The 576,716-nt window shown below is 37.7% G+C and overlaps 1 protein-coding gene and 1 pseudogene across 2 annotated transcripts; one reads left to right on the forward strand and one right to left on the reverse strand.

The window, feature by feature from the left end:
• Positions 1-9,348: 9,348 nt before the first annotated feature.
• Positions 9,349-282,705, forward strand: Mllt3 (MLLT3 super elongation complex subunit). 2 transcript variants are annotated; one of them, XM_042692938.1, is made up of 11 exons: positions 9,349-9,610; positions 11,173-11,353; positions 168,308-168,390; positions 180,213-180,356; positions 210,199-210,906; positions 260,206-260,281; positions 262,366-262,495; positions 265,182-265,281; positions 271,100-271,171; positions 272,764-272,835; positions 281,213-282,705. In XM_042692938.1, the coding sequence occupies exons 1-11, from the start codon at positions 9,599-9,601 to the stop codon at positions 281,342-281,344; spliced, it is 1,710 nt and encodes a 569-aa protein (XP_042548872.1). In that variant the 5' UTR covers positions 9,349-9,598; the 3' UTR covers positions 281,345-282,705. The 2 variants fall into 2 exon arrangements, with proteins under 2 accessions (XP_042548872.1, XP_042548873.1); XM_042692939.1 differs by lacking the exons at positions 9,349-9,610; positions 11,173-11,353; positions 168,308-168,390; positions 180,213-180,356; positions 210,199-210,906 and adding an exon at positions 244,903-245,038.
• Positions 282,706-294,491: 11,786 nt separating this feature from the next.
• On the reverse strand, positions 294,492-295,205 carry LOC122118976 (annotated as a pseudogene).
• Positions 295,206-576,716: the final 281,511 nt, after the last annotated feature.

Here is a 576,716-nt window from a genome sequence, read left to right on the forward strand (position 1 = left end):
ACACCTGGCTGGACCTATGAAAATGTTTTCCTATGTCACTCTTTATATTTTTATATTTTTTCTTTTTACATTTTTATTTCTTTGTTATCTATCCTTTTTTGTTTTGATGGCATTTGAAGTTTTTGTGCTTGCTTGTCTGGCACTCTTATCATGGGAGCCTATTGCTCTGCCTTTTATTTGTTATTTTAGAGATGGAGTCTAGTGAACTTTTTCTGCTTAGGGTGGTCTTGAACCTTGATCCCTTTCAATCTCAGTTTCCTCAATAACTAGGTGTGAGCTATTGGCATCTGGCAGAATGTTGCAGATGCTTTTTCTTTTTTGGTGTTACTAGGGATTGAATTTAGGGTGTCACTCTTAGTAGAAAGGTGCTCTACTTCTTGAGCATTGGTTATTTTTGAGGAAGGGCCTTGCTTTATGCATAGGCCAGCCTGCACTTCTCCTCTACTTCTGTTCTACTCCTATCCCCTGAATTACTGGAGATGACAGGCCAAATCCATATCACTGTGCCCAGTTATCATGCTCCTTCCGTACCTGAGATAATGGTCATGCACATTGCTTAATCACTGAGTTAGAGCTGAAGTAACTTCTTTTTTCCCTTGGCTGGCCTTGAACTATGATCCTCCTACTCTGATTACACATTTGAGTTACAGTGCCCAGCTTATTTCCCTCTTTTAATTGACCTACTTGAGAGTAAGTTGTACGTGATATCTCTAAGCACTCCCATGTTTATTTCCCAAGAATTAGAAGGGTTTTTTTTTTTTTCACAATCGCAGCTCTGTTAGTATGTTGAACAGATTTAACCTTGATACCATAGAACCATCTACTATTTAGTGTGTTCTAACTTATTGAAACTTCTCCAAGAATTTTCTTTAGGCTTTTATGTGCATGTTTCAGATTTGGACTCTAGTTTAAGTATTTAGAATTATACTTAACTTTCATGTTTCTTCAGCTAGCTGTAATCTGGAAAATATTTTCACATTTTTTTCTTTTGGCTCTTATGATACTGATTTGTTGATTAGATCACTTTTGTTGTATAGTGCTCCACACTATCTGTATTTGTCTGATGTTTTCTTTGCCATGGTTAGATTTAGGATAAACTTTTGGTAGGAGTATATAGAGGTGGGGTTGTATGTATCACATCAGGATGGAGACATAATGTCTTTCTATGGTTAGTGATGTTTAAGTTGATTATCTGGTTAAGTGGTGTCCACTAGAGTTCTCCATTTTAAAGGGCCATTTCTCCTTTATAATTAATATGTAATCTGTGGAATGAGACCATGAGACTGTGCAATTACTGTATTTTTAAGAAAAAAATTTTATCTTTAAAGATTTTTATCTTTCAATCACCAGTTCAAAAGTAGATCATGGTTTAAAGCCAGTCCATGCAGGAAAGCCTCTGAAATTTTTTTTTTTTTAATCTCTAATTGCAGAAGAATCCAGAAGTGATGCTGTGGCTCAAGCCGTAGACTGCTAGCCTTGAGCAAAATGGAGCTCAGGGACAGTACCCAGGCCTGGAGTTTGAGCCCCAGGATCAGCAAACAAACTTTCAATCAAGAGTTGTAGCCTAAACCTGTGGTTCCAGCAACCTGGAAAATGGAGGAAGGAGGAACTGGGTCTAAGTTAGCTCAAGCAACAGGACCTGGCCCCAACTGAAAAATAAACTAATGCGAAAAGGGCTGAGTGCCTGGCTCCATTGGTATGTTTGCCTAGTAAGCACCAAGCCTTAAGTTCAGATTCCAATACAAGAAGAAAACTATCCTTCAATCATCTTTCCCAATATATTGACAAATTTTGACTAAATTGATACATTAGAGGCAGAAAAATAATGATTTTTGTAATTGTCTCATTACTATTGTATTAACCAATTTTTTTTGTAATGAGAGCTTTTTTGTTTTTGGTCGGTCATGGGGCTGAACTCGGGGCCTGGGCGCTGTCCCTTAGCTCTTCAGCTCAAGGCAAGCGCTCTACCACTTGAGCCACAGAGACACTTCCGGTTTTCTAGTGGTTTATTGGAGATAAGAGTCTCATGTGGACTTTCCTGGCTGGTCTGGCTTTGAACCGTGATCTTCAGATCTCAGCCTCGTGAGTAGCTAGGATTACAGGTATGAGCGACCGGCGCCCGGCTTAATGAGAGCTTTTGTTTTTAACATTTTCTGTATTTTTTAAAATATTATGCTGGGCACTGGTGGCTCAAGCCTGCAATTCTCACTAATTAGGAAGATGAGATCTGAGAAGTGCAGTTTGAAGATATCTTGGGCAGGAAACGTCTGGAGACTTATCTCCAATTAACAACAAAAAGCCAGAAGTGGAATGTGGGTCTACTGTGGTAGAGTGCTGATTTTGAGCAACAGAGCTCAGGGACAGAGCCTAGGCCCTGAGTTCCAGCCCCAGTACCAGCACACACAAAAAATATTATTGTGTAATTGTAGATACATTTAAAGGTTCAACCTGTTCCAAATCTGGCCATTTGTAGTCCTAAAAATGTGAAATTCTCATTTGGAAGTTTTCTTAATAATTGTTTGTGGATTTAGCACATGCTTTCAGCTTTTTAAGTTTTTTATAAAATTTTACTAGACCCAGAGCTGGTAAATTGAAGATAGAGCCTCACAAAATTTTTGAAATCCTCAGGTCTCTGCCTCTTGAATAGCTAGAATTAGAGGAGTAAGTCACCAGGGCCTTGCCTCTTCCCCCCCCCCCCCCCCTCCGCCCTCCCCAAATAGGGATTACTAGAAATGCCATGAGTAAATCTTTTTTTTTCTTTTAAAAGCGACATAATGAATAACCAGGATTTATTATTGTATGTTTAAACAAGCTTTCATTGTGGAAAGACCCTATCAACACAAAGTCAGTAATTATAAAATGTCTTGAAATAAATAAGAGTATTAGAGGCATCATATTTGTGTCAGAGTGCCAAAAACAGTGGCAGACTTCCAACAGATAACTACTACAAGTTAACTGAATGCATTGAGTTAGTAAGGAAAATAAAATGTTGAAGTCATGCAATACATGGCAAAAGAGTGAAATAATAAATATTAAAGTTCTAATCAGAAATGAGTATAATTCTTTTGCCTTTTGTGATTACTTTTTGGTCCAAGACTAGGATTCAAATTCATTACCTGATACCTTTGCTCATTGGCTACTGCTCTACCAAAGGAGCTATACCTCCAACCCCATCTATTTATGACTTTTATCTCCTTACTATAACTTGAAATTTCCCATAATTTGGTTCAGAGGACAGTCTTTGATTAACTTTTTTCTTATTTGATTTTGTAGTTCTATTACATATACTTCTATATATAGTTCTATTGCATATAGTTCTAGAGATGTAAAATAGTACTGGATGTGTATAATAGATGTGTAATAGAACTGTAATTAGTAATAGTCGCTAGCATTCTTTTGATTCAGCAGACTGCTAAAGTGAACATTCCTTCTTTCCTATCAAGTGGCATTGTTGTCTAAGCCAATACCTCTTTTCCAAATTAATGTAGTTCTGGAATGACAAGTTGCTTTATAAAATTTACAAAGTTTATAGAAGGGCTGAGAAGGTGGCTCAGTGGTAGAGTGCTTGCTTTGCATGCATAAGGCCCTGGGTTCTATTCCTCAGCACCACATAAGCAGAAAAGGCTGGAAGTGGTGCTGTGGCTCAAGTGGTAGAGCACTAGCCTACCACTGAAGAGCTGAGGGACAGTGCCTAGGCCCAGAGTTCAGACCCCCATGGCCAACAGGAAAATAAAAGAGGTTGATAGAAAGCTTTTCTTAAAAATAACATTTAAAATTTTAGAAAAAACTCCAAAACAGAAAGGGCAAGTTTTTCTGTGAGAAAAAGTCTGAACAGAAACTGGTGAATGTAGACAGGTACTTTTTGCAGTTAAAAAAAATCTACCTCTTTCATAAATGTACGTTATAACATCCACAGACATAAATTGTGTCATTGCAGATTATCTACAAAGTTAGTAATATCCTCATAGATTCTTCAGGGCTGACTACATAACCCAACCAGGCTACTCAATACTACCAGAAGGTAGTAAATCACTGACTTCTTAGGGACTTAATATTATTTTCAAAACACTGTCACACCATTTAATACGCAGAATGGACTAATTTCTCCTTCCCAAGCTTCATTTGCCTTTTAATTGAATTTTGAGCTGTCTACTCTAAATTATAGTTCTGGTATGGTATGTTACCATTTTTACCAAATAAAGCAAAACATAATGCAGTATATGATATTAACATAAAGTAATTAGCATTTGATTTCCTAAGCAGGGAGCCTTTTTTTCTTCCAAGGGCCATTTAGATATTCTCAGGCCATACAAAATCACTAATACAGGCAGACAGCTTCTGGAGGCCAACAAGAAGCATCCATTTCTTTCTTTCTTTTTTGGTTGGTTGTGGGGCCTGAACTCTGGGCCTGGGCGCTGCTGTCCCTCAGCTCTTTAGTGGTAGGCTAGTGCTCTACCACTTGAGCCACAGCACCACTTCCAGCCTTTTCTGCTTATGTGGTGCTGAGGAATGGAACCCAGGAACTCATGCATGCAAGGCAAGCACTCTACCACTGAGCCACCTTCCCAGCCCAAGAAGCATCCATTTCTTTGCAAATGTACCAAATGATTTTCAGGGCTTATACAGTTCAAGGGCTGGTTACTTTTGAGAGAGGTGAAATGATACATGAAAATAATCCACATATATACTGGAAATCAAAGACATCAACTAATTTTTTAAAAGGCTTCAAGGATAGATAGGAATTAAGATATAATGAAATGATCTATTTTTAAAAGATTTCTAGGAAGTACTTTCAATTTATTATGTATTTTACCTACAGATATTCCACTGGGGCTCCTGTTTATATTAGAGAAACATTTTCAATCACATTGACCCTCAATATTTATTGTGTTTCATACTGCTAGACTTACAAATGTCTTTGATTAATTTTCAGGCCTTGAGGTGCTATTTATTAAATTAGGGATACAGCCTAGCAAATTAATAAATTATTACCATGGAGGCACTTCTTGTCTTCTGAATGTATAAATGCATCACTTAAATGACTCTTAGGGAATAATTTACACATGAAGAGGCTCTGGTGGTTAAAAAAAGCTCTGTGCATTTTCTTATTCCTGGAAATAGTCTTGGGTGCTTAAGTAGTTATCAAAGCAATTTTTTTTTCAAAGTCGTGATGATTCTTCCTATTTTGGCATTTCCAAACATTATTCTAGATTAATAAATTTGATATAATATTAAACAGGCAGCATTTTGAACCAAAACATTAAAAGAAACAGGTAGACAGTTTCAACTGAGGGAATGTGCTGCTCATGATCTTGATAAGACTTAGTTTTCTTTCTTTGTAGGATTCCCCCCCCCCCCCCACTTCTTTCCCCAAGTGAAGTACAAAAAAGTAAACATAGAAAGTACTTCCTATCAAGGAAAAGGAAGTTAGGAATTTGTTGCTTCTGAAAAAAGAACTCACAACTCCCCAATCCCTTTGCAAGTATTAAAAGGTGAGTGCAACAATTCTCAACTTCTGATCTGGTGCCTGTTTTCCTTGTCCCGCCAGCTCTTTGTGCTGGTTGCTTCTATCTATATGACACAGATCTATCTCAAATTTAGGTGTTATGAAGTTTAAAAAAATCAGAAATGGTTTAGTTGAATTTTTCTTCCTGGGTTATAAACTTTATGACAACAGGAACTCTAATTTATACACTCTGAGATCCTACCTCTGTTCCTGATACATGGAATTATTTTGGTGAAGATATAAATGTACATAATGTATACCATACATTATTGAAGAGAGTTCTTAATTATTCTAAATGTAAGTTTGTAAAATGTCTGTTTACTGTCTGTCCCATTATCTATTTTTCTCCCCATGAATTCTTGTCCAAATCCACATAGCAAAAGATGGCAAATTGTTCATGTTTATTGATACGGTTATTTGAGCTCGTAAATTATCAATAATTTAACCAACAGATAAAATTTATTTCCAGGTGCTCCTTAACACCCTAATTACAATAGATTTTTCTTATTTATTTCCAGTCCTGGGGCTTGAGCTCACAGGCCTGGATGTTGTCCTTGAGCCTCTTTGTGTTCAAGACTAGTGCTCTCCCATTTGAGTAACAGCTACATGTCTGCCTTTTTCTGAGTAGTTTATTGAGAGAAGAGTCTTTTCCTGCTCAGGCTGGCTTTGAACTGTGAAGCTCGATCTCAGCCTCCTGAGTAGCTAGAATTACAGGTATGAGCTACAGGTGCCTGGCATGATTTTCTTTTTTTATTTTGCCAGCAACATCCAATCTGCCCTCAACTGCTAGATTAGTAAAACACTTGGAAATGAAAATCCTGAAAGGAGAACGATGGGTGCTAGGACAGGGGTGGTGGTTGTGGCGGTTGGCAGTGATCAGAAGATAAGCTCTGTCATAGACACTCTCATTTTTCACTCTCCTATTCTTATCTGATAATATGCCTCTCATTTTTCTCTTCCGCTGCTCAAATTAGCCCCACAGTGCTTCATACTTTGTTATACCTCATAGAATGTGTTTTGTTTTTTTTTTGTCCAGTAGTGGGGCCTGAACTGTGGGCCTGGGCGCTGTCCCTCAGCTCTTCAGCTCAAGGCTAGCGCTCTACCACTTGAGCTACAGCGCCACTTCCGGCTTTTTTCTTTTTGCTTATGTGGTGCTGAGGAATCGAACCCAGGGCCTCTGGCATGCAAGGCAAGCGCTCTACCACTGAGCCACCTTCCCAGCCCCTAGAATGTATTTTTGTAAATGATTTCTCTGAATAACTAGAGGGCCTATTCTTCATTACCTTAATTTTAAATATTGCTATTATTAGTTGGAATTAGTACTGAAGTTGGTCTTAAAAAATTAAGCAGCAGTGCTTTTTGAATAGCTATACTGTTGAATGCCCAAAGATGTCTTCCATATTTGTACCTCACTTAAAATATGAAGCTCTACAAATTAATTAAATAAGAAAGGAATTTCTGTTTTGATTGCTTTTAACAAGCTAACTTCTTAAAATAGGTTTGAATTACAAATGGAAAGATTAGCATGAATTTCTTTGTTCAAAGTTGAATCTAGAGTATTCTGGGTCATGTTTTCTTTTTCTATCTTTTCTACTGGTACTAGTCTTTCTGTTGTTTAAGGGGGGGGTCATGTAAGGACGTCGGTGGAAGGGATCTGTGCGCCATCTACTGACCGAATTGACATTTCTAGTGTCTAGAGTTTGGGAATCACCATTCAGTCCCGGATTTCAAAGCATTCTTTGAGAAAGGAGAGTTATTGGGGAACGACCTCTCAGACCCTGACTTGTTCCTGATTGCGGGAATCTGAATTCAGCAAAAGTGTAATTCAACAAAGGAAAATCAAACCCCTTTATCCTCATGTTCTGGGAAGAATTACAAGAGATCAGGGCAGAGCATAAAGAGATGTTGGTCAAACTCTGAAATCAAATAGAAATCAAGTTCTAATTTCCACTTGTGTTCTAAGCCACACTCATTCCTAATAGTTATTACTTAACAGGAAAGGGCTTTACTAATGAATCCAATCTGAAAACTTTGTTTCCAGTCTTACCATTCCAAAAGATTTCTCTTCAATCATTTTACCAAAAGTTTAATAATGCACAGCAGGTAGACCCTCCCCCTCACATAGATACTGTACCTAGTTTGTCTTCACACACGCCTACAAGATTATAATATTTATATAGTTATGATATTACTTATGAACACAGACAAGATGATATTCACTTGTGTACTTTGTTGAGAAATCTAAGCCATTGAAATACTCCCTCCCAATCATTTACTCCTCTTCATGCTAAACCTGTCAAGGGTTGAAGAAGGCTGGGATCCTCCACCGAAGCTGTTTTGGTTGTAACTGGGAAACAGTATCACTTTAAACACTGGAGAGCTGGAAGTCTGCAGGCTTGGAGATTAAAGCTGGGTGGAAGTGATACAATCTGATTCTCATTATCTTTTTTTGTGTGTGTGAGCAGCAAGGAGAATTGAACATTAGGAGACCGGATGTCCAGTCAACCTCCAACCTGCTCGTAAATAAGAGCTAGGAAGATGCAAGGATCTTCACTTAACGAATCAAATTGACACCCATTTGATTTTCATATCAATCGTCTAGTTCTTACTCGTTTCCTTTCAAAAAGAGCATACGCATTTCTAAAGGAAGTCAGCCACTAGGTTTCCTTGAGACCCATACACCACGACCACCACTCTATCCACGGCTGCTGAGCATGGGAACATTTGAGAAGAGAGACTCTGGGAACACTCTTGAGACTGGTTGTCAGCGGGAGCCTAAATGAATTAAAACTCAGAAATGGATTACGTTGGTTGTCACCAATATGCCTAAAGATTACAATCTACTTTATGCACATTACAGTCAGTAGTAACTTTCTCTGCTATTTTAAGGCTCCCGGTCGCTGAGCGCATCCTCAGCGGACAGTCCCCACTGATACAACCAGCAAGCTGTCAAGGGAGGAAGCGTCCCGCAGACAAACAACTCGGAGCCAGGTGCCCAAGGGTCCGCACTGGCTCCTGCCAAGTGTCTCGCCTTCACCTGGGCACGGTTGGTGGCGCTTCCAGCCCTAGATTACCCAATAAGGGAGGCGTTCGCTAGGAAGGAAGTAACAATTTGGTTTCTTGTTCATTTCCAACAATTGCGGTGGCGGTGGCGGTGGCAGCCGAGCGGGCGGTGCGGTGGTGGGCGGGTGCTCGTGAGCGCGTGCGGAAGGGGTCAGGGGATGGTTCCAAGACTCAGCGCTGGCTCTTTTGATACTTGCTTTTGGGTCGGGTGAATTTTGCTCGCCCTCTTTAAGTTTGGGTGTGCGTTCTGGCTTTTTATTTCTTATACACACACACGCACGCACACACACGCACACACACACATATGGTGGGGAAAGTAAAAGAAAGTCTCCCTCGACCTACTAACGCCAAAGACTGGATTGAACATCCCTTCTCCCGCTGCCAGGGAGCTCGAGGCAGTGGCTACATTCCAGCAGTTTTAATCCGTTTTTTATTGTAAGGCGAACGGAGTTTGCACAGGGGTCGGGATGGCTCCCCAACCGGCCTCTCTCTCTCTCTCCCTACGCCAGGGTCCCTCCCCCTCCATTTCCTCCCCCCCTACCCCCCCACCTCCCCATCAGGAACCTGTTACTTTAAGCGAGGCGTTCCAGTGTGGCGCTGCGGGCCGCGGGGGTTTCGGGAGGCGGCCGGTGATTGGCTCTTTCGAGCTCCCCCTGGCTCGCTCGCACGGCCTCCCCGCGCGCTCCGCCCCGCCCGCGCGCCCTCCCTCCGCCCCGTGAGGCTGGGAGCCCGGGTGTCAGGCGCCACAGCGCATGCTCGGGAATCATCCTCTGGCCCAGGAGCTTGCTGCTGCTGCTGCTGCTGCTGCTGCTTTTGCTTTTGGGGCTGAGTTTAATAAGCGAGCGAGCGAGCGAGCACGGGGCGGGGTGGGGGGAGAGAAAAAGGCAGAGAATGTCCGCCATCTACCCTCCGCTTCTGGGCGCGCTCTCATTCATAGCTGCCTCTTCATGAATTACAGCTGAAGCGGGACGGGGAGGGGTGTGGGGGGGTACCACACAACACCCCAGAAAATTCTCCGGGCCCCCAGGCATGGCTAGCTCGGTAAGTACATGCAATAATAATAATTAATAATAATAATAATAAAAGAACCTCCCCCCCTTCCTCTCCGCTCTTTCCCTCCTTTGCCCTGCGCCGCCGCAGCCCAGACAGCGCCAGCGCCTGGGCTCGCTCCGCGGTTCCAATTAGAGAAAGGTTGGTACGGCTAGCCGGGAGCTGCTGCCTCTCCCTCAGCCTCCACTCCCCTCCTCCCCACCCCCCTGGCGGGCGCGCGCGCGCGCACACACACACACACACACACACACACACACACGCTCGTCCCTCCACCCCCCCTCGCGCCTCCCTCCCTCCCTCCTTCCCTCCCTCCTCGCCTCTTTGCAATCACAAGAAGCGCACTCACACACTCGCTCACACGCGCGCACTCACATACTCAGACACGGTGGAAGGAGGCGAATAATAACTCAGCCATATTTCAGCCGCCGCCGCCGCCGCCGTCGCTGCCGGGAGCTGCGGGCACCGTCCGGGGACGCGGCGAGCAGCCTGGGCGGCCGCACCTCCGCAAAGCTCCGCGGCCGTAGGCTACGATGGTGCGTTCTCCCCGGCGCGCGCGCGCGTGTGTGTGAGCCGGAATGTGCGGGCTGACAGCGGCGGGGCTGCACGCAACTTTACCCCAGCGCCCGGTGTGCGCCCAGCCCAGGCTCGGCGGCTGTCCGCCCGCCGCCCTGCTTCGTTGAATTTCATTTTTTTGGGGGGGGGGGTGGAGGGAGGGAGAGAGAGAGGGCGGGGGAGGTAGGAGGTACTTTGGGACCACTTTGGTTCTTGGAAGTGTGTTGCGGGGGTTCCGTTTCCCCGGCTTCTCCCATCGCGTGGAGTGTGTGTGTGTGTATGGGGGGCGCTTTTCTCTGGGGAGGGGGTCGCGGGTGCTTTAAGTTATGGATGCCTCGGCGTGTTTTCCTTCGGGCGTGTGCCTGTGTGTGTGTGACGACGTCCCATTTTTGTTGTGCATGAACCCCCTGGTAAGAAAGAGCACGGGAGTTTGTGCCCATCATTACCGGCTGTCTGTAGTTTCCATTCCGCCTGGCACAGCGCTCCCCACGCACGCTCACACACACACACACACGTACACAAAGACTTCCTCGGCGTGTGCCGGTCGCCGTGGTACTTTCGGGGAAGGGACTCGCTCTAACCCCCCGCCCCCGCCCCGGTGTTTCCAGCCACCTCCCCTCCCACGCCGTGAAACTGCCCGGCTTCGCCTCTTAATTGTTTCCTAATTTGTTGCCGATGGATTTGTTGTTGCTCCTCGCGGCTGAGTGTGTTCTCACCCCCCCACCCCCATCCCCTTCCCGACTGGGGGTAGCATTCCGTTACAATCGTGGCTGTTCTGCCGGCCGGATCCTCGGCTCCTGGGGACCGGCTCGGTGCGGCCCAGGGTTTTGGGGGGTGTGGGGTGTGTGCGCCCACGCGCGTGAAACGTGGATGCCGAGGGCACTGCCGTTTCCTTTTATGTACGTTTCAAGGAGGAAAAAAAAGATGTCAGGCTCAATGTTCAGTACGGAACGATCGCCTTCCTGTTGTTCACGGCCGTCTCTCCTCCCCCCTGCCTGCAGTGTGCCGTGCAGGTGAAGCTGGAGCTGGGGCACCGCGCCCAGGTGAGGAAAAAACCCACCGTGGAGGGCTTCACCCACGACTGGATGGTGTTCGTGCGCGGCCCGGAGCACAGTAACATACAGCACTTTGTGGAGAAAGTCGTCTTCCACTTGCACGAAAGCTTTCCAAGGCCAAAAAGAGGTAGGGCTCGAATACAAAAGAGATTTGATTAAAAAAAAAATGTCTTTGCTTAGCCAGACAACCGTCCCCTTGGCCCGGGTGGTCCTACAGCCCTGCTTCCCCCTCCTCCCCGTGCTGTGATCACCGGCTGGAGGAGCCTCGGGACCCGGTGCTCGGCGCCGCGCTGGCCAGGTCTGGGCTCCTGCCCGCGCGCGTGCGAGAGCCACTTCAGCTCGGTGAAAGTCACCGCAGAGAAAGGAACGTCAGGTGTCGGGTGTTTACTCATCCCAAACCAGCCCTCAGCGGTCCTCTGGGGTTAGCCGCGGGTTCGGTGGGGGAAGGCGCAATTAGTTGTTGGGGTTGGAGGTTTGGGGTGTGGGGCTGGAGGAGGGAATAAACAGTTCGAGCCCTTTTTTTTTTTTCTCTTCTTCCGTTCCTAGAGAAACAGAGATTTACCTGTGCTGCCAGCAAAGAATGCATTGCATGTAGTTATTGTTCTGTCACTAGAAGTCGATTCTATTTGGGGTCGTCTCTGTCTTCCTGTCTGTGTGTGAGGCATTGGATGCCAGTTGCTATAGATTTTCTTTTTTTGGGGGGGGCATTTAACCACTGCCACACACTACCCCCAGTGGGGATTTTACTTAGTTGGGGGGCTTCTTTGTCCTGGCCCCTCCTTGGCACTTGTCTGCCCCCTGAATTTTGAGCAATGGTTTGAAGTGTCTGTCGGATGTGGTCCTCAGGGAGTGAGTTCCTTTATAGGTTTCAAGCTGAGTTTCAGAGACATGAAGCTGGGTCAGCTGGGTCGTCTATTTTTTCAGTGCCTCTTCACCTTGGTTCTTTGCCTTGGAGTCTGGTTTGCATAAGCCAGAGTCAGCCTCTGCAGCCCCAAACATTTTCCATAAAGAGCAGGACAATTTTGGGGAAAAGAAAATGGTGTCACTTCCAAATAAATTTGAAGGGTTATTATTATTTTTTTTTTTTTTAGAAATCCTGGCTTCAATTCCCTTCAGCCTCTGGAAAGCTACTCCTTGGTTGTTTTAGTTGGATTAGTGGAGGTAACAGTACAAATACAATAAGGTGCTTTGTTTGTGTGCAGGTTTATTTATCTAAGTCGACACAATGGCTAGTAGTTATCTTCCATTTGATCCATAATCTTTATTGGCATCTAGAACTCCTGCAGTTTCTTAGGGTAACATCATAATAAATCCATTCTGCTTAGAGCTACATGGAAATAACTGAACATTCAGGGCTGAATAAAGAAAGGAGAAGTGTTACGTGCTTTTGAGGTGGCAGAGTTTGTGTTGGTGCTCATTTTTGTTTCCAGTGTTTATGAAATGGGAAGGATGATTGTATTTTTGTGCTTTTAGTGGCTTGGTTTATAGCTTCTCTTGAAAACTTGAATGGTTGCATTTTTGATGGGCTTCATTAATGGTTAATAAATGCATCCAGGACTAAGAATATGCATGGTCTTTAGGAAATAACATTTACTATTTGTTAGCATTTTATATCAAAAGGTAAAGAGAGAGATCATACTTTATATTTCTTTAAAGCTGTGGTAAGGATGAGCATTGTCAAGTTTTTGTCATTGCAGAAGGTTGAATATGATGCTTCTCAGAATCTCTCTCTTTCCATGTGTCTGTAGAGCCATTGCAGAGGAGTTTAAACAAAAGAAACCACCTTTTAAGGTGCTTAATACACAGTATTACTGCTACTTGGCTGTTGTTCATTTCAAGGTGAAATATACCTAACAAAAAAACCCCAATATTTATTGTATTAGGAAGATTAACTCAGTTGGCAGAAGATGTAGTTCTTAAGGTAACTTTATTTGGGCATCCTGGCAATCAACAAATTGACATAAAATTAAAGATGATCACCCTCTTCTGTTTTTTTTACACTCTGCTTCTCTGATTCACTGAGTGTTTGTGGTGATGTTTCCCTTTATTTCCTATGTGTAATGATTTTCTGTCCAGCCTGAGGGAACATGAGGGTGCTGCCCACAAAAGCCCACACCTGGGAGATGTTGCTAGGTGTGGTAAGCCACTTGGTAACAGTGAGGTCTCCTCACACCTGTCTAGTGAGAAAGGTCTGGTGTTGGACTCCACATTTTTAAAATTCTCAACGGTAGAGTTTCTTTATGAAGTATATAAGCCATTGTTTTAAAATGTTTATTTTTGGATTTTTATTTGTATGCGTGGTTCCCATGATGTGACAAGTCCTGGGAAAAATGCCAGCTTATATTGCCCAGGAGAGACCTTGTCATACTGTAATTACACATGATTCAGATTGCAGGAGAAGGTTTTTCTGTTCATTGGGAGTAGTTAGCTGTAAGTTCAAGTAACACCAAACATGTCACTTAATCCTGAGACTTTTTTTTTTTTGCTATAAAGTTTTTCAAATGATAAGAATAAATGGGGAATAAGAATGCCAGGTATTTCTGTGGCTACTTCTACTCCTTTTAAAAGATGCTATGCTTTGTTAAATTGTAGATCTGTAAGTTATAGGATAAAATTCAGCTCATTGAAAATGGGAGAAAGTACACAAATGAATTGAGAAAGGTCTGAGTTTAGATGTTTAAAAGAAATACTCATACTCTAACTATAAAGGGCTATGAATACTGTAAAGAGCTATGCAAAGTGACAAGTTAATCATCTTCACTATATACAGTAGCTGATAATCAGAGATAAACCCTAGCTGAACATGAATTGCTCAGCCATGAAGATGGCTGAATCTTTAGTTTCATAAATTTGTGGTCTAGAAATGTGAATTGATTTTCAGGTTGATTTCCTTTACTTCACAATAATATTATGAAAACTTGTTGAGGAAGAAATTATAGTATTTTCAACTTGTTACCAGAGGAGAATAACATACACCATTTCAGAAGTGAGTTAATTGGATCTGAATTAATGAGGTTTTACAGTTGCACAGAAGTATAGGAGATTCTCATAGAATAAGATTTTAATGAAATAGTGAAGCCTCGAATTCCATTAGCCAATACAGAAGAGGCAAGTTCAGTGTAATGCATTGTTAAACTACCTACTTAGTAGAAAAGACCATAATCTTATTTGTTAGTGCCAAAGATTTATGCATGTTTGACATGACTAAAATGAATAGTCACATTCAAAATAGTTTTTAAATATTAATGTTTTCAATTTCAGTAAGATGCCAATTTCAGAGAATTTTCTTTCCAATTACATCCATGTTTACTTTTGTATTATGTTCATTTGACATTTATGATATGAAATCTGTTGCTTACTATTTTATGTAAGCTAATTTGGTCATTTTGGTATGATTTGGTAGCTTTTATTTGTAGCCTTTAGTCCTTTGACCACTCAAAATATAAAATATAACCAGTCCATTATTACAACTCTTATTTGATTCAAACATCTGGGGCTAGCTTTACACACAGCAAAGCTGTGATTTTCTTTTTCTTTTTCTTTTTTTAAAATTTATGACCTTTATTAACAGGTGCTTGCAGTTTGTTGACTCTTTTGAAAAAGTCAAGTTGTAAACTTTTATTACAAATTAAAAATGAACTTCTTAAAAATCTCAACTTGACCAGATATGAAACAATTTAAAAACCTTTAAAGGTGTATTGAGAAAAACCAGAGCTGTGATTTTCATCTGAGAGAATTTGGACAACTTAAAAAAAATCAAGGTACTTATTCAGAATTTTGTAAGTATTTCCTCTTTTGAGATATAAAGAGGTATAAATTAAAAAGAAAGGTATAAAGTCATTAAAATATATAAATGAGTGTTATTTGTGTTTGATTACGACGAATTAAGATGACTACTGAGAAAACTTTAATTCTTGTCATTTTGGAGCAACGTAAATATAATTTTCCAAAGAACTTAAAAGCTGAGATGTTAGAAGGTATTTTACATGCTGTTGGTGAGACTATAAACTGGGCATGAACATTTAGGTGGACATTTGGCAAAACCTATTAGAATTGCTGAAGTTTATACCCTTTATTCTAGTAATTTTACTTCTAGGAGTTTTCCAAAAGCTATTTCAAGTCTCTGACCATTTAAGAGATGTGCCTATTCAGATAAAAAGTATATGTATCTGCTGTATATGTATATAAAAAAGCATATGATTACTGTGGCTAATGCCCGTAAATCATTCTTATTCTGAAGGCTGAGATCTGAGGATTTCAATTTGAATTTAGCCTAGCAGGAAAGTCCATGAAACTCTTACCCCATTTAACCACCAAAAAGTCAGAAGTGAAGTTGTGGCGCAAGTAGTAGAGTGTTAGCCTTTTGCAAAAAAGCTCAAGGACAGCACCCACGCTCTGAGTTGAAGTCCTAGGGGCCAGCATGCATGCATATACACACACACAACACAGACAGAGTATACATGCGTGTATGTGTATATAAATAAAATTTTGGATGAATGGGCACCAAAGTCTCATCAATAGTTTTCTTCATTGAGTGCTTGTGGTGTTGTGGGATGTGATTATATTTTTGTAGTGTTTGATTTGAAAGAATAAAATTAATACTGTATATCATGAGCAACATTACTTTGGAAGACTGAAAGAAAAGAATCAGTATGGAATATTGCCTTTTAAACAGATTAGCATGTAACTGTATGAAGAGTGATCTTTAACCATTTTAGCTAGGCATTGTTTAATATTGAAGAGGAGTTAAGATCAGGAATTGCAGACTTGTATCCAAAGGCTAGTTTAAGGATTTCCTGGAATGATCTGGGCAAGTTATTTTTCTCCCTCATTTGTGTTATGGGACTAACAATAGAACTGCAATTTTATAAAGATTAAATATAAATCCTTTATTTTCAAACTCATGAGACTGAAGGTCTCCTTACACTCTTACAAATCATATAAGGGCTTCAAAGAATTTATCTATTTAAGTTATATCTATTAATTTTACTCTACTAAAAATGAAAACAGACATTTTAGACAAATAATGTGTTTTAAGAGAAAACTAACCTATTGCCTGTGAAAATTACATTGTTTTCGTGACAAACTATTGTCCAAAACAAAAAAAATGAAAGAAATATCATTGTTTATTTTTGTAAATCTCTTTAATGCCTGGATTCATAGACTTTATATCCACTTCTGTGTTCAATCTTGCAGGCTTATCACATGCCTTGTGGCCTCAATAGAAATGAGAATGACAAAGGCATGTCTTGGGATTGTTTTTGTTTTTTTTTTTTTCTGCTGGTCGGGGGCTTAAATTATGGGACTGGGCACTGAGCTTCTTTTGCTCAAGCTAGTGCTATACCACTTGAGCCACAGTACCACTTCTGTTTTTTTTCTGTGATTAATTGGAGATAAGAATCTCATGGACTTTCCTGCTAGGACTGGTGTCAAACCAGGATCCTCAGATCTCAGCCTCCTGACTAGCTAAGATTACAGGTGTGAGCCACTGGTGCTCAGCTTAAGAAAATAGTTTAAATTTTGTCAGTTACCTGAATAGGTCTTAGGGATATTGAAATCCTCAGACTACATTCTTGAGAATTTCTGGCAGAAAGTATAATTTTACACAGATAAATGGCCCGATAAATACATTAAAATTAGTTCTTCTAAAATTATTGTTGCTAATAAAAATACCCATTTAACCAAAAAAGGAAGAGCAATTGTTTCCTAATATTCCAGTGTAACACTTGTCAAAATTCATTTTTCAAGGAAGGCTAACCCAAATTTGAGTCATATTTGATGTCATTTATACCATGTGCCTCCATGGTATGTTGTCTGTATTTTGCAGAAGTCTTTTTCATCATCATTTTGAGCTAGCCTCTCCAGAACTCTCAGAAAGGTAGGCAGGGCAGAGTTCTCAATTGGTTAATAATTTTGCCTTAAAGAGGTTTTGTTCTTTCTCTTGGTGTTTTGAAGTTTCCCTCAATTGTGTTGTCATTTAACCCAACTTGGCCTCTTTCTTTTTTATTTTGTTACTATTACAGATGATCCCAACTACTCCTCCCTCTCTTTTTCCTTTTCTCTCCCTCTCTCTCTCTCTCTCTCTCTCTTTCTCTCTATTTCTTCATGGTTGCAGTCTTCAAAAGGTATACCTTAGAAATTGGGAAATTACCTGTGATGTTAATACAATGTAATCTTCATGAAAAACTCATATATGCTTGGCACTGGTGGCTCACTCCTTGCACTGAGACCTTGGGTCGAAGCCACCCTGGGCAGAAAAATCTGAGATATCTTTATATCCAATTCATCACCAAAAAAGTCAGAAGCAGAAGTGTGGCTTAAGTTGTAGAGCACCAGCCTTAAGCAGAAAAAGCTAAGGGAAAATCGATGCCAGTGGTTCACGTCTGTAATCCTAGCTACTCAGGAGGCTGAGATCTGAGGATCGTGGTTCAAAGCCACCAACAGCAGGAAAATCTTATCTCCAAATAACTACCCCACCCCCCCAAAAAAAGCCAGAAGTGGAACTGTGGCTCCTGTAGTAGAACACTAGCCTTGAGCAAAAGTGTTCAGGGATAGAGCCCTGGTACTGAGTTCAAGCCTGAGAACAAGCACCAATAACACCCCCTAATAACAACAACAAAAAAACAACTAAGGGAGAATAATCTGGCCCTAGCATTGAGGTTAAGCCCTAGTACTAGACAGGCATGCATGCACCCTCACCCCCAAAGAACAACCCTCAAAAAACTTTCATATATTCATCTTTTAAAGTGCAAATAATCTTTTTTTCTAGTTAATAGATATATATGCATTATAGAAAAATCAAACCACAAAAATAGAGGGAAAGAAGTTTCCTACAAGTTTTATAGATAACATTTCTATCCTTGTGTTTGTAATATTACCTTTTTGCAATGCTGTTTCATAGTGTTATATGAATATGGACTCAATGCAATTCATTTGGGTCTTTGTATTATTCCCAATGTTAATTTGTTATGACTAATGCTGTAACGGACATCTTGGCATTCATTTTAAAGACTTTTTCCAAGAATTTCCTTGTGCTAATTTTCCAAAAGGGTGATAGTTACATCAAAAAAAGTATGCAATTTTATATTTTAGTATGAATTATCAAATTTTCCTCCCCAAAGTGTAAACTCTGTAGGGTATACTTACACAGGGGTAAAAAAATGGTGCATTTCTCTGCATAGTTGCCAGGACTAGGAATGAATAGTTTTTGTTTTTTTAACCTTTCCTAATCTGCTGCATTAAAAAAGCCCACCTATTTTAATATGCATTCATTTGATTAATACTGCTGCATAGCTTTTCATTTATTTATTTATTTGCCAGTTGCTTTTTTGCATTGTACCTGTTCTATGCACTTTGTAATTCATGACTACTTTATTACTCAGAATTAAAAAAAAAAAAAAGGACAGGACAGCACAAAGAATAATACAACAAAACATTCAGTTCCTCACTACTAAGACATGTTTGTATTTTGGCATATTTGATTGCTTGTTTTGACTTTAGGGATTTAAGTATTAAAGATATAGCTAACATTTTCAAGTGCTTCCTAACCCTTTCTTTGATTCTTTCCTTCTTTGATTCTTTCTTTCTTCCTTCCTTCCTTCCTTCCTCCCCCTCTCTCTCCCTCCCTCCCTCCCTCCGCCCCTCCTCCCCTCTCCCCCCCCCTCTTTCTTTTATTAAATATACGCTTGGATATTCATATTGTTTACAAATAGTATATACTATCTTTCCTTTTTTTTTTTTTTTTTTGGTCGTGGAGCTTGAACTCTGGGCCTTGGTGCTTTCCCTGTGCTCTTCAGCTCAAGGCCAGTGCTCTACAGCTTGAGCCACAGCACCACTTCCAGTTTTCTAGTGGTTTATTGGAAATAAGAGTCTCACGGAGTTTCCTGCTTGGGCTGGCATTGAACCATGATCCACAGATCTCAGCCTCCTGAGTAGTTAGGATTACAGGCGTGAGCCACTGGCCCTGGCAGTATATACTATCTTAAAGTCAACAGAAAGAGTTTCTTCTTAAAGCCAACAGGAAAAGTTTCATACTGAGTGAATTTTTTTCAATTGAGATAATTCGTGCACTACAAAAGGATTTAGCATGTTAACTTAGTTGCCACTATTCCAGAACATTTTCATTAATAAATAATTTTGTATAATCTTGCTCCTTTTCTCCCATTCAACATAATTTTGAAACTAGCCATATTTTATGTATAGTCAGTTAATTCTCTCATAAGAACATGTTCTATGTTTTTCTTTCACCTCTTAAAAGAAACATGTAGGTTATTTTCTGTTCTGTGAAGTGAGCATTTTGTACATGTTACCTCAAGCAAATGAACAAGAGTTTGGACGTAGGTCTAGAATTTGAGTCATTGCATTGTAGGCATGTGCATTTTCATTTGTGGTAGACAGTGTCAGATTGTTCTGCAAAGTAGCTGTGACAGTTCATACTCTGTCAGAGAATGAGTACTATTTTTCTCTACATCTTTGCCAACCTAGTCTATTTTATTTACTAGCTTGTTTATTTGGGTTCTGAGGTTTGAACTCAGAGTGTCTCTTGCATTCTTGGCAGTGCTGAATTATTATGAACCATACCTCCACCCTAAGTTTGACCATTTTGATAATTTTTTATGTCTGATATAGAGTTGATAAAAATTACCTTGTTATTTTTATTTAGTTCTGTAGTTCCTAGTGGGAAGCATTTTATGTTTTTATGTTGTTTGTAGTTGTTAGATTTCTTTTTCTTGTTTGTGCTTTACTAGAGATTCAATCTAGCACCTCAAACTTTCTACTACTTGGGCTATGCCTCCTAGCCTTTTTATTTGCAATTTTATTTATTTATTTAATTTATTTGCTATTTCCCTCTCTCCTTTTTCTTCCTCTTTACTACCTCCTTTCCTTTTCTTTGAGTTGGAGTCTTTCTAACTTTGCCTAGACTGTCCTTGAACTTGCAATCCTCCTGTGTTTGTTTCCCCATCTGCCTTAGATCTCAAGTAGCTGGGCTTATGGCTGTGTACCACTATGTCTAGCTTAGATTTTTTTTTCCTGGTTCTGGGGCTTGAACTCAGCACCCGGGCTCTGGACTTGAGCCTCTCTGCGCTCAAGGCTAGCACTTTACGACTTGAGCCATAGCGCCAATTCCAACATTTTTCTGTTTTATGTGGTACTGAGGAGTTGAGCCCAGGGCTTCATGCATGCTAGGCCGACACTCTACAGCTTAATTATATTTCCAGCCTAGCTTAGATTTAGATTTTTTTATTTTCCTTAAAAAATTGAAACCCCCTTATACAATGATAAGAAATATTAATTAGCAATAAAATTAATTAACAAAAAGTGAAGCATTTAATTCACAATAGTAGTTACCCATATCATTAATGCCTTAATTATAATTAACAATTTCAGTGTATCTAAAAATTTTGAAAGCACTGACTGTAAGGAGCAGAGCATGTATGTTAGCTTAGATTGTCTTTAATTAACATATTTTATATCCTTAATGAAGGAACTGTTGAGATGTTCATCTTTTCTTCTTATTCCTAGGATGTTTTTTTTATTAACTTACTTTGAAAATGCCCTATTTTATTCTTACAGACTTAATTTATGAAATTATTTTTTCATATACAAATTTAAATTTTGTTCAAATAGTCTGTTTTACTTAGTTTTCTTCTTTGGTTTTAGAGTTTTTGTTTAAAAATTCACTTTTTGGGCATGGTAATTTGCTTGAACAACAGATTTTAAATTTGCAGAATACAGAGGAAGACTAGGGGAAATAATGTAAATAAGAGTAAGAGGAGGTCCTTGTCTTCCATGGGCTTGTCTTTTAGAAGTGGAAAGGACAATGATGTGATTCTTTGTCTTTATTTACCCTGGCATTTGACTTTTAATGTGAAGTCTTGAAATGTGGAGTGTTCTTGCATGTAGACATAGTGAGTCACAAGTGTGCTTGTGCAAAGATAGCTAGTAATAAATGGTGATCAGTGTTTACTTTTAAAATGTTGAGTAATTATTCACTTCTACTAGCAGACAAATATTCAGCAATAACATGATCTAGGGGTTAATTAAGTGGTGGTAGATGTGGTAGATGCTACTTAAGGGAAAAAAATTCTATACTTCAAGGCAATATTGAATTCATTTTATGGATTCATCTAGGATTTTTTCTTTTCAGATAAGTCATTAGAAAAATTGTTACAGAATGATAGTTATGTCTTATCTTCTGCTCTACTTCACTTTAGGGCAGAGTTGAAATTACATAAAGGATCCAAAGACCTGTTTTAAGAAATAATATATTACTTAATCATTTTAATGTAAGTGTGGCTAGTTTGCAGTGGTTGAGGCCCCAAAAAGGTTATTATTACTGGAGTTTTAGAAAGATAGATAAGACTAGGATTTGACATTACTTAGCAGGAAGACATTTTGGATGAAATCAGGGCACTGTAATCAATTTTGTGTGTGTGTGTGTGTGTTGTGTGTTCATCTGTATAGGAGCTTGAACTCAGGGCCTTGCACTCTCACTTGGTTTTTCCAATCAAGGCTAGTGCTCTACCACTTGAGATACACCCCTACTTACGGCTTTCTTTTTTTTTTTTTTGTGGGGGGGATTAGTTGGAAATAAGAGTCTCTTGGATTTGTCTTCCTGGGCTGACTTTGAACTGTGATCCTTATGTCTCAACCTCTTGATTAGTTAGTATTAAAGGCATAAATCACCAGTGCCAGGCTATCATTTTTTTAAAGAAAATTACAGTCTACTTTTACTTCTGATTCTGAGGTCACATTTCTTAAAATCATACTCATTGCTGTTTATAAAGATGATTAGTTAAATTTAATCCATGTTTGAGGATTGATCTGTCTCAGCTAAATAAATGTTTTCTAACTTAAAATACTTAACTTTCTCAAAACTAAATTCTTTTGTTTCTTTTAAGTATCAGGCCAAATGTTTTATGCATTCATATTGATTTTAAAAAGTGAAGTTTAGCTGGATGCTGGTGGCTTATGTCAGTAATCCTAGCTACTCAGGAGGCTGAGATGTTAGAATTGCAGTTCAAAGCAAGCCCAGGCAGGAAAGTCTGTGAGACTCATGCCCAATTAATGACCAGGAAACTGGAAGTGGTACTATGGCTCAAAGTGGTAGAGTGCCAGCCTTGAGGGAAAAAGGGTCAGTGCCCAGCCCCATGACTGACCAAAAGGAAAAAAAAGTTTATATTAGCAACCTTCTAAAATTTAAAAAATAATAGCAGTGGTCAAGTAAAGGGGAATTACTTACCTCTTAATATGTCTAGGTATAAATCTAGTTCCCTGAAACTTTTTATTTTGTGGATAGATTTTTAGGTTCCATTTCTTCTTTTCCTTTCAAAGATGGTATTGGAGAGAGACTACTTTCTAATTATTCTAGGTTTGTATTCATTTTGAGAAACACAAGACACTTTGAATATTAAAAACAAGGTCCACGTAGAACTCTCGTGTCATCTAACTTTTACCCAAAATTCTTCATAAATATCCATTGCTGAATGACAGTCTGTATTATTATGGAAGGAATACCCTGTTTTACAAACAAACAAAAATCTCAAATCAACTTTTTTCCTGTGACTTCTTTCCTCATTCTTGTACAAGAATGTGTTGAAGTGAGAAATGGAGTTTGGGCTGTTGAGATTTGGTTGCTTGTGCTGGTCAAAATTGTCATATCATGCTTATTAATGACTTTTTCCATGTGTAAATGAAACTATTAACTTACTGGCAGAAAGCTGCTTTTCTTATGTTGAGCATGAAATAGCAGGTGTTTTGTTTTACATGCTTTGATCTGTCCTAAACTTTCCTCCCCTTGCCTCTGTTATCTGTTGTTTCTCTCAGGCTAAGTTAGAATAGTACATGGGGTAAGATATATACTACTGATAACATTATCAGTATAGTGTCTAGACAGTTCGCTTTTTTGGCAACAGTGTAATAATGCAGATATTGCAGGAAAAGGATTTCAGAAGCAACTCTTATCCTATAAATTGTAAATTATTATAATTATTTACTAAATGTGGATTCCTTATGATATAGTAACAACAAGTGGTAAGTCATTGTTCTGAAACTTACTTCTTCTGTAACTCTTAAGAATTGACTCTGGGCCCTGGTGGCTCACACCTGTAATCCTAGCTACTCAGGAAGCTGAGATCTGAGAATCACAGTTCAAAGCCATCCCTGGCCGGAAAGTCCATGAGACTCTTATCTCCAATAAACCACTAGAAAACTGGAAGTGGCGCTGTGGCTCAAGTGGTAGAGGGCTTGCCTTGAGCTGAAGGGCTGAGGGACAGCACCCAAGCCCAGAGTTCTGGTCCCACAACTGGCAAAAAAAAACCCAACCCAAAACAAAAAACAGAAAACAGACTTGAATTTAGCAGTAAGAATTGTGCTGTTGACACAATCACATTTTCTATTGCTTTTGTAATAGGTAAGAATGAATTCCCCTCTTTTTTTTTCCTGACCTTGTACCCTTTGTTCTTTGCAGATTTTTAAAGTTCTACTCAAATTGTGAAGTCATAGCCATATCTATGTTGTTTTTCCTACCTTGTCCATAAAATGCAACTGGACTTTGAACTTTAAAAATAAGAATCAGATGTAGTATGGTAACTTGTAGAAGAAATATTTACAGTGGTGACAGAAAGCTCTGACCCGAGAGGTAGAAAGAATATTTTTAGATTGAATAAGCTGTGCAGGCATTTCTAGCTGAGAAATACTATTTTTTCTTTCATTTGTTAAAAAAGGATAACTCCTACATGTGGTTGATGTAGTGTATTAAGTATCATTTGATTGTCATGGTAGGCAATAGACATGGTATTGCAATAGACATTGCATTTAATTTCTCAGTTTTTGTTAAATATATTAGTTTAGAAATTTCTTTTTTTATCTTTTTGTGGTGATGGGGCTCCAAACCACAGCCTCTAGGCTGAACTACACCCTACCCAGAGAATGAATTTTTTTTTTTAAACGAAGTATTGACATATGGACCTCAGTGTATTGGAGTCATGTGGTGAATGAGTAAGATGAAATGAGTAGTTTACCAAAGAGACACTCCAATTTTGGATGTCAAAGTTATTTCTGATCATACTAGTGGTGTTGATAAGAACCATCTCAACTACTGTAGAAGTACTAAACTATTCTGCTTCTTAGAGACAACATATTACGTAACTATAGCGCATAGAAAAAAATGATAAAGGGAATTTAGAAAGACTGACTGGAGCCAAGGACTTAATTTACACATATAGATACAGATATTGTAAAATGAGAATTTTCTGTGTTATAAAGACTACACAATAACATGTAGTTAGGACTTCTTGAACTAGTATCTTCTGTAAAGGGTCTTTGATGGGAAACTTTTATATGATCATCATTGATTTTATTACTTGATTCAGTTCATTTTCTATATTCAAATGGCCATAATTGTTGATCTTTACACATGTGTGGAGAATCTTGAAAAAGATAAAAATATATTAATGAGAAGAGAGAAAAAAATACTATAGCAAAGTATTATTGTTTTTCTTTTTTGTGGTGTTGAGGAGTGAACCTGTGAATGTAAAGCAAGTTCTCTCCTACTGAGCTATAGATCTAAATTGCAGCAAAATATTAATGGAGGTTATCTCTGAGAATGAGATATATAGTCCAAAATTGTTGGAGTTTTAAAACTCTAATATATATATTTATATATTACCATGTATAGGTAAAACTGTTGAAATGTGTTTAAGGAACCCATGTAAATGAGGTTTTAGGTTTTCTACAAGCAGTACTCTTATTTGTAACATGAACAGGATTGCCTTTCCTGTGGAACATTTTCATATTTTATTATTTGGAAATTTTGCCCTGTTGTTATTTTGAGTCCCTTAATGCTTCTGTGAAACACAAATGTAAATAAAGCTTGTAAGTTTGAGAGAAACCTGTAGAACTTTCTTAACGATTCTCATTAAAAGTAATGAGATGAGCTTGATTTATAGGTACATGTTATTCATATAAAGTATTCTTTGGAACAGCAGTACAGCCATGTTTATATTTCAAAAAAGTACCATTGTCCCTATATCCAAGGGATTGGTTTCAGGACCTCTTGATACCAGAAATCTATGGATTTTTAAGTCCCTTTTATAAACTGGCATATGTTTTCCTATAACCTGTACATGTCCTCCCACATACTTTAAAACATCTCTAGATTACTTATGTACCTAATAAAAATGTAAATGCTATGGAAATAGCTGTTTATACTGTATTATTTAGGGAATAATTAGAAGGCAAAAGCCTATACATTTAAATTACAAATTTCTTTCTCTGACAGTTTTCCATCCATGTTTGGTGGGATCTGTAAGTATGGAATCTGTAGATACTAAGGGCTGACTACAGACACTTTAGAGTATGTAGGAATGTGTTAAAATGGTTTGGACATTTTTTTCCCTATGGATTTTCGATAACTTTGTTAATTAGCATGCTTATCTTGATGTGGAGTGTTAGAAAAATTTCCAAGGTCTGCACCTGACTTTAAAAACCAATTGCAAATCAAAGGACATTCATTGATTATTTAGGCATGTACTAATAGTATAAATAAAGTCTGTAATTGGAAATGAAAGACTCATTTCTAGAGTATGAACTTATATAACTTGAAGTTAAATATGAAATTATAAGAAATAAATAGTATTAAAGCAAGTACCAAAATATGGCAGAATTAATACATTTGGGACAAGAAAAGAAGTCCTTTTTGATGCATAATTTCATAAAAACAAGCTTTGGGCACTAAATGGCTTTAATGAGGTTTCATATGTAAGGTAATAAACTCACATTTTGAAAATGAAGATTTCTTAAACATAGCTAAAAGAAATCCTTTCTGCAAAATGAGGGGATTAATTTAGACTGTCTCCAAATATCTCTTCAGTCTAAAACTTCCTTATATCTGTCATTGTATGAGGTATGAGAAAACATCAGTTTTTAAAAACAATCATGGAATAAACCCTATTAAAAGTGTACTGTGTACTAATGTATAGCAAAGGTGTATGTCAGTTGCAAACAAAGGTGTTTTCCCTTTAGTATTAAATGCTTCTACAAAATTTATGAATTACAGTTGGTCAGATTAACTCCACCTTAAAATGTCTGTAGGATGTAAAAATTGATGTTTGTGGTCTGGTTGTTGCTTCTTAGGTACTTGAATAAAGTTGCCACTTTTAAGTTTTATATGCCAGCATTTGGAATAACATTGTTTTCTGTAGTCTTGGTTTATTTCTGCTAATAAAAAATTCTATTTAGCTATTTCTAGTCCTTTTGATAGAATTGTAAGTGGTATTCATAATGGGCCCAAGTCCTTTCTTCAGGATGAAGGTGTGGATGTGAGCAAGGAAAATATACTGGGTTGGTGACTACAGCGCAATACTTACTTGCTCTTTCTAATTATTAATTAATATAGCTGTCTTAAATGAAAATATAGGAAAAAAATATCTTACAATAAACTGTTAAAAAATGCATACTAACTGAATACTCAGGGCACCAAGATGAATACTTGAGGGTCTGAGATACAGAGACTTGGTTTGAAATTTTCAGATTGTTAAGAGATTCCAAATTAGGTACTAAGTTAATATACTTGTAAATTTTGTTAAATGATTGATAAAGCTATGGTAGTCCAAGAGAGTGTCTAAATAGCCTTTATTTGGATCCTATGGAGTGGGAGCATATTTTGCAGTGAAAGGGGAGCCAAAGGACAAGGTGTTCTCTACTTGTGGGCTTGTAAAGACCTCAGAGTTTTCTTTATGTTATTGTAGAAAGACATTATTTTTGCTTTGGTGTGCTTAAAACTAAAGGGCAAATGATCCAAAAGAATAATCTTGAAATTCAATAGCAAGAAAACTACTTGACATTGTGGGCTGGAGGCCAGCAAATGTGGGGCTTTCATTGAATGCGTGGGAAATGGGGCAGGCCTGGAATTTAAAGAGACAGGGTTGCAGTACCCTAGAAAAGAAAAGCACTCCTGTATGATTTGCTTACTTGGAGAAAAAAAATAGACCTAAAGTTTTCTCTAAAGGATCTTTATTGGATCAACTATTTCAGGCATTGAAAGACACTGAGTGAATTTTCCTAACTCCACCTCCCACACTCCCTAGGCATCTTCTCTTGTTTGAATTTGGTGTGGAGTAAAAATGTTTATAACAGAAGAGAAGCAGTTTCTCAAATATAAAAGCACTCTGTAGTCTGTTCAAATGTAGAAACTGAGCACTTATTACCTTGTTTATTAGCTATTTGAAAAGTGGGGGTGGAATGAAGAGTGGAGAATCTCTGCTTTAGAAATTTCTGCTTTTTCTATCTGAGCTTTCTTCCCCCATCCACTCATGAATCCCCCTCCTCCTCTCCCCTCCCACAATCCCTCAATAAAATAGTATTTAAAAGACTTGAATAACCAGTCTTATGTACCAGCTTCTTGCTTGAGGCAATAATGTTGTACTATTTTCAATGGGTGGTCTTGAATCTCCATGGGAGATTTTACAGGCACTGGCTCCAAGATCCACTAAGTGTATTATACTGAACATAACCGGTTAAATTCCCAAGCCATAGCAAACATAAAGAGATAGTTTTACGTTATTGAATTCCCATCATTAATTACTATAAAACCAATTTATTTTTGTCAGAAGAATTCATGGTTAAAGCCCCTGAAAATGAAGTATAGAAACCTAGTATTGGGATTTACTTTTTTAAAAGAAGCCATTCATAAATCTGTGCTTTGAGGAATATCCATTTGTGTGTATATTTTAATTCATAGTTTTAAAATAATTTTCTGAGGAATCAACATATAGTTGGCTTCAAATATAAAGTGATTGCAGCCACATTTCTTTTACTTGAGATAATATTACATGAGAGAATCAATTTACAATTAGAAAGTATATCTGCTATGTTTATAAACAGCATCTTTTACCTGTGACATCCAGTGTAAATGGATCATGGCCTGAAGTTTAAAATTGCTTTGGCACAGATCTTTGCTGAAGTAAACAAGATTAGAGTTAAAAATTAAATACTTAAAATTGGCCTGTAGGAAACAGATTGCTCCTTTGGCACATTTACTTGTATAAAACAATTTATTTACATATATATCCTCAGTATTGAGAGTGTTGAAGTCCTGTGTCTTCCCAGTAAACATAGTTTTATATTATCTTGGATCTTCTTTCTAATTTGATGCTGGGTATTCACTGTAGTGATAACATAACTTTATGGAATCATTGATTTGATTCCATTCTTTGCCTTATTCACATAAGTTTAGAAACTTGATTTATGAAGAACATTGAATTTTTATTTAAGACAAATAAGTACCCATTAGTTAGATATTGAAATAACCTGTTTCCACAGGCTGTTACCACCTGATTTACACATAGGTGTCTCAGAAGTGTGGATAATAACAGGATGGTGGTTTAGGTGAGAAATCCTTAAGGAACTGAGTTTTTTTAAAAAAATACAAATTATCATACAGTGTTTCATTTTGATCCTATATACAATGGTAGAATCAATGCTAGAATCAAAGATCTGTGACTCAACAGCTTATAGCAATAGCTCAATGTTTACCTTTCCTTTACAGCTTTTTTTTTTTGCCTTGTTTTTTTGGAACTGTTCTTGAGTAGCTAAAAACCTTTCTAGCAGTTTTGTAAGTGGGTTTAAAGAAGTGATAGCCATCTGAAGTTTATCTCATATGGCCAGAATTTAAATTTTAAGGATGTCTACTCAAAAGAAAAAAAAAGATATGGCTCTTATGGCTATACATGAGAATAAAAGTGAAAGGTTGGTAAAAATGAGCTTGTCAAGTCAACTTACTGATTGAGGAATAATTTTGTTTTCACTCTCCATTCCCTTGGCTGAAAATGAAATAGCAACGATCTGGTGACTAAAGACCAGTGCTGTCTTGGATCACTTCCTTAAGATTTTGCTATGATCGTTAAAGGAAAAGTTAGACAGCTGCTGTAGATTTTGCCAGTGGCCTCCCAAAAGAAATTGGTTTAACCCTATTAGTTTCAGACATTATCATTTCTACATTGCAGATATACTTGCTGTGTTAGATATCAATCTTTGTGGTTATGATTTGAACTTCTGGTTTACTAGAATGCAGTATAGCAGAAAATAGGTAATTTTAACACTACTATAATGTATTTTCATGTTTTAGAAGATGACAAATCTCTAGTGTATTTGACAGATTTCAGAACCTCAACTTAGACATTTGACTTTGCTTTCTTCTTTAATGTAAAGACTTAAAAAAGGAAATTGTCAACGTTGAGTTTGACTTGTAAGCTTTGATAATTGGATATTTTAATGTCCCCCCCTTTAAAGCTTGAAGTTCAGAGGAAGTGGAAATACTCAGCTATTGACTTTAAGCTCTCAGTTTGGAGTAAGTGTAGAATTAGAACAATGGCATTTACTCCTCTAAATTGATGTCATAATGTTAAAAATCCCACTAAAATCCTAACAGTTTTGAGTCATTCTATATAATGTGTTTTCATTCTTGCTATAGGCTTCACAGGCAAGGAAATACTTTAGTGTTCACGCTGAAGAGGCACGATTTTGAAACCTCCTGCTCTGTGATTAAATCAGTGTGTTTGCCTGGAGGCTTCCACCATTCCATCTGAATTCATAGTCTGAAATTTTGGATTCCTTTCTCTGTTTGAAAATAATGCTTCTTAAAATTTTAAGACTGCTTTTGCCTTCTAACATCAGAACTATTGAGGTAAATTACCAGGACTAAGATTTTCATGCCATCAAGACTGAAGCTACATTCCAGTGTATTAAAGGGAAAGTTCACAGTCATTTTACATAAAATTTTACTGGCTTTTCATTAATCTAACATAACTGGTCTATAAGTACTTTATCAGTGAAAACTACTCAGCATGTAAAACGAGGAGTCGAAGAGCACAAAGGCTTCCTGCAAATTAAGGGCACAATGAGTACTAACAGACTTTCCAGCCATCTCCAGCTGTGAGATTATTATAGTTTTTGCAAGCCCTTTTCTCTCAAAACTAAATCAAGAATGGTAGAGTCCTGATAAAAAGAAGTGTAGAAAAGCCTAACTAATCCTTAGATGAGTTACTTCAAACGTGCCAAAATAGAATAAAATCAGTTAATAGCATGGATTAAAGGTTACTTTTAATGCATTTTTATCATTCATGTGGAGAATTTTGTTGTAAGTTAATGCTTTTAGCCTTGGTTAAAAAATTCCAGAGAGGAGAAAAATATAATTAAATTTGAGAGATTACACAATCACCTTGTTGTGAAGAAATTTAGTACCAATTCTGGGTGCCAGATTTGACCTAAGAGATAAAAGTTGTGTTCTTGAGATCACTGCTATAAGCAGGTGGTTCTGATTTTGAGTGGTATGATTTTGGGTTATATTGAGAAGGCTCATCTCTATAATTCTAAGAGTTGACGTGTATAGGTTTCAGAAAGCAGTATATGTCTTTGGATATGTTTATACAAGTGATTCCTAGGATAAGATCTCATGAAAGACTGCTGAAATCAGATCTGGATTAATGTTTTAAAAGTTTAAGAATTTCTTGCTAGTGGCACTGAAAAGAGGAGAAATTAGATACAGACTTGGGTAGAAAGGCAGTCTTTTTCTGTGCATCTATCTAAACTGATCTTCTCTTCATATACAGAGGGAGACAATATTAGCTATACTTTTAATTCACAAGCATGTTTGCCAAACTTAATTTGTGAAATCAGAGCATATTGTGAGAGAACTGCCAGAAGTATTTGATTAAGGAAAAATGATTTGGTGAGATGCCATATTGCTAGGAAGAATTAAAGTAAAAGTGACATGTCTGTGTTTTTGTCAATTTCTGGTGCAGATACATAGCTCTAAATGTGTGTATACATACATACATACATACATACATACATACATACATATGTGTGTTTGTGTAATTTTATTAAAGGAACTTGGACAGGGGGATTTTATGATAATGCCCTGTTTGCCACCTCTAAGATGCCAAATTGTATGTTTCTCTAATTGGACTTTATGTTTAATATAATTTCCTTATTACAGCACATGTATTGCTTTTGCTGTGGTGTAACTGGCTAATACCTGTCACTTGGGTGTCTGCATAAACTATGTATGTGAGGTATTTGTGTGTATCCCACATATTCCATATACAATGACCATTATAAACCATGCACGAATACAGTTTATTACAATTGGAACGTGCACTTGCTCATATATAATTTTCCTCTATTGATATTCTGACTAAATTTAACCTTATTCAAAACTTCTAGCTTGAATGAGCTCTGCTGCATTACACAAATACTAGGCTGTCAAGTTATTTATGTGCTCAAGAAGTCCAAGTTTCCTTTCATCCCAATAAATTCCCCTGGGATAAGTTAAATCAGAAAATTTCTCTGAAAGCAAAATAATTCTTAATCTTTTTTTTTTTTTTTTTAAGATTTAGAAATGGGGAAATAACCATAAGATTTCTGGGAAGGTAATCTACTGGACCCTCATCATTGGCAAGCAGTTCAGAGTACTTGGATCCCTCTCATGAGGGAAATACCCTACCACAATGCTATAGAATTGTTTTATTTCAGTAGTTGTACCTTTGTGTGTTTATAGGAGTGGGAACATTTTATCTTCTGTATTTTTGTTGAGGTGGGTTTTCAGCAGTGTCTCAAGAAAAGTCCTGGAGACTAGCTTTGAAGCCCTATGGACAAGCTGGATATCAAAGAGCCAGAGGAATTCAGCAGTAATTGTTTTATGGCAGGCCAGAAATAAGACCTATTTGTATAGGTAGCGCACAAAATGGCTGGGATTTGACAATTCGGTGCTATTTATACCTACCATAAAAAGAGAAAAGAAAAAGTTAAAGGGGGTATTTTGGAAACAGGAACTAAGCTGTAAATGCAGATTGCTTCACCATTTTCTCAAAGGAACAAAAAAGAAAAGGGTTTAGGAAGTTTTTATTGAGGCTACCTTATTGAGGATCTGTCTACTTTCAGTATACTTAATGTTGTACTCACACTGAAACTACACCTCTTTGTGTCTACAATTTTTTTCTTCCTATTCCCATATGACAAATTATTTTGTAGAGCCAAAGAAACTCTGGGGGAGGAGGGATATGAAATCACAGATTTTCCAACTCTAACTTCGCAGACATTTACAATTTCATCTTACTATTGTTATTTAGCTTGGGATATGAACAAGCTGTTGCTAGAGCTAATTTTTTCCTTTTATGTTTTCAACAAGCAGTTGCTGTTGTTACTGTGATGATTGAGAGGTAAGTGGTCATGGCGCTTGGGAGACACGCAGAAGACAATTTTTACATACTCAATAATGTAGCTTCCTAAATCCTTTTCCTTTTTTGTCTTTTGATCTGTCAGCCAGAGAAGTCTTTTTGACTCAAAATGCCTGAATTTTTTCCCTCTCTAATCTTGAATATATTCTGAGTTTAAGGTGGACAATTTATCATGGTGTATCTGTACTTGGATGGGTAGCCCAAAGCTGGTCATTCAGACCTTGGAGGCTCTCAGTGCTTCACTGTTTTGTTTTAAAGCCCCCACGCCCTAGTGTAGTTTGACTCTTGGGGCAGTGTGTTGTAGGAAAGCAAACATACCAGCCTAGGCTGGCTTTGAATCATGATCCCCAGATCTCAGGCTTCACAGTAGTTAGGATTAGAGGCATGAGCCAGTGGTGCCCAGCTCTTCTTTCCTTTTTTCTTTTATTTTCTTTTTCTTTTTGTTCATCATAGGCCTTGAACTCTTGGCCTGGGCACTGTCTTTCAACTCTTCAGCTCAAGGCTAAAGCTCTACGACTTGAGCCACAGTACCACTTCCTGTTTTCTGGTGGTTTATTAGAGATAAGAGTCTCAAGGACTTTTACTGTGGGCTGGCTTTGAACCATGATCCTCAGATCTCAGCTTCCTGAGTAGCTAGGATTACAGGCATGAGCCACCAGGGCCTGGCTTTTTTTTTTTTTTAAAGAAATATTTTAGGGACCCATGGAATTTATCACAAATTAAAAACTTTGAAACATGGGCATCTTAGTGCTGTTGAATATGGACTGTATTAATATGCTTTGGGTTTTTCTTTTTTCATTTTTTCTCATTAGATTCCATGATAAGTAGTCTTTTTTAAGTATACTTTAAGTCTTCCCTCTGCCCCCCCAGGGCATGCTCTACAGTGAGGGTTGTTATAAATATGCTTTCCAAGAACCAGTGGAGGCACAGTAATAGACACAAAAATAAAGAATTGTCTCAGCAGTACATAACATACTCCTGCAGAAGTGTACGCTATCAGCCAAAGATATGACAAACAGCCTGCCTGAGCAGGCAGGCTGCTCCCCTATTTATCCCTAACAGGGTAGGTAGGCCCTATCCCTCTGATCAGATTGGTGTACTTCAAAATCACAATCTGTTCAAGTTTGGCTCCTTTGAATAGGATAATATGTATTTACATAATATATAAATTTACATAATATGGCTTTGAAATAAGATTAACAGTACATAAATAATCTCAAAATATACCCTTACCCCCTGCCATTTCTTGAACAATCTGAGGTTTGTCTTCTGAGGTGTATCTTAATTTCATCTTGGAAAAACCAGTTAAGACAAAACCTTACTTTTCAAATATCCTTCCTTATCCTAAAGCAGTTCCTCTTTCACTCTGGCCAGAAGGGAATTTTTACGCCACACATAGTGATAGTAATGATGGTTTTTCTCACAGGGTGAAGAAAGTGCTCTGAGTAGGAGGAAAAAAATGGAGATGGATGGGATGGAGGTGGTAGAACTGTTAAGTTATAGCTGCTTTTTTTTTTTTTATAGCAAGGGTTTAAAATTTTGGCATGTGAAGGTTCAGAAGCTTCAGAATAAAGATTAAAAATTTGATTCTTCCATAATCCTAAAAACTAGTTGAGTTAGCAATAGGACTCTGATTAGGGAAACAGATGGAAGTTGCTAGAGAATAATATTCTGGATTTCTGCTATTCCTCAGCATGTGAACACTCAGCATACCAAAAGTAAGGATATGTGTAGGTAAAGACTTTTTTTTTGCTGGTTATGGAGCTTGAACTCTGGGCCTAGGCATTGTCCCTCAGCTCTTCAGGTCAAGGCTAGCACTCTACCACTTGAGCCACAGGGCCACTTCCAGTTTTCTGGTGGTTTATTGAGATATCTCACTGACTTTTCTGCCTGGGCTGGCTTTGAATCATGATCCTCAGATCTCAGCCTCCTGAGTAGCTAGGATTACCAGCATGAGCCACTGGTGCCCAGCAAGATTTTTTTTTTTTGGGTCAATGTCACTCTTCCATTCATTCTCCCCCACTCTCTTTCTCCCATCCCTACCTTCAAGTTATGTAGTTTGTTTTTTAACAGTATACATTGAATATAATGACTACATTTACTCACTCTTCCTCCCTTCATTTTATTCTTGTCCTTTCCTGTGACAGGATTTTACTGTGCGGTTGGGGCCGGTCTTCAGCATTTGATTTTTCTGCTTTAGCCTCTTGAGTGCTGTCATATCCAGCTACAAACCATTTTTTTTTTGTTGGAGTAGAGGAATTAAAATGTACATCGATCCTAGCTACTTAGGAACTAGAGTTCTGAAAGATTCTAGTCTGTCTTCTTCAGCTAGCCTAGTCAAAAAGTTAATGCAACCTCCATTTCAATCAACAAGCTGGTTATGATGGTATGGACCTTAATCTCAGCTATAGGGATGATTAGAAAAGCTGAAGATTAAGGTCCAAGATGGGCCCTGGGTAAAAATGTAAGACTCTGTCTGAAAAAAGAAAAATTAAAAAGTCTGGTGCATGGCTCAAGTAGTGTAGCATATGCCTAGCAAGTATAAGAACCTGAGTTCAAACTTCATCAACAACAAAGAGAAACAAAATGAAAACAAACAAAATGTTCACCAGAGAGTTAGCATTGGCTAATGAGCATCTGTAGTTTTTCAAATGTTGCTTATACATTTTCTCAGCATTGAGCACTAAACTTTGAGGACAGTAGTGGGAATAAAACTGGTTCTTGTCTTCTAGAGCTCTTAGTCTGGCAAACTTAAAGAAAAATCACAGTAGAGCTAGGTGCTGGTAGCTGACTATAATCCTAGCCCCTCCTGAGATTGAGATCTGAGGATTGCAGTCAAAGCCAGCTCAAGCATACAAACTGTGGGACACATACCTTTATTTCCAACAAGAACCTGGAAGGAAAGCTGTGGCTCAATTGGTAGAACACGATCCTTGAGTGGAAAAAGCTAAGGGACAGTGCCCAGATCCTGAATTTGAGTCCCTGTACTGCCATGTGCGCACGCACGTGCACACACACACACACACACCACATTAGAGCAAGATGAGTGTTTTTGCAAAGCTGTGAGAAACAACTGTGGAAGCATGACAGGTGGTTCTGTACATGTATCAGAACTTGAGGTAGATATTGTAGGTAATTACAAGTGAAACATCTGATAAAAGACAAAAACACATAGATTAAAATGCATCTCTCGCCGGGCGCCAGTGGCTCACGCCTGTAATCCTAGCTACTCAGGAGGCTGAGATCTGAGGATCGTGGTTCAAAGCCAGCCCAGGCAGGAAAGTCCATGAGACTCTTGTCTCCAATTAACCACCAGAAAACCAGAAGTGGCGCTGTGGCTCAAGCGGTAGAGCGCTCGCCTTGAGCTGAAGAGCTCAGGGACAGCGCCCAAGCCCAGAGTTTAAGCCCCGTGACCGACCAAAAAAAAAAAAAAAGCATCTTTCGAGTTGTCTTTTAATTAGTCTGTGAGATGAGGTATTTTTGGAGTTTTTGAGCTCACTGAAACATATTAGAATATGGCAGAAAAGAGGTAGGGAGGCAATTTTTAGTAACAAATGGGTTAATTGCAGATGTAGTGACAAGACTGAATATTAAGTAATTTGTCCAAGTTCATGTACCTTATGTGTATAATTACCAAATGTTCTGTTGAGAACATACCCAGTTTATGTCTATTGTTTTGGTCACTATCAAAGCTCTTGCTCTTTGGGTTACAGATTATATGATCACTCTGGTTTTGGTTGCATATATAAGATTTAAACTCAGACTTTTTGGTTTCAGGTCACAAGCTTACCAGGGCTAAACTCTATTTGTATTGTACTTCTAGATTCTTTCTCTACTATTGAGGAAAATTCTGAGGTTGTGATTTGCATTTAACACCATACTTAGTACCTGCTGAGATTTAGCATGGCAACTTTTATCCTGATTTTTTTCTTCCCCCCTTATTTTACATCCTGCTACTAATCTGTATTAGAATGTAATTTAATTTTCTGAAGGCATTTAAGTAGTTTTAGGATCACATTTTTAAGTATCATTACTATGCAGCCCTAATCAAGAAAATACTCATGATTTGAGTCTTCTGGATAAGTGGAAATTTGGTGTATCTTTCATCATTGAACATGATGCTTTCCCCTTTCATCTTCCCCTCCCCTTTTCCCACCTGATCAGGAGCTACGGCAGCAGAAGGGACTCTGAGGAAATTAATTCTTAATTTGGGAAAGAAAATTGGAAACTTAAGTTGTGATTTATTCAGACTGGTTAACTTTCTTACCAGATTCACTGGACAAATACTGAATGCATCCTCTTTATTTGATCAATTTATGTGGCTCAACAGTTCATAAAGGTGCAGTTTTAAGGCCACATAGTGAGGTAGCTAAAACTTGAATGGATTTGATTTACTACTCATCAGCTTTGGAAATTCCAGGATTTTATTCAGTGATTTCTCCTATATTATGTGTAGTTCCCCTCAGCACCCCCCCTCCCCTTACTGCAGTACTGCAGTACTGAAACTGCAGTCATCTTTTCTTAAAAAATGAATGATAGAAGCTAGGAATGTAGCTCAGTAGTAGAGTGCTTGACTAACATAAACTAATAATAGCTGCCTATTAGCTTTTGAATCAAGTAGAAAAGTTAGAAGCAAAACTTAAGTCATTTTAAAGAACTTCTTGGTTAGATTGTGGGGTGGGATAGAAGTGCCTTGGGTTGTGTGTCCCACTTCGCTTCCAGGTTTCTACATCTGTTCAGCAACATGATTTTCTCTGCTCTTGTAAAGATCAGAGACTTACATGGTAGGAAGGGAGGAGAGGGACTAAAGAGCAGGTGAATTTCAGTACATGTGACTGAGTTGTTGTTAAGAAGGTATGGAGTTTTGTGGGAGCAGTAAGAGAAGTTGAAATTGAAGATGAGTGAGGTTATGTTTTGATTTATGTAATAAATGTTTGAACCTGAATCTCTTTCTATACTTTGTACTATTTTTCTTTTATACAGCATTTGATGTTGGTTTGCTTTTCAGAGATTGTTTATGACACATCTTGAACAATGTGATGAGTTTTTTTTTCTCTAGCTCAAGCTATTATGAGGCCAAAAATAGATCTGGGCTAAGATTGGACTTTGTGGCACAAATAGTGTTTTGTAAGGTTGTGGCTGTTGTTCTTCTAACAAATAACTATAATTTAAAAATTATTTAGAAGCAAAACAAATGTTGCTGAGAACCTGGTTGAGTTTTAAGATCTTGCTTCAGAACACTAAGCAGATGTCTAAGTTTAAAGTCTATTTGGAACATTGTTTTCGTTAAAAAATTCTGTAAGCATAACTGTAACCCCTCTGTACAGTAGCTTTACAATAAAAATATATATTTAAAAAATTCTGTAAGCTCCATATAATAGTAGGATCAATAACTTCAGTACTGTAGGAACCTATCTATTTTAATCACTCTTTCCTTTGACTCCCTCCTTTTTTGTGTGTTCTCTTGAAATTCAAAAGCATGAAATAAGCTTCAGAGAGAGAAAAAACAAAACTAGTAAATAAAGAGAAGAAAAATTTCCTTGTCCTGGTCATGTGCAGTGCAGCAACGTCACCTTACAACAAGACCTGTACTCAGAAGAGTATATCAAAAATTAAGGAGTACATCAAAAAAGTAAGGAGGCCTTAATCTCATTTGTGTGGCTCAAATTTAGGTAGCTTTCTGAGGTAGCTTTCATAGTGAGCAAAGACATTTTTTAAAGAAAAGAGTTTTTAGCAAGAGTGTGTATAGATGACTTGATGGAAAAGTATGGTGTATACATATTGTAAGATTGTTAGTTTCTTATGGATAGATTAAAATAATCCCTTTATATCATACTCGTGCACATAAATGTTGAATAAATATAAGTAAGACATCTTCATAAGGCACTTGGTACATAAAAGTATTTGAGTAGCAGAAGCTAGTATTTGACACCTACTATGTGTTGAGTACAAAGTATTCTGTAAGTACTTAATACATTTGTACAAACAGTGTACTCCCTATGAATCAGAGCATTATCAATGCTGTCAGTCAGTCTGTCAAGGTTGCAATGTATAAGATCAGTATATTAAGAAATCAGTAGTATTTTTGTATATTTGTAACAAACAATATGAGAATTAAATTAACAATTCTTCTTCTAACAGCCTCAGAAATGAAATTTGTGTGAATATATTTGTGCCCTATAACTATGAAGCACTACTGAGAACAATTAAGGGTCTAAATAAATGAGAAAACATGGATGTTCATGGATTAGGAGAGTTAATATTGTTATCATGGCAGTACTCCCAAGTTGCTACAGGTTCAGTGAAATCTTTTAACAGAATCCAAACTGACTTTTTTGTAAAATTGACAAACTTATTTTTAATTCATATGCAATTGCAAGGGACTCAGTATAGCTCATAAAATCTCAGAAAAGAAAATAAGATTGGAAGACTCACACTTTGCAATTTAACTTCAAAGCAATATTAATCAAAACAAGTTGGTGCTGATATGAAAATATACATGTAGATAATGGGGAACAGAGTGGAGAATTTAGAGATAAACTTGTGTATCTTTGATTAACAAGGATGTCAAGGGAAATAATAGTTTTTATAACTAATTGTTGGGAAAATTGGATATTCATATGCAAAAGAATGACGTTAGAACCCATATCACATATTTAATTCCAGATGATCCATATCCTATGTATAAGAGTTTTCATTATAGGGGCTGGGAAGGTGGCTCAGTGGTAGAGCGCTTGCCTTGCATGCCTGAGGCCCTGGGTTCGATTCCTCAGCACCACATAAGCAAAAAGAAAAAAGCTGGAAGTGGCATTGTGGCTCAAGTGGTAGAGCACTGGCCTTGAGCTGAAGAGTTGAGGGACAGCGCCCAGGCCCAGAGTTCAGGCCCCACAACTAGACCAAAAAATAAAAAGAGTTTTCATTATAGAACACTTAAAAGAAAACATAGGGATTCATTTTGTGACCTTGGATTTGGCAAGTGATTTTTAGATATGACACAGCAACAACAGAAAAGCACAGCAACAAAAGCAGAACTAGATAAAATCTGTTCTATTAATAAAAAAATTTGTGCCTCAAATGGCACTCAAGACATTGAAAAATAAATCCTATAGAATATGGAAAAAATAATGTGTTTCACAATGAAACCATTTAGACTATATAGTATGTATGTGTACTTATACATATGTACATATACATATGTATATTGCTGTTACTATATATGTATGTATGTATATATGTATATGTGTGTGCATATATATGTCTATTGACTAGTGAATGGATAAACAAATTATGCTTATTTGTGCAATGGAAATTGAATCTTGAAATTACTGTGCTGTTAAAAAAAATAGTCATAGGAGATCATGCATTATCATTACATACACCATATATCCAGAAGGTCAATTTATGAAGATATATAGTATATTAGTGTTGCTTAGGTTGGGGTGGGGTACGGAAGATGGGAATAATAGTTGAGAGGGATAGGACTAATTTTGAGATACTGAAAATATTCTAAAATTGGCTATGGTGATAACTCCAAGATATCTGATTACACTAAATCCCACAAAACTGCATACTTGGAATAAGTAAATTATGCGGTATGTGAATTTTAAAAACAAAACGGCTTTTATTAATAAAATGTTGGCTCAAAATAATTTTGTCATATTTATATATTTGGGAAATAAACCTTGACAACTTGCCTTTTTGCTGGACCTATGTCAACATTCCATTATTACTTATTAAAGGAGCATTGTTTTCTAAGTTTAGCAAGACCTAATTAAAACATAATTTATCTTTATACAGAGTAAAACTTTACCTTTACACATGTAGTTTGTACACATGTAGTACCTTTATACATGTAGTTTGTTTCTACCCATTGAAAATCCTTACTCTAGGTTGAGAGGAAATAGTAATGACTAATATTGTTGAGTACTTACTATGTGTAGGTATTGTTTTAGTGGTTTGCACATGTTATTCAGTAAATTTTTACAGTAATTATATAAAGTAGGTATAGTAACCCAGGGACGTAAGATTTAAGTAGCTTAGTGAAAGTCAAGTAGCAAGTGAATGACTGGCTATTGTACTAGATAATAGCAATGCTTCCTAGTAGTCTTAGCTATGTATTTTACTTTATATAGGGATGTCTCTTGTAGTTTATGTTTAAGAAAACTTTTAGCAAATGAAACTTTATTTTATGTGTTCTAATAGTGCTATTATTTTGAATGAAAACTGAATAAATCAGTTCCTGTTTATCAGTATTGGCAATTATGTCATGTGAAATCAGGGCACTGGTATATATATTTGATTAAAAGCACTGGTTTTCTTGGTAATTCTGTTGATTTGTGTGTAGCTTAATTAGCTTAATTGTACATGCTTTTTTGTGGTATTGGAGGTGAAGGATAATACTATAAGAGAACCCCAAAGAAGCAGTTCCTGAATTCTAATTAGTTGGTCATATAAACTTATAAATTTTTCCTTAGGTCAGCCCTTAAGCTTTTCAATTTTATTGCTTTTCATATCTAGTTCTGTGTTTACTATATAACTGTGCTGTCCAAAATAATAGCCACTAAACATGTGCCATTAAAATGAAATTAGTTAAAAGTAAGTAAAATGTAAAACTCAGATTTTTACTCACTAGCTACAATTCAAGAACTTAATAGTCCATGTAGCTAGTGGCTGCTATATTAGACAGAGATGGTATAATGAACTGGATGTGTCTGCAGGTGGGATTAATATGATACATGTGATTTTATGGGAGATGTACAGTAGAGGAAAAAATTCTGATAGTTATTTTTATATAAAATTGATATTGGATTATGATCCTTAAGACATATAGAAAATACGCTTAGAGAATAATGCAGGGAAATTTTACATCCTTTCTTTATTATCATAGGCTCATATGTAGATCATTTAAAGATGAGTTGCAGTTACCATACTATAGCAGTTAGTATTTAACATCTGGATGTTGTTTTTATAAAATAATTTTGATATTGTCACACAAGAAAGAATCTGTTAAACTCTAATGTCATATGGCCTATTTAAACACTCTATTATCTTCTAAATATCTTTTTTGGTTCTTCTTATTTCCCCTTTAAACCATGATTCCCTAGTTTCATGAAAGCCTTTAATCTTGAGCAGTCCCTATGTGTTTTATTTTCCGGATATGAAAAGCCAACAACTTTTTTTTAGTAAACTTTCAAATCTACAATAAAGTAGAAAAAAGCATACAATGAATGGGTAGCTGACCAACTGTTAATGCCGTGCTTCATGTGCTCTGTCTCTTTGTTTATATTCTTACTACCCTGTCCTTTGAAATAAGTGGCAGACATCATGACCTCTTACCCCTAAACATTTAAACACTGCCTCCTAAGAACAATAATATTTTCCTACAAAACCACAAAATCATGATCACATCCAAGATTTGAACATTGGCCTTTAGGTGTCCTGTCTCTGTAGTATCCTTTGATCTGGGACATTTTCTACACCTCACCTTTTTTTTTTTGTCTTGACTTCTACTTCTTTGAAGAGGTTAAATGAATTGTTTTATAGACACTCATTCCATTCGGATTTGTGTGATCATTTCCTGGAGAGTGATTTAATTTGAATTTTCTATTTCTTGAGAATTAATTAGACTGACAAGCTTTGTTCAGTGTAGGTTAAATATTTTTAGTAAGGAAGTTCCATGGGTATTTCTTATGTCACTTCTTATCAGGGGCACCTAGTGTTGATTATTCCAATATTAGTGGCACTGAGTTTTATCAGTTGACTAAAGTGGGAAAAGCCATTTAAAGATATACTTCCTTTTGCAGTCAGAATGTGACTGGTGTGAGACAGTTGGATGTTTTAGATGGCAAGTTCCACAGGCCTTTCAACTAATGTTTTTTAGCATTTACTGATGGCCTTTGTTAATGAACCCAAAATGCTATTTCATTGTGATTGCATACTGGTGATTTTCCTAGTTCAATAACACTTGTTTTTTTTTTTTTATTGTGAAAATACTGTACAGAGGGGTTACAATTACATGGGCAAGATAATGAGTATATTTCTTATCAAGCATTGTAGCCTCCTCCTAACACTTGTTTTTAAAAGGAAAAAAAATACAGAATCTATTCCATTTGAACCTCCCATTTTTTCTCAGCATACAGTTTTTGACAAAGTTTATATCATGGCATGTATTTCCTGTGTTTGACTTTTATGGTTAATATAGTAGTATAAAATTCTATCTTGAATCCAATTTCTTTTTAAATATAGAGACCAGTGGCCAGGTGAAGAGAAGTCCTTCTTTAGGTAAAGATTGATTTTAATAAAATGTTTATGGCCATTTTACTTTATAATATTGATGCTCTCTTTTTTATTTTAAATACATTTATGGCTTCTGAAGAGTCATGCTGTCCTAGAAGAAATGTCTGCTTTTGTAAATTTAGATGCACTTCAGGAAAATTTTTTGAGTTTTTATTAAGTTCTGGGCATAGACATCAGGAATGCCATCATACACTTAACAGCTTTGGAAGCAAGTGTTGGAATGCAGCTATATACAACCCCCGCCCCCCTTGCCTTCTCTTTCATTGCTTCTTTGATTTTAGCACCAGGAATGGGTGTGAAATCAACTTGTCTAAAATTTTGTTGCTCATAGGGAATGACTTAAAATTCCCAGGATAGTTTTAGAGATTGTCTTGATCTTGGAATGATGAAACAGGCCTCTGGTAACCCTCTGTCTGACTTGAACTTGAATACTTAGGGAGAGACAAGATTAGTTCTGAGTGGGAAGCTTTTTGTACTCTGAGGTAACTGTAGTGTTATAAACAAAATTATATTCTCCAAAGTTCTTGACTTCAGAATGTATTTGAAGATAAAATCCCACCCCCAAGCACTAATAAACTTTCTCAGCACTACTATAAAAGAGCTGCATGACATTTGATTAATATTTGCAAATAAAAATGTGAAAAAGTCCAATTTCTTCCATTTTAAGTTACTAGATATGGGATATGCAATTGGAATAAGTTACTAGATATGGGATATGCAATTGGAATAGATTGAATGTTTACCTATAGGTTTGCCTTTTTTTCTGATGTAAACCTTATATACTGTCCCTTAATAATGAAAATAAGTTATAGAGATCCTGAGTAGCTAGGATGACAGGCATGAGCCGCTGACACCCAGCTCTTTTTCCTTTTGAGAATTTATTATGTTTTTAGTTTCTTCTTCTGCAGAAATTAGCCTTTATCTTGTTGCTACTTTTCTTTTTCCTTGGCTTTCCATTTTCTGTTCATTCCCTTTTTTTTTTTTTTTTTTTTTTTTAGTCATCTTGAATTCTTTTCTTTTTCCTTTTTTTTTTGCAATCATGGGGCTTGAGCTCTGGGCCTAGGTGCTGTCCCTCAGCTCTTCAGCTCAAGGCTAGCACTCTACCATTAGAGCCATAGTGCCACTTCCAATTTTCTGGTGGTTTATTGGAGATAAGAGTCTCACGGATTTTCCTGCTGGGCTGTCTTTGAACCGTGATTCTCAGATCTCAGCCTCCCGAGTAGCTAGGATTACAGGCATGAGCTACCGATACCCACCTCTTTTTCCTTTTGAGAATTTATTATGTGTTTTTAGTTTCCTCTTCTTCAGAAATTAGCCTTTATCTTGTTGCTACTTTTCTTTTTCCTTGAGACTGAATCTGTGTTTAGCCCAAGCTGGCCTGGAACTCTAAATCCTCCTGATTAGACCTTGGAATATTGAGATTATAGGTATGCACTAGCAAACATACATTAAAAAAAAAAAAACAACTTTTAAAAATACACACTGAATCATTCACTCCTTTGCCATATCTTTCACTTGAAATCATTGTGGGTTTTTTTTTTTTTTTTTGTGAACAAATTTTACTCAAAGATGATTCTTCAGGCTGGACATAGATTAAGCAAATGTTTCCCAAACATTTTATAATCACATGCCTTTGTACAAATCATCTTTTGTCTGGAATTTCTTTGGTTCTTTTCCTATAATAATCTCTCTATCTACCTTATTGGCACTGTGGTACTGTTTTTTTTTTGTTTTGTTTTTGTTTTTTCCTTCCTGTGCCAGGGATGGTAGCTAGGGCATTTCATTAACTATCATTACCTCACAGGTGTTTTTTAAATGTCTATTTGTAAGTTTATCTGTGGGTCAGGTTGAGTGTTGGCAGTATATGCGGTGTGCACCTCACAGAATCACTTATAGAAAAGTCAAGTCTTATTGAAGATGTTGTATTCTTGAGCTAAAGATAGCAGCTGTGAAAGCTGGGAAAACAACATACTACATGAAAGTAGAAAGAGATTCACTAAGTTCAGAATGCTACTACAGTTACTAAAATGTCAGTATCATTTAAAAGTTCTTTGGATTTGAGTACCAAAGCTTTAACTTTAATATTGGAATTATAATCTGTTTCTTTGAAATTGGCTCTTTAGGTCTGGTTAATGTGACCTAAAAAAGTGTCAGGATCAGAGGAAGCAGAGAGTCTTTCACCCTTTTTGGGCTAATCTAAAAGGGTTTCCTACTCTTGTTTCTATCCCCCCCCCCCCCTCCATGCCTTGGCTGTTTAGAAGGTTGGAAAATTGTTTTCCGTTGTGGATGTAACTGTTGCTGTGGGTACTTATAGATGACAGAGGTAGATGGAGGGAAAGATAGAAAGGTGTTCAATACCTGTCATAGGTGACTTTGTAAATGGGCCATTCATCATCTACAGAGTGGCTTCTGTTGGCAGGTCTGTGCCCTAGTCTGGAATACCCTTTTTGTCATAAAAGGACTTCAAGAGATACAGACTCATGAACAGTTCAACCCTTGAATTTTTTTAAAAAAAATAGGATGTGCAGTGAACTCTAAAATCATATTATATATTCTTTTTTAACTCTTAAAAATGGGTATTGTTGTATTTCTGTTGTGTTATACAGGCATTATTGTGAAAGTGTAGAGGGAAAAATCCTGGTTTTGACTCTGGCTCTCTGGTGTGGTTTCCCTCACCTCCAGGATGCTTCGCTTTCTTATCTGTAAAATGAGGAGAGGAAGATTAGCTTTCCCCATTTAACCCACAAAATAGTGATAATAGAAGTGAGTAAAAAAGACATTACATGATGTGTTGTGAGTGTAAAATGCTAATAGTACTTGAAAATTTTTATTCGCATCCAAAAGAATTAAGTTTTGAACAAATGGTCTGGTTTATAGTTGATTATAATTTGACATTTTAATTGTTTTTTTTTTTTTTTGTCTTACTGGTGTATTTGAAAGTTTTCTTGACATTTGAAAGTTTCTCTTAATTTGAAGTTGTTTTCTTGTGTATCTGTTATAATGTGTGAAAATTAAAATATTAGCTTGATTTTAAAAAGCTAAGAGAAATTAATATAGTAACATTTAAATCATGCTTTTAATATTTTTTAATTCATGTTTTATCAGCGAATTGGCGGCTAACCTGGAGAATCTGAAGCAAATCAATTCAGATCTTCTCCTTAGAAAAGAATAATGGTTCAGTTAGAAAACAAATTGTAAGCTATTTTTGAAAAATCAAAATAAAACTTGTAGAAGATGGATAAGAAAAATACATTATGCTAAAAATAGTTCTTTTTCACTCTTACTTTTTATTCTGCCTTGCCTCATGAATGGGAAAATGCGCACTGAGCCCAAACCTGTTCAGCTTTCAGCTGTATACCCCATTTCTACCTCTTTTTTTCTTTTGGCTGGTTTGTTTCAGTTACTTTAAGTAGAACTAGTTCCTCAGTTTATTCATACATACATCCTAAATAATATTCCAGGGGTAATAGAGGAAGTCAGTGATACCACATTTGGAATTAGGTCAGATGCCTCAATTCCCAGTTTATTTCATTTTTTTAAAATCACTGAATAACCCCTCTGTATATTACCTTTATAATAAAAATAACTTTTTAAAACTCACTGAATGACCTTGACCATTCATATATATTTTTGTTTTTAGAAACATTCTGTAATTTAAAAAGTCATCCACCAGTGAGGAAAAGACAATGGTTGCAAGTCTCTAAACAAGTCAGTAAGACTGAGGCTGACTATTGATGTTCCAGTTACTTTCCCTCCCCCAATTATATACTTGTTCACTTAATACTCCTCAATTCTGAGTGCTTTAGACAAATCTGATTCATGAGTGCTGCATTTCTTACAGGTGGTGTGAGTGATCTCATCCCAAAGTGGCTATGAGCCCCTACTTTGGGAGACATACTTGACAAAAGTGGAAAGGGCATCTTGCAGGTATATCACCAGAGATGATATGCAAATAAAAAAATGCTCAGTGTTATATGCTACAAGGGAATTAGGTTAAACCAATAGCAATACAGTGATACAACACATCTATTAGAAGAGCAAACATTTGAAATACTGACAGTACTGAGTGCTAGGAAGGATGTGTATCTTTAGGAGTTCTCACTTATTGCTGATCGAAATGTAAGATGATAAAGCCACTTTGGCAGTTTCTTATAAAACTAAATGTACTCTTACCAAATGTTATGATTTAAATGTTTCTGTTGCTTTAAATTCCTATGTTGAAGTTCTAATACCTGCATGACTACATGTATTTATTCGTGAATGTATGTCCATAATTTTACATAGAGCCATTGTGGAAGTAATTAAGGTTAAATGAGGTTATGAGGGTATGGCTCTGTATGAATTGGTGTCTTTACAAAAAGAGACACAATATTATATGTACATATATATGATGTATAATTTATAATATGGAAATGCAATTTTTGTCAGTTAAAAATCTAAAAAGAAAAGACAAATTAAAAAAAATAGAGAAGTAGAAAAGTGCATACTTCCTCCTTACCCATTACTGCCATTTGAGGGTACTATGAGGTCACTATCTAGCAACCAGGAAGCAACCCTCACCTGGCCATTGGCATCTTGATCTTGAACTTAGCAACATCCAGCTCTACAAGGAATACATTTCTGTTCTTTAAACAATGGAGTCTAAAGTTGATTATGACAACTTAAGCAAATTAATGCCTAAGCAATCTAGAAGTTAATTCATCTACATAGTTACTCAAATTAGTTGGAAATTTTTGTCAATACAAAAATTGACAAACTTATTTACAATTGCTAAAAAAATTAAGAAGCAACTAAGATGTGCAATAGGTGATTACCCTGCATGGCACACTCATACAGTGTAATCTTAGCAATAAAAAAGAAATCAGGTTTCAAACCCTGGAGAATCATCAGAGAAGCTTGAGTATTGCCAAGTAAAAGAAACAAACATGAAGAGCTTATATGTTATATGATTCTAACAGTCTGGAAAAGACAGAACTATGAAGACAGTAAAAAGAGCAGCCAGAGGGTTGGAAAGAGGAAGGAGGGATGAATGGGTAGAAGAGGGGAACAGTGTAACTAATCTGTAAGATACCTTCATGGTAGATAAATGTCATGCATTTGTCAAAACACAGAGAACTTTTCAAAGCAAGGAGAGAACTCCAGTGGGAGAGATGTCAGTAGGTAATAATGTGTTAAATCTGATTTGTCAATTGTAACAAATTTATTAAACTAATAGAAAATGAGAACTGGGAGGTGTATAGAGAGGGACTCTAGAAACTTTTTTTGCTCATTTTGGTTCCTGAAACCTAGAACAGTTCTAATAATACCTTTTTCTTTAATTAAGAAAAATCTGTACTTGGGTTCACCTTGTTTTGTAAGGAAAATAGTTCTAATTAAATAATTTGAAAATAAAAAAACATTTAAGTATTTTGTTAAAATTGGTTTAAAAATCAGATTCAGGGCATTGTTCTTTTGCTTTAAAAATAAAAGAGTTGCGGAATATGAATATATATGCCAGTAATTCTAGCAATCAGGAGGTTGAGCAGGAGGATGGAGAGGGAGGAAAACAGGAGAACAGGAAAGAGAAGAGACCAGAAGAGAGAAGAAATTGAGCCATTTTCAAACTAGAGGGAAGCTTACTGACTTGCCTTCAGCTAGGATACAGATTTCTCAAATGCCTTTTTGTTGTTGATTATCGTCTAAAGAAATAAATGGAAAAACATCACCTGTGAAGAAATGTTGACCGTTGAAGTATTTCCCTGGCACCTGTTAGAATTGCATAGTGTTTCCTGGGCAGCTTGTGGGAGATGAATGAAGTGCTTCAGCAATTGTGATGGAATCCTCTTCAGTCCAATCTCTGCTGGCTGCCAGGCCCTAACAGCTTGAGTATTTTAATCAATTGTACTTGTACTTGTTCCCAGTCTCTTGATTGAGACCTGCCTTTTAGGTTGTGTTCAGAAAAGGAGCCAAACACTCCAAGGGTTAAAAGAATTGTGTAGTCTCCTTTAGTTTAAAAAAAAAAAAATTCAAGTGAATTTCTAGTGTGAATTAGTGGAGACTTGTTTAGGCTGCCTTTTTAATCATTAAAGTGGCCTCTTAGAACTCCTGATTTAATGAAAAGATAAAAATGTTTTGTAATTAGCAGATCAAAGCACTACTGTGGCTGCTGTTTACATTGTCAATATGTAAATGAAACTTCTGAAGGGAAGGGAAAGAATTTGTTTAACACCTCTTTAATTTTGTTTATGTAATTCCTTTGCTTAAAAATCTTTTCCCACTCCCACTTCACATTGGTAATGCTAAGGTAAACATTAACCTTTCCCTCTCACTGTTGTATCAAGGAACTTGAGAAACAGCAGATTCTAAATTGTCAAGTTTTACTACATTTAAGTCACATTGCGTTTACCCATCTTCCAAAAAAGAAACCTGATCTTGAAAGGTCTGTTCATTAACCCCAAACCATAAATAAATTCATTGATAAATTGAAGCACAAGAAGAATTGGGCGTATCCATGGTAATCTTGAATTGGAATTTGGCAATATCCTTCTGTGCAAATTAACAAATGCAATGCAGCATAGTTTACAGGGCTCCTTTGGAATACAGCTGTTCCTTGGTTTACACAGGGAACTTCCTGAATACCAAAATCTGAGTTCCTATACAAAGTGGCATAGTTTTTTCATTTAATTTACACAGTGCTCCTACATATTTTAAACTATCTGTAGATGACTAAGCTTACTAATACCTACTACAGTGTAACTGCTATGTAAATTGCTGTTGTATTATTCAGGGAATAATAACAGTTTGGACATCTTCAGTGTAGTATTTTAAATTAAAAAATGAATGTTGATGGCTTTATTTCAAGACTGTACCTCTAGGTATTTTTTAAAGAGCGGTGTAAGGGAGACATTGGTAAGCCTTGCCTATGGGAAAGGAAAGCTATATTTAAAGTCATTCATTTCATTACTGATAGATTTTTAGTTAGTAGCCTTTGTTTTCTCCTGGACTCATCAAGAGTGTGCAGGTTCTGGGTAAAATTGCTCAAAGAGAATGAATGAAAAGGCCGAGAGAGAGTCTAAGAACTTTTCTTCATCAAGATTCTCAGCTCTCTAATGATGGCTTTCAATTTTAATTTATCCAGGACTAAAATGAGTTAGAGGATGTCTACAGGTTATTTTTAAGGAAATTTTCTTTTTCCCAAAGTTCAAATTGAACTTTCTCTTTCCTTTTGTTTTTTAATTTTAAAGTCATGTTAACTCACAAGCAAGGTATTAGGGTGTAACTTGTCACTGTCTAGTTACAGCCACGGAATTGAATCTGATTAATTTCCATAAGAGGAGGGAAAGGAATTTGACCTTTTCACTTTTGTAAGGAACTAATACTAAATGCTAATGGTAAAGAAAGAGTGCAAAGAAGGAAAAGGGTAACATTTGTATTTATGACCATTATGAGAGCTTGTTTATGAATAAGACAGTAAACTTCATATACTGGGAGACTTCAGTTACTAAGCCAGAGATTTGGGTTTTGCTAAGGTGACAACAAGTAGGGCTTTCTTTATTTAATGGGCCTCATTAGTATAACTGGGACAGGACTCAGTGCTCCCTATTTACCTCATACAAGTCTGGTGAGATTCAATTAGTTGCACTTACAGAAAAGCTACCTGAATTCATTTCAATGTCTGAATTCACACAGCACCTCTCCCCTCCCCCAAAAGGAGACAAAAGATGCCTCCTTCCCATTCCACCCTTAGGCACACCTGAGTGTGCTTACCTATGTGTTACCAGACTGGAGGCCTTCCTTACTTTTACAGTAGTACCCTGCCCTGTCCATTCTCTTACTTTTTCCTAACTTCATTTGGTCTTCAAGTTTAAAAAAAAAACACCAAGTAAGTGGAAGGAGCTCTTTTGTTTTTAACATGATTACATTTATTCATATCCTTTTTGTATTTTGTTATTTTGTAGAAAATCCACTTGTAATATAGTATAGCCTGTAATGGCCATACTCCCCTTTTCCTTACCCTCTTCTCCCCTGTCCTCCCTTTTCTTTCCTTTTTCTAGTTTTGGAGACAGAATTTCATTTTGAGATCCAGGTTGGTCTCAAACTTTAAATCCTCCTACCTTCGCCTTTCAACTGCTGAGGTTACAGGTGTGTATCAATGCACCTGCCTTAAAGTTTTTTTTAATAAAAAATATTCATGGTTCAGTGTTGCTGTGCATAAATGATGTTATTTGAAGGGAACCTTGTCCAGTAGAAATACAATGCAAGTCATACTTGTCATTCTAAGTTTTCTCATAGCCACATGTAAAAAAATGACAAGGAATAAAATTAATTTTAATAATGTAATTTGTTTTAATTTGTTTAATGTACTGCATCTAGAATACTGTCAATTCAACATGTAGTCAATATAATTAGTAAATATTTTGGATTTTCCTATACCAAAATCTCAAAAAATCTCTGTTTAGGTTAAAGTTGTGTATTTAGATTTCATAAAATATATAGTGGAAAATGTAGATCTACTTGCTTGAGTTGTTTCAAACATATGCATGCATTTTCAAGCAATTTAATTGATTTTATTTTAAAATATGGCTCAGCCATACTTTAAATGTTCTGTGACCACCTGTGGCTGGAAGTTACTATATTGGATATCACCATGTTCTTTATCTGTAAATCTTTCTTTGATAGTTATATTTTTAGATAAGAGATAAATCAGTCTTTCCCTCATAGTTATATTTTTAGATAAGAGATAAATCAGTCTTTCCCTCAATTGCCATAGTTTTGAGAACAGATCAAAAAATATTTTTTGAATGCATCAAAATTGTGTAACGTATCACCAGGGAAGGAAGGACTCAGACTTAAATTTTTCCAATAGTTCTTACATTCCTGCTTAGTGAAAGTCAGTGGAAGAGTCTAGAGTAGAATCCAGATCTTCAAGTTTTCTGTCCCTTCTACTGTGCTAGATTGGAATAATTCTGTTTGCTGTGGAGTTTACAAATGCTAAGCATTTAAAGGAATTGTTCGTTTTTTATTTTGTGGTCTACCAGGTCTGGATTCTTCTGTTGATAGCATAGACTATGAGCCAGTGTTACCAGGGAGGAATTTCACCTACTTGATTAGGTGCTTAATATATCTTGGAAGAGCTTGCTGGGCAGACTTTGGGTTAACTTTCTAGGAAATGACTCCCAGAATGAGACTGTAGAACTGGCCAGTCAAGGAAACTGCTACTACCTCTGTTGTAATCAGGAAGCTGAGCAAACAACCGGTATTTATCACAGCAGCGTCCTTCAGAACCCAGTTCTACTTCCCTGACTAATTGGTGTGGGTGTTGCCCTCTTGCAGCAGAGCACTAACTACTCTGACATTTGTATTAGAAGCTTACCCCCACTTCACAGTGTTTACTTCTATCTTTCAAATCTCTCAGAACTGTATCCGGCAGTGGCTCTGTCCTTTGGTGTACAATAGGGGGAAAGGAATATAGTGTATCTTACAGAACAAGTCTGTAGTAATTGCCCAAATGATTAGCATTTATGTGTGAAAGTATTGAAGGGCCAAGTGAATCTGTTGACTCCTCAGGCTATTTGTCTTGCTGAGAGATTTCAGAGATATTGAGGAGATCTGTGAGCAAAGACCTTTGATACTGGAGATGAATGCAGTGCTTTTTTCTCTGTAGGGCATTTTGCCTGGTCTGTATCTTCTGGAAAGATATAACAATTGGTAATATACTCCTGTATTCAACTTGAACATTTCATATTTTGAAAGATCTAAGAAATCAACTCCTCATTCATTTATCAATGTTGTTTAAATATTTAAGTTAGTGTTCTGGCTTTATTTATTTATTTATTTATTTATTTATTTATTTATTTATTTATGTGTCTGAATGTACAGTGTCTTTGAAATATGAGAGAACAGAGATTTAGTTGAAAATTTATTATGTAGTTTTAAATAGGATTATCAAATAATCAAATATAGGGGGATAAATAAGTATAAAAGCAGTATATGATTTTGGAGGAGATAGGTAGATGTTTTCAGGGACTTTTGTGGGTCAATATGACAGTGTTGCAGAACAAGTTCTGGATTGAGAATTAACTACTCTATATCATAGTGACTCTTCATAGATCTATTGTTCTTCAGAATGTATTGTATAAGTCAACACAGTTATTGCTCAGTATCTATAGGAGATTTGTTACAACATCCTGTATGGACAGAAAAATCCGAGGATGTTAAAGTCTTTTATGTGAAATGAACTAGCATTTGCATTTAATTCGTGCATATCCTTTTGTATTCTTGAGTTATCTCTAGAGTATAATTCCTAATACAATATAAGTGATTTATAAATAATAGTTGTACTGTATGTATAGGGAATAATGTTAAGAAAAAGAAGCATGGATATATTTAGTACAGATACTTAAGAAAATATTTCTTGCCTGCAGTTGGTTGAATCCATAGAATAATGAGGGCTGTCATTTGAAAATTCAGACACTGGAATTAGGTTGAGCTGAATGCTATTTATCCTTCTATTGATGTAACCTCTAAATCTATGGCATGCGTCATTTTGATTAGTATAAAGCAGTAGGTCCCTTGAAGTGTAATCCTGGCATAGGGACCTGTGTCTTTACCTACTAGTTGTTACACATACAAATTCTTGGATTTTACTTTGAACCTAAGAGACCTTAGGCACAGTGCAGGCAGAAATCTGCAGTTGGCCGTGCATCGGTGGTTCATGCCTGTAATCCTAGCTACTCAGGAGGCTGAGATCTGAGGATCGAGGTTCAAAGCCAGCCGGGCAGGAAAGTCCATGAAACTCTTATCTCCAATAAACCACCAGAAAACTGGAAGTGGGGCCCGTAGCTCAAGTGGTAGAGCACTTGCCTTGAGCTGAAGAGCTGAGGGACAGTGCTCAGGCCCAGAGTTCAAGCCCCATGACGAAAAAAAAAAATCTGTGTTTTAATGAGCCCTCCAGGTGATTTTGGGTTTCAGTTTAAGGACACTGTTCTTATTTAAAGGGAAAACTGGACACCAGTTCTATCCCAGTGTCTGTTCTCTCTCAAAACAGTCAAACATAATACAATATTTATCCTTGGGCAGATAATTTCTTTGAAATTCTTTTTTTTTTTGGTCAGTCATTGGGCTTGAACTCTGGGCCTGGGCGCTGTCCCTCAGCTCTTCAGCGCAAGGCGAGCGCAATACCACTTGAGCTACAGCGCCACTTCCTAGCGCTCTACCACTTGAGCTACAGCGCCACTTCCTGGGCAGATAATTTCTAAACCTCAGTCTCTCATCTGTAAAATAAGAAAATTTATAGTTTTAACTTTGATAAGGATTGAGATAGGTGACTTATATATGTGACATATATATGTGCACATATATGTAAACCTGTTATTTATATATAATATATCACTTATTGTATGTTTTATATATAAAGCAAACATAGCCTCCACCTCACATATTTATTTTTTGTAGGAAAAACATTGAAAATACACTGTCTCAACAGTTTTCAAAGATATAATTTATTAACTATAATCACCATTCAACAGACCTCCATATCTTATTGTTTGTCTGACTGAAACTATGCCATGTGACCAAGGTGCTTCATATCTTCCACTCCCATCATTCCATGCCTACTCTAAAAACGTTTTTAGTATAGTACATAAATCTTACTGGTCTATTTTTGCTTTTTTAAAAAATATTTTATTGAAAAGATGCTATACAGAGGGGTTACAGTTTGTGTACATTTCTTGTGGAGCATTATTACCCCTCCTTTGTGTTCTCCCACTGTTCCTTTCCTCCCTCCCCTCCCCCAACTCTCACCCCAAGTCTTAAAGTTCATTTCCGATATACTGTCTTGTGGGAATCATTGTTGCAATGGATCATCCCGTGTCCTTGTTTCAGTGCTTTGTTATTCCCTTTCCCCTCCCCGAATTAGACAAATGTATATACAAAATGCAAGGTACCAAAATCAAGTACAGTGACAACAAGAGCAAGAACATACATAGGAAACAAAAAAATCAAATAGTACATTAAAAACAACAACAGGAGCAAAGAAAGACCTCTTGTGTCCATATCTTGGGCTTCATTTTGCGTAGCATCATCCTATATGGTCATATGTACAAGCTTTTGAGCTTTTCTGCTCATCTGATAAAATTATCCTAGACGTATACTAATTGTTGCAAAAGAGGGAAACTATGGCACCTATATTTCTTTGGGTCTGGTTTATTTCACTTAATACGATTTTTTTCAAAGTCTTTCCATCTCCTAAAAAATATCATTCTTTCTGCTGGAAGCATAGAATTCCATTGTATGTATATACCACGTTTTCTTGATCCATTCATCTACTGAGGGGATTGCTTCTGTATCTTAGGGCTGCTTCTGTATCTTAGCTGTGGTGAATAATGCTGCAATAAACGTAGTTGTGCTGGTAATTTTAGTGTGGCCTTGTTTGTGATCATTTAGGTAAAGGCCTAGAAGTGGGAATGCTGGGTCATAGGGGAGCTCTATGCATAGTCTTTTGAGGAACCTTATTTTTGCTTTTTTGTTAGGAAATTGAAAGCTTTCGTTGGAAGGTGTAAATCATTTGTATTTGTAAGACTTAGTTAAAACATTTATTCCTTTGTGATGTTAAGTAGCACTTTATGAAAATAAGTTTGTTTCCTAAGGGGTATATATACATGTGTGAGTACATGTGGTGGTCTTTGTTTTGTTTGTGAGGCTCAGCTACTATTTGTCTTACCCTAGGCAGTGAAGGTCTTCTCTATCTGGTGAGTTGTAAGGCAAAGAGTTTTACCTAGTAGTTCTTCTTTGTAGGAAATACAGTCTAGCAATTGTGCAGTTAGTTTATAAAGTGTGTGTGTATAACTCAGCTTTAGGCAATGGCTTTTTCAAGTTACATTTAAGGTCAGAGTCTACTTAGTCCTTAACCCTGCCTTTTCTAAGTGAGAAGAGAGAGTCAAAAGGAGTTAAAAAATATTAGTTGTGGACTGGAACAGACCAATAGGTTTTTTATTTTAAGGCTTGCTTTTGAAACTGTAATCAGTATTGATTTAAATTCCTAGAGTGCTACTGAATTTGAAATGAAATGTATTTGACAGTGTTATTCATGAAAGTTGAGTCTTTGAAGTTTTAATTTTATTTAAATGTTTAACTTCTGTATCACACTGACAAACTGAAAAACTCTTCAGGGTTCAGAGTCCTCCTTTCTATTCATGTCATAAATGTACCTATATCTAAACCTATTTGGTAATAGGCATGCCAAGAATCTTACTTACACAAAACTAGTCCTAAGTAAATTAGCTTGAAAAATAGTTAAAACTATAATAAGTATAGGTGAAGTAATTTTTATGCTTGTTTGAAAATGTAGCATGTATGTTTAGGTTTATTAATTTGATTACATTAATATTGACCATTGAAAACACAAAATACACTTAAGTCCTTAATTTTATTTTTCCCAAGCTAGTAAGGTTGCTGGAAGAATATTAAGATTCTGTGACTTGATTCTTAGGAATTCTAACTGTTGTTACTGTTTAAATAAATAAAGCAGTTGCTGTCTGCTCACAGCATTTTTGTCCCTTGGACAGATACTATGTCCCAGCATTTTTCATATTCTACTATCAAAGCCAAGGTCTAGAATTTTAAGTGGGAAGTTGGCGCTGAAATAATCAAATGCCAAACAAAGCCTATCTGAAAGTCCAATAAAGTAAAATTATAGCATTGCAAAATAAGAGAGTTAGTGAACTAAATCCCCACAATTTGAAGATCTTTACTATAAAGCTGTTATTGTGTGAGGACAGGGGAGGGGAGGTAGTTTGGGCCAGCTGGGCATTACTTTGATCCACGAATGGGGAGCCAGGGTTCATTTTCCCCTTGGAGTTCCTGAAGGAGAAAGAGTACTTGCCAGTAAAAACTTCAGCACACCACAGGGAAGAAGCTTTTATGGAAGTTCTGCTTTCAGTTGAGTTCCAAGCACCAAGCTAGTACTTTACATATAAGTAGGTGTTGTTAGCTCTCCTTAATAAGAGACTAAGAATGAGAAGGAAATAGCTAAATGATGACATGCTCAAAGTCATGGAACTTGTAAGTCGAAAAGTTGATTGAAAAATGTTATCTTCTAGTCTCTTAAAACAATGTTCTAAATACCTAGGACATCATCACAGCCCTAGTTTACTGAAGGTTTATTATAGATTGTCATCATCAGCTTACGTATTTTTTGTAATGTCAAGCATAGTTTCAAATACGTTACAGGGAATCCTTTGTGTAGAATTCCTAACAGTTCCCAGCCTTTGAAAAGTCTTGAGGCATCTTGGTGACTGTTCTGGTTGGGAGTTCATAATTTGGGAGTGGAGATAATTGCTGTTTAGAGTGGACTGCATTTCTGAAGCTAGGTTTTTATATAATGGAAATAATAGTTATCTCATCTCAGTGAGTTTGTGGACGGTATAGTGCTGTGCTGCTACCTGCTCTTGTTGATTTTATTAAGGTTTATGAGCCTTTAATTCTTAGCATCCTCCCATTTATTATTGTTTTCCATATGGATAAACAGGAGGAGTGTTGATGTGACCCTCATTTAGCATTAGATTGTAATCCAAGGCCATGGATAGAATGTTCTGAATAGATTAAATCTTCTTTGTACTTTAGAAACTTCTATTTTTCTCTGTGACATCCTGAGGCAAAGATTTTATTTGTACATTCTTGGTTAGAATCTTTACACCAGCTCCACTCCATTTCTGAAATGAAGATAATACTTGTCTTTCCTGTCTGGACTTTTGAGAGGATTAGATAAAAATATAATCAGATGACTTGTATGTAGCAAGGGCTCAATCAGCTCTAAGAGGGAAATAAATATTTTTAAACAGATATTTCCCATCAGGAAAAGGAATTATTTTGTTGATTCTTTTTTTTTTGGTTGGTCGTGGGGCCTGAACTCTGGGCCTGGGCGCTGGAGCTCTTCAGCTCAAGGCTAGCACTCTGCCACTTGAGCCACAGGACCACTTCCACCTTTTTCTGCTTATGTGGTGCTGAGGAATGGAACCCAGGAACTCATGCATGCAAGGCAAGCACTCTACCACTGAGCCACCTTCCCAGCCCAAGATTCTTAATATCCTCTTCTTGCTACATCCTTGTGTAAAACTGTATAGATTCTAGGTGTGTAGACCTCAGAGCACGCTGGTTTGAAGTGTGGGTCTTGCTGTAGCTTGGTTTGCTGGGAGTAGAATGACCTCCTTAGACTTCCAGATAGGAACATGTCATGTTCATGTGTCATTATCATGCCAGTAATATGCATTTATTTTTCAGAACTCTAATATGTATTATGTAATTGTATAAAAATTCACAGGAAAAAAATCCTAGAATCCCTTCACCTAGAAGTCATTAGTATTTATTTGCATTTAGTTATACATTTTTGCCCCTCCCCCAGCTTTTTATTATTGAAATTGAAAGTACTCAGAAAAGTAGGATAATACAATAAACCTTTATGTGTTCATCATTCAGCCTAAGTAATTATTAACTTATTGATAATCTCTGTCATCAATACCATTACCCAAATCTCATTTACTTTCTCTGCCTAACAATATATTTTAAAATCATTCCTAGAATTTTATCATTTAATCCTAAAAATACCTTGGTGGCATATGCTTTAAAAATTTCACAATTTCTAACACACACACACACACACACACACACACACACACACACAATTACTTCAGGCTATGTAAACATTTGATTTGTTTCTGGTTACAATATTGAATTCTTCTTCGTTTCTTAACCTTGGAATTATTGATCAACCACAGAACTAGGACTCCTTGTCTGAATTGTAATTGTCTCTGATAGCAGCTTTTGGTGAGAGATTGAGGTAAATATTTTGGTGAGTGATGATGGTGAATTGACAATACAGGTTCCTGAAACTGGAATCTTTCTTCTGGCTCTCTTTCTTTGTCTCTCAGAACACAAGTTGTTAGCTTTCAGGGCTGGAAGCCACGTATTAGTGTATGTAGTCATTCTTGACTCTGAGCTGAAGACCTGCTCAGTTAATGTATAAGCCAATATGCCAGTTTATTTATTTAAAATATATGTTACTATTGAATATATATTCCTAGTGTTTTGGCCACTGAAACCATTCTGTAAATCTAGATAATGATCACACCAGCGTTACTCTTTTTTCTATTTTGCTGATTCTGAGGCTTAAACTGGGCCTGAGTGCTGTCCCGGAATACCTTTTGCTAAAGGCTAGCACTCTACCATTTGAGCCACAGCATCACTTCCAGCTTTTTCTGTGATTTAATTGGAGATAAGAGTCTCACAAGCTTTGCTGCCTGGGCTGGCTTTGAATTACAATCCTCAGATCTCAGCCTCCTGAGTAGCTAGGATTATAAGCATAAGCCACCAGTACCTGGTATTAGGGATACTTTATTGACCAAGTTTGGAATATTTCTTGTGCCAAATCTTTTTTTTTTTTTTGGTGCCAAATCTTGAAGTAATTCTTTCTTGGAGCTCTAGAAAGGAAATGGTTAACTTTTAAAGGACAAAATTAATTAAATTTAATTGCAATGCTCAACTCTCAAAATTTATTAAAATGAGTTTGACATAGAATAGTTTCTCATGACATTTAAATTCTAGGCCCATTATTGCTTGGGATGACTACCAACTGGTGATTTTGGTAAATTGAGATTAGAACTAACAAGGCTAATGATCTCTTTAAAAAGTTAAGGAAGTGGAGATGTAGCTCAAGTGATAGAGCTCCAAGTTTGACTAAAAAAGCCAAGAGAGAATGTGTAACAGGTTTGCACATTTTTAGACACAATAGAGACATTTTCTAAGCAGGTAAGAGCTAGCTATACGAGAAGCTGATGCCTTAACAGTCCCTATGGCCAGTTTCTGGGCTGTGCTGAGGATGGTAACATTAACCTGAGATCAGGAACATAGCGGGCTCTCAGAATCTTGATGGTACCTGTCTTTTTGGACATTTTATTTGTTTATTTGTTTACTTATTTTATTGGTTATGGGCTTGAACTCTGGGCCTGGGTGCTGTCCCTCAGCTCTTCAGTTCAAGGCGAGCACTCTGCCACTTGAGCCACAGTGCCACTTCTGGTTTTCTGGTGGTTTTTTTGGAGAAAAAAATCTAACGGACTTTTCCTGCCCAGGCTGGCTTTGAATCTTGATCCTCAGATCTCAGCCTCCTGAGTAGCTAGGATTACAGGCATGAACCACCAGCGCCTAGCTGGATGCTACTATCTCTGTGTTGGCCAACTATTGGTCATTTGATCACTTGGAGCCCTGTGTTCATACATATTCTGCCCCTTTCTCTTCTTCAAATCTTAGATGAGCACAGCACAAGCTTAAGACATATATGTAAGGACACACTTCTTTGTATGCAGAGCCACCAAGAGAACTGCCATAGGTACCTGCTCTTCTGTTCCTTTAACCTTTAATAATTGATTGAATAAATTTTTATCAAGCAGCTATTGGTATCAACAGTGTACTAGGTACTAGAAACAGAGTAAGACAGTTTTTGTTTGTGTGTAGAATGAACTCTGTTAGATATGCTAGAGTTGTAAACTGGTAACCACATGTGCCTGTAGGAAGTGAGCTGGAACAATATACAACAAATGGTTAATAGGGGTCACAGGGAGAAGAGAGGACTCTACTTTGTCACCAGATATGGCTAGATATTATTTGACCTTACAATCATATATTGTTCATTCAATTAAAGATAAGAGCCATTATGATGGCTCTGGGAGTATATAAAAATACAATGGCAAAGTGACAAATTCCATAGGGACAAGGGTCAAGGAACATTTCTAACCTTCCTTCGTGCTGGAGACTGAACAACTCCTCTGAACATGTGAGGCAAGGGCTTCATGCTGAGTTATGTCCCCAGTCCCTACACAACAAAAGACTTTGGATTTTCAAAAGACTATTTTGCTTTGTATAGATATTTTTGAGTGAGAGAAGAAGGAGATAGAGAGAGGACTCCATGCAGAAGGACTACTAGAATGTGCCAAGACTCACAACACCTTTTTTTGTTCATGGCTTTGATGGCAGCAGGCTCGCAACAGACCTCTGGGTACCACAATTTTCCTATCTTGGTGAGTGGAGAGCAACCATAGGTTGTTCAGCCCAGTGGAACATACTGGAACTGTTCCTCTTTGGGTAATAAATTAGTTAGTTTTTGATGTATGTGCCCCACTAAGGATATAGTTGCCTTGCAGTTTACTGTGATCCCAACCCCTCTCAACTCCTGAACTCCCAAGTTGTTTAAATGTAGTGGTCAACAGCATAGAGCCTCAGCTTGGTCATTGTACAGACTGACCAGTGGCATGTACAGAAGGTAATCTTGTTAAATGTGAAGGAGTGCTAGTGAGGTATTATTCCTCAATTGATGGGAAAAATTCAATACTAGGAAGAAAGTACATGTTTAGGCAATAAATTGTAGATTTTTATACCTAATTAAAAAAGTAGAAGAACTAAAGCACTGGATTATTGTCTATACATGCCAGTACTATATAGTGATTTCATTTGTGATTGTTCTCAGAACATCCATTCACTTAGGTCACATAGATAAATGGAAGGCCTGTAAGCTAGCTTCATATAGAAAGCAGTCATATTAAGTGCTACCTATGCCATGTGGTAGTTCTTTCCCTGCCTATGAAACATTTGCCTTTTAGAAGAATGGATGGCTCAAGGGATTAGTGATGGGAAGTGGAGGTTTTCACATTGGTTCAGATTTGACCTTGGTCAGCCATGCTTGAAATTCAGCACTATTTAATAGGCATTAAGAGCCCACTTTTTGATCCACTTCCAGTGGATAAATATCCATAGTTCTTTAATGCCATAGTTGCGGAACTAATTGGCAGAATTAAATGATTTAAGAACTTAACTACCCTATGCCCTCAGAAAAGAGTTTGGCTGTTGTCTAATACACAATCTAAGAGATTGCCCGACTGCTTTCTGAGGTCTGTGCCTAGTTATCTTTCATAGTCTTTACTGTGTTGAGAAACTTGTCTACTTTATATTGCTTTTAGTAGGCAATGTAAGGTGTGTGTTTATTTTTTTCTTTGAATTTACAATTTTCTGCCAATTCAAGACTTATTCACTTGATCCTAGACTCCTAAAAGCACCAGAGTATTCGTTGTCTAGGGTTCATTCCTTTTTTCTCTGTGATCATATAAAGGATTTCAGAGATGATCTATTTTCTGTCTGCTCATTTTCTTTCCCCTGAAAGAATTTTAGTACATAAAACTTTTTTATGATACCTGACTTCTGATTGATACAAGGGGCTTTGGCTCAAGTGAAGTTGGTAGTGTTTAACATTTTACACTTAGTAACTGCCAGTCTTGATCACTCTGTATTTATAGAGCTTCTAGGGAGCAGTGTGTGTTCAGGAATGATATATTACCTGATAATTTGTTTGCTGAAAGATGGGCCTATATATTTAGAATGGTGACAGGTCAGAATATTTGGCTAAGAGTATCAGTCAGTGTCTCATTTTTCAAAACATGAAAACTCCAACACGCTGCTGTAAAAATTTGTGCTGTAGATGGATTTTTACTGGCTGAATTTGTTTGGGCTAGATTCACTCATTCATTTAAAAAAAGAAAAAAAAAAACCCAACCCATCCTGTTATGTCGTAACGGGTAATGAGGACTTCAGGCTGATTCTTTTTTCTTTTATTGCAGGTTCTGCTTGTTGTTCCTGCACTGACATTTCTTTTTCTTAATGCATCACTAGGTAACAACGTCTTTACCACATAAGGAGGGTTGAGTAGGGAAATCTATAGATCTGACAATCTTTTGTTCTCTTTTCTGTAGCCAAGAGATGTAGAGAAGGCTTTCAGTGAAGTAGAAAGGGAGGGGGAAAAACCCGAACCAAAATAAAAAACAATGGATTTTCTAACCCAACTTAGAAGCTTTAGGTTGTAAGAATTAAGAGTACCATGCAGGAAAGCTGGAAAACACTGATTAGTCTCAGCACCTAAAGATACTGTTTATCCCCAACAGTTCTATGGACTTTTATTGAGCTGTTTCTCTCCCCACAAATAAGAATCCAGAAATATTGAGTTTGGCTTATCTGAATAAATGTCAACTGGAAGAAAAGAAAAGCAAGAGGCTGTCTTCAACTATTATTTGCCAAATATGTAATACCACTTCCTTTCTCAGTAGGGACAGCAAATTTAGATAGTGAGTGAATAGAAGGTATTCTCCGTTGTAGTTTGCCTCTGTATAGCAAGTGATTTTAAAGAAAAACATGTAAAGATGATTAGAACTTAGTAGATCAGATTCCCGACAAACCCATTAAGGTTGTTCCTTGGTGACATAGTGGTGATTTTCCCAGGATTGTATTTGTAATCTATATCTTTTGAAAGTATTTAAGTTTGAAGGTGGTCATAGCTGAGGAGATAAAGTTTCTTTCTTGAACTCTGCCTAGTTTGCTTCTTGGAACCATTCCCCAGCCTGTCAGACAGGTCTGAGAAGTTGCTATACTTCTCAGCCCTGGATTCTGGGATCCCTGCTAGATGCCAACTGGGCTCAAAGCTGTCATTGGGTGGGAATGGAGTGAGGTTTCTTGTGTTTACCAACCTATGACACTTCATTAGTTATGTGAAGTTATGTTCTTCAAAGGAGAACATGCCATATTGTTTGTTTTACCACATAAATTTAAGGGAAATACTTTCATTCAGTGATTCCCCTCAGTGGAAATAGAGATAGGATCTCTGAATATTATTAATAATAATGGTTTAGGAAATCATACTAAGAACTTCTTTCTACCTAATCATATTCTAAACACCCTTAATATATAATACTACATGGGTATCCACACCCTTAATATATAATACTACATGGGTATCCATTCCCTTAATATATAATACTACATGGGTATCCAAGAAAAGGGATTCTTTATTTTTTTTTTTGTCAGTCTTGGGGCTTGAACTCCAGGCTTGGGTGCTGTCCCTGAGCTTTTCAGCTCAAGGTGAGCGCTCTACCGCTTGAGCCACAGTGCCACTTGCGGTTTTCTGGTGGTTTATTGGAGATAAGAGTCTCATGGACTTTTCTGCCCAGGCTGGCTTTGAACCACAAGGATTCTCTATTTTTAAAAAGTTGCTCCTTTTTTTCTTGGCTCTTTTCATTTGCATTTCTTTTTTTCTTTTTTCTTTTTTACATTTCTGAATCTGTTTAACCAAATTTTCTCTGAAATTGTCATTGTTGGAACTGAGAGTTCTTTTATTAGTTGTCTGTATTTATGAAATAGCTTAAAAAAGTCTGTTAGTGCTGGGCACTGGTGGCTTACCCCTGTAATCCTAGCTACTCAGGAGACTGAGATATGAGGATCACAGTTCAAAGCCATACTGGGCAAGAAAGTCCGTGAGACTCTTACCTCCCATAAACTACTCAGAAAAAGCTGGAAGTGGCACTGTGGCTCAAGTAGTATAGCGCTAACCTTGAACATAGAGAGATTCAAGGACAGAACCCCAGGCCCTGAGTTGAAGCTCTAGGTCGACCCCCCCCCCCAAAAAAAAAACCAAAAAACTAAAACCCAAACAACAAAACATCTGTTGATGTCATCGATCAATGTTTACATCCCTTTACATACTACTTTAGAGATAATAATGCTTTACCTTTTGATTTTAGAAGTATAAAACTATATTCGAACTTTGAGTATGTGCAGACCTTGTGAACCGGAGTGATAGAGGGGTATGCTTGGAAGCAAAGATAGCAGAATTCACCATTTTTGAAATCACTGAATTTCCATTTCCACATCACTTTTTTTCCTGTTCATTCTTGTAGCCAATGTCGGGAAAATTATACAGATGATGAAACTGGTTTTATTATGAAATTACAGTCATTTGGTATAAGGGCATAGCTTTTTTCACAAGCATAATGGTCTGTGCTACATTGTAAATAGTGATATGTCTGACTTTTGTATGTCTTCTCAGCAATAAATGTCATTGCATTAAATATTAAAATATTATGTACACAATATACAAAGAAAGTGAAGATCGAAATTATTTTGTCTTTCATCTTCCAGTGGAGATGCTTACTTCTTGTCTCTGATATTCTCCAACCTTTCTTCCTTTACACAAAAGCCAAACAATCAAAAACCAAAACTACATTCTTCAAAAGGATCAGAGAGAGTTAATTATAGTGATATGCAGCAAGTAGGACAATCCTAGCTGTTGGTCTGTCCCAAAGCCTACAGAAGGTTCTTATTTCATAAGCAAAGATAATTTGTTTTTCTCTGTGTGCCATATGGTTTTGCAACTGCAGAGATCAAACAGATTTGCGGATATAAACTTCAGTTCTGTACTTAAAAAAAAAAACTTGAGTCGTGTGGAGATTTTCATAAAGTACTTGAATCATTGATGTCTACCAGGTCTGTTGGAGTCAGGGATCCCTTGTCAGTTCTGTAAGCAACCGTGGATGGTGTTTTTTATTTGCCTTGGACTTTAAAGAAGGCTTTGGAAAGGAAACTTGGAACATAAATTGTCAAGTGGAATGCAGTGATTTAAAAAAAATAAGGATGATGATTAAAACCAGCAATCATTAGCATAGAAGAAGAATAATTCTGAACTGCCCAGGTGGTCTCTGGAAAAGACTGGAATTTTTGTCTTTAACAAGTTTTAATTATACTAAATTACTCTGGGAATAATTATTTTGAGGGATAGTCTTAAAAATTGAGTGATTTTTTTGTTTTTAAGGTTGCTATTTAGAAGGGAAAAAAGAATATTAAGTGTGTCAGCGATTTCCTTGTTCTTAGTTCTATTTATGTATGTGCCCTTCCTTGTTGATTTCAGTGTGTATACTTTTAAAATATAGTAGTACTGTTTAACTAAAGTGAATACATATTTCCTGGTCCCTTGTTTTTCAGATATAAAATTTAACAGAGCAACCAAATTATCTGAAGTGTCTCCATTTACAGTTATAAAATTTGATAGAGTTTAAGACTACCATTTCTGTTAGATGCATTTCCCTGTGAACATACAGTGGTCTTATCCTGTGATCCTTAAAAACTTCAGATAATGTATTCCCTGGGAAAAGTCTTCAGTACCTTTACATTTAGTTTCATACTATTAAATTTTCTTGGAGCAACATATATCTATATCTATATCTATGTATTTATGATGCAGACACCAGATTTGTAGTAATTAATTCTTTAATTTTGGCTTACCTGGTTCCCCTGATGTTTATTTGGCTTCAAATTGTAGGAACTGTTTATCTTGTTTTCTGTTCTATTCCAATCTTTTGGCATGTAATGGGTTGCTTGGTAAATATTTGTTGAATAAATAACAGTATGGTTTGTGTAGATCATGCTTACTTAGTATGTACAAATGTGACTCTTCCTTTTGCTAATTTTAATAGTGAGAGTCTTCCAGAAAAGCAGTCATGGCTCTTAACATTTTTTTTTAAATGCTTACATGCCTTCTGCTTTTATGTATTCAAAAGATTTGGTGCCTGAGCATCCAGATGTTATTCCTGATTGTCTTTTTTCTTACTTCAGCTTGTGCATGGCAGGTATTACTTTACTATTTCACAGACTTATAATTCCTCAACCCACAGTAGGAGTAATAAGACAGTAATGGATCTCTTTATAAACTTTACAATGTGTTCTATCTTTGTTAGTACAGAGAAAAAGACCTGAGATTGTGTAAAAAGTACAGGATCAAAGGGGAACCACAAAATGGTGAGACAAGGACAAAGGGGGAACCTATGTAACTGCAATACTCACAATACGTTGGAAATGATCTGTACAACTTGTGTGTGGGGGGGATTGGAGGACGGGAAAGAGGGAGAAAAGTGAGGGAAGGGGTAACAAGTTAGACAAGTTACTTGTATAACTATAACCCCTCTGTACATCACCTTGACAATAATTTTTTTTTAAAAAGCACAGTATCAGCTGAGTGCTGGTGGCTCACACCTATCATTGAGATCTTATGTCCAGTTAACTACCAAAAAAGCCAGAAATGGAGCTGTGGCTCAAATGGTAGAGTACAAGCCTTGAATGAAAAAGTGAAAAAGCTCAGGGACAGTGCCCAGGCCCGCATTCAAGCCCTAGGAAATATATATATATATATATATATATATATATACACACATACATACATATATACATACACATATATACATATACACACATATATATGTATGTATATGTATATATGTGTATGTGTATGTATATATATATATATATATATATATATATATATATAAAATCTTGTTACTTTTGGAGCTCTTGGGAATCATGACACCTAACTCTTACTCATTTTTTTTTTTGGGGTCCGATTGTGGGGCCTGAACTCTGGGCCTGGGCGCTGTCCCTCAGCTCTTCAGCTCAAGGCTAGTGCTCTACCACTTAAGCCACAGCGCCACTTCCGGCTCTTTTCTTTTTGCTTATGTGGTGCTGAGGAATCGAACCCAGGGCCTCAGGCATGCAAGGCAAGCACTCTACCACTTAGCCACCTTCCCAGCCCCTCTTACTCATTTTTATATGTGATAAAACTAAGGGCATTGACAGTTTACCCAGCTTTTCCTGAAGTAAAATGACTAGTTTGGTTAGGAGACCAAGTCATCTGACTCTTAGTTCTCTTTTTGCTCTAAAACCTTTGTGTTTGGCAGAAAGTCAGTTTTTCTGTTTATCAAAACTTTGTTGTACATATCCTCCATTCTTGCGTGACTGTACCCTACATAAATCCTTTGTGTTCCCTTAGGCAGTAATGTTAACAGTTACTCAGTACTGATAGCATGAGTACTTTCTTATGTGTCACTTGGGTGGAATTAACACTCAGATTGATGGATGCACAATGATGCTTTCTAAACAGTCAAAGTTTTTTGTCCAAAGACTGCAATAATGAGATCTATCACCATGTTTCCTTTCCTACCCCTTAAGACTTTGGTTTTGAAACATGTATCCCTATCTCATAAACTTATTGTATACAAGGGTAGAGAGGGTGATAAGGAATTCAGGTAAGTTCAAGTGGAATGCCAAAAAGAAAAGAGGAGTTTCTTCCTGTCAGTTTGCTTTTCTTGCTCTTGCTCCAAGTAAAAATCTCTTCTTAGTATCTACTAAAACCAGCTTAGAAACTGGAATGTTAACTTGGATATCAACACACTTCAATCAGTTACCAGAGCTTTGTTTATTTTATGTTGCCTTTTAATAACAGGAAATCAAACATGTCTGAGCTCTTAAAAGTAGACAAAAATATATTTTCTAAAGGAAAAAATTACTTTCTTGGCTTAGGAACATAAATACTCCAGCAAGAATATTTTATACTCATCATTTGTGTGTGTGTGTGTGTGTGTGTGTGTGTGCGTCGGTTGTAGGACTTGAACTCTGGGCTTGGGCGCTGTCCCTGCGCTCTTCAGCTCAAGGCGAGTGCTCTATCACTTGAGCCACAGCGCCACTTCCAGTTTTCTATTGGTTTATTGGAGATAAGAGTCTCACGGACTTTCCTGCCCTGTCTGGCTTTGAACTGTGATCCTCAGATCTCAGCCTCCTGAGTAGCGAGGATTACAGTTGTGAGCCACTGGAGCCCAGCTACTAGTCTTTTAAAGTATACTCATGAAGTGCCAAAACTGTGCATTTTTTTTTTCTGGTCCTGGGTTTTGAACTCAGAACTTGGGTGCTGTCCCTGAGCCTCTTTGTGCTCAAGGTTAGCACTCTACCACTTGAGCCACAGCACCACTTCCGGCTTTTTCTGAGTGGTTTTCATTGGTGGTAAGAGCTTCACAGACTTTTCTGCCTGGGCTGGCTGCAAAGCACAATCTTCAGATCTCAGCCTTCTGAGTAGCTAGGATTACAGGTGTGAGCCACCGGTGCCTGGCCAGAACTGTGCATTTTTACATAAAATTATTTGTAATAAATACAAATTAGGGAAACTAGTCAGTGAAGAATGAGTTAAAATGATTACCCATGTCGAGAGCTGGTGGCTCATCCTTATAATCCAAGCTACCCAAGAGGCTGTAACATGAGAATCACACTTTGGAGCACAGGCAGATAAATCCTTAAGACTCATTTACTAGTAACTAATAAAAAGCTAGAATTGGAGATTTGGCTCAGTGGTAGAGCTCCAGCTATGAGTGAAAAAACCTAGTGAGAGCACAAGACCCCACATTCAAACCACAGTTCCAGAATGAATGAATGGATGGATGGATTAATGAAATGAATAAATAAATATGTCATATACATAATACATGATTACCCAGTGGCATATAGCCCCCTTTGTTTTCTTTGGGTCCCTTGACCACAGTGGTGGACTTGATAAATCAGCTTTATGCTTCAGCCCACTCTTACCTTTCTGTCTTTTTGTAGGGGGTAGCAACAACAATAGCAGCAACTACACAAACTAGTGGTTGCCACATTAACCACATCAAACCTGTTGGGACCATTATGTAAAAACTACTAGAAAGATATTCTCTTTATTCTGGTTGCAATACCTGGAAATTTCAACAGCAAAGGAGTTTATAGTCATGGTTCCAACAAAAATGATGCCAACAGGGTGGTAAAGTGAATATGAATTGCATTTCTAAGTGATATTCCAGGGATGTCTTTCCCGCAGTGGTTATAAAACTATGGTATACTCAAGAATTCCCTGGGAGTTTGTTTAAAAAGACGGACTCTTGATCACTACTCCTGTCTGAGTCAGTCATTGTATTTCATACAAACATACCTCCTGATTCTAATGCCCTTGGGTGCTATAGTATTTATAAAGAGCCTGTTCTTCAACCTGGGAGCTGAAGAGGTTTGTTGGTTTTTATTTTCGTTACAAGTGAGGCTTAAGTTCATTGCAATTAAAAAGTTATATTGGCATTAGCTTCAAAAAGAGGTCTTTCCCCCAGGGCAAATGTGGGGTCACATTTATCATTTCAAATTATTAAAAACTATTCTTCTCAGTAGTGTTTTAGGGTTGACTGGGGGATATTGCAGTAATTACTGAAGTAAAATCCTCTAGTTGTTCCCCCTGCCTGCCTTTAGAACTACTTCTGCCTTGTGTGCCTTTTTCTTTTCCTTTTTACAGTTGTAGCCTGACAGGCTGGTGAAGAGCAGGCAGAGGTATCCTTATCAAGGACATTATTTAAGAAAGTAAAGTCTGACCAGTTTTGGGGGAAGCCTCTTCTTGCTGAATTTTCTTCCTCCTCCTTTTCTCTTCCTTTTTTCCTCCTCTGCATTTTTTTCTTCTTTTGTGTTGGTCCTGGGGTATGAACTCAGGGCCTGAGTGTGTCCTTAAGCTTTTGTGCTCAACTCAAACACTCTACTACTTGAGCCACAGCTCTACCTCTGTCTTTTTGGTGATTATTTGGAGATAAGAATCTCATAGACTTTCCTGCCCAGACTGGCTTTGAATGTTGGTCTTCAGAGCTTAGTCTCTTGAGTAGCTAGGATTACAGGCATGAGCCACCGGTGCTAGGCCTCTTTCTTATTTTTGACACACAGTTGACACAAAAATGCAGAGATCATTAGAAAAGATGGGGTGAAATTACTTGCTAGCTAAAATACCCTTGCTTATGTTTCTCACCTTAGTTGATATCTATAGAGTTTTTATGTACCCTCTAGTGCTTTCAGTGGCTGTCTACCTGTGGAAAGGGAAAAATGTGTCCTAGATGGGCTTGTTTGTTCTTTACAACTAAATAAATAGACTGAGATGGTAAGATGAAGTAGCTATTGTAAAGATGTGCTCTTGAGTGTATATAGTGAAAATCTGTACTGGGGTGTCATTATGGAAACTGGGGCACTGCTCATTGGGGGCAGTGCTCCATTACTGATATAATAGAAAACTGTGTCAAGCAGTGCTTTAAGGATTTTAATTACATTAACTTGTTATTTCATAGATTTAAAAAATCATATTCAGGGACTATTGGTTTTAGTCTCCGTTTTATGGAAGAGTAAACTAGAACATAGAAAGCTAAAAATAACTGGCTTAAATTAGAAAATTATAGAGCCAGATTTTGAAGCCAGTTACCTACCTTGCACTTTACTACACTGTGTTAGTTCTATCCCCTTATCAAATTAGTAGCTCACAGCTCTAACCAAGAAGACTGGACCTGATAGAGAGTTAGAGCTTGGGAGGGTAGGCTGTGCCTTTGCAGTATAAACAGAGATGAGGGGCTGGGAAAATGCAAAACCAATAGAGGAAATGATGTTCTTTGAGATTTCAATTATAAGCGTGAATTGAGGGGCTATTATTAGGAAAGGGCTGGATAGGTAGGCAAATGCTTTCCTCTGCAGGAAAGTCAGTGGATAAAGATACTGTACACTACACTGTAGTTTTGTGGTCTTCAATTCTTGTGTTGATACAGATTTTCATCTTAAGTTTAGCATGCTTCAAAAAATATAATTTTGTGCATATTGTAAAACTGGAATAAATTTTTTTTTTTTGGTTAGATTGAGAAAGGGTCAGCACTTCAGCACTGACCTCGAACTTGCTATGTAGTCCCAATGTGCTTCTAACTCTTGATTCTTCTTTTTCTGTCTTCTAAGTGCTGGGATTGCAGATATATACCACCATGCCTGGTTCAAAAACTGACATTTAAAAATAAATGCTCTGCAAAATACATTTATGTGCAACTGATAAAACTCTTAACAGTTTCATAGCAACCACTTTTAAGCCAACTATTTAACTGGAACCTATTTCCTCTTGATTACATGAATTCCTTTTTTAATCCCAATTTTCCTCAGATTTTTGTTCTAACATAATACATGTTCATGTCTCAAAGTCTTTTGTGGATTTTCATGTCATAACTGATATAAAAATTAATAAAAACTTAAAATTTAAGATGGTCTAGTGTTATAAACACAATGCAGAAGTAATTGAGCATTTCATCTTTAATACGCTAACATTGGTCAGAATAATAGGATTATATTGAGATTCTAGTAAATGATTAATAAAATATGTTCTTGAAATATTTATCCCTAACAACCTATGTTACTTTTTACCAGATAAAAAAATTGGCACCATCTCTCTTTCTCTGTCCCTCTAGCTTCTGTCTGTCTCTGTCTCTAGCTTTTCTCTTTCTCTCATTCCTGTCCATCTCTCTCCTCACCCCTACAGTACTGTGGATCAAACCCAGGGCCCCAGCCCTTTAGTAGTTTGAATTTATTTTTTATTTTTAAAAATAGACATAGGTACTGGAAAAATTTGTCCCCAAAGATGAAAAAGGAGGAAGCTTTACTGGAAAGTCAGGTTTTTTTTGTTTTTGTTTTTTTTTTTTTTAAACTCTTTTTGAAGTTACATGGGTAAACTCACACAGTATTTTACTGTAAATTATGATTGTTGTGTGTGTGTTCATGCATGTGTGTGTACACACATGCTGGTCTTGGGGCTTACCTTAGGACTTGGACATTGTTCCTGAGTTTTTTTTGCCCCAAGGTAAGCACTCTACCCCTTGAACCATTCTTCCATTTCCAGCTTTTTGCTGGTTAATTGGAGATAAGAGTCTCATGGATTTCCGGCTCAGGCTTATTTCAAACTATGATCCTCAGATTTCAGCCTTCTGAGTAGTTAGGATTACAGGCATGAGCCACTGACACACAGCTTATTGTGAAATTATTTTCAATGATTAATTGTTTAAAGACTCAAATATTAGACCTTCTTTTAATTCAGTTTGAAGCAATCAGAGTCATTAAATCATTCATTTTCCTGCTTTTAAATGCCTTATTTATTTATTTATTGGTAACAAGACTAGTTTATTTCTGCTTTCTTCCTGGCTAGCTGGTGCTCTAGAGGTTTTATGCTCGTGGGCAATATACCTAGTGAAGGTGGTTGCCCTGGAATGCTCATTTTAGGAATCAAGAGAAGGATAGAGGGAAAAAGAGGGTAAGAGGGTAACTTATTGGAGGTAAGAGTCCCAGGGACTTTCCTGCCTTGGTGGGCTTTGAACTGCTCTCCTCAGATCCAGCCTCCTCAGTAGCTAGTAGTACAGGCCTGAGCCACAGGTGCCCTGTGGTATATTGTTATTAAGAAAGAGGATACAATGCCAGGTGCCAGTGGCTCACACCTGTAATCCTAGCTTCTCAGGAGGCTGAGATCTGAGGATCGTGGTTCAAAGCCAGTGAGACTCTTACCTCCAATAAACCACTCAGAAAGCTGGAAGTGGTGGTATGGCTCAAGTGGTAGAGCGCTCACCTTGAGCTGAAGAGCTGAGGGACAGCAGCCCAGGGCCCAGAGTTCAAGCCCCATGACTAGCAAAAAAAAAAAAGGATACAAGAAAGTCGAAGATAAAGAGATATATTTCTTGTTTGGGTGCTGTCATTGAGCCTTTTCACTCAAGGCTAGTGCTCTACCGTTTTGAGCCACAGTACCACTTTGGGTTTCCTGCTGGTTAATTGGAGATAAGAGTCTCATGGACTTCACTGCCCCGGCTGGCTTTGAACTGTAGGCGGTCCTCAGATTTTAGCTTCCTGAGTAGCTAAGATTACAGGTGTGAGCCACCAGCACCCAGAGAAGAACTACATGTCCATCCCATAGATTAATTTGAAGATTATTGCAGTGAAATGTCATATACCAGTAAGATTTAAAGTTTTGAGATTGCTCAGCTTTGTGTGTTCAAGAGCTTAGTTTTAGCTGGTAAAAAATGCAGATTAGGGGCTGATTCATGTGTAAACCTACACAGGATACAGTTTAAAACCAAAGATGCTATTTCCAGCATGAAAATAAACCAGAGAACTGTTTAAGGTTGAGGTCACAGAATGATTTGTTGGGGTCAGGTAAATGACCTTCAGGAGGAATACTGGCTAGACAAAGGCTAGTCTGGCAGCAAGGGAGGAGGGCAATTGATGTGAATTGCCACCACCAGGCACTTTATTTTTCCTGCTTAACCATACAGGAACTTCACAACCTGGCCTAGTTCTGGTTAGGTTGTATATTAATTAGAAACAAACAAAGTTAAGATGAAATTTATCCTCAATTCTCTTTCCACAGTTCATTGAGCAGATATTAATGCAGCTGTTCCACTTCACTGATTATATGCAAGGCACTTAATTTAGGTTTTCCAAAGTGGTCTCTTGGTTTGAAATAAGGATGCTGTGCCTGGAGTTATCACTTTACCACGTGAGCTAGGCCCCTAACATGAAAGCAATCATTTTTGCCCTCATTTCATTAGTAGGTCCTCCCCCCTTTATTTCACTAGATTACAAAATAATAAAATCAAATAGCTGCAGGAGCAAATAGCAACCAAGCAAAAACCAGGTAGGAGTTATTGGCATTATTGACATTATTACTGGAAGAGTACTTTCTTCTGTGGGAGGGCATTTTAGGAATATTTTATAGAGAGCAAGTGAGTATCCTTAACAGAGTGTGGTAGGTGAGGTCATTTAAGAATTGAAAATTCACAGAATCAGCACTGTTTTTCAGAACTTGGTTTCACTGAGAATTTTTGTGTACTAGATAAGAATCTTTCTCTGTTTTTCTGTTCTATTGCACTTTATCATTGACTGTTGTAATGTTTTGTGAGTGTGTTTTACTCCTGGCATCCATTTGTGTGTGTGTGTGTGTGTGTGTGTGTGTGTGTGTGTGTGTGTGTGTGTTTAGTATTTTTTTTCTTTTTGCTGGTCCTAGGTCTTAAACTCAGGGCCTGGTTAATGTCTGAGCTTTTTTTGTTCAAGATTAGCGCCTCACACTTGAGCCACAGCTCCATTCTGGCATGGTTATTTTGTAGTTTATTGGAGATAAGAGTCTCAGGGAATTTTCTGCCTTGGGCTGGCTTTGAACCGCAATTCTCAGATCTCAGCCTCCTTAGTAGCTAAGACTACACAGTGAGCCACCGTGCCTGGATATGTTCAGTGATTTTTAAAATAAATTTTAAAATAAGTTTTAGCAAATTTTAAAATAAGATTCAAGAGCTCAGATATGGAACTGATTTTTTTTTTAAAGATGACTAGAAGTGTTCTTCTTCTATTGGAAAGAGCAAGGAGTAGAATTTGCAGCAATCTATCAATATAGCTCATATTGTGCCAGGCTATGAATTTTCTTAAGTAATAAGGAACAGAGGTCTTTAAAAATTGTGAACTGAGATTTTTTTCCCCCTAAAGGTGAAATGAAAGCAGCACTGTACAGGAAATTAAGTTTTGGGGTAAGGAAGTGAAATTGGTCTGATTTAAATCATTAATGTCCCTTTAATGAGAGAGTTATATGAAAAATGTTAGGTAGAAAGTGTGATGCCAGCTAGAAGTCATAAATGTAAAATTTATTCAGTTTGAACAAATAGTATTTGGAATGGAACAGAGAGGAAAGGGAAAATTCTTATGTGGAAGAAAGTCAGTGTGGTTCTCAAGGGTGGGGATAACTGGTAGACCTAGCAACTGGACTTGCTTTCCGCTAAGGAGAAATACCTGATTTAGCGATTTGTAAATTTTAATTTGTGACATTTCCTTGAAATTAGAATTATTACAGGAGCATTTTCTTTTGTTGGCAGTGTTGTGTCTGTATGGTTGATTTGTAAATTTAAAAATATACTACTTGTTTCTGCTAGAAGCTTAGGAGAGTTTCTAATGCAAATACAAAAACCTAAGTCACATATTCAAGCTCCCTGTTTGTTTCCTGTCTTCTAGATCTGTAAGATAAGAATGTTTAAAAGGTCAAGTAATTTGACTAGATTCATTGAGGAAGTCTGGTGAACACTAGCATTAATATTTGGACTCATTGCAAAAGAGAGGAATGAAAATGAGCAGGATTTTATTTAAACAATATATTCATTGCAAACACACTGGCTGGCCCAGTAGGTGCTCAGCACATGCTATTTAATGAGTATGATGGGTAAATCAAGGTCAGATGGGTATGTGGAGTTCCACTCAGAGTGAAGAGCTGGGTGAAGGAATTTGTACCTTTTTCTTCCGTCATCAAGCCTTGGGCACTAAATACCATATGTGCATAGCACCTGGTACTTTTAGAGTTAGTGAGTGAATGCATGTTCTACCTCCATGTGACTATCAATGTAAGCACTTTTGAAATGTTTTGGAGTAAGAAATAACAAAAACGATCTCTTTTTTTTTCTTGGGGGGGGGGGGGTCGGTCTTGGGCCTTGAGCTTAGGATGCTGTCCCTGAGCTTTTTCGCTCAAGGCTAGTGCTCTACCACTTTGACTCACAGTGCCACTTCTGGTTTTCGGATGATTAATTGGACATAAGAGTCCCACTGACTTTCCTGCATGGGCTTGCTTTGAACGGTGATCCTCACATCTCAGCTTCCTGAGGAGCTAGGATTATAGGTGTAAGCCACTGACAGCTGGCTGTGAAATCCTTTTCTACATAGTTATACTTGGTATTGAGAATTGAAGGCTTAAAAAATAATAAATGGCATTTAAAGTTATTCCAAGATTCATGAAGATAAGTTATACTAACTCCGACCATAAAATGAGAACTTCTGGATGATGTCTGGTTGTGAAGAAAAATCACCTATTACTTATAATGTCAGATTCTCAGATAGTCTCTGGTACTTTCTGGAGATCCATGCAATTAAAGTCTTTTTGTATGTCTTATATGTATTTTTTGCATAAAAATCTATTTTATTTTAACCTTCTTGTTTTTTAAAATGTTCTTTTTATTGTAGAAATACTGTACAGAGGGGTTACAGTTACATAAATAAGGTAATGAGTACATTTCCTATTGAGCATTGTTACCTCCTCCCTTCTTTTTCCCCTACCATCCCTTCCCTCTCCACCTCCCCAGCTCTTCCCTCCCCACCCCCAAAGTTGTAAATTTCATTTTCAACATAGTGTCTTGTACATCTCATTGTTACAATGGGTCAACCTGTATCCTTACTTAAGCATTTTTGTTATTTCCCTTTCCGTCCCCAAATTAAGAAAATGTATATACAAGATGCAGGGCACCGACATAAAATACAGTGAAAACAGAGGTTATACCATGGGTAACCTGGTAGTTTTTAATGATATATTTTACAAGTCTTGCTGAATATGAGTTTATGTGGGACTTGCTGATACTAGTCTTCCGTTCCTTTTTTTTTTTTTTTTTAAACATTTCATTAAAACTGTTTCCTAAATAAATCTAAGATTTTTTTGGATAATTTCATTATTACCAAGAACAACAATTAACACATTACTTTTGAACGGTGCCAGAGTATGTGGGGCCCACAGGAACAAAGCTTATAAAGAACTCAAAGCTCATCCTAATTTTGCACTAGCCCTTTGGTTCATAGGTATTCTCATTCTTTCTTTTGTCAAAAATGCCTCTACTTTCCCTTCCAGCCCTCACATGAACTGTAGTTGGAGATATGCTAGCAGTTACAGCTTATTTCCTAGTGGTGCTATAGACAGTGAAGAGGCTGAATGCTTCACATGAGTCACATCAACTTTAATTATAAAGAAAAAGTTGGAATTTGGTGGCTTAGGAAATTAAAAAGATAGAGGCAGCACTGGTTAACTTGGCTCTCAGCTCTACCTGGTGTCTACTGGGTGGTCTTCTGCTTAGCCTAAATTTATCTGTGTTAAGAGGGATTCTGGATTCTTCCTTTTCTAGCTTGTTGGTATGATTATAAAGTTCTTTGCAAATAAGACTGCAAATAACAAAGAAAAATCTTTGAAACATCTTTTGCTACCATTGCTCACTATTCCCATTATGCTTCTGAGAATTGATCAGAGCTCTATAAAAGGAAAGTGGTTATAGTGTGTCAGGAAAAGAAAACCATGAGAAATAAGTAATCCATAAACTTTACAGTCATAAGGGGATCTGGGTGGGTGGATCTGATGACTTGGCAACTGAGAGAGGGAAGCAAGTATAATTGTTGATTTTATCAGAGCCAGTTTAGTGTGTGCACATAGGGGGATGGGATTGAATATAGACTTAACGATTAACATGGATTTCAAGAGGTTATAAAAGTCTACTCCTACATAAATCGTAGGTAATTTCTCTGTGTCTAGAAGTTGTGGCATTAATGTTCAATTAAAAACAACTCCATCAAAATGAGAGGTAAACAATACATAATTTTCATTTTTTTCCATAGAATTTATGTTTTTATAGGCTTCCAGATAGTTTGTGTTATTATTGTGAGTTTATATAAAGTGATGTTAGTATAAGTAGTTCTTTGTTGAATATTGAAGTCAGATACACTTTCATCTTAGTCATCAGCATTTTTTTCCTGTCTGATTTGAAATTTTAGCACTTGTAACTTTATAGATTGCTTTGGATCGTTTTTGAAAAGAAAATGTCATGGGAAAGGCTGCTTGTTAAGCTCATGATCAACTTGAAATTTATAGAACTCAAAATGTTTGGTGGATTCAATTCACTAGAAAACATTTCTTCTGGACTTTTTTTCCCAAGGAGTAAAGTTCCATGAAATAATTTACCAAAAAGGGATTGGGAAAATGAAATGCTACTTCTTACAGGGAGGAACTTGGGGTGGGATGTATGCTCTGTAAAATACACTGGTTCAAAGAGTTGCATAGGGCATGCAACAAAGTTTAGCCAAGTATGAAATATTGCAGTATCTTAGAAATTAGGTTGAATAAGTTAGTCTTACTTGAGAAACTGAAACTTAAGGATTGGGTTTGTTTATTCTAAAGTCTGTTAAAGCCATTTGGAAATTTCAGCCAAGGTCTTCAGCTTTAAATTTTCATGAGGTTTTGTTTCCTTGATAGAGCTGGTCATTTTTAGAAGACGTTTCTACCTGTTAACACACACACACATATGTGGTTAAATAAATATCACCAAGGAAGGAATGTATGTGGAGGGAAAGAGTGAGTTACAAAGTAAAGCCAGGCAAAGTAGAAAGTACCGCTGCTAAATTACACATCTCAGGTAGAGGGGCTCCAGATCCATTTTTCCCCCATTTTTTCCACTCAGGTATTTGTTTATTATTATCTGAATGCTGTTTTTCTCAGGAGGCTCTTTAAGCTTTAAAGCAAGTAAGTAGGGAAACATGAAATAGTTTAGTTGGCAATTTATTAATTGCCCTGCTATAGACATTGGAACTATTATCTAAAATGGAATGGTGAATTTTTGATTTGGTTTCTTGTCTTCATGCTTCCATTATTAAAAGGGGTTGGAGTTTGTGATATTGGAAGCAATTCCTTGGTAAATGGTTCCTTAGATTATCGGTAAGCCATGGGATTTCTGTTGGGATCAACACTCAATTGTATGAAATCCTTGGGAAGGCAGTGAAGGAATTCCTTAATTTGGTTGGAATGACTCCATACCACCACAAGATTCCCTACTTGTGTATATGTGCTGTGAAGAGAGACCAAAGCGAATAAATAGATTATTGGGCTTCTTTGGTGTGCAAGTGTGGAAAAAGTTTCATCTATTTGAAAGTTCCAGTGATTAGTGATCATATTGTTCTTATACCAGCAAGGGTGAATTTTGTAGTCTTTTTTTTTTTTTTTTTTGGGGTCCGGTCGTGGGGCCTGAACTCTGGGCCTGGGCGCTGTCCCTCAGCTCTTCAGCTCAAGGCTAGCGCTCTACCACTTGAGCTACAGTGCCACTTCCAGCTTTTTTCTTTTTGCTTATGTGGTGCTGAGGAATCGAACCCAGGGCCTCAGGCATGCAAGGCAAGCGCTCTACCACTGAGCCACCTTCCCAGCCCAATTTTGTAGTCTTGACTGTGCAGTGTATTGGTTAAAAAGTATATCATTTGTAGATAGATGGTTTAGATATTATTATTATTATTATTATTATTATTTTTTGCTGGTCCTGAGGCTGGAACTCTGCGCCTTAATGCTGTCCCTGAGCTCAAGGCTAGAACTCTACCACTTGAGCCATATTACCACTTCCAGCTTTTCTGTGATTTACCTGCAGGTAAGAGTCTTACAAACTTTCCTGCCCAGGCTGGTTTTGAACCACAATCCTTAGAACTCAGCCTTCTAAGTAACTGGGATTACAGGCATCAGCACTCAGCTTGACTGTTTAAATTTAGATCTCAGGTATTCTCCCAGTCCCTGGTATGACCTTTGTTCATTAGTTGCTTTTTTAAAAAAAATATTTTCTTCAAAATGTGGATCCTAAATGTGTTAGTCAGACTTAGTAAACTTAAGAAAGGAAGAATTTCTTTTGCCTCACAGTTTAGAAGGTTTCAGTTTGTGATCACTTGGCTCCATTTCTTCTGGGCTGTGATAAGGCAGAATCATCATAGCTCGGTTCACATGGCCAGGGCAAGAGCTACCCTTCAAAGGAAGGCCCTCAGTGACCTATTTCCTTCAATTAGGTTCTACCTCCTGATAGCTTCTTTAGTATGAATTCAATAGTGGAGTTAAACCATTGATGCAGCTTCATGATCCAACTGAGTCACTCCTTAGCTGGGGACCAAGCCTTCAACACATGAGCCTTTAGGATCATCCTATGTCGGAGCTATAGCCCAAGGTACCTACTTGATAAAGTGGTTGTACAGATTAAACAAGTTAATAGATGTAACACTCTTAGAAACATTTCTGGTACAAACAACACATACAAGTTGGCTGTTTTATTATTATTGCAACTGAGTTATTCTTTTTTTTTTTTATAAACCATGTTGGTTTGGTAACAGAGATACTACTTCTTTGGAGAGAAAGCTAAGCTAGATGTCATTTTTATCTTTAAATAAAGTGTCATGGTCCATAAACAAAACTTTTTACCTTTTAAAAACATTGACATTTATAAGGAATATCACAGTTTTATCACTGATTTGAATGGCTTGTTAAATAAAGGCAAATTTCATTGTATTTTGCTTTATTTTTATCATCTCATTTAAAATTGTGTTTAATCTATTGTCTCTGAGAGTACAGGGAACTATGTTGTCCAGGATGACCGTGAACTTTTTTTCTTTTGGTCAGTTGTGGAGCTTGAACTCTGGGCCTAGACACTGTCACTGAACTCTTCAATTCAAGGCTAGCGCTCTACCACTTGAGCTACAGTGCCACTTTCAGTTTTCTGGTGGTTAATTGGAGATAAGAATCTCTTGGATTTTCCTGCCAGGGCTGGCTTTGAACTGTGATTCTCAAATCTCAGCCTCTTGAATAGCTAGGATTACAGGGGAGTGCCATGGGAACCTGGTGACCTTGAACTTTTAAGCTCAAGCAATACTCTTCTATCAACCTCCTGAGTAGCTAGGACTACAGTTGTGTGGCACTCATCTGGCCAATTACTTTATTTTTGTTAGTATCTTTGAGAAAAATATATGTGTTAGTAAATTTAAGCAGATTAACATTCCCAGCTATGGTAATATTGTCCATGAGTGACTCCAAAAAGCATGTGTGCAGCTGAATAGTTTACTCCCTCTGTGACTCTGCTGATTTACCTCTGCCCACAGTCTGGCAGGAAAGAATTTCCTAGAGTAGGGGATGACTTTTATTGAATTTGACCCATGTTAGGCTATTCCAAATGGATAGGAGGACAATTTCACATTATTAGGGGGGTTGAAAGTTTTATCTCTGGTGTTTCCAATAATTAATAATTACAATTAAAATCGATTTACTATGTATGCCAACTGTATGTCAAATGTAATCTGTATTTAGCACCTCCTGGATGACTTAACATACTTTCACTTACTTTGCTTAATCTTTCAAGGATGACTGCTTTCCAGGAAGCAAAACATCTTCCTTGAAGCTAATTTCAGGCTGTACCAATTAGATTCTGTGAGGGTGTCATAAGTGAGATTTTGCAGAGCTGGGAGGATTGTCAGGTACTCTTCTGTTTCTGTCCATATGACAGTCACCTGCCACTTTTGACTTTTGGTACTTGAAATGTGGGTATATTGGAAAACTAAATTCTAAACTGTCTTTAATTCTAACTAAATTTAAGCCTAAATCAGAGACTTTAATCAGTAATTAGCCAACTATAAACATATTTAGAATGAGCAAGAGAGGCAGACTACTTTTTTTTTTGTCGGTTGTGGAGCTTGAACTCTGGGCCTGTGTGCTGTCCCTCAGCTCTTCAGCTCGAGGTTAGTGCTCTACCACTTGAGCCACAGTGCCACTTCCCAGACCTACTTTTTCAAATGTAAATTTTTATAGACATGGTTTTATTTGTAAATAAATATGAAGATGGGAAGATTTAGGAATTAAAGTCTCCTATATTTATTTATTGCCACACTCATTTGCCTAAGTTGTCTACCTGCTTTTGTACCTCACTCTCCTCTAATTCTCCATGATTAATCTTTCTCTCTGATTAATCTTTCTAAAAGCCATCAAATGTAAATTTTTTGAACTCTGTGTACATGTTAAATAGTTCCTACAAAAGCATCAGTATTTGAATTAATATATGTTTTAGGTATAACTATACATCATATTTTCAAGATTCAGTATGAATAAAAGAATATAGAAAATCTCAATAATATTTATTTTTCTTGTCCTGGGAATTGGACAGGGTGTCATCCATACTAAACACACACTTTGCCACTAAATGATACCCTAGTCCTTCTGAAAGTTAGGCTGGGATTTGTGGATCAAGATTTGAAGCCAGCCTAAGCGGAAAGTCTGAGAGACTCATATCTATAGTTAGCTAGAAGCTGAAAGTGGAAGTGTGGCTCAAGTGGTAGAGCTCCAGCCTAGAGCAAAAAAGTCAAACCAGTTGGAGCTGGTGGTTCACGCCTTTAGTAATCCTAGCTAGTCAGGAGGTTGATATCTGAGGATTGAAGTTTCTGAAGCCCTGTGTTCAAGCCCATGAACAACTGAAAAAAACAAGGTCAAACCAGAGTTGTGAGTCCCTGAGTTCAAACCCTAGTACTGGTGTGTGTGTGTGTGTGTGTGTGTGTCTGTGTGTGTCTGTGTGTGTGTGTGTGTGTGTGTGTGTGTGTGTGCGTGCGCGCGCGCATGTGCGCGTATGGGCATGCACTCACCTACACATACACACACACACTTGGAAATATTTTGAATATACTAAGTTAAATGAAATATAAAATTATATATATATGTATATGTGGCTGTTAGAAATTTTTAAATTACATGTGGGCAGCTCATTGTTAGTCTTTTTCCAAAGTCTGTGTCTTTAGAAAGTTTTTGATAAATTCTTACGTTTTTATGTATTGGGAAATGATGTTTGGGAGAAAATCTGGAAATAATAAGATAACATATTGCTAAATATAAAAAACTATCTAATTTTCTTTTTTGCTTTTTGTAATTTCAAATGAATGCTCCATAAGTAGATTTATTTCCCATGTGGATGTAAATCTAATAGAGTTAAGGGAGCATGACTGAAATGCAAGGTGGTTTGCTGACACCTTATGTATGTGTTACATATTCCTGTGCACATTTGTGTGTATGTATGTATGTGTCTGTGTGCTGAAATGATCCCAAACATAAACCATAAATGTCACCCACAAATTTCCAAATTATAATACAGTATTCTCCAGAGCATGTTCCTTGTATAACAGATCGTCAGACTGCCTGACTGAAACTAGACACTTAGATACCAGAAACCCCTGCCCCTCCCTACCCATCCCAGCTAGCCATCATTCTACTTCTGTTTTATGAGTAGGACTGCTATAGATACCTCATGTAAATGGAATTATGTAGCACTTGTCTCCTTCTGGCTATTTTATTTTACTTAACATAATCTTATGGTTCACGTATGTTGCAGAATATGACAGATTTTTTTTTTGTTGTTGTTGTTGGTCATGGGGCTTGAACTCTGGGCCTGGGTGCTGTCTCTCAGCTCTTCAGTTCAAGGAGAGTGCTCTACCACTTGAGCCACAGCTCCATTTCCGGTTTTCTGGTGGCTTACTGGAGGTAAGAGTCTCACGGACTTTCCTGCCCGGGCTGGCTTTGAACTGCAATCCTTAAATCTCAGCCTTCTGAGTAGCTAGGATTAAAGGGATGAGCCACCAATGCTCAGCCAGAACTTTTTTCTTTGAGACTGCGTAACATTCACCATGTATATATACTGCATTTTGTTTATCTGTTCGTTGGTTAGCAAACATTTAGGTTACTTCTATCTCTTAGCTATTGTAAATAATGCATCAATGAACATGGATGTGCAAAAATATCTTGTTTAGATTCTATATTCAGTTCTTTTGAATTGCTGAAGTGGTATTGCTAGATCAGATCGTAGTTTAAGCTTTAATTGTTTTTTTTTGGTGAAACTTCATACTGTTTTTTCCACTGGCTATACTATTTATATTCCTAGTGACAATGTTTATAAAATAATAAATACTATGTTTTTTTTAAAGTAGTCATCATAATGGTATAAGGAAATATCTTGTTTTGGTTTTGATTTGCCTTTTTCCAGTGATGACTGTCTTATTTTGTGTGTGTGTGTGTGTGTGTGTGTGTGTGTGTGTGTGTGTGTGTGTTTGCTATTACCCGGGACTTAAAATAAAAGCTTAGGCACTTTCCCTTAGCTTTTTTGTTCAAGACTGGTACTCTATCACTTTAGGCACTTTAGAATGTTGGTGATTAATTGGAGATAAGAGTCTTAGGGACTTCCCTGTATAGGCTAGCTTTAAACCATGATCCTTATGTCTCAGTCTCTTGAATAGCTAGGATTACAGGTCTGAGCCACTGGTGGCTGACTCTGTTTTGTTGTTGCTCTGTTACCACACATTGGGTGTTTTTTTGACCTAGCATTGTAGGGGCTGAAAAGTCCAAGCTTAGGTGGCAACTTTTGATGAGTATCTCACAGTATCAGCATGCAGAAGATACCACGTGGAGGAAGTGTGTGGAAGGGCAGTGAGCAGCACCTGCAGAAGAGGCCAAACAAGTGTATATGGTGGCTTGCTCTATAGCAACTTGCTCTTAGAGTAAAATCCATTTCACTGGTCCATTTATCTTTGTGCTTTTGTTATGAGAGCACTGTTCTGAGCCCCGTTGGTGGTGCTGGGAATCAAATCCAGGGCTTATCTAAATTTTCTACCACTGAGCAACAACCTTAGTCCTCTATACTGCAGTTTTAATTATCCTGTTGTATTATTTAAAAAGCATTGAGCTGGGTGCCCATGTCTCACCTGTAATCCTAGCTACTGAGGAGGCTGAGATCTGAGGATCGGAGTTCAAAGCCAGCCTTTGAGCAGAAAAATCCCTGTGAGATCCTTAACTCTAGTTAGCGTCTCAAAAACTGGAAGTGGAGTTGTGGCTCAAAGTAGTAGAATGCTAGCCTTGAGCCTAAGAGCTCAGGGAAAGCATCCAGGCCCTGAGTTCAAGCCCCACAACCAGCCTAAAACAACAACAACAACAAACAACAAAAAAAGCATTGATTTTGCCAGTTGTTAGTGGCGCAGACCTATAGTCTGAGTTACTCAGGAGGCCTAGACTTGAAGTATTGTAATTGGAAGCCAGCCTGGGCAGAAAAGTATGAGAGACTATCTTCAGTTAACCAGCAAAAATGCTGAACTGGGTGCTAGCTATGAGCAAGAAAGCAGAGCAGAAATCAGAGGCCCTGAGTTCTGGCACCTGCGTGTGTGTGTGTGTGTGTGTGTGTGTGTGTGTGTGTGTGTGTGTGTGTGTGTGTGTGTGTGTGTGTGTGTGTGTGTGTGTGTGTGTGTGTGTGTATTTCTGGCACCTGCGTGTGTGTGTGTGTGTGTGTGTGTGTATAGATCCTGGGGCTTGAACTCAGGGTCTGGAGTCACAGCTCTACCTCTGGCTTTTTGTGATTAATTGAAGAAAAGAGTCTCACAGATTTTCCTGCCTGATCTGGCAGGAAAAAACCTGGATTCTCACATCTCAGCTTCCTGAGTAGCTAAGATTACAGGTATGAGTCACCAGGGCCTCAAAAACAACATTGGTTTTACTTATATTTTAGTGTATAAGTAAGGATGTTTAGCAAGCTGTTACTAATACCATGCTTTTCTAAATTGTTTGTATCTGTTATCACTTTCTGTAAATATTAGGGAATTTATTCTGTTTTTGCCTTTTATCGTAAGCATGGTTGGCACAACTTGAGGATGGGGATCTACAAAAGGGATGGCAGATGGAATGAATTTCATTAGGGCCATTGGCTCTTCAGGAATTCTTCATTTTCACTTGGAGGTGGAAATTTGGGATTGTTGAATAAGGCCAACTCTAAAAGTGTGGACAAGAGGTTAAGACTTAGAAGCCACTTTGCTTGGCTTTGTCTTTCAAGACACTTAATTAGCTATACATCTTAGACAAATATAATTTGATCCCTTTGTTTGTTTCCTTATTAGTAAATCAAATTAATGTTGTAATTTACCTCACAGTAATATTTTTCACGTTAAATGAATTAAACACAATATCTGGCACATATTAAGTATTATTATAGAGAGTATGTTTTATTACTTTGGATATTATAAATAAAAATGAGATCATTGGCCAAATTCTTAATTTCCTGGAACAGCTAACCTTTTTGTTTACCTCAGAAATAGAAAAAAGAGGTATATAAATAATTTGTGTTCATAAGAATTTCAAGCCCTGGATGGTGTAGTAAGAGATTATAAATTCTTAAGTCAGTGGAGTTCTCCAAATCTTTTAATGATTATATGAGCACTGCATTTATATTAAGGGATATTATAAAAGCTGCCTTGTAGTTTATCATTTGTCTTCAGGTTTGTAATTAGTTTTTAGGATATGTGTATAAAACCTAGGGTGAGATGAAGATTAATGTATTTGGGCAGCATAAACCATGATGACGCTTTGATATTGGTGTGTTTATAATATGCCATATTTGTCAAATAAATTTTGTAACTGAGGACTTTATTTTCACATTGCAATAAATCTTCTGAAGGATCTGAAGTTTATAAACTTAATAGTAGGCTTTTAAAATCTATTTTCTTGGTGTTTTAATTATATTTCACTTTTATAGTTTCTATTGCTTTGTATTTAAACTATTCCCAGTATTTGAAATATAAACATTTGAAAGTTTCCTTTGGAATCAAGCATCTCTCACACACACACATACACACATATACATAGGCACACATATTTCTATCAACTCCCTTCCTTTTTCTTCCCCTTTCATCACCCTTTTCATGTGTAAATGAATGGAAACTCATGCATGACTTTTTGTGAATGGTGAGATGCTTCTCTGTAGCTAAGTAAAAATACTCTTCTGATAAAGTGCCTAAAGTATGTTTTGTTGTATAAAAGGAATGTAATGCATCTTTTCTTCTAAGCTTTACAAACAGGATATCCTCGCTTGAGTAGAGTATGTGTTGGAGAAGAGGGGAGATACACCTGGGAATGCCATCACCAGTCCCCTGTGCCAGTATATGTTAATTTGGTTTTCACAGTTTCTTACCCAGCTGCAATAATGTTGGCTGCTTATTTGCTTTTTCCAACCTACTTTAGAATTTGTAGTATTTTTAATATCTTCAGCTAAGTCAGAGCTAAGTTACAAGAATGCATATGTTGAAACAGCACATGCTTTAAATAAATGGCTACTCTGGGGATTCCCATTTATCGTTTTCCAGTTGGCAGTGCAGAACACCTAGCCTTCATAGCTCTGGATAGTTATGTGACTGAAACTCTCATTTTAAGTGAAGAACCATACGGTTGTTCTTCATCCAGAATGCCAATCTTAGATGCTCTACAAAGCAGCTCCTGTCTTATATTTTCTACAGCACTTATATTTTCTACATAGTATGTGCCAGTTGGCAGTTTCTTTGTTTTTATAGTTAAACAGCCACTACCTGCAGGAGGAGTTTCATACCGGATTAGGGAAAGAACTAGTTTTGGCTAAGTAGTTTGCGATCATTTGTGATTAAAGAAGAGGAAACAGTGGATTTTATTAAAACAAAACTGTCCTTCTATTAATGATTCCCCTTCAGGAAGAGTTATCCTTCAATAGCATACTTAGTATTGAGGGACTTCAATTAAAGAGTTGTACAAGTAGGAAGTAGAGCCTCTGTCTTGTTGATGGTACTTCTTTCTTCTTCATTTAACTTTTTCTTCTAAGCTAATTGTGGCTCAATTGACTCATTAGACAAATTAAAAAGAAAATAACAAGCCAAACAGGTAGTATTTTATACTTATATTGCACAGTGAGTTTTATGACTTTCTCACAGTTAAAGGGACAAGGAAAGAGATAATCTCAGTGTATTCTTTTTTAAAAAAAAGTGTACAAGTGATGTACAGAGGGAATACAGTTACATGAGTTAGATAATGAATACATTCCTTTTTGAACAGTGTGACCTCCCTCTCATTTTCTCCCCCCCTCAAGTTGTAAAGTTCATTTCCAACTTAGTGTCTAGTGGAGTATCACTGTTGCATTGGTTTACCCTTTGTCCCACCATTTCTGTGATTCCCCTTCCCATCCCCAAATCAGATAAACATATATAAGACAAAGGGTACAGAAATAAAAAACAGTGGCAACAGGGAATAAACTGAAGGGGAAAAAGAACAACAACAACAAAAGAAATAACTGCAAACAGTACACTAAAGAAAAACTCCAGCCTGTTGTTTCCATTTCTTGGAGTTCATTTTGATAAGCATCATTTTATATGGTCATATGCACATAGCGATGGAGCTATTGTGATCCTCTGCTAAGAATATCCTAGATATCTCTGGCTATAAAAGAAGTGAAAATCAAAACAACATTGAGATTCCACCTCACCCCAGTTAGAATGGCCATTACCAAGAAAACAATAATAGCAGATATTGGTGGGGATGTGGCCAAAAGGGAACACTACTATACTATTAGTGGGAATGTAAACTTGTTCAATCACTCTGGAAATCAATAAGAAGGTTCCTCAAAAGACTAAATAAACATAGAGCTCTCCTATGACCCAGCAATCTCACTCCTGGGCATTTACCCAAAAGACCACAAACAAGGCCACACTAAAGCCACCAGCACAACCATGTTCATTGCAGCATTATTTACCATAGCGAAGAGATGGAATTAAACCAGATGCCCTTCAGTAGATGAATGGTTCTAGAAAATGTGGAATTCTCTGTTTCCATCAGAAAGAATGACATTGCCCCATTCATAAGGAAAGGGAAAGACTTGGAACAAATTATATTAAGCGAAGCAAGCCCAATCCAAAGAAACAGGCTCTATGGTTCTTATTTGTAATAACTAGGGCATTCTTAGCAGTGTATTTTTTTGACTAGATGATATCCATCAATGTTAAGAGTCAGAGCGAAGTGGGATGTTCACACCTATAATCCTAGCTACTTAGGAGGTAGAAATCACATAAAGATCATGGTTGAAAGCCAGCCTAGGCAGAAAGTTTACAAGACCATCATCTCAATAGAAAAAAGGTGGAGCATAGTGGTGTGTGCTGGAAATCTGCAACTATGTGGAAGTGTAAATAGGATTGTAGTCCAGATTAGCTTGAACAAAAATAGTGAAATCATATTTAGAACACAATGAAAGTAAAATGGCCCAGAGGTGAGGTATAGAGTGCCAGGGTAGCAAATACAAGGCCTTGAATTCAAACTCCAGTACTGCCTCCACCTGTATCCCCAGAAAAAGAGTCAGAAATGTCTACATCATAATGTTGTCTTAAAAAATAGTTTTGTGCACTGTCCATGCCTGCGACACTTGCTCACTCGTGAGTACAAGACAGGAGCCAGAGATATCAGTCAGCACTGCTCCAGTCGTCAGTTAGATATACCATCAAACCTTTCTCTTCTGCTATCCATAGATCCCCTGCTGTCCAGTTAAAAACCAAAAAGATGCCAGTCGTCATGCTCTTCATATGGTTGAATTAATGAGAAAGCATAGATTTCTGGATCTTTGATTTTTCTTTTTTTTTTAATTGTGAAAATACTGTACAGAGGGGTTACAATTACATGGACAAGGTAATGAGTACATTTCTTATCAAGCATTGTTGCCTCCTCCTTTGTTTCCCCTTACTATCCGATCTTTGATTTTTCTAATGGATTGATTGGCTCTTTGCCTGCTTCATTACATTAAGAAAAAAATTCCCCTTTAAAAATTATAGTCCAAAATATAGCTGTGATGGACTTTTAAAGCTTTTTTATATTTAATAAGTGTAGAAGGTCATTATAAGTTGGAAGTAGTCTCTTCTCACTGCCACAACCCTTCGTGTAGTAATAGAATCACAAAACCACATCTGCCTCTTGATGGATTGATTACAAGGCATCCTCTTCCAGTCATTTCTGCCTTGTTTGAAGAATTTTTGCTGAAGAATAGGTAGTTACCTTCCCATGTCTCATGTTCTTACACTTTGCCAGGACCTAAGAGTTATGTGGTGATATTATGAAGGACACAGAGCATGAAGGGACTGAGATGTCTATATGACAACACTTCATGGTGCTAGCACCTCTGAAGGTGGTACAGACTTGCTATAATTCTGTGATCTGTGCGGTTTGTTCCTGCCGAGCAAATGTGTTTTTCTTTCACCCTCTATTTTGTCTCTCATTACTCAAGTATTTTATAATTGATTTCTTTGGATGTGCATATTCTTCCTTCCCCTTGGTTTCTATTAAAAGTACATTGTGCCTACAAAAGACTTTCAGGTCTCTGGCCATTGGGTAGTCCAGACTGACCCTGTGTTGTTTCCATGATTCTTTCCTTAACTATGGCTGGGAAGGACTGGGTGTGTGTAGCTCAGAATGCCCGCTCTTGTTTATCTAGACAATGATCAGTGTCTTTTATTTACAACCTGTTTTTTTTTTCTGTGTGTGTGTGTGTGTGTGTGTGTGTTTTGTTGGTCGTGGGGCCTGAATTCTGGGTCTGGGAGCTGTCCCTCAGCTCTTCAGCTTATGGCTAGCACTCTACCACTTGAGCCACAGTGCCACTTCCAGCTTTTTCTGCTTATGTGGTGCTGAGGAATCGAACCCAGGGCCTCATGCATGGAAGGCAAGCACTCTACCATTGAGCCCCCTTCCCAGCCCCCCCCTTTTTTTCTTTTTCTTTCTAGTTTTGTAAGTGTTTATGTGTTTACTGGGTCTAATATGAAGGCATTTCAGGAAACAGTATATTTTAAATTCACACTCACTTTCTATTCATCCAAAGAGGACAGAAAGCCAATTGTTACCAGAGTTCAGAATTTTTTCATGTAATTCTGTCAGTTCATAAATATATCTAAACTTTAAATCATTTGAAGTTATTATGTGTAATAGCTCATTGACAGAACTATAGGAAAAAACCCCAAAGGATTATTATTTAAATTAGATTCTCTAACTTGTCAGAAGTACAAAATTGTGAAAATGACTTTATAGCTGTGTGTTGTTAGCCTATGTCTGTAATCCTAGCTGGCTAGATTATTGCTAAGACTTTATCACACAGTTGAATATCTTTGAAGATTAAATGATGACTTTGTAAAGTTAATTGTTGCTTGAAGTCATGGAATTTAGGGACCAGTACTAAATCTCTAATTAACCACAGCTGTGAAAACAACTTTGTGGTCATTTTGTGGGTTTTTGAATAGTGCCACATTACTACAGTAATAAATAGTGAATATTTTAATAAATATTTGTTTAGTTATATAGAGTATAAGTGAAAATTTAAATTTTGAAGGTTTTCTGATAATCACTTTTCAGATAATGTTGAGAGGCTCATTTGGAATAAGAAAGGTATTTTCTAGATTCTTCCCCTAAAAGATTTTGGAATCTGTTTCTAATTACTGCCTTGTATGTGTGATATTTTAAAAAAATTACAAAGACCCATGATTTCTGAATGTGATATAAAGTGTATTTGCACATTTACTGGCGTGCATCCCTCACCTAGTGAGAATTGGCTGAAATGGAGTTTTTCAGTGAAAGTAAGAGAAAGGAAGTGTTTATGGGAAGGTAAGTGAGGAATGAAACCTGTCTCTCAAGTAGCATATTGTAGAAGTAGAGTGATGGCCAGGGAGATGAGATCCCAATGGAGCACATTGTGATAAGTAAGTATACAATGAATATGCAACCATTATATGTTACATGATGTCTCCTGTGATCCTCCTTCATTTGTGAAGTTAGTTTCTTGAAGTGTTGTCTTTGCCACAAAGATCAACAAAGTGAAACATGACATTTTGAAGTACAGGTACCAAACATTTAGTATTTATGACTACTGATTGGCAGATTTAGGTTTATCTTTGAAGTAAGATATATTTTTGAAAAAGGTGTATTTGGATATAGAATCAACAAATTTCTTATTATCCTTTTTTTTTCTCCTTTTTCTTCTTTTAATCCTTGGTAAACAGATCAAGGTAGAGCCTGAGAAAGAAGGAAAGGTGTGAGAGACAAGAAAATAAGATCTTAGTTGGATGCAGTGTGTATAGCTGTAATCCCAGCTGCTCAGGAAATGGAGACTGGGAAGATTGCCAGCTTGGGCAAAAACATAGTGAGACCCTATCTCAATAAATAAGTGGGAGTGCATAGAAAGGAGGCCAGAGCCCGCCCTAGGCAAAAATGGTGAGACCCTGCATGAAAAATAACGAAAATCAAACAGGGTTGGAAGTGTGGCTCATGAGGTAGAGTGTCTGCTTCATAAGCATGAGGTCCTGAATTCAAAACTCCAGTACCACAAAAAAAAAAAAAAGAAAAGAAAAGAAAATCAATCTGGTTTCTGTAGTTAGCCCGATAAGGAATTACAGTAGTGTTCTTTCCAAGACTTTGAATTGTAACTGTTCACTTCCTTAGTAATAATAAATAAATTCATAAAGAATTGGTGGTTATTCCAAAATGATCTCAATACAATGAGAATATTTTAATGAGTGTTTATTCTACATAAGCATAACTTGACACTTTCACAGCAAAGCCAATTAAATAAACTAACTTGAGGTTTATTGTTATGAAACTAGACACTGATTTTGGTTGGCAGTCCCATGAACAAATCTCCATCCTAGTTTTTATTTTTTTGCCTGAGCTGATGATTGCACATTTGAATCATCTGAGTTAAACAGAAATCAAACTTCAGCAGACCAGGGCTGCATACTCAGTTCTAATTTTAGTAGTGTCAGGTGGATCCCTTATATTGACTGGCAGGGATAAAATCTTTCAAGGTATTCAGCCAGCTTTGATAACCCAACCTTTTGCTACTTAACAGAACCCTGTAGAATGATGCTGGCAATCTTTGCTTTTTTGGCAGTTGGTCTTCAGTGTACCTCAGACTTTCTTATAATACAGATTAAAATTTATTACACTACCTTTTCTGTACTTGGAGCTTTGAGATACAAACTGGTAAGTATACATTGAAAGTGCGGAAGTGGAGGTGTGGCTTAAGTGGTAGAGCACCAGGCAGCCTTGAGCAAAAAGGCCAAGCAAAAGGTGAGGCTATTGAGTTCCAGCCCTAGTAATCGTGTGTGATGTGCATGCATGCGTACATACACACACTCAAGAATATTGACAATGGGCTGCATGCCTTACTGAGCAGAATACTGGCCCCCAATATATGTCCAATATTTTGATTCCTGTAATATGTAAATACTGTCTTTTTGGAAAAATAAGTTGAGCATCTTGAAATAAGAATATTATCCTGCCTTATGTCGAAAAACGAACTTTACAACTCCGGCAGGGGTGGGAGGGGGAGGGGGTTGGGAAGGTATGGGAAAGGGAAACAAAGGAGGAGGCAAACAATGCTTGCTTGATAAGAAATACACTCATTACCTTGCCCATGTAATCCCTCTGTACGGTATTTTCACAATAATAATAAAAAAAGAATATTATCCTGACTCTCTGGGTTTCCTCTACATACCATGATAAGTACTGCAAGAAGAGAAAAGCAGGAAAGATTTTGCAGAGGAGAAATCGAGGTGAAGATGGAGGTCCAGATAGGAGTGATGGCTCCACAGGCCACACAATATCTGTGGCCACCAGAACCTCATAGAGGCAAACAGGCTCTCCTCCATAGCCTTTGAGGGACCTCAGCCCCAGTAATGCCTTGCAATTCAGTTCAGTGAAACTCATTTTGGACTTCTGACCCCAACAATGTGACAATATAAACTTCTGTTGTTTTAAGCCACCAAGTTTATGATAGTTTGTTTCAGCAACCATAGGAAATGAATATAGTTCCATTCAGCCAATAGTTGGGTTTTGGTACTATGTTATCTTTGGTTTTGTAGCACTAAGTATTTGTGCAATAGATTTAACAATTTATTACGTTAATCTATTTTATAAAAAAAGAGATTAAAATCAGAGAAATGTTTTATGTATGGGTGTGAATACACATAGTATATATTATTCACATACAGTGGAATAGCTATAATCTTAATGTGATTGAAATAAAGATGGAAGTCATTTGGTTGGGTGTTTTAATCTAAGTTGATTAGATTCTCATTAGAAGTAACCTGTGTTTAATGATGAAGGAAAGAGCATACTTAATGAACCAAATGCTTTAACTATTTTGTTGAAAAGTGTTTCTAAAAGTGTTAGATAACTAGGAATTTTGATAAATTTTTGTTGTGCTGGGAACAGGTAGCATTTATACCATTTATTTTGTTAACTAATGCGGAACTGTTGATATCATTTAGGTATAATGTGGCACCCTGGTTGTTTGGTTCTTAGATATTCTGTTCACGTGTAATTTCTGAAAAGAATCTATCAGAAGAGCAGTACCCATATGAAGTTCTAACACTTCTCATGTTTTAATTTATCTGTCTTGGTTTTTGTTCCTAGGAACTACCATAGTAGAAGCTAAATCTTGCTTGTAGAGATATAGAATGTTTTATGGAAAGATCATGGACTATGAAGTATGACATAGGTGTCTAACTGATTAGCTATAACATTAGGTAAGTCATTTAATCAGTTCCTCTGGTAAGTAGGAAATATTTATAGTGCAGGCTTTAGGAAGTTAAAGGAAGTAATGTATTTAAAGTGTTAAGCAAAGCCTGTTTGCAACTTTGGAGCCTACTATTGTCTGCCCCAATTTTTTTCTAACGTATTTGATGGGCAGTGAAGTCTTGAACTTTAAATAGTAGCCTAATGTTTATGTAGGAGTAAGGCTCAATCTGATTTGAATTTTGCTGCTTATGTATTCTTATGATCCTGCTATGATTCCTCCATATTGTTCTACATAATATAAAGTCATTAATTCTTTTTTTAAAGAATTTTCTTTTTTTTCTTTTTTATTTATTTTTTATTGTAAAGATTCTGTACCGAGGGGTTCCAGTTATATGAGTAAGGTAATGAGTACATTTCCTATTGAGCATTGTTCCCCCCTTCTTTGTTTTTCCCTACAATCCCTTCCCTCCCCACCTCCCCAACTCCCCCCTGGCCCCGAAGCTGTAAAGTTCATTTTAACCTAATGTCTTGTACATCTCATTGTTTGTTTTTTTTGGGTACATTTTATTGTAAAAATGCTGTACAGAGGGGTTACAGTTACATGAGGAATGTAATGAGTACATTTCCTATTGAGCATTGTTGCTCTCTCCTTTGTATTTCCCCTACCATCCCTTCCCTCCTACCTCCACAACTCCCCCCCCCCCCCCCGCGCGCGAAGTTGTAAAGTTCATTTTCAACATAGTGTTTTGTACATTTCATTGTTACAATGGGTCAACCTGTATCCTTATTTCAGCATATGGTTATTTCCCTTCCCCTCTCCAAATTAGAAAAATATATATACAAGATGCAGGGAACCAGAATCAAATACAGTGAAAACGGGTTATACCATGGGGGAAGAACATACAAAAGAAACAAAAAAAAAATTACACAGTAAAAAAGAACAGCAACAGAAATAAAACCTCTTGCGTTCCTATCTTGGGGTTCATTTCACTTAGCATCATCTTATGTGGTCATATGTACATAGCTTTTGATCTTTTCTGCTTGTCTGGTAAGATTATCCTAGATGTATACTAATTATTGCAAATAAGGAAGACCATGGGACCTATATTTCTTTGGGCCTGGCTTATTTCACTTAATACAATTTTTTCCAAGTCTTTCCATTTCCATAAGAAATGGGGCAGTGTCATTCTTTTTGATGGAAGCACAGAATATGTATCTATATGTCTATATCTATATAGATAGATATAAATCACGTTTTCTTGATCTATTCATCTACTGAGGGACATCTGGGTTGGTTCCATATTTTAGCTATGGTGAATAATGCTGTGATAAACATAGTCGTGCTGGTAGCTTTAGTATGGCCTTGTTTGTGATTATTTGGGTAAATGCCCAAAAGTGGGATTGCCGGGTCATAGGGGAGCTCTATGTGGAGTCTTTTGAGGAACCTCCAAAGTGGTTTGAACAAGTTTACACTCCCACCAACAATGCAGTAGGGTCCCCTCCAGCATCTGTTGTTATTAGATTTCTTGATTATAGCCATTCTAACTGGGGTGAGGTGGAATCTCAATGTTGTTTTGATTTGCATTTCTTTTATGGCCAGAGAAGTAGAGCATTTCTTCATGTGTCTATTGGCTATTCTTATTTCCTCTTCAGAGAAGTCTCTCTTTAAGTCTTTAGCCCACTTATCAATCAGGCGGTTGTTTCTTTGAGGATTTGTTGTTGGGGGATTTAATTTTTGAGTTTTAAGTATATTTTAGATATGAGGTACTTGTAAATGCATTAATTCTTAATAGTCTGCATCAATTATATATGTATATACACATGTATGCATATGTATATATGTATATGTGTGCATATACCTATATATACACATATATAAATGTACATGTATTATACATACACATATACATGTACACACACGTGTATGTATGTGTGTGTGTGTGTGTGTGTGTGTGTGTGTATGCATCCTTCCCTGTCTACAACAACCTTAAATTAATCAATTCCTTGTTCTTGTGTAGGCTGTTTCCTGTAGGCTAATGACATAATCTTACCCTTTGATCTTAGAGACTATTTTTGCCTTTCCTATGTGTATATATCATGTTTGTACTAAGTAATTAAAAGCTTCTGCCCAAGCACTTACATTCAGAATATATAAAGTACTTTGCCAAATCCATGCAAGAAAGATGCCAATTCAGGAAAAATGTGAAGAAAAGAATGCAACAGATCTGTCATTGAATGTCCAATATGTACAATAAACACAATAGGTTCCATATCTCCTGACACCCAAGGCAAATGCAAATTAAACCACAATGCAATTTTAGTACATACTCATCAGAATGGCTTAAATTAGGAAGGACGGGAATGTAGAACAATTGAAATGATCACCCTCTGCTATTAAGAATGGAAATTAGTGCAAGCACTTTGGAAAGCCTCCAGTACAGTTAAACATAGACATACTCAATAATCCAGTTCATCTATTTTTAGGAAAGTATGTATGTGTGTTTGTTGATACTAGCAAAAGTCATGCGTGAGAATATTCATAATTCAATATTCATAAAAACTTTAAAAAATGGTCCGTCATTGTAGAAGGCTCCCACAATGGAGTGATAGAATTACATGTCAGTGAGATGAACTATACTGCTGACAGCATGGCTGAATCTTACAAACATACTGTTAACTTAAGAAGCCAGACACAAACAAATTGATTCTATCTTCTGTTAATAACTTCCTTTACTCATGGAATAGGTTGAGACTAAGGGGCATTTTACTGGCAGAAAGCAGTGGCAGACTTATTGGAAACCTTTACTGTTTTTTTTCTTTGCTTTTTCTTTGCTGGATGAAGATTTCTCAGCTTTGTTGATTAAGTGAAAAAGTTTTTGAAATGTCACTACTTTTGTTGTACTTTCTGTATGTAGGCATACTAATCTTTAGTAAACATATTTCTAATGTTTCATGGAATTTTCCCCTGAAGTAAGTGTGTGTGTGTGTGTGTGTGTGTGTGTGTGTGTGTGTGTGTGTGTGTGTGTGTGTGTGTGTGTGTGTGTGTGTGTGTGTGTGTGTGTGTGTGTGTGTGTGTGTTGGTCTTGGGGCTTGAACTTAGGGTCTGGGTACTTTCCATAAGCTTTTTTGCTCAAGGCCAGCACTCTACCACTTGAGCCACAGTTCCACCTGGAGCTTTTTGATGGTTAATGGGAGATGGGGGGTCTCATGGACTTTCCTGCTCAGGCTGTCTTCGAACCCGTGATCCTTTAGATCTCTGCCTCTTGAGTAGCTAGGATTAAGGTATGAGTCACTGGTGGCAGGCTTGAAATATTATATATTTTTTATGTTGGACATACATATTTTCTCTAAAGCAACATTTTATTCTGTTGTTTCCATCTTGTCAACCTCCAAGCCATGAGCAAAATTACAAAAAAAATACTGCTGTTTTTGTTTTGGTACAAATGTCTTTGCTCTGATTTTTCATAAATGCCTTTAAAGAATGTCACAACATGTAAATTTAGATGGTCAGGCTTCAAGCTAAACTATTATCAGCCTTGTGAGACCAGTTATAAATAATAGTTTGATGAAAGATATTAAAACCCTGGACTGACACATTAAAAGGGCTTTAAAAAAACCCCAAAATTATACAGCAAGGAGGTTGTATCCTAAACCTTTTAAATGGAGAAGCATGTGTGTCTGGTGACCTTGGAACTGACTTAGACCTACATTTGAGAGTAGACAGGAATGGTTTACAGATGAATGAAATAAGAAGCATGTGTACTGGAGATACTGTTACATTTGATAGGAAGAATGAAAGCAATAACTTTACATTAAGCTTTAATATATATTTATCCTAAATACAACAAAGGGTTATATTAATTTTTTAAATTAATGCTTCCTTGGTCACTTTCAGAGATGATTTTTGCTGCCTTGATTTGATTGACATGTGAACTCTAAGAGTGAAGTGTGTTTTTTTATTTTAGTGATACCTTAAAATACTGGAGTATTTGGTGGTTGTAGTTGCAGTCTTTTCTTACAATTTTGTTTTTGACTCAGGAGTTTATTCAGAGTTCTAGAAACCCATGTGCTTCTACATTTTCACATCTAGTTTAATAAGTAAACCTTCTGTACCATTATTTTAGCGTTAAAAAATTTATGAGCTAGAACATTTTAATAATAAATAACATATTTCTCTTTAGTGCTTAATGTGTTTCTTGTTTCTTTCTACTTGATTCTTTGCTTTTCTTTTAGATTGCTGTTAACCTTGAATACTAAACTGTACTGAATAAAGAGAATAAGAATATTATGGTTATTTTTCAGTAATTAGTGAGTTTTAGTTGGTCTTAATTGCTTCTTGCATAATGCACAATAAAAGATTTTTTTCAGTAAATCCAAGACTCAATGATTACTTAAGGAACAGAGCGCATTGGATTATCTTTTTTTTCATGTCATTTGAGAACACAAATACCTACCTTTCATATTTCTTGAACATCTATAATCCTTTGTTAGTTTAAACCTTCCTCCCCCCTTTTTTAAAATATAGAAATTGTGAACTGTGAGTTGACCACAAAATTTCAATACAAATTTGGTTTTCAGTTATGGTTAAATGATCCCTTTTGTCGTCTGAGGGTTTTGAATTCAATTCTTATCCGTTACTATCCATTCTCATACGTCCTTGGCATACACATATGTGTACATATATCTGAGACAAGCAGAAATGGTCAGATAAGTTGATGTTAGGAGAAATGAACCCCAAGATAAGGACTCAAATGGTTTTTCTTTCTTGCTATATTTATAAGATGATTTCTTTGTTGCTCTGTATGTCCCTCCCTGATGGTATAACCCCTGTTTTCACTGTATTTGATGTTGGTATAACTTGGGGAGGGGAAGGGAAAAAACAAATTGTTTAAGTAGGGATACAGGTTGACCCATTGCAACAATGAGATGTACAAGATGTTCTGTTGAAAAACGAACTTTACAACTTTGGGGAGGGGTGGGGAAAGGGGAGATGGGAGGGCAGGAATGGTAAGGGGAAACAAAGGAGGAGGCAACAATGCTTGATAAGAAATGTACTCATTACCCTGCTCATGTAATTGTAACCCCTCTGTATGGTATTTTCACAATAAAAAAACATTAATAAAATTTTTAAAAAAGCTATAAAAAAAAAACAAGGAGAACAGCTTCTCAATTAATGTGCTTAAAAATTACATATAATTTGCATGGACCACTAGTGTAGGTTTTATATATAATCATTTCAAAAGTTAGGGAATCCTTCCATATCTTCAATCTATTTACAGCTCCTTTTTTCTTAGGAGAAATCCTGTTTTTACTCTCCTTTGCTCAATTTTAGGACATGTTGCTTTTCTGGCTATTTCTCTTTTCTCTTTTTTCTCCCTCTCCTCTTCTCCCAGTTTTTCCCTTTTCTCCTTTTCTTCCTTTATTACCTGTCCTTGTTTTTCCCCCTTTCTTTTCCTCATGGCACTTACCATGGAACTTAGCTGGTATGGAGGTTTTTTGTTTTGTTTTGTTTTGCTTTTGTTTTGCTGACAGTCCTGGGCCTGGAATTCTGGGCTTGGGTGCTGTCCTTGAGTTCATTTTTACTCAAGGTTAGTGCACTACCACTTGAGCGACATCAATACTTCCTGCTTTTTCTGTGATTAATTGGAGGTAAGAGTCTCATAGACTTTTCTCCCATCCAAGTACTAACCAGGCCCGACCCTGCTTAGCTTCCGAGATCAGATGAGATCCAGCGCGTTCAGGGTAGTATGGCCGTAGACTCTCCTAGACTTTTCTGTCCAGGCTGGCTTTGAACTGTGATTCTCAGTTCTCAGGCTCCTAAATAGCTAGGGTTAAGGTGTGAACCACTGGTGGCTAGTCACTTTTTTTTTTTTTTTTTAGTTTTAAATCGATATCTTGCTCTGTGCTTTAGGCTATCCTCAAACTTGTGATTCTCTCTACCCTTAGCACCCTGAGTGCTGGGATTAGAGTCACATACCACAACACCCAGCTTAAAGTTTTAGTTGGTAAAATAATATGATTTATATAATATATTAGAGAGTTATTGATACTCTGTGAGTTCAGCGACATAAATCATGACATATATATTTTAAATGTTCCATTTAATGTGGTTTCATACACTGCCTTGCCTCTGTGTAGCAATCATTCATAGATATGAAGGTGGTAAAATATGAATAATAAATTTTTTATTTGGGGAAAATTCTCGTTTTCAGAAATTTTCCTTTGTACAGATTATCAATATATGTAATATATAATCCATGCGCGCGCACACACACACACCCCCACACCCACACCCCCCCCCACACACACACATACATATATATACAATGTCCTTACCAAGTTTTTTCCATTGTTAATATATTACATTGCCATGATGATCTTGTTATGAAGCTAAAATTGCATATCACTATTAGTTAAATCTTGAGACTTAGATTTCTCTAGTTTTTTTTCATTAATATCCTTTTTTGGGTTTCAAACTTCAACTTATGGCATCACATTCATCACATTTTTGTTCAAAAACATTTATTTTAAAAGTCTAAATTTAAATTTAACTCAATATTTTTTTCTGGTTAACAAGCATTTCTAACCCCCCTTTTTTTTTGGATCCAGTCATGGGGCCTGAACTCTGGGCCTGGGCGCTGTCCCTCAGCTCTTCAGCTCAAGGCTAGCGCTTGAGCCACAGCGTCACTTCCAACTTTTCTTTTTGCTTATGTGGTGCTGAGGAATCGAACCCAAGGCCTCATGCATGCAAGGCAAGCACTCTACCACTGAGCCACCTTCCCAACCCCTCTAACCCCCTTTTGTTAAATTCTTTTAAAATTTTGTTTTTCCTTGCTGAAAGGAGAAAAAAATGAAAGAACAATTGTGTCATTATTAGTATAGTGTTAGCTTGTTAGTCAGCTTTTTATCACTATGATAAAATAGCTGAAAAATCAACCCAAAAGAGGAAAGATTTATTTTGGCTCACTGTTTTGGAGACTTTCGTCTATTGGTCCTGTGGTTTCATTGTTTGGGGTCTGATGTAAAGGAGAATATCATGGTGAAAGGGTATTTGGCAGAGGAAAGGGAGATGGAGAAGGAGACAGGGAGAGTAGGCTTCACCTTCTAATAAGCCCATTCAGCTATAAAGTCATCTGTTTTGAAGAAGGTAGACATTTGTGATCCAGTTTTTTCCTCCCAGCCCATCAGCTACCAAGTAAGCCTATGGCTTTTGGGAGGAACATTTTAGATCCAAGCCATTGAAGTCAGAAAAATCAAAATAGTTCTTTCCCTTTCAAAATTCAAAATAAGGAGATAGGCAGATATATCTCAGTGAGGGGGTACATATTTTTGAGTTTCTAGATTCAGTTCCCAGCATTATCAAAATACGTACATAAATAAATAATAAAAATTAATAAGCAAAATATACCAAAATTCAAAATAGTATTTCTTTAGTAAGCATTATTTACCTTTTTGTTTCTGTATAGTTTAGTTTTTAACCTTGTTCTCTTTTTATGTCCTTCCATAAAATATTATAACATTATAATTATATTATGATTTTTGTCAAGTTTATAGCTAACTCCTTTTTTTCTTGCTTGTAGAATTTGGATCTTTTTTTTATTATAGGATGTAATGCATATGTTATGAAACTAGGAAATTAAGAGAATGGATGGGCTGATTGGGAAAGATGAAGGAGAATGATGAAAAGGGTGATACTGCTTAAGATGTATTGAACTTATAAACTGACAAGTTGAATGGTAACACCTTTGTACAACTACTTAAAGATGATACAAATATATTTTTGTGATAATGTTACATCTAAGAAAATTTTCAGGCCAGGCATCAGTGGCTCAGTCCTGTAATGCTAGCTACTCAGGAAGCTGCAATCTGAGGAATGAGGTTCAAAGTCAGCCCAAGCAGGAACATTTGTGAGGTGCCTATCTCCAATAAACTACTGAGAAAAAAGCCAGAAGTGGTGCTGTGGCTCAAGTGGTAGAGTGCTAGCCTTGAGCACAGAGTAGGTCAGGGACTGTGCCCAGGCCCTGAATTCAAATCCCAGGACCAGCTCCCCCCCCCAAAAAAAACCCACAAAAAATTGCAAACATACCAAAAAGTATGCCTGGTATATATTTTACCCAGAGTTGTCCTATCTTAACATTTTAAAGACAGAACACTGACCACAACAAAGAAGTAACCTTAGTGTAGCAGTGTTAATTCAGATTTGAGCGGTTCTTCAATCTTGTCTGCTTTCTCTTCCAGAATACAAATTGGGATCTCACACTGTGCTCATGGCTATGGTCTTTAGTTTATTCTACTGAGACAATATCTTAGTTTTTTCTTGTGTTGTGCCACCTTGACATTTTTGAAGAGGGTTTTCAGTGTTTGTACAGTGTATCTCCTTATATTTAGATATGCAATTATTGGGAATTATCTCACATTGTAGTATGTATTATGGAGGGCACCTCCATCTATTTGGTTAAGGTAGTATCTGATAGGGTTTTCCACTATGAAATTCTTGTTACTTTTTATGATTATTAATATTTTGGTATATAGATGTTGAGATTCTGTAATATATTGTTTAAGCTAAAACTTTTACCCACTAATTTTCACCTATTTCTCTGAATCTTGCCCATAGCAGTTACCTCTGGGGTGTTTAAACTTTTTCTATTTTGTTATTTGTTCTAATTTATTAATTAAAATTATTGTGTGAGGAAAAGTTGGTTTGTCAAGCATTGAGGTCACTGTGCTTCGTGCATATTTATCCATCATGTTACAGCACTGTTTATTTTGTTGTTCACATCATGTTGGCCAGTGAGAGTTCTTGTGGGCCGTCTGCTATGCCTTTCGATAGGTCTTGGTCTTACCTGCAGTGTCTTAATTTTCTTCCTTATGAGATGATTGAGGCACACCTTTTCTCTATGCCTGACCTGGGCTTGGCTACTTTACCAAAAAGTTTAACAAATTTTTCGCCAAAGGACCCTGATTTACTTACTTTTTGGGGGGTGGGGATCATATTGGGAAACCTGATCTGAGTACTCTTAACCATCATTGCTTTCTGGACCCTCTCAGCAGACAGAGCTGTGGGATACACATTTTCCCCCCCATTGGTTTTATATCCCTCAACTTTTGGCCTGTGAATTAAAAAATACCTCCATATAGATTCCCCCCTATTTTCCCTTTTTTATGTCACCAAAGAAATCTGTCACAATTTTATTACATTGTAATACTGGTTAAGTATTACGTTCTAGTGAGCTATGAGGTCTTTAAAGTCTGGGACAACCTACTATACTGGCACATGGGCAGTGAATGTTTATTGAACAAAATGGAATTAGACTAGTTTAAAAATATAAAAAAATTATGTAAGGATAATTATGTTTCATAGCTAGTTTAATAAAGTGGAACATTTATCCTAAAATTAGATAGTACTTTCCAGCACATAGTTGAAAATTTAGTAGATACCTAAAATGCATGAGTTGTGTTTATTACATTTTCAGGTTATTATAAAAGTAATATACTCTTCTTGGGACAGAAATCATCTGTTAGCCTATGTATTGAACTTGCTAAAATTTTATTTGGAAGCAAAGCTCAAATAAAATCTGTTACCAATTCAAGATTCTTATATGATCATTCTATATTATTGCAACTATTGGAAACAACACAGATTGTTTCTTGGTGTAAGTGTATCTGGAAATGATTTTACATACTTTGTAGATGATAGAGCATTGTAATAGTTTTGGATAAAGAAAGAAATAGATGTTTCTGCTCAGCTTAGCAAATAAACTTTTATAGTCATATGTGTCATTTTGGTATGGCAATTATTTAGTAAAATAACCTTGCTGTGACATGGAAAGTGAGAAATAGCAGGGAAAAGTGAAAGGTAATGAAAGTTTTGGAGAAAAGCCAAGGAATGACAATGTCAGACATTTAAGGCTGTCTTATTACCTGTAATGTTGTAAAGTGTTTTGGTATGCATACTTATAGAGTTTGGTGCCTTTTTTATATATTTTTGTAAGACTCTGTTAGATTGGAATAAATATGATTTTTTTATGGTTGCTAAATCTTTTGTGTTGGTTGTAACTAGAAGAACTGTTGAGGGCAAATATTCTTCCCAAGCTAAGACACAGAGCTATTTTCTTCCTCTTCAGCTGGATCACAGTTGGGTTGCTGAAATCACGCAGGAGGTAGGAGGTGAGCCTTAGATCCAAGACCTGGGTCTGGATTTCTGGCTGATATCTTTTAGATACCTTGTATTTACTGGTTTGGCTTCCATTTTCATGTCTTCGTCATTACGTTTTATACTCTTGTGGGAATAACATAGCATGTAATTTTTTTTTTTAAAAAAAGCCCTTTGTGTGAAGGGGACAAATGGGACCGATTATCTTTTTTTTTTTTTTTTTTTTTGCTGGTCCTGGACTTGAACTCCAGCCTGGGCTAGGGCTTTTAAATTGCCATCCTCAGATCTCAGCCTCTTTTTTTGGGGGGAAGGAGGGAAGTCGGTCATAGGGCCTGAACTCTGGACCTGGGCGCTGTCCCTGAGCTCTTCAGCTCAAGGCTAGCAATCTACCACTTGAGCCACAGTGCCACTTCCAGCTTTTTCTGTTTTGTGTGGTGCTGAGGAATTGAACCCAGGGCCTCATGCATGCAAGGCTAGCACTCTACCACTGAGCCACCTTCCCAGCCCCGGATCGATTATCTTGCAGTTGTTGGCCGCCTCAAGGAGTAGAAGAAAATAAGGACATTTCAGGAAAGACCAAGACATAGTGAAAGAAGTAGAGATACCAAGTCCATTCCTTCTCCTGTTATCAACCAGATACAAAAAGTAAAAACTGTGACTCTAGGTTGCTTCCATCTAAGGGGTGAAAGAACTGCAAACCTTATGTATCCTACTTGTCAGGCTTAACAAATATAATGCTAGCACTACATTCCTTAATTTTAAAGTACAGTGGGCCAAACTTCAGTCGTAGAAGAGGAGGTTCTCGCCAACAAAGGGTCCCATCTTCCTAAGGTTAGAAACTTAAGAATGTTGTGTCTCACAGACACTTAACCAAAGGCACATATTTCACTTCTTAGTCTTGCAGTCAGATCTATCTCTATCCCTAATAATATTGGTTAATGGCTTGAGAGGCATCATGATCTCAAATTATTTCCAAATTCTAGCCCAACTAAGTTTATGTCTTGCCCTAGATCTTATTTCTCTCTCTCTCTCTCTCTCTCTCTCTCTCTCTCTCTCTCTCTCTCTCTCTCATACTGTAACTTGAACTCAAGGACAGTGTAATGTCTTTTAGCTTTTTTGCTCAAAGCTGGTGCTCTACCACTTGAATCACAGCTCCACTTTTGGTGTTTTAGTAGTTAGACATAAGAATCTCATGGGATTTTCCTGCTTGGGTTGGCTTTGAGCCAGTATCCTCAAATCTCAGCCTCTTGAATAGCTAAGATTATAGGTGTGAGGCACTGGACCCTGGCTTATCCTGTCTCTATATATTTGTTACCTTACCCTGATCCTGTAGTGGTTAGCACCCAGATCAAAGACACATACTCTGCTCAAACCCATTCACTGTACATTGTCTGTGGGCCAGGTAGCTACTTGTTTATTATTGGACCTACTTGAACTTTAATTTCTACCATAATAATAAGAATTAAAAGCTGTCTGGTATGGCCACATGCTAGTCTGTGAGTTGTTGGTCTTCTTGTAATTACTTTTAATGTTTTATTGCTTTGTCATTTACAGACTCACAGCAGCTTGACTGTATTCTTGAAAAAGATACCCGGCCCCACATCCCAGATGACTTTGCCCACCCTAACGTCACCCCAATGGTGATGACCTTGTATCCTGTATCAGAAGCTACCTCATACTGGCTGCTAAAACTTTCACTCAGCCCATGGACTGTGTCTCCTAAGGCACTGATTTAGCCCAGGATATTTTCAACTTTTCTTCCTGAACACCTGTGCCTAGACTATTCACTTGGGCTATTCCTTGCTCTCTGCTCAAAGGTGCATCCTATACTTCCCTACCTAAAAAAAGGAAACACTGGTTATAGGTCCTAAAATTAATGGAGACTATCACTTTCCCAGGAAGTACCTGCCCATAATAGTCATTCTTTTGCCTCTAGAGCAGAGAACTCACCAGTCCTTGTTGCCTTAAAAAAAAAAAAAACCCTTTATTTAACATGTGTGTTATAGAAAACATATATTAACATAGTACAAAGTATTCCTGCCACAAGCAGATCAGTTGGACATGACTGTCTAGATCTTCCATGTATACAACCAATCCCTTTTTAAGTAACTGAGATCTATGGTATATGTCATGCTTTTCCAAATGTTAGGAATTCACCAATTCAAAAGCCCAAGGCTACACGAATATTTTGATAACCAAGAATAAACAACACCATCTCAATCTGTTTGATTAAAAAAATGCAATCCTGCTTTTCTTAGGGATAAAAATTTCACTGAAGACAGAATTGGCAATAGGCTTTTAGAAAGAAGTATTTTTTTCTCCTTTTTCCATTTTCTTTTTCCCTTTTCCCTTTTGGTCCTTTTCTTTTTTCGCTCTACTTAATCACTGTTCTGTTCATCCCCTGATACGAACCCATCTTTGATTATTAGATCTTATCCTTTATTGTGTACAAACTTAATTCAGATATTGATTACTTAATTCATAATTTCTCAACCTTAATTCCTATAGTTGTAGTATTATCTCATTATAATTGTAGTATTACTTTATTATACTGATATAATTTTAAAGTTTTTCATTTTTAAATTTGTAAATTCTCCTCCCCCCCCCCCCCCCCCCCGGCTTTTTGTTTCTTTCTCTTTCTTTTTCTCTTTTTCCACCCTCTGAATTTAGGTATTAGTTATCTGCCCTCTCTTCCTTTCTCTCCGTACATTGCTCTAATCTTATTTTCTCCTCACCGTTCTTCCTATACCTATTACTTTATGGTCCCCTGACCCCTTCGTTGATTTTCTTAGTTCATTGATCCCTAATTGTCTGTTGTTGAACTAGATTGTATCTGTATTCATTTTGACTATGCCAAAAAATAAATCTGTAAAACTACATGATTCTGGGTTGATGCTTGCCTTAAAATAGTGTTCTAGCTCAGAACTGGTTTTGCTTTCATACCCTTATTGCCCCTCCCCCCCTTTTTTGGTCGGTTGTGGGGCTTGAACTCTGGGCCTGAGTGCTATCCCTCAGCTCTTCAGCTCAAGGTTAGTGCTTTACCACTTGAGCCACAGTGCCACTTCTGGTTTTCTGGTGGTTTATTAGAGATAAGAGTTTCATGGACTTTCCTGCCCGGGCTGGTTTTGAACCGAGATCCTCAGATCTCAGCTTCCTGAGTAGCTAGGATTACAGGTCTGAGCCACTGGTGCCCAGCCCTTATTGCCTTTTGTACTACCTCTTTCTAGTTTGCCACAGTAGTCTGTCCTCTTACATCTTTTTTTTTATTTTTTTATTTTTATTTTTTGGGTCCCGTCGTGAGGCCTGAACTCGGGGCCTGGGCGCTGTCCCTCAGCTCTTCAGCTCAAAGCTAGTTCTTTACCACTTGAGCCACAGCGCCACTTCGGCTTTTTTCTTTTTGCTTATGTAGTGCTGAGGAATCAAACCCAGGGCCTCAGGCATGCAAGGCAAGCACTCTACCACTGAGCCACCTTCCCAGCCCTGTCCTCTTATATCTTTAAATGTGACTACTTTACCACTTTTCCCCCTTATAGTATTTCTACCACTCTAACATAAATTCATCTTACATGTCAAAAGTGACATCCAGGCACCATGAGGGTGAATTCTTCATAGTTTTGTTGCATTGACATCTATTCTGAGTCTAGGATTAATTTTCTCATGCCAGAAGTAGGACATGGTCACCCTTGATAGTTTCTGCTTAAACACTTCCCAGATCTTTGGTGTGGTTCATCTAGTTATCAGCCTTATACAGCTACCTTCTGGTGACCACCACCCTCTGGGATACACAGATGTAACTTCCTTGATTGACCTCCACCCCCTATGAAAATACACTTATATATGACACAAGACATAAGTCTCAGTCGTAGTTACAGTGTGACCCCATAGAACCCGTGCCTGCTTGCTCTGAATCCATCAGAAATACCCCCCACAGGAAATTTGCTTGGGTGATGCCTCAGACCCCAAGAAAGGTCTCAGCCCAAAGCTAGATAGCTTTGTGGTTCATCACTGGCTGGTGAGTACATTGCCCTGCAACCTTTCCATTGACCTTCATTGGTACCCTCTTCTCTCATGTATCTGTCAGTAATAATTGGCTTCTGTTACTTCATATACTTCTTTCTTTCTTTCTTTCTTTTTTTTTTGGTTGTGGGGCCTGAACTCTGGGCCTGGGCACTGTCCCTCAGCTCTTTAGCTCAAGGCTAGCACTCTAACACTTGAGCCACAGTGCCACTTCCAGCTTTTTTTTGTTTTATTTGGTGCTGAGGAATCGAACCCAGCGCCTCATGCATGCAAGGCAAGCGCTCTACCACTGAGCCACCTTCCCAGCCCCTACTTCATGTATTTCTGTTGTTATCTCTTCTGTCTCTCCTTTGAACAGTATGTCCAGACTGAGCTTTTTTTCTTCTAGCCATAGCTCTTCCAGAGAGTTTCTGTATTAGCAAGAATAAATGACACAGGTCAGACAAGGACCACTAGGGTATTTATGTATCTAAACCAGCTTCCAGTAATGGAGACTAGTGGCCATAGTCAAACATTTAGCAGGCATTAGGATATCACCCAGGTAAAGAATATCCCATAAAAAGCGTATTATAAACATCCACAACTGAATCTCTTGAAGTCTCATTAAATGAGAGCTAAAGTGAATAGTCATTTTCCAAAGAGGGACCTCAGGACAAAATTGGGAGAACTGTAATATCTTGACTTAGGTTCATTAGGTGATATCTTATGTTTGTAGATGTTTGGTCATCTATATGTGTTTAATTGTCTTGTTCAGTAGGGTAGGTATGTATGTCTTTATTTAAGTAAGGCCATATTATAACTGCTGATTCAAAAGGCAAATCTATAAGCAGTAGTTATGTTAAACAAAAAAATTAGGCTCTACAAAGTGCACACTTCATATGGGGAGGGGTTTGGTTATGTATTGTGCTTTGTTGGTATAGTGAGAAGCTGTGGTGGTGATAGTCATAACTATTTTGGTAACTCCAGTAGCTGGCTTCTAGGAACAGAATTTGTTGAAAATGTAATCAGCTGCATTATAAAAAAGCCTCACACACAAACTTCACTTAATGATATTAAGTGATATGTTATGGAAACAGTATTGTTACTGCTATACTTTACATATATGTAGGATACAAACATTTGTAGGTGTAAATGCTGTTTATAGATATTGGTTCTTATCAGATTCAGAACATGCTGTAAAGCTTGTTGAAAAAATGAACTAGACTCCTCCTTCCAAACTTCTGACTAGGCATTTTTGAGGTAAGTCTGATAATTTGCATTTCCAAGTTCTTTGGTAGTGCTGATAAAGATAATTCTGGTGTCAACATTTGAAGATTGCTAGTTTAAGGCAAGAACATACTGAGAGGCAAGTGTCCGATACTGTTAGTTCATGGTGGTCTGTTGTTGCCATATGAAGCATCTAAGAAAAGCCTAATATGGAAAGAAAACATGTTGGCAAATTCAATTGCAGAACAGGAGCCAGACAGGGAGATATCTATTATTTCATAGCCCTTAAAACAACACTCTTTCCAGTCTTTCTTGGAGGCTTATCAAGAATGAGTGATTTTCTGCTGAGGTAAAAGGGATAGACAGATTAAATAAAACAAAATGCCAGAATGAATATCTTTATGTTAGTACTTATTAAAGGAATACTTTTCAAGCTTCCTCGTGAAATGCTAGGACATTAAAAGGTAGGTAGAGGCAGGCACATGTCACATCTCAGCTCAGTGTTGGATGCTCTTTTCCTCATCATAATTTTTACCTTTCAAAGACCAACATGGAAGGAAGGATTCCTTTCTTTGCAACTCTAGGGTGATAGTGTAGTTCCTAGGCAGTTCACTGAGGGGACGGTGCCCACTGACGGGGGATGGAACAGTGATTAATTGCTAACAACAGCAGTCGTGTTGCTTTCCCCTGCCTTCAATGGGTGCTTCTTGCTTTGTCTCATCAGTTAATATAGGTGAATGTGTTTTAGCATCTGTGATTTCTGTGTTTACAAATAGTGTATGTAATAATGTGATGTTAAGTAGTGTAAGCTTTTTTTCCTCCTCAAATCTTACAGTAATGAATGACTGCTTTTGCTTCTAATAATTTGGAACATGGATTTATGAGAAAGTATAATTGTTAAGCATTAGGCTTAGACAACTTACTTAAAATTTCTTGATAGACATAATTTTTTCTATTTGGAAATCATAATACCTCAGTAATTTCTATTATGTATTTTGTATTTGCAGAGAGTTTCTCCAGAATTGACTCTGATCAGTTTCACTTGGTTTTCATCACTTGTGTTCCTTTAAATTTATTTAAATTATTAAAATAATAAAATTTGCAGATGAACTACCTTAGAAATAAGCATCTCTCCTACACACATACCCATTAGTATCAGTTTGGTGTACAGATTGATGTCAACATTATAATAGGTTTCTGCCATTTCTTTTTGATATGGTAAAATTGACACATTTGAAATATTTTTTGCAAAACGAAATTTAAAAATCAAAATTAGGTAATTCTATCTATACGATTCTCCATCTTTAAGCTTTCACTTAAACATACCTTGGATTTATTTTGAGGTTTATATAAGCATAGAAATATCCATTTTTCTATATTTAGCTTACAAATTCATAGGTAAATATGTTGGGTGGTATACAAGTGTATACAAGTGCATTAATTGAAATACATCAGATTCAAGAGATATCTCAAACAGTATAATTCCATAGAAAGCCTATATCAAAGTTAAGCAAAATCAAACACCAGGAAGTGGGTACTTGAAAGAGGTGGGATTGGGTTAAGAGGAAAAAGGTAAATGAATGAAGAGAAGAGGTGGAAAAGGCAGACAAAAATCCAATGCATATCCTATCAAGAAGATTGAAGGAAAGAGTGAGTAGGGGAAGGATGGGAAAGAATGTTGAAAGGGAACCTTAATCCTCGTTACCAAGGAGGCTGAGATCTGAGGATCATGGTTCAAAATCAGCCTAGGCAGGAAACTCCATGAGACTCTTACCTACAGAAAACTAGAAGTGGCCTTGTGGCTCAAGTGGTAGAATGCTAGCCTTGAGCTGAATTGCTGAGGGACAGAACCCAGGCCCAGAGTTCAAGCCCTAGGTATGACATTGAAAGGGGTGACATTGATCAAGATACATTGTATTCATCAATGTACATTTTCTTCTAGCATTCCCAACTCTGAATAGTAACAATTACCAATTTTTGGCAAAAATGCTTTTGATTGATTCTGCCTACTAACTAATTTGATTACCTTTCCTATGTTTTGTTTATTTTTATTTTTACTATTTCTCCCTTACTTTTTTCTGTTGTGATCTTTCTCTTTTCAAAATGTTGAGAGTTCTTTAAATGTAGGAAAAATCCCAGGCTAGGTGAGATAGTGTTTGTCATATTCTTGGCTGTTTAGGAAGCAAAGGTAGAAAGATTGTCTTCTAAGGCCAGCCCTGGGAAAAAAGTGTTAAACTCTATTAAAAAATAACTAAGGGAGGGCTGGGAAGGTGGCTCAGGGGTAGAGTGCTTGCCTTGTATGCATGAGGCTCTGGATTCAAGTCCTCAGCACCACATAAGCAGAAAAAGCCAGAAGTGGCACTGTGGCTCAAGAGGTAGAGCATTAGCATTAAGCTAAATAGCTGAGGGACAGTGCCCAGAATTCACAGAATTCAGGCCCCACCACTGTCAAAACAAAAAACAAAACAAAACAACAGCAACAAAACTAAGGGAAAGCAGGTATTGTGGCATGGATGAAATAGTTGGTCACCTGCCTAGCAAACATGAGGTCCTGAGTTCAAATGCTAGTACTTCTAAAAGCACTCCAAAACAAAGATCAAATACACTGTCATCAGATATACTGTATTTTTCTAGTTTATCATTTATACTGATGGCCCTCCTTCCCTCTTTCCCTCCCTCCCTCCGTCCCTCAATCCCTCCATCTCTTCCTCCTCCCTCCCCTCCTTCCCTCCTTCCTCTCCTTCCTCTCCTTCCTCTCCTTCTTCTCCTTCCTCTCCTTTTTCTCCTTTCCCTCCTTCCCCTCCCTTCCCTCCCAAACTTTGTCTTTGTATTTTATCTTTGTGTAATGAAATCTGCAAGTCTTTCTCATATGATTTTATACAGAATCTTAGGGTATATAAAGTATCTTCACATTTGTCCTCATAGTTTACCTGAGATTAAGAGTGGTATTGATATTCTCATCTTTAGATGTGGTTCCTGAGCTTTAAAGAAAATTTGTTAAGTGATAGGTATCAAATTTAAACCAAGTTTCTAAAAAAATATTAATTTCTGGCCATTGTACCATGTTGACTGATAGTTCATTTTTCAATAAAAATTAATTAGGTCATTTAGCAGAAACCTAAACAAAATTCTGGACTCTGAATGCAACATAATTGTAATCTGTTTTCTTGAATCTATGTGATTCTGGGTAACAGTTACTTTGTTAGTAAAAGGTACTTTTCTGTGTACACAACAGAAGTGATCTGAGCAGTGGTATAATTATAGTCTTATATTGTAGGGCTGTTTTAAACAAAGTATCCTAGAGCACTTCAGTTATTTATGCTTAAAAACAACTAAATGCCTCAAGTGTAGATATGAACAAATACTCAGGAATGTCTTAGGAGAAAGATCTAGAAAGTAGAGAACCAAGCCTTCAGCAAATTTACAAGGGCTTCTTCTTTTTGAACATCTTTCTGATATTCCTGGAACTGGGGACCATAACTAGGACAACTAGAAATGATAACCACACTATCCAGAGACAATTATAAAGAACACAGTGAAGACTTTCTCCTAGTATATTTTATCTGAAGTTTGAACAGAATACATATATTGGCACATATATTAATGATTACACTGTTAATTTGGTTTAAGAAAAGATCTCCAGATAGGTAGGAGGCAGGCTTTAATGATTTGTGGTCCCTGGTGGTAAGGAGCTCAGTTTGTGCTCTGCATAGAGAGGGTTTGAAGGACCCATTCAGCTATTTTCATAGACACAAACCATTGTGGGAAGAACTTAATACAATACGTGTTTCTCTTGCATGAAGAGAAAAACACTCAGTCTTGTCAATCCCATTGGCTTTTGATTTGTAATTCCTTGTCAAATCTTCACCACCCCTCCCAAGGAGACAGTTACCAGATTTTTTCAATGAAATTATTAAAGTGAACTCATGCACCATGTTCTTTTGGTTATGAGCTCTTTGAGGCTGAGATGCCAGCCATATGAATTGTGATGCCATAAAATAGAAATGGTTTAAATACAGTGAAATTAGGATCCTGGGCTGTGTGTGTGTGTGTGTGTGTGTGTGTGTGTGTGTGTGTGTGTGTGTGTGTGTGTGTGTGTGTGTGTGTGGTCTACATGTAAGTTGTTTCATATTTATATTAGTAAATACAACAAACACAATTTGCCACCTTAGTTTAGAACGTATAAAAAGTTACACTTTTAGTTAATTTTGTAAGAAGAGGCTTATCTATGTAAACCTGAATTTCATGAAATTAGACTTTGTTAAAGCACTCTGCTTGTTCTTATCTGATTAGTTCTTTCTTGTATCCTGAATCTTTTAATCTTTTGTCTTCTTAATTCTTTACCTGCAAGATTTACTTTCAGTTCCGCCCAAAAGCTATGACTGGGGTTTTGTTGACTAGAATTTCTTCTCTTTAGGTCTCTAGATCCTGAGAGGATAATGCTGGCACTAGGGTAATGTCCTCTCCTATCTCCTCCTGCCATCTGTAAACACTTTCATTCAGCCCTTAGTGGATGGGCCTCCCGAAGATACATGATGCAGAGAGGTTGAAAAGGAAACTGATAAAATGGGAGACATTTTCCTTTATAAGAGAGGAAGGTAGAATGTGGGAGAAAAGGTAAGGGGATAGATCTGTTATCATCATTGTATGTTTTTCAAGAGTTCTGTGGATTTTTAGTTTACCTGTGCCTCTGTGAGGCTAGTAAAATTAACTTTATGACAGGAAAGTTACACGTGTCTTAAATTTAGAGGAGCCTTAAAAACATCAGGCTACGACCACAAGTTGATTGTAAACCCAAACTACTGTATTGTGAAGTAGTGAAATAGAACCCATTCTTTTTTAAAAAATAAGTTTTTTTTATTGTAAAAATACTGTATAGAGGTGTTACAGTTACATGATGGAGGTAATGAGTACATTTCCTATCAAGCATTGTTGCCTCCTTTGTTTTTCCCCTACCATCCCTTCCCTCCATCTACACTCCTCCCCCCTGCCAAAATTGTAAAGTTCGTTTTTCAACATAGTGTCTTGTATATCTCATTGTTATAATGGGTCAACCTGTATCCTTATTTAAACGTTTTGTTTTTTCCCTTCCCCTCCCCAAATTATACCAACATCAAATACAGTGAAAATGGGTTATACGGTGGGGAGGGACATACAAAGCAACAAAAAAAAAAAAATCACACGATGCATTATAAATACGTTAGAAACAATAGCAAGAAAGAAAAAACCACTTGTATCCCTGTCTTGGGAGAACCCATTCTTTTGTACTAAGACACAGAGAATGTAAATTTGACTATCTTCATGTTATTTAATTAATTTCCAGATATGCTATTTCCTTGTTATTCTATGTAAGGTGCCTTTGTTTTTTTCTTTTTTAGCTTGTTAAACTTTAATGATTGTCTTGATCTTAGGCACATTTGGATTGATGATATATTCTTACTCTAACATGTACTTTTCCTTTTAATTTATTTATAATTTTATCATTTAAAATATTGGGCCAGTTAACTTTATATGTATTCTTGGCTTAACGAGCTTTTTCCTTTTCTTATTTGGGAGTGGATTGCATCATATGTGATTGGCAGATTTTCTTTTAATACCACTTTTAATACTGTTCTCTTCTTAAGGATGACAGTGAACTTGTAGTTCATAAGCAAACTCTTGCATGCCTGGGTAAGAGGAAATTGGGAAATCTTAAGAAACATCTGATAGCTTTGAATATGAGATTCATTTTGGTTTTGATTACTATGTTGTATCAGAGGCTTGGGAGGGAAGAAGAAATTTCTCAATGGTTTGATTTTTAAGACATGCTTTAAGAAAGATTATATGAAATTTGATCTTATTGTAAACATCTCTATGAAGTATCATGGTTGTCATTTTTAAAAAAGATAGAATGGGCTGGGAAGGTGACTCAGCGGTAGAGTGCTTGCCTTACATGCATCAGGCTCTGGGCTCGATTCCTCAGCACCACATAAGCAAAAAGAAAAAAGCCGAAGTGGCGTTGTGGCTCAAGTGGTAGAGCGCTAGCCTTGAGCTGAAGAGCTGAGGGACAGCGCCCAGGCCCAGAGTTCAGGCCCCACGACAGGACCGCCCTGCCCACCCCCCCCCCCCCCCAAAAAAAAGAAGTTTTGAGTGCAGGCACAGAATACTTGGAGAAGGTAATTTTAGGTTTAAAAATTATTCCCTTCGCTTTTAATCAGACACTGATACTCTTTTAGCACCTTCTCAACTAAGAAGTAGATTGCTCCAGCCAGGCTTGGCAGGCTAAGGCAAAAGGATCATGAGTTGAAGGCCAGTCTGATCTATACATCAGAACGTGTTAACAAAAAAGAAAAAAAATAGATTGCTGAAGATACTCAATTAACAGATTATGTGAACTTGTAGTTATTTATATGCATTAAATATTTGCTCTTGACTCAACTTGGTCCTTTTCCCATTTTAAAATATGAAATAACGCTGAAAGGATATTTTAAGGAATAGAGGGTTTTTTTTTTTTTTGTCAGAAGTAGATATTGTCTTTCAGATTTATTCTCCACTTTATCATTTTCTAAGGCCTGCCTATTGGAAGTTTTGGAGCTGCTTGCCCTTTTGCTATGACCAACTGAAGATGTAGTAAATCTTGATTTTTAAAAAAGAATTTTATGTCCTTGAGAAGGATTCATTTTTATGGATTCTTCTCTCTTCTCTTTAAAAAGCAAGTGATTAACCACTGCTTTAATTTTCAATTAATCAAACTAGGTTTCTACTGGTAGATTTTGATTACATGCAATTCTAACAGCTTCCAGATACTCTTCTCTTTTCCATATGCTTACCATATGCTGAGTAAAACCAATGTAGAATAAATTAGTGTAAAAGTAAGAACACTTAGTTCTTTTCTAGCATTCATTTTGAGTGACAGAAGACAGCTCAGAATCATTTTAGCTATGAAGCACCTTTTGAAAGTGATATGGAAAAATAACCCATTTATGTGTGCCAACGTCTGTTTTCATAAATGTAAATTTGAAAGTTCATTAAATTTTTGGCATGTGATATGGAATGCATAATAACTGGAAATGAGTCAAAGCCAGAAATCTGTATCCTTATACCAACAACATGTTTCAGTGAAGACTAGCTTTGTGTGGTTGTTTAATATGTAAAAGGTTAAAAAAAATAACATTGACTTGATGGTAATAGCTCTAAAAACTGTAGTGAAGACGGAGAGGCTTCACAGGCAAGGTAGAGCTTGCAATCTAACCCGTGGCTCAGAGCACTCTCTAGCCACTACTCCTGTCTCTAAGGAGCTAGTGACTTCAGTACATTGACCATTATCCCTTGCTTTGTAAAGACAGACAATGTGTCTCTTTATGTATATTCTCTTTATAGCCTTTAAGACTGTGATGCTGAGCCATAAAGAAATTTCAGCTTGACAGTGGAAAGATGGCTAGTCTGGGGTGAGACTTAGGTAGTATCTAAGGCTGGTAACTAATATAAACAGTTAATGTTTAGAGAGGTCTAATGTTACATACCTACTCTGCTGCTACCTGTAACATAAGCCTTTCAAGGTGAGCCTATAAAAGCAAAGGGGAAGTGGAAAAGCCCACCAGCTGATGGTACGCACCACCAACAGTGCATACACCCACAGTTCTCTTCAGACATCTGCATGTGAGGTGTAGGAAACCGTACTACTGCTGAGGCAGGAATGAATGCTGAGAAATTGCCATAGAAGGAAAGATTGTATTTCAGAGTTTATAGGCTAACCTCTTCAAATTCTTATCTTATGCCGGTTGTTATTTTTGCTGTTATATATGTGTGCTTTGTACAGATTCCATTTCTAATTTGTTATTCCTCTTTATGACTTTGTTTTTAAAGGTTCTTGTTCCCTGACATCTCGGGCCCTCTAGTTTCAGCATTCCAATTTTGTCAGACAGAAAAACAAAACAAAACAAAGCTTATAATATGGCGAATGAAAGGATCACCAGGATGAAAGCTATAGTTTGTGATTATGTGTTCAGCCCATACTCTGTCACTTAGTATGCCATTTATGTTCTATAATTAACCAAGGCCTCGCAGAAAGTAAGTTTAAAATCACTGTGGGTTTGGTTTATTTCCTCTCTTAGCCTTTGATCTATTTGACTTTGACACATGCTTCTCACAAACTTCTGTGGATTCTCATTCTGACAGGATGCTTTGATTATCCTCTTTCCCTACCCCCAGTCCTGGTTTAAGCTGCCAGTCACCAAGTTGGATGAGCTTACATTTGGTTTGTTATTCTGTCTCTATTGCCTAATGCTGAGCTCTTCTTTTCTTCACTTGAATTTAGTAGTTTTCCTACTTCCATATTCTAGTACCCAACTATGTTTTACATTGGCGTCAATCATTCTTCTGAAAACATATATATCATCAAGATTTTTAAAACAAATAGTTTAAAAATGTTTGTTTAATTGAATACAGTTGCAGACATTAATAGTATGTGGCATGTTGTTTTAGAATACGTGTGCATTGTGAAATACTAAATTGAGCCAACATGCATTGTCTCATATACTTAAATTTTTTTGTGGTTAGCACTCTGAAAAATCTCTGAATAATGTCCAGAGCACAATATATTGTTAAAACTATAATTTCTATATTATACAGTACATCCTTTGAACTCATTCCTTCTAAATGAAATTCTGTATTGTTTGAACAGCATTTCCCTAACTCTGTCTATCCTCCCTAGTCCCTGATAACTACCATCCTATTCTCTGTTTCTATGATTTTACTTCTTTTAGATTCCACATTATAAGTGAGTCCATGTGGTGTGTATTTTTGTGTGTCTCATATTTCACTTAACATAATATCTTCCAGGTTCATCCAAGTTTTGATAAATGACAAGATTTCCTTATTTTTAAAGGTTGACTAATACTCCATTGTATACATATCATAGTTTCTGTTATGTATTCATTCCGCAATGGACACTGGACATTGATTCTGCATTATAACTATTGGAAATAATGATGGACATGGGACTACAAATGTCTCTTCATTTTATATAAATATATGTATATATATCTACATGGATATATATCTCTATATACCTATATCTATATATTTATAGATATATAGATATATGTGTATATTAATCTGTGTATCTCTCTAGATCTATATATACCCAGAAGTAGCATTGCTAGTTCAGTAATTTAATCCTTTCTAAAATTTTCTTTATTGTAAAATACTGTACAGAGTGGTTATAGTTACATGAGTAAGGTAATGAGTATATTTCCTATCAAGCATTGTTACCTCCTCCTTTGTTTTTTCCCTACCATCCCTTCTCCCCCCACCCAGCTCCTTCCCTCCCACCTCAAGCTGTAAAGTTCATTTTACAACATAGTGTCTTGTACATCTCATTGTTATAATGGGTCAACCTGTATCCTTATATAAGCATTTTGTTGTTTCCCTTCCCCTCCCCAAATTAGAAAAATGTATATACAAGATGCAGGGCACCAAAACCAAATACAGTGAAAACGGGTTATACCGTGGGGAAAGAATATACAAAAGAAACAAACAAAAAAAAAACACATAGGACATTATAAATGCATTAAAAACAATCGCAAGAAAGATAAAACCACTCATGTCCTTATGTTGGGGTTCATTTCACTTAGCATCATCTTATATGGTCATCTGTACATAGCTTTTGACCTTTTCTGCTTGTCCTAGACATATGCTAGTTATTGCAAATAAGGGAATCCATGGGACTTAGGCTTCTTTGTGCCTGGCTTATTTCACTTAATGTAATTTTGTCCAAGTCTTTCCATTTCCTAACAAATGGGGGGATGTCATTCTTTTCTGATGGAGACATAGAATTCCATTGTACGTATGTATGTATATATATCATATAAATATGATATATATACATACCACATCTTCTTGATCCATTCATCTATTGAGGGGCATCTGGGTTGGTTCCATATCTTAGCTATGGTAAATAATGCTGTGATAAACATAGTTGTGCTGGTAGCTTTAGTATGGTCTTGTTTGTGATCATTTGGGTTAATGTCCAAGAGTGTGATTGTTCCATCATAGGAGAGCTCTATGTTTAATCTTTTGAGGAACCTCCATACTGCTTTCTAGAATGGTTGAACCAGTTTAATTTCCTACCAACAGTGTAGTAGCTTTCCCTTTTGACCACATCCCCACTCTTACTGGGGTGAGGTGACATCTTAGTATAGTTTTAATTTACATTTCTTTTATGGCCAGAGATGTTGAACTTTTCCTCTTTTTGATATAGAGATTCTAACTGAAGTGAGACAGTACCTCACTGTGGTATAAATTTGCATTTTCCTGATTAGTAATATTGAGCATTTTTTCATAAACCTGGCCATTCCTGTCTCTTTTTTTTTTTTATTGTACTGATTTTGAATTCAGGATTTGGGCTTGGCAGACAATCACTCTACCACTTGAACTACGCCCCTCAACCTTGTTTTAGAGAAATGACTATTATGTCTGTTGTCCATTTTTATTTTTTTTTTCTTTTTCTTTTTGTCGGTCATGGGGCTTGAACTCTGGGCCTGAATGCTGTCACTCAGTTCTTTAGCTCAAGGCTAGCGCTCTACTACTTGAGCCACTGTGCCACTTCCGGTTTTCTGAATGGTTTATTGGAGATGAGAGTCTCACAGACATTCCTGCCCTGGCTGGCTTTGAACCAAGATCATCAGATCTCAGCCTCCTAACTAGCTAGGCTCTACTACTTGAGCCACTGTGCCACTTCCGGTTTTCTGAATGGTTTATTGGAGATGAGAGTCTCACAGACATTCCTGCCCTGGCTGCTTTGAACCGAGATCATCAGATCTCAGCCTCCTAACTAGCTAGGATTACCAGTCATGAGCCACCGTCACCCTGCTGTGTTGTTCATTTTTAAATCAGAAAAGATTGTGTTCACGCTAATGAGTGTCTTGAGTTCCCTGGATATGAAGCTCTTATTTAGATGTTCATTTTGACTATGAAATATTTTCTTCTGTTTCATAGGTCATTTGTTAACTCTGTTTATAATGTCATTTGCTATGCAGTTTGACATAATTTCATTAGTATGTTTTTACTTTTGTTACCTGTGCTTTTGAGCTTTTGTCCAAAGAATTCTTGTTCAGGCCTAGGTCATGGTAACTTACCCATTTGTTTTCTTCTAGTACACTACCTGGTGCCATACTTCATGTCAAATGGTTCCCCATCAGGCCACTCATTTTTTACCCTAAGATTTTTATATCTTTATTTTTCAATTAACACGTGATATTTATGTATATTTTTGGAGTACATAAAGCATGGTAATTTGGTGCATGTATGCAGTGTGTAATGATCAAATCAAGGTAATTTGTATTTCTGTTTCCCCAGACATTTGTTGTTTCCATGAGTTGTAAGTCATGAGCTTTTTGCTTATATTTTTCCCTTTGCCTATAATAAGTGCCTTTCATTTTCTTCTTGGCAAATACTTTTCAACTTTTCCATAAAGGTAATCTGTTGTGTTTGTGGCTTCACTGAGGTCTTAATGATGGGTTATTTGCTTGTGGTAAGATGTATTATAGTTCTTGGTAATTTGCCTCCATAGTTTGATGCTGAGCCATATATTACTTGTCTTTGTAACCCAGCACATAGCAGAAGGCCTGGTATATATTCAGTGTTCCCTCAATATACATTGTCTGGAATTTAGCAGATTTTCCATTACATTTTGTGGTCAATCTTAAATTAAGTGAGATATATAAAACAGTGTTCTTTTTTTGAGAAAAGATTTGTGTTTTAACCTAACTTAATGACAATAGAAAGTTATATATTATAGTTCCTTGACATCAAAACTAGTAAATACATACCATGAGATAAATGAGAATATATGGAGGTTAGGGAGTTGAAAAGGAAGCACAAAAGAGCCAAGAAATTGCCATCAATTTTTCCATATGGCCTACGAAGTAAGTTTTCTGAGTTTACTCTATATAAAACAGAACACCTGTGAGACTGAAGTCAGCCATTCATGATAGACAAGTTTAGGAGACAAGTTGGAAACAGCATAAAGAAGAACAGAGAAAGTATTAGGTGGGAGGGAAGGGATGGTAGTGGAAAAACAAAGGAGGAGGCAACAATGCTGGATAAGAAATGTACTCCTTACCTTGCTTATGTAACTGTAACCCCTCTGTACAGTAGTTTCACAATAAAAAACATTAAAAAAGAAAGTATTACACTCTAGTTATTTTAGCCTTTGATTTGAGCCTTTGATTTGAAGAAGTCCCAGCTAGAGATTTAGAATGTATGAGACATATATGTCTCATTTCCTTGATTTTGACATGAAGGGGTGGAGCTCTCGTGTCCTTCTTTTCAAGCTGTGTGTTTGTGATAATTTCCACCAGTGGAGTACTGCAGAGGTGATGCTTTGTGATCTATGAATCTGGATCATAAAAAGTGATGCAGCTGTCTCCTTGTAGGGATATAATGTTTAATTATGAAACCTGTAGTCTACACAGAGTCAGTCTCTTTACAAATGCTATTCTGTTTTTGAGGAGAGACCACTTGGAAAGGCCCTGAAAAGACTACTTTGAGTGAGATGCTCAGCCAGTCCCTGCCCATGGAGATCCTATTGCTGGCTGGACCAAATGAGAAACTGATCTAGAACAACTCAGTCACACCTTCCTAAGTTCTTGACCTAGAAACCACAGGGCATAGTAAAGTGGCTGCTGTTATTTTAAAATAATTCTGGAAGTGATTTATTAAATAACAGTACATACTTGGCGCACATTTCTTTGGAGAAGAAGTTTCTATTCTCTTCTGGATTGTATTGAAGGAAGATGGGGCTGGACGTAAGGACATCTCCAGGTGCAAGTTAAGAGTTGTGACTGCACTGACCATATCCTTTCCCTCTTTCTACACCCAAGTTGGTACTGGAATAATAGGGATTTTAAAAGAGTTTAACCTCTTCCTGCATCTTTATCCTGTATTTGGTAATGAGGGGCTAGCTGAGGGTGACCCTAATATGAGGGTGACTGTGTTGTCAGATATGTAGGTGTTTGTGCAAAATCAGATCTTGGGGATATCATGACGAAAATAGCAAACAAGACAAAAATAGACGGTTTCAAAGAGACTAGAAGTTATGTTGAATAATTTATCAAATACAGTCTTAAGAAAGATTAATTTTTTTTCTAGAGAAGTTTTAGATTCACTGCAAAATCTCCAGGGAAGTACAAAAATATCCCTCGTACTCCTTTTGCTCCATTTATTCATTACTTGCCTGTTACCAGTTGTGTGCCTTTCTTTCCTTTTATTTATTTATTTGGAGGTTCTAGGCTTTGAGTGGAGGGTCTCCTCACAAGTACTCTTAGCCCATCTTTCCCTTTAAAGCTAATATTTAGCCACAGTTTCATCTGTAGCTGGCTTCAGACCCTGATCTTCCTACTTCTGCCTCCTGATTAGCTAATACTGCAGACATGAGCCACTATGCTTGTCTTACCATCAAGATGCTTTTTAAAAAATACTAAAATTGCTGGGTACTGGTGGCTTACGTTTCTAATCCTGGCTACTAAGGAGGCTGAGATCTGAAGATCACAGTTCAAAGCCAGCTTGGGCATAAAAGTCCCTGAGACTCTTATCTCCAATTAACCACCAGAAAATTGGAAGTGGTGCCGTGGCTTGAGTGGTAGAGTGCTAGCCTTGAGCTGAAAAGCTGAGGGACAGTGTTGAGGCCCAAAGTTCAAAACCCACAACTGACCAAAAAAATAAAAACATTCTAAAACTTTCAGTGCCTACAATAGATTGGATTGTGTTCTCAAAAGTATGTTGAAGTTCTAACCCCATATATCTTGAAACAGATTCTTTTGCAGGTACAATCAAGTTTAGGTGAGGTCATCTTGGGTCAGCATTGGCCCTGTTTCTAATGACCGGTGTCTTTCGTGAAGAGACACACAGAGGAAAGGTACATGGAGGTGGAGACTGGAATTAGCGGACCATAGCTAAGTAATATCAAAGATTGCTAGCAACCACCGAAAGTTAAAATCATCAAGGAAGAGTTCTTCCTTGGGGCTTTCAGAAGGAACCTGGCCCCACTGGCACATTGATATAGGACATGGAGCACTGAATGGCTAAATTTTTATTGTTTTGAGGACATTCCTCCCCTCCCCCCCATTCCCATCCCACTTTGTGGTACTTTCTTATGGCAACTGCAGAAATCTAACACAATGTCTTAAGGTAGATAGGGAACTGAAACAATTTTGCTCTTCAAAAGCTATAGAAATGAAACATTTCTGGAAAAAACTTGAAACTAGAATATGTAAACAACCTATAAGTCAATAATAGAAAGGCAATTCATTTTAAAATTGAGTGAAAGATTTGAACAGAGACTTCATCAAAGGAGACATTCAAATGCAAAATAAGCACATTAGTCATCATTAAAATAAGTGTAAAAACTATGAGGGAGGATGGAGTTGTGACTCTAGTGGTAGAGGCCCTAAGTTTAAACTTTAGTACAGCCAAAAAACTAAAACAAAACAAACTTACAAGGAGAGATAGTATTAGATTGATATTAAATTGACTAAATTTGAAAAAGTTTGATCATATCAAACATTGGTGAGGATGAGGTTATAGGACAATTAGAATTCTTATAAATTGCCAGTGTACATTTATTATGGCATTATCTCTTTGGGAAAACTATAGTTTCTTAACATGTTAAGCATATGCCTTCCTGGGAATTTTACTCATAGATATGTACTCAAGAGAATAAAAATCATATGCCATGTGAAAACTGATGTACTTAAGAAAGTTTATATTAGTTTTATTTGTAATACCACTGAACCAGAAGAAATCCAAATGCCATCAATAGGTGAATTGATAAGCAATAGTGGTCTTATCTATATACCTAAATACTGGTCATCAGTGAAAGGAATGAACTCTAAAGATAATGCAACACTGTGAATGATTCTCATACTAATTACATTGGGTGAAAGAAGCAAGGGTTCTTCTTCAAAGAGTGCATATTGTAGGTTCCACATCTTTAAGGTTCTAGAAAATACGGATGATTACCTTGACAGAAAGTAGACATCTGAAGGTAGGAGCTAGGGAAGGGAAAGAATTGCTGAAGGACATTTGTAGAAACCTGTAGATGGACATACTTATTATGTCAAAAGTGTTGTCAAACCATACAAAATTGTGTCACTTTTAAGTATGCGATATTTGATTCCAGTTGTGTCTTAATAAAGTCAAAATAATAATAAACAATAAAAAGTTAGAGAAAATATAGGGTTCAGTGGGGAGGTTTTAACTCCAGGCCCTATTCTGTCAGCTGAGCCTCAGAAGGTGAAGTTTACTTTGCTATTTAGTACTGGATGCATCATATTGTTAATGGCAAGAAAACCTTTAAATCTAGAGCTAATAAATAAACTGTTGAGAATTAACTGGAATTTAGTCATGGGTAAAGAATATGGTGAGTTATAGATAAGGAACTCATTGAAGTTAAACCTTAAACTTTTAAATTTGGCATGTGAAGGTCTAGGAGGGAAGACAGATGATCAATGATCTGTTTAGTTGGTATGAGAAGCCAGCATGAGGCTTGTGGCAGAGGGCCTATGAAGGCTATGTCTCAGGATACCTACTATCCCTATGGTCTGGTGGATCTGGAATCTCTGTTCACCTGAGGGTTCAGGTGGTTATTAGATACAGTTTGGAGGAGAGCAATGGTAAGCTTGAGTAGCCTGAATAGCCTTATCAGACACTACTAACCATGGCAATCCTGCTTTCAGATTTGTACAAAGTCTACTTTGGGTTTACTTTCACCTGGAATGATACAGGGATGGGAACTCTGGGAAATGTTCCAATTTAGCTACTTATATGTAGCATAAATTACCATACCTCCTTAATTAGTCAATTTGGTTATGAGGACTTACAATAAATCTAAGAGTTCTCATATACTAGGCAAATTACATCCCCAAATACAGACTATCAATAGAACAAAAATAAAATTAGCCTAAGCATAAGGGATAAGAGTAGAGAACTTTCCAGAGTCAGTGGTGATTACAATGTAAACAATGGGGAGACTGCATCCCTTCTTACAGGGAAGGTGTTTATAGCAATATAAACACCTTTTCAACTCCGTAACATAAACAGTTTCTCAAGGAAACATTCCCTAGCACTCAGGAAATGTTTCTTTCTTTACAAACAAAAAAGCATGTTTTTCCAAAGATTTAATTTACTTAAGGGCTCTGTTTTGAACAAGGCTACAATTGTAGAGGGATAAAGTTATTCCCAGAGCACTTCTGGGGTAAGCAATAGTTGAAGTCCTGGTAGAAAGCATGCTGTTTATAAATCTGTAGACTAACGGTGAGTACAGGTACCAGGTTATATATGGACACACCTCCAGAAAGTTGGGTTCATTGTACTTTTATGATTCAATATGTATTATTAATTGAGTAATAGCAGGAACCTGCTATTCAACATTTTCTTATGAAAAATCCCTCTAGAAATTCTGAGTATATTGATTACTATGAGCTCAGAGATCACTTGTCTCGAACTAGTGCTTTTATTCTTTTGTAAGATAAATGTTTCCTAAAATTAAAGCTTGTTAAAACATTTTTTAAAAACTTGGGATAATGAAAAATAGATTTCATCTACAAGACCACATGATTGTGAGATTGAAAAGGAGAGGAAAATTCTTCAGTAAGAATGCATTTTTAAAAAATAGAGAATGGAGAATGTATATACTTACTTCAGCCTGTTATTACCTAGTTATAATAGTACAGTGAAAATACTGTTAGTACCAAGCATAAACCACATACTTGTGTTTTTATCTTTGAGGATAAAATTACTCTTGAGCGATATAATTAAAAAATTTACCAACAATCTGTAGGGCTGGTTTATTCATTGTTGACTACAGTTTTTCTGCAGCTTTCAACAACTGTACAAGCAGGAGAAAGTATTTCCTGCTGCTCCCTTCCTTAACTTCCAGACAAATGCTTCTGGTACTTGAATATACAAACGTACCCTGGGCACCTTGTTCATGTAGACCGTGTTTCAGCAAGTCCAAGGATGAAGTCAGAGAGTTTCTATTTCTGACCTAGGTGATGCTGGTTCATTGATTTACAGATCATACAAAAATAAGGGAGTAGTTGTTTCCTAGTGTAACTTTTGTATTGTTGCCCATAATATTCAGTATTTCACAGAAAGTATGGTGGGTGCAGAGGAAAATAGTTATCTTTGTGCATGCTCTGTTTTTGTCTTAAGAGCAAAAGGAGAGTGCTGGACTCCTATTCATTAAGGAACACAAGGTAGTATTTTGGCACTTTGGTATTTTGAAGTTTAGGAATTTCTCATTCAACTAGCTGTAAATGTATTACATTATTGTATTTATGAAGTGGACCAGTTTAAAAGCCAACCTCTTATCCAGATGGAGATTACCGTAGAAGAAAAAAAACCATCTTGCATATATTTGGAGTACAATTATAGGCCTATATATTTCACTTGAACCATTTGGTATCTGTACAGTTAATAAACTCAGGGCTGAGTATGTAGCTCACTGATAAAATACCTATATGTCTGGGACAAGCAGAAGAGGTCACAAGCTATGTACATATGACCAGATAAGATGATGTTAAGAGAAATGAACCCCAAGATAGTGACACAAGTGTTTTTTCTTTGTTATTGTTTCTAACCTATTTATAATGTACCCAACCCCTGTTTTCACTGTACTTGATGTTGGTGCCCTGTATCTTGTATATATACTTCTCTAATTTGGGGACGGAAAGGGAAAAAAACAAAATTCTTAAATAGGGGTACAGGTTGACCCATTGTAACAATGAGATGTACAAGACACTATGTTGAAAAATGAACTTTTCAATTTAGGCGGGGTGGGGGTGTAGTTGTGGAAGTGGGAGGGAAGGGATGGTAGGGGAAAAACAAAGGAGGAGTTAACAATGCTTGATAGGAAATGTACACATTACCTTGTTCATGTAACTGTACAGGGGGGTCTGTACAGAATTTTTACAATAAAAATGTATTAAAAATACCTAGTATTGGAGAGGCTCTGGGAACCATCCCAGAAATTGAAAAAAATCACTATATGGAAATGTTAATAAGTTGCTTGTGGATATTAAAATAATCTCAAGGTGTGTGTTTGTGTGTGTGTGTGTGTGTGTGTGTGTGTGTGTGTGTGTGCATGCTAATAGTAGGGCTTGAGTTTAGTGCCTCATGCTCTCCCTCAGCATTTGTTCTCAGGGCTGATGTTCTACCACTTGAACCACACCTCCAACCCATGTTTTGCTGGTTAATTAAAGATGGAGTCTTATAGACTTTTCTGCTCTCACTGACTTCAAACCATAATCCTCCTCCAGGTCTCAGTCTCCTGAGAACCTAGGATTTCAGGTATGAGTTATCAATAAAAACACTTTTTGACTGTCTCCATTAAAGAAAAAAAACCTTTTAAAGTGGACAGTCTATAAATGTTGATAACATTGTACTAACTACTCCAGTTTGATTTCAAATATTTTTGAAGAAAACTTCATTTTTGGTTGATATTTGCAACACAAATTAGAAGCAAGGAAAAAATGTTCAAGAAGAGCGATTCAGATATTTCAAGGAATTAGTTACTTAATTCATGAAATAATTCAGCACTTCTTAATTTTGAGCTGAACTTTCTTTTCTTTTTCTTTTTTTTGGTCAGTCGTGGGGCTTGAACTCTGGGCCTTGGAGCTGTCCCTGTGCTCTTCAGCTCAAGGCGAGCGCTCTACCACCTGAGCCATAGCACCACTTCGGGTTTTCTAGCGGTTTATTGGAGATAAGAGTCTCACGGACTTTCCTTGCTGGGCTGGCTTTGAACCCTGATCTTCAGATCTCAGCCTCCTGTGTAGCTAGGATTACAGGCGTGAGCCACTGGTGCCCGGCTTTGAGCTGAACCTTCTTAGGGCAAATGAAGATTAAAAACAAGAGAGAGCAAATGGCCATCTTGAAAGCTTTTTGGATTAGTGCATAATGAGGTTTCCTCATTTATGAGGGAAGATGCAATACTGGCTGTCTCTCTAGGACCACAGAGACCTTCAGCAACTGAAGGCTGTCTAGGTGGCTCGCTTAAGAGAGGAAACGAATTTCAGGGATTCTGGAAGTCAGATTGTGTTTATCTTCTGTAAAAATCATTTTTAACTATGATATTTTAATATTCTTCAGCTTGATCCTGTCATCGGGTGATAAATCAACAGTTAGCAAATGAGTGCATCTTCTAAAAGACCAAAGCTATTTGTTGGCATCTGCGAATTTTTCATCTATGTTTCAAATGGTTGAGTATGTTGGAAACATGTATTCCCGAAAAGAAAGGAACAATATGCTTCAAGGGAATTAAAAAGATAGCACATTTTAAAGTATGAAAAGTAGGAAAATAACTGATATTTCAGATGAAAATTATTCATTGTATCCTGTTCTGGAAAAGTATTATTTTAGAAACAACATGAAATTTCTAACATTTTGAACAATAAAACTTTTTTGGTTATCTTATTTCTTCACAATTCTGTAATATAAGGCATTTCTTATGTAATGATATTTGTGTGTGTGTGTGTGTGTGTGTGTGTGTGTGTGTGTGTGTGTGTGTGTGTGTGTATGTGTGTGTGTGTGTATAGGGGCAGGTGAATAGTTTAGATGGCTACACATCTTTCCATTCATAAAAGGAATGCCATATGGGTAAAATACAGTGCTTTCCTTTGGACACAATTTTCTCCTGATGTCATGTTATTATAACAAATTTCCTTAAAAACTGGCCTATGAAATTGAGAGTCTGTTTACAAGAAGTATTAACCTGTTCTGTATGTTGGAAGAGAATGATTCTAGGATAAGCTATTTTAAAAGCTAAGATAGTGATAGATTAACCCCTTTGTATTCTTTAACAAATATTTTAAGGCCTGTTAAAAGGGGGGAACAAATGGAAGTGGAAGCCTTTTTTAATATAAGTTTTAATAGGATATTTTCTGGAAAATATGAATTGTTTGTGTAGCAAGTGCTTTTTAAACTTATTTATAACTGATACATGATATAAAGATTGAATATGTTAGAGCTACTAGCATAAGCTAATAATGCTAGTACTAATGCTAATATGTTAATAATGTTATTATGTTCATACAAAATAATACATTAAATAGAGTAAATTAGGTACCATATATCATTTTAATATACATTAAATAGAATATATTAGGTACCATATATCATTTTAATATATTTTATACACTGTGTAATGTTTAAATCAAAGTAAACATATTTATATAAATAATTATTTCTATGGATGAAAACTTAAAAATCTTTTTCTTGTTATCTTGTTATCATCACCCAGAAGGGCATTAGCGCAATATAAACTCTTCTAAGTATATCTTAATACCTATTATCAAACTCCCCTTTCTCCCTCAGCCTATGGTACCAGCATTCTATTTTGTACTTTTTACTATGTGATCAATTTTTCAAATATGCATGAGATCATGTGGTGCTCGTTTTATGTGTCTTATTTCACATAATATACATAGACAGGAATTCATTCTTTCATGACTGAATAGTATTCCATAGTGCATACGTACTACATCTTCCTTTTCTACCCATCAGTTGATAGACACCTAGGTTGTTTCTGTTTTCTAACTGTTGTAAATAGTGTTGCAATACCTCACTATTATAACATGGGAGTAGAGATGTCTCTGGGTCACACTGATATCACTTTCTTCGTTTATATATACTGAGTAGTGGTATTGCTAGATTTAGAGTTTTTTTTCTTATTTAAATACTTTAGGGACTTCCATATTGTTTTCTGTAATGGCTGTATTAATTTACCTTTCAATCCCCAGAGCACATGGATTTTCTTTATTCCCTATTCCATATCCTTGCCAGCACTTGTTACCTTCTGTTGTTTTGATGATATCCATTTTTTGCTTAAGTGAGGAGATACCTTGTAGTAGGTGTTTTCAAACAATACTTTCCCATTAATAAGAGCAAGCAGACCATGTAAAGATAGATTTTAATAGTGAAATCAAGTGTATAATGTTTAACCTCTAAACCCTCTAGACTTTATTTAGGTCAAAATACTGAGATGATTGTGGTTTACTAAGAAAAATAGAAAAAAATTGGGAATGAGATTAATATATGTAGTAGAAAAAAAGAAAGTAGCTCACACTTCAAGACTATAGATTAATTTGTAATACTTAATCTTAATGGTAACAAATTCCTCATATAGCATATACATTAGTGCCCTGGATTTAGTTTTTTACAAAAATCTCATACTTATTTAAATATTAATGTTTAATATTTAAAGTTAATTCAACCAAATGGCTATGTTATCTATCCATGCTAGATGTTTCATAAAGTTAAAAAGTACCCAAGCCTTCAGATTATTTTGCAGAATTTTAGAGTCCTCTTTTAGTTATAAATTTAAAGCTAGAAAAAAGGAAAGTTCAAGGTAAGACCATATGTATATCTATATGCTGTGTTTTCTATATGCATTTTACTAAGATTCTTAATTTAAAGATTTTTCCATATGTAAGTGATTTCTCTTGATTGTAACTATTTTGTATGTTTCTTTATAGTTAAACTGTCTATGAGATTAAAAAAAACTAAATCCAGAACACTAATGTATATGCTATATGAGGAATTTGTTTAAGAGAAATTTAATTAAGTACAATGATTATTTGTGGGAAGTAATGAAATAACATTTTCATGATTTTATTTTTATATTTCTGTCTTTGTAGAAATTTTATAACCTTGATCGCTTGTCACCTTTATCACCTTATTCACTTTAATTATACAATACTTGGTACATAGAGGAGAATATACATAATGTGTAACTTATAAAGCAAAGTAATTGCCATTTTAACTTCAGGACTAGAACAGGACCAAAACTTTTCTCCTATCCCATTAACTGTTGTGGAGTTAACAGTTTTTTTTCCTTTGTTGTTGTTTTTGTTTTCTTTTCCTTTTGTCTTGTTTGTTCCTTATCTGTCTTGTAGGGAGGATAAGGGAAGAGGACACAGAAATTGTGAGACAAAGGGTGAACAAATGAAGCAGTGGTATTCACTAGACACTATGTTGAAAATGAACTATACAACCTGTGGGTGGGGACAGAAGGGAAAAACTGGGAGACAGGGAAGGGGTGACATTGTTCAATGTACTCATTACCTGAATCATGTAACTGTAACCGCTCTGTACATCACCTTTATAATAGCAACTAAAATGCATGGGCAAAAATACAGACATCAACCATGAAAAAAGTCTCAACACCTACATATTTTAAATTGTAGTATGCTAGTAGTTTTTGATAAAATAAATCCAAATAGTTTTACGTAATTTACATTAGGAACAGCTGCAAGTTAAGGATTGACATGAATGCATATGTATGATTCCTAATGGTAAAGATGTAGGAGGTTTTAAAAGAAGGACATTGGTTTTGAAAATAGCAATTCTGGCTAGAGTCAAATTTTTCATTAAATTAGGCTAAAATAGTTTCTCCTTTAAACAAATAGGCTATTAAAATCTTTTATTACTGAAACTAAAAACAAATGTGCCATTAACACATAAAATACAAAATAGGTGTTCATTTAACAATGTAAGTTCAGATTACTCAGTAAAGACCCAAGGTTTGTATTTTGAGAAGAAATGACATGTGCCTTATCATGTTCTCCCATCAGACAGAGACTGTACCGTATTTTGGGATCAACATTTTACCAGTAAAAGTCAGACAAAAAACCCTGGGGAAAGTGCTGTTGGTTAATAACATTCAAGGTTATATGTGTGGTTATTTAAAGATTTTGGCTTTATTTTCTCCCCAAATACTGTTCATTCCATTTGTCCTTCCCCCCCCCCCAAATATGGATTGTAATGCAACAGTTGATGTTTTTTGAGTTGATTTTAATTTTTTTTTTCCCTATGATGCTGGGGACCAAATTGTAGACCTTGTGCATGCAGGGACCAAGTTCATTGTTGACTGAACTTTTTTTGCAAAACAGAACCAAAATTTGCTTTTAAATTTTAAAATTTTAGTAGTAATCCTTGGAGGATTAGGAAATATATTTTACTTACCTTTCAGCAATTGGAAGTGGTTGACTCATATAAACAAATATTGAAATTTGTTTTGACTTTTTTTTTCTGATTTTTTTTTTTACTTTAATTTTATTTTATTTGAGAACATACTGTACAGAGGGGTTACAATTACATGGTCAGGATAATGCATACATTTCTTACCAAGCATTGCAGCCTCCTCCTTTGTTTACCCTTCACCTCCCTTCCCAGCCTCCCCCCTCCCCCCCCCCCAATCATACCCCCCCCCCCCCGACATTGTAAAGCTGGTTTTGACATGACATTTTGTACTTCTCATTGTTGCAACAGGTCCACCTGAATCCTTAAACGACTTGTTTGTCCCCATCTCCTCCACATGTTATACTGACATCAAATATAGTGAAAGCAGGGGTTACACTGTGGGGGAGGGACATACAAAGCAACCAAGAAATAATCTTATAAATGCGTTAGAAACACATGCATGAAAGAAACAAAAACATTAAAATACATATTTGAGGGTTCGTTTTCCTAACATCACATTCTCTGACTTTTTCCGCTTGACTCATACCTATACTAGATATTGCAAATAAGGGAAACCATGGGACCTATGTTTCTTTGGGCCTGGCTTACTTCACTTAATATAATTTTTTCCAAGCCTTTTTTTTTCTGATTTCTTTTGGTGCTCTGGAACCTTGTGCTTTCTAAGGAGCAAGATGGTGTGTCTCTGAGGAGTGTCATATAATTGATGTTATGTCTTCTTGTTTCTTATTCTTTAAAGAAACATGGCCCTTCTGATGGCTTTAACTTACTTTCTTCTTATAACCTCATATTTAAAGTGGATTTGAAGATAAAGATAAAACTGAATTTACATTCAAACTTAACCTTTTATTCACTGGATTTCTTACGTTTGAAAAAAAAATAGTAAAAAGTAGTTACATAGATTTGAATTTCTTCTTAATAAATGTAGGATTTTCCTGTCAAGTTGACTGTACATTGTAACAGAAGTCAGATTTTTAAAAATAGTACTACTGATTTAGAGAACCATTACCCTTTAAACTACTATATTTAAAATTTCTCCTTTTTCAACCTTTAAAAAAAATCACTTCCTTATTGAGTGAAATTTAGTCTAATTGTAACTGAAAGTTTTAACTCATGTTATAAATGTTATAGGCCAATTAGGTTGCTTTTATATAAGCAAATGACTCTGGTCATTACTCACACCAAGGGTTATGTTTTTAATCAGGTATTTAAAGTCTCTAGAATTTTTTTTCACCTGTAAAATGGAGAGTGATAACTTTTCACGATTGTTGTAGAGTTAAGTGGATTACAATGTCTAAACATTTTCACATAGCATTGTTTTGTATTGTTGCCATAGCTAATTAACACAAAATTCAGTAGCTTTAAACAAGACTTATGTCATGGTTGTGTGAAGCTGGGATTAGCTTAGCTGAGGCTGAAATCTAAGCATTGGTGAGTAGTAGGCTGCGCAAAGAATCTGCTACCAAGTTCATAGAATTTGATTCTCTCTGATTGTGGGACTGTTTGGTGACTCCTAGCAGCCAACCCATTATAGCAATTAGAGGCCTGTCTTGAGTTCCTGCCTTCAATGCCTTACATTTTCAAAGCCAGCAGTGGTGACAGATACTTCTCTTGTGGTGGTCTCTCTCACTCCTTGTTGTACCACATACCTCCATTGCAGCTGGAGAAAAGTTCTTTGCTAGTCTCATGTGTCTAGATTGGGACCATCTGGATGATCCATATTCTGAGATCTGTTAATTAGTAACCTTAATTACAATTACAAAATTGCTTTATGACTGCACTGAGATTGGTTTTTGATTGGATAACCAGAGAAGAGGCATCCTGGAGACATTTAAAATTCTGCTCATCTTGATATTCAATTAAGGATGGTGAGTGTGTGGTAGTCTTGTAGAATAAAAATAAAATCCCATTTTTACTTTAAAAGCACAGAGTAAATATTAAATTCTTTGACAGTAGGCAGCATCTTTTCAAGTTTGATAACCTTAAGAACTTGTAACTTACAATTTGCCATTTAAACTGATGGATAGTTTGAGTGCAATTACTATTTTGAATTTGTTCCTTTTTTCCCCTTAGAGTTAGTACTGTAGTATAGTTTTTTTTTTTTTTTTTGTATTCTGTCACCTGCTTAGAAAGATTACTACATTAGTTTCCCTCATCACCTCATTTCCTAGTGTTTATTGTCATCATATCACAAGATAGAACAGCTTGTTGTTTGTACAGGAAGCTGCAACAACAGGCCTGTCATTAGAACACAAACTTTGGATTGCTTTGCTTTGTGCATTTTCAGGATTTGCTGGCATTTGATGTGCTCTCAGCTATATTTCTGTAACTTGCACTCTAAGACAAGTTGTAAGCTCAGCATATTGCAGTAATTGAATGTAAAGCCCATCACCTGCCTCAGCAGAGGATGCTCAAATACCCTTTCCTGAGAGCTATCCTTAAAGCCAGCACCTTCTGGCCACAAAGGACATCAAGTTAGAGCAATGCAGTATTTCTCTTATGATTAAGAGACATTTTTCTCATCAACAAGTAGAGGGCTTCTTTTAATGACTTTGTTGGACCTATTAAAAGACCTGCCAAGAAAGAAAATATACAACAACATATAGGACTATTTTGGAATTTTTTTCTTTCTGTGGTCTTAAACTGGCTTGCTAAGCCCCCACCTCTTTGGCCTCTCATCCCATCCCATGTTAGTTCAGGAGAAATGAAGAGTCTGTTTAATATACCTTGTTCTTTCACAGAATCTCTTGGAATCTTTCTTTTTCCAACATAAATCAATGCACCACAAAACATACAGCTCTTTTTTTCTCTCTGAGAGCAGAAAATGAAATCGTTGTTTTGTGCTAAGCAGTTTTAAACAATTTTTGGTCAGAATACCTTGCTTACTTTCCTGCCTTTGAATTGCAGTAGGAGGCTGGCTGGCTGGCATACGTGTGCTTAGTTCTTTAACGAATGCTTTCCTAAATCCATCAGTAATCAGTTTGTTCACTCACCACAGAGCTGATCTTTCTGTTGTTCTGCAGACTCACCTGCCAGTGCAACCTCTGTCATGGAAAGCCCAGAATTTGTTCCTTTTAAGCTGAATTTGAGTCTGTCTTATTAGATTCATTTCAGGAGAACAAGTGCTTTTTAGTAGTACTTTGAGATAGTCAGCTTCTATGTATTGCTTTTTTTTTATTTTGGACTAGTTTTGAAGAATTAGTCATATCAGAATAAGTTAAGTATCAGACTTGTTTAATTTATAGGGGAAATAGTCTTTCTTGTTGACACATTTAGTGTATCATCATAGGAATGCTTAGCTCTGTACTGAGAAATTTTTAGTCTGTTTCTGCTGGAATATATTGTTGTCATATAGTTTGGATCTCTAGTCTGATGATTGATTTTTTTGTTTTCATTTTTTATTGTAGTAAAATGTACATAACAAAAGCTACTGTATTCAGCATCTCAAGTGTAGAGTTCTGTGGAGTAAGCATATTTTCATTGTGCAGCCATCATCACTGCTCTCCAAAAAGTTTCCATCATCCCAAACAGAACATGTATATGCATTAAACAGTCACTCCCCATTCCTCTCTCCACCGGGCCCCTGCAACTACCATTCTACTCTCTACCTTGACTTGCTTTTTTTTTTTTTTTTTAAATCTTAACTTTCGAAAGTACATATCCTTCAAGGCCTGAGTGGAGATAAGATCTAAGGGAAGGGAGGAATCCTTAAATATATAAGTATACAATTTAATTCCTTAAGGAATTGACAAGTAGTTTTTACCTGCCTCCTATACCTTCATTATTTTTCATCTGCACAATTTGAACATTAGGAATACATTAGTAAAGTTTGTCTTTAAAATAGCTATTCGAAGCAGAAAGTAAGTTCTCAGTTCTCAGTAAAGGCTTTAATGGAATACTCATCTATTTCAAATACACTTACCTGTTCAATTTGGTTTTAGACTTTAAAATTCCCATCTTGCCTATTTAGTCTATAGTTACAAAAACTCACTAAGAATGTGTACTTTTTTGTTTACTCAAACAGCTAATGCTTTTTTTTTTACCATCAGTATGTCACAATGCACCTATAAGGTTGGTTTAAAAAATTAGCTTGGTAAAAGCAAGTTGTTCATGAATCCTATCCTTTGGATTGTGGAAACACTGCTTAATTCATTGGTATGGATTGACTGCTCTCCTAGAATGCGAACAAATGGTCATCTTTCTTGTTTAAGGGAAGAATCGAGTAGTACTAACTAGGGGATATAAAACATTATTCTCATTCTTTTTTGGCATGAACAAGCATGGTGGACAGCAGGTTAGGTTAAATAAGAATATAATGACACAGATTTGGGAAACAGCACTAGCATATAACTGATGACAGACAAAAATGCATTTCAGCAACAGAAAAATTGCTCTAATACAGCAGCATAAGGAATTGATGGTAGAATGAGTGACTGTATTAAAAAAAAGAAGCACAAAGAATTAAGTTACCTGAAGAGGCTGGACATTGATAGCTCATAACTGTAATCCTAGCTACTCATGAGGCTGAGATCTGAGGATTCCATTTCAGAGCCAGCCTGGACAGGAAGGTTTGTGAGACTCTTATCTTCAATTAACCACCAAAAAGCCACAAGGAGAGTGGTGGCTCAAATGGTAGAGTGCTAGTCTTGAGCACAGAAGTTCAGAGACAAGGCCCAGGCCCTGAGTTCAAGCCCCAGGACTGGCAGAAAACAAAAGAAAAGAAGTTACCTGAACGGCTTGTGAATTATATATTAAAGTTCTCTCATTAGACCTTTGGCATGAAAAATTAAGAGTAGCTTAAGTGGAAAATAACACCAGTAGGAAAATAAAACACTTGATAAGATTTCTCTCCATCACCAGCTTTATTGTTTTATTCCTTTGTGCCTACCATCTTTAGTCAAGTGTCTTATTATCTGTTCAAGTGCCCACAAATAAGTAATCAGCTCCATCAGTAACTGTTTTATGTAAATTAAGTAGCTATACCACTACTATATTCCAGAGAGTTTTAAGATATATGTGTTAACATCTCTGAAGTTGGGGTATATTTGTTAATTTTTTTTATTACAGTGACAGAATACTTGAGTCAACCAAGTTAAACAGAAAACAAGGGTTTTATTTTGTCTCACAGTTATGAAGATTACAATCCAGAGTCATTTGGCCCCATTGCTTTTGGGTCTTTGGTGAGACAGTGGTTTATAGTAGGTGCTCATAGTGGAGGAAGTCTGTTTAGTGATCAGTGAAAGAACTGATTTTTTTTTATTGCCCCAGAAGGATTTTTTTTGAAAGAGCAGTGGGCGGATATACTGTAGATTGAGCTCTAGGGCTGGTACTTGCTAGGAAGGAGCTCTGCTCATAAGCCACATCTTTAGCCCCTTCTTTTTTAAATTTTAAAAAATTTTTCAACATTTCATTTTTTAAAATATTTTTATTTCTTTTTTTAATTAGGTTGTTTTCTTAAATACATTTTTATTATAAAAATAGTGTACAGAGGGGTTATAGTTACATGAGTAAGGTAATGAGTACATTTCCTATTGGGTATTGTTACCTCCTCCTTTGTTTTTCCTCTACCATCCCTTCCCTTCCCACCTCCCCAACTTCTCCCTCCCCCCAAAGTAAAGTTCATTTTCAACATAGTGTCTTGTACATCTTGTTGTTACAATGGGTCAACCTGTATCTCTATTTAAGCATTTTGTTTTTTTCTCTTCCCCTCCTCAAATTAGAAAGTGTATATACAAGATGCAGGGCATCGGAATCAAATACAGTGAAAACAGGTTATAACATGGGGGAAGAACATATAAAAGAAACAAAAAAATCACAGAGTACATTATAAGTACGTTAAACTACAGCAAGAAAGAAAAACCACTGGTGTCCTTCATTTCTCTTAACATCATCTTATATGGTCATATGTACAGAGGTTTTGACCTTTTCTGCTTGTCTTAGACATATACTAGTTATTGCAAATAAGGGAAAACATTGGACCTGTGTTTCTTTGGGCTTTGCTTACTTCACTTAATATAATTTCCAAATCTTTCCATTTCCTAACAAATGGTACCATCTCATTCTTTCTGATGGAGGCATAGAATTCCTGTGTGTGTGTGTGTGTGTGTGTGTGTGTGTGTGTGTGTGTGTGTGTGTGTGTGTGTGTGTGTGTGTGTGTGTGTGTGTGTGTGTGTGTGTGTATCACATTTTCTTGATCCATTCATCTACTGAGGGGCATCTGGGTTGGTTCCATATCTTAGCTATGATAAATAATGCTGCGATAAACATAGTTGTGTTGGTAGCTTTAGTATAGCCTTGTTTGTGATCATTTGGGTAAATGCCCAAAAGTGGGATTGCTGGGTCATAGGGGAGCTCCATGTGGAGTCTTTTGAGCACCTCCATACTGCTTTCCAAAGTGGTTGAATGAGTTTACACTCTCACCCCAACAATGCAGTAGGGTTCCCTTTTGGTTAGCCTCTCTTACATTGGTAATTTTGAAGGTAGTATCTGGCTTTATGCCTGGGCTAGCATGAGCTGTATTCCTTTTACTTGTGTCCCTCATGTCACTGGGATGACTGATGCTCCATTGCACTCAGCAGTTGGTGGAGATGGAATCCCATGAACTTTCATTCTCGGACTAACCTGGAACCACACAGCTCCAGTTTCCACCTTCAGAATAGCTAGAATTACACATTTGAGTCACTGTGCCTGGGTCAGAAGTAGAAACTTTTAAAAACTAGAGTTCATTCCTCTTTTCCCATAAGGAGTGTATGGCAAGGTCTCAGGGGATTCTGAAACCTCAATCAGTAGTATATCTTGCATTTACTGTGTTTTCTCATACGCACATACCTATGATGAAGTTTCATATGTAACTTAGGCATACACAGTAAGACAGTAACTTCAGCTAAAAAATTGCACAATTATAGTAGTATTTGGTGATAATTTTTGGTACTTTTGTATTTTTACCATTTTATTCAAATAAAACTATGGCTTCTCCTTGGCATATTCTAATTGCCAGGGTCTCCAGTCTCGGGTGTTAAAAGCACCATTAAGTAAAGTCAGAGTTAGCAGGAAATAGCACTGTGATAAGATAGTTGATCTAATAACTGAAATGGCTTAAAGATGACTTAAGAAGTAGACAGGAGAGTTGAATAATTCAGTCCTGGAAGAATTGCGACCAGAATAATGTAAGAATTTATAATGCTATTAATGTTGAATATTGTTTACTTCTGGAATTTTCTATTTACTACATTGGGACAGTGGTTGACATGGGTAACTAAAACTGTGGATGAGGGCTAATTATTACAGTATTGAGAGAAGGATCTACAAAGGGGTGAGGAGAAGAATGAGAGAGAGTATAGAAAGTGGGTTACAGGAAGTGGCGCTGTGGCTCAAGTGGTAGAGGGCTAGCTTTGAGCTAAAGAGCTGAGGGACAGCACCCAGTACCAGAGTTCAAGCCCATGACCCCAAAAATAAATACAATAAAAGAAAGTGGGTTACAATTTGAGTCCTAATTCCTGGTAGTACCTCACATTGATATCAAGTAATTATAAAACTCAAGATTACAAAACTCATCCCTTTAGATGTCTTTTAGGTGAAATTTGCTTTTGGCTTGAGATCCTGGTCTTGAGGAAAATAGTAAAATATTGGCTCTTGTGCAGTTCATTGAAGAATTAGGAGTTGGCCAGAAATCTTAACAAGCAATTAAGTAAAGCTAAGCTGTCTGATTGAAACGTATGAGTTCATCACTGGGATAAAGCATATTAATGTTGTAGTTTTCCACAACAACTCTAAGAGAATTTACCAAGGAAAACTTGGCTTTGATAGGACTGGTAGTAGTTTGCGCATTTTCAGTTCTCTCTCTTTATACATTAAGTTCCTGAACAATAAATAATATTTTGCTGCTAATAATACTTTCCAAAGATTAGTTTTAGGAACATCTCCTGTAGAACTTACCCTGACTCATTTCTTTGTACTAGTCCCTCACTTCACTGGTAGTGATGTTGTCCTTCTCATATTATGATTTACTTACAAGTTTGCCTTTTCTTCTCTGTGCATGCCATCTTCCTGCTGTAGCTTTTTTTTCTACTTGAACATTTTATGGATAATGCTATAAAAACAATTTGAGCATTTTATATAAAAATTGACTGTATACTACATGCCATCATTACATAAGATACTCTGAGATTCTAAGATAAATGAATCTTCAGTGGGTACCTCTTTTTCCCTTCGAGAAGGGTACAGAGGCTTGTTCAGTGAGTCAGTATATTAATATTCTGGTAATATGAATCAGTTTCTTCCTAATACTGTTGGGCTGTACACAAACACTGTTTTGAAGAGCACAATTGCTCTGAAGTGCTTAAGTTGTCTCATACAAAAGAAAAGGAATCCTGACTTTATTTGCAGATGCATTTTTTTAAAGTAAGCCAGCAGTAGACTGGCTCTAGCTATAGCTGTCAATCCTCAGTTGCTGAGTTTCCACATGGAACTTTTTCTTTGCTTAGCTTTGCTTAGAAATTACTCAAGTGGACCTGTTTGCATAAAGGGAAATTTTGAAGGAGCCAGGAATAAAGCAAGGGGGGAGGTCTTGTCTCAGGAATCCCTGGAAGAGGGATTCAGTAAGCTTATTTCTAGGCGCCTTTCCTTAAAAAGAGCAGCAGGCAAGATAAGTAGAAAGACTCAGAAGTGAGTCTTAAAAAGATATCTGACCCATAGTTCAGCATTAGTTGTGTGTGTGTGTGTGTGTGTGTGTGTGTGTGTGTGTGTGTGTGTGTACACTTCAGTTTTCATGTTTTGCCTCCATATTTTGGCTATTTTGTTGCCTAAACCTTCCTTCCAGAAACCAAGTCACAGTGAGAGAAAGGAAAGGATTTGGCAGAGGAAGAAAGCAAATCAAACACATCTTGTGTTTGCATGAAGGACTGTACTTTGTTACTTGTTCTGACATCTTCACATTTTTCACTGTAGTAACACCAGAAGCTTAACTTGGCCCCGTCGAGGCCTTGTGCTGCTGTGACCCAAAGCATAGGTCTTGCATTGTTTCTGGTTAAACTCACTTGTAACGTAGCCTCTTATATTATATATACTTTACCCATCATTAGGAGTTGTGAAAACGGAACCATTGAGTTGCATTATTGCCTTACAAAATAGTGTACAGGTCTTTATCTAAATTTGTACACACAAATGAATGATGTTATCTGGGTGTTGCCTCAAACACTGATTTTTTTTTTTTAATATACTTTAATTTTAGAACATGTTTCCTTTTTTTGTAAAAGAAGGTTATTCATGGCATCCCAAGAACTAAAGGTCGACTAGATACTACAAGCCATGTTTGGTTAAAGAAATGAAATTTCAAGGACATTAGAATTCAGGAGAAATCTTCTGGCAAAGCTGTTGGTGAACTTCTAAATTACAGTAACTGTCTTCAGTGGCCTTTATTTTTTTCTCCTCTCTGAACTGCTTGCTTTGAATCCAATAAGTTAGCTTTTCCCTGGGGGAGGTCTCAGTTTAGAACTGAGCACTGCTTTGGAAAACTTCTAGTTATCTTTTTTTTTCTTCCAGGATTTGTTTGGAATGGATGGGGATTGACTTGAATTCTCTATTGCAGAAAAAAAAAAGGTATAAGAAAAAATATAGTTTGGAATAAAAATGAAGAGGCCAAAAGCAATAACAACATAAAAGCAAACTAATTAGACAAATAATTTTAGTGCTTAAAAGGCTCCCTCTGCAGAAATTGCCTTGAAGCTCAAGTACAAAGTTAAAAACTTTCATAAATACCTGAAAACATAAAAAAAGTCCCTTTCTTTTTCCCCCCAAAACCAGCCAGCAGCATTAAGTCATTTTAGAAACATTAAACTTGAAAAGGAAACCAATTTAAGCAGTTCATTCCAAATTACCATCCCCTCTCTAATTAAAGAGATTCATCATGTTAGGAATCGCATGAGAAAATGAGTTCAGGCCCAGCCAGATGAGGGCAGAACAGGATCTGTTTAATTGAGAGCCTTCAAATCCAAACTGTCATCAGCTCCTGTCTTTGTCTTCATGGTCTCTCAAGTTATCCCTACAGCTGCTCTTCCATACCAAGCCTTCTAGAAGATTCCATTCGGAAGTTCCTAGAAGCTAGTGCTTCCCTCTTTTTCTTCCTGGTCCCCATGCTTTCATTACATGGATACAGAAGTAGTGGTATTCCTTTGTCACACAAAAGCAAAGCTCAAAGGTGAAAATGGCTTACTCTAGAGCTAGAGCTATTCAGCGACAGATCCTATTTTCCCAGCCCTGTCCTTTTTCCACCTTGCTATAGCACACTGCCTTCCATCTTAACTGCAAGGTCTTTAGCAAAGGAAGAAAAAATGTCTGAGATAATCTTTGAGCCCAGACATTTAGGGCTCTGGACATGGAAGGCCATGGTTCTCAAAGTGTAGTACCCTACTCTATAGTTTAGATATGTTCTATGCTGTATCTCTGGCTTTACATACAAGAGATTTTTCTGTCAGTGGATAGATTTTGAGCACCTGTTCTGGGACAGGTATTGTACTAGGCACAGAGGGTCTGTCCATTGCTAAGTTTCCATAGAGCTCACATTCCTTTCCTCTGGACCCTCTCCAGCCAGAACCAAAAACTGGGTGTAAAGTTTTATTGTTTGCAGAGACTATCACAGCATAGTGGAGACTGCAGAATAAGGGCACACGATTCTACCCTAATAACAACTAAGAATCCGAGATCATCAATTGGTTGCAAAGAATTACTCATCATGCTAGAAACAAGTCTACCCTCAGCTGTAGGGCAGCACCTATAGGGTGGATGTATTTAAATCTGCTGCGTTTTCCCCAATCCACTTCAGAGGGTGGTTGTTCTTTTTACTTAGGCAGTTGTAAATAAAGGATGAAATTGGCAAAGGCTGCTATAGCACTTCCTCTGTAACTCAATTTACAAAATTCCTAAATGCTTAACCATGGTGTAATAGACAACATTCCTTTCTCTAAGGATTTTCTTTGTTACTTTCACAGCACTGCTATTACTCATCCTGTTTTGGGGTCAAAGTGAGTTTGCAAACACAACTCACACCCTCACATCATTAGAGTTAGGTACATAACTGACACTCTATGGAGCATTCTCTGTATCTCATTGGAACCTTAAAACTTAGAGCTTGGAACAACACCAGTTCTCAGGGGAGGAGTTATGTGGATTCTACCTTGTGCTAAGAATCCTGCCCACCTGGGTGCTAGAGAAGATGGGAAAAGAAGCATTACTTGTTTCTAATTTTCTTCCTCTAGTTTTATCTTTATTCTGGCACTATGAGTTATATGTTCATATAAAAGTGAGGTTGATCATCAGCTTCAGTTTAGGGTAGTAGAATTTTTAATATGTTTGGTTCTGTGTTTAGAGATTTTTTAAAATTTAGAACACAAGTGGCTTCCTATGAGTTTCTAAGCCAGATACCATGGTAGAACAGTCTGTAGTTGTTTCCATTCTTCTCTCTGAAATGCTACTTCAGAAAACAATAGGCATAAGTGATTTTTAGAGTTTGTTACTTTAAGAAAAGAAGAACCTTGAAATTTCCTATCATACAGAGAGCATTGAGGCCAACACACTATTAGATGTTTTAATTTTTGCTCCACTGTTTTCCTGACAAGTAGAAGAATTTAATAATAAAGGAACCCTTCGTTTCAAAACAAATCAGATCTAAGTCCCAGACATCTGAAGCTTGTGTGGAATCCCTCCACCATTCATCCCACTGGGCCCCAGGGAAGGGAGGAGACAAAAGTCCATATCCCTGTTCTGGTCAGAGTTGGTTCAATTAAAGGTGAAACTGTCTGTCAAACTATTTATAGCATGTTTATAGCATGAAGGAAAAAAGCAAAAGACGGTTAGTTTTTGAAGCCTATTATTCACTTTTATTCACTGACAAGAAGACTTTGGTTTGGTTTTAAAGACCAGATGCCTTAAAATACTCTTATTGTTGACTGAATTTAAACCAACAAAATATAGTCCACTGATTTTTAAAATCATATTCAGTATTAGCAATTTGGATTTAATATTGAGAAATCAATGAGAACGTTAGTCTGTTAGATGAAGGCATCACATTTATTTTTAGATGGACCTATAGAGGCTTCAGGATAAAGTAGAATCCTTAGAATAAAAATTTTATTTTAAATGCATAAAAGATTGGTTTTCATGGCATTTTTAATAACTCTCAACCAGGTACAATAGGATTAATATAGTTTCCTATAAAATGCCACAAACTTCTTTATCTTTTGGTTTGTATTTATGGGCCACTTACTGTAATGTATAACTTTTTATGTGCATTTGCTTGAGATAAAATGTAAGGTTTTGTGTGTACAAGGCATGTATGTACTCTGCTGTTGACCTACACTCCCAGTCCATATTCCTGCAGTACTTTTGAACTAAGGAACCCTTACTTTTGTTTTGAGGATACAGTTGTTTTTGAAGGGTAATTTTTCATAAGTGACTACTATAAGTTATATATTTAAATGTGATAATAAAAAGATGGGTGAAGTATTCTGTTCTATGATAAACTTTCATTAGACAGCAATTCTAATCATAGGATATATTTATTACAATGAAACTGCATCTCAGGGACTCTTTTTAAACATATTTCTTAGATTTGACTCTTTCTAGCTTGCTTAAGTCTAACCTGACTAGCTTCAAAGCGTATAGGCCATATGGCCCCAATCATTTAAGGTATGATTTTAAATTGTGATTTGTTGTATTAACAATAAAGCACAAATCACTTTCAGATAAGAAATATGTAAGATTACGTTGATACTGATTTGTGCAATGTCCAGGCACTTCTGTCCTACTTTATTAGCCATGTTTGTTATATATTTTATCCTGAACTCTCTTCACCAAATATAAACAATCATCTTGAAGTAATTTCCAGTTTTGGGGAAGAACATGAACATTTTATGTAACATTCTGAGATTTTTCTATTTAGGAATATAGGTACAGTGTTGATGAGATATACTCTTTCCTCAACTTTATTCTAACTAAATTAACCACCTGACCAACAGCTGTGTTCATATGCTGCCTTAAACCCCTTAAACTTCTATTTTAAAAATAAAATAGGTGCATTTTGGAAGAAGAATCAACATTGATGAGTCAATAATAGCCCTTCTATTTAAAGTACACCAGATCCTGGAGTAGGTAGCTACAGTAAATAGGGGTAATGGAAACTAAATATGATTTCCCCCTCCTTGTTCCCCGACCCTGGTAAAATCAATATGAAAATGGGTGGCTTCCATTCTTTTCCCAAAGATTTTTGGAGTCCATTTTGTTTTGCTTTTAAACAAGCCATGCATCATATTTAACTAGTTATAAATGATGATGTATTTCTTATCTTTAATGTATGGTTGACACGTTTCATTATAGCAACATAATAGCAATTGTATGAAACTTTAAAATATATCAATGTAATCTTACATGTTTCTAATCTGAAAGTGAGTTGTGCCTTATTGTTACTACAACAAATCAGAATTTGAAGTCATAACTTAAGCTAATAAATGTAGTGTGGTTCCTAGGAAGAAATTTGATGGGTATCTTCGGGAAAAATTTTTAGACTTTGGGGTGTGTGATAATGCTTTTTGCTTAAATTATTGAAGGATATCTGCCCTAATTTGTTGCCTTCTTTCACATCATTGAAATTTACCAGAGAGAGACTCAGTGTTAACAGTCCAACAGTGGTTGGCATTTCTGTGTATTTGAGCTTCTTTCCAGAGCAGACAGCCCATATTCACAAATAACTTCGCCAACAGTATAACTTTTACTGGTCTTTAAAATGCATGAATCAATTACTAAGGTAACGGTTGTTCACTAATTCTCCATTCCCACCCGTTTTCCCTTGTCATTGCTTTAAGCAGCAAGTAGCCTGAAGTTTGGTTCATAGGTGACCTTACTAGGCTTAGAGATCTGTGGTAAACTCATAAGGTCTGGTTAGTCTAAATCAACTCCAAGTCTTATTGACTTAGGCATTTAAGTCCTCCATCATTTAGAATACCTATTATCATAGGTATTACATAGAATACCTATGTAAAACTATCTAACAAGTCGTGGTAGAATTTGGAATGAATATCTTCCAGCATGTTCTTGTAAATGATTGTATTTCTTCCTAGTGTCTTTTGTGGATATTGCCTTCATAATCAGCTTAGTAGCTGTAGAAGGAAATTACCTTCATTGAATTATAATCAGAACACACTCTGGCCTGCTTTTTTTTTTTTTTCCTCCTTTTTCATTAAACTGCATATAGGACACTATTTTTTTTTCTAGTCTATAACTAGATCTGAGAGGGGGTGTATGTAGGATCAAATCAAATCAAAATGGAATGGAAATTAAGATACAGTGCCCAAGGTCTCTGCTAAGAGAAAGCAAAGTTATGTTACTTTTAAAAAAGGAGGAAATTTTTGAAGAGAAAGGCTTGTAGTGCATGAGAAAGGAAACTCATATTCAGAGCAGACTGGGTAAGGTTTGTTCTTAGCAATAACTTTACAGTAATTGACTTAACCTAATGAATATTAGTTGCAGGTCAGGTAGTCACTGAACATGAAAGTACTCACCACTGCATTTGCACATAAATTAACTACACCTAATTTCCCATGCTTTCTGGCTTTCTAAATTGACCTAGCCTTTGACTCTTAATAGATAACAAATACTTCCAATTTACTTAACTCATGGATTTAGGCACATTATTATAAAAATTTCTATGTAATCTTAAGGTGATGTTACTGAAAATCTTTTGTTCAAATCAGTATGCAATTGGAGTTATAGAAATGATGTTGATGTCTTAAAAAAATGATACCTGGAAAGTTTTGGAGCCAAGATACAGAAACAAAAATATTCCCTGGTGACACTTGAAATCAGAAGCAGCTCTAGCATCCTGCTGTCATCCATTCAGCACGTTGACTTTGTGCCTTCCTTCTAGGCATTTGACACTCCTTTCAAGGATCCTTTTCAGCTTCTAGGAACAGATACCAACTAAGACTATAGCACAATAAATACTGTTTGTACAGTAACTTGGAAGTATGCTAGTCATTTGTAAATTGCAAAACAGTTGCTCACATATTACACTTTATTTTGTTGACAGGCCAGCCTTTGAATCCACTGTGATTTATCCTGTAGTTACTTTGTCTTTTATTAGCATAGTTGAATTTTTTTTGTTCCTTCCCCCCACTTTTTTTTTTGTAGAGGCAGGAAGGTTATGATTTTCATAGCAGTGACATTATGGTACTCAGTTCTTTTGAATACTATCTGCTGGAGTTAGCTTAAAATTTGGATTCTGTTCTCCATGTCAATCAATGAAAAATGATTTGTTTATCCTCTGATGTTCAGAAAGTTTCTTGCATGACCTGTCTTTGTCATCCTGACAGGGATAGCTTGAGCAATAAGTAGACATACCTTTTTGTGCTATTATCACATTAAGAATCATAAACTTACTCCTTAACATATGGTGTATTATTGTGCTATTCATAAAAATATCATAAAATGTGAAATAACCTTATAATAATATCAGACATGATTGCAATAGTGTTAGAAAATATCATTTTAGAATGTAAGTGTACACAGTGCTTAGTTTTTTAAAATTGAATATTTTTGGAAGTTAATATCATTTCTGGAATTAGGAAGTAACCTTACCCAGTGGGGGCAGAGGAATAAATAGCAGTATAATGAAGCAGTCTTTAAAGGTGATTGGCAGAGACAGAACATGTTTATTACAACCAGGGAAAACATGTTAGAAAATCTTTCTGGTGTCAGACTTGAGGAACTTAGAATCACTGGGATTTGCTGGGACTCATCCCAAAGTTTCTTTTTCTTTTTCTTTTTTGCTAGTTCTGGGGCTTGAACTCAGGGCCTGGGCACTGTCCCTGAGCTGCTTTTGCTCAAGGCTTGTGATCTACCACTTGAGGCACAATGCCACTTCTGGCTTTTTCTGTTTATGTGGTGCTGAGGAATTGAACCCAGGGTCTCATGCTTGCGAGGCCAGCATTCTACCACTGAGCTACCTTCCTAGCCCACCCCAAAGTTTCTGGGTGAAGAGCTGTGAGATCAAATCTCCTATGACCTTTGTCATAGGTCTCCATGGGAATGCTGATATTACTAATATAGAGATCACTGCTCTTAGTGTAACTGAAGATTTTAAATTTATTTTTTGTTAATGAGAATGGTGATGCTGATAGTGGGCACTGTTCTTGCAAATTAACCCCCACACACTGGTAACTTGAAAAAAATTTGCATATTGTTTATTAATGTAATTCCTAGTATTCCCAATAAATTTAAGGCAAATGAAATTCCTATAATAATTAAATAGCATCTAAGCTTTTACTATGAAAATAATTTCCTAGAAACATATTTTGAGCGTTACAGCACATTATCTAAATGGAGTTAGTATTGAAGTCATGGAGAGATAGATAGTAAAAGGATTAAACTAAAATATGAATATAAACCATATTTGTAAGAAATCAAAATAAAATGTAAGGGTTGCAAAAGGAAACTCCCACGCGGTTCAGATGGAAAAGCGCTTATTAGAAGAGGGAGAAACCCAACTGCTGGCCTGTCTGAGATAGAGGCATGTAGAGCATGATAACTTATGGTGGGGAGAGATGATATAGAGGGAGGGCAAGGAGGAGGTGACTCCAGAGGATGAGGAAGTGATCTCAGAGCCTGTGGCACCTCCTACTGCCCATAGACATGCTAATTGCTGGGGTTACAGGTGTTGGGCGGGGACTTCTAAGATGTTCAGAGAAAAAAGAAAAGGGGCCATTTCTCCCTGGCGGACCTAACATTAAACCATATTTGTAGAAGGAACATTCAAACTTATTATGTATTTCATGTTACTAGTTTAGTAGTAACATATCATTTAATCATGTATTATTTGAAGGCCTTCATTTTCCTTGCGTGTGTGTGTGTGTGTGTGTGTGTGTGTGTGTGTGTGTGTACTGGTACTAGAATTCAGGGCCTTGCAATTTTGCTTGGCCTTTTCTGCTCAAGGTTGGCACTATTGCTTAAGCCATGTGTCCACTTCTGGCTTTTTGCAGGTTAATTGGAGATAATTTCTGTATCTTCTGTCCTGTATGTAAGTTTACCTGATTTGGGGAGGTAAGTGGGACAAAAGGTGAACTAATTCAGCAGTGATACTCACTACACACTATGTTGGAAATGAACTATACAACTTATGGGGGAGGAGGGTCCGGAGGGGAAAACCTGGGAGAAAATAAGGGAAGAAAAGGAAATTGAAAAAGAAATATACACAATACCTTATATCTGTAAGTATAACCCCTCTGAACATCACATTTACAGTAACAATTTAAAAAAATCCCCTCACCCCCCCAAAAAAGAAGAAGACTATCATGGATTTATCTTCTGGGGCTGGCCTTGAACTAGGATCTTCCTCCTGAATAGCTAGGATTATATGAGTGAACCAACACCATCTGACTTTCTTGCTATCTTGGTGTTGGTGCATAATCTAGAGCCAACTAGAGTTACATATCCATGAAGTGGTGAGTCATGTCCCAAAGTGCAGAGGCTAAATTTTAACATTTCTAACACCTAACTTTTGTTTAGTCAGAAATCTTGATTAAACAGCTCTTTTTTTTTTTTTTTCTTTTTTGGTCCTCCTCCATAGTGGATGTATGTATAAATACTGTCAATATATTTGCCTGTTAAGAATAATGCTTGGTAGGAACCTAGCAATTACGTATTTTTTTCATAAAATACACTATATATATTCTCATTGGATATGCACAGATTGCTTTTTACTAGTTTGTGGATAGGAGAATCTTGTCTACAGAGAAACTAAGTTGCAAAACTGAAGTAGTGATTGCAGTTAGGAAACAACAGAGTAGCACAGAACCACAGAGTAACTGTAAATCTGGTATCTCTATACATTTATATTATAAATGTCTTGTGCGTTTTCCATAGGAAAGGTGGTTGGGTGGATGGTATCCACAGGGGGGATACCTAGGAATCATTCTGCACTTGAATTCATGAATATAATACTATTTTCAAGATTTTTATTTTATTATAGAAGTAAGAAATTTTGCTTTTGTAGAAAAACGAGAAGATAGAACTAGGCAGGAAGAAGAAAATTCTTTCATGTAAGACTTTAGCAGAGAGTCCTGTGCATAGAAGCCAATAATAAATATTTATTGATTGAATGCCAGGAATTAGCTCCCTGACCTCCGAGTAAATTGCTTAAGTTGTCATATTCCATCTGTAAAAAGGGATGGCTGGCAGACTCTCGTGCTACTTATTTCCTTGTTATGGATTTATGTGACATCAGTGATCATTCAGAGACTTGGTGAAGCGTGTTAAATAAATCATACTTTTATTATCTCCAAGGAAGAAATGATTTAAAATTTGCTTTCCTTAAATATCTTACTACTCTGTAGTAAGTGGGGGAAAATGGCTTATTTGCAAGGTTTGATTTGTGTTTATTTAGAAGACTATGCATGCAAGCAAATTCATTTATTTATAAATAAATCATCATTATAAAATATTAAAAACCTCTTCCTGTGGTGTCAAGTTCTCTTGTATGGTTTCTACTGTCCCTAAACCTACACTACAATGAAATGGATTAAGGATTTATCTACCAGCATTTCTTTACAAAAAAAGTAACAAGGAAAAGGAATTAATAGAGTAGGAAAAGTGTATTCAGTTTCTTTGTAGTCTTCTTGATTGATTATATTTACTCTATAAATATGATGTGGGTATAAATGTACTCATTTACATGATTTAAGTTTATTATGTGAAATCCCATCCTTGTTTTAAAAAAGTGCCTCATTCTGGGCATTGGTGGCTTACACCTGTGATTCTAGCTACTCAGGAAGCTAACATCTAAAGGCTGAAGTTTGCAGCCAGCCTTGGAGGAAAGTCTCTGAGATTCTTTAGTTAATCTACAAAAACTGGACTAGAAGTGTGGTTCAAGAGGTAGAGTGCCAACTATGTGCAAAAATTTAAGAACAGCAGCCAGATTGTGAGTTCAAGCCTCAGGACCAGTACACATACACACACAAATATGCTTCTTTGGGAGAGAAAATAAGCTCCACACTTGGTTTCAACATAGGAAGTAATAGCATATAAGAGAAAAATTTGTTTCTTGGGGGGGGGGGGGGTCAGTTGTAGGGCTTGAACTCAAGGCCTGGGCCCTGTCCCTGAGCCTTTTTGCTCAAGGCTGACACTCTACCATGTGAGCCACAGATCTACTTCCGATTTTAGGGTAATTAATTGGAGATAAGAGTCTTAGGGAATTTCCTGCCCTAGCTGGCTTCCTTAGATCTTAGCCTCCTGAGTAGTCAGGATGAGCAACCAATATACTATTATTCCACAAGAAATACAGGCATAATATTTAATGTACATATGTGAAAATCAAACTGGGTTACTTGAGGGTGTGATTGGGGTTGTAACAGATGGGGCAGAGGATGGTGGAAGGGATGGCATTGATTAAGATGCATTGGACTCATAAGCTGACAATTGAGTTGAAACCCCTTTGTACAAATACTTAGAGATAATAAAGATAAATAGCTTAAAAGTAACTTTAAAGAGAGAGAAATAAAAGTAAATCAGGCTTTTCTCAAGATAGGATTAAGAACCCTCCAAAATATTTACTAACAGAGTAAAAAATATTTTCTCTATTTCAATTTTATCTTCCCTACATTCTCTCATGAGTGTAGATTGTATGTGTGCATAGCAAGACATTCATTCATTTGGTTAAACCCCCTGTTAGAATGGGTTGGAATTTGTAGTGAAATGGTCAAGGCAATACCAAAAAGTACTCTGGAAAAATCAATGGCTGCTTTATTCTTTATAAAAATCCTTTTCCTTGTATATAATACAGTTCTACAAGAAAGTAACTAGAAGGCCCTTAGAAAAATTCATATTTCTATTAATTCCTGACATTTCATGCATGTAGAATTTATTTTTAAAGCATGATAGAATTTTCATGTGTAGTTTCTCATTTAAAGTTTTATAGTATAACAGGAGCAGTTCCATACAAAGGTTTTGTTGGGACTTAGCTCACTTGCATTCACTGAGTTTTAGAGTTTCTCTTTTGGAATTGTTTCAGTGAAAGTTATTGTGGTCACACCAGAGGAAGGAATTTTTTTTCTTCTTATTTATACTGAATGAGTGAACAGTAGCTAGCTCTTCGAATTAGGGCCTTAATTATTCTTGTTTGACCTTTGCCTGTAACATTTGGTTTGAGTGGTGTTTGTCTCTTTGACTTTAAGATTCATCTACTGGCAGGAGCCTTATTTAATCTTTCTATTGAGCTATTTCATCTCCTTGAATAGGGCATAAATCTATTCATCAACCTATCTTTCATATGGGCTTGCTATCTGAAATACTATTAAGATTGACTGCATTGTAGCAGGGTGCATTCTATTTAATCTAAGCTTCCATGTGATTAAAAACAAGGGTATTACAAGTGTGATACATAGTAAAATCATAACACTCAAGAACTTTTTGCGTAATATGCTAGGCCTAATGTGCAAATAGTTGATTTAATTTTCTGTTTTACCTTTTTAAAAGCATATTTCTCATAAAGCTGCCAGTATGTTCTGTTGTTTCATTCTTAATACTTGAGTGTGATATGCTACTATAATTAAATTATATCAAGTTCTTGAGTAATCAAATTTCTAGTTAGATTTATCCATGTAAAACAGTGTTTTATTCAGAAGATCTAATCTGACTTCATAGTAAGAAAACAAGGATACAAAAATCTAATTTCTAGATTTTTTTTGTGTGAATGTGTTTGGAAGCTTCTGACTTTTTTTTTAATCTAATGGTCTAATGAAAAATCTTTCCTTATGAAAAAGCCTGTAGTAAAATATATTTAGAATAATTCAGATGTTGAGACTGACAATGAGTTCAGTGCTACAGCACTTGCCTAGCATTTGTGTGGTTTTAGGTTCAATCCTTGGCACAAAAGAACAAAAACAAGACCCAATTCAAGGATGATTCTAAATTTTTAATTAATTAATTTATTGATGCTACTAGTCAGCCTCTTGTAACTGCTAAACAATGTCTCCAACCCTATTTTCTACTGTAACTTTTGAGCTTCCTACTTGACTTATGCACCTGGGTATAATTCTCCTAAGTTAGGCTTTTGGTAGTAGGATAACAAGCATGTGCCACCACATTCAGCTATTTATTGAAAAGTCTTGTGAATTTTTCAGTCAGGGCTGGTCTTGAACCAAGATCCCCCAAATCTCAGCCACCACCCTGTGAGCCACCACCATTCAGCTTCTAAATCTTTTGTTTTGTTGTTGTGCTTGTCTTACCTCAGTTTCCCAATTGTGTGATAGCAGATGTGGTATGTACCTGATAGATATTTTAAGTTTAAATGAAGATACTAACAACCGAAATAATTTTACCTTCAAGTTAGAAGCAACATATGCATCTAGTCTTTAGATAGGTAAAGTTTTAGATTAAGACATCATCTCTGAAATGGAAGCTGGTTTCTTATGTGAGAAAGGAAGTTCAGTGTAATGGTTACAAGAACCCTCAAATGGGTCTTATGGCTAGTTTATGGCAGATTCAGAACCAGAACTGTGTGTCCTGATTCCTTCTATTTCTACTTGAGCAGACAGAGGTCTTTTTTTTTTAATAAGGTTTTTTTTTTAATTTTAATTTTTATTTTTTGTGAACATACTGTACAGAGGGGTTACAATTACATGGGCAAGATAATGAGTACATTTCTTATCAAGCATTGCAGCCTCCTCCTTTGTTTACCCTTCACATCCCTTCCCAGCCTCCCCCCCCCCTCGCCCCCCCTAACCCCCCCCCCCCCCCCCCCCCCCCCCCCCCCCCGCACCAAAGTTGTAAAGTTTGTTTTCGACATGACAACTTGTACTTCTCATAGTTGCAACGGGTCCACCTGTATCCTTAAACGACTTGTTTTTCCCCATCTCCTCCACAAATTATACCGACATCAAATATAGTGAAAGCAGGGGTTATACTGTGGGGGAGGGACATACAAAGCAACAAAGAAATAATCTTATAAATGCGTTAGAAACAAATGCATTTTAATAAGTTTTTTTATTTTGAAAATACTGTACAGAGGGGTTAACAATCACATGAGCAACGTAATGAAAACATTTCTTTTCAATCATTGTTGCCTCCTCCTTTGTTTTTCCCCTACTGTCCCTTACTCTATTCTCTACAACTACATTCCCCACCACCTCACCTAAATTGTAAAGTTCGTTTTTCGACATAGCGTCTTGTACATCTCATTGTTGCAATGGGTCAATCTGTGTCCCTATTTAAACAATTTTTTCCCTTCCGCTCCCCAAATTATACCAACATCAAATAAAGTAATGAAAACGGGGGGAGGGACATACAAAGCAACAAAAATCACATGGTACCTTATAAATATGTTAGAAACAATAGCAATAGGTTCATTTCGCTTAACATTATCTTATCTGACCTTTTCTGCTTGTTTCAGACATATACTAGTTTTTGCAAATAAGGGTTCCCATGGGACCTATGTTTCTTTGTGCCTGGCTTACTTCACTTAATATAATTTTTTCCAAGTCTTTTCATTTCCTAACAAATGGGCAATGTCATTCTTTCTGATGGAGGCATAGAATTCCATTGTGTATATATACCACATTTTCTTGATCCATTCATCTACTGAAGGGCATCTTGGTTGGTTCCATATCTTAGCTATGGTAAATAATGCTGCAATAAACATAGTTGTGCTGGTAGCTTTATGTGGTCTTGTTTGTGAACATTTGGATAAATGCTCAAAAGTGGGATTGCTGGGTCATAGGGGAGCTCTATGTGGAGTTTTTTGAGGAACCTCCATACTACTTTCCAAAGTGGTTGAACAAGTTTACACTCCCACCAACAATGAAGTAGGGTTCCCTTCTGTCCACATCCCCTCCAGCATCTGTTGTTATTAGAGTTCTTGATTATAGCCATTCTAACTGGAGTGAGGTGGTAGCTCCATGTTGTTTTGATTTGTACTTATTTTATGGCTAGAGAGGTTGAACATTTCTGCATGTGTCTATTGGCCATTCTTATTTCTTCTTCAGAGAAGTTTCTCTTTAAGTTTCTCTTTAGCCCCCTTATTTATTGGGCAGTTATTTCTTTGAGGATTTGTTGTAGGGGGATTTAATTTTTTGAGTTCCAAGTATATTTTAGATATGAGACCCTTGTCCATTGTATGGCTAGTGAAGATCTTCTCCCACTCCGTAGGCTTTCTATTGATCTTGCTAGCTATGTCCTTTGCCATGCAGAAGCTCTGCAACTTCATGCAATCCCATTTGTCCAACCTTTCTTTGATTTGTTTTGTTTCTGGGTCTCTATTAAGAAAATTTTGGCCTGTGCCAAGGAGACCTAGGGTTTCTCCTATTCCATCCTGTAATGTTTTCAGAGTGTCTGCTTTGACTCCGAGGTCTTTGTCCATTTTGAGTTGAGTCTGGTGCAGGGTGATATATAAGGATCTAGTTTAGTTTTCTACAAGTAGTTGACCAGTTTTGCCAGCACCATTTACTGAAGAGGCTGTCCTTTGCCATGCAGAAGCTCTGCAACTTCATGCAATCCCATTTGTCCAACCTTTCTTTGATTTGTTATGTTTCTGGGTCTCTATTAAGAAAATTTCAGCCTGTGTCAAGGAGTCCTAGGGTTTCTCCTATTCTGTCCTGTAATGTTTTCAGGAAGACAGAGGTCTTATATAGCCTACCATTTTCCAAGCCTCTCCTTGATTCCTTACTACTTTTTCTTTTACTACCACCAGGACTTAAGCTTAGATAACATTTCCATTTTCTACTCATTTGTTTTACTGCAATATTTTACTGTTCCTTCTTTATGAGACATGACCTTGGAACGTTTATTCTCTGTCTTCATACCATATTATATGCTTACTTGGGCTTTATGACTTTAAAGGTGGGCTGATTAGTATGGACAGATTGCTAATACTTTTAGTGCTGGGTTAAGGTGAAAATTTTTTGAGGGAATACTTTTATTATTTTTTTCCATATATCCCTGTCAAGGATCTTTGAGGGCAAAAGAAAATCAGCTCTGTGAATGCTTGATGAAATGCATTGCAGATATATGTATTTTGTTCTGCTTTTTGGAAAAAAAAGTCTAAAATAATTTCCTGAATGTTTTCAGTATGTATTTGACTGCTGTTAGATAACTGGGTAAATTGCAATTTACAAAAAGTGTTTTTAGGAGGAGGCTGCAATGCTTGATAAGAAATGTACTCATTATCTTGCCCATGTAATTGTAACCCCTCTGTACAGTATGTTCACAAAAAATAAAAATTAAAATTAAAAAAAATATATTTTTGTGATTTTAAAAAAAGTGTTTTCAGGGTTAACAGGAGTATCTCATTTGTACTTTTATAATGTACATATGATGTAAGCAGACACATTAGCTCTATTTGATAAATGAGGGAACAGAATATATCATGTGAATGTCTGAGGTAGATCTGAACCCAGGGCTCCTTCCCCAAGCTCTGCTGCCTCCAACTTTCACATATTTAATCTGCCACAAAATGCTGTTTCTTGTTAAATTTAGGGGTTTTTTTTGGTTATTTTTTTAAGGCCCTTGATTTTAGAGAGCGAAATGCTTAAGAAACATTTGGCAGAATGCTTGAGAAGGCTTGTTGCCTTTACATTTGAGGTTAGTAGTAATTTCTGGTAGCGTCTTAAAATTTAGATTATCTCTCAGCTATTTTCATGTTCTGCACTTAGCATTCTCCTTGATTTATTTGGGGGCAATAGTCAACCGTTCCTTATCCTTTATTTGGATACCTTTGTTTCTACTTGCAAAGAAGAGGGTTTTTTTGGGGGGGGGGGTAGTTGTGGGGCTTGAACTCCGGGTCTGGGCGCTGCCCCTCAGCTCTTCAGCTCAACGCTAGAGTTCTACCAGTTGAGCCACAATACCACTTCCAGTTTTCTGGTGGTTAGTTGGAGATAAGAGTCTCACAGACTTTCTGTCTGGACTGGTTTTGAACCGTGATCTTCAGATCTCAGCCTCCTGAGTAGCTAGGATTACAGGCGTGAGCCACCTGCACCCGGTGGAAGACGTTTCGTTAAAAACTACTCTGAAGATTAAAGTTCCTAGTTATTGGCTTCTAAATTTTGTACCAAAATTCTAGGAGAATATATATGTATATATATATTATTTTTATAATACATTTTCCTCTTCACTCATGTCTTATTATGTCAAGGTAAAAACCACCACCAAGAACTATATATTGGGGCCTAGAGTGGTGGTGCACTATCATCCTAGTTACTTTCAAGACAGAGACAGAAAAAGGATCTGCCAAACTAAAAGCAAAAGACTCTAGAGGGGCATGGCATTTTAAAATGTACCCTATCTATAAGCATACAAATACACACATGAAATGTGTGAGTCAGATACCAACCAGTGAAATGGTTCTCATATATCCCAACTTGCACTATAATTACATTAACCTTTTTCTAGAATCACTATTACTCAATAAAAATTTCTTTTCTTCACTCTTTTGGCAATATCATACATGCTACCTTTAAAACAAACAAAGCCGGGCGCCAGTGGCTCACGCCTGTAATTCTAGCTACTCAGGAGGCTGAGATCTGAGGATCGAGGTTCAAAGCCAGCCTTGGCAGGAAAGTCCGTGAGACTCTTATCTCCAATAAACCACTAGAAAACCAGAAGTGGCGCTGTGGTCCAAGGGGTAGAGTGCTCGCCTTGAGCTGAAGAGCTGAGGAACAGCGCCCAAGCCCAGAGTTCAAGCCCCATGACCGACCAAACAACAACAACAACAAAAAACCAAATTAAGCCTGGTAATGCTGGGTGATGTGATTCATATTGTGATTCTAGTCCAAGGGAGGCTGAGGTAGGAGGATTAGAAGTTTGAGACTAGCCTGACTTATTTGATTCTATGTGTGGCTCTCTCAGAATTTGTTTGTGAGTCCTTACTGATAGCATTGACTACTGGTAGTTTTTGTGTTTGTTTGGATTTTTTCTTTCATTTGTATTTTTGCTGTTCCTCACAGCTAAGTAATTCCTCAAATTCAGAGGGTTTTTTTTTGTAAAAATTGACCCAAGCAGATGAGTGAAAGCTGTTTGTTTTTTTCTTTTAAATTTTTTTCTGTTTCCTATTCAGTCTCAGGCAAAGCAGAGTTCTCAATGTGAGAGCTCTGTAGCCCACTTTCGTATTGAGGGAGAAAATGCTGTGATTGGTAGAAATAAGAAAGCAACAAAACCAAAATCACCAAAATACTTGGCAAAAGTATACTTTAAAAATTGAGTTAAATGTTTATAATATACATGACTTTGAACAGCGCTTTTATTTTATTTTTTAATTTATATTTTATTGTAAAGATTCTGGGGTTGCAGTTTAAATGAGTAAGGTAATGAGCATTGTTATACCCTCCTTTGTTTTCCCCCTAACATCCCTTCCCTCCCAACCAACCCCCACAACCTAAATTAGATTTCAACATAATGTCTTGTACATCTCATTGTTACAATGGGTCAAACTGTATCTTTGTTTCAGCATTTTGAGGTTTTTATCTTTGTTGCTGTTGTTTTTAATGTACTATGTGATTTTTAAAATTTCTTTTGTATGTTCCTCCCCCATGTTATAACCCTTGTTTTCACTGTATTTGATTCCGGTCCCCTGCATCTTGTATATACATTTTTCTAATTTGGAGAGGGGAAGGGAAATGAACAATGCTTTTAGATTTTACTTTAGGTATAATTTATCCCCCCCCCCCCACATGTATTTGTCTTAACATTTGGAATTTGTCTTTAGTTTAGATTTTTATTCTTGGGGAAACAGGTTTTGCGTCTTTGTAGAACTACTAATGCACATTGCAGGGACGTAGGTTTTCTGGGAAGATAGGAGACAGGGTGAAGTCTTGCTTTAGAGTGGTAGAGATACTGTATTTTCCCTGATTTAATTGATAACATAGAAAGATTGTCAATTTAAACAGAAACGACATTCCTCATGCACAGAATAAACAGTTGTCATCTTATTAGCATCACCCCAAGTCTCCCCACCCCCCCCCCCCTCTGGTGCTGATGTCTAATGGAGCTTTGATCAGTTGCTGTCCCTAGGATAGGCTATCACTATTCCAAATGCCATACAGATGGCAGAAAAATAGCAAGCATAGACAGGAAAAGAAATCTTGTTCTTAACCATTCCTCTAAAGTGAGGACAGTTTTGGATCCTTTCCTGGACACACACACACACACACACACACACACACACACACTTCAGTCATTGTCTTAACATTGGATCATAATTATTTGATATCTCTGTGAATTTATTTCTGTCTACATTATTTTTGGTGGTGTTTTAACTTCAATCAGTTTGATTATTTTTATAGCACAATGCTGGTTTTATCATCTAACACAGTTGATAGCTCATTTGTATATAACACCATTGTTGATGGAATTGTATGCTGTAGGAGAGAATAGGTGTGTAGTATATTTAAAAGTGATTCTTACTATGTACTAACTAAAATAAAAAATCAGGGGCAAATATTCTTTTAATATGAGTATATTTGAGAAAACTGGAGCATCCTCAGGGTTTGAAGGTCATCTTTCCTATTCAGCTTCTCTTCTGCAATATGTAACTATTTTTCTTTGCAGCACTATTTTCTTCCCATGAGTAGTTTTTCACTAGTGATCTTTCTTTTTAAATTGCACTTAGTATGGTATTTTCTACCATACTTATTCAATGCTATTTGATTTTCCTGTAGCTCTAACGAGTACTTTTACCCTTAACATTTTTTGTTTGTATGTTCTCTTTCTTTCCTCTTCCTTTCTATGCTAAGTCTCCAAACATCAGATATAAATTAGGAAAGTAAAGGGGCCATGTTAATTGTATAAATTCTTCTTCCTCATTCTTAGTCTCTAGACTAGAACTTGGCAGCTAGCAAGCTCTGCTAGACCCAGATCAGTTTCTACTTTATCTTTGTTGCTGTACGATTATATAGTATATACTCACTTGAACTGATCAGGCTAATATTATTGGGAAAGAGTGAATTCATATTAAAGGAAAAAATCAGGATGACTTTTTAAATGAAGACACTGAATTTCTTTTATTTTCTCTCCCTATAAATAAAAAGTGATAACTGGGCCAAACGTAAGGTGTGGGTAAAACATTGATGCCAGGGGGGAAGTTCAAAGGGCTTTTTACTTCTACCACAGACAGAAGTCATAAAGTAAGTCGTGTGTGTGTGTGTGTGTGTGTGTGTGTGTGTGTGTGTGTGTGTGTGTGTGTGTGTGTGTGTGTGTGTGTGTGTGTGTGTGTGTGTGTGTGTGTGTGTGTGTGTGTGTGTGTGTGTGGCTTGAATTCAGATTCTGGGCTCAGTCCCCGAGTTTTTTGATCAAGGATAACACTCTACCTCTTAAGCCACAGCTCCACTTCTGGCTTTTTGTTGGTTAATTAGAGATTAGAGTGTCATGGACTTTTCTGTCTGGGCTGGCTTTGCAAAATGATCCTCAGATCTCAGCCTCCTGAGTAGGTAGGATTATAAGTGTTCACTGATGTTCACTGGTTCACTGATGCCTGGCTCTTCAGTTGCTTTTTATGTACTTTTTTAAAAAATGAAAAAGTTGCAGAGAGAGGACCTGTGTTTCAGATAATCACGTTTTCAGGTGGTAACATGAACTGAGATAGAAATATTCCGGCCAGTATTGGGAGCAACTCTTAGTTACTTCCCTCAATCCTTCTCCATTGCCTTTCTAGATGAATCTGCTAAGATGTCACTATTTTGCCCAATCTTTAACTTTAAAGATGAGTAATCCTCTATGGAATGGGAAATCTGAAGATTTTTTTTATCTGAGTAACTCTCCATAAAAAAAGAGTTTTGTTCACTCTTTCATACTTAGTTCATCCCAGGTATGTCTCTAGGATATATTTCCACAAGGCTAATTATTTAAAGCACTTACATATATTAATTATGTAGAGAACTTGGGGCAAGTAGCTAGAAGAACTATCAATTTTAGTGAAAGATTTTTAAGTCTAAACACATGTTAAGTATTGTCTACAAATTCATACTGTTGTCTAGGTTTGGCTAATACCTATATTTTGCTGGCTTATAAGTTTTTCAAGAAATGATTGATGATGAGCAGTGTACTCATAATCCCTCAGTATTTATTTAATGTTGTAACATAACCTCAGCCTGACTTGGGCTTGATAAATTTCATGAAAAAAAATTTCTCAGAAAGTTAAAGCTATATGTGTGTGTTCACAAAAATTTTAATTCTTTTGGAGAGAGAGACTGGTGATATTTCTGTGTGTGTGAGTAAAGATTCCAAATTTAACATGTAGTCATTTTTATTATCATCATCACTTTTTTTTTTTACAATATGACCAACTTGGAATCTTGATCTCTTATTTTAAATCTAGGGCTTTTCCACACATATTGAAATTAAGTCATTCTTTTATGTGTGTAATCCATTGTAACCATCCCCATTTGAATCCATTGGAATGTATGGCACAAAGTGCTCTATAGAAGTATAAACATAATTTGTATTAGCCTTTTTTCCTATCATTTTTAGACTGCTTGTACCATCTTATTTTGATGAACTTTACAATCCTATTGGCTTTTCTCATAATTTCTACTCTCTAGGTATAACTTGGATACTTTTTTTTCCGCTGCCAGGCTTGCACCATCTTTTTCTTGTAAGTGTATATTAGTTATGCTTTGTTAATTTAACTCACTTTCATAACTGGTGAGTCCTGGAATGAAAAAAGGCCTAAGACAAAGCCTTAACCTTGGAAACCTCAGAATATGTAGGTTTGCTGACAGCAGACACATAAGTATTAGCTAATACAGTGCAGTGAGAAGAGGAGAATATAGGAAAGATAAAGTACCTTTATTTTTCCCTGTTGGTTATGGGGAGCCACAGCACCACTTCCAGTTTTCTGGCAGTTGGAGATAAGCATCTCATGGACTTTCCTGCCCAGGCTAGCTTTGAACTGTGATCCTCAGTTCTCAGCCTCCCAAATAGCTAGGATTACAGGCAATGGTTACTGACTCCTGGTTAAATACCATTTTTGTTCTGGAGTATTGAGGTGGTGCTGCCTTGTAGTGAATCTGCATTAAGTAGACTGCTGGTCTATCACTAGTCTGCTAGCTAACTATATCTAGCTAATTGTATCATCTAGTTATTGCCCTTAAGACTGTATGAAAGGCCCAGGGTTCTTTTGTTGATACAATTATTGCATATAAAGCAATTAGCGTTTTAGAATGGCATTTGAACTTAAAAAATCAACAAGGTGAAAACATTTATATATACAACACATAATATTATTGTTACTATGAATCCTTTCTCAGGAAAATGAAGAAAATAGTAAAAAAAAATAGTAAAAAATTTTTGCTATTATTTCAAAATGAGCTGGAGAGAAGCAATGGTAAATCTCAGGCTCTAGATTGTTGGATACTAGCACAGAGATGTTTGAAATGAAGAAATGGGTCATTTAGTGTTCCCAGAAGTGTTCCCCACTTCTGGGAATTTTGATGTGATGAGATTGAAGTGGGAAGAAAGAAGTCCCAAATTCTCAAGTTTGAATGGACAATTAGCACATAACAGTCTCAATAATCCATCTAAATATAGAGATAGTTTAGTGTGTTGACTTCCTGTAGGGCTCTGTGTAAAAAAAAAAATCAATAATTATCAATAAGCAACTAGGCCATGTATTTTACAAAAGCATTCAGATGGCACAAATCATGTTTAAGCAAACAGACATACTGTGGAGAGAATCTATAATGTTGTTTTCCCAAGAATTAAGGAGAAAACTGTTGTTTAATTATATTTCTAAAGCCTCAGTGAAGGATTTGTGGCTTTGAGAGAGTGTTTTTTGGAGGATGTGTGTGTGTGTGTGTGTGTGTGTGTGTGTGTACATACATGATTTCTACATATAATTTTACTATATAAGCAAAAAGTTTATTTATTCGTCTAAAGAGTATTTATTTTTCTGTACCAAGTGTAAGATTGTTTTAATTTTTGTTATTGTTACTGTTTTTTTGTTGTTTTATTTTGTTTTTTGTGCCAGTCCTCTGGCTTGAACTCAAGGCCTGGGCACTGTTTCTGAGCTGCTTTTGCTTAAGGCTAGCTCTCTACTACTTGAGCCACATCACCACTTCTGGCTTTTGTGGTATCACAAGCTTTCCTGCTCCAGGCTAGCTTCTAATTGCCATCCTCAGATCTCAGCTTCCTAGGTAGCTAGGATTACGGACAGGAGCCACTGGCACCTGGCTTCAACTATAGGATTTTTTTAAAAAAACTTTTATTACTATTATCAGGATTTGACTCAGGGCCTTAGAGTTGCTAGACAGACACTCTTACTGCTCTCCTTTTGTCTTAGGAGAGAATATTAAATATTTCACTACTTAAGATTTTATTTATTAATAAGTAAAGATAGGGATTATACAAATCAAGACATTTTTGCTTCCCTTTTATTTTTCTTCCTGTGTACATTTGCTTTCACCTTTAAAATTAGTTTAATAGGATGTAGTTCAGTATAGCAAACAAAAATTGTGAGTTTGAGTCTCAGTACTGCACACACACACATAAACACACACACACAACAGATTATTGGTCAATGTGTATAATTTGCATATTATTCCTGCTATTGTGAGGGGGAAGTCTACTTTTTAAAATGAATCTTCGGGTCTGCTGTTTTTGAGGATGAGTTTTGGGTATTATATCCTGGCAGAACTACATGGCACATGTGATTTCTTGGGCAGAGAGAATTTTGTAAATGGATTCTAGTAAGAACCTTAGAGTACATGAGTAGTAATATATAGAGATGGAAAATATTCTTAGGATTTTAGGATATTAGTTTCAAAATGGCCTTAGAAATCTTCTGACCCAGCTAGTTAACTCAGTTACCTAAACGTGATACTCTCAGAATTTTTACTATTTCTTTTTTGGGTACCTTTTTTTTTCTAGAGAGTACTCTATGTGGCAGTACTTTATTCCTTGAGATGAGTTTTGAAAAGTTTACTTTGATGGTAGGGAGTTTAGAAAATAGCTGGATTGGCTAATACCAGTTCATTTCTACTACTGAGAATGCAACTTCTTAGGCACTGACTATCAGTGAAGAAGGAGTCTTAAAAAAAAATCAATTCAACAGACACTCGTTGAGTTCCTTTAGTTTGGCTGAAGATTAGTGCCAGAAATTATGTATTTGAATGATAGATACAATCACTTAGAGTCTGTTCCTTGAAGGAATATGAGAGCTAAATTGTTATCTGCCAAAATCTGCCCGCCAAGTGCAGTGAGAGAAGCAGGAAGGAGGATCCTGGGAGTTCTGAAAGAGGTGACATCTGGGCTGGGTGTGATGAGGAATCAAAACTAGTGATTTTTACTGAGTTAATATCCATAGCGTTAGGAATCAATATAACTTTTATCATTTTATTGTCGCAAAAATTTGGTATCTTTTGTCACAAAAATTTTGGTATGCATATTCCTTTGTTAACTCTAAAACTTGGCCTCTTATCACATGGATATAAAGAACTATCTGATTCATAAACAAGTAAGAGGAAGAATGAGTTGCAGGGTTTAGGATGCTTAGGTCTCAGAACAGGCAGTGATCATCAGGAGGAGAATCCATGAAGTGTTGTTGGGTTACAGAAGGTGACTCCTCTTAGACATAGCTTTAGTTGTTGGAAGATTGTTGCTTTCTATCTAATGTACTATCACATCTAGTTTGAACTATTTCTGTTTTAGAACTAGTTTAGAAACTCATATTAATGATTCTGATAAGATAGGATACCCAAATAAACAAATAATAGTTTACCCAAATAAATAATTTCTCCTAATTTGACTTTCTTTGGGCTAGAATTTATCCTCATCTTTAAATTATAACTTATTTGTGTTTACATGGCCACTAATTTATGTGGCATATTTATTATAAATAAAAAGTTTCCAGTGTTTGTTTTAAGAACTCAGGGTGCTCTATGGACATTGTTTATTGTTGTTGATGAAGACATCATATTTAAAATAATTGCTTTATGAGCTGATGAATATTTTCTTATAGAATCAGACTTCTTTAGAATATTAATACATAGCAGATCATTTCCTTTAAGGGGTAGAAAAAAGTCAAGATCTTCAACTTCAAGATGTGTTCACTGGCAGCTGTTTCCTATAATAGGAGCAATTTGCATGCAGAATACAGAAAATGAATTATATAAAGGGTGTACAGAAAACCAGCTATAACTCCTCTGGCGAGTACAGCAGCCCACAAAATAAACTTCCTTTAAATGACATTGGCATGATTAATTCCAAGCAACCTGGACATGAAACTGCTGTTCTGAAAGGGTTCTGGGGCTAGAAATGTCATGAGTGTAACTGAAGCCTGCTAGCTGGGAGCTGCGGGACTGCTCAATGCCTTTAGTGGCACCAGTGATCAGGACATCTGAATATGCATGACAGGTTGGCAGGTGGTCATCGCATATAGGGCAGATGTCACTTGGTTATTTTGCTTTTTAAGTTTTTTTCTGGAAAAACATATAAAGTTAAAAAAGATACCTTGTTTTGGAGTGAATTGTCCTAACATGATTCTGAGGCATTTTTCCTAAATTGGACAAAAGGATGCAATCGAATGTCAAAATACTGCCTTCAGCTGACCATGATGGGGGTGAGATATACACCTATAATCCCAGTACTTGTGACACTGAAACAAGAGGATTGCAAGTTTGAGGCCCATGTGGGCTACATAGTTAGACCTTGTTTTAAAAACCCAAAGCCCAAAATGTAACAAAAGAAATCTTGTCTTGAGTGCACTTCTATCTACGTACCCATGTATACTAAATATTTTTTTCCAATGTACCATTTTTTCATGTGTATTAGCAGTACCATTTTGTAGTAGAATGCCTCATGCTTTTAGTTCCTCCATTTAGCACATTGAGGCTATCCTTATAGATGTGTAGATGGGGTTTTCTCCCTGTTAAAGGTAAAGGAAGCAGAAACGGTGTAGAGAATCAATCCCCCATTCAGGGCTATAGACTTGAGTATTCTCACCCCAAACCAGGTCCTTCTATTTGCTGGCTCCTTTTTATTTTCATTTGAAGAGGTTCCATAGTGACTAGATAATGTAAGGTTAATAATTTTTTTTTCTCATGTGAGTTACATATTAAAAACTGGGTTCTCTGCTGTATCTTCTACATATATCACTGTCTTTATCCATTCAAGCTGCTATAACAAACAACAGAAATTTATTTCTTGAAGTTATGGTGACTGGAAGTCTGAGGTCAGGATGCCAACATGGCAGGGTTCTAGTGAGGGTCCCAGGCTACTTTGTTTTGGCCATGTCTTCATATAGTAGGAAGGTTGAGAGGGCTCCCTGGGGCCTCTTTTATGAGGGCACTAAACCCATTCATGAGGGCTTCACCTTCCAAAGGCCCCACTTCCTAATATTGTTACCATCAGAGATGAGGATGTCAATATATGAATTTGGGGGAACACAAACATTCAGTACATAACAGTCACCTGCTTAATCTACATAATCCCACTGTGTTGAAAAGGAGCCCAAGGTTGAAGATGTGAGCCAACTTTGCAGAGGTACCCTTGAGTTTGAGCTGGATAATGGGTTGGTAACAGGTGTGCCAGCTGTTGAAGTCTGAGCCCTTGACACTACCTTCTTGAGGAAATGTTCTTTCTGCTTTTGAGGAAGGAAAGGGAATTTTAATTAGCAGGTGAGATCGCTTGAATTACAGGGAACTCTTCAGTGTCAAAGCAGTTCAGGCAGTTAATGCTTTGGGACTGTAAAGGGAGAAGGGACAATATTATTTTGTGATTGAGAACAGCTTTGTGAAGAAATTGGAATTCGAAGGAGTCTTTAGATGTGAAGTTTGGGGCAGAAGGAGGACGGGGTGCACATGAAAAATGCTATGCCCATTTAAGGGGCAATCTTAGGGTGATGCACAGGGATTATGGTAGGTAACAAAGGTAGGACACCAGAAAAGGCCAACTGGCACTGCCAAAGAGATATCGGTGTATCAAGCCTGTAGCCTGGATATTTAGCACATAGTGTTTTACTGGAGTTATACTACTAAACTGCAGTCTTACCAGAATAATTTCAGTTGCCTTGTGATGGACTTTGAATTTATAGAAATCTTAAAAGAATGACATTGGTTCTCTTATTCCCCAAGTGCTGGCTTAATCATTTTGTTCTGACTCCACAAGAAATACAAGCCTATGCTTTCTTACATATAAGATTGTATTAACTTTTAAATGTTTATATGCACACCAATATTTCAATAAGCATTTGTTTTGAAGGGAGAAAGATCAGCATGTAATGAGTCTTAATGGGGATTAAGAACATCGACAGACCCTGGGTTTGAGAATTCTAAGAAAAAGGGTTGCATAGAAATAAGGACATTTCAAACTACTGAAAAGTTTAGGTGGAGGGGTGATTTGCATTAACACTCTGATGTAGATAGTACTTTTGTTAGGAAACTTGTATCTCTTTTCAAACTTTGGGTCAAAGGATCTATGTTGCATGCCAAAAGCTTTGGAGCAGATGATAATACCTAAAGTTCATTCATTAATGACTATGGTTGATGATGATTAGTTTGGTTCCACTCAAATTTCAATAAACAGTTTATGTTTTTTGCTTTACATACAAAAGTCGTTGCCATATATTCTGAAAAAATATATAGAATAGATCAGAGACTGAAGGGTCTGTGAAATTGGATGGAGTCTAGATGGTACAATGGGATTTTTGAAAAAAGGTTTTATTTGGTTTATGATACTTATCTTTTCTTATTTTTAATGTTTCAGTGTGCAAAGATCCACCTTACAAAGTAGAAGAATCTGGGTATGCTGGTTTCATTTTGCCAATTGAGGTTTATTTTAAAAACAAGGTATGTAATCTTTACTTATAAACCAAGTGTTGTTTGAAATTATTATTATTATTATTATTATTTTATTTATTTTTTGTCGGTTATGGGGCATGATCTCTGGGCCTGGGTGCTGTCCCTGAGCTCTTCAGCTCAAGGCGAGTGCTCCACCACTGAGTAGTTTATTGGAGATAAGAGTCTCATAGTCTTTCCTGCCTGGGCTGGTTTTGAACCACGATCCTCAGATCTCAGCCTCCTGAGTAGCTAGGACTACAGGCATGAGCCACTGGCGCCCGGCTGTTTGAAATAATTTTGATTCATAACTCACTTCTGTCTTTACACTGTTTTAAAGTAAAAGCTAAATTTGCCTTACAACTTTAGTTGTTATTACCCTTAATTATAGAAATGTCAATAAAAGTGTAATTTCAATTATATGAAGTCAGATTATATGAAATTCATTTAATACTCATTTTAAAGAATGGTAGCCATTTTGAAAAGGATTAATATGTGTTTATTTGTAAAAAAAGAAGAGAGGAATTATGGTTTGTCAGTGAAATGTTCTTTTTCTTGTTTTCATATTTCTAGAACTTTTGAGGCTTAGAAAGAATGATCTCATGTGTTTTTTTGGCAGATACACAACACACAGTTATTTCAACCCAAGATATTATGGATTCTGGTTTAGACATGTTCAGCATTGAGATGTGTGTAGATGCTAGAACACAGACTATAATCTGGATATATTGCCTAACCTCCATGTTTTCCTTATTTATAAAGTGGTAAAATAAGAATAAGTACTTTATGATATGGTTAGGATTAGATAAGATTAATTTTTGTGTGAAGTATTTTAGTGCATTTTCTTACATATAAGTAAATACTTAGTAAACATTGGGAATTTGTAAGGACAGTTTCTAAAAGTACTCCAGAGTGAGAACATTCTTTTAAAAAAATGAACTGCTCAAATACAATCCCATGTCATCTGCACTATGGCTACTTAAAAAACGATCCTTACCATAGCAGCGACTTCTGCTTAGAAAAGACTTTCTCAGACTCAGATCCCCTGAATCAGTATTTAGGGGGTGCAACCTAGGAGTTATGTTTTCAGATAGGATGTTGAGGTTTTGCTTGGGCTGGCCTCAGACTTTGATCCTCCTACTTTTGCCCCCAGCATACTGAGATCACAGGTGTGTATGCCACCATGTCCCAGATAAGCCACTTTTTAATCTGCAGTATCGTCTTCGACTGGAACAGTGACTTTTCAGTTCAGCAAAGTTTTCTTTATGATTAAGAGATAATGCATTTTAATTAAGCTGTAATTAAACTATTCTGTAAATTAGAAATATATGGATAGCAGAATGAATTTTGTTTTCTATATTTTTTGTTACTTTCTGGTCCTTCTCCTTGTACACCATAATTACAACACAAACTTTCCATCCTCTTACCTGGGGTTATCTTATATTTTCAGCTTTGGAGGGATGTACTTGAGAGTGACATTTCTCTGCAGTTAAATGGTTGACAGTATGCTGAGTACCTTACTGGTGTTTCATTTAGTAGGTTTATAATAATTTCGAGAGATTAAATTCATTTATTGTAGGATGTATCAATAAATGTTAGTTTTAGCTGAAGCAAATTTCATTTATACAGAACACATTTTATTTTTTCATTTGTAATCTCATGGCCATTTGACTTGTTTTCACTTTTTTACTATTGTGGAAATGATATACTGAACATTAATTTGTACATTTTTGTGCAGACATTTTTTTAAATGTCACGGATATGTCCTTTGGCAGAATTGTTTGATTATAATATGTCACCCTATCTTTTACTTTTTTTGTGATACAGGGGCTTGAACTCAGCACCTTGTGGAATGTTTGGAGAGACTGCTAAACTATTTTCCAAACTGGTGTACTATACTAGATCCCCACCAGCAATGTATGAAGGTCCAATTACTCTAATGCTTTTTACTTTCTTATTTTCTTTTTTCTTTTTCTTTTTCTTTTTGTTGGTCGTGGGGCCTGAACTCTGGGCCTGGGCGCTGTCCCTCAGCTCTTCAGCTCAAGGCTAGTGCTCTACCACTTGAGCCACAGCACCACTTCCAGCTTTTTCTGCATATGTGGTGCTGAGGAATCGAACCCAGGACCTCATGCATGCGAGGCAAGCACTCTACCACTGAGCCACCTTCCCAGCCCTATTTTCTTTTATATCTAAGAACCATCCCAGTCATTGTGCAGTGGTATTTCATTTTTGATTTTATTTGCATTTCTCTGATGACTTAAGATGTTAAACATCTTTTCATATGTTTATTATCCATTTGTATGATATACTTTGGAGAAATTAATAGTCAGATCCTTTCTTACTTTATAGTATAATTTTAGAATTAAATGGTTGTGATCATGAGAAGGAATTCAGAGCTGGATCTTCCCTGCACTCCTTTTGAATACCTTGCAAGTTTAATAACATGCATATGGTGTGTCTTCCCTTTCTTTGTTTTACTCTCACAACTAGGGCTTATAGTTCATCTAGTGGAGGAAAGGTTATACCATAGAAAAAATCTAGACCTTTAAGCCCCAACATCTTGTCTCAAAGAAATTAGGGGACAGGCAGTTGTAAGAGGACTGATGGTTGTGGGTAGACTGCTCTTTGTCACCTAAGTGAATTTTACATTACACTGGCTTTAGTTTGGAAATGATGTGGTAGTTAAATTTTTATCTCTCCTTGTCATTGTCGTCCTCCTTCTCCTCCTGCACCTCTTCTCCTCATCTTCTTTTCTCTCTCTGTAAAATCTCTGCTCATTTTATCTTCCCAAACGCTAGATTTTAAAAGAGAGCAAATGAAAGATAGCAAGGCAGAACGTATTGTTTCTCAACTATGTTCATGTACGCAATTCAATCTCTTTGAAATGTATGTAAAAGAGTAACAGCAGCTTATAATGAAGACATATTAGGCAGTTGGACATGTGACTAAGACACATTCACTTTATGAAAGATTTTAGTTTCTTACAATATGAAGAAAGAAAGAGGTACAAAAAATGAGAATGCAAAGTAGACAATGAGAGTGAGAATTGTTTAATAGATTACCTGTTAAGTGTCCATTCATTTCCTCGTTTTAGGTTTTCTTTAAGATTTCATACTTACTAATAGTTACTAGTTACATAGTCGTGCAATGGAACATATACATTTCAATACTGGTAATATAAGTTTGGGATTTTCCTAAATGGCCATACATAGTGGCATTACAGAATACCACATAGTACTTAATGAACAAATCTCAAATGTTGATGATGATGGCTTAAGAGTTACATGAATAAATATCTATACACATATGTGTATATATGGTTGTAATGTTTAGTATGTTTTTTTAAACCACTGAAATGACTAGGTGCTTTGGAGATGTACCTGTAGGAAAAAAGCACATCAGAATGACAGCACAGGAATTCACAGGCATTGCTTTCCCAGGAAGGGGGAAGGAAGGGGAGAAGGAAAGCCACTGCACTCCCTCTCTCTACATAGATAGATAGATAGATAGATAGATAGATAGATAGATAGATAGATAGATAAACTGGCATGTATATGCATATCTATCTACCTAAAACTTTATATCTATTTATATCTTAAAAATAAATAAATTTGGTGGAAGCATTAACATCTATTAACATCTATTTAATGTCAGTAGAAGATCTATAAGTATAATATTTTTAAATACTTCTTTATGTTAGTAATTTTTGTGTTTGTGTGCTAGTCCTGGGGCCTGAACTCAGGGCCTGGGCACTGTCCCTGAGTTAGTTTTTTGTTTTTTTTTAATTTTTTTTCCTCAAGTCTAGCACTCTACTACTTGAGCTACAGCTCAGTTTCCAGTTTTTCAGTGGTTATTTGGAGATAAGAGTCTCACAAACTTTCCTGCTCAGGCTGGTTTCAATCTTCAGATCTCAGCCTCTTGAGTAGCTATGGCTACAGGCATGAGCCACTGGTACCTGGCCTTTGTTAGTAATTTTTTAGTTAAGAAATTCTTATTTTGGCCAGGTGCTGGTGGCTTACGCCTGTAATCCTAGCTACTCAGGAGGCTGAGATTTGAGGATCGAGGTTCAAAGCCAGCCCGGACAGGGAAGACCGTGAGAGTCCTATCTCCAATAAACCATTAGAAAACCAGAAGTGGCGCTGTGGTTCAAATGGTAGAATACTTGCCTTGAGCTGAAGAGCTGAGGGACAGTGCCCAGGCCCAGAGTTCAAGCCCCATGACCGACAAGAAAAAAAAAAAAGGAATTCTTGTTTTGTTGTTCCTGTTAATTTATTGGTTTAGAGTATTTTAGAAGCCAGATTTTTCTTTTTTTTTTTTTTTTTTGATTTAACTTTTATTATGGATAGATTGTTTTAAAACCCATATTGCATATTCAAATAAGGCAACAGAGCCAGATTTTTCTATATTCTACATTCTACCATATTCTGAGTTACATGTATTTTTTAAAAATGATTTTTATCACTGGGGACCAGTGGCTCACACCTGTAATTCTAGCTACTCAAGAGGCTGAAATCTGAGGATTTCATTTCAAAGCCAGTCTGGGCAGGAAAGTTCATGACTCTTTTTTTTTTTTTTTTTGGTTGGTCATGGGGCTTGAACTCTGGGCCTGGGTGCTGCCCCTGGGCTCTTCAGCTCAAGGAGAGCTCTCTACCACTTGAACCACAGTGCCACTTGCAGTTTTCTAGTGCTTGATGGGAAATAAGAGTCTCACAACTTTCCTGCCCGGGCTGGCTTTGAACCATGATCCTCAGATCTCAGCCTCCTGAGTAGCTAGGAATACAAGCGTGAGCCACTGGCGCCCGGCCTCATAAGACTCTTATCTTTAGTTAACTACCAAAAAGCTAGAAGTAGAGCTGTGGCTCAGTGGTAAAATGCTATACTTGAACATAAAATCTAAGAGACAGTGCCCAGGCCCCGAGTTCAAGCCTCAGTACTGGCACAATTTTTTAAAAAAATTTTTTGGATGTATGTTGAAGTGAACTCCAAGAAGTGGATTGTTCTGTTTATCATCATTTTTTTCTTTCCTTTTTTCTCAAGTTTATTCCTTTTTGTCTTTGTATTTGATTTTTGTATTCTTTGTCTTGTATATAAGTTTATTTGATTTGGAGAGGGGAAGGGGAAGCACAGAAACAGTGGGACAAAGGATGAACCAATTTAGCAGTGAAACCCCCTAGACATTATGTTAGAAATGAACTGTACAACTTGGAGGGGAGAGAAATCAGGAGGGGGAAAAACTGAGAGAGAATGAGGGAGGGGGTTATACTGTTCAAAAGGAAATATACTCATTACCTGACTTATGCAACTATAAACCCTCTGTACATCACCTTTACAATAAAATTTTTAATTTTTTTGTTTTTTATCATAGTAAGAACTTAACATGAGATCCATCTTAACAAATTTTAAATGTGCAATACATTATTGTTGACTATTGGTACAGTGTCATACAAATCTCTAGAATTTATTCACTAAGTAAAAATTAATACCTTTTGATTAATAACTTCCCATTTCTCCTTCACCTCAGCCTCTAGTAACTACCAGTCTAGTTTTTTATTTGGTGTATTTAGCTATGTCAGATATCTACTCTGAGTTGGGTCACCCTGGATCACCCTATCTCCCGTGACTGCCTTTTTTTCAGCAAATATCATGTTCTCAAAATCTAACTAGGTATAGTCATGATTCTTTTCTGGCTAAAATTACTGGTTTGTAAAAGTTAATAGCTCTAGGCTATTGCTCTGGCATGCTCCTTGAGTTTCTTTTAAGTATTTAACATTATATTTATTACAGCATTTTTTATATCTTGAAGAGTAAGTGTTCATGATACTAATAATTTACACAATGATGTTCAGAGTTTTCCTAGGCAATGAAAGAAAGAAGCCTAAAGAGTCCCACCTAATGCTGAGAGAGTCCTCATACTTCATAGGAAGGCCACTTTCCTGACCTGAGTTCCCCTCCTGTCTGTCCTGTGCTTGCCCTCCTGTGCTAATGAGCGTGTCTTCAAACTGCTCATTTATTTAAGCTGTCAGAGTCAAGAGGCTGGTAGAGTGTCAGTCTTTCTCTTGAGTTGTGTGTGTTTGTTCTGTCTTATTTTGTATTTGTGCTCAACAAAATCACCCTATCTGTGAGAATCATGTGTGTTTCAGAAACTCAAAACTAACAGACACTGAAATGTAATCGATGGTAGCACTTTAGATTTGAAAGGATCCCTACTTCTATATCTCAATATGCTCTTAGAAAAATAGTTCAGGCATGAATGTCAAGGACAAAGCATCTGCCTAGTGAGGAGAGTAATTTGATGATGCAAAATCAAATTTCTACTATAGTAAGCATATTAGTTTTATATACAGAGCAAATACATGCTTTCTTATTTGAACTTTGAAGAATCTTTCCTGGGGATCATAGCTTGACAAGAATATTAATGTCAACTCTATGAGAAAATATATAACGTTGGCTAGAACACAAATTTATGGATGCTTTTTCCTTACTCAAAAAGGAATCTTTACACGAAAATTGCACTAAGAGCACTTCTGCAGTCCTTATCCCTAGTTTTATTGAAAAGTGATTTTTTTGGTACTGTTAAGGATTTATAAAGTGATACTGCTATTCATTCTTGTTATGCTAGAAATTAGTTGTATTTGTCCAATGTACTTTTTCCTTAAAAAGTGTACAGGAAGGGTTAGGGTATGGCTCAGATAGTGCTCCTTCCTAACACAGTTTCTTACATGTGATATCTGGCAAGGAAAAGAACATAGAAAAAGGAAAAGAAAAAGAAAGAAAAAGTATACTTGAATACATTTTCTTCTAGCAGAAGTATATAGAATAAACTTAGAAGTTTTATTGCCTTGAATCCATTTAATGATTTTTAGCTATTGGAAATAGCCTTTCAGATTTTCTCATGTATTAGCATAGATAAACTATGTCAGTTTAGGAATTGGCAGAAGCATGATTATATCATATCTTAACATTTTTCTGTGGAATGTTTTTAATTTTAGTAATATGCCTAAGTAAGAATTTAAATATTTGAATACCACTCCATGATCATGATGAATGTCATACCTAATTTTTTGCTACCATGAACATTTGTATTCCATATGTGAATATTACAATGGTATTCTTAGAATTTCAGAGTCGTCCATCATTTGATTTTTAGTATGTTAATAGGTATTGCTGAAATGTCTAACAATAAGGCTTTCCCAATTTATATTCCCAATCCCCAAACAGAAAACTGCCCTCCTTTCTTGGTTAATTCTGAAGCTGCATTGACTATTTCACCATTTAAGGGGAGATAAGACAAAATTATAATTCAATGTGATAATTACATCTATAGAGGAAGGCAGTAAAAGAGATGTCAAATTCAGACAATACCAGGAAAGTTAGGAAGACTTTCCATAGATGTTAGTGTTTTATTTATTTATAGTGTTTTTCTGTTTTATTATTTATAGTGTTTTTCTGTTTATGTGGTACTGAGGAATTGAACCCAAGGTTTCATGCCTGCTAGGCAAACACTCTACCACTAAGCCACCTTCCCAGCCCATGAGTAAAATGTGCAATAAGAAACAGACAATGGGGGCTGGGAAGGTGGCTCAGTGGTAGAGTGCTTGTCTTGCATGCATGAGGCCCTGGGTTGTATTCCTCAGCACCACATAAGCAGAAAAAGCTGGAAGGGTGTTATGGCTCAAGTAGTAGAGCGGTAGCTTTGAGCTGAAGTGCTGAGGGACAGCGCCCAGGCCCAGAGTTTAGGCCCCATGGCTGACAAAAAAAGAAAGAAAGAAAGAAAGGAAGAAAGAAACAGACAAAGGAAGAACTATGCTGGGAGAGAAAATCTTTCAGACATAAGAAGCCCTATGTGAAAGGCACAATGAATGAGATGATATGAAGTATGGGGAAGCTGAAGGTGATTCTGAATTATGGAAGGAGAGAACATAGAGAACAAATGTTGGGCATTTACCCAAACAATCACAAACAAGACCATACTAAAGCTACCAGCACAACTATGTTTATTGCAACATTATTTACAATAGCTAAGATATGGAACCAACCCAGATGCCCCTCAGTGAATGAATGGATCAAGAAGATATGATATATATATATATATATACACACACACACACACACACACACACACACACACACACACACATATGGGATGGTAGGGGAAAAAAGAAAGGAGGGGGTAGCTATGCTCCATAGGAAATGTACTCATTATCTTATTCATGTAACTGTAACCCCTCTGTACAGTATATATATACTTGCATATATATCAGATATATACGTACATATATATACATACATATATATGTATGTACATATATACGCACATATACATCTTTTATATATATCAGAAAGAATGGCATTACTCCATTTGTTAGGAAATGGAAAGACTTGGAAAAAATTATATTAAGTGAAGTAAGCCAAGCCCAAAGAAACATAGGTTCCATGGTTTCCTTTATTTGCAATAACAAGTATATGTCTAGGAAAAGCAAAAAAGGTCAAAAGCTATGTACATATGACCATATAAGATGATGTTAAGTGAAATGAACCCCTATATGGAGACACAAGAGATTTTATCTTTCTTGTTGTTTTTAATGTATTTATAATGTACCATGTCATTTTTTTTGTTTCTTTTATATGTTCTTTCCCCATGGTATAACCTCCATTTTCACTGTTTTTGATTTTGTTGCCCTGAATCTTGTATATACATTTTTCTAATTTGGGGAGGGGAAGGGAAATAACAAAATGCGGAAATAAAGATACAGATTGACCCATTGTAACAATGAGATGTACAAGACACTATGTATTTTTACAATAAAAGTATATACAAAAAAGAAAAAAAAATGAAGATCCAGTGATAGTGTGATCTAGAAAAAAAAGAAAATGAACCTTACAACTTGGGGTGGGGAGGGAGGAGTCAGGGAGGTGAGGAGGGAAGGGAAAATTAAAAAATAAAAAACACTTTTTACAATAAAATATATATTAAAAATAAAAACTGTTTTACAATAAAAATATATATTAAAATAACACTTTTTACAATAAAATATATATTAAAAATAAAAACACTATTTTTGCAATAAAAATATATATTAAAAATAAATATTGTACAGAGGGGTTACAGTTACATGAGTAAGGCAATGAGTACATTTCCTATTGAGCATTGTTACCCCCTCCTTTGTTTTTTTCCCTACCATTCCTTCCCTCCTCACCTCCCCAACTCTGCCCTCCCTGTGTACAGTATTTTTACAATAAAAAAATATTTAAAAGAAAGAGAACAAATGAAATGCAGAAAAGAAGGTCAAAGATAATACTGTTATTTCAAGGAAGAGGGATCATGTTATAGTGATGACCCTTTAGAGGCTTTTAAAAAGTATTAGTGAAAAGACATCTGATAGTTGTGCTAGCAAAATCATTCTCTTGTTATTATGTTAAGTAGACTGAAGCAGGTTCAAACACATAGAGCCCAGGGAGGTGAAAATCTGAGCTATGGTAATGTCCACAGAGACTAGAGGATAGGGGTAGATCTGATAGTTCCATGGAAGAATATTCAGTAGCACTGGGAGAAAATCAGAGTGTGGTGAATGGATCATGACTTTGATGTACTTTAACCTGGGTAAGCAATTAGGGTTGTTGCTTGCTAAGATAGAGAGTATGAAAGAAACATAAGTAATGTATGAGTTACATGTTGCTATAGATCAACCTCTGAAACACATACATGTGACAATAGCATTTGACATGCGTTGGCAATACCAGTAGATATTACTGTCGTGGAGGTGAGATTGATTCCCAGTGCGTGGGAAACTGTGGACAAATCAAGGACATCCAAGGTTTGGTGAAGAAAGAAGAGAAGGAATGGTCAGTTAAATCCAGAAGAGAATAGAATCCTGAAAGAATGAGGGGTAGCAGCAGGATTCATGCCAGAGTGGGAGAAAAAAGCAAACAAGGGAATAAGTGGTGACTACGATTTGGGAAGATTTGAATGAGATAGAAACCATGAATTTCTAATAGGTTATGCCTACATTCTGACAGTTTTAAGTGCAAAGACTTTTGAGCCACTTTTTTTCATTATGTATTAGTAATACAACACCAGAACAGTATACAGCTGCCTTGGTGGTGAACAGTGGGGATTAAATGCCATTAATATTATGCCATATTAGTTATCTTTGGCATCTGCAATCTTCATGTCACCATGGGGTGGATAAAAATTAGTGTGTAGAGAACAATAAATACACAATGGTTTAAGAGCTGAATCTAGGTATCATGAAATTCGAATTATTGTGTTCTGTTGGATAGAATGTTGTTTTGTCCTTGTTCGTTTTTTCTTTCTCCTTTTTGGTGATATTAGGGTTTGAACTAAGAGCTGTAGGCTTGCTAAGCAGGTGCTTTTATCATTTAAGCCACGCTCTTAACCCTGTCTTTTTTGCTTTACTTAATTTTTAGATGGAGCCTTGTGATTTTCCTGGGATTGACCTTAGACCCCAATCCCTCCTGTGTTTCTGGGATCATAGGTACATACACTACATTTACTAGTTGAGATGGGCATCTCACTAGCTTTTTGCCCAGGCTTTCCTCTAACCACAATCTTCCAGATCTCTATCTCCCAAGTAGTTGGGATTATAAACTAGAGCCAATATGTCTGGGGCTATCCTCATTCTTTCTTCAGGAAAATATTCAGCATACAGACATTATACATTATATGTTAGCTTATTACAGGCAGCAAAATACTTGTTAGGGCTATAGTGATGATTCAAACATTACTTCTACTTTCAATAATTCTGTGTTACAGTAGAGTAAGTGGAGACATGAAGATCATCAGTCTAAGATGCAGCAGGGATAAGAGTGATCATACGTACAGGAGAAATGAGGCCATGGAAGTTGGAACTGGGCTTCAGTGAAGGCTTCCTGAAGTCAAGCCTGAGTGAAGTGGGTGATAAGTGTCTAGGGAAAGCTGGAGGTGGCAGTGGTAGTCTGGAGGTAGAAAATGAACGGTAATATATGCAAGGTTGAAATCCAGACTTGACCTAAAGCAAATGGCGGTAGTGTGTCACTGGACCAGGGATGGACAAAAGGGATGAGGAGGGACAAGAAGACAAGAGTCAGATCAGGAAGACCCAGGTAGCATTCAAGTAAGATTAGGTATTTATGCTAATGGCCATTGGAAGCTGCCCAGCTATCACAGATGATAGATTTTGCTTTCCATAGATAGTATTCAAGAGTGGAAGACCTAATAGAGGAGTAAGTTTATGATAGTTTGGACAGTAAGTAAGAGTGTATAGACGAGGAGTTCAAGAAAGACTTAAGAGAGAGGATGGTTGCCTGCAGTCAGTGCTGGGTGTAGAGCATGAGGTGGGAGGAGGAAGGAAATTGGTGGCTGTGTAGGCTGTGATGCTCCACTTAAGAGATCAAGGAGAAGGTAATGAGGTTTTTCTTTTTGGTTTTTCCTAACACAAGAAACTAATTTATTATATATCTCCATTTTGTTTTGTATATAATCATGTAATCAGGGCTCTTTCAGTTTCCAGGATTGCTTTGACATTACAGCTGTTAAATTTTGTCTATTCCTTATGATGATTAATCTTTGCTTAACAATTTCTATTTTAAGCTCAGGGACAGTGCCCAGCACCTGAGTGCAAGCCTCGGGACTGGCACCAAAAAAAAAGGAATATAAATAGAAACAAATTTGTATTGTTATTTCAAAGATTTGATTGGAACACTGTGTATATATGTATGGAAATATCATAATGACCCCCCCAGAACAATTAATAGATGCTAGTAAAATGCCTTTCAAAAGAAAAAAAATTCTATTTTTGTCTACTTGTTTTCTGTCTTACTTTCTTAACTTCTAGGAAGAACCTAAGAAAGTCCGCTTTGATTATGACTTATTCCTGCATCTTGAAGGCCATCCACCAGTGAATCACCTCCGCTGTGAAAAACTAACTTTCAACAACCCCACAGAGGACTTTCGAAGAAAGTTGCTGAAGGCAGGAGGGGTAAGTGGCTCTTTTGTGAAAAGCCTTACTATAAAAACCTACTTGCTAGTGTGTTAGAATGTTTACTAATGTTTTGGAGGAGATAAAAAAGGCAAAGCTACTTAATGGTTTCAGATAAAAAGGTCAGCAAACAATAATATTTGAAGTGGGTATGAGAGTCTAAAATAACATGGTTGATTAAAGCAGCCTTCAGATCTAAGCAGTTCCAATTTATTTTGATAAAGCCCAAAATAAATGAGAAATAAACTATCCTCAGTTCAAAAAAGAATAATGTCTGGACTTTGTTATCTTATTTTATAGAAACTTTTAAGAAAAGTTAAAGGTCATAATAATGATGTAAAAAGGAGTAACTCTTAGCATGATATTGAGCATAATTAATAGGAAAACGCTCATAAAACTTTTTATATCATTTGGATATACATTTTTGTTTTTTGAATTGTATTGAGGTAAAAAGAAGATACTTTTTAAGGATAATGATAACCGCGGGCAGGTCGTTTTTGCCCATGTGGTTAAATAAGTTGGGAGAAGATTTTAAGTGGAGTTTCTTGCCAGTGTGAACATGTAGAATGATTTCTTGCTGTGAATTCAGCTATAATGACAGACACTGCCCATGTTCAAACACTGTGCAACCGTCCTCACTTTAGATGAACTTGTTGTTGTTTATCTTATGTGGGCAATTCAGAGTGGGTCTAAGTTTGAGATTAGCTTTTTGTATAGTTTCATATTCATTAAATTAATGATCATCTGCTTTAAGAAAATGTAATCTAGGATGATGCCCTATGTTACTAGTAACCTGTACTTGGGGGCCTTATAGGCAAGAATTGGGTACTACGTGGTACAGAAAACCTCTCCTTTTATAGATTCATGGACATTTACTTTGAGAACCTCTGGGATGCCCTAGAGCCTGTCATGAGGAAATTGTCCATAGATAGAATTATGTGAGCACTTCATGTTACATGGGCCCTGTTTCTTCTCAGGTCCTGTTTTGCCAAGTGTTTTTTCCCTGAATGGCTGATGGCTTTTGAAACTCGGACATACTTTTTCTGTGTCTATTTCTTCATTGCAGCAGCATGTCAGCACTGAGGTTATTGGTGGACCAGCTCCAGGAATGACCCACCCCTTCGGGTGCTCTGTGAGGAGATGCATCTTCCTGATGAAATGGGCTTCTACAACACAACTTATTTAACATTAAGAACATATTACACAATGGTTTAGGAAGCTATTTTTAAAAACAACCTTGTTTTATTCCCTTAACACAGTGTGGATGCTACCTATTTTTATGGTGATGTCCTTAACAACATTTTAAATCTTAGTCGCCCTCATCATTCTCCTTTTCAGGAGGGTGGCACGTGTGCTTCTGATTATCCTTCATCGATATATGGTTTGGTAGTAATTGGAATATGGAAATTCTGGCGCTTGAATACATCAGGCTTCTGTGAAATATGATAAAGATTGCAAGAAAAACTTTTTTAAAACAACCACCTAGTTGCAAAGAATTCTGGGTTGCTTGTGAGCAGTAGAGGAGGCAGAGGTCAGTGATAATGGGGAGTAGGCCAGCACTGCCTCCTGATAAGGTCGTTCCTTCATTTTGTCTTTGGCTCCACTCTGTCTTTATCTCAAAATGATGCTCCTTGACTTCTAACTTTCTTTCTCTGTGTCTCTTTAAGTGCTTTGTAGCCCATAGGTAATTTTCCTAGTAGACTTTGATTGTGTCTTGACAACTCTAATGTTAAAAATGAGAAAGATAGCTGGGAGCCAATAGCTCACGCCTGTAATCCTAGTTACTCAGGAGGCTGAGATCTGAGGATCGATGTTTAAAACCAGCTGAGGCAGAAAAGTCTGTAAGACTCTTCTCTCCAATAAAACACTCAGACAAAGCCCAAAGGGGTGTTGTGGCTCAAGTGGTAGAGTGCTAGACTTGAGCACAAATGGGACAATGCCCAGGCTCTCAGTTCAAGCCCCGGAACTGGCAGAAATAAATGGGAAAGATTCCAAATGAACATTATTTGACATGTGTTTCAAGTTCTTTAGAAGACAGATGGTAGTGAATTTCAAAGTGAAATAAAAGTCCACTCAAAATCATATTGTTCCCATTTCATATGGGAAAGTTACTTTCTATGTTAAAAAACAATAGGTTGTTGATGTGTGTGTGTGTGTGTGTGTGTGTGTGTGTGTGTGTGTGTGTGTGTATGAATGTGTGTGTGTATTTTTGTCAGCTGTGGGGCTTGAACTCAGGGCCTGGGCAGTGTCCCTGAGCTCTTTTGCTCAAGCCTAGTGCTCTACCACTTTGAGCCATAATTCTACTTCTTGGTTTCTGGTGGTTAATTGGAGATCAGTGTCTCAGAGACTTTCCTGCCCAGGCTGGTTTTGAACTATGATCCTCACATCTCAGCCTCCTGAGTGGCTAGGATAACAGATGTGAGCCATTGGTGCCCAGCAGTGTATATCATTTTTAACCAGACATTTAAGCATGCATGGATCATCGTTTTGGTTTAATGTAGCTAGTGTTGCTACTGACTCGAGCCATTTTGCTTTTATTAGACATCTATTCATGACTGTATCTCTTCAAATAAATGTTTTTTGGGGAAAGACTGAGTTTTGGGGCTCTGTTTTGCTTATTTCTTTATATGTGTGACAAGATGAATATATTTTACTTTTCAAGGAAAATAAATGAACCCTTCTTCATATATACTGGGTGTAATTATTACACATAGCTTGAGGCATGAGTAGAGTACACTTAATGTTGACTGTATTTCCTTTTCTTTTACTTTCTTTTAAACCAAAAGTATGAAATACTACTAAAAATTGAACTTGCCTTTTCTAGCCATCACAAAGGAGGTTTTTAAAGCTGGAAGCATCTTAGAAAAAAAATGCTTTCAGCTGTTAGAAAAGAAAAAAAAGAATTCCAAAGAACTTTTTGCCAGCAGAATTTTTTTTTTTTTTTTTTTGAACTCTGGGCCTGGGCGCTGTCCCTCAGCTCTTCAGCTCAAGGCTAGCGTGTTACCACTTGAGCCACTGTGCCACTTCCAGTTTTCTCTCACGGACTTTCCTGCCTGGGCTGGCTTTGAACTGCGATTCTCAGATCTCAGCCACCTGAGTAGCTAGGATTTACAGGCGTGAGCCCCTGGCGCCCAGATTGCCAGAAGAATCTTGAGAAGCAGATTTTTTTTTCTACTTTACAATGTGTAAACTATAGCTGTATGACAATTTTTTTCTCCCACTGGCTTTTTTAATGTCATAACCACTTTTATTTAGAAAAGAAATCTTGCTGTATTTCCCCTTTGTAGGGAAGGTACCATGTGGTGTTTGTCTAGTGAATAATTCCTTAGTATTAAGTTTGTCTTCAAAAGAATACAGTTTTTGTGGGTTAGGTACATTTGTATTTAAGCATTATTTTCTGAAGCTATTGAAATGCAGGATAATTTCTTTTCCAGGAACCTCATGGTAATTTCCTCTTAAGTTAGAGATGTCATTGGAGTTTGCTGAGGAAATTGTGGATTTGGTTTAAGATCTCACCTATCAGGACTCAATAAGGAGAGAGGGTAGGGATCAAAATGGAAAGGAGCAATTTGAGGTTTTTGTTTTTGTTTGTTGTTGGTCGTGAGGCTTGAACTCTGGGCTTGGGTGCTGTCCCTTAGCTCTTTAGCTCAAGGCTAGCACTCTACCAGAGCCACTTCTGGATTTTTTCTGTTTATGTGGTGCTGAGGAATTGAACTCAGGGCCTCATGCATGCAAGGCAAACACTCCACCAATGAGCCACCTTCCCAGCCCAGCAATTTGAATTTTTTAAAGAATTATATTAATTATTATATATACTTATTGTTCTATGTATTTTTAACGATTACTATTTTTACCTATTATTAAGTGAGGATCATATATTTTGAGATCATATATTTTGATTGGCAGAAGGGTTAGGACCAAGTGAGTGAATGATAAACTTATGATGTTGTGATTTGCTATTTGCTTTTGAATTTTAAGCAAAGGACCAAGCACATCTCCATTCCACTAATATATTTCTGTTTATTTCCCATTTGAAGATGAAGTGATGGTTCCCTTTGGAACAGTAATTCTCAAATTGCGCTGATCATCACACCAGGATTAGAGGGTTAGTGACTACACTCCATGAGGACTTTCTTTCTAGTCACTGACCACCTGATTCATAGTATCTGGAATTCATACTGAAGAGCATGGGAAGGTTTGCTCTTCTTTACTCCAGATCATTAGGTTGAAAAGACTATGAACTTTACTTTTGGTTATTAGCAAAGCAAAGAGGATATGTTAGTTAGTACATATGACTATAACTTGTTATTGTAAATTGTCTCTGCAGATCTGGTTAAGAGGGAGTGCAATACAATTGGTAAAGACTTAAACTCAGGCAGACTTAGTTCAAAACCTTCTCTCTGTTGTTTTCTAACTGGATTGCCCCAGAAGAGTGATTGCAATGTACCAAATCTAAGTTTATCCTCCATGGAGTAGATGTGACAGTTCTCCTTATAGGGAATGCATGACCCCTCTTATGCACAGGATGGACCAATCACTCAGTGCCATGGGTCTTTGCTTGGTGGTTTACAACAGATCCTTGCTTATCCTTATGCCAATCACTTAAGTATAGAGTGAAAAGTTTTGCTATTTAGTGTCAGCTATTCAACATTTATTCACAGGAGTGGCTAGCCCATTGATGCACTTGTGTGCATCTGTAGGCTTAGCCCATAGTGTCTTTCTTCAAGGAGTTTACAATTTGGAGACTATTAAAAAGTGTAACTTAAGGTTTATTTAGACTATCACTTTTTAAGATTTAAGTTTAGCAATTCTTACCATTACCTTTAATTATAAAATTTTAGCATATTAATTAAAAGCTTTTGAAAGATATAAAGAGTTTCACATGCATTATACACAGCATCCTGTGCTGCTATCCAAAAATAGCTTGAGCAGGGGCTGAGAAGTTGGCTCAGTGGTAGAGTGCTTGCCTTGCATGCCTGAGGCCCTGGGTTGGATTCCTCAGCACCACATAAGCAAAAAGAAAAAAGCCGGAAGTTGCTCTGTGGCTCAAGTGGTAGAGCACTAGCCTTGAGCTGAAGAGCTGAGGGACAGCGTTTAGGCCCAGAGTTCAGGCCCCACGACTGGACCAAAAAAAAAAAAAAAAAAAAGCTTGAGTAATCATCTTTTAGGCAATGGAGTTTATTTTATAGCTGCTTTCATCTTTTGGCCTAGAAATCAAGTAGTTTGTTCTATTTGTGACCCACCTCCCTTCTTCTCTCCCTCCCCCCCCTCCCTTCTTCCTTCCTTTCTTTCTTCCCTCCTTCCTCCCTCCCTCCCCCCCTCCCTGCTCTTTTCTTCCCTTTCCCCTTCTCTCAATTTAACAGGGCAAAGACTAAACATGTTGTTCCGTCTATTTCTGAATGACTGGCAAGCAGTTAATTTTGAGGACTGAAAATTAAAACTAACCACAGCAGTTGTTAAAGACAGGGTTTCTATAGGCAGAAATCCAATTCTGTTCAGACACCACCTGTTTCAATAGGACATTTCAGACACCCATTTGGCAAGAATTGCTAGAGACATGGGGAACAAGCTTGCATTCTGTATTCAGTCTGCAGCATAATGTAGCCCTGTTTTTCAGAGTTATCGTTACATTTGTATATGATCAGTTTTTGCAAGAAATAAATGAGATTTTTTTTTCTAAAACATTGTTCATTACAAAGTAAAATTTGTGTGCATGGTGCACCTCCAAGAAGAGGTTTTGGACATTAAAGGGCCAAAAATATCTTAGAATAATGACCCTTCACCAGTGCAGCTATGGTGTACCAACTGAACATGGCAGTATATTGCAAGAATCTAGAATAAACCTGATTAGGATTATGTAATGTTTTGTTTATAGTTAGTAATTCCTGATTTCTGAGCCATCTAGGAGTATGTCCTGTCCCCCCCCCCCCACACACACACTTAAGTTTTTGAATAAGTAATACGCCATATGAGATGATACACAGTGAGATTTCCTCTAGGCCACCAATAACACTGAAACAAAAACCTTGTCCATGGTTGACCATTTCTATAAGAGAAATTACTAGAATAGAATTATGATCGCCTCCTCCTTTCCTCTTCCCCTCCTTTCTTCCTGCCCTCCCCCCCTTCCCCCCCCACCCCAGTCTTATGGGGGAAATAGCATTTCATTTTTAATTCACATTTCTCTTCTGAGTGATGATGAACAAGTTTTCATATATTTAAAAAGTCATTTTCATTTCCTCACAAAGACCACATTTTAGTGTATTTTAAATTGGAAATATTCTCAGTGTTTCAGTTTCAACTTAAATTTATGGGTACTCTTCCCACAGACTTAGATTTGGAAAGGTTACAAAAAGATACGGAAGCCTGTTTAACCAAGCTCTGTGTTTTCGGGCTTTCTTCGATATATCACACGTTATGTTCTTAGGAACTGATTTGTCAAGACTTTGGCTTCTAAAAATATAAGTGGCTTTTGTGGCAAACTCATCTTGACAGTGCCCATAAATGGGTAGCTGTCTGCTTATTTTAAAAATGACTCAAAGAAAATAATACACAGAGATTATTTTAGTGGGTGGCACTAGACAGCTTCATTGGATTTTTGAATATTTGCTTTGGAACAAGCATGCTATTTTTGTTATTTTCTGGTATATATCATCCTGTAATTGTCTGCCTTGAAAGATAAAAGAATGCTGCTGTTTTTCTCAGGCACTGATAAAAGGTGATTTATTTAAATAAATGTAAGATCAGGCAGGCTACCTCCTTCCTTTGGTGGTTTCTCAGAAGTTAATTATCTACTGTATCAGGAATTTATTCCTCCTTTCTATACTTTTGGCTGCCTCTTTCCTAATTCTGAAAAATTAAATTATAAAAGTGGAATATATGTCAAAATTGTGAGCCTTAATTCCAAAAGTAACACTGATCTCTTAAGACCTCTCAGTGAAAGTGTGGTCATGATAGAAGTAAGCTGTTTGTTTTTTTTTAAATGTCATTCAATATAGTTGGTGGTTTTATGGTTTAATGTTTTCTGAAGCCAAGACAAGTTGATTGCATGACAGTTACAGATTTTAGAAATACACATCAAAAAACAACTTTTCTGCCTTTCTTTCCTCCCAGCTACATGCTTACTTATTAAGTGAAAATCAGAGGTACCCTTGTCACTCAATTCAAAGCTCCAGTACTTCCCCTGCATAAATCAAGGAAGGGCTAACGCAAAAGAAAGGAGGCAGGTAGATGCCCATGGGGTATGCTATGGGAAGTTCTGTGTTAGCCATTGTTTTTGTCTTCATTTTCTTTCCTCAGGACTCTGAGAGAAGCAATTTAGCTGACTATACCTAGGAAGCTCTTAGTGTAAGAGCTTTATTTTACTTATGGAAGGATCTTTAAAGGTTATGATATCTGAAAGAAAGCCACTATTCACCCCTGCCTTTCCCGCCCCCAGTACCTAGTACCTCCTGGTACTAAGAGGGGGCTTGAACTCATGGCCAGTTTTGTGTGGCTTTCTCACTCATAGCTTATACTCTACCACTTGAGTCACACCTCTATCTTGACATTTTGCTGATTAATTGGAGGTGGAATATCATGGACTTTTCTGACACAGTGGTCCTTGAACCATGATCCTCTAGAATTACAGGTGTGACCCACTGGCAAGGAGCTCAGTTCTTCTTCTTCTTCTTTTTTTTTTTTAAACCAGTGTTGGGGCTTGAACTCAGGGCCTGGGAACTGTCCCTGAGTTCCTTTTGCTCAAGGCTAACATTCTACTATTTTTTTGAGCCCAGTTCCACTTCTGGCTTTTTGGGGGTTAATTGGATATGAGTCTCACAGACTTTCCTGAGGGATGGCTTTGAACCAAGTTCCTCAGCTCTCAGCCTCCTGAGTATCTAGGATTATAGGTGTGAGTCATTTGTGTCCAGCCTACTTCTTGTTCCTTTTTAGGTGCAAAAAAAAATTAAAACAGAATGGTTGGCTCAGCTTCTCTCTCCTTCCTTAGCCCACGTAGTTTTTTGTTTTATTTTGTTTTGTCAGAAGGGTTTGAGTGCAGGGCTTGGTTCTTGCTAAATAGGTGCTTTCAACTGGAGCCAAACCTCCATCCCCTTTATGTTTTTGAACTGTTTTTCACATAGGATCTCGCTTTTGCACGGGATTGGATTTAGAGCATAATACTCCAGCCTGTGATCTTCATTGGGTAACTGGGATCACAGATGGGCAAGATCATGCCCAGCTTTTTGGTTGAGGTGTTGGGTCTTGCTAACATTTTGCCTGGGCTAACCTTTAACCAAAATCTTCCTGATCTTCCCCTCATAGAGTAGCTGGGCTTGCAGACATGAACCATCTCAACCAGTATGACTCAGGTATGTGCTTTATGCACTTGTCTCTAAGCTGCATACAGGGGAGAATAATGAAAGGGGTGATATAAAGTGGTATACTTATAAACTGATTTGTTGAATGCAGATCCCTTCGTACAACTACTTAAAGGTAATAAAAATCTAATTTTAAAAAGTTGCATATAAAGTGTATCTCATAATTAGGTTTGTTCTCTTGTGGTAAGGGAGTTGCTTATGAGAGCAACTATCCTCACCAGATATATTTTTTTTAGGTCTTATACTCTATAATATTAGCTAATGGGAAATTTGGGGGTACAAGATGAGGAGAATGGAAGCTGTAATTTCGGATTATTTTTCCTGTCCCATAAGTTATAAGGAAACCTGACAATGTTTAGGATCGGAAAGTAGCAGTTTACAAAACAAATGTCTGAAACTCGTGCAGTAGCCATTTGCAGTTCATTTCCAGGGAGTGAGGATGGATGATAGGTGGCTAAATATAATAATTTTTATTACCACCAGGGACACAGCCATAGTACAACAGGAAGAATGTTTGATTTGATCTCTGTAGGTGTAGATGCTTCTTGGATCTGTTGCTAATTTATCTTGGGCTTTAGGTTGGTGTAATTCTTACGTTAAATATAACTTTCCTTTCTTTTGAGATGATTAAATATAATGTGCTATGTACTTAAAGAGTGAGCAAGTAATCATTTTATGTATTGAAATTACCTTTTTTTTCCCTTAGATTCATTGTGCTTTGGATTAAGCCATGGCTTTTTGTTACCTGGAAAGGGGAAATAAAAAAGTTTCAATTTGAAGTCTTTAGTGTAATAATAGTGCTCACTACAAAGAATATAGTCCAACCTAGGAAACAATTCATAGTGGTACACAGCCACTTTTTTCTTTGTAAAAAAATTTTACAAAGGAGAAATCTAATTTGCCTCATTAAAAAACTAAGTATGTGAATTTTAGAAAGAACAGTCTTTCTAGAAAAGCAAAAAGAAGAAAATAAACCACTATAGCCATGTGACATATTCTGTCAATATTCTGCCTTGTATTGTTACATAGATAAGAGCCCACTGAATGTTTATATATTGCTCTGGTTATTTTTGAGTTAGGGTCTTGCTTTTTGCTCTGTGCTAGCCTGGACCATGTTCTTCCTGTCTATTCTTCCTGTTGTAGCTAGGATGACAGGCATGTCCCACCATGCCCAGCTTATTAGTTGAGATGAGTCTTGTAACTTTTTTGCTTGGGTTGTTCACAAACCTGACTCTTGACATACCTGGCTTCTTCATAGATTTTTGATTCCAGCTTTTTATAAAGAAAAATTTGCCTTCTGGATTCCATTATAACTTTCCTTCAAGGTCCAATTCTTGAGTTTCTCTCCTTTAATACATAGAGGCTCTTGGCAGAGTCCACATTAGGTTCTTAGAAGCTTCCATTTCATTTGGCCAATGAATATGGAAAAATAGGCCTTTATTTGAAGTGTGGCATTGGTACCTAGTGGCCATGTGACTTTGGACACATTACTAGTTTGAGCTAACAGATTCACAGAAATAGGATGTCTTGGCATCTGACAGGATGTCCTCCTTATGAAAATGAATATATATATAAATATATATATATGAGAGTATATATATATTTATATATATGAGTATATATCTGAGAATATATATATATATATATATATATGAGAGAAATGCTTAGCATAGTGACTGCTGTATAGGAAAAATTGTATTGTTAATAAATTTTAGTTATAGGCATGCATATAAATACTTGGGTTTAATAGCCCAAACCACCCATTTTACAGGCCAGTAAACTAAGGCATTAGGACTGAAGTGATAGATGAGTCAGGGATTTCTCAGTTATTGTTCTTGCTTATTCTTTGAGTAGTGCTTATTTGCTTTCACAAATGCAATTTTCTTTTTTTTTTTTTTTTTTTTGTGTCCGGTCATGGAGCCTGAACTCTGGGCCTAGGTGCTGTCCCTCAGCTCTTCAGTTCAAGGCTAGCGCTCTACTACTTGAGCCACAGCACCACTTCCGGCTTTTTTCTTTTTGCTTATGTGGTGCTGAGGAATCGAACCCAGGGTCTCATGCATGCAAGGAAGGTGCTCTACCACTGAGCCACCTTCCCAGCCCCACAAGTGCAATTTTCAAAAGGCTGGAGTTAGGGAAAGATAAATCCCCTGGGCTGCTTCTCTTAGTAGCTTTAAGGCCAACAGAGCAACTTTGAGTCCTTCCTGAGACAAAGTAGGTCTCCTGTCAGATTTGAGCAGCACACTTGTTCACTCCAACAGAAGTCTACAAGTTAACCTTTTGTGTGCTTCCTCTTAGACTCCAGTCCTGAGTACCCTAGGTCCCTATACTTCTGCTCCTACATTTATAATGAGTGTGGGGAAAATGGCAATTAGAAAGCTTCCTTCCCCCAAACTTTTGAAAGTACTACCAACCTATCTTGGAGGGATGGGTTAAGATTATATTTTCCACAAATCCGAAGCGAGCCTAGATTTAAGATCCTTTTTTCTTTGAACATTAAGAAAGTACATGACTATGGAAGTGGTTTTCCTTGGCATTAACCAGCGTGTGAAAAATCTTGTAGTAAAGTTGCTAAAAAAAAAAAAAAGTTGGTAGTCTATCAGGTTTTCAACAGTAGAGATGCAAATACATCATGGGGTAGTGGTGATTCTTTGAGTGCTTAGATACTAAAATGTTCCCCTCAGGTTAGGAGATGGGATGGTATGTATAAGACCATGGGTAGTGTGATACTTGCTCTGTGACTGACATCATGTAGTTGAAGAAGCTGCTTTGGCCTTTTGGCAGTCAAACGTCTCCCAATTTACCAGAATCCAAAATCAGAATAGATAAACTGAAAATAGTTGAGATTATTTGAATCTAGGACAGGTAAGACAGACTCAGGGGATTCAAGATGCTTTTCAAAGTCCTGGAAAGACTTCTGCTAGATTTTAATGGTGGGTTACGTGTTTTGTTTTGGTTTTGTTTCTGGCTTTATAGAATGAAGTTCTCTGTACACAGCTATTTTGAGAGAGCTTTCCTAAGACCTGCCCTGCCCCTTCCTGTTTCAAATACAATCCTTCATTCTGCCTATCTTCCCAGATTATTTTTTTAATGCTTCTTATCTTATGGGAGGAAGTATAAATACTTTTCTTTATAATGCAAGATCTAGGTATACAGTAAATGAACACTGAACTGTTGGTCAAACTCAACCCTCCGTGAATTTTCAAAGAACAATACTTACCTTTTCAGGGAACTTAAAAAGAAAGAAAAAGGAAGAAAGCAAACAAAACAAAGAGCAATTCCTTGCTATCAGTGCAGGTTACTCCACCGTGCTGCTTCTTCTTTTCTCTTCCCCTGTCTTTTTTAACTTTTTTTTTTTTTTTTTGGTAGTACTGGGTTTAAGCCCTGGACCTCGCTCCTGTTATGCAGGAACTGCACCACTTGAGCCATGTGCCCAGTCTCTACTTCTTTTAGTAGGCACTACAATTCTTTTAGTGGACACTGGCCTCTTGTCCCACCCCCAAGTAGGCTTTGAGGACAAAGAGTGGTTCAAACAACAGGGCTTTCTGTTTCTGAAAGCTGAACTTTATCTAAATTGTCATGGTGAATATATGTAAACATTTTTGTTTCTGCAATAGCTCCTGCCAAGGAGAGCAACTTTTTTTTCCCCAAATAAACCATATAAAAGTTATCAAATGTACCCTCAAATTATATTTCAAATTTACAGTTGTCTTCTACAATAAAGATGAAATGTTTTAGTTGGGAGAGGAATTGCGTTCTTAGCCTGTCAGCTTGTATTGTTTGTCTAAGATATAGCCAAGTGCAATTTTACTTGGCATTTTTAAAAGCAAACCACTGCCTCCCTTTATATCACTTGGAACCAGGCGTGGCAATGCACACCTGTAATTGTAGGAACTCAAAGGCATATAGATAGAATTATAGTCTAAGGTAAGTTCAACTTATCCTCCTCTTAAACATAGCAAGAGTCTATCTCAAAAAAACAAGCTCTAGGTATTGGGGAAGCAGTGGTAGGAGGATCACAGTTTGAGGCTAGCCCTAGATAAAAGTAGGAAGCCCTGTCTGAAATACTAAAGCTAAAAGGGATGGAGAAGGGCATAGTTAAGTGGTAGAGAGTCTGATTAGGCTAATGTTAGGCTCTTATTTCAAACACTAGTACCGCTAAAATTTTTTTTAAAGGGAAGTCTTGATTTGGTTTATAAGTCTGGTTTATGTGAGAAAGGCTTGGTTGTTTGGGGGATAGTATTTAGATTTCTCTTAGAAGAATATGGTATGGCGTTGATCTGTGTGTACTTTGCTATGGACCATTCAGGAGACAGCCAAGTTGGGTGAACTTCTATGGACAGAGGGCACTTTTTTGAACTCTCTGACTGAGTTGTTCTTTTAGTATTCTTTGGAAGCATAGACTGAGGTGTAAGATGCTCCCAAATACAAGCATTTATTTTATAGGTAGAAGCTTTGACAGTAATCTCAAATTTCTATAAAAATCCCAAGCTTAATAGAGAGGATATTTTCTTTTCTGAGCCATTTACAAGAAAGTTTTTGTTCTGATACTCTGAATAATGTTTATTTTTTTGCAAACAAGGACATTCACTATTATACCCACAAAATCAAGAATTGACATTGGCTAATGACTAAGCCTCCATCTTTAGATCCTATTCAAGTTTTGCAGGATAGGCCAGTCCTTTGTTTTTATAGCAAAAAGATTCAGCCTGAAATAAATGTAACACTTAGTTGTCTTAGCCTCTTTCAACCAGAAATAATTCCTAGTTCTTCCCTTGACTTTCGTGAACTTGAAGATTGTAAAGACATCAGACCCATTATTTAGTAGCTATTTAGCCCCCATTGGATTTGTTGGGCCATTTCCCCATGATGAGGTTCGGGAATGCCACAGAATGGCCGATGAGGTTTTTCCTTGTACCGTATCACGTCATATGGTGATTTTCATTGTATTGTTATTGCTGATGTTCATTCTAGTGGCTTGGTTCAATTGGTGTCTGCCATGCTTCCATACTGTACAATTCTTTTCTTTTCCCTCTGTAATTAAGTATTTTATTGGATAGTCCTTTGATACAAATGTTAATGTTTTCATCATTCTTCAGATTTGATTTTATTCATGCTTGTTCTGCCATCACAGACTCATGAGTACATATATTTTCAATGGTTTGTGCTTCCTGTCATATATTTTCATACTTATAATTTCCTGAGTTGGCCACTGGAGTCCCTTTAATCTGGTTCTACGTTTTCTTTTGACATGTCACTACAAAAAGGTGTGCTGGGCTAATGTACTTTTCTTGGCCCATCCCTGGTCTCATCTGTTTCACTAATGCATGATCCCTTTTAGTGACCATCAGCCCCTCCACACAACTATTCTACCTTCCTTTCCCGTTGGCCTATACCGTTTGGCTCTATCCAATAGTATTGAATTGAATTGTTTAGGAAAGACCCTGTTGTGATTTAATGATTAATGTTAGCTCTACATAGAGGGTGACTATAACTTATTGGTTTGAGATTTCCCCCATACCTACTACATAGTAAATGTTCAATAAGTTTATGGATTCATTCAAAGATGGGTATGTACTATGCCCATGATACGAGTCAGTCATTATTCTAGGTACTGGGTGGATAGAACAGAAAATAAAAATTTAAAAATTAAAGTAAAATTATACATTTATAGGCTGTATGTGAAGTAAAGTAATTCTTTGTGAAGGAAAGAAATAATTTTATAAGGCAGGTATTTCCCTAAGGACAGTGTTTACATTAATTTATATTCAAGGAGGAAAAAAATTATGCTTTGTACTTCTCTGGACCCTTGATAATTTCCTTTCTTGTGTTATAATGACAGTTTTTCCTCTACCCTAAAGAATGAAAATACGTCAGCCACACACATATAATCGTAACTACTTATGAGGCTGAGATCTGGAGCATTACACTTTAAAGCCAGGCTGGGACCAAACAGACATATACCTGCCATCCCAGCTACGTAGAAGGCTAATATCAGGAGCATTGTGGTTCCAGGCCAGCCCCAGTGGAAAAGTGCATTGAACTTTATCTAAACAGAAAAGGTTGGGCCTGGTGGTATATACTAGTATATACAGCTACTTACTCCAGCTGTAACAGAAAGTGTAAGATAGGCTGATTGTCATTCAGGTACAGGTCCAGGCAAAAAAGCAAAATTTTATCTCAAAAGAGCCAGTAGAAAAAAGAGCTGAAGATGTGTTTTAGCTATACAGTGCCAATCTAGCCAGCACAAGGCCCTGAGTTCAAGCACCTTCAAATAATATGGTGCTTAATAAAGAGCTAGCTACTTTTAACAGTAAAATGGAAACTAACTCTGACTTATTTTTTGTTAATTTTTGCATCTTTGTCCAAAGATGCTTCCAGACAGTAAGGTGATATAAGTATTTTTCTAGTCTGCTGTTTGTGATAATGTTATTTAATTCTTGTGAATAGAATTATAAAACATAGTATAAAATCAAACTCTATTATAGTATTATCAAATTATTCCAATGGTTTATGTATTCAGCACATATTTGATTGCCTGTTCTTTGCTTTACAGGACTCTTTAAGAATACTGATTAGTCTGTTGCCTTGCTCACAGTATCTAATTAATGAGTATCTACGAAATCCGAATGTAAAATTCCCTTATTATGCTGGGTGCTGATGGCTCATGCCTGTAATCCTAGTTACTTAGGAGGATGAGATCTGAGGATTATGGTTTGAAGCCAGCCTGGACAGAAATGTCTGTGAGTCTCTTATTGCCAATAAACTACTCAGAAAAAGCCAGAAGTGGCACTGTGGCTCCAATGATAGAGTGCTAGCCTTGAGCACAGAGAGGCTCAGGGACATTGCCCAGACTCTGAATTCAAGCCCCAGGACTAGCAAATAAATAAATAATTAAATAAAAATTCCCTTATTAAGCTATACAATATAGGAATTTGGGGGTTATCTTACAATAAATATTTATACTACATTTGATAGAGTTGAGGATTCCTGGACCCTGTTGCAGACTGCAGAGATTCTCATTCAGTAGGTCTGGGGAGGACATGAAACTTGGAATTTTCAACTCTAGCCACTCAGGAGGTTGAGATCTGAGGATCATGGTTCAAAGCCATCCTAAGTAGGAATGTCCATGAGACTCTTATCTTCAATTAACCACTGAGAAACCGGAAGTGGTGCTGTGGCTCAAGTGGTAGAGCACTAGCCTTGAGCCAAAGAGCTCAGGGACAGCACCTAGGCCCAGAATTCAAGCCCCCCGACTGACAAAAAAAAAAGGAATTTTCTTTGCCATTTTTACTAGTGTATATTAAGTTGTACAATGTGAGAATTTCATTGTGATATTTTCATAGATGCATAATCATACTCATTGCCTCTATTACTCTTTGTAATCCTCCCCCACTCCAAAAAAAAAAATCAGGATTTCTACTAGGCATCAGGTGATACCAACATTGTTGTTTTGATGACCACATTCAGAGGAGTGCTTCCTTCGAATACCTATGAATGAAATCTATGCACTTACACAGTTGGCTTTATATTACTAAATATACTGAGACACATATCAGCCTATGCAAAGAGATCCCATTGCTGTATTTTCTAGTCAGATTGTGAATGTGGTAAGTACATGCCATTGAGTGTAATCCTCACCTAACTTGGCATTTCAGTGATTTGCATGGCACTAAACATGTATGTTGGGGATCAGCCATGCTACTTACTTTGAAATGCTGTTTATATCTTCTAAAAATATGGAGATATTTGTCTATTACTATTGACATCTTTTCCCAGTTTACCCAGTGACTTTTTTACTTTATGATACCTTTGGATAGATGGAAATATTTAATTTTAATAAGATCAGATTTTTAAATAGTCATTTCTTTATGAATCTCATTTAGTGTGTTTTCCTGTACTTCAGGAATATGTAGATGTATATACATCTTGATATTTTTTACATGTTAGAAGTTTTTTCTAACACTGAAATATTTTTTAACACCTGGAATTATTTATAGATGGTATGAGGTAAGGGCTCAATTTAAACATTTTTCTATGTAGAAAACAAGTTCTAGCACATGTTATAGAGTTGTCTCTGTGTTCTCTAATAATCTTCCCTGTCAAACACCCAATTTTCATATAGTTATGAGGCAGAGGGTGCATTTCTGTCCCATGGGTCAGTTTGTTGGTATTTTCAACAACACCACAATTTGTAAGTACTAACATTTTGTAAGCATGTTTCCTATATGACTTGACAAGAATCAACTTAAGTTTTTGAAAAATGATTTGGATTTATATTGAAATTCTATTGAATCTGTGGATGATATAATATCTTGATCATAAATTTAGGGTATTTAAGCTTTCTTTGATTTTTTTTTTTTTGTCAATTGTGGGGCTTGAACTCAGATCTCAGCCTCCTGAGTAGCTAGGATTACAGGTGTGAGCCACTGGTACCTGGCTTCTTCAATGTTTTTAAAGTATTGATACAATTTTTTAAATGTCTTGCTATTATTTGGTTTGTTCCTAGTTCTTTTATATCTTAAATGCTACTATAAGTAGTATCGTTTGTTTAGTAGTATAAGTAGTATAGCGTATTTCTGATTTGTGGCTGATAATATAAACATATAGTTTGAACTACCATGCTGATATTACTTCTAGCCACCTTGCTACAGTTATTCCAGGAATTCCTCTGTGGTGGTCCATTTGTGTATGTAGTCATATCATTTGTGAACAACAACATTTATCTTTCCTATCTTGTTTCCTCCTGAGTTTTTGGTACTTTGTCAGTAGAAACAGCAATAAATCAGTTACATTCCTGTTTATAAAGGGTCTAATTTCTAATAATTCATCATTGAGAGTGCTGTTTTCATTGGGCTTTAGTGGCCACCCTTTGTCCATCTTGATGTAAAATAACAATTCTGCCTTAAAGGAAATAAGAAAATAATTTATTCTAAACCACATATGGCTCTGAAACGAGGATTTAGGTTACATTTAAAGACATGTTCCATCGTGGAAGTGGTTACATGAACTTTTATAGCCTCAGAACAAAAGGAAGTCATACATCAATCATTTTTAATCATAGTGAGTAGGGGCCATAATGTAGGGGAAACCTCTTTTGCAGATTTCACTTGTTATTTTACATCATTCTTAGATCCAGGGTTGGTAGAGCCTTGAGGTCTGGTAAGCTTAATAATACATTCTAAGAAGTGTGTCTGTATCTAATAGGAATATTACAACAGTTATAAAAACAAAATTAATGGATATTAAATGACCTAAGACAGCCCAATATAATTTTGGTTCTGGATCTACTATATTTCCATTTCTCCAAAATCTTGATCATGTCAGTCAGGGTCAAGGAGTCTCCTCCAAGTACTAGTTAACTACACTCCCCAAACATTACTTTGCAGTATTTTCTATTTTAATTTCTTTTCAACCTGTGAATAACTCAGAAGTTATCTTTAAAATTCCAAATGTAAGCATTTTTTTATATAAAACATAAAACCTTTAGAGAGAGAGAGTGTGTGTGTGTGTGTGTGTGTGTGCGCGCGCGCGCGCATGCGAGTGCTAATATGGGAGCTTGAACTAAGGGCTTGACCATGCTCCCTTAGCTTTTTGCCACAAGGCTAGTGCTATACCACTTGAACAACAGCTTCACTTCTGGGTTTTTTTTGCTGGCTAATTTGTTAGTTACTGTCAAGGACTTTCCCCTCTGGGCTGACTTCTCAGATCTCAGCCTATAGAGTTATTAGATTTCTAGGAGTGAGCCTGTAGTACAGACTAGCCTATAGATAGCCTGGATAACTACCATTTTAAAATTTTTAAATTTTGCTTTAAATATAATACAATAATTCTTGAATTCATTTTCCTTATTTCTGAGGCAACTCTGGGAGTTCATTTATTAAAAAATTTTTCTTAGTAAACTCAATTTTTGTTGATCTGTAGAAGTTTTAGTTGTTGTCCTTATTACGGAAAATGTTTTCTTCTGAATATAAAACTCTAGGTTGCCACCGGTCTCCCTTCAGTGTTTTGAAAATAGTTTTCTAGTGTGAAGTCTGTTGTTGATTTGACCTAGGTCTATGCTAGGAGATGATCAACATCTACCTCTCCAGGGGAAATCAAAACTTTTGATGCTTACTTATCTTTGTGGTATTAAAACATGCCATTTTAGGCCAATAATAATTGCAAAGTTGGGAAGAACACACAATTATGAAATATTTCTAGCATGTTAGTGCACTAGAGACAGATGCCTCAAGAACAGAAATCATAATTGTAGCAATATAATTAGAAAGTGATGAGTTTTAATGACGTATTACTTCTTTAATATTTTTCTACTTATAACCTTATTTAATTTAAGGCAGTACCTTTATTCAAATAATATATTTTTCTCTTTCAAGTTTGCAATTTGAACTCAAAGCCTCATACTTGCTAGGCAAGAACTTTACCACTTGAGTTATACCCTCAGTCCTTTTGCTTTAGTTCTTTTTCACATAGAGCATTCTGCTTTATGCCCGAGGCTGACTTGATTGGAGTCTTCCTACCTCTGCCTCTTGTGTAACTGGAGTTATAGATATATTCTACCATGCCTGGCTTATAGTTGAGATGAGGATCTAACAAATTTTTCTGGCCTCATACTATGATACCCAATTCTCTACTTCTGAGTAACTAGCTGGTAGCCACTGCATCTGCCATGTTTTTATTTATGATTTTAGTTTTTAAACCCAAAGTTGCTGAAAATTTAACAGTTGGTCCTGGGAAGCTCTGGAACATTGTTAGTTAGCTGTTCTTTTTTTAATAGGTGATGTCTTTGTTGTTATTGCTTTATAATTAGCCTGTCAATTTAGTATTCATTTTTTATATACTATGTCTAGGTATAAATTTCTTTTAATTTTTGATCCTGTTACTTTCATATAATACTTCTTTCTGCATTTGATTTATGATTTTTTTTTATCATTTTTAGAAGCCATTGAATCTATATGCTCTTTTTTTCTGGGTTGCTAATTAATTTGTTATTATTCAAGTCTTGTATGCATGTTCTTACAGTTTATTTGTATCTTTTATTTTGCTAATTCAATTAAATCTGTCTTCAGTTTGCCATGTGAATCATTAAGATATTGACTCCAAAAGTGATTTTTAACAAATTTTTGTTTTGCTTTTTCTTTTTAGTAGAGTTTGGTTTGGTTTTTGTTCTGATCATTCTTAATTGTATCTCATTGCTTGGTCACTTTTCAGATTCCAACAATTTACTTTTTTATACATTTGTAATTTGCTTCTCAGGATTACCTGGGGTCCTTGTGGCCCTGTTACCTTTTTTATGTTCATTTGTTTCTTTGTGTTTGGGAATGTTTTTAAATCATGTGTTCATATTTGGTTTAAGTTTGAATATACTAAGGGCTGAACTCAGGGCATTTTACTTCCAATATCAGATTTGTAAAGTGTTGTCCTGAGTTTCTATAGGCCCATGTTTGCTCTTGAAAAACTTATGAGAACATCGGTTTTTCTGTGTGTGTGTGTTTTTTTTTTTTGGTCGGTTGTGGGGCTTGAACTCTGGGCTTGGGCGCTGTCCCTTCCCTCTTCAGCTCAAGATGAGCACTCTACTGCTTGAGCCACAGCACCACTTCCGTTTTTCTAGTGGTTTATTGGAGATAAGAGTCTCCCGGACTTTCCTGTTCGGGCTGGCTTTGAACCGTGATCCTCAGATCTCAGCCTCCTGAGTAGCTAGGATTACAGACGTGAGCCACCGGCGCCCTGCTAGAACATAGGTTTTTGTCTTTCTTTTTGGCAACTTCATCATTGTAGCTCAACAGTTATATTTTAACTCCTGTTTTCTTCTTTCACTTTCCACTTGTCCATCACATGATTCTAAATCTTGCAGGTCTTCCCTCTTCTTTTTTAAATTAAATTCAGTGTGAAGAGTTTTTTTGTATAGTAGTGAAAAGTCCAGGAGAGTCTATCATAACACTCAAGTATGTTCTCCCACCATGGTATAACCCCTGTTTTCACTGTATTTGATTCTTGTGTCCTGCATCTTGTATATACATTTTTCTAATTTGGGGAGGGGAAGGGAAATAACAAAATGCTGAAATAAAGGTATAGGTTGACCCATTATAGCAATGAGATGTACAAGATATTATGTTGAAAACAAACTTTTACAACTTCTGGGATAGGGGAGGGAGGAGTTGTGGAGATGGGAGGAAAGGGAGGGTAGGGGAAAAACAAAGGAGGAGGTAACAATGCTCATAGGAAATGTACTCATTACCTTGCTCATGTAACTGTAACCTCTCTGTACTGTATTTTTACAAAAAAATACAAAAAAAAACAAAAAGGAGATTATTGTCCTCAAAGCCATGGTATGCACTTTCAGCATTTTCCATTGTATATGCTAAACTCAATAAGTGGTAGTAAGAGAAGATAGAATAACTATGATTATGTTTTCAAATTGTTCAGTTGTATCTCTCTTTGATCCCCCCCTTTGTTTTTCTTGCCACTCTATATGTATTGAACTCTAGACGTTGTATATGCTCATCAATTGTTCTACCACACATCAATCCTCTTTTTTAAATTATATTTTTATTATCTTTAAATAATTGTAGAAATTACAGTTAAACAAATCAGCTTATAAGTAAAATGCATCTTGATTAGTATCATCCCTTTCATCCTTCTTGCCTTACCTGGCCTTGGCCTCAGATAGCCATCTTCCTATTTACGTCTTACACATTGCTGGTATGACAGGCATATATGTTGAATTGTGATTCATTCTCTCTTTTTTTTTCTTTTTTGTTTTTGTCAGTCATTGGGCTTGAAACCTGGATCTGGGCGCTGTCCTGAGCTCTTCAGCTCAAGGCGAGCACTCTACCACTTTAGCCATAGGGCCACTTCCTGTGATGCATTCTCAATATATCCTTCCAGCAGTGTCTAGCAGTATATACTAAAGATTAGTTATTCTGTGTGTGTAGCAATTGCTTATAAAACCTCATTATGAGAAATTTATCTGGTACTAAAAAAGCAGGTGGTAACAATCTGACCAATATCTCTTATAAGTGCCGCATGCTAACCGATTGCGCCACTGGAGCTCCCTGACCAATATCTCTTAAGGCTTACTTAAGAAAGCAGAAATTGTACCAAGCTAAATATACATAAACCTAGAAAGAGAAGGGTTATAATTATTACTCTGAGTTTCTAGTTTAAAACCACAAAGGTAAGCAGATGTTTGCTTGAAACTGCAGTCTTCTAAATATAACTTGCTATTAGTGGCACCTAATTATAATTTAGTATGTAACTACAGCATATCAGAGAATAGTATATAAATAGGAGCATCTTACATCAGACTGGATTCTGAAAGAAAATTATTTGATAATATAATAGGCTGAAACCAGTCATTTGAGGAAGGAAAACATTTAAAAATTTTGTCTGTTTGGAATATTACTTCGTAGAATATTTTCCTGTTAATATTTTACATTAAAATTTTATATATAAAGAAAGACAGTAATTAATATTTTCAGTAGTAAATACAATAGCTTTACTTTTTGAATATTTTATTAAGTAATTGTACAAAGAAGTTGCTTTTCAACAAAGCAGTTTATGAATAGAGTGCCTCTTGATCAATATTACCCTTTCATTATTCTTACCCAACTCTCCTCTTCCCTCACTTTTCTTAATTTCTTCCCTCACTTCTCTTAAGTTTTTTAGGACATGTTTAATTTTTTTTGCCATTTAAAAGCAGTTTATGTATACAATGCATCTTGAGCTGTATCATACCTACAACATTTTCACCCCCCCCCCCCCCTTCAACTTCTTAATGGACCTTTGAACAGAAGTCTAGGAAAATGAAATTTTACCTACTTATTTTCTTTATTCAAAGGCAATAATTTTTTCATTTGTTTCCATTTGTCAATTTTAGTTATCATTTACAGAGTTTATTTTTATCTTCTGTATGAAACCCTGAAAGTGCAATTCACTTATCAGGCTACATCTGTAACTTAGTGCTTGACTATAGTTTGCTCAAGGAAAGTGAGATAACATTCAAACCGCATCAGAAGCAAAGTTGAAATGTTTTTGAAACAGAAGAATATAGGTCACACAGTTGAAGTTTCTCTTTATTTTTCAATGTAAATTTTATTTTCACAAAATCTCACTTGAAAACAAGGGTTATGTGACTAAAGAGAAGAACCGAAAAGTTAACTTGGGAGATTGAAGAACTTAGTTTTATATTAAATAATGCATGTATGTGGTATAATAATGCATGTATGTGGTCTAAAGGAACCAAATGCAAAGGAAGATATCTAACAAAAAGTAGAAATCCTAGTTCCCCCCCCCTCTCCTTCCCACTGCTGGAAGAAACGTCTTAGACTTTGCTAAGTTCTAGAGTTTCTGCCAAGTTTCCAAGTTCTATTTTTATGCTGCTATTTCTTAATGAACGATACCCATTTCCTCCGTATCTTTTCCCTCCTCATTTTTAATTCTCCTTTTTATAGTTATAATCTTGTGGATGTTGAATTTAGAATTCCTGATTTTACTGAATGTGAACATTATTAATTCTCAGTTTTATAAGTTTATGGAGTCTTTAAGTTTCTTTTCCTCTCTCCTTCAGTTTTTGTCTTCTATGTCTGTCATTCATACACTATTGTGTTGTCTAAGTTGGTAAGAATATCTAAGTTGAGAAGAATGTTAAGGTGTTCTGTTCATCTAGAATAGTCATAGCAGTAGTTCCTTAAAGCACTTTACATATTTTATGTGCCTGTCACCTTGGTTATATAGTCTCTATAATACAGGTTAAATGTCTTTTCTGAAGTGCTTAAGAATCAGAAATGTTTTCAGCTTTTTAGATTTTGAAATAATTTCATGTAGTTAATGAGATGTCATAAGGATGAGATTCATGTCTAAACATGAAATTGACTATGTTTCATGGCATCTTTTATAGATAGACTGAAGGTAGTTTTATACGCTATTCTAAGAGCCCCCACATTTTGAGTCCCACTTGTCACCATGAAGTCAGAGATGAAATTTCCCACTTGGGAACATTATTGTTCAGGTGCCATATCCGTGCTCAAAAAGTTTCTGATTTACAGGGTCTTAGACTTCCAGATTGGTAGGATGTGTGTATACACTCATACTTTAACATCCATTAAATTAGCAAATTGACCTTACTATTGAAGGTATTATGATAATATCATGATCTTCATTTTACTGAAGGAAATTTAAATACTTGACAAATGAGTAGATTAATTTTTAACAGATACAATTTAGTAAACACTGACAATTGTTATGATTAGGTAAACATTCAGAGCCAAAAAGTGCTTCCTATTATAATATTTATTTCTTGAACAGCCATCTATTTTTTCAGCATTTATAATAATTCTTTATCTTTATGATCAGTTTGTTTTTGTGCTAAATCTCTGAAATTCTTTTTTTCCCAATCTCCTTCATAGGGACCCTTGTAGGTCATCTAGTTTTCTTGTGTAATGACCTCCTTCATTTTGAAATTAATCATTTAGTATTTGATTCGGTAACTATCAATTTTTATTTTGGGGGGAATTATGTAGTAATGCAGACTTTTTTGGGGGGAAGGGGTTGGTCAGTTGTGGGGCTTGAATTCAGGGCTTAGGCCCTGTCCCCAACCTCTTTTGCTCAAGGCTAGCACTCTATCACTTTGAGCCATAGTTCCATTTAGGGTTTTCTGGTGGTTTATTGTCGATAAGAGTCTCACAAACTTTCCTGTCTGGGCTGGCTTTGAACCATGATCCTCAGATCCTGAGTGTCAGCCACCAGTGCTAGCTGTGTGGCAGACTTTTACATTGGCTTTGAAAACATTTGCTTGGGAAGTGGGGAGTATTATATAGTTTTCTGATCCCTTTAAAAGTTTTGGAGGTATCTGTGCTCTTTCAGGGACTTGTATGAAAAGTTAATTTTCTAGTATATAAATAAGCCCTTTAAATGCAAGCCTTCGAATACGAGCCTATCAACTATGTAAAATATGTATTTGGTAGAAATCTACTTGAAACACATAGAGAGGAGAGTCTTTATTTCAAAATAAATTATTTACCACATATTCCTATCAAAAAGTATATTCTATCTCCTCTATTGGAAGTGAGTGGAACTTCATTTAAATAGTGTGCCTAGACTGCAGGCACAACTGATGTTTTGTTCTTCTAAAATCATTGAGCTCCTTCCCTTTCATTTCCTACTAAGAATCTGTATATTATGATTGACATTTGGTTTTTAAACTAAGTGACTTTACAGAGAATCCATAGAAGTATTATGATTAATAATACAGATATTGGAGATAGGCAAAGTGTGCATGTTTTAACACACATACATGCATACATTTTTATGTATATTGATGTCTGTCCACTCTCTATTTGTTCTAACATACATATACATATACACTCATTTTTATGCATATTGGTGTCTGTGTACTCATTCATACAATGGAGCTAATAATAACTACCTCACAAGATTGTTGACTAAATAATTGTAAAACGTTGATGTCAGTGTTGTTTCCACCCCCATCCCAGTTCCTCAGAGCAGGAATCTTGAATGGCTTTGCTTTCTTTGCCCTCTACTTACTCCCACCTCTTACCATATTGCTCCCAGGTGACCTTCCTAAAGTGGTTATTTCAAATAGGTCTTCTCTGTAAAGTCCTCAAGTGGGTCTCCTTTGCCTCCTAGCTGTTCTTTGTAGCTGTTACTGAGGACATTCTGTCCTAATAAAGAATTGACGGAACTCATAGCCAGGTATAGTTGACAGAACCTGTTATTCATGTCTAGATTCTCTTTCTGAGTGGTCAGTATCATATTCTGTTTATCTTGCATGCTTTATATTGGTTCACGCTTAATTCATAGGATGATGCCCAATCATACATCATTTGAGCAGAACATTACCTGCCTATATTTTTTGTGTGTTTATACCTGCTTAAATATTGTACATATCTAGGCAAAATAAACATTTGAGGAGTTCTATAAGACTGCCTGATGCTTTTACTTGGTTAAGTATAGAAAAGGCATTATTTTCTTTATTGCTTTTTTTCCCTGAACTATTTAGGTAGATTTTTCTCTAACTTTCTGATTGAATATCACCATTAAAAGTGAGGCAACATTATTCATATATTATAACAAGTAAAACTCTCCAAGTTTTGCATCCCTTGACAGCAGACACTTTATTTTCTTCCTTGTATATATAAGTCGGCCATGATTTTTTTTCTAGAAATAATTTTTTTATATTCTATTTGATTTTCCCCTAAGTAATCACACTATTTTTGATTTCAGTATTTTATCTGCCTCCTCCAAAATACCTGCTAAGTCTGTCTTCTTTTATTGATGACATGAATTGTCATAATTGCTGTTATGGATGGATGAATTGTGGCTCAGGTTGAGTTGGTAGGGGCCCTAGGGCTGTTGTAATCCTGTTAAGTGTTGCAAGGTACAGACAACTTAACCTTCACGATAACAGCAGGCAGGTTATCTGTCTGTTGTCTACACACGTGGATGATTCCTGGAGGAGTAGAATAGACTCTTCATTTATTGAGTACCTTTGGAGCAAAAGAGGCTGACCACTGTTGTACACTTATTCTTTTTTTTATTATTTATTTATTGGTCCGGTTATGGGGCCTGAACTCTGGGCCTGGGCGCTGTCCCTCAGCTCTTCAGCTCAAGGCTAGCGCTCTACCACTTGAGCCACATGTACACTTATTCTTAATGCAATCCTCCTCAGGCTCTAGCTTGAAGCTATAGTTGAACAAGTCCTGCACCAGCCTCTCAGCCTTCAGGCTCCACAGTTGACTAGTATGAGTAAGGTGAATGGGGTTGAAGGTGAATGGATTTTTATATTGAAGTGGGGAATGTAAATCAAATTCATGTTCCTGAATTTTTTATACTTTATAGCTTCAAATTGTCATTATCCCTCTGTGCCACTTGTTATGCATTTAATGACATCACAGAAAAGATTTTTTTGGTGGTGGTGGGGGTCCGGTCATGGGGCCTGAACTCTGGGCCTGGGGGCTGTCCCTCAGCTCTTCAGTTCAAGGCTAGCGCTCTACCACTTGAGCCACAGTGCCACTTCTGGCTTTTTTTCTTTTTGCTTATGTGGTGCTGAGGAATTGAACCCAGGGCCTCATGCATGCAAGGCAAGTGCTCTACCACTGAGCCACTTTCCCAGCCCCAGAAAAGATTTTTTAATTTGGAAGCTTTTCTTGACTATCGTGAATTTCCTTACCCCCTTTATATATATAACCCTTGAGACTGTGCTACAATTTTGAAGAAGTATCCTTTTAAAATGCTATTTTGGATAAATTAACTCTTTTTACTTAAGTTTTTTGGTTTTGAGAAGTAAAACGCTTGAGTGAGGAGGATTTACTAGTTGATTATAATAGTTTGATTGAAGAAAATGTGATTAATCTGAAATTTCTTGCAAAATGTAGAAGCCAGTTAAAATGGGATTTAAAAAATCATGGAGGAAAGAAAGAGGAATTTCAGGATCAGCATCATCAGTGGGAAAAAGTCTTGGAGATACCATGGAAATTGAAAGCCACTTAGAATCAGAAAACCTTGCTCTAGACAGTAGTTAGACACCTTGTTTATCTTAAGCTATATACTAGAGTTGCAGACAAAGTAGTGATTGTAGAGATTATACATTAAAAGATGCTTTCTGTTCCAGAGAAAATAAAACAAGGAAGCATTCAGTAGAATTGAATGGATGAAGGAAAATACTGTACCCTACATTCACAAGTGGTAAAGTTAGCACAAATATGTGTGTGTACATGTATGTTTAAATAATCATATACTTTAAATATTTGAGATCTGAATTACACATACATATCTCTTTAGTTGGATTTCTTGATATTCAGTTTGTCCCAATGATCCACAGAAAAAAAAAATTAATTATACAACGTGTAAACTTCACATTGGATGGAAATTAGTCTGTTTTTCCGTGGAATTAATGTTGAGGTTAGTGGTTGAATAAAAAGTTTTAGAAACATAGGTCCCATGGTTTCCCATATTTGCAATAACTAGTATATGTCTGAGACAAGCAGAAATGGTCAGATAAGTTGATGTTAGGTGAAATGAACCCCAAGATAAGGACTGAAATGGTTTTTCTTTCTTGCTGTTGTTTCTAACATATTTATAAGGTGATTGTTTTGTTGCTTTGTATGTCCCTCTCCCACGGTATGACCCCTGTTTTCACTGTATTTGATGTTGGTATAATTTGGGGAGGGGAAGGGAAAAAACAAATTGTTTAAATAGGGCTACAGGTGGACCCATTGCAACAATGAGATGTACAAGACGTTATGTTGAAAAACGAACTTTACAACTTTGGCACGAGGGGAGAGGGCAGAATGCAGGGAGGGGGTATAGATAGGAAGGGATGGTAAGGGAAAACAAAGGAGGAGGCAACAATGCTTGATAAGAAGTGTACTCATTTCCTTGCCCATGTAATTGTAACCCCTCTGTATGGTATTTTCACAATTTAAAAAAATTATAATTATGATAAAAAAGTTTTGGAAGCCACTATATATGGTGTGTGTGTGTGTGTGTGTGTGTGTGTGTGTGTGTGTGTGTGTGTGTGTGTGTGTGTGTGTGTGTGTGTGTGTGTTAGATAAGCCAAGAGTTAGTGAAAGTTTTTATTCTGTCAGTAGCAATTTAGTGCCCAACTATATATCTAAGCCACTATTATACATTTATTACATAGATGAATATGGAGTCTGATAACATACTTACACAGTTCATTATTATTACCAGCCCAAGTGAGAATCTGTATCAGATACTATGGTATGCTTTGTATTAAGAATTACAGTTTTATCTACAGAAGATTTAAAAAATAAAAATACAAAAAGACCTCTGGAAGGACTCGGTTGTTTCACTGAAATGAAAAACGAAAAAAGAAAAGAGTTGTTCTTAATGTACTCATTATCTTGCCCATGTAATTGTAACCCCTCTGTACAGTATGTTCACAAAAAATTAAAATTAAAAAAAAAACCTCTGGAGACATATATATCCTATACTGGGATGGAAAATTTTAATGCCTAAAATTAGAAATATGTTCAAAATGTGTGTTTTAAAATACTAAAATATGTGTAATACTCCATACAGATTGAATAGTAATATGTGGGTATTCTAGAGCTATGATCAGAGTACTGATTGCAAATTGCTAAAATTCAATGAGTGAATAAGCCAGGTTTTTAAAAAACCTCAGGGATAATAGTTGGAAATATTCTTTCTTAATTTAGTTTATCCATAACTTTAATTGTAACTATTCATAGTATTGCTTAACATGCCAGGAAATGTCTTGTAAGAGGATTTATAAAATAAAGAAATTTCAGTAATATGAAGTCTATCTTTAGTGTCCTGTTTTGAAATGTCAGATTAAGATGTTTTGTAAGGAATTGTCTTAATTTAATGCATAAAAGTCTCAGTTTAGTGACTTTATCCATTTTAGCATTTTGAAATCAAATGCTCACTTGAGAGAATAAATAAAATAATACAGATCAATAACTTCCCATTCTGGTATTACTTTCTAATGTGTATCTATGAACTTGTATCCATGTTTTCCCCTTTACATATGCAATAAGAAGATTGTTTATTTTAATGCATAGTATAGACCCTCCTTCTTGTCTTGTTCCTATTGGAATGGGAGCAGTTACCTCTTGTCTTGAAGGTATAACAGTAATGGATAAAGACATCAGTTCATTTGATGATTAGATGAGATCTTTGATCTGTTGGATTCCTTTATTACTTTTTTCTTTCTGTTTCTTAGGAAGAAGGTATATTCTAAGTGATAAAATTTTGGACAGAACAAAAAGAATTGTTTTTAATTTCACATTGTGAATTACTTACTTTTGGAGGTTTTGTGATTCTGTATATCACTAAGTATTTTGCAGTTTAAAAGAACCTGCCTTCATTGTGTGAACCTACTTTCCTTCTTCCTTCCCAACCTTGTTCTGTGCTCTCCAAATGCAGTCTGCTTCTCTCCCTTACAGTTTTAGCTTATTCTGGTCCTTGGTCTCTAAGTACCATTTCCTTATTCCCTTTCTTGTAATTACCTGCTCATTTCCCAGGACCAAATTCATGTGTTACTCTTCTATAAACAGCCAACTCACTGTCTCCCAGCAGAACCAACTGGTCCTTTTCTTTTCTTGCTCATAGCACCTTATAGGTTGCTTTTAATGTCATCCATTGAAAGTGTACAATAACTATTAACAATGTGTTATCCACCTTTTTGTCTTCTTGAACAAACATGAATCGAAATGTTTCAAAACTCCTCACTTGCAATGATTGAGAAGACAGCGTGTCTAAGTTCTTTGATCATGGTAACCCCTCGCCCTAAGATTCTCACATACACTGTTCTACCTGTTACTCTGTGGTGATTGGCTTATGTTAAAATATGTTTGGCATTTTGAAGATAACTTGAGAACAATCCAAGAAAGGGTCATTTAATGTAGATTAAACTTAAGGAAATGGGCTTTGACTCTTCATTACTGCTCAGTTCTGAGAGTTTTGTTTTCTCCTTTCTGCAGGACCCTAATAGGAGTATCCATACCAGCAGCAGCAGCAGCAGCAGTAGCAGCAGCAGCAGCAGTAGTAGTAGCAGCAGTAGTAGCAGCAGCAGCAGCAGTAGCAGCAGCAGCAGCAGCAGTAGTAGTAGCAGCAGTAGCAGCAGCAGCAGTACCAGTTTTTCAAAGCCTCACAAATTAATGAAGGAGCACAAGGAAAAACCTTCTAAAGACTCCAGAGAACATAAAAGTGCCTTCAAAGAACCTTCCAGGGATCACAACAAATCTTCCAAAGAATCCTCTAAGAAACCCAAAGAAAATAAACCACTGAAAGAAGAGAAAATAGTTCCTAAGATGGCCTTCAAGGAACCTAAACCCATGTCGAAAGAGCCAAAACCAGACAGTAACTTGCTCACCATCACCAGTGGACAGCAAGATAAGAAGGCTCCCAGCAAAAGGCCCTCCATTTCAGATTCTGAAGAACTCTCAGCCAAAAAAAGGAAAAAGAGTAGCTCAGAGGCTTTATTTAAAAGTTTTTCTAGCGCACCACCACTGATACTCACTTGTTCTGCTGACAAAAAACAGATAAAAGATAAATCTCATGTCAAGATGGGAAAAGTCAAAATTGAAAGTGAGGCGTCAGAAAAGAAGAAATCAACTTTACCACCATTTGATGATATTGTGGATCCCAATGACTCAGACGTGGAGGAGACTATGTCCTCTAAATCTGATGTGAGTAGTCTTCCGATTTCCTCCTTTGCCTTTGTGGTTGGTATTCAGATTGAACTTCAAATAGCTTCCTGATAAGAAATGACAGAACATGAATGCTGATCCCTAAAACCATAGCATGAATAGGTGTAGCATAGATGTGAATTCCCTTAACTAATGGGAAGAAGGAAACGAAGCCATTAAGAATGCCACCTAATGGCCTAGGCTGCCATTTAAGTTGTTTAAAAAAAAAAAGATACATTCCACTGTATAATAATGGGCCATTTGAAGAGCAGCAGAAAATTTCTGTGTCCATTAAAGCTTTGTTATTATGCTTTTCAATGATTGCTGATTTAGGAAAATGAGAGGAATACAATGAAATGTGAATGTAAGGGAAACTAAGTTTAAAAGAGAAACCTAGAAAACATTGGAATCCAACCTTAATGCTGATTTTTTTTTTTTTTTTTTTGGTTGGTCATGGGGCTTGAACTCTGGGCCTGAGCGCTGTCCCTCAGCTCTTCAGCTCAAGGCTAGCACTCTACCACTTGAGCTACAGCGCCATTTCTGGTTTTCTGGTTGTTTATTGGAGATAAGAGTTTCACGGACTTTCCTGCCAGGGCTGGCTTTGAACTATGATCCTCAGATCTCAGCCTCCTGAGTAGCTAGGATTACAAGCCTGAGCCACTGGAGCCCAGCTTAATGCTTTTTGATCCTATTATGAAGCATTTTTTTAAATAGATGGAAGCTGGCAATAAAAGTATTTTTAGAAGGCTTGCTAAGGCAAAACTGATATAACTATACATATCTAAAATGGGTCATTTGAAGATTCTGACTTTTGTATATACCTATAAAGCCATTCCATTTTGAAAGTGATTTAAGTTTTATGTAAGTTGTGGTTTGGAAAGAGGAAATTATGTGATGTTGGTTTGTTTATAGATATGTAGGATTATCCTCTGTGGATGTTTGAAGGAGCATCTAATACTTCCAAAAAGGTTATTTGATGTTGGGATTAAAACTTATACTTAACAGATTTTCAGAGTTGGAAGGGATTCTCGGGTTATCTAGTTTAACCTTTTACTACTGTAAGAAATCTTAACATATCTAGTGATAGGGTTTTTGGTCAGAAGGTATTTGATATTTTTTTCTGAAGAAGAAATATTATTTATTATGAAGTTATCTCCTCTTCACTTTTTCTTTCTCCAAATTTGCTCTTTTTCAGTTTTTTTTTTTTTAATCGGAGGTTACTAATCCCAATAATTCTTTAGCTTGTCGGTATATCTAGACAATTGTTAAGAAAGAAATGTGTCTTAAAAAATCACCAGCATTTTTAGAATATTTTGTTTTCTGTCCCATGAGGTTGCCCACAGATGTGTCTGGTTTAAATGCTGGCAATGGCCTTTCTTTTCCTGTCCCAGATTTGCACTGTTCTGGGTAGAAAGCCAGACAAAGTAAGTACAAATGCCAATGCCAGTCCCTAGTGGTTCAGAGTCCATCTCCTTCCCATCTTGTTGTCTATATTTGATTTTGAACTTCTACTAGAAGGAAGAGCAAAGCAGTACATAGAATACTGGGGTTGGAATAATATGTCTGTGTTTAGTAAAGGCTTAATAATTGTCATATTTTGTGAAAGGGAGATGAGAGTTGAATAGATATGTTGAAATATTTCAGGTTTTTATTTTTTCTTGTTTTCTCTGTGCTACTCTTCTTAATTTGAAACTTGCTGTCATCATGGATGTTATGTGGAACCTTTTTTATTTTTTGCCTATTTGACTTGTTTCAAGTCACCTTGAAATGCTATCGGGACGTGACTAACACATCAAAATTGTCAAATTTAGAAACTTTGTCTTTCTGTATTCTGAAATGTTAGGATTCTTCTAGAAGAAAGGTTTTCACAGTTTGAAAACCTTGGTTCTGTAAGTCATTGGTGAGCTATGATGTATGTCATTATTAGCACTTGAAAAAAAATCAAAGGATTTGTATGTAATAGTTGTAAGAAGTGTTTCAGAAAGAATGTATGTTTTTGAACTGTGGTCAAAACTTTGAAAGGCATCATTTTTTTAGGTTGTTGTATTTCTGGGAAGATCAACTGACATTCATCAAGCATTATTGAGGCCAGACATGGTGGCTCATGTCTGTAATCCTCAGTACTATTGAATGTTCTTTCTACATATCACTATTTCAGATGAGCTTTCTCTTTGGATAATTCTGTTCATTTTCCTATTATTTAACTCTATTCCTTCTGTTTCATATATGATTTACAAAATATGACTTTCTTTTAATATAATTCTTACTCAAGTTGGTTTATTTATTCAAAGCAATACCTGTAATGAAGAGTTAGAATTGTAATTCCTTGTTGATTCTGTTGGTTAAATGCTTAAATATAGATGTTGAACAAGACAGCTGATCAAAGTAGTGCCATATATGATGTATGAAAGAGACCTTTTTATGGGCAAAGGGATATCAGAGGAAGATGAAATGTCATTTTTATGGTGGTAAAGATAGCCCATCTTTTTGTATTTTACTTGACTAGCATCCTACCTGTGGGCAGGACAGAAGGAAAGGGAGGCAGCTGGAATGCAGAATTCTGAAGCATCCCCAAGCCTCCCTTGGTATCCCAGGGAATGTCAAAATTCCTGGAGTCAGCTTCTGAGTGATGAGATGATCTGCTTGCTCTAGTGTCCTTTTCAGCTTATTATGTGAATATGAGGCAGATTTCTGTTCATTTGTATAGCCAGTGGTAATGGGTAATTTTTATATACAATGCCAGAGATCATGGACCCTAGAAACCAACAATAGATACAAAAAGAAGTTAGGATTTGGGAGATGGGAGGCTATCTCAAGTTTGAGGTCAGCACAGGCAAACCCTGTGAGACTTTTTCTCAAAAGTAAACAAGTCATAGTGGCACATACCTGTGTTAGCAGTTTCAGGATATGGGAGGCAAAGGTAGCAGGATCTCAGTCCAGGGTGATAGGGCAAAAGCAAGACACTACCTGAAAAAATAAATGAAAGCAAATGGGCTGGAGATGTATGGTTTAAGTGGGAAGCATTCTTGCATACACAAGGCCCTGAGTTCAGACTTAGTGCCAAGAAGAAAGAGAGGAGGAGAAGGTGGAAGAAGGAGGAAAAAGATGAAGAGGAAGAAGAGAAGGGAAGAAAGGAAAAATAGAAGGGAGTGAAAGAGGGGAAGGAAGGGAAAAAAAAGGAAGGGAAGGAGAGAGGGAAGGGAAAATTTCTAGTCAGAATTTTATAAACTTGTATAATGAAGGGGAAGTAAGATGGGCATCTTATGCTGCCTGTTTTCAGAGGGATCCCTTTCTGCTAAACAATAGCTAGATAGGAAGAGAGTGGGAGTCAGACAGACTATGTTTTGAATCTTTGTGTCACCAGTAAATATCAGGTGAATCTGTTCCTAAGTTTCATCTTTAGTAAAATGGGTGTTATATTAGCAGCTACTTTATAGAATTATTGTGAACACTAAGAAGTCATTCTGGGTTAAACAGCACACATAAAAATGATAGCTGTGGATATGTGTGACTTGGCCTCTGAAAACACTTATAACCTTCAGATTTGAAGAATTCACTGTTCTTTAAATGTATGTATTTATTTGCTTTAAGCAGGGGAAGTATACTCGGTATTTGTCAGTTTGCTCTGAGTTTTGTTTCATATGCACATGTTATAAGGTCACTGGAAAATAAAAGACAGAATCTGAATTTTAAATCAATTATGACAAACTTTTCCAAGATCGTTTAATGTTTTAATTAAATGACATAAAGGCGAAGAGCATACCTACCATGACATTGGGTATACCCCTTCCTTTTTTCCTTTTTTCCTTCCTTCCTTCCTTCCTTCCTTCACTCCCTCCCTCCCTCCCTCCCTCCCTCCCTCCCTCCCTCCCTCCCTCCTTTAAATTATTGTTGAAAGAAAACTGTTTCAGAAGTGATTTATGTTTGGGCTTCTTTTTAAAAAAAAATGGAAGTAGTTTTTCAATGCTGTGATCCTTGAACTGTTCTCCTCTTATAAAGAAATCTAATATAATTACATGGAAATTCATCAATAATCTTTCTAGAAGAAAAATTCAGGCAATGGGAGTAGAAAGCAGAATAGATGTGTAGAAACTGTTTCCTAATGGGTGGATGAATGCTCAGTAACTACAGAGAGCACATTTAAAGAATGTTTTTGTTCAGAATACTTTACATTCAAGAACTTTGTAATTTCTATTAAAGTGATAATTTGGTTTAGTATTTCATCTTTTTTAGAGACCTAATGTCTTTGAACCTTATTGGTTAGTAGATGAATGACTTCTTGCTAGTGACTGTTGCTAACTATAAGCATAGAAGAGTGAGGGTCTGAATATAATGTGTATAATGAGTGTATTAATAGAAAGTTTATGAATAGTGGATTTTATAACCAGTTTATACTTTAATTGATAATAAATTAATTAAGCCCTTCAGTAATTCCGAAGTGTTTTACTTTTGTTTTTCTTATAACTCTACTTCTAAAAAGAAGCCTGTGGAATTTATTGTTTTGTAGTAGAAGGAAGTTTTGTATTCCTAGTGTGGAAGGTGGGAAAAACAGTAATTAGAGGGGTTTTTTAGCTTTGTGAATTTATATTTTTAATACAAACTGTAAAGATGATATACAGAGGGTTTACAATTACATAAATCAGGTAATGAGGACATATCTTTTTAAGCAGTGTTACCCCCTCTCTCATTTTTTCCCAGTTTTCCCCTCCTGACCTTCTTCCCCTCAATAGAAGTTTTTAAATATCCACTTATGATTGGGTCAGTTATGTTAGTAATTTCCTTAGCAATGCTTCACTTCTTGTACCTTGAATTGTAAAGATTTAATCACAACTGAAAGTAAAGCTAACAGTTTCAGTATCTTTCCTGGAAAATGGCAAGTTGCGGTGTTACATCCTTGAACATGCAGTGTGAGAAAGGAGATTTTAATCACGTCTTCTGAGGCCTGGGTTTATCAAACTGTTTTCTTGGGTAGAAAAAGAACAAAAATCTCAGCATTTTTTCTCGAGTGGATGGATGGTGGTTCCGATGCAGAATAAATAACTTCAAGCCACCTTAGCACCAATTTCTTTCAAAAAGAAAGAAAGGAAAAGAAACTTCCCTTCTTTTGTTGGGCCTCATTTCCTCCCACCCCACCCTGTTCATTGCCCAGCTTAAACTGTCTGGGGCTGGCTGTAAACGTCCTGCTGTTCAAGCATTGGCCTTAGGTTTTATGTGATAGAAGGTTGTCGCAGCCAGAGAAGAAGGTCTTTATTGTGTTTTCAAAGTAGCTTTTTAATGACTTGTAATTCCAGCACATGCAGGAGCTGTAAAGTCTGAGTATGGTGAACAAGCAGCTGGAGAGACCATTCATTAAGGGCTGTAGCTCTCCAGGGGTGGAGGTGGGATGGGGGGGGTGGGGGGCGGGGAGGAGTCCTATTCTGGACTCTTACTTTCTCTGTTTTATAACTGAAGGTAAAAATACCTGAATGGGGTTACACTTCTGGTTGATGCAGCTCAGTATGGAACATCCATTAAAACAATTGTAACAAAGTTCTGTTCCTGGCATGCATAAAGATACTTCTACCAATCACTATTAGGCGTGTGTGTGTGTGTGTGTGTGTGTGTGTGTGTGTGTGTGTGTGTGTGTGTGTGTGTGTGTGTGTGTGTGTGTGTGTGTTGTTGGTTGTGATCAGATTGAAGAAGATGCAGCTAGTCAATGATTCACTCATACTCTTGCTTTTTTTTTTTTTTAAGGATTAGAAACAATTAAAAAGGAGATTTAAAAAAATACAATAGGCTTGTTTTCCTTGGTACTTGCTCAGCTTGGTGTTATTGGAGTTGTCATCAGTGATTACTGAAACTCAGCATTTTTCCCTAACATGCATTGAGCTAGCATCTTTTTCTAATAAATTCTAGAGCCCTCTTTAAGGATGCCTATTCAGTGCATTATTGTTTTGCATTTATTATTGATGTAATTGTGCCATCTATCATCTTTAGACACAAAGCCAATAAGGTGAGTCAACAGTCTTTGCAAGACTAGCTTTCCTATCCCATGGAGAAACCTTAGCTCTAGAACTAAACTTTACATGATGACCCTTACTATGTGCCAGGTACCCTGCTAGCACTTAATGTTTCAATTCACCTCAGAGCAATCCATGAAATGGTAAGATTATTACCTAACATAATTTTGCAAAGGAGAAGACTGAAGCTGAAGGTTAAAAACTTGCCCCTAGTTGCCATATGTAAAAGTAGTGGAGCCAGGCTTTGAAAAAAGTTAGACAACATCCTTGGAGGTTGGAGATAAAGCTAAAGCAAATCTTTATTTTTCCATGGATTCACATAAAAACTTCAGAGATATACCACATGAAGTTGAGAGCAGTCATTTTCTCATCCCACATTTGAATCATATTTCATTGATCTATTGGATTGAGCTTTGTCAAAAGCCTGCAAAGAAGACAGGTTATCCATGGGTGAGCTCAGTGTGCACGTCCAGAACTGAGTGGAGATTGATGAGACATTTAGGAACCTCTAACATGCTCACATACTCACATACTCTAACAGCTTACACATTCTAGCTTCAAATGAAAGGTTATCATGAGCTCAATTATGCCTTATATCGTTAAGATTATTTTCTTGCTCTGAGCTTTTCTGACTTAATTTTGCATCTGAATTTATGTTTAACAGAGTTGAGCTGCAGTATCAAGCTTTCCCAGAAGGTGCCACCAAATAACAAATGGTGTCCAGTATGGAGACTCCTTTTTGAATCTTCTGGTTGCATTTTGTATGTTCACTTTGAAATCTTAAGTTATTCAAACTGTACATTATTCTTTCCTTGAATTAGTAGACAAAGTAATGCAAAAGTATTAGAAGAATGTTGTTTCCTTAGGGTGTATATATAATTATTTTTAAACAAGTTGTAGAAATTGATCTGAGCAGGTAACAGTTTATGAACTGTCCACTGTCAAAGGAGGGTCAAGACTCACAAAGAAAAATTGCTCCAAGAAGTTTCTTTAGATGACTCAGGATGACTGAACAGTTAGATGTTCCTGAAAGGTCTGGAATCTATCTATTGGGCATGAGAAAATGAGTCATTTTTGAAGGGTCATGGATTACATGTCTTCCTTTAGAATTCTGAAAACAGGATTTCTCCCTTTTTGGGAGAAATAAGAGGGAGATGTATCCCTTTCTTGGCCATGGAAAGAAAATGTATGTCGGGGACCCTCAGTTATTATTGACTTGATTAGTTCTAGGTGGCTACTTGAGTGCCCCTGGCATGGGACCCTCAGTGCTTACAATCATGATGCTATACCTTTAGAAATCAGATAGCAGACACTTCTTTTATTGTGTGGCTCTTATATACATTTTTGATTGTGATAAGCCACATGTCACTTTGAGTTGTGAAAAAATATCTTCTAAATATATTTAACTATAATATTCTCTAGAAATTTTAATGGTGGTTAGTAACAATTGAATGTATGGATGGGGTAGAAAGTTCCTGGATGCAATCAATCTGTGTTAGTGGTACAGATAGAACAAAATTTGAGGAAGTGGCGCTGTGGCTCAAGTGGTAGAGCGCTCGCCTTGAGTTGAAGAGCTGAGGGATAGTGCCCAAGCCCTGAGTTCAAGCCCCACGACCTACAAAAAAAAAAAAAGAACAAAATTTGTATTGATGCTGGACTTTGAAGGAAAGAAGGAATACCTCACTGGAGCTGACAGTATGGATTGATGGGAAAGGAATTTTTGAGAGGGAGAAAGATCCTAAAAACTTCTTGATGGCAAATGTAAACAATATGTGTTGCCTTCACTGAAGTACAGTTATCTGACTTCATTTTCTTGGAAATAGAGCAAGCTAAATTAAACTCTACTCCCTGCTAGACTTGTGATAGACACTTTTATGTCTTATTTAAACAATACAGTGGGTGAGATTGCTTCATACAAACATGAAAGTGGCAGAGGCAGAATTCAAATCCAATTCTGCCTAATGCCATAACTCAAACTTTTTGTACCATGCCTGATTAGTTTAGGGAGACATCATATCAAATTAAACCCACTGTGATACTTCTTAAACTGTCTTGAGGAGAAAAAAATTAGTAGTATTAGCTTTCTCGTGATCTGTCTTCCTGTGACCCTGTGTCCTTGTCCTGGAATATAGCCATATAGTAGGAGGAGTAGTCCAGGAAGTGTGGTCTACAGCAATCTACACTTGAAATCTAGGCAAGTTCAGTTTAGTAGAGAGAACTATATAAAAAATGTGGGGCTTTAGTGATAATACCTGCTGCATGACTAGAGTTTATATTTAGGCTATTCATATAGTAGTTGAAGCACAAATATTATGTCCTGGACAAAAACACACTATTTGATAATTCATTGAAGATTTGATGTTGGTCATGTTCCTAGAAAGATTAAAAAACAAGCCACACTTTAGGAACTTAATCGTTTTAAATCCATGGTTACAGTATTAAAAAAAAAATATGCTCCTTGTTTGTACCTATTCTCCTTCTCTCCCCCCTTTTATTCCCCTTTTTCAAGTTATTGGGGGATTGAACTCAAGGATTCTTTCTGTGACAATAGCATATTACCACTTGAGCCATGCTCCAGACCTTTCGTTTTTTTAGTTTGTTGTGCCATGGCCTAGTTCGGCATTGGGCCATGATCCTCCTACCTGTGTCTCCCAGGTAGCTGAGATTATAGGTTGCATAGCATCCATGCCACGCTTGTTTATGGATAGGTCTTGCTAACATTTTATTAGGCTGGTCTTGAACCATGATCCTCCTATTTCCACCTTTAAGTAGCTGGGATTACAGTTATGTACCACTATGGCTTCCTACATACATTTCCTAAAGTGCCACTTCCCATTTGTCCTAACCCTAAATTTTACTGGAAATAAAAGTAAAACCTTTCTAAAAGTGTACTCTACTTTAATTTTGTTTAAAATTTGACAAATTCTGCTCAAGATGCCCTGATGTACTTTGAGTAATAGGATGTACTCACTGTATGTGTAAGTTTCTTCCTCCTCCACATTAATTTCCTGTGTTGTTTAAAGATGAAACAGACTTGTTACTTACCTTGTGACAGGTTATTTTAAAGTACTAAGTTATCTGACAATGTTAGGCCAGAAACAGAGAGGGCTATCTGTGCTTACCTTCATTGTCCGTTTACAATTAGAATTGTGGCAGGTCTCTTCCCCATATTAAAGATGAGCCATGCATAGTCCTTGAGTCTCCTGCTTTGCTCTCAGAACACAGAAGTTTGTAGGAGGAAAATGATGGGTCATATGCTGCCGATCTACATCCTTATTAGACCTGTGGACTTATTACTAGCTCCATGGTCTCGTTTCTTTCTTTACAAGCCCTTGAAAGATAAACAAAAATATTCTTTTTTAAAGACTTAAATAAAATTAAAAATCAAACACATCATCTTTTATTATGATTTACATGCAGTTTTCAAGTAAGAAGACACTTAAGAATTCTCCTTTAGCTACTGTGTTTCATGGGGAATTTAAGGCCATGTTTAATCGTTTGTCCTAGATCACAGAACTCTCACTTCCAATTAAAGGATCTAGGATGCAGCTCCTTTTGGAACAGTTCACCATCTTTCACACATCCCTCCTACCCTTTACCCAGACTCTCCTTCTCTTGATTTAATTTAAGGTGGTTCCTACTGAGCTGTTTCTGCCTTAGCACATCTCTGTTAGCTTACTTAAACCCATCAGGTATTGGCCTTGCATCTCAGCATGTACTTCTTCCCTAAATGAATGTTTTATAGCCTTAGCAGAATACCACCTGGGATGCTTTATGTTAGTCTAAAAGAGGGAAAAATTCCAGTGGATGCTCCAGAGGTTAGTTGGTAAATTCTTTAACAGACTATGTCCTGGTCATCTTTGATTGTCTCTAGGAAATGAGCAGCCACAATCATCATGACTTGATATATTGTAAAGGGGGGAATCACTAGGTAAAACAATAATGCATTTACATATCTGGCAGATAAAAAAATCTAATTATTGTTTACTAAGGAAACCATGAAACTAAAACTCTCCACTGTAATTAAAACTTACACATGGACAAGCTGATACTTTCCTGAAACCATATCCCACCCTCATCTCTCCACCAAGCCTACTCAGTATCGGCCTGTGTTTCTTGCAGGGTCTGAGTCTCTTAGTCTCTACACTTGCAGTGAGCATCCTATATACAAACAGCGCCCCTCTCTTACAGACATACCCGATCCCAACTTTCCAGTTAACCCTGATGTCCTTTAGACCAACTGCATTTCCACCTCTTTACTGATAGTCCTCCTCATCTCTTGCAATCTGGCTTTGACTCTTGAAACCAGTTTTCATACTACTCCTGGAAAAGATTCTTAGTCCTTTTAGCTTTGAATGTAAAAACTACCTTCTAATTACTAGATTTATTTTGTAGCATCTTTCACTAGCTTTTCCTCTGAGTTCCCTGGCCTACCATGTTTTTCTTGGCCACTCAGTAAATGTCATTTTCTTCTGCCTCCCTTAAGTTAGCTGTTCTTAGTCTCTTTTTCTGTCATCTAACCAACTGTTCTCTGGACAATCACCTGTTGCCACCTATTGTTTTTGCATCTTCTCATGCAACCCTTAACTGTTCTCAAAATCTACCAGCTAGAAAACTAACCAGCAGCTACTAGATATATAGGCATAACCTATCTCAAACTAATATCTGTTGCAGGCAATGCTAATTCTTTACTCAATATCCATTATCCCCTTTTTACTAAGAGAATCTCAATTTTGTGGTGGCAGTAATGTGCCTGATTTTGGAGAAAAAAAAAAATTTCCATAGCCTTCCATGCAGGCAGGCATATGGTCATGTGACTAAGCCTGACTAATGAGATAGAAATGGAAGCTATTAAGTGAGAATTATAGGAAAGCCTCTTAAAAAGAAGCTGATGCAGCTGGCATGTGACATTTTATCTCTTCCTCCTCTATTTATTTCTTACCTAGAACTTGGAAGTGATGGATAGTGCTGGAGCTTCCCACGTTATACGAAGTATGTGTTCCAGGTATATTTTAGATATGAGAACCTTGTCCGTTGTATGGCTAGTGAAGATCTCCTAATTCATGGGCTTTCTATTGATCTTGCTAGCTACGTCCTTTGCCATGCAGAAGCTCTGCAATTTCATGCAATCCCATTTGTCCAACCTTTCTTTGATTTGTTGTGTTTCTGGGTCTCTATTAAGAAAATTTCGGTCTGTGCCAACAAGACCTAGGGTTTCTCCTATTCCATCCTGTAATGTTTTCAGAGTGTCTGCTTTGACTCCGAGGTCTTTGATCCATTTGGAGTTGATTCTGGTGCAGGGTGATATATAAGGATCTAGCTTTAGTTTCCTATAAATAGTTAACCAATTTTGCCAGCACCATTTACTGAAGAGGCTGTCTTTCTTCTGTTCTATTTTTTTAGCTCCCTTATCGAAGATTAGATGGCTATAGGTCTGTAGGTTCATTTCTGGGTTTTCAATTCTATTCCATTGGTCCTGAGGTCTGTTCTTGTGCCCGTACCAAGCTGTTTTGATTGCTATGGATTTATAGTAGAGTTTGAAATTTGGTATTGATATTCCTCCAGAACTGTTCTTTCTGTTAAGGATAATTTTTGCTATTTGGGGTCTTTTATTGTTCCATATGAATTTTTGGATTGCCTCTTCTATTTCCTTGAAGAATGAGGTTGGAACATTGATAGGTATCACATTGAATTTGTAGATAGCCTTGGGAAGTATTGCCATTTTCATGATGTTGATCTTTCCAATCCTGGAGAATGGGAGTTTTTGCCACTTTCTAAGTTCTGTTTTGATTTCCTTTTCCAGGTTTTAAAAGTTTTCATCACCAAGATAAGTATTCAAATGTTTTTTTTCTTTCATGCAATTGTTTCTAACATATTTATAAGGTGATTTCTATGTTGCTTTGTATGTCCCTCCCCCCACAGTGTAACCTCTTCTTTCACTGTATTTGTTGTTGGTATAATATCTGGAGGGGAAGGGCAAAAACAAATCGTTTAACTAGGGATACAGGTGGACCCATTGCAACAATGAGATGTACAAGTTGTTATGTTGAAAATGAACTTTACAACTTTTGGGGGGGATGGGGGGAATGTGGGGAGAGTATGGGAAGGGATGGGAAGGGGAAACAAAGAGGAGGCAACAATGCTTGATAAGAAATGTACTTGTTATCTTGCCCATGTAATTGTAACTCCTCTGTACGGTATTCTCACAATAAAAAAAAAAAAAAAAGAAGTATGTGTTCAGTAAGGAGTAACACAAAGAACAGGAAGAACTTGGACACTGCGGAACTGCCATAGATCCTGTCTGTCATATTGAATTTCTCATTAATTGAAAGAACAGTGTTCTTAGTTCATGTCTAGGTGGCTATTATTAGGAGCTAAAAACAGTCCCTAACTGATTTAGCTCCACCCATTATTCTCAAACAGCAGTTTCTGCTTTCTAATTGGGTTAGTTCAGGTTAGAAATGTCAATTACTATTGGACCTATCTTTTCACAAGTACTTATTAAAGGCTTATTATGTGTTATTGGTCGTCAGTGAAAGAACAGTAACTAAGGTTTAAATCTTAGCTTCCAGTGATAGGAAATTTTAGGCAGTTATTGGTGAAATAAAAATTATGTCTTTTCCTTTTAGTCTTTTCAGTTGGCTATTATGCCTTATCAGATTTGCTACCAAAAAAAAATAATAATAGCGAGGAACCCATCTCTGTTTCTCTTCTTTTCTCTTTTTCCTGTTTCCTGGTTTTTCATTACTCAGCTCAACTCAGAAGGAATTGTTCCTTCTTTCTTCTGTTTCTTTCCTTTAACAGTATTGGGGTTTTAATTCAAGGCCTTGCAATTACTAGGCAAGTGTTCTACCTTAAGCCACACATCCCTGCCATTTTTGCATTTTTGCCAATTTTTAGGGTTTTACGCTTATGCCCAGGCTGACCTGGACTCATCTCTTATTTATGATTCCTGTGTAGCTTAAATTACAGGCATGTACTACCACTCTCATCTTGTTTAGTAGTTGGGAACTTTTTGGTCTCATGAACTTTTTTCCTAGGCTAGTCATGAATTGCCATCCTCCTAATAGCTGCCTCCAAAGTAGCCAGGATTTCAGGCAGAATCCACTGCTCCTCAATATAATTTTTTTAAAGATTCAAGATAGATTATTTTATTCATAGATAGGTTAGTATGAATTTCCAAAAGATAAAGATTTTAAAAACTATTATCAGTCAAGACTGATTAATAATGTATAACATCATCAAATATGTAGCCACTGGACAAATTTCCAAAAGAAATAAAGTATCATAAATTGTTTTTGTTTTTTACATTTTAGTCATTTGAATTGGAATACAAATAAGATCCCCAATCTTGCTTTTGTGTATGTGTTTGTATGTGTGTCTGTCCTAGGATTTGAACTCAAAGCCTGGGTCCTATCCTAAACCATTTTTGTTCCAGGCTAGTATTGTACCACTCGAGCCTTAGTTCTACATCCAGCTCTTTGCTGGTTAATTGGAGATAAGAATGTCATGGACTTTCTTCTCCAACCGATTTTGAATCACAATCCTCAGATCTGAACCTCCTTTATGAGCTACTAGGAATTGGCTGCAATTTTTTTTTGGGGGGGGGTCCGGTTGTGGGGCCTGAATTATGGGCCTGGGCACTGTCCCTCAGCTCTTCAGCTCAAGGTTAGCACTTTACCACTTGAGCCACAGCGCCACTTCGGGCTTTTTTCTTTTTGCTTATGTGGTGCTGAGGAATTGAACCCAGGGCCTCAGGCATGCAAGGCAAGCGCTCTACCACTGAGCCACCTTCCCAGCCTCTGGCTGCAATTTTTTTAAGTGCTGGAAATTTATATATTTTATCCAGTGTGCTCTATTCAACATTTTTCCATATTCAAAAATTTTATTAGCATTAATGGGACCTAACTAAATGTCTTAAGTTTAAAAAATCTTTTTCTCATAAAAGTACAAGGAAAAGCAAAAGTTTGTTTTTCCTACATTTTCCATTTGCATCGTGTTAAAAGTATCTTCATGGTAATTTTCTATAAAAGAGTAGTCAGATTCAGCGGCATGGTCAGATTTAGGTTAGGTTTTTTAGATTTTTCACTTCTTGGGGAAGCAAGAGTACCTTGTAGGTCAGATTTAGGGTTCTGTTCATAAGGAAAATCTATCAGTTAAAGTTGCCTCTTTTTTGTATGTGATGTTAATAGCCTTTGTGGCCATTACCTACATGCATTGATTCTATTAGGAGTTGTGAACTGGTGACATTTTTATTCTATAGTTTTATAATTTATTCTTTAATTCGTTTTTTATTTATAGCCAGAGCTTTCCTTTGAAGAGGAGCTACCCTTCTTTTGCCTTTGCTAGCCAGAGTAGAGCTTATAAAGGAAAAGTGAAATGTAATACTTGATTCTTCCCCTTTGTTCAGTTTTTAAAAGAATGTATGTGGTTCCCTGGTATCCTACAGTAGTTTTAAGTGCTTTAAAATATATATTAAGTCTGGCCATTGTACTCTCATTTTTCTTAACTCTTCCTCATACTTCATATATCCTGAAGTATTAGCAGTCCTTGTTCTTCAGTAGATTATCTTTGGTCCTTTATGACCTGTTTAACTTTCACCTGTTCTTTGAAGATTTTCTAATATGTCTCATCTATTACTTTAGGCTTCTTCTGTGAACAGTTTATTTATACTTTCAGTACAGTTCTCATGCAGTTTTTCCTGATCAGTAGATTCTATAGAAGACTGATAAGTCTTTGCTTTATGCTTGGCACACCATTGTCACTCAATACAGTACAGGTTAAATTAAATAGTGCAAAGATGTGTTGTTGATATAGGTATGTATTTATGCATTTAAGACTCATTGGAATGAATTCATGTATTTATAGTAAAAAAAGTCTTAATTATAAATATACCTGAACATCTGGATTTGTGATTGTTTTGGTCTGTCTGCTTTGGTGGAATAGAATAAATGGACCACAGGGGTGGGAAAGCTTACATTGTAAATCAAACAAATCTTGGCTCTTTCAGAGGTACATAGCACAGGGTGTAAGCCATGCTTGTGCAAATAAGTTCATACAACAAAATCCAGGGATAAACTGGAGGCCAAAGTAAACAACATGTCTAAACCCAATTGCCCTTTACCTGCTTTTGTGTCCCCTCTCTTTGTGTTGGAGCGCATAAGCTAGCCAAGAGTATGAAACCCCTAAAAACTCCCAGGGAAAGTCCAAAGATTATTTTTAACTGATTGTACTATATGAGTATTAAATCACACACACACACACACACACACACACACACACACACACACACACACACACACACAAAACCTCAGGGGAGGCAAGGATCACAAATTAATCTTTAACAAAAATGACAAAGAGATGTGAGTCTAAAAAAAATCCCAAAACGTTTTGTTTCTTTATTTTTTAAATAGCTAATAGTTTTCAAAGAAATTTCAATAACAGGACGCTGAAGTGAAAGAAATTTCTGCCTCCCTATTTCCTACAGAGACTGCAGAGACCTGATAACAAAGTTACACGGCCACCTTGTTTTTGCTGTCGCCTTCATGAAATACGATGATATTCTCTCAAATATTTGTGTATGCTCTTGAAATTATTGCAATTGGTAGGATGCCACTTGTATGTTGTGTAGAGGGACTGGCTTTCCCTTCATCTGTTTCCTCAGGTTGCATAATTGTTGAGTGAGATTAGTTTACTTTCATAACCTCAATTTGCTGAGTAATTAAACCATTGAATTGGATATTTGTAACTATAATGAATGTATATGTGGAAGAGTAGGTTACAAAATATAAAATGTTTAAATTCCTAATCACAAATGGTAAGGATTTTGCAAAAGTTATATTAAATAATAACACCCTATAAACAAGATGTTTATGTTGGGTTAGTTATATAGTTAGTTTTCTTTAAAAATTAGCACCGTAAGCCGTGGCTCATACCTGTAATCTTGCCTACTCAGGAGGCCTAAGGATCGCAGTTTAGAGCCAGCCTGGGCAGGAAAGTCTGTGAGACTTTAATTACCAGAAAACTGGAAGTGGCACTGTGGCATTGTGGCTCAAGTGGTAGAGTACTCACCTTGAGCTGAAGAGCTCAGGAACAGCGCCCAGAGTTCAAGCCCCAAGACCAACAATAAATAAATAAATAAATAAGCACCTTACTGATGGCTGTGTTGGTACTTACATACTCCACTATATATTTAATTAAATGTACCAGAGTTTGTCGCATAGCTAAGGGTAGTATGTAAACGACAAATTATAAACAGCTATAAAGCAAAAGTTGTACCCAGGTATAGTTTGTCACTGTGAGGGGTTGAAACTAGTAAAAAAAAAATTATCATTTCGGAAAATAAAATATTGCCCATTTTGTCTTGTTTTTTCTTAAGAAGAGGCACAGCTTCAGCACATAAACATTAAAATGTTATTGTTCCAAGGTACACTAAAACGTATGTGAAGATAAATAGATGGGCTCCCTTCTGTCTTTGCTTTGGGGAGTCTCTACATTGGAACTTGTCTGTTGCGTGCAGCACAACTGCCCTTTTTTCCCAGCCCTTCTACAAGTTCTACAACTGAATTTCAAGCAGTGGGCCTGCACTTGGTCCCCTCCCTCTTACTCTCACCCTTCATAGGTTTCTGCTCTCTTAAAATTGTGTACCTTTGCTTTCAAAGATTGCATGAATGATGGACTCACCACAAAACCTGTGTAGTCCCCAAATCTGTATGTCATTTCTGCTGTGATTACATTAGTTATTGAATGTTCTATAAACTAATAATGTATTCCCAAAGGAGTAATTGTTTTATGTAAAGTAAATTGAGACCAAAAGGGAAGTCTAAAAATAGGTCTAAAACACTCAAAGGAAAAGCATTGAGAAACTAGAAGGACATCTGTGTTGTAATAGCTATGTGAGTCCCTGACATCTTGCTTATAAATGATAGTTACTAGTAGCAGTGCATTAAGAGTATCATTTATATGCGAAACACTTTGTATACCTCACTCAAAACTCATTGATCCTGCATCAAAAGATTAGTTGATTAATGTGTATTTATAAATGTTAAGTTTATTGAAATATGTAAGGTAGGTAAATAATTGATTTGAGCATCTTCCTACTGACAGATCTCTATTAGCCAAACCTCCTAACAGTGCCTCACCCATGATTTGGCTTTATTTTTCTTGGTCCTTGAGTTAGGATGTCTTACTACAGCATCAACACACTCTTGCTTCACCTTTCTCTTATTTGACACCTCAGCTCTTGCATACAGCACTTTACAGTTGAGTTTGTGGTTCTGTCAGCTTTGGCAGTATCTACATCCTCTAACATCAGCTTTCAGCATTAGTGCACCCCATAAATATGTGTTGGATAGGGTGCTGAGTATAATCATAGTGCATTGGCACAGGAATGTAGGAAGGTAGATTGCCTTACTTTGGGGAGCAACACATCATTTTTAAAATTTCTCCCTCAGTTTTATTTAGATACAAATGAAACAAATGTTGGTTTTTGCAAAGTAACATTAAAAAGTACAATATACTTTCCTAACAGTCAATCCAATTGGCCTATACTAATTACATGTACTTCAGTGCATGTATATGTTGTACAAAGGTTGATCAGGATAAATGACATATTCATCACCCCAACATACAGCATTTCTTTCTGCTACAAGCATTTAAGCTCCGCTTTTCTGTTTTCAGATATGCGCCTAATTGTCATCTTCCTCTTCCCTCCCTTATTATTTTTAGGCACTAGTAACTACTATTCTATTTTCTGCTTCTATGTGGTCAGCCTTTGCAGCTTCCACATGTGTGAGAACATGCCATATTTATCTCTCTTGTAGTAAAGTGAGGATTCTGGTAATGATTAGCCTCATACATTATGAGGAAAGATATATAAAGGATTAACTCTGTGTAGTGCATGCACACCCCAGTCCTGGAGCTTGAACTCGGGCTGGATGCTGTCCCTGACCTTTTTTTGCTCAAGGTTAGTACTCTACCACTTGAGCCACTGCTCCAGTTCTGGTTGTTTGTTTTATTTTGTTTTGAGTGAGGGTTAGTTTATTGGACATAAGAGTCTCACTGACTTTCCTGCCCAGGCTGGATTCAAACTGCAATCCTCAGAACTCAGATTCCCAAGTAGCTAGGATTATAGGCAAGAGCTATTGGTGGCCAGTAAGTTAACTGTTATTTGCAGTGCTGCTAAAAGATGTCAAAGACATAACTTTGTCTAAAAAGTTGAAAATGTGGTTTGGTAGGCCTTCCCTTCCTTTGGATGTGACTGTGCTGTGATAGACATTGTGTTGATTCAGGTTAGTTCACTTTTCTACTCTGCTTCGTGCATCTTGTGGCAGTGGTTAGAATGGTGAATTTGGGAGGACTCTGCTTCCTCAGATAACAGCCTGACCCCAAGGTCCTGACCTGACCCCAGGCTTCTGAATTCAGAAAATCTTTGTAACCGTAGCTGGTTGTACTGGTTTCCCTTCACTCTACCTGATCTCTGCTGTCCGTTGTCAGTACTTCAGTTGGCTCTTCAACAGCTTAGGGCCTGTAAAAATACAAACTTGGCTAGTATGTTTTAATCCATCTGAAGGCAAGTATTGTACTTCTCATGAAAGATTGATTTGCTTTCATTCTGTGTGACTATGAACTAAGTTAGTGACTCAAAGCAAAGCTCTTAATTGTTATAGAAAGGGCAGTTAAAAGATAGTTAACCTACATTTATTTCCCGGATGCCAAGTATTTTCCTGAGAAGAAAAATGCCTGTTTTGGTGTTATTATTTTTTTTCTGATTAGTTCATTACAGATCAGAGAAATTATAGCCAATATGAAAAGCAACATGATTTTGCATTAGATTCATAACTGCGTGTTTTAAAGTAGCTTTAAAAGTTATCCCATTAGTACCTCTTAAAGCTACCCATAAAATGCCACTTTCCATCTGGCATTAGATCTATTAATTTGACTACTATGAATATGTAGGAATATTTTTGAAAACTCCTGTGGTCTTGTAAAGCCTCCAGGCCCTTATTAGCTGAAAAATCCTGCCTTCTGCCAGGGCATGTAGCCAAGGTGAGATCCTTAAGTAGATAACATTTAGTGTTTGAAATAATAATAATGAAAGAAAAGTCCACATGGAGCTTTCAAGTTGTTATCCATTTGAAATATCCAGTATGGAGTTGGAGGCTGAGGGAGAAGATTAAGCAGATGTCAGGTTTATTTCAGCAGGATGCTCTGCCTAACTACCTTCCCTCCAAAGGGTTTTGTGCCCAGCATCATGGGGAAGGCAGTGACTAATTCATTTGCTCCATCTGTTGCCTTGGGAAACACTATGGATTGGTTCTTCCAACTGTCAGTTTCACAGGTGGTGATCAATGAACCTGGGGAAATTATGGCCTCTTCTTACTCTTATGGGCCCTTTCTTCACCTGCCCTTCTTTCACATGGGTCACGATGGACTGAAATCTTCCCTTGCAAATCCCCTCCTGCTTCCCCCTTCAAAAAGTTATATTGGGCCAGAAACTGGTGGCTCACACTTGTCATCCTAGCTGCTCAGGACGCCGAGATTTGAGGATTGCGGTTCCAAGGAAGTCTGAGCAGGAAAGTCTCTGTGAGATTCTAAACTCCAACTAACCACTCAAAAACCGGAAGTGGAGCTGTGGTTCAAAGTGGTAGAATGCTAGCCTTGAGCCTAAGAGCTCAGGGAAAGCGCCAAAGCGCCTATGCCCTGAGTTCAAGCCCCAGGATTCTGTGTGTGTGTGTGTGTGTGTGTGTGTGTTACTTGTTTGTCAGTACTGGGGCTTGAACTCAGAGTCTAGGCTCTGGCTCTTAGCTTTGTTGCTCTAATCTAGTACTCTACCACCCATTTTGAACCACAGCTTCCCTTCTGGTTTTTTAGTGGTTAATTAGAAACAAGAGCCCCATGGATTTTCCTGCCTAGGCTGGACACAGTTTTTTTAATGGGTTTATTTTTTTAAAAGTGAAAATGATGGGAGCCAGACTTGGTATCTACTGGCCTATTATTATTATTATTATTAATCTTATTTTCTGGAAGCCTAGTTTTTCCAAACTTTCTCTCTAACATTTTATTTCCTGTTTTGTAATATTTTCTTAGGATGAATTTAAAAATTTTTTTCCATGTTAACTACAGGTTTATCTTTAGGTAATATTTAATACTCTGTGGCTAAAGCTAGCCCTAGCCAAGGTGCAAGGAAGTTAGAACTAGTTTTATATCTTAGTAGAACACATCTGTCCTCCTGTACTACAAAATTATGAATCTAGACATAGAATTGGCAGAGGTACCAGAGTTGAATGATCACTACCCATTACTCCATCCCATGTCCTACCACAAATATGCACTGTAGTATCTTAGACTGTTAATTTTCTGACTCATCCATAGCCACCAATGGGCTATAAGTCAAGGTAGGAGGAGCCATAGCTGTTTGTTTTTTTTTAATCGTTCCCCAGTCCTGGCTTTGCACTATTGACATCTCATTTTATGTTCCGATACAGAAGAACTTGCCTGCCTCCTTGCCTATATAGGTACAAATACCTAAAACCTTGATTCTGATTCCGGGTGACTCTGTGCCCCCAATCCAGGTTCCAGAACCCTGGAAACCTTAGTTGTATCCCCTGTGTTTGGTCTGTTAGTATCTCTCAGCTAGAGCCTGTGTACAAGTCTGTCTAGCTTTTCTGTGTTGTGCAGGAGGAAACCTTACACACTCTCTGAATCATTTTTTCCTCACCTGTAAAGAAGCCAGGATGGTGGCATTGAATGAGTTGGTAGTTGCTGTAAAGGATAATTAAAGTAACTATAATTTTTTTTTTTTTTTGGTCGGTCGTGGGGCTTGAACTCTGGGCCTGGGCACAGTCCCTCAGCTCTTCAGCTCAAGGCGAGCGCTCTACCACTTGAGCTACAGTGCCACTTCCGGTTTTCTGGTGGTTTATTGGAGATAGGAGTCTCACGGTCTCTCCTGCCCGGGCTGGCTTTGAACTGCGATCCTCACATCTCAGCCTCCTAGGTAGCTAGGATTACAGGCGTGAGCCACCAGCGCCCGGCAAGTAACTATAATTTTTTACATGTAAAGCTTTGTAGAAATGATAACTCACATTAAGCAATGATTAAATACTTTCAAATAATAGAAACCAATTTATTATTATATCAGTTATAAGTATATCTCCAGGTATAGTTATAGCTTTTTCTTTATTACTCTCCTTTTCTGTGGCCTTACAGTATATTTACCTCTTCCTTTTAAGTGATTAGGATTTTACAAAAATGTACCACCAATTATTCTATAGTGTCAGTAATCACCTTTGCTCCTTTGAAATAATATTGCCTCTCCCAAGCAGTTGGAAGTAGTTAGGCTAAGTGTGGCAGTATATACCTATAATTCCAGTACTGAGAAGGGGGAGAAAGAAAGGTTGCAAGTTCAGGGCCAGCTTGTAACTTGAGATACATACATAGTGAAACCATGTCTCAAAAGAACAAGGACTAGGGCCTGGACTGAGTGGTGCAATGCTTTGACTTGCATGCATAATACCCTGAGTTTGAATCACAGCACTTTAAAAGTTAGGTAAGTAAGTAAATAAATAAATCGGTAAACATAGCTTCATTGGGTATAGCTGCTGAATGACAATTTTCAGTCATTGGCCTTTTGTAACATAACCCAAAATATCCATACCTATATTATATTATTGAATTATTTTAAAATTGAAAGGAAATCTTTATAGTAAGGGCACAGTACATAATATAATGTCACTTAACATTTGCAAGAGAAAATGTGCTGGTCTACGAAGAAGACTGGATTTATATCTATCTGTCTCATCACTTTAACTTTTAAATCTAATCATATGTTATCAACTAGTAGCATTGTTTCTATATACTACTATATTTTCCCTAAAACAAAGTAGGTAAAAACATCACTCTTTGTCTCTATGAGTATTTGAAAAATATCCAGTGAATGACTAGAAATCCATCCATGTTTGTGAAATATGGGACTTTAGTGTCTGTATGTAGGTAGGTAGGTATGCATATATAGGCTTATATTTCTCACATTTTTCTATTTTGAGACACTAAAGTCCAGATGATGATACAGAAAACAACTATATGAGATCAATAGGTTTAAGGAAGGGCCTCTCAGTGGTGTCTTGTCAAGGATCAACATACCTCAAGAAATCTCCCAAGATGACTAGCTTCCCATCAACTCCCCAAGGCCTCTCCCAAGTTTCTGTATGTTCCCAAGCATCCTGAGTTGCAAAGAAGTTAAATCTGATGTTGATCAGAAGACTTGAAGAACTTCTAAGAACAGTACTCAAAAAAAAAAAAAAAAGAACCTAAAGATAACTACTATGTCTCTACCTCATCTTTTCTTAAACCATGACTGGTTTCTCACAGCCTCAGAGTTTCATCCCTTGATTGTCGTTTCTACTTTATTGGCATCTTTAAAAGATAACATCAAAGTCAAGAAGAGATGCTTGATGGGACAAGGCTAATTTTCTATGACTGACAGTAATTTTTCTATTAATACAGTTTAATATACTAAAATACTCAAGATCTTTTTCACCATAAAAATTATCTGTTCTCTTTCATCCTTTCCTAATCAGGATAATTGTTTGATTTTTTAAATGGAGGAATTTGCATTCATCGTTGTTAAATTTTATTTCCTTCGGTTGTGTCTAGAATTTCTACTTGAGTATAGTATTTCTACGTTATAAGGATTTTTAAACGTAATTTTGGGTTGAAGTGGAATAAACTATCCTTTCCACTAGTGAGCACACCTTCTATATGTTTATGAAATCTGCTGTAAAAATAGCAAATAGGACAAAAATGGAAAGCTCTGTAATGCTTCACAGAGAGCTCTTTACTGGATGACATGGACCCTTTCAAATAAGCTCTTCACACTCTAGCCACCTCGGGAATCACCCAGTCTGCATCCTCCTCTATCTTAATATCCCTGTCTTTAAAAAGCCTGTTCTGGCTGGGCACCAGTGATGCACTCACGCCTGTAATCTAGCTACTCAAAAGGCTAAGATCTGAGGACAGCCCAGGCAGGAAAGTCCTGAGACACTTACCAATTAACCACCAAAAAAGAAACAAAGAAAGAATGAATGAAAAAGAAAAAAATCTGGAAAGGGAGCTGTGACTCAAGTGGTAAAGCATTAACCCTGAGCACAAAAGCTTATGATCAGTGCCTAGGCCCAGAGTTCAAACCCTACAATCGTCACATGAAATAAAAATTCTAAAAATGTAGCTAGGATTTACTATATACAGTGCCTAGTCATCTAATGGGATTTTATTCCAACTAGATGACTGATATTAATTTGTCTTTTAGAAAATTCTTTCTTCTTTTGAATATTTTTTATTATCTTTAAGTAGTTATACAAAGGAGTTGCCATTCAACAAAGCAGTTTATGAATACAGTACATCTTGATCAGTGTCACCCCTTTCAACATTCTCAACCCCCCCCCCCCACCCCCCTCCCTTACTTATCTTAATTTTAGGTTATGTATAGATTTTTTTTTTTTTTGCAATTTAACGAAGTAGTTTATGTGTTCAATGAACCTTGAGCTGTGTCATCATTTCAATACCTTCATCCCCCCTTTGACCTCCTCCTTCACTTATATTTCTCAATTCTGTGTTAATATACAATGAATTCTTGCCTACATGCTACAATTACCACTCCCTCCACACACCCCCTCTGCCCTACACATACTTAGTCCTTTAGGTAAATATGTAAGGCTCAGGAAGAAATCTAGCTTTGTGATCTGACAAACCATTGTCTGATGCTGTTATGATGTGAACTGTTCTAGATGTTGATCTGATATATACACAACATATGAAATAATTGAGCTATTCAACTAGATTTGTACACTTTTCTACACGTAAATCATATGTGAATTGTATCTCAGCTTAATCTATAAAACATCTTAATTTGGGGGCTGTCCTCAGCTCTTCAGCTCAAGGCTAGCACTCTACCACTTGAGCCACAGCTCCACTTCTGGCTTTTTTTTTTCTGCTTATGTGGTGCTGAGGAATTGAACCCAGGGCCTCATGCATGCAAGGCAAGCGCTCTACCACTGAGCCACCTTCCCAGCCCATAATTGTTCCTTCTTACCTAAGTATTTTGGAGAGGTTGTTTCTTATGTCTGAAGAATTCCTGGTAAATGTGAAGTACTGAAGCAAAAGGCATGACAACTTTAAAGCACAAACTAGATTGTAGACCCCTGAGGTCTGGGATCATACCTGGATTCTCCAATGCTGTTCACTAATTGTGTTGACACATTTCAGACATGTACAAATGTAAGTCAGAAAAATGTACATACAATTTTTATATCTATATAGCTTGCCAATATTTTATATAAAGCAATTCATTTATGATTATTTGAGAATCAGAACTTTTATCATACCATAATTACATCGCCATTTTTCATTTACATTAATACTTTTTCAACTAGCAGGCCTTAATCTATATAACAAGGATCTATGTTTTGCTTCTAAAGTCCTATCCATATTTATAGCTTTAGAGGAAAATTAATAATTCTACTTTTCTAATCACTATTTAAACTTAGCACCTTGCCTTTTATCTCCATATATCTCACTATACTTGTTTAATCTGTATCCTTCTTCATGTAACACTGTCAAATCTACTACTGTTTTCTTTGGCTAATGTTTCACATTTTATTTTATCTGTCGTTGAAAGGTTGCTGCCAAACTGACCACTAAATTTTCCTTGTTGATTCTCATAACATTTCCATTTTAGAAATTTCTTTAATAATCCAGTGGGCCAGAGTATTACACAATGCCCAAATTATACATGATTTAATTACATTTTAACCTTGGACAACACAAGAAGTGACTCAAATTGTCTTATTAGACAGAGTAAGAAAAGGAAAACCAACTGTGAACATACGTTCAGTTTTGTCTTTTTAAAAATAGCTGCTTATATTGCAATATAATTCACCCATTTAAAGTGCTCTTTTTGAGCTGGATGCAAGTGGCTCATGGCTATAATCCTACATACTTGGGATGCTGAAGTCAGATCAGTTAAGGGTAGCCAGGCAAAAAGTTCATGAGACCCTTTTTTAATTCTAATAACTGGCATGGTGATTGATACACATTGGTCATCCCAGCTACAGGGAAGGCTGAGATTGGAAGGATTTCAGTTTCAAGCCAATCTGGATAAAAATGTTCATGAAACTCCATCTTAATAGAAGCTGGGTGTGATTACATGCACCTGTCATCTTAGCTATGACAGGAAGAATTGCGAACTAGGCACAGACCCTGGCAAAAAGTGAGATCCTATCTCAAAATTACCAGTACAATAAAAGGATTGGAATGTGGTTCCTTCTGGTCTCTGCCAGGCAAACCTAAGACCCCAAGTTTAAACCCCAGTAGGATAAAGTGTTCATTGATGCATTCTATCTTTAGTATAGTCACAAAGTTATGCAGCTATCCCTGAAATCAATTTTAGAACAGTTTCCTTGAGCCCAAAATAATTTCCATGCCCTTTAGCTATTGACTCTCAATTTCCCATTGCCTCTAGCCTTAGGCAGCACTTATACTTTCTGTCTGTAAATGTGCTTATTTTGGATCATTTGTGATCATGGAATCATTTAAGTAAGATGTGGCATTTTGTGTCTGGGACCATGCTTAGTTATAATGATTTTAGTGTTCATCAACATGAACAGAACTTCATTCTTTTTTATGACAATAAAAATAAAGACATTTTGCATGTCTTTTCATTAGCTGGTGTACAATTCTATTGTCTTTGATGCACTACCCTTTTGGCTGTTGTAAGATATGTTATTACAAATAACATTTGTGCCATTTTGGTATGGATTTGCTGAAACATTGACTTCTAGTTCTACAGCAGCATTCAGAATTCTTGACATTGTATTGATATAATTTCCTATTTCTTCATGATTCTGAGACTGTTGAGAAGATTTGGAGAATTCTGATATTTAGGAAGATGGGTTATCTCTCTCCCCAGATAAACATTTCATTAGGTAAGTTATATCCCATTCCCCAAAACAAGATAAACTGAACAGTCTCACATCTTTGTTGTTGATGGAGATAACTCTTTCCTCAATTCTCTGGTCTGCAACTTGTGAAAACCTTTCTGAAGGATCCTATCTTTTCAGATATTTTTTCCTTCCATTTGCTTTTTATTTTTGTCAAATATCTTATTATTGTTGTTCTTCAATGAAAGACTTTTCTGAAAGGAACCTGCTTTCTTTTTTTAAATGACACATTCTGCCATTTCCCCTCAAACTTTGATTTTTCTTTTCAGCTGACTGTTCAGTGGGTTTTTTGTTTTGTTTGTTTTGTTTTGTAGCCAGCCCTGGGGTTTGAACTCATGGCCTGAACACTGTTTCTGACCCTCTTTGTGCTCAAGGCTATTGCTCTACTATTTGAGACACAGCACTAATTCTGGCTTTTTCTGAGTAGTTTATTGGAGATAAGTGTCTCACAGACTTTTCTGCCTAGGCTAACTTTGACTCATGATCTCAGATCTCAGCCTTTTGAGTAACTAGGATTACAGGTGTGAGCCAGTTTTGTTGTTTATTAAACTAAATGTTCAAAGAAGTAAATTGCAGATTTCTTACTTATCAAGAGTTACTCTTCATGTTTGTTTTTAGGCTTATATAAGAATCAATTTGGTTAAATGTTCTAGTGTGGAAAATTTTTTCTAGCTGAGATTCAAAACATTGATCTTCATAAACATCAGTTTGAACTTGAAGCATGTATGTGTTTATTGGTTTGATTGGGTATTATTGTGAGTGGTGGTGAAGTTACAGGTGTAACTCCTCCCCACCATGAAAATGATCCAGCCCTACATTCCTCTTATAGAACATGAACATCCTGATATCTACACTTACCCATTTTTAATACTTGAGCTTTTGAGAAAACTAAGGAATGGTGCTTGTTAAATCAATGACCTCTGGGTAACCATCCTATAGAAGTTTGCAGTGACTTGGTAACTTTTTCCCAACTGCCTTTTTAAAGATAATTGCTGTATCAAAGGAACTAACTATATGTCTGCTATAGAGTATTTTAGTGATGAAACTTATTTGTACTCATTCAACAATATAACTCCCATGTAAATTCCCTCTTAAGTATAATGTATCACAATTTGGCTTCCACAGTAATTCTGAAAAACTCAGACAAGATCAGAACATTGCTCTTATGTGGGATAAAAATCGAGGGTGGGGGAGAGAGGGAGGGAGGGAAGGAGGAAAAAGGAGGAGAGGGAGGGAGATATTGATTCTCATTTTAGGTAACGTTATAGCAAGTATCTGTAGCACTTTGGGTCTTGTTGACTAATGGAATCTTTTTTTTTTTAATTGTCAAAATACTGTACAGAGGGGTTACAATTACATGGGCAAAGTAATGAGTACATTTCTTATCAAGCATTGTTGCCTCCTCCTTTGTTTCCCCTTCCCATCTGTTCCTCCCTCATCCCCCCTTCTCCTCCCCCCACTAATGGAATCTTAAAGGAACAGAAAACTAAATAAAATGTGTGAATAAAGTCACTAAGGGTTTTTTTTTTGTATCTCTGCAAAAGCAAGTTTATAGTTTTTATAAACAAAAATAGGCCAAGGGAAATAACATTGCAAACCAAATCAAAGAAATACGGTTTTAACAATGTTATCCAAGCCCCTCTCCACTGAAAACATGATGTTGTTGTGCTACTTACCCAGAGAGTAGGAACCAGCAAACTAGAGCTCAGGGAACCAGTCTGGCACACTGCTTGTTTTTTTATAAATAAAGTTTTATTAAACACAGCTATGCACATTTCTGCCTCTGCTTGTTTTTATGATCACAGTTGTGTGGTTTTGACAGAGACTGTACTGACTATGAAGTCTAAAATACTATGAGGGGGGCTGGGAAGGTGGCTCAGTGGTAGAGTGCTTGCCTTGCATGCATGAGGCCCTGGGTTCGATTCCTCAGCACCACATAAGCAAACAGAAAAAAGCTGGAAGTGGCGCTGTGGCTCAAGTGGTAGAGCACTAGTCTTGAGCTGAAGAGCTGAGGGACAGTGCCCAGGCCCAGAGTTCAGGCCCCATGACCGGACCCAAAAAATAAAATAAAATAAAATACTATGAGGTCTTTAGTGGGAAGATTGAAGACCCCAGCTGTACAGGGTGCAAAGTCAGAAGGACTCTTTCAAATCTTCATCCTCCCACTACTAAAGGAGTTGAGAAATGTGACTAATATTTAATAACTTACATAGAAAGGGAAGTATGGAATAATGTACTAGAAACATGAAAAAGACCTGAAATGCCATCATAATACACAGCATTCCTATGGTAGAGAGTAGTAGCATCTGCATAAAATAGCACTACTGGGCCTTTAACTTGTCATCTAGGTTCCAATCAGGATAATTTAAAAATCTATCTATCTATCTATCTATCTATCTATCTATCTATCTATCTATCTATCTATCTATCTATCTATCTATCTATCTATCTAATCTATCTATCTATCTATCTATCTATCTATCTATCTATCTATCTATCTATCTATCTATCTATCTATCTATCTATCTATCTATCTATCTATCTATCTATCTATCTATCTAATCTATCTAGAAAATATCTTGGTTTTTCACCACAGAGTATAACCAAGGGTTATAACTGTAAAAATCAATCTGCATTTCTTACTGGGAATTCTCTTGAGTATAAAATATCTAGTGTGGTCAGATATTCACTAGGCTATATTATTCCAGCACATCTTTAGAATAGGAGCTTAGGGCATCTGTGGAATGGGATCTGTCATCTGCAGTGATGTCTGTGGCAGCTGAAAGCATTTATAAATAGGCTTTTTCCACTCTTGCAAGGTTTATTACCACTGATTGGGCCTCCAAACAAATCTTGATGACAGGAGCCAGACCAACACCTTGTTGGTCTTTCTTTAACAAACCCATAGCTGGGATGGGGGCACCCCCCCCACCCCCCGCGGGGACTGAGGGAGGGAAAGGGGGAAAAGGAGGAGAAGAGGGAGATATTCATTGATTCTCATTGCTAGCAAGTATCAGTCTTCACATGTAGCACTTTGGGTCTTGTTGACTAATGGAATCTAGTATGAATCTGTGAGTGAAATACAGTAATAGAGACAACTGGAAATGGGAATTTGGTTTCTATTTAAGGGATTATGGAATAGTCCTACTAAAACTAGAGAGAGAGAGAGATGAGATCTAAATACTTTGTGTATCAGAAATTCTAGCTTGCTTCCAAATACATCTTGACCATAAAAGCCAGAAAGAGAGGAACCATTCAAGCAGATTTGGTCAGACCAAAAGTATTACTTCACAATGGTCTCAAATTATAACTTTATTCTAATGGAATGCGTTGTCAATTACTAGTACATGATTACATGAAATTCCTGTAGATGATTTTAAAACATAGTAGTTTAGGATGGTGGTTCTCCACATGGGATAGCTGTTTAAATGCACTAGAACATTTTTCCCACCCTCCCTACCTTCTCTCCCCCCTCCCTCATTTCCTCTTGCTCTCATGGGTATTGAGATTTGAACTCAGGGCCTAATGCTTGCTTGTTCCCAAATCTTGAAGTCATTTTTATTTTATTTGTGGTAAGACAAAGTTTACTTCTGTAGAAGGGTTTTCCACTAGCATTTCCATTAGGCACTTTTAGTTGTTTCACCTTAGGTATGTTGGTGTCAAGAGGATGAGTAAAATTTTTCTGGTTGAGAGCTTAGCATTTTAGGACAAATTATTAAACCTTTCTCAAATCCTTCTGGACATGAAAGAGTGTATTTCTTACTGTTTTATATGTTCTCAGTTGAACTAATAACATTTTATATATTTCAAGTTTATTGGCAAAGTAGAGGCTAGTTTTTTTTACATGTGTAGATATAATTTGATTTTATTTTTGTATTTGAATGATAGTGACAATTTTTTGTATCATCATGTGACTATAACATTTTAAAGTAACTATTGAAGCTACAATACATCTGAGTCAGATTAATATTTTAACAGGGGTAGATTCATGTTTTGGATAGCTTTCATTAAGAAACGAAAAAATACAAATTTTATATATTTTTACAAAATAATGGAAAAACATCTAGCTATTTGGCTATGCAACGCAGGATTTTGTATCTTCATTAGCTTCACAGTATAGCTGCCTCTTAATATATCAGATACATCTTCATGGTGGTTTTGATAGAGTTTAAATGCGTTTTAGAGATTTATTAAATTTTTAGCAATATATATCATATTTTGATACCGTTGGACATACTTATCTGTTGTCTTTTGGTATGATTAAACTCATGGCCTTGAGAATGCTAAACACAGTACATACTCTAACAATGAACTAGGCCCCTAGCATTTAGTATAGAGGCTAGTTTTATAAAGAAGTAAAAAACACACCATAGTCCCACCATTTATTTTTACATATTCCTTAAAGTAGGCAGTATATGACATAGTATCATTTGTGGATAGCCTCCTTAGGGAAATCAACTATGAGATGGTTGGATTTGTCTTAGGTTTTTTGTTTTGTTTTTTTTTTTGTTGTTGTTGATCTCTGAACTCTGGGCTTGAACTCTGGGCTTGGGCGCTATCCATCAGCTCTTCAGCTCAAGGCGAGCACTCTACCGCTTGAGCCACAGTGAACTTCCGGTTTTCTGGTGGCTTATTGGAGATAAGAGTCTCACGAACTTTCCTGCCTGGGCTGGCTTTGAACTGTGATCCTCAGATCTCAGCCTCCTGAGTAGCTAGGATTACAAGTGTGAGCCACTGGCGCCCGGCTATTGTCTTAGGTTTTTTATCCTTCTTCTATTACCTTTTCTTAGTTCCTTTTCTTTCAGATAAGACCACCATCACACAAACTTTCAATCCATTTATAAAAAGGAGACAAATTGGAGTATAAATCCCTGAATAGAATTCCTAGCATCAGGAATTCTTGATGATATGTAAGTAGAAAAGGGAAGAGGTTCTTGAGAATTCTTCATTTTATTACTTTCAGTGTACATACGTTAATAGCTAGGGTTTTTATTAAGTACATTGATTCATTGTAAGTTTCATTAACAAAAAGAATTTATAACATTTTAGTCTGTATCAAGAAGTAGCATTTTTACTTTTCTGGATGGAGATTTAGATGATTATAATATCTAAAAAGGTAAGGAAGAAGAATAGGCCAGCTAGTCTAGACCATCACACAATGAGATCTTGGAACTTCCAACTCCCCAGGATGGTGCAGCTGGCTACTGCTATATTTTCTGTACTCTTAGTGAGTTAAATTTGGCTTCACAAAGTATTTTTAGGAGTAGATAAGACTATGTAAGTAGAACTTTGCAGTTTTAGCCAAAGAAAACAGACTGTAGATTTGATGGCTCTATTTGATTTATTAGTACCATATGCAGGGCCTTTTGATCTTAAGATTCAGTTAACCAATGAATTGAAATTTATCAGAACTTCATCACATGGGAAGTAATTTTAATTTTCCTGTAGTGTTGATACTAATGTAATTATCCAACACCTGCTTCTCATTGATGGTAATTGTGTTGGTTTATATTAAATTTTAATGATAGGTACAGACTGAACATTAAAAAGCTTTTAGATAACATTGGAAACACTCTTATTTCTAAATTACTTCATATTTGATTACTTCTGTTTTAAAAGAAAACACACACACACCTTCCCTCTTGAGGGCTGACCGTGTGACTCAGCAGTATTATGCCAGTCTAGCAAGCTTAAGGACCTGAGTTCAAACCTAGAACCACAAATTAAATAAACTCCAACTAAGAACAGGGGATTTGCATGTATGTAGTGACTGTGTTATTTTTAAGGAAAAGGAGAAATCAGCTGACCTTGATGATGCTGCGTGAGCAGGTGTTTATGATGAAGTCTACTCAATCTTAATTTGTCAGAGTAAAGGAGTTTCAATTCAGTATGAGGTGTCATACCACCTCTGAATTCTTTTGTAATATGTTTCATAAGTTAGAAAACTACTATAGGACAGACATTTCTGTCATTGAGCAATGGGCACTCATTTGTTTTTGTCTTTTTATTCCTGAGACAAGCGAATCTATGACAGAAGTACATAAGTGTGTAAAATCAAAATGATTTGTTAAGAACAGAGTCATCGGAATGCATTGTATGCTTGCATTGATATGTCACCATGAGCTATTCCGTGCATCACTAACGTATGTTAATGAAAAAAGCAGAATTGTGATATTAGTGTTTTAATACTTTGTACAAGAGAAGCTTGTTAGTACAAAATAATGGACCCCAGTGAGTTTCATTTCTTTTTCCTGTGAACTCTCAATAACTGTCTCTTGCCTATAGATGGTTTATGTTTACATTAACTATCTTTTGTTAAAATTCTCCTCTTTGTCTCTTCTGTTTGCATAGAGGTCATTTCTAGAATGTCATATATATCTATAGATATATATCTATATCTATAGGTATAGATATATATATGACATTCTTCAGCTCCCAGCTTCAGAAGTTTATGTTTATAAGAAAAGAAATTTTGAGGCTGGGAAGGTGGCTCAGTGGTAGAGCACTTGCCTTTGTATGCATGAGGCCCTGGGTTCAATTTCTCAGCACCACATAAGCAAAAAAGAAAAAAAGCCGGAAGTGGTGCTGTGGCTCACATAGAGTGCTAGCCTTGAGCTGTAGAGCTGAGGGGCAGCGCCCAGGCCCAGAGTTCAGGCCCCACGACTGGACCCAAAAAAAAAAAAGAAAGAAAGAAAGAAAAAAGAAATTTTGCATCAGTCTAAAAGCAGGTGCTGTATTTCTTGGAAAGTCTTTTTTTTGTGGTACTACATTTTGAACTTAAAGCCTGTGTTTGCTAGCCATGTGCTGTCCCACTGGAGATTGCAGCCGTTTTTGTTTTAGTTGTTTTTTAAGTAGGGTCTCATGTGTATGCCTGGGTTGGATTGTACTTATGAATCTTACTTTGTCATCATGGTACATATGACCAACTAGGACCAACTTTTTGTTGGTTCAAATGAAGTCCCTTTTTTGGTGTGTGTTTTTCTGTTTTTGTTTTTGCCCAGGATTGCCTTACACTATAATCTTCTTGATTTCTGTCACCCAAGTAGCTTTGATTTTTAAATATCCTTATTTCACAGTTATTAATAATAGTAGTAGCCAATATTTGTCATTTATTCCCTGTACTGTTCGAGGTGCATTATCTACACGTTAACCATATGAACTGGTACCGTGATGGATTCCATTGCTGCACTTGAGAAATGATATGACTGAGGCATGGAAGGATTGTATTACCTACCTAAGGTCACAGAACGAGAAAGTGGTTGTACTGGATTCAAACCAAGTCTTCTGTTTCCTGGACCTCTGTTCTCAATCACTCTATCATTCTGTTCCCTCCACCTCCCTATTAATCTGGTGTTTACAAAATATTTGACATTTAGATTAAGTTGTAAAACTCATACAAAAGAAAAACATAATTATTTCAAAAATTTTTCCATCTTTTATAAACTCTCCTTCTGTCATAGAGCCTATATCTACACTCACTTTCAGCTTCTCACTAATATATCAGAATAAGAAGGAAAGAGATCTTCCTTAGTGACTTTGTCCTGTTTACAGAATAGGAGTGTGTGCTATAACTGATAGGAAGGGCAGGTCCTCCAGTTAAGCTAGTCATAAGATAAATAGATCTTGGAACTTTTACATAGTAACTTTTAACTATGTGCTTTATGAAACTCTGTGGACTAGTGCAGGAAAGTTATTGAAGGTCTCATGTCAGACTTCTAACAGAAATACATTCTGGAATAACAAAGAAATGTTTTTCAAGATCTGGGTATATTACCCGAGTTAAATGTTTGACATTTGATCTCTCTAGCAGAATGTCCTTACTGCACATACAGTACTATCAGATGAAAGAGGCTATTTCTGAAACAGTTCAGGGTGAATGTTTGCTTCTGATTAGCGTGTGTGAGTGTGTACATGCTGTGTGTGGGGGGGGGGGGGGGTGAATGAGTAATTGCGAAGTCATGACCATGTGTTTGGTGTCATTTAAACTGCCAATCTAATCTAAATATGCATGTGAGTGCCTGAGTAGACTGCTTTCTTTTCAAGAGGCTCACTCCAACCACTCTGAATTCCTTGCTGACACACATGAACTTTGGGCCACTTCTGTATTCCTGAGGGCCACTGTGTTTCCTTTTAAAAGAGGTGAGGATGATAATTTGCTTCCTGTATTTCTGATTTTTTTTTTAAAAGGCCAGCTGTTTATTTACTATGTGCAATAACTTCATAGGGAAGGTAGCTTCTAAGATGGTCTACAAGGCACTTGGGACAGGGGGCTCTGGGAGTGATAGAACAAGTATAGAGAACAGAGACTTTTATAGAAGAATTAATGGGAGAATTGAGGAGAATCTTAGTAACTTTAGATAATGAACTTGCATATTTCATTATTAATCTGATTAAGAAAATTTAGAGAAAAAGTTTAGAAATAGGAGGTATGATTTTATAATACTTCATTATATAAATGCATCCCTGATAGGCATTCTTTCTTCAAATTATTATCTTTCTCTTCTAACTTCAAAAGTTTTAAGAATTCACTGGTAGGTTTTATCTGTGGGTGAATTCTTAAAATAAGTATTAAAGAAACAAAAGTTTTCTGTACTCATGAATGTATTATTAAGTAATTTCTCTTATTTTCTTAGAGAAGCTAAGGATTAGAACTCCAAGTACTTCAGCAATTTGACATGAATCTTTTAACTCAGAATAACATGATTCTGTTCTTTCATATTTCACATAATTATGTATCAGCATAGTTTGAAAAGATTTACATTCATAATGTATCCAATTATATGCATTTGGGCATAAGGTCATATACTGCAAACTGAACTTAATATAACAACTCTTGTCATCTAATGACTAAATATATTGGATGAAAATCAGTGGTCACTTAATTGTATACTAAAATGTTTTGTTAATTTTTAAAAACTTGTCACCATAAATTCTTACATGTATTCAACTTTTCTTTTAATACTTTCAAAATCTATTTGAATAGAATTTGGGTTGTCTTTCTGGTTAATATATGTGAAATATAATCTAAATGCTCACAAAATTTAGAGAATATAGCATTCATTTGGTTTTACGTTTTTGTCCTAAAGAAATATAGTAGTTATTTAGAATCTGAAATTTCAGAAAGCATTCACTGCTCATTCATCAGTGGAAATAAAATTCTCTAAAACTCTGTTCAAGGAGATTTTCTCCTGTGGATCTCTGTAAATCAAATGCAACCACACAGTGTCTAAATAGTTATTATGCATAAACAGGAAAAGTAATTGTATATAGATGCTAATAAGTTATTTTTTTCTAGAGAGGATAAAATGTATTATGTTTATTTAGATGTGGTGATAGCCAAAACTTTTAAAGAAATCATTTTTGAACACATTACCTTTTGAAATGTTTTCATTCCAGCACACTTTAAAAGACTGAAGCTGATCCTAAGAAATTATTTTCACTCCATAATGAATTATATTTTATATGATCATTAGTGGGGCGTTAGTGTTCCTTCAGATTTCCTCTTTCCTCTTCTCCTTTCTTCTCCTTCCTCTCCTCTCCACTTTCTTTTCCTTCCCTTTTCCCTTACCCTTTTTCCCTTCATATTGATCAGTCCATACTTACAAAATTTTAAAGTATGCTACATATCAGGAAATTTATGAAAATTATAATGCCAATATTTCTAGGTTTCCTTCACATGCTTAATTTATAAGAAAACACCATTTTGTGGACTAATTTAACTTTCAGTTTCCACTAACCAGCTGGAAGAGATGGTATGGTCTGTTCACATTTCATATTGATCATAAGGTAAAACCCAGCCAATCTCTTGGTAATGTTTATTTAAGTTAAGGACAGTGAAGTAGAAAAAAGGTTTGTTTCTTCAACTTGCTTGTTAGCGCTTGGTCTTTTATGTATAATGGATAATAATTAGCTGTTACTATGTAGGAAGAAATTTGTAAGCCATGTTATAAATTAAATATGTTGAAGTTTTAGAGTATCATACACAGATTCAACATGACTGTATATTTGCCTATTGTAAGGTTTGTAGAGGTAAACTTTTCAAATAATGATTTTACCAATAGGAACTACTCTTATTAAGATTAAAAGCAAGTTTAAACCATTCTTGAGAGATTGAAATTGAGTGTTTCTGGGGATTGATTCAGAAGCATTTCCAAACTCTCCGCTAAGAAAGCAGTAAATCATTGCTACTATTGCTTTAATTGAACACTGGATCTTGGGCCCTCATTAAGTTGTCTGTGAGGAAAAGAAAATTGAGGCCAGTGAGAAAGAAGCCAAGGAGAAGACCTTTAGCTGGTGCTGTCCTAAGCTGCCATTGTCAAAGGACATCCTTTGAGCTAATTTCTGCCCCATTTAAAAACAAAACAACAACAACGACAACCCCCCCACTATTTAGTGATTAGTGACCAATGGATAAGAGCAGAAAGCCAAGTGAATAAAGACCATAAATACTGAAGTCTTTGGTATAGCAGCCTGTAAAACTGTCAAAAAACATTGCTTATGTGACAAAAAATAGCCTGAAGTGACAAGAAGTGTTAGCTTCCTAGGCAATATTCCATATTCATTGTCAGAAGACATGATTTAGTTTTCTTCAGAAAATAGAGATTCTTCTTGAATTCAGCACCTGCCTAGCTTTCTTTGTTTTACATTATGTATGTTTGTTTGAAATGTGTGGTTGACTGCATTTCCCGGTAGGAGTCATGATGCCTGTATAAAGATAGCTGCATTTCCAAAAGTAGAATCATGAGTACGGAAGCTTCTCTCTGATCCATCAAGATCTACTTACTTGCTGAGAATGTTAAGCCTGACTGGAATGAGTGGGTGAGTGTGTATGTCTATGTGTGTGTGTGTGTGTGTGTGTGTGTGTCCTTTTAAAAGGCAGATGGTTAGGAATTTGATGCTGCCATGTGCCTTTTACTTGTTTTTAAATTAAAAGGCTAAAGTTCATAATTCTTAAATATTTCTTTCTTAGGGAAAAACAATAGAAAATAAAAACACAGAAGTATATAAGTCTATGTTAAAAACTATTGAGTTCTTCTGCTACAACATCTAAGATTCAAATGATGGAAGTGTTGGTAGCTAGTACTTTAAATTTGTTTTCATTGGAGAAAATTCAAGATGCCGGATCCTAGGTCTTTATTTTAAACTCCTATTTTCCTGAACCTGACAATAATGCTGTGGCATTTGAGTGACATTGTTAGCCATGTTAATTCTGTGTTTTACTGTCTAACCCCTAAAACCCAAATGTGTGTTTTAGAGATGTGATTTCATTATGCTTCTTCAGCTTAGAAAATTGTTATCAACTGAGGGTACTTGGTTTTCAGCATCCAGGCTGTGAGAACTAGAGGTGTCATTCATTTGAAGGGAGCAGATGTTAAAGGTTCTTGCCCCTGCCTCCCTAATCCTAAACACCCCTTGAAGAAGAGAAATGTTTTCTTCCCCAAATAAGCATCTTTCCAATGGTGAGAAAAGGCGGTAAAAGGCAGTAAATCTGCCTTCTCATTATGAAGTATAACAATAGATTGATTTATGAAGAAAAGCAACTGTTAGCCTCATAGAAAATGTGTGCATGGAAACTCAGGTTCTTTTTTCAGAGCCTGGACAGGAATCTAATATTAACTAATACAAACTATGTTATTCTGAACACTACATTTTTTTTTTAAGAGCTACATTGAGAACAAAAGAATCTTATCTCCTAATATTTTCACAGGAGAAAACAGTCTCTTAAGTGTGTCAGAATTTTGGTATTTCAGTTAACTTTCATTAAGATAGAGAGGGCTTTTTTTAAAAAAAAAAAAATAAGTCTTATTTTTATTACCTTTTTGTTAGGACTTGCCATTTTACATAGTAGCAATAGTAAGCATAGCATATTTAGGTGTTTGGCTGTTTATAAACAGTTTTACTTCATACTCTATATTTTTTTCATAGACACAATAAACAGAGAGTCCCAACTAAAGCCATAATGGAGATAATTTTAAGTTTCTGGGGAGATTGTATAAGGTATTTTGTCTTGTTTATGTTTTAAGGAAGTCTGTGTGCACTTTAAAATCTTTAGAGCACAATTGTGACCTCTTAATGTAATACTCATTAAGCATTTGTATGTGACTTAAAAATACAGCTTTCAGGTCCTTCTTTGAGCGTTAGTATAAAATGTGAGTCCAGATTGCTTTCAAGCAAATTGAAATGATAGTTATGTATATTTAGCAAATATGAGCACAAAATTTGGAATCTTAAGTGTAACCATTGAGATTTGAGCAAGTAAATTACAGAATTAAAACTATTGATTAGCAGTAGGACTGGTACTGAAACTCATCTCTAAATAAACATGTATCTAATGTGTATTTATATATGCACATACATACATTTTATAGTCATAGTAAAAGTCATTATAACAACAAAGCACATGCTGAGCTGAATCTTTAAAAGGAAAGAAGGAAGAAAATATAAATTCAGGTTCTGTTATTGCCTTTTTCTTATTTCTTTTATTTATTATTTATTTCTATTTATTGTCTTATAGACAGTATCTTTTTTAATATATATTTTTATTGTAAAGATACTGTACAAAGAGGTTACAGTTACTTGAGTAAAGTAAGGTAATGAGTGCACTTCCTATCGAGCATGGTTACCCCCTCCTTTGTTTTTCCCCTACCATCCCTTTCCTCCCCAATTCCCTCCCCCCCCACCAAGCTGTAAAGTTCATTTCAATCTAGTGTCTTGTACATCTCATTGTTACAATGGGTCAACCTGTATCCTTATTTCAGCATTTTGTTATTTCCCTTCCCCTCCCCAAATTAGAAAAATGTATATACAAGATTCAGGACACTAGAATCAAATACAGTAAAAGCAGAGGTTATACCATGGGGGAAGAACATACAAAAGAAACAAAACAAATCACATAGTACATTATAAGTACTTTAAAAACAACAGTGAAAGATAAAACCTCTTGTGTCCCTATCTTGGGGTTCATTTCAGTTAGCATCATTTTATATCGTCATATGGACATAGCTTTTGACCTCTTCTGCTTGCCCTACACATGTACTAGTTATTGCAAATAAGGGAAAACATTTCTATTTATTGCCTTATAGATGGTATCTTATACACATCTACATGCATACATACATACATACGTGTATACCTACACTTTCCTCTACATAGAGGAAAAGGGCTCCAGTATGTTACCTGGGAAATACACCGTTATTTTAATTAGGAAAATACAAGACTTACAAAGAAATAATCCCTGCAATTATCAGCAATCTTTGTTGTATGAATTTAGTTAGAAAATGGCATTTTTGACATGGTAATAATTAGTCCATGTAAAATCAATGCTTTTTTTCCTTTGGATGGATTTCAGATTTGTAGAAGTCAAAGCACTATAAAAATACATAAAGTTTTAGAAATAAAAGAAGCTTTTAATACCATTATCATGGTGGTAATTCCAAGCTTCACATTTAGTGGGGAAAATTCTGTAATTCAGAGTAATGGTTAAAATGAATAGATCGGCTTGACAACTTGTTGAAGTCTATGAAGATTTTACTATTGTCTGCCAAATGCTTTATGAACATTTTAAAACAAGTTCTGTGTGTATGTGCGCGTGTATGTATGCTCTCACCTCACGTGCAAGTGTGCTGGTCTCAGAACTTGAACTCAGGGCTTGGGCATTGTCCTGTTCCTGAGTTTTTAAAACTCAAGGCTAGTAATGCTCTACCACTTGAGCCACAGCTTCACTTTTGGCTTTTTGGGAGGTTCATGGACTTTCCTGCCTGGGATGGCTTCAAACTATGATTTACACATCTCGGTCTCCAGAGTAAGCTAGGATTATAGCCATGAGCCAGTGGTGCCCAGTTGACAAATCCATTTTTAAAAGGTCTAAATTTATTAAGAAAGTGCAGGCAAATGCCTTGTCAGGATGTACTCTTCAGCTATATCTGTGTTTTGGGTAGTGCATTTCAATTCATTACCACCTTAATGTCCTAATTAATTCAATTTATTTTATTGTAATATTTTATTATTTATAAATTTATAATTATAATCCAAAATTGAGAGCAAGGACCAAACATCACATACTTTTAAGGTCTTTTTAAATTCATTACTGCCCTTATAGAGGCAATAATGTGATTTAAAAAATTATTTTGGGTTTCTAGTGCTTTTCACAAGTGGGTTATTTCTGGGTTATTTCACACATAAATGAAGAGAGTTCTGGCAGCAATTGCCAGATCTTACTGTGAGCTGATGAGCAGCTGTGCCATGATGCCCACTGCTCAGCTCCAGTAACAATCTGGGCCAGGTCTATCATGGAATTTGTTTCCCTTTCCAGCACTCTTTTGTGAAGCACTAAAGTTGGAACTCCTCTCACTTGTAATTTTGTTTCTTCTGTATACCTCAGCTAAGGGAAAGACATGCAAGCAGTAAATGATATAAGTCTTTTGCCTCACAACTAAGTGGTATATATTATATCCAGTTGTGAAACTCTTATTTCTATGCACGTAATCCTTGCTCAAATATTTTTAGGTGGTGTACTGTAAATGGTCTCTTTCCAGACAATTCTGCATGCACCAAACTCTTGACTAGTAAGGATTCTCAAGCCAGTAAGATTTTATAACACAACTGGCATATATACCATCCTGCAACAACTGGGATTTTTGATGGAGCACATGTTCTGGCTACAATAGTCAGTAGCAGCCTTCAAAGTAGTACTGATGATGAGAGATAAAAGACTCTGGCTTTTCTGCTTAAAAGAGAGGAAGCTCAAAGAAGCCATCTCTAAGTGTAGACAAGGGTCTTATGGAGAGATTTATAGGCCCTTGTTCTCCAAGGCCATTTCATTTCCTAATGAGATTTTTGTGTTCTCAGAGAGGGAGTGCTAAGTCCAAAGGGCAACAGCATTTAGTGATAATAATGAAGATATTCGTAATAATGATGAAAGCAAATGCAGTTTAAAAACAGGGTCACCTCAACATAAAGCCATTTACCTTGGCATCTAGGATGTTTTATCTGACCTTGGCATCTAAGATAATGCTTGTCTGCAATATAAAAATACAACAGAAATAAGGACATTTCCTGTTTGACTAACAGTTTAGTTGAGAAAGTAATTCTTAGTCAATGGCTCTATTACTAGAAGGTGATAGATATAACAATACTTTTGAACATGTAACATCCCAAGAGACTAAGTATTATTCTAGTTTCACATCAGGCGCATTCAGGTTTCATAACACAAATGGAGAGAGCATGCCAAAAAGAGATGTAGCATCTTGCCCTTACTGGTGTTCATAAACTTGAATAGCATTTAAAGGAGTTGTCTTCCCTTCCTCAGTTTCACCTTGTTTTGAAAGAAAATCTGGCTGACATATATTACTGCAAGTATTCAGTTATTGTCTTAGATGTTACCAGATTTTGTGTTGTAGAGTTAACAAACAAAGACAAATCACCTTTGAAGGCAAATGGATCGTTGCACTGTGTTGTCATGTATCTTCTTAATCAGGACAAGAGAGCATCAGGAGGATGTAGGCAGTTCAGAGGAGAAACTACTCTACTTCCCCTTACAAAACTTATTGAACTCGCGAGGTTCCTAGCTAGGACCAGTGGTAATATTGATTGGACAAATGTTAGAAGCGATCAATTCAAGCTCAAGAAGCCCCTGGGATGAGATGTTTTGTTTTACCATGGGTTTGCTTTGAGGGTGGATTACAAAATGTCCCTGGTGGACAGAGATTTAGTATATCTTTCACAGTGACATAGAAAGCTTGTTTCCTGACATTCATGTTTCAAGAGGATATAGTTTCATTCAGAGCACTACTTTAAATTAATTGAACTTTCCCACCATTAGGAGGTATAAAAGAAAGAGCAATATTTGAGAAATCTTCAGAAAACTTGATTCTAATGCACATAAATGTTACCTAATCTTAACTGTGCTGCAGTTTTTTCTGCAACATGGCAATAAAAAAATGTTACCATTATCAGCTTGAGTTCTCATCGCAAAATCTATGCCGTGGGTAGCTTCAACAACAGAGATGAATGTATTTCTTCCAGTTCTCAGGGCTGAAAGTCCCGAGTCAAAGAGCTTGGTTTTAATATGGACTCCTCCTTGTGTTCTCACATAATAAAAGTAAGAAAGACAAAGGAAGTTTTGCTGATATTTCTTTTTATACGGGCTCTTATTCATCATGGAAGCCTACATTCCTGACTTCACTTAAACCTAGTTACTTCCTAAAGATCTTCTGTCCAAAATCTATTACACTGGAAGTTAGGTTTTTCAACAGATGAATTTTAAGGGAGAGGGACACAATTTATTCCTTAATGCCTAACATTCTCATACAAAGCAATTGAAATAGGAATATCATATTGTAAAGAATATAAAAGATGCATTAAGTGGTTACAGTTACCAATGTCAGCCAAATCTGATTTCCATATACCTTTCTGTATAATAAGGTTTTGATCCTTATTTGAAGCAGTTATTGATGTAAACCCAGATGAATAGAAACATTCTATTTCTAGCAGTTTTACAATTGACTCTTTCATTAATCTTGTTAACTTAACCTAAGTCTTTTTTCTTATTACTTTTCAATACTTATTTCTTAGCTTACCTTTGGCCTTTTATTAGGATAGCTTTCTTGTAATATTATGCAGTCATAAGAATTACAAGTTTTACTTACATGATGGAGAACATTTCTCAGTTATTTGGCATGGATATAATGTTATTGCTCTTTACAATTAAATGTACAGCTCAAATTAAATGATTTTTGTTTCTTATAGATCAACTAAATACAATACTCCATTAAGTGATTTTCATATCAAGATATAATATCAAGTCTTTTCCTTTAAAAATTTATTTCATGGTAAAAATACTGTACAGAGGGGTTACAGTTACCTGAGTAAGGTAATGAGTACATTTCTTTTTTTTTTTTTTTGGGTCCGGTCGTGGGGCTTGAACTCTGGGCCTGGGCGCTGTCCCTCAGCTCTTCAGCTCAAGGTTAGCACTCTACCACTCAAACCACAGCGCCACTTCCGGCTTTTTTCTTTTTGCTTATGTGGTGCTGAGGAATCGAACCCAGGGCCTCCGGCTTGCAAGGCAAGCACTCTACCACTGAGCCACCTTCCCAGCCCATGAGTACATTTCTTGTCAAGCATTGTTACCCCCTCCTTTGTTGTTCTCCCACTATCCCTTTCCTCCTCCACCTCACTCCCTCCTTCTCCACCCCCAAGTTGTAAAGTTCATTTCCGATATAGTGTCTTGTGGGTATTATTGTTGCAATGGGTCATCCTGTGTCCTTGTTTCAGCATTTTGTTATTCCCTTCTCCTCCCCAAGTTAGACAAATGTATATACAAGCTGCAGGGTACCAAAATCAAGTACAGTGACAACAGGGGATATACTATAGGGGGAAGAACATACAAAGGAAACAAAAAAAATATAGAAATTATTAAGTCTTTTCTTAATGAAAGTATTACACTGAAAAGAATCCAGTACTTAAGTCAGTCTCGATGAAAAATGAACGGAGAAGTAAAGTATGGTATGGTCTGGTGTATTTTTAACTTTGGTTAGGAATATCATCTACAGAGTGTTTCTGGATATTTGTACAATGAAGAGACAATCTTTATTGCAGGCCATTTTGTATATGGGATAAAAATGTTCTGTAAAAACGTAGGAATGTATCTGAAATAATTTCTTTTTAACTAGTTTTACTTTGTTCTTTCCCTTTTTGCTGAAAAAAGGGGCACTTCCTCTCCCCCCCATCTTTTACTATATTTTGATTGCTTTAAAGAATAAGTTGGACCAAAGGAAAGACTTTTGACTTGTCTGTGCCTAATACAAGAAACAGTGCTAGATTGTGCGCACCTTCCCTTGGGATCTACCTTGACAGATGTGTCTTTTGAAACAGTTGAATTCTAGGAGTTATAAACATATAATTTTTCTTACTTGTCCTGGACAAAAATAATCCTTTAGAAAACCATTACAAAATGATTTTGTGTAGCCATTGTATGTTGAAGATTGCGTTGCAAATCTTGGTAGGCCCATTGTTTTAGTAGTAAGTTTATATCCATTTTGGGCAATAGAGGAATTTAAAACCTTTCGTGTGTGTGTGTGTGTGTGTGTGTGTGTGTGTGTGTGTGTGTGTGTGTGTGTGTGTGTGTGTGTGTGTGTGTGTGTGTGTGTGTGTGTGTGTGTGTGTGTGTGTGCGCGCGCCTGTTACAGGGCTTGAACTTAGGGCCTGGGTATTGGCCTTGAACTTTTGTACTCAAAGTTACCATTCAACTACTTGAGCTACAGCTTCACTTCCAGCTTTTTGGTGGTTAATTAGAACTCAGAGTCTCACAGACTTTCCTGCCTGGGCTGATTTAGAACTGCCATCCTCAGATCTCAGCCTCCTGAGTAGCTAGGAATATAAGAATGAACTATCTGAACCAGGCAAAGACCTCATTGTAAATAATGGTAACAATCAAATATTGATTAATATTGATTAGTTGCTATCAGAACAGTTGTTTAGGTGTTTTCTCACTTTGTTATACTGATTTAATGTAAGCATTTCTATATGAGATTTGGTACCTTCACTCTATGAGGAAACTAATGCTTATTTATGTTAGCTTTCCAAATCACAGCTAGTAAGCTTCAGAATTGAGTTTTTAAGCCCATATGTTTGTCATATACATAGAAAAGTCATTTAAAAAGATTTCATGATGTCCAGGTCATTAGCAAAATAATCAGAATCAGAATCTTATTGGACTTCTTTATTCTCTGTTTTTCCTTTTCCAAGTTTTTTCCACATTTTTATTTGTATCACTTAGTTGTATAAGGGGATCTCATTATAACATTTCCATATATGCATACAATATACCTTGATCAAACTTACTCTTACTTTTTGATTTACCATTCATAGATTCACATGCATTATTTTTTGAGATACTGAAGTTTGAACTTGAACTTGGGACCTTATACTTCCTAGGAAAGTACTGCTTGAACCATGTCCCCATCCCCCTTTAAAAAAACTTACTGTCAAGGTGATGTACAGAGGGATTACAGTTATATAAGTAAGGTAGTGAGTACTCTTCTTGTCAAACTTGTTACCCTTCCCTCATTTTTCTCCCTCTTTCCCTCCCCCTACACCCCCTCAGTTGTACAGATCATTTCCAATACATTGTCTTGTGGGTATTGCTGTTACATTGGTTCCCCCTTTGTTCTTTGTCTCACCATTTTGTTGTTCCCCTTCCCAAATTCAGATAAATGTATATACAATACCCAGGGTACTATAATCAAATACAGTGACAACAGGGGATAAACTATAGGGGGGGGGGGGGGGATTACAACAGAAAGAAAACATCGCATAATACATTAAAAACAACAACAACAAAGGAAAACCTCTGTGTCCATGTCTTGGGGTTCATTTCATTTAGCCTCATCTTATATGGTCATATGTGTATAGCTATTGAGTTATTCTGCTCAACTGCCAGGACTGTCCTGGACATATGCTAATTATTACAAATGAGAGAAACCATGGGGCCTATGTTTCTTTGGGCCTGGCTTACTTCACTTACTGTGATTTTTTCCAAGTCTTTCCATTTCCTAGCAAATGGGGCAGTGTCATTCTTTCTGATGGAAGCACAGAATTTCACACTCTCTCTCTATATATAATATATGTGTGTGTATATATTATATATATATCACATTTTCTTGATCCATTCATCTACAGAGGGGAATCTGGGTTGGTTCCAAATCTTAGCTATGATAAATAATGCTACCAGTTGTACTGGTAGCTTTAGTATGGCCTTGTTTGTGGTCACTTTTGACTTATTTATCTTTTAGATAGTATTTCACTCATTTTTCCTAGAGCCAGCCTTCAACTTAGTCCTCCTATCAATGCCTCCTACATGGAGGAGAATATAGCTGTGCATCACATAACCAGCTTATTAGTTGAGATGAAGCTCACTTTTTCTTCTAGGCTGGCTTTGAACCATTATCTTCCCAATCTCTACCTCTCAAGTAACTGAGATTATGGATGTACACCACCATTCTTGCCCTCATAGACACACACACATTTTTAAATGTCTTTTAGGGTATAAAATCAGGGAAGGAAGATTCTATGACTTATTAATCCTGAAGGTATAATAAAGATGTGTGTGGAGTTTTTCTTTTTTTAGAACATATAGCCTGTAATCTTTATAATCATTCTTGCTCTGTGTTTTTGGAGGGAAAGTACAATTTTCTTAAGATGAAAAATCTTCATATTTCATGGAAGTGATCCACAGTTGTTAAAATCAGATGAGGTAGAAGATAATATTAGATGAAATTAAAGACAATATTGGCCTTCTCTGGTGGCAGAGGGGCATCTGAAGAATTAATATTAGGTTCAGTTCTGTCCTAGTTGAGTCTAATGTCCATCCACCATAATGTGAAGGAATGTGGTTCATAATAGTGGGTACTGGTGCTTTCTTGAAAATCACTTTGAAGAGAGGCTGCTTTTAGGGATGGATTCACACATATCTTATTTGTCTTGGGTGTATACTCATATTTTTATAAATTCAAAATTTTCCCAACAACATATTATTAAAAAAATAATAAAAGAAGTAGCTGGTCCACAGTGCCTCAACCCTGTAATGCTAGTTACTCAGGAGGCTCAGATCTGAGGATCGCGGTTTGAAGCCAGCCCAGGCAGAAAAGTCCCAGTAAGACTCATATCTCCAATTAATCACTCAAAAACTGGAAGTAGAGTTGTGGCTCAAAGTGGTAGAGCACTCGCTTTGAGCAAAGATGCTCAGGGACAGCATCCAGGCCCTGAGTTCAAGCCTCACAACTGACCTCCCCCCCACCCACCAAAAAAAATTGCTGGGTGCTGGTGCCTCACATCTGTAATCCTAGCCACTCAGGATGTGCAGGTATCATAAACCTTGAATAAAAAGGACTTTTCTTTGGTTGTTTTCTTTTCTTTTCTATTTGTCCATTTTCTGATAATTAGCAACTGTGGGATTATTTAACCTTGTTTATGGGTAAGAAGCTAAAAAGGCTCTAGTGCTGACATCAGCCTGATTCTTGAGAGGGTCAGGTTTAATAGGGGTAGGTGGAGTGGCAGCCACCATCCTCCCTTATTAGCCTAGTTTATATCACTCTTAGTCTAGAATGCTGGCAAAGTGGCTTCTTTAGGTCCAGCACAACGTGTGCTGCTGGTCAGGCAGCATGTGGAATTAGTAGAGCTCTTTACTCACTGTAAGGAAACAGCTTTTTTTTTTTTTTTTTTTTGGCTCCCAAATGGTTTCCAGAGCAATCAAAATAATACCATTTGCAGGCAGACACTTTTCAAGGCTGAAAAGAGCAGCTTGGAGAGGAAAAGGAGTGCTCTCTGGGCCCTGGGAGAACTGTTTTACAGCTGGGCACTGCACATAAATGCCAACTGAATGCCCTTTCAGTTGTGTAACTCACCACTGGGGCTCCACCATGGAAGAGGCACTCAACAAAAATGAAGAGTACCTCACACAGGCATTTGTACTTGTAAACCAACTCTGCTTTGTAAGCTGCAAACAGCAATGTGTAGGACATTGTATTACAGTTTCCAAGTAAATCCTGCAATGGTGAAGGGTTGGTGGGCCGCCTGCTTCTCATTAGAGATCCTGTCTGGCTCTTTTCCTAGAGAATGAGTGGTAGATTGCTGACACCTGTTTTCCCATCCAGCCTGAGGATGTGAAGTGTGCATTAGGAATGCTTGAAAGTGCTTCCTTGTGTCCGAGTCGTGGAGCTTGGCACTGCTCAGAGAGGAGGAGTCCATTGCTGGGAAGGGAAAAGTGAAAATCAGTGGTGAAAAACTGCCGTTATAAACTGAAACTCAGATCTCGTTTCGAAGCTACTGACTGCTTGTTCACGCTCCAGCTTTATTACTCATTGAACAAAGGAAAAAGAACATGCATCCTCTACCATCACATATTTCTCAAATAACATGAGTATGTGGTCGAGACAATGAGCACATTGAAAATGGGAGTTCAAGAGAAATTGTCCACTCTTATACCTAAATATATCAGCATTATTAAGTTATTTAAAAGTAACATTTCTCCTGAAGTATGTAAAGTACATGTGCATGGTGGGGAGGGGTGGCATTACCTATGTCTGCACACTGCTATCCATTTAACTGCTATAAACTCTCATGTAAAAACTATGGTATTGCGAAGCCAGTGGCTAATACCTATAGGTATCCTAGCTACTCAGGAGGCTGAAAAGTCCCTGAGACATTTTAATCTTCAATTAACTGCCAAAAAGCCAGAAGTAGGCTGTGGCTCAAATGGTATAGCACTAGCCTTGTGTTAAAAAGCTAAGGAACAGAACCCAGGACCTAAGTTCAAGCTCCAGTAGCTGCACAAGCAAACAAAAACACTATGGCAAACGACAGAGGGCCAGCCCAATGTTCTGCCTGTAATCACAGATTCAGAATGCCTTCTGTTTACAGGTATGAAAAGGTTAACAAGAAAACATTTTTTGAAGTGCTAGCGTTTAGAGTTGAGCTAGAGAGAATACACATCGAAGTATAATACTGTGTATGTCTAGTAAGGAAACAGGTGATGTCCCTTCTGTGTCTTCAGGATGTTTGCAAGGAGAGAGGTTTGGATGGGTGGGAAAATGTGTGTAGAATTTGTTCTCTGCCATTCATAGGCTGCAGAATTAAAGGATATTTTAAAATGGAGAATATAATCAAACTATATTAAATGAGTGTATGGAAATGTCATAATGAAACCTCTGACTTTGTACAATTCAATTTATGACAATAAAAAGTAGCAGCCAAAAAATAATAGTGGCAACATTTCTTCTGACTGTGGGACTTGGCTGGGTCTGGTGAACATTGGCCTCCATTTGTGAACTGTGGGTGAATAGGGTTATGTCTGGGTCATGGCCTTGGACCAGAGTGAAATTAACTGTCTCATAATGTGATTGAACTAATGACCTTGGCCTCATTACTACTGTGTTTTAACCAGTGGAATCAATCAGATATTGTAGAAAGAGTAATCAAGGTATCCCTGAGAAAGATGAGCCTAGCAATAAATAGGGGTGAACCGAAACCAGGTACTTCCCTCATCCAGCATCATCTGAGCTTTTGTCTTTACATTTTTTGCGTTTCCATACTTATTTCTACATCTAGTAAAAATAAAGTGGTTAAAACAAAAAGGACATAATGACTCTCCTGTGTTGCTATTCTGACACAATGAAATGTGTAGTCAGTTTTCTTGTACAGCATTAGACTATTTTTTCCAGAAGCTGCTTTGAAGAAGCATATTGTTTTCAGTTTTCCATATGTAATGCCCCATAAATTTACTGATGATGCCTTTTTCTTCTTCTCTAAAGTCGGAACAACCCAGTCCTGCCAGTTCCAGCTCCAGTTCCAGCTCCAGCTTCACACCGTCCCAGACCAGGCAACAAGGTATCAACAGCTCCAAGGCAAACTATGAGACATTTTTCTCATAAAGCATTTTAATGAGTTGATTTATGACCTATCTTCCACTGTTTTATTATTTGAATGGTAACTTGGCTTTTATGCAGTTGTATTTATTTCCCCTAGGAATGCATGTGAACATTGTTCTGATATATGGGGCCAGACTTTAGAAATTTCCCCCCTTTCTAGTTCTTGCCATCAGATTCCCATTTGACAAAAGGATTATAGACACAGCCTATTCCAGGGAGTTCCCAGATACAACAGCACACCCTGGACTTGACAGGCTTTGACATAAAGAAATAGGTTTGCACTCTTCCACTTCGGACACCTTTCATCTTTATTTTATTTCTTTTTAATCTCAAGATTAATAGACTCTTCTAAAGCAAAATGTTAATTTACTGTCTCTTAAATCAATATCCTATATTCTGATTGTTAGCCATACTTTGAATAAAGATTAGTAAACTGGAAACTATTAATAGGTATATTTAGTATATTTTCCATGTGTATATAAAAATGTTCAAATGTAGACTTTTAAATTTTTTTACATGAAAAATTATTACAAAGGGACAATTAATTTTTTAGCATTCTATTAAACATTGCCTTTCTTCATGGTCCACACTGAATTCCTAATGTCCTTGTGTGTCTTGAAAAGGATTAAATTGCTGTGCATATTTGGATTAAGGATAAGCTTCCAGGAAAAAAAAAAAGACAGTGATAGTTTTGACTATTCAGTCAGAGCTCTTGTTCCATATTTCCAAAGGCTTATGCTCACTACAAAAGCAGAGAAATTTGTGTTGTATAAAATGTGAGGTTACAGGCAGTTGATACTTACCTTAGAACTGAGTTAGTGTTAGTTGAGCTATTCCTGCCATAGAATAGACTTGAAAGATTGGCTAAACCAGAATGCCTCTCTCACCTTCTTGATTGCCTTTACAATTCATCTTGAAAACTTGAAATACCTATCTTGTTTTCATCACATCTAAGATTAGTAAAATAAAAGAAGCTACACTAATGAAAATGGATGTGCATGTGTGTTTTATGGTTTTGTTCTGTTCTAGAAAAAAGAGTTATAATTCAGTTTTTTTTCTTCCATGTAATATTGGATATAATCTTGAGTTTTCTGGGCATTTGATTTATTACATGGCCTTATTTGTGTTAATTCATGCTGGTATTCTGCCAGAAATTTCTTTAAAAGTAACATGAAAATTGGCTGCATAAAATTGTTGCAACAAGACCTTCTGTGCAAGATCAATAGGAAGATCAGAGATAGGACATTACACCATGGAATTGAAATACTTTATAATCTGAACTTGACTGAAATGCTTGCTTGACCTGAAATTGACCTTGAAATAAAAGGAACAGCTAAACCTTAATAGATCAAAAACTGCCACACAAAGCCTGCATTGCCAAGAACAAGTTAGAGCCACAGTGATTTATTAATCTCAGCTTTTCAATACATGGATTAACTTAACAAAACAGCCAATTTACTAATAGATCTTTCTGTTTCTTTTTAGGTCTAATTTTTCTTAGGGAAGAAATGTACACAGAAAAAAATTCCTGGAAAATTTAATGAACATTTAGTTCATTAAAACAATAGTGTCTGGGCGGGTAATTCTTGTGGCTCAGGAAGCCGAGATCTGAGGATCGTGGTAGGAAACCAGCCCTGGCAGGAAAGTCTGTGAGAGTTTTATCTCAAATTAATAGCCAAAATTCCAAAAATGAAGCTGTGATTCAAGTGGTAAAGCGCCAACCTTGAGCAAAGTAGCTAAGGGACAGTGCCCTCGCCCTGAATTCAACTCCTGATATTGGCACAAGAAAACAACAGTAGTGTTTTGATTATTATGAAAACAATAGTGTTTAGCCTCTATCTAAACAGATCTCGGCTTCCTGAGCCACAAGAATTACATACATTTTTGCAATACAACTTATTACAGTCTCTGGAAAATGTATAATTAGGATAAGGATTATTCTCAATCAGTATTCAGTACAGTAAGCATTCCCCTGTGCCTAATATGAGTAAGTATGCTTGAAGTAGTATGTTTGATTTTCTGTGGTTCACTGTCATTATGCAGGTCCTTTAAGGTCTATAATGAAAGACCTGCATTCCGATGACAATGAGGAGGAATCAGATGAGGCAGAGGATAATGACAATGACTCTGAAATGGAAAGACCTGTGAATAGAGGGGGAAGTCGGAGTCGCAGGTAAATGTCTTGGAGAGAGGTTCTGACATCTGGTACAATCACAAAAAAATGTGCCACATCAGAAGCAAAGGCAATAAATAGTCTTATTCAAGTGAAATTGGGGTGTCTTGGCATGCTTAACACTTACCTTTACAGGAAACTATCTTTCCTTTTATCAAAAGAGGAAGGTTTTTCCCCCTCTAAAACCTTTATAGAAGAAGCCAGATTAGAAGTCCTTGTTATCTGCAAATATATCCCATGTGACATATTCATTTGGAGAGTTTGTGTAGACCTAGTGCTGCAGGTCATCTCAGAATGTGAAGAAATGTGTTTTCTGTTTGTCGTTAGAAATACATAATTGGCCCCAGTGAATTCTGTGTGTGACCTAATTAAACTAGGATCACCTGTGTGTGTTTTCTAGCAAATAAGCTCCTTTTAAGTGTGCTGACAATTAGGTTCCTTAAGTAGCTTTAATGCTGTGAGGCATAATTTCACATTATAAGATGGTAATTCATGTCACTTATAATTAATAGTCAACTTGAAATTGCCTTGAGGATTTCATTTCTTTATCATGAGCAAAACAAATAGGCGTGCTTAATTTAATGTGTTTTAAGTAGAAAAATGTGGATCTACTTGAACTTAAAATCCAATTACATTTATAACATATTACAATAAATCTTCCCCATTATCCATTACTGTGTAGATGGCCCTGGAATATTTAAAATAATGCACTTTTAACACAAATTGGACATACTCCATGCTCTCTTCAATGACAATTCTTCAGTGTCATCTGAGAAAGCCCTCCATAGGTCTAAGTCCTTTCAGATCCCTTGGTGACTCTACCTTATGGGTGTATTCGTTTTACAAGACTATAGCCCAGGCCTGCATCTGACAAACAGCAACTGGTAGGGCAGAAAGATCTAAAAATGAACTGCAACATAGAGTTAAGGACTTTCTTAAATCACCAAAAGGTTGATCACTGGCTGCTTTCCAATTTAGTTGATGAAACACGCACGCACACGCACGCACGCACGCACGCACGCACGCACGCACGCACGCACATGTGCGGTACATTTTCCCATTATTGTTTAGAAAACTGTAGATATTCTATGATCAGCTGTTGTCTAGTCTCCTCTCTGCCATTTCCAAGTCAGTCAGTGTGGGTCAGGTCATACATGTTTTATCTTGAGTATAGTGTGGACATATTGTTGGGGACTCTTCATTTCTCTGCCTGACATATGCTGTGAGCACAGAAGCATTTGATCTTCCACGTACTTGTGAAGCTTCAACTGTTTAATCAGTTTAAATACTCAGCCTTCCACTTCAGTAAAGAAGCATCTGAAAGCAGCGCTTCAACTGAACACTTCATTACTGTAATGTAGTTAAGAAAAACAAGTTCCATCCTTTTTTTTTTTTTGCTAAAAGGATGTCATAGTATATCCTTTTCCTTTCCTATCTTGTATCTTATCTATCTGAATACATAATAGAGCTAGCATATGATTGCCTATTCATAGTGAAAGGAAACCTAGACTCGGATTTCTAAAGCATTTTCTTTCTCTGAGAAGAATATTATATTAGGCTACTGTATAACCAGCAAGAAGGAGCAAACAGGAAAGGGGTGGTATACATCAGGCAGAGTGGAAAAAAGCAACATCTCCTCTTTGGTCAAAAGAACATATGACTTCATTCTGCAGAGGAAAAAATATGTAGAGGAGGAGGTGGTATTTTTATTGTTTTTTTTTCTCTCTCATTGTTTTTCCTTTATTTTTAAAATGTCTTTTATTATAAAGATATTGTACAGAAGGGTTACAGTTACATGAGTAAGGTAATGAGTATATTTCCTACAGAGCATTGTTACCCCCTCCTTTGTTTTTCCCTACCTTCCCTCTCCACTTGCCTACCTCCCCTACATCTCCCTCCTCCCCCACCCCAAGTTGTAAAGTTAAGCACAATTACCCTGAATATACTGTTTTTTTTTTGTTGTTGTTGCACTGCTGGAATATATTCCCAATGAAGTTACAGTATACCAGTGTTCAGAACTAGAGATGGCTTTGAATCATGACACAGTAGATATGATTAGTTGAAGTTCTGGAATGTTGGGCTTAATACATCTTGGGTTTGAATCCTGGTGCCTCTGTTTTTACTTCTGCAAGTTTGGGTGAGTGACTAGATCACAGTGTATTGCTGGCCAGCTGGAAATCACTAAAAGAGAAACAGCAGGTATAGCACTGAACATGGATCCAAATATAAATTCTGGTGTCCTGCATCTTGTATATACATTTTTCTAATTTGGGGAGTGAAAGGGAAATAACAAAATGCTGAAATGACAATATAGGTTGCCCCATTGTAACAATGGGATGTACAAGACACTATGTTGAAAATGAACTTTACAAATTGGGGGAGGGGGGGAGGGAGGAGTTGGGGAGGTGGGGAGGGAAGGGATGGTAGGGGAAAAACAAAGGAGGAGGTAACAATGGTCGATAAGAAATGTACTCATTACCTTACTCTTGTAACTGTAACCCCTCTGTACAGTATCTTTACAATAAAAAAATATATTAAAGAAACCAATATATGTTAGTGATTGTGAGTTACAGCCAACTTTTCAATGACTGTTGTTTGGATTCCTTGCTTTTTGGGGGGATATCCATGGATATTTCAAGTCTCTTGTTTGTAGTGATGTTTATGACTTTTCTCTGTTTCTCTTCAGAGTTAGCTTGAGTGATGGCAGTGACAGTGAGAGCAGTTCTGCCTCTTCACCCCTCCATCATGAACCTCCACCACCATTATTAAAAACCAACAACAACCAGGTAAATTGTGCAGTTTGCACTTCTCAAGACTCTGCAGAACTGGGTATATTCCATTGTCACACAGCATACAAACTTTTTACCTCCCAATTTAAAACAGTCCCTCTCAATACTAAATAAATGGGAATCCAAAACCTTAAAGAATAAACACATAAAGTAGAAGAACTTCTGCTGTCCAGAAAAATAAGTATGCTCCATCAGATGGTGAATTAAGTGCAGGAAGGGATTGGGATGGAAGTGCTGTCCATTCACTCCTGATTGCTGTGTGTTCTATCCCCCAACAGTAAATGAGTGACCTAATTAGAAGCAATATGACTGGTGAGTTAGTTTAAAAGCTGGCTCTTGCCCAGGCATTGGTGGCTCACACCTGTGATCCTAGCTACTCAGGAGGCTGAGATCTGAGGATCATGGTTCAAAACCAACTCAGGTAGAAAAGTCGAATTATCTTCAGTTAACTACCAGAAAACTGGAAGTGGCCCTGTGGCTTAAAGTGGTAGAGTGCTACCCTTGAGTAAAAGAACCTTAGGGACATTGCCTGGGCCCTGAGTTCAAGCCTCACAACCCACCAAAAAAAACTTCTTTTTGGCTCTTTGCTTTATTACTGGTGTTTTGCTAATGGAAAACTAACTTATTCTGTATCCGTTTCTTCATCTGTAAATGATATTAACATTTACCTTGCAAGTTATTGGGAGGATAACAATATATGTAGATACTATGAGGCAGTACATGGCACCTCCGTATATGTTTATTATTAGATACCCAACCTCAGTTTTCTCATCCAAGAAAAAAAGGATCATGAGTGGGATTATAAGGAATAGTTAATAAAACAGAAAATAGTGTCCACTCTCATTGATAATCAACTCAGAATATAGTTATTTGTATAAAGTCTGAATAGAACTTTGAAAGCTATGAAGAGCTTTTGTTAAACATATGGATAAGATTGGAATTATTTCTATTACTTACTAAAATAAATGGTTTTCAAGTATCATGAATACTGTAAAAGCTCATTGTGTGTTAAATTGATATTCATTATTGCAAGTTATACTTACCCTTTTGTTTAATCAGATTTCCTGTGACCTCTACCATAATTGTTTAATTCAAGTTACCATATGACTGTTTACCTGAGAATTTAAAAAACATAGTTTTTATAAAATTGGTCTGTTTCCTAAGTGTTTTATGATTTTAAAATACCTTGTCCTTGAATTTGTGATCTTGGCTTTAGTTGGAAAAAGCTATTTTACAAGCTGAAAACATCTTTTTCACATTTTGTGTAAAGTATAAGCAGATATCTTTATTTATTTATTATTTATTTTAAAAAATTTTTATTGTGAAAATACTGTACAAAGGGGTTACACTTACATGGGCAAGGTAATGAGTATATTTCTTATCAAGCATTGTTGCCTCCTCCTTTGTTTCCCCTTCCCATCCTTTCCCACCTCCCCCCCCACGCCCCTCTCTCCCAGCCAAAGTTGTAAAGTTTGTTTTTCGACATAACGTCTTGTACATCTCATTGTTGCAATGGGTCCACCTGTATCCCTATTTAAGCAAGCAGAGATCTTAAAATCATAGATTTCTTAGTTACAATGTTGGCTTGCAACTTAAATCCTCCATTGTTAAGTAGGAAAGGTACTTTTTTAATCTGCCTACCAAAACTAAAAGATCCAGATTGTCCATCTGGAGAAGGTAAAAAATTACCTAGCCAGGCATTCATGGTTCATGCCTGTAATCCTAGCTACTCAGAACCCTGAGACTTGATGATTAGAGGTTTGAAGCCAGCCCAGGCAGAAAAGTCTGTAAGATTCCATCTCCAGTTAACCAGCAAAAATGCCAAAATGGAAACATGGTACAAGTGGTAGAGCACCAGCTAAGAGAAAAAAGCCCAGTCAGAGCATAAGGTCCTAAGTTTAAGTCATGGTACCTCTTTGGAAGGGGGAGAGGGAGGGAGGAAGGATGGGAAGGAAGAAAGGAAAAGAGAAAAGAAGGAAGTAATTACTTTATTTGATTAAATAGCATACCAATGATTTTTTTGGCATGCTTATTCAACAAATGTGTAAGTACTACTTACATATCACATATCAATCTACCAGTAGTACTTGATTACATGTCACTTCTTTCATGCACCTGTAGGCGTAATAATAAAGTCCATATGCACTCACAGTGTTGCATCAGTATGATGCTATTTCTTTAAATCAATGTTCAGGAACATTAAAAGTAATAAATACAAGTATATTCTCTATGCTGTTGAGTGTATGATTTTCTTAAAGACCTAAAAGTCATTTATATTTAACTCAGAAATACATTTGTAGTATTATATTTGAGTGGCAGTGGGAGGAGTACTTGTGGTGGTCCAGAGCATGTCTGAAATTTCACATCCAATAAAGTGGATAGCAACATACTGAGATGGCCCTAATTATGAAATGGGAAGACCTAGTTTCTTTCTCCAGTGCTTCTTGCCTATTGTGTTAGTTCACGTTCCATTGCTGACCAAATACCCCAGGAAAAACTTAAAGGAGGAAATGGTTTCTGCTATACCTGTTGTCACTTGACTTTCTTCTTTCTGGACCAGAGGTTGGAAGAACATCATGGTGGGGACCCAGTGGTAGAACAAAGTGTGGCTCACCCCAAGAGGATGTAATATGAAAACAGAGAGAAGGAATTGGAACAAGATATAGCTCCCAAAGGAGCTTCAACTAGGTCGCACTAGCTCACTTTCTATCACCTCCCAATTTCCCAGCAAATTAAAACCCATCAGTGTATTAATACATCAATGAAGTCAGAGCCCTTATAATCCAATCACTTCTTGGAAACCTCACCTCTGAACAGTGTTTCATTAAGAACTCAGACTTCAGCACATGAACCTTTGGGAAACAGTCCACCTATAAACCATAACAACTATTTCTCTGTCCACAAAATGATCGTGCAAGATTTAGTTAAACATGGGGCACACTTGAACTGCCTTTTACCTTCTCATAAGTCTTCCATGGACTTAGGAAAAGGTAAAGTATTAATTGAGTCAAATATTTTCTAAGTACTGGAAAAAAAATGAACAGCGGGCCACATACCAAGAAAGCAAGTAATTAGCCTGAGTATTGTTAGGAGCTACTAATGATTATTAACTCAAAAAAAGTATCAGTTCATCTGCTGAATAATTGAGATTCATTCCTCACAAAAGAATACAGAAAAATAATAACCTTGAAAATGTGATTCTCAAGCTGTATCTTCTGATTAAGGACAAGTGCTACTAAACATAATTACTCCATTTTCAGAGACTGCCAAATCTATCAGTGGTTTATCTCAGTCTGGGTGGCTCTATTTCCCTCAATACAACTTAATGGGGAATAATGAAGAGTATTTTACCAGTTTAACCAGAGATGGCTTTTTTTTTTTTTTTAAACCTTAAATCCTTTTTGTGTGAATTTGAAACAAAACAACCAGGTCTTTCTTAGCCAGGAGTATGGCAGGGAGAGAGTGAATGGATTTGAAGGAAGGAAGTGTTCCATTGGACTCAATATTCAGAATATTATAAATCACCTATCAGCCTGCCGGGCATGTTGAATTAAATTCAAAAGAGTCTATCCAGTTAAACTGGTTTGAAATAAGCCTGTGGAAGACAAGGTGTTATACTTTTATATTCTGGAGTCGTTTCCCTAAAGATAAGAAATGATCATAAATAAAACAATTGTCTTCAACATGGCTCAGCTCTCTCAGAATGAGGTTTTGACAAAGCTGTTTATTTTGGAGCAGGGAGAGATCAAAGAAGGAAGATTAACTGAGCCCCGTCTGGGCAGCCACTCAGTAACTTGAGGCGGGTCACTGACACCCGGAGCTTTTGTTCCTGCCACCATAGCCTCAGAAGAAAGAAACTAGGATTTCAATGTGTTTTGGCCTTCTGTGCTGTAGCACTTATGGAATGTGCGGGGTGGGACTTAAGCGCCCAAAAGTTCTATTTTCTGCTTTGAAGGGAAGGGTACAGGACTCTAAACCTAGTTTGCAAAGTTCCACTGCAAACATAGCAGTTCCAGACACTCAGATAACCAGAGCACAAATGAGTGTGGGGGATGGGGCTATAGGAGGGGCTGGATGGGGTGGGAACAGAATTCAGTTCTCTAATACACCAGGCAGACAGGAACTGTTTTTTTTTACTCCTGCCTGAAATCTCAGCAGATTGTCTCCACAGCACCCAGCCCAGTGTCTGAGTTGGCCAGGAGTGCCATCTACTGACCTACTTACTCCTATGTCTCTGAGCACTGATTTTCCCCTTGAGGGGGAAAACAATAGAGAAGGGGAAATAATACATGTAGGACTAGTTGGTTTCCTTTACAGTGGAGCATATTAAGAATGATTGTCTTGTCTCTGCTGCTCAATAATTTCCTTGTGTGGCCCAGAAAATTATATGTTAAGCTAGCTCAGTCAAACTAGTTATCTTAATATTAAAGAAATGAGTGTGAATCTATGGAAAGACTATTGAAAGCATACTTCTTTATCCATCACACATTGTTCTCAATTCGAAGAGAAGTATTTCCAGAATGTCCTGATTCTATCCTAACAAGTAAAGTACGTAACTAGTAGTATAAAATTGTAAAGCTAAATGGGAATCTGGGCATTATCTTCTTCATGCCTCTCATTGTCATCTATTGAGACCCAAAAATGTTAAGTGATAGGGCTAGGGACCCAACCCTATGCGCTACAATTTCAAATTAAAAGGGGGTACAGTCTTAAAATTTTCTGTGTGTTATGAAATGAGGTAGACTGAACAAAACTGTGATTGAATTAGGGCAGGGAACAGTGAATGGAAGAATAGGATAAATATGAGACTTCTTAAAGTAAATTCTTTGTCATCTCCTTACTATCAGTCTTTGATTATAACGACTCAGCAATGAGGTTATAAAAAGGCAAAATGCTTTGCTCTTTGTGTTTATATACATTTGTAAAAATTCATCAGAAATGAATTTAAAAATTCACTTGGTTCTTATTCTTGGTTCATCTGAGGACCATTTTAGAGTATTTCCCTCAGAAGTCTTGATTTGGAATATCATGTTTAATAAGTCATAATTTTATCCTTATTAATCAGAAACATAACTCCCTACCATATCTTCTGAGTGGTATACATAACTACTGTTCATAAGTTAAATTGCAATTGCCTAAGTTAAAAGGAAAGTTACTTGGAGTCTTACCTTGTATAATTATATCACATTAAAATGATGACCTTTTTCTTCAGAAAGTGATTGTCAGAAGACAATCTTGTTTCTCTTCCTGGAGTTAGATAATCCCAGAGTGGAGCATCCAGGTAACGAATGGCCACCTTCATTCCCAAAGTTTTATCACCTCAGTAGATACGAATAACTTCAGAATGTAAAAAACAGGTATTACAGAAGGCATTTAGGGACTTGTTTGTTGTTGTTGTTTTTGTTGATTTTTAAAAAAATCATCTGTAGCTCACTGAGCACAGGTGGTTAGGCCAAAATGGCAGAATGAACAGGAAAACATTTTTTCCAACAAGGACTATCATCTCAGAATAACAGCTGCCATACATATGCATAGAGAGTTTTCACCAATGAAAAGCAGCCTTGGAAGCTGAGATACATTTCCTTATCGTCAACTATTTTTTAAGGTGCTGATTTTCTGGCTCAGCATTTCATAAATAAGCAGTCCGTTTTCCCATTAAAAATAAGATTATAAGAGAAGAAAGGGTACAGAAATGCTAGTCAGAAAACAGATTTGTTATCCAACATTTCATTCAGTGAGTGTTTTTGGTTATGTGGGTGGCAAGCTAGCAGGTTCTTGAAATAAAATTTAACACAGTGTTTTCTTTGATCCCTAGATCCTTGAAGTGAAAAGTCCAATAAAGCAAAGCAAATCAGATAAGCAAATAAAGAATGGCGAGTGTGACAAGGTAAGTTTCCATTTTATTCCTGTGAGTGCTGCAGCACTGAGGAGTCTTGCCTTGTTTTGCTGTATTATCCATACTGGCTCTCTTTCCATCTTCATTGGAAGGGCACGAGATGCCCAGTGACAACACTTCATTCATCCCTGCCCTTTCTAGTTCATTTTCCATGTCTTGCTTTCATATGAGGTTGGCCTTCTGCTACCATTTCCCATGGCATCTACATTGCCAAAGGTTTCAGTCATATCCAGTTGTGGGAGTATGACAAAGATTGTGGTCAAACTAGTGGGTTAAGCAATCACAGGTGGAAGTGAGCAAACCATCTAAATCCCAGGGCAGTATCTGAACTTGCAACTGTAAGACCTTGTGGGACATCAGCCACCTGATAGGGGCAGGGCTTGCAAGAGCAAGACAGACCTCTTCAATGCTTCAAGAATCTTCCCTTTGCCTTATTTAAAATAATCCTGGAAGCACCCACCTAATTATGCTCACAGGACCTCACTCATCTGAGCACATAGAAGGAGAGATGCCTCTCTGCCCTGGCAGTGGTGTTCTTTAAATCAGATGCTAATTTGCAAAGTTGACTGTCTTTTCTTTGTACTCTCCACCCCCCACCCCCACCCCTGTTGTTAAGCTCCTCCACACTGGTACCAGGGTTTAAATTTAGAGCCTTACATTTGTTTCATGGCTTGCTTGGCTGGTGCTCTAACACTTGAGTCATGCTTCTAGCCCAACCTTTTTTTTTTTGCTGTTTATTGGAATCTTTTTCAACTGCTCTGCCTGGGCTGTCTTCAAACCTTGGTCAAATTTGAGCCACTGACAACTGGTATGTTTTTATAAGATATTATTATATTCTTTGGTTACTTGCTAGCTTTGTTTACTAGCAATGTTTGGTAGGATGTGGAAGTTTTTTTTTCTCTTTCATTAAGAATTTTTCCTAAGCCGGGTGCTGGTGGCTCATGCCTGTAATCCTAGCTACTCAGGAGGCTGAGATTGAGGATCACGATTCAAAGCCAGCACAGGCAGGAAAGTCTGTGAGACTCTAATCTCCAATAAGCCACTAGAAAACTGGAAGTGGTGCTGTGGCTCAAGCGGTAGAGCGCTCTCCTTGAGCTGAAGAGCGCAAGGACAGTGCCCAAACCCAGAGTTCAAGCCCTACAACCGACAAAAAAAAAAAGAATTTTTCTTAACATAATTAGAAATGTGCATTGATACTTTCATGTTCAAACTTAGGCTCTTTTCTTTGTCAAAGGCCTTCTGAGAATTAAAAAATATAAATTAAAAAATCAAAGTAAACCTATGATAATGTGTTCACTGAATTTTCCCATATACCTTGAGGAGGTCTTGTTGGGGGAAGGTAGGTATACTCGCTTGAATTTTGTTGAGAGCAAATCAGTGAGAATTTCTTCTCTTCCTCATTTTCAAGTTGGTTTGCTATAAGGTAAAGGTTAAGGTTGAGCCCATAGACTAGGTTAGCAAGGGTCTGTGGACACTGAATCCACACAGTTTGGGGATTAACAGAATCATGACCCTCCAGCTGCTGATTGTACTTATTAACTACTTCTTAAAGCACTTCTTTTGGGGATACTCTTGTCTTTCAGGCGTACCTAGACGAGTTGGTAGAGCTTCACAGAAGATTAATGACACTGAGGGAAAGACACATTCTGCAGCAGGTGAGAAATGCTTTTTAGCACAACTTTTTCAGGAAACCTCCACGCCTAGTCTATCCTGGGGGAGTGTGGTGAAACTTGGAGGACACCCAATCAGAGTGGGCTCATACTGGGAGAGGATTCTCATTTCTGAGGCCATCCAGAAGTCCACTTTGAAGCTCTGGTGATTCTCTCCCTCCCTCATTTCTGCACTCTGGGAGGTGATACTGGAATGCACAAACCTTTGGGACTGGCCTTCTTGTTTCATGGGAAATCAGTGATAAGGATTCGAGTCAAGTGTTGTAAACATTTGTGATTCAGTTTAGTAACCTTTTGCCAATACTATTCTAAGAAAAATAAATATTTTCTTCATTTCCCTTATCTTGTACACTGTACAGTCTATTATTATGAACGTGACTGTAATGCCTGTAGAGTGAGACAACTTCTGTTATATCCATGTGATATTTTGAGAAGATAAGAGTGGACTTTAATTTCTCTACAGTTGTAGTACATACTTTATTGCATGGATGGTAGCTATTGATAAAATGTTTCTTTAATACTCAAGAAGACTGTGTGTTCCAAATTCCAGGGTAGTTTGTAGATTGTTTCATTTTAATTTTTTTTTACTCCTGTCAAATGACTTAAAACTAGTACTTAATCTATCTCAGCTGTCTGTGAATTATCTTAAATATTGACATTTATATTCTGTATATATTTTCGTTTCAGTATATAAGTACATACTCTCAAATTTGTTAAATTGCTCTCCTGGTCTGATAAGATTTTAATCCCTCCTAGTCTTTTGAAAAAAAAAAAAGAGATGGATTATAGACCTATGATTCTTTTTTTTTTTTAGATGTACAAGACTTTATTTTAACTACATGCTTGTTCATACATAAACACAGCTACATGGAGACCTAAGACCAGTGATTTTTAATTGTGGATGTTTTCCAGGTCTTGCATTTTCTTTTAACTGAGTATAAGTAGGCGAGGCAAGTAAGATTGGAATAGCTCAACCTAAGTCATCTTTCCAGGTTTAGTTATCCCTCGGTACCAGCAGGGCAGTGGTTCCCTGTGGATACCAAATCCCAGGATGCTCAACTTCCTTATAATAAAATGGCATACCACTGGCATGTAACCTATAAATAGCCTGCTATTCTTTAAATCATCTCTAGGTTACTTATAATTCCTAATACAATACAAATGCTTTGGAAATTATTGTTTTACTGTATTGGTTAAATAATATTGACCAAGAAAATAATCTGTACATGTTCAGTAGAGATACAGAATTTTCCCACTGTAGAGCAGTTCTCCAATGCAGCCATTAATGCCCAATCTGGGCCTCCATTGCGTCTCATCCGAGTGATGCAGGTACTTGGGCAGAATTGTGACTATTACAGAGAAAGCACAGTCAGCTATTCAAGGATAGTAGGCCACTGGGTAGGGTCTTACCTTGGGATGTCATTGGTATTTCTAATTTAATGTTGTCCTTTGTTTTGACCTTGGGAAAAAACACTGTGAGAGGAGGTGCTTACTTCAAAATTCCATCCAAGTGGATTATTTTAGTATTCTAGAGGGAGAGAGTAATATCTATGAATTTTTAACCTGGCATAAAGGCACTCCAGGGCACAAAGCATTTCACCCTAATTGCATTCCCAGGCCGGTTGAAAGCTCTGAGTCTTTGGCCTTTTGCCTTATAATGCAGCTGAGGCTTGTGATTATGATACCATGATGCATGTCCTGTCACGGTTTACTGCTTAATTAATTCCTATTGTAAAACATTGTACTATTGAGGACTAATGTTATTCTCCACCTAGAGGGCTGCTCATCTCATGAAATGCATTCCACAAAGTCTACATGCATTCTCCCCAACAGGATCAAACACCTGAAGCCAAATTTCTGATGGGTCCAGGATGACATCCTTGGCCTCTTCCTGTTAAATACATCTCTATGCCAAAATCTGGTTTGACCAATTTATTTGGCTCACACAAACTGGTTAATAGAGCTCTTTTACTCTGAGGGGATTGCTGTCTGAGCAAAAAAGCATTGGATTAGAAGAGACTTTGTGTTCCTAAGTCATTTATCAATAGGGTAAAAATAGATTGGAACAAAGCAGGAAAAGTGAGTTTCTAGGACTGATTAATAATTTGATTTCTCTTTTTAAACTGCATGATCCATATTGATTTGCAAAGCAGGTTCGAGCATTTCTAACTTCTCCAGAAAGTCATCTATCACCTGGATTTGTATCCTACTCTGGAAGAAAAAAAGTATCTGTGAAAAACAAAGGCTTTCATAGAGGACAATTTGTCACTGGTGATTCTTGCCATTATTCCTTTTAAGAATTATCTTCAGGGATTGAGAAATGCATGGTATCCTGAAGTATTCCCCCTGACAACACAGAGAACTCTTCTGGAGAAGAGTTCTGCTTAAAATGATTTCCTTCATCCTGGGAAATTACCTGTCATCCATAGCATTTCTGTACACTGGAGTCTGATGGCCTGCCTCCTAACTCAGAGAAGCATGCAATTTCCTGAGATAGCAGGGTTTCCTCATCCACAAGCAAAACACATAAGTGCTCCAGACCTATTCTACTCTAGGTGGAAGCAGTCAAAGCCACACTTGTTCATGACTTCTCTGGAAAGAACTCTGCTGGTATTTTAAAATATGATCAGACTAAAAATAATGCCTTTAACTTTTTGTATCATGAGAAACCAAGCTTGCCAGAGTGAGCCACAGATTTAACAAGCACAGCTTACTCTGTTAAAAGAAAAACAAAACAAAACAGCTGCCTATGTGGCACCTCCTAAAAGGTTGATGTGGCAGGAAATAATCCATCGCAAATGTTTTCACAGCAACCATCATATGAAGATTGAGTTAAGCAGTGTATACACACTCCTTTTCCCATTACCCGTGTGTATCCTGTGTCTTTGCATGCTTTTCTTACCTGTAGTGGTTCAGACTTCTATTATTATTTCACAGGGCATTATGATTGCACCATGATGCAGCATTATGACTCCAAAGTAAAGCCACACTACATCAGCAGAGAGGGTCTTTCTTTAAAAAGGCCAAGTGCAGTCGGAAGGGGATTAGCAGGTGTTTTTAGGCTTTGTGGCCTGTGTCTTTGGAATGAAGCATGTAATGTGTTTCTGATTCTCAAGCTATCAGGATTCCTGGAAAGAAATGTGCAATTATTTTTCTTTATGGGGCCTTTACTTAATTGAGGACATGGTACATGCTCTAATAACTCAAACCATGGCTGTTGTTCCCTTCGGCAAATAGTCCCCAAGTCCCCAAATGCTGCCACTAGTATTCCTTTAAGTCAGTATCTGCGTCCTTGATGCAGTCGTATAGACTTCTATAAAAATGCAAGGCTCATTTCAACCGATTTATGAAATAGATCTTCTCTATATTTGTATGTGTGCGTGTGCGTGCGTGTGTGTGTGCGTGTGTGTGTGTGCGTGTGTGTGTGTGTGTGTGTGTGTGGCTGTAAGCAGGGAGGGGTCTGCTGGTGATGTGGGTTGCTGGCTTATGAACCCTCAAAACCCTTAAGGTGGAACCTGAGATGACCAACTCAATTTCCTAGTGGCAGAAGTGTTTATTTGCTTTAAAATTAAGTGGCTTTTTCTTTCTTTTCTTTTCTTTTTTTTTTTCCTTTTTGCTAGAAGCAGTTTCTGTTGCCAGGTTTTCTATTTATTAAGTAATGAGTGAGAGGCAATGATATTAAGTCAGAGAAAGCTATTTTCTGAAAAGGTTATATTCCCTGGTTATTTTAAAGGAAAAATGTAGGGCCTCTGCTTCTGTTATCCCCACATGACAGTTTTAGCCCATTATTTCAGCTGTTTGTCTTCCTTCATTCTTCTCCTGCCATCTTGCCTTGCTCCTCAATACTTTTGTCATAATTATTTTAAAACTTTTTTTCAGGTAAGCCTTTTTAGAGTTTCAGTTTTTACATTTTTCTTGCTTCATTTGTTTTAGTGTTATGAAATAACTAATATCATTAAAAGCTGGAGGAAAAAGAATCTGGTTGGATAATCTGTAGTTTGTAAGCAATATTTATTTGTCATATCTTATTTGGTTTTCTGAAGTCCTTGTGTGGTAAGTAGACCATGTAGCATTATCCTCATTTTACAGATGAGGAGATTGAGGCCCAGATGCTATGATGCTCCAATATTGTTCAAACAGGGAACAAAGTCAGGATTTGATATGCAAATTCTGGAGTCCTTATTCTGAATGCTTTGTCATGTACCTACTAGCAGCTGACTAGTTTCTGATCTATTTGGTATCTGTCTCCATTGCTTAAATTTGAAAATAAAGCAGCTCTGAGGATGCTATTGGTTACCATCTTGGAATTTGCACCAAGCCTATACTTTTTCTACATAACATAGCAGAAATTTCAATATTAAATATATAATGTATTAATATATATTATATAACATATATTAAATATATTAAATTTATGACTGCCATGAAAGGTTTGTATTTGTGTCTCAGTGGATGTAGATATATGTGATGGCTTATTCAAAATTCTCAAACAATTTACTAAAGCAAATTAGTATTCATTTTAGGTCTTTTAGTGTTTGATAAATGATGATGATTGTAGATGAATTACATAGTTTTAACTGTAATTGATCAAATCTCTTCTAGTAATCTCTTGAAAGATGTAAAAGAACCCAGAATCCAATAGTTGAAGCAAGGAAGGTTGCCTCCTTCTTCCTTTTAAACATACAGCAGTAGGTCTGATGATAAGGCACCCTCAGTCAGTTTTATAACTTAAAGCAACCATTGAGGACACAGACTCTTTTATTTCTACTCACTTATCTTTTGTATGTTTCACTCACTGCCTTGAAGGTAAGATACCTACCAATCATCCAAGCATTACATTCACTACAGACAGAAGGAAAAGCAGACCATGTTCGAAAGACATGTAGTCATTGTTAAACCCTTTGAACAAATTTCCTACAATCCCAGTGACTTCTGACAAGCAACTGATAGTATCTGTATAGTGCTGCAAATGTATCTGAGAAGCAAGTATTTGAACTGGGTATGTGGCTATTCTCTGGAAATCAGGTTTCTGTTGGTAAAGAAAAAGGGGCAAATACCCCATAGAATGGGAGATTTATACCACCTATACATCAGACAAGGGTCTAATAATCCAGAATATACTTAGAGCTAAAAAAAATCCTCAAAAATTAAACCTTCACAGAAACAACTATATTAATAAATGAGCAAATGACTTAAAGAAAGATTTCCTAAGGAAGAAGTAAAAATGGCCAATAGACATATGAAGAAATGCCATCTCTAGCCATAAAGGAAATTCTAATCAAAACAACATTGAGATTCCACCTTACCCCAGTTAGAATAGCCACTATCAAAAAAACAAACAGCAAATTCTGGCAAGGATGTGGCTAACAGGGAACGCTAATACACTGTTAGTAGGAATGTAAGTTTGTTCAACTACTCTGGAAAGCATTATGGAGGTTCCTCAAAAATCTAAACTTAGAACTACTTTATAGCCCAGAAAATTGATTCCTGAGCATTTATCCAATAGAATGCAAACAAGGTTACAATAAAGCCACTAACACAATCATGTTCATTTCAGCAGTATTCATCATAGACAAGATATAGAATCAGCCCAGATGCTCCTCAGTGGATAAATGGATCTGTGGTACATGTACACAATGGAATTTTATTCATCCATTAGAAGCAATGATATTGTACCATTTGTAAGAAAATGGAAAGACTTGCAAAAAATTACAGTAAGAGAATTAAGCAGACACAGAGACACAGAGGTTGCATCGTTTCCCTCATTTGTACTAGTTAGAATAAGTAAACAGATTGGGGAATGCAAGTAGTTACAAATGAATTAACCAAAGTATAAGAGACTCTATGGAGACTCAAATAGTATAATTTTTTAGAAAGACTAGCCTAACAAAATTATAAGTATCAACAAATGGGTACCTGCAAGACTGGGGTGGGACCAAAGGGAGTGGAGTAGAAAAATGAAGGGAGGAAGGGTGAGAAGGCAGTCAGTAATTCATTGTATTTGCCACAAAGTTAAGGACAGTAAGGGAAAGGGTGAATCAAAGGGGGATAAAAAGGTTAAAGGGAGTGACAAGGTCAAGGTTTATTGTATTCATTAACTGCTTTATTAAACGGCACCTCCTTTGTACAACTTCTTAAAGATAATAAAAAACTTTTTAAAAGGAATAAGTACATATTAAGATAGTTTGCATTGTCATGATTCTACAATTGGAGTAACTTGTTTTACTATTAAAGCTATAGTTATATCTCAAAAATAGTTTAAAAATTGGATAAAGCAATAACAGCTCAATTTGGAATTGTACAATTAGTTGGACTGAGGCTTAATTTGTATTTAAGCTTCTGTAGAAGTTAAGAATTAGGATCATATTTTCTATTTAGAGCCATCGACACCCAGAATAACTTACACATGGTTTGAGAAAAACTAATTGTAAAAAGAGGAAGATTAAAATTTCAGCTCAGCAATTTTTCACCCTGACGTTAGGTAACCTAAAACTTCATTGAATAAATCATAAACTAGATAGTTACAGTTAATATTTAATGTAGCTGAACTACAGGGAATCAGAAGTGAGTGGTAGAAAAGGGAAACAGAGGTAAAGAAAAAAGTGGAAGTTTGCCTACTGTCTGTAGTGACACTATTTTCTTGCCCTGTCCTTTCTCTCTCATAATGCTCACTAAAATTGGTCCCTATCCCTTTTCTATACATAGTACTCCCTCTAAAAATGCTGCCCAGTCGCAACATCTACTTCTGGGAAGTAGAATGATAGTTTACATAGTAAAAGACTCTCAAACCAGTAGCCACATCCTCCTCTTAACACTGAAAATTTCAGACATGTTCTCCTGCAAATAGTCACCTCTAATCACCACTGCCAACATGCCACTTCTGTAGTTTGGAATTAATACAGTAAGAAATAAAGTGTCACACTTTTTTTTATGTCTCCCCAAATACCCAGTGCAATAACTGAGCACAACTAAAATTAATAAATATATGTTCTCTTTCATTTCTGATTAGAAGTATAACATGTGGCTGGATGAATTTTTACAAAGTGAATCAGCACCCAAAATGGAACAACAAAATACTGCCAGCACCCAGATGCCTAGAACCCTTCCAGACAGTTCTTGGGATCTTTCAGTGGACTGTAGATGGTTTTTGTTTTCTCTTTTGGGATTTCTATGCTTTCAAAAATGTTAATTCAGTAGGTCCACTTTATTCACAGATTTATTACATGTAGTTTTAACCAAGCACAGTAAAGTAAAAAACAAAAATTTTTTACACATAAAAAGAACTTTCAAAAAAAAAAACATTTAAATTGTGCATATGTGACTTAACTCACTTGATGTAGAGAAAGCTGTCAGTTCCATATTGTTGCCATATTTGTTTAAAAAAATGGTGTGAGCTGCTAAGCGGTTCCCTGCCCTTTGTTGTGTGAGAATCTACCACCCCCCAAAACAATCAACACACAAAATAAGGTAAGAGTGAATATGTTTAAGTGAAATATTTAGGTATGTTGAAAGGTGGCATGGCATGTGTTTGGTGGAAGATGAGCAATTTCATGAGGAAAAAATAAGTCAAGCATTCACAGTGTAGAACTGAACTCTGCACCTTGAACATTCACGATTTTTCCTCTGCAGTCTCTGAATTGTATACTCACGGGTACAATCAGAAAGAAAAATATTATTATTTGTATATATTTGTTTCTCTTAAAATAGAATTTCGTTATTTTTTCCCAGTGTTTCCTTACACCTACTAAATCATATCATTTCCATTGACTCAGTAATTATTAAAGGGGTCTTGAGATTTTATCTCCCCCTACTCACCTACCCACATAGAATAATGAGAGGGTATAAAAATAAGAGATCTACAAAACGAGCTAAGCAACTCAATGGCAGTGATGGGAGGGAGGAATTAGTGGGAAAGAGGGAACAGCTGATGCTATGCAAAATGAAAGAAATGTACAGATCACCCGATGTGGAAGAAATAACTATTATCAAAGCTCATAGAACTCAAACTTTCTAGATCACGATAGACAATTTGCCCCATGAAAGTTAGAATGTGTTTGTGACTTTAACTAAGCATCACTATCCCACAATACTGTGAAATTATGTAATCAGTCACAGTAAAGAATTTGCAAAAAAAATAAGAGATCTATTCTCTGAGAACTTTTTGAAGGTTTAATATATGCATTTAACTAAAAAAATTGGCAATGATAGTTTGGTGCAGTTGGTGATGTAGGACTTATCTACTGTAAATACCAGTTTTTAACACTTGGTTCCATATTTAGGCCCCTCCAACTCTTTTTGCCTTATTGCCTCCAAACTGTCCAGTGTCTATTGCTTATTGACCATATGTTCTTTACTTTCTCAGATTGTGAACCTCATAGAAGAGACTGGACACTTTCATATCACAAACACAACATTTGATTTTGATCTTTGCTCGCTGGACAAAACTACAGTCCGTAAACTACAGAGTTACTTAGAAACATCTGGAACATCCTGAGGATACAACTGGATGCATCAAAAACTATTGTCGTTGTTTTTTTTTTTTGGTTGTGATTTTTTTTGTTGTTGTTTATATGAAAACACTCAGAATGATGCAACCAAAAGGGAAAAAAATAAAAATCAAACAACCTTCAGCTTTATTTTTCTTTAAAGCCAGTCATCATCTCTTGATAAAGGAGAGGTTACGCAAACCAGCCTCAGCGGACCACTCTTCTCTCCAAGGAAATCCCCGGGAAGAGTTAGCCTGGATAGCCTTGAAAACAAAACAAAGCAAACACAACACAAGAAACTTAAAGAATGTGTATGGTATCATGTATCTCTCTCTCTTTCTCTCTCTCTCTGTGGTGGTTCATTCCACAGGATGAATGCATATTCAACACACTGCCTTATTACATAACTGATCTATTTATTATTGCATACAGATATTCTGAAGTTGTTGAGGGAATGACACCACCAGACATTAAAAGTACTTGGTCCCACGGATGCTCTTTCAATGCAGCACCCTTCCAAGCCCAGTGACCTTACTTGTATATCGTGCCACTTTCCACCAACTTTTTCCAAGTCCTTTAACTTGTTGCAGTCTGTATTTTCCACCTTCGTTTTTCCAGTTCCAAGACACAAATTATCAACTGGGGGAGGGGATGGGGTGGTGACCAAATAGCCACCTTGATTTTCTTCCTTGTGATCTTTTTTCCTCAAGGTTGGGGCCCATGTTATGATCTTGGACCATGGTAGAGAATTCACCAAATAGGATCATATGAATTAATATCTAGCCTTAGTCAATAAACCAGTAGGACTTTTAACAAATGCGCATCTGCAATGTCCTGAATCTAGCCCTATTGAGCTGACATCAACATTCTTGTGTCTGTTTTACTGTTACAAGATAAGTTGAACATGGAAGTAAAGGCATTCCACAGGATCATCACTTTTTAAAAAAAAAAAAAAAACTTTGATCCTGTTTTCTAAATTAACTGTAGAAATGCTTAATTTGGATTTCTATTAGTGAGAGTCTCAGCTTTTTTCAGCTGTCAGTGTGGTACTCGTTTTTTCCATAAAACCACGGATCACAGACTAGTTTGTTCACATGCAGGTCTTTTAGACTTTATATTTGGAAGTTAAGATCTTTCTTTGGGGGAAATTCTTGGTTATTCTGCCATAACAGACTATGTATTAAATTGTAGATTCAGTGCTTCGTTACCTGTTTGTCACTTGCCGATGTTTTCAGAAGGATTTCCTTTATGAGTGAAAGTACAGATGGTTGGGGAGGGGGGAGATGTTGGTTCTTGTTGTACCCTTGTTTTGAAACTAGAAATCTGTCCTGTGGCATGCAAAAGAAAGTGAATTATTTTTAAAAGAAAACAAGGTCCTTTTGGTGTCATTATTATATAATCTCTGTAAGCATAGGAATGAAAAATAAGAACAATTCACCGTTCAAGTTGCTCAGCTGAAAAGATAAGAAATGAAGAAATACTTCTGGATCCAAAGGTTCGTCACTGGATCAGCCTTAAGAAAGTCTCTACGTGTGCTAACAGACCAATTTACCCACCCCCCCCCCACCTTGTTTGTTCCCATGCCAATGCCGTTCTTTCATTCAGAGATTAACCTAGTGTCTATTCAGAAAATGGTCTTTCCAGACCCATTCTTTCAGGCAGTAATGTAAATGCAGTGATAATGGAGTGACTCCTGCATTTTTAAAAGGGGATTTTTTTACACTGTTTCTTTCTATCCAAAGAAACTATTTTTTTCCTTTAAAATACAATACAGCCATGCTTCTTGTAAATCACTTCTCTAAAGTGTCCTCCCAGAAGACGTGGACTTTTTTCCAAGAATGTTAGGATTCCTCATAATGATTGGCATGAACCATAGTTGAAGCATTTGTTGTGTAGTCCACTTCTTGGTGTGCAATTACAGAGCTACTTTCCAGTCATGTTGGACAGTAGGTGACTGATGCATTGTGTGGTTTTAGTTGTGTTTTGTTTATAACTTTACAGGTGAAAGGGGAGGGGAATGTTTATATGGAAATGTTTTCAAATTTCAAAAATCCTTGAAAACTTCTAATGTGAATGAACCCACATATTCTCATTAAACCAGACATGAATGCGGTTTAACTCATACATATGTAACTTAACTACAAATGAACATATGTAGTTTGGGATATTTGTATTGTATAACTAAATCATGTGGTGAAAATCTGTGATTTGGCAGTGTAAAAAATTTATGTTCATAAATGACTAAAAAGGGGGAAGAAGGTAAGAAGAATGGCAGCTATTATAGAGACACAAATTAGTCCTGAAAATTCCAAATGCAGGTTTCTTCATACAATATAGTTGGGGAAATAGATAATAGTACAGAAAAGCTTCCCAATCTAGAGTTCGTACAGACAGCAAAAGGAGTTCCCACAACATTCTGTTGTTGATTTTTTGGGCCATGGTTCTCTTACTCTATGATATAATTTTTAAATATGGCAGTAAAAACATCTCCCAATTAATTTCAAAGAGTTAAAATTTGTCCCTTAAGTGACCCACACAGTTCTACATTGGTGTACACTCACCTTTGAAGACATTTTGACACGTGTACCCTAATAGTGGCTTTGGGTTTGTTGTTTTTTTTTTAAGCACAAAGGGGAATGGCAGGGTTTTATTTCTTTAGTATATATGTATATGTATATAAATAGAATTTTCAAAAAAATAATTGAGTGGATGTGAATATGGTTTGAACCAACCAGAGAATGATAAACTGTCTATAAATTTTCCCTTGTGACATGAGGGGAGAAATGTATGTATAGAACCTTTCCCCTTGCAAATTAGCTTTTGTTTCTGATTTTGTAGCAAGATGTGTGTGTATGTGGTGGGGGGGGGTCTTTCTATCTTAGGATACGCCAGTCATGTTAGCAACTAAAAATGTATGCAGTTATTTCATACCTCTCCACATTCTACCCCTCTATTCAAGTAGACAAATAGCTCTGCCTCTGTATGCCTTCATATTGTGTCAAAGTCAAGAAGAACATTAAAAACTACACATCAGGAGACAAGAGTTTTAGGAAGAAAAACAAACCACTCGAGAGTGCACTAAATATTTTTAAATTGCTAAACAAATCTCTCTCATCTGAAATATTACCTGTTTGTGGAAAGAGCTAATAAAATTGGTTTGTTTCCACTGAAAAATTTCTTCCACCCAATGTTTTCTAATGCTGTTTACAGATTAATCTTTAAGACATACCTACACACACACACACACACACACACACACACACACACATGCACAAAACACAGTTTAGTCCTGCATAGCATCCTATTTTACCATTTCAAGCCTCACAAATGTAGTTAACATACTGTTGAGGAGAGACTGCTTTTAAATGTTTTAACTCTACCTACTTAATGGAGTTGGATGTTCAGTGTGGGAAATGGTCAATGTGTGTTTGGTGATTTGTGTTTATTTTTTCACTGTGGAATGATCCGCCCTAGAGTAATTTGCCACATGCTTATTACTTTCCACCTTTAGCGTTTTGTGTAATAATGCTGTGTACTGCTCCTATATTTATATATTATATATATATATACGTATATATTATCAGAGTAATCTTGCTTTGAACTGTTACTCTAAAACTAAGATATGATGTAGAGACTACTACAGCTGCAGTGAATATAACGGAGTCGATTCCAGTGATGTAGGTTAGTCTTGAGGTGGAAGTCTACATTTTTGACCTCTTCTGTTTTATATGATGCTTTTAAAAAAAATTACGTAGGCACTGCCATCTCTGAATATCCCTTGTGAAGTGAATTGAAGAAGTCAGTTGAAAAGGAAGACAAAGCCACCCCTGTCTGTAAACTGTAAATATGTATTTTGGCACTTGTACTCCAGTATTCTGAAAATAGAGTTATGATGGAAATACTGACAGATCCTTAAATTAATGGTGGCCAGAGCTACCGTGCAGTGCAAAAATAAATTAAGTGAAAATGTATCCTGGAGATTAACAGTGCAAGGCCAACATGTTTTATAAATCTGTCAGTATCTTTTTAATGGAGTGTGTATGTGTAGTTACGTTGAAAGAAACACTGTGTATGTGTATACATGCTTTTATGTGAACTATAAGGCACACGTAAGATGTATTTCCCATCTTTAAAACTCATGTTGAAATGTAAGTACAGATTGACAGAAATAGGTGTTTTTTCTTAAATCATACCTAATCTATTGTGGTGCCATCTTTTTTACAATGTATAGTTTTATGGATTTGTTTGACCAGTTTGGCTTTACTTTGCATACAGGACAAATAGCCCTCAGCCTTTTCTCACTAGTGATGCTTTTCCTAAAGAAGAATAAATGAAGTGATCTGGGACATAAAGTTACCCCAAACCAGCTAAGGGTAAAAGCTAGGCCTCACTCATTTTTGCGGGGCCATGTGTAGGACTATTTTCTATTGTCCTCTAAGCCTAATATATTTTTCAGCTCTGTAGAGACTGAGTAAGAAAGGATGGGGCACATTCTTGGAATAAACTGAGTTATTTGTGTATGGTATATTTTCTTTTCCCCCTGTTCCTTTGGAAGATTTTGGCCATAAGTGAAACAATATGCTATCTATAACTAGACAGACTTGATTTTGCAAAGGCCTAGAATTTACTTAAAACCAATAATGCTACTTTGGTTAGAAAGAAAGGCGATAAATAACTAAAACAAAAAATAAAATATATTCAGTTTATCAAATAACCAAGGAGTTACATGTGATACTCAATAGAAAACACATACCTATGCATCAAATTTGAACAACATCTTCATTCAAGCTAACAAACGAGATAGAAATCTAGGGGATTATTCTGGGCTGGCTCTTAGCAATTAGAAACCGACTATAGGTGTGGTAGCATCAGTTCCAGATGAATTGGAGTGTCAGGAGAGCTTTCTAATGACCATACTTGAATTGGACTAACCATTTCCATTGTTTCTGCATAGATATGCCTTTTTTTTTTTTTAATGGCCTTGTTTCTTCACCAGCCTGGAGAAAGTCAAAATCATCATCAAGGCCTACCAATGATCAATCCGGATGTTGTTCCAAAGCATGTGGAAGTACACTGAGCCTAAGTTTTACAGTGCATCTCAGAGCAGTTACCTACTTGGGTATGCAATGAGGTCTAGAGAGGGGTAGAAGATCAATCCCTGGCTGGTATTTTAAGAACAGATTCTCCAAAGCAAGTGCTCTTAGTTTTTTGTTTTTTTTTGATTTGTGAAGCAGATAAGGACTTTTTTCTTGGCCAGGATACCACCCAAACAATATACGCAGCACATTTCGGTGTCTTTGCTTTCTTTCCCAGGTAAGAGTATCCATACTGTCCTGTTTATGCAGGCCCCTTGAGAGGCATTTCCAGTCTCTTCCAAGGATATGTAAGTTTAGCTCTTGCCTCTCATTGGAGTTCTTGGAATTAATTTCCTCTTAATTAAAGATGGGTAACCAATGTGCTAGTGAGGGAACAAAAGCTAGTGAGGGAAATGCATGGCCCAAACCCAAATTACTCCAATAGTTCTAAGTGGACCCTGTGGCTATTAAATGCCAGAGAAATTATCTATTCTCTGAATGTGAAGGCTCTTCAAGTCTGTTTTTATAAGCATGGGGTGATTAAAGGGATCCTGGGCAATCTCCACTGGATAGGTGGCTATGAGTGGGGAGGTAGGTTGGAGTGAAGGCGAAGCTCTTTGCTCATTCCTCCCTTGCAATTATTGTGTCTACAACGTTCAGCCCTCCACCACAGAGTTCTGAAGTTTCAAAAGGTAGAAAAGGATAATTCCAGGCCACTAAAAGAAAATAATCAAAGCGATTGAAAAGATAAAACAAACGCTTCTTACTAAAAGGACCGAATAAGCAAGTAATGAGGTTGAAATACTGATACGGATTGCCTAGGCGAACAGCATTCCTCACACATGTGGTTTGTGTATCCTCTTCTGGGTGGGTGGTCTGGGGAGAAGTGCTAAAAGCAGCAAGATGGCTTAGTTTCTGAGCAGGGAGGGAAGCTTTGGGACGGGCTCAGCCTATGGCATCAGCGCTCCCTGCAACATAAAGAGGCTTTCCTTCTGCTTTGTTCCACGAGGGAAAGTTTTAACTTGGCTATTCATTTAATTGTGAGTCTCTATTCTGTACAGAATCTATCAAAGAGTTAGGAATGTATATGTGAGTGAATGTGTTAGGCACCTCCTTGCCCCTCATCCTGGCCCCGTGGGTGGGATATGTGGCATGGAATGCAATATCCCTCTGTTTATTCTAATGTAGCCCCTGGATGCTCAGCATCTTTTTTGAAAGCATGCTGGTTTAAACAATACCTCTAGTCTGTGCGGGTCAGGGAATAGCATTTTATAAAGGGCACAAATTATGATCATGATCCACAAACAAAAGCTAAAGGAAGATGGACTTGCCCCTCAAACATAGTTATACTAATGAGTATACCAAGTGATGTCCGCATGGCTCAAGGTAGGAGCTTTCCTAAGGGAATCATCCTGGATTCAGGAAACACGATACTCAGCTCTGGCTTTTGATAGACATAAATCATGCTAGCTCATTTTGGAAGACAGGTTACATCATGACTCTCAGAACTCATAGATACTGTCTTTTTATTTTGAACTTCACATATTTACGGGATAGCTCATTGTTTTTCAAATGGCATCTTTTGTTATTTATAGATGTGTAGTCTATCTCACCCACTAGAATGGAAACTTCTTGAAGGCAAGGACTTTCTTGACTGCCAGCTCTCCGGTGCTTAGAGTAACTTTGAGATGTCTTGGACACCTGCCCTAATCAGATGAAAATGGGGGGGGGGTGTATGTGCATTTTGTGGAATATTGATCTCTTTTTGATATTTATTGAAAAGCATTTTCATGTGTAAGTTTGTATGACCCTCTTAGAAACTGACACGCTAATGTATTAAATTCCCAGGATTTAGTATGCTCTAATAACTGGACTTGTTTGACTAGAATATAGTATTTCCCAAATTGCATATAATACAGTATTAGTTACAGAAGTTAAAAGTAGATGTGTGCTTTTATGTTAGGTATGGTGTCATGCATCTCTTATCCCAGCTACTCCAGAGACAGAACCAGCTTTGTGAGCATGATGTCAGGTTGGGCAGTTAGTCATGAGATGCACAAAAAGAAGATGAAACCCCAGGGCTGGGAAGGTGGCTCAGTGGTAGAGTGCTTGCCTCACATGCATGAGGCCCTGGGTTCGATTTCTCAGCACCACATAAACAGGAAAAGCAACAAGTGGTGCTGTCGCTCAAGCGGTAGAGCACTAGCCTTGAGCTGAAGAGCTGAGGAACAATGCCCAGGCCCAGAGTTCAAGCCCCATGACTGACAAAAAGAAAAAGAAAATGAAACTCCAAACAGCATAGTACTCACTTAGTATGTGCAAGGCCTTGAGTTTAGTCTTTAGTTCTGGAAAGAGAGGGAGAGGGAGAGGGAGGAAGAGAGGAAAAGTAAGAGAGAGACAGAGAGAAAATGAATTCTTTGATAGCATTTTTATACCATGTTTCATTCTTCAAGGGTTAGAGAACTGTTTGAGATGCTACAGGGTCAGATAACAACTCAGCTATTGATTTCCCCAGAAGTAGAATTTTTGAGTAAGGCAGTCACTTATTGTCCAAACTGGAACATTTTAAAAAATAATAAATGTATTATTAATACTATCAATACTATACAAAGACAACTAAGGAAAGGAAACTAAGGCTGTCTTTGCTAATCCAGAACATCCGGTCACCATTGTTCTAAGAAATAGACTTTGGAACTTGTGGAACTGAAACTATATCCTCAGACTACTATTCCTTTCTATATCCTTACTATTCCTTACTATATCCTTAGCCATTGCCAAATGGATGACTGACATTTTTTAAACAAATATGAAGGAAATAAAGCATAACAAATTTTCCTAACCAACCTTTTACTTGACACAGAGGTCTTCAGAAATGACCTACAGACAGGAAAAAAAGCTTTTTATACCTAACTTTGATGAAGACATTTATTTAGAAATACACTTGAACAAGAAAGTGAAGTATGAAATAATGGCTGTAAACTGAGGAGAATTTATCCTGTTTGTTCAGACTTTTCTGGGTTTCCTGGTATATAGCAGGACCCTTGTGAGGGAGGGTCTACTTTCAGATAATGTAAGTCAGAGGACATTTTTATGGCCATGGTTAGGAGAGATGATGGGGAAGTCAAAGGGAGCTTTCTGTTTCTGTTGTTTTCTCGGTTTCCCTCTGCCTGGAATACCTATAGCGCTCTATGTGGGAGTATTATCTCTTGAGCCCTGGCAGCTGCCTCTTTATGGTAACTTAAAGCATTTTGTCACAGTAAAGGGTGGCTGTTAGGGCTCAAGGTTTAAAGGGCATTTTGGGACTACTAAAGATTCAAGATGGTTGGAGTGATGGTGGATCATGCCTTGCTCCTTTACTTCTTCCCTTGTGGTAACCTGTTATTTGGATAACTGAATAGGTAGTATTGCCTATCAGTCTTTTCTACAAGGAGGACCCATTTCCTACTTTGGGTCCCTAGTCTTGTCACCTGAGCCTGTTGCCTGTTGATTTTCTTTACATCCAGTACATTTGCTCCAGATTCTACATCTTCATTATTAACTTACCCAGTTACTCTATTGGCTGCTGCTAAATCCTGATTGTTGGCAAAATAGTTAGCCACCATCATTGGAGTTGTTCAGTTGGCAGCTTCTCTCCCTGTTAGGGCATGTCTTGGAATTTTGCTGCTCTCCACTCTGTCTCCTGGTCCTGTTATCTGATGTCATTTGATATTTTAGTGGTTCCCAGTTGTACGGGCACAATTCCCAGCATAGAACAAATGCTCATGAATTGTCAAACAGACAATGTAAGTCTGTAAATAAATCTCTTCCTTTGTTCCCAAGTAGGCTGCTACATTGAGGGCATTCTCTGTTGCCTTCCCCCCCCACCTCCCCAAATCATGTTCTATGTTCTGTTTTTATATTCAGGGAAGTAAAACAAGGTAACAAAAATCAGTCTGAAAAGCCTGGTTTTGAATTCCAGATCTTCAACTACAAGCCATGTAACCTGAGACGATATGCTTTCCTGAGCCTTGGTTTTCTTATTTGTGAGATGAGATTAACAATGCACTTCTGGTTTTCATTTAGTTTATTTTTTTAAATAAGTTTTTTTTTTTATTGTGAGAATACTGTACAGAGGAGGGGTTATAGTTACACGAGCAAGGTAATGAGTACATTTCTTATCAAACATTGTTGTCTCCTCTTTTGTTTTTCCCCTACCATCCCTTCCTTCCCATCTGCAAACTATACTTCCCCCATCCCCCACCCAGTCTAAATTATAAAGTTCATTTTTCGACATAGCGTCTTGTACATATCATTGTTGCAATGGGTCCACCTGTATCCCCGTTTAAACAATTTGTTTTTTCCCTTCCCCTCCTCAAACTATACCAACATCAAATACAGTGAAAACAGGGGTTATACCATGTGGGAGGGACATACAAAGCAACAAAAAAATCATGTGGTACCTTATAAATATGTTAGAAGCAATAGCAAGGAAGAAAAAAACACTTATGTCCTTATCTTGGGGTTCATTTTGCTTAACATCATCTTATCTGACCTTTTCTGCTTGTCTCAGACATATACTAGTTATTCCAAATAAGGGAAACCATGGGACCTATGTTTCTTTGGGCTTGGCCCAGATGCCTTTCAGTAGATGAATGGATCAAGAAAATGTGGTATATATGCACAATGTAATTCTATGCCTCCATCAAAAAGAATAACATTGCCCCATTTTTAGGAAATGGAAAGACTTGGAAAAAATTATATTAACTAGTTTTCATTTTTAAAGAGTTTGTGAAGACTAGAAGTTTATAGTATGTTTACCATACTGTATCTGGTCCATAGTAGAATATTCAATAAGTGGTGGTTTCTTTTTTTTTTTTTTTTTTTTTTTGGTTATGTTAGAGAAGTCTAATAACCTTCTATTCTCTCTCTTTGGTGAACACCAATGAGACTATTTGCCATTCAGCCTCAAGGGTCTGTAGCCCAATTGTCACTTGTATGTTTTCATTGTATTAGCAGCCATGGTAATTCTTATAGAACAGACATTGACTAGTGCTCCTTTGAGGCTTTGGCCCATGAGAAAGAAAGGAAGGAATCCATAAGCAAAACACCACAGTTTTTAGGTCTCTTTCTAGCTTCAGACTTAGGTCACATAAAACACATTTCCATTGGCTGGGCTCAGGTGCTTGAACTAGCATTGGTGAAGCAGAAATTATAGTCTCAAGTCCCTTATGAGCTCATTGATTTGACCCCGTACATGGCTAACAACTTTCAAATCTGATACAACCATGTCACAGAGGAGAGTCCTAGGTGACAGGAAGGACAGTATGAGACTATGATCTTCTAAACCCAACTTCAAAACACCTTCTGGTAGGCATTTATTCTATAATATGATCATTGATATCATCTTTATATAATCATGATTTGCTGACTGTGGGCAGTAGTATTTTAATGAGAAGCCATTCTCTTCATAATGTTGATTATTTAATGTAAAGAAGCACAGGTTGTGTTCTTGGCTTGTGTTCTGTTCATTTACCATATACAAGAAATTAAAATGCTACCATGCTGTCTCTCCTGAGATTAGGCATAAATATCATACAGAAGTAGCCACTGTTACCTTACCATCTGTGATTGGATTCATAGCAAGCATCTCAAAGAACTAACTCACTTCAACATTCTACTCTTAAAGGCCCACCTGAGGGTTTTGTTTGTTGTTTTAGTGGCAGTGGGGATTGAACTCGGGGCCTTGTACTTACGAGGCAGGTACTGTAACACTTGGGACACACCACCGGTCCCTTTTTCCATTGGTTATGTTTGATGTGCCCAAGGCTGAGCTGGACTAAGATGTTCATCAGTCACTCGGATCACAGGCATACATTAATGTACCAAGCTACTGGTCAAAGTGGAGTCTTGAGAACTCCCATAATCTCTGCTTCCAAAGTAGCTTGACTTCCAGAATTGCACATGCCCCTCAGATGAGGCTGCAAATGTTGAAATGCAAAGAAATGCTACTTTAATCCCTATTATATTCTGTATGCCTTATTCTCCTAAACATGATGTGACATGTTAGTTTCTTATTGCGCTTGTAACATATTAACATGGATTTAGTGGCTAGCATAGCACAAAGCTATTATCTTAAGAGTTCTAGAAGTTAGAAGACTGAAATGAGTTTCATTTGTGCTAAAGTCTAAATATTATAAGGGGCTGAACTTTTTTTTTTAAAGGGGCTGAATTTCTTTAGGGTAGAACCTATTTCCTTACCTTTAATGGCTTCTCAAGGCCACTTGTGTTCCTTGGCTCATAGCCCCTTCCTCTACCTTCAAAGCGAGAATGCAGTTTCTCCCAATTCTCTGATTCTGTCTTGCCTCTTACTTCTATCTTTGGGAAAACATTAATTACCTGGGAGCTACTCAGATGATTAAGAAACATGCTTCTATCTCATGAATCTTAATCACATCTGTCCCTTTGCCATATATGTATGGCATGTATATATCACATTAACAAATTCTTGGGATTAGACGACTTTGGGGAGCAGTCACTGTGCCGTGGATATACAGGACAGTTCAAATTCCCATCTTTTTGGAAGCTTAATGGCAATCTACTTCTGGGCAGAACTTGTTTGCCCTATATTAAAAATTAAAGCAATTTGTTTCTAGTTCCAACTGATCAAGGTATTATATTTCATGATGGTGATTTATAGTATCAGCAATTTCTTTAGAAATACATGGTGAAATACTTTCAAGGGTTATTTAAGGCTTTAGCCATGGTTGTGGAAGCTGTCACTCAACAGATATTCTTTGATTCCTCACCATGTACCAGTCTCTGTTCTTACGGGCTTATGAAACTTTGGCTGTGGTGTTCAGGATATTTTCTTTCTACTCTGCTGAGGGTTAAGTCTCTTCATTTCTAAACAGCAGTACCATCATGTGGTTAGAACTTCTTTGTAACTGTATGGAAATCCTTAACTGGTAGGCAGATTGAGTATAGCTTTTCTGGGCTGGCCACCTTCTTCCCATTATGGATGGGGCATTTCTTTTTATTTTTCTTTCCTTTTTAAGAATTTTTAACTGCGACCTCTCTGTACATCACCTTTACAATAACAATAAAAAATGGAAGCAATAAAATTAATAAGCACCTAAAACAATATAAAAGTAATCAATATTGTTATTTTAAAATGTTGTCAAGGTGATATACAGAGGGGTACAGTTGTATATGTAAGGTAATGAGCATATGCCTTGTCAAACATTGTTACCCCCTCCCTCGGTTTTCTCCCACTTTCCCTCCCCCTCCAAATTCCTCGCCTCCCCAAGTTGTAAAGTTCATTTCCAACATAGTCTTGTGAGTATCACTGTTGCATTGGTTCACCGTTTGTACTTTGTCTCGCCATTTTGTTGTTCCCCTTCCCTTTCCCCAAATCAGATAAGCTTATATACATAATTTGATCTGTATTTCACAAGCTTTTTAAAGGATAGACTTAAATAAATGGTCAGCTTAAAGCTATGCACAGGGAGCAGTGTGGGGCTGGAACTGGACAAAGGCACAGTACAACAGGGCCTAGTACAATGTCATGGCATAGCTGTTCCTTGCTGCTCTCGTTTGTCAAATAAAGATTAAAAACTGCTGACCTCAGCTTCATCTTACACCATCTAACTCAGTGCTTCCCAGAAGCTGAGCTGGGGTCTGGTTTCACAGAATCACCCAGGGAGCTTTAATAAGCTACATCTCTTAAAAAAGTTCTGAGTCAATTGTTCTGTAGAGGACCTTACACACTGGTATTTTCAAATGCTCCCCAGATTATTTTAATGTTCATCCAGTGTGGGAGTATAAAAACTAAAGTCCTGGTTTCCACTGCCAGAGATTTTTATTTGGTGAGTGTAGTGCCGGGGACAGAATAATTGAAGCTTCTGATTCTAATATGCAGCTGTGTTTGGCAGCTATTATTCTAGCAACAATCTTTGGCACATTTGGCAATCAGGATCTATTCCCTTGTCACAAATACATAATTTTGAGGCATGACGCTCAAGCTTCCTTACCTAGCCTCTGTTAAAGCAAGAAAGTCTCTAGCTTAATATGAGGATATTCCAGGTTATTCTTTTTTTTTTTTTACACAAAAGTTATTTATTCAAGTTCAAATATTTTTTAATGTATACAAAACTACAAAATAACTGATATCTTTTTCCCACAAAGTTATTTGATACAATATGTAAAGTAAGGATAAAACAAAGACCTGCTTAATCTCATTTCTTCTATTTCACAGTCACCGTATTGAACGATAGATCATGAAATCAATAGTTCTGCACCTAGGTAATTTACCAATTGAAGTGTGTATATTCCATTGGTGTGTATATTTTAATTTGTCTCATGTGGGTGTCTCTTCCATTTTGGTGATTGGCTAGGACAGCAATCGGTATCATGAATGTTCGAGTGGGCTTCTTATGACTGTCAGTTAGGGGAAACATGAATCCAACCACTTGGTTCCACCAATTCAAGTTGCCGAATTTCTTGAAGGTTGTGAAAATTATTTCCTACTCTGACTGAGATTTTGCTTGGAGTGTAGCTTTCATCAGGTTTATAGTGTTCATAAATACACAATGTCTTTACTGTTGTTTTTCTTCTGAATTGGATGTTCACTAAATGTGGCTGGGAGCCATCAGATTGCCAGTTTGTTTCTAGATTGCCATCTCATTATCGATCCACTCCAAAACCTGGTGACCCAATTTCCCTTACTGTTCCAGTCCTTTCCAACTGCTTAGGATCAGCTCCAGGAGGAGTCTTATTTGGTGTAGTCATTTTTTAATTGTTCCGCTTACGTCGGCCTGTTCTCTAGATCATGGAAGATGACACCTTCCAGAACCCGTGGTTCACAGCTCAGGTTCTCTGCACTGGCGGAACCGCGCCCCTCCCCTCCAACTTACTCTTATCATGGAATCACAGAAGACATTGTAGTACTTGCCTCCAGATCCTAGGGTAAAGAACTTGAAAGTGTGCCTGTAAGTATAATAAGCCCATGAATCCATTCTTAGTCCTGGTGTTGTGTTGTGTTGATTTGCTTTTGTGGCCAGTATTTCTGGGTAGGTCTGTGGTGTACAAAGTCCATGGCCCTAGATTGGGGGAATGATAAGTCTTGGTGTCTGAGTGAGTCTGAAAATGTCTATGTGTCAACGGCTATCTGGAAAGTGAGGTTTACTTCTCTGTTAGGTCATCTGCTAGATTATAACTAAAAAAAAAAAAAAGAAATGTTTTCTAAAGCAGAGGTATAGAGAACAAAAGGCAGATCAACTGCAAATCCATCTAGATAAAGATAAGCCAGAAGTATTTACAAATGGACCATTCGGGTCTTCGCTGGTTGAAGAAAGCATGCTGACACTGAAACTGTAGTTTCCCCTGATCTCACAAACCCTAACTAAATACAAAATTCTAAAGCTTCATTTACATAAACACACTTTTGAGAAATTCTGAAAGAAGAAAACTTGTTTCTTGCTTCAGTTTTTCTTTCCAGTGAAGGCAGTGTTTTGTCTTGGACTTAAGCAGTATCCATAGTCAAAGAATTATTTTCTTGGTATTATCTAGCCAGGGCCTTTAGTAGCAAGTGGTAGCTTTGCTAGCCTTAATATAATGCATAATTTGGGTTTTCATGTTAAAGGACTTTTGTCCAGACTCATCCAGGGCATCCCTATAGATGATTTTCTAGTACATTTATAGTTAAAATACCAATTCATTGATCATGTGCCCGCACATAACAAGCTTATAAAGCTCAAAGCCACCATGCAAGGAAGTTGTCCTGACTGCAGAGTTGAGTAATGGCCTAAAGGAAAAAGAAGGATTTAGCTTAGGTTGGGATGTTGTCCCTGATGTGGACCAGAGATGGGGGCAATTCTTAGTAACTTGAACAGTAATAGAAAACAATTTTTAGGTCATCCCAGTTTCATGGGATTCATAAGGCTAATTATTGGCCTTACTTTAAAATCTATCACAACAATGAACTTTCTTCTGTGGAAATGATTTAAATTTTTTTAAAATTATTTTTAATAGTTGTACAAAGGAGTTGTCACTTAACAAAGCAGTTTATGAGTATAATGCATCTTGACCAATGTTACCCTTTGATCTAAATCATCAAATATTTTATTTCTTCAATATCAGAGATGTCAAGTCCAGCAGTCTTTAATTCCAGTACTTTGGAGGAAGAGTTAAAAAGATTACAAGTTCAAGTCTAGCCTAGATTTCATAGTGAATTTCAGGCCCATCTGAGCTATATCAAAAGAAGGCCCTATATCAAAAGAAGATAAAAGATGAAAGATATGGAGAAGGAAGAGGAAGAGATATCAAGGCCAATCTAATGTCTCTGATTTCAAGGTATTTGAAATGGGCCAACAGCCTGGTAATTATGGCTCACACCTATAATCATAGCTACTCAAGAAGTTGAGATTTGGAGAATCACAGTTTGAAGCAAACCTTGGCAGAAAAGTTCATGAGACTCCATCTCCAAAATAACCAGCAAAAAGCAGAATGTGGAGATGTGAGTCTAGTGGTAGAATGCTAACTCAGCAAGCAAGCCAAGAAACTGTGAGGCACTGATTTTAAACTAGTACTCCATGCCCTGTACCCCTAAAGAAAATAAAAGAATGCTGAGACAAAGGACAAGGAGGGAACCAGTGAAACAGTGATATATACAAGATAATATGTTGGAAATAATCTGTACAACTTGGAGGGGTTGGGGGAAAGGGAAAGTAGGAGAAAAATGAGGGAAGGGGTAACAAGTTTGACAAGAAGTATACTTATTACCTTACTTATGTAACTGTAACCCCTCTTACATATATCACCTTGACAATAAAAAATTTAAAAAATGAAAACATTTGATAATAAAAAAGAAAAGAAGGGAAAGGCCATGAAACACTCACACTCCTACTTGTGAAAAACATTTTCTCTGATAAATTGAGGAAGGTGGTTAGTTTTACTCCTCAAGTGATCCCTAGGTTCATTTAACTTTAGGCCAGGTTTTAAATATCAGTTGGGGAGAGGGGTAGATTTCTTGAAAGGCATAAAAATATTTTTTTTAAAAAGCCTTCTCTCCTTTCCTTTTGAATTAATAGAGAATTGAACAGAAACCTGAGTAATTGTGACAGACTTTGTAAAAGACATGTCTGATAATGGAGACATACTTAAGATGAACTCAAATGCAAACTACAGGCAAATTTGAATTCTAGAATATCCTTGCTTGTCTGAAAGCAAACTTAACATGAGATAAAGTCTTTCACTGTGACAAATACACCTGCTATTGGGAGGATTTGCTTTTCATCCTTCTAAGTGGCTTTTGTGTGTGCCAAGAACTTTCCTGAATATAGATCTTCCTATTTTAAGCTGTCTTTTATCTCAATGATGTGACATAATTTACAGTTAAACCAATAAAGTCATTGTCTTCCTGCAGGCCTATCCTATGGATATTCCTTCATCAACTCTTCTTTTACTTGGCAAGCAAGATGCCAAAGTTTACCTACTTTTTTAAGAGAAAAAGGACCAGAAATCATGGACAGTGCCAGTCCCATGAGATACCTATAGTGAAGCTTTCAGGGCTTTTTGTAGGGTGAGCATTGTTGAAAACTGGATGGCATTTGGAATGGGTGGTTGTCTATCTCTCTGACGAATAGTGAAGTGCGTGTGTCATGATTAGATGAGCACATGGATCAGCAATGTTCATCCGCTCCTGACTGAACTCATTTGTCAGATTGTGAAGTAGCTCTGTAGATAGCAAGATAAACAAGAAGCTCACCATGGAGCTTAGAATTAGGTAGGATATGAGACAAGAAAACCAAGGATCATAGGTCAGGGAGTGGAGCCATGTATGAAGGGAAGGGAAAGACCACGGAGTCACCGAGTCAGTTCAGGAAGACCTTCCAGACAGGAGGAGCAGTGTGGTCAAAAGAGAAAGGAGAGAAGATTTGGAACAAGCACATATACAAGATAGGCTACAGCAGGAAAAGGGAAAGCAGGAAATGAACCTGGTGCTGGCAGTGTTTTTTGCTATTATGGAACTTGAGGCTTTGTCCAGTATGTAAGTAGGCACCTATGATGGGCAGCAAGATTGGAGGAATGAGGTTGAGTCCATGGACAACATCTGCCTCTCTGTGTGTTCCCATTGGAAGTATCCTAGGAACATGTACTTCTGTGCTTTTATGGTACTTCTAGCACAAGTCTTTGATACAAATACCCTGTGGCTATGAAACACACTTCCCCTAAATTCAGCAGCTTTTAACAAAACATACTTATCTCCCAACTTCTGTGGAATCTGGGCTTGGCTTAGCTGGGCTTTGCCATTCAGGCCATAGTCATCTCAAGGTTCAACTGGAGCATGATCTGCTCTCGTTTATTTAGAAATTACTGGCAGGAGTCAGTTGTTGACGCTCTATTGAATTGAGGGCATCAGTTCTTGGCTGGCAGTTGTTTAAAAGGTACTGGCAGCTTCTTACCACAAGACTTTTTCCAAGTGTCACCTTGCTTTGTTAAAACCAACAAGGGAAAAAGAATCTGCTGACAAGATAGAAGTCATAGCCTTCCATGTCCTAGTCGTGGATGTGATATCCCATCTCTTCTCTCTCTTTTTTCCTGGTGTTACCAATCAAGCTCAGATCTTGGATGCACAGCAAAGGTTTTGCCACTGAGCTTCAGGCTTGTTCCCATTTCACTACTTTTGCTGAATTCTACTCCATAGAAGTAGAATCACTTGGTCTAAACCACATTCAAGAAGAGCTTACCATTGTTTCCATGTCAACAAGAGACATCTTAACATTGTTTCTGGATGGCTCTCCTCTTGGAGGGCCTTCTTTCCATAAGGCATTTTTGTTTGGACAAGCAGTCATGTTGTTTCTTGAAATGAAAGTGCTAGACAGATGAAAGTACTTCTAATATCCAAACTCTTGGATGAACTCAAGGAAACTGGGTAAAGAAATTTGTTCCTTAACTGAACGCCATCCTCCTCTCCTAAAGGGAAATGTGTAAGAGCTCTTAGCAGCACAAGAGAAGAGATTTATGGGTATAAATCTCATACTTACAGAGTCATTTTGGTTATCTTTAGATGGCCTCTTTATGGCTTTACCAACTCAACTCTGGTTTATAAATCATGCCATTTTCCTTTCCATCTGAGATAACTTTATTGTTGGAGAACAACCCAAATCCTGACTTCCCAACAAAGGTGCCTTCCAGCATAGCTCTGACATGAGAGATTCTGTCCTGAGTTTATCTCTTCTGTTAAAGGAAATTAAATTTGGATTTTGAGCTTCATTTTTCAAAAGTTCCTGTATGTATTAAGTTTGCTGGTTCAGAAAACATCTTCCCAAGTCCACTCTTAAGACAAAATTAAAATTTATTTTTCAGAGACATTTGTTCACTCACTCATTCATTCATTCAATAAAGGGCTATTAATGTTTACTGTGAGTTAATCTTGGCATGAGTCAGGGAGGTTAATGCACAGTATATGATCCTTAGGAATTTGTAGGTGAAATTTTTTGAGGTTTATTTATTGTATTTCATATTATCTTTTCCTTTATACAAAAAAATCTGTCCAGAAAATGGCTTCAAAATAATGTATTAACAATAACAGCAGCAGCAACAACAAATTATTTGTTAAAATGTTGGAAAATGTTTATGGTCTTATTTGTTCCACACTTTAATCCTGTATTTCTATTTAGGAAAGGATTGGATTTGGTCAATGTCAAGAATGAGCAGTGGAGCTGGGTGCTGGTGGCTCACACCTGTAATCCTAGCTACTCAGGAGGCTGAGATCTGAGGACCGTGGTTTAAAGCCAGTCTGGACAGGAAAGTCCATGAAACTCTTATCTCCAATAAACCACCAGAAAACTGGTAGTGGCACTGTGGCTCAAATGGTAGAGAGCTAGCTTTGAGCTGAAGAGCTGAGGGACAGCACGCAGGATCAGAGTTCAAGCTCCATGACCAACAAACAAACAACAAAAAAGAGCAGTGGAGAACCCATGAGAGAAGTGAACTTGAAGGCAGACAGTGTGCATAGCAGAACCCAGACCCAGCTTCCCCACTGCCTTCTTCATCATTCTCCACCTTCCTTCCTCCTTTAGTAAAAATACCCCCACTCCCAATGAACATGGAAAAAATGCTTAGCCCCACAGAGCTTATAAGTAGACTGGAGGTAATAATACTAAATTTATTGATTTGTTAAAGCTGCTTTGTTGAGAGCATTGCTCTGGGCCCTTGGGGACTCACAAAATGAATAGGAAGTCCTACCCTCATGTAGCTATGATCTAGTTGGTAGAGGCTATAAGCAAATATGTGGTAGATCTGGGCTAGGGTGGAATGGAGCAAGCGTGATCTACCCATGAGGAGATGATATCCAAGTAGGGACTGAGGAGAAAGTATGTGACCTTCAGAGGTAGCAAGGAGATTGCTTCACATATGGGAGAAACAACAGGAAGTCCATCTAGAATGGAGGAAATAAGAAACAGCAATCCAAACCATACAGGCAGAGATCTCAAGTGCCTTCACAATGGCATGTCCACCCCCCACACCCTTGGTCAAAGTGGGATGGTACCCAGTGGAGAGCTCTGACAGAGAAGTATCACCACCAGATCTGGAGTTTGGAGATGAACTGAATGAAATAGTGTATGAAGTTTGGCATCAGGTTGAAACATGGTAAGAACAATAGCCTTAGGCTCCAGAAAAGAGAAGCCTATAACCACAAAGCACCAAGCCTTCAGAAGCATGTTTGCAAGATCCTGTGTCCTTCATTAAATGGTCTTGGGTTCTAGGAACTGAATTGTTTGTCTAAAAGATGTTCGCTTGAGAAGACTTGGTTATTCAAAGTGTTGTGGCTTAAAATGCAATCTGTGACTAAGGAAGGATTTTGGAGGACCACAGAGCATAGCTGCAGAAGGCTGGGAGCCATCTTGGGTGCATATTTTCTGGTTCTGAATTAAGGTGCAATTAAGGTATATGGGAAAGCCGAGGGTGATTCTGGTGTGCAGACATGTGAAAAACTAACCCAGGACTGATGCAGGGAGACACAGAAAAGGGCAGCCACAAAGAAGGGGCCAAACCACGGTGCCTAATTCAGTGACAACATTCCATCGGAATGTAAAAATATGTGGAGAAGCAACAAATTAGAGCTCAGTGGAGGTTTGCTGAGGGTGGTGCTTCTTAATGCATCAGATGGTGAGTGGAAATGAAAATACTCAGGAAAAAAAAATCAAGCTAGGAGGAGGACAAGCTGGCTCTAGGCCTCTGTCTTGGGAGGCAGCAGTGGAAGGAAGAGGTCAGGATTCTGGTATGCAAGTGAACTCTAAAATCCGAGGGCAAAATGTCTTGGAAGTATAATCCTTCCAAAGTGAACATTCCAGAAGAAGAGTTCCTTAAAGGGAACCCAAGAATTACCATGTGCCCAGAGGTTTCTCTGAAATCTAAGATGTTGGACAAGAAAGATCTTTTTCCTTACCTTTTCTATAGGTTAAGGAGGATCCACAGGGTATCAGAGATCCAGGAGGCCTTTCCAGACTAGTTGGTTTCTTCCAGCAGCATTTACATCCTAGGTGCTTTGACGGACTTCAGAACAGAATAAATGCCCAGGCATCTTAAAGTCAAAGGCTGCAAGCCAGGCACACTGTGTCCCATTGTCCCCCACCCCACCCCCCACTTCTTGCCCTCACTTCTACATCCTCAAATTCCCTCGGATCTCTTCTTGTTCATCCTTTTCTGCCCTGTCATCTATTGTTTTCTTTTCCTTCCTTCCCTTGCTATTCCTTTTATGCTATATTTTCTTGTCTTTAATCCTCCATTAAATGTTTGGAAGCAGGGAGTGATGTGTGTGTGTCCAGTGCTGTCCTTGCCACAGCATTGAGGCAGAGAAATAGGCAAGGCTTTGTGTCTGCCCTGGGGAGGGCATACAGCCCCCTGAAAGGGACTTGAGTGTGGAGCAAGTAGGTGATAGTAATTTTGAAAGAAGGATTTGCCTTCCAAGCTTTGGGAAGGTTTGGAGCAGCTATTTATAATCCATCAAGGGATTAAAAAGGGAGTAGACAGGTTCTGGTATATTGTAATAGATCACCTAGACAAGATGAAAAGATAGAGCAACTCAGGAAATGTGTTTACAGATGAGAGGCAGGTTTGAAAAGCTGGGCCATGATTATGGAGACTTTGACTGATTGCACTACTAAATAATGTATAAATGAATGTTATTCAACAACTACCCACTCATGTTTACTGACAAAACAACTGTGAACAAATGAAGGTAGAGGAAGAAGCTGGAACAACATATTAGCAGCCTAGCTTCTGCTCCTGATACTTACTTATGACCCTGACCTTCCCTTCTCATCTTCCAACAAGGCTACTTGCAGATTGCTTGGGGGAATTGAGTCTTCATTCATTTGCTCATTCATTTCCACACACTACTCTGTCAAGAGAGATATGTTTATAAGAAATGACTCAGCCTGAAGGACTTCATGGAAAGGAGACAGGAAGCATTCCTAGCTAATAAAAATAATAAAAATTTGAGAGATGTAAACAAAATTGTAGTTATAAAAGGTTCTTTTAGGTAATTGCAGACAGAACACTGGAGACCAGTAGGTTCTTTTAGAATAGGATCTTGTATTTCCCATTTGTATCAGGTACATCTCCCCAAAGGCCATAGGCAAAAGGCTTGGTCCATAGTTTGGCACTATGGGAAGTTGGGAGAACCTTTAAGAGATGGGGCATAATGAAAGGCTTTTAGGTAATTGTGGGATGGTGATCTTCTTTTCTTTTTCTTTCATTTTTATTTTTCTTCCTTCCTTTCTTCTCCCTTCCCTTCCTTTCTCTCTCTCCTTCCCTTCCTCCCTCTCTCTCTCTTTCTTTCTCTTTTTTCTTTCTTCCTTCCTTTCTTTCTTCCTTTTTCTCTCTTTCTCTTTTTCTCTCTTTCTGTTTCTTTCTTTCTTTCTTTCTTTAATTTCTTCTCTCTCTCCTTCCTTCCTTCCTTCTTTCCTTCCTTCTTTCCTATACTAGACTTGACCTCAGGGCCTGGGCACACTTAGCTCTTCCACTCAAAGCTGGAGCTCTACCACTTAAGCCACAGCTCTACTTCTATGATCTGTTTTTCTTTTCAAGACCTGATGTGGAATGATTTTGCCACAAAATTCTGCTATAATGTGCTGTTTTACCACAAGTCTGAAAGCAATGGGGACCAGTTGATTATGAATTAAAACAGTGAGCTAAAATAAACTTTTTTTGAAGTTAAGTATTTCATGTGTTTGTGACAGTAACAGAAAAGTAATTTAGACCTGGTTAATCCAAAGGAAGAAGAGTTTTGAGATATTCTTGAGTGGCATGGACAGAGACAAATCCAGCAATTCTTTAACTACTCTCTTTAACTACGAATAAATGTACGCATCAAGATATGACATATATTCAAAGTTCACTTAGAAACCAAAAGTGAGCCTGAAATGAATAAACAAATAAAGTCTCTCTATTTCTTCCCCCACTCACAACATAAGCTCCCTCATTAGTTTTTTTTTTGTGAGAGAGAAAAAGATCTATGGAGGTCTCACAGTGGAGAGTTACTTCTTAGATGGAGCGAAAAGGATGTGGCAAATTTTAGATTTTCTTTTTCTGGAGTTAAAAAGGATGTTGTTGATGACCAAGGCTTTTGTACTAGAGTTAGGTTTGGCAATATAGTTGCCACGATGAGTCAAAACTTTTCATTTACTAAATAATGAATAATATTTGATAATAATATCTGAAAGGTGGCAAGGATAACTCTACTTCACACTCAAACATGCCCTCCTCTCCTGGGATCAATAAACTTTCAGTGTTGTGGGAAATTCTTTGAAATCTCTCAGATGAATTTCACAATAAGCAGCTGGTCTATTTTAGTTTCATTAAAAATATCAGGCTCCCACTTGGCAAAGAAGGTCCTCTAATCTACAGATTCCTATCTAGGGAACTAGAGATGTCCAATAATCAAAAGTGGATGGCTAATTGTCAAGTAGTACCACAGAGGAATTATAGGAATTATGCTTAATCAGGCTGAGAAATTGGTTATATGAGCATTCACTCCGCTAACAAAAGCAGTCATATTAAGAAGACTAGGAAAGATTAAAAAAAATAAAACAGAACAGCATTGCCCTCCCCCAGAGCAATGAAATTAGAAGGGGAAAAACAAAGGAGGAGACAACAATGCTTGATAAGAAATGTACTCATTACTTTGCTCATGTAACTGTAACCCCTTCTCTGTACAGTATTCTCACAATAAAAAAAAAAAGCTTATTAAATAAATAAAAAAAAGAAATTAGAATCTTCTGTGGTGGGTGCCAGGTACCAGCACTTTCTTAAGCTTCTAACATCTAACTTTGCACTAAATTCTTTCATGTCTTGGGGGTGCTAAGCAACCTGGGGGGTGCAGGCTTGAACATATGTGACCTAGGAATAGCGGAGATCTGACATGATTTATCAAGATGATAGTTGTAAATGTTTTTCAATATTTTACAATTGTATTGGGTTACTCCAATTTGTCCAAGCAAGGTCTTCAAATGTTTTCAGTCTTCCTTTCCCCCCAAACAATGGTTGGGTGAGAGCAAGCAGGCTGTCTTTGGAGCAAGTGGAGGGGACTATTAAACATTACAGTGATGATACCACTACGGCTCACCAGGCTTTAGTTTCTGTTTTGAAATTCGGAAGTCATTCTTTCAGAAAACCATTTAACGGGAGTGGGAAGAAGATTTGGACAGGAAGCTCTCATGAGATAAATATTTACTGAGTTGAAGCTAAATAACAAGTCTCACATATGTGAAAACCTAACACAGGTAAATCTCTAACATCTGGCAGCACTACTTCCTGAGAAAGGTCAGGAGTGAGTTAGCCTAAGTATGAACAAAGGCTTTAAGCCCAAAGCTTTGATCATGCAAACTATCTCTGTGGTGTTCAGTACACTGACCACCTGGATTTTGCCTCCATTCAATCAATTGCTTTAATATCCAGGTTTTTTTTTAAATCCTAATACCTGATGTCCAATAACATACATTCTTGTTTGTTGAACTAAATGCCAACAATGCTTTTCATCTGGCTACTGACAAACACTAGCCACTCAATGAGCTGAGGGTATGGGTACCTAAAGACCAAAGATTGGTCTCTGTGACAGTCTCACGAGGTGGGCAATGTAGAAAATTGGCTTCCTCCTGGCATTAAAGCCAAGACTGCCCTTCCTTCCTTTCTCACAGCTTGGCTCTATATCTACCTTTTGCGCTACCTTGGCTTCCTTTGGGGACCCACACCTCCATCTCATAGCAAAGTCCTAGCTTTGGTTCTCCCATTTCCATTCACTTTAGAGATTGACATTTGCCTTGGGACTCACATCCGTGGCTACAAGTACCACTTCATACCCATACCACAGCAATCATTCACCAGATGTCCCTGTTATCTAGAGCCAGGAGGGCTCAACAAATACATCTTGATTGAACATTTACTTGCATTATTCAACTGGAAAACAGAGGATCTGGTGGACTCATACATTTTGAAGAACAGCAGCTGTATAAATAATCCAGCAGTTCTTAGCCATGGCATACCCATGCTGATGTTCACATTTGGAGATCATCTGGGCTTTGCCAAAACCTTTGTGTCAACCTCCACTTAAGCTTTTGTCCTTTTCTTGAAAGCTCATGATCAGCATTTGAAAATATCAGTGGGAACTCTAGCTCATACAAAGGTCATCAGAAAAATGAGGAAAGGGGTAACAAGTTTGACAAGAAATGTACTTATTACCTTACTTATGTAACTGTAACCCCTCTTGACAATAAAAACAAAACAAAAACAAAAACAAAGGTCATCAGAGAGGCAGTTACCCAAGTCTCCTCTTCTGCTATGGAACAAGTAGAGTACACCTATCACGGTGTAGGGAATACATAGTTCCCAGGAGCCTCAGCAGCCAGACACACTGTCACTGCTATAAGAATCCGAAGGAGACTCTGTTGATAGTTTAGGGCAAAGGATTGGCTTCAACCAAAGACAGCCAATTGCTAGTGGAAAAATCCATTCACAACACAGAGGCAGCTGTTGAAGCTCTTTGTTTTTCTCACTCTCAAGATTTTTTAAAGTCTTGGACCATTTTTTTCATTTCTGTTCCATTTTATCTTACCACAGGTTGAAGGTTCCTAAGTAATTTTATATTTCAAATGACCATATTCACCCCTGAATAGGAAGAGCAGTTTTTTTTTTTTTCCAGTCATGATGTAAACTTGATTCCTTCAATTGGATCCTAACTCTCCAGTGTTTTGGCACCGCCTAGCTTGGCTCTGATCATGAGTCCTCTCTGATCATGGGTCTTTCATACTGTCTGGGGAAAGTCTGCATGGAAAAATGCAGCCGTTGCTGTTGAGACAAACCTGTTAACCTGTTGATACCTGTCAATTACAGTGTTCATTATTTTAGAAATTCAGATGAAAGAGACACTAATAACTTTGTTAGGAGTAGCCATTGTGGGTTTTTAGAAGGAGGTAGGGAATCTGCCTACAGCAAGTAACACGAGTGCTAGCATGCCCAGAAAATTGTAACTGGAGGTAAAGTAAGTGGCACTTGGCAAAGATGTCCTCTTGTTCTAGTGGCTCAGTTTTGATGTAAAAATTTGGTTTGTACACATTTTGTTTTGCTTACATTTTAGGCTGACCATTCAGAAATCTTTTCTGTTAAGTCCTCTCTTCTTCAGCTCCCTTTCCTCTTGGGTTGAGGGCTGCTGGTGGCGTGGCTGTGGGAGGAGCTCGCCCTTGGGAATGTAACAGCCTTCCCTATGGCGCAGCCTGCTGGTCTTTCACACCCATACTACCTGAAACTGGTCCACAGTCCAGCCAATGTTTTTTGCCCTTTGGTGAGCTCTAGGGTGAAGTGAACAAAACAAATAGTGAAGCATGCGCATGTGCCACCCTTTCTATGCAGATGGAATAGAAAGAAATACATCTCTTTCCTCTAGAAAGAGATCGAGAGGGAAAGACAAGAATCTTCCTTGTTTATATGACATCTTCTGTCCTATTACCATCTAGATTGGTGAGGCTAGTTACCAGATGACCTGTGTGTTTTAGCCAAACCCCTAACCCAATGCTTAATTCAGAGTAGGGAACTCAGCCAATTGTTGAATTAAGAACTGATCCTCATATTAAATTTCCTCTGTCTATAGTCCTTAAATTTGTAAGTATTCCTATAAGTTTCAAAACACTGGATGAATGAACATAGCTTGTCGCAAAGCAAACAAACAAAAATAGCATTGCTCCAAAAGATCCAGTTTAGCACTTTCGTTACCAGTGCTCACTACAATTTTCTCTTTTTTTCCTTGAAGATGTGCATTTAACTGAGTGTGTGTAAGTAGGTTCTGAGTCCAGCCAAATGCTTTTTCTCTTCTGTACTTGAAGCCGTATTCTCCCAGACTGAAGAGTAGATGACTACAGGGAAAATATGAGTCATGGCAAATGTTGTTATGAAATCACCTTGAAGGGTCTCTTGTAAAAGATAACTCCTTCATTGTAGAAATGTCTTTGATGAGAGAGGATTAGGGTGAAATTGCAATTATCTTGACAAAAAGAAATGAATTAACTTTCCAACTTGCATTTTTGCAAGGCCCAGCTTCAAGCTGCTTGAAATATAAACATAGAATGCATTCACAATAGCTTGGGGCACTTGAAAATTCCAAAGATGGGCAAGGAGCCCTGAGATGCTAGGCAGCTTCAGAGTTAGTCCTCACCACAGAGAGAATGCCTGCCTGGACAGAGCTGCCTGTGTGATTTTGCAGCCTGGGCTCAGTGTCAGCAGGGTATGTTGGATAGTCAGGACCAATGGCTGTCTCCCAGAGGGATCGCTTACACAGCACGGCTGCAGGAAATAGAGTCATGCTGTGCTAAGATTTGACTTCCAAAACTACCCATTCACTCAGCTTGGCAAATATTGACTGAACACTTGCTATGCATCGGGCCGTGAGTTCAAGCAGATTGTTTTGGCTGTCAGGGACTTGGAAAAGTCAGACTTTAAACAAATCAAATGAACATGAACCTGAGTTCACATTTCATATGCACAAAAAAATACGGACTTTTTGTTTGTTTTCTTTAAACCAAAGCACAGTCTAATCTTGCATCCTTCTAAGGAGCAGGAAATTCCAACTCCTAGGTTTGCACCCGAACTATAAGGCCTCGGTGAGGATTCTGGAAACACAGGAAGGGCAACTGGTTTTTCTTCCACCATTGCTGCTGCTGGCAGCCCTACTTTGCCAAAGGCCACAAAGGAGCAAGGAGGCCCAAAATGAGAGGAGGCAACTCTCAATGCAGTCTGTGAGTATGCTATTTGCTTGAGTACAGATATGAATCTACAAGGGGCTGGCTCGAGGTGCTACATCAGTTATTCCTCTGAGACCTGATCATAGCTCCCTGACACCGCCCACAGCACACTTTCTTATCATCCTTCCATGGGTAAGGGGTAAGGAATGGGAACATTTCCTTCTAGTATCTGACCTATTCTTAGCAGCCACATCAACAAAGGACCTAAAAGTATTAAAAATTACTGAGTGCCGGTGGCTCCTGCCTGTAATTCTAGCTACTCGGGGGGGCTGAGATCGGAAGACTGTGGTTTGAAGCTAGCTCATGCAGAAAAGTCTATGAGACTTTTTATCTCACATTAACCAGCAAAAAGCTGAAAGTGGAGGTGTGGCTCAAGTGGCAGAGTGCCAGCCTTGAGTGACAAAATACAAGTGAGAGCAAAAGGCCCTGAATTCAAGCACAGTTCTGGCATACACACAAAACATATTTTAAAAGCCTTTGCAAAATGTGCTCAGGGTGAATTATTCCACAAACTCTTGGCTACACTTCTGTCTGGTCTCTGTTGAGCTCTGCCAACAGTCATCTACTTTCCTATTTTAAAAGACAATCTCTCTCTTTTCTCTTCCTACCATTAAAGGCAGGGTGCTCTTCCTTGGCCTTGTCTATGGAGAAGCAGTATCTTTACTTAGTTGCTACTTCATCTTTGGAAATATTCCCATGGCAAAATAATCCAAAGCCAGGCCCTAGTAGAAATGGATACGTGAGAAAAAAATATAAGAACACAATCGACTATGCTATCAAAAATGACAAGAGGAGGATCTTGAAAGAGGAATGATCTGCCGGCATTGGGACACAGGGTGGGTTGGGCTGAGGCGCCAAAGAAAAGACCCAGTGACAACTTCTAAGGGACAGAGTCCTAGGATATAGAAGAAGTTGGTCAGAGGAAGCAGGTCAGGAATTTTACAGAGCTGGCAGACAGAGAAAGCAAGGGAGAAAGAAGAGGAAAGATGGAGGAGAAGAAGGAAGAAGAGAGAAAGAGAGAGAGAAAGAATGTGAGTGAGAGGAAAATAGGAAGGATGGAAGGAAAGAAAGAAGAAAGGAAGGAAGGAAGGGAAGGATGGAAGGAAAAAGGAAGGGAGGAAAGAAGGAAAGGGAAAGAGAGAACACAGAGTGAACAGGCATGGTCTGATACCTGAGTTAAAAGCCAAAGCACAGGAAGAGAGAAAAGAAATTGCCATGGTGAGTCATGATTGTTGAATCTATCCTTGTATGCTAAGTCCCTCATAGAAAGTGGTTGGTTTTTAAAGGACAGCGTCTATTTGGGGACTGCAAAGATACAGGACAGAAAGAACTGTTGGAACTTGCAAAGGTTGCGGGGAAGCCCTGAGAGCCCATATGTAAACCCAAGACAGAGGGAACTTGGAGCTGATGATCTGAAGGGAGCTGCTTAAATTCAAAGTCTCAAAATCTGCATTTGTGAACTTAGGATATAAATTCCTACCTCATGGTTCTTATGAGGTTTCATGAGATGGCTGGTGCACAGTGGGTTAGGCCTGTCTGACTCTCAAGACGCATTCCTTGCCCTTCCTTGCTCTCTCTGTGTGGCAGTGGGCCATCTCTCCAGACCTTTGTGTGTGCTGAATACCCAGGTAATGGAGGCCTTGGTAGGAGACAGTGTGAGAGGAAGGAGGAATCCAGCTGTTTCTCACAGGTTTTTCTGCTCCTCCCTGGCTCCAGATTCCTCCTCATGGAGCCATCTTGGTCTTTGCTTCTACTTAGTAAGTGACTCAGTCCTCTCTGTTTTAATCCTCTCTGTATTCTGATTTCCTGCACGAACTATAACGAACTATATAGCGAGTGACAGTATTCTCTTTCCTGTGACAGTAATCATGGGTTGATTTGTGTCCTCCAAATGAAATTTTTGAATCTTAACCCCTGGTGCTTAGGAATGTGATCATGTCAGAAATATGATCGTTTAATTTATACCAAAGTTAAGATAGGATCAATTACTGGTGACCTTGTAAGAGGAAGGAAATATGAAGAGAGACACACATAGGAGAAGGCCGGGGATTGGAGTGATGCAGCTACAAGCCAAGGAATGCTAGGGGTTGACCACTACTCCCAGAAGCTATGAAGAAGTAAGGAAGATTTTTCTCTTATAGGTATCAGAAGAAGCATGGCTCTGATGCCACCAATTTGACTTTTAGATTCCAAAATGGTGAGATAACAGATTTATGTCATTGCAAGCCACCCAAAGTTTGTGATGCTTTCTTATGGCAGCCCTAAGAACTGCATGGAACAGTCATGATGGATTTGAGGGGGAGCTTCATATGTGTAGCTTTCCCTCCTTTCCTTTCTCCAAAGACCTTGAACAACCTGAAATCCCTGCTTATCCAAACAGATGAATTTGGATATTTTGGTGATAAAACAAACAAACAATGTGGAAACTAGAAATCAAGACAACCTGATTTTTAAGAAAGGAAAACAAAGCGAGTGGAATGTCAATTCTAAGATAACCCAGAGAAAGCTCACAAAATACAAAGTGTGCCTGTCTCTTTAGGGGAGAAGGGACACAGAATCTGAAAGCCCCTGTTACCCACTGATCTTCATTCAAATGAAGGGCTGGGTTTTCCCTGCTGCTCTAATTTATAGCTCTTGTATGTGTTTATTTTTCTTTTGGTCATCTGAAGGATGACCTGATTCTCACTTAGTTCAAGTTCTAAATTCCAAATAAGAAAATCAGATGGGCTCAAACCTTGGCCAGGTATGTCCACACTTTATCCTATCATTTGTGGTCAATATGAAGGAATATATCCCTTTGAATAAGAGGAATTTTTAAGTGGTGAGGGGCTGATCAGGTACTTACTTCAAAATCCGTTGCCTAAGAAGAGAGTTGCTCTCTGAGCCAGATGCTCACTGGACCTTGGCTGGGGTAGAAAATTTGGCTCCAACCCCAGCTCTCACCTCGTAGGACCCTCAGGAGTCACAGCTGGCCCTTCCCAGACGCTGCCATCTGGCCAGGCGACAAAAAGAGAGTAACTGGAGAATTCACTCCACTCTAGTTAAACCTGCAAAATCAAACCTCCCACTTCACTAAATGATGTGCGAACCTGTTATATAATCTGTGGGTAATAATAACTAGCATTTATTGGACACCTAAAATGAGCCAGGCACTCTACTAAGTGTTCAAAACATTCTAATGCTCATAATTCCTCAAGATGTATTTTTTTTTTCAGTTTTATCTGTTAGCTTCAGGTTCCCCAACACATCCTAACCTCAAATCACAAAACAAAGTGACTCTGTCTCCATCTTTGTGTGCAAATGATTCAAAACTTGGAGTACTTAGGGGGTATGGGTGAAAAGTAAACCTCTTTTCTTAAATGTTTTCCCTGGTACTAGGATTTGAACTCAGGGGCTCTTGTGCTCATTTGGCATTTTTTTCCTCTGCCAGTCTATTCATGCCTCAGCCTAGATTTTTGCTGGTTAATTAGAGATGGAAACTCATGGATTTTTCTACCCAAGCTGGCTTCAAACCATAATCCTCAGCCTCCTGAGCAGCTAAGACTACAGGCACATGTCCTGGTGCTTGGCTTCCATCCCATTTTTATAATTCAGCTATCCTTGCTTCCCCGTACCCCTCTCCCCATCAAAGGTAGTTATTATTATTGACTTCTTATAGATACAAACATAAATATATGTATTTCTTCAGGAATGTGAGATTACTCTTCATATTCTAAGCGTTTTAACACTAGTTTTAGAAGTAGCTAGTATAGTAAAGTATATCATCTTTGAAAAACTTATTGGGATGTCACATGGAAATGTTTGCCATATCTATTGAGCCAGTCCTTAACTAATGATCACTCATGTTTATTTCTAGTCCTGGCTGGGAAGGTGGCTCAGTGGTAAAGTGCTTGCCTTGCATGCATGAGGCCCTGGATTCAATTCCTCAGCAACACATAAGCAAAAAGAAAAAAAGCTGGAAGTGGCGCTGTGGCTCAAGTGGTAGAGCGCTAGCCTTGAGCTGAAGAGCTAAGGGACAGTGCCCAGGCCCAGAGTTCAGGCCCCACGACCGGAACCCCCCCCAAAAAAAATATTTCTAGTCCTTTGCTAATAGAAACAATGATGCAAGAATCTTCCCTTTCTTTCTTTTCTTTTCTTTCTTTTCCTTCCTTCCTTTCTTTCTTTCTTTCTTTCTTTCTTTCTCTTTCTTTTCTTTCTTTCTTTGTGCCTAAGATACATGTTCAGAATAGCAGGATGTGCTTAACTTGCCCAACATTGAGGCTGTATCAATTTGTAATGCCAGGAACCATATCAGTGCATATTAAACAAACAGTGCTTTGTTAAAGATTTAACATTTGCTAATTTGTACTTTGTTTAACTTCTAAGTTTTTTTTTTTTTTTTTTTTTTTTAACTGTTTCTAGAAGGTGGAGTAGGGGAATATTGAGTATTCAGGTCCTTTGCTCTATTCCTATTATATTTGTTGTCTTTTTCTAATTGATATCAGTGTTTGAATATATTTATAGAATTAGTTCTTGTTACAGATGTTACAGATAGTTTCCTTAGTGTCTACCTTTTGATTTTTGGTGTGTGTGTGTGTGTGTGTGTGTGTGTGTGTGTGTGTGTGTGTGTGCTGTATATAACTTTACATTTTTATTTAGTTAATTTTATTGATTTTATTCTTCATAGCCTCTGTGATATTTTTCACATGTGGGTTTTTGCATTTCTAGGATTACGAAATAATTTCCTTCATGGTTTCTTTTCTCCTAGTGAATAATTTCCATTTGGAATTTAAAGCAATCCAGCTTTGTGTTTTTTTATACGACTACCTAGTGTTTCAACATCATTTGTCCTGTGTTTTTGCACACTGATATGAAATGCCACCTTTATCATCTTGTACATTCTCAAATGTTTTAAAGCCCTTAAAATTTTAATTTTAAATCAGTTCCATAATATTTTTCTTACTCTCACTTTATGTTATACCAGCTGGTACAGACTGACTGCCTTTCTTTCCCAGACTTTTTTTAGATAGTCTAGAAACTATATATTTTCCACATCTGAATTAATATGTTTGCTTAGTAAAGAAGCTGTCAGTTTTTCTCATTGAAATAATGCTTCTTAGATTCCTCATTACTTTATTTTTAAAAGAATATTATTATAAATGGTATCTTACTACTAGAGTTTTCAACTGATTTTTGTCCCAATTTAAGTTTTAATTTAAAAGTATATTTAAGGCTGGGAATGTGGCTTAGTGGTACAGTGCTTGCCTAACATGCATGAAGCCCTGCGTTTGATTCCTCAGCACCAGATAAACAGAAAAACTGGAAGTGGCACTGTGGCTCAAGTGGTTCAGCTCTAGCCTTGAGCATAGGAGGCTCAGGGAGAGTGCCAGGCCCTGAGTTCAAAGCCCATGACCAGAAAAAACCCCCAACAACTATATTTAGTACTAATTTTTAATATAGCTATTTCTTATCAACTTTCTTACTATTTTAATATTATCCTGATTAGGTTTTTAATTTTTCCCCATAGATATATGATCATATAAGTGTGAATATTGGTAACTTAACCTCCAGGCAAGATGGACTTGGCTAGTCCTTTCTCTTAATTGTTTTTGCATGTAGCTGTAGACCCAGAGATAAGATAAGGAAGGCCTTATCTTGTTGCTGACTTGAATAGGAATTTTCATGTGTGTCTTTCTTTTCATTGAGGGGCCCAGATTTTGCATGATATATACTTTTGCTTTCTGGAACTTTTCCACTATGCCTTTGCGTGTGTTTTCCTCTCCTCTGTATGGGAGCCCTCTCCTTACCCTCATGACCCTTCTCAAATGCCATCCTCATTGTGGATTCTTCCTCATGACTCAGGCTATTAATCATATTCTGTGCTTTCCCACACCGCCTCGCTTACACTTTCATTATTGATAATACAAAACATACTGTTCAGTAAGCATCTGCCTGTTTTTCCTTCCTTCCTTAGGTCATGAACTCCTCCAGATCAAGCCCCATGCTCAGAATTTGATAAGAAATGGACCAGTTAAGCAGCTTCTGGGAACATGAATTTAATAAGGGCCACTAATGTTTCAAGTGAAGTTATTCTCTGTCTACACTCTGGGTTTGGCTTCGTGGCCTTTAAATAATGTCTGCAAGTGGTTGCTCACAAGTTATAACTTGCCCTGACCTGTCCAGTGAGAAAAGCATATCCAAATGCCAATTTTGTATATACAAATTCTGGCCATGACACCCTATGCCCATGTTCACGCCAAACTCCTGATTCCCTGTTCCTATAAGTCTGTGGCTGCCTCCAGCTGGCCCCTATGCACGCTATTCTCCATCTCAGCCAATGACACTGGAGCTGCCCTCAATTCCACCCTTTTCCATACCTTACACCATGCAGGCAAGGACCGTTGGCTTTACCACCCAAATATATCCAACTCTTTCTCACCACTTCCACTGCACACTGTAATCATAGTCCAAGCCTTACTTACTATTTGCTTAAGTGCTCATACTAATTCTCAAGCATTCCTCCAATTTCTATTAGAATGCATTCTTCACAGAGTAACTGGCAGGATCTTTTAAAAGGGTAAATCAGATCATGTCATTTGCTTTATTAAACCCTTTAATAGTTTCCTGTCACATTTCAGATAAAATTTCATCTCCTTATCATATCTTGTATAATCTGTCTCTTCTCTCTTCCTTAACTCCTCTGATACTACCCCTGGCTTATTCTGACATAAGTCCCACAAGCCTCTCTATCTGCTGCTGCCTTTACTTTCCCTCAGTCCTTGAACATGAAGCTCTTTCTCACCAAGCAGATCTCAGCTCAGTTGTTAATAATCTCCATAGTCACCAGACAGTGTATTTCTGGAATTCTTACTTTTGGTCACATCCTCCTTGGTTTATTTTCCTCATTGAATCTACCACTATCTGAAACCTACCTGTAGATTTATTTGTTTATTTCCCCTTTCTATATACACACAAATATTATGAAAAGGCAAACTTGATATAACAAGGACATTACCTTATTTATTCTTTGAAGTAGTCTCAGTAGCTGGAACAGTCTTGTGGCATATTGGGCACATGGTTAATACTGGTTGAATCAATGAAATAAAGAATATGTACTGAGCCACTCACTTAACTTGGGTACAAGATGTGGTTCCCTAATGACAAAATAGAAACTAGTTTCACTCTTGCTATAGTGAATAGGAAGCATCCTGGAATGGAAACACAAAGAAACTCTTTTTAAGGGCTCAGTGAACATTACTGAGCAATTTTTTTTTACAAACATGTACAATATTCTCAGTGAAGTAATGGCCACACTCCTCTGAGATCACGCAGGGGACAGTGGCCTGATTAAGGCAGGGAATTGGCCACAATCCTAAAACCATACAATACTGATAAGGTACTGTCTGTAGGCATTGTGTGAATTATTTTATGGCTGAAACCTAAAAGTCTTTAATATGTTCCTCTTCCCTAGAAGTGTTCCCACTTATAAACAAACCACAATTGAAAACATGTAAGAAAATAAGTACTCTAGAAAAATAAGCAAAAAATAAATAAATTTTAGTTCATGGAAGTAAAAGTAGACAAATCAACTTCTGCATATACTGATTATTAAGTAATTTCTCCTTACCCCCTCTCTCTGTATGTGTATGTGTGTGTGTGGGAGGGTGGGGTGTATATATTTATCTGTGTGTGTGTGGGGAAGGTGGGGTGTATATATATCGTGTGTGTGTGTGTGTGTGTGTGTGTGTGTGTGTGTGTGTGTATCTGATCATCCAAACAACACTTGTTGAAAGTGACACCTGATGAAAGGCAGCTTGGGATCTTCCACATGGTAGACTGCCCTGATCCCATCTCACTCACCTTTGTTTTCCCCAAGTCATGTCTTGAGCTCTTGATAAAGAGTGATATTTGGTAAAGATCTATAAAATACAGGGATAGATTGAGAGTCTTGATTTTTTTTTCTCCTTGGTATTCAAAGTGCTGAGGTATTTGTTCTCTGACCACAGAATTCTCTGAGGGAACTCATTCAATCTGGAAAGCACAGTTTGTGCCCTGCAGCCCCTGGAAGAGTTTACAACAGGAAGAATCAGATACACAGAGCTCTAGCTTGTTTACATTAACAGAGACCCAGCGAACAATGCAGCCAGACTCCATTACAGACTTCCCCGCCCCGCCCCCCCCAAGATTTGGTATCTTTCAAACATCTCTTGGAGTGTACTGAAAAATCTCCGTGTAGATGCATTTAGTTGTAATTAGATTCAGCCAAGCCCTGGTGACTCTGGTATGTGCGAGGTAATTAGTAAAGCAACAAGCTGAAGGCACTTGTGCAGCAGGCTCCAGGCTCCATTTAGGAGGAGGTGAGATGCTGACACACTGCGCAGAGACTGTGGAGCTATAAACACTGGAAGGATTGTCAAAGGAAGGCATGTTCTAATTAACACAGAAATCGCTTCCCTCTCTCCTGCAGAGACTTTCTCAGTACCTATTTCCTCTGAAATAGAACCTTTTCACATTTGGGCTCTACCCAAAAGAATTCAGCTTTCTCTAAGTTGGAGATGGACAAGGATGGAACTTCAGAGTTCTTCCATTGTAGGAAATTTTTGTTTATTTCTTCATCGAGCAAACAGTGTTTACAACATTAATAAATATTCCTGAGGATTAACTCATTCAAACCAGAAACACCTGGCTGAGTGTTTGGAGGTAGCAGAGGTGGTTGGTGATGATTGTAGTGATTTAACAAGTGTGGCAGTAAATCTCTTATGCCGTAAAGTCATTGCCAAGAAATGGTTGTTCTGGGTAAGACTGTGTGTGATGAGTAAAATAATGGTTCCCCAAAGATGTCTACATACCACTTGCCAGAAACTAAGAAAATGATATCTATGTGGCAGAGAGAAATTAAGGTTGTACATGACACTACAGAGCTAATCATTTAACTTTCAGTTAGGGAGAAGATATTGGATTATGCTTTAGGACAAGAGAAGAAGCCAAAGTTAACAGTGGCAAATAGGTGGACAGGAACCTGTGATGGCTGGAAGAAAGATGCGCTTGAAGAGGACATGGGGAAGCAAGGAGAGTTGCTGCCAATGGCAATAGCTCAACCACTGGAAAGGCCATGGAACAGGATCCAGGTCTGATGTCCATTTCTGGTTCTATTACACTAGGCGATTACCTTACAGAGCCCTGGAGTTTTCCCTTGTGAAAGGGAAGGCTTACTCCTGACTCAAGTGGGAAGCAGGCATCAGCTTTTGTAAACTGGAATTCTGGATATGGTATCATGTCCAGGTGAGATTTAACCTCTCCAACCAGCCGCTCAAACAACTCTACCTTGAATTCTGTGTGCTGACACCCAGTCAAGAGCAGCCTCGGAGCCACCAGGTCTGGTTCATAGCTAACACCACCTAGAGTTTGGGTGAAAACCTCAAATCTGATTTTGTTGGCTGCTTTGGGCATGCTTCCCACAGGATTTTGCATGGTTGGCTTATTTGTGAAATCAGCAGAAAATCTATTCCAGCTGGGACGCATCAACTCTCTATAGCCAGAGCACATGAGCTCTCTGCAGAGGAGGCCCTTATTTCCTGGTTCAGCTTTTGGCTGAAGGTCTCCCTCCCAGGTAGGACTTCAGGCAGGTACATCTGGATGAAGCTGGACACACAAAGAGGACCACCTTTGGTCGACCATATTCCATGTAGATAAATAGGAATGGCTTTCTAAATATGGATGACTGTAGAGCTGAAGAAGCAAGAATGGTGGTAATAGACATTCTGAAGCCATCTAGTTCTACAGCCTGGTCTAATAATATGCTTTACTCTGATCAGAATGGCTTTTCTTTCTCTTCTCTTGTACCAAAGCTTGTTTCAGAGGAGGACCTTTGTACTTTTGTCTGCTTGCTGTATAGTATGTGCTTCCTTATCCCTTGCTTTGGGTCTTGGCTTGAAGGTTGTTCCACAGGCACATCATCCTGGACCACCTGCTAATAGTTTTTCCTTCTGACCTTGTTTGTCCTGCTCAGTGCCAGCATAGCACTTGGATTAGAACCTAAATGTTAGACACACAGTGCATGTTTTTGGAGTGAATGCCTGACTAATTACGCACTAGAGCTCTCCAGAGAGAGCTCTAATGTCCTCATAGCCATCTCCAGTCAACTCTGGGAGGTATATTTTGCTGTCTTTGTTTAATAGATATGTCAAAAAAAGGCACAGAGGGGCTGAGCTGCTCAAGCTGGTAAGTGGGAGACTGAACTAGAACCAATGTGCCAAATAGTTGCAACATTCAAGAGTGGTAGCTCACAACTCTGGGTGTGAGGCTTATATCATGGTAAAAAAAAGACCTTGAGACCAGTATCTTTAAGTAGTACTTCTATAAAGTGTATTGGAATTTTCTAGAGACTTTGTTCAGTTTGGGATTGTGATTCAGTTGATATGTGTTGGTGTCTATAAGGAGGCACAGGGTGCTGAGTGAGAAGCTACACTTCTAACAGGCCCTCATCACTGATACTTTCAGAGCCAATTGTTAGACGGTCCTGTGATAAGAGAATTGGATCAGCAATTTACAAAATAAGGCACACCGGAGAGACATGGTAGACCTTGTGGTCAAATCAATGGCTCCAGCTGAGCAAAGAGAAGAGCGATCTCTTCCTCCTTCCCTGGGAGAAGTGGATGGTATCCCAGCTCTGTCTGCAACCCAGTCAGTCCTGAGTCCGGAAACTGAGATCCAGAATGTGTGTCTGAACTCTGACTTGGTTTCTAGTTGTGTAGCACTTGGATCAAGACCAGTGGAAGGGCTGAGCCAACTGCAGAAATCCATCTCTCCAGAAGTAAGTGTTTCTGAGCTTCTATTCACCCTGTGGGTTGGATTTCATTCCTGGACCCCCAAGTGCAGTGGTCCAACTCTAAACTCCAAATAAGAGGCCTGCTGGAGGTTCTAAGAATGTTTTGAAGAATATCTAGAATTTGCTGGATTTTTCTCCATGTTAGAAAACAAGGGTGAAATATCTGCTCTGTTTGTAGTAGAGTGTTGTTGTTACAGTACTTAGACAACTAGTCAACAGCATTTCCTAAGCATAGGGGAATGGGTTTTCAGTAGGATAATAAGTGACAACATTGGTCATAGGTAAGAAAGATATTCTTCTTGTATATTTCAACCTACTAATTAATTAAAAAATTCTTATCACTAATAGGTTTTAACTATTTCTTTTACATTTATAATTGTTTTTGTAAAAGAGAGACAACAAATAATAGTATCTAGCCAGAACTTAATAATAATATTTTGTTTTATTGTAATGTTGTGTGTGTGTGTGTGTGTGTGTGTGTGTGTGTGTGGTTATCTTTTACTAAGGGAAATGCTATAGGTTTTATATGTAAGATAATTATTTCAACCTTGCCTTTTAACATGCTTATATCATGTAAGATGATTTAAAAAGTAACAAATGAAATATAGGTTGAATACAGATATAATAGAAATTAAAAAGATGGTTTACAGATGAGTCCATCTCAGAAAATCACCTTCTTAAGGAATCTAAATGGATGTGGCTTGGGTATTACTCATGGGAAGAAGCAAAGGCTGCTGACAGCCATCTGGCTACACACTGTCCAGCCAGACACCTGGCTGTCTCCGGCTAGTAATCCTGCCAGGGCCCGCAGGTAGAAGATGAGAGGAATATTAATCCCATAGAAGAACTATTAATCCCTGCAATTAAATCCCAGTTGTGGGTTAACAACTGCCTTTGAGTTTTTCTCTATTTATGGAGAATTTGGGGGTAAAAATCAACAATGTGACTATTAAAAGGTTCCTTACCAACTGCTCACGTAAAACTTCTGACGAGGTTAGTTGGGATTGTTCATAGAGATATGTCATCACCACCTAGACGTTTTTTGTAGCTCTTAAAATGATATCACCTCAGTAGATTTCATTTTCTTTATAATTCATGTCTCTAAATTATTTTAGGCTAAATGATGCTTTCTACATCATCATATCTGCTCCATGGCAATGGTGTATCAAGTGGAAAATTATTTAAAGTATTTCAATAGGCCCAGTCCTAAGAGTCATTGTGGGTTGGTGGCTGCCAGATTACTTCAGTGGCTCAGAGAGGCTGATGTGTGTGGCCCAGAGTCTGAGGGCTCTCAGCTGGGACATACCCTGGCCCTGAGGCTAGTTGTTTCACATTGGAGGCAAATTACTTCCCTCTTTAATGTGTTTTCTTCCTTTGTATAGTAGAAAAATAAAAATAGGTTAGGGCTGTCTTAATTTATGTAAATGTTCTATCCCTAAGGATCCAGCATATTTCAGAATGTACATAAGTAAGTGAACAGCAATTTACCTAGAAGAATAAAAGCTAATAGGCTTTTCTCTTATTCTGATAGCTTTGTATTTTCTTGCCACCCCTTTCTGAAGCTAAACTTACACATGTTTGATTTAGAGTCCTGTGAGGATTATTTAGATTTTGAGTGTCTGATATCTTTTTCATTCTGCTCTCTATTCTGTATCTTTTTTTTTTTTTTTGCCATTCCTGGGGCTTGAACTCAGGGCCTGGACACTATTCCTGAGCTGCTTTTGCTCAAGGTAAAAGCCACAGCGCCACTTCTGGCTTTTTCTGTTTATGTGGTGCTGAGGAATTGAACCCGGGGCTTCACGCATGCTAAGGGCAAGCACTCTACCACTAAGCCATATTCCCAACCCTTAAAAAAGTTAAAGCAACTTAGAAATATGTTTATTACAATGGGCTCTTTCTAACCAGCTTCTTTTCCCTTCAACAAAGAGCACCCAGATCAGTTTTATCTTCATTTTATAAGCCCTTTGTAGGAAGCCATACACTGAATATACTAGAAACGTATAGGAAGAGGAGGAAGAAAAATAGGCAAGGAGGTATATAGCTGGCATCCAGCAGTGAAATAGTTAACCTGCCTTTCCTTTAAGAGACCCAGCTTGAGGCAATGCTGTGTGAGGTGGTAAATCCAAGCCAGCCTTGCAATGTGGAAACTGAAGCTTGCCTCTTTAATCAGATATTTCAGTCACTCGGCCTAAACCCAAGACTAAAATATTCATATGTTGAACTGTTTTATAGCCATGTCATGAAATGTAGCTGAGATGTTCATATTAGGTGACCATTGTCAGTTGTAGAACATAATATTCTTATAAAGATTCTCCCCTAGTCTTGCCTCTGTGCAAACACTCAAAACATAAGGTGCTCAGTGGGAACTGGGCTGAGAGCCCTCTTCCCTGACACTACATTAGCTTCAGGTAGGCTGCTATGGACCACTGGAAGCCTTGCCTGCTGGGTTTTCCTACTGCACAAAAGCATTATCTGTGTTCCCAACAAGAAGAAAAATTATAACTCAAAATGTTTCAAGATATGGCTACCATCAGGTCAAGGGAAAACTTACATCTTATAGGAAGAAGTAACTGGGCAGCTAAGTCTTGGAATATGTCCAAGGTTCTGGTGCAAAACTCTATGCCTAATTGTTTTAGCAAACTTCCAGTTATTTGAATTGTGCCTGGCTTTATGGGTGGGAGAGGCTATCATTTTTTGTGACCCCCTTCAAACCATGTTGTCATAACATGGGAACTAGATTACTTCATTCTGCTCCTGGGAAAAGGAGCTGACTTGTGGGATTTTAAATAAATGTATTAAATATGTTGATTATCAAAGGGAAATAGTGGAGAAAAATAAACAAACTCCTACAAGATCTTGGCTGCAGTACAGGGCCCGAGTTTAAATTATTGCTTTTAACCATGTTAGATGTAGTAAAAGACTTTCAGTGTTCCCTCCTAATTCACTGAGGTAGGAGGGGCATATTCTTCTTTTGGGGGTTCTCTGAGGCCCTCTCTTCTTCCTGCTTTTTACAAATGTAAATGACAGTGTAAGAAATGTAGTAACTCCCAATGGATGAAACCAGATTGCAGTCTCATGGTGGAGTTTTGCTTTAAAAATATACATTATATCTATATACCTTAGTAAACATTTTTAAAACTGTGTTAAGATAGGTATTCTTCTGTACAGGTAAGGATAAAATGACACAGCCTTTTGAGAGGTAAGTTCATCAAAATATATCAAATATTTTAAAAATACGCATAACCTTTGATTTAATCATTCCCTTTTTGGGAACCTACCCAAAGAAAATAATCTGAAAATAAGTAGACAAAGACTGATGTATCAAGATGCTATCATGTATTGTTTATCTTAGTAAAAAAACTCAAAAACTCCTCAATTATTACCATATGGGAAAGAATTGATTACATTAACATTGCCTAGTCCTATAAGGATGCCCTCCTTGGCAGTTAAAATAAACGATTCTGCCAAAGACACATCCATGAAAGAGATAATGGCTAAGCCAGACTTCATTAAAATGACAAAACTTCTGTTCTGCGAAAGAAAACCTTAAGCCAAGGAGAAGACAAAGCAAGGAGAAGACAAGGAAAAAATTATTTGCAAATGATACATCTCATAACAGATTGTTACTCACAATGAAGAACTCCTAACATTTAACTGTGTGGAAACAACTTAAAAAATGGACCAAAGAACTTAATAAAATGTACAGATGATAACCATATAGAGATGTGTTCCGAATTACGTATCACTGGGAAAAAGCATATTTAACAATGTGACACAATGTTTACCTAGGAGAATAGCTCAACTCCAGAAGAACATTCCCAACAAAAGAAGTAGAGAAATGGGAAATCTCATTCATTGCTGCTGAGAATGCAAAATTGCACAGCTACTTTGGAGACAGGTTAGCAGTTTGTTTAAAAATAACAACAACAAAAACTAAAGATTCTCTTACCATATGATCCAGCAATTGAGCTCTTTGGTATTCAATTCAAAGGAGCTGAAAACTTAGTTCTCCACAGAAACCTGAACTGCCAAGGAGGGCATCCTTGAAGGGCCAGACCAATATTGATGTAACCAGTTCTTTCCTATGTGGTAGCCTCTGAGCACAGAGCTTAATAACAGCTCACATATAATTGCCAACACTTGAAAATGAGTAAGATGTATTTCAGTAGGTGAATGTATAAACAAATGGTGGTCCATTCAGACAATGTAATGTTATTTAATGCTACAAAGACATGAGCTATCAAGGTGTGATATGATATAAAAGTACCTTAAATAAATATTACTGAGTAAAAGAAGTCAGTCGGAAAGGTTGGATACTATAAGATTCCAACTATATGATATTCTGAAAAAAGATAAAATTGTGAAGACAGGAAAAATATTACTAGTTTCCACTGGTTGGTTGCGGGGGTGGGGGTGTTTACAGAGGTAAATAGATGTTCCACAGAGGATTTTTAGGTCACTGGAATGACCCTCTATGTTTATGGTATGTCTACTCCTGCAAGTAGTGGATACATGGCACACATGTGCATACACCACACTGGGTGTAACACAACAAGGAACCCTGATGTGAACTCTAAACTTTGGATGATTATGCTAAGTCACTGTAGCTTCCTCAGTTGTAACAAAAATATTACTCAGATGGGGGAAGGTTGATGAGGAAGGAAGCTGTGTGCCTAATGAGTATACTGGAAATCTCTGTGCTTTCTTTGTAAATTTGCTATGGACATAAAACTGTTTTCAAAAATAAAGTCATCAAGAAAAATGGAAATAGGAATGTTCAAGTTATCATAGTAAGAGCAAAAAAAAGTAGGAAATGAGAACATAGCTTTGTGCCAATAACTACTTTGTAAAATAACATAGGAGAAATGCATCAAAGTCACTTCAATTGGGTGGAGATGTAGTTAATGACTTTCCATATTTCCTGTATTTCTAAAGTTTTCAAAATTGTGTCTGTGAATTTTTTTAAATAATGAAAACAGCCTCCCAAACAACATGAGGTGAGAAACATTCGCCAGTCTTCAGACCCTGACACTAAGAATGTGTTTACTTGATCAGAGAACACCTTTTATCTATGCAAGGTTGTGGAGCTCAACGGATGCAGGAATAGAGCAGAGTGAACATCCTTGTATTATTGCTCTTGTTTGCTTGGGGAACGACCTGCTGCTTGTGGCCACTTCTGTTGAGAGAAGAGGTAAAAAGAAGTGTTCATCCAAGTTTTAATCCCCTTGGCTAATTCTCAGATCTTTCTTGTGGTTTTACTAGGACTCTTTTGACTAAGTGGGTGGATTTATACTTGTTTGTGTTTGTATGTTGTACTTGGATTATGCCTTAATGTGTCACCAGGATGACAAAGGAGCTCACAACAGCGGGCAGGCAAGCTTCCCTGTTTTTAATTGAAAGCACATTCCAGTACTTTATTTTATCTGTAACACATATAGCTGCTTAGAACAAAGCGTTGCCCCTAAGACATGGTCCCCATGAGTCTTTAATAAGGACCAGACCCCTGTGAAGGTATTAATTAAATATTTTTAAAAGAATGGCTTTAGCTGGCTTGGGCATTTTTATGAGACAAGGGAGTATATTTAAAGCCAGGGCTGTTTCTGTAACAGGAATCTATTTTGAAGGAAATATTCTTGGGTGGGACTCCATGGGTACCAGGCTGTCAAACTTCGGGGCCAACTTGATGTCAAAAACAGACATCCTGAGGGTTTTAAGCAATCTTTCAGCTAGGTACTTGCTGTGGAATTTGGACATAATTTTAAAGTTTGGCTTTAGGATTGTGGGAGTCTATGAGTGAGGCATGCATTCTTTAGGGTTGTTTTTTCACAATAGTCCTATGAAAGAAACGTTGACAAGGCCATTTTACAGAAAAAGAAAATACGTGACTTGTCAAGGTCATAAAATTGGAGGAACTGAGACAAAAATTCATTTTAAAGTCCATCTTTCCGATCCCTCCTTCTACTCATCCTTCTATCACATATTTATATTTCAGGTGAGCATATCCTTTCCAGGAAAACACAAAAACAAAGATGAGCTCTAGGGAAGATCTTAATTCAATTGATGAGGATCTTTCCTAATTGTGACATGGTTAAAAAACAAACCAACAACCAATAAACTTAGAATGAAAGGTTTATGTGTGAATGCTGGTTCTTTTACTTGCAGATTTCCATAACATTGAGAAAGTACCTCCTTGAGCTAATTTCCTAGTCTTCAAAATTAGAATTGTACCCTAACATTGTGCTGAGTAGTTGTTCAGTGAATATGAGTTCAAGTTGAATTGCATTGTACTAGTGGACTAAAGATTAGGGAAAGAGTCACCTTCCAGTGCCCTGGGATAATTTTAAGTATTCAGTAACCAATTGTTCAGTGGGTTCATAAAGAGCTTCTCCTGGTTTCAGTCACTTTGCATTACTTTCATAAAATAGAGGGAAGATTTATGTTGACTCGGTTTCAGGAGTTTTAGTTTATGGTTAGCTGGTACCATTGCTGTGGTCCAGAGGCAAGGCTGAAATCTCATTGGCAGTAGGGCATGGTGGAGGAAAGCTTCTCACCTCATAGTGACCAGGAAGGAGAAAGAGAGAGACAGAGACAGAGACACAGAGACTAGAGACAAGATATACTCTTCAAAGTCATGACTTCTGTGACCTGTTTCTTCAATCAGGTTCCATCTTCCACAATTTCCACCATCTTCCAGGAGTCAAGTCAATTATGAATCCATGAATGAATTAATCCACTTATTAGGTTAGAGCCCTCATGATCCAACCACTTCACTAAAGCCCCACATCTAAACATTGCTGGGATACTAAGCCTTTATCACATGAGACTTCTAGGGACATCTAAACCACCAAACTCTTCAGGCTATGATAGCCCAAGTAAACAACTCAAGTGGAGACATTTCTGGAATTAAATATATTTCTCATTCAGAAATGAATGAGATATAGATGCACCTTCCAGGAGTGATCATGCTCCAGTGAGTATCAGGGGTGTGGCAAGTCATGACTGGTGATGGTGTGACTTCTTCCAGAATTTACTTATTCCAGAGTACAGCAACCCAGTTTCCAGTTTGGCTTACCTGTCACGTGGACATTAATGCATTTCCCTCGGCTTACAAACTCCACCTTTCCTCATGTCCCTAGGCTTCTTTGCCATATGTCATGTTGCCCTATACAGAAAACTTTGACTCCCTAAATAAAATTGTGATAGTTTGAGACCTAGGACTTCCCATACAGAAGGGTAGGCTTTCTTTTGCTTTTGAATGTGCCTGCTCTTCTTCCTTCTACCTCCTTCTCGTATGAATCTTCAGAAACCTCTAAACCTTTCCTTCTTTCCATCTTTGTCTCAAACTCAGGACTTTCATCTTTTTCCGCCTTCCTCATATCCCAAACCATCTTTCAGATGCTCTATGATTGCTAATCCTTTCAGAGCTTTTTACTGTACAGTGGTCTGTAAGAACTTGAAGTCACTGGGTTTGAGTCTGCCCTGTTCTGGTGAGAGGAAAGGAAAGGAGGAAATGCAAGGAAGAGCTCCCACCTTCTTTCTCAGCTCTTGATCACTGCTCTCCCTGGGCCTTAGTCCCTCATTCCTAGAATGAAGACAATAGTTGTATATTTCTCCGTGCTTTTTGGATAGATTAAATGACACTACACACAAAACACTTAGCATGGTGTTCTGGCCCACAAGCTGCTGCTGTTACTTATTGTGACTGCTACTACAGATAATTGGAAACAGAATAATTTGAGATGGAACATTGTGTATTGGAAACAGCGCATCTAGCTTTGAATTTCAGCTTTCGCTTTCGAGTGTGTAGAAATTAATTCTCCCTGAGCCTCAGTTTCCTCATCCTTAGAGTAGGCATAATAGTCACTTCTGCATAGAGCTGTGGGGACATAAGTATCTGAAACAATGTTTGTCATAAACTGAACTGTGGGGGTTTCTGCTTCCTGGTGGAGTCTGCCTCTCCCAGCACATGCGGTGGGATGTGTAAGGCAACCAGATGAGGCCTGAAGTCTGGGAATATTGTGGACTTGAACTAACAGTGACTCACAACATGTCTGTGCAGACTGCTAAGAGTCTAGCATTTGCTGAAGTAGGGGAGACGGGGTGGGGGCGGGTAGGAGTGGGACATGGAGCTGTGAGCATAGGAATGTTCTGTCTTCGTAAACACTGTCTGTAACCTAAAAGGGCTTGGCTGTGAGGGCCATCCAAGTCTATTGTCCATTCTTTTGTTGGTGCCTAGCTCCTCCAGGAAGTGCTCAGGGAGCTACTTCGTTTTATCTGAGAGCTGTCATAGGCTGCAGTCAGTAGCAAGGAGTCTTGGTACTGCCTCAGTAGAATCTCTCACTGCTCTTTTTTTTTTTTTTGAAAAGTGGCTGCTTACTCCAGAGAGAAACAAGCCTGGGAGGTTCCAGCTACCTCTCAAACCAACAAGAGAACTTGTTTAATCACTAGCTTTGTGCCAGATTTGTCTAAATCCCTTAGGTAGGCAAGCCCATCCCCTTGGCCAGTGCTTGATCAGAATGAGCTTTGGTCCCTTGTCTCATTCACAGTCCACATGGCAAATTCTTCCCCAGGGCCAGCATATGTCTCCCCTCCTGCCACCCCAACCTCTCTTGTTTGTCATTCTCTTGGGCTTCAAATTAATCTCTCTGAACCAACCTGTAGCCTGGCTTCCTGTTGACAGGCTCACCCTTTATTCAGCTTCTTTGGTCTCCGTGCCTACTTTCTCTTTTTGATCAGGATGAATGCCTAAAACTGTGCTGAAACTCGGTAGGTCTCTTGGATCCCAGCCTGGAGTTTGAAGCTCCTTCTGGAAACTTCCTCCCAGATTTCTCTGACTACAACAGCACCCAGACAATGTGACCTTTAGTTATAAGAATGATATGTGGAATGGGACAGACAGGATGGAGCCCTTGCTCTCACCCCACAGCCAAAGCCTGTGGCAGCCACAGGTGGTGGCGTCATAACAGCTTAGGATCCAAGAGATTCATTCCAGCTGCCAAAGCACTAAGCTTTCTCTATGATCACACATTCTTGCATCAGCCAGAGCTCATGCATGCTTCTGCAGACCCTAGGCCAGAGGCATGTGGCCATCGGTGACTGCTTAGAGAAGCCGGCCAACGCTGGCCCAATAAGGGACAGGGGCAGAAGTGCCTGATTATGAGCAAGATGAGACGCATTGGAAACAAATGACAAGAAACTGTATGTCGGAAATCAGAACAGCTGTGGGCTCCTCAGCATGGCAGATGGGTATGCGGGGAATGCTATGCAGCTTTAATCACATTTAACACGCCTGTCAGGGAATTGGGTCCATCTTGATATTAATTCGAGTTAGAGAGACTGTTTATTTGACAGGGTTGGCTGTCCCCTGCTTGCTGTACCCAGCATGGGTAAAAAGAAAGAGATTTCCGTCTTGTTTCCAGTGGAGAGCAACTAGTAAGCTTGGTGAATCTGAGAAGGCAGCAGATTCATGCTGGGGTTGGGTGCAGGGTGAAAAGAGGAGCTCAGGAAACCAGCAGCCCCAGCCTGCAGGGCAAGGGACTGAGTCCTCCTAGAGTTGGTGTCCCAGACTTGGTGTTTGTCACCTGTGTGCGTGTTTGTGGTGTGCTCAAATGCTGAACTTTTGAATGCTTCTATCTATGGGAGATTCAGAAAAACATAGGTAAACATGCCAACTTCCATTCTGGGCCAAACCAGCACATAGTTTCTGTTCAGCAGTGCCAAGCAAAATCTAGTGTGCTAGTTCTCAGCCCTAAGAGGGGGAGGTGGTGTGATGTAACAAGGAGAGGACTAGGGAGAGTAGAGGAGGTTCCAGTCATTTGTTTGTCCACTCATGCAGTGGATGGCATGGAAGCCACCTGCCAAAGGCTCTGTGTTCCTAGAGCCACATAGCTAGAGAGCTAATGTTCATAGCAGCTGACTCCACTCTGAGTGCCACATATGTAGGAAGTTATTTGGTAAAGTGTTTATACAACCATATCATTCTAGTCTATATTTCACAAATGAAAGAACTGAAACGCAGAATGGTTTGATGACTTGTCCAGTTGATGACTTGTCCAGGGGGCAGGCTGCTAAGGAGAGAGGAACCAACATTCAAAACCTACAACTCTACTGTCAATCTCATATTGTTCTGGTGAATAAGGGCATGATGGCAGACAATGGCCTTGGATTTCTGTGCCTTAGTTCCCTTACCTGTAAAGTAGAGGTGATGCTGGTTATTTCTTGGTGAAAGAGTGATGAAGTCCACACTTGGGAAACTCCGAAGCATCATTCTTCCACAGTATTGTTAGGAAAGAAGTGCTGCTCACACCTATAATCGAGGCTATTCAGGAGGCTGAGATCTGAGGATTGTAGTTCAAATCCAGCACGAGCAGGGAAGTCTGTGAGAGTCTTACCTGCAATTAACCACCAAAAAGCCAGAAGTAGAGGTGTGGCTCAAGTGGTAGAGTGCCATAGTTGAATAAAAAAGCTCAGGGACAGCATCCAGGCCCTGAGTTAAAATAAGAAGTAAATATTTGCATGCTGTTTCAGTTACTAAGGCTATGTAACAAATCACCCCTAACACTTATTGGCTTGAAAGAATGACAACATATGCTCACAAAGCTACAAACTGGACAGGAATCTTTAGAGAAAGAGTATTTGTTCTGTGTAGTGTCAGTTGGAGCAACTTAAAGCCTGGCTGCTAAAATATCCCACTCAGTGATCTGTTGGCTGTCAGTGGAACCCTACACATCCTTTATCTAGGTGGCCTCTGTGTCCTTCCAAAATGATGGCTGATCTGTATAAAAGGAGGAATGGGTGGAGAAACAGAAGAAGGGACAGAGAATGAGAGGATAGCGAATGAATAAATGAATGAGTGAGAGAAGGAAGGAAGAGCTATTACCCTGTCTGCTGAGTTGATTCAAGGTGAAGGGACAAGTCCCTGCCTCTTAGTGAAAGGAGTATTCAAGTCATGCTCTAAGAAGAACATGCAGAAATAAGAAGCTTTGAAAAATATAGTCTTCCACATGAACCTTTGCCCTACACTAATCTGGCCTGTCCTGGACTGGAGATTCCAACAGGTCAATGCAGACAATACTGAAGTATTCATGCCCACGGTCCTCACTCAGTGATGGGCAGAACTCACTAAGCTCTGCATTTCCTCATCTCTAAAACCCAGTCTCTTCAGCATTTTCAAACTTCTGAAAGTTAGACACATCTTGCAATTGGAGAATTCTGTGTCTGGGAATTCTAATCTTTTCTATTTACCCTTCCTGCTCCTCCCCCCTACTAAAAATGTCATTAATTAGCTTGTACATTTTCCAGTCATTGGTGCTATAACATGTATTTAGAGTATTTACTTTTTCATTTCTGCATTTAACAAATATTTGAGTATCAATCATTGCGGGTAGTTGACCTAAATCTATAAGGTAAGGAATTAGCTCAAAGAGGCCAACAGGTGACTTTGGAGGGCTATAAGGGCTCAGAGATCAGGAAGCTTCCTTCAGATCCGCAGGGCCAGTGTGCATATGTGCTTACCAGTGTGGATTCTGGATTAAGAAATTTCCTCCTCACTGACATTGTGGCACATTCCTGTCACCCCAGTTACTTGGGGTCTGGGTGGCAGGAAGAGTGCTGATCCCAGGAGTTAGAGACCAGTCTGAACAGCGTGTAACTGTCTCAAAAAAAAAAAAAAATCCCTCCTCACTCAAGTGAAAGTTCTGTGATGCTAGGCACCTTAAGATACTTCATATAAATACATCTCCAGCACTGGGCCACTGTGATAGTGTAGACATTTAAGAAGCATTTGTTATAGTTATTCAAATGAAGCTGATTTCCCACCTTTACCCCTGGAGTGATTTCATGGGCCAGCATGTGGCAGTTATTTGGGCAGAAGTGAACACGTGGGCACTGGCTGAATATCCCTTTCCAAGCCTCCTGGGGGTTTGTTTATCTTTGCTCCAGGACAGAATAAAGGTTTTTTTTTTTTTTTTGCTCCCAGGTTCCCAAAGAAATGGTGTCATGGCTCATCAGGAGCAGTAAGACCTGTGTATCCCATCATCTTTTGCAACTACTGAGTCACAAATGTTGTATAAAGGTCATTTTCCCTCAGGTTAAATAAGTAGGAAGATTTTTGTTTACAGCAGCCACCTGATAGTGTTAAACAATGTTTCTTCAAATGTAGATCACCTGTTTCAGACTTGCTCTGGTGTGTTTATTCAGAAAGCAGATCTTTGGGTTTCTATTTCAGACTCAGTGCATCTTAGTTCCCGAGGTGGTGTTAAGGAAACTTGTGTTTGCAAAAGTGTTTAAGAAGCAAATAGTTGTCTGCCTACAATTTCATAAGGGTCTTATCCAAGCGCAATTGTTAAGGAACATAGCTGTTGGAGTTCATGAGCTGGTTTTGAATACACACTGTAACCTTGGGCCAGTTAGTTGTCCTTTCTGATCTTTGTCTATAGATCATGTAATTATACTATTGAAAAGCAACCTATATAAACAATAATACTCCCTTTCCCAAGTGTCATGAATTAAATAGTAGCTAGTCCATTCTTGTCTATTATCCATTCTTGTCTATAAAATGTGACTAGTGGGAAAGTACTACTGATTGCCTACCAATAGTCATTCCTTTTTTTCTTCCCATTATTTTAAGTTAAAATGACAAATCTCAGCCTCCCTTACAGCATGATAGAGAACAATCTAATGAGTTATAAGCCTGAATTCAGTTTCTCTGTAAAACCTAAGATGCCATGTGACCTTCATCCATCATCCTTCCTCTTCTTTTTACCTGAGTGCTAGACATAGAACCCTCTTCTTGCTAGTATAAGCCAAATGAATGTAAGAATAGCTAAACAGAAGCTGGACAGAGTCAGGATCTGATGGCTGCCACATGATCTAACTGAGCTGAGTCAATATTCTGGTTGCTTTCTTCTGTATTTTTATATGAGCTATATAGCCTGTTAGTTGGTCAAATCATGGCAGTTTGGGGTTTTCTGTTATGTGAAACAAAACCTCCTCCTCACTGATACAAATGATTCACACCTACTTCTACACAGAGTCTTGAGGAAAAATTAGGTAATTAAAGAAAAAAAGCATAGCACTGTGCATGTATAAGCCACTTCATATGTAATAGTAGACAGACAGGCTGTTTTCTATGCTAAGAAGGGGGTTATATCAGTCAGCTCTAGCTGTTGCAATGAAATGCTAGAATATTTCTGTGTTGGCTAAGACACAGAACCTTATCTTCTCACAATCTGGAGGCTAGAACCCAAGATCAAGAAGTCAGCAAGTCTAGTATTTCTGGAGGCCTCTTTCTCTGGTTTTCAAATGGCCATCTTCTCTCCATGTCCCTCTGTGGCTTTTCTTCCCTGTGTACAAATAGTCTTTTTCTGTCTGTCTTAATCTCCTTTCCAGATCCACCTTTATGATCTTCATTATTACATCTTCTTTCAAATCTTATGGTAGTTTATTTTTATGTAACATGACTGGGCCAGGAGCTATGCAGGTATTTGGTAAACAATTTGTGAGTTTTGCAGTGCAACAAAATGATTACCAGGAAAGGGGTGAATGTGAGGGTAGGGTCAGAGAGAGAGGGTAGGCAAATGAAGAGAGAAGGCCAGGAAAATCCATATTTTCCAAATTCAGGAAAATTGAGGGTAGTAGTCGGGCTGGGGTAGATAGGGAAGAATGATAAAAAGAGGTGACGTCAATCAAGATGCATTGTATTCGCCAACTAACTGATTTGTTGAATGGCAGTTCCTTTGTACAACTACTTAGGGATGATTTTTTAAAAATATGAATGTAAACGTATATACAATACCAGGGTACCAAATTAAATACAGTAACAACAGGATATACCGTGGGGCGGGGGAGGGCTAGGGATGGTAGACGGGGAGAGAACATAAAAAACAAAAAAAATCACATAGTACATTAAAAACAACAACAACAAAGAAAAACCTCTTGTGTCCATGTCTTGGGGTTCATTTTGCTTAGCATCATCTTATATGGTCATTAGGGAAGAGAAGGGGAACAACAGAATGGTGAGACAGAGGACTGGGAACCAATGCAACAGCGACACACACAAGACAATGTGTTAGAAATGATCTGTACAGCTTGGGAAGAGGAGTTTGGGGGAGGAAAAGTAGGAGAAAAATGAGGGAAGAGGTAACAAGTTTGACAAAAAATGTTCTTATTGCCTTACTCATGTAACTGTAACCCATCAAAAATAGATGAATATATTATATTTTCTCTTCCTAAATAAGTAGCGATGAAGGCAGACAGAAATTAAAGGAGGCTGACTCACTTTCATACCCAAACAACAACACAAAACAACACAAAGCACAAAACAATAACAAAACCCCAATGTGCCAGATTAAAATAGAGAAAACATGGAAAATTCCAAGAAGCAATAACACAGTAAAGAAAATCTTCTAAGGTATACTCCTAGCAAAGGCCTAAGTACTCAATAAGTAAGGTTTAGCATAAGGAAAATGTAGGAAAAATAATCAATGGGAGGGAGGTGAGGAAAGGGGATATTTGGGACAGAAGATGAAAGGATGTTCCATGCATGCCCATTGTGAGCATGTATGTGTGACTATAAATATAAACACAGCATAAGGAAACTAACATTTTTTGAGTCTATTTTGGATCAATAGTAACACTTGAATCGACAGCATAAAAAAGCAGCTATTACATAAACCAACATATACAAAGCAGCAAATAAATCTTGCTATGTGGGTAATACTGTTAAATCAGTTGAAGATCTGAAACAGAACAAACAGATCAGCTCCTCCCCACAGTATGAATAATTTATTTTTTTGGCTTGGTAGTCATTGAGTTAGGACATCAGCTTTTTGCCTGCCTGTAAAGTTGAACTGAACCTACACTGGAAGTTTTTCTGTGTCTCAAATTTGCCTGTTAACCTTGGATGTCTTAGGGCTTGCAGCTTGAATGATCATGTGAGTCAATTTCCTTATAATACATTTTTATTCTTACTTAAATATACATTAGCTCTTTTTCAGTGGAGAACCTTAAAACGAGACTCCATTCCAAACATAGTCACATTGGGGATTCGAATTTTATTATAACTTTTGTGGTAAATTTTATTGTGTTCCTGTTTCCTTGAGGAATGAATCCCATTCCTGCAGGTGCCATCTTCTCTGCCTGATTTGTTTGAGACATTTTGAACTGTTGATAGTAAATTAGGCATTCCTTTTTCATTTTATGGTTTTTATTGTAAAAATAGTGTACAGAGGGGTTACAGTTACAAGAGTAATGTAATGAATACATTTCCTTTCAAGCATTGTTACTTCCTCCTTTGTTTTTCCCCTACCATCTCTTTTCTCCCCACCTCCCTAACTCCCTCCTGCAAGTTGTAAAGTTCGTTTTCTATGTAGTGTCTTGTACATCTCATTGTTACAATGGGTCATCCTGTGTCCTTGTTTCAGCATTTTGTTATTTCCCTTCCCCTCCCCAAATTAGAAAAATGTATATACAAGATGCAGGGAACTGACATCAAATACAGTGAAAACAGGGGTTATACTGTGGGAGAACATACAAGAGAAACAAAAAAATCATAGTACATTTTAGATACATTGAAAACAATAGCAAGAAAGAAACAAACAAGTTGTGTTCCTATCTTGGGGTTCATTTCACTTAACATCATCTTATATGGCTTTGATGGCATTGCCCCATTTGTTAGGAAATGGAAAAACTTGGAAAAATTATATTAAGTGAAGTAAGCCAGGCCCAAAGAAACATAGGTCCCATGGTTTCCTTTATTTGCAGTAACTAGGTTAAGTTGAGGACAAGCAGAAAAGGTCAAAGGCATTCCTTTTTACTATAATATTTTTAAAGTGTTAATATGCTTTTACTTGTCTGAATTGCAAAAGCATAAGAACAAGTTGATGTTCAAATGTGCTAATCTTTCTCTCCCTAAAACACTTTGTAGGGAACTAAATGCCTGAAAACACACGCATGTTTTCAGGAAAACAATGCTTTGCTTCTATTTGATGGTCCCAAGTCCGTGGTAGGAAGTGAGATAGGAGAATCTTCAGCACCCACCCACCCTACTACGTGTTCCTTCTAATTCTTTGAAGTCCAAACCTGTAGTGGCATATTATTTTACTTGGTTCCTTTGTTTCATAGCACTTGCAGAATTTTCTGAACTCTGATCTTTCAAAAGAAAAAAAAAACTCTTATCTTCTGCTTTAAAAATATTTACTTTAGCATGTAGTTAGTAGCCTGCTGGGTACAGACAAAGAATCTGCAGTCATATTTGACTTTATGCCATACAGAAAGAATGGTTAGTTTATTCATATGGCAAACACATCTCAACAAGTTTCTATATAGCCTTTACAACAATGTTCCTGAAAGAACATTTGACATTATACAGTCAAACAAGAGCTTCATGAGAGAATCCTTGACTATTTTGACTTGTAAAGGAATCAAGTCTTTAGCTCTTTTGCATTTGCTGCTTCTAGGTGTAGCATGAACAGAGGCAGGCTGCAGGTGGGTCAAGATCAGCAAAGCCTATATAGCACGTGCGACTTCCCAGTGCAGCTCTAACAATATCAGACCAATTCCCATATGACTTGCTTAGTATTGCTTAGTATTATGAACTCTAGGTTTAGCTCAGGAATCTGTTTATTTGGTGTCCACCTAGGCATTCTCAGGTAGATGACAACAGACTGTTTCTTGAGAAACAGTGACATTCAAATGGAGAAATACACATGTCTAATAAGTAAATGTTAAAAATCACTGGTATTTAAAGAAGTGTGAATGACAATGGTACGATGTGTTTGAAACTTATTGAATTGGCCAAATATTTCTCTTAGGAACCATACCAGCACAGGTGAAGACACAGAAAGTAGTCACTCTTTGCCAAATGGAATAGGAAGGAACTATGACTTATCTGGAGGGTAGGGATGGGAGTATGATGGGATTAGGTGTATTAATCGCAGTAGTAAACCTTCATCCCTTTAGCTTGAGAGAATACTTACAGGAGGTTCTTATCATGACTGATCAGAGGTATGTACACTGATTCATAGTTCTGTGCAGTTATTTACTATGTGAGAAATAGAAATAGTCTAAATGTCCAACATGAAAAGTACTTGCTTTAAAATCAAGGCAGATTTAACTGATGTAATCTTATGTTGCTTTTGGAATTACATGGTAGAAGGGTATGTAAAGTCATAAAGAGATGATAAGAAGGTGATGTTAAGTGAAAAATAAATTCATCTTTGGAAAATTATTTTTTCATACTTTTTGATGTTATTCAAAATCTCTATAATGAACATGTCTACATTTTAATAGTTGGAAAGATACTAATTAATGTTACTTTTGAAGGGGGGAAAATTACCTTTGGCATCTGTCAGGCTGGATTTGCATATGTATCACTGATGGAATATGATTTGGGGCATTAATCTCTCCATTTCCGATTCCTCAACTGAAAAATTGAGTGAATGCTAACAGCATATGGGTTTGTCATGAGAATTAAGAGAGATAATTATGGAAACACACCTGACACATATCAAGAGCCTACAAATGTTGGATTTTATACCTCTTTTCAAATCTGTTTAAATTTTAAAAAAGAGTACTAAACTCTCTGGCCAAAGATCAATGTAAGGGAATTTATTTCTTTTTCACAAACCATATAATTTAAAGTTGTTTCTTTTGGATCCTTTTCTGGGAGAATGTTTCTTATGGCACATTGGATATTGTTAGAATTGAAAACTGGAATTTGTAGTTGGCACTCTAATTGATTAATTGTAGCCTCTGGTCTTATTTGTTTTCCCTTTTGTCAGTTTTAGTAGTTTGGAATATTTAAATACTTTTCCTCCTCCTACAATTTTAATAAAATAAAATCTTATGATCTTTGTCTAGCGAGGCAATAAAGCTCAGAAAATTAACATTTTCCATCTTCTTAAAAATCCCACAGAATTCTAATACCATTTTCAATTGCATCAGAAATACAAAATCCCTATGGTTAAATCTAATAAAAGAAGTGCCAGGCTCTAATAATGAAAACTATAAAAATTATTGAGAAAACATTTTAGAAACATCTAAATAAGTGGTGGAATGTATGTTGTTCAGGCTTTGGAAAATTTAATATCATCAAGATGTCAGTTTTCCTCCAGGTGTATGTATGATGGACTTATATGATAGTCTACAAACAAGAATGTTTATATCGAGACTATTTGCAATAGTCAAAAATTGACAGCATTTCAAATGCCTATCATTTGGGAAATGGATAAAGTGTGGTTTGTTCCAAAATGAAATGCTATACACCAATGATAACAAGCAAGCTACCATTCCATGTTAACAATGTTATGTAGCACAAAAGACATAAATTAAAGAATACATGATTTTATTTACATCAAGTTCCAAACCAGGCAAATGTATGTGATTGGAAGTCGATCTTGCTGAGGACCAGTGTGACTGGGAAAGAATCCAAGAAAAGTTTCTGTGCTGGATATTTTCTGTTCTTAATGCGGGTTCTGGTTACATGGTTGTGTTAAGTTTATGAAATTCACCAAAATCTATCCTAATGGCATGCATTTATTTGAACATATTTGATACTAAAATAAAAATTACAAAACTCTATAGTTTCCTTAAGAGATGAAATAAGACAAGGCACCATTCATTGTTGAAGTTAGGTTTTGTTAAAACTATTTGGCCTTATTGTAATCTTTGATGGCAAAGCCAAGCTGTCCATTTGGGAAAGAAAAACTGTAGTTATGGTGTTGATATTGGCACAGTGGAAAGTTGAATAAGAACCCACTTCAGTAAGTTTTGATTAGAGTTATAACAGGAGAAACGGGAGAGTAATACACATTGGGCAAACATTACATATCAATTTCCAGCAGACACATTTATTTTATTCTTATATCTTAATCCATATAACAAAACTATGGTATTATTTTTTTAACATATAAGAAAACTGTAATTCTGAGTGGGTTATTGATATGATCAAGATAGGAGGGGACTGTTTTCATTTTCTGTGGCTGCCATAACAAATGGCCATGAATTGGATGCTAACCGAAAATCCTTTCTCTCACAATACTTGTTGAGGCCAAAAGTAGAAAATCAAGGTGTTAGCATACCCATCACCCCCTCAAAGTATTTAAGGGAGGATTCTACTTCTTGTCTTGCCCTGTTTCTGGTAGCTCCAAGTATTCTCTCTTCATATACCCCTTTTTTTCTGTATCCGTATCCTCTCTCCTGTCTCTTGTCAGGACCCTTAGTGTTGGATTTAGTCCCCAACTAGATAATCTACAACAATGTAGACAGGATTAAGGATCAAATCTACAAAGGCCATTTCCCAAATAAGTTTACCTTTATAACTTTGGTGATTTGGGAGGTGACATACCAATAATTTTATTTTGGAGCCTGTTATTTGACCCACTAGAGGGACCCAGATTTGTAAATGTTAAAAAAAGAGAGAAACTCAAAGCCATAAAACCAAAAATTGGATGTAACTCCAACAGTAAAGCTGTCTTCCCTTCAGTAACAGTGGTTACCACTCATTCTTGGGTCATCATCATACATGGCAGTTTCCAAGGATATGTCTGAGTCCAGCGAAGAAAGAGAATGCCATAGGACTGTGCTGTCTGTCTTTCTTGCCTCTAGTAAATGTTATTGTTTTGTGATGCCTAACCAAGGTCTCCTTTCCAGGCTGGAATCCTCCTATGGTCCAGGGACTTAGTGAATGTAAACAGCTTACAGTATCGTCTTCAGAGAATTGCTTTTGTTTAGATGGAAGTTGCTACCTGAGCTGCATCTTGTTTAATTTTCTTCCCCACCGTATTTTGCATACTCACTTCCTTTCTATTAAGCCTCCTTTCTGAATAACTTTTTAAAAAAGAATACCACTCTGTTTCTTGGGGGCCTAAACTAAGACAATGCTGCTTTGTCAATAGCTTGTCTTTCCTGCCAGACCTTGCTGCTTCAAGCCCTTTATTTATTTAATGTTTATACATAGATGAGGACTTTAAAGATAGAACTATTTATTAGAATTAATCCTGAAGTCTTGGCCCTTTGTGTTGTATTGAAAAAAATCTATGAAGCTCAGAATGGAAGATCAACGTCACTAATGCCAACGAGTAAGTCCTGGCGACAGGAGTCCTGCTTAAGACAAGTTTCCTGTCTTAATGGTGGGGTGAAATGCTCAGTTCATTAATTTAAAAATATAATTTTCTCCTCATTAACATGTGATCTTAGCTTAATTATACTTTATGTAGGACAGAATCTAGAAGCCCTGGACATTGAGTTCTATGAGCCAAGTAAGCTATTAGTCTGGCCCAGACATCTTGGCTAGCAATGTATCAATGAATTGCTGATGGACCTACAAAACAACACCATCAGCTCTTTTAAAGATAGCCCCTTCATTTTAAATAAACAATATACACCAACATTTAAAAATACATATTACTGCAAACATAATCTCAGATTAAAAGCGGACCAACAACAAGCTTGGCTTGCATATAGAAACGTTTAGGAAAAGGCTTTTAGGATTCATAATCAGAGTTGGGAAGCAAGTGGGTGTGTATGCTGCTGTCTTGGGTGTGGCCTTCTTGTGGCCTGGAGTCCAGACCAGTGGAGTAAGGATGAATGCTACCAAGCCCTAAACAATTAGGAGCAGATGCTACTGTATAGACACCAGAGCAGAACCACTTGGTTCTAGGGCACCATGGCTCTGGGAAGTTGAGCAGAAGGAATTTATCATTCTCCCTGTGATTGTACAGGCATCAATGGGACTCAGCTACCTTCAGAGCCTCTGATGGGTAATTAATGGAGACCCATGCAGCCTCTATCAATACTACTCTACAGGCTTGCCCCTTCAATATTGGTTTGTCACAACCCCCAAACGAACTCGTGTTCACTTTTAGCTTCAGATTCCACTGCTGAGAATCTGTCTGTTAGTATAGATTCTAGAAAGGAAATCCTCCTGGCTGTGCTCATCTGGGTGCACCCAGCTATGTCATCATGGCCCCCAGTAACTTTGAGATTGATCCTCTAGGATCAGGAGTGTACTGCATTACTGTCACCAGGAGCTGGATAAGGTGTGCATTGAGCAAGTACAGTGGCCCAAGGCCTACCTCTTCCACACACCTGGTAGCACAGTGACTAGTGTATGAAGTAACAGCTTCCAGACAATACAATCTGCATTGCTCATCCCTCAATGGGAGACATTGGTCTTATAAGGACAGATCTCCTTCATCCCAAGATGATAAAAATAATCTACTATTGGGGCTGGGAAGGTGGCTCAGTGGTACAGTGCATGCCTTGCATGCCATAGGCCCTGGGTTTGATTCCTAAGCACCACATAAAGCAAAAAGAAAAAAGCCGGAAGTGGCGCTGTGGCTCAAGTGGTAGAGCGCTAGCCTTGAGCTGAAGAGCTGAGGGACAGCGCCCAGGCCCAGAGTTCAGCCCCCATGACCGGACCCCCCACCCCCAAAAAAATAATCCACTATGTTTAGGAAACAAAAGAAAGATGAAGCTTCCTTTCTCATTACTCTGGGGCTTCGAGATCCATGTCTCTAGCCCTAAGTCAGGGGGTTTGGTTCATAGTTCAACCCTGCCAGTAAAATGCAGAGGTTCTGGCACATCACTGATCCTTATCATGAGGTTTGACTAGACCCTTCCTGGGAATTCTTTATGATAAATTGTCTAACTCAGAACTGCAGTAGAGCAGTCAGGAGACAGAGAGACAGAGAGAGACAGAGAGAGACCCACACACAGAGGTATAACAATAGTCTCTCTTATTACTCTCATACCTAAAAAGCTTGTTCTCAATCCAGGAACCCGAATGACCCCACTAAACCATTAATTGGATCAGAAGATTTTTGATCAAAACCACCTGAAGGCTTCTTAATGTTATTTAGAGTTGAAGTCAAAAGTATGTAGCTTAGAACATCTTTCATGATTTTAACTCATTACCTCTTCTGCAATATGTATCTACCTGATGCCTTCAAGCACGCTATATAGAAGGACATCTTCCTAGCACCTCGCCCAGCTTCCTTTTCCCTTCTTTATATATCTATTTTGTTTTAAAAATACAAGAAGCAGCACAAGTCACTGTTAAGTATCTTATATGTCCTAATAATTTTCCCTTCCCTCTTCCAGATGAATAGCGTATGAAGCTGACCATGATTTCTGGTTAAGTGCTGCAGTCTGATTAAGTGCTTTAAAGAGATAGGTGGACTCACAGCAGGAGAATTTTGTACCATCCTAGCCAAAATGTATTTTTATTTTCTCCATTTGAATTTATTTATTCTTTTTTTACTCCTCTTCACATGTTATTTTTGGTTTGTAAGCCTCTGTAGTTATTTAAAATTTTTTTAACAAAGTCTAAGTAAACAAATAGAATAACATAAACTTATTTGAATGTAACACATTGTTTGTGGAGGCTTTTCTTTTATATGGGTTGTCTGCGTCAGTTCCTATGTTGAGCTTTTCTTTCCTTACATACTTCAGGAATAAAATCACTTGTGGAACCACATGTGATGTCATTTGTCAGTTGCACCTAGCAGTGCGGTGAGAGAGGCCATCTGCATGCTGGTAATCACCATCAGTTGTAAAATGATTCTTTGAAGGTGATCTGCTGGGTATGAGCATGAGAAATTAAAACAACAACAATAACCATCCTATAAAAGAAAGAAACAGCAGCATCTATCTGGTGAAATCCACTAACCCAGGAGGAGAGGAAGAATAAAGACACCCAGCCGAACTCTGGGAACTGCAGGAGAGCATATTCTGGTTAGGATGTAACTCTCTAGACATCTGTTGGTGACATCTCCAGTCAGACATGCATCGTTGGAGGGCTCTGTAAATTAGATGGGGGACATTTTAATGATCTGCAAAGCAGACATTGAGCCAGTTCAGATAACATCTTCAAAATAGGGCAAGAGAATTAATTTAGGTGGGAGGGGAGAGTGGCTGGATGGGCCATGGAAGAAGGGGCTCTCCAGGAAGGACCCCTTGGAGGTAATGACCTTAAACACAGGGGTGGGGTGGGGAAGGGGATGGGCTGCTTTGTGTGTTTCAGGGAGGATTAAGCAGATGATCCAGGGAGGAGCATAGCCTAGGAAATAGAGGAGGAAATTGTCCTTTTGCAAAGAAGAAAATTAAAAAGTGGGATAACAAAGAACAGAAGCATTACAAATTAAAAAAAAGAAAACCAGAACAGAAGCATTTTCTTCCCTCTGTCCTCCATTTATTTAAAAAAAAGGCAGCAAGCTAATACAGTGGACCTTACGTGCTTTCTTTCTTCAAAAATGTAAATCTTATTGTAAAGGTGATGTATAGAGGGGTTACAGTTATGTAAGTAAGGTAATGAGTACAGTACATTTCTCTTTGAACAATGTCATCCTTCCTTCATTTTCTCCCACTTTTTCCCCTTCTGACGCCCCTCTGCCCCAAGTTATAAAGCTCATTTCCAACATAGGGTCAAGTATCCCTGTTGAATTGGTTTACTCTCTGTCCTACTGCGTGAGCTTTCATACTTGGATTGTGGGGAAGTGTTTTGATTTTCTAAATTACGTTTATGCAGTTTCAATAGAACGTGGGATCTTTGAGAACACACATTTTTGTCTTCTTGTTTGCTCTTATATCCTCAAAGTCTACCTCCTAGTAGGTACTCCATACATATTTGTTGAATGGATGAGTGAGTGAGTGAGTGAATGAATGAATGAACTAATAGGCCTCTAGTTGAGCTAGGAAAGATCACACCTTTCTAGCAGAAGCTGCACTTTGTTAGGGAAATATCTTGATAAGTCATTTGGGATAAGTGAGTGAATGGAAAGGCAAGAGACAGCCAAGGCTTTGTGTATGTGATAAACTTGAATTTACCAGTGAAATTGAAGGTGGGCAGCAAAGATAGGAGCCGGAGAAAGGTGGAGAGGTGGGGAACAGAGCTCTTTATAAAGAGTCATGACTAATACTCTTAAACTACAGGCTCTGGAGCCCTGTGTAGGAACTTCCTACATCTATCCTCCATTCTTCAGTAAAAGTATCCAAACCTCTTCCCTATGGGTGAGAAGGTAATCAAGAGGAGAGTGGTCAAGTCCTTTCTTACAGAAAGGAGAAGACAGGCACTGGTAGCTCACACCTGTAATCCTAGCTACGTAGGAAGCTGAGATCTGAGGATAGTGGTTTGAAGCCAACCTAGCAGGAAAGTCTGTGAGACTCTTACCTCCAATAAACTTTCAGAAAAGCTGGAAGTAGTGCTGTGGTTCAAGTGGTAGAGTGCTAGCATTGAGCACAAAGAGGCTCAGGGATGGCACAGACCCTGAGTTCAAGCCCCAAGACTGGCAAAAAAAAAAAAAAAAGATAAAAAGCATCTAAGATACTGCAAACTGAGATCCACAAATCCAATAAATGAAACATGACGAGAAAAAGTTCAAATTCTGAAAAGATGAGAAAATTTTGGAGGAAGCTTCTGCTTCTGCCTGGTTATGGATTTAGGCTGAACTTGTGGGGATTTGGAAGAATACTTGATACCAGGGACACACCAGAAGCAGACAAAATAGCTTCTGGGGCTATAAAGAGATACCCAGAAGTCTGTTCCTTCCACTCATTCACTTTCACACTCTGTCCTCCTCCCTTGGAGCTGTTACTGAGAACAGACATGGGAAGCTCTTTTGGGAAGTTCTCAAGGATGAGAGATGGTCAGAGGAGGAATTAACTAAGGAGCGAAGAGCCAAGGATTTTGTCCAGAGACTATGGTACAGTAGGTATACTAAGAGATAGTTCTATCCCCATTTTTTGTGTGTGCAAGCATAAAAAAGACATGCTGTTTTATCTCTAGCAAAGTGTATATATTTGGAGCTGCATATTGAGATTCTGATCTGTACTGGATTTCTTTGGATGATTGGTCAATCATTGACTATACCTACAGTATCTTATCTGATGGTTGGTGACATTATGCCTCATAACTTTATAATGAGTTCTTAGAAACTGCTTTCACTAAAATGTAGTTCACAAGTTAAAGAAAAGCAAAAGAAAAGTCTAGCATCTCTGATTCCATTTTTTCCTGAGCCATTTTTTTCCTTAGACACCTTGGATCCTGGAATTCACAGGACCTGCCCATATACCTTTATTACAAGGGACCAAAGCTACTCCAAAGCAACAGCAGGAACTTGAGGGTTGGACCACCCCCCAATACATATGATGTTAAGGCTGCACCCTAAAGAAGGAGTAATTATCTCATGGGTGTTGTAATTCAGGTCTTAGGCCTGAAACATATGCCCTCTCTCTGAAAATGATCAGCTGCTATCATTTAAAAATTGTCAATCATCAACTATTAAATTCCTTTCTGTCATAAATTTTTCCTTGCAACTTTCATGGAAATCTCAAGCTGCAGAACATCCGTGCTGGGGTCCATTCTTATCAGTTCATTGTTAGAGACTGTGTCTCAGAATGGGGAGGCTAGCTTGAGTGTCTGGAATGATCCTCCTTTGAGAATTCTCTCATCTATTCCTCTTCCCATAGTGCACCTGTTTAGGGTCAGAGACTGCCCACAACAGGCAAGGGATAAATGAAAAAAAAATATCACGGAGTCTGTTCACATGGGCCCTGGAAACATGCGTGAGGTCTTCATGGGGAACAAGAATCTGAAGAGAGGTGCCCTGAGCCCTAGGTGGGGCTAATGTGGCTACAGTAGTCCTGAGGCTATTGCTGGTGCTTCCTTCCTGGGCCTTTTTGATGGTCAGCTTACAAGTGTGGCCTCCAGCAACTCTCACCTGAGTGTGAAGGGAGCTAATCCAGAGCCCTGCTTCTCAAATCAGTGTTAATCTTTGCAAGCAAATGTGGCTAAAGCATTTGGCTCACACCTCAAGCCAGTCATTTCTCATTGCCTGCCTCTGGCACAGGAACTGAGAAGCAGAGAATCTGGCTGAGATGCCAGGCATGCTTTGTAGAATAGGAAGCCAGGAGGGAATCCAGAGAGGGCTCCTGTGGCTCAACTCCCATTTGCTGACACCACAAAGGAAGGACCAATAAGGAAGCTTGGAGTCATTTACCCATTACTTGCTTAATTCACTCATCCCCTTTTTTGAAGTCCAAGAACCAAGCCCCATTGATCCCGAACACAGAAAGTTAAAAGAAATTGTATTTCTCTTAAAAACTTGGCAATTTAGAACCAGAGATTCTTCTGTAAATGGAACATTAGTGTACAATGTGCCATGTATTCATTTATTGGTCAACAGTCAACTAGAAGGCACCAGGGGATTGATAGTTCTAAAGATGTGACGGATACCCAAGGAAGTTGGTACATCTAATGCTTCACCCTGAGCCTCCCTTGACTACCCATTCCTTTCCCTCTGGCAGCTGGAACCAATTTATAGTCAGATGTTGTTCCTCCCTTATGGCCAGTGAACCCCAAAGTACAGCTGTGGGGTAGTTGGAGCAGAGGGAAACTCAGTGTCTGGAACAAGCCACTATTCTGGCACCCTGACATGCTGGTGAATTCTTAGCGAGCCACGGATAAGTAGCTGCCATCTTTCTAGTCTAAGCTTAATAGAGGTAAAGACAAGTTGGAGTGGAAAAGAGCAGGATGGTGGTGGTAATTGTGGCAGAAACTAGATTTACAACCTGAATTAAATACCTGTAGTTAACAGGATCACTTATCTCCATTGAAAAACATAATAGGTTGGCATTTTTAAAACCAGGTCTGAAGAACACTCATATCTCCAAAGATAATTTGTACAGTATTCTGGTTTTTCCTTTTTTGGCAGTATTTAGAATTTGAATTCAGAGCTTTGTGCTTGCTAGTCAGGTGCTTTACTGCTGACCCACACCTCTAGCTCTTTCTGCACTCTCTCTCTCTCTCTCTCTCTCTCTCTCTCTCTCTCTCTCTCTCTCTCTCACACACACACATAGATAGATAGATTATCTATCTATCTATCTATCTATCTATCTATCTATCTATCTATCTATCTATCTATCTATCTATCTCTATATATACTAATTCTGGGGCTTGAACTTAGGGCCTACACACTGTCCCTTGGCTTTTTTGCTCAAGGCTAGTGCTCTACCACAGTTCCACTTCCAGCTTTTTGCTGATTAATTAGAGATAAGAGCCTCACTAGCTTTCCTGTGTTGGGTGGCTTTGAACTATCCTCAGACCTCAGCCTCCTATGTAGCTAGAATTACCAGTGTGAGCTGCCAGAGTCTGGCTTGCACTGGTTATTTTTGAGATAGGGTCTTGCTTCTGTCTGGGCTGACTTCAAACTGTGATCCTCAGACTTCTGATCTTAGGCTCCCACAAAGCTAGCATAGCAGGCATGTGTCACCATGCTCAGCTATTGGTTGAAAGGGGTCTCCCAGACAGTTCTGTTCAGGCTGCTATTGGTTGGAGGAGTCTCACAGACTTTTCTGCCAATACAGCTGCCCTCAAATCCTGATCTGATCTCAGCATCCCAAGAAGCCAGGATTATAGGTGTGAACCAGTGGTGCATGACTGTGTTCTATGTTTTGGCTTCATTTTTGACCAGCTAGTTAAATAAAATCAAGTCGGCTTCTCTTTCATTGAAAGATGGCTTGGTGCCTTGGCCTTATTGACGTACAAACCACTAAGGATGCAAAGATTTTTCCAACCTGCTTGTGTAGGGTCTATTGTATGTGATGTGACTAGTGTTCAGAAGGGTATGGTATACCATTTTTAATAATGGTATATGTTTCTTGACTTAGAATTAAACATCTGTTACTTGCTTTAGCAGATGTGTAAACCAAGATGATCTGTGAAGCAGACACTATTATCCTGATTTTATAGCTATGGAAACTGAGGCTCAGAGTGGTACATCAGATCTGAGGTCTGGAAGGAGACATCCTCATTCCAACACCCCTGTCCTCAACTGCCTTCTTAAATCTCTGCTTTTTCTGGTGTCTTACATTATTTACTGAGCCCTGACAGTTTGCCATGTGTTGCTGGAGATGGGGCCCTTGGGGCTGACAATGACAGAAGTCAGATTTGCAGGAGGAAGTGGTATCAGGATTCTCTTGTCAAGAGCCAGTCAATCTAGACACCTGGAACAACCTGGAGGTACCAAGCAAGAATGGAGGCCTTGAAGAGCCTGGGGCTAGAGAGGAGGTGATCTGTATCTCCAAACCAGCTGTGAAGTTTATTTAGAGCTTTCATTGTATCATAGCCTGGGATGGTAAAACCAAGAAGAGAAGAGGGTAGGGGAGGGAAGAGGAGGCGAGGAGAGGGGAAGATAAGGGAGAGGAGTGGAGGGTGAAGGGAAGAAGATAGAGGCAGGTTTACTCCCTACAACAATGAAATGTTCAGGTTTGACTTTATTCTGGCAGTACTAAGGAATGGTGCAAATATCCTCCTAAGGAGATATATACCAGGAGGTAAAATTAGTGCTGGGCTACATCCTGCAGGGGAAGGAATTTATATAAAAGTGAAGGGTACAATGTTGCAGGGACTGCTAGCCAGTGGAATATAATGTGAAGGGAAAAGCTCGAATTTTGCAAGCTTTTCAGTTTCACTGGAAAGCAGGTGATCTTGAAGAGTTCTTCTCCCTAAGTCTTGAAATCTTGGTCTTATTGCTGAGTATCTTCCCTGTTTAATCTCAGAACAAAGCAATAATGAAGAGATTTTGAAAAGTGCACATAAACTTTGGAATTATTCATGAGCTGGAGAATGAGTTTGGTGTCTAGCAATGGGAAACACCTCTTGGTAACACAGGTACAGACTCCAGCTTAAGACAATTCATGAATCTACTCATGTCATTATCAACCCACTTACTCAACCTTAATTCATTCATTCTGTCAATGAATACTTATTGTCACTGATTATGAACTACTCTGTCTGGTACTGGAGATGAAGATCAAAAGGCCATAGTTCCTTTTCTCAGGATTAAGAAAATGACAAGAACTAACCAGGTAGCATAGAAAGACCCATGTGTCAGAGAAAAAAAATGTGCAAACTATAGTACAGATATCAGGGAGGATATGATGAAGGGAAGAGAGAACTTTCTGGCAGGAGTCCATTAAGGACATCCAAATGGCCTATTCTGAGCAGATCTGTAGATGGTCTCCATTTTAAATGGATTGAGGTCCAAGTATGAAGCAAGAGAATGTTGGTGATAAGGCTTTATACATGGACAATGACTACTTCTCAAGTGTAAGGTAGAATGTGATCATGTCTGGAAATCCCTCTAAATGGACAGGAGGGCTCCACGTGGCTCTGTGACATGATGACTAACAAAGCTTTTTAGAAGTCTTGGGTGTCCCACTCTTACTAGGTAATTCCTGAAAATATTACTTTTGGGCCAACCATGATCCCTTTCCTTTACTGGGCACGATGGAAGTAATCTATTATAAGTGTTCTACAATCCTGGACAACTTCCTGGGATACCTCTGATTGCAGATTGTGCTCACTTCACATTCGAAGCACCTTGGTTGCTGGATGTGATGGACTTGCCTGCCTCCCAGAAGCAGGAAATGCCCAAACCAAGCTTCAGTCATGGTTGACTCTGAGGGAAACACTTTTCTAATAGGATCCATTTTATTTCTTTATAAATCATATCTCCAGTAAAGCTGAGCAACAGCATGGATTCCAAGTAATGGCACTATAGAGTTATTTCTCCTCTGTACAGAAGAAATGTGATACAAACATCCTGTCTTGTGTGTGTGTGATTTTTGTTGTTGTTGTTGTTAATGATTTGGTGTTTTCCATGGTGTGTAAAATGGACAGGCTTACAACTCGAGTCCAGTGGCTCATGCCTGTATGTAGCTACTCAGTAGGCTGAGATCTGAGCATTACAGTTTGAAGCCATCCCAGGTAGGAAAGGCCATGAGACTCTCACTTCCAATTAACCTCCAAAAAAGCAAGAAGTGGAGCTGTAGCTCAAGTGATAGAGCACTAGCCTTGAGCAAAAAAAAAAAAAGCTAAGGAGCAGTGCCAAGCTCAGTCCCAGGACTGTCCCCCTGCCCCTCTCAAAAAGGTCAGGCTTTATATTATCAATAGAAAACAGTAAACTTTACAGAAAAAAATATGATGACAGTTTTTTCATCCAACCCATGTCTTCTCTCATTTCTGAAAATGACATTATGAATCTGTATCGAATTCTATTGTACTACCTAGAAGCCAAGGTCTTTAGTACAATTAAAGGTTTGCTTTACCTTTACCTTATAAGTTATTATATCCTTTTAACTCTCTTACTGAGAGCATTTTCTTTGTGATCACTAGGGATTCTCAGAGATTATATGCTTATTTTAGAAGACTAAATCCTAACGGGTCTGAGTAAATCCTAAGCAGTGATTCCTAATACTGTGATTTATTCATTTTTTGGGGAGCTTCCAAAGGCTTTTCTTTATCATCTATCTTGGCTGAGTAGGATGAAGGTCATTACAAATATATTAAGAACAAACTTTTAGAGTTAAAAATTGGTGGTCAATAAAATGTAATCTAGTCACATGGAACTGGTATTAAAAAGAATTTTCTGAGAGGTTGGAGTGATATTATTTTATAAAGTAGTTATAATAGTGTTTATGTGTATTAATTTTCTATTCTGCTATAATAATTACCATAGGGGCTGGGAAGGTGGCTCAGTGGTAGAGTGCTTGCCTTGCATGTATGAGACCCTGGGTTGGATTCCTCAGCACCACATAAGCAGAAAAAGCCAGATGTGGCGCTGTGGCTCAAGTGGTAGAACACTAGCCTTGAGCTGAAAAGCTGAGGGGCAGTGCCCAGGCCCAGAATTTAGGTCCCATGACTGGAAAAAAAAATCCATAAATTTAGGAACTCGAAAACATCAATTTATTATGATAAGTCTGGAGTTCAAAAATCCAAAATGGCTCTCACAATATACTGAAGCCAAGGTGCTAGTAAGGTTATGTTTCTTTCTTAAGGCTCTAAGAGAGAATATGCTTTCTTGCCATTTTCAGTTTGTAGAGGTCACCTACATCTCTTGACTCATAATTCCTCTCTCCATCTGCAAAGCCAGCAATACAGCATCTTCCTCACCATTCTGCAAGATCATATTTTTCATTGTCTTCACCTTGAACTCTGACCCTCCCAATCTCCACATCTTGAGTAGGTGCGATTACAGGTGTGAACCAGCATACGAACCAGCATACACAGTCCACACTCTACTTTTAAGGACCCTTACATTTTGGCCACTTAGTTTATCTGGCATAATCTCTCATCCCAAGATTTTAACTTAATACCTTAATCACATTCGTAAAGTCCTTTTTTCATGTAAGATAACATACAAATTCTGGGAGTTTGGACACGGATATCTTTTGGGAATTATTATTCTCTGTATCACACTGAGTATTGTGAATTTTGAGAGGGAAAAATTAAAATGCAACATTTTTTTTTTAGGATAAGTAATCTATCCATTTGTTCTCAGTACTCAGTTCATTCTTCCTTAGGACTTGAGGATTTGTTGTTGTTGGGGGAGGGGTCCTTGAAATCAGGGCATGGGCACTATTCCTGAGCTTTTATTTGCTCAAAGCTAGCACTCTTTCACTTTGAGCCACAGGTCCACTTCCAGTTTTTTGAGGTGTTAATTGGAGATAAGAGTCTCACAGGGACTTTTCTACCCAGGTTGGCTTTAAACTATTATCTTTAGATCTCAGCCTCCTGAGTAGATAAGCTTACAAGCATGAGCCACCAGCACCTAATGACTTGAGGATATTTTTGGATGGTTTCCTCCTCAACTAAACTCCAGGACACAGAAAAACACAAATTGTTTCTCTATGGTGATTTAATCTGCCCAAGAGGGCCACCTATTTTTTTGGGGACGTGGGGGGGGGGGGTGGTCTGGTCGTGGGCCTGAACTCTGGGCCTGGGCGCTGTCCCTCAGCTCTTCAGCTCAAGGCTAGCGCTCTACCACCGGAACCACAGTGCCACTTCCAGGTTTTTTCTTTTTGCTTATGTGGTGCTGAGGAATGGAACCCAGGGCCTCAGGCATGCAGGGCAAGTGCTCTACAACTGAGCCACCTATTTTTAGCAAAAGAAGTCTAGGGAAGGAAAATAATATTCATTGGGAATTTGCTTTGTGCTAAGTTATTTCCATAAATAACTGATAAATTATTTTTGCCTTCATTTTACAGATGAGAAAAGAAGTCATGGAGGCTAAATAAGCTAACAAGGTTACAGTAAGTTGGTATGTTACAGAACTTGTATTCAAATTCCATTTTAGTATGGCTTAACATCAGCTCTCTTTTTATGCGTATAAGCATACTGTTTCCAAAAGGCCCAAGTCCATACTACTAGCTAAGATGAAAGCTGAATTCCATCCCAAGTGCATTTTCCTCTCCACTGTACTAATGCATCAGTCATGATCAGAAAGATTCTGATTACTATAAAAATAAGTCAACTACACAACGAGGAAGTGCATTAAGCTTTTCAATTTGACTGGCAACTACAAAAGATAGAGAGCCCAAATGCTAAATGGATGCTTCTCTTATATTTAACTTTCTTTATTTGTAAATATTTGAGGCTTAAAAATATTTTAAAGATATTTTTATGTTGTGGTTAGGATCAAATCAGTCTAGCTGGGTACATTGCAGTCCAAGGGACTTGGTATTGGGTACAAGCTTGAATATAATATTTGAGAGACTCATCAACCTGTTGAAAAGTAGGTTGATGATGCAACTGATTTATATACTTTATACTAGCTGAGAGGGCTGAAACCTCAGATTCTTTGAATGATTAAGTGTTCAGTAACAGAAGGAAAATAGAGGAATCTTCTTTTCTTTTTAATAAGCTTTTTATTGTGAAAATACTGTACAGAGGGATTATAATTACACGAGCAAGGTAATGAGTACATTTCTTATCAAGCATTGTTGCCTCTTCCTTTGTTTTTCCCCTACTATCCTTTCCCTCCCATCTTCACAACTATACTCTCCCTCCCGGCTGTCTTCCTGGCCCTCTGCCCACTCCCCGCCTAAATTGTAAAGCTCGTTTTTCGACATCTTGTACATCTCATTGTTGCAATGGGTCAACCTGTATCCCTATTTAAACAATTTGTTTTTTCCCTTCCCCTCCCCAAATTATACCAATGGTTTCCCTTATTTGCAATAACTAGTATATGTCTGAGACAAGCAGAAAAGGTCAGATAAGATGATGTTAAGTGAAATGAGCCCCAAGATAAGGACACAAGTGTTTTGTTCTTTCTTGCTATTGTTTCTAACGTATTTATAAGGTACTACATGATTTTTTTGTTGCTTTGTATGTCCCTCCCCCATAGTATAACTCCTGTTTTCACTGTATTTATGTAGGAATCTTCTTATTATTACAATATTACAGTGTCCATTCATTTACTTACAGAAGGTATGTGTGTGCCTGTCTGTGCTACGGATTTTTGATATTTTCTTTTTTCTTTATAGTTTCCTTTCTTTCTTCCCTGGGGAATCATTTCATGCTCAATGCACAAGCCCAGAGCAAATAAAAATAAAAAAGAGCTCTCCGCTAGTTTAGGATTCATTAACTCTGGAGGTTGTTTCTACTGCCTGGGAAAGATAGGTGAATGATCCCCACAGCCATCAGAAAGCCATGCACAGCTCTAGAAAATCTGAGCCCAATCACTCCTGTCTCTAAGAGCTGCACAGTTGGATCTGGAAAAGCACACTGTGATAAAACTGGATGGCAATACCTATAACGGTGAGAAAGGTGAAGATGAAACCCTTGAGAGAATCACCCTGGAAAGGGGTTGGGTGGCACACACAATATAGAAAATAACAGCCTAGTTGGAGAGAAATAACTACAACAAAAATTATTGGCCTAGCCACCAAACTTCCTGCAGTGATTAGCAAGGTCTTTAATAAGATTCTCTGCCTTTATGGTGTAACCTGTGGAGGTCCTGAACATGTTGAGGTGGTCAGAAGCTAAGCAGGAGGGACACATGAGAGCCAACAATGATTGCAAACATGTCTCTATCTGAAGCCACCTTATTGAACTTCCCACTGTCTTTCATTCATCAATGAATTCAGTTGGCAAAACTGAAATTTGGGCTCAACTTGATTTACAAAATGGAACATTGTGGCAGGTTAAAAACTCCACAAGCTCTCCTATACTCTTTTTAACCCCAATGAATTCTTGAATTCTATGACTGTTTTGGCTGATAAGATAGGACAAAAAATGATGCTAAACCAGTTTCTAGGACAATCATCTTGCAGCCACTATCTCTTAAGATACAGACACCATGTTGTGAGGCAGCCCAAGTACCACTGAAAGTGGTTCATCTGGATGGGAACTGAGGTCTCTTGCATGTGCTTTAATAGGAAACTAGAATAATGAAGATGGAGTTGTCAAAAAAGGAAGCTTTAATGCCACCCCATTGCCAGGGTATTCTGCCACCAAACTTCTTACTTGATGAAACCTAGAAACTTTATGAGAAGTACTTTAGGTAGACTCAGAGATGACTTTAAGGATACAGAGATGGCATTTAGAATGACACTATTCTCTCCAGGGCTAAGTGGTGAGTGGTTGAGAAGGAAGATATAGATACCAGACATGCTAATGTTTGTCCTTGGCAATTCTTTTGGTCACATTCTATTGTAGAAAGGTAGTAGGGTGATGCATTAGTTTGGATCTAGTGTCCCCCAAAGATCTCCTGGTAAAAGCTTAGCCCCCAGTTTGGCACTATTGGGAGGTTGGAGAAACTTCAAAAGGTAGAACCTTTGAGGTTTATTAGGAGGGCTTTGTGTCATTTTCAGTACCTGATCTCTCTGTTTATGACTTTGTCTCTGTCTGTCTCTATCTGTCGTCTGTCTGTCTGTCTGTCTCCCTCCCTGTCTCCTTCCTGATTCTTGGCCATGTGATGAGTAGTTTTGCTCTCTTGCCCAAAGAAATGGAGGCACCTAATCAAACCTCTGAAACTGTGAGCCCAAACTAACCTTTATTTGTTAGAAGCTGACCATCTTGGATATTTGTTACAGAAATTAAAAGGTGACTACTATGGGTGACATCTCCTATCTAGGAGCCTGTTTAGGTGATTATTACATCATGAAAATGGAAGATGTCACTTCTCCATCTTGTGTCTCACTAGGTGATGGTCATTCTTAAATTAGTCTAAGTGCCTTGGAGTCAAGAACAATGCAGTTAGCATTCTTCTCCTGTTACTACTTGAAATTGCTTACTAAAGGATGTATAACTAGTCATATCCAAGTGGCCTATTACCAGAAATTGCCTGTGTTTTTGTCAATCTGCTGGTGTTTCCTACCCTGGTAATAACCCACACAGTGTCTGGCATGTGTTGGTGCTAAATAGATTTGTTGAATGACTGTAGCCAAGTGAGGAGGTTAGTTCTTTTCATCTATTTCCAACCACCAGTTCCTAGCACAGAGCCTGGCGCACAGAACTGCTGAACAAATGCTCATTAGGTTGATTTTGATGGCATTATTTCTAAAATAGTGGCTTGATGAATAAGTAGATTCTCTCCCTCTCTTAAAAATGTCAACTCCAAACAGAAGCATAAAAGAACTAGAGCTCAAAGCAAGAATTATTCACAAATTTCAAGTGCCTCCATCCATGGGTTTTAATGAAAGCAGTTGAGAATGTTGTGGTAATTACAGGCAGGCTAATATCTCTGCCATATGGTTTGAAAGCAGGTCTGAATTCTGAAAGCCACTATCAGCAGTTTTATTTTTTGCTGCTGCTTCTCTGTACCCCCTGCCTGTCTTTGTCTCTGTCTTTTTGCTTTTGTCTCTTTCTTTTGACCTCATATTCCCTTTCTCCCACACTATTTTTCCTCATTGGTTCCTCTCTTCCAACCCTCAGCCACATTTTTAAAGGCTTTCATAAGAAACATCCAGTGGTTCAGACACTAATTGCAGTGACCGGAAGAGTCACCTGACCTAGTGCCCAGAAAGGGAACCAAGGATGCTGTGACCTCTTGTGAATTGATTGTGTCACTTCATACCCTAAGTGTGGTTGTGTGTTCAAAAGAAAAAGAATGTAATTAATCTCTGTGCAATAGGTTGCCCTCGTGCAGTGATTCCTGACCCTGGCTCCACGTAGTATCACTTGGAGAGTTATTTTAAAGAAAGCATGAGTGCCTGCCCCCTTCTCCCTTCAAGATTAGATTCTGAATCAATCAGTTCCAGGTAAGAGTCAGGACATAATAGCCGGTAACATACCCCAGATGATTCTAATAGATGGCCAAGGTCTAGATCCTTGCCTTGGATAAAAGTGCAATCCAGACTTCCTCATTTTGTCTGCCTGTTATACTTGGAAGTGAGACAGTACAAGCATTAGCAAAGCAATACCAATTAAAAGACATTCCCTCACCTACATATAACTATTTAATTAAAAGAACTACAGATCAGTTTAGTAAAAAAAACCACATTCATGAATGATCTCATAAAGTCCTATAGAAACTCTAGGAAGTAAGCTAGAATTAATATATATATATGTTCATATATTCATATATATATATATATATATTTACTAAACATACCTCCATACCTCCAGCCCTATTGCTTTGGCTATTTTTGAGACAAGGTCTTGCTTTTTCCCTGGGCTAGCCTAGACCTGTGAGCCTCCTATTTATAATTTCTGCTATAGCTGGAATGACAAACACCATGCTCAGTTTGTTTTATTGAGATGGTGTCTTAAAAAGTCTTTTTGCTCAAACTGATGTGGAACAAGGATCCTCTTGATCTCAGCCTCCTATGTAGCTGAGATGAGAGCCATAAGCCATGGGTTTCTGGTCTGGAATAAACATTTCTGTTTTGTAAGTAGATGCTTAGACACTGGGAAGCCCGAGTAGTGATGTCTTCTTTCAAGATAGAGCTCTTTCCACTGCATCATACTGCCTTGTCTAAGAGACAAGACTTTTCCAGTATGTCCTAAAATTCCCAATATGGGTAGTTACCTTGGGCTAACCAGAAGAGTATGTGCCTTGTTTCTATCATATCATTGTTATTCGTTGGGAGAGAAAAGCCTGGGGTCTTTCTCTAGCAAATTAGTTGATAAGATTAGCTAATGATTGCTGTTTTGGAAGGCAGGAGCTCCCAGAGGCCTCAGTGAAAGGGGAGCTGACAGGAGCTGGTTGGGAAGCCAGCTGTGCAGTCTGTGCTGTGAGCCTAAAGCCAGAGACTGCGACACTTGGTGTGAGTCGTGTCCTATGTTGCTTGCTGATTTAAGGCCAGGTACTGAGAAATAGTTGCCTATATATGAAGGAAGTAACTACTAGTTGGTAGTGAAAAGCAATTGGGTTCACTTCACTCAAACTTGAATTTCTTCCTAGCAGCCTTCCTGAGCCTCAATATCCCAAGCTGTAAAATGACTTATATTTTCTGGAGATGTAATTTGTATCAGGAAGCAAGTGAGATGAATGATGATGATGATGATTGTATGTGTATGTGTGCATGCTTTGGAATCCAGAGTGCTCTGCCCCTATGAAGCATTTTGATTGCAGTACTAATAAGGTATATTGGAAAGACTGATGGACTGTCATTCAGAAGGCCTGGCAATCCTTTGCCCACCTCTGTCTTTTTGTTATAGATATGACAAATTGCTCAACTGCTCTTTTTTCTGGGAAATGGGATAATGACTACAGCGCTATCCCTGGAGTTGTAAAATACCAATGAGGAAGCTTGTAGGAAAATTCAGAGCAAACTATTAATTGCTATGTAAATGCAAGGAAATATTAAGATTATAATTCATATGCCTTCACAATGGTCTTATTTTTCATAGGCATCTACTATTACTAACATATTGTGTTGTCCTTTGGGCTGGCTTTCCAACTTGCATTCTCCTTTAAATACTTTAAGTTATTCATGAAAATCTCATTCTCTTTGCCAGTGATTGGCCAAAAGCAGGTGACCCAAGCTCTGGTTTCAGGGAAGTTTGTGGCAAGTACATCAAGAGTTCAGAGGTAGGTGTTAGGTTTTTAAAAAGAGGTAACCGAGTAAAAACTGCACCAGCACGCACGTGGTATTCAGGTAAGGGGTAGGTTTATTCAGTAGACCTGCTGGGACCAGGCAAGGTTGGCACTCCACGTGGCTGGGAAAGGCCTGGAAAGGAGAGAGAGCTGAGAAAGAGAGGAAAGAGCTAGAAAAGAGCAGAGAGAGGGGTAAGAACAGTAGCACTCACGTGGTATTCGGGTAAGGGGTAGGTTTATCCAGTAGACCTGCTGGGACCAGGCAAGGTTGGCACTCCACGTGGCTGGGAAAGAGAGAGGGAAGAGCTAGAGCACAGAGAGAGCAGAGAGAGCTAGAAAAGAAGAGCAAGAGCAAGAGAGCTAGAAACGAACAGAGAGAAAAAGAGAGAGCGCCTGGGCCTGGGCTAGGCCTTATGTAGGGTATGGGTGGGGAAAGGTGTGGCCACATCAAATTCAGATGTGACCTCAGCGGATGCAGATGTGACCTCTTCCAGGTGTCTCAGTTGCCTAGGTAACGCAGGTACAGGGTGGAGACTTTGCTGCGAGGAGGGTGGAGTCTGCTAGCCATCCAGGAACAGACCTTACATTCCAGCCTTTTAATAATCATGAAATAGGGCGAGGATTCTCTCTGGCTACTTCCTGCTGACAAGGGGCGTCGACAATAGGGGTAAAAGGCTGGAATTTGGTACCCTCCCTGAGAAGGCAGTGAGCAGCAGCTGTCCCTTGGTGGCGTGAGTCCTTAGGTGAAGTCTGGAGAAGTCTCATGAGCATTGAGGGGCTGGAAAAAAAAATACTGAACAGCAAATAAATGGCAAGAGGAAGGACTTGGGGCTGAAAATGTTGGTAGAAATGTCCCTAGCTACTTCTGACATCTGGCTACTAGGTAGAGAAGTCAGGTGACAAAGGCAAGAATATAAATTCCTGTTCAGTTAATAGGTACACAGGTATAGACATTAGATGGGCAGGCTTCTTACTTCTACTGACCTTAGACATTGGCTGGGTAGGCTTCTTACTTCTACTGACCTCCCGGCTCAGGTTAATTTTGAAAGGGCAGGCACAAAGTAGCTGATGTGACATCATCTCCTCTTACTCCTTTCCACGTTCCCTTGTTCCCCAGACTGGCTTGAGTCTAGGTGCTCGTTGCAGGGATGGCTTGTCCCAGTTGGTATTCAAGATTTGAACTCAAGGCCTGGGCACGGTCCCTGAGCACTTCTGCTCAAGGCTAGTGCTCTACCATGTTGAGTTACAATAGCACTTCCAGTGTCAAAGGAGGTTTGAACTCAAGGCCTGGGCACTGTCCCTGAGCACTTCTGCTCAAGGCTAGCACTGAACCACTTTGAGTTATAGTACCACTTGCAGAGTTCAGCTGGGAGACGGAGTCTTAGAGATTTTTTAGCCCGAGCTGGCTTTGAACTGAAATCTTTGCCACAAAAGCCCTTTATTATTTCCAATTAAGGCAACAAGGAGATCAAGTAGAATAAGTAGAGCTTACCTGGTTCTTATCAAGAATTGCCAACAAATATTCTGAAATGATGAAACTCATTAGATGTGATGAGAATTTTAGCACAGATATACCCAGTATTTTAGAACCACATAGTCAGTAGTAGAATACACAACACAAAACAAAAAAGGCAAAACTTAAAACCTAAAATTTCGACAACGTTTAGACATCTTTGCTAACAAAGCATATCAGCTGGTTGGGCCTCCATTACCAGGGCCTGTGAAAAGAGCTACTTGTTAGCAAGGCACCTTAGAATAGATGGAGTAGTAAACTTAGTGGAAGGTTAAGGGTCAGATGGGGCCAAACCCTTAACCCACCACGTGGCCAAGATGGCGAATTCAAGATGGCGAATTTCTGAAAGAATGCAAAGAAACCCTGAACAAATAGATCAAGCCTACATTGGCTAGCCTTTGAGAGGGAACCTAGAGGAGGGTCCCTGGGACCCAGCCTGCGTCGCACTCTTCAGGGCATAAGCCAAAAAGTTGTAGAAAAAAGGGTAGAAAGTTGCACATGAATGGCAGAGAGAGAGCAAAGAGAGCCTGAAATTAAACAAACTTCTGACCATTTACCATTGCAGTAGCAAAAACTGTACTTCTGAGAATGGCATAAAAATGAGGCTCTCTGGCTTTCCAGGGAGCGCAGGAGACATTTAAAAGGGGTTTCACAGCTCAGGCGTGATTCGTAGCACCCCATTAAATGAGTAGAGTCAGTCTGGTGAGTGAAGGAGAGCTGACCAGGCAGAAGCGGCGTCCCGACTTCCCCCAGAGCCCTCTAGAGAGAAATGGCCAAGCCCCCAAAGCCAAGCGTCCTCGGCTTCAGAGGTGACCGGCCTTTCAGCTAAAGGCCGTAGGAGCTCTCTGGCGTGGCGCCACGTCTGGACAGAGACTGAGTAACAGAGAGCCGTAGAGTAGTTTCACTCACCAGAGTAGAGAAGTGGTGTGGACGTGGATGTGAAGGCAGCAATGGTATCGATGCGCTGATTCCGCCGCAGACAGACTGGTTCGCAAAAGGCCGTCAGAACTGCGGGTATTCCTCAGAGCAAAAAGGGAAGAACAAAAAAAGAAAAAAGAGGAAAAAAACAGAAATCCCAGCTTTCCTGACTATAAGCCTTTATCCGAGTCACGGCACCATTTATGTTAGGTTTTTAAAAAGAGGTGGCCGAGTAAGAACTGCACCACGCACGTGGTATTCAAGTAAGGGGTAGGTTTATTCAGTAGACCTGCTGGGACCAGGCAAGGTTGGCACTCCACGTGGCTGGGAAAGAGAGAGGGAAGAGCTAGAGCACAGAGAGAGCAGAGAGAGCTAGAAAAGAAGAGCAAGAGCAAGAGAGCTAGAAACGAACAGAGAGAAAAAGAGAGAGCGCCTGGGCCTGGGCTAGGCCTTATGTAGGGTATGGGTGGGGAAAGGTGTGGCCACATCAAATTCAGATGTGACCTCAGCGGATGCAGATGTGACCTCTTCCAGGTGTCTCAGTTGCCTAGGTAACGCAGGTACAGGGTGGAGACTTTGCTGCGAGGAGGGTGGAGTCTGCTAGCCATCCAGGAACAGACCTTACAGTAGGATTATCCTATTCTGTCTCTGGACACTGTGGTGTTTGTCTGTGAAGCCAGGAACTGCAGCAGCACCTTGAGGTCATAAGGAAAATTGCCTTACATACAGTTATTACAGATGCATTGTGGGTGACGGGGTGACAAGCATAATACCCTTGACAGTCCGTGAGCAGTTGAATCAGCCATCTATGAAAGCCATTCTACTTCCAAATATCTTGTTTAAAAAAATAACACTTTATTGCTGTTACTTTTTAAGCCCATTTGACAAGGTTTAAAAAGTTTTTAATGACAAGGTATCTTTGGCACAAGAACAGACCTCAGGACTAATGGAATAGAATTGAAAACCCAGAAATGAACCCACAGACCTATAGCTATCTAATCTTCGATAAGGGAGCTAAAAAATAGCATGGAAGAAAGACAGCCTCTTCAGTAAATGGTGCTGGCAAAATTGGTTAATCAGTGTAGAAAACTAAAGCTAAATCCTTATATATCATCCTGCACCAGAATCAATTCCAAATGGATCAAAGACCTCGGAGTCAAAGCAGATACTCTGAAAACATTACAGGATGGAATAGGAGAAACCCTAGGTCTCCTTGGCACAGGCCAAAATTTTCTTAATAGAGACCCGGAAACACAACAAATCAAAGAAAGGTTGGACAAATGGGATTGCATGAAGTTGCAGAGCTTCTGCATGGCAAAGGACATAGCTAGCAAGATCAATAGAAAGCCCACGGATTGGGAGAAGATCTTCACTAGCCATATAATGGACAAGGGTCTCATATCTAAAATATACCTGGAACTCAAAAAATTAAATCCCCCAACAACAAATCCTCAAAGAAACAACTGCCCAGTAAATAAGTGGGCTAAGGACTTACAGAGAAATTTCTCTGAAGAGGAAATAAGAATGGCCAATAGACACATGAAGAAATGCTCAACCTCTCTAGCCATAAAAGAAATGCAAATCAAAACAATATTGAGATACCACCTCACCCCAGTTAGAATGGCTATAATCAAGAACTCTAATAACAACAGATGCTGGAGGGGATGTGGACAGAAGGGAACCCTACTACATTGTTGGTGGGAGTGTAAACTTGTTCAACCACTTTGGAAAGTAGTATGGAGATTCCTCAAAAGACTCCACATAGAGCTCCCCTATGACCCAGCAATCCCAATTTTGGGCATTTACTGTAATGATCACAAACAAGACCATATTAAAGCACAAGACCATATTATCAGCACAACTATGTTTATTGAAGCATTATTTACCATAGCTAAGATATGGAACCAACCCAGATGCCCCTCAGTAGATGAATAGATCAAGAAAATGTGGTATACACACACACACACACACACACACACACACACACACACACACACACACACACACACACACACAAAATGGAAAGGCTTGGACAAAACTATATTAAGTGAAGTAAGCCAGGCCCAAAGAAACATAGGTCCCATGGTTTTCCTTATTTGCAATAATTAGTATATGTCTGAGACCAGCAGAAAAGGTCATATGAGATGATTTTAGGCAAAATGAACCCCAAGATAAGGGCACAAGTGGTTTTTTTCTTTCTTGCTATTGTTTCTCACATATTTATAAGGAGTTTTGTTGCTTTTTATGTCCCTCCCCCACAGTATAACCCCTGTTTTCACTGTATTTGATGTTGTTATAATTTGTGGAGGGGAAGGGAAAAAACAAATTGTTTAAATAGGGATACAGGTGGACCCATTGCAACAATGAAATGTACAAAATGCTATATTAAAAAACAAACTTTACAACTTTGGTGGGGGGGTGGGGGTAAGTGTAGTCATGGAGATGGGAGGGCTGGGATGGTAGGGGAAAAACAAAGGAGGCAACAATGCTTGATAAGAAATGTACTTATTACCTTGCTCATGTAATTGTACGGTATTTTCACAATAAAAAAGCTTATTAAAAAAAGACAAGGTCTTAACTGATGTGCTTTGTAATTTGACCAACTTATGATGATCTTTGTTTTGTTTTGTTTTATTTTGCCAGTCCTGGAGCTTGAACTCAGGGCCTAGTCACTGTCCCTGAGCTTCTTTTTGCTCCAGGCTAGCATGCTACCACTTGAACCACAGTGCCATTTCTGGCTTTTTCCGTGTATGTGGTACTGAGGAATCAAACCCAGGGCTTCATGCATGCTAGGCAAGTACTGTACCACTGAGCCATCTTCCCAGCCTATGGTATTATTCTTGATGCTTACTATTGCTGATTCACATTTTCTCTTTTTTTTTTTTTAAAAAAATAGCTCTTATCCTACATATCATAAAGGTGATGATTGTTATAATAAAAGTAGGCCTGAAAAATATGAACAAATTTAACAAAGGAAATACAAATTGCTTACAACCCCCACTTGCCTGGAAAAAGCTACAACAAGCATTTTGGTCACATTTCCTTGGTGTTGCTTTAGCCTGATTTTACTCACTTGCTATGTTTGCAGAATGGAAAGTCATAATAGAATTTGCTGTACTCATGTACAGCAAATAGGAGGCAAATAGGGGACAAGGATGGAGACAAATATGGGGAACTTTGTTGGAAAGAAACTTGGGAGGACAGAGAAACAGGAATTTCTCAGAGACAATTTTCAAGGTTTTCCCAAAGTTTGGTTATGCATTCTGCTGGCTTTCCTTGGTTGCTGAAGGAAGATGCATTTTTCCTCTTCTCTGAGGGCTGAGCTTGGAAGAGACTCACCCTGACCCCTGCTCCTGGAGATACTGTGCTACAGCCAGCTGGCGCCTTGCATATTTTGAGTATTTCATCCAGTTGCATCTTAGTGATCTAATTAATTGAGGTGAGAGCCACTGCATTTCCAGGAAGCAGGCTGTGAAATGTATTCAGATACTTAGAATTCAGATAGGCAGAGATTGTAAGACTGGTTTATCGTCGAAGTTATAAATGGAAGTCCTCTGGCCTGTGTGTGATCCACCCAAGCAATTAATTTTGGCTGCATGGTCTTAAAAAGATATTGAGAGACATTAGGTACACACTCAGATTTCAGGTTTCTCCTTTCTAAAAAATATGAAGATGTGGCAATATCGAGCTTGCACTTGTGCATTAGTAAGTCCTTCGCTGAGGTGAATTGGCTGTGCCTACATCCATAACAATTGGTTCTTATGTTCAGCACATACACCTGAGCCACATATTCATGTTGGCATTTCTACTGTTTCACTTCTTTCTCTGGCACCTGCTGCAGGTGCCAGAATTCTCATTCTATACACCTATACTTGGTAACAGAGACATGTCATTATATTTGGCAGATTAGACCAAATGGTAATGAATGATTCCTAAAAGGGTATACTGGAAAAAGGTCTGGGGATTGTTGGGAAAGGCCCACTATTGATTGGTTGCTGTCTGTCCTGGGTATCTTAGTAGGTGTAGAAGTTATCCACTAAGCATTTTGATAAGACCTTTAGAACTTCCAGAATGGCCTTACAGAAACTATGGGTTCTAACTCTAACTTGAGTTCTAACTCTAATTCTACCATGACTTAGTATGAGCAACATGGTCATCTAATTCGATGTTCATTTCCTTACCTGTAACATGGGTTTAGTGATCCCATTTCTCTTTATATCCCATGGCTGCCATGAGAATTAAGTACAATGTTGTACGAAGATGAGCTGAGGTAACACAGCAGGTTTTGCTATTGATGTTCTCATATTTTTTTGTTTCTTTTCTTATTTTTTGCTGGTCCTGGGGTTTGAACTCTGGACCTAGGTGCTGTCCCTGAGTTTCTTTTGCTCAAGGCTAGTGCTCTACCACTTGAATCACAACATTGCTGATAAAGTCTCATGGACTTTCCTGCCATGGCTGGCTTTGAAACACAATCCTCAGATCTCAGCCTCTTGAGTAGCTAGAGCTGCCAGCGCCAGCTTGTTTTTTTTCCTTTATTGCATATATGTTTTTACAAAGAGATTACCCTTCCCTAAGTCAGGTTATTAATACAATGCATCTGGATCAATAGCATCTCTGCCACTTTTTCCTCCTCCTCTCTCTTGTTTTGAGTTGGTTTAAAATTCTCCTTGACACCAGGCACTGGTGGCTCATGCCTGTAATCCTAGTTAACAAGGAGAATGAAATCTGGGATTTTGGTTCAAAGCCAGCCCAAGAGAGGAAAGTCTGATTTCCAATTAATCACCAAAAGCCAGAAGTGGAGCTGTGGTTCAAATGATAGAGCACTAGCCTTGAGCACGGAATCTTGGAGACAGTGCCCAGGACCTGAGTTCAAGGCTCAGAATCAAGACAAACACACAATTTTTTTTTCTTGAGACATAGTTATTATTTAGGAAATTTAGTAATTGATCTCTACCCAAGATATCATTCAGATGTAACTTTGTTTTGCTTTATTTTCTGAGTTAGATTAGGATATCCTTTTACTTAAATATAGAATGGGGAGGAGAATCTATGTAGATGAGTTTGTCTTTGTAAGGCTTGCTCCCTGGTTCTCATAGCTCAGAGTTGGGAGTCAGCTGTGCTATGTGGCCATCCTTTTCTCATTTCATATCAGATATAGTGGTGATTGTGGGGCTAACTGGAAATCATTCTCTGCTATTGTCAACCACCATGAGACAGTTTTATTCAGCGTATCAATAGCTTGGGCAAGGATCAACATTTTTCAAAATATAGTTTCTGCTGAATGCATATTGCTTTTGCACCATCATAAAGTAGAAAAATTGTATGTTGAAATATCATAAGTTGGGGACCATCTGTATTGGGAGGATATGGACATTTAGATCAAGCAGTGAGAAAGGCTGGGCTGAGAGAGTTCTCTACATGTGATTAGAATTCCTGCTGAGAGTCTGCAGATGCTGAAGTGCACATAATACCACCCTGGGATTTGCTTGAGAAGGAAATGATCTGTTGATTCTCCAGTGGGTGGGGATGTCAGTAAACGCTCTCGAGAAGGGTATACATTTACAGAAATGCCTTGAATTTTACGACACTGCTGAAAAGTATTTTTAGTATAAAAATCTATGAAGGTTTAATGAGGTAATATCTGAAAGTCATTAGATATTTCAATATCTGAAAGTTGAGATGCATGGTAGAAGGTGCTACTTAAGTACATTGGTTCCAATGTTGCTTTCTGTAGAAGGAATCTCATTTTATAATAATGCGGTACAGCGTTTGATGGCCATATGGCACAGAGAAACAATGCAGGAAAACAGTGCAGTCTGGTGCTGCTAGCCAGCTGAACAGGGCAAAGCTGCAGTGGGCTTCCTTGGTAGCCATTTAGTAGGGTGGTGGGTGTGTGAAACATCGTCAGTTGGGATCGGCATGACTGTGTAGAACTTTCATTGGCTCTCCAGCCAAAAGGTCTGCGATGTGTTTGTGAGTTGTGGGCATGATTGTGTAGGCAGGTGGCACAGCTGCAATGGGGAGGTTGCTGAAGGAGCCCTTAGCTCCTAGACCAAGTAAAAGAGTCAAGCCCAGGCTGTCTTCTTTTTACTACTATTTTCAGATGCTGGTGACTGAACCCAGGTTGTTGGACAGGTTGGGCAAGTGCTCTGTCACTGTGCTGCCTCTCCAGTCCTCACAGTTGAGTCTGTTCTCTTCCTCCCAATGTTCTTAAACTTCATGATTGATTTTTTAGCTTTGTTGTCTCCTTTTTGGCCAACAGAGATCTGTGTTGTGTTTATCTGCAAGTAACCCTTCATTAGTATAGGCTTCCCTATATTAGCATATATGTAATTATATCTATGTAGGTAATTAAGATAGATTTATTTTTTAATTTTTTGAGCTCAACACATGAGTTGAATGGTCCAAATGATCTCTTTTTTCCTGGCTGGCTGTTCATACATTTATGGGATGCTTTGCTTTAAGAAAAGTGGATAATTCTGAAATTGCAAAACTATGTGCTTAAGGGGCAAATTATTTATTTTTCAGGAGGAATGATAGACAAATTATTTAAAAGGTTTGTATTTGGGGAACTGGCACTGGGGCTCAAGTGGTAAAGCTCTAGCTTTGAGCTGAAGAGCTGAGGGACAGTGCCCAGGCCCAGAGTTCAAGTCCCATGACCGACCAAAAAAAAACAAAGGTTTGTATTTGGGATGTGATGAATTTTTTTCTTCATTAAATTTGATGTGAATTATTTCACATTGTTGGAATTCAGCAAATATTTTGCTGTTATAAGTTTATTTCTGACATGGTATTATGTGCACAAGTCCTTAAGGGTCTGTATTTACTGAATGAATGACTCTTCAAGGGCCAGAGCTAGTTTCCCACTATTTGTTAGATACCTCTCCCTCTATATCCTCAGCAACCTCAACATGTGTCTCACTGATCAATCTTGTCTGCTTAAATAGCAAGTTTCCTCTTGTGGGTACAGTAAATGCACATGGTGTGCAGGGACATTGGACAGCCTGCTTTCTAATCTATAGCCATATACAAACTTCTTGACTAGGCAAAAACTTCACGAGACCTTATCTCAACCAATAGCTGGACACAGTGGTGTGTGTCTGTCATCCTAGCTATGCCGAAGTATAAATAGGTCCATTGTAGTCTAGGTAGGCTTAGGAAAAAAATTAAACTCTATTTTAAAAATAACAAAAGCAAAATGGGCTTGGGGGAGTAGCTTAAGTTGATAGAACACCTGCCTATCAAGCGCAAGGCCCCGAGTTTAAGCTCCAATATGTCAGGGAAGGAGGGAAGAAATGACTTGGTTATATAAAGAAGCAATATTGTTCTTCGGTCCTTCTGTGTTTTAGGCTATCTTCCCATTGTAATTGCTATGTTCATTTGGAAGAAGAAAATACAGAAAGAAATAGAGGGATATTAATTTCTCCTTAGAAGCTAGGGGGAATGCACATATTTCTACCAAACTTCCATTTAGCTTTGAAGGCAGAACAATTTTTCACTGGAATTCATGCAGAATTGCAAAGATGTTCAGCACCAATGCCTCTCTCTCTGCCTTTTGCAAATCTGGCAGGAGCGGAGGGCTGCATGTGTGGGTTTCATGTGCAGGGACAGGGTACAGGGCTGGGCAGGTCCTCTGCCTGGTCTGGGGGTGAGGGCCATCTGGCTTCCTTTATCCCTCAAGACTGGCTTAAAGGCTTTCTCCTTTTTCTGTTTCCAATGCTGAAATGATCATATGATTTTTAAAAAAACTTGTTCCTAGTGCCCTTAATTGTCTTCTTGGAAGCTTATCAAGACTCATTTTGGTGTCTGGTTCATAGCTCTTTAAAAGCATAAGTTTTAACCAAATAATTCTTTTTCTTTCCTCCCCTCTGCCACTGAGTTCATTGTTCTTTGAAACTACCTTAGCTGCCAGTCAGGGATGCTCTTCAGAGACTTGGAGACTCAAAGGAATCAGTGCAAAAAGCCCAGACTCCCCGGATTAACAAGCCATCTAGCACCGGCTGCTTGGCCAATGCCAGCCACGCTCCACAGGCGGACAGCAGCGGGACATCCTGTTGGAGTTTAGAAATCCCTGCCTGGGCCCCCTCTTCCCCACTCCTTTCTCCTTGCTGTCCCTCCTCCTGTCCACCAATAAAACAAAGAAACCTGAGAAGTAATCTCTGAAAGAAGAGGCTTCTCAGGCCTTGATTGTCACACTGGACTGGAGCCAAGAGTGGGCCTGCTTCAAAAACAAACCCAGGAGGAGAGCCACTGCAAAGCATGCCAGACCTCCACATAAGGGGTCATTTAGCCCCCTCCCAGTGACAAATTTCATTTGCTCTCCCTTCATTTTCTTTTAAAGGAAAAATGAAAACTCTTCCAAGCTACTATGTGAGCATTAAAACATGAGAATGTTTCATTCATGTATATCACAAAATTAGGAACATGTGTACACAAACATGTAAAGAGGTAAGTGTGAGTGTAAGCGTGTTTACAACCTAGCTAGTAAAACTACTCTTGGCTAAAAAGCATCTAGATCACTGAAGGTGATGTTCATATATGTTGTGATGTTGCTATATATCCACTAACAGTATTATACACTGTGTAGTATGCTACTGCATTTTATAACAAATACCTCATCTCATAGATCATTGATTTCATAAATATTATTCCAAAGCCAGAATGAAGGACCTGGGTTGTGTGCCTTCTATTTATCTGCTTTTGCTAGTCATGAAAAGGGAACTTCAGTGCTTTTCCCGCTTCAAATGCAGCAGATGCCAACCACAAAGAAATGGAGGTACTAATTTATAGTATTTTCAAAATCATGCAAAGCAAAAGTAAAAAGAATGTAAGTGCAAGTGTAGCAATAAAAGGAGCAGTAAAAAACACTCACAAAACAGGGGGTGGGGTGGAGTCCTTTCCTCTGTCACCAAGGAGGTCTGTAAGAAACGACAGAAGTTTCTACTAATTTGACATTCCTCCAGCTGAGAGAGAAAACCCCAAAGGCTTATTGAAGAAAGATCTTGGCACTTTATACATCGGAAATGAAGCTTTTAACTTTGGAAGTGGCTTGTAGATTTGTTATACCCCTGACTCCCAATCTTTCAAAGACTAGAGAACAGGCTAGAGTTAGAGGTGTTGCTGGTGTAGCTTGCCTAGTAACAACAGCATCGACAGAGGAAGATCAATGAATCAAAGGAAGGCAGCAAAGCAATCCATTTTAAATGAATGACAAAACCATTCATTGAGAAATGTTTCCCTCTACTTAGGCAGAGTTCTCTGTTTTTAATTAGCAGCAGGATGTTTCTGTTGAGGAAAGCTCCTCTTAGAAGGAAGCTTTTTCTATGGTCAGGTGTTGCATCCCAAAGTAGATCTGGTGAGGCAAAGGAAAACCCAGGATTGCTTAACTGGAATTAACCCAGCATCTCTACCCTGAGGTTGCCAGACTTGCTTTTCTCTGTCTCTTCCCCTCAGTGCACTCATGGCCTTAGAGGTTAAGTCTTGTGGTGGAATAACAGGCATGTCCCACTGGACCAGCTCCAGAAGTCTGTTGGTTTGGAGGATAATTTTGAACATATGAAGTGCATTACTGGAGTCTAAGTTCTGGATTTCCTTGCTTCCAGCTGATTGACAGGAAACATTCAACTTTGGATGTGATCAAAACCCACAAACATTTTAAGTAGGATGTTTTTGCTTGTTAGTTACATAGTTTACCTGGTGTTTCTTCAGCCCCATTTTCTATATGTTGGTAGTTTGCAGGTTTTCTTTAATCTAGATGGCCAGAATGCATGTCTCTATTTTATGGATTAGAAGAATAAAGACCTTGCTCAGAGCAGGAGATGTTTTTAGTCCGTGAGGCTGGTAGATCATTAAAAAAAATAATCTAGAGCAGAGAAAGGAAGTAAACATTAGAAGAGATGACAACTAGATTTTATTTGGAGGATCAGGCCTTGGTAGAAAGGATACAAGATCACAATAGATATAGCAGCCATGTTTACTAGAAGCCATAATGCTGTCTCAGATCTCTTCCTTCCCTGTTCTTCAACCCAGGTCACTCCAAGGTAGTACGTTTTAAGGCTTGGCATCATCTCCTAACATCCTCCTACTGCTCTGTAGCCAGTGCTGTGCTGGAGTTAGTGGTTTATAGTCTCCTAGAATCATCCTGCATCCCTCTCCTATGGAAGATGGCAATTTGTATTTCTTCTTCTTAAGAATAGAGCACCCCTGGTGCTGGGAAGGTGGCTCAGTGGTGGAGCGCTTGCCTTGCATGCCTGAGGCCCTGGGTTTGATTCCCCAGCACCACATAAGCAAAAAGAAAGAAGCCAGAAGTAGCGTTGTGGCTCAAGTGGTGGAGCACTAGCCTTGAGCTGAAGAGCTGAGGGACAGCGCCCAGGCCCAGAGTTCAGGCCCCACGACCAGATCCCCCCTCTAAAAAAAGAACAGAGCACCCCTATGACCTAGCAATCCCACTTTTGGGCATTTACCCGAATGATCACAAACAAGACCATACTAAAGTTACCAGCACAACTATGTTTATTGAAGCATTATTTACCATAGCTAAGATATGGAACCAACCCAGATGCGCCTCAGTAGATGAATGGATCAAGAAAATGTGGTATATATACACAATGGAATTCTATGCCTCCATCAGAAAGAATGACATTGCCCCATTTGTTAGGAAATGGAAAGACTTGGAAAAAATTATATTAAGTGAAGTGAGCCAGGCCCAAAGAAACATAGGTCCCATGGTTTCCCTTATTTGCAATAACTAGTATATGTCTGGGACAAGCAGAAAAGGTCAGATGTTAAGCTAAATGAACCAAGATTGGGACACAGGTGGTTTTTTCTTTCTTGCTATTGTTTCTAATGTATTTATAAGGTACCATGTGACTTTTTTTGTTGCTTTGTATGTCCCTCTCCCCTGTTTTCACTGTATTTGATGTTGGTATAATTTGTGGAGGGGAAGGGAAAAAAAATTGTTTAAAAAGGGATACAGATCGACCCATTGCAACAATGGGATGTACAAGACGCTATGTTGAAAAAAGAACTTTATAATTTAGTCAGGGGTGGGGGGTGGGGTAGGGAGTAGAGGGGTGAGAGGTGGGGGGTTGTAGCTGAGGAGGCTGGGGGGAAGGAATGGTAGGGGAAAAACAAAGGAGGAGTCAACAGTGCTGGATAAGAAATGTACTCATTACCTTGCTCAAAATCCCTCTGTACAGTATTTTCACAATAAAAAAACTTAATTTAAAAAAAGAGTGTAAGCTTATTGAGGGCAGAGATGACATAATCATTTTATAGCCCCTCAATAACTTACTGAGCAATTATTTTGTGCTAGTTACTGTAATGAATGACTAATATATTAGTCAGTTTTGTGCTACTGTGACAAAATACTTGACAGAATCAACTTACAAGGAATTAAGGGCTTTTTTGACTCACGGTTTCAAGGTTACTGTCCATGGGCAAATGGTTCCATTGCTCAGGGTGGGACAGCATGACAGAGAAAATTGCTCAACCTACAGTTGTGTAGAGACAAAAGAGAGGAAGGGGTTGGGAGTCCCAGTGTCCTCTTCAATGACCAAATTTTCTGTTAATTGGCTGCCGTCCCCCCCTTCCGCCCCTCCCCCCCAAATTGCCACAGGCTGATGATCGAGTCTTTAACACATGGGCCTTTGGGCGACATGAACATTCCCAACTATAGCTCTTGCCATATATTTTTCCATTTATTTACTTTATTTTATTTTTAACTTTTATGGTAGTGCTAGAGGTTTGAATTCTGGGACTTGAGCTTTCTAGGCAGGCGTTCTACTACTTGAGTTGACATATCCTTTCAATTATTCCCCACAGCAACCTGTGAAGTAGTGTTCTTACAGACTCTTTTTATAAGGGAGCTTGACTGAGAGGGATTAAAATCACTTCCACAAGGCCACACACCTAGTAGATGGTAGGGCTTGGATGTAGAGGAATGTAATAAATTCAGAGCCCAGGAATACTATCACTGAGTTGCCTGTTTTCCCAGTGGACCCTCAATAAAGCTGTGCTGAATTGAATTGGCAATTTGTATCATGCTTATTTTATTACATGTACTAGGTGCTTAATTATCTGACTTCAGAACTCATCTGTACTGTAGAGTTTTATCTATGGGGATCATTTCTCACAGGTCCTAATGTGTTGGGTATAAGAAAACTTCAATGTTGCTATGAGGCAAGCAAAATGTCTGGGTGTCCCTCAAGGTTGTAGACGAATATGGTAACATATGGTTTATATTGGCTAAGATACCTACATTTTATTACTTTCTGTTATTTATTATTCTTCATTTAAAGCTGAATAAGAGGCCCCTTTTCAAAGAAGGGTGGATCTGAAGGAAATGGCAGAGGGAGGGAGGAAAAAGCCTTACTTTTCTCAAAGTTAAGATTCCAAAGTCTGTGCCTTAGTTGACCAGTGTGTGTTAAGAGACAACAGGTGCAGTAATATTTCATGGGTAGAGGCTCTACATGTGGTTATGGACTATCACTTTACTGTGGAGAATGGGCTAGTGGAAGCATTATGAGCATGTGGATCTTCAGTTTTGCATCTGCACTACAGGTGAACCTCCCCTCACCCTGAGCAACTCTTCTGAAGAGACCCTGGATCTGCTCACCCCCAAATATGGAACCTCCCTAGCCCTAGAGGCAATCCTAGCCTTTAGTCAGCCTTGTGGTCATTCATTTTAGTTCCCACCCATTTTAAACTCTGCTACAGTATGTGACATAAGGGAACTTGAACACCAAACTTAGAGCCAAGAAATTTCTATTTCCACTAAATCACCTAAGTTTTAAAACAAAAACAAAAAACAGCTCTGTTTGCCTCTTCTACCCTGACTTCCTCCTTCTTTCTCTTGATTCTTTTTTTTTTTTCTTTTGCTTCCAGTCGTGGGGCCTGAACTGTGGGCCTGGGCGCTGTCCCTAAGCTCTTCAGCTCTCTACAACTTGAGCCACAGCGCCACTTCCGGCTTTTTTTTTTTTCTTTTTGCTTATGTGGTGCTGAGGAATTGAACCCAGGGCCTCATGCATGCAAGGCAAGCACTCTACCACTGAGCCACCTTCCGAGCACTTACTCTTGATTCTTTTGTGTGTGTGACAGTTCTGGGGATTGAACTCAGGGTCCAAGCATTATACCTAAGCTTTTATTTTCTCAAGGCTAGTACTTTACCATTTTAGCCACAGCTCCACTTCTATCATTTTAGTAGTAAATTGGAGATATGAGTTTCATGACTTTCCTGCCCAGGCTGGAGTTGAACTGTGAACCTCAGATCTCAGCCTTCTGAGTAGTTAGGGTTATAAGGGCAAGCCACCAGTACCTAACACTTTTTCTATAGCAGTACCAAGGAAAAGTGATAGCAACTATGTTTAAATGTTACTCTTGACTTTTACCCAGAGAGGCATCTTGAGTCAAATCCCAAGAGGTGGAGGTTAGGAAACTGAATGAAGAGAGGATTTTATTGAGGTTCAAGTTCATCTAGATCCTACTCTAATGTGCAGCACATTTCTTTGAGCTGAGCTTGCTTGGGCCTGCTCTGTGTGTCTCCTCACTACCTTGATTTACGTAGATTAAATTCTCTTCTAAACACATGGATTAAGCAACTAACTTTGCAGGAGTGCCTCCTGGTCAGGTAGGGTGGCTAATCTGCTCTGTCTTGCACCTACCCACCAGGCCTCAGAAACAACTTGGAATACTAGAAGGAGGGAGGAAGATCAGATCCTTGGTCAGCAAGGGCCAAGTCCTTATCTGTCCTGAAATGCTAACCCCAATCTTTCTCCCTAAGTCTCACAGAGTCCACTACTGAATACCATGTCCTTTTCCTAACCCAGGAATAGGCAATTGAATCACCCAAATGACTCTTCTAGTTCATCTTAAGCAAACCAGCTCAGTGAGCAAATAATCCAAGAAAATGCAAATTACTGTCACAGCAGGATCCTTTCTTTTTTCTTTTATTTATTTTTTATTGTAAAGATACTGTACAGAGGGGTTACGGTTATATGAGTAAGGTAAAGAGTACATTTCCTATTGAGCATTGTTACCCCCCTCCTTTGTTTTTCCCCTACCATCCCTTCTCTCCCTACTTCCTTATCTTCTTCCTCCTCTGTCCCTCCCCAAAGCTGTAAAGTTCATTTTCAACAGTGTCTTGTACATCTCACTGTTACAATGGGTAAACATGTATCCCTATTTAAGCATTTTGTTTTTTCCCTTCCCCTTCCCAAATTAGAAAAATGTATATACAAGATTCAGGGCACTGGAAATAAATCCAGTGAAAACAGGGTATAACCCTGGAACATACAAAGAAACAACAAAAAAATCACATAGTACATTATAAATAAGTTAAAAATTATTTTTCTTTCTTGCTCATGGACTTCTTAATGGCTATTTGTGTACAACATATGAGTCTGCTCAGGCTCACATAACAAAATACCCTAGACTGATAGCATAAACAACAGAACTTATTCTCTCAGTGTTCTGGAGATTAGAAATTCTGGCTGGTTTGATTTCTGGTGAGGGCCACAACCCTGGTACATTGTTATGTCCTCACATGGCTATTTTTCAAGCTTACTTGGAAAGAAGAATGAGTGGCCTTTATTATAAGGCCACTAATTCTCTCTGACTAGGATCTTACCTTATGGCATCATTTAACATTAGTTACCTCCTAAATTCTCTATTCCCAAATACATCTGCAGTGTGGAGTAAGAAAAGGGAAATACCATTATTTGGTTCCTTTCAGATACAAATACAGCTCAGATATGTATACCTAGATGTCCAAAGGATTGCCAACACTGTGCCTTAAGGATCACTGAGCCTAGGGAGATAGACAAAGGGGGTTAAGAAATATCCATTTCACATATCCTTGTTAGAGGTGGAACCCACCAAGCCCCATAGATTGCCTTTTCTTTTTTCTGTTCCCAGGGCAGGAGTAGTTTATGTATGATACAGAGGGCTTAATCAGTTTCTTAGTCTATGAAAAGGACACATTTGCTGGATAGGAGTGTTGAAATTTTTGGCTTTATCTCTCGAAGGTGCCTGAACATGCATGGGACACTTGATTTTTCTGAGGCCCATTTTTCCTTCTTACTATATGAAAAACATCCCAGACTCCTAAGTGTGTGTATGGAAGGGTGAGATGAATGGAATGACATATGAAAGTACCAAGGTGCTTAGCAGGTGTCAGGCTTCATAAATGTAGTTTACTTCAGATAAGCAGAAACAGGCCCCAGGCTTCTCCTTGGTACAGGCTCCACTGGACCACCCACTTGTCTGTGTCTGTGTCCTGCCTGCGGGCCTGAAGTCCTCTGGGAAGTCAAGAACCTGAGGTGGCTTCAAGGCAGAATCTCTAAAATGGGAACAGCTGAGTCAGGGAGTGTGCTTGTCATTCCATACAACCTTTTTGGAGCATCTTAATAAACTAACCCAGAGATGCAGCTTATAGAAACAACTGACTCTAGGTCTGTGCACTCAGAAGCACTCTACCCCATAGGATCCAGGTTACTTCTTTCTTGGGGACAAAGAGGATCATTTCCAAGACTGTGCTGAAACACTGAAACAGGTCTGTGAGCCTCCTGGTCTTTATGAAAACTACTAAGAATAAGTCTAAGAATCATTAGACAAACAAAAAGTTCCTTTGCTTTTCAGAACTGGTTGAGTACTCTTTTTAATATTTAAATTACGTGTCTATGTAATATACACACATATACACATATGTAATTATATATGTATATAGACACACATATGCACATATATGTATACTTATACATATATGTATAAATACTCATATATATGTATATATATATCACAAATAGAAACTGTGAACAGAGAAACGCAGATTATTTTCAAGTTCTGGTCAGTACCAGTGTACTCAGACAGGATACTTTAGCCTGTATATAGACACACATATGCACATATATGTATACTTATACATATATGTATAAATACTCATATATATGTATATATATATCACAAATAGAAACTGTGAACAGAGAAACGCAGATTATTTTCAAGTTCTGGTCAGCACCAGTACTCAGACAGGGTACTTTAGCCTGTTCTAGTCTGTATCCACAGCACTCTTTGAATTCCTTCTTTCCTACTCTCCTTCACCAGCAAATTAACTTCAACTTGTTGACTAGGAAACTTGAAGAACAGTGTCAAGAGGGAGAAAGCATATCAAGAAGCAGAGTGTGAACTTTAGTGCCAGAAAGATCTCATCCTTGGCACCAGCTCTTCCATTTTACAGTTACAGTGTGATTGTGGGTCAGCTAATGAACTACTCTGGGCCTCAGTTACTCTTGGTACCTTGAATTATATAATCTTTCACTTAGCACAGTATGGGGCCCTTAGAAAGTGTACCAAATCATTATCATTGGTTATTATTATTGAAAATAATGCTGTGTATATATAAATATGCTCATGCTCTATAAAGCGTACGTGGAAAGTCTGGGATAAAGCACCAAAGAATGACTGCATATATTACTTTTTGTTAGATTCTTTTAGCAAATTTTGCAGTAAGGCAGCCTAAAGAAAACATCTGAGCCAGGGGCTCCAACTAGTCCTGGACCTCAAATTGTAGGACTCCTTTAAGCCTCTGGTATTCCAATTCATTCTACTGCTTGGCTTGGAAGTGTGAGGAACGCCTGGCTTCTGCTTGCTCACTTCTAGGCTTCATTGACTGAGGTCACGTTCCACGCTAACCATCCCTGATTACCTGCAGGACCAAACGTGTAGAGAGCAATAATTAGGAAATCACAGGCACATACCTTTCTGATGGCATAATCACCCCCATGTCTGGTACCAGTGCCCTGACAAGCTTGCCTCAGCAGCCCACTATGCAAACAGTTACATTTGCTGCAAGTAAAAACAATTGACTTTTCAAGGTTGAGGAAGTCCAGTTTGGTGCACTTTTTTCAGGATAGCAGTGTCTTTATTTGTGTTCAGTTACACAAAAATTTCTATGCACATGATTGTTGTTTTAAAAGCTTGGACTTGATTGGTTTAGAGCCATCCTGTGTGGTATGTCTCTTAAACAGGACAGTGAATATGGTTAAGGTAAATGGACATGCTTTTGGCTGAGTGTCAAGTGCAAACACTTGATTCCTAGCTTATAGCCAAGATAAATGGAGTGCCTACTTCCCTAATGACTTCTTCCTTTCAAATCAACACTCACAAAGATGTTTGGATATCAACAAACAGCAATTTGTGTGTAATAAAAGATGTATTTATTTTAGGTAGATCATTTATTTTAGATATCTATTTAGTTTCCCTTCTCTGCAGCCTTCTCAGATAGCTTACATACCCCCCCTCCGAACCCCCGTGTGTGTGTGTGTGTGTGTGTGTGTGTGTGTGTGTGTGTGTGTGTGTGTGTGTGTGTGTGTGTGTATGGTATGTGTGACTAGAACTTGAACTCAAGATCTGAGCACTCCACCACTGGAGCCACAACTCCATTTCCAGCTTTTGGTGGGTAATTGGAGACAAGAGTCTCATAGACTTTTCTGTCCAGGTGGCTTGAAATCAAGATTCTCAGGTCTCAGCCTCCTAAGGAGCAAGAATAACAGGCATGAAGCACCAACACCCAGCTATATATTTCTCTTGGATATTTAAAATTGAGGGTAGGTAACTTGTCTGGGTGCCATGGTTTTCTGTCTCAGATGAGAAAGCTAAGGAAGGATAGCGTATCAGAGATTCCATGTTCTCTTTTGGAATTTCACACAGAGGAGCACGTGGAAGTGTATCTCACCTGCTTGCAAAAGGTAATGTTTGAAGAATGATTCTTGGATCATTCATTCATTCAACAAACATCCATTGAACATCTTTGATATGATACCATGCTAGACAATGACTATGTAAGCACCTGTCCAGTGAAGTCTTACAACAGGCTGGAGATAAAGATGGCAGCCTTATTACTCTTCTCTCTTAAGAAACCTTTATTCACATTGTCTCCATATCTCTTTCCTCAGCTGGAGGCTCAGGCCCTCCCTGCTTTTTTCTCTTTGTCCTGTTAAAATCACGTGCTCTATGTCAGAGAGTAAAAGATAGAGCAAAGCTATGTCTTGAGGAAGAGAAGAAAATAAGGACCAAAGACTTACCTTGTGCCTTGAGTTTGATCCTGAGAAAATATTCTCTAATATTTCTTCCTATTAAAGTGGCATTATGTCAAAGCAATCCCAAAGGCTATTTTTTTCTCAAGCCCAGTGGCAAAAAAAATATTTTTACAAGTAGTATTTGAGAGTTTGCAATTTCAAATTTTGGCAATTTCAAATTCTTCAGTGTTTTTTTGTGATGCAAAAGATAGTTTAGAGGAAAATATAACTGTTTTTATAGAAGACAGACTTGACTTTGCAAATAAAACATCTAGACTCTATTTTAGAAGGGAGAGGGTCCATCTTTGGCTACTAAGAAACTAATGCAGGTTGTTTTCATTGAGGATGGAGTGAAATTTTCATGGCTACATTTCCTTTGGAGAAAAATATGTATTTTATACCACACAGTCCCTGGGTGTTACTGACAGCTGTTAGTTAAACATATATGGCACCGTGTTGGGGCAGATATTCCAAAAGGTGTGGGGAAACAATTCTAAGGCAACACAGTTAACACTGTTTGTTTTGGTGTGTGTGTGTGTGTGTGTGTGTGTGTGTGTGTGTGTGTGTGTGTGTGTGTGCACGCGCACGCATGTGTGTGCCTGTGCCTGTACCTGTGCCTTTGCTCAAGCACTGGTAATTAGGCTTGAACTCTGGGCCTTGTGCTCTCACTTGGCTTATTTTGTTTGCAGTTAGTGCCCTACCACTTGAGCCACAGCTCCACTTTTGGATTTTTGCTGGTTCATTGCAGACAAGAGTTTCACAGACTTTTCTGCTTGGGCTGGCTTCCAACTGAGGTCCTCAGATCTCAGCCTCCTAAGTAACTAGGATTATAAACATGAGCCACTAATGTCTGGCTAGCATTATCAATTCTGCAAGCACGAGCTAATGGCATCCTAGGACAGAGTTGGGTTTTGTGACTGTTTGGAAATGCCCTAGGCTAGTGCTAATAGCATAGGTGGGAGAGTGGAGGAGACAACATTTTATTTCTTCATTTTTTTTTGTAATACCAGGGATTGGGACAGAAAATTCTTTACGGTTGATTTAAACCCCCAAGCTCTTGAACAATTTTTGATAAACTTCTTTACAAAAATAGAGTTGCTTCCTAGCAGCAGTTTCTTTCAGTTCATTCTATCCAAGTATTCCTTTAAAAATGGTAAACTTGCATACGTATATGCTTTCAATTCTCACTGAAACTCTCAGCTCAAGGGACTGAGCTGTCACTAAGCCTTCTTGAGGTTAATTGGATGTTAAAACATCAGGAAGATGATGTAAATGGGTATGGACCACTTACCTGGACCACTTGACAGGTTAATATAACATCACAGCACTGGCACTGAAGAAAAGTGACATTGCATACCACCACATACCATAAACAAACCAAAGAATTTTCATTGGCACAGTATAGCTAAAATATTTAACTGAATGTAGAAGCAGAGTCGATATAACATTTATATTTTAAAACAATTGGCTCTCTGCAATGGCATATAGGAAATTAGGACTATTTCCCAAAAAGGCAACAGTTCAAGGCCAGTCAGAACCCAGTAGAGTCTAAACTATGAAAAGGGCCTTAATAATAATATCAAGATGAAATTACCAGTGATGGTTGGTTTTACAGAACAGTCAATGTAATTAAATCATTTTAGAAACAATTGAGAAATTTTTGCTTTGATATGAGGGTAAGAAAGACTCGAACATCTACCACTAAGTTCTTCCCTTTAGCTCACATCAGAAAAAATGCTCTTTTCCTACTTTATTTCACTGATGTTAGACAGAGCCCCGTTTACTGGCTGGATGTACCTGTGTGCAAACATTTAGGTTTTCCCATAGGGACTGTAAAATACATGTATTTTATAAAGATGACAAAAGCTGCATAGGTCCAGGAGGTATATAAACACATCCGTGTAATGTATGTAAATAAAGACAGATGGAAAAATGTGCCCACTAGATGACAAGACAGCAATATACACATGTGTTGGTCCAGGTCTTCATCAGGCATTGCTCTTGCTCCATGTCAGGTACACATTATGGCCTAGGGAATATGTGCTCAGTCACACCCAAGGGAACCCCAGGGAAAGGAAATTGCAGTAGGCGCACAATTCATCTCTGGTCGCCCAGCTGCCAAATGTTGGCAGACTCCTCAGGGTCACAACCCACATGTTGGGACCATGCTTTTACCTCCTTGGGCAGCATGTGGTTTTGAAGACAAGGGCTGTGAGTTTACATTCCCAAATGCCATATGTATGCGGTTAGCGGATGACTATGGTGTCTTTATGTGTACATGGCCACAAATCATTACAGATTGATGCCGGGCTGATGGACACAATCTCTTGCAAACTCTCTGGGCTTCAGCCCACTCCCAAATGAGCTGGAAGAAAGCATGCAGCATTGGGAGCTTCTGGGCAAAGAAGTCTCTGCCTCTTATCTGAGGCTACTATGGAATGGAGGAAGAGTAACTTTTCCTTCCAGTAGAGTAAAGAAAGCAACCTAAAGGCTGGAACTTTCTTGGGTGTGGTTAATTCTGATTCATCTTTAAGATTAGATTGATAATGATACCAACATAAATAGAGGGTTTCTGTATGACCTTGTTTCTTTTTTCTATATCCTCACTTGCCTTTTGCTCTTTCTTCCCTCTCTCACTTCTTCCTTTCTTCTTTTTTTTTTTTTTTTTTTGGTCAGTCGTGGGGCTTGAACTCTGAGCTTGGGCACTGTCCCTGCGCTCTTCAGCTCAAGGCGAGCACTCTACCACTTGAGCCACAGTGCCACTTCTGGTTTTCTAGTGGTTAATTGGAGATAAGAGTCTCACGGACTTTCCTGCCCCGGCTGGCTTTGAACTGTGATCCTCACATCTCAGCCTCTTGAGTAGCTAGGATTACAGGCATGAGCCACCGGCATCTGGCCTCTTCCCTTCTTTCTTTTGTCCTACATGCTAACTTATTTTCTCAATTCATAAAGGACTCAAGACAATAAACAGTAACCTCAGTTCCATGGCAAGTGAGAACACATATTAATCATAACACTATGTGTAATTTATTATTATTATTATTATTACCACTGCTATTGTTATTTTTGGATTTTAGCTCTTTTCCCATAGGACTTTGCAGTTTTTGTCTGGGCTATCCTTGTACTGTAATCCTCTTGGTTTCTGCCTTCTGAGTAACTGGAATTAACAGATGTGAGCCTCCAAGGCCAACAGTATATTATGTTGTGTAACACAGTTTTATATATATATATATATATATATATATATATATATACATAATATTATTGTGATGAAATGGTTATTCTATAAATACCCTCAGAGTAAAGTTCAAAGGAGAAAATTGGAACTTATATAATTTTTATTATAAAAATGGAAGAAACAAATGGCTTCCTCATATGTATAGATTCTATTGGAATATACTGGGATAATAGCATTAAGAGAATTTGGGCCCTCAGATTTGCTCTATTCACATACGTTTCAAATGAACTGTACAGTTATGTGTAGAAAATTTCACAAGGGCTGGGAAGGTGGCTCAGTGGTAGAGTGCTTGCCTCGCATGCATGAGGCCCTGGGTTCAATTCCTCAGCAGCACATAAGCAAAAAGAAAAAAGCCGGAAGGGGTGCTATGGTTCAAGTGGTAGAGCGCTAGCCTTGAGCTGAAGGGCTGAGGGACAGCGCCAGGCCCAGAGTTCAGGTCCCATGACCAACAAAAAAATAAAATTTTGCAAATACACAGTATGTCTACTAACCTCTCAGCACTAATAGCGTAATACTTTCTAATATTTCCTTAAGACATTGCAAAAACAGTATTTCATCTATTATCAAAAAATATTACAGCTGGGTGCTAGTGGCTCACACCTGTAATCCTAGCTACTCAGGAGGCTGAGATCTGAGGATCGCAATTCAAAGCCAGCCCAGGCAGTAATAAACCACTCAGAAAACCGGAAGTGGCATTGTGCTGAAGAGCTGAGGGACAGCGCCTAGGCCCAGAGTTCAAGCCCCATGACTAACCAAAAAAAAAAAAAAAAAAATCACACATCTCTTTTGACTTTCATTCCAAAAGTAATTGTAAATACAGGATTTATAATTGCCATATAAAATATGTGCATGATGCTATTGATAGACATTTAGATTTTTTTTTTCAATACTGGGGTTAGAAGCTAAGGGCCTGGGCTTACTAGGCTGGTGTTCTCCCACTTTAGCCACACCTCCAGCTTTTGGCCTCAGTCATTTTTTAGTTAAGTTCTTATGCTTTTTTTTTTTCCCCAGGTTGGCCTTGTACCTCTACTCTCCCACCACACTTCCAGTATAGTTAGGATTGCAGGGCTAAGCTACTATGCCTCTTTTGTTTTATGAAATGAGGTCTTGCTAACTTTTTGCATGGGCTGGCATGAAATTACAAACCTCCTCTCTTTGCCTCCCAAGTTTCTGATATTACAGGTATGAACCATGGTACCTAGCCCCAAACTTTTTTTAAAATGAGTTTTTATTGTTGGCATATGGAAAAGCTACTAATTTTTTTGGATAAGTTTTATACCCTGCTAGTTTGCCAACTACCTAAGAATAATAAAAGTATATTTTAAAAATGAGTTTTTACATTATCAGGTAAGAGTCTCCCTGGAGCAGAAGTGCTCAAATTTCTAAATATTCATTAATATTTATAACCTAATATACTTACAGAAACACTTAAAACCACAAAGCCTCATTTCTTAGGTGAGATTCTCTAGCCACCAAACTAGAGAAGCTAGAGACAGAGTTTCTTATGATAAGAAAGGAAAGGAGAAAAGCCGGAGAGAGCAGAAGCAGCAGCTCAGTAAAGCTACAATTTCCCTGGGCTTGTTCCTGATTCCTCAGAGAATTCTGGGTCCTGGATGGTAATACAGAATCTCTCTCACTTGAGGCAAGGGAGTCAGCTTTCTTTCATACCCCTTACCCCTTGTTAGTCATTGGCTATGGGCCATTGTGTGAAGGGGGTGTAAGTTAGCAGTCATGTCTAGTTGAACTGGAAGTGATTTCCATCACCAAGGGCAAGTTTGTCCAAGACAGCAGCACAGCAACTGAGGTGGGTACACCAGCCCCATGAAGGGATTCAGAGTAGCACATCAATAGATGGTCCACACTTCCCACCCAGATACATTCTGATCCCCTCCCTGCTCCTCTTCTCTCCTTCCCCCACTAACTCTGTTCATATGTCTTGGCCTGCATCTAAAGGACATGCTTGAAAGGAGAAATGCTGGAACATGAAGGTCTTCTACCTTGATACATTCTTTGCCAGATGTGTCTAAAAGTTCTGTTTTGTCATTTCCACATCCATATATGGCATTGTTTTTCCATTTTAGTTTGGGCCAAACCTAAGGTAATGAATGGATGCATTATTTCTGCGGTAAGTCATTTTTTTCTGATTATTTACTTAGTCTGAGCAACTCCTCATGTTTCTGGCTCAGGGAGTCAAGTTTTACTTTGTAACTTCACAATTCATATTTAGTTACCCTTGTGGTTTTCACATTTTTTTTTCTAGGAGTTTGTATCTCTAAAAAATTTTTGTTTAATGTTTTGAGTTAGGTTAGATTGTTTCAAATACCAACACATTCTGTTTTATTTCCTGGGTGGTACCTTTTGATGTGCAGAAGTATTAAAGTTTTAAGAGAGGAAAACTTACCTACTTTTCTTTATGTTTTATACTTTTCTGAATTTGATTATTTTTATAGCTTAAGGAAATAAGGATATATTTAACACATTTTGAGTATTGCTTTTTTTAAAGTATTTTTATCCCTAATAGTTGTACAAAGGAGTTGCTGTTCAGTAAAGCAGTTTGTGAATACAGTGCATCTTGATCAATATCACCCCTTTCAGCATTCTTACCCACCCCTCCAGACCCACCCTCATTGTTCTTAAATTCTGTAGAGTATACATTGAATTTTTTTTTTACTGAATATTTCCTTCACATTTAAAGCTTATTTATCTGTGGAATTTTTTTTGGTATAGGATAAGGATACATTTTTGTTTTATTTTTTTCAGTGAAATAATTGGTGATTTCTTGAGCCATTCATCTGAACCTCACTAATTTTCAAACCACCCCAACACCTGTCAAGTGTGCCTACACACAGGTTTGTTTGGATATCTCCCTATCCAATCTCTTCAATTCTTCAACTGTTCCCATAACACAGTCACTGTAATTTTATGGTAAATCTTAATATTTCATGTGGACAAATTATCTCTCACTCCCTTTCATTCCAGGGCCCATCTCTGCATTATTTATAATCTCATATGTATTTTAGAGCCAGTTTTTAAAATTCCATGGAAAATTTTAATGGCCTTTCTGCTGGTATTATGCTTCTGTACCAAGTTGAGATATTTCCATCAGTGTTATATTTATGTTCATTTGCTTGTGCTTTCTTTTAGGTGATTATGCATATCTTTCTCCAGGAAATTATAGCTTATTTCTCCTAGATTGATTTCTCTATATCTTTTACAATTTATTACTATTTTATATATCTTTTTTCCATTGCATTTTCTAAATGGCTATAAATGCTAGTCCACAGGCAATAAGAAAGAACATTACTGATTTTTATTCATACATTCTCTTAAACTTTCATGCTGATTGAAACTTTGTATAGACTCTTCATTTTACCTGCAAATCAGGAGAGGTTTGTTTGTTTCTTTACAAGCTTGATGCTTCTTATTTCTGTCTTTTATTCTATCCATTGTGGCTTTTTTATAGTAGGCAAGGAAATAGTTATAGAAGGTAAACATTTTATTGAGTTCCTTTATAAAGTGTAATCCTAATTTGTAGAGATTTTTAAAAATGATAGTGTACATTTTGTCGGGTGATTTTTGTGTATTTACTAAGGTAATTATACACTTACTCCTTTAATCTGTACTTAAGGTATATGATATAAATTTTCTTATACTGAGCTATTGTTATATATGTGAGATATATTCATTTTAAATTTTATTTCATGGCTAAGGAATTTGCTAATATTTATTTAGGATTTTGCTCCTGTTTGCAAGTGTATCCTTTCTTTGACAATGTTTCTCTAGTTTTGAATCCATGATATAGAGATGCTGGTATAAAGTAAACTCTGTCAGTTTTCTGCTTCTTTCTCTATCTTTTTCTTTTGTTTAGGACATTTGCTATATCTTTAAAAATTCCAAGTAGTTTGTGTTATTACACACACACACACACACACACACACACACACACACACACACACACACACACACACACACACACATGTCCACAGTTTTATTTCTTCTTTCTAGGTTCACTTTTTTCTCATTAAAGTAAATCATTGAATAGTTCCTTAGTGAGAGTTTGTGGGTATGAAGTATTACGTTTTTGTGTGGTGAGAAATATCATCACTTGATTAATTGATACAATGGAATAAAATTTGTTGCCGAATAGGATAGAGAGAAGACAGAAACAGAGACAAAGAGAATACAGAGACAGAGAGAGACATGAGAAAGAGTGACATATAGCTAGCTATAGGTGTGTTGCGAATTGTATTCACTAGAGCAAACAATCTTCTAGAATCTAATCTACCATGCAAGATGCGAGAAATACTGGAAGGACCAATTTTGCCTCTTGACCATAACATTTCAGTGGGTCTACAAAATTTACCACCATCCTTACCAGTGTCAGTTTCCAGCCACTAGACTTGATAGAAACTCAAGCCCACACTCCTTGGGAGGAACAGAGTTTGTATCTATATGAACCTATAATACTGAAATTGAATATATATTCTGCAACCAAATAAAATTATCTTTGCATTATTTTTTAACCACTATAATTATGTTCCCTCCTTTTTTAATCTCTTCCTCCCTTCCCCTTTATTCTCTCTCTCTCTCTCTCTCTCTCTCTCTCTCTCTCTAATTCAGCCCATCACAATCTTGCTAATTTAAGAATGCACCCAGCAAATAACCACTTCTCAGAACCCTCACTCCACCCCCACCCACATGGCAATCACTCTACTCTAAGCTCCAGTTATCTTTCTGCCTCTGCCCCCACAGAATCTGATCAGCACTTACAGTTTAAATTGCATTCCTACCGTGCACTGCTTGTTATCCTTATCTACTCCATTTGTATCCAAGCTACTTTTCAAAGTTACCATGGTACTTTATTAAAAGTTTATTTTATTCTGATTTTGATTATGTTCACTTTTCCACCATTTTATAAGTACCAGTGATACATAGATAAGTATTCTTAGAAGAGTCAAGATATTTAGTTGTTAAAATATTTTTATGTTTAGCACCTAGAATAAGATTGTGCAAAATCAGATTCAATATGTATTTGTCAAATGAATGCATTTATATCTGTTTGTATTTCCATATGAAGAAAAAGGAATGAAATTTCCTCAGATTCGAGTTTTGAGCATTTCCTTTTCAGCTGAAAGTTGTGCAGATTGTTTCCGATTGAGGTACGTGGGAGCTGAGCACTTGAACACATGAGAAATGTAGCTGAAATAATAAAAGGCATGATGCTGTTACAGAGCCATCAGCATCATCCTGGGTCCAAGTTTGCATAGGGCTTTTAAAGTAAATGTTGTGACTATATTCTGCATTAGGAAAGGATAGGATATACAGAAGAAAAAGGAACAGAGAACTTTGTAACCAAGCTCCTAGTAAGTGCTAAATAAACAAATGAATCAGCCAACTGTCTTTCTGGGCTTATGATAGAGGCACTGGAAATCACAGGAGACCCTCCTGGGGCAAGTCTGGTGGAACAAATCCTGACAAAGACATGGATCAGCAAAGAGATTGCTACTTTATATACTGAGAAGCTTTACGATCCAGGAAGTGCTCAGGCCATGTGGGATCTCCTGCTTTCCCATATGGCGCTCTGGTGGAATATGAGAATGTAAAGGAAGCCAGTGTAGTGAGCAGGGGCTGTTTGCAGTCAGCACCATGGAGACCAGAGTGCATCAAAGGCAGCAGTGGAATGCAGGTCTTACCTTTCTACCAAGTTCTTCCTAGACAGGACAGAATCTTGGCAATAAAATAACCAAGTCAGGAAGAATGACTCCCATTGTTTTCAAGGCGATAATGTTATTGCATGCTGACATTGACCTAAAGTGCTGTGCATTTTCTTGGGATGCGAGTATCATGCTGTGAGAAAGAAAATTATTTAAACAAGCATGTTTCCTTCATGTATAGACAACATGTTAGATAACATGTTACTCATTTTCTTTTTACAAACTATCACTTGATACGGTATTTCCAATCCTGTGAGATAAATAGGATATGTCCTCTCGACTAGTAATGGAGCCTAATTCCTTAACCATGCCCCCATCCACACTCCACCACAGACTATTAGAAGGCCAGATACACAAAGTGCTTTGTTATATAAGTGCTAATTTTGCAGTTGAAATGAAGAGAAATTATGCAATAAGTTGTCAAAAGTCCCAGTTATTCATAACACCGCTAGACTCCAGAGCAAATCTAGTCCGTGTAAGTATTGTTCACTCAATATTTCATAATTTGTGTTTCCAAAGGTGCCAGTGTCCAAGGACCACACTGATGTAAAAACAGGAAATACAAGTGCTCTTGACAGTTATGCTGTGCCAAGGTCATTGATCTTCCTGATGAAGAACTACTGTTGATTTACTTAAGGTTTAATAATCCACCAGTGAAAGCACTATTAAGCATTGCTTAACATCTGTATTACTTGCCAGTTCGGGGGATCCTGGCACAGCTAATATGTTGGCTAGAATACTCAAGTCCATGCAAATTTTTATTAAAATCTCCAAGACTGGACTAACTTCAAGGAAGCAATGCCAAAGAATTTTGAGAACAAAGCAATGTTTCATTCAGCCCTAGGTAATTTATTAAAAGGCCTCACTTTTTAAAATGGTACTGGAGATTAAACACTGGGTCTTGTGCTTGCTAGACAAACACTCTATCACTTGTGGGGTTTTTCTTTTGGGTGAGGAGGTCCGGTCATGGGGCCTGAACTCTGGGCCTGGGCACTGTCCCTCAGCATTTCAGCTCAAGGCTAGTACTCTACCACTTGAGCCACAGTGCCACTTCTGGCTTTTTTCTTTTTTGCTTATGTGGTGCTGAGGAATCGAACCCAGGGCCTCAGGCATGCAAGGCAAGCGCTCTACCACTGAGCCACCTTCCCAGTCCCCACTTGTGTTCTTTGTTTTGCATTTTTCCCCCCCTTGGTGCCAACCTCAGACTGTGATCCTCCTACCTCTACCTCCTGAGTAGTTCAGATTATAAGCATGTACCACTGTGCCTGACCCTCTTTTTTTCCCCTTAAAGTCAAGGTCCAACCGAAACACTGGCATAGTAACAGACCTCTTTAGGTTTCTTCTTACACCTAAATGAAGCCGCTCTATAATACAAATCTTGCTGTCAGTCGAATTCACTGGCATGTGTACACAATCTTCTCCCTGCCTTCTCTCAGAGGTGTTAGCAGAATGTCTCTCTGAAATTATCTACTAATGAAAATGCTCTAAGGGACATGCAACCCCACTGAGTAATTAAAAATAGGACTCTAGATTTATGTCTCTCCCTATTTAAGTGTTGTACACACACTATGTGATTATTTTTGCTGTCAAATGTGCTGCTGTTCAAAGACCACACTGAAAAAGGAAGAGAATGTACAGGTGTTCATAGAAATTACCCTCTATCCTCATGGCGAGAGATAAGACTGTTCCCCGCAACTTTTCATTTCTCAATTCATTCACTTTCTTGTTTTGTTAAATGCAAGTAGGTCATTAGCACTTTGCCACTGGAAACTTTTGTACAGATATCTGTTCTTCTTGGGTTTCAAATAATTCTGGGCCTCCTAGGAACCTGTAGCTCTGGTTGACTCGCTACCAGTCATATAACAGGTGAAGAATCTAGCCCAGCTATACCTGGCTTTCTGGCCTCCAGAAACTGTGAGATAATAAATGTGTATGTTGATTGGAGATAATATGTTTGTGGTGATTTATTATACAGAATAGACAACTAATAGAAGTGGGCATTGCAAAGATATGGGCCCTTTCCTTGGATGAATCTGTATGAACTTAGTTATTTTACCTCATCTAGCATTAGAACTAGAGCATCAAAAGATGCTAGAATACACGAAAGCAATCTTATGACAGTTATCTCACTCTAATCACTACAATTACTATAATTATGATTACTTGTGTGCTAATCCATAAAATTGAAGTACTCATTTTTTTTTTGTCAGTCATGGAGCTTGAACTCTGGGCCTGGGTGCTGTCCCTCAGCTCTTCAGCTCAAGGCTAGTGCTCTACCACTTGAGCCACAGTGCCACTTCTGGTTTTCTGGTGGTTAATTGGAGATAAGAGTCTCACGGACTTTCCTGCCTGGGCTGGCTTTGAACAGTGATCCTGAGATCTCAGCCTCCTGAGTAGCTAGGATTACAGGCGTGAGCCACCAGCACCTGGCCGAAGTACCCATGCCTTGAAGATGTTCTAGATATAGACATTTGTGCATATGTATGTGTGTATTGATTGTGGTGGTGGTGATAAACTGTGTGTAATGAAGGCATGACAATTGGACGAGACTTTAGAAATCTTCAGAGTTTAGATTAGAATAACACAGTCTAATTATAGACCAGTTACATAGCAAGAATTCTGTTTATTAGAATCAAATCAAATCCACAATGGCTAGATGAACAAATCTAAGAGACAGAATCCATGGATATTTTGACATGGCAACTGATGAGCGCAAATAAGTAATTGGATTTGGCTACTCCTGCTGTGCTCTGAGACAGGATCTTGCTATATTTGCCAAACTGGCTCACAGCTCATGATTCTCCTGCCTCAGCTTCCCCATAGCCATCATTATTGTTGTGAACCACCAAACCTGGTGGAAATCTAGTTTTAATACTGGTGGCTCCTATTCTAAACCCTCTCTTAGCTAGAGTTAGTTTCCTCCTATGTGCCCCAGAGTCTGTAATGTGTGCTTATCTTTACTCCAGTCCACAGACCACAACCAGAGATGACAAATAGGTTGCCTAAAGCAACATAGGAAATAAAGCTGGTGTTTCTAATGCCTAGCTGACTGTTTTCTTTGAGATCATTGGAAAAAGGATATAATTGATTTAACAAAATGCTTGGGGGATCCCAAAGTGGGAAGTGTTGAAAGTTCCAGTGAAGATAGAAAAGCAATACAAAAGCAAACTGAGATCAGACATACAGGCAGGAAATAGCAAGATGTGATTCAAATTGGAGAAAGGGAAGCCAAAATATCTGGGGAACAATAATCTGAAACAGATATTCTCCAAGAGAAGGCAATCTGGAAAGCAGTAGTGTGGTGAGAGAACTGGGCAGCTCTGTTAAGACAAATATGGTCATCAATGCTTGAGCAGCAGTCCAAACTGGCCATGTTGGGTTTGGAAGTTGCAGTTGGAGGGAGTCCCTTGTAATTCTGAGGGTCTATGGATATGAAGCTGTACTCTCTCAGTCCTTCCTAGCTGTACACTCAGATCCCTAGGAGAACCTAAGAGGAAGATTGGATGTGATGTCCTGATAAGGGAGAGAAGGGAAGATTCTAAAAAGTTGATCCTCTCAGGGCAGCCTGCTGGATGGGGCTTTGGCAGCTGGAGTTCCTGAGCCACTATGAAGCTTTGACCAATTGCTTGGGTGCTAAGTGCATTTAAATGTTACCATGACCTAGCCAGACACTGGTGGCTCACTCCTGTAATCCTAGCTTCTCAGGAGGCTATCTGAGGATAGCAGTTTGAAGTCAAAGCATGACACTCTTATCTCCAATTAACTACCCAAAAGCCAAAAGTAGAGTTGTGGTTCCAATAATAGAGCACTAGCCTTGAGCATAAGAGCTTAGGGACAGGGGAGGGAAAGTGGGAGAAAACGAGGGAGGGGGTAACACTGTTCAACAAGAAAAAATGTATTCATTACATAATGTAACTGTAATCCCTCTGTACATCACCTTTACCATAAAATACAATTTAAAAAAGAAATAAAAGCTTCGGGACAGCACACTGAACCTGAATTCAAGCCCCAGTACAGACACAAATATGTATATAATATCCCAAATGCGTTATAACATATAAAAATGAGACCCATGGGCCTAGGAGACCATTGTGATCCTGGTTACCAAGTTATTCTTCTTCCTAAATGCTCCTCTCAATTAAAATTTTGATATCAATGTTTACAAACTGCAGAAAAGATTGCATACAATGAGCTTCCAACCCAGTGAATTATAAAAACCTTATCTGTGTAATCAGTGCCCATTTAAGACACTGAGTGTCACCAAGACTCCAGAAGCACCATCTGTCCTTGTCACCTCCTTCTTACCATTACTCTTCTCTGGCAAGGGTAATCAGTTGCATTCTGAGGGCATACACTAGTTTTACTGGGTTTGAAGCTTGACATGAACTGAATGATACAGTGAGAACGTCCCTGTCTTGTTTGATTCCACCTTATGTTTATGAACCTAATGTAGCTTGCAGGGAGGTTACAGGTTTTTCATCTTCATTGTTGTATGCTGTACCATTATGTGAATTCATTATTATTGTTGTTATTTAAAGTAGTTATACAAAAGAGTTGCCATTCAACAAAGCAGCTTATGAAGATAATGCATTTTGATCAATGTCACCCCTTTCAACATTTTCTGCCATCTCTTTTCTACCTATACCTTTCCTATACATTGAATTCCTGACTGCATTCTGTCCTTTTGCTCTTCTTCATTCACCTACCTTTCTTTTCCCCTTGACCTCCACCCACCCCTTTCAAGTACCTACTTCCTGGTGTTTATTTTTGTTAAACTTTCCCTTTGCTTTTCTTGTTCTTTCTAATGTGATGGCCATAAGGTTATTTCAACTTGAGTCTAACATGAGCACTTTTGTTTTTGACTTTCAGTGACTATACACATTTCTTTCAAAGGTAACTTTCTCTAAGTCCCTCATTCATAGGTCTGAAGCACTATGAACTTAAGATACTTGGAATTACTTCTGTCTTCATTCCTTATTGGCAAAAAAGTTGGAAATGGCCAGTTGTGACTATTAACTAATATTTCTCAGTTAAAGTATGTGGGATATTTGCATACCTTTCCTAGACATATTATGATAGTAAATGGAACATATAATGCTTACAGGGGTCTGTTAAGAAACATTTGTTTGTTTGTTATGCTTATGTTAAGTGGTATTGAAGAGTTGAGAGGCTTAACATCCAAAAGTTGAACATGGGAGGTCATCTTTACCCCATGCCATAAACAAGGAAGGTCATAACTGAAGTTCTGACCAGGATTGTCTTGGGAAACTCCTAAATAACCTAGCATATTTCCTCTTTGATCTTTTGACAAAAATAGCTGATAATCTTTCCACTCTGATAAAGACAATATAACTTTATTACCTAGTGGTAGCCTAGATTTGTATAACACAAAGACCTTAAATATTTTTGGTTCCCTATAAGTATATTTTGCCTTTATAAGAAATTTATTTTTCAGGGGCTGGGAAGTTGGCTCAGTGGTAGAGTGCTTGCCTTGCAAGCATGAGGCCCTGGGTTTGATTCCTCAGCACCACATTAGAAAAAAACAGGAAGTGGCACTGTGGCTCAAGTGGTAGAGCGCTAACCTTGACTGAAGAGCTAAGGAACAGTGCCCAGGCCCATAGTTCAGGCCCCACGACCAAAAAACCAATAAGAAATTTATTTTTCAAAGAAGACTAAATCTATCCTGAAGCAGTTATTTGAAAAAGGAAACAAAGAAAGAAATTACAATGAGGATTAATCTCTGACAAATCATTGTGTTCTTCTGGTGCCAGCATTTCTCTTACAGAACATGTTTTCTTCAAGCAAACCACATAAACATGATGCATTATTTTAGAAACACATTTTGCATTAGAATAACTGTCCAGAGCATTATTGATATGAGGAGCTAATATCACAATGGAAAATGAAAAAAAAACACCTCTAATCTTCTTGTTTTGTTCAAATGGCTTTGCGATTTATAATTCAAAAATATATCCATTCATAACCATCTTTCATAAAGTAGCAGAAAGAAACATGGATTAAATTGAACAATGAGATTTATTGGAAGAAGACCCCTTTTCCAGAAAAAGTAGCAGAGACTATGTGCTTTCTCTTTAGGGTGATAGAAACACCCACTTTGAACTACTGCTCATTTCTTGGGACAATTATGATGGTTAGGACTAGGAGTGGGCTGAAGTAATCTAATGAGTTTAGCCTGTGTCATGGACTCTTTCCCTCAGAGACAGATCTGTTACCAGAAAAGGATCAGAGTAGGTGCTGGCAGACAAAAGCAAATAGCCACGAACTACAAGGGTGACAGCTGAAATCTTCAGCTCACTGATAGAAATGGTACAAGAAAAAAGGAAAAGTGGTCTGATAACAGAGATAATGTTTGTAAGTGTGTATAAGAAGTCCTGGACTAATGACAGTTTTGGAAGACACAGGAGAAGATTTTTAAGCATATAACCTGATCACAAGGGCAGATTTGCTCAGAGTATTTGGTCACCATAGCTATGCATTTTATTCTACTCAAAATTGTGTTTCCTATGGGAAGCTAATTCATTATTGGGAATGTTTTTTCTCTTCCTTGTGAGAGAATTATTTTAAAAATATGTTTCTCAGTAACATGACATTTCTTAAAGCTATGGTCTAACTGCTTGTATCCCCAGTAAAATTTAGATGGTGAAAGTCCTAACCCTCAAGGTGATAGTTTTTGGAAGTGGGGCTTTGGGAGGTGATTTAGTCTTGAGGACAGATCCTCCATGATCCTAATCCTTTTATTAGGATCCTATAAAAGAGACCCTAGTTATCTAGCCAGCCCTTCCATGACATATATAAGCAAGAAAGTGCCATCCATGAACTAGGAATGGGCCCTTACCTGACATTGAGTCTGACAGTCCCTTAATCTTGATCTCCTTAACCTACAGAACTGTGACAAGAAAATGTATATCCTTTATAAGCTACCCCTTTGATGGTATTTTGTTACAGCATCCTGAATGGATTAGAGCACTTAGAGTACAGCTATTATGTTCTAGCTGAACAGTAACATATGTCAGGAAGGAGTTTTGCATCCATATACATAAGCAACACTGTAGTTTTCCATGCTGTACTGTGCTGTGGTGGATCCCTGTGTCCTTAGACTTTCAGTAAATTGTTTCTTGAGTTACACGTACGTGAATGGAAATGGGAATGGAAATACTAGGGCTATTTGTGCAAATACAGACCCTGTCTTTGTGGTGCTTTGAGTTTAATGGAAAAGACAGATGACAATAACTAAGTACAGTGAGTTAAAAATACTGTACGAAAACAAAACATGACATTTACTCCCTTAGTAAAGTATTAACTGTATGTTGTTAGCGACTATAGCTAGCATATTGTACATCAGATCTCTAGAGCTCTAGAGCTTACTCATCTTCCTCACCTCCGACCTTATGTCTATTGATTAATAATTCCCCATATTACCCTTTTCCTTATTCCTAGTAAACACTGTTCCACTCTCTGACTCATGAATTCACAATAGCCCAGAAACAACCTAAATATTCTTAGCTGGATAAAAAAGTTGTAGCTTATACATACAAAGGAATATTGTTCAAGCATTTTAAAAACAGGAAATACTGTCATTTTTGATACATGGAAGAACCTTAAAAATATTATGCTAAGTGGAATAGGTCAGTGGCAGAAAAGCCAATACTTCATGACTCCATTTACAGGAGTCATGTAGTAATTTTTTTTAAACATGACTCTACTTACAGGAATCAGGTAGCAATTTTTTGAACAATTACAAAAAGCAACAGACTTTTTTTGTTGTTGGTCATGGGGTTTGAACTCAGGGCCTGGGTACTGTTCCTGAGCTCTTTTACTCAAGATTAGCACTCTACCACTTGGAGCGATAGCTCTATTTCTGTTTTCTGGTAGTTAACTGGTGGTAAGAGTCTCATGGACTTGCCTGCCTAGGCTGTCTTTGAACTGCAATCCTTGGATCTCAGCCTCCTGAGTAACTAGGATTATAGGTGTGAGCCACCAGCAAGACAACTTTTAAAAGAGTAATATAAACCCTCTACCAATACCAAGGCTAATACCAATGGAGGGAACAAATGCTTGTGTGTCTTTTTTTCCTATTAAGTGGTACTGCAAGTGGTTTTTTGAGTAGTGTTCTAGAATCTGATATATGTATAGTGGTAATAATACATACTACTTTCTGGTTTTTCTAATATCAGGGGCAGGTTTCTTTGAAGTTCTGCCTGCCAGGACACAATCTAGACCTGAAGGGTTAATGTTAATTGTTCTCAATTACAGCTGAAGAATGCCAGCCGCAGTTCAATTGTGATGGTTATCCCATCTCTCATGGATCACAAGCTCTCAATTATCACTTGGTGCCCTTCATGTGTGCTAGAAACTCCTACATGGTGATTTTGTCCATCTTCTCTTCCTTAACTGCTAGTTAGCCAAATGTTTGTCTTTTGTCACTGCGTTCTTAACACCTGGCAGATTTTTTTTTTTTTTTTACTGTGTGGAACCATTTGTGTACTGTCATAAATTACTTCCCGGGTTTCCAGCACTTGCTTTATATTTTGTTAAGTGATGTGGATAGAAGCTCCATCTATGGGAGGCTACATGTCTCTGCCATCCTGCCAGGTGTTGGGTCTGGGTGTGTGGGCCTGAGTGTTAAACCTGTTCCTCAAAGAAAACCACATCAGGTATTTTATCCCTTTTGATGTTGTGGTGGGCTTGTTCATCCTGCGTGAACACAAACCTCAGAGAACTTGGTTCTTGGAATTTAGGAAGAAATAACACTTGCTAGAAATCCTGACAATGAGCTGTTCACAAGCCTCCTTCAATTACACCCATCTTAGGGTTTTAAAAAGTGTTTCAAAGTTCTAAGCAGTTTCTTTCACTTGGGATGTTGAGGTATTCCCATAAGAGACCCAATGCAAAGGTCAAGGGAAAGATTATTACAGTTATTTCATATTCCAGGCATGCATAAACCAAATGTCTAATTATGAGAGCCTTTTTAAAAAATTTCTTGCCATGCACAATCTTGATGTGGGTCCCATTGATTAGGTCAGAAAGAGTCATTCTTCTTCTAGGGGTATATTTGACTTGTAGGGGAATCGTGGTTGGAAAAATAGTGAAGTCTGTGATTACTTCATGTTTTGCCTCATCCTAGGGTGAGTATGGCTGGTGTTTGGCTAGTGACTGTTCTCAAGTCTCAATGGGCATTCAGGAGCCTTCATTCTAGGAGAGATCCTGAATGAACAAGGATATCCTGATTCTCAAAACTGCCATGTCTCTTCAGGGTGGTAAAGAAAACAGTTGGCAAATTCTGTGAAGAGAGAGCTCTTTGGGGACTGATTTTAGATTTTAATAGAGAATGCTTTCTAGGTTTGTAAGATATAAAGATTATGAGCAATGAGTAAGGAAAAAACCCAAATCTTTGTTTTATTTGGTTGTAGGTTTATTTATTTATTTTTGCAGTATTAAAGTTTGAACTCTGAGCCTGTTACTCACTTAACTTTCTTGCTCAGCTGACATTCTACCACTTAAGCTAAGCTTATTTTTTCTGTTTAGTTGGAGGTGGAGTCTCAAGGACTTCTCTGGCTTCAAACAGCGATCCTCTAATCTCAGCTTTCTGAGTAGCTTGAATTACAGATGTGAGCCGCCAGTGTACATGGCTCTGAGTTATATTTTTGAATGACTGTTTAGCTAGCATTTCACAAAAATGAGTGGCGGTGTCTGTAAGACTGAAATCGGGGGAATTCATTTTAGAAAAGCTGTGCCCTCAGGATGGTAAACGAGGGGTTTCAGTTGAAGGTTAATGTCTAGTTAAGCTGGTCATGGTGCCTGTCATGCTGAGCATTGGAAATGTTCTTGGCTGGTTGTGTACACTCATGATAATAATAGAGGATATTTAATTTGCTGAATAATGACTATGTTATCTTATTTAACAATTGCAACAGTTTATGAAATAGATAATGTTGTGTCTACATTTTATTACCAGTGAGAGTGAGTGACAGGGTAAATAACCTAACCCAGGTCACAGAGCTAGTAAAGATAGAGCTGGCACTTGAACCTAAACATTGTGCCTTAATTACCCCCACTGGATCTGATTGCTGAATGGCCAACCCTTATTTCCTTGCTCCTTAGCAAGAAAACTGAAGAAACTCATAGAACCTTGGTACAATTCCTCACACAAAAGGGACCAGCCTGTAGCATATTCCCTCAGCTCTAGCATGGGTGTTCTTTACATTGCTGTGTCTCTTGAGTTATGTTTTAGCTTTGGGGCAGTAGCCTGAGTGGGGGTCTGTCTACTCATTCTGGAAACAGCTATAGCTGGGCTATTTTTTCTGTATTTATGGATAGTGATCACTGCCAGCAAGTTTCTCTGAGGAGTACATTTAAATATGCCACATTTGTATTGCTGTATGTGTATGCTGGGTGAACATTTATGATAAATCAAGTTTTTAGGTGCCCTGTGGGAAAAGTGCTGATGGAGAAATACATTTGAAGAAAACTTTTCTCTTAGCAGTAGTTACTTGAGGAAACAGCCTCCATTTATCTTTCCAAAGGCTTATGTGCAATGAATACAGACCACCCAGAATCATGGTTCTGCATATCAGAAGGGGAAAATGAAGTATTTAAACTGCTCTCTGGGTTTCTGCTAACATCTGTGCTGGGTTAGACTAGTTTCTTTCCTGTCCCTCCAGCTCTCACCCTTACCGTTTACGCTTGGCAAAATGGACAAATGCATACTTTCATATTAACTCTTCTACTTCAGGCTAATTAAGTCCCCACGGCTTGGCAGGCTGTCCAGCCTACATGGTCCTTCCTTCTAACACTTTCAAATCACTGCCTTAGAGCTATCTTTTCTGATCTCTTCTTCCCCCCAACTAAATTAGTCCCCATAATGGTGTTTTATCTTTTCCTAGTTAAATGACATACTTTAAATTTTTTTTAATATATAATGATGTACATATTTATATGACATCTGCTTAATGCCTGTCCTTTCTCACGTACTTAACGGTACATAGTACATGACTAATTTGAACAAGTGTCTTGGTATGTAATTGTTCTAAATATTAGCAGAAGTGTGCTTTTCCTGGGCTCTGTAGAAACTTGTGTATATAGCTTGCCTTTTATATTCTTCCATTTGCACTTCTTTTTCTCTATTTGGTGTCTTTGTCTCTTTATGTCTCTCTCTTCTGTCTGGATATAAATATTTGTAATCCTCACTCCCACCTCCCATTGTGGCTACCTCATGCAAGTGTTAAGAAAAGTAAGTGAAGTTGAATAGGCTATGTATGATTTATATCTAAATTTTAGCATTTTGGATAGAATGCAGTTCAATTCAGTTTAATTAACACTTAAAGCCCCTATTAAGTGTTAGACTCTATGCATGGCTAATCTATACATTTGTGAGCTGACAGTGTAGAAAGGAAGAGAGGTATACCGAGAGATGGTTTTGCCCATAATCAATGGAACAAAATCTAGCACAGAAGATAGAGGGAAGCCACTGTCAAAGTCCTATTTGAATCTACAAAGCTGAGAATTGTAACTGTGATGACAGTGTGAGTAAGAATGGATTCTGAGTGCTAAGGAGATTGCTAACGAGTATCATTTAGTACAAGTTTGATGATGCTGAACTGTGAGGCATGAGGCAGGGTGTTTTAGAAATGAGACTAGAACCCTCCCCCATAGTATAACCCCTGCCTTCACTATATTTGATGTCAGTATAACTTGTGGAGGAGATGGGAAAAAACAAGTCGTTTAAGGATACAGGTGGACCTGTTGCAACAATGAGAAGTACAAGTTGTCATGTTGAAAACGAGCTTTACAAAGTTGGTGCGAGGGGGGGGAAGGGGGGGTGGAGGGGATTGGGGGGGGAGGCTGGGAAGGGATGGGAAGGGTAAACAAAGGAGGTGGCTGCAATGCTTGATAAGAAATGTATGTATTATCCTGCCCATGTAATTGTAACCCCTCTGTACAGTATGTTCACAAAAAAATAATAAAAATAAAATAAAAATAAAAAGAAATTAAAAAAAAAGAAATGAGACTAGAAGTCATAGATGATCTTAGGAGACATCTGAAACCACTGTCTTTTCTATGATCTCGTCATTGTATTTGGTAGAGTTTTCTCGGTAGTGAGACCATGGGTTGCAAAATACTTGGAAATTTCAGAGCTGGTTAATTCATTCCTGCAAAGAATTTTATTTATTATCTACTAGATACTACACATTAGAGGAGAGTTACAGATTCAAATGCATAGTATATACTCTCAAAGAGTTCAGTAGAGTGAAGGAAAATGAACAAAAAAGGGAAATACAAGGGAAGTAGAATAATATTAGTCAGCAATTTTCAAATATTTTGGTTTTCAGAATTCCTTTTGTCTCCAGAATATTATTGAAGTTCTCCCAAAACTTTTATTTATAAGGGTTAATATATCAATATTTACTATGTTACAAAGTGTAATAGAAATTTTAAAATATTTGTTAATTGAAAATTACAAATAAAATGTCTTTAATGTTAGTGTAAAATTCTACATCTCTTTGAAATTTAATGAGAAGAATGTAATTGTTTTATGTTTTCACAAGTCTCTGTCTGGCTTGATAAGTGTTCTCCAAAATAGCTGCTTCCGTATTTAGTCAATTGCAATATGCTGTTTTGATGGAAATACATGGATAAATCCCATCTTTGCACAATTATGCTGGAACAAGGATAAATAGCCATGTATTCACGTGTCAGGTTTTTTTAAATTCTCTGAAGTTCAAAAGTTTGTGCAAAGGGATAACGATTTAATATATTCATGTAAGTGTCCAGTGCTTCTTTAGTCAGTTACCTCTTCCAGCACTCTCTCCTTACCCTGTCCCCTCCTTCCAGACTCATTTCAAGTTTCCTACTTCTTCCAGACTCATTTCAAGTTTCCTACTTCTTCCAGACTCATTTCAAGTTTCCTACTTCTTCCAGACTCATTTCAAGTTTCCTACTTCTTCCAGACTCATTTCAAGTTTCCTACTTCTTTTTTTTTTTTTTTTATCACATATATACATTGAGTATTCTGGCTATATTTGTTCCTGTTCCCTTTTTTTTCATTCGTTTCCTCCTTTCCCACTGGCCTCCCCATACAATCTCATTTCAGCTTCCTGATATTCATTTTGTATAACTGTCTTAATTGTTTGGAATGTTTGTTCCATGGTAATTCAGTCTTACTGATACTATATGTCATTGTGGGTAGTCTTCTTTCACATGGCCCCATATTTGCTGAGAGGTTCTTAAATGTAATCTGCAATGTGGAATCTGAAACCAATCCCTGCTTTTTTGTACTCTCTCTCTCTCATACACACACACACACACACACACACACACACACACACACACACACACAAATGTCAACTTGTCTTACGCTCTAAATGGATCTTTAAATAAGCATTATTTTGTGATACCAGATATGAGTCCTGTGAAAAATATTGCTTTCCTGAGTGAATTTTATTAGAAAAGATAACATTACAATATAAGTATAGTAATATAAAAGAAACATCAGAAGCCATCGAAAAACCATTAATATTACTACTGACCCCATTGAAAGAATCTTGAAGTATTGGAAAGCTGTCAATTTCATGGTAGTTTTAAGTTTGTAATTTTTTCCTGAAAATGTAAATTTCATTACTGATAACAAATACCATAAATTGCTTCCTTTCAAGTAACAGTTCTGCCAATACTCAATTCTGAATAAGCATAGCTTTTATGTAAGTCTTTTTTTTTTTCTCAAGTAAAAATGGCATTCTGTGATTAAAGTAAGCAGTTTAGCTGAGGTCCAATCACACAGGTGCTTTCCTTCAAGACATCCACAGGAGAAAACTCTGGCATTTCTGGATGCAATGTACATGGCAAACGTGCTTCTCATTTTGTTACGTTGGAGTGTGTCTTAACAAGTCAAGGTTAATAAGAGCAATAATTCATTATATCATCAAGTATTTCTTGGCTTCTTAAAAATATTTTTAGTCTGTGTGTTGGTGAGGCACAGCTTTGTTGTTGCTGCCATGATTCTTGCGCATGTACCGCGAATGTACCGCGAATGTACTGACAAATGATTTTGTAACATCAAAATCAATGCCTGTGAAATTGACCCAGATGTATCAGTAGATTAAATAAGGTTCAGATTATCTCAGCATAGCTTGTATGGTCAATCTTCTCTTGATTAGAGAGTGTATGGACATTGGACAAATATAAGCAAAAGAGCCATCCTTGTAGATCCTCCCATTTCTGAAGCAAAAATACATAACGCCTAGTAACTCAATCTTAAAGTTTAAACACACACACACACACACACACACACACACGCACGCACACACACACGCACATTCACACACACACGCACACGCACGCGCACACACACACGCACATGTGCGTGTGTATGTGTGTGCGTGTGCGTGTGTGTGTGTAGTGCGTGTGTGTGTGCGTGTGCGTGTGCGTGTGTGTGTGTGTGTGTAGCACTCCAGAGGCTGGAATTCAGGGCCTGGGTGCTGCCCTTTGCTGAGTCAAAGCTCCAATTCCAGCTTTTTTTGTTTGTTTGTTTAGCCAATTATTAGAGAATCTTGTGGACTCTCCTATTCCTGCTGGCTTTGAACTGCGATTTTAGATCTCCACCTTCTGAGTAGCTCAGATTACAAGCCTGAGACACCCACTCCAACTTAATCTTTAATTCAACAAGTTTCTACATTGTTGGAAAGTGGCAGGATTTAACTTTCATTGAGCAGTCATTCAGCAATTCAGTATGAAGTTTTATTGTCTCTGTTCCCTACATTTGTGTCTCCAGATAAAGCAATTTGGTAACTTGTCCTGTGATTTGCCTTGGGCTTCTTCATTTCTAGTTTGAAAGATGTTAAGTAATCTTACAGATGATTACATTGAAAGATGTGAGCAATTTTGGACTTTTACATTCCATATAAATTTAAATGTCTTTTACCTTTCAACTCTGTCTTGTTGAATATTCTTTTGTGGATTGAGTGTAAGGTAGCCAAAGATTTTAAATTGATGTTTTGGAAGACAATTTTTGTTATTAGTAAAAGTATTCCCGCTTATTTCCATAAAATACATATTGACTAAAGATTCAAGAAATATTAGTTTAACAAATTAGGAGTCAATCAATATGTGAATATCATAAACCAGCTCAACAAATTTGAATTATAAACGTACCACTATTCTAGAGTTTGGGTTGGGATTTATTCCTTTCTTCTAGACAATAATAAAGTATTTGCTCATTTTGACCTGGTACTCCTGGACCTCCGGTCTAGGATTGCAAGAATCCAACTGGAGCACAGCTTTTAGCTCCAGAATGAAGTCAAGTCAGCTATCCCTTAATGCTGTGATCTTGCTCTTTGTGAGTAGTCACTAAGAAATATCAGACAGTTAAATCCCAGGAGCATGGACAATTAGGACTAGAGAGAATTTAGAATTCATTTCCACAGGCACATAGAAGGCCAATGGACTTCTGTTATATATTTGACTTCACCTACTAATGAATAGGAGAGCTCAATCAACATGATAATGCTTTTTACAGTAGAGCTAAATTAGAAGCAATTTTACATGTTGACTTTCCTGCCATAAGGAGAAATATACCTATCTAATCTAATTGCCACGGCAATAAAAGGATCAGAGCACGTAGTAAGGTAATATAGGCTCTAGGATAAAAGGGAAGGAGTAGCCAATTACCAGGAAGAATCATTCTAGAACTTTTACTTCTACCCCTTGTCTATCCACAGCTGGGACTTGATAGCACTACTGAAGAAAAAGAGTGTGCTGACTAACTTGCTCCTTCTCTCTCTCTCTTCCCCTCTCTCCTACCTCCCTGTCTTCCTTCCTTCTTTCCTTCCTCCCTTCCTTCCTTCCTTCCTTCCTTCCTTCCTTCCTTCCTTCCTTCCTTCCTTCCTTCCTTCTTTCCTTCCTTCCTTCCTTCATTCTTCCTCTCCTCCTCCTGCTCCTTCTTTTCCCTTGTTCTTTTGTTTCTCTTTTTATTCAATGTCTTTCCAACTATTTTGTAGCTAAGAATTATTATTCAGAATAGGCTGGACTATAGCTCAGTGGTAGAGTGTTTTTTTCTAGCATATGTGCAGCCCTAAGTGTAATTCCCCAAAAAAAGTAAAAAAGAAAGAATAGATATAAATGGGGAGGTTAAAGATAGGTAAACCATTTTTTCTAATAAGTGATATTTGTCAATACTAAAACCTAACTTTGGATGAGATGGAAGTCTATTCCAGTAAAATTTAGTCCTTAACACATTTAACTGTTTGCGTAGTAAAAGTTTGAACACAAATTTCAAAAATTGAAATTGTAACAGGTTTGGGGAAACCCTGGGAAACCACTGCTTTGTCAGTCAACACTTAACTGATCTCATTCTTATTCTTTTTTAAGATTATCTTTAAGTAGTTGTACAAAGAAGTAGCCGTTTAACACAGTTTATGATATACAATGCATCTTGATCAATGGTCTTTCAACATTCTCACCCATCATTCCCAACTCTCCCCTTGCCCCACTTTCCTTAATTTTGTGGGATATACATTGATATTACATTCTTGAATTCTCCACCCCCTCTCCTGTTCATTAGTCTATCCTTCTTCCTTTTATTCCATCTCACCCCTTTCAAATACCCATTTTATCCTGTTAATTTTGTTGAACTTTGAGTTTGCCTTTCTATGGAGTTATACTATTTAAGTTTTCCCTTAAATCTACCATATTTCAGTTAACACATTTATATACACTTGCATTAACATTCTTATTCATAATGCTAGTTATTAAGGAGTTTACCCACAATTATATTTCATAAATATTTTATATTTTTGTAATACAGTAGTCTATCTGGTTTGCTTCATTCCCCTTCTCTTCTACAACCTAGAACACTCCTTTTTGAAGCATTCAAATCTCAGAGGAGAATAATGAACACTCAACCAAAACTAACTTTTACAGTGTTTTATACATTTTCAGAGATAAGCAACTCTTTCACATTTATCTCCTTGGGAAACTCCTCCCAACTGTCTCTTCCATCCACACCATAACTGCTTCTTTCCACCTGGCAAACAGCCTCCTGGGATTCTGGGTGGCAGGCATTGACTAGACTTCAATACAAATGTTCCTGTGGAAAATGGCACCAAGTTAGGTACAGAACAAAGACCCTGTAGCTTCAAAGCTGAACCTCCTGTTTCTGCACAGAAGGGGTTTCACACAACCTCAGTTAACAACCACCACCACCTCAGGAAAAGAAAAGGCCCAACTACAAAGAAATGCCAAACAAGCAGTCATCAGCCTTCCTTTTCTTTTTCTGGCATGTTTAGCACAAAATCTGATCAGGACAGCAGTTCTTTGATAATTGTTTGGACCATGACCACAGCTAGTCACACTTCTGCTTCATATATCTCAGCAATTCATGGAGATGAGAGTGCTCTGTGCTTACCCAGGCTTAGAGATGTGCACACACACATACACACACACACACACACACACACACCACTATGGAATGGAATTGGTTGGAGAAAAAAGGATTCTGGCAACTTCCCAAAGATGACAGGTCAATTGTGTTTCTTTCTGTTTTTTTTTTTTTCCTTTTTGTAATTCTTTCTTTCTTTCTCTCCCATTCTATTCAACTGCCCATGTGTGCAAAAGCAAATGCATCCTTGCCTTAATTGCTACATTTTTGTTATGTTTTGGTGAGGAAGGAAGAGCTGATTACATAGGGAGAGAGAATACAATTTAAAAATAATACATTTGAGAGTCACTTTTCCCTCTCTTTAAGCCCAACAATGAAAATGAAAAATTGTCTTATAGAGCTCCACATCTAAATAAAAGGAGATTTCCTCCTTTGTAGAAGAAGGTTGACACTAAATAAGTGACCCCATGACAAATTTCATAAGCTTAAGTTAACATATTCTAGAAATCATTTCACCTGCTTATAATGTAATAAGCTCACTTTCCCTCTCAATCCCTCACTTTCCTTCTTTTTGCTCTTTCCCTATATCCAGTATTCTTGGCCCTCTCTGTCTCCTCTGTCTTTCCCTAGGCACTGTCATCACAAGGTGGATGGCAGCCAGGCTGATCTCTGTTTTTTTGCCATGTCAGTGGCCATACCAGTTGGTGATGGAAATCTGGCACTGGGAGATGAGGCCATCTGTGGTGAAGTTTAAACCTATTTACCTCTCTAGATATCTGGTGGGGGCCTCTCTTTCTCTGTATTCAGTGAGGCTGATGATGACAAATGCTGTGGGATTGAAGCCATGGGATGAAGTTTGGGGCAAAACAAAATCCTTCCCCAAAGACAGAGCTCATGGTGGCATTAGTGCAAGGATAAGCAGATCTCCAGTGTTTGGAGCACATGCCAAGGGGAACTCCAGCTCTGGGGCCCACTCTGTATTTTTTGGGAGGTCGGTTCTGGGCTTTGAACTCTGGGTCTTGGCACTGTCCCTTGGCTCTTTAACTCAAGGCTAGCACTCTACCACTTGAGCCACAGCACCACTTCCGGTTTTCTGAGTGGTTTATTGGAGAGAAGAGTCTCAAAGGCTTCCCTGCTGGGGCTGGTTTTGAACTACAATCCTCAGATCTCAGCCTCCTGAGTAGCTAGGATTACAGGCGTGAGCCACCAGTGCCCATCCCACTCTGTACTCTTGAAGGAGGCAGATCACTGGCTGAGTCACAGCCTGTGGCCTGGGTATCAGGAGATGCAAGCTCTACCCTTCCGTGTCTTTGTTAAATGACTGGAATAATTTGGGGCCCCATTTTTGTGGTTTGCTGGGCAAATTTGTATTCCACAGGACTGTTCTCAGATAGTCAATGAGCATCAGAAGAACACATTGCACACTTTTGACCTTGAAATAGTATTCCATAGCTTGACCAATTACCTGAACTACAACACTGGAGTCCAACACCCTTTGTTTCCCAAGATCCAGTCAACCCTTACACTATTAGGTTTTTCAGTTAGCATGAACTAAGCTCTGAGGTTAATGCCAATTTCTTTGGACAATGGTAGCATCCCTAGGTAGAGGCCTTTACCATGAAGCTACCAAAGCTTTATGCCTCTATGAAGCCACTAAACAATGTGTTCACATGTTTGTTTTCTTGTTGCAAAAATTTCTGAAGGTGTGTTATTTAAAACCCTGTGAGTTCACTCTCCACTTCTACTCTGTTCAATTTTTCCTTCCCATGTGATGAGGTTAGAGTGGTGGAAGGCAATAAAATCTATCTAGAGATAGATTTTTTAATTGGGGTTTTGTGGGATAGATTTATAAACATCAAAGGCACATGCATCTGTGGTGGCTGTTGCTGGCCATCTTGGTAGAAGAAAGGATTTAGGACCCTGTTTACAGCCCAGGATACTTACTCACTGCAGGCCAGAAGAAGATTCAGCAGGAAAGTGCCTGTGATGCCTGCCAGGGCAACCATGTGGGCAGTGGAGGAAAATCAAGGTCTGAAATATGTGGAGCTTGAAGTTTGTCTGAGGAAGGGGGATAGCAGTTACTGTGAGGTTGCTGTGAAGATTAGCTAGAATACAGTGTGTGGTGGTGTCTACAAGTTCCTAGAGTAAATGGTTGGTAAGAATCTCAGTAAGGGGAGGTTGCTGTTCCTCATTTCTTGAAGGAACTAAGAACCATCTCCATGAAAAGCAGACATCAGAATGCTTGGGAGATTATGATAGCCCAGGAAACATTAACATACACACACACACACACACACTCAAGGTTGCACTGTTTTTCTTTATTCTCAAAGTAAAGTGAGGATCCTGGTGTTTGCATTTTAGGTTCTCCCAGTGTAAATGATTACAAATTTAAAACACACCAAAGATGCCCCGCTGTGACAGGAAGCTTCAGGAACCTCCAGATGCCACTGGTGGGAAGCAGAGCTCATCTGATATAATAAAGCAGCTCTCTGCCTTAGTGATTGTGAGGTTTTCTGACAATAGAGAGGGCAGCTTTGGTCTTAATAATAATGTCTGGTGCCAGTCTGGGGTCAGGGGTGCTCGGCAGTGACTAATACACCTCTCCCATTGTTCTTTCTATTCGTTCTATTCTATCCAGGCTTTGTTAGTCTTAGTTTTAAAGGTGAAGTTGAAATGGACCACTTAACTTTCCATTTGGTATCACTTCTAAAGTAGTGGTTGAAATCATGTCTAACTGGAGAGATTTTTTTTAAAAAATGAAATGACATCTGAAAACCTTCTTGTCAGTTAGTAAGCAATCAGCTGGCTAGAAACAAGTTTTTCTCAGTGGGAAAAAAGGGCCATGGATCCCATTTTCTTGTGTACTTTACCTTCTGTTTCATTCTATTTCACTCTCTTTTCTCTGTGCCATTTGAAAGGGAGAGAGAGAGGGGGAAAAGGTACCTCACTGAGCTGAAAGCAAATTTCCTCACATTGGGCAGCCAGATCTTCATCCCTTTTACCCCCAGTATCACCTTGGTGAAACTTCAAGAATGTGGCCATACACAAAAGAGACTTTGCTCCTCCTTCTGGGAGACTACTCCCTCAGGGCCCCAGTAACTAAACTTCAGCAATCTTAACTGTGATCTAGGCGGTTAGATAGCAGCATGTAGTTGTAGAGAGAGGAAAGGGGGGCGGGGGAGGAGAAGCAGAGGGAGAGGGAAAGAAAGAGAAAAAGGAAAAGGAAGAGAGATAATGAAGGGAGAGAGAGAGGAGAGAGGAGAGGGGGGGGGGAAGAGAAAAAACCCCATAGACCCCATGTGTTCCACAAATTGCCTCTCTCCCACATCTACCCAGGCAAGAGGGTATGAAATAATTCCTCCTTTGTCAGCCAGCTGGCTTTCAAAGCTATCAGGATGAGCCTGCTGGACCTGTCTGGGAAGCCTGTTAAACTGCATGGAGTAAGTTAGGGAGAGGGAGGGGTGGGGAAGATTAAAGGGTGAGTACAGTCTGTGTGAGCCAGTGGCCCTGACTCTAAAGAAGCAGATGATCTAAGGAGAGGAAGAGCTTCCCTCTAAAACCAGAGGCTGCACGCAATGCAAATGACCCCCGTTTGCAGCTGCCTCTGGCAGGCAGCCACCCGCCTCCCAAAGAATAAAGTAAGAGCAACAATTCCCTCCTGAATGTCTAAGCTTAGTGACTTCAAACAAGACAAAAGAAGTGACATGCTTGCCTCCACACCCCTTACCCGGTGAACTCATCCATTCCCCAAATTGCTCCTATGACCTCATCACCTGCAGCTGTGTGGGCCAGACTCTCCCCAGCCTCTGCTCCAGACCATCACATCTGGTGGGGAGCCTAGGTACCTGGGACTGAGACACCTGGAGGCCACTGTCTTTAAAAGGACAGGGCTTTGTAATTTTTTTTTTTTTTTTTTTTTTGCTTCATGGTGCTGGCAAAGGGCGGAGAAGTCTTCAACAATGTCCTCTTAGGCCATAGCTCCTGGGTCGCCACATTGTAAGGACAGCGAAGTACCCTGTTAGGTTTCAGGGAACTTTTCACTTCTCACCTTTACTATATTCAGGAGCAATTACAGGTCCGGCCATAAAAATGATCCTAGTCTCTCTGAGCCAGTCTTACTTATGTTTTTTCTTGGTCAAGGACGCCTATGTTGACAATGGCAACATTAGTATGTGTAAGAACCTGACTACCAAGTCCACTCAACAGAATTCCACTGAGTTGGAAACTTGTGTGATAAAAATGGGCCCAAAGTAACTATATCTAAGAAAAAAATCTATAGACTTAGAATGGGGTCCCTTTCTTTATTGTGAGAATGTAATTGACCTCACCAATATAGGAAAATGATCTGACAATTCTCTATTTATCAAGATAGCCTCTTTGATTGAAAGATTCCATTTCTGAGAATGCTCATGGAAAGAAAACAGAATTGCGCCGAAATGTGGTAAAAGATATTCACTCTAACATTGTTTATTACAATTAAAGCAAAACCAAAACAACTCCTTTAACAAAACACGAAGAACCCAATTAAACACCTAACAATAGAAGATCTGTGTAAATTATTATATCCATTCCATAGAATACTGTGTAATCACTAAAAATGATGAAAAATTATGTATGTTATGTTTATTTAATGCTGGAAAATAGCAAACTGTAAGACATGACTTCAACTTTGAACATACAGGCTAGACCAAAGAATATATGTATATATATATACATAAAGAATATGTATTCATAAATAATTATGTATATATCATTTAAATAATATATGTATAATGTGTATAATTATGTATATATTTCTATGCTTTCAATCTTTCTAGTAAAGACATATAAGTAGGAAGAAAGGCTATTTTGAAAGGTTGACAAGGTGAATTCTTCAAAAGCTGATGTCTTGGGAAGAACATAATGAACTTACCATCAAGGCTATAAGCTAAATGGTGCAGATAGGGGAGCTAATAATTCACTCCAGCCAATTGTTATTACGGGGAAATGTTCAGGGTAGCACAACTCAATTTTCTAGAGAAGTCCTAGATCAAGATTTCAAATGAAATCTGATCATTCTTAAACGAAACCAATAAACTCAGCATAATTTTAAAATTCAGCTGCATGTTTGGGGCAAACAAAATATCCAGCCTACCAGACATCCTTTAGAAACTCACCCGCCAGACAAGGCAAGTGAATCCTAGGGAGCCATTCACCAGCTTGAGCAAGCTGGGCGCGGTGGCTTGTACCTATAAGCCCAGTTATTCAACAGGTCTCAGAAGAACATGGCTTGAAACCAGTCTGGAGAAAAAGAGACACATCTCAACAATAAACAGGCCTGGCAGTTCTAATCTGTAATCCCAGCTATGTGAGAGGCATAAAGAAGAGAAGGATGGTCCAAGGCCAGCCAAGGCAAACCTGAGATACTACATGAAAACAAAAACAAAACCAAACAACCAGGGTGAAAAGTGATAGGGTTCTTCCCAGCAAGTATAAGACCTTGAGTTCAAACTCTATCACTACCAAATATGTACATATGCCTATACATTTTATATATACACACACACATAATTTGCATTTTATATGACTGGATATAATTGTAAATTATCTTAACACTTACCAGACAGTATTTTAAGTGGCACGTTAACTTTGATAAGAAAATGTCTTGAGATGTCCCTTAGGTCAGGTGTCCTTTGTAAGAAAACAGTGAAACCAGGGAATGCCCATGCTCAGAGTAGTGCCACAAAGCATCTAGCAAGAGACAAGATCATGAGAGGAGAGCAGAAGATCTTTTTGTTTTGCAACATGTATAATTACTGTAGCATTAGTATCAGGTATATATAAAGAGCTTACAAATTTAGAGCAAAGGACAGACAACCATTAAAAAATGAGTAAAAGATTTGGGCAATTCATAAAAGAAGAGATCCAAATGACCAGCATACACATGTACACACACACACATATGAAAATGTTCCCAATCCTGATCCATATGCAGATAAATATAAATTAAGTATCAATAAAAAAAAAACCTACCACATATTTGCTGCTGCCACATGTTTTTGAGTGGAATATCAGGACATTTAAAAAATTACTAGTGGGCATAAAAGAACTTTCTGGAAAAATGTCTAGGATAGACATACATACTCCATACCCAAGGAAATATACATACGTACACACATATATATTATATATGTGTGAACATATTCCTGTAAAATCATACTCAGTATACCAATATACATTGTATGTTTTGAGATATATATAATATGTCTTATATGATAGATATTGATTATATGATAGATATATGTCTTATAATACAAGAATATTATATATTATGAAAATTCCTACCCAATATACCAAGATATACTGTACATTTTGTGTACATTATATATACACAAATATGATGTATAATATATAAATACATATATATATTAGTTTGGAAATATGTTTATAGTTTCTTTAAACTAAAAACAACTAGAATAAGCTACCAACAGTAGTATACATAAATTATGGAAATTTATGTATATGGAAAACTACATACAGATGTGACCATGGACACATTAAAGCCACATGCTTTAGCATAGTTAAAGCTTATCAACACACTTTGAGAAAGAAAATTGACACAAAAGACATAACCACTCTTATTCCATGAATAAGAAGTTCAAAAAGCCTTAAGGATGCCTATTTAGGTAGTAAAATTATAAGGAAAACTAAGGAAAGAATGACCAACAATCTGAGAATATGGCTTATTTCTAGAAGATGGCGTAGTGGTTGTGATAAGGAAATGTGTGTGTGTGTGTGTGTGTGTGTGTGTGTGTGTATTCTGCAGAGCTTCAGATCAAACCTAGGGTTTTGATCAATCATCCTAGTCAGGCATCATTTTAAAGCAAAAGTATGTTCACAAATAATCAAATTCCAATGGATATTTTTGTGTGAGTGCCACTCAGGATGACAAATTTAGTATTCTGCTTTATTTGAAACCCATGTTTTCCCCTTTAAATGGATATTCATATCTAATGTACATACATGTTTGATTTTTCTACCCATATGATTTCAAGGCGTACTCACTATATGAAATCTCTGACATGTTCTACCACATGTTGATGCTGCTTTTCCTCAGACAAAGCTAGAGTGCGAATCTTGCTAAGATTCTTTTTAATTTCAGCTTTATCTCTTTTATGCTAATCAAATGTCAATTGCCCAAGCCCAGAGATGGAATGGTACTTTACTATGTGCCCAGGGGTTCTTGAAATAAAAGGTTGGGTAATTTATATTTTTAATATAAGTGATTTAGAGCCTGAGGCTTTGATCCAATTAAGTAGAGAATCAAATTAGCTGCAGATTAAATGAAGATAGAATGAGGGAGAGTCTCGCTGGTTCTTGAGCTTTTGACAGAAGGCTGTTGGAGTGTAGTGGTTCTTACCCTTGCCTGCACAGAGGTCTTTTACTTGAATAGCTGTCACCAATTCTGATGCCCAGGCCCCACCCACAGAAGAACAGCTTGATTAGTCTTCACCAGTCCAGGTATCTGGAATTTAAAAATCTCCCCAACTGAAGCAGTATGGAGATTCCCCAAAAGACTCCACATAGAGCTCCCCATGACCCACCAATCCCACTTTGGGATTGACTTTTGGGCATTTACCCACACAATCACAAACAAGACTATACTAAAGCTACCAAAACAATTATGTTTATTGCAGCAGTATTTACCATAGTTAAGATATGGAACTAATCCAGATGCCCCTCAGTAGATGAATGGATCAAGAAATTTGGTATATATAGGTACACACACACACACACACACATGAATTCTATGCCTCCATTAGAAAGAATGAGACATACCATTTGTTAGGAAATGGAAAGACTTGGAAAAATTAAGTGAAGTATTCCAGGCCCAAAGAAGCATAGGTCCCATGTTTTCCTTTATTTGCAATAACTAGTATATGTCTAGGACAAGAAGAAAAGGTCAAAAGCTATGTACATATAACCATATAAGATGATGTTAAGCAAAATGAACCCCAAGATAGAGACATAAGTGGTTTTATCTTTCTTGGTGTTGTTTTCAATGTACTTATAATGTACCATGTGATTTTTAAAATTTCTTCCCCCACAGTATAACCCTGTTTTCACTGTATTTTATTCTGGTGCCCTGAATCTTGTATATACATTTTTGTAATTTGGGGAGGGGAAGGAAAATAAAAAAATGCTGAAATAAGGATATAAGTTGACCCACTGTAACAATGAGATAGATATACAAGACACTATGCTGAAAATGAACTTTAAAGCTTCTGGGGTGGGAGGGAGGAGTTGGGAAAGTGTTAGGGAAGGGATGGTAGGGGAAAAACAACGGTGGAGGTAACAACGCTCCATAGGAAATGTATTCATTACCCTACTCATGTAACTGTAACCTCTCTGTACAGTTTTTTCTTTTTTTTTTCAGTCGTGGGGCCTGAACTCTGGGCCTGGGTGCTGTCCCTCAGCTTTTCAGTTCAAGGCTAGAGCTCTACCACTTGAGCCACAGTGCCACTTCCAGCTTTTTCTGCTTATGTAGTGCTGAGGAATTGAACCTAGGGCCTCATGCATGCAAGGCAAGCACTCTACCACTGAGCCATATTCCCAGCCTGTACAGTATTTTTACAATAAAAATATATACAAATAAATCTCTCCAACTGATCTTAATAGCAGCTGTTGTTAAAATTGAATAGTTCTTCGTCCTTGATGAGCTAAATGTCACCTGGAGGACCAATTTAAAAATATAGAATCTGGGACTCTCCCTGGATATCTTCTGGTACAGTGGATTCTAGAATCCACTGCATTATATGTGTGTGTGTGTGTGTGTGTGTGTGTGTGTGTACACACAGTATATATTTGTTAGGAATGCAGGTTTCTGATCCTACACTCCAAACAAATATCTGTGTGATTCTGATACCTGAGCTTCACAAGGATTTGTTCCACTATTCTCTCTCCCCCATCTACCTTTTACTCAGCTCCTAGAATAGCTTTCTTAAGTATGTATCTATTCCCAATATCTAAAACATCAGTTAGAGTAGCTGCCAAGGCTTCCATGTTCCAGCCTTCTGTCATCTCATGATTCCTCATCCATTCCATTCCAATCCTTCCCTATGCACATACTGAGTCCATTCTGGAATTGACTTCTGTCTTCTTTGGGAGCCATTGTTTAAATGATTATCTTTACCTTTTACTACCTTTACTGACCTAACTCCTGCTCTGTAGCAGCTAGAATGCCAAGGCTTCCATTAAACTTCATTTGATCTTTTCAAATTTGGGTCATTAATGCTTTTCTCTCTACACTTATTGTAACTGATTGATATTTCTTATTTTCTCTGGTTTGATTGGTCTTGGCAGTAGAACACTGAGTTCATTTTACCTCCCTGTGAACAGTATTTTCATTGGCCAACAGTATGCCCTTCTAATATGCATAAACATAGTATCTGTATACTCTCCTAAAAATCAGTTATATTAGTCATGCTGATCAGTCACATATATACTTTCCGCCCCCCCCCTATATATTCTTTTTTAATGATCTATCCACATCAATAAAAATTAGCCACATTTATTGCTTCTACCTGATGCATAACCACAGAGGATATTTAAACCACTGTGGTTTACGTATCTGGTTATTTCATTGTTATGGGGGAAAAGAGTCCACCACTTAGAGACAACCTCATGTAAAAAGATGAATTTATTGGGGAAGTGGATAGCTGACCAGCCAGGGACGCAGCACAGACTCAGGAGCTGAAACTGTGACCCCAAGCAGCCCACAAGCTAGGGGTTTTAAAGGCAAAATCCATGCAGTCAGGTTTGGCCACACGCAGGTGACCAATGGATTTGTAACACAAACAAAAGATTTCATAGTCACATCAGGACACATGCAGGTAGCCAATGGAGTCACAGTCTGCCTTATAGTAGCTGTTTAAATGAGCCTATTATTTTGGTTTGAATTGGCACGCAAACTTGGCGGGCAAAAGATGGGGTTTACATTTTGGTGGGCAAACGTCTAGGTGTGCATTTTTGTGGGCAAAAGAGTATTCCCTGACGCTGAGGTATTTGTGGGAAACTGGTATTGTAAATCTCAGGGACGAGGGAGCCATTAAAGATGGAGTCAGTTTGGCTCCCATTTAACATGCATAATGGATGTCCAATTTTCTTTCAACTTTTAGTTGCTTTAAGAGGATACAGTGAACATGCTGGAAGTTCCAGATAAATTAGTGTGAGAAACTTTCTGAAATATATATTGAATCACTTTAGCAAAGAAAAGCTCAGATTTTGAGCCTTGATAGTAGGCCTGGAGATGTGGCTCACTAATATAGCTTTTGCCTATTGTACATAAGTCTCTGCCTTGGGTTCCATACTCAGCATGGGGGGAAAAGGAGATCTTATAATAAAGAAAAGGTCAGGATCTTGAAGATGTAAGTGATTCAACATAAACCAATTGGGGCATTATGTCACCTACAACAGTAAATACAAAATATTGTTTACTAAAGAGATCATCGATATTGGACAAAGCAAATGGAGAAATAACTATATTTTGAGTGGAAATTAAGTTATCCTCTGTCCTAAGAATAGTCTAAAACATACCAGGCTAACATTGGTTTAGAGCAATTGTGTGATCAAAAATGGCTCAAGAGTGCTAGTTCTGGGATTCTTGCTATTGGAGAACTATCTTCTAACTCATTTCACAAACATCAAGATTTTTAGACAGGAGGAATATGGTAAGGCAATTGCCATTTGAGGATGAGATTCTTGAAAACAGCCTGGAAAATTAATCATGGACACATGACTTTTGAAGAAGTCATTACAATAGCATATACTATCCATACAAAACAATACATGAACCTTTAACTAATCCTCATTAATCCTATGAGGTAGAAAGAAAAGAGTAAGGCTTAGAGAATTTAAATAATTTGCCCCCAAAACATACAATTATGAAATAATAAAGCTAGGGTTTAAATCTAATGTTTTCTTGTTGTTTACTTGAAATTCCAAATTTTTAGCTCATAACCAGCACAGAAATAAGCACAGATTTGGAGTCAGGTGGATCTGACCCTTGCTTCATCCATAAGTCACTTACTATGCTGCTAGGCAATAATTTAACCTTCCAAAGCCTTCACTTTTACATCTGTGCAGTAGGGCCTGGTAGATGTCTACCTTTCACAATGTATAATAGGTGTTAGATTCATAGTAAATCTTATATCCCTTATTAAATCTCCTTTTCCCAACCTCTGGTACAAATTAGATATTTATATATTTATTGACTCAGTCTAATAACAGATTAAAGTGATTTTTCTTTTCAATTCTTGACTGAACTTTCACTAGACTGATTTGGTGGGGCCAAGGTCTGAGAGCATGTGTTCCAAGCCACTGCAAGGTTGACTTGGAACAAGCCAGAGGCAAACCTGGTCTCCTTTACAGTTTCCCTGAAGGTCACCCTGGCCACTGCCCCTTCTAAGTGCAGTCAGTGAGTTAGTTACCTGACGATCCATCCCAGAGATGGAAACACAGACACCAAGCCAAATACAAGTTCATTCTGCCTTCCTCCCAGGCCTCATGAAGAGAGTGTTTTGGGTTCATACAGCTATGAACCAATGCAAACTCTCCCAGGGAAACTGCTGGAGAGGAAATTAATTAACCCCTGCCATGGCTTCCCAGTGGGGGGCCGGGAATTAAGTTGTCATTCCTCCAGGATGTTTGGATCAGTCCCACTCTGACTGGCTTAGCCTCTGAATGAACAGCTGGTCTACCCTCCCCTCCCAGCGGCCCTCAGACAAAATGTTCCTGTTCCAAGCAGGTAAGATGGGCATACCCTTTCACAAGCAGAATTGGGCAGCTAGAAACCTCTTCCGAGGCTGGGGAAACTCAGGAGAAACCTCTTCCAAGGCCTGCCGAAGGGGGGAGAGGGGGAGGGAAGGGGGAGGGAGCTCAGAAATCAGCTACCCGTAGCTAAAGTAATGCGATTTGCAGAGACCTTGAGAAAGTAGCTTTAGCTGTGGACACCAAGGAAACTCTTCAGCATTTGGGATTCCCTGGCATCTAGACCATTGTTTGCGCTCCGAAGGGAGGCTCATGCCATGTGAAATTCAAAGCTGCAGAGAGCTCCACTTTTAATGAGATCTTTCAAAGGGAATAGCTCAAATGGTCCATCAGAATCATAATGTCAGGTGGATTTCATGGTCCCGACAGATCTGACATTGCCTCCCGTTTGAAAAAAAAAAAATTCCCTTTGAGGTTTCCCCATAAACCAACAATAATAATAAAAATGACTTAAAGTTCTTCTGGGAAGGTATTGATTTATTAATAGAAGCTACTGGTTTTCTGCATTGATGGCCCCAAGGGACTTTGAATATGTGGCGATGATGACTAGCTTTCCCCACCAAGCCCCCAGAGCTCCCAGCAGTCAATTTATCAACCCTGGACGACAACTTCATTGTTGTTCTCTGGGCCCTCAAGAACTACGTGGGACTTCAGGGTAAGAAGATGCCTTTGGGAAAGTGTTCCTCTGTGAAGTAGAAAATCTACTTTAAAATGCTGGGTCTCTTGAAAATCGAAATAGAGCCAACTCCTGGCTTCCACTAGCCCCCAGGGGAGTATGTTCCTTTCTAGAACTTCCTACGAACCAATCAGAGAAAATAAAACCTTTCTGACAATCAGGACTGTGGGAGTTTAACTTGGGTAACCCAGACATCATCAACACACCCTGATTTATGGGTAGACATTTAGTGATATGAATAACTAAAATTTCCTATGTCTATTAATTTTCTAAGGCAACTAGAAACATTCTCTACAAGTTTACTAGTTTGAAACAAGGTTTAATGACTGTCTTAGATAGTTTGGAAGCTCACCATTAGTTTACTGGATGAAAGCAAGGTACATCAGAGTTTGTTCCATCAGGGACTTCTCGGAGAGAATGGGTCCTGACTTTTTGTTTCTGGAGGATGGCCACATTCCTTGGCTCATGGCCTCCTTTTGTATCATTCCCACCTTGTCTGTGTCATTTTCCCTCCTATTTGGAGTCTAACTGTTGCACCTCCCTCTTATAAGAACCATTGTGGTCAATCTGGACTACAAAATGAGATCTTAGTTTAAAAATAGTTGAATTAATAGAATAAATGAATCTATTAAGCTTCCATGAACAATTCAGAATAATTGCCCACATCGAGACCCTTCACATAATAACATTTTACCAGATAAAACAATTTTGGGGGAAGATGCGGACATAGCTGGGAAGCTACGATTGTGTCCACCACACTACTCTTGCTTCTCTCTTCAGGTGGGACCTGCAGTCATCCAGAAATGTGGGCTGGAGTTTCCATACATGCCCCCTTCCACGTGTACTCATGATTGATTCCTATAAGGCAGCTGCTCCCCAGAAAGTGAGCATACAGGGCTGCACAGACCAATGGTGTTGGATCCCCAAAGTGAAGAGGAGAATGTTCTATCTGCTTTGAGCTACACTTTGTAATATGGACCTGTCAAGCACCCTTTGTGGCAAGAACTCCGCAAGGCCACCTTTGCGAATAGCTCTGGCTTTCACTCTCTTCCCAGGGCTGGAGAACCAATGTATAAGGATAAAAGAGAATGAAGCACAGTACAAAACTCAGCCCTGTGATATACTAGGTTCTGTGTTATTGTTTGGGGGCTCAGAAATGAAAGACAGTCTCATATCCCAAGGCTCCCCACAGTGTAGCTATTAAGGCAGACTTCGTGTACTTTAATGAGCAGAGGAATCATCTGGGATCTTGTTAAACTGAAATGTTGGATTCAGTGTATTTGAGGTGGGCCTGGAGAATCTGTATTTCCCAGTCTTCAAATATCAAGGATCTCTAGGAGATGGACAATCTTCAATCTATTAGGTATGATATGAGCCAACTACTTTGCCACAAAATGCATAAATGTTGTCAGTGCAAAGGAATACTGAGACTGGGAAAAGGAGAGAGTATGATTCCTAGAGGAAATGATCTCTGTACAGATCCTTTAGTTTGAATGGGAGTTTGCCAGGAAAAGGACTGGGAAGAGAGGATATAGGGAGAGAGTACATAACATACAAAGGGAGAGGAGCAGCAAAGATCTAGAACAGCAAGAATAGAAGCATAGCTGAGGCAACGAGCCTAAGAATAGGAGAGTGGCAAGCTTCATAACACTTATCATGTAGAAAGTTCTATTTGAGTGTAAGAGTTTGGACTCATTGAATGGGAGATGAGAGAAAGGAGAATATGGAGATAAGATCTATTATTGTGCATCCCAGGAAGTGCCACATAGTTGTGTTGTTATTTTGTTATTATTTTCTGTGAGGACATTTATTTTTAACTACATTTTTATTAGTATATATGTGTTGTACATGAGGGTTCCTTGTGACATTTCCATACATGCATGTCATGTATCCCAGCAAATTCATCCCCTCCACTGTTCACTCTCCTCCTCCCTTTCCCCTTAAAACAATTTGAACCAATTTCGTGTTCTATTTTCATACATTTATAGAAAGTACTTACACTGTGTTCACTATGATTCACCCTCTCCACTGAGCATTGCCCACTCCTGAGGTACTTGTTCCACAACCGAATCTATTTTATTTTCCAGTCATTTTTGGTGAACATCAATTGCACAAAGGCGTTACACAGTGATATTTCAGGTGTTGTTATTTTTAAATCTAGATTTTGTCTATAATAGATTTTTGCATGCAGTATTTGTCTTTCTGCTTCTTAATTATTTCACTTGATATCAAAATCTCCAGTTCCATCCATTTCTTACAAATAACATGGCTTCATGTTTATGAATTAATAATAATCATACATCTATAATGTTATATACAGAAAGGGTTAGTCTAACAAAATAATAATATATAAATGTGGGAAATACCATGATGAAATCTCTTTGTGCAGTTAATATACACGAAAATGTTTAAGTGAATGAGAGGAAAGTAGAACCATTTCTTTTGGAGGAGGATACCAGTGGGAAGGAAGAAAGAGCCAATGGAAGGGGTGAGTGAGGGTGAATATGGTCGAAATACTTTACCAGTATATTTGAAAATAGAGCAATGTTATGATTGAAATTGTTTTAAGAAGGGGAGTAAAGATGAAGGAGAGAGTGAAGGGGTGAGTTTGATCAGGTCCCTTCTATACATGGAAGGAGATGTCAGAAGAAACCATAATAAGAAAAAGATTTCTTCCAAAGTAAGTTTTTGGTGCCTTTGTTGAGGGTCAGATGACTATAACTGAATGGGTTTGTGTCTTTTGAGTCTTCTTTTCTTCAGTGTGTCTGGTTTTTGCTAGTATCAATGGTATTACTACTATGGCTCTGTAATATAATTTGTGGTCAGATATTATGTTACTTCCAGTTACACTTTTTCCCAGAATTGTTTTTGCTTATTCACGGTCTCTTTTACTTCCATATAAATTTTAAGGTTTTTTAAAAAAATATTTCTGTAAAGAATGCCTTTGAAATCTATTGGGAATTGCATTGATTCTCTGTACATCATTTTTCAATATATGGTTCCTTTTACAATATTAATTGATCCAATCCATGAAAATAGGAAGCCTTTCCATCTTCTAATATTTTCACCACTTTCTTTCTTCAGTGTTTTTTTTTTTTTGGTTGGTCGTGGGGCTTGAACTCTGGGCTTGGACGCTGTCCCTGCTCTCTTCAGCTCAAGGCAAGCGCTCTACTGCTTGAGTCATAACGCTGTTTATTGGCGTTAAGAGTCTCATGGATTTTCCTGCCCCAGGCTGGCTTTGAACTGCAATCCTCAGATCTCAGCCTCCTGAGTAGCTAGGATTACAGGCGTGAGCCACCAGCTCCTGGCTTCTTCCGTGTTTTATAGTTTTTTTGTTGTTGTTGTAGAGGTCTTTCACCTCCTTAGTCAGGTTTATTCCTAAGTATTTTTTGAGGCTATTGTAAAGAGGATTATTTTCTTAAATTTTAATCTCAGCATATTCATTATTTATATGTAGAAAGGCTACTGATTTTTATGTTGTTTTTACATCTGGTTACATTGAAGCAAGGGTTTAGCAGATCTCAAAGTATTCTAATGGAGTTTTTAGGGTGGTTGTAGTACATGAACATATCATCTGCAAATAGGAATAACTTCATTTCTTGCTTGAATCTTTTTTCTTTTCTTGCCTCATTAGTGTGATTAGTATTGAAGTTCTATATTGAATAAAAGTAGAGAGTATGGGTCATTTTTGTATCATTATTGATTTTGGAGAAAAGGCTTTTTGTTTTTTTCAATTCTGCATAATTTTTATGCTGAAGTATAATCTTTCTATTTTCAGTTTCTCTGGGGCCTTTCTCAAAAGGCAATGTTGAATTTATCATTCTCTGATCCATTAGGAGGATTAGGTAGCTTTTTGTCCTTGATATTTGTATATCTATGTTTGCTTATTTAAGATAAACTATCATTGCATTCCCAGAATGAAGCCAAGTCAATCATGATATATGATCTTTTCAGCATCAGTATCCAGTTTTGGATTCAGGTGATACTGGCTTTGTATCATGAGTATGGAGATATTCTGTTAGGAGTTTCTTTACTACTCCTTCAATTTCATTGGTAATTATAGATCCCTTTGGTTGTTTATATCTACTTGGTTCAATTTGGAAGATCATATGTGCCTAGAAATCTGTTTCTTCTATAAGATTCAATTTGTTGAATTTTGGTTTTTAATTTTTTTTAGTGAATCTCTGGATTTCAGTAGTATATGTTGTAATAGACCACTTTTCATCTCAAACTTGATTAATTTGGGTGTTTCCCCATCTCCTTTTTGGTTATTTTGGCTAGTGGTTTGCTATCCTATTTATCTTTTCAAATAACCAACTATTTGTTTCATTAATTCTTTGTACTTATTGTTAAACTTTTACCTCTTTTTTGGGGGGGGGAGGCTGTCCTAGAGCTTGAACTCAGGGTGCTGTCCTTGAGCTTTTTTGGTCAAGGCTAGCACTCCAACACTTGAGCCACAGTGCCACTTCAGTTTTCGGGTGTTAACTGGGAATAAGAATCTCACGGACTTTCTTACCTGGCTGACTTTGAACTGTGATCCTCAGATCTCAGCCTCCTGAGTAGCTAGGATTATAAGCATGAACCACCAGGGCCCAGCTTTTACCTCATTAATTGAATGAAATTAATTGCCTGATTTTAATTTTTTTCAAGCTGATAATTTGGGGTTTGGCTTATTCTTGTCTTCCTAAGAATTTAAGGTCATCATTAAGTTATTTACTTTAGATTTTTATCTTTTTTGTTTGTTGGTTTGATTTTGGGGCTTGTGCTTCCTGGGAAGGTACCCTACCACATGAGTTACACACTTTGCCATTTTGGCTTTGGTTATTTTTCAAATGAGATCTTGTGCTTTTACCTGTAGCCGGCCTAAGACTTCAAACCTTCTACTTATGTCTCACACATAGATGAGATTATAGGCATGAATTAATATAGTTGGTTTGCTTGTTGAAATGGAGTGTTGCTAAATTTTTGTCCAGGCTGTCCTTGAACCATGACCTCTACCTCCGGAGTAGCCAGGATTATGGATGTGAACCACCTTTCCTGGCCCTGATATCTTTCTATTTATATTTATTTATTTATTTTACTGTAAATACTCATAGCTATAATCTTCTCTGGTTTTCTTACTTTTGGACTGAATTTTTATATCCCAAAGATTCTCATACAGTGTATTTTCACTTTTATTTGATTTTAGAAATTTAAAATCCTTCCCTACCAATTTTTCAATGCCACATTTATCATTCAAAAGGGTATTGTCCAACCTCTATATTTTTTATGCTTCCTATAGTTTCTTGTTGTTGATTTCTAATATTATCTCATTATGATCTGAAAGATACAAGAAATTAGTTCTATTGTATTAAGATTTGCTTTACATCCTAAAATATGATCTGTTTTGGAGAAAGGTCCTTGTGCTGCTGAGAACAATATATATTCTACCACTATTAAATGGAAGATTCTGATTTTGTTTACTTAGAATATTATTGGCTGTTCTTTCACAGTTAGTTTCTCTCTCTCTTTCGCTCTCTCTTTCTCTCAGTTTGTGTGTATATTTGCTAGCCAGAGTTTCTTAAAGTTAGCTGTTGGACCTTAATTTTTAACCTATTTATCTAATCTGCGTTTTTTTTTTGGGGGGGGGTCCGGTTGTGGGGCCTGAAATCTGGGCCTGGGCGCTGTCCCTCAGCTCTTCAGCTCAAAGCTTGCACTCTACCACTTGAGCCACAGCGCCACTTCCGGCTTTTTTCTTATGTGGTGCTAAGGAATCCAACCCAGGGCTTCGAGCATGCAAGGCAAGTGCTCTACCACTGAGCCACCTTCCCAGCCCCATAATCTGCGTTTTTTAATTGGAGAGTTGAGATTGTTTGCAGTTAAGGTGATTATTGAATAGTATATACAAATTTCTCCCTTCTTCTCTTAGAAGTTTTCTGGTTAAAAATGTTTTATTCTTTCCTAATTCTCAATTGTTTATTAATTCTTCTAGTGAAATTCATTTTTGTCCAAGCTCATGTGCTTTTGTATATTTTTATTCCTCTTTTGTGTATATTATTCCCTTAAGTATTTTTTATAATACTTAGTGGTCATGAATTGTTTCGTTTACATTTAACACAAAAGGTTTTGATTTCCCTTTCAATGTGAAAGCATAACTTTACTTAGTATAATACTGTTGCTTGACAGTATGTTTAGGAGCTGAAATAACAGCAGTGCCTGCTCTCTTTGCCTCTAAGGTTTCGGTTGAGAGGTGTGCTATTATTCAGATAGGTTCCCCTTATACACTGCACTTTCTTTGTAGCTTTCAATATTCTTTCTTTGTTCTGCACTCGACATTTTAACTACAAAAATTACATGAAGAGGTTTTACTCTGTTCATATATGCTTGGGGTTCTAAATACCTATTGTATTTAGGTATGGATTTCTTTATCTAGATTTGGGAAATCTGCTGCTATAATTTCACTGAATAGGTTTTCTTTGCCTTGAGTCAGTATCTCAGATACTTCTATACCACAGATTCGGAAGTTTGTTTTTCTGTGTTCTGGATGTTGGGCTCATGGTTACTTCTTTTTCTTTCTTTGTTGCTATCTCAATGTAATAATTCCTCAATCTTGTCTTCTTTGACATTCTTTCGTTGGCCTCAACTAGTGGAAATACTTTCTGTTGAATTTTTATTTACTTTATTGAACTTTTAATTGCCAAGATTTTATTTTTCCCCTAAGAATCTGTATTTTTTTATATTAAGTGAAGTAAGCCAGGCCCAAAGAAACATAGGTCCCATGGTTTCCCTTATTTGCAATATCTAGTATATGTATGAGTCAAGCGGAAAAGGTCAGATAATGTGATGTTAGGAAAATGAACCCTTAGATATGTATTTTAATGCTTTTTTTATTTCATGCATTTGTTTCTAATGCATTTATAAGATTATCTCTTTGTTGCTTTGTATGTCCCTCCCCCACAGTATAACCCCTGCTTTCACTATATTTGATGTCAGTATAATTTGTAGAGGAGATGGGGAAAAACAAGTCATTTAAGGATACAGGTGGACTATTGCAACAATGAGAAGTACAAGGTCATGTCGAAAACGAGCTTTACAACGTTGGGGGGGGGGGGAGGAGGGAGGATTGGGTGGGGGTGGGGAGGAGGTAGGGAAGAGATGTGAAGGGTAAACAAAGGAGGAGGCTGCAATGCTTGATAAAAAATGTACGCATTATCCTGCCCATGTAATTGTAACCCCTCTGTACAGTATGTTCACAAAAAAATAAAATTAAATTAAAAAAAAAGAATCTGTATTTTTTTTGCTTAATTTATCGTCCAACTGTTGAATTGACTTCTTTAAATTGTGCATTTGTTTAACTGAATCCCCTTTGGGGTCATTGGTAATTTTTACAGCTGAAATAATGAACTGTCTAGTATTTCAACCATTTCAATTATTTTTGGACTTGGTTATTGGAGAATTATGAACTTTTAGAGGAGTTATGTCACCTTGAATTTTAAAAAAATATTTATGTTTCTATGTTGAAACATATGTTGTGCATCTGTAGGGATTACTAACTCTTTGATTTAGTTGTGGGTTTTCTTAGTGAGAAGCCTTCTCTCAAGGGTTCAAGCCCCAGTACATCTCTGATAAAGGAAAACACTCTTCTATAACAATAACAACACCAAACCAACCAGGTAGAGAGATACAATGCAACTCAATTAAAGATAACCATACTACCATTAATCATAGAATAACAATGTAGAATTAATTATGAAATTGAAAATAAAGAGAAAAGTAATAAAGAGTTAAAAAAGAGAATAAAAAAGGAAAAAGAAAGAATTAGCAAGGTTAATTACATGAAGAAGAAAGGGAAAGAATATGAAGAAGTAAGCAGCAAGAGGTGAAATTATCTTCTGATTCCAGGACAAATTCATAAATGCAATTCGATAAATGTAAGCAGAGGAATAAAAACTATTGAAACTTCGAAATAAAGCAATAGTAAAAATATAGTATGAGGAAAAAGTGGCAAATAGAGCAGCTTCTCTAATGCTGGAATCTGTGAGGATCGTGGGCAGAGAGAGACATTGTGCAATATTTGAAATCTGTTGTAGTTCCAAAGATTGTCCTGTTCAACTGTCAGAGGATAGGGGACATGAACAGAGCCTTGAGATCTGCACAGGAAGGGGAGAACCAAGGGAACCCAACATTCTATCTGTTGTCTCAGTGCTTCCGTACACCAACTAGCAAGCAACCACTCTGCGAGGAAGGAGGCTGGGGAAATACATCCAGTTTCGATTCATGTGCTCACAGCCCTCAGTCCCATCAGGAAACAAGCCAATCTTAGTAACGAAGAGGCTCCAATAGCCAAAAAATATTCTGGGAGGGACTTAAATCTCTCAATTCTGTAATAATCCACAGGGAATGGGATTAACATGTGTCTGAAGAAAGCAGGGCCTCTGTCTTCTTCTGAGGACTCTACAACCTGAGCTTGCACTGCCTGAGCTTTTCAGCGGGTCCTTGCTCAACCTTCCTACTTTCCCCCCACTGCCTCTAGTGCCCATCTCCCACCAAGACACACCCTGACTTGTGATTCTTTATTATGTTCAGGTCACCAGAGTGGCTTATTCTCAAACAACCACAGTCCCTCTTTCAAAATGATGCCTCGTTAGCTCCAGGATATAGAGAGCAACACAATGGATTTCTTCTCTGGTGTTGGCTAGCCAGGAAAGAGAAGTTACTTGAAGACCAAATCACTAGCTTTAATTCTTTAAAATCTGTAGGTTTCTCTGAAAGCTACAAATGGCAGCCTATTATCACTGTGGAGTCCTGACTTACTCTGTCACTACAGCTTTTCCTTCTTGTACAAGCCAGGGTTACAGCTACAGATTTTTTATTCTGTTGTCTTCCTGCATACTGTTCCTTTCTTTTTCTCCTTTGTTTCCCAACTCTGCCTATTTACAGAGTCCCACTAAGGAAGCTTCTAACTTGCCATTTTACCCCCAAACCCTCTTTTTATGACTTGATAATATCATCCAAATCTTTACTGATATATTCATCGGAAGTATGGGACACTATGAATGAATATAGGTATTGTGATTGGTTGAATCAATATCTTCAGTGCATATTGATTTATGGTTTCATGCTATCTTAGAATAATCCTTAGCCGGGCGCTGGTGGCTCACGCCTGTAATCCTAGCTACTCAGGAGGCTGAGACCTGAGGATCGCGGTTCAAAGCCAGCCCGGGCAGGAGAGACCGTGAGACTCTTATCTCCAATAAACCACCAGAAAACCAGAAGTGGCGCTGTAGCTCAAGTGGTAGAGTGCTTGCCTTGAGCTGAAGAGCTGAGGGACAGCGCCCAGGCCCAGAGTTCAAGCCCCACGACCGACAAAAAAAAAAAAAAAAAAAAAGAATTAATCCTTTGTGCATGTGTGTCTCTAACTCTCTTTTGTCTAATGATGTAAAATTTTTAGTATAAAATTTTTGTTTAAAATTATGAATTACATACATATTAGGTGATATTAGTATAATCTCAGATGTCTGAAAATGTAACTTCATTTGAATTTAGTTTTTCTCTTAAGGTCCTATTTGTCCTAGAGCACAAAGTCTACTCCTTTTATTGCACTGATTTGGACTACAAAAAGTCAATTTAAATATTATTAATGTAATCATAATTCATTTACCTTCAGGTAAAGTGTGGCCTTTGAGGTCTTCTTCCTCTTTTCTCTCCTCTTTATTTCTCAGAGCATATCTGTGTGTAGAGCCAAGTTTTCAGAAACAACACCAAAGTCTGAGGAGGAGGGATGTTTAGCCTTTTTGTCTCTCTTGGTAACAAAATGACTTTTGCCTGGTCACTGAGCATGGCTCAACCTCTCCTTATGTTTGAGAATCCTACCACACCTCCCAATTGGGATGAAGTTATGTTCTGGGCCTCCTGTCTGTATATAAGGCCACTTCATTACATTTTTCCTCTTGTTGGGGCATGTAGGGACTTCCCAGTATCTCCTGTGTTCTGTTAAAATTGTAAGGAAAAGGGGAAATTGTTTCCCTCAGCTCCTACTGTAACTGTTTTCAAGGCAAGCAAAGTCTTCTTTCACCAACTCAGGATTTTGATTATCTCCTTCTCCAGAGGTTCCCCAAATCAAGATTCTAGTTCTGAGAGATGGAGGAGCAGGAGGTGATCCATACCTTCCTCTCCATTCAGCAATGTACCACATTAAAGGGAATTTCCCAAAATTTTCCATGTATCCCTTCAAGTGACAGAAATATGATTTTGGACCCAGGTCTTTTTTTAGCCTCAAATCTTTAGCTGTCATAATTGTGCTTTCATCAACAAATTTTGTAGTTGTAGTAAGTATTCTCTGAATTCTTTGGCTTGAGAACACACCTGATGTCTTACCTGGGTTTCCTTCTGAAGCCCTGAATGTATCCAGTTACTGGAGAACTCAATAGTTCCTGGCATCTCTCCTACCACTTGCATCAACATGAAAGGGTCCTGGAATTTTTTATTTTGATTTTGCCATTTTGCAAAGGATTTTTAGCAGAAAGTAAGTTCCTGCGAGGTGAGGAGGCAGAAGATGGAGAAAGGAAGCCCACAGCTAGCATTTGTCTCATTAAAACCTGCCAGTCAGAGGAACAGAAGGCAGCAAAGAGCTAAAATCAGATGTCGCTAGCTTTCAGAATATGTTGACATGTGTAGGTTGCAAACTTGAGTGACAATGTGCCCTTCAGCTGCCTTGGGGCTCAGCTTGAAATAATAAAGTCCTCTGCAAGCTGTTCTGGGGATGCAGACAGCAGACTAGATCTGAGAACAGAAGATGCAAAGGATACTTGCAGCTGGTAAGCAACAGGAACTTAGGATGACTTCCTGTTTGGGAAAAGCATATTCTCTTGCTGAAATCAGCTTAGGAAAGTGAGTGTGATTTCATTTGTAAGCAGCACTGTGGCAATGTGATCACCATGGGCAGATCAATTTGAAACCCCCTTTATTTGTTCTTTGTAAGATTGGTGATATTGACACTTATTGCAAAGGAATAAACTGAACATTACCCACCCAGAGTGATAGTCATTTACTCAGAGTGGATGAAGCAGAATCAAGTTCATGTGGTATAATGGATAACGTATTGACTAGAAAGAGGATTTCTAACTCTGCTGCTTCTAGTATACTGAATATATCTCTTTTGACAACAAATGTAATTTATCGTGCTGTTTTCCTCATCTTCTAAAAAGAGATGCTTATTTCTTGCTTTCAAGGTTATTGTGAAGATTTACCCAAAAATGTAAATAGTAAAATAGCATACTATATGTGATCTAATGAACATCCAATAAATGTGAATTTTCGTGGGCATATTTTGTGGGTATTTTATAATTTACTTAATAAATTTTGGAATCTATTTAACTTATTACTCACCTGTGACCTAACAATGAACTTAAGGATTTGAGGATACTACAGCATAGAATTAGGTTCTCTGGTTTATACCTTTTTTTTTTTTTGTAGGCTCCAAACTCACTACCACTATCTCTCAAGACTTGGCTAGATCACAGAATCTGTATTTATGTTACTATCTGAGCTTCTTCTCCTCAGGGAAAAGAGACATTTGTACCTCTTTAGCTTTTCTGTCTTGGGCTTTTTACAGTAGGATTTGTTCTGTTGACACAGAGAGAATAAACTATCTCCTGGGCAAAATATTTTAGAGAAAAGGGGATGAATATTTCCTCCTATGGATGGTGATCAGGAGAAAAAGGAAGCCAATATGGTAGAAATATTGATTGGGGTGACCATCTAAAACTCAGAAAGTCAAATCTGTTTTGGTAAGGTCTTCTTTAAGTTTTGAAAGTTTAAATAAACTCATGTGAATGTCAAATTTAAGTTCACATATTTAATAAGTGACCTATATTTTGAAGAATAATACAAAGTGGAAGTACCATACTTCATGGACATAATAATTTAATACTTGCTATAGACATATAGTTAAAATGACCACATTCATAGTTAAAATAGATGTTTCTGTGAATGAGAGATTCTTTGCAAATAGTATATCTATTTTTTAAGCAAATATATATATTTTTCATTTTTTTTGAACATATTGCATTAAACTTACTTAGCATTAAAAGCTGAAATTTTGGGCTCAGAAGCAAAAATATCAAGATGTTTTCCTTCCCCCTCCACATAAATTCATAGTTATTGCTACATACAAAACCATTCGAGGTAAGAGAATAGTAGGCGCCCAGGTCAAATGTTGTAAGCCAGAAAGAAAATCATGACAGAGTAGCCGATACATGGTCAGATACTAGCATCAGGAACTGTAGGAGTGCAGCCCAGCATGTAGGCCTAGGGAACACGTACAGCCAAAGAGTTAAACAATTACTGTTGGAAGGTCTCTCCTTCCAGTTCTTCCATCTCCACTGGTTTGTCTCCCGCTCCCTGTAGGTAGGTCATCTATGGGGTAGAAAGGATAGCTGCTCCGGCATGTTCTGAGCTGCACCCTCCATACTTCCATGACACACTTCTCAGTTTAGCTAGGACTTTTGGACGGGCAATGCTGATGGGCCATCTTGGTCTGGCTATGTTTCCCACATCCTACCAGATGACCCTAACCTGGCCTAACTGTATTGTCATTACCAAGGTCAGGAAACTGGACTGAATTTTCCAAGTACAGAGTATGAGGATTAAAAAATACATAATCTAAAAACAGACATATAGATCAATGGAATAGCATAGAGGACCCAGAAAAAGATACAGGGAACTTGGGCCATCTGATTCTTGATAACGATATCAAACCATATGTTGAAGAACAGGCTTTATAGTAACTAGGGATATATATAATAGTGTTAGGAAAACTAAAAATTAACATTTAGAAGGCTGGAACTAGATACCTATCTCATCCTGTACAAAACTGAACTTAATATGAATGGAAGAGTTTTATCACAGCAAAAGAAGCAGTTGTCAAAGTGAAGAAACAAACAAAAAAAAGTGAATGAACAGCCTCCAGAATGGGGAAATCTCTGCCAGCTGTTCATCTGACAAAGGATTCATATCTAGAATAATTTTTTTTTGTTGGTCGTGGGGCTTGAACTCTGGGCCTAAGCACTGTCCCTCAGCTCTTCAGCTCAAGGCAAGCGCTCTACCACTTGAGCTACAGCGCCAGTTCCAATTTTCTAGTGGTTTATTGGAAATAGGAGTCTCACAGTCTTTCCTGACTGGGCTGGCTTTGAACCATGATCTTCAGATCTCAGCCTCCTGTAGTTAGGATTACAGGCGTGAGCCACCAGCGCCTGGCTTAGAATAAAATTTTGAATACTACAAAAATCCATTTGCCAGGGCTTGTGCCTGCAATTCTAGCTACTAGGAGGCTGTGTTATGAGGATTGCAGTTTGAAGCCAGCTTGGGCAGGAAAGTCCATAAGACTCATCTCCAATTAACCACCAAAAAGCCAGAAGTAGGATATGGCTCAAGTTATAGAGTATTAGTCTTGAGTACAAAAGCTAGGAGACAGCTCCTAGAATCTGCATTCAGGCTCTAGGATCAGCACCAGAAAAAAAAAAAAAAAAAGCATAAATAACCCAGTTAATAACTAGGCAAATAAATTGAAAAGACAGTTTTCACAACAGGTATGAATAGCCAGTAAATATATGAAAAAATTTCCAACATCGACAAACATAGACAAATTACAAGTACAGATCCAAACTTTATTGATATTCTATCTCACTCAAGATAAGATGACAATTAATTAATCAGGTAAACAACAAATCCTGGCAAGGAATTTGGATGGGAGTGCTCATATATTGTTGGTGGTATTGTAAATTAGTACAACCTATATGGAGACAAATATCAAGGTTCTTCCAAAAACTAAAGTACAATTGCTTTATGATCCAACTCTACCACTCCTTGGCATATACTTAAAGGTAACAAAGTCAGGGTATAATAGAGATAACTGCACACCCATGTTTACTATGACACTGTACATGATAGATGATAGATATCTTGTAGAACCAACCTAGATACCATTTCACAGAAGAAAATGTGATACACACACACACACACACACACACACACACACACACACACACACATGCACACACAAAGGTTCATTATTTATCCCTAAAGACTGATGATGAACAAAAGCATGCTCTTTGCAAAAAAAAAAGGATCAAAGTGGTGATTATCATGTTAAGAAAAATAAGCCAGAGACAAATATTTTCTATTTCTGTCACATACAGAATCCAGATTTTAAAATAACAATAAAAAGATATAAGAGGAGTGACTATTGGGAGAGACTCTACCAAGGAAAGGACAGAGAGAGAGAGAGTGGTAGAAGGTTAATATGATCAAAATGTATTATATTCATAAATGAAAATTTCATAATGAAACTCATTATTTTGTACATAAAATATTAAGCATAAGTATACAGTGCAGGTAACAGTAGTTCTATAAAGGGAGTGCTGTCCTCCTTCCATACATAGATGGTGATTGGAACATGAAGAATCTAACTTCATCAACAGATTGATCCACAAATAAATTCATAGCATACCAGACTACTGAGAGGTGGTGCATAGTTAGAGGAAGTAAGTCACTTGGGTGTTCCCAGCTTTGAAGGTTACATTCTGTCCCTGCCCCTTTCTTTTCTAATTCACAGACTCCATGAGGTAAACAGCTTTACTCTACCACATGCTCTCTGCCACCATATTCTGCCTCACACAGAGCCAGAAACATGAGTCAAGTGACCCTGCACTTAAACTTCTGAAACCATGAACTAAAGAATCCTTTCTCCTTTTCAAGTTGTTTATCTAAGGTATTTTGTCACAATGATGGATAGTTGACTAGATGAGTTTGGACAAGTTGCTTAGTTTCTTCATGCCTTAGTTTTCTTACTTATTCAAATGAGAATAACAGTACTCTATGAGGTTTAGATAAAAATTTATCAGAGTTATTACATTTAAAATGTACTCAGAGGAGTTAGTCAATACCATGTGTTAATCAATATTGCCACTGTTAAACCATAAGAGGAATGGCAGATACTAAGGAAATGTTTCCTGATTTTCCATGCTTCTCCATTCTCCCTACCTGCCTCCCACTTCATAACAAATATTTGGTTTAAAAAATCTGATGTAAAAAAATCTGATGTATATTTCTTTAAAAATTTAAAGCTTATATTCATGAGTATATATTTAATTATCTTATTCTTAGATTTGGCAACTTGCTTTTTCTTACCTAATTTTCACTTCCAGTTTGACTCATTATAAATCAAGACTCATTGTTTATATACAAAGTAGACGTAACACCCTGGGTCACCAGTGTCTGCTAATGTCTCCATTTGTACGCTGGCTGAATTCCTGGAAAGTCTAGGCATATTAATAGTGTCTGTAGCTAGCATTTTTCATATGCAAGGTAGGTAGTAAACTACATTCTTAAGCCATTGCTCCAGACCCTACCAGAGTTTCTTTCTAGTAGAGATTATTGGCTATGATCCTGAAGAGGTTTCTTACTACTCACTAAAATTCTTTTTTTAATATATATTTCATTGCAAAGATACTGTACAGAGGGGTTACAGTTACACGAGTAATGAGTACATTTCCTATCAAGCATTGTTACCCCTTCTTTGTTTTTCCCCTACCATCCCTTCTCCCCCTGCCCAACGCCTTCCCCCCAAAGTTGTAAAGTTCGTTTTCAACATAGTGTCTGTACATCTCATTATTACAATGGGTCAACCTGTATCCTTATTTCAGATTTTTTGTTATTTCCCTTCCCCTCCCCAAATTAGAAAAAAAAATGTGTATACAAGATTCAGGGCACCAGAATTAAATATAGTGAAAACAAGGGTTATACCATTGGGGAAGAATATACTAGAGAAACAAAAAAAGTCACATAGTACATTATAAGTACATTAAAAACAACAGCAAGAAAGATAAAACCTCTTGTTGGGGTTCATTTTGCTTAGCATCATCTTATATGGTCATATGTACAATTATTGGCTATGATCCTGAAAGAGGTTTCTTATTACTTTCTAAAATCCTTAATGACCTCTCTTCTTACTTGAAATTTTAGAGTGTTATCTAATTGATACCCCCAGGCTGTTGATTGTTTTTTCTGCGATTATGATGTACCAACCTGTTCACCTAACTAAAATCACACCTGTAACTTTATAAACATAAATAATTTGACCTATTCCAGTAAAATTAAGTAAATTAGAACGTCTCATTATATCCTGAGAAATAGCCTCATTTGGAGCAAAATGGAAGGTGCCCTGCTCCATTTTAAAACTCTTAGTTGATCACCCGATACATATAAACCTCATTGAAATTCAACACATAGTGTTTCCATAGAACCTGCAAGGTAAAAAGGAAAAAACCCTAGTACTTGATGGCAAATATATGACTTGTCAATGCCTCTCTCTTCGCACCTCAGAGTGTCTTCGGTTCATCATCTTCCTTCTAATTTCCCTAGGTCTGCTCTAGCTCAAATCACATGCGTTCTCTGAGCTCCTCACTGACTTTAGTTTCTTTCTTAGTATAAAAGCTCTTTAAACTCTTAGTCCAAGTATTTCATCCTCCCACCATCCCATTATTTACATAGTAATAGGGTTTGGAATGGCAAGATAAGATAATAATGATTTTCAACCTAAAAATACTTTCAGCTTAGTAAGGTTATGACTAAAAAGAATAAATTGGGTGTGGTGGTTCACACATGAAAGAAGCCCCAGCACTTAAGAGGCTAAGACAGGAGGATCATGAGTTTGAATCCAGTCTGGGTTATGTAGAAAGTTCTAGGTCAGCCTGGGCAACATATTAAGACCCTGTCTTAAAATACAAAGCAAAATAAAACAGTAATTGCATATGATAAATGCTGTAATGATTTTATAATTGAGAAACTTCCTTCATAAATATATTTAACCATTTTGTTTGTTTGCTTGCTTTTTATCAGGAAAGTATGTGTCAGATTCCTTGGACTGAAGCCACAGAGAACAGTATGTGAGTTTCTAGTGTATTTTAGATTATACTTTCTCAAATCATGTAATTAGTTACCTCCATATATTGCTTTTTGATTTTTAAAATTGGGGTTAACATTTTAACCATCCATACTCATTGGCATTCAATACTATAGACTCGTTACCACTTTTCATTGTTACCACTTATCTCTTACCAAACTTTCATCACATTTTATGGTTTGAATATGAAATACCCTCCTCAGGCTCCTGTTTTGAAAGCTTGGTCCCAGCTGATGGCCTGTTTAGGGAGACTCAGGAATCCTTTGGAGATGACACATAGCTGGAGGAGATAGATAATTCAGGGGTGGGTTTTGGAGAGGCCTTATCTTGCCCCTTTGTCCCTTCTTGTCTCACTCTGTTTGCTGTCTGCTATGTGATGAGAACCAACTTCACCACATGGTCCCACTGCCCAAGTGAATAGGGCCAAGCTAGTGTGGACTCAGCCCTCTAATACTCTGGGCCAAAATGATCCTTTCTTTCTTAAGAATTACTTATATCAGGAAGTTGAAGTATGGCTCAAGTGGTAGAGTGAAAAAGCCAAACAGGCCTGGAGATACGCGCGCGCGCGCACACACACACACACACACACACACACACACACAAATAAATAGCTTATGTGGGGTATTTTGTGCCAGTCAAGATAGAAGTAACTATGAATGCAGTATCCTAACATTACACCCTACCCATTAAACACTAATTCCTTATATCCCCATTCCAACACCCTTTACTAATGTCTGCTACATGATGTTTCTATGTTTCTATTCTAATAGTTTATATAAATGCTAACAAATTTCCATCCAACTTTGCTCAGCACAATGTTTTCAAGGTCCATCCCTGTTTTAATATGTATCAACTCTTTTCTTAAGGCAAAGTAATATTCCATTCTATGTATGTAGCCTGGTTTGTTTCTGTTTTTGGGCATACATGATTTCAAACATTTGCCTATTGTAAATTATGCTAGGAATGTTGTGAGCAAACATCTGTTTGAGATCCTGATTTCAACTTTCATAGTACGGTCTTAGCAGTGGGACTGATGGATCATATAGTGCTTCTAAAACTTTGTGAGGAAGTACCAAGTTAACTAAGAATGAATTTTGCATGAGAGATTTCTACTCCAGTACACTAAAAATTTAGGTCTAAGCACATTTGACTGTTTCCTTAAAAAAATTTGAACATAAATTTCAAATGTTGAAATTGGAATATGTTTAGGGAAGCCTTGAAAAAAACCACTGCTTTGTTGGTTAATACTAATCTCATTTCTAATTTTTATAATCATCTTTAAGCAGTTGTACAAAGGAGTTTCCATCTGACAAAGCAGTTTATAAATCCTGTGTGTCTTGACCAATGTCACTACTTCAACATTATCGCCCATCCCTCCCTTACTCTTTTTAATTTTGTATGATATACATTGATTTTTTTACTGTATCTCATTTTAAAATGTATTAGAAATATTAGCTAATTTTTTCAATATGTCATATTTGTATTGTTATAAATGTTTATATCTCTGATCTGCTCTTCTGGCCCTCTTTTAAATATAGGGATTCTTGTATAGAGAATTAAGTTGTCAGAAGTTACAGAAATTCTATAATCTGTATTTGAGTTTCTCCTTTCCCTCAAAACTTGTTTGATAAGATCCTTTATAAATTTTCAGAGATATTGCATTTTTGTTTATTAACTTACTATTTAAAATTTTGATTCAGACTTATTTATAGTACTGATACATTATAAAGCTTTTTTTTGTTGTTGGTCATGGGTTTTGCACTATGGAGCAATTCAGCTCAAGCCAAGCACTCTACCACTTGAGCCACAGCGTCACTTCTGGCTTTCTGGACATAAGAGTCTCAAGGACTTTCCTGACCCAGCTGGCTTTGAACCTTGATCGTCAGATCTCAGCCTCCAGAATATCTAGGATTATAGGCATGAGCTGCTGGTACCCAGATATGTGGCATTGATTTTTTACAAATTGGTATCAACTTTGAGTCCTGCACATGTACTTGAGAAGAAAAAGTATTTTCGACTCTTAAGGATAGAAGGTTTGATGTGAGATTTGCTAACTTATTCATTGTCTATTTGATCTAAGAGAGGTTAGTATGAACCAATATGATAAAATCTCTCATCATTAGTGTGTTTATGAATATTTCTCCTTGAGTAGTAAGTAATTATTCTTTTTTTATTATTCTGGGTAGTATCAAGGTGTGAACCCGGGGCTTGACTGATTTGCTTTCTTGACTAGCACTCTACTACTTGACCAACATCTCCAGTTTGGCTGTTTAATGGTTATTTTTGAGGTAGAATTGTTCGGACTTTCTTTTTCCAGATTGGCCTTGAGTAGATCTCAGCCTATGAGTGGCAAGAATTATGGGCATGAGCCACTGGTATCTGACATGAGTCATCCTTACATAGGTTTTTAACTGTGCCATGTGCACATGCTGGTCATTTCAATATCCATATTTAAGTTTGTGCTTTTATTTCTAGGACATTTACTTGGTAATAGCATGAGTAGTCAGGTCTTCCTCGCAGCTTTGTGTTTCCTTCCTTGAATACTTCAATTATGTAAATATTTGACTGTATTTTCCTTCTTTAGTCTGTTCTACCTACTGTATCAAAACTTGGAAATTTAGAAACAACATTAATGTATTTCTCCCAATGTTATGAAGGCTGAGAAGTACAAGCTCAAGATGCTAGCAGGTTTGGTGTCAGGTAAAGGCCCCATTCTTCTCAAATGGTGCTTTGCTTTCATATGGCAGAAACCATGCATACAAAGAATAAATAGCTCCTTTCATGACCTTTTACAGCATTAACCTCATTAATGAGGGTGGAGTTCTCATGATCTAATCACTGCCCCTAGGACCAAGCTTTATTTCATCAATTTGAGATTTAACTTCTTTTGAAAAATTTGCCAGTCCTGGAGCTGCCCCTGAGCTCCTTTGGCTCAAGGCTAGAGCTCTACCTGTTGAGCCACAGTGCCATTTCCAGCTTTTTCTGTGATTAATTGGAGATGAGTCTCATAGACTTTCCTGCCAGGCCTGGCTTCAAACCACAATCCTCAGCTCTCAGCCTCCTGAATAGTTAGGATTACAAGCATGAGCCACCAGCACCCGGCTTTTAATATATGAACTTCGGAGAGAACTGAATCTTCAGATCATAGCAACCTCTTATAAAATGTACATTCTTTCCCTTTATGTCACTTGAAATTTATTCATTGTTTCTAAGAGTTGGCCTTTTTTTTCCAGCTTATTTCCTAATTTCAGCAATCTTTATTGCATTTCTCATTAGCTATTTCTATTGAATTTTTAGCTGTCAAATTTTTGATCCTATGCATTAAGAGAAATCTCTCCAATTAATTGCTTCAGGATATTTAAATCGCTTTGGAGGCCAGTTATACAGTTATGATTTTCTTCTGCTTATGGCTTATAGGGAGGGGGGAGAATTTTCAACCCAAACTCATTTCTGTTTGCTTATTTTCATCTTATAGAATCTTTTCATAGAACTGAATTGCTTTTCTGGATTTGATTCCTAGGCATTTGGTTCCTAATTTTAGCAGTGCCCTCTTCCTTATTACCTGGAAGCATAGTTATTTCTACTAGGTGATGCTAGTGATAGTAGAGATAGATGTATATCTTATTTATCTAATTTCTGTAGAATTGACAACTTAGTTTCTCCTTTTTCTTTTAGCCACTATATATCTCCAAAGGTCACCATTTTTTAAAATACATTTTTATTGTAAAAATACTTTACAGAGAGGTTACAGTTACATGAGCAAGATAATGAGTATGTTTCCTATCAAGCATTGTTATCTCCTCCTTTGTTTTTCCCCTATCATCCTTTTCCTCCCACTTCCACAACTACACTCCCCACCTCCAAATTGTAAAGTTCATTTTTCAACATAGTGTCTTGCACATCTCATTGTTGCAATGGGTTAACCTGTATCCCTATTTAAGCTATATTTGTCTGATTATTATTATTTTTTGGTCTGATTCTTTAATAGAAAGAAGCAATGCTTTTTCTCTGGTTGTTACTTTCAGTATCTCTCACTGAGAGTGAATTTTTTCCCCACACTTTGTTCTTGTGCTGTCCATTCTCCTCAGCTTTTCTATGGCCACCTTATTTCACTATCTATACTCAAAAATAAAAATAATGGCCTGGTGCCAGGGGCTCACACCTCTAATTCTAGCTACTCAGAAGGCTGAGGATCTAAGGATGATGGGTTAGAACCAGCCCAGGCATGAAAGCCCATAAAACTCTTATCTCCAATAAACTACATCCCTCCCCACCCCACCCCCCAAAAAAGCTGGAAATTCAAGTGGTAGAGTGTTATCCTTCAGCAAAAGAAGTTCAGGACAGCACCTGGTCCCTGAGTTTTAGCCCCAGTTCTGGCGCGCACACACACACACACACACACACACACACACACACAGAGAAGAAAGAAAGAAAGAAAGAAAGAAAGAAAGAAAGAAAGAAAGAAAGAAAGAAAGAAAGAAAGAAAGAAAGAAAGAAAGAAAGAAAGAAAGAAAGAAAGAAAGAAAGAAAGAAAGAAAGAAAGAAAAAAAGAAAGAAAGAAACGAAGGAAGGAAGGAAGGAAGGAAGGAAGGAAGGAAGGAAGGAAGGAAGGAAGGAAGGAAGGAAGGAAGGAAGAAGGAAGGAAGGAAGGAAGGAAGGAAGGAAGGAAGGAAGGAAGGAAGGAAGGAAAGAAAGAAAGAAAGGAAGAGAGAGAGATAAAGAAAGAAACAGAAAGAAGGAAAGAGAAATGACGACAAAGCTCAAGTAGGAATTTGAAAATTGGTTATTCTGAGGAATTTGAAATTGGTCAATTTTTCAAATGACCCTAATATATGATCATGTATGGTATTTATTACCCAGTTGATCATCATAAAGTTTTTGCAGAGATTGACTAAAATTCCTCAACAGAAAACATTGAGATTAATGAATCTACTGTATCTCTTATCTTTACTGTGCCTTTCTAAGCTATTTGTCAAAAGTATGAATACTTAGTGGATGTGCAACAAATGAATTGATCTGAGAATTATGTAAATTTTTTTATCTCTTTGTTTAATTAATTTATTTAGAAGCGATAAGGGTTTTAGTAGGTATCTTTTTCTTAGCCCCAATCATTTTGTAACAGCCAATTAAAATTTATGTCTGGGGAATCCTTAAGATATTGACTTCAAAAAACATTAATTGATATTTTTAATACCACAGTCATAGTTAATTTTTTAACGCTCATTGAGAGTCAACTTTCTTTTTTTAATTATTATCTTTTTATTTATTTTTTTATTGTGAAAATACCGTGAAGAGGGGGTTACAATTACATGAGCAAGGTAATGAGTACATTTCTTATCAAACATTGTCGTCTCCTCTTTGTTTCCCCTTGCCAGCCCTTCCCATCCCCCCATCCGCCCCTGTCCGCCCCCCCTCCACACTAAAGTTGTAAAGTTCGTTTTTCGACATAACGTCTTGTACATCTCATTGTTGCAATGGGTCCACCAGTATCCCTATTTAAACGATTTGTTTTTTCCCTTCCTCTCCACAAATTATACCAACATCAAATACAGTGAAAGTAGGGGTTTTACCGTTGTGGAGGGACATACAAAGCAACAAAGAAATCATCTTATAAATATATTAGAAACAATAGCAAGCAAGAGAAAAAAAACGTTTGAATTCTTATCTTGAGGTTCATTTTGCCTAATATCAACTTATCTGACCTTTTCTGCTTGTCTCAGACATATACTAGTTATTGCAAATAAGGGAAACCATGGGACCTATGTTTCTTTGGGCTTGGCTTACTTCACTTAATATAATTATTTTCCAAGTCTTTCCATTTCCTAACAAATGGGGCAATGTCATTCTTTCTGATGGAGGCATAGAATTCCATTGTATATATATATATATATACAATGTGGTATATATATATATATATACCACATTTTCTTGATCCATTCATCTACTGAGGGGCATCTGGGTTGGTTCCATATCTTAGCTATGGTAAATAATGCTTCAATAAACATAGTTGTGCTGGTAACTTTAGTATGGTCTTGTTTGTGATCATTCGGGTAAATGTCCAAAAGTGGGATTGCTGGGTCATAGGGGAGCTGTATGTGGAGTCTTTTGAGGAGCCTCCATACTGCTTTCCAAAGTGGTTGAAAAAATTTACACTCCCACCAACAATGCAGTAAGGTTCCCTTCTGTCCACATCCCCTCCAGCATCTGTTGTTATTAGAGTTCTTGATTCTAACTGGGGTGAGGTGGTATCTCAATGTTGTTTTGATTTGCATTTCTTTTATGGCTAGGGAGATTGAGCATTTCTTCATGTGTCTATTGGCTATCCTTCTTTCCTCTTCAGAGAAGTTTCTCTATAAGTCTTTAGCCCACTTATTTATTGGGCAGTTGTTTAAACAGAAGTAATTGTCTTACACTTAGTGCTAAAAGAACAGTATAAAGGTATGAGACTTTAATACAAAATCTAAAATTGGAGGGGCATTTGGTGAACCAAAAACTTGTATAGAAACAGGAAATAAGCTGCTTATGGAGCTACTGCCAAACAAAAAGAAATTAACTTCCTCTTGTTTTGAATTATGGTGCTAATTATATGTATCCTGGATGAAGACTTGGTGAATAAAAAATCTGGGATGGTTGTATGGCTTCCAAGAAAGCAAATAGTAAACAATGCTAGAAATAGCAGCCAACAGAGAGGTGGCTGTCTCCAGAGTGTTAGTCAGGGGACCTTATTGAGATAGAGCTGAAGGAAAATATCCTAAATTACTTTATATATTCATTATGTGATGTAAAATATTATGAGACCATAAGGTTTGATACAGAACCAAATGCTATCCAACACTTGAATATTTGCCCTGCATGATCAATATAGTGTCAAAATGTGTAAGATAAAGTTGTTTGCACTAGTTACATCACCTAGGAATACTTAAGGTCTACATTCATTGGACCCACGTAAAGTTTGCCATAAATATCAAACTTTATTTCTCAATATAACATTGTAGTAAGAGTGATGGTAAGGGGGAATATGTCATCCAGCAATATTCACAAAATTAATTACCTGAGGGAATCTAGGAAAATTTGTGCAGATCGAAAACCTGCACGGGAAATAAGCTCTTATGAAAGATGAAATATTCTAATTACAAAACAAAGGGATGGTAGGGGAAATTTAAAGGAGGGTGTAACAATGCTCAATAGGAAATGAACTCATTACCTTGCTCATGTAACTGTAACCCCTCTGTACAGTATCTTTACAATAAAAATATATATTAAAAAGAAAATTTTAAATTCTTCTCATTTTGTGTCCATTTGGTTTTTATTAGAAAACAAAACGAAGCAGACAGGAGTTTGTCACCTATTTTCAGTTTTACTCTTTGATTATTCTTCAGTCATTCTGGGTGGCTGGCACTCTTTATTTCAAATACTACTCAGAAACAGTTTTCTTTAAAATTAAACTTTGATAATTGCATATTTACCTTGTATTTTTAGACTATGCTTATGGCATCTGACTGAGTTAATAGAAGTTTTTTTCAACTATGCCCTGTGTATATCTAAAATTCCTATTTTGTTTAATTTTCTTTCTATGCCTGAGGACATTACAATGTTCATCATTCAATGCATAATGTTAAAAGCATTTATGAAATATTACATTTAAACTGTGCATAAAATGTAAATGTTCGCAGAAACCATATATTCTTGGCTTCTGTTGTATTTTTTCTTGTTACATCTAAAACCCAAAGCAAAGTCCACAACAATCTAACAGACCTAAAACAATGCTATCTTTATTCTATAAATTTGGCTAAGCAAAAAATATTAATGGGAAGAGCAAAATGAAAAAAGAAATCAAAACCTATTCTTGTAAGTGTTTGTTCTGTATGTGTGCATATTGTGTATGCACACGTACACACACACCCACACACACACACAAAGGTGATAAATGCAGGGTAGGTACTTTTATTTGAAGCAAGTTTTGCTAAAATAATTAACCCAACTGAGTCACTTGGTGAAGCAGAAAGTTTTCTGTAAGAATAAAGAATTTGGGCATGGATTAAAGAAGGGATTTTACAAAAATAACATGAATAATACTCATTGATGATTGTTTACATGACAGCAAATTGATGATTTTTCAAGTGGATAGAGAAAACAGTTTACACTAACCATTGAAAATTCAGACTCTTGCTTTCCCATGGACCTTTATGGGGTAGCTGTTTCATCAAATTGTTACCGGGGGCATGTCCTTAGTAGTGGAGCCATATATCTCCCTGGATCATCCTATATTCCTTTTCTCTACTTCCTGTTCTCCATAAAGTGAATAGTCTCTGTAAACATGCTCGATGAGGTTCCACTTCAGTACAGGCACAGAATCAATGGAGGACTATTTGCGAAAACTTCTGAATCCTTGAGCCACAATTAATCTTTCCCACCCCTTCAGTTGTCCTGGCACATATATTGGTGCTGATGAAAACTGCCTTACAGGGATCACATTTTATTTCATTCAGCTAAACGCATTCAATTAAATAAGGTATCCAATTTTTCACACAATTAGAAAAGAAGATAACATTTTTATAGTATGCTATATAGTATATATGTGAGGTAAATACTACATATAGTACACATCTATGCTATATTACAATATGAAATTCTGTTATCTGACTAATGTCTGTAAAGTCACATAGCTTATTTTTGTAATTCTGAGGTTTATAAACTTCTCCATATTTTTTTTAAATTCCAAGGCTGGATGATGGTGGCTCATGTGTGTAATCCTGGCTACTCAGGAAACTGAGTTCTGATGATTTTAGATCAAATCCAGCCCAGAAAAGAAGTCTGTGAGGTTCATATTCCCAACTAGCTACCTAAAAGCAATGTCTCAAGTGACAGCCAGCCTTGAACCAAAAAGCTCAGGGACAGTGCCCAGACCCTGAGTTGAAGTCACATGTCTTCCCCCACTCCCATGTATTGTAACTACAGAATTCTCTTCTTTATCTGGAAACCTGTAGCTCCTTCCGTTTTGTATTTTAGCCTTCATCCGAGTCTTTCTACTTTTGTCATCTCTACTACCAACTCAATACAGAGTCCTCCATTGGAGCCAGGTGAGTTCTGTCAGAACTTGCCATGGTGCTGCTATCCAATGTGACATCTCTGTTTTTCACAATATGTGCTTGGTCTCTGTTCAGACACAGTGCAACTTAGTCATTTCTTAAAAATGTGTATTGTTATTATACATGTGATATACAGAGTACATTTCTTTTTGGACAATATTGTCCCTTCCTTTGTTATCTCCCAGTTTTTTCTCCCATTCCACCCACAAAATGTATAGTTCGACATGAATTCTACTGAATACCACTGCTGCATTCATTCACTCTATGTCCCTTCATTTTGGTACCCCACTTACTCCCACTAATAAAAACAAACAAGAGAGAAAAGAAAAGAAAAGGAAAAGGAAAAAAAACCCTCTTGCTTCCATTTCCTGGAGTTCATTTTGATAAGTCTCGTTTTATACGATCTGAGGCTGTCTGCCTTTGATCTCACTGTGTGTGAATGCCTAGAGTTCTGTGCAATTTATCATGCCCCGGTGTATTTTAGATCTAGCTTCTGCATAGGAGAAAAAAAACATGTGCTGTTTGTCTTTCTGAGCTTGGCTTACTTCACTTAACATGATTTGTTCTAGGTCCATCCATTTTCCTGCAAATGATATAATATTATTCTTTCTAATGGCTGTGTAGAATTCCATTGTGTATAGATACCACATGTTTTTGATCCATTCATCTATTGTGAGGCAGCTGGGCTCTTTGCATAACTTGGCTACTGTGAGTGCAGCAATGAATGTGGATGTGCGAGTGTCTCTATGGTATCTTGGCTTGTAATGTTCTGAGTGCCACTCTGGAGTGGTATGGCTGGGTTGTAGGTTGTAGTTTTTGTTTGTTTCTTTCTTTTCTTTTACATTTTTTTTTATTGTGAGAATACCATACAGAGGGGTTACAATTACATGGGCAAGATAATGAGTACATTACTTTTTTTTTTTTTTTTTTTTTTTGGGTCCGGTCATGGGGCCTGAACTCTGGGCCTGGGCGCTGTCCCTCAGCTCTTCAGCTCAAGGCTAGCACTCTACCACTTGAGCCACAGCGCCACTTCTGGCTTTTTTCTTTTTTGCTTATGTGGTGCTGAGGAATCGAACCCAGGGCCTCGAGCATGCAAGGCAAGCGCTCTACCACTGAGCCACCTTCCCAGCCCCCATGAGTACATTTCTTATCAAGCATTGTTGCCTCCTCCTTTGTTTCCCCTTCCCATCCCTTCCTATCTCCCCCAACCCCCAGCCAAAGTTGTAAAGTTTGTTTTTCGACATAATGGCTTGTACATCTCATTGTTGCAATGGGTCCACCTGTATCCCTATTTAAACGATTTTTTCCCCTTCCCCTCCCCAAATTATACCAACATCAAATACAGTGAAAGCAGGGGTTATACCATGGGGGAGGGACATACAAAGCAACAAAAAAATCATCTGATAAATATGTTAGAAACAATCGCATGAAAGAAAAAACATTTAAATACTTATCTTGGGGTTCATTTCACCTAAAAAATTAAATCCCCCAACAACAAATCCTCAAAGAAACAACTGCCCAATAAATAAGTGGGCTAAAGACTTACAGAGAAACTTCTCTGAAGAGGAAAGAAGGATGGCCAATAGACACATGAAGAAATGCTCAGCCTCTCTAGCTATAAAAGAAATGCAAATCAAAACAACATTGAGATACCACCTCACCCCAGTTACAATGGCTATAATCAAGAACTCTAATAACAACAGATGCTGGAGGGGATGTGGACAGAAGGGAACCTTACTGCATTGTTGGTGGGAGTATAAACTTGTTCAACCTCTTTGGAAAGTAGTATGGAGGTTGTAGTTTTTTGAGGCATCTCCAGACTGCTGTCCAGAGTGGTTGTATTAGTTTACATTCCCACCAACACTTTAATAGGGTTCCTTTTCCTCACATCCCTGAAAAGATTTGTTGTTGGAATTGATTATGTTGGCCAATCTCACTGGGGTGAGATTGAATCTCAGAATTGTTTTGATTTGCATTTCCTTTATGGCTAGGGATGTTGAGCATTTCCTCATGTGTTTCTGACCTCTTCTGAGAAGTCTCTCCTTAGTTTTTTGGCTCATTTAGTGATTGGTTTATTAGCTTTGGGAGGGATTAGTTTCTTGAGCTCCTTGTATATTTTGTATATTAGATTTTTGCAACTTTTTAAAAAAAAATCTACACACAAGACTTTTTTTTTGATCCAAGTTCCCAGTAGTTATATGGTGTGCATTTTCAATATTTGGATATGATATCTCCACTATCATATAAGCATAAAAACTAAACTAATTCAAAGAATTAATATGATAATATAACCACATACAGTAGACAAAATTAAACAAATAGAATAGGATATCCTTGTCTAGAACTCTCTCATGAAATCTGAAGTATATAGTTGCGTGACTGATGTATAGCAACCTACAAAGGGTTAGTTAATATCTAGACTACTGATAAGATATGACTTTTCTCTCCAGTAAAAAGTATTTATTAAACCATCTAAAGCAAATATGTTCATATAGAAAATTAAGAAACAAAAAAAGTAAGCAAAACTATGAAGTCTCAACACTTGGGAGTATACTCCAAAAAAATATAGTTAACATTTTGTTATTTATTTATTTACTTTTGTTGGTCGTGGGGCTTGAACTCAGGGACTAGGCACTATCCCTGAGTATTTTTGCTCAAAGCTAACACTCTACCACTTTACACAATAGCATTACTTCTGATTTTTTTGTATTTTTCTCTATACATATTTGTGTGACTTTTTGTCTATTTTCAGTGATTGCCAGTCAGATCCCTCTGTGAGCTCCTACTAATCTCAGTATAAGAATTACAATTTAATTGCTTGCTATGCTCACAATGATGGCCTTTAGTTTCAAGATGGTAATTATAAGGCAGTAGGTGTTTTGTTGTTATTGTTTTATTTTAGAGATAAGTACCTAGTTCAGAAAAAAATTTAAATCTACTTATGTTGGTAAGTCCTAAAGCTATGGAACTAGAGACTATGTCTGACTGGACTTCAAAATAGGTAACATTTTTCTCTTCTGCTTTCCCTTGATTACTGAGCAACAGGATTAGCAAGGATTTATTATTTGATTCCAATTCTTTTATTTTTTTTGTGTATACTTGGGCTTTGTATACTTGGGCCCCGTTACTGATCTTTTATGCTCAAGACTGGAACTCTACCTCTTGAGCCACAGCTCAATTTCTGGATTTCTGGTGGTTAATTGGAAATAAAAGTCTCATGGATTTGCCTTCCTAAGCTGAACCTCAATCCTCAGATCTCCTGAATAGCTAGAATTACAGGCATGAGCTACCCACAGCTGACTCCAATTCTTTTATTTTTTAATGAAGAAACGAATTCTTTGGAAAGTAGTCCCATAGCTTTCTTTTAAGGACTTTTTGTATCATCGAGTGTCCAGTTTTCAGCCTCTTTCTGCCTTGTTTCCCAACTACATGCTCAATGTTGGGCTCTACACATTGCTTCCCAGAGGATGCAATCCAACACTCATTAAGAGTCTAAGAGTTTGAGATACGCTGGGAGAAAAGATAGACTCTTTGAATTAATTTACCCTGCCTGGAGTGCCAAGATAACAGTAACATCCCTCTTAGCCTTTAAACAGGATGGTAGAACGTAGCAGAAAGATTCTAAAGGCTGAAGCTGAAGAAGGTAGCCCAAATCAGTTCATTGGATGTATTTACTTTTTAAAGCTTCAATCATGATCCAAACTGGACACAGCTGTCCTGTTTCAAGGAGATTTCACTTCCAGCCTCAGTGTTTGGATTTAGCTCATTGTTTAATAGGTCTAGAATTTAAACAGTCACCTTGAGGCAGGAAGGTTAGCACTCCATTAAGATGGATGGGGAATGTTCACACCTCTCACTTTTGCTTTATTTCTTTGCTTTTCTTTCCACCGGTCTGCAAATTCAGCAATGCTAAAGCACATTCATGACAGTCTATTTTTAAACCCACTGGGCTAAAAAGTTGATTTACTGAAAAACATGGATTTTCCAGGAAAAGGAAAAGTCCAGGGAATTTAAAAACCTGTAAACTATGACAGGATTATCAGAGGAATAAGAAATCATGTGCTATATCCCTTGGCTTTTAAGTCAATCTCCAAAGAGATTTAGAATATCTTGGTGTTTTCCAGATGGTTTTTCTGAATCTCCTTATGAAGAAAGAAGGTATAATGCAGGCATAAAATTCAATGCATCTCCTACAAAATCAAGAAAATTGAGGGAAGGGGTAGGGTTGGAAGGAATAATGAAAGGGATGACATTGATCAAGATGCATTGTGTTAATAAACTACTTCATTGAATGGCAACTCCTTTGTTCAACTACTTAAAAATAGTTTTAAAAGAGAAGAAAAGAGGGGCTGAGAAGGTGGCTCAGTGGTAGAGTGCTTGCCTTGCATGCATGAAGCCCTGGGTTCCATTCCTCAGCACCACATAAGCAGAAAAAGGCCAGAAGTGGCATTGTGGCTCAAGTGGTAGAATGCTAGCTTTGAGCTGAAGAGCTTTAGGGACAGTGCTCAGGCCCAGAGTTCAGTCCCCATGACCGACCAAAAAAAAAAAAAAAAGAGAGAGAGAGAGAAGAAAAGAACAACTACAAATATAAGACAACTTTTTTTTTCTGAGATTGCAATTGAAATTTTGATCTAACACTTTTGCTCATTGGCTGGTGCTCTACTACTTAAGTCATGACTCCAACCAGGACAATCTTTTAATATTAAAAAAAATTTTTCATATAATATTGGTTAAGAGAAGGTATGGTTAAAACCACTTCCATAAAACATAGTGCATCTTTGTTCTATTATCTTTCACAGTATTGATTCAAAGACATTGGAAGGAAGTGCCTACTATGTAAAGGCTTTGTGTTGAACACCATGTGGGACCGTACATGTCCTAGTCCCTTCCCTCTGATGTTGCAAAAAGATACATGATTTTGTGTGATGCATGCCAGATTCTGATCATCCACACAAGAACAAGTTCATTCTGACTTAGGCTTTTAGAACAGCTTTGAGGTAAGACTCAAAATTGATTTGAGGGGGCTGGAGGTGTGGCTCAGTGGTAGAGCTCCTACCTAGGAAGCATGAGGTTCTAAATTTAAACTTTAATATCACCAAACATTTCTCAGGAAGCTCTTACAGATGGCAGTCCAACAGAGTGGATTCTAGAATCAAACAAAGACTTCTGATGGAATACCTTATCAGACTTCAAAGGGCATAAAATTTATTGTGTTAAGATATTGAAATGTGTTGTCCAGGTTGTAGGAATCTGAGGCTAGAAGATCTATCCAACCCTCAAAGCAAATTATTTACAAGAATTAAGGTTGCAAATCAATGTAATTAGTAAGAAGCTTTGAATTAATATATGCCAACACTGGAAAGAAGCAAGACCCGTTCTTTCCAGTGTGGATCTTTATGAGTCATTTTGTTGGAGGAGGAGGTTGATTTTATGCTGACATTACATTAAATTTTATAATTTTATAAATTATGGAAAGAAGGAAATTGGAGTATTTTCAATCTTCCTGGTTCAAGACTAGTTAAAATAGCTTTATAATAATTTTTTAATTATATGAGTAATAAACAGTCCTTAAAGCAGTATTAAAGGAGCAAAATGTCAAGGAACAAAATTATAATCAATTATAATCCTATGATATTTTGATATATTCAGTTCTTTGTCTATCTACATACATATAATATTATACACAAATAATAATCAACATGGAATTATCATATATATAGAATATCCTATGTAGAATACATACGTACATATAATTTGTTTATGAATTCATTTATAAAGTTGATTTCAATTGTCATTTAACTATTCATTGTATGAGTACAACTTAACTCTTAGTTTCTCCCTAAAGTTAGACAAATCATTTCCAAGAGTTTTTTTCTGTTATTTAAAGAATGGATATCCTACATAAATATTTGCCTCAGTTCTTGTTTTTTAGGCTAAATTCTTTGAAGTAAAGTTTGTAGTGGAAATGTTTTAAAAATTGTAAAATATCTGGATGGATATAGGAAAATAACTTTCAAAAGATTACAGAAGATTAATTTCCCAACAACAGAATATGAGATTACCTGTCTTAAAATACCTTAATTTATGTTGCATAGTAACATTAAAAAGTTCTCTGTCATTTTTATAGTTTTCTATAGGTCAGAGATTCAAGGACAATAAATTCATAATGTGTTGGCAACCTATTTGCAGTTGATAAAGTAGCTGTCTCCTCCTGAAGTGGGCATAAGTGTTTCATTTTAAGGATGTCTAGGCATGCTCTGATCATAGTCTTGGATAAGTCAGTTGCATTTAGTACAGAATGGGTCAAGCTGTGAACAAGCCACTCCTAAATCTAAGGATTTTCTTTTTCAGGCTACAGGAACTGAAGGTCAGTTGTATGTACTTTTCCCATTCATAACTGCTGTAACATTGTAAAGGGAATATGGTAAGTCATTTCTTTCCTTTCTAACATTTTTTACCTGGAAGAGACATAAAGTCACATGCCATATTGACTTAAGGATAGGAAACAAAGACAAGGCTGACATATGATCAGGGAAAGTCCAAATAATATTTAGAAGACAGCATTACTGACTTTCATACTTCATTGTCCTTTGAGGAAGGGCTATACCTACTCCTGGAAATGTCCCTTGGCATTCTCCTGAGCTTCTAAGACAGGGGTCAGCAAATTCTGACTTATTGCCAACAAACTTTGGCCTGCTGCTTGCTGTTGTATAGTCTGCTAATTAAGATTTTTTTTATATTTTTAAATAATTTGGAAAAAAAGAATACGTCGTGTAACATGACAATCATATGAAATTTAAATGTGTATCTATTAAAAAGTTTTATTGGAACACAGCCATGTTTACTTGTTTATGGATCATCTGTTGTCTACAACTGACTTCACGCTACAGTGACAGAGCGAAGTCATAAAGGAGACTATGATCTCAAAGCCTAAATATTGACTGCCTGACTCTCCAAAAAAAATTGACCAATCCTTGATTTTACACATGTACCTTAGGAAAACCATGCTTACTTAGATATAGATACCCCCATTGCCACGTGGGAGATGATTATTTGCTAGATATTCCAAATTCAGCCCGTTAGTTTCAAAACAAAAAATATTTGAAAAAAAATCTTCTGGAAGATGTATATAGTAATAATGTTTATGAGAGAGCCATGGGTAGAAGAGTGTTAAGAATTGAAACCCAAACTAAATGCAGCTGAGATCTGAATGGAAAGCCATTGGGAATTATCACAAGGTTCTTTGAATTAGATACTGCAAGAACAAGCTAGGCAGATGAATTTCTTACCAGGACTTTTCCTCTCCTTGAGGATACATTGTATAAACTTGTCCAGTGTTTTCCAGTCAACCTGGATACAAGCACAAGCCCTCACTGATTCCTGCTAAAATACTTACATACATATATTTATGCCACAGGAAAAACTGGCTCCTCAAGTAGAAGAAAAAAACCTTCAGGTTTTCCATCTACTTTCCCAGCTTTTTCTGTTGGAAATATTTTACTTCAAACTGTGATTTATTTTTTTTTACAAAATGATTTGGATTTTTCCTCAGAGGCTTTGTAAGTATTTAAATGAAGTTGGCTTTCTGGGCAACTATGTTGTGCTATGTGGGCTTTTCAGGAAAAAATGTGTTCCATCCTCTGTCAACATATTCCCTGTGTCAAGACAGGGATTTCTAAAGTAACGTGTTGATGTAATGACAGAATGCAGTTTCTCTTGCTTTAGTGTTCAGATATTACTACACCAGTTAGTAATGCTAGAGTTGGAATGAGAGACACATTACATGCATATTCCAACTAAGGTCAAAATAGATTCTTTTTAACTGTCAAAAATGGCATTCATTAATACCCATGTATATACATTCCATTTATTATGCACTCAAATTATCTCCTCTTTAATCCAGCTTCCACAGCTGCCAAAGACTTCCTGTGAAAGGCATTCTCTTCTAAACTAGTCATAATTCACATCTAACCCTACTCAAAAGGATGTTTTTCTCTGCTTAGTGCCTTAGTCAAAGGTATGAAAGCAGACTTTCATTGGTTTCAAAGATAAATTTTACGTGGTTCGGAAGCAGACATTTCTGCTAGCTCTTTGTCCCTTTACTTTGTTGCATTCCCTTTCTTTTTGTACTTAGTTTTTTTTAAAATAACACGTTAAAAATTATTGATCATTTTATGTCATGCCAAGTTAAAAGTTAATATGTTTGTATCTAGACATAATTATGTTATATATTTATATATATCTCCTCAAGAGCAAAACAGCTTTATATCAAATCTATGTAAGAATCTATATTTGAGAAATATACTTACAAGAACAGTGGACAGAAATGTTGCAATCTAGATCATCTGGAAAAAAGGAAACATGACATAGAGTTGTTTTGCTTCTACAGTATTTAGCGGACTCTAGAATACAAGAGATGTTTTTAGATTGAAAATAGAAGTTATGCTTATGTGGCTAACAGTAATGCTATGTTATGCTATATTGCTTACAGTCATAAAGCATTCTTACATTCATTGTTCTCCACTTAACCTTCCCAATCCTGCTATGACATGAAGAAGACAAGTTTTCTCACCTATATTTCATGAATAGGAAAATTGAAACTCCAAAAGACTGAGTTGCACAAGAAAGCCATCACCCATTTGAAACAAGGGCTACGTCTCATTGCCTTTGTTTTTTGTGCTCCTGTGTGGGTCTGCCTCATGATGGGTAGAATCAGCACTGACTGGCCTCTTACATTTGTGAATACAGCTCTTCTTCTCTCATCCTAGCTATCATTTACCTTTGCCTTACTGAATGAGCTCTGGGCTTTCAGTGATACATTTAACTTTCTTTCTTACAAATATGCATTGAATTTCTTAAGAAAAGTATAGTGGGAATGGAAAAGTAGCTCCTAAAATGCTAGCAATAAAAGCAGAGGCTTGGAGATGGGAATAAAGAGATGTAGTGAAACACTGGATTGCAAACTTTTGGTTGATCAGATCTTGAGCCTTCATATGGCAGTTTTTGTCCTGTTAACAGGAAGGTAGTACTTTTGTGAAGAGAATGAGATTGGAGATGGCTAAATCACTTGTGGGAAGTACTGCTGTATTTGATATCAATCACCAGGAGGACTGGCATTGGACATAGGATGTGAGAAATATGAAGGCTATTGAGGAACTGGGCAATAGATGTCCACTCTGCCATTGTCCTCTAGCATTGGGGATGACAAATAGACAAATTTAAATCATAAGTGGCCCTTGCTTTCTAGGAGCTCATTGCTAGCAGAGTTTAGAACTGAGGATTTATAGTAGGGACATGTTGTTGACCATACAATGTCAGGCCCCCATAATATGGTAATTCTATGGATCTGAGATTAGTTTTATCACCAACTTGGGCAGAACAATGGAGTAGTAGGTACATATGGCAAAGTTGGTTCTCAGTTCTCATTGGTAGGTGAAAGAATTCATGTCTCAGAGATTGGCCTCTGAAAATTCACTGGCTGCATTTTTCCTTTACTCGACTTTCTTGCTCTCAAGGAAAGTTTTGCTACTCAGGAAAACTATATCGTATTGCATTATTTTGTATTAATGTTGCCTAATAAACAGATAATCTCTAGAAGTTACCAGAATTAGATATTATTAAAACGGTCTATTTCTTACCTCAGAAGGGTACCTGGGAGCAGGAATTAAGACTTCTTTCTCTCAACAGAATATGTGTGGGCACCATCAATATTTGTCTTCTATATTCTCTACGTTTCTGTTGCTGCTAGTTCTGACGCCTTCAATTCCCAATTTCTTCTTTGGATACATTCATAACTTCAGGCAAGTGTCAGAATTGCTATTTCTAAGAAATTTTGAAAAAATACTAACACAAATAAATTAAAAAAATATACAAGGATGTTAACTGGGGTGTTGTTTGGAATACAAAATTGATTAATGCATTAGGTGGGGGTTAAAAAAAAGTTGTTATATTGCTTGTCAATGGTGGCTCATGCATGTAATCCCTGAGAGGCAGAAATTGTGAGGATCAAGATTTAAGGTCAACCGGAGAAGAAAATTCATGAGGACCATCTCAACCATTATGAGCTGGCCATGGTGGCACATGTCTGTCATCACAGCTACATGGGAAGCATAAATAAGTGTATTTTAGTCTTGGGCATAAATGTGAGATCCTATGGGAAAAATAAAATAAAAGAGCTAGAGGCATGGCTGAAGTGGTAGAATACCTTCTTGGCAAGCACAAGACGCTGAGTTCAAACCCTATTACTACAAAAAAAGTGATTTAGTTTTGGAACATAAATATAGATGCATCCTTTCATGTACATCTGTGTGCTTTAGAAAAGATATAAGCACAGGAAAGATATAAATACAGGAAGAATGACTTCAAATGCTAATAATAGTGGTTAACCGTGAGGAAGGGATTATTTATGTTAGAAGGGAATCTAGGACTTTCATTTCTTCTTTTATATGCAAACCCCCACACATACACACGCATACATACAGTGGGATCATGGGAGAAATTTACTTTTTTAAAAGACTCTTCTTTCCTTCTCTTTCTGTGAAGCCTCCCCAAATCTCAAGATCTCTTCTATAATTGGTGAATATTATCTAAGAAGTCTGAATTGATCAAATGGGCTTCTAGGAAATGGAGACATTGCTTCCAACTCCATGGGAATGAGAGTGGGGAGATGGTGAAGAGACAGCAAAGTTTGTATCCCTTGTGATTACAAGCTTTGCTTTTGCAGAGTAAGGTGCTCACTTCTGAACTGGCTTTTAACATTTCCCCTGCTTATGTCATCAAAGTGCCTGTTAGCTTCGGGCACCCACAGTTGAGGGCAGTGCAGGTGCCCCAAATAACTGGAGCATCTTCCAGCTTTCCTCTTAAGTTACAAGCTTCCCCTGTTATTTCATAAAAGACCCTGAGTTCCAATTTTTAGCTCACCAAATATGTTCATTATGTTCATTAATGCAGGTACAACAATGCATGTATCAATTACTTGATAAATGGCTGCTGCTTGGTGCATTATCAGGCTCATTAAACAAAAATAACACGATCAGACAATCACCTTTGAACTCCAAAGTTTATGCTTCCTCTTTTGTAGGTCAAGATGGTTTCTTTAGGACTTTTCAAGCTATCCAATCAGCATTAGTAAACTATTCATATGAAATGAACTGCCATTGAACATTTTGTTTCCCACATAGTTTTTGTAGTATTTTATGAATGGATACAGATAATAATATCTCATGAGGTAAAACCTTTCTTCTGAGGACTGCCATGTAGTTAAATCAAGGACACAAGATTAACCTTATCTGGAAACCATATCACTCGGTTGCAAACAAATGGGACCAGGAGCATGGTCCATGCCATTTTCTAGGAGATGCCTAAATCATCCCACATTCCCCACCCCACATCATTCATCTCCTCCTTCCCTGATTTGTGTGTGTTTTGTTAAACAGTGGATCTTGCTATGCTTTTCAGAAAGCTGACAAGAAGCAAGCTAAAAATTAAAAATGGGTGCCAGGAGACTTTACAGGAGTCTAAATAAACAGCCTGGCAGGAAAGACGTGTGGCAGGCTAAAATTTCAGGCTAGTGGTCAGAGTGAGTTAACAGACATCCGTATAACAGAAGGCTGTGTTTGTTTTGCTTGTCCCTGCTCTAGCAAATTTATTGGATTATCTATCTTATTTTGACACTTGGGTGTTTAAGTTTTCTGTTCTAGGTGTCTAAAGAAATAAAAAAATTATTGTACAGTTTACATTCCTGGTATAAGCTTTGACATGTGCTAGCTGAGAAGTTTCTATCTGTGGTAACTTCATGAAATAAAAGCTTTGAAGAGTTGGGTTCTCATGGAGGCCAAGAATTCTTTGTGAAAAGCACCAAGAATGAAAGGTCACTATTTTTAGTTTTTTTCACATCATCCTAACATATAGTCAAGTTCCATTTTCTTCCATGGTACTTTTACTTGCATTTACATGATATATAAGAAGCATTACCTGTGTCTTGTAGAAGGAAAGACTATTTCCATGAGTGTAGTTTATACTTAACATAGATGCTCAGATACAGTCTGCCTAGCTACAGAGTTAAGAACACACAATAGTGCTGAGTGCATACTAGATGTTATGTTGATGCCCAAACTATTAAAACATATATGTAGAAATATTGACTTTTGATGGCTGATGTAGCTACCCATAAGCAATGTTGATTTATTTCTTCTCTTCAGAACATCAAATGTGAAATCATTTTACTTATAAGTCCATACTATCTTGTTCCTTGAAGTTTGTGAAGACATAGTAATTAAGGGGATTCAGGAAATTTAAATAGTTGTCTGACATGAAAAAAATGCATCTAATCATTCTAAATTAAAATGCCATTCAGTTAATATTCATATATTTGTGAGGAAGGGGGAAATGTCTATGGATAAAACTATAAAACATGGTTCATGGCTCTGAAAGAAACTTCTGGCTAACAGACCCGAGGACCAGTGGAATAGAACTGAAGACCCAGAAATGAACCCACAGACCTATAGCCACCTAATTTTCAATAAGGGAGCTAAAAATATCAAATGGAAGAAAGACAGCCTCTTCAATGAATGATGCTGGCAAAAGTGGTTAAGCACCTATAGAAAACTAATGCTAGATCCTTATATAACACCCTGCACTAGAATAAACTCCAAATGGATCAAAGACCTCAAAGTCAAAGCAGACACCTTGAAAACATTACAGGAATTAATAGGAGAAACTCTAGGACTCGATGGCACAGGCTGAAATTTTCTTAAGAAAGACCCAGAAACACAAGAAATCAAAGAAAAGTTGGACAAATGGATTGCATGAAACTGCAGAGCTTCTTCATGCAAAGGACATAGCTAGCAAGATCAATAGAAAGCCCATGGACTGGGAGAAGATCTTCACTAGCCATAGAACAGACAAGGGTCTCATATCTAAAATACTTAGAACACATAAAACCAAATCTCCCAATAACAAATTCTCAAAGAAACAACTGCCCGATTAATAAGTGGGCAAAAGACTTAGAGACTTCTCTGAAGAGGTCATAAGAATGGCCAATAGACACATGAAGAAATGTTCAACTTCTCTAGCCATAAAAGAAATGCAAATCAAAACAATATTGAGATTCAACCTCACCTCAGTTAGAATGGCTAGAATCAAGAAATCTAATAACAACACATGCTGAAGGGTATGTGGCCAAAAGGGAACCTTACTGCATTGTTGGTGGGAGTGCAAACTTGTTCAACCACTTTGGAAAGTAGTATGGAGGTTCCTCAAAAGACTCCACATAGAGCTCCCCTATGACCCAGCAATCCCACTTTTAGGCATTTACCCAAATGATCACAAACAAAGCCATACTAAAGCTACCAGTACAACCATGTTTATTGCAGCATTATTTACCATAGCTAAGATATGGAGCCAACCATGATGCCCCTCAGTAGATGAATGGATCAAGAAAATGTGGTATATATATACAATGGAATTCTATGCCTCCATCAGAAAGAATGACATTGCCCCATTTGTTAGGAAATGGAAAGGCTTGGAAAAAATTATATTAAGTGAAGTAAGCCAGGCCCAAAGAAACATAGGTCCCATTGTTTCCCTTATCTGTAATAACTAGTATATGTCTAGGACAAGCAGAAGAGGTCAAAAGCTATGTACCTGATGCTAAGTGTAATGAACCCCAGGATAGGGACACAATAGATTTTATCTTTCTTGTTGTTCTTTTTAATGTACGTATAATGTACTATGTGATTTTTTTTGTTTCTTTTGTATGTTCTTCCCCCATGGGACAACCTCTGTTGTCACTGTATTTGATTCTGGTGTCCTGCATCTTATATATACATATATATTTCTAATGTGGGGAGGGGAAGGGAAATAACAAAATGCTGAAATAAGGATAGAGGATAACCCATTGTAACAATGAGATGTGCAAGACACTATGTTGAAAACGAACCTTACAACTTTGAGGGGAGGGAGAAGTTAGGGAGGTGGGAGGGAAAAGGATGTTAGGGGAAAAACAAAGAAGGGGCTAACAATGCTCCATAGGAAATGGACTCATTACTTTGCTCATGTAACTGTAACCCCTCTGTACAGTACCTTTACAATAAAAAAATATATTTTTAAAAAGAAACTTCTGTCTTCTCCAGTCCTTAGCTGCTGCAATAAAACAAACTACATGGCATAGTTTGATCCAATTCTCATGATACAAAGTCTCATCACTAAATAAAGGCAAGAAAAACCCATTTTAAAAAAACACTAAATTTTCTTCTTACCCTCTAGTAAAAATAGCTTTTCTGGATTACTGATTCTTTGTTCAGTCTTCTTTCTTTTTGGTGACTTTTTATTTCCTCCCTCAAGATTGGGACTTGACAGCTGTTAGTTACAATTCCTGCTCTCATAATGCTTTTAGTAAAAGTTTCATATGAAAACTGCTGGATAAATGCTTTCCTTTCCTTGGATTCCCTTCTCAGCATCTATGTTTTCAGGTCACTTGCATGCACCTCATCATTGGTCAAAGTTGACTCTTTTTGTGCAAAAAGAAAGACTTTTTTTAGAAGTAACACTTCTGAATTTGAGTATATATTCTGTCCTTTCCTTGGTTGGTACTGCTGAGCCTCAATTTTCATCAGCAGAAATGTGTACAGTTGTGTTTCATAGGTTGATAAAACTTACACTTGATCAAGTATACATGATATGTAGGAATGAAGCATCCAGAAAAGGTTCCTTGCTCTCACAGGTGATTTGAAAGTCTCATTCTCTAGGTCTTGTAGCATGTGGAGAAATGAGGCATCTGAGAGAAAGAAAAGTTTTGTTTCAAAGATTTTGTAATTCATTACTTTATTGTTAGTTTTTAAATATATGTCATAATGTAAAATAATTGAGTTCCAATTTCTTTGTTTTATGATATTAGTAGTATCAGCTAACTTAAATTTAAAATTAATGAGATGTTTTAACAAGAAAAATTCACACATCATGGTGTTGAAAAGCTACAGTAGTCCAGCTTATTGTGAACTCTATGTCCAACTCCAACAACCAGCCTTTGCAAAGATAAAAAAGAAACACATGATACAAAACGCATTTGCTAGAAGCTTGAGAACAACTGGAAGAGATAAACTTTATATAATAAAAGGCAAATAGTGACAAAACAAATTCTTTAAGGAGATAAATAAGTAATGATCATATTTATCAAATATGATTTCTATACTGTAGAACTTGAAGTTTTACATCTTATTATGAAATGAGTCTCTAAGAAAGGGGAGAGAAATAAAGTGTTTTATAGTTATTTGACTATAAAATTTGTGTGTTATCTCTATAACAGTATAGAAAGATAGATCGGGGTCATGAACTTGAATATCCATTAGGGAAAAAAATCAAGACTTTATCCTGAAGGTACTGTTTCAGGGGAGCACCATGATCCAAATTTTGATGTGGTGCCCCAGTCCTGGTGATACACTAGGCCACTGATGAAAATTGTGGCAAAAGACTTTTTTTCCAATAGAATAGTTAGATCAAAGCCATACGACAGATGAAATAATTAAGGAGATTGCCGTAATCATAAAAGTTGAGATTGTTTCTCTCCTGATTTCCTTTCTAACTCCTCTAATTCTCCTAAATCTTTGCTGACTTTACCCTAACTAGATGTATCCTGAGAAAGATGAGAATCCTCACATCTTTGATTCCCTCTCTCTTACTCCCTTTGATTTCCCTTTATAAGAAAAGTAGTAGTTTGGGGAAGTTTTTGTTTGGTCAGAGTTTTCCTCAAGTTCAGCCTCCTTTCATTTATTTATGTTTTATGAGACATCCCTAATGAATGGTTAGAATCACTTATTACAAATATGGTGCATACAAGTATTTGTTTAGGCCTATCTAATATATAATGGTTGAAATTACCAGTGTTCTCAAATGACAATTGGGTTATATAATTGAAATTAATTCAACAAAAATACATATGAAAGCCAAAAAAATAAGCAAAGAAATTGGCTTGAGATGAATACAACACAATTCTTGTATTGAGAGAGATATCGTTGTGCAGGGAAATAATGACTATGAAAGCAGTATTGTAGGATGTTATTGAAGCTGCTTTAGTATAGCTGACTGTAGAGCTCATACTAGAGCAGAAGGCTGAAGGCAACCAGAAATTTGCCCATGAACATTGAGGCAAGGAGCGAGGCAAGGAGTAGGAAAAGGATCTCCTCAATCCAAAGGGGGAAATGGATGAAAGTCTAGTTGTGGGTATGAGAGAAGGAGTACTAACACCTGAAGACAAGCATTCTTGAGGAATGGCTCAGCCTAAGCATGCTACAGTGAGCAGTTAAGATGAAAGGATACACAGGTATGAAGAACAGCACGGTGAGAAATTCTGAGGTCAGAGTTTTGCATGACTGACTAACAAACCTGAAAATAGGGAAACTGAGTTTTCCTTTTACCTGCCCATTGGAACTGCATTCAATAGTTGTCAATACACTGATGGATATTTTCCATTTTCCTCCATTATTACAAGAAAATAAAAAGGCAACTAATGGAAGATGTCAAACGTGCTGTCAACTGCAGCAGCTATCACAATCTATGTCTCTTGATCATCCTTTGTTTGAATGCTTTCAATACAAATAGAAGCAGATTTGAATGAAATAGATTAATTCTGCCTACAAATATGGCAAAAAACCCCCAACAAACCAACCACAAAGAGAAAAACTCAGAAATACCTGAATCAGCATCAGTAGCTAGAAATGTCGCAGTTTAATACCATATAAAGTCCTGTCCAATGGCTGATGAATCAAATTAAATTCTGAACAAACAGCTCTCCAGCTGCATCTCAGTCAGTTTTAGAATCAATGCAGGTGATTTATGGTTCCTTAGGGTTGTATTCTGTTTGCAATGTGCTGGGATTTCCACACATAGCTACCATTTACCACTAATGAGTGGCACACATCAGTCCCTGGGCACCTGGCAGGAAGGAACCACATGGTTTTGTTGTGTTCTTTCCATGCAAAAAGAACTCCTTAGCTGGGTCAGGAGTCCAGGACTGCTGAGTGGAGCTTTAATGCAAAGCACTGAGAGTCTCCTTTTTTTTTTTCTCCTAGAAGCATCAGTGCCTTTTAATTTAATGGCTCTCTGGTGCGTGAAGACCCTTTTGGATAAATCTGGTTCTCTAACCTCAGCATGCTGATTCAGACAGGAGTTGGATGGAGACAGAGGAGAACATTTGGTTTCCTGCACCATTTATTTTGTTGTCAATGGATTAGTAATTCTTGGGCCTGTGCTTTTATGAAAACAAAATACGACTCCACTGCTTAGGACAATATCTGGCTCCTAGCAAGAGCTCTGTATACATTTGCTTAATAAACAGCACGTGGAGGCTCACAGAAAGCATGTTTTTCTTGAAGTAAATGTTTGGGAAATCTTGGAATTGCTTTTGCTAGCACGGGAGGATGCTAGTCAGAGTGAAGAGCTCACTAGTCAAGTGACTGCTGTTCTACTGTTTTATGGTATGTGGAGCCAGAATTCTATAATTTATTCATTGCTGAAGATTCATGTATTATTGTCATCCCCACTTTACAGATGAGCTAACTGAGGCACAGAGAGACTACAGTGACTTGCCTGAGGTCACATAGCTAGTCAATGGTAATGGGTTTTTAACATAGGCAGTCTGCTTCCACATTCTCTATACTCAGTCACTATATTATTAAGAATTCTCACAGCACACTATGTTTATTGCAGCATTATTTACCATAGCTAAGATATGGAACCAACCCAGATGCCCCTCAGTAGATGAATGGATCACACACAATGTAATTCTATGCCTCCATCACAAAGAATGACATTGCCCCATTTGTTAGGAAATGTAAAGACATTTGGAAAAAATTATATTAAGTGAAGAAGCCAGGCCCAAAGAAACATAGGTCCCCTGGTTTCCCTTATTTGCAACAACTAGTATATGTCTGGGACAAGTAGAAAATATTAAAAGCTCTCTCTCTATATATATATATATATGTATATATGTATGTATATATATATATATATATATATATATATATATGACCAGATAAGATGAAGTTAAGTGAAATGAATCCCAAAATAAGTATTCAAATGTTTTTTCTTTCATGCAATTGTTTCCAACATATTTATAAGATGATTTCTTTGTTGCTTTGTATGTCCCTCCCCCACAGTATAACCCCTATTTTCACTGTATTTGATGTTGGTATAATTTGTGGAGGGGAAGGCAAAAAACAAAATGTTTAAATGGGGATACAGGTTGACCCATTGTAACAATGAGATGTACAAGGCACTATGTTGAAAAATGAACTTTACAATTTGGAGGAGGAGAGTGTAGTTGTGGAGATGGGAGGGAAGGGATGGTAGAGAAAAAGCAAAGGAGGAGGTAACAATGCTTGATAAGAAATGTACTCATTACCTTGCACATGTAACGGTGACCCCTCTGTACAGTATTTTCACAATAAAAAAAAGTTATTAAAAAAAGAATTTTCTCAGGCTGTTTACATTTGAGAGCAGAGCTTTCCCCCAACTACTGTTAAAGGAGTAGCCCTACTTTTACAATGAAAAGAAAAATGCATTTGAATCGCGGATCTACCACAATTCAAAATGAAGAAATGAATTTGCTCAAACAATTGGTTTCAGACTAAAGAAAAGGAAAGGTGAGCATGAAGTGGCAAGAAGTGTCAGTAGGAACAGACTGCTATACTGTTCTTAAAGCAGATAATGATTTTAAAGTTTAAAGAAGGAGAAAAGAAAGGTGGAGCCTCTGACCTGACATCGTGAATGTGCCTTTACCTAGGAAGGAAAAGACTTCTCCAAGGAAGTAACTTGAGCCCCAGCCACTGGGTTGACTCTTCTGATAGGAGCAGGCTTGGAACCTTCTGACTGCGTAGATGAGTTAGCCTTCGAAGATAATAGAACACTGCGAACTCTGAAAAAGTCATTTTCTAAAGGAACCTCTGTGTCCTGGGAAATTAAGGCTCCTACAGGATAATAGACAGATTCTTTTCTTGAGCTCTTGGGACAGAACACAGATGACATGTTCCTAAAATATTGAGCTTTAGGAAAACTTCTTCCCCTAAAAATGATTTGCATTGGAAGTTGAGATTAAATACCCATACCGACTGACATTGCAAAGAGCAAAGAGCAACGTGGCAGAAAGAAAAGATAGAGTAAAAAACTCAATTCAGAAGAGAGAGTACCAGAGACCATGAAAGAAGGACAGGATAGCTACAAAATATGGAGAAATAGACAGGTACAGAGTAAGTTAGGAAACAGGCAGCAACTTTCACCCAGCTCCCAATGAGGTTGAAGGCTTGGTGGAGAGAAGAAATTGAAGCCTCAACCACAAGGTAAGCAAGGTGGTCTTAGCAACAAATTAGAAGGTCAGCTGTAGGACAAATTGAAGCCTCTCACAAAATATAAAAACTATGTAGTGATTTGGTAGAGCAGTGATTTCCCCTGTGAGACGGGCTAGCATCAGACAGGAAAGACATTTTCTCACTTCCTGTATCTCAACAAGCTAAAATGAGGCGCCATCTTGAGAAAAGGCCTTCTCTTCAAGGTAGACCTCCTCCGGAGATTTGAAAACAAAACCAATCTCAGCTTGGAGGGTGGTGTCTTAGGATACCCAGCCATAGTATAGGGGAGGGAGAGGGATTTGTAGATGGGGAGAAGGTCTGACATGAACCTGCTGAGAGGTTTACGCAATGGGAAGCATGGACAGTGAAGAGTATGATGATTGGTGACATCACTCCATTACCTAAAGATCACTGCAGATTCACAGCCCCAACCCTAGGGCCAGTGGAGTGTTAGGCTTCAGGATCACTGTTAGTGGCGATATTTGCTGCTGTGGGGCTACAAGCTCTGGGCACAGGACCAGGGCATCACATGATTTTTTTTTCCCTGTCAACTCCCTCTTGCTGGGTAGTGAGCAGCCTCTGAAAGCACCAAGTCCCTCAATTCTCCACAGCCAGGGCAGAACTCCATACTCCATTTGCTAACCCCATTATCTGATGGAAGCATGAGACACTCTTAGACTTAGATGCTTGCTGCCCCTGGAAAGCCTGTGAAGAAAGTGAGAACCTGACTGGGCAACATACTACAAAGCTCCTTGGAAATGGCATCTAATACACAAAGAAGGAACACGTGTAAGGCACAAGCAACATAGAAGTGGACAGCGGACATTTTACCAGCCCTGATCTCAACACACATGTAGCACCAGCCAGTATACTAGGAAATACAGAGACTTGAGCTAGCTTTCCTCTATTTGCTTGATGTTGAGGTTGAGACCCTAGTGACCCAAGTGTGTGGGTGAATGTTCGGTTAATAAGCTCCACCCCTAGACCAGTGATGAGAAACTACACCTTGACCTTATCACTACATGGTCATGCCTGAACATTGAGAATGAATGTATGAAAAGCTTACAGGTTATAAACAAAAAGATAGTGAACTGGATGAAGTCTCAGATAAAGAATTATAAAGAGTGATTGTCAGAATTATCAGTGAAGTTAAAGAGGAGGCAAACTCCTGAATGAATTCCAAGAGGATAAAAATAAATAGCTGAATGACATAAAGAAGAAAATTCATGGTAGGAAAGAGGAATTCGTAAATACATAGAAACTGAAAACTTCTTCCTGAAAGTCTAGAAGTGAAAAGCTCAAGAAGAAAATTAAAAAACTAAATGGCAATCTTGTTAATAGACTGGATCTGTTGAAAACAAGAACATTAGGGCTTGAAGACAAAGTAGAGAAATTAGAACAATCAGATAAAGATAAAGGAAAAATAATGGAATGGAACATGCAAGATATATGAGACATTGGCAAATGACTAATACTATGAATCATGAGCAAAGAAAATGAGGTACAAGGTTAAAGGAAGAGGAAATATGTTCAATGAGCAATAGCAGAAATGTGACAAATCTTGAGGAACGATGGTGATACAGGTTCAAGTGGATTTTAGGACACTAAGTAGACAAGACCAAGAAGTTCTCCAAGGCATAAAGTAAAACACTAAGAATATGGAGAGAAGATTGAAATATGCAAGAGACAAGGCCCAAATCATTTATCAGAATAACAGCAGTTTTCTCAACCCAACTCAAAAAGCAAGGAAGGAATGAAATGGGATATTCCAAGCTCTGAAAAAAAAAATCCCTACCAAACTAGAGTTCTGTATCCAGCAAAATTATTTTTTTTTAGAAATAAAGGAGAATTAAAGAATGCCCATGATAAATAAAAGCTAAAGATATTCATGCCATAGGCCAGCACCACAGAATATGTTTAAAGGCATCCTATACACAGAAGATAAAGATAAACATAACCAGGAAAATGTGTGAATGAATAAATCTCACTGGTGGGGGAGATAAGCAAAGAAGGATTAGGAAAGAGTCAAGGATTTCCAAAATGACAAAATGTCAAGGATTACTTCATAACTTTAATAACTCTTAATGTTAATGGCCTCAACTCTCCATTAAAAGTCACAAGCTGGCAGGTTGGATTAAAAAGAAATATGCAGCCATTCAATGCCTAAAAAGAAACACACCTCATTGACAAAGACAAGCACAGACTTAAAGCAAAAAGGATAAGAAAGATTTTCCAAGTAAACAGAGCCTAAAGATAGGCAGGAGTACTTACACTTATGTCTGATAGGACAGACTTCAAACCAAAATTATTCAGAAGAGACAATGAAGGTTACCTCGTATTAATAAAGAAAACAATTAGCTACAGCAGTTGTAAATAAATATGAGCCAACCATTGGTACACTCAAGTTCATAAAACAAACACAAGTGGACATAAAATGAAATTAGGTCCTTTGCAGAAAAAATGGATCTACTGAAGATTACAATGTTAAGTGAGATAAACAAAGCTAAAAAACAAAAACAAAAATGAATATTGCATATTTGTGCTCAAACGTAAACTCTAAGCCCCTAATAATTATAATAATAACAACAATATAACAGGATTACCAATGGGACTGCTTGGTATTAGGAGGCAGAAGGTATGAGGAGAAGGAAATGAGAAGGTGATGGTAGTGAATATGAATATGATTAAAGCATCTCACACACACATGTCATCATGTACTCAACACATACACACACTCATATGTACATATATAAAATATATACAAATATATAACATACACACGTATACACATATATAATAAAATATATACACATATTTAGCCATATGTCTATAAATGTACATATTTTATTTTGTTGCTTTATATATACATATACATGTATATAAATACATACATACATATATATGTATCTGTATACATATACCTATGTATATATATAAAAGCAGCATAATAAAATACACCAAGAACAGTTTGGGGCAGAAGAGGAGGAGGGGACAACAGAGTAAATTTGATCAAAGCACATTGTGTGATTTTTCAGAAACATCACAATGAATTCCTTTGTGCAATTATGGTAAGACAATAGGCATGGTGAGGTTCTCCTGTAATTCCAGCTGCACAGGAGGATCATGGTCTGAAGCCAGACAGAGCACAAAACTCAAGATCACATTTGAGTAACCAAAGCTAAAACTATTGGGGAAATTGTTCAAGTATAAAGTGCCTGCCTGGCAAATAGAAGTCTCTTAGTTCAATCCCTAGAATTACCAGAAAATAAAGACCAATAAGATCAATAATATACAAGTAAAATAATAGGCAAAACATTTTAGAATCTGTTTGTTTTCTAAACACAAATTTCAGAAGGAAATGAAATCTGCTTGTTTTGAAATATGATTTAAAAATAGTTCCTAGAAAAGTGTTAAGAAAGCCCCAGTACCTCCTAGGAAGACAAGTGGCTCTTAAAAAATCTGAAACTGTATTGTGCAGATTTTTATGAATGAGAAACATATGGATTAAATTACACACTTTTGAAAAAAAATTGCAATGACAAAGTACACTTGACAGTTTTATTGAGCTTGAATTATTTGGAAAACAATCCCAAGATACTTTAGAAATCCCAAATGGGGCCTAGTTTATTCACCATCTATAGAAAATCAAATTTAGCCATTCATATAAAAAAGGTAGTCTCCATTACAGTATGTAGAAGTTAGGATAAAAAAAAGTTATCTTATTTTCCTGCATTCTGGGGAGCTCTCCAGATAAGTGGGCCTGAGTGACTATGAACATAATTTTCTGTGGCCCTCAGGGCATGGCTCTAAGCCAAGACTCATTCTTACTTCCTCTGTCTCTCTGTCTACTTTCTTGCTTTGTCTTATTACAAGTTTTTGAAAGATCGCTAAAACACATACCTATTTATTCTGTTCCCTAATTTTTAAGTTCAATTACTGCCAACGCTCAATGAGACTTGTTTTCCATAAAATAATCTGTGGCCGACTGGCTTTATGCAATATGATTTCTTACAACTATCTTGAATTCAGTATGTGATGCTGTGGGGAGGAGACTTCTAATTTTGCTTAAAAATCTTGTTACTGTTTAAAAATAGGCAGCTCTAAAAGTAATTTCAAACACCTACTAAGCAGTGAATAAGAGAATGAAGAGAGTGACCATAGATTCTTGGCCAAGAGGCTCAGTGTTCTTTTATTCTTATAAGTAGTGTAATATATAAAATGTCAAACATAGACACAAATATTTTCTAAGTTTTCTTGACATTTTGGACAAACACTATTAAAGTCTTGCACACTCAGGTTTCTATTGAGATGTATAATTACTTAAGCCTTTTTTTTATCAGTAAGTGACAATCTTGGACCAAGTTATTTTGCTCACTCTAGTGTTCTCTTGGATAGAATTTTTTATTGTATGCATTATGTATTTATACACACACATTACTGAACAAGATTGTCAACACCAAACATGTGTGTTACTTTTTGTAGATGGTTTATGGAATGTTCGTTATGGTAGATTTTATATCTCAATTTCAGATCTACATCCTATCTGAGATGGGACCACATTTACGGATCAGAGTGCTCTCCCACTTATTTAACATAAGACTCACCTCTTCCTACCAATCATACCCAATTTGCCTACTCTCCCACTTATTTAACATAAGACATCCCTCTTTCTACCAGTCATACCGAATTTGCCTACTCATATCTCTCTTGACCTTAATTCAGTGTAGAGTCTACAGCAAGAAGTGAAAGGGCAAGAAGGGCAGAGGAGTGGAGGTATATTTTGGATAAGACACAGTGCTGTTGGTAGCCCAAAGAAGTCTATTTTCTGCCAGAGTAGATTTTCAGAAAATACTCATGTCAGTAGTGTGCTAGCTCCCTGTGTTTTGAAAACTATGTTTCTGTATGTCTTGGAGAATGGACATGATTAGAGTGCAAAGTGGTGAATATTCTGGAATAATTTCAGAGTTACATCTTCCTTTCTTCTTTTATGAGAAAAAAACAGTCATTGAGAAAAGTGATTAAATGAAAGTAGAGAACAACTCCAAGAATACAATGACATGTTAAGCATGGAATAATGGTTTGGGCTTTGCATTTCTTTGCTTTTGCAAATACTTGACTTCCTTCTTGGCCCGACTCCCCTGGATTGTGTCTGGCTCCTCTTCCCGGTGATTTCTAGCTTAGTTAAGCTCTCTGTCTTCCAGGAAGCCCTCTCTAATTCACACATTTAACTTAGCTGCCTATATTTCAGGATCCCAGTGTAACACTGGGAATAACGCTGTGATAGGATTTACCTGTGTTGCCATATAAATTTGCCGTATAAAATAGACGCCCTGAATTTGAAGACCGTGCCACTTCAACTCTGAATGCCCAGCCCTGAGCCCAGTGTCTGGCTCATAATAGATCTTCAATAAATTTTTGAGTGCTTTATATCTGAGTAGCTAAGTAATGCTACTGAATAACCCAACCCTGAACACAGAAAGAAATACAAAAGAAGCATTGCTTTTTCCTTATGTTTCAAGATATGTCTTGTCTTTGGAAAAAGAAAAACACATTTCCCAATATGAGGAAATACCTGAATACTTCTTGGAATTTAACTATAGCTGTTTTAATCACACACACACACATACATACACAAACACCCACACCCACACACAAACACACACACACACACACACACACAACATTCTAGAGAATGAAAATATTTGAGGAATAAAAACTATTAGGTCCCTTTATAAAACTATTTTGAGGAAATAATCTTTTATTCTCCTTGAGAGGTTTATAGATTTCTATGTAGTTGTAACCCTCTGTGATGATGAGTTAAGTGAAGACATTATTGTCTATTAATCCTCTTCTGTTTATCAGTTACTATATATATTAATATGCTCAATGACCCTGTATACTACCATCACTCTCTTCGTATTACAGATAGTACAGCCCACAATAAGCTACATGATCATTCAGTGACAGCATTTGAACTGACATTGAGTAGAATAAAATCAATTAAAAATTTAGAATTTTAAATTAAAATGAAGTAAATCAAAGTTTCAAATCAAATTAAAAATTAGTTTATTGGGTCAAATTTCTCTGAATGAGTTTCTTGTAATAGCTGTGGCCAAACAATTTTCAAAAAAATTTGAAGAGTCAATTTGTGGTATTCTTTACCAGGTGGAAGATTTCTTGGAAGTATGTGGGTTTTTTCTTTACAGGTCCTAGCACAATGCTAGGCACACAGATGATTCTAAAAAGATGTCTACTCAGTATATTATCAGATAAATGGATGTTGTCCCCAGTATAATACATTTTCTCCTGACAACAGATGCTTAAGTGGTACTGGAGAGCTATACAAACATACAAAAGCAGGTTTCTCTATCTGAATACAAGAGTAAAAAAGCAACTTGAGGGAAAACATGGGATCTAGATTACCTATTGGCAGAGAAACAGTATGTCTCTGCAGTTAGACAAACAGTCCAGGCAGCAAGAGAATTAAAATGTAGTTCTAAACTTTTTGTTTTTCAATAACAATTAAAAGGAATCTAATACACTTTTGAAAAATTGTCTCTTTCTGTTTTCTCTGTTTGTTTTATATTCAACTACTCTCATCTCTACTGGTCTCTAAATTTCCACTTTCAAAACCGTGTGCAAAATTCTACTAGAGATTTGACCTAACGGTTCTGTTGGCTTCCTTTTGTGGCCCCTGTCCAGGAAGGAATTGTAGCATCTTCAGGTGGAAGCTTCCCTGGCCCACGCTTCCCTAGATCCTTCCCTTCCTTTCCTGCTCATCCTCAGAAGGGCATTTCTTTTGTGGTCCTCCTCTTTGAAGAGAAGTTCTCTCAGATAGGTTTTGCTGAAAGAAACAACAACCTGTAAGTTCATGACGCCTATTTCTAGTAAAGTTGAATTAAAAACAGGGTTTGGATTTCACTGATAGATCTGAAGCTTTGCTTGATCCATGTGCATGAGACCTTCTAGGACTTCATCAAGCTCTGCAGTTTTCAACAGTGTGGGCCTTTTTATTTTATTTTATTTTTTTGTTTGGGGAAGCTTCACTGTGTAGTCCAGGTTGTCCTTGACGTGTCTATCCGTCTGCCTCAACCTTCTGACCACTGGGATTGCAGGTATATACAACCATGTCCAACATAGTTTGGCACTTTTGGGAGGTGGGGTGGGGATGGTGCTGGGGATGGAACCAGAGCCGGGACCACATTCCAGATAAGCATTCTACACTCAGACCTTTCCAGCTCCTCCACAGCTTGAAGTTCTCTATGATATTCTAGCTATCATCCCCACAGCTTTAGCTCTCATTTATATTGCAGTCTTCTTCTTTTTATTTCCCTCAGACAGCTCCAGATTTTTGGCAGTTTTCTCTCTGTCAAAACAGGAAAGATTCAAATAGAACTTACCTTATTATGTTAAAATGAAATTTGCATTTAGATATGTCTCATAACTATTTGTCTTTAAAATCTTTCTCAGATTCACTTGTACAATGCAATCTCTTAAGTATATTTTAGGCAGACTGAGATTACTGCTCTGTTGTTGGTATCATTTTTCTAAGCTATAAGCTCACTCACCTGACTCAAAGTCAATTTCATGAGTTGGGTAAGTGATATTGTAGCTTTGACAATGTACACAAATATGGAGAGAGAAAATAGTCAAGTAAATGAAGTCAATAATTATATTTCTGTGGTTTAAAGAAGAAAATTAAATGCTTATAATCATTTTGTTATTTAAAGCATTTGAAATATTAGGATAAATTGATAATTTGGAGAAACTGCATATTACCTTTTTAGTTGTAATTTGTAATAATAATTAAATTTTGACTTTAATTAGGAAGAAGATGAATATAATTAGTTTTATAAACAAGGTTGCATATTAAGAAAATTTGATATAGTTCTCTTGAAATTTCTTTTGTGTTTTTAAGACAAGGTCTTGTTATGTAACTCAACCTGGCCTCAAACTCAAGCTCTCTGTTTCAGGCTGGGAAGGTGGCTCAGTGGTAGAGTGCTTGCCTTGCATGCATGAGACCCTAGGTTCGACTCCTCAGTACCACATAAGCAGAAAAAGCTGGAAGTGGTGCTGTGGTTCAAGTGGTAGAGCACTACCCTTGAGCTGAAGAGCTGAGAGATAATGCCCAGGCCCAGAATACAAGCCCCATGACCATCAAAAATAAAAAATCTCTGTTTCAGCCTTCAGAATGCTCTAATTATAGGTATGTGCCAGCGTGGCTGGCTTGCAAGTCTGATATATGTTTAAATTTTTTTAATATTAGGTTTATAGAAGTTTTGTTTTTAAATCTTTTAGGTCGGCCTTGTTAAATGTTTGAAATTTGTGGAAGAATCAACTTTAGCAAATTTGAAATGTGTAAATATGTATTGAAATTAAGTCTAGAAGCAGATCTCGTAGGAAGGGGTGTGTGTGAGTGTCCTTGTGTGTGTGGGGAGAGAGAGCCAGAGAGCTAGAGTGAGAGAGAGAGAGAGAGAGAGAGAGAGAGAGAGAGTGAGAGAGAGACAGAGACAGAGACAAGACAGAGACCAAGGATTGGTTTATGTAATAGCAAGGGCTGGCTAAGCAAATCTGGATTCTGTAATGATGGCCGATAGGGAGGAAGGATGACGAGTAGGTTGGAACTGCATAGACCAGGCCAAAATCATTGTCCATTGAAGAAATTTTCTTCCTTCCTTCCTTCCTTCCTTCCTTCCTTCCTTCCTTCCTTCCTTTCTTTTCCTTGTGAAGGCTTCACCCCCACTTTCATAGCTTTCCTAAGACAAAGCCAGGCTTACCAGGACAATCTTCCTTCATTAAAGTGAAATGAGTAAGGTTTCTAAATCTTTTATAGCAACACCTAGATACATGTTTGGCTGACTAACTGGGGCTGCTACCAAGGTTCTAGTGAATTTAAAAAAAATCAAGCTAGGCACTGGTGGCTCATACTTTTAGTCCTCGCTACTACTCAGGAGGCTTAGCTCTGAGGATCACAGTTCAAAGCCAGTCTGAGCAGGAAAGTTGAGAAACTCTTATCTCCAATAAACTACTCTGAAAAAGTGGCTTAAGTGCATGGCTGAAATCAGAAAGCAACTCCTTCTGTAATAGCCCCACAAAAAATAAAATATCTAGGAGTTAACTGAAAAAGTGAAGGCCCTCTATAAAGAAAACTTTACAAACCTGAAAAAGAAAATTAAAGCAGAACTAAGGAAGTACAAAAACCTCCCATGTTCCTGTAATGTTTCACGATTAACATCATGAAAATGGCAATACTTCCAAAAGCTATCTACAAATTCAATGCAATACCTATCAATATCCCAATCTCATTCTTCAAGGAAATAGAAGAAGCAATCCAAAAATTCATATGGAACAATAAAAGACCCTGAATAGCAAAAAACAATCCTTAGTAGGAAGAACTGTGCTGAAAGAATATCAATATGAAATTTCAAACTCTACTACAAAGCCATAGTAATCAAAACAGATTGGTATTGACACAAGAACAGACCTGAGGACCAACGGAATAGAACTAACGACCCAGAAATTAACCCGCAGACCTATAGCCACCTAATCTTTGATAAGGGAGCTAAAAAAATAGATGGCCTCTTCAATAAATGGTGCTGGCAAAATTGGTTAAACACTTGTAGAAAACTAAAGCTAGATCCTTATATATCACCCTGCACCAGAATCAATTCTAAATGGATCAAAGACCTCAAAATAAAAGCAGATTCCATGAAAACATTACAGGAAGGAATAGGAGAAACTCTAGGGCTCCTTATCACAGGCCAAACATTTTCTTAATAGAGACCCAGAAACACAACAAATGAAAGTTTCTATAAATGGGATTGCATGGAACTGCGGAGCATCTGCATGGCAAAGGACATAGCTGGCAAGATCAACAGAAAGCCCAGGGACTGAGAGAAGATCTTCACTAGCCATACAACAGATAAGGGTCTCATATCTAAAATATACTTAGACCTCAAAAAATTAAATCTCCTAACAACAAATCCTCAAAGAAACAACCTCCTGATTAATAAATGGGCTAAAGACTTAAAGAGAGACTTCTCTGAAGAGGAAATAAGAATGGCCAATAGACACATGAAGAAAGGCTCAACTTCTCTAGCCATGAAAGAAATGCAAGTTAAAACAACATTGAGATTCCACTTCACCCCAGTTAATTAGGCTAGAATCAAGAAATCGAATAACAATAGATGCTGGAGGGGATGTGGCCAAAAGGGAATCCTAGTGCATTGTTGGTGGGAGTGTAAACTTGTTCAACCACTATGAAAAGCAGTGTGGAATTCCTCAAAAGACTCCACATTGAGCTTCCTATGACCCAGCAATCCCACTTTGGGGCATTTATCCAAACAAGGCCATACTAACGCTACCAGCACAACCATGTTTATTGCAGCATTATTTACCATAGCTAAGACATGGAACCAACCCAGATGCCCCTCAGTAGTTGAATGGATCAGGTAAATGTGATATATCTATATCTATATCTATATCTATATCTATATCTATCTATCTATTTATCTATGTATACACATACACACATATAATGGAATTCTATGCCTCTATCAGAAAGAATGACACCACCCCATCTGTTAGAAAATGGAAAAACTTGGAAAAAGTATTAAGTGAAGTAAGCCAGACCTAAAGAAACATAGGTTCCATGGTTTCACTTATTTGCGATAACTAGTATACTTCTAGAATAATCTTACCAGACAAGCAGAAAAAGTCTAAAGTTATGTACATATGACCATATAAGATGATGCTAAGTGAAATGAACCTCAAGTTAGGGACACAAGAGGTTTTGTCTTTGTTGCTATTTTTTGTTTGTTTGTTGGTTGGTTTTGGTTTTGGTGGTTTTTTTTTTGTCGGTGGTGGGGCTTAAACTCTGGGCCTGGGTGCTGTCCTTCAGCTCTTCCGCTCAAGACAAAGTGCTCTACCAGTTGAGCCACAGCACCACTTCTGGTTTCCTGGTGGTTTATTGGAGATAAAAGTCTCACAGACTTTCCTGCCTGGGCTGGCTTTGAACCATTATCCTCAGATCTCAGCCTCCAGAGTAGCTAGGATTATGTTGTTTTTAATTACAATACTGTGATTTTTTTTGTTTCTTTTGTATGTTCTCCCCCCATGGTATAACCACTGTTTTCACTGTATTTGATTCTGGTGTCCTGTATCTTGTATATACATTTTTGTAATTTGGGGAGGGGAAGGGAAATAAAATGCTGAAGTAAGGATACAGGTTGACCCAATGTAACAATGAGATGTACAAGACACTATGTTGAAAATAAACTTTACACCTTGAATGGGTGGGATGGAGTTGGAGGAGGTAGGGAAGGAAGGGATTGTAGGGGAAAAACAAAGGAGGGGGTAACAATGCTTGATCAAGAAATGTAATCATTACCTTAGCCAGGTAACTGTAACCCCTCTGTACAGTATCTTACAATAAAATATGTATAAAAAATAACATACTAAGTGCCACACTGAAATGAAATTCCTTTGTACAATTAAGTACAATAAAAATAAAATAATTAAAAATTTTTAAAAAGTAGTTCTAGTGGTAGAATGCTAACCTTGAGCACAAAGAGGCTCAGGGACAGCAACCATGCCTAAAGCTTGAGCCCCAGGACCAGCAGAAAAAATTTAAAGAGTACATGAAACATTTTTCTCCTGAGATATAATTGCTAGTGTTCCTAAATAGAATAACAAAATTCAGCATCTGAACTTAAAAGACATTATTTATAATTATAAACTTATTTATAATTATAGTTGTAAATAAGCATTTTGGTGTGGTAAGCTTTTCATAGATATGAAAAAAGAAAATCTTCAATTGAAAGAGGCAGAAAGGATTTGGGTAGTGAATGAACAAAGGCAATTTCACATGAACATTAGAAAATATAGTGCTAACTCATTGGGGACTGAGATTGGAGTCCTTTAAAATATATTGAGATCAGTGTTGGATGGTGATCACCACTAAAATAGTGATAATCTATGACCCAAGAGGTCCTGTCCTGTATTATGGATTTAAAAAGAAAAACCAGCAATCAACAGACATTTCAGATTAGCAGGGCAAGGTCCTGGTTAAATTTCTAACAGTGGAAATAACCTAAAAGTCTTGCTTGAGGTGCTCAAAAAATGGTGGATCACAGTGACACTTCTCTTCCAGCATCTCCCTCCCTCCCTACCTGAGCACTTCAACAATTCTCTCTGCACATTTTTCTCTAGTTCTCAGCAACTCAGTCAGTGTATTGGATTTCCTTTTCCCATTTTTTTCCTATGACATAATAAAGCTCCAAATAACTGTTTTAACCAAGGAGAACAAGGGGATCTAAACATCTAGAAGGAGGCAGAAGGGAAGGCTGTGGATTTGGGTCTGTCTTCTGATGGTGGTCTAAGTGTCAGCATCACAGAAGGTCAGCTACATGAAGAAGAAGAAGTTAAAATATGTTCAGCAATATAAAAGTACCCCAATTACATTCAATTATGTAAGTTGTGTACCTTTGATGCCTAATTACTACAATGAACAGTTAAGATTATGCACATATTCTCAACCTATCAGTTTGACTTGGAAATTGATTCTATTTAAAGCAACACTAAATTGGTACATTTCATTCTCTAAACAGCTTCTTTTGGTCTGAACACACTTGTATGTTTAAAGAATTCAGAGTGACCCTTCCTTGTTCAGTCTGTAACTGCTGTATATCTGAACTTCTGAGGTGGTCTATTGAACCTCTCCAGCTTTCTGTCCTTATTCCTTTTCAGTTTATTCTATAAACTGGAGTAAGAATAATGAAGAGCTACTTGTAACTCCTGCATTGCATAGAAGTCCTACTTGTTACATTTTTGAGGATTTTGACTTCTCCCTCTACCAAATTGTTCTATTAACAGAGAACCTGAGGTACCTTCTTGAGGAGGCCCAAGTGTGAAACAATTTTATTCCCACAGGGCATGTATTGACAGATAACATTTTCCTCCATTCAGATACTTTGCAGATCTAAAGATCAGTGTTTAATTTATCTTCCTTGCATTTGGTATTTTCTCTAGGCCTCAGGATGAGTAGTGAGAAACAGGAGTCAAGATTCTGGGGACTTAGTCGGGATTCATCATTGATAAAGAGTTAATATGCTCTCAAGATGTGGGACAGCGTTGTGGGGGGAGGGGTTAGAAAGTCACCTTCCACAGCCTAAGGACATGGCTGAGAGCTTCTGTGTGTGTGTGTGTGTGTGTGTGTGTGTGTGTGTGTGTGTGTGTGTGTGTGTGTATTGTTTCCCTTTCAAAAAAACTGAAGGACCTCCTTTTGTAAAACACAAAGTGTCAAAGTGTCTGGACCAATGTAACTGTATCAGAACCCTCACACTTCTGAAGTAGATGGGATTACAGGTGTGAACCACAAACTCTCTCTCTTTTCTCTCTCTCTCTCTCTCTCTCTCAGCCTTGAGTCTCTCATTCGCTGATAATTGAAGATGACACTTCTTTTCCTACTGGTCTCTACAATGTTTATTTGCCTATTTTTAAAGTAGATTGTTTACCTTTTCTTGTGTTATAAGTTGCTTTTATACTCTGAATATAAACCCTTATTACTTACATGATTTAAAAGCACTTTTTTCTATTCTGTTTACTTCTTCTTAGTCATGTCCTTTGGAACACAAAAGTTTTTAATTTTGATGAATTCCATTTAACCTATTTTTAATTTTATTGCTCATATTCTTGGGATCATATAGAAAAAGAATCCTTTGTCAAAACCAAAGTCATGAAGAATTACCCCTATGATTTCTTCTAAGAAGAATTATATTTTTACATATGGTGTGAGGTTAAAGTCAAACTTCGTTCTTAGCATTCTTAGTGGATGTCTAATTGTCTAAGCACCATTTGTTGAAGAGATTATTCTTTCCTGTTGAGTAGTCTCAATTTAACATAGATGTATGGACTTGTTTCAAGATTCTCAATTATATAGCAGATTTTACTTTACATTACAGATATATTTTGAAATTCTGAGGAAAGAGGTATTTAAAAGCCTTAAGCAATCTTTTTGAATATAGTTTTATGACCAAGTCTGCTAAGATGATATTAGCATTATTATCAGCAGCAACCATAATGGGAATTCTAGGTAATTCCTATTTACATTCCTATTTTAAGATTCAATAATAAATATTAGTTTACTATTTCTTCCAGGACCTTTTTTTTTTTTGGTGGGTCCTGGGGCTTGAACTCTGGGTCTGGGTACTGTCCCTGCACTTTTCAACTCAAGTCGAGCTCTACCGCTTGAGCCACAGTGCCACTTCCAATTTTTAGTGGTTTATTGGAGATAAGAGTCTCACAGACTTTCCTGCCTGGGCTGGCTTTGAACTGTGATCCTCAGATCTCAGCCTCCTGAGTAGCTAGGATTACAGGCGTGAGCCACCAGCTCCCAGCATTTTTTTTTTTTTGCAGTAATGAGGTCAAGAGTTACTGAGTTTGGGGTTGCTTTAGTTGTTTCTTACATAGGGTTTTTCAATTTTTGCTCCAGCTGTCCTCAGACAATGATCCTCCTATCTCTGACTCCCAAATAGCTGGGATTACAGCAATATACCAAATCTATTGAAATAAGGGATTCACTAACTTTTTGCCTATGCTGGCTGCAAATTAGTATCCTGAAATAGTCAAATAATATTGGTTATCATTAGAAGCTTATGAAAAGAGCATTCCTATTTGAAAATTTTATTTATCAAGTATTTACTACTAATAGTGGCTGAAATTACTATTTCCTAGCAAGGAAGTATGTGTTACACCCTTCATGTATATTGTCCCATAGGTATATTTTATATTGAAGAAATGTCTTATTATGATTTCTATTTGACAAAATCTTATTCTCAGAGAATTAAAGTTCAAATTAAATTAAATTAAAGTTCAAAGCCACATATCTAACTGGTTCCTCTAAGCCTATAATCCACATTGAACTAGTAGACCAATATTTTTCAAATTCTTTGCTGCAACTAAATTGATTATAAAATCAACTTAGTAACAATTATCATTTAATAAATAGAATTAAATATTTTAAATATCTATATTCAACACATGCTGAAGCTAGTTGTTGTTTTGTAAGCTTTTACAGCTAGAATTGTGCCCATGTGTATCCAATATTAAGGTGAATATGGGCTGGAGGTGCTCTGGTAGAAGAAAAATGTTTCCTGGGAGGAGGTATTTTTATTGAAATTCTAAAGATGGCAAGACTTGGATAGATAGAGAACAGGTAATCCTGGGTGAATGATTCATACTAAGTGGGTGTCTCCCTTGAGTATCATATTAGGGATGGCATTTTGAGAATTTAGAGTTCAGGGAATGGACTGAACTCTGAGCTCCTACATAGTAGTCAGCAGTTGAGTTTTGGTCACTTGGTATCCACTTTCCCTTCCTCAAGCAATTTCTGATTTCCTTGAGATACTAGCTATTTGTGAAATGGGGGGAAGTTGGGTACTAATGCAGTCATTTTCTGTCAAGTCACAGAGCTTCCATGGGCCTAAAGCTGGCTGTGGAGTTCGTTCATCTGCACACCAGCTTCCTAGTGCTGCTACTATACTGGTTGCTTCCTCAGCCTTCCAAACAGAGGAACCTGGCTGTTTTTCCTCATTATGCATTTGCCTCAGACTTTCAGCCCATCTCTTATCTCACTAATGCATAGTCGATCTTACATTAGAACTTCAACTGTCTGCTATCTCATTCAAAAATCTCTAGAACATTTATCTATATATACCAGTGTATTACAGAGAAGGAAACTGAGGCTCCGAGAGAGCCTCACTCTGGAAAGTGATTGAGCTAGGATCTGAACCCAGATCTTACTAAGGACGAAACTCTTTTTTATTTTCTTCACTGCTTCTCCAGAGCTGAATAAGCTTTTGTGCTTGGAAGTTTTTAAATTACTTTAAGGAGCTGTTTTAGTTGTTGTTAAAAGGACTAAGAAATGTAAATGACTGCCTTAATACAAAAAGTATGTTTTCCTAATATAAAAAATTTAGGTTTAAATTGAAGTTTCCTGGTCTAAAATGAAAAAATCAAAACCACTCAATCAACAAGCCTAAGCCTTCTTCCCCTTTCAGAATGTTTACTAGGGATTCCAGGCTGGGGCTTAGGTAATTGAGAGGATTAGAATGGAGGAATGGAGGGGAGAGGAAACATCCCCTCAGGCAGAATGGGAACCAGAGCCAGAGGAACATGTTTTCTGAGAAAGCAGAAAATGTGGGCAGAGCAAAATTATTTTTAAAGACATTAAGAGGAGAGGGGTTAGGGTGGGGTAAAGAGAAGGAGGAGGAGGTAAAGAAAATCTACAGAAGAAAAAGCAGAGAGAGATGGAATGAAGTTTGGTCTGTTTTTAATTTATGTCAACTGACAAATCCATGAAAGCTGTTCTAGGCATGGATATCCTCTCTGTAATGGAAGTAACTGAGACCAGTTCAGATTGCATTTTCTTCCTCTTCCCAAAATATGATATACCCTAAAGATAGAGGCAACATCAGTAAATTTCCCCGCCTCTGGCTCCACATTCCCCTGTCCTCTCCCATAATCCCCCATTCCTGCCTACAGTTCAGAACTTTTATAATTAGAGGAATTAAGGACATGCATGAACACAGAATGAAGGTGTATAACAGCGTTGTCAAACCAACTAGATAAAGACAAGTGGTGAATGAACAAAATTCCTCTTTTAAGATTTTGTTGAAAACTTTTGATCCTTAAAGACTCATCCATTTCTGCTCTTTTCCTCAGGTGAGGAAGAGAGAAAAAGTATGTTCAAATTATGTCACCTATATATTTAAATAGAATTTTAAAGTAATTTTACTTGCACAATTCTGAAAAAAGAAAATTAAGGATGTTTAGATAGGCATTTGGGATTGATGAATGTTTCTACAGAGAGTTAACTTTATTGGTTGACTGCACCAATAAATTATTTGAAATGAGAAGCTTATTGGCAGTAGACTGATAGAATAAAAAAGAATTTCTATAAAACAATGGGAAAATGCTTAAGCTAATCAAAATATTACAAACTAAAGCCACAGAAAGATATTTTTTTCATACTGTAGCTAGGGAAAAGCAAAAAGTTCAGGCAGTACTAAAATTTGATCAGGGTATAAAACTATAGAGTTCTCTCATAAGCTGAGTTGCTAGGTGTAAACAGGTCAGATCACTTTGGGAAGAAGTTTGGTATGTTTTAATGAGGTAAACATATATATAGTTGCCAAATTTTAGAAAGTGTTATATAGTAGGAGATACATAAATATATTTATATATAGAAAAAACTATACACACATCTATTTATTTGTAATTCTAACGATATAAACAAAAACTTATGAGTCTGTGTTAGTTACCTTTCTGTTACTATATGTTACCTATGACAAGTCAACTTAAAAAGATGAACAGGACTTTTATATTTTACTTATGGTTTTGAAGGCTTCCATCCTTGATTAAGTTTCCCTGTTGCTTTGGAGACAGAACATCATGGCAATCTCATTTGTACAAACTTTGTTTGATTTGTTGTGTTTCTGGATCTCTATTAAGAAAATGTTTGGCCTGTGATAAGGAGCCCTAGAGTTTCTCCTATTTCTTCCTGTAATGTTTTCATGGAGTCTGCTTTTATTTTGAGGTCTTTAATCCATTTGGATTTGATTCTGGTGCAGGATGATATATAAAGATCTAGCTTTAGTTTTCTATAAGTGTTTAACCAATTTTGCCAGCACCATTTACTGAAAACGCTGTTTTTCTTCCATTCTATTTCTTTAGCTCCCTTATCAAAGATTAGGTGGCTATAGGTCTGTGGGTTCATTTCAGGGTCTTTAGTTATATTCTATTGGTCCTCAGGTCTGTTCTTGTGCCAGAACCAAGATGTTTTGATTACTATGCCTTTGTAATAGAGTTTGAAATTTCATATTGATATTCCTCCAGCACAGATCTTTCTACTAAGGATTGTTTTTGCTATTCAGGGTCTTTTATTGTTCCATATGAATTGTGGATTGCTTCTTCTATTTCCTTGAAGAATGAGATTGGGATATTGATAGTTATTGCATTGAATTTGTAGATAGCCTTTGGCAGTATTGCCATTTTCACGATGTTAATCCTTCCAATCCAGGAACATGGGAGGTTTTTGTACTTCCTTAGTTCTGCTTTAATGTCCTTTTTCAGGTTTGTAAAGTTTTCAACATAGAGGGCCTTCACCTCTTTTGTTAACTCCTAAGCATTTTATTTTTTGTGGGGCTATTACAAAAGGTGTTGTTTTCCTAATTTCAGCCACGCTCTTATCGTGATTGATATCTGAAAGTTAATTTTATATTTTGCCAAAGTTTCCGATCAGCTCAAATAACTTGGGAGTGGAGTCCCTGGGGTTCTTTAAATACAAGATAATGTGATCTGCAAAGAGGGAGATTTTTACTTCATCTTTCCCTATTTGGATTCCCTTTATCTTTTCATATTGTCTTATTGCCCTAGCTAGGCATTCTAATACTAGGTTGAAGAGGAGTGGAGAGAATGAACATCCTTGTCTCGTTCCTGAATTTAGAGGAAATGGCTTTAACTTTTCACCATTAAGTATAATGGTGAAATAATGGCTGTGGGTTTGTCATATACAACCTTTATTATATTGAGGAATGTTCCACGGATTCCTAGTTTTTCCAGAGCTTTCATCATAAAGGGATGTTGGATCTTGTCAAATGCTTTTTCGGCATCTATTGAGATAGCCATGTGGTTCTTATCCTTGCTCTTGTTGATGTGATGAATTATATTAATTGTTTTATGCATATTGAATCAGCTTTGCATCCCTGAAATGAATCCTGTTTGATCATGGTGTATGATTGTTTTGATGAGTTGTTGAAGTTGATTGGCCAAGATTTTGTTGAAAAGTTTTGCATCGATATTCATCAAAGAAATGGGTCTATCGTTCTTTCTTTGATGAGTCCCTGCCTGGTTTTGGGATGAGGGTTAAGTTGGCTTCATAAAAAGAATGTGATAATCAATTTTTGTTTTCAGTTTCATTGAAGAGATGGAGGAGGAGTATTGGTGTGAGTTCTGCTATGAAGGCCTTGTAGAATTCAGCTGTAAATCCATTCGGTCCTGGGCTTTTCTTGAGTGGGAGTTCTTTATCGCTGCTTCTATTTTGATGCTTGATATGGGCCTGTTAAGCTGGTTTAAATCATCTTGGCTTAGTTTCAGCATGTCAATATTTGCTAGAAATTTGTCCATTTCTTCCAGATTCTCAAGTTTATTAGCATAAAGGTTTGAGAAGTATCTCATTATATTCTGAATCTTGGCTGTTTCTGTGATGATGTTTCCATTCTCATCTCTGAGTTTGTTTATTTGGGTGTGTTCTCTTTTTTCTCATAAAATTTGCTAAGGGTCTGTCAATTTTATTAATTTTTTCAAAGAACGAACTCTTTGTTTTGTTAATTCTTTCTATAGTTTTTTGGACTCTAATTCACTTAATTCAGATTTAATTTTAATTATTTGTTTCCGTAAAGACATTTCTTATACTTAACCCTTAAAAATGAGGAATAGGGGAGACTGTCAAGGTTTTGAATAGTTTGTCTGACATTTTCAAAATGCTAGTTAACACTGTTTTTTGTGAATATTATCACCACTATTTGCACTGATAATTTCTTGTCTTGTTTTCAAACTCAGTGAGAATTTGTGTGATGTTCCACCTTTTCATTAATCCACTTTCTTGAGAGTAGGAAATTTACCAATGCTATCTTCAGATGAGAAAATAATGTAACATTAAGGCTCCTTATGGCAGGTATGACTTTGATAATAATCACCAGTTTATTGAGCATTTTCTTTGTGCTAAGCATATCTCCTACTATTACTGAAATCTACCTGATAATCCTATTAGATAAAATTTTCCATTAAAAGTTCAAGACATATAGCTCACAGGACTTTGGTAATTTTTAATATTCTGTGTTTATAGTTATAATTACAAGATGGGAACTCAGATTTGCTGGCACTGGGCTTGAACTAAAGGCCTCACACTCTTGCTCAGCTTTTTAACCTATGGCTAGTCTTCTACTGCTTGAGCTATAGCCCCAGTTCTGGCTTTTGGAGCTAAGAGTCTCAAAGATTTCTCTGCTCAAGATGACTTTGAACTGTGAACCTCATATCTCAGCTTTCTGAATAGGTAGGATTATAGGCATGGGCCACTGGTTCATTACTTATCTGTACCTCTTCCTTAGACAAATTATACCTTCTGAAACTTGGCTTTATCATTTAAGAAGTAGAGAAAGGATCTACTTCATAGATTTTTTTAATGGGGATAAAAAAATCAATAAACTATGGATTAAGTATTTGTGTCCCTTCAATATTATATATTGATATCTCAATCCTCAGGGATGGTGTTAGGGAGGCAATTAAGTGAGGACACAAGAAGATGCCCTTTATGACCAGAAAATATGCTTCACCAGATGCAAATATGCCTTGACCTTATATTCTCCAGCCTCCAGAATTATGAGAAATAAAACTATATTATAATAGCAACAAAATGGACTCTGGCAAATACTAAGCAAGTGATGGTACATAGTCGATGTTCTTTCTTTTTAAGACAAAACTGAAAGCTATAAGGATGACATTTAGTGACAGATTAAAAGGGAGCTAAACTTTAGGTCTTTGGGTTAGTAAATTGGTTGCTATGAGAAAATATCAGACACGGGAGTTTGGAGGAAGATAGCGGAGAAGAAGCTGGGGGCTAAACAAGCTCTCGGATAGAAACCAGTTTTAGTGTTTCAGTGAAAAGTCCAAGGCTAAAGAGTCACACCAAGTGTGATATCATAGTACAGAGAGTTTTGCCACAGAGGAAAAATTCAGGCAGCTTGGTTAAGGAGACAGATTCGAGCATTTGCTGGTGTTTGAAGTGGCAGCAGCAGCTGCTGCTGCAACTGCCATATCAACAGAAAGAACCCGGGACAAAGGCACCAGAAACAATGTGCAAGCAGATTCTACTCACCGCCAACAAGAGCTGACAAGAAGCAGAAATCTTTGTCCTGCTGACAACAGACAGTCACAGACCCTTGGCCCAGAAACCAAGGGAAAGGCAGGAGTACCACTCAAGACATCCTCACCACTTTTCACAGAGCAGCGGTGGGAAGGTAGCCACTCCACCACCACTGGAGAAGAACTCCATCTTTGATACTGACAAAGACCAAGCCAGAGCAGCTAGCTGTCACTCAGGCCTTGGAAGAAGACAATAGAAGCCATTCAACAAGTCAAAGGAACCTGACCTGGGGGGTTCAGCTCCACCTCAGGAGAAAGTTGCCCTTCCCAGGCAGAAGAAGCTCTGCCAATGGAGGAGTGACTTTCTTTACTGGGTAAACAGAGCCAGAGGCTGACCCACCACACTGTAGCACAGGCAGCAGACCCAGATGAAGGAGGGTGAAAGAAAACAATTGGAAACTCAGTAAATATAAATCCTGAGAATGGCACCAGGCTGGGCTGTGTGAGTGTCTCAAGAGCTAGCCCCTCAGGGAAAAGCTACTGATTGCTGACATGCTTCAACCCTACCCACAACCTAGCCCCATCACAGCAACTCCACGCTACTGGTAAACACTACTGGTAAACATGCTGAATGAAAAGACTGAAAGCCTATGTGAGTGTGATAGGGAAACGTGTGAGCATGATGAGGCTAATCAAGATTTATATAGGAATTTTGCAAGTGTAAGGAGGCTAATCAAAGATTAATAGAGGAATTGCAAGAGCAGGATGAAAATAAACAAAGATTAATAGAGGCATTCATGGAATCGCCAAACAGAAAGCTGGAGGAATCCATGGAGACCACAAAGGGAATGCTAAATGAAGCCCAACAAAAGGAAAGGGAGTCCAATGAAATTATAACCAATCAACTAAAAGATTGAGATTGAACACTGAAAATCCAATTAAGGAGGTAAAGAAGTTCAAGCAAGATCTAAAATAAAGCTCCAACAAAGAATCTGAAGCCATCAAATCTGACCAATTAGAAGGAAAGGAAATAAAAAAAAAAAACAAAGTAGAAAGTAGGTTAGACCATGAAGAAGATTGAATCCCTGGGATTGAAGACAGCCTAGACATTTATTCAAGACACCATCAGAAGGCCTAATTTAAGGCTAATGGATGTAGAGGAAGACATAGAGACAGAAGTTAAAGGGCTAGGAAATTTATTTAACCGTATCCTAGCAGAGAACTTTCCAAACATGCAAAAAAGATAGGCCCATTCAGATACAAGAAGCCTTTAGAACCCCAAGTAGGCCAGACCAGAACAGGACATCCCACTGTCACATTGTAATCCACGCAGGATCAATTGAGACAAAGAAAAAGATCCTTAAAGCTGTCAAGGAGAAAAGATCAATCACCCATAAAGGGAAACCAATCAGAATAACTTCAGATTTCTCAGCAGAGACAATGAAAGCAAGAAGAGCCTGGAATGAGATATGCCATGCCCTAAAGACAAACAACAATCAACCAAGACTACTGTACCCAGCTAAACTCTCCTTTATAACAGAAGGTCAAATTAAAACCTTCTGCAAAAAAAAATTGAAACAATATATCTCCACCAAACCTGCCATACAAAAGATACTTAAAGATGTCCTACACATAGAAAACCAACAACAGCATGATAAGGCCAAGAAACAGTCCCCAAACAGAGAATCCAAGAATCATAGGAAGAACCCAGTTGGCACAGCCCCCAAGAAGGTGGATAACATGGCTGGAACTACCAAAAACCTGTCAGTCCTAACTCTCAGTATTAATGGACTTACCTCTCCAATTAATAAACATAGGTTGTTTAGTTGGATAAAAAATCAAGATCCTTCTATCTGCTGCCTCCAAGAGATGCACCTTGCCCACAAAAACAAATATATTCTGAAAGTGAAAGGCTGGAATAAAATCTACCCAGCAAATGGACCCCATAAACAGGTAGGAGTTGGAATCCTAATATCAGATAAAATACACTTCAAATTAAATTAGTGAGAAGAGATAAAGAAGTTATAAAATACTAATTAAAGGATCTCTCATTCAGGAGGATATTACAATTCATTCACCAACTAACAGGCACTCAAATTTATCTAAGAAACACAACTTTCCTTAAAAATCTCACAGAGATCCAAAGACATTATTTGTTGGGGACTTTAACACACCACTACCCCTGCTGGATAGATAAACCTGGCAAAAACTCAATGAAGAAACCTCAAATCTAAACAACTGCATAGATCAACTAGACTTAACAGACATCTACCAAATATTTCACCCAGCAGCATCAGAATGCACATTCTTCTCAGTAGCACATGGAACATTTTCCAAAATAGACCACAATTTAGCTCACAAAATAAATTTGCCCAAAGTCAGAAACTCTGAAATTATGTCCTGTATTCTCTCATACCACAAGGGAATAAAATTAGAAATCAATACCAAAGCCACCAAAGAAAATTCTGTAATGCATGGAGGCTGAGCAACATACTGTTGAACCACCAGTGGGTCATGGAAGAGATTAGAAAAGAAATTAAAATGTTCATGATATTCAACAAAAATGAATACACCAATTACCAGCTCCTCTGGGACACAGCAAAGGCAGTACTCAGAGGCAAGTTTATAGCTAGCTCTGAGTTCCTATATCAACAAATTGGAGAGATCAAAACCAACAATTTAATGAGGCACCAGAAGCTCTTTGAAACCAAGCAGCAAGCTAAACCCCAATCCAGTAGACAGAAAAAATATTTAAAATTAAATCAGAATTAAATGAATTAGAATCCCAAAAAACCATAGAATGAATCAACAAAACAAAAATTTCGTTCTTCAGAAAAATTAACAAAATTGACAGACCCTTAGCAAATCTTACCAGAAAAAGAAGAGAACACAACCAACGAAACAAACTCAGAGAAGAAAATGGTAACATCACCACAGAAACAACCAAGATTCAGAACATTATAAAGGAATACTTCTCAAACCCTTATGCTAATAAGCTTGTGAATCTAGAAGAAATGGACAAATTTCTAGCAAATATTGACATGCTGAAACTAAGCCAAGATGATTTAAACCAACTTAACAGACCCATATTTAGCACTGAAATAGAAACAGTGATGAGACCTCCCACCCAAGAAAAGCCTAGGACTGGATAGATTTACAGCTGAATTCTACAAGGCCTTCAAAGCAGAACTCACACCAAAACTCCTCTAACTCTTCAATGAAATTGAACATGAAAGTTCATTACCAAACTCTGTGAAGCCATCATAACTCTCAAAACAAAAACCAGGAACTCCTCAAAGAAAGAGAACTATAGACCCATTTCTTCAATGAACTTCAATGCAAAACTTCTCAACAACTCCAAGAACTCATCAAAAAAATCATATACCACAATCAAACAAGATTCATTTCAGGGATGCAAAGCTGGTTCAATATTCACAAATCAGTACAATTAATCACATTAACAAGAGCAAGGATAAGCAGATCACATGATCTTGTATTTAAAGAACCCCATGGACTCCACTTCCAAGTTACTTGAGCTGATTGGAGACTTTGGCAAAGTAGCAAAGTATAAAATTAACCTTCAACTTTCTTTCTTTCTTTTTTTTAACTGTATTTTTTTGACTTTTCTTTTTCTTTTTTTTTTTGGTACTGGGGATTGAACCCAGGACGTTGCACTTGCTAGGTAAGCACTTTGCCAATGAGTTACATCCCAGCCCTAAAATTAACCTTTAGAAATCAATGGCTTTCCTCTATGCCAATAATGATAAGAGCATGGCTGAAATCAGGAAAGCAACACTTTTTGTAATAGCCCCACAAAAAAAAAAAAAATACCTAGGGGTTAACTAAAGAATTGAAGGACCTCTATGATGAAAACTTTACAAACCTGAAAAAGGAAATTAAAGCAGAACTAAGGAAGTGGTAAAACCTCCCAGGTTCCTGGATTGGGAGGATTATCATCATGAAAATGGAAATACTTCCAAAAGCTATCTACAAATTCAATGTAATACCTATTAATATCTCAAACTCATTCTTTAATGAAATAGAAGAAGCAATCTAAAAATTTACATAGAACAATAAAAGACCCTGAATAGCGAAAACAATCCTTAGTAGAAAGAACGGTGCTGGAGGAGGAATATCAATATGAAATTTTAAACTCTATTACAAAGGCATAGTAATCAAAACATCTTGGTTCTGGCACAAGAACAGACCTGAGGACCAATGGAATATAACTAAAAACCCTGAAATGAACCCACAGACCTATAGCCACCTAATCTTTGATAAGGAAGCTAAAAAAATAGAATGGAAGAAAGACTGTTTTCAGTAAATGGTGCTGGCAAAATTGGTTAAACACTTGTAGAAAACTAAAACTAGATCTTTATATATCACCCTGCACCAGAATCAAATCCAAATGGATCAAAGACCTCAAATCAAAACAGACTCCATGAAAACATTACAGGAAGGAATAGGAGAAACTCTAGGGCTCCTTGGCACAGGCAAAAACTTTCTTAATAAAGGCCCAGAAACAAAACAAATGAAAGTCCGGGCAAATGGGATTGCATAAAATTGTAGTGCTTCTGCATGGCAAAGGACATAGCTAGCAAGATTAGTAGAAAGCCCATGGATTGGAGAAGATCTTTACTAGCCATACAACAGACAAGTGTCTCATACCTAAAATATACTTAGAACTCAAAAAATTAAATCCCCCAACAACAAATCCTCCATCAGAAAGAATGATACCATACCATCTGTTAGGAAATAAAAGACTTGGAAAAATCATATTAAGTGAAGTAAGGCAGGCCCAAAGAAACATAGGTCCCATGGTTTCCCTTATTTACAATAACTAGTATAGGTCTGGGACAAGCAGAAAAGGTCAAAAGTTATGTACATATGACTATAAGATGATGCTAAGTGAAATGAACCCCAAGATATGAATACAAAAGGTTTTATCTTTGTTGTTGTTTTTAATGTACTTATCATGAACTTATCATGTGATTTTTTTTGTTTCTTTTGTATATCATTCCTCCATGGAATAGCCCCTGTTGTCACTGTATTTGATTCTGGTGCTCTGCATCTTGTATATACATTTTTCTAATTTGGAGACGGGATGAGAAATAACAAAATGCTGAAATAAGGATACAGGTTGACCCACTGTAACAATGAGCTGTACAAGATACTATGTTGAAAATGAACTTTACTGCTAGTGAGGGGGAGTGTAGGGGGGGAGGGGATGGGAAGGTGGGGAGAGAAGGGATGGTAGGGAAAAAATCACAGAAGGGGTAACAATGCTTGTTAGGAAATGTACTCAATACCTTACTCATGTAACTGTAACCCCTTTGTAGAGTATCTTTACAATAAATTTTTTAAAAAAAAATATCTGACACCAGTAACTTAAGGGAAGAAAGATGTGTTTTGTCTTGTAGTTTCAGTAGTCTCAGTCCATTATGGCTTGGAGGACATGGCAAAGAAGAGCAACTCAGAAGATGGTGGTCAAGAAAGAGAGAAAGCCGGGCGCCCGTGGCTCACGCCTGTAATCCTAGCTACTCAGGAGGCTGAGATCTGAGAATTGTGGGGCAAGAAAGACCATGAGACTCCTTTCTCCAATAAACCACTAGGAAACCGGAAGTGACGCTGTAGCTTAAGTGGTAGAGTGCACACCTTGAGCTGAAGAGCTGAGGGACAGAGCCCAGGCCCAGAGTTCAAGCCCCACGACTGACAAATAATAAATAAATAAAATAAAATAGAGAAAGCCTATTCCTTTTCCCATCTGGTTCCTCTGACTATGGTACAGAACTGCCCACATTCAGGGCAGTTCTTTCCTTGCTATTAGTTAATCTTTGAAGGACACACTCAGAGGTAGACTTTGTGAATCTCTTAGGAGCTTCTCAATGCAATCAGGTTAATAACAATGGAAATTAACCAGTATGGTCTTTAGCTAAGATTTGTTTATATTGATGGAAATTAGTTAATAAAGAAAAAACTCTCAACACTAAAAACATGCATGCTTATGCAAAAGAAGAGTAAGAAAACAGAATGATTTTCATTTCAGATGATTTTTTAATTTTTCTTAGAGTCCTAAGAGGGAATAAATTAAGAAATTAAGCCAGAGTTTAACAAACGCAACAAAACCGTGACCACTGGGATAAAAGTACAATTAACTACTTACTTTTTATTCTGCCTGATTATCAACAAATGTTTAGAACAGCTGAATAGACATAGCACTCTGGGGCTCAGAATAAGATCTGGCTCCATGGGCCAGTGATTTACACATTTTCATTGTGTGAAAATGCTATCATAGTTTTGAAATACTGAATAATTTTTGAAGAAGGGACTCAAAATTCTGTTTTGCATTTATCCTACCAATATAAGTAACTACACCCATTTGGAACCTTTTGGACCTCCTCCTCACTGAAATTCCTCAATCCTATGAACACATGCATTGCATGCTATATATAAAACTCTAGGTGTGTAAGAATAAAAAATATACTCAAAGGAGGCCTGAATATTATTTTGAGAAGGAAAAATAGCAGTATGATGGCCAAAATACATGGGTTGAAGACAATGATACTTTGAAATTATTTCCTTACAAGTTTCTGCTTATGAGTAGATTTAAGTAGAACCTCGATTTGTTTGTGTATGTGTGTTTAATACAGCTAGATCTTTTTAATATGGAGCTGAATTTGAGAACTACTGAAATATAAACTTGTTAGAAGAAGTGGACAGTCTTGGTAAGCACTTACATAATTATCTTTAAAAAATCCTTTAGAGTATTTGTATGTGATTGACTTTGTATTCCTAGGGTAATTACAGCTTAGTAGATAGTAGGTGTTCAGCCAAATTTTATTAACATACAGAACATCAAATATGAATTTAATTCCTTTGTTAAAGGACACTGTATAGACTATGTCTATGCCTTTGGGCTATTTTTTAAAAACTTGGTAATTCCTAGAAAAGTATAAAATAACTTTCTTTAAAAAAATCCCATTTGGGCTGAGAATGTGGCTTAGTGGAAGAGTGCTTGCCTAACATGCATGAAGCCCTGAGTCTGATTCCTCAGTACCACATAAAAAGAAAAAGTCAGAAGTAGCGCTGTGGCTCAAGTGGTAGAGTGCTAGCCTTGAGCCAAAGAAGTTCAGGGAGAGTGCCCAGGCCCGGAGTTCAAGTTCCACGACTGGGAAAAAAAAAATCCCATTTGTATTAACATCAAATAGACCTAACATAAAACTTACCAATGGTTCACTGGAAGCCCTGGTGCTTTTGTGGCTACTGTTGGAAGGCTGCTCTCTGTTTTTTGAGATACCCTCAGTTTTTTGCTCTATGGACCTTCCAACATAGCCATTTCTTCATAGCCAGGTGAAGAACATCTCCAGATAGTGAGAGAGTATCATTCTATATAACCTTGGGAGTGACATCCCATCACCTTTGTTATACTTTATTGATAAGAAGAAGTCCTGGTCCCCACGTGCACTCAGGTAGGAGGGGATTATATAAGGACACAAATACCAGGAGATGTTCTAGTGACACTACCTAGATCTATCTGTCACAGATCTTTGTTCATAAGAGCTGTCAGCCTGTCATTTTCTTATCTTTGGATATCATCATCAGATATTTATTATAGCTATGCCAATCATCTTTGAAAATGTTTCTACAATGTATTTCTTTTCATTTTTCTTACTTTTAACTCACTCCCAGAAACAAATGCCAGGTTTGAATTGTTGGTAGGAATGTTAAAGATTTTGTTAGTAGAATGTATTTTTATTTTTTAAAGTAACATACTTAAAAACGGCATTATGAGTTTTTGTATTGTTTTACCTTCCTGATATAAGGAGGGGGTCCACAATAGCATCCTAAAAAGTTTTGGTCATCTCTCTAGCTTCACTTTAGAGTCCCAGAAAGCTTTATTCATGTCTCTCTTTCATTAGTTATCCTTTATATTGTTCCTAGTTTCTTGATAGAATCTCAGCAGAATTAAACTTGAATAGTTCACAACATATATAATGAAATTATTTCAACTCCTACACAGCATTTGATTTATCTGGCTTGGCAAATTAACAACTGGTAATAAAAGGTGTATATTCTGGTAGTAGCAGTTTAGTCTTACTGCATCACTATTGTACAGTTGGTTTAAGGAAAAAACTTACTTTTTTTTCCTTTTAACTTTTGCCAGTTACATACCTGGAGTGGATTGGCAACAATGCAGTCACCAAATGCATAATAAAATTTTGGGTTTAACAATCCTTAGCAGGAAGAACAGTGTTGGAGGAATATCAATATCAAACTTCAAACTCTATTATAAAGCTGTAGTTATAAAAACAGCTTGGTACTGGCACATGAACAGGTCTGAGGACCAATGGGATAGAATGGAAGATCCAGAACTGAGCCCAGAGACCTATGGTCACCTAATCTTTGATAAGGAGCCCAAAACACAAAATGGAAGAATGCTTCTTCAACAAATGATACTAGCAGAATTGGCTATGCGTGTGTAGAAAACTGAAGTTAGATCTTTATATATCACCCTGTACAAGAATCAATTCCAAATGATTGAAGACCTCAATGTAAGACTAGATACCCTGAAAAATTACAGAAATGGATAGGGGAAACATTAGGGCTCCTTGTCACCAGTCAAAACTTCTTAAATAAAGATCCAGAAACAAAAAAATCAAAGAAAGTCTAGATAAATAAGATTGCATTAAACTGCAGAGTTTCTGCATAGCAAAAGACATAGCTAGCAAGATAAATAGAAAGCATACAGATTGGGAGAAGATTTTTACTAGCTATACATAAGATCAGGGCCTCATATATAAAATATACTTAAAGCTCAAAAAATTAAACCCTCCAAAAACAAATCTTCAAAGAAAATAACCACCCCATTACTAAATAGGCTAAAGACTTAAAGAGAGACTTCTCTGAAGAAGAAATAAGAATGGTCAATAGACACATGAAAAAATGTTCAACATCTCTGGTCATAAAAGAAACGCAAATCAAAACGACATTGAGATTCCACCTCACCCCAGTAAGAATGACCATTATCAAGAAAACTGATAATAACAGATGATGGCTGGGATGTAACCAAAAGGGAATGCTACTACACTGTTAGTAGGAATGTAAACTGGTTCAACCATTCAGGAAAGTAGTATGGAAGTTCTTCAAAGACTAAACATAGAACTTCCCCATGACTCAGTAATCCCACTCCTGGACATTTACACAAATGACCACAAACAAGGCCACACTAAAGCTACCAGCACACATGTTCATTGCAGCATTAAGATATGGAATCAACCCAGATGCCCCTCAGAAAACTAAAGGATCAAGATGTGGTATATATACACAATGGAATTCCATGCTTGAAAAAATTATATTAAGTGAAGTAAGCCATATCCAAAGAAACATAGTCTGCCTGGTCTCCCTCATTTGTAATAACTAGGCTAGCTGTAGGATATTCTTAGCAGAGGATCACAATAACTCAATCATTATGAACATACAACCATATAAACTGATAGTTATCAAAATAAACTCTAAGAAATGGAAATGAGGTTTTTCTAGTATACTATTTGCAATTATTTCTTTTTTCTTTCTTTTACCACCTCCCTTCCCCCATCTCCTCCTTGGGTTATTCCCTGTGTGACTGTTTTGATTTCTGTGCTCTTTGTCTTCTATATAAGTTTATCTGATTTACAGAAATGGTGGGACAAAGGGTGAACCAATGCAACAGTGATATTCCCTAGACGCTATGTTGTACATAAACTTTACAACTTGTGGGGAAGGGGAGTTGGGGTGGAGAAATGGAGAAAATGAGGGAGGGGTATCACTGTTCAAAAAGAAATGTACTCATTATCTTACTTATGCAATTGTAACCTCTCTGTACATCACCTTTACAATTAAAAAATCTAAAAAATTAGGTTTAGAAGGCTGAGTGATTCTTTAGCATAACAAAGATTGGGCCTTGGCCATTCCTTAAATATACATTCATTAAATATCAACATTCGATCTCAGATGGGCTCACAGTTAGTTAAGCAGAAAAAGATGTAGAATATAGAGAAGTAGAGTCAATCAGAACCTATTTAAACTATGACACCATCTCTTACTAGTTTAGTGACTTGGGGAAAGATATTTAACAACTCAAAGCCCTCTTCCTTTGAAAAAGAAGTGCAAAAGTATGACTGATTTCAAAGTTGGGAGAATTAAATGAGATAATTTATGCAGAATGCACAGCAGAAGTTTTGACACATAGTAAGAACTTAATAAATGTTGGCAATTACTATTACTGTCATTATGAAAGGAAAAGAGTCTGGACTTTGCAATTACATATACCTGGCACCATAGTTGACTTCTCTGAACTTCAATGCCCTTATTTCTGAAATGAGGAACATGAAAATTAGTTTCCAGGCTTGTCATCCTGCAGAGTGCCTGTTGCATAATAAGTACTTCATAAGGGTGAATTTTCTTCCTCTTCTCCTCTACTTTTTGAAGTTTTATCTCAGAGGTGACTTTTAGTTGCCTAAAGCATTAATATTATTACAGATAAAGTCTAGACTTTAGTTACAAAAGATCCTGAACTAACAAAAGATCAATACCAATTCCTTCATGTGAAAGGGTAGAATATTTGTAGTTGATGGATCTCCATCTGTGCTATCTGCTCTGCACTCCTCTCCACTGTAGCCTCTGGGATGGAAAGGGAAGGAGAGAGACACATGCTTCTTCTTTTGAGTTGGGCATATCTTTGATCTGCTCACATTCCATTGGTCAGAACCTAGTTTTTCTTTTTCTGCATTTCACTTCAGCGAATGCTTGTGTTGTTTTTGGCTGGGCACATTGATAGGGTGACAGGTGGGGCTAGGAGCCACTGCTAAAATGCATTTCTAGCCTCATTCTGCCAGATGAAATGAGGGTAAGAAAATGGAATTTTCCCTCAAGTGATGAAGGTATGTTTCTTTGGAGATGAGAGTTAGGAAAAAAAAGACTGTTTAATTGTTCCAAAGAATGAGGTTGGTATGCTTGCAAAACTGTCACTATAGTTTGGAGATTAGCAAGGTTGAGCATGAGTGCAATTGCTTTTATAAAAAATTATACTTTTGTAATCTTTAAGTAGTTGTACAAAGTGCAACTGCTTTTGCTTTTCATGTCTCTCTAACTCTTGGCTAGACTAGGTGACCTAAATTACCTATTATCTTCAACTTCTATTAAGTCCGGGGAAAACCAACTCTTTTTTTCTGCTCTCTTGCCTCTGATTCCATGATCTGCAAGTAGTTGTTGAACTTGTAGAATTCTTCATTTATTTGTTTTTTAATTTAATTTTATTGTAAAGATGCTGTATAGAGCGGTTACAGTTACATGAGTAAGGCAATGAGTACATTACTTGTCAAGCATTGTGACCTCTTCCCTCTCTTCCCTTGTTGTTCTCCTACTATCCCTTCCCTCCCCCACCTCCCACACTCATGCATGTGCTCGTTTGCTTAGTTCTTCCCACTCCAAAAGTATCCATTGAGATTTTACTTCCCAGTGTTTTCTGGGAATTTAGTGTATCTTAGACATGATCTCATTGTTCAAGGAAGTCTTATTTACTCATAGACGGACTCTGGCATGGAAAAGGCCACAATATAATGTCAGAGGGGCCAGGAAAGGATTATGTGCAGAGAGGATATTTGAAGAGCAAACCTTGGAGGGAGTGGTTCCATGAACCAAATCTATTGCTCTAGTTGGTGATATGGAAAATTTGAAAGAAACACACTACCTGGCTGTTCTTTCCAGATACTGTCTACTAGAATACTCAGAAAGAAATGCTTGCTCTTTTTGAAACCACATCTTATTAAAGGATTAAACATTCTATGGTCTGCAGGCATTCAGAAAAGAAGGTTCATAAAAGCTGGAATTGACAGTAAAAGCTTTTGGATAAGTGAAGTCTCAAACTAGGATTGAATAGATTCAGAGAAGAATGGCATTCCAGAGTGGATACCATTTAAGCAAGACCCTGGTGAGTTCTGGGTCGCTGTGCACTAGGTATTATCAACAAACTTTCTTCAAGCAACACACATATATCTCAGGTTTAGGTTTTGAGACAACTTCAGAATAAATCCCAGTAACTTCAATCCTGTCCCATGTGACTTCTCACCAAATGCAGGGCATAAGAACAAACAATGGGAGAATTGTGTTGAATGTTGAGCTTTCCATTCAGAGTTGGCAGCCCCAGTCTATAATTTTCTCAGATAAAAAAATCTTTTGACTTGGGATTTTGCCAGAAATTACTTTCCTCCAATTAGATTCTGGTTTGATACAATCATTGCTTGAAAATTGTCTTAAATTGAAACTACCTAATAGCCAATTTGGGATTGAAAAAGACGGGAGAGATTCAACACACTACAGACAGTCCATTCACTTGAGTGTGTGATCCAAGAACTGAAGAAAGTAGAACTCTCAGAATGTTCTGATGCAGAATGTCGAGGAGTTTCTTAATGTGGTATTTTCTACCAGCAGATTTTTTCCATTGGCTTAGCATCAATATAATCAAGCCTTCAGAGAAAGCTCAAGTTTTAGGATTTAGGATTTAGGAACCATGGTATGTTCATCAGCTATTTCTCTGTTCCTTTACCATGACATATTTCAGAAAGGTAGACCACAGGGTGCTATGGAATCAAGTTATATTCTTGTTTCTGAAACATTGGCTCAAGATCATCTTTTGGAATGGAGAAGGTGCCTCATTTGGTGCTAAAATATATACAGGCTCTGGGCCCTTTACCTCTTTGTCAAACCTCTGTCCCTTTTTTCATGTGATTTTTACAATAGGGTCTTGCATGATACCCAGGCCTGTCTTCTTTGTCTTTGGGAATGACAGACATGCACCATTTGACTCAACATTCGTACTTCCCCTATAGCTGATATAACAGTTTGAGCCACTAAATCCAGCCGTTCATTGAGATGAAATCTCAAAAAACCTTTTATGCCTATGTTGGCTTCAAATCACGATCCCTTGATCTCCATATCCCAAGTAACTAGGATTATAGGCTTGAGAAACTGTACCCAGCAAAGTATTCATTCTGTATTTGAATAAATGCATAAATAAACACTACTAGACCCAAATCTCTCTTTATTCAAGGTATAGGGCAACATTTTCTTGGTTCAAATATTTTTCCTTATATGTGATGTGGAACTTTTGTGATGGGGTGATGCTTTCCTCTAAGATTCCCCACCCTTTACCCCCCAACTCCCAACTTTTCCTGTAAGAGAATACTGACAGCTAAAGATCCATCAAAGTGACTTGTCCCTTCAGTTCTTAATTTTAGGCTTTGTTAACTGGGACTAAAGCCGCTTTTAACTGTAGGCTAATTTCGCTCCACAATTAAGATAGTTGCCTTCTCAGAACTCTTCTCATACCCAGGGTACTAGGTGGGTTTACTTATGACAAAGAGAAACAGACTCTTCTGGCCCTGTGTAAACTTCCATGAGTGGTTGTGCTGACTCCTTGAGACTGGCTATTTCCTTGATCACAAAGCTTCCTCCTGTACATGCACTGCTTGGGAACAGGGTAGGGTTGCTGTGTAGAGCTCTGGAGTACTTCAGCTCTCCTATCTCTGGTATTCTCTTGCACAGTCCAACATCTGAGACTTACTGAAGTTCTGCATCCATTTCTCTAACTCGGGGAGACCACTGACCTCCACCTGGAACTCTCTTCCTAATACGCTGTTTGGAATCTCTTCCCAGGCAACAAGCTGCAACACTCAAGGCCTACTTCATCCTGCTCTCACAGAGATCATTCTCATAGGCTGCCTGCAGTCCTGTGTCTGAACTTATTGTTTCATATTCTCTTGATTATTTTAGTTGCTTGATATGGAAACAAAAATCTAATCATGTGTCTGATACTGGTTGCTGGAACCTGTAAGCCTAGCCACTTAGGAGGCTGAGATCTGAGGATCATGAGTCAAGGAAAATCCAGGCAGGAAAGTCCACTAGACTCTTATCTCCAATTAACCACCTAAAACTGGAAAGTAGAGCTGTGGCTCAAAATGATTGAATGCTAGTTTTGAACACAAAAGCTCAGGGATAGTGCCAAGTCCCTGAGTTCATACCTGGTCATGCTTAGTTTGTCGTGACTAAAAGGAGTAAGTGCATAAAAGTTTATGTAAAAGACAATATTCATGAATATTGTCTTTTACAAATGAAATTCATGTATGAACAGTAATTGGAAATAAGCAAAAAGCAAGAAATAAACAGGAATTGGTATCTATATACTGTTGTATAATGTTCTATAATGTGATACTTAACAGCTATTAAGAATCATATTTTCACAGAATCTTTGCTGACATTTAATTTTAATAATATTTACATTGCAGTTAATTTTAAAAGGCATATGTAAAACTAATAATCTGATTTGAATTTTTGATAATGAATATATACTATATATACATTGCAATGGATATATACTCTATATCTAATCTATATGACTAATTAATATTTACTAAACACATTAAAGTTATAAGAATTATTATGTTTATATCGTAAAACATAAATATATGCAACTGTTTTATGCAAGGGTACAGTAAATAATATATAACACAATGCATATTTATTATGAATAAGTAACAAATATATGAAAACACATGTACTTCATATACAAGTATATTTATACATTTTAATATATAAAATATATAGACTTTAATATAACATATATACATATATGTGCATTTCTTGAACATGTTCAGATAAAAAATTGAAAGCAACATACTAAGATGCTAATAGTTCTATATTTTCTAAAACAGATAATATATAATTATCATCTAATTAAAATTAATCATAGTTTTAAAATGACTTTCATTAAAGAATTTTGAATGTTAACTCTTCTTGGCATATCAATATACTTATTGGGCAATCTATTTTCAATGAACATAGCCATCATCAAATAAAATATGAAAAGCTCTAATTTATTTTCCAGGCACTATTGAAAGTGCTGTGTGTGTGTGTGTGTGTGTGTGTGTGTGTGTGTATTAACCGTAATACAACAACCCTGTAAACAGTAACAATTAGATCTCCACTGAGAAACTTGGGGAAGAGTGTTTAATTTATTTAACCCAGCAAGTAAACTGACCCAATAAATAGAAAATCCAGGATTTAACTCCAGGCAATATAAGTACATGCTGTTCTTTGTATTATTGCTCCCAAGATACATAGGTTAATAAATGTCTCAAGCTGGGCAACTGTACCTTACTCCTGTAATCCTAGTGATTCAGGAGGATGAAATTGAACTCAACTCCTGGAAGAAAATCAGACTCTTATCTCCAAATAACCACCAAAAAAGCCAAAAGTGAAGCTGTGGTTAGAGTGGTAGAACACTAACCTTGAGCATAAAGCTCAAGGATAGCTCCCAGGATTTGAGTTCAAGCCTCAAGACTGGCACAAAGAAAAAAAAGGGGAGGGAGGTTTCAAAGAACCTCTTAACCAAGGCTGAGGAGAAAGCCTCTGGGTCACTGGTGAATAATGACATTAAAGGCTGAGAAATCCTCAATTGCAAGCATGCATTCCTATCTAGAAGCTCTGGGAACTGGGCATAGGCTAGAAGATGCCAGACTTGTCACAAGCCAAACAGCCAGTGTATTATAGCTACAACTAAAACTCAGAGCCACCTGCTTACCTGCATTTTCCCAGTTGCAACAATATGCCCCTCAACATGTGAGTTTTAGTCTGGACATCCAGGTATTGAAGCCATGAGGTTTTTCTTTCTTTCTTTCTTTCTTTCTTTCTTTCTTTCTTTCTTTCTTTCTTTCTTTCTTTCTTTCTTTCTTTCTTTCTTCCTTCCTTCCTTCCCTCCCTCTCTTCCCTCCCTCCCTCACTTCCTTCCTTCCTTCCTTCCTTCCTTCCTTCCTTCCTTCCTTCCTTCCTTCCTTCCTTCCTTCTTTCTCTTCTTTCCCTTTTTTTCCCAACTGAATAGAAGAACAATGTAGTGGGGATGGAAATGTACAGGTCAAGTGTATTCCCAGCTTTTAGGCTGATCTGAATGAGAGTCCTGAGGCTAGCCTGGTCTATGTAGTAAAAGAAAGAAGAGAGAGAGAGAGAGAGAGAGAGAGAGAGAGAGAGAGAGAGAGAGAGAGAGAGAGAGAGGATGGGAAGAGAAAGAAAGAAAGAAAGAAAGAAAGAAAGAAAGAAAGAAAGAAAGAAAGAAAGAAAGAAAGAAAGAAAGAAAGAAAGAAAGAAAGAAAGGAAGGAAGGAAGGAAGGAAGGAAGGAAGGAAGGAAGGAAGGAAGGGAAAGAAGGAAGGAAGGAAGGAAAAGAGAAAGGGAGGGAGGAAGAGAGGGAGGGAGGGAGGGAGGGAGAGAGAGAGAGAGAGAGAGAGAGAGAGAGAGAGAAGAGGCAATGGGAGGGGAGAGCCAACCATAGTCTTTCATGTAGAATCTTAGTTACTTAGTTACTTTTGTGATTAAGGTCAATTTAGCATAGAGCTAGAGACACCCAGTCAGTAAAATGCTAGGTTTAGTGACATGTCCCTGTCATCCCGGCTCAGGAAGCATGAATTGGGGAATTCCAGTCCAGGCCAACCTAGGCATGAAAGCAGGTTGGCCTATAAACAAAACCATAAAACAGTTGTAGCCACTCAGAAGGCCATCTAGCAAGCATGAGACAAACCCTAGTACCTACCCTTCCTCCGCAAAAAAAGATAACTTACATTGCAGTGAATCACCTTTAGCTAAGCCCTCTCCTGAATCTAAGAAGGGCTGATACAACTACAGAATGTCCATCTAGGCAGGTCTTCAAACACACCCTGGGGTTGTTATTGCTTTGGGTACATGAGATCACTCAGAATGGAATGCCTCATTATAGGCTTAAACCTGAGCTACTAATCAAACATTTCTTCTCTCATCTAGGGAAGTTTTAGATTATTTTTCAAGAACACCTGGTGCAGATTGAGGTCATCTTGTATAGTAAGAGGGATGAATAACTAAAACCTTATTCCCATAAATCTTTATCCTGGAAGGAAGACTTCATGGCTATTTGCATACATGATATGTCTGATTTTTCCCTCTGAAGAATGTGTGAGTATTATTTTAAATGGGCCAGTAAATGCACAAGATTCTAAATTCCCCCTTGGATTCTGTCTTGCTTATTGCACTGGATAAGTGTCAGAAATTACTGAGGATTGTGTTCTTAATTGACTAAATGTTCTTTCTTTTATCCAGAGAAACCTTGTTTACAATTATTTTCTCATTCTACATTCCAAACTTCTAGTCTGCAGAGGTAGAAAAATCAATATGAATAGCTTAGTGCTGACAAATGAGCCTCCAATTACCTATACTTACTTGCAATATGGCAAAGATGCTCATCCAGTTAGTTCTGCTTTTTTCTTTTTATAATGACAGTTGGCATAGGTGTACCTAGTTATTATTCATGACCATATCTGTAGACAGTTTTCCTTCTAAATATACTACTGGTTTTAAAATGAAATTAATTTGAAAATGGAAATCATCAGCTTTTAAAGATTTTGTAGGCTTGTCAAAGAATATTTTCATTTCAGATTTTGTATTATGTATTTGGTTCAAATAATCAAAGAAGAGATGAAGCATCCTTTAATGGACAATGAAGACCAGATAATAGTTTCTTAACAACCCATTAACACACTGATACTAGATCTGATTATATCCACTGATGTGTTAAACCAGTGCTTTTCAAAAACTTTAATGTAAACCCAAGTCATCTGGGGGTCCTCTTAAGGTTCAGATTCTGTTTCAGCAGAGCAAAGTGGGGCTAAGTGTCTACAATCCTAATAAGTTCTCTGCTAATGTCAATGCTACGAGTCCATGGAAAGTGAGGGTTAAGTAATTTTTGTGTCTGTGAAGGTCCAGGAAGCAACAGATGGTATGTTTATATTGGAAATTTAAGGTGAGATTAGTAATGGACTTATTTACAAATGTGGACATCTTTTAAAAAGCAACCAAGCCAAGTGCTGCTGGCTAATGCCTATAATCCTAGCTACTACTCAGAAGGCTAGCCTGGGCAGGAAAATCCGTGGGACTCTTACTTCTAATTAACCACTTGAAAAGGAGAAGTGGCGCCATACCTCAAAGTGGTAGAGTACTAGCCTTGAGCAAAACAGCTCAGAGACAATGCCCAGGCCCTGAGTTCAAGCCCCACAACAACAAATAAAAAGAAAGGAAAAGAAAAGACACAGAGGGCAATGTAGCATCTTTAAGCTAGTAACACCTGAGAGGCAATAGCAACCCCAGATCTCCAACCTCTGATTGTTTAATGTAGGTTTGGTATTTGGTCAGGCCCTTGCAGGTACCTGAAAAGTATGATCTTAGGAAACCTGTGGGGACCTGGCCTTTAATTCAAGCGCATGAAACAGTTTGTCTTCATATCATCCTGCTGACACCTACTTTATTTTCATTTGTGTGAGGAAAGAGTTCGGGAATTTTATTGCAATTAAAAGGCTTTCTGAGATATATATGCTTTTATCAGTCAGGTAAATGAAGAGAAAAGCCAGTATCAAGAAACAATGTGCAAAGAGATTTCATCTCCAAAAGGGTAATGATTTCATTGCTTAAGGGAGAAGGAAATAAAGACAAGTGTCCTTTTCCAAGTGGATGAATTATTGTCTACATGATTTATAATCATTGGATGGCAAGAATGGAGAGGGAACATTAGTACTTTCCCCTATTTCCTGATAAAAACTCTTCATATATTTCAAGAAATATCATTGTCAATCATTTCTTTAAAAAAATGTACTAAAATGGCTGCACTGTCTCCTTTGGGAAGCCTATGACATGTTATTGTCATCTTTTGATTGGTAGTGCTAGTTTCCTCTGAAGTCTAACCTAAATTTGTCTGTTGTTACATATACCTTAATTTCTTTGTCATTTGGCAGTAGAAGGAGCAAATGCATTACCATCTGTATAATGACATGCAATAAAGCTTTTATTCCTCATTTGGCTTTCTTTTCATTAAATTGTACATATCCTAAATACAGGTTTGAAAAGGTGAGCACTTTCCAAACTCAGTGGTAGGGGAAATAAGGCTGTAAACTTGGAGCATATATCAAATTACTGGGCCAGAGCCACTCTTTTTATACATAATGAAGTTATAAAAAGTAAGAAATTGCGAGGTTTGGCCCTAAGAAAGCTTGAATTGGATTTAATGTGATCGCTCCTTTTTTCCTGCCTTTTACTAAGGGACAGTCACAAATTGAATATTGGTTCTCTAAAATTCACTTGCAGACAGGTTTGTACTCTGGCATTCTTACTAAAGGCATATGATGGAACTGATTAATTCCTCCCACTTAGGGACAAAAGACAAATGATGCTTCAGTATCTTCAGAAGGTTTACCAGAGGCCTTTAGGTAGAACTCGATGTTGATTTCCTCATATTTGAAACAGGAGCTCAGTTTCTCTTCTGGTCAGGGTTCATAGATTTGTAGTGACTTAGAGGTTTATTTTATATGATCAAGGATCTCACAGTGATATTTACCTATGAATCTGTGTGGCATTGTCTCTCAGCCATCCAGATACAGTATTTATAAAGACAAGAAATAGAGGAAAACAGTATTTATAAAGACAAGAAATAGAGGGAAAACAATTATTAACACCAAAACCCAAATTCGTGAGGTAATCTACTGCTACTATTTGGTGGTAAATTTTGGTGATTAATGTAACAATACAAGTTTAAATACCCAGATTTACCCCAATGTATGATGATTAAGTACTCTAATTCTCATCCTTGCTTCCAACTATCAGTTCATATTTCTCAGAGACAAAGCTAATGAAAAGAACTGGATGGACAAGAAGCAGGTAGGGGAACATGGTGAAGGCAGAATTAATTTTCATACCTCTGTTCCTTAAGCCAAGCTTGTAGATAGAGTGGACTGTGGAAGGAATTTATTATTATAAGTATAAGCCAAGGATTCTAGTTTCCATGAATTATATTAGTTCATAGTGGCTGAAATGCAGGTTATGGAAAAAAGAGAATCTACTACTTTGGTAAAGTAGATTTGAACTAGATGGAAGTCCACAAGAAGCTGAAAGTGGATTCACATTCAGCATGTATAATTCTACCTTCCAGATATAAAGTTAGGAAAACAATGCAATTGTTGCTTAAGAAGTACTGACCAGGCCAAAGCACCTCACCCAAACACAATTTTTCCTAACAACAAAACAAATGATGTGTGTGTGTGTGTGTGTAAAAGAGACAGAGACATACAGAGAGAGAGAGAGAGAGAGAGAGAAACTTCCCAAATGAAAGGATTAGTAAAAAGAAACATCAAAAAAGTAGAAGAAAAGAAACTCCAATATGAGCCAAAGAAATAAACTACAAAATAAAAAAATACTAAAGGAACACATGCTTCCAAATGAATATTTTCTTGTTAAATCCAAAAGAAACCATTAGGAAGTCATCTGGGAATAACAATGAATAAGAGGAATACATTTCTGCTAAGAGATGAAAACAGAAAGATACAAGGAGGAAAAATAATGCCAGGATAGAAAAACAGAATAATTTTCATTAAGAAGTGTATAAAATGCAGAATGATGAGAATGACAGAATTGAAACCCATAGGCCAAAGTAAAAAAAAAAAAGAAAGAAAGAATACAATAAGGGAGATGATGAACATAGAGAACCTAGAGTGGATGGTGAATATGTGGGGAGTCAGTGTTCCCAAATGATTGTATAATTAGCAACATATAAACAATGATGCCCATAAGAAGCTGTATCTGAAAGAATGCCTTACATAGAAACAGGTGCCTCTTCCAGACAAAGTCAATAAAAGGAGGTTCACATTTGATTACATCTTGGCAATACTCTTGATACAAATTTGCATAATCCATAACAATAATATTCAAAGTTTTGGTCTCACAATGCCCATATACTTGTAAATTTTTATTAAAGACCTTTTAGTAGTTGTGGTTCTCTAGAGAACAGAATGGGATGGATGGATGGATGGATGGATGGATGGATAATAAGGATTACTTCTACTCAATCGTATATATGAGCAAGTCCCAATGTCCATAGGCTGGATTAAGAAGATGGAGACAAAGGAAGAGCCAGTCTTTCAAGTCAGAGTATGTTCTAGCTGAGAAAGCAAACTGTGAGGAAAAAAATCTATCCCTCAGGAAAAAATTCACAGTTTTTGTTCTACTCAGATCTTCACTTGGTTGAATGAAGCCCATCTACATTGTGGAAGGCAATCCTTACTTGACCTATTGATATAAATTTTAATTTCCTTCAAAAACCCTCTCACAAAAAAACCCAGGATAATGTTTGACCACATATATGAGTACCTTGTTGTTCACTCAAGTTGACACACAAATTAAAGTATTATAAACTCAAAGAACTTTTGCAAATATAATTTCTACTCCTCAGTGTTTACAATATAAAATATTAAAGTTGAAAATTCAAAGAAAATGCTTATATATTCATTAAAATAAGCCCATTCCATGTTAACATAAATCTATATTTATGAAGGAAGTATATTTTTCAAATAAAAAATTAAATTATTTTTGTAAGTTTCTTCAATGTCTAGCTCTGTAGAAAACAGAGAAACACATCTAATAAATTCAGTGTGCTTAAAAATATTATTATGATTGAAATCTATGAAAAATGTCAACACCACACCAATAAATTGTAGAAAAAGAGAATGTGATAGCCTTCTGACAATTATGGGTATTATTAAAACTTTATTAATTCTTGAGGCTGGGCACCAGTGCCTAAGCCCATAATTCTAGCTACTCAGGATATTGAAATCTGAGGATCAAAGTTCAAAGCCAGCCTGAACAGGCTGTGATACTCTTATCTCCAGTTAACCACCAAAAAAATGGAAATGACATGTGACTCCAGTGGTAGAATGCTAGCCTTGAGCATAAAAGCTCAATGACAGTTCCCAGGCCCTGAGTTCAAGCCACAGAGCCAGCACAAAAACGAGCAAACAAAAAACAAAACAAAACAAAAACCCTATGCTAGCACTTAAAAATGGTGTTTCAATGTAATTATAATATGGAAACTGCAATACAAAGTGTGCTTTTATGCTCAATAACAGTAAATACCCAACAGCTGGAATAGTTTTTTTTAAACAAATGTATTCAAAATAATTTGGTTCCTTCTGTAGTACTAAATATGATAATACAATGAAACAACAGAAAGTTTGAGAGACAGTATTTATGATTCAAGATGGCTTATACATTCTTGCTAGATCTATTTCTCTGTTTAATAAGAAATATGTAGATCAACCTTAGCAAATTTTATCAGAAAAAGAAGAGAACACACCCAAATAAATAAATTCAGAGATGAGAATGGAAACATCACCAGACAAACAACCAAGATTCAGAACATTATAAGTGAATACTTTTCAAAACTTTATGCTAATAAGTTTGAGAACTTGGCAGAAATGGACCTTTTCCTAGCAAATATTGACATGCTGAAATAAACCAAGATGAGTTAAACCATCTTAACAGGCCCATATCAAGCATTGAAATAGAAACAGCAATAAGAGATCTCCCATCTAAGAAAAGCCCAGGACCAGATGGCTTTACAGCTGAATTCTACAAGGCCTTCAAAGCAGAGTTCACATCAATACTCCTCCAACTTTTCAATGAAATTGAAAGAGAAAGTTCACTACCAAACTCATTCTATGAAGCCATCATAACCCTCATCCCAAAACTAGACAGGGACTCATCAAAGAAAGAGAACTATAGACCCATTTCTTTGATGAACATTGATGCAAAATTTCTCAACAAAATTCTGGCCAATCGACTTCAACAATTCATCCAAAAAATCATACACCACGATCAAACAGGATTCATTTCAAGGATGCAAAGGCTGGTTCAATATACGCAAATCAATTAATATAATTCATCACATCAACAGGAGCAAGGATAAGAACCACATGGTTATCTCAATAGATGCCGAAAAAGCATTTAACAAGATCCAACACCTCTTTATGATGAAGGTTCTGGAAAAATTAGAAATCCATGGCACATTTCTCAATACAATAAAGGCTGTATATGACAAACCTACAGCCAGCATTATACTTAATGGTGAAAAACTAAAGCCATTTCCTCTTAACTCAGGAACAAGACAAGATTGTCCACTGTCTCCATTGCTCTTCAATCTAGTATTAGAATGTCTAACTACAGCAATAAGACAAGATGCAAACATAAAGGGGATCCAAATAGGGAAAGAAGAAGTAAAACTCTCCCTCTTGGCAGATGGCATGATCTTGTATTTAAAGAATCCCACAGACTCCACTCCCAAATTACTCAAGCTGATTCAAAACTTTGGCAAAGTTGCAGGGTATAAAATTAACCCTCAAAAATCAATGGCTTTTCTGTATGCCAACAATGAGAAAAGTGTGGCTGAAATTAGGAAAGCAACTCCATTCGTAATAGCCCCACAAAAAACAAAATTCCTAGGAATTAACTTAACCAAAGAAGTGAAGGACCTCTATGATGAAAACTTTAAAAACCTGAAAAAGGAAATCAAAACAGAACTTAGAAAGTGGCAAAAACTCCCATGCTCCAGCATTGGAAAGATCAACATCATGAAAATGGCAATACTTCCCAAGGCTATCTACAAATTCAATGTGATACCTATCAATATTCCAACCTCATTCTTCAAGGAAATAGAAGAGGCAATCCAAAAATTCATATGGAACAATAAAAGACCCTGCATAGCTAAAACGATCCTCAACAGAAAGAACAGTGCTGGAGGAATATCAATACCAAATTTCAAACTCTACTATAAAGCCATAGTAATCAAAACAGCTTGGTACTGGCACAAGAACAGACCTCAGGACCAATGGAATAGAATTGAAAACCCAGAAATGAACCTACAGACCTATAGCCGTCTGATCTTCGATAAGGGAACTAAAAAATAGAATGGAAGAAAGACAGCCTCTTCAGTAAATGGTGCTGGCAAAATTGGTTAACTACTTGTAGAAAACTAAAGCTAGATCCTTATATGTCACCCTGCACCAGAATCAACTCCAAATGGATCAAAGACCTCGGAGTCAAAGCAGACACTCTGAAAACATTACAGGATGGAATAGGAGAAACCCTAGGTCTTATTGGCACAGGCCGGAATTTTCTATATAGAGACTGAGAAACACAAGAAATCAAAGAAAAGTTGGACAAATGGGATTACATGAAATTGCAGAGCTTCTGCATATCAAAGGACATAGCTAGCAAGATAAATAGAAAGCCCACGGGTTGGGAGGAGATCTTCACTAGCCATATAACGGACAAAGGTCTCATATCGAAAATATACTTAGAACTCAAAAAATTAAATCCCCCAACAACAAATCTTCAAAGAAACAACTGGCCAATAAATAAGTGGGCTAAAGACTTAAAGAGAAACTTCTCTGAAGAGGAAAGAAGGATGGCCAATAGACACATGAAGAAATGCTCAACCTCCCTAGCCATAAAAGAAATGCAAATCAAAACAACATTGAGATACCACCTCACCCCAGTTAGAATGGCTATAATAAAGAACTCTAATATAACAACAGATGCTGGAGGGGATGTGGACAGAAGGGAACCTTATTGCATAGTTGGTGGGAGTGTAAACTTGTTCAACCACTTTGGAAAGTAGTATGGAGGTTCCTCAAAAGACTCCACATAGAGCTCCCCCATGACCCAGCAATCCCACTTTTGGGCATTTACCCAGATGATCACAAACAAGGGCACACTAAAGCTACCAGCACTACTATGTTTATTGCAACCTTATTTACCATAGCTAAGATATGGAACCAACCCAGATGCCCCTCAGTAGATGAATGGATCAAGAAAATGTAGTATATATACACAATGGAATTCTATGCCTCCATCAAAAAGAATGACATTGCCCCATTTGTTAGGAAATGGAAAGACTTGGAAAAAATTATATTAAGTGAAGTAAGCCAGGCCCAAAGAAACATAGGTCCCATGGTTTCCCTTATTTGCAATAACTAGTGTATGTCTGAGTCAAGCAGAAAAGGTCAGATAAGGTGAGGTTAGGGAAATGAACCCTAAGATATGCATTCAAATGTTTTTTTTCTTTCATGTGATTGTTTCTAACACAGGACATGATCATCCAATACTACAAGTATTGAAGTCAGCTCTGGACTCTTGCTTTCCATGCATTTTTCTCTTTTGTTTTTAGGTTGACTTGAGGGTGGGAAGGACTTCCAAAAGTAAAACAGAAAAAGCACTGATTTTAAAAATTAATGCAGCAAAGGAGCCAGGTTTTTAAATATTAATGAGCATTGTTTGATGTCTGTATGTCTGAGTAAAAACATATTTAGGAAAGTTTTGGAAACTATTGTGTGCTCATAATGAATATTTCATAATCAATGGCAATAGTAAACTTTGTATCCAGATATTTTAAATTAGAAGAAGCATCAGTTTTTTTTTTTTTTTTGCTGTTAATTAGTAAGAAATAGTGACATGGGGTTAAATGGGTGAGAAATTTATATTCTGTTTTGTACTCTTCATGCTACTTAAATAATTTTTGTTACTGTTGTTGTTTGGCAGTGTTTAGGTCCAATTCAGGACCTCAAGCATGCTAGACAAGTGCTCTACCACTTTAGAAGTACAATCTTGCTGCATATCCCAGGCTGGCCTCAAACTCATGGTTCCTCTTCTTCAATATCCCAAGTACTAGGATTATGTGGGTATTCCACCAAGCCTGGCTGCTAATGGAATATTTTTGAATGCTGTGCTTGTATAATTTAATGTTAGGCAAACAGTACTATTATAGCCTAGGCTAGTTCTAATCTATAAAAAATTTGACATGTATTAAAAAGAATACTTTTGTCAACTCCAAAATTTGTATGCGCTTGTAGGCCAAAAGAGTTGATAGTTTCATTTATGGTTTTGCAGATAAAGTTACTTATCCTTTAAACAAAGTAGGAATTTTACAGAATTCTTTAATGTACCACATTTATTAAATATGAACATATTTTCATGCATACTTAAGTAATATTTAAGAAACCAACAAAAGGATACAATTGCAGTGTTATGTTGTCAACTAGAAAATTAAAACCTTTTTGGTAGTAAAAAAAATTATAATACGGGAGCTCTATTCCTTTAAACCTTCTCTCCTGACTAGAGGCATAGATCAGCTGTAGAGCATTTCATTAGCAAGCATGAATCCCTGAATTCATAACCCAATACCACAAAACAAAACAAAACCTTTTCCCTTTATATCTTTCATATTCACACACTCTCCTAAAGACTTTTTTTCTGAGCCTAGGTGGCTCAGTGACACACTGAAGCAAGCCCAGCACCAAAGCAAACAGACTATAAAATGTTCACCTTCACATTCGAATATAAATACTGATGAAAATTTAAATAATGAAGTTTTCCTTCATTAATAATTAAAGTCTTGAGCTAAAAGAATTAAAAGCAGAGCTTAAGGCTTTGTCTGCTTTCAGTGCTTTAGCAAATCAATAGACATAATAACAGAAGCAGAACTTCTCAGTCTCTTCTACCTCTCAAACCCTCAGCATCTTTCAAAACTAAATTCCTAAAAGAACCATTTTTTTCTCTTTCACAACTGAGTGGTATCCTTACACTGTGGAATTTCCTTGGTATATTATAAGGGAATATGTAGAAGCTGAATTTGTAGGAATTGGACTGAATGAGAAGCCCAGAAATGATGAGTCTAAGGTCACATGGGTGGTGCATTCAGCCTTCATTAGTGATTGATGGGTCACTTCTTTTTTTTTTTTATTGTGAAAATACAGTACAGAGAGCATTTCCCAATTCTCATGGCCAATTTCAGGCTGCCAAGCCGATATCAGAACACTGCTCTGATCCCATCACAATCTGGAATGGGGAAGAGATGTGTACCATTGAATCTTCCAAGGCAATTTTAATACTTTATTCTTCTTCATAGATGCCACTTGAATATTTTAACCAATATACTTGTGTAATTAAAATAGTTATTCCACTTCCAGCTTTCAAATACCCGTTGAGAAGGGGAACATTATCTTCCTCAGGTGAGTTATGGGCACTTTGATCCATGGAAAGTGAGGCTTCTTATAAGATCTGCTGTTCCTCAGTGAAAAAGAGAGACCTAATGAGGGATTATTTTTGGCGCAGAGCAAGTAAGCTCTGACCATTGGTTTATTATTTACAGTATTACCCTGGAAACCCATTAACAAAGGAGCAATAAGGTATATGGAAAGGAAAAGGAATTAGTTTGGCTCAGAGCAAACAATATAACAACAAGCACCAAGCTGAAGGAAACGGGGTGTGGGATCTTGTACACCCATTGGTAGGTAATGAGAGTCTGAACTCCTAAAGGAGAAACCCACAGCAGAGCCCTGCATTAGCATATGCCAATTTATCTCAAGTTGTAATGTAGGCAGAGAGGCTCCTAAATGAATAATTGCTGAAGGGGCAATTGTGGGAGTCATCTTTCAAAGAGATGTTTTATTTTTTTTTCTCCCAGGACACTGTAACTATGAGCTTAATAATCCTTTCAATGGGTATTGTGTTATCATAAAATAATCTAAATGCTACTAAATGGTATTTAAAATGATTTCCAGACACTGGCAGACTCAACGGAATGGCAATTCAACTGCTAATGCATCTCTAATACAGCCTGTGAAAAGGCAGCGTAATGAAGCCATAGCATTGGAATTGAAATCTTTCTCCATGATTCTTTCTATCTTTGACTCCTATCCAGTTTCTGGCACTCAACTTCATCATTTACTTATGTCTATAATGTTTCAGATCCTGCCAAGACCTGAACTGTGGCATGAGAAGGAAAGTGTCTACTTAACCATTACTCCTATTCCAGTGCCTGGCTAGATGTGATATGCAATGGGATTTGAGACCAGAAATGTGTAATGCTGTCCCTGAAGTCCCAAGGTAAGAGGCTAGATTGAGAAATTCAAAAGAGTAAGAAGTCCTGATAATATACTTTATTGTTCCTTTCAACTGACTGAGTGTGCTCTGATCATAAAAAGAGCTATTTTCTTCCAGGAAGAGAAAATATTCACTATTCCCTGAAAACAAAAGTTTCAGAAGCTCAGTACTCGAGCTCATCATGAACTCTCAGGAGTGAGATCTACAGATAATATGCTATTTACCCCAGCCCTGGTAGAACAGCCCTGATTGTCTTATCCATAGCCTGGAAGTAGGGGAAGTCATGCCCAGGCCCAGTAGCCCTTGTGTTTCTCTGTTAAAATATATAATACAGATAAAGATTAAAACATTTGGGGGTGGGGATTAAAAGATGCTTTAAGTGACTTTTCTGGAAGAAAATAACTGAAGTATTTCCAGCGCTTAATTTGAGTTATTGTTACACTTTACTTATCTTTTGGCTGAGACAAAAGTACACATATAAATTTGAAATGTGTTCCTAGAATTTATTCCAAGCAATAAAACCAGCAGCCTCATCTCCCCGCTCCCACCATGAGAAGTAAAGGTGGGAAACACAGAGGATCTTCTATTGCCTTTTCCAGATTTCAGCGAAATGTCAAGAAGTGGTAAAGGAGGGCTGGAAGCGCAAGGACATTTACATCTCACACTGCTGACAGGAAGACAGCTGGTGATGGTGCCCTGAGCAGCCATGCAGAGAAACGCAGTGCAGAGCTTGGGAGGCTGGTGGGATCACAGGCTGTTATGCTTCTGGCAAGAAGGTGCCCACAGCCTGGATTTGCAGAACAGCAAATTTGTGCTGCCTGAGGTGTCAGTCGTGGAATTCTCTGAAATCTCGTGATGAATAAATTGGGAGAAGAAGGAGGTTGACGAGGTCCCTTTAAAGTATTTTCTCCACACAGTTTTCCTGAAAAAGTGATAAGACCCCAAACAGGTTTTAGCACCAAGAAAAAAACCCCGTGGTTTCAGAATTTGAATCTCCCATGAAATGAAGACCAAGTACACTAATAGAAAATCAGGGTTATTAAGAGGAGATACATCCAAAGTAAATACAGCGGCCTCCTCATGCAACTACTCTCCTTGAGGGTATCAAATGTATAGCCATATTGTCTGGAATGTTGTCTATCAATGTCAATCATGAAGTAAACGAGTTAACTAGAGCAGAGACCTAAACTACAATATGCTATCAACAAGTTTATCTGCTGTAAGATTGATGGGGCAGCATGAAATTCATTTAATCCTCAAACCAGGACTTAAAAGTCACAATTCTTTTCAGGTCACAGTTGAGAATTCTCTGAAAAGGAATGAAGATAGCTGGAATTAATCCAAAAGGCAGAGCAGGGATGAGGGAGCAAAGCTATAATATAACCCATCTAAGAAAGATATTTTTTCTTTGATGAAAGCTGTTATAGGAATCAGAATTTTTATTTAGGGTATAGGCCATAAACTCAAGCATAAGAGTTTCCTGCCCCCTCCTCAAATTCAATGCTATCTAAGGAATGTAAAAAATATGGGCCACTAATGATTAAAATTGTTGGTAACATCTGGTAAGGTCAATGATGTGGTGAAATGGGGCCTCTCAAATCCTGTGAAGGTACAGCTAATTAGGTAACACACACCATTTGACTTCAGTCAAGTCAAGTTAAACTTGCCAAGCACACAAAGAGATAGTTAATTGTTCAGAATAGTGAAATCCCAGATACACACTAAATGTTCTTCAGTAAAATGTGAACAAATTGTAGCAGAGCTATATCATGATGGCAGCCATCTAAAGGCAAGCCATTTTGTGGCCAGTGGGCAATCTATCCAAAAGATATTGAAGGGGAAAAGTGTTGGGAACTAGTGGTTCATGCTTATAATATTACTCAGGATGCTGAATTTAAAAAATTGAAGTTCATCAAAAAATTAAACCACCCAACAACAAATCCTCAAAGAAACAACTGCCCAATAAGTAAGTGGGCGAAAGACTTAAAGAGAAGCTTCTCTGAAGAAGAAAGAAGGATGGCCAATAGACACATGAAGAAATGTTCAACATCCCTAGCCATAAAAGAAATGCAAATCAAAACAACATTGAGATATCACCTCACTCCAGTTAGAACGGCAAAAATCAAGAACTCTAACAACAACAGATGCTGGAGGGGATGTGGACAGAAAGGAACCTTACTTCATTGTTGGTGGGAATGTAAACTTGTTCAACCACTTTGGAAAGCAGTATGGAGGTTCCTCAAAAGACTTCACATAGAGCTCCCCTATGACCCAGCAATCCCACTTTTGGGCATTTACCCTAATGTTTACAAACAAGACCACACTAAAGCTACCAGCATAACTATGTTTATTGCAGCATTATTTACCATAGCTAAGATATGGAACCAACCCAGATGCCCCTCAGTAGATGAATGGATCAAGAAAATGTGGTATATATACACAATGGAATTCTATGCCTCCATCAGAAAGAATGACATTGCCCCATTTGTTAGGAAATGGAACAACTTGGAAAAAATTATATTAAGTGGAGTAAGCCAGGCCCAAAGAAACGTAGGTCCCATGGTTTCCCTTATTTGTAATATCTAGTATATGTATGAGTCAAGCGGAAAAGGTCAGATAATGTGATGTCAGGAAAATGAACCCTTAGATGTGTATTTTAATGTTTTTTTTCTTTCATGCATGTGTTTCTAACACATTTATAAGATTATCTCTTTGTTGCTTTGTATGTCCCTCCTCCACAGTATAACCCCTGCTTTCACTATATTTGATGTCAGTATAACTTGTGGAGGAGATGGGGAAAAACCAGTTGTTTAAGGATACAGGTGGACCTGTTGCAACAATGAGAAGTACAAGTTGTCATGTCCAAAACGAGCTTTACAACGTTGGTGCGGGGGGTGGGGGGGTGGGGGGGGGGAACGAGAAGGATTGGGATTGGGGGGGGAGGGGGGAGGCTGGGAAGGGATGTGAAGGATAAACAAAGGAGGAGGCTGCAATGCTTGGTAAGAAATGTACGCATTATCCTGCCCATGTAACTGTAACTCCTCTGTACAGTATGTTCACAAATAAAATTAAATTAAATTAAAAAAAAAAATTGAAGTTCAAGCTAGCCTGGGGAGATAGTAAAACTGCATCTCAAAATAACCAAGTTCACACCTCAGTACTGGCAAAAGAAAAATGGTGCTGAGAGTGGATGAAATAAATGATAGAAGAGAACAGTACAATTCCACTTGTGTTAAAAGAACAAGAAAAGAGCCAGGTGCCAATGGCTTATACCTGCAATCCTAGATACTCAGGAGGCTGAGATCTGAGGATTGTGAGACTGTGAGTCTGTGAGACTCTTATCTCCAAGTAAGCCACAGAAAAAGCCAGAGATGCTGTGGCTCAAGAGGTAGAGTGCTAGCTTTGAGCATAAGAAACTCAGGGACAGCACCCAGGCCCAGAATCCCAAGCTTCAGGACCAGCAAAAACAAAAACAAGAAAAACACATGTATGTATATATTTGCACAGAAGGTTGCAGGAAGAATTAATACAAAAAATAACTACTAAGCATATTTACACTAGTTAAAAAAGATAATTATGTGGTTGTTTATTTCACTCAATACAATTTTCCTTTCCATGCAGTACTCCCCTTGTATTGTGTTTCATGAAATTCTACTGTTTTCCTGCCACATCCATTTTAAATTACACCTAAAAGGCATCCATATTATTATTCTGAGTTAAAAAACATATTCCTGTTCTACTTTTCTAACAAATTACTGCAAACTCTGTGGTTTTAAACAGTATCATTCTATTTTCGCAGAGTTCGAAAGTTTCCAGAAGTCCAAAGCCAAGAGGATAGCAGGGCCTTACCTCCTTTGAAGACTCTATGCTTCCAAGTCTTTTCCAGCTCCTGGTAGTTCTAAATGTCCCTTGTCTTATAATTGCCAAACTCTAATCTCTGCCAATAGGTGTAGGTTTTTCTCATCTAACTCTAAGAAGGACACAAAAGTGGAATTTAGGGCCTATCTAGAAAAAAGGGATGATGTCACCTTGAGATCTTTAACTTCACTATATTTAAATAATGGATCCAGGGGTTAGGACATCAACATTTCTTTGGGAAGCTACCATTCAATCCACTACAAAAGTTATTAGTTGTTAAAGGCCTGAGTGGTCCATATATTGAGCTTACTGGAAAGTAAGCTATTCATTTCAGTGAATCTTGCAGCTGCTGTCCTCCCTAGCTATGAGAGATATGGAGGGACCCTTTGGGCCAAAGAGTCTCAAGGTAGAGCAACCAGGATGGGAAGTTATGAAAATTCAGAGCCAAAGTAGAAAACAGAACTGAGAGGAGGCCGTGGAGAGCTGAAGGACCCCAAAAGAAAGCTGGAAATGGGTAAACACAACTTCCAAGTCTCTCTTGATGCGGGGGTTTTGTGACATCTGCACAGCTCTACTTATTGATACCCAATTCTGGACTGTGAGAGAGGAGATAAATACCACTGCCTCAGTTCTTACACTGGTTTTAGACAATGAGGGGATGGACATGGGGTTGAAACGGATCTAGAAGCCCCAGAAACCTGTGATGATCATAGAACCAGGTTTATTGCAGCAAGTGGAAACAGCTGAGAGGTACTCTGATGCAGCCTTCTGCTCCCACTTTATGGGAAGAGGTGGAAGCAGTGAAGACAAGAGCCCTTTAGGAGCAGTAGAAACATGATCATATCTCCACTCAGAGCCATTGCCAAAGCCTACAGTAACTGCAGAGCACACAGGACTGATGAATCTATTTTAGAGCTGTTATAGTGTGGATTTTAAATGCTTCACAGTGCTGGGATTTGGCTGCAGGGGAGGCTAAGGGAAGGTGGTAGAACTCAATGGAAAGCAGTTAGGTCACTGGAGGCATGACCTTGTAGGGGATATTGGGACCCAACTGCTTCCTCTTTCTCTTTCACTTCCTAGTTGCCATTAGATGAGAAGTTTTTCTTTACCATGTCCTCCTACCATGATATAACGATATAACTCAATACCACAGGCCCAAAGCATCAGAGCCACCTGGCTATAGACTAAAACCTGTAAAACTATGAACCAAAACAAACCTTTCCTCCTTTTATCAGTTGTTTACCTTGGGTATTTTGTGTAATAATGGAAAACTAACACAGAACTCTCTGAGAAGTCCCTAAACTCTCATTTAAAAGGATGGACTAGCCTATAGGCCAAGAAAACCTTTTCTCTCCACATGCTACTGATAGACCTATGTGACCTGAGGACAGAAAGCATCCTCCTCCCCATACCACAGCTTTGCTACTTCTCAGCCCCCTTCATCCACATTTATTCTCTCTTTACCTACTCTGAAGGGATTTGACTTTTTAATCTATGATACTGTGTTTCCCTAGTGCCAGAGGAAGGATGTTTCACTGATAGTCTAAGCAGAAAAATTATATGTTGTTTTCAATTCTGGCTTGTTTAAGAAGAAACAAAAACAACACTTAGAAAGGATTATCAGGGAGGATTTGAGAAGCACAGAAGCCAAGAGTTTGCAACCATTAAAAACCCTTGGGAGCCTTTCTAGGTAAATAGAGATCTTTTTCTTCCCCCATGTCCTTTGGCTATAAAGGATGCTTAAATCTTGGGATTGGAACATCAATATATATCTTTCTGAGACTGAGAATAAGGCTGGAGGATGCTTAGGAGCCTCTCCCTGTCTGACAGTTGGGGTCAAGGAAGAAAAGAACTGCTTAACTGAATGCTGCTAGTCTTCCCTAAAGGACCATAGATGGGACCCTTGTACTATAATGACCAAGGGTGAAATGTAAAACAATGTCTTTGGAATTCCAGCTACTTTTTCAAAACGTGTGTTATTTATTTTTTAAAAAAAATTTTCTCTATGGATATCCATAGAGTATACAATGTTTACTATAGTGAAACAGATAGCATCTTCCACCTGACATACTGATGTGTGTGTGTGTGTGTGTGCATGTGTGTGTATCTCCCTTGATTCTTCAAGCTCAAATATACCAGCTAAAAATCTACATACTGAATTAAAAAAAACAATTTACTATAGTTCTTGTGTTATACATGGAATGGCTAGATTTGTTCCTTCTACACATCTGTGATTTTGCCTCCTTTGATTCTTTTGATTTCCTTCTGAGGCCCACCCAATCCCTGGTGACACTATCTTATTCTCTGTGTATATTTGAATTCATTTGATTTGTTTTAGGTGCCATAAAAATTCCATCATTCACTGGATATTGGTGACTCATGCTTGAAATCCTAGTTCCTCAGGAGGCTAAGATATGAGGATTCTGGTTTGAAGCCAGCCTGGGCAGAAAAGTTCTTAAGACTCTTATTTCCAATTAACCACCCAAAACTAGAAATGGAGCTGTGGCTTAAGTGGTAGGTTGCTAGCTTTGGGCAAAAGAAGCTCAGAGACAGAACACAAGCCCTGAGTTTAAGCCCCAACACTAGCACAAAAAAAAATAATGCAATTATTCGAATGATTTTCTTTCCATCTTATTTTCTTTCTGTGTCTCATATAATGTCCTTCAGGTTCATCTATGCTGTGACAAATAGCAAGATGTCCTTTTTAAGGACTAAACAATATTTCATTTTGTAGATATTCTGCAATCTATCCATATACCCACACACTCACATTCACTGTATTAGTATGCACAATAGCTGTGATAGGGAAGCATCTAACCACCTGTCTTTTGATGGTTTACTGTTCTCCATCCCAGGGTGCAACTGTTTCCTTGTTAGCTCCCTGTACTAATTTGTCAAGGCTGTCATAACAAAGAACCACAAGCTGAGAGGATGAACAACAGAAATGTATTTTCTCACTATTTTGTAGGCTAAAAACCTAAAATTAGGATGTTTCCAGCCATCCACCCTCAAAACTCAGAGGGAAGAATCCTTCCTTGAGTCTTTCATCTTCGGGTAGGTTGCTAGCCTTCAGAGTTGTTTACTGGCTGGCAGTTTCAATCTCTTACCGATACAACAGGTATTGTCCTCTTAATGTGTCTGCATCTTTTTCTTTAACCAAACCTTTCTGATAGTAGGAAATACAGTACACCTGGTAAATTTCTATCAGTACTTTCAAGCTAATAAAGGAAAGTATTTTGGAAGGCAATAAGTAGTACAAGTAACCCTCTAGGTTTCAAAAAGGAAGCCCCATGGTGGGTTTTTGTTTTGTTTTGTTTAAAAATTTCCTCTAATTCTTGAAGCTCTCAGAGGACTGATGATAAGGCAAACAGAGACAATGAGGAATGGAATATGTAATATTCAAAAGCAGAAGAGAATGGCCCACTCCTAATTATCAATAGAATGATATGGGAAGAAGAGCATGGACCATGTCTATAGTAACCACTTGTGTTACTGCGCAGTCTAGCAAGGTTGGATCTGATTGGCCCATTCACAAATAAGGGCCAAGAAGTGATGAGAAAGTCTAGTGCTTCAAAGCCTAGTCTTTGAAGTCTGGTGACATAAATTCAAATTTGAGCTTTATGCTGACTATATAATACCTTAGGGAAGTCACCCAATCATACTAAACCTCTAGTTACTCATCTATAAAATGGGGGCAATAATCCCGTCAGAGCATTTTCTCAAGGATTAACTAGAATGTGTTCTGTAGTTAACATGGAACCAAGCCACATGCTAAGTAGTCATTACATGGCAGTTGTATCATTATTTCTGTTCCAAATTTTATTTCTATTTTGCTGTTATAGTAAATATGAGTTGTTTCCAGGCTATTAAAAGGCAATAAAAAATAGTAATATCAAAGTAGTGACACAAAATAATGTTTCATTAAAAAAGATAGTGAATCTCATTTGAATCTAATTCAACTGAATTTTAGAACTGGCTCAGGCTTACAACTTTTCTGTGATTTTTTTTTTAACATGTGGAAACCAAGGTCCAGAGTAGCTTGTCAAAAATCACATAATTTAGAGCCAGATACCGTGGCTCATGCCTGTAATCCTATATACTCAGGAGGCTGAGATATGAGGATCATGGTTCAAAGCCAACCCAGGCAGGAAAATCTTGAGACTCTGATCTTCAATTAACCACCAAAAAAAATTGGAAGTTGTGCTGTGGCTTAAGTGGCAGAATACTCTCTTTGAATTGAAGAGCTCAGGGATAGCGCCTAGGCTCAGAGTTCAAGCCCCATAACTAACCAAAAATTAATAAGAGTAATCACAATACTTAGAGACAAAGTTTAGACTAGGAGCCCTAGTTTATGTCCTAGGATTTTGTCCATTGTAATCAAAATGATTTACACAAGTAGGCAAATGAGAGGAGAAATTTTTAATCATCATTTGAAATTTGAACTGTTAGAGGAAATGCTAATCCTATTAGATCTTTACTAGGGCTGGAGGAATGACACAGTTGCAACAATGAGATGTACAAGACATTATGTCGAAAAATGAACTTTACAACTTTGGCAGGGGAGGGAGAGGAGGAGGGAGGAGGGAGTGGGAGGTGGGAAAGGATGGGAAGGGGAAACAAAGGAGGAGGCAACAATGCTTGATAAGAAATGTACTCATTACCTTGCCCATGTAATTGTAATCCCTCTATACGGTATTTTCACAGTAAAAAAAAAAAGTTTGGTCTGCACTGGCCTATGGCTTCCACCAAGGAGGGAGGGCTGGTGGGGGGGGGGGGGGACTGAAGGAAGAGACTACAAATGAAAATACTTTCACCCCCTCTCATTTACCTTTTGTCCTTCTTTCTTTCCTTCCTTTTCTATTTTTGTTTCTTTCTTCCTTCTTCATCCATTCCTCCCTTCTTCCCACATCCCTCCCTGCCTCATTCTTTCCTTCCTTCCTTCCTTCTTTCGTTCCCTCTTCCTGCCTTCCTTCCTCCCTCTCTCCCTCCCTCCTTCCTTCCCTCCCTTGCTCCCTCCTTTTCTTCCTTGTCTGTTTCGTCCTCTCTCTGATGATTTCCATGAAAACAGTGGGAATGAATTAAGCAGGACCACCAAATTATAGCTGCAGAATGGTTGCCACACACACACACACAAATCCATTAGTATTAGTTGTCTTAAGTAAAATGGATAATAAATTGTTTGATTCTATGGTTAAGTAGCAAGGACATGAGCCTAAACAGTATGTGTGCATTGAGCAATGAGCCCATTTCAATTTCTTAGCCACACACACAAGGCAATAAGAACACAGTATTAATGCTTAATTCATAGGGTTGAAAATTGAAGCCTCCCTGGGGGTGTAAAGGGAAAACACCAGCATTTGTGAGAAATTATGTTGCAGTCTCCTGTGGGAAATCATTGACATTAATGGTTATAAATCTGAATTCTGATGCTGAGTTTATAATGTGTTTTCTGACAAACAAATACTGATTATTTTGTGGTTCACTGGGTGAAAATTCCAACAAGAATTCTTGAGATTTAGATTTTGATGCCAGACCTACATTTATTTGTTGTTTCATAATTCTAAGTACCTTTTTTATCTAAGAGTCCTAATCTGAAAAATACCTCCTCAAAAATATAGTCTATTTTTCTTGTTTCATGAGTAACCTATATATGCATATAAACACTGTACACATATCTGTATAAAGTAAAAAGCAAGTTCCTCAATTAGATGTTTTCCAAACCTTAAAAGTATGAAAATTTTGGTTTAGAAGCATGAGAATTTATCAGAAATAAATGGACTGGTGAATCAAATGTGTAACTAAACCTCTGAAAATTAAATATACATATATGAATACATGCTAATGTGTTAAAATGGCACATTGTATATAATAAATGATATTTGGTCTGTCCCCCTTTCATATTTCTACTGTGAGTATGAATAGGATCTTTGAGCAGATGAGGTAGCACTTCCAGGATGAGGTTGTGTAATATAGCTGGGTTGAAAAGATTTTGAAGACATAAATAAAGTCCTGACTTTAGAGTCAGCTGAGCTGAGAGATTATCCTGACTAGGCTTGATTTAGTCAGATGAGCCCTTTTCAAAGGAGTTGGAGGTGAGGGATACAAGGAATCCGAGATTCTTCAGCAAAATGTATCCTGTTAACAGGATTCCGCTAATACCTTGATTATAACTTTGTGAGACCCTGAACAGAGCACCTAGATAAATAGTGTTTGAATTCCTGGCCCATGAAAATTAGTGATAAATGTATTATTTAATCCTTGGTCCCATACTCATGATAACATTATCCCACAATGTAATAAAACTAATGGAGAGTTTTTATTTAGTTAGTGAGGCTGTGTATAACTGTGAGATTACTTGGAGATAAGATTCTCATAGACTTTCCTGTCTCGGCTGGCTTTGAACTGAGATTTTCAGATCTCAGCCTCCTGAGTAGCTAGGATTACAGGCATGATCTGCCAGTGCCTGGCTTTCTGTATTGGTTTTTTATGGATGCTGTAACAAATTGCCATCACAGAGTGGTTTAAACTAAATTGAATTTATTCTCATTACTGGAGGTCAGAAATTAAAAATCATTTCCCCTAAATTAAGATCAAGGCATCAATAGGATTTCCCCTTTCTGAATGCTCTTCTGAGGACAGAATCAGTCTTTTTGCTTACTTCCTTGAATTCCCCCATTTACAATTGTTATCATTCCAATCTCTCCTTACGTCATCAGGTTATGATTATGTCAGGACAGCCAGATAATTTAGGATAATCTTTCCATTTCCAGATCTCTAGCTTAATCTTATCTTCAGAATCCATTTTGCTTAGAAGGCAGCATTCATAAATTCTGAGCCTTAGACTATGGACACCTGCGCAGAGTGTTAATCATCCTACTGAAGTCTACTACCTCTAGTTTTTAAAGATTCAAATATATCAGTTTCACACATGAACTACTTGCTCTCTATTCTGAGTCCCTCTAAAGTGTCACCCACATTCACTGCTGTTTTGATCCTGAAATGACTCTGAGATCAGGGTGAGGTAATGTGGATAGTAATTACTGTGGTCTGAATATGGATACTATCTACTATAGGGTGGAATACTGGTGGGTATTGTGGACCTTGAGATGTTGTGGCATTATGGGTGGTCCTTAATTCATTGGGTAATGCCCCCAATCTCTCTTTTCAGTCTATTTTCTTTTCTTTTCTTTTCTTCCTGGCTCAAGATGTGAGCAGTTTATTCCAGGACACACATTTGCCAACAAACACCCTTAGAAGAGGCCCCAAAGCAATGGAACCACCCAGACTTGGACCCTTGTCCAAAACTGTGAGTTAAAGAGATATTTTCTCTCTGGAAATTAATTTCTGATGGTGTTTCATTGTAGTAATGCAAAGCTGGCTAACACAGTAGTAATGGTGGCGATGAATATGAATCTCTTGAAAATGGAACTCTAGTTTCACATATTTGTTCAGATACTTTGAGCATTTTTCTCTCTAATATTCATAGAAAATAAAAAGTGTGATCTAAGCAGTCTTATTCTGAATGTCTATTTGTAACTCCTCAGAGAGTTACTCAAATTAATTTATACCTAGTTCTGATAGTCAATCCTTAGATATTCCCAATTGTCTTTAAGGATCAGGCTTTTAGAAATTTATTTCTGCAGAAAGTTTTGCCTTCCTCTGTTATTTTTTCCAGATACTGGATGCCATAGTAATTAGCAGCATTGCTGTGTAGAGACAAAGCACATTACATGTCCAACCTTGACTATTCTGACTGTGGGGTTTTTTTTTTGGTTCATTTACAAATTCAATCAAATATGTCATGGTGGCTCTCTGAAACAACCTCTTAATACAATAATCCTGGGTTTGTTCTTATCGTGACAAAGGTAATGCATAGTGTCAAAGCAAACACTTGTGCAATTGCCATCTTCTAGTTTGGCAGAATCTTGGTACACCTCAGATGGGAGAGGACAAAATCAATGTATTTATTAAATTTTAGAGTCTGGTCTGGCTTTTCCACATAGACTCTTGATTAGTATTGAGTAGAAATTAGGATCTAATTGCTTAGTATTGGTGTATACAACAAAGCAAAGATTCAATGTCAAGGATTCAAACAATCATAAAAATCGAGTTGCATGATGCTATCTATGGAACTGATGAACAAGTTTAACATTTATCTTGGTGGTTTTCATAAGAAACTTCTGAAATAAGTAACTTCTCTTTCTGGGGACTTTTTTCTTCAAAAAATGAAGCAATGTTAATGAAGACAGGGTCATAATAAAATTATATTAATGCGATGCTAAGTTGTGTGGTTACAGATGGTTTTGCTTTTCAGAACAAATATTTTTTGAGAAAATACTTAGGGAATGGTGAACTTGAACATGAGGCTGAGAGTCCACTGGGGTGAGAAACAAGTAGAATCAATTTCACAGTTGTATACAGTTGTATACAACAGTATAAATGGGTCCTGCTAATATGATGTTGAGAATGCAAAAGAATGCACCCAGCATAATTCTATTTTTAAATGTAAAAATCTACAAAAGTAACTCAATAGTCTTGCTTCTGGATGTATTCATGGATGGATAACTTAAAAGGGAAACTTAAATTATTGTCATTAAATTCAATGAAGTTCATAGAGTTGAATTTGTATGCTCATTATATGTATATAACATGATTCCTATAAATTTCCTGGTAAGCAATGATTAGGATAATGTATGTGAAAGTTGAGAGATATCAGTAAATTATAATGATACTTAGGAATTCCCATTATGAATTTCTGGAAGTAGGACATGAAACTGTTCATGATACTGTATCTTTCAAATGAGATATATGTTGATATCATTGACAGAATAGGAAAAACAAAAATAGATTTTGGAAATAATGAAAAATATAATTGGAAAAAATACAATTGGAATAATATAATTGGAGGTGCAAGTTTGAAGCTTCCAGGAGAGTTACGAACCAGACATAGGGAGTAGGAGTCATCACAAATCAGGTTATATTTGAAGCCAGGAGAATGGGTGGGTCATGAGAAGGTGAGCAGCCTGACAACAGAATTTCAGAACTTTGGCTTGTTGCAATGAGCAAGAACAATGGCCATTGTTGCGTCATTTAGCTGTACTTTGGACAGAGATGAAACAAATCTCTTATTTCGGGGTCCTGATACTTCCCAGTAAGATACTTCACAGGATTGTCACGGAATCAACTCCATTTTTAATTTAGAGCAATACAAGCATCTCCTGAAAGTATTTTTTAGAGATTTCATGTGACTATTTGTTCAGGAAGCAATAACTGCAGGAGTGAGGTAACTATTAGTATCTAAGAAGTCTCTCTGTGTTACAGAGAGTTGTTATGGGACATGACTATGATGGCTCATAATGACTCCTGTGTCACTCCAAGATTTCTAGAGTAGTATCACAAGGACAGATACCCCAAGGATGATATTATGACCAGACTGGTAAAAAGCTCAGCATTAGTTACCTGACACTCGGTTAATAAGGTCTTTTATTGGCTTGATTATATCTCTCCTCCTTGGTTTGATTTGTCATACTGTTTCAGTTGAGAACTAATTTCTTGCTCTGGATAACCTCTCAAATTTGGTGTTCCCATTTTGTTCACCTTAGTGTTGTCATTTAGAGGTGTGGAATTTTCTACTTGGGGCAGTTTGGACTTTGGGAGGTTCAAACTATACTAAGTACCTTACTTTTTAAAGTATTTTTTAAAAATAACCTTAAGTATGTAGAAAAGTTTTGAGAACCCTTACACAATCTATAGCTAGATTTATGAATTTTTTTATCAGTTGTGTTATTATTTCTTTACATCTATGAGTACCCTGAATAAGTTAAAATATGATGCCCTTGCCCCTGTACACTGCATAATAACCCCAGTTCAGTTGTCTATATTATCAAATGTAACTTGGATATGATCTATATCTGTATTCAACTTTCATCAATTATTCTAATAAAATCCTCTCTATATATTTTGTGGATCCAAATGCAGAATTGCACATTGCATTTGTAGTCATGTCTCTTTAGTCTTCAGTCTGGAAGAATTTGTCTTCCTTGACCTTGTTATTTTTGAATACTATAGGTCAATTATCCTGTAAAATGGCCCTCAATTTAGGGTTGCCTATTTTCTCTTAAGCAGATTTAGATTCTTCATTTTGACAGAATTTACTTCAAATCGAAGGCCTAAGCTATTTATGTAAGTAGAAGTAAAGAATTGTTCCTATTTATGTAATCTTCTCCAATGCTGAATTTTTTTTACTTACTCTATTCTTGATTATGGAGTCAGCTATTTTTATCTGGTATATTCAATAATCAAAAGAAATTTTAAAAGGGCATATGTGTCAACCAAGTCAGGTATGGTAGATTTCAGTGATTCTGACTTGGTTCTATGGTAGAGGTTGGAATCTATGTGGATGTATTGTGTGTGTGTGTGTGTGTGTGTGTGTGAGAGAGAGAGAGAGAGAGAGAAAGAGAGAGAGAGAGAGAGAGAGAGAGAATATCATAGAAGAAATACTGTGACACCCAACTTGTACCAACAGAAGCATTTTCCTCCCAAAGGGCTACTAACCTCTGCTTCTTGGCAGTCTCTGCATTAAAACCAGAACAAGCCAGGCCAAGCTAAAATGGAATTTCTAATAGCCATTCTGCAAAGTGCACTACAAAGATTATGTATCCTAGAAAAGTCAATATTTGAAATTTGTTCATTGAAATCATTTTAAACAACTATATTAGCAGAAAATAAAACCTATTTAAATGCTGAATTTTTTTGCTTACTCTATTCTTGGTTATAGAGCCAGATATTTTTATCTGGTATATTCAATAAAAAAGAATAAAGATGGCCATGAGCCAAAAATCTAAGCACCAGAACATCAGTGTCAGTTAGGACAAATAAGGAAAAAAGATTCCAGTCTAACCCAGAAGGTTATTCTTTATCCACATAGGGTGTTTACATCTAAAAACAAGACACCAGGGATTTATACAAGATCTCTGGGGAATGATCTTTATAGTTCATTGATGTATATATATTAGCTATAGAGAAAAAGAGCATATGATTACTTTTGAAGACTGTGATTCTAGTCATCTCTTCAATAATATTTTTGTTGCCATGGTATTTGGAGTTAAAGAATTATTTGAGAGATCTGAGGATTGCAGTTCAAACCAACCCAAGCGGGATAGTTCATGAAACTCTTATCTCCAATTAACTATCAAAAAAAAAAAAGCCAGAAATAGAGCTATGGCTCAAGTGGTAAACTGCTAGTCTCTAGCAAAAAAGCTCAAGGACAGTGCATAGGTCCTGAGTAGTTCAAGGCCCAAGACTGTCATTCATGCATGCACACATACATGCATGCATGTGCGTACATACACATGTGTGTGTGCGCACACACACACACACACACACACACACATACACAAATTCTCCAAGAGCCATCGAGTAAGTCAATTGTATTTAGCCATGGCAATCAAGAGCCTGAATAAGTAGAGTAGGCTGAAACAGGTAGAAGCCACACCCCCTAGATACCAATGACAGATCTAGCAAACAAAAATACAGAAGTCCACTTAAATTTAAATTCAGATTAACAGCAAATCATTTTTGAGTATAAGAATATCTCAAATATTGGGTCTTGAATTTCATCTGTCAACCTTTCTCAGAGGAAACGACTTCATCTGGTTTTGTAATGCCTTTCTGTGCTACCCTGAAGACCTCTGAATCTTAGTGAATCAATCTTAGTGAATCCTCTATTGGGCTTTTGGGCTTTTACTTGGTACCTTTTAATTCTAATGGGCCATCAGGTTTCCCATCTCATAAAATATTAGAAACAGCAATTTGGAGAAGGGAGGGGACTGTCAGAGGCAAACCTGAAATGTGAACAACACAGAATGCAACCAGGGAAGAAGAAAAAATTAACTTTGAAAATCAGACATAAGAATTAAAACAGCATTGGGTCACCACAGACTAAGAGAACAAAGCATTCTTATCTCCCAAGCCTATTGACTTATTGTACCCCCACCCACCTATACCCTCATCACCGAGGTTGATATAAACATTCTGGGACTTCAAAAAGAAGTCAAATCATATTTAGAATATCATATAATATACCTTTTATCCTTTTAATAATTAAATAAACACTGCCTCAGAAAGTAAAGCAATGTATGACATATTTGACAAAGATTTTAATACCAGCTAAAATCTAAAATGACAAGGTCTGGGTGTTTAATAACAGGAAAGCCTTCAAGGTAGGGAAAACAGAGCCTTCTAGAACAAATTGTTTCCTGAGACTTCCAAAACTGTCGACATTTTCCTGTTTCTAGTTTTATTATCAGTATGTTTCAGGTGAGTGTGTTAACCAAGTTGGAATTATATGAATAATTTCCTTAATGTCTTATTTTTCTTGGCTCATGGAGATCCTGTTCTCTCCAAACCATTTGCCTTTGAGGTCATAATTTCAACTGACTCAAGTCATACCTGTTGCTTTAAATAAGAATTTAACAAGCTTTTAGAAACTTTGGGACTCAGAAACACTAAGCATTTTGCTGGGGGTAGGGCAGAGAAGGAAGGAGTGTGCGATAGTTTCATTTCCAAAAGACTATGTCTTTACAGTAAAAGGCCTGACTCCTAAGAGTCCTTTTAAAGCTATGTAACCTTCCTGAGCTAAAAATACCATTTCATTAATACTCATGTTCTTAAAGTTTTATGCCTCAATTTTATAAAAAAATGATAAATATGTCCCAAAGAGCTAGGCTGTGCATATGGACAGAATTATCTTAAAGTAGATCCTGGAACCATTGGAATATGGATATACACGCAGAGTGAGACAGTCAAATGTCAAAAGAAATCTGTCGGCTTTTTAGCAGTTGAATAATTCAGATGATGTACATTAAGCCAACTTTCTTAATTTCCCATTTCCCCCTCCCCCTTCTAATTCTTTCCTTTTCCTCCTGTGATCCTTCTCTCTCCCTCAAAGCTATTTGTTGCAGAGATGCCCTGGAAAGCAGGTGGTCTTCCTTAGATGAGAGCATCTGCTGCTCAGAATGAGAGGCGAAAGATCTAAAGGCAAAGGAAATGAATCCCATAGTCCCATAAATGACTTTACAAAAAGCCTTGTTTTTTTTTTTTTATTATTTTCTGTTGAATCAATGAAAACATTTTTATCATTCACAGTTAAACTGTATAAAGATAATGATCTTCCTCCTTTTATATTTCTGATACTGGGATTTGTTTCTTTCTGGGTCAGGTTTCTTCCCCTCCAATTTTATAAATGGTGTGGGTGGCTGCTGATGCTGTGTGTGTGTGTGTGTGTGTGTGTGTGTGTGTGTGTGTGTGTGTGTGTGTGTGTGTGTGTGTGTGTTTAAACCGTTTGTTAATAATATCCTCTCAGCACTGACTCCAACCTTTATAGCTGTGATTGTTAGTGAGCCTTCAAGGGCACCTGGTGTGTTTTTATTCTTTCAGACCTAAAGGAAAAAAGAATTCTCTGGAGGACTTGGGACTGGCTTATTATTAGCCAGAAAGAAGAAATCAGAAAGCCTAAGCTGGAAGGTTGAAAAAAATAGTTTTTAAACTAACCCTGAATGGACAAAGTGGTACAGCAGAAAGAACAAGCTCAGAGCTCCTATGAATTTAAACCCCAGCCTGGCCACTTTAGTAAATTTGTAGCACTGGTTATTTGAGAGTTGACATGGTAGGTTTTTAGGTTAATAGGTTAATGTGTAATATCACCTACAATACAAGGGGAAAAGATTTATTTTTTGAAGCTTAGTTTCCTCAAGTAAATATATTAAAATAGACCCATTCCACAAGTTTGCTGGAGGGACCAAATGAAAGCACCTCATATTTGTCCTGTGGGCCTTTGAATGTCAGCTTCCTGTGAGGATCACCTCTCATTTCTCTCCTCATTCCTCCATCCAGCCCACATAAACCCTTGTAAACACCCACCTGTGTGTGCATGATAATAGGACCTGGATTCTTATTGTATCCTCTGCTTGTTAAGGGGAAAAACTGGGTAAGACTGGAACTTGTCCCAACCTGTTTTGTTGTTGCAGTGAATTTTGATTCTCAAATAAAACCCTTTGTCTAGTTCAGGAGACCACTAAGGGTAGGGCCTACCTGAGACCCTGTCTTGGCAACCTGTCTATGAGAGGAAATGAAGTGACCCAGTTTGGCAGCAGATATTTCCCTTTGAACTTCTGCCCATTTTGTCCTTTCTCTGTTTTTTTCCCAAAGCTATGTAATGTGATAGTACACTGCCTGGATTCACTGTTTTAGGACCATGAAACAAATGTTTTCAGCTTGTCTGACAACACAAATAGCTCTAGCAGCTCATCAGTTGGACACCATTTTAGAATAACAGAAATTTCCAGGAACTGAGAATGTCTGCCAACATCATGTTCTCTCTTCTCACCTCCCCTGTCCTCTTCCTCCTTGTTTTCTCCTCTAGGCCAGCTTCCCTTCCTGCCTCAGGCCTTCTGGCAGGCACATATAAGATTCTCACATCTCGGTAGAATCATGTGGACATAAACTCTCAATTGTTCTTTTCTCTTGGTTCTTCCTGATTTCTGCAAAGTTCTGCTTTTGGCTTCAGTGCCCAATGCTTGAGTTGTCTGTTGACCAAGAGAGGTACACTCTATCTAGGGATCTGATGTAATGTCCTGAGTGGTAAAGGCTGGATAACAAATTAGTCAGTTGTGTTTATGTTTACATTTCCAATGGGGAGTCAGAGAATTAAAGAATGAATAATATAATCAAGTACTGCACTAAAAGTAAACACAGCAAGCTTTGTGAGTAAAGAAAAACAGCCTAACCTCAACTTTTTTGCTTTTGGATAACTTTTTTTTTTTTTTTAGAAAAAACAAATTTTTTTTTACAGCTTTACTGGTCTATAATTTATGTAGCATAAGTAAAAGTACCATCCATTGAGTATTTCCTAAATTTATAAAGATCGGCAGTGAACAACAGTCGGAGTTCATAACTTTTTAATACTTCCCAAATCTATCTGTGATCAGTCCCCATTTATATGTACAGGCATCTAAATTTCACAAATATCTTTTCAACTTTTTTTTTTGGGGGGGGAGGGGTGTCCAGTCGTGGGGCCTGAACTCTGGGCCTGGGAGCTGTCCTTCAGCTCTTCAGCTCAAGGCTAGCACTTGAGCCACAGCACCACTTCCGGCTCTTTTCTTTTTGCTTATGTGGTGCTGAGGAATGGAACCCAGGGCCTCATGCATGCAAGGCAAGTGCTCTACCACTGAGCCACCTTCCCAGCCCTATCTTTTCAATTTTTACAAAGAAGCCTTGCATCCACAAACATGAATGACCTCCAATCATGGACATATTCCTTAATCACTTTCAGCAATACTTCATAGTTTTCATTGTACAAACCTGAATTTATTTTTGCTAAGTTTGTAGTTAAGTATCTTGAGTCTTTCATTTTTTGTAATGGAATTAGTTCCATTACAAAAAGTGACATTAAAGTGACCTTTTTTGTTTACTCTCTCTTTTAATTTATTCTTCGAGATATAAAATGAGGTTATTGATTAAAGAAATATATATATATATATATACTTTTTTTTTGTCAATTGTGGGGCTTGAACTCTGGGCCTAGGCGCTGTCCCTGCGTTCTTCAGCTCAAGGCGAGCGCTCTACCACTTGAGCCACAGCACCACTTCCAGTTTTCTAGTGGTTTATTGGAGATAAGAATCTCATAGACTTTCCTGCCCGGGCTGTCTTTGAACCGTGATCCTCAGATCTCAGCCTCCTGAGTAGCTAGGATTACAGGTGTGAGCCACGGTTACCCGGCTTTAAAGAAATATTTTTCTATGAATTTCTCTCTGAGAATTCCTTTTACTGCATGGGGTAAGTTCTGATACCTTGTATTTTCCATTACAGTTATCTCAGAGTATTTCTAACTGCCCTGTGATTTCTTTTTTGACCAATTTACATTAACTACATAGTCTTAGCTTAGATCTTCTCTACGTTAGCACACTTAAAGGCATCTAACATAAAAAGTAATAACTCAGAAGTAGGGAGAAGAGTGCAAATATCATAACATAGCAAAAGAAAACATCACAACCGGTGAATAAATAATTATTTATTCAAATGCAGTTAATGTAAGTATAAAAGATTTTAGAAAGGGGACAGGTTCTCTCTTATGTTCTAAGAGAGAAAAAATAGTAGTCATAAATATTTCTGGTTTGTAGGGGATAAAAAGGACATGCAAAGGAGGCAGACAAATGAAGAGAAGGAGGAAGAATGCAGTCAAAAGTTTAAAATATAGCCTACAAAATTTAAGAGAAGTCAGAGAAGAGATAGGTTTAGAGGGATGATTGAAAGGGGTGACATTGATCAAGATGCATTGTGTTCATAAATTGCTTTGTTGCATGCTAACTTTTGTACAAATACTTAAAGATAAAAATATTTCCTAAAAAGGATATTCATTTGTATCTGAGTTTTAACTATGAATTTTCATGACTTATATCATATTCTCCATAATAGTTACAGCTTTATTATTATCCATATTACATAATGTTTCAAGATGGGGAGATTTTATAAATTAATGGTTATGTTTTCATTGGAGTTTTCTTGTAGCTGAATTATTTTTAAAAAGTTGTGTTATCTTTATTTGTATTACTCATTTTCTGTCTAGCTAAAACGACCTTGGTTGGACTTTTATTCAATTAAATTTTACTATTGTACTCCAAAACTAAACCATAATCATAAACATACAAGAAAAGTTATGGGTGAAAGACAGAACATCACAACCTGTCAACTGCCCTCTTTCCATCATTTGGAAATCTCTACTTGTGAGCAAGGAAGGTAGTGACCACACATGCTATGTTAGATGTTGATGCTCCTTTGTTAGATTTTATTATTATGCTTTGTGTACCAAGGGAAGGACTTTTGAAGGATAAACACAAAATCCAATGATACAGGGGTTGTTTTTGATAATCTATGTGCATGTAGTCAGATGATGTAGTTGAATGTCATGGTCCTGAAACTTATAATTTTCATAATGTGGGGCAGAGTCAATATGTTTCAACCTCAGTTTTCTCATATATAAAGTGAAACTAATTCCTACATCTGACAGTTTTAAGTTGCTAGACCATGCGATGAAAACTGCAATTACTACATAATTGAAATGGACCATCACCACTCACAAGTGGACCTCCCTGCATCTTCAATGTGCTGGTATATATATATATATATATATATATATATATATATATATATATATGAATTGTCATTATCAAGAGTGAATATGTTTTGTGGGGACAAATATTCCATTCAAAAGTATGCTAAGTTTCCAGAGTCTGGGTTATGATGCTTATAAAACAAAGATATTTTATTTTCATTTTAAGCAAATGAATTTTTCCTCTACTTCTCATCCATAGCCATGATTTTGACCTGCCATTATATTAGGAATGTTTAAACAGATATGACTGATCTATCCCATTATAAGGAAAAGGAGCTGAAGAAATAGCTCCTTTATTGATGGGTCAGATATGCAAGCTTATGCTAGTAAAATAATACTCTTATTCAGCTTATGCTAGTAAAATAATACTCTTAGCCAGGAACATTAAAAAGAACAGGAGTATGTCACTAATATTTAGAAATCATTATTTAATAAATTATATGGCAACAGGTATCACTCTGAAATTATTTTAAAAAGAATAGTATTAGAAGTAGCTTGAGTAATTTAGAAGAAAATCCACAGGCACTATGAACCTTCTGGTTCATGTCATATGTATGAGTGAATTAGAGTACAATTAAGTGAGCAAAAAATTTACTCTGGGTATTTACTATATCTTTAGTCTCTACTATTGGTTCAACATTACCTACGAGAAATGTATCCATCCAAATAGTTTTAAATGATTTAGAAAATTCAGTGCATTAGACATGGGTTTATTTTTCCTTTTTAACAAGTTTTTTTATTGTAAAAATACTGTACAGAGGGGGTTACAATTACATGAGCAAGGTAATGAGTACATTTCCTATCAATCATTGTTGCTTCCTCCTTTGTTTTTCCCGTCCTACCCCTACCATCCCTTCTCTCCCACCTCTGCAACTACACTCCCTGCCCCCACCTCCGTTCCTCCCCCATGGTATGGCCCCTGTTTTCACTGTATTTGATGTCGGTTTACTTTGGGAAGGGGAAGGGAAAAAACAAAATGTTTAAATAGGGATACGGATTGACCCATTGTAACAATGAGATGTACCAAACACTATGTTGAAAAACAAACTATTTTTCAATTTTTATTTGGAGAAAGAAGAAACAAGTGTGAAAATTCCCTTTCTCATTAGTGTCATTCAAATTCATGGAAGTGGGCATCACTTTCCTTCACTAAAATGCAGTCATATGTGCAGATCTATTTCCAGGTTCTTTCTGTGTGTGTGTGTGTGTGTGTGTGTGTGTGTGTGTGTGTGTGTGTGTGTGTGTGTGTGTGTGTTGCTGAGATTTAGCTTACTACCTTGTATGTACTAGGCAAGCATACTATTGACCTATACCCTCAGTCCTTCACCTTTTCCTATATTTCCTTAATTGTGTGAGTCATATGATGGAAATTTGGCACAAGCAGCATCTTCTTGCATGCTCTCTCATGAGAACACTTGCCTGTAGATATCTTACTAGCTCATTTGGGGATGATGAAGGATTTTATGTAGCAAGGAGATAAGTAGGTAGAAAGAAATAGCTTCCTAAACCCCTAAACCTACTTTAATGTTCATATCTGTACGGAAATTCCTGATCCTTATGTATCTGCTTTCTAGCCTGACATATTCATAACAGATAAAATTATATAGCTTTTTTACAGAATACTTCAAAATGTGGTACAGGTGAGAAGAAATGACATTGTTCATTGAAGTAAACACTTACACCATTACCTCCTGATGTATTTTTTATGACTTATCATTATCACTAAGTTCATGAAATTGTGACGGTCAGGGAGCCAATATTAATGAGTGCTGAATGTCCTATGGGCTGTAACTGTTAGGAGTATTTATTTACATAGGTAATTCAGCACTTGATTCTGTTATATCACTATGGTAGACTTTAGACTTTCATCTGCCTTATAAAGTCATGGCTGAATATTTTGTGTGGGACAATTGGGAATCCATGCATTCACTCAGCTTATGCCTTACTAGGAACTGGCTCTGCTCTCTCAAGGCCAACAGTTGACTAAGGCAGTGTAAGATCAATAAAAGGAGATCCAGACTATGGAGGTTCTGGAATGGATAGGAAACAAGAAGAGGAAAGCACCAACCCCTCATACATATGCAGCACCAGATGGAGAGCGAATTTTTACAACAGGGAATTGGAAAGCAGCCAATGTGGCTGTAGAAATTCAGGTGGGGGGGTGTCTCAGTCTGGCCAGGCTGCTGTAACAAAACATCAGATGTTGGACAGCTTCTAAACAAAAGAAATTTATTTGTCACAGCTCTGGAGGCTGGGTAGCATAGGATCAAGCACCTACAAATTCAAAGGCTGGTAAAGGCCTGGTTCAAAGGCAGCCATCATTTTTTACTGTGACTTTACATGGTAGAAGAAGTGAGGGAGTGTTCTGAGTTTCTTTCATAGAACACGGCATTCATGAAGGTCTGCCCTCATCTCCTAACCACCCTCATTTTGACACATGAATTTGGGTGGGAGGGACACGTATGTTCAGACCTTACTAGGGAGGAAAAAAGACTAGAAATGGAGGCCAATTCGAGGAAATTAGCCTCAATTGAAAGCACCTTCATGAAAGGACTGAGAAGGAGAGCAAACAAAAGGTAATACAATACTCACAACAAGTTTCTTTTCCTCTACTCCTGTGCCCCTCTGTTGTGGCATCTTTACAATGTGCTGGAACTCACTGGCTTTGTAGCTCTCCATCACTTGTCTAGGACACACAAGAACAGGTAGGCAGGGCAGTAGCCAACAGGTAGCAACTTATTAGACAGATGGATGAGGGAAAGAGGGGATAAACTGGGTCACACAGTAAAGAAAGGCTATCTAAGGCAGAGAAGAAGAGAGCAAGGTTTAGCAGAAGCTAATGAACATATATCAGAACTTGGATGATATCGGATATACCATGATATTAAGAATAGAAAAGTCTGTTTTGCAATATCTCAGTTTCAAGCATTTTAATTCAGCAAAATGTACATGCTGAGTTCCTGCTTTTAGAAAAGTAGAGGTAGCTAGGGAGGATAAATCCATATGTTTCTGATTCATTTACACAAAACTCATTGAAATTCAGCTTAGTGCAGGGTGATTGAATGTCATATATACCAGTGCACAGCATAGTAATCATTTTAAGCCATTTTATGACGCTCCAGGAAGTCTCCAAGAATAAACAAGAAAACCCAAAGTACTAGCAGTACAGTCTAAAAGAGAAAGCCAGAAATAGCTTGATGAGTGTCTACATTTCCAAGTTCAACAGTCTGCTATGAAAAATCCAAAGATTTTTTTATACTGCCCCGGAGCCAAGGAAACAGCAGTCAGACATGACAATTGGAGAAGAGGTAGAGTCCTCACCAAAAAATGTTTATCAGAGCAATGAGAATGAAAGGACATGATAAAAAATTCAAATGGGGTAGAGAATGAGGCTAGATCCAGAACTCTTAAGTGGATTGAAGAGAACAGGAAAAGACAGTGGTATATATACACAATGGAATTCTATGCCTCCATCAGAAAGAATGACATTGCCCCATTTGTTAGGAAATGGAAAGACTTGGAAAAAATTATATTAAGTGAAGTAAGCCAGGCTCAAAGAAACATAGGTCCCATGGTTTCCCTTATTTGCAATAACCAGTGTATGTCTGAGTCAAGCAGAAAAGGTCAGATAAGTTGATGTTAGGGAAATGAACCCCAAGATAAATATTCAAATGTTTTTTTCTTTCATGCAATTGTTTCTAACATATTTATAAGATGATTTCTTTGTTGCTTTGTATGTCCCTCCCCCACGGTATAACCCCTGCTTTCACTGTATTTGATGTTGTTATAACTTGTGGAGGGGAAGGGAAAAAACAAATCGTTTAAATAGGGATACAGGTGGACCCATTGCAACAATGAGATGTACAAGCCGTTATGACGAAAAACAAACTTTACAACTTTGGTGGGGGGGGGGGGGGGGAGGATTGGAGGGAGAATGGGAAGGAATGGGAAGGGAAAACAAAGGAGGAGGCAACAATGCTTGATAAGAAAGGTACTTGTTATCTTGCCCATGTAATTGTAACCCCTCTGTACGGTATTTTCACAATAAAAAAAATTAAACTTAAAAAAAAAAGAGGGTTGGGAAGGTGGCTCAGTGGTAGAGTGCTTGCCTTGCATGCTCGAGGCCCTGGGTTCGATTCCTCAGCACCACATAAGCAAAAAGAAAAAAGCCAGAAGAGGCGCTGTGGCTCAAGTGGTAGAGCGCTAGTCTTGAGCTGAAGAGCTGAGGGACAGTGCCCAAGCCCAGAGTTCAGGCCCCAGGACCGGACCCAAAAAAAAAAAAAAAAAGAATAGAAGGTCAGAAAGTTAGAAACAAATCTCACCTTCAATGAATAGAATTTTATGACTACAGTGTTGAATGAGCTCAATAATTCATCATTTCAATGCTTAGTTTTATTTTATATACTAATTCAGCAGCGGAGAGACATGTTACCATAACTCAAGGGAGAAAAAAAGAGTATCTTTATAATCTAGCAACTTACATGGTAGCTGGAGACAAAGGCAGGGTGAGGTGAACTTCTGGATGGAGCAACTACAAAGGAAGCACTATTGTTGAAATCTCTTTGTCTTGAGATTGCTAAAAATACCCATGTGATCACATAAAGGAAGTTATTAAAAATGCACATTTGGGCATCATCAGCATATGGAATCAACAATTTTAAAACCTCACCATCATTGAAAACTTTAAATAAGAATAGCTAACATATATTGAATGTTGCAATGTGTAGGGGCTACTTTATTTAATCCTTATAATTGCCCTGTGAGCTAGAAAGAGATAATATCTTCAATTTACATATAAGAAATTAAAAGTTTCTTCTCAGTCAAATTGAACCCGATGAAACTCTACACACCAGGGACAGGATGGGACGAAGGTGAGCAATCAAAGCTTAGCCTCCCATTCTGGGAGCTTAAAATCAGATCTGTAGTGTTATACTCCTATATGATAGCACACTGCCAAAAATGACTCTACAGGCTTTTAAGCCTCCAAAATGAAATACAAAGCAAAAGGAGGAAATGCTTTAAAAAATATTTCATGGTAGCTGGCCTGTAACCCTAGCCGCTCAAGATGCTGAGATCTGAAGATCATGATTCCAAGCCAGGCCTGGCAGGAAAGTCCATGAGACTCTTGTTTTGTGTTTTTGTTTTGTTTTTGTGTGCTAGTACTGGGGTTTGAATCAAGGGTCTGGGCATGGTTCCCTGAGCCTTTGTGGTCAAGGCTAGTGCTCTACCACTTGAGCCACACACAGCTCTATTTCTGGCTTTTTTCGTAGTTAATTGGAGATAAGAATCTCATGGCCAGCTTTTCCTGACAAGGCTAGCTTTGAACCATGAAGCCTGGCCTCCATGACACTCATCTCCAAAAAGCCAGAAGTGGAGGTGTGGATCAAATGGTAGAATGCTAGCCTTGAGGAAAAAAAACTAAGGAATAGTATCCAGGTCCTAAATTCAAGCCCCAGAACCAGCACAAAAATAAATAAATATATTCCATGGTAATACAAAGACGTGAAGAATGACTTTGCTTTAATACGTGACGTAGAAAATAGTAGCTTTTAGTGAAGGTTCCATGTATGCTTGCATAAGACATAACCACATTACTATCATTGGCAACACTATCTATCTATCTATCTATCTATATCTATCTACATCATTAACTTTGTTTATACTGGTTTGTTATGTATTCTATCATTGGAATCCATAACACCATGATTATTGCTTGTTTTTGTAGTTCTGTCATTTTCCTTCATATTTATAGACGTTTTATGTTTGATGTACATAAGTCACACTGATTAAGTTTTTTAATACTATCAAAGCTCTATCATTATGAAGTGACTGTCCTTATTCAGATTATCTTTATATTTTAGCTGTTACATTTAGTCCATTTCATACAATTATTGATATATCTGGGGTTGAACCTAGCATCTGTGTATTATCCAATATTACTTATATCATATATTCCTTTTGTGTTCTCTTAGTTTAGTTACTTATGCTTTCCTCTGTTGATTTGACAGTATTGCACACCTATAATATTTCTTAATTCAGGTTGTTTTTATCCCTTTCCAATCATGAACTTGTTATAACAGAGCAACTGCACGTTTGGGAGTGAAATACAGTGGATTGTTTCCTATTTTAGTGACTATCGCTGTTTTTTTTTTTTCTTTTTGTGGTTTTGTTTTGTTTTGTTTTGTTTTTTTGTTGGTCATGGGGCTTGAATTTGGGGCTTGGGTGCTATACCTGAGCTCTTTTAGCTCAAGGCTAGCACTCTAACACAGAGTCACAGTTCCTTTTCCAGCTATGAACTAAACTCCAAGGAAACACTTTATTGAAATCACTATCTTTGTGTTCTGACACAGTAAGGTAAAACATTATGAATTATATGAATGTTTTCACATATGTTTAAACATATCGTTGCTGCATGATGGACTAGTCTCCCTAAAATAAACACAAAATAAATAAATGGTTCCTTTGGCTATTTCCTTATTCTTTAAAAGAATAAAAAGTCTTCAGCCCATCATAAAGTCTTTCTGTTGCTAGATAATTCAGTGACATCCTTGCCACATGGAGTTTTTTTCTTTTCAATGATTTGTCCTCTAACTGGAAAGGAAAGCTCCAAAAACCTAAAAGCTGGGATTACTGACAAAATATAGTCTGAAAGCTAAAATAAGATTTGTTGGGATCCTTGACCTACATTATTCTGGAAGAATTTTTAAACCTTAGTTTGGCTACTTATAAAATTGCTTCACATTAGAAATATTAAGATCTTTGTTTCAAGAAAAATGTAGTAAGAGGGATTACTTTTGAACATTCCTTTTTGTTTTAGAGACAGCTTTATTAATTGGTATGTTCCTTGCCAGCTGAAGCTGTACTCTTATTTGTTTCAGTGTCTGTTTCAGATTTTCACTTCCTTGTTTTGTATGTTGCTTCCTTTAATTACTTTGTTATACATGTGTCAAGGAGAATATTTTTCAGTCTAACTCTGTGGGCCTGAAAAACATGAAGCAATTTCTCTAAATAATATCCCATTTGACACATTATTGGCCTATGTTCTTTCCCTTCAATTTAGGCCAGGGTAAAGATGCTTCTTTACCAATGGAGACAGATCCTCCTAACAGATTTGATCACATATGTATGCTCTACTGTGCTTCAAGTGGTTAAGAGTCAGATGCTGATAATGTTGCATCCATGTTTGGATTGCTAATCAATTTATATGTCTTCAAAAGAGATAACGTGGGAAGACTCAAAATATTTTAGTCAACAAATACTTACTGAGCAGTATGTGCCAGACTCTTTGCTAAGCAGCTCAAGGATATAACAACCAAAGTCAGAGTTTTGTGGGGATTGTACTTAAACAAGTTGACTTAGAGCAGTTAGCATTGTTCTATGGTTTTGATAGACTCTTGTAGGGCTTGGCTCTTTTCCAAGCTAGAGGGTTCAGTAACTGAGGAGAAGAATCATAGCCTCTAAGAACTAAGGGAACTAAGGGCTTCCTGTAGTCCTCCTGGCTGTTCCACATGGATTTTGAATGTGGTGGCACATGCCTGGAATTCCAGTAGATGAGAGGCTGAGGCCTCTTGATAGTAAGGTTCAAAGAGGCTAGAAAGTTAGAGACTCAAATAAAGAAAGAAAGAAGGAAGTAGATAGAAGCAGTATGCTAGAAGGTTATTGGGGAGAAACACATCTTAAGGGAAAAGATAAATTTGGATTTAAAAATTGAAAGGTCATAGTAAGATCAAATAACAAGTAAGATTCTCTGGTGAACTGCAGGGGTGGGGGTAGGGCATGACTATGGGCCACTATGAAACAGTGGTCAACCTCCACTGAGAAGCAGCTTTGATTTCTGCCACTGTGGATAATTTACTACTTCTCAACTTTCAAAGTATCTCTCTGAAGATGATTAAATTTCAGTTGAGTTGTGACCCTCGGATGTTTTGTTTTTTTCCTTTTTTTTCCCATGACTTGCCTTGAATGTTATACAGTGTATTTTCAAGCTGTAACCAAGTAAACCCTTGGTTTCCAGCAATCTCAGCAGGAAAAATGTTGTTTCTATCTCAGAGGACATATGGCTTTAAGACAAAGAGGAACCCAATTTGCATTTCTGTTGACAATCAATTTTAACTGTCCATGTCCAACGGTTGGTGTTGCCATTTGGGCATAAGGTTGGGCTTTGTCCTCCTAAATACTTCCTTACTCTGGAAATTCCACCACCTGACAGATGCAATAGAGAAGTATGCGAGGTCAGCCTATTCCTTTATTTTCCTTTCCTCTCTTTTTCAGAAGTGTTTAGATAGTATGGAAGATGGATCCCAACACATTGGTTTGATACATGCTGGTCACTCCCTACACAGTGGGCACCTGTCTTTAATCCTTAATTTGGGACCAGTCATCTTGAATGCCTTGGTACCCAAAGCCACACGAAAGCAGGATTGTGGATCACCAGAGTTCTTCTTTGTAAAGGACAGCTGCCAGTATTTGGGAAGGCTTTTGATGTGATAGCCACTGGGAGATTGGCCAGCTTGGGTGTGAGTGGATCTATTCTTTATTGCCTCTTTCCACAGCTGTTCTCTCTATAATGTGGAGAGCATGACTCTAGAGGCAGCCTGTCAAGTTCAATCCTGTTACCAACTTTGTGACCGTGGGCAAGTTATTTGATCACTCACACCTTGATTTTTCTCTCTTGTATAATTCGGTATAATAAAACTCGTTCCATTATAGGACTGTGAAAATGAACAAATATACATGGAGAGCCAATAGAAGAGTGTGAACATACTGCAATAACATGGAAATGTCTTCTTTCCATGTCTTCAATTTCAATTTATATGCCGCAGTCTCAGGAAAACCTCCTCATCTTATAGATGAAACCAGTTGCTTTGTACATGCTGTCAGAGATATCTGTGCTTCCTTTGCCATCTTCTTCCTATCCATCCTGGCCTCTTGTGACCCAGGGATGGGATGGAATAGGATGGCCAGTGTGGCCGCTGCCCTGACACCAACCCTGCCTCCCAGTGTTAAGTGTGTGAAGCCATCCTTCTAGCCTCTTGGAACCTTTCTCAGGATCCTGTCCCCCCAAATCTTGCTGCTGCTCCCACAGCATTTAGGGTAGGCTTTCTTCTTTGTGATTGCAGCCACTCAGGATTCACAGGTCCTTCAAATAAGTGTTAGAATGCGTTCCCCATCTCTGAAGTGGATATAGTAAAAGGCTACACATGCATGTTCTTCACTCATGGGGCCTTGGACATAGAAGGTAAGTCATAAACATCTCACAGCTATCAAGGAGTCTCCTCTCTGGGCTCCATTTCTAAGGATTAAATAACTGTGGTTTCTGTTCTTTCTTCAGGAATTTTAGTTCTAGGGATTATAGAGTCTGTCTGTCCTCTCCATAAGTCCTCTCCACTGTTTGTTTCAGAAGGCTTAGATACCCTTGTAAAAATGAAATTCCCATGCCTTCTCAGATATTGCAGAGTTCCTTGGGGGACAAGGCTTAATTCAGATGTCTTTTATGAGTATCTTTAAATGGGGCTGTTCTTTTCTTCCCTAAGTAGCATCTGTTTCTACCCTGTCTTGCTTGCTTATCATATAATTAGTTTAGAGCTGCCTTCTAGAAATTACTGGACTAGTGGCCGGCTGAAGATCTGTTTTGTGTGTGTGTGTGTGTGTGTGTGTGTGTGTGTATTAATCCTGGGGCTTGAACTCAGGGTCCAGGCACTTTCTCTGAGCTTCTTTTGCTCAAGATTAGCACTCTGCCTCTTTAGCTCCACATTCATTTTTTGGTTTTAGTTGTTGATAGTTAATTGGAGATATGAATCTCACAGACTTTCCTGCCTGGGCTGACTTCAAACAGCAATCCTCAGATCTCAGCCTCTGGATTAGCTAGGATTACAGGTGTGAGCCACCAGCACTCAGTCAGAGATATATTCTCTTGACACCATTCCGTTCCTGCCACAGTTTGCCTACCAGCTTCAGTGTCTCCCCATGCCATACTTTCCATGCCAGGAAGCACTAAACAAATGCCACAGGATGACAGGCTCCGTACTCCAGGGCCTAGCCTGTCTGCCCTCTTTTTGTCTCATGATAGTACTTAGAACTGCTGCAGCCACAATGAAGAGTCTGGCACCCAAGGGGGTAGGAGTGGGGGCTCTCGGCAGCAAGCCTACCTGTCAAGTGCTTTGGGGATTAGGAGTGCTCATTGCCAGCTCCTCACTCTGGAAGAACTTGATGGGTGGGCATCCTTCCAAGAGGCAGTGCTCAAGACCCTTCTGTGTATGTGCTTCTCAGACACCCAACTGGCTACTTAGCTGTTTGGCCACAGACCAACCTTTCCAGCAGTGTTACTGATCCCTTCCCATTTTTTTGCTTGGCTGAATTGTGCAGATCCACTATCAGATGCTAACAATTTCCCTTCACATGCATGAGGCAGGCCTTGAAGCAGGTTGTTGGGTGAGGTCCCTTTCTTTCCTACCCTCACTGCCCCCCTCTTTTTCTTCCACTAATAATTTTGATGATACAAGAGTGGTTTTGTTCTTTTGAAATAAAGCCCCTGTTCTGGGTGGATGCTCCAAGTCAGAAAGCCTGGTGGTGTTTATCCTAGGCCATTGGCTGGGAATTCGCATGCTTTTTGTATTTGGTAAGTGACAGTATTTGCAAAAGCTGATTGCCACAGCAGGCGGAACAGAGACAAGACTAGTGAAAACATGTGTCGGCAACATATGCTATAGGCTTTTCTTCTTTGCTTAGAGGGCTGACACTTCCTACAGGAAGAAGTAATTATTTTACATGTGCGGAGATTACACTGGAATGAAAAAGAGACGGGAGGGGTCGGTGCTTTCTCCATGAAAGAAGAAATACACACAAATTCCATCTGGCCTTCTTACGGACTATATGACCCACAGACTTAAATTAAGTCCCTAAATTTCATTGGCCACAAATGGACAAAGGCTCAACTCTTGGGTTTGTGAATACTACCCTACAGCATGCATGTGAGATGGGGCACTGAAGGCTCGGGCCTGAAATCCTGGCTACTCAGGAGGCTGAGATTTGAGGATCACAGCCAGCCCAGACAGGAAAGTCTGTGATACTCTTACCTCCAACTAACAGGCAAAAAGCAGAAAGTGGAGCTGTGGTTACAGTGGTAGAGTACCAGCCTTGAGTAAAATAAGCTAAGGACAGTGTTCTAGCCCTGAGTTCATGACCTGGTACTGGCACAGGTGGGCAGTAATTCTTGCAAACTCTGGAGAGGCAGTCTCTTTTCTCTTCCTCAAGTCAGCTTGCCAACAGGGAAATGATTACATGCAGACTCGACACTTCACTTTACTGGCAACATCTTTGATGAGTGAAAGCCATGGTGATTCAGGGCAATTCAAGATAGATCTGGAACCTCTTGGAACTTCAGCCTTTAATTCATATATTTTCATGCTGTCACAAAAAATGAATCCAAAAGTGGATCTTGGGGAAGCAGAGTGAAATGGAACTCAGATTCCTGCATTTTAAAGACTTTTCTTTTGGTCATTGGTGGAAGTTCAAAGGAATTGGATGACGCACTTTAAGATGGAGCTGGCAAGGACCTCTAATGCCTTGCTATATGCTCAGAAGTCCCAGCAACGGCACAACCACTGTTTGGTTCATTATTTCATCATAACCAGCTTTCTTTCCACCTCAAAGCAGGAAACATTGTGTACTGTATGCACTTAGCCTGAGCCTCTTCAGCTGCTTTCCACATTCTCAGAGCACAAACGTATCCCACATACCTGTTTCTGCAGGTAGTTAGCACCAAAATTGCTTTACAATAAAACAATCAATGAATTGTTCCATTTCTCCTGATGTACACTCACAAGATGGTACATGTTGAATAAATAAATGATGATAGCTTCCATATATGGAGCACATACTTGGTACTTGGGATTGTGCCATGAACATAACTTTTAACATAATTTACAATAATTTTAGATACCCTTAGCTTTTGTGTGTGTGAGAGTGGGTACTGGGGCTTGAACTCAGAGCTTTAACTTCTTATAACTTTTTCAAACACTTATTAACTGTTTATACTGAGAGGATGGTAAAGCTTGAGAAATCATTGTCAACATCCTCATTTCTGGAACCCTTGCTCTTTGATGTCTGTTCTGTACAGTTTCAGCCTTGCCTCCTTCCTGACATAAGAGCTATCTTTCAGCTTGTTTCTACCAGTTTGTTACCTACCACATTCTCTTATAGCTGGATATCTATTTTCTTCCTCTGTGTCCATTCTTTTTAAGTCTATAAGCATCGAGCTTCAAGTTGTCTGGCCAGGCAGAAATTCTGGGAAATGAAAACATGTCCTCAGCTCTAAATCCAGAAACTGCCATCTTGCTGCAAATTGCCACAATACAACATCCTATCCTCCTGTTTGTCTTTCCTGTCCTAAATTTTCACCTCTATAGTTGGGACTCCCAGGAGGAAAATATTGTTATCATAGTTTCAGCCCCCTAGTGTTCATCCTTGTTTTTGCACCCTCCAGATACTTCCTTCTGCCCCTTGGACTTCTCATCTCTTCACTTCAGCTTGTCCTCAAAGAGTAGACAGACCTAATGTCAGGTTCTAGTTCCTCCATATCTACCCTACACCTCTGGTTAAGCAAGATAGGACCAAGATGTCTCAGATAAGACAGAAAGTACCTAGTCTAGCACTAAGTAGGGTCATCTGAGGCCAGGAAAGTTCAGATGTCAAGGTCACAGACTTAGAGACACCATGGTTAAGATACAGGGCCAGATGCCAGTTCAGCATCTTTCCATTACTCCATGCTGCCACCTTTCCCCTTCTGTCTGTATTTTCCCCTCACTTTCTTTTTTTTTTCATTCACCCACACCTTTTTAATTTAAGTTTTAACATCTGTTCTCTCTTAGCCCATTATTTCTGTGACATTTTGTATTATGTTGAATTTCCATTTAAGACCTATCCATTTTTCTTACTTAAAAAACACATTTTGAGTCTGCTTTTTAGAATTTTTATGTAACTTTAACAAAATTCAGTGTGATTCTTTCTTTCTAGCACCTTTCTTGACTTCTTTTTCCTGCCTCCTTAGCAGCAGAGACTATTTTCTGCTTCCATGTGGCTTTGCTCCTTCTATTATTCATGCACTATAACACTAAACCTGTAATCTAACAATCCATTTTTGCTTATTATTGGTGAAACTACTACTTTTAAAATGCAAATGAGAAGATTGGTGGTGTTGCTTTAATTCTTGATTTCATCCTGGGTGAAAAGGCTTTTATTTTTCTGTTCCTTTTACTGACTTTGCTAAAAAACAGTCATAGAAAGAGAAAGGGCAGACGGGATGACACAAAAAGTGACTCATGCTCAGCATTTCTTCAATGTGTTGGATTTTTATTCTTGAAGTCACATGCAAAGAGTGCAGCATTGAGAGCCAGGCGTCTAGTCTTGAGCTTTCCATTCCAGACACACAGAACTGTGTGAACTATTGTAGCCTTAAATGTAATTAAGGAGCAATAGAGGTCCTTACCAGGGTTCTAAGCACAAAGACTCAAGTCAGCTGAGAGGAAGCAATGGTAACAATGAAAAGAGCAATTGTGACTATTTAAGCAGCACTTACACTGTACTTGGTATCAAGTCAAGCATTTATTTGGTTTCATCTCATTGTCTTCTCACTGTCTCCATTTAGTGGATGGAAAATGGAAGCTTAGAGGTTAAATATTTGTAGACGTTTATACAGCCAATAAGCAGCAGAGCAAGAATTCAAGCACAGGTGACTCAGCTTTAGAACTGGTTCCTGGAATTATAGAGGAATATTTTTGGAATATTCAAATTTAAAACAGTTTGTCATACTCTAGAGTTAAGAAGAACCTAAGAGGCTGAAGCCCTGGAGGGGTCAATCAGAAAGAATTATTGAATTCTCTCTGAACTCTGTTAATAATTTTCACATGCACACACACACACACACACACACACACACACACACACACACTCAAGTTAAGGATTTGCATCCTGGATGGTCAGAAAGCTTACATAATTTCCCTCAAGCCAGTAAAAACCAGTATAAGACTCCAGCGCTGGCCTTTGATGTACTAGTACATTAATTGCTCTTATTGCTCCTTAATTTTTATACTAATACAGTGGTTTTTTTCTAGTATATATGTTTCACACAATTATACAGTGTGTTTTAGCTACATTTTACTGAAATGAATAATTTTTTGAAAACCTGGGAAAGGCCATAATATATGACATTCCTATGGAAGAAATGCAGTTTGAAATTCAAGCACCCATGCTTACCAACATAATTTTATAATGAAAGTTTATTAAAAGTCCTTCTGTTGAATATTCACAGACAATCGAGAGGTTGGGGCTACCTATGTTTTAAGCATTATTTACTGGTTCTTGAATTGTAAAAGGCCAAATGTTTAAGAATAAGCACATAAGTAGCTGAGTCTATTTGTAAGACTATCTTGAAGAACAAAGAATGCTAAAATATGACAAAGTTCTATATACAAGTCTTTTATAGCTCACAAAGAACTTTTTGTAGACTAAATATTATTATACTGGGCCTGGGAAGATGGCTCAGTGGTAGAGCGCTTGCCTTGCATGCCTGAGGCCCTGGGTTCGATTCCTCAGCACCACATAAGCAAAAAGAAAAAAGCCGGAAGTGGCGCTGTGGCTCAAGTGGTAGAGCGCTAGCCTTGAGCTGAAGAGCTGAGAGACAGCCCCCAGGCCCAGAGTTCAAGCCCTACGACCGGACCCAAAAAAAAAAAAATTATTATACTTTTGCACCAATTTCTGTTACAAAACTTGAAGAATATTCTCACAGTAAAAAAAAAAAAAAAATGTAGAATTGGAAATAGCCTTGTGGCTCAAGGGGTAGAGCACTCACCTTGAGCTGAAGAGCTGAGGGACAGTGCCCAGGCCTAAAGTTTAAGACCCATGGCTGACAAAAAAAATGTAGAGAGCAAGAGTTAAAATGGAATTGAACCAAACAAGGGATTAATAATCAATAACTCAATAAATAAATGGGCAAATTGGACAGATAGTTCTTGAAAGATATGTGTAAGTGACCAGAAAACCATGAAGAAATCTCCACATCTCTGGCCATAAAAAAAAAATCAAAATGACATTGAAAATTCATCTCCAAAAAGAATCACCATCATCAAAAACACCATCAGCAACAAATGCTCATGATGTGGGGAGGGGCAGTAGGAGCCCTTATAGGCTATTGGTGAGAATGAAAATTAATACAAATACCATGCAAGTAAATATGGAGGTTGCTCAAAAATAACTGAAAATTAAATTACCTACAACCCAGCGATATTACTCCTGGGTACATATCTGATGTGATGCAACATAAATCTAGATCTAGTGTTCTTGCCATACTATTCACAATAGTCAAGTGATAGATATAGCCAAGATGCCCTACCACTGATAAATGGATCAAGAAAATATGGTATATAGCCGGGCACTGGTGGCTCACGCCTGTAATCCTAGCTACTCAGGAGGCTGAGATCTGAGGATCGCGGTTCAAAGCCAGCCCGGGCAGGAGAGACCGTGAGACTCCTATCTCCAATAAACAAACACCAGAAAACCAGAAGTGGCGCTGTGGCTCAAGTGGTAGAGCGCTAGCCTTGAGCTGAAGAGCTGAGGGACAGCGCCCAGGCCCAGAGTTCAAGCCCCACCACCGACAAAAAAAAAAAAAAAAAAGAAAATATGATATATATATATATACATATATATATATGCAATAGAGTATTATTATACCATTAAAAATAAAATTGTCTTGTTTTCAAGGAAAAAGATGGAAATGGAGATATGTTCAGTGCAGTTAGCCAGGTTCAGAAGGACAAAATTCACATAGTGTCTCTCATATGTGGAAGGTAGAACTAAAAAACAAACATGTGTAATTATGACTATTTGAGGGGATTAGAGGAAGGAAGAGAAATAGAGAATGAAAAAAAGTGAACAATGCTGAAATACATTGCGTTCATGACTAAAGATAGAAAATGAAACACTGTAAGCTCTTGAATAATAGCGGGTAGAGAGGATGGGGGAAATAGAGAAGGGGGTTGACCTGATTAAAGTACAGTTTATGCATGTTTGAATACCATGGTGAAATTTTTTGAACAATTAATGTATGTCTAAAAACAATAAGTGCCAGGAATGTAAAACAGATCTCGTTGGAAGAATGGGTGCGAGGAGGAGGAGAAAGAGTGTCTGGAGTAGGTTAAGAAGAGTGAATATGTTCAAAATACTTTATATACATGTGTGAAAATACAGTTACTTATGTAACTGTAACCCCTCTATGTATCACCTTGACAATAATAATAGAAAAACAAATAAGGGGAAAAAGAATGAAAATTTTTTTTTTTAAATTTTATTTTATTTTATTTGAGAACATACTGTACAGAGGGGTTACAATTACATGGGCAGGATAATGCATACATTTCTTACCAAGCATTGCAGCCTCCTCCTTTGTTTACCCTTCACCTCCCTTCCCAGCCTCCCCCCTCCCTCCCACCCAATCATACCCCCCCTCCCCCCCCCCACCGACATTGTAAAGCTGGTTTTGACATGACTTTTTGTACTTCTCATTGTTGCAACAGGTCCACCTGAATCCTTAAACGACTTGTTTGTCCCCATCTCCTCCACATGTTATACTGACATCAAATATAGTGAAAGCGGGGGTTACACTGTGGGGGAGGGACATACAAAGCAACAAAGAAATAATCTTATAAATGCGTTAGAAACACATGCATGAAAGAAACAAAAACATTAAAATACATATTTGAGGTTTCGTTTTCCTAACATCACATTATCTGACTTTTTCCGCTTGACTCATACCTATACTAGATATTGCAAATAAGGGAAACCATGGGACCTATGTTTCTTTGGGCCTGGCTTACTTCACTTAATATAATTTTTTCCAAGCCTTTCCATTTCCTAACAAATGGGGAAATGTCATTCTTTCTGATGGAGGCATAGAATTCCATTGTGTATATATACCACATCTTCTTGATCCATTCATCTACTGAGGGGCATCTGGGTTGGTTCCATGTCTTAGCTATGGTAAATAATGCTGCAATAAACATAGTTGTGCTGGTAGCTTTAGTGTGGCCTTGTTTGTGATCATTTGGGCAAATGCCCAAAAGTGGGATTGCTGGGTCGTTGGGGAGCTCTATGTGGAGTCTTTTGAGGAACCTCCATACTGCTTTCCAAAGTGGTTGAACAAGTTTACATTCCCACCAACAACGAAGTAAGGTTCCTTTCTGTCCACATCCCCTCCAGCATCTGTTGTTGTTAGAGTTCTTGATTTTTGCTGTTCTAACTGGAGTGAGGTGATATCTCAATGTTGTTTTGATTTGCATTTCTTTTATGGCTAGGGATGTTGAACATTTCTTCATGTGTCTATTGGCCATCCTTCTTTCTTCTTCAGAGAAGTTTCTCTTTAAGTCTTTCGCCCACTTACTTATTGGGCAGTTGTTTCTTTGAGGATTTGTTGTTGAGTGGTTTAATTTTTTGAGTTCCAAGTATATTTTAGATATGAGACCCTTGTCCGTTGTATGGCTAGTAAAGATCTTCTCCCAGTCCGTGGGCTTTCTATTGATCTTGCTAGCTATGTCATTTGCCCTGCAGAAGCTCTGCAACCTTATACAATCCCATTTGTCCAGCCTTTCTTTGATTTGTTGTGTTTCCGGGTCTCTATTCAGAAAATTTCGGCCTGAGCCAAGGAGACCCAGGGTTTCTCCTGTTCCATCCTGTAATGTTTTCAGAGTGTCTGCTTTGAGTTCAAGGTCTTTGATCCATTTGGAGTTGATTCTGGTGCAGGGTGATATATAAGGATCTAGCTTTAGTTTTCTACATGTAGTTAACCAATTTTGCCAGCACCATTTACTGAAGAGGCTGTCTGTCTTCCATTCTATTGTTTTAGCTCCCTTATCGAAGATTAGATGGCTATAGGTCTGTAGGTTCATTTCTGGGTTTTCAATTCTATTCCATTGGTCCTGAGGTCTGTTCTTATGCCAATACCAAGCTGTTTTGATTACTATGGCTTTATAGTAGAGTTTGAAATTTGGTATTGATATTCCTCCAGCAGTGTTCTTTCCGTTGAGGAGCGTTTTTGCTATTCGGGGTCTTTTATTGTTCCATATGAATTTTTGGATTGCCTCTTCTATTTCCTTGAAGAATGAGGGTGGAATTTTGATAGGTATTGCGTTGAATTTGTAGATAGCCTTGGGAAGTATTGCCATTTTCACGATGTTAATCTTTCCAATCCAGGTTTTGCCATTTTTTAAGTTCTGTGTTGATTTCCTTTTTCAAGATTTTAAAGTTTTCATCATAGAGGTCCTTCACTTCTTTAGTTAAGTTAATTCCTAGGTATTTTATTTTTTGTGGGGCTATTACAAATGGAGTTGCTTTCCTAATTTCAGCCACACTTTTCTCATTGTTGGCATACAGAAAAGCCATTGATTTTTGGGGGTTAATTTTATAACCTGCTACTTTGCCAAAGTTTTGAATCAGCTTGAGTAATTTGGTAGTGGAGTCTATGGGATTCTTTAAATACAAGATCATGTCATCTGCCAAGAGGGAGAGTTTTATTTCTTCTTTCCCTATTTGGATCCCCTTTATGTCTGCATCTTGTCTTATTGCTGTAGCTAGGCATTCTAATACTAGATTGAAGAGAAGTGGAGAGAGTGGGCATCCTTGTCTTGTTCCTGAGTTAAGAGGAAATGGCTTTAGTTTTTCACCATTGAGTATAATGCTGGCTGTAGGTTTGTCATATACAGCCTTTATTGTATTGAGGAATGTTCCATGGATTCCTAATTTTTCCAAAACCTTCATCATAAAGGGGTGTTGGATCTTGTCGAATGCTTTTTCTGCGTCTATTGAGATAACCATGTGGTTCTTATTCTTGCTCCTGTTGATGTGATGAATAATATTAATTGATTTGCGTATATTGAACCAGCTTTGCATCCCTGAAATGAATCCTGTTTGATCGTGGTGTATGATTTTTTGGATGAATTGTTGAAGTCGGTTGGCCAAAATTTTGTTGAGAAGTTTTGCATCAATGTTCATCAAAGAAATGGGTCTATAGTTCTCTTTCCTTGATGAGTCCCTGCCTGGTTTTGGGATGAGGGTTATGATGGCTTCATAGAATGTGTTCGGTAGTGAGCTTTCTCTTTCAATTTCATTGAAGAGTTGGAGGAGAATTGGTGTGAGCTCTGCTTTGAAGGCCTTGTAAAATTCCGCTGTAAAACCATCTGGTCCTGGACTTTTCTTAGCTGGGAGGTCTCTTATTGCTGTTTCTATTTCAATGCTTGATATGGGCCTGTTAAGATAGTTTACCTCATCTTGGTTTAGTTTTGGCATGTCAATATTTGCTAGGAAGAGGTCCATTTCTGTCAAGTTCTCAAACTTATTAGCATAAAGTTTTGAGAAGTATTCCCTTATAATGTTCTGAATCTTGGTTTTTTCCGTGGTGATGTTTCCATTCTCATCTCTGAGTTTATTAATTTGGGTGTGTTCTCTTCTTTTTCTGATAAGATTTGCTAAGGGTCTGTCAATTTTGTTAAGTTTTTCGAAGAACCAACTCTTTGTTTTGTTGATTCTTTCTATAGTTTTTTTGGATTCTAATTCATTTAATTCTGATTTAATTTTGATTATTTCTTTCCGTTTACTGGATTGGGGTTTATCTTGCTGCTCTTTTTCAAGGAGGTTTAGATGTGTCATTAAATTGTTAGTTTCAGATCTCTCCAATTTGTTGATGTAGGAGCTCAGAGCTATAAACTTGCCTTGAGTACTGCCTTTGCTGTGTCCCAGAGGAGCTGGTATTTTGTGTGTTCATTTTTGTTGAATAGCATGAACATTTGAATTTCCTTTCTAATCTCTTCCATGACCCACTCATGATTCAGCAGTGTGTTGTTCAGCCTCCATGTGATACCGGACTTTCTTTGGTGGCTTTTGGTGTTGAGTTCTAACTTTATTCCCTTGTGGTCAGAGAGAATGCAAGGTATAACTTCAATGTTTCTGAATTTAGACAAGTTTGCTTTGTGGCCTAAAATGTGGTCTATTTTAGAAAACGTTCCATGTGCTGCTGAGAAAAACGTGTATTCTGATGCTGCTGGGTGAAATGTTCGGTAAATGTCTGTTAAGTCTAGTTGATCTATGCAGCTGTTTAGATCTGCGGTTTCTCTGTTGAGTTTTTGCCGAGTTGATCTATCTAGTGGGGAGAGTGGTGTGTTAAAATCCCCAACGATTAATGTCTTTGGATCTATATGGGATTTGAGGGAAAGTAGTGTTTCTTTGATAAATTTGGGTGCTCCATTGTTTGGCGAATAGATATTTAGAATTGTAATATCCTCCTGAAGGAGAGATCCTTTAATTAGTATGTAGCGACCTTCTTTATCTCTTTTCACGAATTTTAATTTGAAGTCTATTTTATCTGATATTAGGATTGCAACTCCCGCCTGTTTATGGGGGCCGTTTGCTTGGTAGATTTTGTTCCAGCCTTTAACATTGAAAATGTGTTTGTTTTTACGGGCAAGATGTGACTCCTGCAGGCAGCCGATAGAAGGGTCTTGTTTTTTAATCCAACTAGACAGTCTATGTCGCTTAATTGGAGAGTTCAGTCCGTTAACATTAAGAGATAGGACTGAGAGGTATTTGGGAGTTCCTGCCATGTTATCTACCTTCTTGGGGGATGCGAAAACTGGGTTCTTCCTATGGTTCTTGGATTCTCAGTTTGGGTGCAGTTTCTTGGCCTTTATTGCGGTCTTGTTGGTTTTCTATGTGTAGGACATCTTTAAGAATCTTTTGTAGGGCTGGTTTGGTGGAGATGTATTGTTTCAATTTTTCTTTGCTATGGAAGGTTTTTATTTGGCCTTCAGTTATGAAGGAGAGTTTAGCTGGGTACAGTATTCTTGGTTGATAGTTGTTTGTTTTTAGGGCATGGCATACATCATTCCAGGCTCTTCTTGCTTTGATTGTCTCTGCTGAGAAATCTGAGGTGATTCTAATTGGTTTCCCTTTATAAGTGATTACCCTTTTCTCTCTGACAGCTTTAAGGATCTTTTCCTTGTTCTGAGTTGATCCTGTGTGGATTATAATGTGACGGTGGGATGTCCTATTCTGGTCTGGTCTATTTGGGGTTCTAAAGGCTTCTTGTATCTGGACAGGCCTATCTTTTTGCATGTTTGGGAAGTTCTCTGCTAGGATCCTGTTAAACAGATTTCCTAGACCATTAACTTCTGTTTCTAGGTGCTCCTCTACACCCATTATCCTTAGATTAGGCCTTCTGATGGTGTCTTCCAGGTGTTGGATAGATCTATCATATTTCTTGGACTTGTCTTGGATGGTTGTATGTTCTTTCTCTATAATATCTAGGCTGTCTTCAATCCCTGAGATTCGATCTTCTGCATGGTCTAACCTGCTGTCAAGACTCTCTACTTTGTTTTTTATCTCTTTTCCTTCTAGTTGGTCAGCTTTGATGGCTTCAAGTTCTTTGTTGAAGCTCTGTTTTAGGTCTTGTATGAATTTCTTTACTTCCTTAATTTGGTGTTCAGTGTTTGTCCTCAAATCACTTAGTTGATTGGTTATGGTTTCTTTGGGCTCCCATTCCTTCTGTTGGGTTCCATTCAGCATTCCCTTTGTGGTCTCCCTGACTTCCTTCAGCTCTTTGTTAATGGATTCCATGAATGCCTTTAGTGATCTTTGTGTGTTCTCTACCTGGTCTCTCAATTCCTGTATTACTCTTTGATTAGCTTCCTCCCGTTCGTGGGATTCCTGCAGATCTCTTTGAGTGTTCTCAGCCTGCTCACGCCATTCCTCCCTTTCTCTTTGAGTATTCTCAAGTTGTTCACGCAAATCCTGTATCAGTTTTTGAGTAGCTTCCTCATGCTTATGATATTCCTGTATAAACTTCTGGGATGCCTCCTCTCTCTCCCTATCACGCTCATACAGAGTCCTTTGTACGTTGTCAAACTTTTCATTTATCATGTTTGCCAGCAGTGTTTGTAGAGCTGTTTGGGAACTCTCCTCTGGATTATTCATTATCTGTTCTAACCCCTGATTATCAGGATTGGGAATTGAGATACCCAAATTTGCCATTTTTCTTGTGTTTTTCCGGCTTACTCTGCCCATTTGAGATGAAGATAGCACCAGTTTTGTGCTAGAACACTATCTTAAGGCAACCATCAACCAAAGTTTGCATTTGTACAGTCAATAGTCTACAGATACAATCTAGTTCAACAGATACATCTATTCGACATCAAACAACTATATGTTAAAGGACTTCGAACCGCAGAGAAGAATTTGGAAAACCGGAAATTATTAGAGTTAGGGAGAGATGTGGGTAAAAAATAGGAATAGATTGGTGTGGGGAGGCACAGGGAGGGTTAACTATGTCCTAATCACAATGCAGGAAATAGGTTGGGTAGGATGTAAGTAGAGAGAGAGAGAAAAAGAAGAAAGGGAAAGGGGAATGGAAAGAGACCAGAAAAAAAAATAGAAACGTAATAATTAATGTTATTTTAGAGATTAAAAGACCATCTATTTATAGAGGAATATGAATATGTTGAGAGAAAGGGAGGGACATAGAGGAGATGAGAAAAACTTTAAAAAAATGCTTAAAATATTATATAGGTATAAAGAGGTAGTACTGCTATTAATGAATTTAAGTCTCAGAGGTTTTGAATTGAGTAATAAGTTTGTGGATTAAGTGTGCACACAATGGGGGATAGGGTCTACTGGTTAACTACGGGTTTATCTGAGGATGTGCAGGACAAGAGTTAAGTCACATAAAGATGAACAAAGAGGAAAAGATGGAAAGGATAGGAAAGTGAGAAGAAAAGATCAGAAGTTCAGTAGAGCTAGAAAAAAAAAACAAAAAGATAATTAAGAATGAAAGAAAAAGAGAAAGAAGACAAGAAAAGGAAAGAAAACACACATTCACGTATTCCTAAAATAAAAATTATAAGAGGAGAAAAAAAAAAGTTAATGGAAAACAATTATTTTTTCAGAAGAGGCAAAAATTAAAGATTAATAAAAGTTTTAGAAGAGCAAAAAAAAATTTATATATATATATATAAGGTAACAAAAAACGAAAAAAAACAAAACAAGAAAAAGAAAAAAAGAAGAAAAGAAGAAAAAGAAGAAAAAAAAAAGTTCTTTGATTTTTTTTTTTTTTTTGGGAGGTGTGGGAAGAGTCCTGTATCTCCCTTTTGTCTGTAACCAGAGTCTGGTTGGAGTCTCTGGTCAGCTTGAGGTCCTGTGGCTTGATTGGTTTCTTAAGTCAGTTTGTTGGAACAGGCAGAAAAATGCTCTGCTTTACCCAAGATTTTGAGATCCCCCTCCCAGGTTAGTTTACTGGGAGGGTGATCTGCTTTGAGAATCACAAAAGAGGGGGATGCAGTGATGAGGCTAGGTTCTGGGTAGAGTTGAGGCCTTTCAACGAACAGTAGCTTTTCCCTGGGGCTATTTTGTGAAAAAAAACTCACAGCACCCAGCCTGGAGCCATTCTCAGGGTTTCTGTTTTTCAATTGATTGTGGTGGCTGCTAGAGGGAGGGGCAGCCTCTGGCTCTGGTTACCCAGTGAGGAGAGCCACTCCAATGGCTGGCGCCTGAGCTGGGTGACTTTTCCCTGGATGGAACTGAGTCTGTGAGGTCACTTCGCCATTAAGTTCTTGTGACCTGCTAAATGACTCGTTTTATTCCAAGGCCTGAGCTGGAGCTAGCCGCTCCTCCGAGCTTTGTCGGTATCCAAGATGGAGATCACCGGTGCTGGGGGGGGAGGGGTGGCCTTCCCTCCTCTGCTCCCAGAGAAGGAGTGAGGAAGCGGGGCTTCTACTCACGCGGAGTCTTGGATCCCGGGTCGTCTCTGGTCTGCAAAGTGCAGGATGAAGTTGTCCGCTCCTTGTCGGTTCTTGCTGGTGTTGAGTAGAATCCGCTCGTCCGCTGCGTCTGGCTCCTTCGTCCCGGACTGCGTCTCAGGTATGCCTCCGCGGCGGTGGTCGCCGCTGCGACCCTGCCGCCGCAGCGGCAGCTGCTCAGATGTGTCTGCTTGGCTTCCCCTCTCTTGACTAACTCTCTGTCCTGTGATGGCACACTTGGTGTGATTCTCTGGCTTGGGACTGTTCACTGGAACTCTGAAACTGTTTTCTATGCAAGAGCTTGTTCAGATTCCAGCTTCTCCTCCGCCATCTTCCTGGAACTCCTCTGAAAATGTTTTTTAAAAGAAAAAAAATTAGCCAATTTGAAAACATTTTGAAGAATGGGACCATATCCATAACTAAGCAGGGAGCTGAAAGTACTTTAGACATGTTCTCAGTTCTTTTCAGATCTTTGGCAAAATTCTCCCAAGTCTATAACTTTCTCTCTTTGGTTAACTTTGTCCTGACTATTCCAGTCTTGTTGGGGACAATATTTACAGTAGTAAACTGTTCCCTGATTCCTTAGATGTCCTTCCCTTGGGGCTTAGATATTTTTAACTTATCAAGTAAGGATATGATAATATGCTTTGACAGTATTTGTTATCCACAGATACTAAAAAGTGAGCATCTCTCCAGTAATTATTCAAAGTTTAGACCCTGAAATCTGTCTATTGTTGCAAATTGTGTCTATCAAGTCTCTTGCATACTAAAAAATAAAAGGGAAGTCACAACCACTTCTTATGACTGGCATTCTCCAATTTGGGATTAAAAAATTTATTTCCATTAATAACCCTACAAATTGGACATTATGTACATTTCACAAATGAGAGAATTGAGGCCATTAAATGGCATATCCAGCTATGAAGTAGGAAGGCTTAAGTTTGGAACCAGGCTTACCTGAGCCTAATCCTCTTAAATTTTCACTTTATCATGCTGTTCAAGGCCTTAAAAAAACAAACCAAAAAGTACTAAGAATCTCTGGATCTTTACTTAGGAAGTTTCAACCTGTACCTAGGAGCCCTAGTGTTTACCCCTTCCTGTTATATTTTCATGTTTTCTGGCTTTCAGTGGGGTCTTTGATCCATTTGGAATTGATTCTGGTGCAGGGTGATATATAAGGATCTAGCTTCAATTTTCTGCATGTGAATAGCTAATTCTGCCAGTACCATTTGTTGAAGAGACTGTCTTTCTTCCATTCTGTGGTTTGGGCTCCCTTATCAAGTATTAGGTGACTGTAGGTCTGTGGGTTTATTTCTGGGTCGTCTTTTCTATTCCACTGGTCCTCGGGCCTACTCCTAGGTCAGGACCAAGTTTTTATTATTTTTATTATTATTATTATTATTGCTTTGTAAGACCAGATAAATGGGATTGCATCACAATGAGGAGTTTCTGCATGGCAATGGACATAGCTAATAAGATAAATAGAAAACCCACAGAATGGCAGATTTTTACTAGCTACTCTTCAAACAAGGGCTTCATATTGAAAATATACTTAGAGCTGAAAGTATTAAGACTCTCCAAAGCAATCCCTCAAAGAAACAACAACTCAATTAGTAAATGGGCTAAAGTCTCTCTCGAGATTTCTCAGAAGAAGTAAAAATGGCCAATAGACACCTGAAGAAATGCTCAACATCTTTAGCCATAAAAACAATGAAAGGGGGAACCAATGCAACAGCAATGTACACAAGACAGTATGTTGGAAATGATCTGCACAACTTGTGGGAGTGGGAGTGGGGGATGGAGGAGGGAAAGCAGGAAAAAATAAGGGAAGGGGTAACAAGTTTGACAAGAAATGTACTTATTACCTTACTTATATAACTGTAACCCCTCTGTACATCACCTTGACAAAAAGCAATGCAAATCAAAACAACTGAGATTCTACTTCACCCCAGTTAGAATGCCTATTATTAAGAAAACTAACAATTAGAGATGCTGGTGGGGTTGTGGCCAAAAGGGAACACTATTGTATGTTGGTTAGAATGTAAACTTGTTCAACCACTCTGGAAAGCAGTATGGAGATTCCTCAAAAGAATGAAAATAGATCTTCCCTGTGACCCAGCAATTCCACTCCTGGGCATTTATCAAACAGAACAAAAACTTGGAAAGTTCATTTCCAATAGATTGTCTTATGGGTATTATTGCATTGGTTGCATTGGTTCACCTTTAGCCTTTATCTCACCATTTTGTTGTTCTTCTTCCCTTCTCTAATTCAGATAACCATATATATAATACAAAGAGTATCTTTTGTCTTGTATGTAAGTTTATCTCTTTGGGGGAAGATAATGGGGAGCACAGAAATGGTGGGACAAAGGGTGAACTAATTCAGCAGTACTCACTAAACACTGTGTTGGAAATGAATGCTACAACATGGAGGGGAGGTGTGTCAGAAGGGAAAAAAACTGGGAGAAAATGAGGGAAGAGGTGACACTGTTCAAAAAGTAATGTACATATTACCAGACTTGTGTAACTGAAATCCATCTGTACATCACTTTTACAACAAAAATAAAAATTTAAAGGAAAACACTCAGAGAGGTTTCTAACCTTCAAACTCACAGGATCATGTTTCTCCGGCACATAAAAATTCTCTTAAGAGCTTTTCAAACCTAGGAAATCCAAATCCAAATCTATGGCTTCATGAATGGATTTCAGGGGGGTCTGAGAACTCTGAGATAACATTGGACCTTTTGTATAAGTGTGGATATATCATTCAGAGTATTTTTCTTCAGATTCTCAAAGGAGTCTTTGATCCTCACAACAGATAGGCTAAAAAGAAACATTTTAAAGTATACCTTGTCACTTTCTAGTTTGGGATCAGTTGCTAGGAATGAGAGCTGATGTGTGAACTTGACATAGAAATGATCTTGCCACCTATGCCTTCTCAGTTTCCCTTAACTTTCCCCTTCCTGCCAGAGGTCTTTCCCGTTCCCTACCAGCACCAGCAATCATCACTGTCTCACTGATTAAAGACTGTGGTTATACACATAATTCCTTCTCCTACAAATGATGAAGACTCTCTTCCCCTATGTCCACATTAGTTGCAATACAAGTTGTCTACCATTTTGCTGTAAACAGGATACAACTTATGTGAAAGAATAGTCACCCTAGTCTCTGTTGTCTGAAATCAGCAGAGAACAAAAAACAATAGTAGCATAACCCTCGGGCAGAATGCTAATGGCTACATAATTGACTTAGCAGATCATTAGAGAACACAGCTCCATATTAAAAGACAAAAGATGTAATTATTGCACTTTATAAACGAATTAATGAGTGCTAGCTCAATTCAATAATTAATAATTCATTATTTAACCTCTAATTAAATAATCATCCTTCCTTTTCCTGCAAACTTTGCTGGTGGTTTAATTGCTCCGAGCTAACTATACAAGAGAACACTCTTCTGTTAATTAAAAAGTGGAGAGATTTGAAATCATTGTGTCTGAGAGAATTGGGGAATTTAGATGGAAGTATCTTCTCTTTGAAAGAGACAAGTGTATCTCCTAGCCTCAACTCCCATTCAAAGTTTTAATCAATTAACATGGGGGTTCAAGATAGCTTTAAGAACCCTAAGAAATGGCAGGTTAATAGAAGGGTGTTCATGGACTAAATCAAGCTTTAAAAGCAACATGGAAGCCCCTCAGGCTGAACACAGAGTCCACCCTTTTTGTGGACTGAAACTATCAATGACTTATGTGATCCAGCTGTGCATATGTGGTCCCAGTCTTAGGTTCTCTGACATTCATTAGTGTCTTGAAATCAGTCATCATGATAGTATTTACACAACAGAAATTGATGCACACTACTAATCAGGGCTGTTCTTGCAGCTTATTCCACTCCTTCTTTCTTCCCCTCTCCCTTCCCTCTCCCCTTCTCCCTTTCTTCTTGCTTTCCACTTACCTTTCCTCTGCACCTTCCTTTCGGAAGTTCTAGTTGTTAAACTTTCACCAATTTGCCACCTCCCCTACACAACAGAGGTGACTTGTGTCTTGAGTCCTAGGTTGTCTGCTTAAAAGTTCCAAACCCTCAGATTAAGGCTGTCCTACAGATCGAGTCCTGTCCTGAGGTTGAGAAAATGGAACTGATGTTTAGCTGGTCTGTGCTCTGTAGGTCAGTCTTCTCTCAATTCTCAAACAACACTGATAGACATTGTTACTATTCCTAATGACCTTTTGGTGTTTAAAAATAAGAAGCACATCCCTTGTCATTATTGCTCATTCATTTTAAACTTACTTAAAATCAATTTTTACTAGCTTACTCTTTAAACAATAATAGGCTCGGCATGTCAATGAGGAATAAGATTTTCTACTTGTCAGAATTGAGTATGCATATATATGTATTCTGAATAAAATAATGTCTTTGACTTTTCTTTGTTTATTGGAGGCAGAGTGGCATTCTCACAGCAAATGTGATGTTTTGTGTAGAAGCCAAGGAACAAGTTCTTATATTTTCCTCACAGAAAGGGTTTCCTCTGGCAGAAAGTGCTAGTGAGAGTGGGGAGGGTATAGTGAGTAGTGAAGTTAGCAGGTAGCTACACAGCATCACAGAGAAGACATTGTGCATTTGCTCCTTTGTTGTTGCTGTTGGTCTTTTCCTCCTCCTCCTCCTCCTCCTCCTCCTCCTCCTCCTCCTCCTCCTCCTCCTCCTCCTCCTCCTCCTCCTCCTCCTCCTCCTCCTCCTCTTCTTCCTTCTCCTCCTCTTATCCCCCTCCTCCTCCTCCACCACTTCCTCCTCCTCCTCCTCCTCTACCTCCCCTTCCTCCACCTCTTCCTCCTCCTCCTTCTCCTTTTTACTTTTCCTCCCTCCATCCCTCCTCCTACTTTACCTCCCTTCTCCTTCCTTCTCTTTCCTCCCCCCTCTCTCCCTCTCTTCCTTTTCCCCCTTTCCTGAAAAAGCTCATTTTACTTACTAATTACTAGTAGTTTCCTATCTGTAAAACTGCAATTATGCTTCTATTCACCTTGTGTTATGAAATGAGTGAATATTCACAAGGCTCCTGCAATAGTCCCAGGCATGTACTCAGAGATCTAGAAGTGATGCCATCCACAGTAGAGGAAGAATTCAGCATAAGAAATACACTAACTAGGAAAGGGCAGTCTTTGTCCGGGAAGCTGTGGGTATAGTTGCCAAAGATCACAGGACTGTGGGAAATATAACGAGGCTTTAGAAGATGGGCTGCCCTGTGTGTGCAGCCAATGGGTCCCTTTCTTATTGTCTGGTATCTGATGTCTGGAGTCTCCCATGGGAGGTGATGGCCATCTCACATGCTCACGTGATTGGTCTTGAAGGTATCAGCCACAGTGGCCACTCTTCCCAGCTCCTCTCCTAGATTTCAGCTATGATAGCCCCTGTGACTTACCTCAAACACTCATGTAATCACCGGACTCTTCTCCTGAAAACCCTTCACAGCTCCCCATATCTTTCAGAATGAATTGCTAATGTGATAGAACAATTTAAAGGGCTCTTCACATCTGGCCTCTTCTCCACTGTGGAGACACTGTGCCATACTCCTTTTCTGCAGAACTAGTGCTTATTACAATCCTTTTCACTTGCTATCCCTGGTGTCCACATGGTGCTCTTTTACAGAGCTCCATTAAATATTGCCATGTGGTAGATTTTCTACTCCATCAAAGCTCACCTCCAGATCACTTAATCAGACATACTAAAATCCAAATGCCCTCAAGTTTAATTCAAGCCAGTTATCTGTGCCCCCAGACTATGTTCTGAGTAATGTATGCACTGGGTTGGCCACCCTATAATGAAATGGTTAACTTGTTTCACCCTGCTCTCTCAACATTCCCCCTGACACACACACATATACACACACATACATTCAAGCAGTGTTAGCAATCATCAGGATTAAAAAATCCAACTATTCCATTTGAATTAAAGTTCTGTCTTGGAGTCACATTTCTACATGTAAACCAAAACTTCATAACTAGTCCCATAGTTGTCATAGGGTTAAATGCAGTAATTGCTGTAGCACCTAAAAATATAATTAACGTTTCTTAAGTGCTCGGCAAACTTACTCCTTATGATCAGGTACCATACCTCAGGGGATCAGGGGAAGCAGAGGGTCTAGATACGAGATCATGAATTCTGTGGTGTGTTGGGCCCAGGTTCCAATGCTTAAGTTGTGGAATCTCTAAAAATTATGTGAGAAATGTTTGAGGATCACTACTCAAAGTCAGCTTAGGCAGGAAAGTCCATGAAAGTCTTATCTCCAATAAAGCCCACCCCCCAAAAAAGCTAGAAATGGAGCTGTGGCTCGAATGGTAGATAGAGCACTGGCCTTGAGCACAGAAACTCTGGGATAGTACCCAGGCCCTGAATTCAAACTCCAGGACCCACACCAAAACCCTCCCCCGGAAAAACAGAAAAAGAAACAAGAACAACATCAAAACCATATTCTTGTAATTTCTTGATGTAATGCAATCAAGTAGTCCACTGAAGATGTTAGATATCATGGTTAAAAATTGTCACCTACTGAGTGTTGCAAATGATACATGGGCCATGAAAGACACAAGCAGTGGCTGTCCCCTGGCCAGGCATTGACCCAGGGACTCTACCATGCACAATGCTCAGCTCTGACACCAGGTTGTTTGACCTCTTTCAAATAGTTCCAGTGACAAAGTCTGGCTCTTGCTGTAGTTGTACCTCAAGCTCCTACACTAAATCACAACAGGTGATAAATGGCTGGGATATGGGGGCCAGAGTGATGAAGGGGCTGGGTAGTCTAGCCTGAGAGACTCACTCAAACTTTCAAGTAGCCTGTACAATAAATCCAGGACTGTCACTTGGTGATTAGCTAGAGGAAACAGAAACGGCAGGACAAAGCCAGGAAATGACCTTAGAGACTAAACACAGTGTATTTTATTTTAGGGCTTATTCTCACTTAGAAGTGCTGCCAGGTTGTTTAAAGAGAATGAGTGTTATCAGGAAAGGATTTGGGGGATCTGCCAGGGTTTTGACAACATGTGCTAAAAGATTTACAAAGCCAGGAATCAAAAGAGGAGGACAGACAAGAGGATGTGTAATGGAGAGATGCTGCAGGTGGGCTGGAGACTGACAGGACTTTTTATTGCTCTCCAGGGAGCTTTCTAGGAAGTGTGATGGACTCTGTGAAGTGGTGGCAGAAGTCAAGCAGAATGTCACAATTTTATGAGAGACAAGAGATGGAGAAGTGGAAGGAAGGGTGGGAAGCCATTTGGGCCATTTGGAACCCATGGGAGTTAATCGGGGAAAGGAGAAAGGGAATGAGTGAGACACAAGCAGGACAAATGAGATTGGAGCCACTCTCCTGCCCTGATTTTTCTCCTGCCTTGATTTTTTTTAATTTTTATTATCTTTAAGTAGTTGTACAAAGGAGTTGCCATTCAACAAAGGCGTTTGTGAATACAGTTCTCCTGATCAATGTCACCCCTTTCAACATTCTCATCCATCCCTTCCCTCACTTTTCTTAATTTTTAAGTTATGTATTGAATTTGTTTTGCTGTGTAACAAAGTAGTTTATGCACAGAATGCATCTTGATCTGTGTCATCCCTTCAATACCCTCATCCCACTTCAACACCCCCCCCCTTAATTTTCTCATCTGTGGTATATGCTATGAATTCTTGTCTACATTCTATCCTTTCCCCTCTTCATTCTTACATCCCTCTCCATTGGCCCCTCTCTTCCAGCAAATACCTGTTAGGTTTTTAAAGAAGAGGTGGCCAAGTAGGAACCACACCACACACGTGGTATTCAGATAAGGGGTAGGTTTATTCATCGTTCCAGCTGGCACCTGGCCACGTTAGCACTCCATGTGGCTGGGAAAGACAGGGTCTGGCCTGGCTAGGCCCTATCTAGGGTAGGAGGGAGGAAAGATGTGGCCACATCGAATCCAGATGTGACCTCAGTGGATGCAGATGTGACCTCTTCCAGGTATGCCAGTTGTCTGGACAATGCAGGTACTGGACGGAGACTTGACTGCCAGGATGGTGGCGTCTGCTCACCTTCCAGGAGCAGACCTTACATTCCAGCCCTTTAATAATCATGAGATAAGGCACAAATTCTCTCTGGCTACTTCCTGCTGACAAGGGGCATCAACATTAGGGGTAAAAGGCTTGAATATGGTCCCCTCCCAGACAGGGCAGGGAGCAGCAGCTGTCCCTTGGTAGGTGTGAGTCCTTAGATGAAGTCTGGAGAAGTCTCATGAGGCATTGAGGGGCTGGAAAAAAATACTAGAGAGCAAATGAATGGCAAGAGGAAGGATTTGGGGCTGAAAATGTTGGTAGAAATGTCCCTAGCTACTTCTGACATCTGGCGACTAGGTAGAGAAGTAAGGTAACAAAGGCAAGAATCTATTGACCTCCCGACTCTGGTTAATTTTGAAAAGGCAGGCACAAAGTGGCTGATGTGACATCATCTCCTCTTACTCCTCTCCATGGTCCCTTGTTCCCCAGACTGGCTGAGTCTAGGTGCTCATTGCTGGGATGGCTTGTTCCAGTTGGTATTCATAGAGGTTTGAACTCAAGGCCTGGGCACTGTCCTTGAGTACTTCTGCTCAAGGCTAACTCTACCACTTTGAGTTATAGTGCCACTTCCAGTGTTTGATGGTTAATTAGAGATAAGAGTCTTGAGCCATTCTTCCGGCCTGGCTCTTTGCAGGTTAGTTGGAAGATGGAGTCTTAGGGACTTTTTGGCCTGGGCTGGCTTTAAACTGCAATCTTTGCCACAAAACCTTTTATAATTTCCAATTAAAGCAACAAGGAGATCAAATAGAATAAATAGAGCTTACCTGCTCCTTATCAAGAATTGACTAACAAATATTCTGCAATGACAAAACTCATTAGATGTGATGAGAATTTTAGCACAGATATGCCCAATATTTTAGAACCACCTAGCCAGTACTAGAAAACACAACATGAAACAAAAAAGGCAAAACTCAAAACCTAAAATTTTTGACAACAGCGTTTACACATCTTTGCTAACAAAGCACATCAGATGGTTGGGCCTCAATTACCAGGGCCTGTAAAAAGAGCAACTTGTGAGCAAGGCACATTAGAATAGATGGATGGAGGAGTAGTAAGCTTGGTGGAAGGGTATGGGTCAGATGGGACCAACCCTAAACCCACCATGTGGCCAAGATGGTGAACTCAAGATGGTGAATTTCTGAAAAACATGAGAAGAAAGCCTGAACAAACAGATCAAACCTAGAGTGGCTAGCCTTTGAGAGGGAATCTAGAGGTGGGTCCCTGGGACCCAGCCCGCGTCGCACTCTTCAGGGCACAAGCCAAAAAGTTGTAGAAAAGAGAAAGGGAGAGGTAGAGAAAGTTGGACATGATTAACAGAGAGCAAAGAGATCCTGAAAGTAAACAGACTTCTGACCATTTACCATTGCAGAGGCAAAAACTGTCTAAATCTCAGAACAGCCTAAAATTTAGGTGCTCTGGCTTTCCAGGGAGCGCAGGAGGCATTTCAGAGGGGTTTCATGGCATCAGAGTGACACACAGCACCCCATTAAAGGCGTAGGAGAGAAAAAATTAGTGAGGGAGGTAGGGCTTATCTGATGGAAGTGGCATCCCAAATTATCACCAAGGCCTCTAGGGAGGAATGGCCAAGCAACCAGAGTCAAGCATCCTCGGCTTCAGAAGTGACCGGCCTTTCAGTTAAAGGCCTAGTAGGTTCTCCAGCATGGTACCAGAGAACCCTTAGAGAATAGTTCACTCACCAAAATGTAGAAGCGCAGAGGCCAGCAATGGTATTGATGTGCTGTGTCTGCAGCAGACAGACTGGTTCACAAAAAGGCCGTCAGAATTGGGGTATTTCTCAGAGCAAAAAAAGAAAAAAAAAATGGAGGGAATCCCACCTATCCTGACCTTAAGCCCTTCCCAAGTTCACAGCACCATTTATGTTAAGTTTCTAAAGAAGAGGTGCCCGAGGAAGAACCACACCACCCATGTGGTATTCAGGTAAGGAGTAGGTTTATTCATCGTTCCGGCTGGCACCTGGCCATGTTAGCACTCTATTCGGTTGGGAAAGAGGGTCTGGCCCTGGGCTAGGCCTTATCTAGGGTAGGGGTGGGGAAAGGTGTGGCCACATCGAATCCAGATGTGACCTGATGCAGATGTGACCTCTTCCAGGTGTGCCAGTTGTCTGGGCCATGCAGGTACTGGGCGGAGACTTGGCTGGAGTGGACCTTACAGTACCCATTTCCTGCTACTTATTTTGTTAGACTTTGACTTACTTAGTCTTTCTAAAGAGTTGTACTATTTGTGCTCTCCATAGAGTCTATTATACTTGAGTTAATTCATTTATGACCACCAGTTCTACCACCCCAGTGTGTTTACTTATAGATTTATAGGCACATTCTAGCTCCCACAAATGAAGGAAACCATGCAACCTGTGTTTCTTTGGGTGTGGCTTACTTCACTAAATATTATTTTTTCCAAGTCTTTCTCTTTCCTTACAAATGGTACAATGTCATTCTTTCTGATGGATGAGTAGAATTCCACTGTGTATATACTCCACGTTGTCTTGATCCAATCATTTATTGAGGGGAATCTGGGCTGACTCCACATCTCAGCAATGGTAAATAATGCTGCAAAAAACCTGACTGTGCTGGTGGGTTTCATGTGTCCTTGTTTGTGTTTTATTGGATAAATATCCATGAGTAGAATTGCTGAGTCATAGGGTAGTTCTATGTTTAGAACTACCTACTGCTTTCCAGAGTGGTTGAACAGGCTTTTGTTCCCACCAACAGTTGAGATTATAACAAACTTAAAAGTTTCTGTATGGCAAAGGAGATAGCTAACAAGCTAAATAGAGAGCTTACAGAAGGAGAGTAGACTTTTTACCAGCTATACATCAGACAAGGACCTAATATCCAAAATATACTCAGAGCCCAAAGAATTCAACCCTCAAAAACTAAACTCTCAAAGAACCAACATAATTAATAAACGGACAAATGACTTAAAGAGAGACTTCTCAAGGGCTGGGAAGGTGGCTCAGTGGTAGAGTGTTTGCCTTGCATACATGAGGCCCTGGGTTCGATTCCTCCACACCACATAACTCAGGCCCAGAGCTCAGGCCCAACGAACCGACCAACAAAAAAAAAAAAAAAGAGAGAGAGAGAGAGAGTGAGAGAGAGAGACTTCACAGAAGAAATGGCCAATAAACACTTGAAGAAATGTTCAACATCTCTGGCTATAAAGGAAATATAAATCAAAACAACTAAGATTCCATCTCACCCCAGTTAAAATTTCCATTATCAAGAAAACTAATAATAACAAATGTTGGCAAGGATGCAGCCCAAAGGGAACTCTATTACCTGTCCTGATTTCTAGACAGATGGAAATCAGGGAGGTATTAACAGAGAGTGGGGAGAAAGGCACTAACTTGAAATCCTTGGCATGTTTGGTGAGGAAGAAGGGTATACACTGCAGAGTGCTGGCTGAAGCATTCTTGCCAACACATTACCATGCCACCAGGGCAGAGGGAACACTTGAAGCTCAGACAGTTAAATTTACCTGTGTGATGCCAGTGTAGGAAATGGACCCGATGCCTGCACAGGGAGTATGTAATAGCTGCAAGGAATCTGTTCCTTTCTGCTGCCCTGGGCAATTGTTTGCTGCACGTTATTGGTATAGTGTAGGGATTCCTTGAAGCCTGGGCCCAAGGGTTTCTCACAAAGTCTCCTAGCTAATCAACAATATTTCTGGTTTGCCAAACATGAGATTATTTATATTACTCATAATTCTCTCATTTATAGACAACTTCCTGCAGCCTTCTGTACTTACTGCTAGATTGGCCCAGGCTTGTTTACTTCTAGTGATGTCATTAACTGAAGCATATAAAGAAATTGTTCCAAGATGACTTATTTCCTCTGTTAAAAAGACTCTGTGAATAGTTGCAGAGACTCTAAAAAATATGATGAAATAATTGCTAAAAATAGCTCTAACGTATGGAATACTTACGCTGTGCTGGGCACTGTGAGAGGCATTTAATAAGTTTGCCTTTATTTTAATTAATGGCAAGGTGGTGGGCATATAAGCAATTCTCTCCTGCAGGTCTGAGCTGTATTTTCAGAATTCAGATTTGACCATCCTTACTTGGAGCCATCCTTTCAGTCTTCCTAGTTCATACACACCTTATTGTTTTAGCCCTTTATTGCAGTTATAACCCGCACAATATGGAGCGTTACATGTGTAACCTCTACTTTAAAACAGTCTGATAAAAGTAGATCATGAATGATCCCCATTTTATTGCAGAGGCCAAGCAAGAACATGTACCTTGGCCAATGCCATCCACTGAGGAAGTGTCAGGCATGGATTTGAGAAAAAATTATTTTAACCAGTGTATAAGCTCTTATGCAGCATGCCGTATTCTCTCGCAGTCAGAGGGAGGTTTTCACAGGATGATACAATATCTTCCATTAAGGACAAGAAAAGTAGTCCTGGATAATTCTTTAACGGCTCTGATATACTTTCTACCTCCTTCCTCTTGTCTTTCTTCCCTGTTCCCTGAGTACTTATCTGATAGATGTCATTTTCACTTGTGCCATGCTAGCCAAACATGATCATTTACGGACCATTTGGTCATTCCAGGTCCCTGGGAAATGAGAAGAGCACTCTAGCAGAAGCTTTTCAACAACAGGGCCGAGCTGTGCCCCCTTCATAGCTCCTCCCTTACACACATACAAACAAAATAGCCGATTAATAAGTAGTAGGGGATATTATTGTTGTTCTGGTCAAAGCTATACAAAGCTATACTGTTATTATTATACTACCATGACTACTGATCAACAGGCAAAAATCTTCCCCAAGTACATAAAATTACCAACAGAAGGGTGATATTAACTATTTTATTTTTATTTATTTTTATTGTGAAAATACTAAACTGAGGGGTTACAATTACATGGGCAAGGTAATGAGTACATTTCCTATCAAGCATTGTTGCCTCCTCCTTTGTTTCCCCTTCCCATCCCTTCCCATGTCCTCCCCACCCCCACTCCCCGCTTCTCAATCCCCCTTCCCGCTCCCTCCCCTCCCTCCGGCCAAAGTTGTAAAGTTCGTTTTTCAACATAATGTCTTGTACATCTTGTTGTTGCAATGGGTCCACCTCTATCCCTATTTAAACAATTTGTTTTTTTTCCCTTCCCCTCCAAAAATTATACCAACATCAAATACAGTGAAAACAGGGGTATTTTATGATTGTATATTTCTTGATTGATTTGTAAATTAAATTATTTAACCGGGTTGACAGATGGTCATGTTTTATATAAAGAATATAGAATATTAGCTTCAACTCATTCATATTCTCATTCACCATTCATTTATTCAGCAAATACTTATTTAGTAAACAAGTGTTAGTTGGGATAGAATGATTGGAATTCTTGCCCTTAAGGTTAATACATTCTAGTATAATGTTTTCAACCAGCAGGACATAATTCATTAATGAGACAGAAAATTAATTCAGTTGCTCATGACAATATTTTTTTAAAGAAAACTGACTAGACTAAAAGAACCAAAGGGAACTTCAGGTAAATATCATTTCATAAATATTTAGTTAATAATATCTGTGAAAGTGTTGCAAATATCCTGGGTGGCCTTGTAAAATAGATTTCCTACAATAGGCAGGGATCGGATAGCAGCAAATGCCACTGGCCTGGCGGTCTAGGGAAGAAGCGTAAAGAAGAACAGATGCTTGAACAAGAATATGACCAGATGGCTGGATTACAAGAGTTTTCTTTGCCCCTCAGGTGTTTTCCAGTAAGTAAACAGATGTCCACAGACAGAAAAAACACTTGAAAACATTATTCCAAAATCCCTTTGAGTGATGATGCTTCATGCCTTGAGACTAGACCTCTTTCTTGGCCTTAAAAACTTCTTTCTCCACAACTTCTTGTAACTCAAATTAGTGACTTTTGCTCTTCCTTAGAGCTGGAAATATACATGCAATCATATGTATACACACACACACATATAGGTGTATATATATGTGTGTGTACATATGTGTGCAAGCATGTACACACATATGCACAATACACATACAGGCACATATATTTTCACCCTCTAAATCTGCAAACTCCAAGTCTTTCTTTCTCAGAAAATCCATGAATTTTTATCACATAATCTCATTCTCAGTGCCACAGATAGCTGAAATATTTACAGGGTTGAATAGGAACCAATGCGTGCAGCAAGACTCTCAGGCCTGGCAGCCTCCACAGAAATTCAGGAGTGAGTAGCCTACTTGCTGAAGGACAAAGCTGAGAAAACCAATTCCTGTGCCAAGCATGGGTTCCACTAAAATTCACATTTCTATTCAAGTCCCATTACTTGTGTATTTGTCGATGTGAGTTCAGTGATGGTTTTTTCCCCCCTAATCCCATTGTGAAGTTTCTCACAAATTGCTTCCTCTATCTGTGTTGGGAATTTTCTGCTGCACATTCTCAATATTTTCAACCAAATCCAGGCAACACAGTCTCATTTCGTTTAGATTTGTTTTCCTTTAAGTAGTCCTTTAACAAGGCTTTGAAGCAAGCACCCTCAGATGATAAATGAGAGAAACCTCACACCTCTTTGAAGGACTGTGATTCCACTCTGTCTGGGAGGAACCTAAGCTAGGCAGCGCTAAATTGATTTACAGAGACAACTGGGCAAATGGGAAAGCATTTTGGTGGAAATGTGGCTAATTACAGGCTGGATTCAGCCTCTTTTTTTTTTCTTTTTTATGCTGTATTTTTTGGAGAACCATGGTTTCTTTATAGTACAGAAGTTCTGTTGTGCTAGGATGCCCACAGGACTTTAACTCACGATAAAATATATTCCCAAGTAGTGTAGTAAGTAATACTTAGAGACATGGCTTTTTGAACCATTTGCCTTCCTGTCGTGGGGGAAGGGGGAGGGAGGAGATACAATTGTCTTCCTTACTAATTTGTTTTGGAGGAACAAATGCTTCTCTGGACATTTGGCTCTATTCTATGCCTGAACAAAAATCACTAGAAGTCAAGAACTGGGTAAATTTTATTTTAAAAAGTAGGTATCTCCAGGCTAAATAGATTGTGCATATTCTCCCACACCAGAGTACTCTTTCTAGCAAAAGGTACTTTAACATTTCTTGGGATGGAGATGGGGAGGTAGGAGCTTTCTGAAAGCAAACAAAATAAACCAAAGCATTTTATTTCCATACCAAGTGAAATCTGAAGCTACAGATGAATGACAATGACAAGGATTAGACAGTTTCCAAAAGTAATAAATGCTACCCAGGTAATTATTAACAGTAACCACAGCTGCTAATTCTTCTCTTTTCTATTACCTCCTGCAGAGTTCCCTTTGTGTTGTCATGGAAATACAAAGTGGTTTACATGAAATATTCTTTAAAAGCAAAGCATGAGAAACCCAGCCTTTGTGCATTGATCTTATTAACTAGACTGTCGCACCACTTTGATGGCACATCAAACAGATCATGTCAAACCTTCAGACTGTGTATTTTGCTCCCATGTCTTTATTCAGATTTACTGTGAAAATACATTGCCTGTGAATTGAGAATCCCTCATGTATTTCTTAGCTATGTGGACAGATGTATCAGAATGCTCCATACCTAAATGACAGTAGGTTCATAGTGTTATTTTCTCTTATGTTAGTAATGAGAGTACGAATTCCCATTTAAATTTAATTTAATATTCATATTAACCCAGCTGTTGGTTCCAGTTCTCAATTCTCTCTACAGCAATCCCTCTCTGTGTTCATCTTCTGGCCTCATCTCATCATCTACTTTTTATGACCACAATATTTTTAACTACAAATGTTGTACACAATTAAAGGAAGAAAAAAATAGACAAGTGAGCAGAGAGAAGGATCAAACAGAGGAAGAGGAGAAGGAAGAGAAGGTGAAGGGGGGAAGGAGGCTGTCACTGTGAAAATGAAAATGCAGATGCAGAAGCATGGGAGGAGAATCACCTGCAATCTCCTACCTAGAGTTGTTCATGCTAAATTGTAATGTGCGGATCGTCCTGTGGCAATTCCTCTACACAGAGATGCATTCCTAGCTAGAGAAGCAGATGATAGATAGATAAATAGATAACTTTATAACACTGTGACCTCCTCAAACATGCATTTCAATATCCTTAGTTTTTTTAATTTAAAGACATATGACAGCTGAGTGCTCGCGCCTCATTCCTGTAAGCCTAGCTTTACAGGAAGCTGAGATCTGAGTATCATGGTTTGAAGCCAACTCAGGCAAAACCCCAGAGACTTTCATTTCCAACTAACCAGCAAAATGTCAGATTAAAATCATGGCTCAAGTGACAGAATGCCTGCTGTGGGCAATAAAACTGAGTGAGTGCTTGAGGCCTTGAGTTTAAGCCCCAGTACTGGACCTAAACAAACAAACACATACAAATATATATGATAAATATCTTTCCATGCCTAAAATGTAGATTTCATTATTGTTCTATAACTGATATGCATACAGGATTATGAGTGTCTTTAATTCATGCCTTTTATAATGAAGATCCACGATATCTTCTAACTAAAACTTTATTTGCACAAACACATAATCAAATAATTCATATTCATCATACAAACTACAAGTAGAAGCCCTCTTTTATCTCCCCTAATGCCCTACTTCCTGCCTTTTATGTTCCCATTCACCCCTTCAGAGAGAACTGCTGCTAACAGTTGGGGGTATATTCTCTCATACCTTTTTCTAAACATTTGTGGGAGAAGAGGAGAGGGAGTGGTCAAAGGTTTTTGTTCCATTTGCTTTCAACTGTCAGTCTCTGAATTTAATATATTCTCTGTGATTTAGAAACATTTAATATTTAAGAAAATATTTGCACAGCTTTAGTCAAAGAGTAAAATAAATCATACATAGTTCTTAGTTTATTTATCTTGAATTATGCATAGGATTAAGTTAAAGCTAGAAAATAAGCCACCTCAAATATGTATTAGGAGTGGACAGACATGGGTGAATGGTACATAAATTATGAGCAATAATATTGAGGAAATCACTTATGAATCAATGCAGAACATTTTACATGCAGTTCACTTAACCTCATGAACTTTCTCATAAGTTTTACTGTTACAACCTACATTTATATTTTGAGTATGTCATTCTAATCCAAGCCCTGGCATTAGATATTGTACATATAAATCATAAAGTATCCATTACACTTTCATGATTTTCCTAGTAACAATATCCCATTGAAAGTACCTTCACTTCTTTAATATGATGATGGAATCAAGCTGAAAAATAACATGACATGGTTTTTAATAGGATATTTCTAAGAAAGGGGGACGTATTATATCAATAAAATAAACAGATCTACCCAATGTTGTTTTATATACTTGTTTCATGGTTTATAATGCACTGGTCTAGATTTTGCAATCTAAAGTACAGATCTGAATTAGCAAAATTGTCATGTGCACTCTAAAATTAGCTATTACATCTGTGAAGATTTTTCAGGTGATGATAAAAAGAAGTGCTTAACTAGCTAATACTGCACTAAGATGAATTAGTACCAATCCCTCTTCTCTGTGAAGATTCATTTGAAATGCAATTTTATGTAATCTACATTATTGAGTGAGACTCTTTCTAATGCCTTGGAATTGGGATATAGGACCTAATGCTGAAAACAAAAAGAAGAGAGGAGCCATAGAGCATTTTTAAAAAGATTCTTTACAGCTACACTAGATGGTCCAGGGCTACTAAGAGGTTAACTCTGCTCTGGGTGTCTATCTGCTTCAGAGGCTACACAAAAAGACCAGAACTTGAGAGAATAAGGAGTTAGAAGTCTCAGGCTTTGTGTTATGTAGGTACTCGTGTCAACCTAGTTAGGTATGAACCGTTCCCAGATTCGCCTTCTCCATGTAGTGGGGTGAGGGGTGATCACAGGCAGCATTTACAGGAGAACTGGAAGACAGAAGTGTAATTACAGACATGTTTATTATGGCCAAAAGGTCAGAGACTGTGTCAGATCAAGCTTGTGGAGCTGAGTTTACAAACCCAAGGCAAAACCAAGCTCACTCATGTCATTCCCTTCAGTTTAGCTCCCAGTCAGATAAAGGTTTAGCTCCATGACAGAGGGCACCAGCCTTTGCAAGCTTCTCCCTTCCCTTCCCAAGAAGTGAGTGAGGTTATGAGAAGTTGGTGTCCCAAAGTCAGACCTAAATAACAAGAGTGGAAAATGAGGAATTAAGAGCAGCCTTAGGCTGGGCCTGGTGGCTCATGTGTGTAATCCTAGCTATTCAGGAGACTCGGATCTGATTATCACAATTCAAAGACAGCTCAGACAACTTTTATTTCCACTAAACTACCAAAAGAAAAGATGCCAGAAGTGGAGCAGTGGTTGACAAGGTAGAGCACTAGTCTTGAGCACAAAAACTCAAGGACATTCTGAACCCAGGCCCAGATTCAAGCCCCAGGACCAGGGGTCGGGTTTAGGGAGACTTGTCCACCTGCACAGGTCTCTTAAAATAATTATCAAGTCTGTGCTGCAAAACAGAAAGGAGATTTGTAATGAATTCATGGATTAGACTTTCAGCTTGGCTTGAGCTAATTCTTTCTTAAGTAGGTTTTAACTGAAAGGAACTTCTGATGTAACTGCTTAGAACGATGATTAGTGAAATACTAAACTGTATCATGTTGAAATCCCTACTGCATTCTAGCTTTCAAAAAAAGTGGGTGCTTTTTATACACATATACATATGGATTTGCACACATATATTGGGCCATGTATAACCCTTCTTGTATAAAGGTAACTGATTGGAGAATTTGAGAACCTAGATTAAACAGAAAAGAAAATGTAGTACATATGCCATACACTCATCCTGACTCCCTTTGCACAAAGCAGACATTACTAATTCATCACTGCACTCTGTCAGACTCAGATGTGGACTCCTTTCCAACCTATTATTTCCAGTCAATCTAATTACCATCTCTAAGATTCAGGAACACAACTCAGGAACTAAGAATCTGATATTAACTAGACAAAAATGATCTCAGAAAACTATGTCTTTTATTTGTTCAGAGCCTATTTATTTTTACTATGAACAATATTCTAGTACACTTGGGGCTGGGACTGTGGCTTAGTGGTAGAGTGCTTGCCTAGCATGCATGAGGCCCTGGGTTCGATTCCTGGTACCAAATAAATAAAATAGATAAAATTTTTAAAAGTTCTAGTATATTTTATCAGATGCCATCTGCCTTATCAGTTCCCAGAATAATAAAGTCATTTGATTAAGAGTTGGGGTTTTCAAACTGTAGAAAATAACACTAACAGTAGGAAACCATAATGCTGACAAAAACGTGACATAATAAAAATAATTTCCATTTTCTAAGCATTTAACTGCATCCCAGGGCCTTCATGTGTAGTTCCTATTTTCCTCACAACACAGCTTTCTAGGAACACATGGAATGTGTTTCCATTTTATCCATGAGAAACAGGCCCACAAAACTTAAGTGACTTCTATAAGAACACATGGTTAGGAGTTATTAGTTAATAGTTAATAGGTCTTTGTACGGCCATTGCATAATTTTCCTAACATTGCAAAGATGATCTGAAAAAAAATTTTTTTTTTTGGGGTCCGGTTGTGGGGCCTGAACTCTGGGCCTGGGCACTATCCCTCAGCTCTTCAGCTCAGGGCTAGCGCTCTACCACTTGAGCCATAGCGCCACTTCCGGCTTTTTTCTTTTTTCTTATGTGGTGCTGAGGAATCAAACCCAGGGCCTCAGGCATGCAAGGCAAGTGCTCTACCACTGAGCCACTTCCCAGCCCCTGATCTGAAAAATTTTGTACTTTGGATTTTAAAAGTTAGGCAGAGGCAAAGAATCCTCTGAACTTTGATACAACCTAAAGGTGTATATTTTATAACATAATACATAAGTTTTCTGATGATTACCTTGTCATTAAGAACATATTTAATTAATATGTCCTTCCAATAGGGAGGATGCTACACAACATTTCTTTTCTTTTCTTTCTGGTCTGTTGTGGGGCCTGAACTCTGGGCTTGGGCAGTTTCCCTCAGCTTTCCAGCTCAAGGCTAGTGCTCTACCACTTGAGCCACAGCACCACTTCAGGTTTTTTTTTCTGCTTATGTGGTGCTGAGGAATCAAATCCAGAGCTTCATGCATGCAAGACAAGCACTCTACCGCTGAGCCACCTTCCCAGTTCTCATTTCTTTTATTTTTAATGAACATGTTTTAAGATGTTGAAAGTAGTTTTCTATATGTGTGTATATATATATATACATATACAAAATCTTACTTTATATATCATTTAATAACCCTGGTAAATTAATATTTCCATTTGTGACCATGTGTCATGGAGGAATATCTACACACAAATTCTCAAAGAGGAGCTATGAAAATACTGATTACCAGCTGACACTGCCTCCAATCCTGTCTTTCATTTTCTGGAAATAAACAGCCTTAATATATTTTTCCAAAAAAAAAGCATGGTATGAGCTTTTGTAGTTCTTGATAATTCTTGACTGTTTATATTTTTGAGTGCATTTTTACTTTTTTGTATATATTTTATTGTAAAAATACTGTACCGAGGGTTACAGTTACATGAGTAAGGTAATGAGTACATTTTCTATCAAGCATTGTTACCTCTTTTGTTTTTCCCTACCATCCCTTCCCTCCCCACCTCTACAACTCCTCACACTCCCTTCCCCAAAAGCTGTAAAGTTCATTTTCAATACAGTGTTTTGTATACTTCTTTGTTACTGTGGGTCAATCTGTATCCTTATTTAAGCATTTTGTTATTTCCCTTCCCCTCCCCAAATTAGAAAAATGTATATACAAGATTCAGGGCATCAGAATCAAATACAGTGAAAACAAGGGTCATACCATGGAGGAAGAACATACAGTAGAAACAAAAAATCACATAGTACATTATAAATACATTAAAAACAACAGCAAGAAAGATAAAACCACTTGTGTCTCTATCGTGGGGTTCATTTCACTTAGCATCATCTCATGTGGTCATATGTACATAGCTTTTGATCTTTTCTGCTTGTCCTAGACATACACTAGTTATTGCAAATAAGGGAAACCATGGGACCTATGT

Source organism: Dipodomys spectabilis, unplaced genomic scaffold (assembly GCF_019054845.1).
Source record: "Dipodomys spectabilis isolate Male_0828 unplaced genomic scaffold, ASM1905484v1 ptg000158l, whole genome shotgun sequence".
Lineage (NCBI taxonomy): Eukaryota > Metazoa > Chordata > Mammalia > Rodentia > Heteromyidae > Dipodomys > Dipodomys spectabilis.

Bases quoted from the DNA above. Each gene is read 5' to 3' on its own strand.
- Mllt3 (XM_042692938.1), top strand. The intron at 210,907-260,205 runs GTGAGTAGTCTT...TCTTCTCTAAAG, and splicing joins CTATGTCCTCTAAATCTGAT to TCGGAACAACCCAGTCCTGC. The intron at 265,282-271,099 runs GTAAATTGTGCA...TTTGATCCCTAG, and splicing joins TAAAAACCAACAACAACCAG to ATCCTTGAAGTGAAAAGTCC.